Source organism: Bos javanicus, chromosome 6 (assembly GCF_032452875.1).
Source record: "Bos javanicus breed banteng chromosome 6, ARS-OSU_banteng_1.0, whole genome shotgun sequence".
NCBI classification, from domain to species: Eukaryota; Metazoa; Chordata; class Mammalia; order Artiodactyla; family Bovidae; genus Bos; species Bos javanicus.
Window position 1 is genome coordinate 45,753,686 of NC_083873.1, and position 524,210 is coordinate 46,277,895.

Consider the following 524,210-nt stretch of genomic DNA (forward strand, 5'->3'; position numbering starts at 1 on the left):
ATGCAAAGTGCATCCTGAGTGAAGCTGCAGAACACTCAAGATCAAAAATCTTAAAGAGATTTTCAGAGAGATGAGTTAGATTTCCTAGAAAAGAATCACAACTAGACTGACAGCTACTGTCTCACTGGCAACAGAAAAGGGTTAATGATGATAACAGTTAGCATTTGAATGATACTATGTGCAAGGCACCACACTGGATATTTTGATTAAATTAACTAATTTAATCCTAACAAGAATTCTGTGAGCTAGGATTCTCATCATCATCTTCTTTTTTAAAATTTATTGTTTTTATTTATCTACTTTTCTTTGGCCGTGCTGGGTCTCTATTGCTGGGTGGATTTTCCTCTAGTTGCAGCAAGTGGGGTTACTCTTCAGTTGTCTCTCCTCGAGGTGGTTTCTCTTGTCACAGATCACAGGCTCTAGGATGCGCAGGCGTAGTAGCTGTGGCTCTCAGCTTGCAGAGCGTGGGCTCAGTAGTTGTAGCACACAGGCTTAGTTGCCCCACAGTATGTGGGATCTTCCTGGACCAGGGATCGGACCCATGTCACCTGCATGGCAGGCGGATTCTTTACCACTGAGCCACCAGGAAAGCCTCCATCATCCTCTTTTTTATAGCTGAGGCAACTGACCAAAAGGAAGTTTTTGTCACTCCTGTCCAGGTTATTACAGTCAGTAAGAGGAGGAGTTGGTACTCAAATTAAGTGGATGTGGTTCCTAATGCTCATCACCATCAGTGTACACTGCTTCTCCCTGCAGAGAAATATATTCAGGATAATGAGGATGAATAAATGACAGTCTCAAATTTTAACTCCAACTACTTTAGGAAATGTTTTGGCACACAAAGCTTAAAGGCATATATTACTCATAGACCTTCATTAAAATTATTAACATATATTTTCAATGACAATAAAAAATAATTCAAGGGAAAGGAAGGTATGAGAGTCAAGAAATAATAATGAATTGACCTTCTATGTTGGTTCAGTTCAGTTCAGTTCAGTCGCTCAGTTGTGTCTGACTCTTTGCGACCCCATGAACCACAGCATGCCAGGCCTCCCTGTCCATCACCAACTCCTGGAGTCCACCCAAACCCATGTCCATTGAGTCAGTGATGCTATCCAACCATCTCATCCTCTGTCATCCCTTTCTCCTCCTGCTCTCAATCTTTCCCAGCATCAGGGTCTTTTCCAATGAGTCAGCTCTTTGCATCAGGTGGCCAAAGTATTGGAGTTTCAGCTTCAACATCAGTCCTTCCAGTGAACACCCAGGACTGATCTCCTTTAGGAGGGACTGGTTGGATCTCCTTGCAGTCCAAGGGACTCTCAAGAGTCTTCTCCAATACCACAGTAAGAAGCAAAAACACTGAATTTTCTTCTTTATGAGATATACTTGACATAAGACATCATATTAGTTTCAGGTGTACAACATAATGATTCAGTATGTGTATATACTTCAAAATGATCACCACTATGAGTCTAGTTGGACTTTCCTTGTAGCTCAGTGGGTAAAGAATCTGCCGGCAATGCAGGAAACCCACGTTCAATTCCTGGGTCTGGAAGATCCCCTGGAGAAGTAAATGGCAACCCACTCCAGTATTCATGCCTGGAGAATCCCATGGACAGAGGAGCCTGGACAGTCACAGTCCATGGGGTTGCAAGAGTCAGACACAACAGTGACTGAACCACCACCATGAGTCTAGTTAACATCTGTCACCACACATAGTTCCAAATTTTTTCTTGTGATGAGAACTTTTAAGATCTGGTCTCTTAGCAACATTCAAATATACAATACCAGAGTACTATTAGCTATATAAAAATACTGTTCTTTTAAAGAAGAGACAAAACTTAAGCAAAATTAATGTGATAAGTAACAAAAAAAAACTAGTTTCCTTTCATGCTGTATAAAGGAGAATAGAAATACTGAGTGACTTTAGATTTTTTTTTAATTATGAAGATAATAATAAAAGAACCTATAGCTTCTTCACCAACAGAAAGGGAAAAGAGGGAATATAGAAAACTAAATCAATGCAGCAGAATGAATGGAAGGAATAAAAGGAAACAATTAAAAAATGGCAAATAGAAAGTACAAAATAAAATGGTAGAAATACCTTCAAATACATCAGGAATTCTGGTAAAGGTAAATGGAATAAATTCACTGATAAAGAGGCAGGGATTATCCGATTGAATTTTTTAAAATCATGGGGCATACTTACAAAGTCACATAGAAAGATTACAATAAGGATGGGTAAAGATATAGCATGCAAATACTAGCATTAAGAAAGCTAATATTATAATACTTACATCAGACAAAATAGAATTTAAAGCAAAAAAGCATTAGTAGTGCAAAAGAAGTGCAGGAGATAATATTGAAAGAAATGAACCCTTAAGAATATATGGAAGTCATACTCCACCAGAAAATTACTAGAACTAATCAATGAATATAGTAAAGTTGTAGGATATAAAATCAACACACAGAAATCCCTTGCATTCCTATACACTAATAATGAGAAAATAGAAAGAGAAATTAAGGAAACAATTCCATTCACCATTGCAAAGAAAAGAATAAAATACTTAGGAATATATCTACCTAAAGAAACTAAAGACCTATATATAGAAAACTATAGAACACTGGAGAAAGAAATCAAAGAGGACACTAATAGATGGAGAAATATACCATGTTCATGGATCGGAAGAATCAATATAGTGAAAATGAGTAGACTACCCAAAGCAATTTATAGATTCAATGCAATCCCTATCAAGCTACCAACGGTATTCTTCACAGAGCTAGAGCAAATAATTTCACAATTTGTATGGAAATACAAAAAACCTCAAATAGCCAAAGCGATCTTAAGAAAGAAGAATGGAACTGGAGGAATCAACCTGCCTGACTTCAGGCTCTACTACAAAGCCACAGTCATCAAGACAGTATGGTACTGGCACAAAGACAGAAATATAGATCAATGGAAAAAAAAAAAAGAAAGCCCAGAGATAAATCCATGCACATATGAACACCTTATCTTTGACAAAGGAGGCAAGAATATACAATGGATTAAAGACAATGTCTTTAACAAGTGGTGCTTGGAAAACTGGCCAAACACTTGTAAAAGAATGAAACTAGAACACTTTCTAACACCATACACAAAAATAAACTCAAAATGGATTAAAGATCTAAATGTAAGACCAGAAACTATAAAACTCCTTGAGGAGAACATAGGCAAAACACTCTCTGACATACATCACAGCAGGATCCTCTATGACCCACCTCCCAGAATATTGGAAATAAAAGCAAAAATAAACAAATGGGACCTAATTAAACTTAAAAGCTTCTGCACAACAAAGGAAACTATAAGCAAGGTGAAAAGACAGCCTTCAGAATGGGAGAAAATAATAGCAAATGAAGCAACTGACAAACAACTAATCTCAAAAATATATAAGCAACTCCTACAGCTCAATTCCAGAAAAATAAGTGACCCAATCAAAAAATGGACCAAAGAACTAAATAGACATTTCTCCAAAGAAGACATACAGGTGGCTAACAAACACATGAAAAGATGCTCAACATTACTCATTATCAGAGAAATGCAAATCAAAACCACTATGAGGTACCATTTCACACCAGTCAGAATGGCTGCGATCCAAAAGTCTACAAGCAATAAATGCTTGAAAGGGTGTGGAGAAAAGGGAACCCTCTTACACTGTTGGTGGGAATGCAAACTAGTACAGCCACTATGGAGAACAGTGTGGAGATTCCTTAAAAAACTGGAAATAGAACTGCCTTATGACCCAGCAATCCCACTGCTGGGCATACACACTGAGGAAACCAGAAGGGAAAGAGACACGTGTACCCCAGTGTTCATCACAGCACTGTTTATAATAGCCAGGACATGGAAGCAACCTAAATGCCCATCAGCAGATGAATGGATAAGAAAGCTGTGGTACATATACACAATGGAGTACTACTCAGCCATTAAAAAGAATACATTTTAATCATTTTTAATGAGGTGGATGAAACTGGAGCCTATCATACAGAGTGAAGTAAGCCAGAAAGAAAAACACCAATACAGTATGCTAACACATATATATGGAATTTAGAAAGATGGTAATGATAACCCTGTATACGAGATAGCAAAAGAGACACAGATGTATAGAACAGTCTTTTAGACTCTGTGGGAGAGGGAGAGGGTGGGATGATTTGGGAGAATGGCATTGAAACCTGTATAATATCATATAGGAAACGAGTTGCCAGTCCAGGTTCGATGCACGATACTGGATGCTTGGGGCTGGTGCACTGGGACGACCCAGAGGGATGGTATGGGGAGGGAAGAGGGAGGAGGGTTCAGGATGGGGAACACGTGTATACCTGTAGCGGATTCATGTTGATATATGGCAAAACCAATACAATATTGTAAAGTTAAAAAATATAAATAAATTAAAAATATAAATAATAATAATAATAAAGAATATATGGAAGTCATAAACTTGTATGGCGTTACCAATAAAATCTCATAATATAAAAAGCAAAACTGGTCAAATTACCAGAAATATTGGAAATACCTATTATCATAGGTAGGTCATAGTGGAAAATTTTATCTGCTCTCATAAAGACTGTTACATAGAGCCAACAAAAAATATTTAAATTTAAGCAAAAAGAATTCAATGATTTTAAATCTGTATAAAATGCCGTACCTATGAAGTAAAGAATACATTATTTTCAAGTATATGTGGTATACTTAGAAACTAATTAGATATTCAGTTCAGTTCAGTTCAGTCGCTCAGTCGTGTCCGACTCTTTGCGACCCCATGAATCGCAGCACGCCAGGCCTCCCTGTCCATCACCAACTCCCAGAGTTCACTCAGACTCACGTCCATCGAGTCAGTGATGCCATCCAGCCATCTCATCCTCTGTCGTCCCCTTCTCCTCCTGCCCCCAATCCCTCCCAGCATCAGAGTCTTTTCAAATGAGTCAACTGTTTGCATGAGGTAGCCAAAGTATTGGAGTTTCAGCTTCAGCATCAGTCCTTCCAATGAACACCCAGGACTGATTTACTTTAGGATGGACTAGTTGGATCTCCTTGCAGTCCAAGGGACTCTCAAGAGTCTTCTTCAACACCACAGTTCAAAAGCATCAATTCTTCAGTGCTCAGCCTTCTTCACAGTCCAACTCTCACATCCATACATGACCATAGGAAAAACCATAGCCTTGACTAGATGGACCTTTGTTGGCAAGGTAGTATCTCTGCTTTTCAATATGCTATCTAGGTTGGTGACAACTTTCCTTCCAAGGAGTAAGCGTCTTTTAATTTCTTGGCTGCAATAACCATCTGCAGTGATTTTAGAGCCCCCCAAAATAAAGTCTCTCACTGTTTCCACTGTTTCCCAATCTATTTCCCATGAAGTGATGGGACCAGATGCCATGATCTTAGTTTTCTTAATGTTGAGCTTTAAGCCAACTTTTTCACTCTTCTCTTTCACTTTCATCAAGAGGCTTTTTAGTTCCTCTTCACTTTCTGCCATAAGGGTGGTGTCATCTGCATATCTGAGGTTATCGATATTTCTCCCAGCAATCTTCATTCCAGCTTGTGCTTCTTCCAGCCCAGCATTTCTCATGATGTACTCTGCATAGAAGTTAAATAAGCAGGGTGACAGCCTTGACGTACTCCTTTTCCTATTTGGAACCAGTCTGTTGTTCCTGATCTCCTTGCAGTCCAAGGGACTCTCAAGAGTCTTCTTCAACACCACAGTTCAAAAGCATCAATTCTTCAGTGCTCAGCCTTCTTCACAGTCCAACTCTCACATCCATACATGACCACAGGAAAAACCATAGCCTTGACTAGATGGACCTTTGTTGGCAAGGTAGTATCTCTGCTTTTTTTTTTGTCCAGTTCTAACTGTTGCTTCCTGACCTGCATATAGGTTTCTCAAGAGGCAGGTCAGGTGGTCTGGTATTCCCATCTCTTTCAGAATTTTCCACAGTTTATTGTGATCCACACAGTCAAAGGCTTTGGCATAGTCAAGAAAGCAGAAATAGATGTTTTTCTGGAAGTCTTATATATTAGATCACAGTATTTTAGAAGAAATAAAAAAATAAGGTCCACAGCCTCTGTCCAAAATGTGATTAAATGGAATATCAAACTTCCAAAAGTCTAGAAGCTAAGCAATGTACTCTAAATAAGAGAAAAGAAGCCGTCATGGAACAGAAAATAGTTTGAATGGAAAAACATTAAAAGTATTACATATCAAAACTTAAGAATACAGATGAGCGATGCTTAGAGCTAACAGATAAAGTGACAGTTGAAACTAATGTCCCATCAGCCACTCAGTTCTCTTCCCTGAAAGCCATTCATGTTCCCAGTCTCTTCTGGATCCTTCCATAGATATTCAAAGACACATGCAAGCACATACACATAGGCTTAGGAAGGTGCCATAACAATGTGTTTAGTATGCTAGCATTGGTATAGAAAATTTATAAGCAATATATACAAGTTTCAACTGATAATATATATTGAAGATTTCCCCTTTAAAAAAAAAATGACTGCTTGGTATTTATTGTGAAACTTTAGAAACATTCCAGTAAAATCAGAAACAAGACAAGAATGCTCACTTCCACCAACTCTTCAATATTTTACTGGAGCTCCTTGCTAAGGCAATGACTTGAAAAATAAATAAGCAGTATACAAATTGGAAGGAAAAAGACAAAAGTCTTTATTTGCAAGTAGAACAATCATCTGTAAAGAAGTCCCAAGGAAAACCCCAAGAAAATCCACTGTCAAATTATTAGAATGAATAAATGAGTTTAACAAGGCTGCTGCATGTAGTCAACATTTTTAAAAATTATTGTTTTTATATACACCAATAATCAATTCAGAATTTTAATTGGAAAAAAAAAATCCCATTCATACCACCCAGGGTCACATCCTCACATCACCATGAAAAACAAAGAGAAAAGAATATTGTGCCAATAGGCTCCAGTTGGAGAAGGCAATGGCACCCCACTCCAGTACTCTTGCCAGGAAAATCCCATGGATGGAGGAGCCTGGTAGGCTGCAGTCCATGGGGTCGCTAAGAGTCAGACACAACTGAGCGACTTCACTTTCCCTTTTCACTTTCATGCATTGGAGAAGGAAATGGCAACCCACTCCAGTGTTCTTGCCTGGAGAATCCCAGGGACGGGGAAGCCTGGTGGGCTGTCATCTCTGGGGTCGCACAGAGTCGGACACGATGATTGGATCAATATGGGTTCTAGGAGAGAGACGGTCTCCCTCCTTCTGAAGGACCTTGGCTGGAGCAGATGGATATCTCCTTTTCTATGATGTGGAAAAACAGTGCCAGAGAATGAGCCCTCACAGAGGAAAACAAAGCTTATAGCTGCCTAGAGACAGTCCTGATTATATCACAGGAGTGCCCTGGATTCAGCCATGCCTGGAGCCAAATAGCTACATAATTCCAGCACTTGGGCCAGTCCATTTCCCTTTTGCTTCAACTCCTTTGAATTTGGGTTCCTATCACTTAAACCCAGAGTCTTGACCAACTCAGCCTCTAATTTCTAGGGCAGCTCGTTTGGCACGTAACATGGCAACCAGTGAGGCTGGTTCCTCTGAATGTCCCGCTTCTTCTCCAGAAAGCCTTGGCTCATGTCTGCTCTGTGTCAGGGCAATCAGACCAGGCTCCTGGTTTCTCTCAGAATAAGCCTTTCTTTTTTTGGCAAATTTTTCTCCCCATATGGTTGATCAGGCTTTGATGCTAAGATAATTTAGAGGCATATCAGTTAGCTAGAGGTAGCTTAAGCAGAATTTCCAGTACTTGCAGGCTTTGTCTGAAGCCTTTCCCTGTACTGATATGTATGTGTCAACACTGTCTCCCTCCTCACCTCTCTATATAGGCCACAGGTACACACGACCTCACCACCCCATTCCCTGCCTCTCAGCCTGATGCCTCACTTGAAGACAGCTCTTGTAGGTTCAGGAGCCCTGCTTGCAAAGCTCTGTGTGAGGCACCAGGGGCCCCAGATGTCAGGCACCCCTGGGTGTTCTTTGGAGCCAGAGATGCTACCTCTCATCTGCGGTCATAGTTTAAGGAGCTGGGGTACAGGGATCTCTACCTTACTTAATCACCCCTTTCATCACGCGAGTGGTCTCTCTAGAGGGCTTCCCGGGTGGTGCAGTGGTAAAGAATCCGCCTGCCAAGGCAGGAGACACAGGAGATGTGGTTTCAATCCATGGGTTGGGAAGACCCCCTGGAGTGGGAAATGGCAACTCACTTGAGTATTCTTCCCTGGAAAATTCCATGGACAGAGAAGCCTGATGGGCTGCAGTCCATGGGGTCACAAAGAGTCTGATACAACTGAGAGACATGGACACACACACATCCACTCCAAAACCCGCCATATTTCCCTAGAGCTACCCATAGAAACTGCCCTGCTTGAGGCTAGTTCCTTCCTGCACATTCTTTCTCTACCCTCCTCCCACCCTGACTGGTTGGCTGACCTACTCCATTCCTTGTAAAAATGCCAAACTTGTTCTCCTCTCAAGGCTTCCGCACTTGATGCTTTCCCTGTCTATAATATCTTCTTTCTTCCTCCCACCTTCAATCCTACAAAGCCCACTGTATGTTCCACCTCCTCCATGCAGTCCTCCCTGGTCTTTCTGAGTCTCCCAATCTACAGTGTACCTTTTTCCTGAATAATAGTTGTTCCATAATCAGAATCACACAGTTATTGTCTAATTGTATATATGGTGGGTCTGAATCCATCTGCCTTTCCTCCTAACTAAATTACATGCTCCCTGACCATCACTTACCCATCTTTTATTCCCCTCCCTCCATCTCGGCATCTGGCAGAGCTAGGTGTACAGTTTGGAGATAGTTTCTTACACTTACATGATCATAAGTATCACTTTGGGAATTTGTTTTAGAAATACAGATGTCTTGACTTGCCTCCTGGAGATTCTGACTTAGTAGGTGTGGGGTAAGATGCTGGAAACTGTATTTTCAAAAGCACCCTGTAGAGGCTTTTGTTGAGGCAAGTTTAGAACAGAAGCAGTTAGAGTGAGCATATTGTAAAACCCAGATCAAGACATATCTGAAAAACTCAAGTGTTTTTATGAGAACAAAGCATAGGATATTTGACATGTATGTGGGCCTGGAAATTCCAGGACGTGAGGTTCTCCTGGTGATGTCATTCCATTTTTGGGTTTATATTGTATGATGGCTGAGAGAATGGGCTTGGAGTCTGACAAGGGTTTGAATCTGCCTCAGCCACTCATTATGGGACTTTGGACATTACATTTAACTTTTCTGAGACCGTTTCCTTATCTTTTCATGGAAAATAACAATAGGAGCCACTTTCCAGGATTTCTATGAGAATGAAACAAGGTCTTATGTGAAAAGCACTCAACTCCACGCCTGGCACAGAGCAAATATTTGTCACATATTTGTAACAATTACAAGTATTGAAGCTGGGAGATATGCCAGGCTGGAGGTGGTTGTAAAATAGAGGAAACACTTTGTTGGTGGGGCACATTCTCTGCTCCTTTTGGGAGGGACCACTTGAAGGGAAACCTTAGTCCTAAGGCCAACGCTTACCCACCACTAGAGGGGGTGCAGGGGACCCCAACAGCATGAAGTAACTTCTCAGCAGACTGAGAAGTTGTGTTCTATTTATTTTGTTAACAATAACAATTGCAATAATAATATTATGCTCCCAGCTTTGTATCTTTGCTGAGTAAGAGAAAATTTCCTTCCTCAGTCTTTACGGAAAGGAAATTTGCTTCCTCAGCACAATTGAAAAGTATTCCTTGCCTTTGGGAGTTGTGTGTCCCCTTGTCCTACCTTTGATCACAGGAGATTGGGAGGGCAGAAATGGCTAGAAGACAGAAAGCCTGATCTTCTCTGCTCCTAAAGCCAGAGGAAGAGCTGTGACCAAGACTCAGGCTCCCAGGTGGTATCACTTAAGACAGAAAAACCCAGGCTATTAAAATGTACTGACTGTGTCTTATGTGAGAAAGGGAGACAGGGAGACAGGATTGCAGTCGAGTGGGTTGGATGGGATTTCTTGTCCAAGCACTAGGTCAGTTGGTCAATGGATGAATGAATCGATGGGACAATTGTTCAATGGGCTTTCTCCTACTGGCAATAGACACTTCCATTACCAATCATTCTGGGTCAGGAAAAGGACAGAGTCTTAGTGTAGGCACTGGGAAACTTTCCTTTTCTCTTAGGGGCCAAAGGGCAGTTAGACCTGTACTGTGATGGGAGAAGACACCAAGAAGTGCCATTCTGGGGGAGGTTCATGGCACCACTTTGGGAACAGCGGTGCCATGTTTCCATGTCACCTGGAGTTCTGCCAAGTAGGTGGGGGATGCCAAGATCAAGCAGTAGTCATAAAGCCCTCTCTGGTTTGTGACTCTGTTGTCCTAAACTTCAACAGAACTTTACATGAAGAATTTGGTGGTGGGAAACATTTAGCAGAAAAATTGTCCCCTCTTACTCTAGGGGTTTCAGCAGCAGCCCACCAACAGAGAAGCTAGTGGGGGGAGCCAAAGAGGCCTTCCTGGAAGAGGTGGTACTGGGCTGGATTGTCAGTAACCTTATGTCACGGAGCCAAATACTTCTGATTCGTTTTGGAGGTCACATTGACCCCACAGTCCATCTCAAGATCCTTAGAACTGACATCTCACAGTATCTCACTAGAATGATTTCAAGGACAGAATTGATTTCAAAAACTGCTGTGAACTGGGTCTCCTTCCCCTCCTCATGTAGGGCCATCCCTCTGGCCTTGACTCCCCCTTTGGCAAAACTGCATTCTCCCTCCACATACCCTGACACACACTCAGAAATAACAGGGTTCCTGTGGATCCAGCCTGCCAGGAGCAAGATTTGCCAAAGCGGAACTAGAGCCAAGTGGGTGGCCCATGAGTGAGCAATGGGGACTGCACATGACCCGGTTCCAGGCTGGAAAGGGAGGCAGGCTCCTAGCCATTTCCTCCAACCTCAGAAGTGAGTTGGCGACTGGCAGTTCATATGAGGTCCCCCTGACATCTCCGGTCAGGAATGCAACTTGCTGGTGATTCTGAAGCAAAAAGCAGAGAGAAGTGTTTAGCAGGCAAGACCATCACATGTGCCCATGGACCTTGGTCTGCTTAACAAGTGAAGGCTCTGCCCTCGCCCAGCTTTCAGCAGAGCTTCCTGAGGCTCATGTATGGGTGGACATGGGCCTTCCAGGACTCTTCGACCACCTGAGACCTGGCAGAGCAAGGCTCTGGCAGCCCAGCTTTGTTTTTAAACCCATAAATCCTTGAATCTCACAATAGTGGGAGGGAATGGTGGCTGGAGGCAGGTCCTTAGTTGCAGTTTTGCTGACTGTGCCAACATTTATGGTTTGGAAACATCGCTGGATAAAGGGATCCAAGGATGGGATGGAGGAAGGGCACAAGCTCTACTCTTAACCTCAAAGTACACTTGTTCCTGATGCTAGCTCCTAGTTCTTGACCTTGTGTCTTGCTCCATACATATTTTTATCTCCTCTAACATGTCCCTGCCACAGCCTGGCTGACAGCTCCTGTTGGTTGCTATCACCCAAACCAGGGCTGGCTTAGCTCAATGTGCAAGGGGTGCCCTGGGTTTGGATCGTGTGCTGAGTGGGAGTATATTCAACACATGGGTGCTAGAGGGCACTATAACAGTGCTCCTTAAACTTTAATGTGCCTTGGAATTAATCAGGACTGGTGGGCTGCCGTCTATGGGGTGCACAGAGTCAGACACGACTGAAGCGACTTAGCAGCAGCCGCAGCAGCCTGTTAAAATGCGATTCTGTTTCAGTAAGCGTGGGTGGATCCCAAGTTTCTGCAGTTCTAGGAAGTCCCCAGGTAATGCCGATGCTGCATCAACATGACCACACATTGAGAATGAAGCACCAGAGGGCTCTGCAGCTATTGCCACGGGCTCAGGATTTAGAGGGCTTCCCTGGTGGCTCAGATGGTAAAGAATCTGCCTACATTGTGGGAGACCTGGGTTCAATCCCTGGGTCTGGAAGATCCCTTGGAGAAGGTAATGGCAACCCATTCCAGTATTCTGGCCAGGAGAATTCTATGGACAGAGGAGCCTGGTGGACTAGGTGGTTCAGTGGTAAACAATCTGCCTGCAATGCAGGAGCCACAGGAAATGTAGGTTCAGTCTCTGGGTCGGGAAGATCCCCTGAAGGAGGAAATAGTAACCCACTCCAGTATTCTTGCCTGGAGTATTCCATGGACAGATGAGTCTGGTGGACTACAGTCCATGGGGTTGCAAAGAGTCAGACATGACTGAGTGACTTAGCATGTGTGCACAGGACTTGGAATTCCCAGGAACAGGGGTCCAAGTACTATCCCCGTTATAATGACCAGGTGATTCTCTACACAATCTATTGAGAGACACATAAGATCAATGTTTGTATGAGGCCTTAGGGAGTATGATTCCCTTTTACCTACTCTGGCTTGTCCTCTAAGTGTTTGATTCCCCTTTGCATCTTCCCAGCTTTTAGGGCCAACCAGTCTCCCTGGAATGCCCGGTCCATTGGTAGCAGTACTAATGAGCAGAGATCTCCTCCCCTCCATCAGTCTCAGCTCCAGGGTCATCTTTTCTGGGACCCAACTGAAAAGAGTAAGCACCTCTTCTAAAGATACTACTCTGATCTGGATCGTATTAATATAAGTATGATATTTGTCGTCATGTGACTGTGATGACGCATCTATGTAACTGCCATGTCTGCAATCCTTGAAGGCAGGGAATAATAACCCAGTGTCTGGTGCATATTTTATGTTTGTTGAATCAATTATGCCATTATTCCTGATCTCTCTTTCTCAGGAGGCCCCAACCTTACTTCCTTGGAGACATTTCTATGTTGCTGCTGCTGCTGCTAAGTCGCTTCAGTCGTGTCTGACTCTGTGCGACCCCGTAGACGGCAGCTCACCAGGCTCCCCTGTCCCTGGGATTCTCCAGGCAAGTTTCTATGTTAAATAGCACCAATTTTATTCAACCTCCACTCTTTCTTTTCAGGGCAGTTGAAGACACTGATTGTCAACCTTGGCTTTGCTTTAGAATTAATAGGGAGTTAAAAATTCTGACTCTAACCCTCAGAGAGTCTGATTTATTTGATCTGGGCACCAGGATTTTTAAAAACTTCTCAGTGAGTCTCACATGCAGACTAGTTTGAAAACCACAGGAGGTGGGAATTATAGGTTTAACACCCAGCACTTCAGTCTCAAGTCAGCACTGCCATCAGACCCCTTCTAGTCACTGTCCCCCTAGTGCTGCAGAGGAGGCTCTTATCTTGGGCTTGAAACTAAGCTCCTTCTGATAAACAGAGGCTATAGAACTACATGGATCAGGCTAACATAAGACTGATGTAGGTTTGAATCCCAGCTCCATCATTTAACTAGAGGTTTGACTTGAAGCAATTTTCTCAGTCTCCCTAAGCCTGATGTCCTAACCAGTAAAATGGGATAAAGGCCTATTAGTCAGTTTCCAGTAGGTAATGAATGATCCCCAAAACTTAGTGGTTGAAAGCACAACATTTAAGCTTTCTGGCAACTATGCGGGATAGCTGGGCATTCTTCTGGTCTGGACTGGCTTTGCTGGGGTTGGATGGCCTAGGATGGCCTCCTCAGATGTCTGGCAGTTGACTTGATGTCAGCCAGGGTGGTAGGGGTGGCTTGTTGGGTATCTGCATCCCCCATCATCCAGCAGCTAGCCAAGGCTGGCTCACATGGTGACAGTCACGGCGTTCTTGGTGCTTCAGGAGACAGAGCATCACTTTACTTCTCATGCCTCTTTTTGCTAATGTTCTGTTGGTCAAGGCTAGACAAGGCCAGTTCAGCATCAGTGTGGGAGAAAATACCAATAAAGCTCACCTTACTATACCTGTTTATAATTTGAAGAAAAGGTATAAAATAAAAGTCCCGTTGGCACTCCAGTTCCAGCAACCAGGACTTCCCTGGTCTTTTCCTTAATACTCATGCACTCAGAATAATAATGATCACAATATATTTTGAGCCCCAGGAGTTTAGTCAATGACAACAATTTCTTTGACACACAGGCCATAATTTTTGTTGCAGTTATCTCCTTACAGGTTAGGTCATCAATTCATCTTGGTGAAAATTTTTTAAATGGGTGCAAATGCCAGTCCCCTTCTTCCCCCAGAGCTTTATTATCCACTGGGAGAGGCATGCAGGTAAATGGAATCCAGAAGTCAGCTTGAACTTCAGATTTATGTCTGTCTGCATGTGTTTTCTCTGCTTTTGCCTGTGTCGACCTGCACACAGAAATCCTTCCCCTTCAGAGTTCCACATCAGGCAAATGTGTTTGTGAGCAGTGGAGATTTTACTGGAGGCTTTACTAGGAAACGGCTTCCCGGGTGGCTCAGTGGTAAAGAATCCACCTGCCTGTCAATGCAGGAGACCCAGGAGATGTGGGTTTGATCCCTGGGTTGGGGAGATCTCCTGGAGGAAGAAATGACAACCCCTTCAACATTCTTGCCGGGAAAATCTCATGGATAGAGGAGCCTAGCAGGCTGCAACACGGGGGTTGCAGAGTCGGACACGACTGTGTGACAAAGCACACACACAGTCACTGAGGAAACAAGAAAAGGGACATCTGGTACCCATCAGTCATCAGCTTAAACTTCCCATCTGGATGTTTCTGTTCATCAAAGCTCCTCTTCTGTTGCTCACCTCCAGGAGGGTTTTATCCCCCCATGGCCCAAAACCTTTCCTGGAGCAGCCCCCAGCCTCACCAGCAACTACCCCCAATTCCCAAATTCTCTACCACCTCTTTGAAACGCAAAGTTACCAGCTCTCTTTCAACTACCCTACATCAAAATATTTTCTCTTCTTCTATTTGCAAATTAAACCCACCCAGCTTAGAAATCAGGGTAGGAACCATCTTAGGCTTCTCAACAATGCACTTTGAGATCTTACCCTTTTCCTCATCCCAAAAAAACTTACCGAATTATTTATTCTGATGATCTCCCCAAGGACACTTCTGTGAGGAAAAATTTTCACCATCTTATTACAATTATTTCTAATATCAAATATTTTGAATTTTGTGCAAGAGCAAAAGGAAGGAGTGATACTTTCTAACGAAAACATGAAGGAAGGCTTCCTTGAGCATGCGACATTTGAACCAAACTCTGATGAAATTCCTTCAAGAGGGATAGCTAGTAATTTCAAAACTAATCATTTCAAAATGTGTTCATTCTTCTGATCACTTAGCCCAATTCCACAAATCCAGGTTATATCCCTTTATACTATCCCCTACCCCATCCTGATATTCACTCTTAATTGGAGATTTAGACTAAAGGAGTTAACATGACTTTCTTTTCTGGATAGTTATCAAGATGGGGTAAGAGGCCCAAGTTCCCCCTATTCATGTCACAAGAAACATGGAAAAAGCTTATTGGTCCTATACTTTCAATTGCTACCCGCAAATTGTCTATGTGTCATTGGTTACTTTGGTTTTTGTTTGGCAGGGATTTATTGTTGTTTTTCACATGCTTTGGATCTAGACTAATCGTGGCACTTAGATGTCTCTGTGGCCTCACAGAATAAGATGCTTGGAATTGGTCATCAGAACAAGCCAAGGACTGCAAAGAAATTCCTTAGTATTTGCTACATTATTTGATTCTTTGTGTCAAAAATGAGTTAGGTGAAAGAATTCATTCATCTTTTACTACACTGAGAGATGAAGGCAATTTTTCTCATAGGACTCAGGGCTAAAGTAAATTGTCTCTTAGACTTCTCTGCCACATTTAGCTGAAACTGAAATTCATGGGGAACAGATCTTCCTCTTAAGAATGTTGCCTCCTGAAACAAAAGGATGAGGGTAACAGTCCACTTGGAAGATGCAAAATTTTAATTTCACACAGCTTTTTGAAAGAGGTGTGTGTGCACATGTGTGTTTTAGGTTTCTTTCAGTTGCAAGATGTAACAGCCCAATTGAAAATGAGGTTGTTCATATAACAGAAAAGTCCATAGTAGATTAGTCTTCAGTCATAGCTGGATCCAGGTGCTCAAATGATGTTGTGCAAGTTCTTTTCCCTCTCAATCACTCAGCTCTGCTTTTCTGGTCAGACAAGTTCTTCCCACATGGTGTCATTGTGACCACCAGCAGCTTTAGACTTAATTCTGCCAGTTTAAAAATGCTGGAGAAATAAGTGTGCTTCTTTCCCAGTAGTCTTTGCAAAAGTTCCAGCCTCTGTCTCAACAGCCTAACGGGATGTATCCATCCCCACATGAATTTTGGTGACACTGATTGGCCAGACCCTGATCACAAACTCCTGAAGCAAGGTCAGTGAGGAAAGCACCCCCCCCCAACCCCCGCAAAACTACAGGGACTAAAATTTCGGGGAGCACTGATTCTCCAAAGAGAAAATGGGTGATATTACCAGAAAGGAAAATGACTGGGCAAAACCAAGAGATATCCATTACAATGGAATGCCCACTCAGTGGTGAAAAGTAGAAGAGGGGAAAAGGAAGGCAAGGGGTAGGGTGCAGGCAAGAGCAATGGATAGGTTTGTCCTAAGTGAATCTGGGTTGGCAGGCTTGCTTTTCAAACCAGTTGCTTTGACTTTTAGTAAAAACGATAATGTCTCAAGACCTGGATGTCTCTCTAAATTTCATCCGAGTGTCCAATAATGGCTGACGTTTATGAATGTCACCGTCAATCAGGGTTGCTGGTCGACAACAGGCAGCCTGGTAAGCAGGCAGCTGTCCATCAAGACTGACGGAAAGAGGTTCAGAAACCAAGGCAGAGAGAAGTCAGGAACTTGGCCTGAGCGCTGCACCATGAGGGAAGGGGAGAAACCTCGGCAATTTGTTTTTAATATTTTGCTTGTTCTGGATACCAGGAAAGCTGCATATATTGGCTTCTGACTAATGAAAACAGAGGGGGAGCCAGGCTGGAAACCTGGCCGTGTTTCTGTGCACAATTAGGTTTGTTTGTTTAGGTCTCTTTTTATTTGTTTTCAGATGACTCAGATAGGAATACTGCAGGCCTTTCAAAGCGAAGTGTTCTTATGTGTATTTTGGGTCCAGGGCTTCGCCAACTGCAGAAAGCCTTGGCTCCCTGAGGTTATTTTCCTATCCAAGGGTTTTTTAAACTTTCAAGTGGAGCTGGAAGAATGCCGTTGCGAGCCAGGTTGTTTTTCTTAGCAGACCCCAGCCTGAGGTTGCAGGGGGGACAGGGATCACAAACATTTAAACACAGAAGTCCCCAAACGGCATACAGGGCACCCATTGTGCGGATCCTGGGCGCAGCCTCCACTGATGGTTTTACCATCTGCACACTTAGTCCTCTCTGGAAACCTCTTCATGAGTCTGCCTCCTTCTTTCCAGATAACTAGACCCAGAGATGGATTTTTCCTTCCAGACTCTCTGTATCTGTCTAAAAACCGCTCAGCTTTTAAGACTTTCCACTTTCATTGTCGCAGGTTGGAGTCTGCCACCTCCGGGGAAATGGAGAGATATTTACAATCTGGGAAGCTGCCAAACACCTGGTTGGGCTTTTCTATCTAAGAGGAGTGACTCCCAGGGATGGCTGACTCCTGGCCAGTTGACCCGGAGCCCAGGGCATTGGGAAGAGACTTGGGAAGCTCCAGGCAGTAGCCTTTCCCTTCCTGGAGGAGCAAGATATAAGCAGGCAATGGCGAGGACCACTCCAGGGTCCCTTCTTGAGGCTTCTTTCCAGGAGCCCTGCCTCCATGGGATGAGTCAGAGGACAGAGACAGCCCTAGTGGTCCTGGTTGTTTTCAAATACTTAGAGTTTATGAAGGTGGCAGGAGCAGGTTTCCTAAATTCCTTGGAAGCTGGGTCCCAGCCTAAGAATCTGACAGTGAGCCTCCCCTGCTCAATTTGTCCATGCTAAAATGGAGGAGACCAGCCAACGTGCTGGCCAGAGAAGCACTTTATCCTGAGTCACTGTAATGAAATTTCTGTTAACTAAGATTTGCTTTTTCAATGCTCCTCTCCCTCTGAATAGGGCTTCCCAGGTGGCTCAGTGGTAAAGAATCTGTCTGCCGATGCAGAAGATGCAAGTTCAATCCCTGGGTTGGGAACATCCTCTGGAGTAGGAAATAGCAAACCACTCCAGTATTCTTGCCTGGAGAATCCCATGGACAGAGGAGCCTGGAGGGCTACAGTCCATGGGGTCACAAAAGAGTCAGACATGACTGAACGACTGAGTGACTGAGCATGCACGCTCCCTGTCAATGGGTCTATAAACTCTTATGCTTCTAAGACTCTCCTCCTTCAGTGTTTGAAGTTTGAAACTTCCCCAAGCCTTTAGGAGAAACATTTGTTCTATTGAAATTCACACATTTCAGGAATTTCTTTTCAAACATTTTTAGAGCTATATCCCAGATCCAAACCATATTCTGCTCTATCTCCTGCACCTGCTCCTGCTTCTCTGCTGGGCCACAGCAGGTGGTGCTGGAACCAGGGTCTTAGAAGGTATGCAGGCAGCAGTTTAGCAGGGAGGTGAGCATGTGAGGGAGAGGAGAGGAGACTCTCGGCAGCTGGAGGTCAGTCCTGCAGGGCACCCTGGGAGAGACTGTGGAACAGGACTCCGATTGTCGAACTGATGAAGCGGTCCTTGTTGGCTGGTTCTGCTCTTGGTGTGCGCTTCCACACACACAGCTAGAGGATGTCCTTAGGCGGAGAGAGACATGGAGCCCCAGGCCAGCATGGAGTGCTCTGCAGGCCACTTCCGGGGTAGGCTGAGAGGATATGGAAGGGGCCCCATCCGTTGTTACAGCATCTGCTGTACCCTCAGGTGATGAGGAAGGACACAGTCATCAGAATGAGATGGGACTGTTCTCATTCAACTGTGTTTACTAAGGCAGGAAAGTGGGCTACTAGGAATACCTGTTAACAGTAGTTGAAAGGACAAGGGCTGAGAAGCAGAAGGTTTGGTTTCACTCGCAGTTTGCTGTTTATCCATTTTCTTAGCAGATATTTAGAGCTGGCCCACCTGGCTCTGCTTGCGGCTGGGGTTCAGCAGAGGGCAAACCAGGCTCTGGCTCTGCCTCGGGGGACCCAGTCTAGCAGGGGACACAGACAAGCAAGCAGTCAGTGTAGGAGAGAGTGGCAGCAGGCCAGAGGGGCCCCTCCTCGAGGCTGGTAGGCTCAGGCGACCCTTCCTTAAGAAGGGAGGGGAACAGTATTACAGGGAGAAGGAACAGAATGTGAGAATGCCTAGAGGTCCCAGGGCGGTACAGAGTCGAGACTATTCTCTAGTCAGTGGTGAGTGGGAATGATGCCTGAAAAAAAGAACAAGACTCTATCTTATGGGACCTTGGCAGCCACCTCACAGCACTTATGTTGTATACTGAAGCAATGCTGCTGCTGCTGCTAAGTCGCTTTGGTCGTGTCCGACTCTGTGCGACCCCATAGACAGCAGCCCACCAGGCTCCCCCGTCCCTGGGATTCTCCAGGCAAGAACACTGGAGTGGGTTGCCATTTCCTTCTCCAATGCATGAAAGTGAAAAGGGAAAGTGAAGTCGCTCAGTCGTGTCTAACTCTTAGCAACCGCATGGACTGCAGCCTACCAGGCTCCTCCGCCCATGGGGTTTTCCAGGCAAGAGTACTGGAGTGGGGTGCCATCACCTTCTCCAACGAGGAACGGCTTAGTACTATTGTTGTTGTTATTACTCAATTAACATTTACTTAATTGTTTCATTGCCTCTCGAATCCTACCTCTTCCTTCTGAGTTCAGTTCCCTTCTTCTTGAAGAATGTCTTTTAGTAGCTCTCCCCTAACGAGTATGACCGGTGAACTCGCTCAGTCAAGGGTGGATCCAGTTTTCTTGGGGCCTAAAGCTTATGCAGTTTGGAGTCTTCTTTAAAAGAAACAACACAGCTATAAAAACAAGACTAAGAATGAAAGTAAATATTGACAATGAGAAAAGAAATCTCAACACAGTTTTAAAAGCTGACACCTAAAACAAACAGTATAAAATCCAGAAAAATAACAGTTTTTATTAATTAACTATAATTTTTTTCTAACTTCTTCTCATGGTGGTGGCATTGGAATGACCATGGGCCTTTTGGGGTTTGAGTAGGAGGAAGATGAGTTGGCCTACATTTATTTTGGGTTTCATGGATATATTAGGTGGTTTGCAGTCATTTCCATGTGTAATTTAGTTATTGCCGGGTGTACAGATTTTGGAATAGCTTCCAAAAACACTCCTACCATCCACATGCTGCCTTGCCTGGCACACAGTGTCAGAGGTTGGATGGAGATGTAAAAAACCCTACAATGCCTGGCACTAAAAATATGTGGATGGTTGAGAAACAAGGTTTAAGATGTATAGTTATATATATAATGTTCCAGCCTGTAGCAAATTCTTATAATATCAGAAATGTAAAACTATAAATGGAGGATTCATTCTTATTCAGTATCTAATCAACATAGAAGTTTTTTTCCATTATAAAGATATTTGAGACTACAATGTATACAATTACATAGTATATATTTACAACTTATATGTGAAAGAAATTTTGTAGTGGTTTTCCCAAAGTTGACCACAATCTTAAATGTTTATGTGACACTACCAAAAAGAGTTGTAAAGCTAAAAGAAAAAATTTAAACTATCAATAATAGAAAACAAATTTGATTAATCATGTTAGAGAGGAAAATGTATTATCTTTCTAGTCTATCTATAGAAAATGATAACATGAAATCATCACAGAAGAGGTGATTAAAGAATATGTAACTAAAAATAGAGTAAATCTAAATGGAGTATGGTATCCTGGATTGGATCCTGGAAAATAGAAAGGACATAAGTGGGAAAACTGGTGAAATCAGTGAGTAAATGGTTGGATACAATCACATGCTTACTGATGATGCACAAGTTCAAGGATGAGGCAGATATTTGAACATTTGACTTTCCAAAAGCCAAAGCTAAAGCCAGAGCTGAGGAGCAGATATTAGCCAAATATGGAGGTCAAAGTTTCACTCTGTTGCATCTCTTGATAAAATACAGCCCCTCACCACTAGGTTCCATTCAAGGTCTAATGATCACTCCCAGGACTGCCATGGCATCAACTCATGTGCTAGCCACCCTGGTTTTCAGTGTTTCTTTTTGTTTTTGACAGGAGAGCATTCATCTTTCTTTCCTATGAACTCAGTTATGTATTTAAATTTCTAGGTTTATATATATATAGGAAATAGATGGGCAAACAGTGGAAACAGTGTCAGACTTTATTTTGGGGGGCTCCAAAATCACTGCAGATGGTGACTGCAGCCATGAAATTAAAAGACGCTTACTCCTTGGAAGGAAAGTTATCACCAACCTAGATAGCATATTAAAAAGCAGAGACGTTACTTTGCCAACAAAGGTCCGTCTAGTCAAGGCTATGGTTTTTCCAGTAGTCATGTATGGATGTGAGAGTTGGACTGTGAAGAAAGCTGAGCGCCGAAGAATTGATGCTTTTGAACTGTGGTGTTGGAGAAGACTCTTGAGAGTCCCTTGTACTGCAAGGAGATCCAACCAGTCCATTCTAAAGGAGATCAGTCCTCGGTGTCCTTTGAAAGGACTGATGCTGCAGCTGAAACTCCAATACTTTGGCCACCACATGTGAAGAGTTGACTCATTGGAAAAGACTCTGATCCTGGGAGGGATTGGGGGCAGGAGGACAAGGGGGCGACAGAGGATGAGATGGCTAGATGGCATCACCAACTCGATGGACATGAGTTTGAGTGAACTCCAGGAGTTGGTGATGGACAGGGAGGCTGCAATTCATGGGGTTGCAAAGAGTTGGACATGACTTAGCAACTGAACTGAACTGAACTGAACTATGTATATATGAGGGTTTCCAAGTTAGTTTAGCTCACCAAGTCACAGGCTGATTTTTCAGCAAGAGAGTGGCATGGTGAACATGATGACTTAGAAGATAATTGTAGCTGCAGTGTGGAGAATGGATTTCAGCTGTGGGGTAAATAAAAAAGACAGAAAGTTCTGATGGAATTCCACTACGGAGATGATAAACGGCAATTTGAATAATAGGAATCAGAGCAGAGGAGAGAAGACACTTTAGAGGTAAAGGAACAGAACTTGGTGATAGCACAGCTTTAAGAGCAGGAGAAAGGGAATCTAAGACGTGCCCAGTAGGGCTGTGTGTGTGTGTGTTTTAGGAGGGACTGGGAGCAGCTGGGTGGATGGTACTGCTCTTTCTTTTTTTGTTTTTCTTTTCTTTGCTGTTTCTTGAAATAGAAACAGAAGAGGAGGCGAAGGAGAAGCCCTGAAAGTGCAAAGTTTTAGATGCCTGTGTATCATCTAAGCAAACGTCACAAATTTGCAGCATGAAATATAAGTCACAAGCATGGGAGAGGGATCTGATCGACCTGGCCATGTGGATTTGGGACTTGCAGTGGACATTAACTCTATATAAGTGTTTAGAAGGTAGCCTGGTGCACAGTGAGCGTGCACCTGTGATAGTGACCTGTCACTAATGGTCACGGGAGCAGAGGAGACAGGCATTGATGAAACCAATACAAATGTACAACTGTGCTGAGCAGATGCAGAGAAATACGTGTTGTCAGGAAGCCTGTAACAAGGAAATCTGACACAATCAGGAGAGTCAGGGAAGGCTTCTCTGAGGAAGTGGTACCTGACCAGAGGCCTGAAGGATGAACAGAAGGTATTAGGCAGCAAGGGGAAGAAGGAACATTCTAGGCGGAGGGAATAGCAGGTCCAAAGCTCTGCGGAGAAGGGATTTCAGGAAGGGACTACAAGAAGTTAATTAACTCTTATTACAGCTGAGGAAGACCCAGGGAGCCTGTGACTCAGGAAAGGACTGTCACCTTTCTGGGAGAACAGACTAAACAATTTACAAGGTTCTCTTTTTATATGGTCTCAAATTTCGGAGTTCTGTTTTCCTCTTTTTTTTTTTTTTAATTTGCAAGATGATACTGGGTGGTGCTCCACATGTTGAAAGAAACTTCTCTAGTAATAAATTGTAGAAATGATCCCTGATAATATAGTCTTTGTGACCCTTTCAACTTCTCATTTTTATAAAAAGAATTCTATAGAAAATTTACAAGAATAGAATAAAGAACTCCCATAAGTCTCCAGTAGGATTTGTCATTTGTTGAAATTTTGCCAATTTGTTTTCTCTATCATCTACCTATTAGTCAATACATTGTATATACACACTACAGTACATATTATTATTGCTGAGTCATTTAAGAGTATATTACAGACAGCACAATCTTCATCCTTAAATACTCCAACATGCATTTCCTAAGAATGAGGTTATTCTCTTATATGACTATGGTACAGTGATGAACTTCAAAACTGGGTCTGTATTCTAGGGTTCTATGACCTCTTTAAATATCCAGGGTCATCAACATCAAATCTATACTGAGCATCTGCTGTATGCAAGATGCCATCCTCTGAACTGAGTGTTCAGACTGTTATGAGAAGCAAATCAATAGGCAGATATTTACATTGAAATGTGGAAAGAGTGATAGCAAATGCAAGCAGGAATGCCAGGGGAATGTGGAGGAAGAAAATCTGGGCAGAGACATCTAGCTGTCTATCCCATCTATCCCATTTTCCTCTTCCTTCTCACTAACTGGGCCTTAGGGTTTCCAATGTACCCAACTCAAAAACTAGATTCTCCAATTTCTCTTTCAAGACATCGAAGATGGATAAGCAAAAGTCATTGGTCAGAACTTCTGGGAAAGCTTATTAAAACAGTCTAGCCACCTGGGAGGCACACACTTTGGTTTTGGATACTTCTTCCTTCCTGCTGCTAGAAATATCATTGTGATAGCTAGAGCTGCAGCAGCCATCTTGCAGCCACGAGGTTGCATTAAACCTGGAAACAAATGTTAAGAATGGTAGAGCATAAAGCCACAACAATCCCGGGTTGTTGGTGATAAACTAGAGCTACCATATAACAAACTTGAACTGTCAACTCCAAGCTCTTTAAGAGGAAGGAATTAAAACTATCTCATTTAAGCCATTAATTGGGTTATTTGTTACATATAGCTGAATTCAATCCTAATAAATTACCCGATACACTCTTGGAAATCCCAGGGACAATTCTTTGCAGATTATGAAGGATAAGTAAGAAAGAATTGGCTAGAAGGGTAGGAGGAGGCTCCAGAGTATAAATTTTAGTTTAAGAGTGACAGGTGCAACTGAACAAATTTGAGGAGAGTCTCAGTACTGAATTTTAGTTTGGGGAAGCAATTCAGTTTTAGATAGCTACACTTTAAGGAGGTGAAAGAATGAAGTCAGGAAAATTAGTAAGAGAGTCAACGTGAGAAGCTCTCCAAGGAATGGTAGCATCATGAAATAAGGCTGCACATCAGTGCTCAAAGGAAAAAAAAAATGGCTCTCCTGTCAGCACAACTTGGGGTCCCCTCTGGGCTTTGCTACTTATTAGCTATATGACCCTGAGCAAATGACTTCTCAATGCCTTGGTCCTCTCCTATTTCTATGAGATTGTTCAGATAATTCAATGAGGACATGCATGCACAGTGCTTAGAGCAGTACCTGGCACCAGTAAATTGTTGCTGAGTCCATGGGAGTGAAAGATGGATTCTAAGCAATAACATAGAATAAGATGGACTCAACCTAATGCTGAGACCAGTTGGATGGTAGGAGAGGTGAGTGAGAGAAAGGAATTTAAAATGTCTCCCAGACTTCTATGGAAGAACCAATTTGGGGAGAAAGACAATGATTCTAGTTTCACATCTGCAGAGCTGGTGGTCTCTCTGGCCGTCCACCTGGAGATGACCTGTGTTCCCCTGAATGGGCAGTTATATAGCCAGGCAAGGATCTGAGCTGGAGGCAGACTGGTGCAGATGGAGATGGGGTAGAGACGGATGAGACCACAGCCCGCAGGTGAGTGGGTAGAATGAAAAGAGAAGGTCAAGAGGGAGCCCTGTGGCTAGTGCTGGTGGACAATGGAGTCATCAAGGAAACTGAAGCGGACCAGGTTTGAGGTCATAGGAAAAGCAGAGGGAGTGCCCCAGAAGATTGAAGGGAGAGAACATTTGCAGAAAGAAGTATCAATAGGCTTAAATGCAGCTGCATGTTCTAAGTTACTTCAGTCATATCCGACTTTGTGCAACCCTATGGACTATAGTCTGCCAGGCTCCTCAGTGCATGGAATTCTCTAGGCTAGAATACTGGAGTGGGTTGCCATTTCCTTCTCCAGGGAATCTTCGCGACCCAGGGATCGAACCCGCGTCTCTTACATCTCCTGCATTGGCAGGCGGGTTCTTTACCACTAGTGCCACCTGAGATGGGCAGCAGAGCCAAATGCAGCAGAGCCATCAAATAAAATCTGAGAAGTGGGCTCGGGGTTGAGCAACAAAGAGGTCACTGGGGCCCCAAGGTTAACTGAGGGCCATCAGGGAGTCAGAACTCGGGGTTCTGATCGGGCTGGCAGGCAGAGTGTGGATAGTGGAGCGGGAAACGAGAATTAAGGATCAGGAGACCGATTGTGTGAAGAGAGAGAGTTATGTGGTCAGTAGTGGGAACTAATAAAGAGAAGATGTAAGGAAAGTACGGTGCTAGAAGGAGCCTTAGGAAAATGAGAGGTGCGGGCTCGATGTCACTGAGAGGATCCAAGGCTGGGCCAGGGTCTTTGCCGCACGCCCCCCGAGCGTGGAAAACGGCCCACTGTGGGGCTGAGAAGCCGAGTGCCCGACAGGGCTGGGCTGGGAGATGGCGCAGAAAATCTCCAATCTGAGCAGCGATCAGAGGAGGGCAGAGAGCGGGAAGGGGACGGAGGAGAAGGCGGACACTAGTGACCCGAACTCCTCCTGTGGGAGGACCGGAGCCGCCGGCGCTTTGACAAGCATCTTCAGGGAGCACCAGAGACTCAACGACTAGCCGGGCCTGGTACGCCCGGCTGAGCCCGCGGCGGCACCCTCATCACCAAGTTCCACCGTGTGAGGGTCAAGACATTGGAGCCTCCAGAGCAGACGCGGGGATGCGGCCCGAGACGGAGGACGGAGTGTACGATTTTGAAGGCAGATGCGTTAGAGGCGCGGAGCGCGAGCAGCGGGGTCGGACACCCGGGAGGGAAGCGGCCCACGGTCCCCGCTCCATCCCTCCCGGATCCCCCGGCCCCAGGTTCCCGGCGGGGAAGCAGCTCCAGGACGCCCAGGGCCTGCAAGCAAGCCGGAAGGGGGCAGCAGCGCCCCGCGAAAGCCGCTCTCAGGGGCCTGCGGGCGCGGGAGGCGAACGGCTGCTCCCCACAGGTGGGTGCGGGCTCCACGGACCAGGCCGGGCCCCCCTCAGCCCCCTAGCCGGCCTGCTGCGACTGCTGCGCCCCTCAACCCCGACCACGGGCCCGGGCATTCCCTTCTGGGCCTCTGCCCTCTGGGGGCAACCTCCAGAAGCTGTACTCCTGAATCTGCACAGAGCGCTCAGTAGTTACGGTCACTAGTGTACACCTTCTCCTCTGCCTCCCTCCCTGCCCTTCTCTGCCCAGGAAGCTCAGACTAGGGAGCCTCCACACCATCTCCTAACCTGCCCGCCACCCTCACTGGGCTCTCAGGGCGCTCCGGCTTTCCGGCCTCACGGTGGAGGCGTGTGCAAAGACCCTGGCCCAGCCTTGGGTCCTCTCACCGTTGTCAGATGAGATGGTTAGATGGCATCACTGACTCAGTGGACATGAGTTTGAGCAAGCTCCGGAGGACGGTGAAGGACTGGGAAGCCTGGCATGCTGCAGTCCATGGGGTGGCAAAGAGTCAGACACAACTGAGGGACTAAACAACAACCACCGTTACCAGGCCGGCATTTCTCATCTTTCTAAGGCTCTTTCCTGCATCTTACTTTCTTTCTGTTTTCTTCTTATTCGCTCCCACTAGTGCATAACTCCCTCCTCCCCTCACCTCGGACCAGCCCTACTCCTAATTCTCACCTTACAGAGCAGAGACCCCACCTCTTGCTTGGGCCCCTCTCCAGAAGGCAACTCCCTCCCCCCCATTATGTGTGAGGAGCCAGGGGTGGCCTGCAGCCCTGCTAGGAAGGCCCCAGGGAAGGCCAGCATGTAAGAGCAGCCTGGGGGCAGCCTTGCAGGCTGACTGTCTGCTCCGCAGGCCTGGGAGCCCAGCCTAGCCCTGATGTCCTGAGACTCAAGAGTAGCGGGTTGCACAAATATAACTCACACCACATATCCAATGTGAAGGGAAAACAGAGTAGCATTACTTTGCTTAGAACTAATCTGGTCTTTTTCCTCTGAGCCACACCCACTAGTTAGTGGGCTGGGGAGGATAAACTAAATGTCAACCCAGTTAGACTTTGAACTGATACTTCAAACCCTGTGGATAATGTTTGGTCTTGACGAAAAACACTCTGTGTCTCCAGGAGCCCCTGTTCCTCCTGTCTGCCCACAACTAGAGGCCCAGGCATATGGAGCAAGGGGCTTTCTCCCCTTTCCATGGCACCAGGGGCAGTGAGTTCCTGGGTCTCATGAAGGCCATGGATGTGTGCCGTCCATTGGTCTTTGGGGAGACATTCTTTTTTTCCTTACTGAGTCATATTCGACCTCCAGGCCCCCAGTACTCAAAATATGCCCCATTCTTCCAGGGGAGGAAATGCTCCCGGTGAGGTTAGTGTCTTGGTCTCAGTTGAACTGCAGCGTCATGGGCTTGCTACTCTGTTAGCTGGGAGGTCCCTTTGTCTCCAAACTGCAGGCCCCCTCCGTGGGCCCACTGGCTTCCAACTCAGCATCTGACCCCTGTGAGCCTGAGGGTAGCCCAGGGAAGCTGAATATCAGGCCTGGCCCAGGCTTTCCAACCAGAGTTTCTTTTCTGTGACTGTGCCCTGCATTCTAAAGGGGCAGCACAGGCAGTGACTTCCTCCCAGAGTCCCCAGGGTGACCCTAACTTCTCCAACACCCTCCTTCTGCAGACCCAGAGGTGGGGATGGGCAGGGCAGTTCTGCCGATGGCCCAGCTATTCTTGGTCTGTTTACTTCCTCCTATTTTTTTTTAAGATACTCAGGTAGAGAGAAAGGGTGGGCTTTTCCAATACTTCTGTTTCCTCCTTTCTGACTGCCATGAGGCCTAAATGACTGGCGTTGGCCTCTTACTGTGTATGTAAGAGAAGTCCAAGCTTCAGGCTTCCTCTCTTTTTTTTTCCTCCAATTATGCATATATTCATTTATTTTCAGATTATTTTCCCATATAAGTTATCACAGAATATTGGGTAGAGTTCCCTGTGCTATACAGTAGGTCCTTGTTGGTTATCTATCTTATATATAGTAGACTTTCTCTTAATGTACTAAGAGAGGTGGGAAAAGAATCTGGAAAATCCCTTCTTGAGATAAAGGTCTGGCTCCTAAGACTGGAATTTCTGCATAATCCTATCTTGAATGACCAAAGCTAAACAGTAGCTGGGTCTCTCTCTGGAATTCCTTCTGTAATCAGTAAGAATCTGTACACAGACTTTCCTCCGCACCCCTACCTCCTCTGCCCCTCCTCCTGTTCCTCCCCCTCCCCACACAGTCATCCCTTCTCCTACAGGCAGATGGATATCTAGGGTGAATCTGGGAGAGTGGGAAACAGAAGAGAAAAGCGTATTACTGGCTTAAAATGACATCCCTCTTCCCCTCTCTTGCAGCCTAAAGAACTCTGTTTTCATTGGGTCCCAATCACTTGGCTTTCCTTTTGCTCTTCAGTTCAGTCGCTCAGTTGTGTCCAACTTTTTGTGACCCCGTGGACTGCAGTACACCAGGCTTCCCTGTCCATCACCTACTCCTGGAGCTTGCTCAAACCCATGTCCGTTGAGTCGGTGATGCCATCCAACCATCTCATCCTCTGTTGTTCCCTTCTCCTCCTGCCTTCAATCTTTCCCAGCATCAGGGTTGTTTGCTCTTACTGTCCTGTTAAACCCCTAGGTCTCTGTCCTTTCTGTTCACTTCCCCAAAAGGGGCTGTCAGCAGCAGCTCTCCTCCGGGCACCAGGTAGAGACGCTTTAGTTTCCTATCTGTTCTCATCACCGGAAGCATGCCCCAGTCTACTCCCGCCCCGCCTGTCCCCCCACCCCACAGCCTCACCTACCATCCTATAGCTGTATGTAAAGCCCAGAGCTTGGGCAGATTTACCATTTGCATCTTACAATTCCTCTGATCTCATGGGAGAGGAAACAGCAACCCACTCCAGTATTCTTGTTTGGAAAATCCCATGGACAGAGGAGCCTCGTGGGCTACAGCCCGTGGGGGTTGCAGAGTTGGACATGGCTTAGCAACTGAGCACGTGTTCCTCTATACACAGAATGCACTTTCCCCTCTCTGTGCCATTGTGCATGCTGGGCCCCTGCCCTAGCTGTCCATCATCTAGCCCTTTTCCAGGGCCCAACTCAATACCATTTCCTGTGTGAAGCCTCTCTGGACTCTACCAAGTCAATGCGAGTTCTCCCAACTTGAGGGCCTGAACCACTTCGAACCTGTCATGTCCTGCCCTGTATTCATACCTATGTTTGTATTTCCCTCCCAACCACACTGATATCTCTCTCAAGGCAGGAACTATTGATCACTCAGTCATGTATCTTCCATGGAGCTCTAGGTGAAATTAAATGGAATATGATTATTGACCAGGAATAGCTCTAGACCAAATTTTAAAGTAGGTCAGTTCAGTTCAGATCAGTTCAGTCGCTCAGTCGTGTCCAACTCTTTGCAACCTCATGGACTGCAACACACCAGGCCTCCCTGTCCATCACCAACTCCCAAAGCTTACTCAAACTCATGTCCATTGAGTCGTTGATGCCATCCAACCATCTCCTCCTCTGTTGTCCCCTTCTCCTCCCGTCTTCAATCTTTCCCAGCATCAGGGTCTTTTCCAATGAGTCAGTTCTTCACATCAGGTGGCCAAAGTATTGGAATTTCAACTTCAGCATCAGTCCTTCCAATGAACATTCAGGACTGATTTCCTTTAGGATGGACTGGTTGGATCTCCTTGCAGTCCAAGGGACTCTCAAGAGTCTTCTCCAACACCATAGGTCAAAAGCATCAATTCTTCGGTGCTCAGCTTTCCTTACGGTCCAACTCTCAAACCCATACATGACTACTGGAAAAACCATTGCTTTGACTAGACAGACCTTTGTTGGCAAAGTAATGTCTCTGCTTTTTAATATGCTGTCTAGCTTGGTCATAACTTTTCTTCCAAGGATCAAGTGTCTTTTAATTTCATTTTTAATTTGACCTAAAGTAGGTCAAAGCATATCGACTCACACAAACAATTTGATTTCTTTAGTTCAGTTTCCTCAGTTGTTAAATAATTGAGTTGGTGTCCATGATGCCTTAAATCAGCTTCATGTCTGACACCCTGTAAATCTGCCCATGCTCTCCTGTGACCTCTGTGTGTCTGTGTCTGTATGTGTGTGGGGGTGTGATGGGCAGGGATCACTAACTGGGGAGGCCAGGTGCAGTATCGGCATATCACAGACTTAGATTAAGACAAACCAGGGTCCACATCCAGACTCAGGCACTCAGCCACTGGGTGACCTTGGGCATGCCGCCTTCTCCATGTTCAATGGGAAATGAGAAGGATCACTTATCCGCTCAGTACTGTGTGCCTACTAAGTGCACATGTTGGGTTGGCAGCCGGGGATATGGAGTAAATACAACACATTCCCTCTCTGCAGGAGGCCTGAGTGAACTCTGAAAACAAGTAAACATAATCAAGTGGGTAGAAGTTCTCTATGGGGAAGTTCCAGGACAAAGTAGGGGCACAAATGAGGGAGAGATGGATAAGCAAGTTTCAGGAATGATCTTGGTGGGAGGGAGGGAGGCTTCCCTGAGGATGTGAAACAGAAGAGAGTGCTCCTAGAAATTTGGGTGGAGAGAGAGAAAAGCAAGGAGTGCCAGGTCCGTGACTGTCACCGTGAGCCTTCTCTGACCCAGACTAGTGAGGCCTAGGAACCTTGGATCCCATGTGCATTTCCCGAGAGGTGGTCACGGCTGACATTTGGACCACTAGGCTGGGCCCCATCCTGCTGGTCTCACTCCAAGCCCCAGTCCCTTTCTCTGTGGTCTGTGAGTCATCCTCAGTACCTGAGGTGGCCTCTGAGCCACTGCTTCTCCCAGTGACCTTTGCCCAGCTAATCTCTTTCAGGGAAGAGCAGGGCTTTAGAAAAGGCAACTATTTTCATAAGATGTGACCCCTCCTTAAACTGCTGCCTTTACTGGGTTCAGGGGAGACACTTTCTGCACAGCATTCACAGGAGTTTCCACCAAGGGACAGCTAGCTGGAGAAAGCTGTTCAAACGCCATCCATTTTGACACTTAGCAGGATTAGCAAAGCACCTCTTCCCTTGGAGATGGGAAAGTTTCCAGAAGTAGTCTGCCTGCAGAAAGGGAGGTTGAGCAAACAGGCATATTGTTTTCTCATAGCTGTCTCTCTTGTTAATGTTTGGTCGGCCAGCCATGCATTTTTGGAGTGTTACATAGGCTTACGTTCACCCTTCATCAGAGAACAATTAGAACGAGTGTGGGGAGAAGCCAAAGGGTCAGGGACAACAGATGGGCCTCCACTTAAGCAGGTTAGAAGTTCAGTTGCCCCCGAGGAAGAAGACCCCTCTTTAGCTGGAGGAGGGAGGACTTGGATAGAAAGAAGCAGAAATGGAAAGAAAACAGAGGGCCTCTCCTTTCTGAAATATCCCTTTGGGACAAGTCTCTGTATCTTAGGCCGTTGATTTAGTTTTCCATCAAGAAGCATCGGCAGCCCTGGCAGAATCAAGAAGCCAGAGGCCTGATGCCATACTAAAATAGCAGCGTTGCTGTGTTTTCCAGCTGAGGGATTACTTCTTGGTGAGCCAGAGACATTTGGAACATCATTTGGAAGCAAAACCACATTTTTTTCCAAAAAAAAAAAAAAAGGGAAACTTTGCATGCAATGAAGTCAGAGCTTAACTCTTCAGGGGAAGCCGTACAGGGACAGCTATTGGAACTTTGTTGATGGAACCCATGCTTCTGGGCACAGCACAAATTTCCCCTTGGTGAGGAAACAGCTGAGGTGCCTGTGAGGGGCAGAGGTCAGTGTCCTGCGGAAGGAATGGTTAACAGGGTGAACGCAATTGCAAGCTGGTAAAAGACGTGAAAATGTTAGTTGCTCGGTTGTGTCCAACTCTTTGAGATACCATGGACTGTAGCCTCTGTTCATGGAATTCTCCAGGCAAGTGGGTTGCCATGCCCTTCTCCAGGGGGTCTTCCAGACCCAGGGATCGAACCCAGGTCTCCCACACTGCAGCCAGATTCTTTACCATCTAAGCCACCTGGTAGAAAAGGATAAAAGGTAGAGAGAAAACTGTGTGTGTTAGCCTCTGCTGCATAACATTCTACCCCCAAACACAGTGGCTGAAAACAAACACCATTTTATGCACTCATGGTTCGGGGTGGGGGCAGTCAGCAGTTTGGTTGGGCTCATCGGAGTGGTTCTTCTGTTCATTTCACCTAGGGTTATCTGACTGCAGTTGTTTGGCATCTCAAAATGGGGTTGGGTGGCTTTACTCACTTTTCTAGGCAAGGAGGCTGCTTGTTGGCTGGACTGTGTGTCTCCAGAAACCAGCCTCTGCTTCTTTACATGGTTCCAAAAGCGGTCGGAGAGAGGGAAAGACAATTCACAACCATTTTCCAGTCTCTGTGTTACATTTGCTGTCCCATTAGCAAAGGCAAGTCGCGTGGCCAAGCTCTGAGTCCATGTGGGAGGGGACGACACCAGGGTGTGGATAGAGGGAGGGAGCCCTGGCTCTGTTGGGAGCCATTACTGTAACTGTCTACCCACAAGAAGGAAGTAAATCTGAAATGGAATCGAATACCCTAACCTCAGTGGGATGCAAACCATGCGAGTCAGAGTCCAGATGAGCTCAAGCTGAGGAAAGAACGATCACAGAAGGATCTTGCTGGGTTTTTGGAACAAGCATGCCATTTCCTGGGGATGTTGGTGTAGGGAGATGCTTGGACTGTTAGTAAGAATCGAATAACTCAAGTGAGGGTCATTTTTAGCATCTCATGAAATTTTCTTACATCCTCTTCCTCCATATTTACATATATATTCAAATACATACAACCTGAGATTCCTTAGGCTATCCAGTCTCCAGCAAAGATGGCGGTGTAACTACAGAATCTAAGCAGGAAAACAGACACACCACCTTTAGTTTCCACAACAAATGGAATTGGTTATACACATGATGGAGTAAGAGAGAGCCAAATAGGTGTCAGTGATGCACCCTGGGGGTGAGCAACACCAGGGAGCCTTAGAATGTCATAAAAGTAACTCAACCATCATCTTCCTGCAGCCCCTCCTCAAACTCACATCTCTGGGACCAGGTCAGGCAACACTGTCCAAGGCTGACTCCCCCTGGCCCCACCTAGGAACATCTGACCAAACTGTCCCCATAGTCTCTTTCTACCCAAATATCCTTTCACAGATCTGCTCCTGGACGTTCACCCATGTCTTTACCAGGCACAGCCAGTCATACACGGGTGAATCTGAAGAGCTTTGAGCTGGGACCACACGTGCACACACACATGTACACACATGTACACACGTGCACACATGCACAACCATGTGCTCACTTTGTATGACCCCAGTTTTTACAAGAGTGCTCGAGGAATAGTGAAATTTTTCTTTATTAAGCACCATTACCAACCAGTCCATTCTGAAGGAGCTCAGCCCTGGGATTTCTTTGGAAGGAATGATGCTAAAGCTGAAACTCCAGTACTTTGGCCACCTCATGCGAAGAGTTGACTCATTGGAAAAGAATCTGATGCTGGGAGGGATTGGGGGCAGGAGGAAAAGGGGACGACAGAGGATGAGATGGCTGGATGGCATCACTGGCTCGATGGACGTGAGTCTGAGTGAACTCCGGGAGTTGGTGATGGACAGGGAGGCCTGGCGTGCTGCGATTCATGGGGTCGCAAAGAGTTGGACACGACTGAGCAACTGAACTGAACTGAACCGAACTGAATGTGTCACATACTCTGTACTTAATTACATCTCTCCTGCGGCAACCCTGCAAGTAGGTCCTAATTTCATCTCCAAGTGAGAAAATTGAGGTGCACGGAGCTTTTGTCTTTGGCCTCAGCTTGCACAGAAAATAAGCAGTAAGGTCAGGATGGTAAGTCATGTTTATCTGACACCAAAGCCCATGCCCTTCTCTTACCATGTTGCCTCTCAATATATATATAAATGACCCTTTATTTCTTGTCTTGGCACCATTTTTAATTTTCCCTAAGAGATTTGAACAAGTGGTTATTTATTTCCAAGGTTTCTAGTATACCTTTGAGGACCAAAGAGTGCCATCTCATGCTGAGTGGTCCTAAGACTGAGTTTATGGGGTATCTGAAAATCATGATACCCACTGGGCTATTTCATGCTCCTCTCTTGTTTTCCCAGGACTGCTATTGTTGTAAGATGGCTGTATGGGAAGGTTAACCTTGGAGGTGATAGAGACCAGGGATCTGGAGGTCATTTAGCGTTGTGGTTGAGAACACAAACTTTGGCACTGGGCATCGCCTTGGGAAAGGAATTTTCCATGTGCACACAAAGATGCATTTTAGCTGAGAGTTTGGGTGATGCCAACATGAGACTCACTGCCCCAGCAGGCCAACCCCGTAGAGTCTTAGCATTAATATGGATCTGAATAGCTTGGTGGCAGGGGCGGGAGATGGGAGGATGCAGGGGTGGACACAAATATTCAGACGATAGCATATACCATCACACATAGATTAAAAACTGAAGTGTTCCCCATAACCTGCCAAGTTCTGCACATCTGGCCTCCCAGCTGGACCTTGCCTCCTGCTTTCCTCTCAGCTTGCTCTACACTTAGCCTGGCCCTACTGTCCATGATCCCTCAAATGCTGCACCTCTACCCCAGGATCTTTGAAGTTGCTAATTTCTCTGCTTGCCATGTTCCTTCCAGAGATAACTGACCTTTCAGCTCTTTCTGGTGTTTGTTCAAATATGAGTCCTTCCCTGACTACCCCATGAAAGTGCAGCCCTGTCCCCTGTTTCTCTTGCTTGCCTTGTATTTCTCTATACGATCTACTGTATAATTTGCCTAATTATTTTTGTATTGTGGGCCTCACCCCACAAGACCCCCAAGAACAGAGATTTTATTTTTATCCTTTTTCAGTCCATTGCTATCTACCCAGTTAAAGAACAGTGTCCTACATATACTAGGTGTTGCATGAATTCATCTGGGATCTAGCGTCTGAGAACTAAAAGTCTCGCCCATGTGGCATGACAAAGCAAGCATGATGGTGGCTGCCTCCATGCCTCTATTGTTCACTCATCCTACAGAGACCCAGCTGTCCCCAGCTGTCTCCATCTGTCGCAGGACACAATGGTGAGCTACTTGAGGGTAAAGGCTGTGTTTTATCATTCCAGCACTCCGTTTCTTCCAGCGTCACCAAGGTATGATTGACAAATAAAATTGTAAGGATGGCTTTAAACATATACACTTCTGCCCTCTTACCCCACAGCACAGGGCCTGGAGCCTAGGAGTTGCTCATTCAATATTTGTTGAACTTATTAAAAAGCAAGAAAAGAGTTGGACATAGAATCTGGAAGCACCCATGACCAGCTTTATCTGTTTCCCAGTTTCGCCTTGGGCCAGATGTTTACTAAATGTGTTCACTTATTTACTTACTCAGTCAACAAATGCAGCTTTGCCCAATCCTGCGAAGGTTATTATTATAAACAGCATTCTCCAGAAGGGAATGGAAAGGCCAAATCCATGCCTGCTTTCCCTAGAAGTGTTTTTCTTCTAAACAGAAACCTCTGTGCCCCTATCCAATCAGCACAGACCCCCAGGGCACTGTGTCTGGCCAAGCCCAGGGCATTTTGCACTCCCCAGTTCCCTCTCCAGAATTTTGGAGAACACTTCCCTGTCGAAACCCCTCCCCTACCCTTTAAGTGCATTGACAGCCACTCACCACCACAGATGTGTGGCCACACGCAATTAAGTAGGTGCAGGCCATTAGTGGACAGACAGCATGAAGCATGCACGAGCCAGCCAACAAGCAAACAGTGGAAACCAGTGTGGTGAGATGTCCGTGCCGCCCCGCCGCTCACAGAAGAGGGAACTTGCTGGCTTTCTTCACCTCCCAACACTTCCTCATTGCAGTGCTAACCGTCCTACTGGTGCCATAATCCTTGTTTGATATGTGAGACACCTAGAGATGGATAGATTTGCTCAACTTGCCTGTGGGTGAGGGCAGCGCCCTTCACAGTCACTTGTCGTGCTCTCTTTCCTGTTGTTGATTCCTGACTGTGGCTGAGTCCTGGGAAGTTCAGTAGCAGTGGATATTTTGGCCAACACCTCCTCATTAGGATTGAGACCAGTTGACTACCACAATTCAAGTGTCTGTTTAGAGGAAGAAATGCTTTCAGAAGAAAATGAAACTTCTGTCTCCATACAGTCTCATTCCTCTTCTCAGAGAGGCCGCTTCCAACCATAGTTTGGGTCTGTGTCCATTCATTCTTTCGAGTTCCTTCTGCGTGGTCCTATTTTGCACAGACAATATGTGGTAGTATCAATAGTTACGATTCTTTAAGTAAAGGGCTTCCCAGGCGGCTCAGTGGTAGACAGTCCACCTGCCAATGCAAGAGCCGCAAGAGATATGGGTTCAATCCCTGGGTCGAAAAGATCCCCTGGAGGAGTAAATGGCAACCCACTTCAGTATTCCTGCCTGGGAAATCCCATGGACAGAGAAGCCTGTCGGGCTATAGTAAACCTTATATGCAATAACACACGTGATCTAAATGCATTATTCTAGATCGGTGGTTCTCAACCAGGGATGATTTTGACCTCTCCCCACCCACCACCAGGGGACATCTGGCAATATCTGAAGATATTTTTGATATGACAGTTGGGGGGCGGGGCGCGCGTGATGCTATTGGCATCTAATGGGTGGAGGCCAGGAATGCTGCTAAACACCCTACTGTGTACAGGATGGCCCACAACAAGGAGTGATGGGGCCCCGGTGTCATCAGTGATGGGGTGAAGGTCTGACCAAGTGGAAGAAGCAGACTCCAAAGGCTCCATGCTGTGTAATTCCATCATACCACATTCTGGAAAGGGCAACACTAATAGAGGAAAGAAATACATCAGTGGCCACCAGGAGCTGAGGCTGAAGAAAGGCGAGTGACTTCTAAGCAGCACAAGGAATTTGAAGGAGGGTGGAAATGCTTTCTGTCTTTATTGTGGTGGTGGTTACATGCATATATGTGTTTGTCAACACACACAAGACTGTACACTAAAGAGGGTAAACTTGATCTCTGTAAATTATACCTGAAGCAAACAAACAAAACCCAGCTCTGTTTGAACCAAAGCCATTCTGGAGAAGGTAGCAGGGAGAAGGTAGCCACCAAAAAAATGAGAAACCGAGGTCTAAGGGTAAGGAAAAAAGTGAAAGGAAACCCAGAGAAACATATTTTTGTTTGTTTGTAACTAAATTATTGACTTCTCCTCAGCAAGTGACACCTATCAAAAGCTACTTTGTGGTTATTGACCAAAAATTCTATAAAACATCTTTATTGTGGTATAACTGTCATGCAGTAAGCTTTCCAAGTTTAGTGTTTAGTTTGGTAAGTTTTAACTTGTATATATGTATACACCAGTTAAACAGTTATTACAATCAACGAAAATGTCCATCATCCCCCACATCTCCAGCTGCCTCTTTATAATCTTCTCCTCCCTGAAAAATCATAACAGTACTCATCTCACAGGGTTATTGGGAGAATTTAAATGAGATCCGGGCACAGAGAAAGCCTATTGTCCTTCTTGCTTGCCTTCTTCAGGTAGAGAAGGTATACAATGGGGAAAAAAACCTAATAGCAGAATTCCATGTAAGTGTTCCATGTCCAGATTTACTGCTTATTTTTGATATTGGAGTGGGATAGAGGTGAAGATTGAATAAGTGAATAATCAATGCAAATGTACTCAATAAATGCTTCTTGAATGAATGAACGAGTGAATGAATGAATGCAGCAGATCTGTGTGCTTAAAAATCTAGCTTTAGGGCTTCCCTGGTGGCTCAGTGTAAAGAATCCACCTGCCAGCGCAGAAGACACCAGTTCGATCCCTGGCCTGGGAAAATCCCACATGCCGAGGAACAAGTAAACCTGAGCACCACAACTATTTAGCCTGTGCTCTAGCGCCTGGAACTGCAGCTACTGAAGCCAGAGTGCCTTAGATCCTGCACTCTGTGACAAGAGAAGCCACCACAATGAGAAGCCCAGGCACCGCAGCTAGAGAGTTGCCCCTGCTTAGCACGATTAGAAAAGAAAAACCAGAGCAACAGTGAAGACCCAGCAGAACAAAAAATAAATAAATAGTGTTTTAAAAAAATATAGCTTTAGAGACAAGAACAGCACCGTGAAAGACATAACATGATCACATGGCACTAAATACAAGGGCGTTTCAAACTTAAACAGGCCTCAGATGTGTATTCTTCCACAGAAAACACATTTTTCTTTCTGAAATCCTTACGCTAGTGGCTGTTCACACTGTCTACTCAGTAACCCAAACCAGAAGCCTCAGACGTGTCCTCAGATTCCCATCATCCCCAACTTCACACTTAATTCTATGGACATATGTTTCTGTCAATTCAAAGTCATCTCTTGATGCTCCCACCTCCTCTTCATCTCCATGGCAAGTTCCAGCTCTCGTCAAATCTTATAAAAAGGCTACTGCAGGAGCCTCTTCCTTAACCTTTCACCTCTTCAGAGCCTTTTCAGCTTCCAAAAGTTAAAACTTTCCTATAACACCTTGGTTCTTGCCTGCTTAAACCTCTGTTAACTTTCCACTATGCCTAATGTAAAGTCCCACCTCCTTAAATACAAAACTTCACTAACTGGACTAAATTTAGCTGCTCGGTCTCTCACCCACACTTGAAACTTTGCCCATACCCAGACATTCACTGGCTTGAGAAGGACTGAAAAGAGGCCATGTTCACAGGGAATAGAAGAACAGGTTAAATGACATGATGTGGAGATGGCCAGGCTGCTGAATAGCATGGGACACTCAAGGAGATGGTCGAGATAGTTTCTTAAAAAAAAAAATCAGTATCATTTTTTTTTTAATTGTTGAGGATGTTCTAGATCTAAAGAGGCTAAAGAAATTCAACCACAGCCATGCATCTGATTGGATCCTGGTTCAGGAAAACATTTTTAAACACTCCAAAGTTAACTGTGTGGATATCTGGAAGAAGAGCCTTTCAAGGAGAGGAAACATTCAATGCAAAAGCCCTAGAAGGGGCCCTGTCTGGCTTTTTCAAGGAACAGCAAGGAGCCCAGTGTGCCTAGAGAGGGGTGAAAAAGTTGTAAGGACAGAAGAATGTATAGACTCTGCAAAGACTTTGGATTTGAATCTATTTTCCACATGTTAACCTTGAAATGTCTATTTAATATCCAAGTGGAGGTGTTGAGTAGGGACTTGGGTACACAAGTCTGAAATTCGGGAGAGAATCTGGGAAAAGAGATAAAAAAGCAGGAGTCATCAGCATACCAGATAATTTCAAAGCCAGGAGACTGAATGAGGTCACCAAGGGAATGATCATAAAGGGAAGGTTCAAAAGCACATTGAGGTACTCCGATATAAGAGGGCAGGGAAGAAAGAGGGACCAGCCAAGGTGGCTCTGAAGGATTGACCATGGAGGAGAAAAGCCCAGAGAAAGAGGTAGGGTCGGGCCAAGTGAGGACAGTGTCTCCAGCAGGAGGGGTGCCACCCCTGCAGCTGGTGGGTCAAAGATGAGGCCTGAGACCTGGGTTTATCCACATATGGACAGAGGGACCACTAACCTTGAACTTGGAGGGCAGTTCTGGCGGAGTGACACACGAATACAACAGATCAGATGGGGCAGAGGAGGGACCCAGAAGGGAGTAATTGAACAGCAAGGGTACAGACCATCGAAACAGGAGTCCTTGGATGACGTCACAGCCAAAGGGGAAGGGGGTCAAGAGATGTTTTTGGCTTTGGGGGTTTTTTTGTTTTTGCTTTAAGATTGGTGTAAAAGCCCTGTGCTAATGCGACTGAGTGAGTGAATGAGCCAGTAAGCTGGTGCAAACAGGGTCAAGGAGGGTTCTTGCCGTAGGGGAGAGGTCTGAGCAGGTTTAGGAACTGAGTCCCAGGTAATAGGTGATGCCCCAGGAAGAGACAAACACAGAGAGGCCAGGGTGCTGTTCCCAGTGGCCTCTCTGCCTCCACTGGCCGCGTCCTACCTCCTGTTGACACCAGAATCTGGCTTTTCTAACAGCCGCTCTGCCTGGAGCCCAATTAAGGAAAAGATACAAATTCGTAAGGCAAAGATACAAATTCTGCCGGCCATGGCCCCACGGAGTCTGGCCTCAGGGCTGCAGCCCATTTGGAAAACGTTTTAATTTCATTTGTGTGTTTTTTCAATTTGATTATTAAGTGCTGTTTGCACATGGACAGGGGGAAGGCCTGTTTTTATTCCCCGATTCCCCTTCCTCCCTGGCCTGCGTGCCTCCCTGGTGAGTAATGGGGAGGCCGCTTTTCTGGAACACAAGGGAAAACTTCCAGCAAATTGCAAAAGCATGTTCCTTCCTTGAAAAATCCTTTCACACTTGTTTTTTACTCCGTTTGTAAAGTTCATGAAAAGCCTCCATAAATGTACTTTAAAAGGCCTTAACTTTCTTTGTTGTCTATGGCGAACTTTCTTTCTCTCTCTTAAGAGGGTATGTAATTTAAAGGGATAATAAACAAGACATAAAGCCAGAGGGGTGAGTGGTGTGATGAAGGGAATGAAACAAACTTTAGAAATGTCAGGGGTCTGTAGGGAGGGGGAAATTCCATCTGCATTTTCAGGAGGTAACAGCCTAGCACTTCCCGGAGACTCCTCAGATTTGTTTCTAAGGTTATTAACATTTCACACAGGACTCGGGCAGTAGGGCAGACAGAAAGAGCAAAGTCATAAAGGCTCAGGAGGAACGACAAATCCTTTTAGGCACATTTCAGCGGTCTGAAATATAAGGGGAGCTGGAGACGGATAAAATAAAAAACGGTGTTGTCAAGAATTTGCAAAGAAGGTTCTTGCCTGGACGCTAGAGCAGTGTGTTGTCTGGACAGAGAAATGCACACGTTCTTAAAGGGGACTGAGGCTGTATAACGAGTTCCCTCTGCAGAGAGACAGCATTCAGGTTTGGGTCATTGTCAGCCACAGAGTCGGACATAACTGAAGTGACTTAGCAGCAGCAGCAGCCTAAGAAGCTCTCTAAATATGGGCAGGAGGAGGAAGGGGCAGAGAGGGGGCGGGGGGTGGTCCTAGCCTCAGCACCCACCAGGGCCACCCAGGGAACCAGCAGGAGATGGGGGAAGTGCTGTGGGTGCTTGGCAGGCAGGGCTCAGGGGCTGGGGCCTGTGCTCTAGCCAGTCACTGTGGAGCTCCCCGTTATTGGTCTGTCCCCAGTATCTGGGTCTATCCAGGGGGCCATGTCTGATGTATCTGTCGTTAGCCTCTAGGCTCCAAAGTTGGCAAAGTGACGATGGAGACCCCTGCCTGTCCATTTCTCTCTGTAGCACCTGTTTCCTTCCTGGGTGCCCTTCCTGTCAGTTCCATCTTTTACCCATCAACCAGACTCCCGAAAAGAGATCAAGAAGAGGCAGGAAGCTGCTCTGGGACAAAGGCCTGAGATAGAAAACTTCCACCTCTTAGGTGACATGGACCCAGCCTCAGTTGGTGGTGTCTGCCTGGGATTCTGGGAGGTTCCAGTGGGGCTGATATTCATGGCCATGTAAGTGACCAGCAGACAGAGCCCTAAATCTCCACGAGCCTCAGGAAAACCAGCAGTGCCCCATCCTGTCCCTCAGCGGCTGGACTGAAGGCACAGGCCCTGGGGCTCCTACTGCTGGGGAGGCCGTCCTGCAGACCCTCCTGCCTGCCTAGCTGCTGCCCCACCCTCCAGAGCTGGCCAGTTGCCTCCTCTCTGTTCCGCCTTGTCCTTGAGCCCCGTCTCTCTCTCTTCCTCTTTCTGCTCCTGAACTCTGGATTCCCCCTCTCCCTCCCACTCTTGGCGGAGGGCCAGGGAGTCTTGGGGGCTTGGCCTCAAGATCAGGACTGGTTTCCTGCTGAGCCATGGTTTCCCCAAAGACCATTCACCACACTCCACACTGGGGGCTTTCCCCACCCCTAGAAATACCCTCAGGGGAAAGACGGACAATGACTATGTCTTTCTTTGTGCCTCAAGTGTCAGCCTAGCCTGATACTCTGCTGCCTCCAACACCTGATATTCTATCCCTATTTCCATTTTGCAAATGGAAAACCGAGAGGACTACAGAGCTTCTGAAGTCATCCATGTACCTAAGGAAACACTTGCTAAATACATCTGATTCTATCTTCTTCTTAGGACAGATCTGGTCTCTAAGGTTGCATCAGAGCTATTAACCTTCACTTCTCTGATGCACTTGAAATCCTTCCACTGAGAGACCAACTTCCTCTTGCTTCCATGTCCCTTTCCCCACCCCAGTGTAGCATAAGCTTCGTGCCTGCTGTGGCTCTTTCCACAGCCTAGGTTCCACCAGAACCCAGAACCTGTTGAGAGTGAACAAGAGCGTGTTGTGACACAGCTCCCAGCTCCTGTGCTTTTCACCTCAGCCACTTGGACGTGCACAAAGCATTTGTATGTGCTTGCAACAGAATCGGTTCAGCTTGGCAAACCCAAGACCATCAGCCCCCTTGTTTCAAATCTGCTCCCTTAATTAACTTGGGGGATGGGGAAACTAATAAAGAAGTTTTATTAAATGCAAAGAAGATCATCACTTTCAAATGTCCCCGTGGAGGAGCCTGAGCCAAATGGCTGTGATTATTCGTCTGAACTAACTGGTCCTTTATGGGGAGCTGAGTGAGAGCAGAGTTTGTGCAAGGCGCCAGGAGAAGCCACCCCCGCTTGGCCCCGGGAAGGCTCTTTTTAGGGCATGCTGGTTTGTACACACACTGATAGCTGTTTCATATCTGGGCTGATGAGCTTGACCGAGCGGTTGCCACACAGCCAGCACACGCGCTCAGCAGGGCTGGGAGGGGGTGTTTATGGGGCTCACCGCTAATGACTCCCATTTATGGAGCATGTGTGGAGCAGCTGAGCGGGCCGGCTAAGACAGGACATCAACAAGGCCTGGGGTTTGCAGGCCGGCTGCACGCACAGGCTTTCCCCAGCAGCTGTTGGGATGGTTCTATGTACAAGCTTCTGGGAGTATCAGAGGCTCCTCGGACTCAGGCCTTTCAGTGCAAACAATAGTCTGATGAGCATGGTTTTACTAAGGAAGCTGCCAGCCAAACCAATTGGATGAGGCCGGGAGTAAAAATTATTGCCTATGAAAATAAGCCTTGTGCCAGGCATTGTGGAAAGCACACGTGTATTTTTTCTCTTTCATATAATCCTCAAACAAACCTATGAAGTTGGCGCTGCTTTTCTGTTGTTTGTTTAATGTTCATGGTACAGAGGAAGGAACAGGCCTAGTCAGGTGATGCTTCTTGCCCAGAGCTGTGGAGCTGCAATTTAACTCTGGTGCTTGAACTCCAGAGCCTGGCTACATCAGCACAGAGAAGTGAGTTCTAGAAGTTGAATCATCATTTTAAATCACAGTTATGGGCAGGATGGCATAGCAATTAAAACATGCCCTTTGGTATTAGAAAGACCTAGATTTGAGGTTCAGCTTTCCCAGTTACAGGTTACATAAACTGTTTAACTTACCCATTGAAAACCTTGGTTTCCTCTATAAAACTGGGAATAGTAGTAAAACCTACCAGTAGGTCTTGGAAAGCTGCAGCACCCAGCACAGAGTAAGCCTTGGGTGAATATGTAGCAACACATGCATACATGTATGCTAAGTTGCTTCAGTCATGTCCAACTCTTTGCAACCCTATGGACTATAGCCCACCAGGCTCCTCTGTCCATGGGATTCTCCAGGCAAGGATATTGGAATGGGTGGCCATGCCCTCCTCCAGGGGATCTTCCCGACCTACGGATCGAACCAGCATCTCCTGCGGCTCCTGGATTGCAGGCAGATTCTTTACCTCTGAGCCACCAGGGAAGCCCATGTAACCACACACCCATACCCGTTAAGGTCAGTGGCACTGTGAATCCAGATGTGGACCCACAGAGGCAGGAGCAGATGCTGGAGTGTGGCTTCTGTGATGTACCATCTGTGAGCCCTTAGGTAAATGACAGCCACCTAAGCCTTCATTCCTGCAGTGGAAGGGGAGAGTGACAGGACTGCTCACAACAGAACCAGTGTAATCAGGATGTTGGGACCACACAGAGTGGGTGTGAGGAACTCATCCTGCATCTTCCCAGGCACTGGAAATGCTGCTCTGTGGCTCTGGAAACCCTGGTTGGATTTCTCCCCTTTTGAGCACAGCCGCCTGCACATTTCACATAGTTATGAGCAGTGGAGGAAACAGAAACCCGACCTTCAAATTTCTTATGCGCTGCAGGGGGAAGATGGGACCAACAAAAATAAAGCACTCATTAAAAGCAAGATGACAGGTCCGTATACACACATACTTGTAGATAATCACTTGCAGCCATGCGGAGACCCAGGCAGAGGCTGTGGGATTTTGCTGGAGTGCTGGGAGAGACATGTGGGAAGCTTTCTGGAAGGAGGGGCATTTGGGAAAGAGAAGGGAGGGCCCCTTAGAGCAGGGGGTCAGGTTTATTTCCTTCTCATCTTGTACTTCCTGTGCTCAGCACACAGTAGGTGTTCAACGCGTGCTTGCTGAATGAGAACAGGAAGTGGAGAGAGGGGGTTCCAAGCAGGGGAAGTGAACAAACAGTATGGTGGTGACTCAGAAGGAGGGCAGATGCTCCGCTAACTGCCGAAGGCATGAGTTTATTTTTCTTTAAGTATTTTCTGCCAAGGTTTGGTCCACAGTACGTCGGAGTCAGAGAGAGAGAGGAGACGACCTTCTACCTATGCAGTGCCGGTGTAGTCCACCTTCACATATCCACCATCATGCCTTATCTTTCTTATCTTTCTGCTCTCATCCGCTTTTTGCTTTGTGATGCTGGAAGGGTCCCTACAAACCACTTTTCACAGACTCTGATGACAGCTGGCTCTCTGTGAAGTTCTGCCGATAGGAAGCATTAGAGGAATATTGGGAGGTGAGAGAAAAGAAGGAGAATTTTATTTCTGACTTTCAGTTCCTGTTAGTGTCTCTCCAGCAAGAGTAGACAGTGGGCTCCACTTCCCAACCCCTTTTGATACTCCCCGAGGCCCCTCACATGTCCCTTTAGGGAGTCCAGAGCCTCCCATCAGCCATGGCACCTGGGGAAGGGCTTCCTCATCCACTGGGCATCAGACAGCCCCTGGCACCTCCTTGGGGATGTGAGCACCTGTCAAATCTCTCGCTCTCCTCAGTGGTCTGAGAACTTCAAGGGTCTGACTGCAAGCCACACAGCTGCCCCCCTGGAGCCCAGTATCAGTCTCGTGAGACCGACTTCCAAGGTCATAAGCTCTGTTAACCGCCCTCTGCCCCTTTTCTGCTGACCTCAGGTATTACTAATCTCTGGGTTACCTCAGCATCCTCTTTTTGATCTCTCACTTGTGTAACAAATTCTTTTATTAAGCCCCTGTGTTTTGAAATATCTGCTGTGGTTTCTCTTTCCCTGACTAGACCCTAACTGATAGAGTAAATTTATCAGATCACATAACCCCAACGTCCAGCTTGAGAACAGTCTCCAGGCACAATTTGTTCCAGAGGCTCTAATCTCATTAGGGCTCCTTTCTGTTTTCTAACATTTTCTCAGCACTGATCTGTTCTGTCTGTATATTGTCTTGAGGATGGCTGCCTTCCAGGTAGCAAAAATTGGCTGTAGTACCTTTATTCCTCATAGAGATAAATCATACTGCCTGTGAGGAAAAGAGGATGTGTTGGTCACAGATTTTTAAACTAGAGTCCTGAGCTTCACTCTGCTCACACTGGCTTTAGCCATTTGCCCAACACTGAACCAGTAACTGTCAGAGAAGGCAACGGCACCCCACTCCAGTACTCTTGCTTGGAAAATCCCATGGACGGAGGAGCCTGGTAGCCTGCAGTCCATGGGGTCGCTAAGAGTCAGACACGACTGAGCGACTTCACTTTCACTTTTCACTTTCATGCATTGGAGAAGGAAATGGCAACCCACTCCAGTGTTGTTGCCTGGAGAATCCCAGGGACGGGGGAGCCTGGTGGGCTGCCATCTATGGGGTCGCACAGAGTTGGACACGACTGAAGTGACTTAGCATAGAACCAATAACTGTGGCCAAGGCCTGGGTCCATTGATTCGCTAGATCACATGTTCTGTTTCTAAAGCTGGTGGTGTCAACTTTCATAGAGATACAGGGCTTACCAAATGGAAATCAGGGTTTCTGGGAGGTGATGGACTGATGCTGATGAGATCAACAGACACCTGTGCCCTGAAACTCATCACAGATTGTACAGGGCAGCCCCACTTTCACATTTCTCTTATTTTGTAAATACAATGCCTTTTCAAATATAAAACGAAATGTACAGTGATGGCGTTTTAGGTATTACACCTAAGGGACACACCTGAAAGAAATAATTGATAAACTGAAGTCCATTAAACTTAAAAACTGTATATGAAGGACATCGAATAAGAAAACGAGTCACAGGTTGGAAGATAATACTTGCAAGGGCACTTGTGAAAAATCCTGCTAAGCAAAATTTACAAAGAACTCTTAAAACTCAGCAATAAGAAGATAAACAATCCAATCAAAACAAGGGATTAAAAACCTTAACAGACACTTCACCAAAGACAAATATGCAGACTACAGTCAAACATACAAAAATATGCACGTCATTATCACAGAGATGCAAATTAAAACAATAGTGAATACCGCTGCGCGCCGACAATGTTAGAATGGTCAAAATCCAGAACACTGATGCCAAATGCTGGTGAGGACGTGGAGCAACAGGAACCCAAATTCTTTGCAGGTGGGAATGCAAAATGGTAGAGCTATTTTGGAAGATGATTTGACAGTTTCCTACAAAACTAAACATACTCTTACTATTCAATCCGGCAACTGTGCTCCTTGGTATTTACCCAAAGGAGCTGAAACCTTATGTCCACACAAAAACCTGCATATGAGTGTTTATAGCAGCTTTATTCATGATTGCCCAAACTTAGAATCAACCAAGATGTCATTTAGCAAGTGAATAAATCAACTGTTGTACATCCAGGCAATGGAAGATTTTTGCACTAAAGAAATAATTTATCAGTGGGACTTCCCTGGTGGTCTCATGGCTAAGCTTTGAGCTGCCAATGTAGGGGACCTGGGTTCAGTCCCTGGTCAGGGAACCAGATTGCAAATGCCACAACCAAGAATTCACATGCTGCATGCCACAGTGAAGGTCAAAGATCCCAAGTGGCCACAACTAAGACAGCAACAACAACACAGGCACAGCCAAATAAATAATTAAAAATAAAATAAATATTTTTTTAAATTATCAAGCCATGAAGAGACATGGAGGGAGCTTAATGCATATTACTAAGTGAAGAAGCCAACCTGAAAAGGCTACACACAGTTTGATTCCAACTTAATGACATTCTGGAAAAGACAAAACTATGGGAACAGTAAAAAGATGGGCGCCAGGGGTAGGAGAGGAGGGATGAAAAGGCAGAGCACAGATAACTTTTAGGGGCAGTGAAAAAGCTCTGTATGATACTATAATGGTGGTATATGACTTTATGGCTTCCCTGGTGGCTCAGTGGTAAAGAATCCTCCTGCAATGCAAGAGACGCAAGAGACATGGGTTCAATCGCTGGGTTGGGAAGATCCCATGGAAGTGGGCACGGCAACCCACTCTAGTATTTTTGCCTGAAGAATCCCAAGGACAGAGGAGCCTGGCAGGCAGCAGTCCATGGGGTCACAGAGCGTCGGACACCAAGCAAAGCACAGCATAGCACGTGTATCTTTATACATTTGTCCAAGCCCATAGAACGTACAACACCAAGAGTTAACTCTAAGGTAAACCATGGACTTTGGATTTTGGGTGACCATGTGTCAATGTAGTTCATCAACTGTAACAAGTCTACCACTGTGGTGGGCCATGTTGGTAACAGGAAGACTATGCATGTGTGGGAGCAGAGAGTATATGGAAAATCTCTGCCTCCCTCTCGAATTTAACATGGTCCCAAAACTGCTCTGAAAAATTAATCTTTAAAATAAATAGAATAAAGTATGTGTACCCAAGTGAAACTTGATTTCTATTTCTTTTTCAAATATCTTCACAAATGAGAAATAACCCTTCGCTTAACATGTGTCCCAGTGTAGGTTTCAAAAGCAGAGTTCCAAAGGCCCATGAGGCAAACACAGATCAGGGAGTTCTGAGCCTCAGATAAGCTGTCTCCACTCCTTTGTGGTCAGAGAAGTGATAAGGAAGATGCTGAACAACCACAGTTTCCAGGAAATACTTTTCTATTTTTAACTTACATGAATTCACATTCATTGGAAACATCACCAGAAAAGGTTCATTTCTGTCTCATCGACAACAAGCTCACCCCAGGTGCTCAGGAGTTTTCAAGACAATATTAATAGATGAAAACCACCATCCTCCAGGGTCAGCTGAAAACATCCCCTGACATTGTTTAGACCCTCTAGTCCTCCTTAGGGACCAAACTGCTCTGTGAAATAAGACTATACGATGTTCTTTTATTTTGTTTTTCTTCTCTCTCTTTTATTTCTGATAAAAAGAATTAAGACCCAGGGAGATCAATTGGTTTGCCCGGGGTCACACAGCAAGATCAAGATGCTGACTAAATTCAAACGTGAGGGCATTGGCTCCTAATGTCCCAACACAAGGCCATCTTGTTTCCAGATGATCTTCATTCTCCCTGCAGAACCCCAGGAGCTTGGGCAGCATCCTTTCAAGGGCACCATTTAATCATCACAAAATGCTCTACCAGGAAATAACATTAATGAACCCTTGTGCAGCCCTTATTGTGTTCCAGACAGTTTTCTGAGCCTTGTACAGTTGTTACTTTATTTAATCCTCAGACAGCCTTGTGAGGTAGATGCTATTAGCAGCAGCATCCACAGGGTACAGATGGGGATACTGAGGCCCCGGCAGGTTCAGTAAGTGGTCCATGATTTCTCTACCAGCAAGAGTGAGCTCTGAGCTGGGACCCCCGGCAGCGAGCTCCTGGAATACCGCATTACCTTTGAGACTCAAAGGGGAGAAAACCAGTCTTGTCAGAGGAAAAACAAAATAAGCTGAGGGAAGGCTGGAGGCAGGCAGGCAGTGGAGCGGGACAAAGGTGAGGACGGTGTGAGGAAAACCCTCCTCACAGAATTCTTGTGCTTACTGACCCATAAGCACATTTTCCACCTTAAAGTTTTGTTCCAATATTCTCATTTCCTCTTAGTCAAAGTCCTAGACTAATCCTGGCCACTCCTAGGGCAGCCAGAAAGAAGGTCCATGTCACAGGGAAGGGCCCAAATACAGTGGCCCTGTTGCTCAGGAGAATCTGACTTTGTTGGGGAATATCAGTCACTGAACAGTCACTGGGCCCTCCAGACGCTCCCAGCCAGCTGGAGCTGCAGCACCTGTACTATAGCCAATGAGCCCTCAGGAGTCACAGCCGCAGTGAATCCACTGCTGGGGCTGCTGTCACGTCGCGATAGTAATAAGAGCCCCGGAGCCACAGCATCTGCCCGGGGGATGCATTCACTCAGGTCACCAGCCATCCCACTCGTCTGTGATGACTGAAGAACAACCTTTCCATTCCCCTGATCCAATCTCACTCTCAGGGAACGTGCTGGAATGCAGAACATTTCCTTCTGCATTCTATTCAGCACGCATTGATTGAGCCCCTCCTGAGTGTCCAGCACTGTGGTGGGACATAGACTTTCTAAAATACATGGAACATGACCCCCAGCCTGCAGGAACCCATGCCCTGAAGACAAACTCTCCCCCCATCTCCCTGATAAAACACAAGTGATACAAGCTATGATAGGCAGTGGCTTCCACGCTGCTAGACTTTGCATCTCTATAATTTAACATTTTTCAGCACACAAGCTACCTAGGAACACCACACACCCACCTGGCCATCCCTCCTGCTCCTGGATAAACCCCTGACTTGGTCAAAGGCCCCCACCTCACCAGGTTGCATGTTCCGTAGGAGGCAGGATCTTGAACATGGCTTCCAGGGTCCTGCCACCATCCATAGCCACCACCTCGGGCACAACTCCAGGCTGCCCCAGGACAAAGCTCACCTCAGCGTGGTGCCTGGCAGGCCAGCCCTTTGGAAATCGGATGAGTGTCTCCATTTGCTGATGCTTTCTTCTCATCTTACCATGCCTGGAAGGGAGAGTGTGGAGGCACAAACCTGATCACTCACATACATTTATTCTACCTGGTCCAGCCAGGCCCGAGCCCCGGTGCACACCACGCACAGGCTAGTCCATGAACTGGAAATTTTCAGCCCTCTGGACACCCGTCCTCATCCTGCAGAGTCTTGGCCCCAGTATTAGTCCCCCTCAAAGCTCTGATGGCAGTTGCCTTCAACAGAGCACCCTTCAAGAGATGATCAGTTTTCTTAAGAAAATAATCAATGGGCTTCCCTGGTGGCTCAGTGGTAAAGAATCCGCTTGCTGATGCAAAAGACATGGGATCAATCACTAATCTGGAAATATGCCACATACCACAGGACAATTAAACCCATGCACCGCAACTGTGCTTTAGAGCCTGGGAGCCACAGCCACCGAGCCCACATGGGGCAACTACTGAGCCCACTGCTGCTGCTGCTGCTGCTGCTAAGTCGCTTCGGTCGTGTCCGACTCTGTGCGGTCCCATAGACGGCAGCCCACCAGGCTCCCCCGTCCCTGGGATTCTCCAGGCAAGAACACTGGAGTGGGTTGCCATTTCCTTCTCCAACTGAGCCCACTACTGTGCTGCAATTACTGAAACCCGTGCACCCGAGAGCCTGTGCTCCACAAGAGAAGCCACTGTAATAAGAAGCCTACACAACAACGAAGACCCAGCACAGTCAAAAATAAACAAATAAACATTATTTTTTGAAAAATGAAAATAGTCAACAATTTTACATGACAATTTAATTCTTGGTAAGCTAAAGCCAAAATCAAAGCAGGGCATTAGTGAGAAAACCTTAATGAATATTTACAGTTATTCCAAACATGAGCCTTGTTTGTTTCAAATTGCAACACTTCTATTAATTTTTTTAATGGAGAGCTTTAGGTATTTATTGGCTACACTGGGTCTTTGTTGCTGCTCTCAGGCTTTCTCTAGTTGTGGTGGGCGGGGCCTACCCTCTAGTTCCGGTGCACAGGCTTCTCACTGTGGTGGCTTCTCCTGTTGCAGAGCAAAGGCTCTAGATGTATGAGCGTCATTAGCTGCAGCACAGTTGCTTATTAGTTGTGGCTCATGGGCCCTAGAGCATGCAGGCTTCATTAATTGTATTGCACAGGCTTAGTTGCTCCGCAGAATGTAGAATCTCCCTGGGCCAGGGATTGAACCTATGTCTCCTGCATTGGCAGGTAGGTTCCTATCCACAGGGCTTTCCTGATAGCTCAGTTGGTAAAGAAGCCTTCTGCAGTGCAGGAGACCCCGGTTTGATTTGTGGATTGGGAAGATCCACTGGAGACGGGATAGGCTAACCACTCCAGTATCCTTGGGCTTTTCTGTGGCTCAGCTGGTAAAGAATCCGCCTGCAATGCAGGAGACCTGGGTTCGATCCCTGGGTTTGGAAGATCCCCTGGAGAAGGGCATGGCAACCCACTCCAGTATTCTGGCCTGGAGAATTCCAGGGACTATATAGTCCATGGGATCACAAAAAGTTGGACACGACTGAGCAACTTTCACTTTCCTATCCACTGTGCCACCAGGGAACCCCTAAATCACAACACTTTTAAAAATGTTGCTCAGAAAGCACAACTGTTTAAATGCTCATGTGCTCATTACCTGATACCAGGCTTCTCTTTGCTCTGTATCCTGGGATTCCCAGAGCACTCTGTGCTTGGCTCCAGAGCTTTCTTCAGCCTGAGTGTGGAAAGAAAGTTTGTCCTCTTGGTCTCAGCTTTAGGGAGGGCTTTTATCAGCGAGAGTTTCTGAGGGCAGCAGAACAGAGGGGTGGAGGGAGTCAGGTCTGGTTCAGGTGCCTGCCCCTTCACTCTTGAGGGGTGTGACTTTGATAGGGCTGGCCTCCCTCAGAGAATGACCTAGAGATGAAGACACGAGAGCACACAACCCATCTGCTTGGTGATCGGAGGAAACACCAGGAGGGGAGGAGAGAGGTGAGAAAGGGAAAAGAGGGAAGCCATCCCACCATGCCTTAAGGAGCAGGTTACCTCAGAGACCAGCTAAGGATTAACCCCAATGGGACTCGGGGGAGACTGTGTAGTGCTGGCCTTAGAGATGTGTCAAGGCAGGGGTGGTGGAGCCATCAGCTCCCATCAGGCTGCTCCCAGGGTTATAACTCCTCAACATGCCTGGCAAGGCTGGGCTAGTGCATGTGGCCAGGGAGCCCTCAGGAAGGGCCTTCCACTCTTTATAATAAGAAGCCATGAGGTTGACAGTACCCAGAGCCTAAGGGAGGGCCAGGGACAGTGCCTTCTACAGGTCATAGAAGGAGACATTAAGAAGAATCATAAAAACGTGAATGCTGACTTCACTGTATGCTGGAGAACTCAATGAGCTAAGATGTGTGAAATCACCGTGTAAATGGAAAAGCACCACACACATGTTCCATTGGATGCTCTCGACGGTGATGATGATGATGAAAACAGCAATTTGGGGCTCATTTACTTGCTCCATCTTCCTCATAGGAACCTCTGACTAGGGACTGGGTGCCTGCACAGAGTTTACACCTTTCCTCCATAACTTTCCAGGGCGTCTGCAAGTGATGGCATTTCTTCAGTGTGGTGTGTGTTCTCTCGGAGTGAAAAATGAAACCCATCCCAAATCTCACAACTTTCAACCAATAAACAAGAGTGTCTTATTTTATTGTTAACATTTTAAAACTCAGTCTTTGGACAGGTTCTACATTTGCATGGGGCACAATTTTGAGATAGATCAAGAGGTGTACAGTGATACTGTCCCTGGCCCCCACTCGCTTCCTTTCCTGTGTAACTTTAGAGTGTGGGGCTCTGTGTTGTGAGTTTAAATCAGTTTACACTTATCTAACCTAAATTTTTATTTTTCCTTTTTTTTTTTTTAACCTAAACAGACGATATCAACACATGCTGTTCTTCACCTGGTTTTTATCATCGAACACTGCAACCCTTGCCCATCCGTAGAGTTTTCTCTCTCTCTTTTTAAACAGTTCTATAGTATTCCACACAACTTTTTGCTGCAGAAAATAGTTGTCTTCAGTAGTCAACAAGCCTGTGATGGGCCAGTGCCATGCACATGGCTTGCACACATGATCTTATTTAACCCTATAAGCACGAAGACAGAAAGAGAGACTTCCTTGGCAGCTCAGTGGTAAACAATCTGCCTGCAATGCAGGAGACTCAGGTTCAGTCCCTGGGTTGGGAATATCCTCTGGAGGAGGGCATGGCAACCCACTCCAGTTTTCTTGCCTGGAGAATCCCATGGACAGAGAAGCCTGATGGGCTACAGTCCACACAAAGAGTTGGACACGACTGAAGCAACTTAGCACACGTGCACAACCCTGTAAGCACAAAGAGGGACTGCAGTTGTGAAAGTGTTAGTCTCCCAGTCGTGCCTGACTCTTTGCAACCCCAGGGACTGTAGCCTGCCAGGCTCCTCTGTCCATGTAATTCTCAACCTACTCCATGGAGTGGGTTGCCATGCCCTCCTCCAGGGGATCTGCCCAACCCAGGGATCCAACCTGGGTCTCCCACATTTGCAGGCAGATTCTTTACTGTCTGAGCCACCGGGGAAGTTACGATCACCATTTCATTGTAAGTAACTGAAGCTCATTGAGAAGTTAAGTTCCAGGCCTGAGGTTACACAGCAGCCAAGGGGGAGGCCGACCCTGGAGGTGAGGCTAGTGTGTCCCTTGTCCTCTGAAACACCCTTCCTCTCATGGAGAGATGAAAGCAGCCATGAAGCTTGTGAGTTGTTCAGAGGAAGACCTCCATGCCTACTGGGACACTTCTTTGGTAACATGCCATAGTGCATTTTGTGAAGTTTGCTTTATTTGGATATTTGTATTATTTCCTGCATTTTGCCCCTGAAAGGATTCCATCTGAGGCAGGAGGCCTGAGTGAATGGCTGGAAGATGTTCCTTCTTTAAGGACAGGCCTGAGAATGTGTGGGTGGTACTGGCGGAGTGCAATGGAGCTGCAGTCCTAGGTGAGCCGAGCGCTAGCGAGTCCCTGAGAGGCGGGCACTGCAGGCGGGGGCTGAGCCTGGGGTAGGAGCTGTGCTGAGGCCAGGGAAAGGTCCAGGGCTTTGGGCCAGGGGATGTTGTTAAGGGAGGAAGCTGGGGCTGAGGGAGCTGGAACCAAGAACAGTATGAAAAAGAAGTTTGTCTGGAATCATCTGGCCCATGGCCATGTCTTTTAGGTGGAGAGTCAGACCCAGAACTAAGTGTTGGTGTTCACAAGTTCACAGGAGTTCTCTTGATCCCTGGGAGATTCCCTCATGGCTCAGCAGGTAAAGAATCCACCTGCAATGTGGGAGACACGGGAGACGTGGGCTTGATCCCTGAGTTGAGAATATCCCCTGGAGAAGGAAATGGCAATACACTCCAGCATTCTTGCCTGAAGAAGTCCTTGGACAGAGGAGCCTGGCGGGCTACAGTCCACGAGGTCACAAAGAGTCAGATTCAGTTGAGTGACTAGACACCCATGCTTCTGATCCAGTGCTCCCTCTACTACTCCTCTGGAGACAAAAGCAAAGACAGTGTGTGTGTTGGAGGAGGGGTCTGGGGAAAATATATCTGTGCCTAGAACTGTGTGTGAGCCTGCAGCACAGGCTGAGGAATGGAGAGTAAGAGGAACTCAGGGCAAGGAAGAAAGAGGACATAAAACTCAGAAATCCTTCCAATAATGCATACAAGTCCCAGGGATTTCCAATCTGAAGCTTTGCCATCTTTAATCCCATGACAATGTTTGACAATATAAATGGTATTCATTCGGGCGGTGGTTGTTAATTTTTACGACTCCAGCAACTGCAGATTTTGGAGTTCTCTGGCTCTTTGGCAGCTTCACACAAGTTAGTTCTTCACAGCCTCTGTCATTCTACACATGCCTGCTCTGCACTCATATGTCCCTTTTCAGATAAAGTTACACTAAATGACCGAAAGTGGAAGAAAGATGGTTCTCTAAAGACTTTTTGCTAGAATTGGGGCGGGGTGGGAGGAGGAAAAGGTTCTTTCCTCTGTAGTTGCTTAGTAACAGAACGTAAACCTAGAGATGAAAAGACCTCCTCACCGGAAGAGCATCTGAGAGTGAAGCCAGCACAGAGGAAGGCAGAACACAGAGAGTGACTCCGCTGATACCTTTTGATAACCTGGCTCCAGCTGTGCCTGAAGCAGTCTACATCTGGACTTTCACAGGGCAGGAAGCACTAAAGTATCTTTCTTGTGAGATCTACATAGTGATTAGGAATCAGGTTGCCTAGATTTGAATCGTGGATCTGCCACTTACTAGCTACAGAACCTTGGACAAGACACTTAACCTCTCTGGGCCTCAATATCCTCAACAATAAAATGGGATAATAAGAGTATCTATCTCATAGGGTTGATATGAAGATTAAATGAGTTAACAAATGAGACACATTTAGAACAGTACCTGGCATGCTAGTGCAATTACAAAAAATCATTTGTGTCAGTCAGTATGTTGCAGCAATAAACAGCCCCAAAGTCTCAGTGGTTTAAAACAGCTGTTTTTCCTTTTTGAACATAGGAGCATCCACTGTGGATCAGCAAACACAGTACTCATTGTACTTAGGAATCTGAGCTGATAGAGCAGCTGCCATCTCTAATGTTGCTGGTCACTATGATAGAGGGAAACAACTTCAAAAAGGATACAATGGCTTTTGCCCAGGAGAGGTATATGTCACTTCCACTCACATTTCATTGGCCAAACCAAGTCACTTGGCCACACCTAGCTTCAAAGAGAAGGGAAGAGCAGTCCTGCCAGGTTCCCAGAAAGGGCGGCCCTACTGACCACCACATGACTATTGTCACATCATAGCTGGTTGAGCATTGGACACATGCAACTGAAAGATTCCCAAGTAAATAAGAAATCGCGAGGACCCCTGATTTTATTCTCAGCAGCAGCCAGGTGCCATATGAAGCCATGTTCTTACTAACGCCCCGTTCCCTCATTCACTCCAACCATTTTTAAGTCTGTGGCTCCTGGCTATCTGTCTTTCGGGTGTCAGGACCACATCACTGATATTTTCAGTGATCCCTTGCTGGTTAAATCCCAGAAAAGTGGAAAGAAGTTGTGTGATTGGTCCAGAGTCACAGGTGTATAAAAGAAAGTACTGAGGGAGAAAAGATGGGAAGGTTTCCTAAGGAGAGGAGATGTATTAGGTCAGGTTCACTAGAAGCACAGCTGAGATGAGCATTCAGGAACCTGTGATTAAGCAAGGGGGTCTCTCCGGAGAGAAGAGGAGTGAGGGAAGCTGGAGAGGGCAGAGGCCAGAGCTAAGTCAGCCTGATCCCATGGGCAGCTCTGGAGTGTGAGTTCCTGCATGGAGCCTGTCCTGCCTGGAGACAAGCGACCGGCCTTTTACAGCTTATTGTGATCAGTCATTGGCATCAGGCTACTCTAAAGCGGAGAGTCAACCTTCTGGGCGAGGCAACTCCTACTGGGTTGGTTAAGGGTGATTCTGGGAGAAGGGGACAGCTGTGAGCTGCCGGCAGCTGGGAGCGGGGTGCAGCAGGCCAGTCAAGGTGATTTGGATGGGGCACCAACAGCATCTACTAGAAGCCCTGAGAAAGCACTAATAGGAACCATCTCCCCTTTCCTCCCACTAGTAAAAGCATGCCTCAGAAGCCTGGAAAATATTGACATTAGCGGGGTAAGAAACAGCAGCCAGTGGTTCCCCATTTATCTCCTAGATTAAATAGAAATTTTACCATCAACCCATATTTCCAGGCCTATGTCCCAAGACCCTCACAAACCTAATCTATATGAAAAGTCACCTGGAACCTTGATATTTTATGAACAACTTCCATGCCTTTGCTCTGACTCTTTCCCCTCTTCTGCCAAGAGTACACAGGTCCCTCTCCAGACCTCTGAAATTCTATCCACACTTCAAGGCCCTCTCAAATACTGACGGCTTCACAAAGCCTTTCCTAATCACTCGACAGGATATGAGCTTTCCCTTCTTTGAAACCTCAAAGCCCTTACTTTCAGCAGTGGGTTTCATTCTACGAATTTGAGTCATTTGATAAGTGTTAGCCTCCAAATCTTTTATGGACTCTTTAGGAAGAGTTCAGTCTTTTTCTCTTTGCTGCATCTGGCAAACACCTTGAATATGAAGGCACTTAATTAATATGTGTGTAACTGAATATCTACTTAGGTGAGATTAAATGTCCACACATGATCAAAGCTTTTGTCTATGTGCATCACCCAGAGCTGACATTTGCTGAGCACTTCCTATGTCCTGTGCATGAAGTATTTTCTTTGCATTAGTGATCTTCACCCCATAGATAAGAAACCGAAGCCAAGAGAGGTCAAGCAACTTGCCAAAAGCCACACAGGTAGCAGGTGGTAGATTAAATAAAGTCTTGCTGCTAAGTCACTTCAGTCGTGTCTGACTCTGTGCGACACCATAGACGGCAGCCCACCAGGCTCCCCCGTCCCTGGGATTCTCCAGGCAAGAACACTGGAGTGGGTTGCCATTTCCTTCTCCAATGCATGAAAGTGAAAAGTGAAAGGGAAGTTGCTCAGTTGCGTCCAACTCTTCACGACCCCGTGGACTGCAACACACCAGGCTCCTCCGTCCATGGGATTTTCCAGGCAAGAGTACTGGAGTGGGGTGCCATCGCCTTTTCCGGGATAAAGTCTTAGGTTCGTCTAAATTCAGAGCCCACACTCTTAACCTCTATGAGAGACCTGCAATAGGGACAAATACAGACTTGCTATCAGAAGACGTGACTATATGTGCAGGCTGTCACTCACCTTGAGCACTGAGGTGAACAAACCTGAACAACACTGGAGAAAACTAGAAAGCTGCTCGCCCAACTCATCCCTTTTTCTTCCTGGGTAAAGAACTAGACCAATGCTGCTCTGGTTTTAATGTGCACACAATTCACCTGGGGGAATGGGGACACCAGCCGAAAACACACACACACCCCCCACATAACACAATGTGAGAACATCTATGATAGAAATATGCCCTAACTAGAAAGAAGAAGGTGAGAACCCAGCAGGGGTGGAGATGGAAGTGAGAGAAAATGCCCCAGAAAAGGTTACCACCGAGCTGAGTCTTAAGGATGAGAAAGCTGACCTGGTACAGAAAAGAAAGGGAAGAAGGACTATTTCAGGTGGAGGGTCAGCACACCAAAACTAAGGAGGTAAGAGGGTCCCAGAGGCACTTGGGGAGATGCCAGTGGCTGAATATAGCCAGGAAAGAGAGGGAGGGGCCCCTGGCAAGAGCCTGGCTAGAGAGAAAGAGTGCAGATCCAAGAGACATTGCCATCTTGTACCAAGGTTAAGGGGGCTTCCCTGGTGCTTCAGTGGTTAAAGAATCCGTCTGCCAATGAAAGACACGCGGGTTCAATTCCTGGGTGGGGAAGATCCCCTGGAGGAAGAAATGGCAACCCATTCCAGTATTCTTGCCTGGGAAATCCCATGGACAGAGGAGCCTGAAGGGCTACTATCCATGGGGTCACAAGAGACCCCATGGTCTCAACTTAGTGACTCAGGACGCAACTTAGTGACTGAGCATGCACACACATTAAGGATAAGGGAAACCACCGAGGACCTCAAGGTGAGTGACTGTTAACCTGACCCCGGAAGTTTCCCTTCTACTGCTCTCAGGGAGACTCTGTCAGAGGGGTGCCATCAGATTATTTTAAATGAGGAGGTTTCTAGGTCCCAACAAGCCTCACTGCTTGGGACCCCAGAGCAAATGCTTCTCCCCAGGATTCAGATTGTGGATCCAGGGCATTTCCAGAGTCAGGGAGGCACAGAACCATATAGCCCATGGGGAAGGACCCCTGGCTGTGGAGTAGAAGAGAAGCAAGAACAAATCAAAGGGGAATGTGCCGAGACAGCACCCCCCCAACACTGCCTCCCCAGAATCAGTCTTAGGTATTTCTTTATTAGACCATCATTTCTCAACCTTTTTCCCGATGACACATACATACAAGGCACTTGACCTTCACCAGCCAGACATATGTCTTTGATATATCCAGAGTTCTACTCATTTCCTAGAGCCATAGTACCTGCGATTGGGAGTGACACTCATGGAGGGAGAAGAATGAGCTCACTCTAATTCATGAAGCAGATATACCTCACAGAACACTTGATGCCTTCTCCATGGCTGGGAATAGATTATAAGCTTGGACGCCAGACAAACTCAGGTTCTTATTTGGACTCCCTCACTTATGTCTGTGTGGCCTTGGGTAAGGTGCTTAAACCCTTTGAGCCTTAGCTTGCTCATCTGCAAAATGGTTATGATAATAAAATCCTACCATGGAGGGTTTGTCATCAGCACTTGCTTATGCAATCTGAATGCTTGGGTATGTGCCTGATACATGGTGAATAAGCGACAGATGATAACCTGGTGAATACTCAGTAGATGATAACTTCCTTACTACTAATGTTGTCTTATTCTTTTAACAACATGCCTGGAACTTCCTTGATGGTCCAGTGGCTAAGACTCCAAGCTCCCAACTCGGGGGGTCTAGGTTCAATCCCTGATCAGGGGACTAAACCCACATGCTGCAACTAATAAGAGTTCATATGCCAAAAAATTAAATAAATATTAAAAAATAAAAGCAATATGCCTGACTGGAATACACCACTGAGTAATGACACTGTGTTGCAAATTAATGTATTAGAGAAGGGAAAATCATTTTGTGTATATGACTTTTAATTGATTTATCTTTACCCTTGAATGTCATCACACTGTTTCTTTCAAAACATGCTGTAATTCAAACTTTGAACTAATTCGCTACCCTGCCCCGCTACTCCCCATCAGCAAGACTTTTAACAGCTGTTCACAGGTTCTACCCAAAAACTCAGTTTTAATTTCCTGTTATAGACCTATCATTCTCAAGATCTGCTGGGTGAAAACCACCTCAGTGGTGAGGCAGAAGGAGGTAGAAATGGCTTTTTGAGCCCTGCCAAGGGGAGTGTATGGCCCCCAAACAATCTCTCAGCAGCCCACACACCTGGGCTCCATGTGGCCTATAGTCTCTTGGCTTTCAAAGAACTTGTTTCTTTCTACTATGGATATGGGGTAGAAATACCCTGATCAGGACCTCTTCTAAAGGGCTCCCCATCTGAGAAACGGGAACACTGCCCACCCATCCCTCAAAGGTTGTTGGCAGGTCCCCTAAAGATGAAAAGACAAGAGAGTCCACTTTCTGATCTGAGCCAGTCACCTCCAGACAGGGCTGAGGAAACAGGTTCCAAACTCAACCCGCCAAGCCCACTCTGATCTACCAGCTCATCCTCTCTACAGTAGAGATCACCCTGACAGCATGAGCTGGCCCATCACTCCCTAGGTCAAGAACTCTCAATATTGAGTCCCACGGCTCAAAGACCAGAACCCTCCCTAGCCCACAAGACAATGGGTCTGGCTGCTTCCTGCTGGTTGCGCCTCTGCCTGGGGCTCTTTCCATCCTGTGGGCCCAGTCATGCCAGACTGCAGGCGGTCCTTCCAATGTATGGCTCCCCCACCCACCTTTGCACATGCTGGCATCTCTCTTGGGGTCTATCCATTCCCGCATCCCACCTCTACTCACCTTCTGCTCTCACTGTTAACATCACATTCTCCAGAAGGTCATCTGTGACCCCCAAATAGCTCCCATAATCTCAGGGAGATTTAACCTTCACTGGCCCCATCACTGTCTCCCCAGTGGAATATCAGCTTCATAAGGGCTGTGTTTTGCTTCTCTCATTTTCCCAGTACCTATTGACCACGGTGCCCAAGTGACCATTATATTAATATTGAGGGTCTCAGATGAAGAGCTCCATTTTTACCAGGAGAAATAGAGTAGAAGAGTTAGTTCTTTCATTGATGTGATTGTTGTAGACTGAATTATTCTAATGGTAAATGCAGCTTTCCTTATTCCTTTAAAATATTATGCTGTCAGGGGTTATTTCTCTTAATCTCTATGTTCCTTTCATGTCCCTCAAACTGACTCTTTCTTAGGAGCAGCTGTTCATTGCTTCCTCACCCATGAAGTCTCAGATCTTTTTGGTGATAATTATGTTACAAAGGGGAATCTTCAATGAAATTCAATGGAATGGAGGCAATTGAGGGAAAGAATTTTCTCTCTCACTTAATTACCATCGTATATCTCTCTTGGGTCTGGGAGTAAGTGTGGATTTGGGGAAAAGGAGGGAATGCTCTAAAACGTGCAATCAAAATATTACTGGTCCATGTCAAGTACAGAAATGTTAAGTACAAGATATTACCAGCTGATATTGAGCCTAGAAACTTTTAGGGCAATTTGATGTTGCCATGACGTTCAAGAACATGGCCAGTGGGGCTGTCTCGGTGAACAGGGCAATAGCAACCACTTCCGTGCTGTTGAACTTGGTTGGTGGGTCACACATATACAACAACAGATTCTTCCTCATTTTTGGGGAAATTCTCAAACACTGGCCCTTCACCACAGACAGTTTGGAAAACGTAAAAGATGATGTAGCTCTAGTCATGACATAAGTGAAAGTCAAGGCTTCAAGAAATACCTAAAAACTAAGAAACATCTAAAGGTAGGCGTGGAAAGGAAAGCAAGAAAATGGTCACTGTAGATTGTAGTGAGTCATGGGAAGAGTCTTTGGAGATGAATCATTGGGTCTTGAAAGAAATTATTGTCAAATATTGAGGGACAAGGGGTAGGAGGGCATTTCAGAGATGAAGCACACAGGCTAAGGCATGGAGGCTGTGCGAGACATGCCCTCACCCACTCAGCTGAAATAGTTAAGTCAGGAGATTGGGTTCTACCATTCGGCAATCATCACCATGATCACTGATTTCTGGGAAAATATGACAGTGGTGAGAACAGTGAGCAAGTTTGAGAAATAACAGAGAATATCTATACAGTCTCAAAGCGGCTGCCCTCCAGATGCTTATCAACGACAAAGCAAACACAGCAGTGGAGAAACGTAGCGGGCACCACCTCAACTAAATGATCAAAGTTAAATAGGTTAGGTAGGTCATGAGAAAAATGGGCATCACGTACCTCCTGATATGCACTGGGAAGAACACAATATGAGGTTCATGCTATTCCCACTAAAAATGCATCTATCGCTGAAACCACTCAGGAGGAAGCAGCAGACAAACCCCAACTGAAAATATTCTATAAAATAGCTGAACTGTATTCTTCAAAGTGTCAGTATCAGGAAAGACAACTAAGGAACTGTTTCAAGTAAAAGAGGCTAAAGAGGTGTGACAACTGAATGCAATGTGCGATCTGGAATTTTCTTTGCTTTAAAGGATCTTATTGGGACAACCAGTAAAATCTGGATAAGGTCTGCACATTAGTCAATGATATTGTATGAAAATTCATTTCCTGAATTTGATGGTTATGCTGTGCCGTGCTTAGTTTTCGGTTGTGTCCAACTCTTTGAGACCCCATGGAATGTAGCCCAACAGGCTTCTCTGTCCATGGGGATTCTCCAGGCAAAAATACAGGAGTGGGTTGCCATGCCCTCCTCCAGGGGATCTTCCCAACCCAGGAGTTGAACCCAGGTCTCCAGCATTGCAGGTGGATTCTTTACCATCTGAGTCACCAGGGAAGCCCTTGATGATCATACTATAGTTAATAAAGAAAAACTTCTTATTTTTAGGAAATACCCACTGACACATGTAAAGGGGCATTGTGTTTCAAACAGTTCTAAAAAATATATAGTAGGTATGAAGATAGGGCTTCCCTGGGGGCTCAGCAGTAAAGAATCTGCCTGCCAATGCAGGAGATACAGGTTCCATCCCTGGATCAGGAATTTCCCCTGGAGAAGGAAACGGCAACCCACTTCATCATTCTTGCCCGGGAAATTTCATGGACAGAGGAGCCTGGTAGGCTACAGTCCATGGGGTCATAAAAGAGTCAGACACAACTTAGTGACTAAACAGCAGCAACAACAAGGTATGAAGATACAGGGATAAATAGAGACAGAGGATAAAGCAAAGGGGTAAAATGCTAACATTGGGACATACTGGTGGAAAACATATGTGGACATTCTTTATACTATCCTTATAACTTATCTATGAGCTTGAAACTATATTTCTAAAAAGTTAAAAGAAGAGAAGAGCACCCAGGCTTTAGCCCTCACTTGGTACTAAGTGAGTTAAGTCTCCCCTCCCCTCTGGATCTCTTCCCGCCTCCTCCAGCCCTTCCAGTTGGAGGCTGCATGGCTTGGCCTTGCTGGTTCCAGATCTTCCTAGCTAGTTTCTGGATTTATGCCTTCTCGCCTTTTCCTGTCTAATGTTTCTTTCAGACTACACCCTGAGAGCTGATCTCTTTGGTTGAATGCCCCTTGAGATCCAGGGCAGCACAGCAAAATCCTGCTCGTGTCCAGTGCTTGCTCACTGAACCAAACCCTGCTTATGCCCCAGACAGATCAAGACAATTAACTTTTCTTGAAGACCTACTATGGGCCTTGCACTGTGCTTCATCATCCCAATGACCTAGAGGGTAACTTTTCCAATGAATCATTTCCATCTAAATTCCAATGGCTCTAAAGCTCAAAGCCTTTTTGACCATAGGAAGTGCAATATTTAAAGAGTTCCCCTACCTATATAATTCTGGGAAGACTCAGGACCACTTAGATGTCCCATAGATCCCATTTGGTTGTCTACTACCCTCTATGGATTATAGAGCTAGAATTTTTGGCCTCAGGTCCTCACTGTCCCATGAAGGTGTCACACCAAGCCGGCAGTCCCATCTCTGTCTCCACTGCCAGGGTACCATCAGAGCTGAAAACATGTGTACCTCAATGCCAGAGACCTTGCAATCCTAAAATAAACAGGGGGATGCTCCTTTTGTAATACATTCCATTGCAGTGGGAGTCAGGGGGTCCCACAATCAACTGCTCAAGCTCTCGTGCTACGGTGTACATGTCAAAGCATTTTAATCTCTGGTGGGGCTGAATTCTAATGATGCCCACAAGACAGTAATGAGTCTACATCTGTTTTCCAATTCCCAGGCTGGTTTCTGGCCCCATCTCACCACATGAGATCACTTCCCTTAGGGTGAGTTCCTTCTTAGCTCTTGTGGACCCTTCCTACAAACTGAAATTTTGTAAATATCTGAGGTAGATTGCGGATGAAAGTGGATATGTGAAGGGTGTTGCCTATCGCCACCGGTTGAAACACCTGGGGGCCAAGTCCTGTACCATCAGGAAACCCTGTTGATGTCTGTGGCTCAGAGAAGTTGTTCAAGGCCTAGTACGGGCTCCCACAAGTAGGTGTTGAGATTCGAACCAGATCTGCAGGACTCTTTACTGTCCATCACCTTATCTTCTCTGCAAAGTGGAACGCAGCTAACAGTTTGGTAAATGGAGGTTCTCTACCAGAGGGATTGTTAGCTAAATGTAGCTTTACTGGATCAGATTAGGATTCCAAAACTTTTGGCGGCAACTGTTCAGCATGCGGCTGGTGCTACTGCTGAGTTCACGCTTGGCTTATCCAGGCCAGTTAATTTTTTTTTTTCTTCCTAGTATCTCTTTCCTCACAGGCATTTTATTTACCCAAAAAAAGGTAGCATCAAGCATGGCCCATTTTTATATAGTTCTGGAAAACGCTTGAGGGAGGTGGGAGGGAAGGTCAACACTACTGGTAATGTGGTTTTATAGAAAAAGCGTGGGTCTCAGAATCAGACGGACCTGAGTTCAAATCTGAGTTTGTTACTTACTGTTTGAGTAAATGTTCAGCAGTTCAAGGCCCTTTATATGTAAAACAGAGATAGTGCAACTCTCAGGGTTAAAGGAAAAACCTTATTTAAAATTATCAGTCCCAAAGAGGGGCTCAATGAACCTCAGCTTCCCTCTCCTTGACTGATATTTTTGGATCATATGAGAATTTTAGCTATCTCTATGTTTCTATTCATTCCTCTTATGGACAACCCTAAAGACAGTTCAGAAGTGGGTCTTGTTTCCATGGAGACGTATCAAAGCTAAACAAATTTGAAAAGGGGAAGCACAGACGCTCACCCCCTACGCCCACTCACCACCAGTGCACAGCCTCAGCAGAAATGTTTCCAAAGAAATGCTTCACCAAGCTTTCGGGGAAGGCACAAGTCCTCTTTCAAAGTCCTTACATGCTTTTTCACTGTGTGGCTCTTGAAATGAACAATAATTTGAAGCAGATAATGATGAACTTCACACCGCAATGGATCGAAAGTGGAATTATTGAGCTCACCGTTGTCTAATACAATTAGGCTGACATGCTTTTGAATCTAAATAGATGAGCTCCCCCACTCCTTCTGTACATGCACATTTACTTATTAATGGGTAAAATATTACAAAATTTCTGGGCCCCACATGGTTTCAGTTCTAATCCAAACAACTTACTTTCTTCTGAAACTGATTTTCCTCTTTTTTGGCAAAGTTATTTTGTATGTTTCAAAGGGGAGTTGCTTCCCTGAGTCTGTGTGGAAGTACAGGCACATAAATCACACGCTGGACTGACTTAACAAGGAGGACTAATCCCACTGTCACTGCCCACTGAACAGTGCCTTCTTAGGAAAAAATGCTGCACATCCTTTAGAAGACCAAGATCCATCCAATCGAACAACTTTTTAAAATTCCACAAAATGATTTCTCTGTCTGAAATAATAAGCTTAAAAAGCTCATTAAACATAGCAGCAATTAGATAATAGAGATTTCTTAATTAACTAACTTTGGATCTCGCTCCAATCATGGCAGAAATCAGACTAGCTTTCTAGGGAGGTAAGCATGCATTTGAAAACCTAATAACAGTGTAGTTTCCTCTACTCCCTTTAACACAAGGGCCAACTTTTGATCAGTGAAAATCAACTCATGTCTTACCCAAAACATCTGTCCTCAAGATGCAACACCTCAAATGATATGGCAGAAACATAAGTTACCAAATAACAACTCATAAAATTATGGCTAACAGTGGTAAACAGTCTTGTTGCCATCAACCACAAAAGAAAGAGAAAAGGCATCTAATAAAGCCTTTAGCAGTCATGAGAATTTGTCTTGAATTTTCTGAAGGCTCTTACAGAAGACTTGATGTGGTCCGTGCTGTAAAACCACAGGCAGACAATTCTGTACCCTGGAGGATAAACATGGTGGTAGGAAGAGAGACTTAGCAGGATGATTTCCCCAAACGTCTAGATGTCCTTGTGGACAAGTTAAGCCACTATCCTCAAGGTGGGCTCTGAGTCTTGACTAGTGAGATAAAAGCAACCACAGTTACTGTGGAGGAGGGGCCCAGCCAGACTTCTAATTATTAACTTCACCAGCTCCTTCCTTCATCATGAGATCCAGAGCAGAGAAAAAAGAGGGAACTTAGGGAGGCCTTCCCTTTGTCATATAAACAAATCTTTTGAATGAGACGTGATAAGTGGCCACAAAGCCATAGAATCTCTGAACATTGGAGCTGGAAAAGTTGTAGAAGAGGAAACTGCAACTGATGGTGTTGAAATGACTCGCCCAAGGTCACAGAGAAACCACCGCCACCCCTTACCACTTGTGACTTGAATGGAAATAGTCTTTTTTTCTGACATGAAAAGAAAAAAAAAGAAAGAAAAGAGTGAGTACCCTATGTGTCAGCAAAAGTTATGCCACATGCAGCTAGATCATTGCCCAACAAAGGAAATGTGGATTCACAGAACTTGCTTCCTACTTTGAACACTATTTTTCCTGTAATTGGGTAAGGTTGGGGGCAAACTTTGGTCAAACACCACAAAGATGAAAGAGAAGCTCCATGTTCTTAGGTGCATAAACAAGAGACCCAAACATTTAGCAATCCAGTATGACTTGAAGCATGCCCAACATGGCTATGCATTCTGTAAAACAGAGGGGAAAAAATCATACAATAATGGTCTTTTCCCTCAAGAAAAATTTAAACAACTGTAGCCAATCATCAGAGGCCAAGTGCAAAGACTGAGTATTGACAATAACTCCCAACAGGCATTCAGACATGGGAGAAATCATAGGATTTTGGACAAATAGTCAAGGATGGCTTGTTTGACCTGACTTCCATGATATCTTGAAGGCTGGGTTGGGGAGGGGAAGGGGAAAGACAAGTTGGGAGTATCTATGTGGGAATACATTTTCTGAAGTAGGAATTAAAGTGGCTCCAGAAAGTCTGGTAAAGAGACCCAACTAAGTGGCCTGGAAGTTGGGTTTAAGGACACAATGGAAAATAAGATTCCAGAGGGAAAGCATGATGAACGACTCAACAAATTGTTCAACTGGAGTAACACAAAACAAAGCACCAGTGTCTAGACCCATTTCCTTGGAGACACTTGTCTCACTGGTGTGTTAAGAAAATCACATTTCCAGTTTTTAGATATACATATGCCAGAATCATCAAAGGGTGATATTATTCATATTGTGATTAATATCTTGACCTCTGTACAGATACAAAGTTGCTGTGAGCCATATGAGAGATCACAGTCTCTTTTACGCCACCACTCCCCAAGAGGAAATAGACCAGATAGTTTTAGAAGCCATTTCTAGACCCACAAGTTACTGACTCAACAAAACAAGGTTTTGCCAATGCTATTAAATATCCAAGATGCTATCCAAATGCCTTTGTATGCCTTTGAACATTCCTTCTCCTTGACCTTAAAGGCTTTATTAGACTTATCAACTCCTCCATCTGAAGGCTTGCCTGTGGTCTTTCTATTTTTACCTCCAATTTCTGGTGTGGGGAGGTAAACTGAGGTGCAGGGTAATCATGGAGTCATCTAATTAGAAGACTGTTTCAGTGTTAAAAGATGGCACACCCAATGCCTGCTGTACACAAGGCTATTTAATAATGTCTAATTTTCAAGTTGGATTTACAATGAAATTTGAAACAGAAAAGAGCAAAATTCCAGACTGAAGAAAAATTACAGCTGGAAAAATAATTTTAAAAAAAATCCAAGAAAGCCTTCCAAGCAGTTACTCAATTTGGGAATTTAAGGAAGGTGGAGGTTTGTCTCCAAGAGGAAACTGCTCTGGGGACACAGAGGAATGGAAATTCCTGCCTTCAGCCTATTTTTGTAGCCCTGTCTTCAGCCATACACACATCTGAATTAGAGAAGGCATTCCTCTCCACTGCTTCCAACAAGGCACACGCCAGCAGAGGCCTCTGGTCACACTATGCATGAGCTCATGCAAAAGCTTCCAGCGGTGAGAGTTTGTGGGAGGAGAGGTATTAATTTGCCCCTGGCTGCTGGTCTCTAGCAAACATGTGCCCTTCCTGCCCGCCTGCTTGTGCCTCCAAGGTACACACAGCGTATGGCTCCAGGTCACTCAGGAGTTGTGTTTGGACAGGGTTTGTGATATATATGATGGACAGAAATTCTCTCCCTCTTTCCTTCTTCATCTGAAGTAGGAAGAAGCTTTGGGTTCATGGTTAGTAGCCATTCAGCATCTGAAGATTGCAGAGTTTAGCCACAGGAGGGCAAACATATAGCATCAATGCTACTGCTCCTTACTCACCTTCCCGAGGCGGACACCACTGATCAAGCAGAGCTCCCTTTTGTTTCCAGCAAAGACTCAACTCTAGAACCCTTCTTGACCCAACAGTCCAGGCTGCCATCACCAATAAGAGCTGGCAAGTGGTTTGAAATTTATTTGCCAGTCCCAGGGTAAAGAGAAAGAAAGAAAAAAAGAGAGAAGGAAGAAAAAGGAAAGTAACATGTCCTAAGCACCAACTGTATACCAAGTAGTGGCACATTGGAGGGCGTGGACGTCTGCCTGAGGAGAGGGATGTTTTATCGCTGGTACTGTACAGTGATCACAAAAATCAGACTTTCATCAGCTCTCTATTGTGCTTAAGTTCTCCACAGACAGTAAGTGCACCCCTTACTGCCTGCACCCCAGTGCTCCCGCCGGCTCCCCTTGCCCTGCTCATGCACTGCTGAGGCCAAGAACTGCCAGTGGCCTTGACACAGCGCTCTGCTCTGAGAACAACCTGGTGAAGCAGCAAGGCACTGGAGCCAGAGGCGCATCCCTCCGTCCGCGCCTCACATGCAGTTGTGGGGAAAGTGCTTTCCAACTTCCTCATGTGTTAAATGCAGACAACAAAGCTGTCCCTTTCTGAGAGCACTGTAACGAGAGTTAGTTCTTATGTGCTTGTGAAAGAACCCAGAGCCTGGCATCTAGGAGGAATTTTTAATTATCAGGTTTTTTTCCCTGAAGTTACGGCCCTCACCTGCATTTTAGGTCATTATAGTAATAATTAAAACAATTCATCATGTATCAAATAAAGCTTTCAGATTTATAAAAATACAGGATGTCCAGCTAAATTTGAATTTCAGATAAAAAAATGAATATTTTCAGTATAAGTATTTCCCCAATATTACATAGGACATACTAACACTAAAAAATTATTCCTTTAAAATCTGAAATTCAAATCTAACTTGTCCTACATTTTATCTGGCAATACTAACATCAAATCTGGAGGTGTGGGATGAGTAGAGAAATAACTCTTCCGAGATAAAAATGTCATACTGCAAGGAATGTTTCTCAAAATGGATGATTTTCAAAACTTCTTCAGCTATATTCCACAGTAAGAAATATATTTTGCATCATAATTCAATGCACATATACATATGTTAATTAACTGAAATAAACATTCCATGAAACCTTTTATGTATACATTGCAGGCTGGCATTTTCTGTCTTCTTCATTCTACTGGATTCTATTTCTTTTTTTTTTTTTAAGAAAGTCCTGACCCAACCTCACTTAATTGATTTCTTGACCCCCTGATACAAAGGCTTCCCTGGTGGTTCAGTGGTAAAGAATCTGCCTGCACTGTAAGGAGACACAGGAGACCCAGGTTCAATCCCTGGGTCAGGAAGATCCCCTGGAAAAGGAAATGGCAACCTACTCCAGTATTCCTGCCTGGGAAAGTCCATGGACAGAGGAGCCTGGTGGGCTATAGTCCATGGGGTTGCAAAGAGTTGGACACAACTGAGTACACTCACAGACACACAGTCATATACAATACAAATTTCAGCAAACTACAGCCCAAGGGCCGGTTCCACCCAGTCACCTCTTCTGTGTATGTCCAGTGAGCAAAGGCTGGTTTTTCATTTTTTATTAGTAAATGGTTGGGAAGGATCCAAAGAAGAATATTTTATGATATTTGAAAATTAGGTGAGTTAAAATTTCAGTCTCCATAAATAAAGTTTTGTTGGAACTCAACCACACCCATTCATTTATGCCTTATCTATGATCACTTGCACACAATTACAGCAAATTAGAGAGCTGCCTATTAAGTATAATCCTAAAATACTTATTATTTGCCCCTTTACTAAAAAGTGTTGTGTACTCCTATGCTAATGTCCTAATGGTTTACAACTTGTAGTTTGAAATACTCTGCTCTAAACAGTTTTGCCTTGAAAGCAAAACTATTCATTCTATTCATGCTCATTTCTATTCATAAGCATGACTCTCAGGTCAACCTTATTCTTATTCAATTCCTCACAAGATAAAGCCAGATGAAGAGACTCTGGCCAGGGAATTTCTTTTTGGCTGCCCTTGGAGTATGGGGTTGAACTTGGTCAAGGATCAGACTTAGGGAGAGCGGAGAGGACATTTACCATTGTGCTCAGTCACTGGGGGTATCAACTGCTCCCAGCAAAAGGAAGGATTATGAACAGCATGGGGAAGAGAACATCAAGTTCTTGACCTGGAGCCACATAGTCTCTTGACTCTTATTACAGAATTTAGAGCTTCAAGTGCAAAGGTCTGTAATGTGTAGAGCTAAGTGTGATGGAATCTAAAGACTAACCCCCTAGAAAGCATGACATAAAGTTTATACTGAACACAAGAGAATGGAAAGAGAGGAGGGAAGGCTGCTGTGGCTAGAGAGAGAGCAGAAGAAAGAAGACAGTCTGGAGACTGATGAATACCTTGGGGGCCCTGTCCCTTGCCTCCTCCCCGACCTTGTGATTTTCAGGGGGAACAATAAATCTATCCCCCAAACAGATTTAGACAGCACCAAGACTGAGAGGATTTGTGCCTTGCTCTCTGGGAAATGCCAGGAGTTGGAGGAGGGGATAACATCAATAAAGTTTTATTAAAGGAGTCATGCTCACTTGTACACAAAGTGTCTATGGCTGCTTTTGTGTGACAATGGCAGAGTTGAGGACTTGCCTAAAATGTTTACCATCTGTCCCTTTTCAGGACATAAATTGCCCACACATGTGCAACAAAATAATACAGAAGACAGAACAACAGTCAACACAGACAGAGGGGCTCTGAGAAAGCTCTCTGATAGTCCCACAACCAGAAATTTGTAGGGGCATCTACTGATAAAATTTCCTTTGCTCTCCCCCCTCCCCTTGATGGACACAAAATGAATAACAGAGGATCATCAGACTGAGCAGGGCTTGGAGTTGGGGTGCAGAGGATATATTTGAGATGGAACGTTTTAGATTTAACAACCAAATCTAGGAAGCCAAGTGGGGCTGTTGGGTGCCAGAATGAATAGATGCCCATGGCCAAAGACCAGACCTGCATCAGACTAAAGATGCCTATGGACTGACGACCCCCACCCAGCCTTCCTCACTACCCAGCTCACAGTTTCTATACCTGACCAATCCTAAGCTTCCAGGCTCTTACCTGCAACCCCTAGAAGAAGGAAAAGGAATGAAATCTTGAAATAAGTCACTGAAATCCAAAGTAACTGAGTAAACACCAAAGTGAGAGAGTTTACTCTGGAAGTCCCTAGATATTAAGTTTCTGCTGCTAGTAGAATGTCGGCTTAAATCAGAAATTAGGTTACAGAAAAATGAAGAAAGTCATGCTCTGTATACAGAATAGGAAGAACAGGATACTGATTCTGCCCCTGTAGGAAACTGGAACTTCATTCACAGCAATTCAGAAGACCACAGAAGTTCAGGTCCCAGTGGCTCATGACTCAGTGACTCCATACTGAATTCTTTTTCTTTCTGCTTCTTTCTGTGTGTGTGCTTAGTTGCTCAGCAGTGTCTGACTCTTTGCGTCACCTTCTTGCTATGTATCCGTGCTAACTTGTCTGACTCTTTGCGACCCCCATGGACCATAGCCTGCCAGCCTCCTCTGTCCGTGGAATTCTCCAGGCAAGAATACTGGAGTGGGTTGCCATGGCCTCCTCCAGGATCTTCCCTACTCAACCTACGTCTCTTAGGTCTCCTGCATTAGCAGGCGGGTTCTTCTTTACCAGGGGCTTCCCTGGTAGCTCAGATGGTAAAGCATCTGCCTACAATGCAGGAGACCCGGGTTTGATCCCTGGGTCAGGAAGATTCCCTGGAGAAGGAAATGGCAACCCACTCCAGTACTCTTGCCTGGAAAATCCCATGGACCGAGGAGCCTGGTAGGCTACAGTCCATGGGATAGCAAAGAGTTGGACACGACTGAGCAACTTCACTTCACTTCTTTACCACTAGCGCCACCTGGGAAACCCGTACTTCTTCCTAGAATTTGTTGTTCAATCGCCAAGTTATGTCTGACTCTTTGAGACCCCATGGACTGCAGCATGGCAGTCTTCCCTGTCCCTCACCATCTCTCGGAGTTTGCCCAAGTTCATGCCATGAATCAGCGATGCCATCCAACCGTCTCATTCTCTGTTGCTCTCTTCTGCCTTCAATCTTTCCCAGAGTCAAGGTCTTTCCAATGAGTTGGCTCTTTGCATCAGGTGGCCAAAGTATTGGAGCTTCAGCTTCAACATCAGTCCTTCCAATGACTATTCAGGGTCGATTTCGTAAAGGATTGACTGATTTGATCTCTCAATAGTCTTCTCCAGCACCATAGTTCAAAAGCATAAGTTCTTCAGCACTCTGCCTTCCTTCTGGTTCAGCTCTCTCATCCATACATGACTAGTTGAAAGACCATAGTCTTGACTATATGGACCTTTGTTGGCAAAGTGATGAAGACAATTTAAATCCGTCCGGTTCTCCCAGTGACTTCCTTCATTCAATCTTCAATTTTAGAGAAACTCCTGTGCAAGCTGAAATTTTCACAGTAGGTGGCGCTAACACGGAGAGTGCTGGTCCTCCTTATTGAATGATAAATTAGCCAGACACTAATTAACATTTCCTTCATTGACTCTTCACTCTACCACACATTCATTCTGGTCTAATTGAACCCTGTTAGTAAGTAGGCCCTGAGTGGTTTCACCCCAGGCTAACTCTTCCTCTCCAGAGTACTATAATGGAAAGAATTCCAGAGTCAGGAAACATGGGATATGAATTTTGGCTGCCCCCTAATCAGTCAAGTCACTTAATCTTTCTAAACCTTAAGATCTTTATCTTTAAAATACAAGAGTTGGACTTGAGTCAGTCCTTGTTTTCCAGGTCTGAAAATCAGTTTAAGGATCACAGTGAGATAGTTTTTTTTAACCTGTCAATAAATTTTAGGTAAAACTCAAGATTTCAAGAAAAAGGCACTTTGACACAAGTGCTGTGGAGAATGTAAACGGGAACAGACTTTCTGGAGGGCAATTCAGGAGTATGTAGCAGAAGTCCCAAAAATGTCTGTACCCTTTGTCCACCAATTCCATATCTAGGAATTAATCTTAAATAATTACAGTGCAAAGACAGAGCTAAAAGGATGTTCAATAAAGCAGGGCATTTTTGCTTCTCTGGAGGCTTAATGTATCTTTTTTAACTAGTTTCTGAAACTTTATATCATCCTTAGCACTACAGTACAATACCTGTGTGAGACAACAAAGCAAACCACTGCTTAATCACAAAGAGAGGAAGAAGTAGAGTCTAGGGTTTCTTGAATATTTTTTATTGCCAGGCGCCATGCTAAATAATTTTCTTAAGTTCTTTCTTTAAATCATCTTACAATAACCTTCTTCAAAAGGTATTATTAATCCTATTTTACAGATAGAGAGTCTGAGGTTCAGACAAGTTAATCTTCTTCCAAGTCATGCAGCGCTGGTACATGGAACAAGAAATGCCTCAAATACTGTATAAAGACCAAGTTCCCTATGGGCTGGAGGAAAAGGAAGGGGAATTCAGTACATATGCGGGCTTTGATTCTATCTCAGATTTGGATCTAGGCTCTTCAGAGCCTTTAAGGAGAGACTGTAATTTCGAAGCTTCTGCCAATTCTTTGTGCTGCTAAAAATGGAAACCCGAATTGGCCTGTGGGGGCCAAGGCTTTCTCGAAGGGAAAAAACACTTAATTGGGCTTTTATCTGTGTAAAAGGAGATTCCGTTCTGAACTGGGAAAGCCTAGACAAGGAGATTCTTAAGTTCTGTGTATACCCAAGGAGAAGACTGGGGAGTTGTTCCCATATGAATGGACATGGAGCTCCCCCTTCTGAGGTGGAGGAAAGAGGACCCTGGGGCTAGCCACTGGGGATGAAAGACACGGTCGTAATGAGCTCCTCTGTGGAGGTGAGGAGGGAAGAGAGCTGTCCTCAGCAACATGTTGGGATTCTGTGTCAAGGAAGAGCAGCAGTAGGGACTGCATGGCATGGGATATAGCCCAGCGTCTTGGGTATAGTCATGGCCAGCTCTGAGCTTAAGTTTCCCTTCTGTGCACTGAAATTCCTTCAAATTTTAAGTCAAGCCAGAAAACAATGCCTTGGGGATGAAGGAAGACACTGAGTCTATTTTGAGGTCAGGGACACCAGTCTGATGGAAAATAAGTAGCCACCAAGACTATGTCTACAGTCCATAGCGGATTCCTGGGTTTCCTGGAGCCTTATGTGTTGGAAGTTGGAGTTATTTTTTTCACTTTTTTTTTAAAGATGACCCTGGAGATTGTAATAAACTCCGGGACATATGAGTTCTATGTAGTTATTACGTTGCAGGGAATGAGACAGGCGGGTCTACAGGACAGCTGAAACCATGTAGCAGGATGCCTTTTAACAGGGTTCACCTGTTGTGGGGCCTCGGCCTGACCACAAGCACTTGGCTGCTGGCTGCAGACTAGGTGATTACAGCATTAGATCATGCTTATAATGGGAAAAAAGGCTTCTGCTCCCCGGCTGACTAATCAGCTTGCCATTTTTATTGCACGATCAGTATCTAGAGACAGCGATTCTGAACTCTGTCAGTGTCCCGGGTGTCCACGGGCGTGACAGAAAGAATAGCTATATTAGCAAAGAGAACAGGTGGAGGGATTTGCAAACTTGCTAAGAAGGTCAAGACAGCGTGGTCCCCAGAGGCACCGGAAAAGGCTGTCGGCTCCCATTAAAACAAAAATAGTTACTAGAATAGAGTTCCCACACACCGAGTCCTCTACAGGCTCCGTGCTTTGCTTTCTTGTTATTATATTAATGTCAAAAGTATTTCATGCTCATTATCCATCTAAATTAGTTTCCTAGAGTTGCCTTACAAATTATTCCACACGGGGTGGCTTAGAACAGCAGAATATTATTCCCTCACTGTTCTGGAGGTCAGACTGTCAAAATCAGGATATCAGTAGGGTTGTGGTCCCTCTGGAGATTCTAGGGGAGAATTCTTCCTTACCTCTTCCAGCTCCTGGTGACTCCAAGGAAATTCCTTGTGACCCTTAGCTTGTAACTGCATCATCAGGTCATTGTCTCCATCTTCACATGGCCTTCTGCTCTTCTCTCTGTATCTCATATGAGGACATTTGTCACTGGAGTTAGAGCCCACCTACACCACGCAGGATGACCACATTTTGACATCTTTTACTTAGTTACATCTACACTTAACTTTTTCCAAATAAGGTCACATTCAAAGGGCTTAAGATGCAGACATATCTTTCCCAGGAACCACCATTCAATTCACTAACATTATGTATTTATTTATTTATTTTTATATATCCCCTCCCTCTTTTTTTCATAATTTTATCTATTTGCTGGCTATGCTGGGTCTTTGTTGCTGTCCAGGCTTTCCTCTGGTTGCAGCGAGCAGGCGGCTGCTCTCTAGTTGCGGTGCATGGGCTTCTCACTGGTGGTTTTCTCTTACTGCAGAGCACTGTCTCTAGGGCGCTTGGGCTGCAGTAGCTGCCACAAGTGGGTTCAGTGATTGTGGCTGCTGGGCTATAGAGCACAGACTCAGTAGTTGGTGGCCCATAAGCTTAGCTGCCCCATGGCATGTGGGATCTTCCCAGACCAGGGATTGAACCCATGTCTAATTCAGTGACAGGAGGATTCTTTACCACTGAGCCACCTAGGAAGTCCTCAATCCACTAAAATTATTAATGAAAGAATTCAAAGGTGGGTCTAAGGAAGGGATAATGTTTAGGAAAACCTTGCCAATGTGTTTTCAACTTTCAATGGTCTCCTTTCTCTTCCTACAGCCCTTCCTCGATTTTTGCCTCAGGAAAAGGAGGGCAAATATTGGGTTGGCAAAAAAGTTTGTTTGGGTTTTTCCAGAAGAGGTTATGGGAGGAGAAAGGGGTAAGGGATCAAAGTAGGACAGAAGGGCAGAAAGGGAAGAGAGAGAGTCCTCCCAAATCCCAGGAGGGGTAAGAAGGGACAAGAGGAGGAAGAAGACCAGAGGACAGACTGGGGCACTGTCTGGACCCCCAATCTTACGGTAGAAACCTAGGCGGAGAGGAAGTGAGAGGAGTCATAAAACCCAGACCAACCGGGAACTCCAAGTGGGGCCTGCTGCTCACCCCTCAGGGTACAGCTCAAGACAGCTGGAAATCCTCGAAGGAGCCCTGTGTTTATCGTGGTGCCCATGAGAAAGGTGCCACCCACAGATGGCTGAAAGAAGGCTGACAGAGTGGAGACATCACAGATGGAGCAGGCATCCAGTTCCCATGGCTTGGGGCACCGGAGTTTTTGTGCAGCTTCATGGAGGGGACTTGGATGTACAGATAGACCAGAAGATGCCTGGACACAGTGGGACCAGGAGGTTTCTGAGTGCAGGAATCTCAGTAATGAGTGAACACAGAGGTCCATGGACTTCCGCAGATGGTAGTGGTGGTTTAATCTCTAAGTCACGTCCAACTCTATGGAAGGAGGAGCCCACAAATCAAGAAACCAGATGATTGAGCTATACCCCAAAAGGCACTTGTGCCAGATGCCCAGGGATGGGATGGGACCCGGAAAGATCACCTCCCATCCCATTCCACCTGGATATCGCTTTGGGAAGGAGCCAGGGCAGAGGGAGCTCTCTTTTAAATAAAAGAAGCTGTTACCTTTAACTGTCAAGATGCAGGACTGTAGACGGGGAAGCAAAGTGGCATGAAAAAGCAATAGGATAACAAAGACAATTAACAAAACTAGCTTTGAGTGCATTTGTGTGTGGCGGGGGTGGGGTGGGGGAGTGGTATACACACCCCACTATGGATGTTCTTCCTTTAAAAGTTGATCATTATCACCCCTTGAGGGAACAAATTTCATTGGTTGACTGTGTATCTCTCTATGCTCACAGAAACATACATACACACACAAGCATGGATATGTTTATTTTTTTAATGGGAGGTAGATTATGCCCAGCTACTTTTCTTCTTACTACATCATAGTAATGTGTCAGTCTGTGCACATTAACACACATGTACACACACACATACACACAGCCTCTTTTAATTCTAATCTATAGTACGCAATATCCACAAATCATAGCCACAATTTACTGTTTCTCACCACCACTACCTTGCCCATTTTTTGACCATCCTAAACAGTGTTTCAATAGACATCTACACTCATTTTTTCATCTAATCCTCATAAGATTCCTGTGAGATGAAAGTCTCTCTGATACTCACGGCACAGTGACAGTCCTGGTTATGTCCTGATGCCAAGGTCCATGTGCCTTTCTCTGCATCACATCAAGCTCACAGAAACATCTTTCCTCATGACTGCCCACAGTGTCTGGAAATCCCACCGTCTCGGGTGGGCTCCCATAACAAACCGCCACAAACTGGGTGGCTTCAGACAGCAAAATTTATTCTCTCACAGTTCTGGGGCAAGAAGTCTAAAATCAAGGTGTCAGCAGGACTACACACCCTCTGAAGGCCCCAGGGGAGAATCCTTCCTTTTCTAGCCTCTGTTGGCTGGCAGCAGTTCTTGGACTTCTGTGGCTTATAGACTCATCTTTCCAACCTCTGCCTCTGTCATCACATGGTCTTCTCCCTGAGTGTGACTGTTTGAATGTTCCTCTATTTAGATATACACCAGACATGGGATTAGGGCCCACACTAATCCAGTATGACCTAGCCTGATGACATCTGCAAAGACCCTTCTCCAAATAAAGTCACATACGCTAGTTCTGAGCAGACATAAATTGTCACTGTCGTTTAGTCACTAAGTCATGTCTAACTCTTTGCAACCCCATGGACTATAACCTGCCAGGCTCCTCTGTCCATGGGATTCTCCAGGCAAGGATACTGGAGTGGGTTGCCATGCCCTCCTCCAGGGGATCTTCGTGATTCAGGGAGCGAACCTGTGTCTCCTGCATTGGCAGGAGGATTCTTTACCACTAAGCCACCAGGGAAGCCCTAAACATAAATTAGGAGGCTACTATTCAACCCAGTCAGAGAAGGCAATGGCACCCCACTCCAGTACTTTTGCCTAGAAAATCCCATGGACGGAGGAGCCTGGTAGGCTGCAGTCCATGGGGTCACTAGAGTTGGACACGACTGAGCGACTTCACTTTCATTTTTCACTTTCATGCACTGGAGAAGGAAATGGCAACCCACTCCAGTGTTCTTGCCTGGAGAATCCCAGGGACGGGGAAGCCTGGTGGGCTGGCGTCTATGGGGTCGCACAGAGTCGGACACGATTGAAGCGACTTAGCAGCAGCAGCAGCAGCATTCAACCCAGTACAGCAGTACGGTCCTTTGCTTCAACGTGCAGTTTCTTAAAAACACGTGTTCAAGTTCTAAAGTGCAAGTGGCTGTGTATATGGAGCCCTGCTAACAGGTCTGGTGCCACGTGAATGTGGAACTCAGGGTAGTGCCATGCTGGGGCTGGATATTGACAGAAATCTCAGGATCAGTCCAGATTCTTCACTCCCTCTCCACTCAGTTCACATTAGTCACCAATCCTGGTGTTGCATCCCCTCTCCTCAGCATCACCAGATCACTTCCTCTTCTCTGAATCAGGCCACTGAATGGCTCACCGAAATAGGTGTAACGTCCTCTGAGAGGAAATTCTTTATTTCCCACCCTGCCCTCCTCCAATCTGTTCCCTAACCTTCAGCCCAAGTGATCTTTCTCAGTTAAAATGAAGTCCATGTAAAGCCTGCGCATCGCCTCCAGGGCACAGTCCAAGGCTGCTGACTGGCACACCAAGTCCTCTGTGGCCAGCTTCTGCTCTCACCAAGCCCCACCCGGTCGTCCTGGCCATTCTCAGAACCCAGCATGCCCCCGAACACCTCCTTGCCTTACAGACTCTGCTCCTACTGTCGGAAAACTCCTTCCTCCCCTTCTTTACATGGTGTAGTGGGTTGAATAGTGAACCTTAGAAAGATAAGTCCATGTCCTAACTTCTAGGACCTAAGAATGTGAGCTTATTGGGAAATGGAGTCTTTGCAGCTATAATTACCTTAGGATCTTAAGATGACATCATTCTGGATTACCTCGTTGTTATAGTTCATTTGCTCAGTCATGTCCGACTCTTTGCGACCCCATGAATGGCCAGACTTCCCCGTCCTTCAACATCTCCTGGAGTTTGCTCAAACTCATGACCACTGAAGTTAGTGATGCCATCCAGTCATCTCATCCTCTGTTACCCCTTCTCCTCCTGACTTCAGTCTTTCCCAGCATCAGGGTCTTTTTCAGTGAGTCAGCTGTTTGCATCAGGTAGCCAAAGTATTGGAGCTTCAGCTTCAGCATCAGTCCTTCCAATGAATATTCAGGGTTGATTTCTTTTAGGATGGACTGGTTTTACCTCCTTGCTGTCCAAAGGACTCTCAAGAGTCTTCTCCAGCATCATAGTTCAAAAGCATCAATTCTTCGGTGCTCAGCCTTCTTTGTGGTCCAACTCTCACATCCATACGTGACTACTGGAAAACCCATGGCTTTGACTATATGGACATTTGTCGGCAAGTGATGTCTCTGCTTTTTAATATGCTATTTAGATTTGTCATAGCTTTTCTTTCAAGGAGCAAGAGTCTCTTAATTTCATGACTGCAGTCACCATCCACGGGGTGGTTCTGAATTCAATGACGGGTGTCCTTAGAAGAGAAAGGCAGAGGAAGATTTGACACAGAGACACAGAGGAGAAGGCCATTGGAAGACAGAGGCAGAGACTGGAGTGATGCAGCCACAGCCAAGGATCATATGGAGCCACCAGGAGCTGGAAGAGGCAGGCGAAGATTCTCCTAGGGCCTCCAGAGGGAGCGAGGCCTGCCCACACCTTAATTTTGGACATCTAGCCTGCGGAACTGAGAGAGAATAAATTTCTACTTTTGAGCCACCTGGTTTGTGACCATTTTTTACAGCAGCCCTTAGGAAACTGAAACACACAGGATCCCCTCGGGGGCTGCTGGGGACTGTGCAGGTTGCTGACGTCACTAGGGTACCGAGGTGAGACCTGAGTGGGGACTAAATGCACATACTTGGCCTGCGCAACTGTGCGCCCAGCAAGAGAGGCCTCTTGTCAGAAGGAGCGCCTTTCTCTTATTCACCCAAAGGTGCCTGCGGGGCCAGCAGCCGCCCTAACTCCTGGGTGTTCTTCAGAGTTCTGCCCCAGGTGCTTTCTCCAGGCAGGCCCTCCCTCAGAGCGGCCTGGAGCCTTCACCTGCTCCAGCAGCACCTGATCACACGTTTATCCTGCAGTAGGACAAGCATCTGCTCCCATTTCTGTGCCTTCCTCTACATCCTGCAAGTGAAGTTGCTCTTATTCTTCCCCTTCCCCTACACCCAGAACATAATAGGTGCTCCAAAGAGATGCGCAGGAGTGCTCTGTGGGGCTGGGGTGAGCTTAAGGCAGCAACAAGGCAGTCAGCAGGGGCAGGGTTGAGAGGCTATCCCCAAAGGGAGCTAAATAAAGGCAATTTCACGCGTGTCACGATTTTGCCTAAACTAGCCATCAAACGAAACTGAAAAATAAACTTAACTAGGGTGCATCACCCAGGATATTAACATTTTACAGATGCCATATCTGATCCTGCGTCTTTATCTTTCCCCTAATTGAGGCATCAGTGCCTAAGGATGTTTCCATTTGGGCCAAAAACATGCTCCACACGTCCAAGGGGACCCAGGGCTGCATTCCACACAGACACACATATGAGCTCATGCAAGTCCCAGGATGCTCATCTGGTCCAGATTTGAAGGAAACTATTTAGCTGGATGGAGAAAAACACATCATGTATCAAGTTAATACCAAACAGATTTTATGACATACTGAAACTGCTTTTGATAATCTACTAATACAGCAGAAGAGCTAATGAACTAAAAAAGAACCAGCTCATCATCGTATCTTTGAGGCCTGGACAATGTTGGTGTAGGCTGTAAGGATGACAGAAAGACAAAGAGATGCAGAGAGCTTTAGGGGAAGTTATCCAAAAGGCCGCCCCCAGCCCCACCCCGAGAATCAATCTTGTCCCTTGTAGCAAGAGGTGCATTTTGCCAATTTATGAGCATAGGCATTTTTTTTTTTTTTCTGGCTCACAGTCAGAGTGGACTTTTCCAGAGATGAAGAAGAAGGACCATGGTCTGGCTGTTCTCATCCCTGCTAAGCAAAGCACCCATGAGTGCTACTGAGGGAAAGGTCATTGCTTGGTCATCTCAATTGGGAATGTCTCATCCCATGGTGGTTTCCTCATCAGCTACCACTTGACCACAACAGCAAAGTGGTGGTGGGGGTAATGGGGATCAAAGTGATAAATTAGCCAAGAATTTTGGGCTGCTAGCAAGAGCCAGTTGTGATTAGCATAAGAAAAAGGATCATTGCATGGGGAGATGTTGAAGACATTATTAATTCAATGAAATGGAGAGTCAAAGACTTTGGGAAAGGCATGGACTGTGATAATTCAGTGTCCTCAGCAGTAGGAGCTGTCATTCATGGACAACTTCAAGTTCTGAGTGGTCCGTTCTGGGAGGAGAGTAGCTGATTGGTCAAGTTTGGATTGGACTGGGATGGGTTACCCAACCAAGTGCAGGGGAAGTAATGCTCTGGCAGGGTGATCTCTGCAAGCCAATGCCCAGCAGAATTGGTGTCTACCATAAATGCCTTACCATAAATTAGTGTCTTACCATGAACATGTAAAAACATGGTGAGAAAGTTTTAAAGCATATTGGAACTGAATATAAAGTTTTTGCTTGCTTGAGTTCTTTAATGCAAAATGTTGGCAGAGTGTTTGGGGGGACTGTGGTACTGTCCCTGGAATGGAGGATGATATTTGGAAATTTGGGAAATTCTACTGGGCTCTCTCAATATCTGGAAAAGGGAGAGAAAGAGAAGAGAGCACTAGTGGCCCTTAGAAGGCAGGGACCCAGGTAGCTCAACTTCTTGCAATACCCTCACTGAGAAGCACTGAATCAAAGTAATCCTGGGCTGTTCCTTGCTGAATCTCGCTCCTTCTATATAATAAGGAGAAGGGATGTTACTGTTTGCATTTGCTTCTGGTTTGACATGTGTTGTTGTTGTTTGGGGATGCTTTTATTTTATCATTTTTTTTCCCCCCTGCATAACCAAATTATTTTGCTGTCATTATATAAGCAGACATGTTTTCTAAAGTGCCAAGAAAGGAGTGGGGGACATTTTTCAGAGTAAAACCAGGCTTTTAGATGCCATACTCACGGCAGGAACTCCAAGAAAATAGGAGGTCTTCTCTATTTGGAATCCTACACAAGATATTATACAGAGATTCTCGGACACTAGCCAAGTCCCAGCGCTGCAGCACATCAGTACCTCAAGCACATAAAGCGTAAGGAGGAATTTAGGATAAAAGACCAAGGCAGAGCTTTTTCCTCCCTATCACTGGAGAGAAGCAGTAAAGGAATCTTGTAACCCTTTGTATCAAGGGGATCATGTAATCCTTCCAGTATTGAATGGAAGTCAAGACTGCCAGCGCAGGAAACTCCAGGGAAATGCAAGGAATTAGAAAAGGAGAAGAAGAGGAAGGAAGAGGAGGAGAATTCAGAAAAAAGGCTGTTGGAAATCGTACACTGACAACTGGAGCAGCTATGTTAAGGGGGATCAAGGTGCAAACTCGAGTAACCTCATTTTATTTTTATACAGGAAACCAGAGGGATAGCTAAGAAACAAGCTCATTATTTCTGATTCTTGGCTTGTTCTAGCTCTTAGGGGACACTCCCTTCCTCAGTCAGAGAGCTGTTTTTATGACAAAGGACTCATATGTTTTCTCATAGCTACATTTTCCTTGAATCATGGTTGGCAATTAGGCATTCAAATTTGACTATTAACCTCTGGGACTTCTCTGGGTATGTGAAGAATTCCCTCATCTGTTTTGCTCAAGATGTGGGCAGAAGAAGAAGTGACAACAGACAGATATTGCCTCTATTTGGCTGGAGTTAGGAAGGAACCACCGCAATCGCCAAGGAAATATTCACCAGCACTGATCCAGCAAATAGAAGTGTATCCATGGGTCTTTGACTGGCCCCAGGTCAAACAGAGTGCAGGTGGGGAATCCCACTTTTCGGAGGTTGAAGACAAGCTGTGGCTTAGAGAATTGTGGAAATTGGTAGAAGAATGGAAGGTTGTGACACAAAGTAAAAAAAAAAAAAAGAACAAGGAATTTGTGTGAACAAATATTTACTAAGCATGAGATGCTGTACTATTAATAGATGACTCACCATCATAAAAATAATAAGAATAGTTTATGTTAATATCTATTAACTCACTTAACCTTCATAACAAACCTGTAGTGTTTATACCTGCTTGTACCATCCCCACATTCAGGATGCAGAAACAAAGCAACAAAGGCCTAAGTGCCTCCCCAGAATTATCCAGGTAGTCAGGGGTGGAGCTGGGATGTTAACTCAGACGGTAAGTCTTCAGAGTTTAGGCTTTAAATCACTGTGTTACAGTCTCTTAAGACACAATTTTTTTTTTCCTCAAGGTTACAGGGAGATGGACTCACAAACAGATAATATCAATATTGTTTGCACAGAAGATAATAGATACGTGCAGCGTGTTTGGGAAGCCCTATTCCAGTTCAGGGGTCAAGGACTGCCTGGAGGAGGTGGTTTCTAACCAGAATCTTAAGGAGTGGATAGGAAAAAGTTAGGTAGAAGAAGCTGAGGCAAACCAACCAAGACAGCAGGAATTAAAAATGAGCAATAGCAGTTTGGCAGTAGGGATGGCATAAAGCACGCGGAGCAGGGAGGGAAGAGAGAGAGATAGAAACCTACCATGTCATACATCTGTTGAGTGAAGAACACATGAGGGTCCAGGCAAACACAGCTTTATGAGTCAATTTAAGGACTTTGGTGGCCACTGGGGTAGAGGGCAGTTAAGTAAAGGTTTGTAAGCTCTACAGGTTTGTAGTATTATAACATTAGTAAGATCACTTTAGCAATACTGTTGAAGGTTTTTTTTTTTTTTTTTTAACTCTGGGAGGAATGCAAGTTTATCTGTCTTCTCTATTGTTTATAGGGAGGCCTTATGTCAGAAACTGGTTGGAAAGTGGACCACAAGGTTTGTCTTGATGTTACAATTGTCTTTTTACTTAAGTCAGTGTATTAATTCAGACATAGTATTTTCAGTTTTTTTCCTTCCACGAATTATACCATGACATCATCAACTTGAGTTTTAATATATACATGACTAGGTTTCTTTTTTTTACTTTAAAAAATTTTTTTATTAAATTAATTTATTTATTTTAATTGGAGGCTAATTACTTTACAATATTGTAGTGGCTTTTGCCAAACATCGACATGAATCAGCCATGGGCGCACACGTGTTCCCCATCCAGAACCCCCCTCCCACCTCCCTCCCCATCCCATCCCCCAGGGTCATCCCAGTGCACCAGCCCTGAACACCATGTCTCACGCAGCGAATCTGGACCGGCGATCTGCTTCACATATGATGATATACACATTTCAACACTACCCTCTCAAATCATCCTACCCTCACCTTCTCCCACAAAGTCCAAAAGACTGTTCTTTACATCTGTGTCTCTTTTGTTGTCTCACATATAGCCATCGTTACCATCTTTCTAAATTCCATATATATGCGTTAGTATACTGTATTGGTGTTTTTCTTTCTGGCTTACTTCACTCTGTATAATAGGTTCCAGTTTCATCCACCTCATTAGAACTGATTCAAATGCATTCTTTTTAATGGCTGAGTAATATTGCATTGTGTATATGTACCACAGCTTTCTTATCCATTCACATGACTAGGTTTCTTTTATTGCCTCTTTTATTTCTTTTTCTTCCTTCCTTAATTCCTTTCTTCTTCTTTCTCTTCTCTCACTTATTTCATCAAGTGGCTAAATTGTCCCCAAACCATACTTGGATTTTACCACAGAAGTTAAAATGATAACGTGAAGATCATGTAGGAAGATAGTGAAATGAGTCAGGCAAGAGGTTTTGCCTGATAAAGACCTACACTGGAATGATATTAGAAATGGAGAAGGGGAGAGCATATTTGAAAAAGAGGTAAGGATTAAGATCAGTCAGCTATGTGAGCATGGGGAGCTGGGGTGGTAACAGAATTAGAAGAACCAGGATGAGTTCTGGTTTCTGGCCTGGATGGCTGTCATTTACTGAAATATAGAGAATAAAATGAGAAATACATCTAGAAAAGAAGGTGATGACTTTAGTTTAAGGGATATGGATTTGAGGTACATGTGGAAACATCCAACAGAAAGTAGATGGGTCTGAAACCAAGAGAGTGATGATAGAAATTGGAAATATAAATTTAGCACTCATTTGACTAGAGGCTGTGACTGCTAGGTCCAAAGATGATCACATCAATTTCTTCTCTCCCTCTATGTACCCTCTCACCCACAGGACAAATTTGTTTTCCCTCACCTTGAATCTTGTCTAGATTTGTAAATGCTTTGACCAATAGACTGTTCTGTAAGAGAAATTCTGGGATTTCTGAACTCAAGCTTCAACAAAATAGGCAACATTTAGTAACTCCCTCTTGGACCATAAGAAGGGATATAGCTGCCATGCTGTGAGGAAGCCCAAGCTATAAACCCACAGAATCATGGCAATAAATGGTTGGCTATTATTTTTTAAGCCACTAGTTTTAAATGAATTAATATATAGCAATAGAAACAGAAAATTGTACCTGAGTACTGCTGAATGAAGTGTTGCTGTAACAAAAACCTAATACATATGACCTAATACATACGGCTTTGAATCTGACAGGAGGCAGAAATTGAGAGGGCTTTGAAAAGACATAGAGGCTGAAAGGGAAATGAGGAAATATCTAGGAAAGATTTGACAATAAAGGACATAAGTTATAGATTGGTAGCTTAATTAGTGCAATGCTGCCTACTGTAACATGAAAAATAGAAAGAGTACCTAATAAATACATGGATCTTGCTAAGAAGATTTCCAGGTAGAGTGGTACTTATTTTTGCTGCCAATGATAAAGGCAAGATGAACCTAAGAAGGAACTATCCCGTTTTCAAGCAGAATACAGAGACAGTATATCCAATGCAAGCTCTACTTGATGGGAAATTTAAAAACGATCTCATATTTGTAGTTTCTCTGGAAACAAGAGATTCTCAAATTAAGAAATGGCCACAGGGAAAAAATCAAATCCAGTGGCTTCTGTAAAACATAGCCTCTAGGTACAGATCAGATCGGGCTTCCTTGGCAGTTCAGCTGGTAAAGAATTCGCCTGCAATGTGGGAGACTCCAGTTCAATTCCTGGGTGAGGGAGATCCAGTAGAGAAGGGATAGGCACCCACTCTAGTATTCTTGGGCTTCTCTGGTGGTTCAGATGGTAAAGAGCCTGCCTACAATGCAGGAGACCTGGGTTCTATCCTCAGGGAGGGAAGATCCCCTGGAGAAGGGCACAGCAACCCACTCCAATATTCTCACCTGGAGAATCCCCATGGACAGAGGAGTCTGGTGGGCTACACTCCATGGGGTAGCAAAGTGTCAGACTCAACTGAGCAACTCAGCACAGCACAGATCAAATCAAGGGTATTATTATAGGATCCTTTGTTGACACGTCAAAAAGATTTACAGTTATGCCTCATAAAGGTTTCAACTAGATAAATGGACTTCCTAATGGAGTCCTCTCAGTCAGACAATACAACATCTGAGAACCTTAAAGGTTTTGCCACACGATATCCTTGACTTTGAACAAATGCCATAATAAGATGAGAATTTTGAAGAAGAGGTGACTGTATTTTACACACAGGAGTATTGTTAACTGTTGTGGCCAGAGAGTTAACCATGGTAAATAATCTCTAAATAAGTCCATCATCAGTCCCTTTCCTCCTTGAATGTATATGCCACTTGTCAAAGGAAAACAAAACAGGGCAGTAGTTAGTGCAGTGAAAACATTTTGTTCAGGACTACTGCTTTAGGGGGTAAGGGGCCTCAGTATAGAATTAAGCTTAATTTTGAATATGGCATGGGCAAAAGGGAATTCATAGCCAAGGAGCAGGGCAGGGGTTGGTGGATAGAAAATTATAAAAATGAAACATCAGGAGTAAGAGAGGAGTCCAGCTAAAGTGACCTGGCAGGATTCTTGCTGAAGATAGCCAGGATGACTAGACATCAGCTGGCGGAAGATGAGGAACGCGATTAGACATTGAAGGTGATTGGATGTAGAGGATGGAGGATCCTGGCTAAACCAACTTAGCAAGATTATTTATAAATTTGGACCATGTCGAGAAGGAAATGGCAACCCACTCCACTACTACTGTCTGGAAAATCCCGTGAACAGAGGAATCTGGTGGGCTACAGTCCATGGGGTTGCAAGAGACACAACTTAGTGGCTAAACAGCAACAACAAAACAATTATGTAGAAGTCCACAAGTCAGATCTAGCTGAAAAAGAGTTCAGGGAAGCCTGAGTAGACTCTGGCCAATGAGAGGATATTGGTTATTTTCTCCCATTAAGAGGTGGAGGTTATTTCCCCTGGGTTGGTCTGTGGCTGCCGCTGACAAAAAAATGATGCAGCAGGAGACATCTGGGACTCTAGAACCTCAGTTTGAAGAGAGCTGACAGCTTCCAGGTTTTTCCTTTTGAAACACAGCCACCATCTGTGAGGAAGCTCAACATCCATGAGGCAAAGACCCTACAGAAGACCCTCAATGGTCAGCCCTAGTCAGCGGTCAACACCCGCTCTCAGCTATGTGAGTGAAGCCATCTGAAGACTCCTGGCCCCCTCACCACCCTAGCCGATACTACAAAAGCAGAGCAATCACTTAAGTAACCCATAGAATCATGGAATAATAATTTGTTGTTGTTTTAAACCACTAAGTTTCAGGTAGTTTGTTGTGGCAACATGTAACCAAAACAGATAAAGATGAAGACATTGAGACTGGAGGAACTATCCCTAAGACAGCGTGTGCAATAATAAAACAAGAACAACTCAGGGGAGAACAAGAAGTTTAGGTGGCCCCAAAAGGAGACTAAGAGGAAATGTTCAAAGAGATTGGAGGAGAGAAAGAAGAAGTGACATCACAGAAAACAAGGCAGAACTTCAAGATGTAGGAGAAGGCCATTGTCACAGAGAGTTTTAGCAAGAAAAGATGTGGAAATCTGTCATCAGCTTTGGTGATGTGAACTCATTAGTGACCTTTGTCAAAGCAGCTTCAGCAAAGTGGTGGAAACATAAGCCAAATGAGAGGGACTTAAAGAGATTCCTAGCTAGGAAATTTTACGTTGTCATAGGCAGTAAAAATGAAAGCAAACAACAGGTACAAATATCTCTTGTAACCAAGTGTCTAGAAAGGAAGTAAGAGTAACAGGGCATTTGGTAAACGGGGTCATAAGGTCAGGAGAAGTGTTTTCTTGACACATTTATGCTTTCCAATCTAGCTCGAGGTTGCCTGGGCTTTTTGCAAATGGCCATCTTCAGACTGACGTGCAGCTCGTGCTGTTATATTCGTCCTCACAGTTCTGTTTGAGAGCTGGGCTGAAGCAAGCTTTAACAACGGCGGCATCATGTGGTGTGAGGAGCTCAGTGTGGGGAGTCCTGACAGTCTGCACTAGCTTGGTGTGGAGAGTCAGTGCCCCCAGACTCCAGGTGCTCCTGCATTCAATAAGTGAATTAGACTAGAGGACCTTGAAGAGCCCTGCAGTGTTAACATTCTACAGAAATGATTTTATGCTCAACAATTACATATATTATGTTTGTTCTTGTCATTTCCTGGAAATCCAGCAAGCTTACACGGGTTAAATCATCCAACTTAGCCAGCTCAATATTGTAGCTCCTTGCCTTCACCTAAAATGCATACAATACTCTCATTTCTAGCCCATATCCTATGAGTTGAAGTTTGGATATAAGGGCCTCAACAAAGGACTTGGTTCCTCCTGAGTGCCCCGAAGCCAGTCATCCAGAGCAGCCTGGCCCATGGTCACCCCTTGGGCAGAGAGATTTATAGCCATGCCCAGGGGTAAACCAGGCCGCCAAGCAAAAAGGGAGGGGCTGCAGTAAGTTACCACACACAGCTGATTTCCTGAAAGGGTAAGCACTCCTCAATTTACAAGGGCTGCAGAGACAGAACTCTATCACTCAAGGTGATACAGAGATGAGGAACACACCCTAGCCCTTCAATATCCCTCCCTCCTGAGGATCAGCACAGTCAAGCCTCTTTTTTCACAGTTAATGTCCACTAAGGTATATTATTTCTGCATTCAGCTTTTTTCTTTTCTATTTTGAATCTGTACTTTCATCTTTGCTTTATGGAGTACCTTTGTTTCCAGATGCAGTTAAAGATATAGCCAGCTATAACCACAATCATATTACAATATATAAATATATCAAATTAACATGCTGACACCTTAAATTTACAAGTTATATGTAAATCTATTTCAATTTTCTTTAAAAAAAAAAAAAGAGGCCAGAGGGTGCGCAGTTTTTGTATAGTCAGGAAACGTATTTAATTGGTATTACTATGCTTTCTTGAGGAGGGCATGGCAATCCACTTCAGTATTCTTGCCTGGAGAATCTCGTGGACAGAGGAGCCTGGCGGGCTACACATCCATAGGTTGCAAAGAATTGGATGTGACTGAAGCAACTTAGCACACATGTACATGCCATGTTTTCTTGGGGCTTCCCTGATGGCTCAGTGCTAAAGAACCCGCTTGCCAATGCAGGGAACACAAGTTCAATTCCAGGTTCAGGAAGATCTCCTGGAGGAGGAAATAGCAACCTGCTCCAGTATTCTTGCCTGGGAAATCCCATGGACAGAGGAGCCTGGCAGACTACAGTCCATGGGGTTGCAAAAGTCGGACACGACTTAAGCGATTAAGTAACAACAGCAAGCATTCTTTCTTCCTGTAGAAGAAGAAAATAACTAGAAAGAGAAATCTTATTACATCTCTCACAACTGCCACCTGAAATCCTAATACTTTAATAGCAATGTTATTAGTGTGATAGGAAGAAAACTACATGTGTGGTAAGAAAGGTAATTTCTTGTTTTCCACTGGGTTCTAACGAGGAAGACCCTCCGAACATCCATGCCTAGGTGGGTGGTGAGTGTGAGTGTCCAAGCTGGGAGAAGGCTTTCGAGGGCCAGCTTGCTTTGTTTAAGGAAGAGCAAGAAGGAAAATATAGGGGAAGAGGGAAGGAGAGAAAGAGAATTCCAGAGAGAACAGTCCATAAAGCTGCAGGGTCTATTTGAGGAAGAAGGGAGAACCACAGAGCAGCTATTGGCTAAAAAGAAATATTGCAAGAACTGAGATGCTTAAGTGGGAATTTTATGTGCATCTCATGCTGTGTGATATAATATTCTTCACCATCTATTTCTCTCCAGTGCCTTCAGCAGCTTTTCTCTTGGTGTGGTGGTTAAGAACACAGACCCTGAAGCCAGACGCTGCATTTCAACTCTTGGGCCCACACACACACCTGACTGTGTGACTTTGGGTGATTTAATGTGACATCGTCAAGCTTCGTGGACTTCCCAGGTGGTGCTACTGGTAAAGAACCTGCCTCCCAATGCTGCAGATGTAAGAGACACAGATTGGATCCCTGGGTCGGGAAGATCCCCTGGAGGAGGGCATGGCAGCCCACTCCGGTATTCTTGCCTGGAGAACCCCAAGGACAGAGGAGCCTGGTGGACTACCCTCCATAGGGTCTCAAAGAGTCGAACATGACTGAAACGACTTAGCACTCCGCACTTCAAGTTTTGGTTTCCTTATTTGTAAAACAATGATAATAAGATGACCTACCTCATAAAGCTTTTGTGAGAATTAAATGTATTAATACATGCAAAGGGGCTTGTAATTGGCCTGGCACATACCAGGCTAGAACTTTCTGAAACTTTGTTTTGATTTTGGGAGGATGTGACAAAGAGCTAAGTTCTCTTTTCCAGAAGTAAGATGAGAACAAGGACTGCTCCAAAGGACTAGTCACATCTAATATTTTCATAATCGTTATTACTATTGTTATTATCATTATTTTGGATCTCCCTCTTAATATACATCTATGTACACACATTTTGCTTATTATATTTGCATGTATGCTTTGCATGTATATTATTATTCCTTCATCCAAGTAATCATTATTCTTTGATTCATTCAACATTTATGGAGCACTTATTATTGATATTTTCTACATGGAGAAACTAGACTGTCCTCTTCTTGGTAGCAAAGAGAAGCAGGAAAATAACAAGTAGCAAGTCATCGCAAATGCTGCACAACTGAATAAAGTCACGAGAAGAGTTCCTACAGTCTTCCATATAGGAAGACCACTGCTGGAAAAAGTAAGGTAGTAGGAATTAATCCACTTTTGTCAAATTTATACTGCCTGTGACCACATCAATAACAAATGTATCACGTCTTCATTACTCAAGAAGTTTCCAAGCTCACCATCTCAAGTACAATTACTTGCACAATAAGATCCTTATAATCTCACCCTTTGTTCAGGGCACAAATCTTCCTAAATTCCTCAGCAAACTTTTCCCAAAATGGCATTACTTGCCCACCCCTAATTACAGTCCCTTTTATTTGCATGTGACTTTTCTCATGACAAAATTAATCCCATGAGGAGGCAGTACCAGGAATGCTCCATCTAACCGAACTCCAACTGTGTTCTTGGCTCATCACCCTCTTGGACAAATAAGAATGTAAACATTCCACAGCCTCCTCCTTTTCTGGTCTGCTCTCCCACAATGTCTTGCTGTTTGGTGCAAGTTCTTCTAAATTCATGAACCTAACACAGTCTACATCTGTAATCTAAACTTTATTCACTTTCCTTCTGTAATAAAACATTTCTCTTCTGATGAATAGTTTCCCAAACTCTGCCTGTTGTTATTTTCCCTGAAATGGGCACCTTTAGAAACATAAATTTGCAACTTAGGTTAAAAGGTAAATATCACAAAGTCCATTTAAAGTCATAAAAGAGCAATGAAGTAATTTCAGGTTAAACTAGATGATGGCCAGAGAATTTTTTTCATTTATGTCCTGAATTCCCACAATATCACTCACCTACTTCACTGAAATGTTTTCTAGATTCTAAATAATTAGAATTAAATTGTAAACTGCTAAACATTTTTTATCTGTGATCTAAAGCAGCTCTCCACTCAGAGACTGTAAAAATGAATAACTGTAACAGATAAAATTCTATTGCTCTGTACTCTACCTAAACCATCATTTCCCAACATACTGCAGAACTATTAACCTCTTGACTCTGGTGTTCCATTTTTTTTAAACTGATGTCTTAAACAGGTGTTGCCATGATTTCAGAAGTTTGAAGTCCCCTACCAAAAATTTCATTTCCATTCTAAAACAAACAAACAAACAAAAAATATCTATTGGCTTCCTGAAAGATCAGCATTACACAGAGGATTTGAATCTCAATACCCCACTTGCTAGGGTAGCTCAATGGTAAAGAATCCACCTGCAATGCAGAAGATGCCGAAGATGGGTTCAATTCCTGGGTGGGGAAGATCCCCTGGAGGAGGAAATGGCACCCCACTAGAGTACTCTTGCCTGGAAAATCCCATGGACAGAGAAGCCTGGTGGGCTACAGTCCATGGGGTTGAAAAAGAGTCGGATGACTGAGCACACACACACCCCACTTACTACCTTAATCAAGGGCCTTGGCCTCCTTGTATAACGTGGTTAAAAATTCTGAGCTCTGAAAACTTTGTAGGTCTGTATGGAACAATCATCACTCATTTAATAACTGTTGATTGAACACTTTCCAAGTAGAAGGCACGAGGCCATAAGCTCTGCAGGATACAAAGATGAGTTAGAGAAAGATAATGCCCTGAAGAAGCTTCAGATTTAGATGAATATCAGTAACTATAATTCAAGATGGAAACACCTTCAACCAGGTCCCAGAGCAAAGGTTGCCTCCTCCACGAGGCCCTCCTGAGTACTCCATTCATTGCGGCCCTCATTTACTCTTCTCCACTGCACCTAGTTTTAGCTCCTTACAGCACTTTCGTTATCTGACATTACCATGGTGACTACTTTTTATTTACTAGATTTTAGTCAGTTTCTTCCTTCATCATGAGAGCACCATGAAAACAGAGGCTTCCTCTGTCCTATTCATCATTGTAAAACAATGCTTCGTAAATATCTGTGGATGAACAGACAAGAGGTTCAAAAGTAAAGCTCAGAGAAGGTGGGAGTGAGACAGTGCTTCTGTGTGTAAAATTACTTGGAAAAACACTAACAGTTTTCTCAGTGGGAACATCCTAATCTGTGAACATTAAGTCTCAAGAGGATATTGTCCTCAAGGACTGAGCCTGGAGACTGAGCTCAGTGAGGAGCCTCACTGAATGAGTATGAAAGAGAGAGAGAAGTCTATCTTTCAGCCAGCCCCCAAAAGTAACGATCTCGCCTTATGTATGAAACTGACCCATGGCATCTTCCTTTCCAAAGAAAGAAAACCCAATGCTGGCAGATGAAGCAGCCCTTTCATACTGCAACTAGTGGGTTATTTAACGCAATTAGATTTCATACACGTCAACACCTCATGTGAACAAACATAAACTTGTACCAGAGAACCTTTAGCCTTTAGAATATACTTTAAAGTCACTATATTAAGTACAAATAAGATAACTACCATTCAAAATAGGAAAAAAAAAATCCTGAAAATGTCTAAGGTAGTTTTTTAATATGATTAGATAAAATTTAAACAACCCAGGAAATAGCCATGCCTTGTCTGGAAAGAGTATAATTAAATGTCTAATAAAAAGAAAATGACCTATAATTGTCGCCACTTCTTTTCATACTTACAGTCCTTGTAAGATCAATAGTAATATGCGAGTTTTTACATCCTCATTATAGTTAAACCGCATTTGCTAACAATTGCTTCCTTCTTCATTAAAATAATGTTTCATTCAATAACTACTGCAAGTGTCAAGGCAATTGATTTCCGGGTTGCTAACGCTCTGCACACACCACACACAGCTATTCACATTTGTAATCTCAATGGGAATTCTCTCCACCGAATGACAATGAAAGGGTGCTCTTCCTTTCGGTCCTGTCCCAGGACGGGGGAAGTACAGAAATTGTCCTCCTTTGTGTTTCAGCATGTGACACGATTTGCTGCTGCTGCTGTTAAGTCACATCAGTCGCGTCCGACTCTGTGCGACCCCATAGATGGCTCCCCAGTCCCTGGGATTCTCCAGGCAAGAACACTGACGTGGGTTGCCATTTCCTTCTCCAATGCATGACAGTGAAAAGTGAAAGTGAAGTCGCTCAGTCGTGTCCGACCCTCAGCGATCCCATGGACTGCAGCCTTCCAGGCTCCTCTGTCCATGGGATTTTCCAGGCAAGAATACTGGAGTGGGGTGCCATTGCCTTCTCCGGTGACATGATTTGGGGGAGTCTAAAAATAAATTTGTTTTTGATGTTTGACATAAACCAGGGACTCAATTAATAGCCTTTTGTTGTTGAAGTTCCTCTGGAGTAGAGGTGAGTGATGACATTAAGAACCTCTCCATAGAGAGAATTCACATTTACAAAATTCCTTTTCTATACTAAATACTCTACGTACACTGCAGAATATGTGTGAAAACATCTATAACTGTATTATTTACCACCATGTGTCTTAGACTGTTTCACTTTGGGAGCGTGAAGAAGTGAGAACATATACTTCAAGGTCACCGTTCAATATTCCTAACACTCTTTTGGGATGGGACACTTCTATTCCCATTTTATATACAGTGTAGTTTCCACCTTGGACTTAAGCTATGTCCATTTTCCTGTGGACATACAGGAAATACAATATTGCAATACAATAGCCATCAGTTGTCTAGCTGCATGAAGGAGTGAGAAATTTTGAATGAGGACTTGCACTAATGGAAGGTGAACCCATCAATCTTGACCTAGTTACAAATATCCTATTGAAAGGGCCAGTAGAATGTGGAGTCAGACACGACTTAGTGACTGAACAGCAACAACTGTGGAACGTGGTATTTGTCACTGACATTCTTGAACCCACTCAGAAGGATTCATGTCTGGGTCCTAAGAAGATAAAAGGATATAAAAACAAAACAAGACAAGAAAAACACAGAGTCACTTCTCTAGAAACTGTATGCCCATAAGCCATAAGCTTTAAAGCCACCTCCTTTTCGCCAAACTAGAGGGTCCTCTGCAACCCAGCTTTGCTAGGGCATTGTGGGAAAATTTTTCACATTCCTTCAGGAGAATGTCCAGAAGCAATCTCCTCTCTCTGGACATTGTCACAGTGGGCATATTCTGGAACTGTTCTCATTGTTTTGTTACCAAATTCAAATGAAGCCAAAACACTGAGTAAAACAAAACAAAGCCAACAGAATCATAAGAAACCAGAGCTTATGCCTCTGGAGTTCATCAACCTGAAGGTGTTTTGGCAGAAACTATTCCTCTCATATTTATTGTCTCCATCTTCCATATATTAAAGCCCCTGTTATAGCTAAACACTTGGCTGTCCAGAAAAAAGACATCCTCTCCCTGCAGGTTGGTGTCTCCGTGTGCCTAAGATCTGGCTGGTGGACTACAAGCAGAAATGTCATGTTCTAGGAACCCTGCTTACAAGACAGCTGGTTCATGGACATCTTCATCCTTTTCTCCTCCCTGCTGTCGGGAACACGAATACAATGGGTGGAGCTCTAAACACCATCTTGGACTGTGACAACAGAGCCCACCCTTTTTGCAAATGAACTAGAAGGAGCCTGAAAGAAGATGAAAGTTTCTCCAAATTTTGTTGAGCACAGTTACGCTAGAAGCCATGGCCTTCCCATCTCTGATTTTGTATGTAGGAGAAACAAAGTTCATTTAAGTCATTGTTAGTTTGGTTTCCTGTTTCTCACAGCCTAAACTAATCTTCACTGGTACATATGCTTTGTAACCCCTGGGCTTCTACTGTTTTTGTCTAACAGTCAGTGAGATTAGGTTGAGTTTTCTAATAACCCGCAATCAAAAGCATCCTAAGTAATACATAAACTAAAGCAGCCTCATCCTCACTTGGCTATGCACCACCTTATAGCTTTGGCACCTCAAAGCATGCAGTATGTTGTTGGCTAACTCCAGGATAAATCCAGCATCAGAGAGGTGGTGCCCATCAGCAGAACTTACTCCTCAAGAGGAGCCAGAGATATGACAATGCCCATCAAAAGGGGAAAACTAAAGAGAAACATGTACTCCACATGGCAGTCAACATGACAACTAAGGGAGTTTGCCTGGGAGTTAATGCAAGACACTCCAACGCTCAGAAACATTTGACTATGCCATCAACTAGATACAATAGAAATTAGTTGAATATGCCTTATCACCCTTAAATTGAGCCCTTTTTAACCAACAGGTTGGGGAGAACAGAAAAAGTTGAACTCCATACAGATGGGAAAATAAGCTCAGAAAAGTTAAATACCTTGCCCAAGTTCAAGTAACTAGCCTCACAATTTGAATCAACACCAAATTCTTACAAAAGGATATTTTCATGTCATGTTTTTTCTTATAATATTAGTGATTACTTTTCTCTAAACACATGCATCCTTGTTGTGTGCCAAGGATTTTCTAACATTGGATTAACAACTAAACCATATTGACAGTAACACTCACTGACCCAAGAAAATGGAAGATAACCTATCAGGAATGTTCATACTTAAAAGTTCCCTTCTAGGTCCTCTGATTCTACGACCCAATCACTATAAATGTTAAACTGTAATTTTGAAATTCAATCTATGTATCTTTTAATAATGTACATATTCCTTCATAACTTTAAATAAGAATAAATAAGATTTAGTTTGGTATTGGAATAATCTAAATAATTCACACTGTTGGATTGTTCATTGTTAAAAAATCTTCAGTTTCAACCAGTTGGCCTCAGCTTTGGGACACGTGTAAATTAGTAAACCTGGCAGAGAGAAAAGACATTTTTCCAAGGGTTGGCCAGAAAATGTGTGATTTTTTTTTTCCCCCTGCAGGCTGTTGGCTTACCCACTGCAAGGGGTGAATCTCAAGAGATTCAGAAGCTTAATTTGAATAAACAAGCAAAAGTTTGGATGCTTATCAAAACTGTGGCAAAACTAGGCCAGAAATGGACCTGATTTTCTAGTGAGGTTTCTAGTATTTCCTGTTTCCAGTAGGATGGACTATCTTGGGAAGAGTCTACTAATGACTGGAACCAGCTGGACATAACTGGAGAACACTCATAAGACTGAAAAACAAGAGAAAAGATAGTGGATGCTGCTTCAAGCTGCAAGAGAGATGGAGATACTTAAAACATGGTGCTGAAAATAAGTATCAACTAGTTGACTTGTTGCTTCTTTTATTTCCCTCAGAAAAAAAAAATCTGAAACATTGTATCCTTTCTGCATTTGGTACTGTTCCAGAAAAAAAGATCTACCTAGTAGACCTCACACCATCTGTAGTGTGGACTGCAAATAAATGTATGCGGTGACCTAGAGCCATGGAGGGAAAGGGGCTATTTATCTACTCTTGGACATGCCTAAATCCCTGTGCGCCAACAAGTTGGAAGAGGCTACAATGCGATCTATTATAAAGAATAGTCTGATAATGAGTCATCTTTCCCTGAGCCAAATAGGACTATCCTCACAGAGGTTAACCCTCTGTGGTAAACACAACTGATCAGAGCATAGCATCCCTTCCAACTTCCTTCTGGTGTGCCTACTGGTACAGAAGACGTCATAAAAGAACAGTGTTTCCCAGGTGTCTTTGCAGCTGCAGTTCTGGATGTCATTTGGATTCCACTCATTGGAACCAGTAGTGTAAGATCTGAGGTTGAATTGTGGGGTAGAGGCTACACTTCTGCTACTTCTGCAGGCAAACACCACCACCGTAGCCGAATTAGTGAGGTCCCAGTAACTTCTTATTTGCTTCGTGTGAGTCTAGTGGCAAGGGGCAGGCTGTTCATTTTTCAAGTGTGGATTCTAGAGCTGACAGATATCAAAAGCTCATTGATTATGGCTGTAAGGTATAGTTCAAGCCAAGGCAGAAAAGAAGGAGAGACGACCTCAGCAGAGGTAGGTTACCTTTATTCAGGCAAGGAGAGGCAACAGTCGGCCTAACGACCAGGCTGAGCGTGAGAGGGATCAGGGAGGCTTCATATTTAAAGGGAATATTTGTGGAAGCAATAAGGGAAATGTTAGTCAGGCGGGACATTTTGGGTAATCTTTAGTTGAGATGGCATTTGCAGTTGAACAGGGGGTGGGAGGTTTTGGGCAGGGGGTGGTAAGTCCAGGTAGATGCAACCGGCCCGGAGCATCAGGGCAGAACTTAAAGTTTGGTTTTGTTTTCCCAGAAGTTAGATGATTCAGCAAGGGCCTTTGAGACCATTGTTTTCTTTTCTAGGCCCAAGGATTCCTTCAGTGGCATATTCTTGATGATGCTGGTGTCTTAACTGTGTGCCCTAATGGTAGTGGATCCCTGATGGTGGCCATGGTAGGCAGTTCTAGAACCAGCAGCTACAGCAGCAGTTTCCACATTCAGTGAGTAGGTTCCCAATTATGGAAGATTTAGTGGCTAACTTGGTGTCCCTTTTCTGCAGTAATGGCATTGAAAGTCATCCCTATAAACAAAACCTTCCCAATAATTCTATATGCCACCAAATATTCCCCAATAAACCCCTTTCTCTTTAAAATGGACTATGGCTTCCCTTGTGGCTTAGCTGGTAAAGAATCTGCCTGCAGTGCAGGAGACTTGGCTTCAATCCCTGGGTTGGAAAGATCCCCTGGAGAAGGCAAAGGCTACCCACTCCAGTATTCTGGTCTGGAGAATGGCATGGACTGTATACTCCATGGGGTTGCAAAGAGTCTAACACAACTGAATGGCTTTCACTTGGATTTTAAATGGACTAAAGTGTGTTTAAAACCATTGAACCCTAACCAATGCAACTTAAGAAGAATCCCCAACTTCTTTCCAGTTTTACACATGGTTCTAGGATAAACAGAATGAGAAGTGAAGGTGGAGTAGAAAAGACAAAACATATTTCCAGGATCTAATTGAACTAGGGAGATTGTCACCCAGGAAGCCATGTCTGCATTGATGAGTTGTGAGGGAGAGAGAAAACCAGAAGCCAGGAAATGGAGCCAAGGTCAGAACAGAAAATAAATTAAATTCAGTGTTAAATGGGAGTGGCTGAGATGAAGAGAGAGACCAAGGATGAGCTGAAAGGTCTGTGGTAAAGTTGAAAGCATGGAGCAAGGGGAGGGATGCAACTCTGGGTGGCCCTAAGTTCTTCAGGTTATTGTAATCAATTAGTTCTTAAGAATTATGTAGAAATGGGCTCAAACACCAATCCTACACATCCTATAAACCTGGTATTCCTCCAGCATACCAAAGTACCTAGGAAAGGAGCAGCGACCCCTGTTTCTTCTAATCCTCTCAGGTCCCCATTTCCACTGTTTTGTCCATCTCTGCACTGCGTTCCACTCCCCAGAAGAGCCGCTCCATTCCCCAAGGTCACCACTTCAAAGCCTTCACTTCCCAAAGTGTTACCAGGTCAAGACAGTGTGTAGCAGATCTTCACACCACAGATCGTTAGAGAAAACCACAAAGTTGAATGAGAGTCCCTTTCTTAAAAGTCCTTTGGCCAACTTGGGCTTGAAAAACTCTCTTTGGTTCTTTCTTGAGTTCTTGTCTCATCTCATCTAATCTTGTGGTCAAGACTCTCCTCTTTCCTGCAGCAAATTCTTATTTATTTCATCTGCTGAGCAGTTTAAATTTTTTTCCCCTGTCTCATCCACTCTGGTCTTCCCAGATGGTCCTTTTTCCAGGCAAAATGGCCCACTGAGACAATGAGTCTCCTAAGAGGTCCTCCACTACTAACTCTTAAATCAGAGTAGAGAATGGATTTGAAGACAGAGTAGAGAGGGTTTATATGAAGCTAAGTCCAAACTGTGGACAACTGAAAGAGATGGGAACACCAGACCACCTGACCTGCCTCTTGAGAAACCTGTATGCAGTCCAGGAAGCAACAGTTAGAACTGGACATGGAACAACAGACTGGTTCCAAATACAAAAAGGAGGACGTCAAGGCTGTATATTGTCTCCCTGCTTATTTAACTTCTATGCAGAGTACATCATGAGAAACGCTGGGCTGGAAGAAGCACAAGCTGAAATCAAGATTGCCGGGAGAAATATCAATAACCTCAGATATGCAGATAACACCACCCTTACGGCAGAAAGTGAAGAAGAACTAAAAAAGCCTCTTGATGAAAGTGAAAGAGGAAAGTGAAAAAGTTGGCTTAAAGCTCAACATTCAGAAAACTAAGATCATGGCATCCGGTCCCATCACCTCATGGCAGATAGCTGGGGAAACAGTGGAAACAGTGTCAGACTTAATTTTTGGGGCTCCAAAATCACTGCAGATGCTGATTGCAGCCATGAAATTAAAAGACACTTACTCCTTGGAAGGAAAGCTATGACCAACCTAGACAGCATATTAAAAAGCAGAGACATTACTTTGTCAACAAAGGTCCATCTAGTCAAGGCTATGGTTTTTCCAGTGGTCATGTATGGATATGAGGGTTGGACTATAAAGAAAGCTGAGTGCCAAAAAATTGATGCTTTTGAACTGTGGTGTTGGAGAAGACTCTTGAGAGTTCCTTGGACTGCAAGGAGATCCAACCAGTCCATCCTGAAGGAGATCAGTCCTGGGTGTTCATTGGAAGGAATGATGCTAAAGCTGAAACTCCAATACTTTGGCCACCTCATGCGAACCGTTGATTCATTTGAAAAGACCCTGATGCTGGGAAAGATTGACGGCAGGAGGAAAAGCGGACGACAGAGGATGAGATGGTTGGATGGCATCACTGACTCGATGGACGTGAGTCTGAGTGAACTCTGGGAGTTGGTGATGGACAGGGAGGCCTGGCATGCTGCGGTTCATGAGGTTGCCAAGAGTCGGACACGACTGAGCGACTGACCTGAACTGAAGTCCAAAAGGAGAGATGAGAGATAGCATCCAGGCTCAGGTGGAAGGGGTGATTCACCTTGGATTCCTCCCTCTGAGATGGAGGGAAACAGAAGCAACAAAGCAGGTAGAAGAAGGAAGACTATTTCTACTATTATTCCTGTAAGGCTGGGAAGCCAGTGGGCAAGTCCACTTGCCCTCTGACTCAGCCTTGGCACATCCATGGTAGTAGAACATAGTGGTTAGGAGTCTGCTCTGAAGCACTAGGCTGCCCGACTATAAATATTTTCCCCACTACTCACCAGCTATGTGACTTTCAGGCAAGTTTGCCTGGCAGTCTGCATTTGGGGAATGAGGCTAACAATAGCACCTATCTTGCAGAGCTGAGAGGAATATTAAATGAGAAAATTTATGAAGTGCATAGAACAGTGACAAAAAGTATCTTCAGTGCTCAATAAAAGTCTGTTATAATTATGCTAACGGAAGTGCCCTCTTAAAGGAACCAGAGTCGTGTGGACACATCCAAGACCCAGAACATTCAGTTGGGCAGTAGAGAGAGATTAAGGAACAAAGCTCCCATCTGTTTAAAGCTGATGACTCTGCACAAACTGCTTGTCAAAGGCTATTTTCTCATCCATAAAGTAGGGGTGACTCTACCTACCTCATGGAGCTTTCTGAGGACAAAGGACAATGCCGTTTATAAAGAGAGTAGCACAGTTTCACTATTAAGTCCCTTCTTGTCCAGGAAGTTGTCTCCACTCCCAAACTGATCTCTCATTCCTGATGTTCCACAATCAGTCCTTGAAGATTAAAAACACCAGCAACAATAAACCATAAATGTCTCCCTTGACTTCCTCTTTTTCTTGATATTTCCTCCTGTGTTCTCAGTAGATTTTATAAACAAAAGGAAATGGAATAGAATAAAATGGAAGCAATACTAAATATACCTTCATAATAATAATGTTTAGCACCAGCATAAATCAGACTTGCCAGAGGGCAGACAGGATCCCTTTTATTCTTTCTCTCATTGCCCATTCAACAAGCTCTTTGGCCCTCTTCTTGCCTACCCTGGGGTGAAATTTCTGATTTGGCTCCATAGCTTTCCCCATTATTCTTAGATACTAAAAAGTCCTTAGGTTTTTTTTCAACCATTAAAGAGACCAATCCAATGTAATAATCAAATAATCAAAACTATATGCTTTCACAACTTGAGTGGCCCTTGAGGGCATTGTGCCAAGTGAAATAAGTCAGACAGAAAAAGACAAATACTGTATGATTTCCCCTATGCTGCTGCTACTGCTGCTAAGTCGCTTCAGTCGTGTCCGACTCTGTGCAACCCCATAGACGGCAGCCCACCAGGCTCCTTTCTCCATGGGATTCTCCAGGCAAGAACACTGGAGTGGGTTGCCATTTCCTTCTCCAATGCAGGAAAGTGAAAAGTGAAAGTGAAGCCACTCAGTAGTGTCCGACTCTTCGGGATCCCATGGACTGCAGCCTACCAAGCTCCTCCGTCCATGGGAATTTCCAGGCAAGAGTACTGGAGTGGGTTGCCATTGCCTTCTCCAATTTCCCCTATACATGGAAGCTAAAAAAAGCTAAACTTAGAGATACAGAGTAGAGTGCTGGTTACCAGGGGTTGGAGAGGTAGAGGACATGGGGAGACACCATCAAAGGGTACAAACTTTCAGTTATAAGGTTAACAAGTTCAGGGATCTAATGTTCTGCATGGACTATAGGTAACAACAATGTATCATGTATTTGAATGTTGCTAAGGAAGGAATGATGCTAAAGCTGAAACTCCAGTACTTTGGCCACTTCTTGCGAAGAGTTGACTCATTGGAAAAGACTCTGATGCTGGGAGGGATTGGGGGCAGGAGGAGAAGGGGACAACAGAGGATGAGATGGCTGGATGGCATCACTGACTCGATGGACATGAGTCTGAGTGAACTCCGGGAGTTGGTGATGGACAGGGAGGCCTGGCGTGCTGCGATTCATGGGGTTGCAAAGAGTCGGACACAACTGAGCGACTGAACTGAACTGAACTGAACTGAAGAGGAAATGAAAGTGAAAGTTGCTCAGTAGTGTCCAACTCTTTTGAGACCCCGTGGAATTCTCCAGACCAGAATACTGGAGCGGGTTGTCATGCCCTCCTTCAGGGGATCTTCCAAACCCAGGGATCAAACCCAGGTCTCCCACGTCGCTGGCAGATTCCTTATCAGCTGAGCCACAGGGGAAACCTAAGAATACTGGAGTAGTTAGCCAATCCCTTCTCCAGGATATCTTCCCAACCCAGAAATCAAACCAGGATCTCCTGCATTGCAGGCGGATTCTTTATCAACTGAGCTATGAAGGAAGCAATGAGTCTTAATATTCTCACCACAAAAAATAAATTGGTAACTACGTGATAGAATGAAAGTGGTAGCTAATACTATGGGATAACTTCCTTGCAACTTATACTTGTAACAAATCAACACTTGCATGCCTGAAATGTATACAATACTATGTATCAATTATATCTTAATAAACTTCGTCGTGGGGCAAAACTACAAGTTTTCCCTTGATTAAGCCTTTGCCCATCCCCTACACAGGTTTGCAGCTGGTGAGAGATAGTGGTCACTTTCTTTATACTTCTTACTCCATCTCCTCCCCAACTCACTAGTTGCTGATTATGAACTTCTGGGGTCCAGCACAGGGGGACAGGAGGAGGCAGAGGAAAAGACTTACTTGAGCAGAACAGTTGACAAAGGACACTGGTGCCCTGTGGCCTGGCAGATGTCCACAGCTAACTCCTGATCTCCTGGAGCTGTGACTGTCTCCTTGGAAAACTTCTTTCTAGGCACCTTCAAACCCAGGTCTTCTTTATAGGCAATGCCTGCCTGCCAGTTGGCTGCTTAAAACTCTCCCCATAGCATTGATTTCCAGGAGCCAACCCTTCCACAAAGGTAAGCAGACAACTGTCATTTACACACCTACTCACATTTTTATTTTTACACTTTCCCACAGTATGAATCCCAGCTCTCCAGGGAAGAATCCACAGTACAATAATTTCCAGTTCCCTTGGTGCTAGGGCATGGACACGCGACAAACACTCTGCGGATCAGAGGCACCGTGAGGCTTTCAGGCTGGAGTTAGTCATGGGAGAGAACAGGCAGCTAGCCATGTCTGCCCTGGCCCTGATGGGGGTGATGGCAGGTGCAGCTCAGTCTTGGAGCCAGACTAGTTCCCAGGAGGCCAGGCTTAAAGCCTGCCCCAAACATCCTGCCAGTTGCTGATGTTCCCTCCCAAATCCCTCCCTGCTTACACTGACCAGAAAGGGTTGTATCATCTGTAACTAAGGACTTGCACAAGATAAGACTCTACAAGTCACTGGTCCAGTTCTCTTTAGAGACGACCTCAGGCCAGTTTCCTTCCAGGGAACAGAAAGCAGTTCATCCATCAGGACCCTCTGGATTACCAAAAAGCAAAGACCAACTAAAGTGAGCTTCAGCAAAAAATATTAGGAGTTGGAAAGTGAATTCCAAGGTGTCCTCTGAAGTCCGTGGTCAGGGGTATAGCAGAACCTCAGGAAAGGCCTAGAACTGTTGGTCCAGCTCTCCTTGGAGATGACTCCATACCAGCTTCCTTCCAGGGGCCACAAGCAGGTGGTTCCGGATTGCTGACAGGGCAGCTTGCTCATGGACCACTGCCTGACTCCACTCTGCTGCCAGATAGCAGGCCCAGCCTCTGGCCTTCAGACCCTTCTTGTGAGAAGAAGATACCAGTCCCTGTACCCCTTGGCTCCAGGAGATTCTCGCCCATCTCTGCAAGCAGGTTTCCAAATCTCTGTACTTGCCTTAAGGTGAAGGGAAGGCATTCATTTCCTCATATGGAGCTGGGCGCAGAAATGCCCAGAACCCCATGTTGCACCCTATGGGATTCTTTTTCTCCAGCGGCCTCCTTACCTCTTTCTTCTCTCCTTCTATAGCCCAGCTCTTGGGCTAAAGCTGGCAGAACAAATTTTGCCATTTCTTACCATGTGGTGCACAGGGATCTAGCTGCTTGCTACAGATAAAGCTATATTGTGCAACTATTATACTTTTCTCAGTTTTTGAGGCATCTGGAAAAAAAACTAAACCCTAGGATAGAGAGAGTCCCTTTTGAACATCCTGTTAAAAATAAGCAGGCGCCATGAATTGACTTTTTCAAAATAAAACCATCCCCAAATTTGCCTTTAGTTCCAAGATTCCAAATTTTCATCAGGTTCTCATTCAATAATATTAACCAATCCAACATTTCCCGTTTGTGCTATCAGCGCTGAAAACACACATCCATTCATGTTGACAGCCTCTAACAGACTGACTCATGCGGAGGCATCAACAGGCTGCACTGATCTGACAGGTTGTCAAGCCGATAAATAGACAAGGATGATGTCAGAAAACTGTTCCATCAACGCTGCCTGCGGCTGCTGCTCATTATATGGAATGTCAGGTATGCTGTGAAAGGCTGGAAAAAGAAAACGTTACCTGTTCTTAATCTGTGTGTAAGTCGAGTCTCTCAGGGAGCGCTGGCCTCGGGGGTAAGTTTACACACTCTTTCTGAGATTTGTTCAGCCTACTATGGCAGGACCCTTAGCCTTCTCCATCTTTAAATTCCAACCAACAGTTTCTGGGGTCCCTTGGAGGCATTCAGTGCGTACTCACAGGACTGTCCTCTCAGCCCCTGTGGGCATATATCAATACTTTTTTCCTCGATAACCTTTAATTTCTAGAAAAAACGATAGCAGAAACTTCTCATGCCATGAAGGTGCATCAAACAAGCCGCAAAGGTATGATCATGGGACATAGGGTCCCGTGAAGCCTGACCTCTTACTGTTGCCAGTGCCACGCGTTCTCTGTGGGCCCTGCAACCGAAGTCACAGGCTGCGACACCTGCCCAAAACAACCTAAAAGTGCACTGAAGCCCTTCACCTTCTCTGTCCCCAGGGAGACTGCTCTGTCCCTCCTAGGCTGGCTCTCTGCAACATCGGTCCCAGTGCTGATTTGACTTGGGCATCCAAGTCTCACACAGGTTCAGATAAACTTGAATAAATTTGCAATATCCTGTGGCTCAAAGTGTTAGTCACTAAGTCATGTCTGACTCTTTATGACCCCTTGGACTGTAGTCTGCCAGGCTTTGATGTCCATGGGATACTCCAGGCAAGAATACTGGAGTGGGTTGCCATTTCCTTCTCCAAGAGACCTTCCCAATCCAAGGATTGAACCCGGGTCTCTGGAACTGTAGGCAGTTCTGAGTCACCAGGAAAGTCCAATATTTATTTATTTGGCTGCATTCAGTCTTAGTTGTGGCATGTGGGATCTAGTTCCCAGATTAGGGATCCAATCCAGGCCCCATGCATTGGGAGTGCAGAGTCTTAGCCACTGGACCAGCAGGGAAATACTTTTTTTTTTTTTTTTAACTTTTGGCCATGTTGAGGGGCATGTGGGATCTTAGTTTCCAGACCAGGGATCAAAACCACACCCCCTGCCTTGGAAGTGTAGCAACTAAAGCACTGGACTACCAGGGATGTCCCAAATAGAGTGAAAATCACTCAGTCATGTCCAACTCTTTGCTACCCCATGGACTGTAGCACGTCAAGCTCTTCTGTCTGTGGAATTCTCCAGGCAAGAATACTGGAATGGGTGGCCATGCCATCCGCCAGGAAATCTTCCCAACCCAGGGATCAAACCCACATCTCTTATGTCTCCTGCATTGACAGGCAGTTTCTTTGCCACTAGTGCCGCCTGGGAAGCCCAAAATTCTGACCATCTTCCCTAAATGTGATCTGAACTCTCACTATACCTAACAAAACCAAGCCTCACTGCGTTCTATACTGTATAATATACATACACAAAATATGAAATATTAGAACCCTTGGCCAAGTTGGAAAAAGATAACTTTGGGCACCCATAAGATGACAAGTATTAAATAATGGAGATGAATCAAACTGACTTCAGAGTTTACCATCTATTCCCAAGGGACATAACATGTTACGGGCACAGATTCTGGGAAGAAAGCTGGGCTCCTCTACTTAATTAATATTGTAACCCTTAGACAAAAGAATTAACTTTCCTGGCTTCACTAATTCATCCTTAAAAATGGAGATAAAAAGAGTTATCTAATGCTTAATTTTGCTCTAAAGAGGTAACAAGTCAATATACATTTAACATCCAGAAAAGCACCCAGCATTATTAGCATTTAAAATAATTATTAAGAAAGATAGGCATTGTCATAACTGTCTATGATATAATGAAATTATTTAGTAGTGTAGTAAAAGTACAAACAACAAGAATACACAATTCTATATTCTTATTTAAGCAAAGCTGTGTCCACAGCTAGGATTTAAATATATATTCATCCATATATATTTTCTGATATCCTACAATATACAGACACTGCGCTGGACCTGGAAGACAGAGTGATAAGCAGGGCTCATAAGGACTCGGGCCTTAAAACACAGTTTAATCTGTGGTGAGACAGGTCTGGAGAATTAGAGACACATATCTAACAGATGTTTATTTGTGTGAAGAACTGAGGGATTGCTTTTGGAAAAAAGTTTACCCTTCAACATTAATCATCCACCAGCTGGGACACAGTCAATCCATGGTTTGGTTACTCCCCAGGCAGCTGTGATCAAGTGAGCAGAATCGTGTGGTGCAAAGCAAGGCTGCCACACCCTCTCTAGGGTGGTAGACAGGGCTCTCCTCGAGAAGAGTGGATGGAGTGGGCCCACGGGTACATTGCTTAACATGACAGGCAGATGTGGAAGATTGTTCAGGGCTGTAGGGCAACGTGGCCAAGGCACAAGGAACAGAGGGATCATTCGTGCCAGTCCAAATACAGGAAGTGATGGAGTCCTTCTACTCCATTACTTTTGCAATAATGAGTCTCTGACTTCTTTGTGTCTTCTAATTTCCACTACTGCTTAGGTTGATTCATATATTTTAATCTTAAGGAATGGTCAAAATAAGCTCATAATCTTACTTATCCTGCGAAATTTCCTTTTGAACTCCCAAATCCCAAGTAAAAGGAACTCTTATCTGACTTCTGTCCACAGCTCTCCCCATCACCCACCCTTGAAAACTCAACATGCTCTTTGACACCACTCTTCTTCTTGTTTCTTTCATTAAGTCAATTGCCAGTGACTTTGGAAGGCAGTCCAGAGTAGTCCAAAGAAGCACGATTTTTGGAGTCCTCCAGGCTTGATGGGGAGAAGGCAATGGCACCCCACTCCAGTACTCTTGCCTGGAAAATCCCATGGACGGCAGAGCCTGGTAGGCTGCAGTCCATGGGGTCGCTAAGAGTTGGATGTGACTGAGCAACTTCACTTTCACTTTTCACTTTCCTGCATTGGAGAAGGAAATGGCAGCCCACTCCAGTGTTCTTGTCTGGAGAATCCCAGGGATGGGGCAGCCTGGTGGGCTGCCGTCTACGGGTTCGCACAGAGTCGGACATGACTGAAAGTGACTTAGCAGCAGGCTTGATGGAGGAGAAGGAGACGACAGAGGAAGAGATGGTTGGATGGCATCACTGACTCGATGGACAGGAAAGTTTGAGCAAGCTCCCGGAGTTGGTGATGGACAGGGAAGCCTGGCACGCTGCAGTCCATGGGGTTGCAGAATTGGACGTGACTGAGTGACTGAACTGAACTAAACCAGGCTTGATTACAGATCCTAGCTCTATCATGCACTAACGTGAGATCTTTGACAAGTTACTGCATTGATCTGAGTCTCAGTTTCATTTTCTGTAAAATCAGACTAATAACACCCACCTATTATTATTGTTACATTAAATAACATAAGGAAAACCCCTTACATGGGCTGCAAACAGTGAACTCTCAGAAACCGGAAGCTCTTATTTGTTACCTCTGACAGGTATTTCACATCCATTGTCTCATCTTGTCTTCTCTGACACACCCTGCTGCTGCTGCCGCTGCTGCTGCTGTTGCTGCTAAGTCACTTCAGTCGTGTCCTGGAGTGACAATAATAACCTTGCTGTTTTCCATCATTTCCCTCTCCAACCCATTATACACCCAGCTGTCAGAAGACTCTTCCTAAAAACAGCTCCGACTCCTTCACTGCCCAGATTGGAAATCTTTCATGACTCTTCCAGTGTCAACCCAATAAATAAAGTTTAGATTCTCCAGCTTGGCTTTTAAATTCTTTCAGATTTAGCTCCTCTTGCTCCCTCCCAAGAAAGCCTCTGACTTACTTAAACTGGATGAGTCACTAATTGCCCCCTAACTTTTCATACCTGTCCTTTTGTTATGCTGTTCTCCCTGCCCCGAATGCACTGTCCTCTTTATTCCTTTCTGTCAAAATTCCGTCCATCCTTCAGGGCTCCATTTTACTTTCACCTCACTCCTGAAGGCTTTCTGAATCACCAGTTTTAAATCAACTTTCTGTCTGAATTTCCACAGGATATTTAAGTACCTCACATAATATAGGTCACCTTCTATTTTATAGTAGTACTATTAGTGTAACAGCCTCAACCCTTTTGTGGTATTAATACAAAGCAGAAATTAAATATATTCAAGTACTGGCTTTGGTATGAACCCTTAAAATAACTGAGAGTTACATAGACTCCTTTCTTCATAACTTACATATAAAATACCAATGTTTTGGGTACTAAGACCCAACCACTCTGGCTACAAATGATTAAATAGGGCTCTGCGCTTGAGCCAAAAAAAATAAAAACCTATTTTCTAGGCAGGATCTCCTTCTAGGAATGTTTGAATGTGAGCCACATAGAAAGAGAATAGTTGGAAGAAACTGGGTTTGAGAGAACCAAGAGATGCCAATAAGCAGGTATCTTGGAGCAGAAGTCGTGAGGAAATAAGTGTGAAGTGGAGTGGAGAGTAAAGGAGGCAAGAAGTCAGAAGGAGTTGTAGATGCAGACTAAGCCCAGTAGAAGAAACAAAAGAAAAGCTGAGTCACGAGAGAGGAGCCACTAGGTTACTGCTGGGACCTGAGATGCTGTGATGTCCTGAGCAGCCTTCCAGATCTCCACTGGGTGGGCTCTTTCTGTGCTTTCTCGCAAGCTCAACACCCGAACAGCAAACCCCCATAGCCTCGAGCAAATGAGTAAATATCTGTTCTTAACAGTCTAGAAGCACCTCCCATAGTACACTGTTGCTGCTGCTGCTAAGTCACTTCAGTTGTGTCCGACTCTGTGCGACCCCATAGATGGCAGCCCACCAGGCTCCCCCGTCCCTGGGATTCTCCAGGCAAGAACATTGACGTGGGTTGCCATTTCCTTCTCCAATGCATGAAAGTGAAAAGTGAAAGGGAAGTCGCTCAGTCGTGTCCGACTCTTAGCGACCCCATGGACTACAGCCTACCAGGCTCCTTCATCCATGGGATTTTCCAAGCAAGAGTACTGGAGTGGGGTGCCATTGCCTTCTCCTAGACGTGAAATAGTTCTCGGTGCCTCTGTTTTCTCTGTGGAGACAGATTTGGTTGTCTCCGTCTTGCCACATAGCACATGAGTGAAATGCATAAATGTTCTGGCTTTTTATACTGTTCAGACAGTAAATGTCTTGTTTTTGAGACCTGATTTCCTCCACCCTGACCTTGGCATCTTATTGCCTGATACTATCTTGGTTGAAAATTCTGGCTCAGCCCTTTCTCTCCTAATGGCCTTAACTCAATAGGTAACTCAAGACCATTATCTTAAGTTTATAGATGAGGTAGCCGGGGCATGGATGATTGAAGTCTGGCAAGGGTACTGTGCTTTAGAAGCAAGAATATAATTTAGAATTCCTGAGTGTCTTAGCTATTATTCTCCCCAGTCCCTATGTGATTAGACTGAGATGAATGAACATGAATTGAAGGAAAAAAAAAAAAATCTACCATCTTCAAAAGTGGCTAGTAACCGAAGCAGCAATTTAACAAAATGATTGACTTCCTTCTGGGATCCCTCTCAAAACCTCCAGAAAATGATAGATTTCAACACTTACCTGAAGCATCAAGCTCCACGGGCACAAGCGAAGATTTAATCTGATAATGCATGGATCTGAAGCCAGCTGGCTGCCCTGCTTCTCCACCTCTGGATTTCACTTCATCAACGAATTTTCTCTTGCCAAATGCTTCTCTGTGCACTGTCAATAACTCAAGAGCCAAGTTGGCAGAGACAGGGTTGTGCCCAAATAACTGAAAGCCCAGAATGGAACAAACTGGCAAGAAAGAGAATTCATCCTCAAGATGAACACAAGAGATCAATCCATCCATCATCTTGATTCTAGAGAAGAGTAAACTGAGTCTCAAAGGCACCAAATAAGCTGTCATGACCACCCAGAAGTAGAAGATCAGAGCTTCAAATCCACATTATTTAACTTCTTATACCACCCCTGTCTACCACTGCAAAATTCTGTCTTTTACATCCCGCTTTTGGGAGAATGTTGGATGTTGCCTACATTTCAGTTTTCAGCCAGACATTTAAATTCTGAAAACTTTACCCTTGGCTAAAATTAAAAAAATAATAATAATTATTATTTGGATTTCACATAGACATTGTAATGTGCTGAGCTCAGTAATCTTCTAAATAATCAATTAGCATCCAAATCAGACAATAGAGCTGCACATTATCCTTCAAATAAATGTAATATCACACACCCCAGAAACAATTAAGACTACGTAAGAGATCCCTAAGTTTCCTGGAACTTAATAAAATTGCCTTTTATTATCTCCTGGTCTCCCTTTTTTCTTTTCTAGGTAATAAAACCACTCTTTCCTGACAGAAATCCATTCTATTGTTACCTTAAGCCTCCTCCTGTGGCTAATCAAGTCACTCCCTTCCTCTAGACACAATGACTGATTCAGGCATAAACTTTGACTTGAGTAAGGCCAATTGGAACTGTTCCTGAAATTTGTTATGTGGATATGTTTATGGATTATTAGAAGGATGCAGCTCCAACCTTTCAGCATCCATAATTTCAGAGCACCAAAGGCCCATTTAAACAGATTATTATAGATAAGCAGAGCCCAGAGATGGAGAGAAATAGAGAGCCAATAAATTATCCCCATTAAGTCAAATTTTGGATACAAGCAATCAAAATGATCCTACCAGATACAATACAGGATCCAGCATTTTTATAAGAATTGGTCAGTGGCTCAAATGTTTCTGAGAGGGAAGAGAGTGACAATAAAAACGTGGGTATTGCAGGTTCATGTAGGGTAGCTGCTGCTGCTGCTGCTAAGTCGTGTCAGTCGTGTCTGGTTCTGTGCGACCCCATAGACGGCAGCCCACCAGGCTCCCCCGTCCCTGGGATTCTCCAGGCAAGAACACTGGAGTGGGCTGCCATGTCCTTCTCCAATGCATGAAAGTGAAAAGTGAAAGTGAAACTGCTCAGTCGTGTCCGATTCTTCACGACCCCATGGACTGCAACCTACCAGACTCCTCCGTCCATGGGATTTTCCAGGCAAGAGTACCGGAGTGGGGTGCCATTGCCCTCTCCAAGTAGGGTAGCATCTAGAGTAAACTCATTAATTTCATGTTGAGTTTTTTTGGGGGGAGAAGAATTTAGTAACCAAACAAGAGAAATGTAAGAAGACAGTAAAATATGCAGAGATAGCCATCATTAATATTTTCGTATACATACGAATTAATAGGATATATCAGGGGTTGTAAAGTTTTTGCTGTAAAGGTCCAGCTTGCAAATATTTTAAGCTTTGTGAGCCATATGGCCTCTGTTGCACCATGCCAATACAGCCACAGACAACACAAAAATGAATGGGGATGACTGTGTTCCAATAATAAATAATTAATAAAAACAGGTGGTGGGCCTGCTTTGACATGCAATCCATAGCTTCCTGACCCCTGGAATACAGGATCAACTGCTCTAACAACTATACTGACAAAAATAAACTAGAAATGCATTTTTTCTCAGGAACAGTTTGGGCATAAACCGTTCAGGGCATAAACAGTTCATGACAACTACAAGGTTCAGAGAACCAGACTCTGTCTATCTTGTTGCTCTGACACCCATAGGATGTTGCCCTCATATTTACTGTCTGAGATAACTTACTACCAGGTCCATGATCCACCGAGCAGGAAAGGAGATGGAGGGAAAGGAAAAGGGAAAAGGAAAAGCAGATTTGTTCCCTTTAAAGGTGCCAGGGTGAAATTGCACCCACAACTCCCACTCACACCCCATTGGCCAGAACTTCATCATGTGACCACATCAAACTGCAGTGGAGGCTGGGAAATGTAGGCTATATTCTGGGCAGCATGTAGGTAGTTAAGTATTAAGGTTTGTTTGTTTGTTTGTTCCTATAGAAAAAGAGAATAGATATTAGAGGACAAATAGCTGCCTCTGACACAGTTTTCTTCCTTTCTCTTTAATGCATACATGCATGTTAAGACAGCCTTCTCATCCCTCTGCCCCCATCTCACAGCCCGGGAAGAAACTCAGGAAAAAAAGGAGTGACTGGGACAGGTGGCTTCATTGTCAAATTAGGAAAATAGGGTTTTAAAAATTAATTAATTAATTTTAATTGGAAGCTAATTACCTTACAATATTGTAATGCCTTTCACCATACATTGACACAAATCAGCCACTGGTGTACATGTGTCCCCCATCCTGAACCTCCTCCCACCTCCCTCCCCATCCCATCCCTCAGGGTCGTCCCAGTGCACCAGCCCTGAGTGCCCTGTCTCATGCATCGAACCTGGACTGGCGATCTATTTCATATATGGTAATATACATGTTTCAATGCTATTCTCTCAAATCATCCCACCCTCACCTTCTCCCACAGAGTCCAAAAGTCTGTTTTTTATCTCTGTGTATCTTTTGCTGTCTCAAATATAGGGTCATTGTTACCATCTTTCTAAATTCTGTGTATATATATGGGTTAATACACTGGATTGGTGTTTTTCTTTCTGGCTTACTTCACTCTGTATAATAGACTCCGGTTTCATCCACCTCATTAGAACTGATTCAAATGCATTCTTTTTAACAGCTGAGTAGTATTCCATTGTGTATATGTACCACAGTTTTCTTATCTATTAGTCTGCCAATGGACATCTAGGTTGCTTCCATGTCCTAGCTATTGTAAACAGTGCTGCAATGAACATTGGGGTACACGTGTCTCTTTCAATTCTGGTTTCCTTGGTGTGTATGCTCAGCAATGGGATTGCTGGGTTGTATGGCAGTTCTATTTCCAGTTTTTTAAGGAATCTCCACACTGTTCTCCATAGTGGCTGTACTAGTTTGCATTCCCACCAACAGTGTAAGAGGGTTCCCTTTTCTCCAGCATTTATTGTTGGTGGACTTTTTAATAGCAGCCATTCTGACCAGCGTGAGATGGTACCTCATTGTGATTTTGATTTGCATTTCTGTGATAATGAGTGATGTTGAGCATCTTTTCATGTGCTTGTTAGCTATCTGTATGTCTTCAGAGAAATGTCAGTTTAGTTCTTTGGCCCATTTTTTGATTGGGTCATTTATTTTTCTGGTATTGAGCTGCAGGAGCTGCTTGTATATTTTGAGATTAATTCTTTGTCAGTGCTTCATTTGCTATTATTTTCTCCCATTCTGAAGGCTGTCTTTTCACCTTGCTTAGTTTCCTTCATTGTGCAAAAGCTTATAAGTTTAATTAGGTCCCATTTATTTATTTTTTATTTTATTTCCATTACTCTGGGAGGTGGGTCATAGAGGATCCTGCTGTGATTAATATCAGAGAGCTTTTTGCCTATGTTCTCCTCTAGGAGTTTTATAGTTTCTGGTCTTACATTTAGATCTTTAATGCATTTTGAGTTTATTTTGGTGTATGGTGTTAGAAAGTGTTGTAGTTTCATTCTTTTACAAGTGGTTGACCAGTTTTCCCAGCGCCACTTGTTAAAGAGATTGTCTTTAATCCATTGTATATTCTTGCCTCCTTTGTCAGAGATAAGGTGTCCATGCTGCTGCCGCTGCTGCTAAGTGACTTCAGTCGTGTCTGACTCTGTGCGACCCCATAGACGGCGGCCCACCAGGCTCCCCCGTCCCTGGGATTCTCCAGGCAAGAACACTGGAGTGGGTTGCCATTTCCTTCTCCAATGCATGAAAGGGAAAAGTGAAAGTGAAGTCGCTCAGTCGTGTCCGACTCTTCGCAACCCCATGGTCTGCAGCCTATCAGGCTCCTCCGTCCACGGGATTTTCCAGGCAAGAGTACTGGAGTGGGGTGCCATTGCCTTCTCCAAGGTGTCCATAAGTGCTTGGATTTATCTCTGGGCTTTCTATTTTGTTCCATTGATCTATATTTCTCTTTGTGCCAGTACCATACTGTCTTGATGACGGTGGCTTTGTAGTAGAGCCTGAAGTCAGGCAAGTTGATTCCTCCAGTTCCATTCTTCTTTCTCAAGATTGCTTTGGCTATTCTAGGTTTTTTGTATTTCCATACAAATTGTGAAATTATAAAATAGGTTTTGTGATATAATTCAGAGTCAGAAGGTGGATGAATGCCCTTTAAGGATAGTAAATTAAAGCTATATTAATAGGAGTGACATGACTGTCTTGTCTAAACTTAAGGTTTTTCAACAAGAGACTAGTCTTAGCAATGAAGAATATATATATACATATAGTTGGAACAAAGTCGAGTGTCATTAGGATTGGGAAGCACTCCCATCCATTCTACGTTGGGACTCGCAGTTCAAGTCTCTCCACCACCACCAGAAATAATAGTTTAGATTATGCCTTTGGCTTGCAAGCAGATTTCAAAAGCTGAACAACTGCAAGACACAAAAGAGGATATGGAACTTGGTGAATAATACTGAAAGAAGCACAGAGCGTCACAGAAAATGGGATTGGGTAAGCAAGCCAGGACTGAGTTTGAGAGGGAAGAGTTAAAGAGAGAGAAAATAAAGAAAAAGAAACAGGAGCATTAGAACAAGACAGAGCATCTATAAGGTGGCACAATCTGGAGCCCCCATGTGAGGCATCCTGAGGTCTGGGCAGTGAATACCCCTCACCCAATTTGCAGAGATGGCAATGGAACCAGCCTGGGGTCAAGTGGTTGATTTTTCTACATCCATAGCTCAGGAAAGTTTTAATGTATCTTTGCAATCTCTGAATAAAAGGTTGTTAAAACTTTCTCCTGTGAGACAGGCTTTCATGAGTGAATAAGGAAGCCAAAGTGGTACCTGAAAGAGAGAAAAAAATAATCCCTTCTCCCTTGTTACCAGCAAGCACCCTCTATGAGGATTAAAGGGTGACTGAGGATTCCACTCATGGGAGCAAAACAACTAGAGGGGCAAAACGACAGAACTCCACGTGCCCTTCCCCCAGTGCGAGGACAGTGGCATGCCTGTTTTGTATGGAATGTCTCACACAGTACGTGTGTATACAAATAGATCATTGCCCGTATGCTCCAATCCCAGTTCCAGACTGTAAAACCCATAAAGAATTAGTGTTTTGTGTGTCCATCTTTGCATTCCTGAAGAAGCAAGCACCAGCTTTTCCATATGTGTTGGCTCTTTGAACGACAGAGATCATCTAATGTGCAGTTTCTTTAAGACAAACAAACAAACAAACAAACATCTATTAAGCAGCTATGGAGAGCCAGACACTGGGTATCTGAGATACGAAGATGGAAACCCACAGTCCCTGTTATAAACACTTTTAGCCTAGGAAGCAGATGGACGCTGAAGGGGACATCTGTTGTTTTCTGGCTTCCAGCCCTCGACCCCAACTTCCTCTGAGCAGATCCCTCCCTCTTTTGGGAAATCCCTGATGCTGTGTTTGGGATGGGCAGTACTCTCTCACGCAAGAAAGCCAAAGTTGCTGGACACTCTTCTCCCCTTTTAAGTCCTGACATCGCCACAGGGTGGGCACATGAATAGGCCCAGCCAATCAGATACTCTTCTGGGACATGGACTCTCAATAGTGTTGTAAGAACTTTGGGTATGGTTGGAGGTTATAATTGACGTGATGTTGGGGGCAGATCCTCTGATTCCTGCCCATTTCCCAGCCCTGGTCTTAGAGTCTTTGACCTTGAGAACCCAATACCATTCCAATAAGTTTATTTCTTCCCCTTAACATTTGCAGAGTTGGTCTTGTGGCTAAAAACCAAATCCTTTGCTAATGCAGAAATGCTGATCTTTTGAATACAAAGATGAGAAACCTACTCAAACCATCTCAAAAAAAGGTGGAGTTTATTGTAGGAACACAGCAAGCAATATGGGAAATGGAAGTGCCGAAATGGAAGTCCAGACACCCCTAAGGGAGAGTCTTCATGAAGCCTAACCTTAAAGGACACTTCTGGGTTTAATTAATCACCCTGGTACGTGCCCTTAAGAAACTTACAGTCCAATTAAGGAAATATACAATTGTAAACTGATGAGCAAAAGTATATTTACCAGGGCCCCAAGATGATTCTAGGACTCTTGGTCCAAGAGCTGCTATTGACATGACTACTAGCCCCAGAATGTTAACGTCATTGAGTCCCACCACCGAGGGCTTCTGGAGTCCCTCTAACACAGCTTCTCTCTGCCTTATAGATTTTGCTTCTTCAGAGTTCCCAATGCCTCGTAATTTAAGCTTTTATATCATAGTTTCTCCAGGGTCACAGATTGAGTTTCCTGCAGAAAAAAAAAGACCTGAGATGGAGGTTAGCAGTTGTTGTTGTTTAGTCACTAAGTCGTCTCCGACTCTTTGTGACCCTATGGCCTGTAAGCCTACTAGGCTCCACTGTCCATTAGATTTCCCAGGCACGAATACTGGAGTGGGTTGCCATTTCCTTCTCCAGGGCATCTTCCCATCCAAGGGGTCGAACCAGCATCTCCTGTACTGGCAGGTAGGTTCTTTACCACTGAGCCACAGGGAAGCCATGGAGATTATCAGACCAGAAGTTTATTAGGGAATGTTCCTGGGATGCCCACCTGTGGGAGGAAGAACAAGTGGATGGAAAGGGTGAGGAGAGAAGTCAAATTGCAGTGCAATCTTGATTTACGTGACCAGCTTGTCCTAGTTTGCTGGGAACTTTCCAAGTTCTAGCCCTGAAAGGTCCATGTCCCTGGAACTCTCTCTATCCCAGGCAAAACAGCACGTTTGGTCACCCTAGTATTGATGATGGCCTCAGCCAACTAGACAGGTCACTCTGAAGCTGAGATAGTACTTCAAAATTTTCCCATGAGGTTGACCCTGCTTCTGTGTCAACCAATCATCAGATATCACCTTCCTTGGAAAGGATGTATGACCTTGAGTTAAGAGCTGGGGGGTGAGGGTGAGAACCCTTCAATAGAGACAATTCCCAAAGAGAGCTAAGAATTGAGGACTGTCTACTGGCAACACTCCCAGCAGCAAAGGGAAAAATCCTTCATTTCCAATGTGATCTGAGCAGCACATAACAGCATCCACTCCATCAGGTTCTCTGTGTGTCATGATCTTGCAGCTTGAGTTCCTACTGCTCATTGCTAGAGTCTCACCCAATTCAAACCCCTGGCAGAATCTGATCTGAAATGGTCCACATCACAGGTCACTATGGATCTATGTATGGATGTGAGAGTTGGGCCATAAAGAAAGCTGAGCACCAAAGAATTGATGCTTTTGAACTGTGGTGTTGGAAGATTCTTGAGGGTCCCTTAGACTGCAAGGACATCAAACCAGTCAATCCTAAAGGAAATCATTCCTGAATATTTGTTGGGAGGACTGATGCTGAAGCCCGAATACTTTGGCCACCTGATGCAAAGAACTGACTCGTTAGAAAAGACCCTGATACTGGGAAAGATTGAAGGCAGGAGGAGAAGGGAACAACAGAGGATGAGATGGTTGGATGGCATCACTGACTCAGTGGACATGAGTTTGAGCAAACTCCTGGAGTTGGTGATAGACAGGGAAGCCTGGTGTACTGCAGTCCTTGGGGATGCGAAGAGTCAGACATGACTGAGCAACTGAACTGCACTGAACTGAACAGGTCACTAACCACCTGGAGATGGGCTACCCTTGTCCACTTTGTTATAGTTGGAAGCAGGATCTTAGGTAGAAACATATGCTTGTAGACTCACCCCTTTGAAAGGATCTGTAGGCAGGGCTAGAGGAAATCCTGTTGGTGGGCATCCCAATGAGATGACCATATTCCAGCAGACAATTTTAATGTGCTATGGTGGATGGAGTGTGTAAGTATATAAGATGGAATATTTAAGTATCTAGTGGATGGAAGATACATAAAAGTATGGGTTGTTTACTGCTTAAACACCTAGTAGAGCCCAGAAACCTTCCTCGCAGTTGAATTAGGACATGAAGGATGAGCAAGAAGCAGGGTTTTGCCCAGCAGAATCCTGGGTAGGTAGAGGAAGACATTCTAAGCAGAGAGAATCGTATGTACACAGAGGTGTGAACCATATGTACACAGAGGTGTGAGAGAAATCTGAGTGGCCCTAAAGGGGTTGCCTTTCAGACATCCCTGTACTTACTGCCTCTTAACCAGGTGCCTAGGAGGCATTTTTGGCAGCTGCTTAGAGGAAAACATACCACTCACTGAATCATCTGGGGCACTCCCTGTTCCCACCTCTCGTGAGCTGGTGCCAGTGGATTCCTGGGCCAAGGCATGCCCCACCCTGATCCTGTTTGGCTTGTGTGCTCTGCCAGGATCCTTGCAAGAGGTGGCATGGCCTGGGGCCACTGCTGCCCTTCAGACAAGAGCAGGAGCCAGGTCAGTGCAAACACTGCTCTGTCCTCATGTGGTTAGGCTCCCACTGATGGCAGCTGGGCCTTGGGAAGGGGGTCAACAGGTGGGTTTAGTGGCCAGTATGCCTCTGGAAGGCAGCTCTGCTGCTCCTGTTTCAGCACTAAGAATGGCAGGACTCCCAGGAGAGGTGTGAAGGCACCGTCTGCAGTTTCCAGAAGCACTGAAGCTTGCTGACTTCTAAAGCACCACATAAGGACAACAATGAAGAAGACACTTACAACAATGAAAAAGATATCACCATCAGCAAGTTTGCAAGATAATAATAATAGCTAAAGTTATGACCAACCTAGATAGCATATTCAAAAGCAGAGACATTACTTTGCCAACAAAGGTTCGTCTAGTCAAGGCTATGGTTTTTCCAGTGGTCATGTATGGATGTGAGAGTTGGACTGTGAAGAAGGCTGAGCGCCGAAGACTTGATGCTTTTGACTGTGGTGTTGGAGAAGACTCTTGAGAGTCCCTTGGACTGCAAGGAGATCCAACCAGTCCATTCTGAAGGAGATCAGCCCTGGGATTTCTTTGGAAGGACTGATGCTAAAGCTGAAACTCCAGTACTTTGGCCACCTCATGCGAAGAGTTGACTCACTGGAAAAGACTCTGATGCTGGGAGGGATTGTGGGCAGAAGGAGAAGGGGGTGACAGAGGATGAGATGGCTGGATGGCATCACTGACTCGATGGACGTGAGTCTGAGTGAACTCCGGGAGCTGGTGATGGACAGGGAGGCCTGGTGTGCTGCGATTCATGGGATCACAAAGAGTCGGACATGACTGAGCAACTGATTTGATCTGAACATATATTTAGCACTTATTAAGTGCCAAACAATAGATTATAGGAATGAATCCATACTGCCCCCATAAAAACCCTATAGAGAAAGTTGCTCAGTTGTGTCCAACTCTTTACAATTCCATAGATTTTACAGTCCATGGAATTCTCCAGGCCAGAATACTGGAGTGTGTAGCCTTTCCCTTCTCCAGGGGATCTTCCCAACTTGGACTGAACCCAGGTCTCCCACATTGCAGGCGGATCCTTTACCAACTGAGCTACAAGGGAAGCCTTATATGCTATTATTGTTCCTATTTATCATGAAGAAATAGAGGCACAGAAGAGGTTAAGTAGCTCTGCCTGAAAGTACACATTTTGTAATTGAATTTTGGCAGCCCACTCCAGTATTCTTCCCTGGAAAATCCCATGGACAGAGAAGCCTGGTGGACCACAGTCCATGCGGTCACAAAGAGCTGGACACAACAAGCGTGAGCATGCCCTCTGCCTCAATCATTCTATTAGCCAGTGTTCTGCTGATTTAGCTGCCATCCTATGGGCTTCCCTGGTGGCTCAGCTGGTAAAGAATCTGCCTGCAATTCAGGAGACCGGAGTTCAATTCCTGGGTTGGGAAAATCCCTTGGAGAAGGGTTAGGCTACCCACTCCAGAATTCTGGCTTGGAGAGTCGCAGAGTCAGACATGACTGAGCAACTTTCATTTTCACTTTTCACTTTATGGAGTGATGTCTGAAAATGCTCTATGACTTATTAACACAAAATTGTTTCATGTACATGTCTCCATTCATCTTCATATTAGTCCAATGAGGAAGTCATCCCATTTTTCAGATGAAGAAATGGAAGCTCAGAGAAAATTAAGTGAATGAATAACCAACGAGTGACTGTATTAGGACCTCAGATAACTATCTTCCTTCCAAGTTTACTCTGTCATGAGTCATTTCAAAGGGGCCAAAAATATTTGTGTCCAAATACAAAAAGTGATCAAAATAGTCAATCCTAAAGGAAATCAACCCTGAATATTCATTGGAAGGACTGATGCTGAAGCTCCACTACTTTGGCCACCTGATGAGAAGAGCTGACTTACTGGAAAAGACCCTGATGCTGGGAAAGATTGAGGGCAGGAGGAGAAGGGTGCAAAAGAGAATGAGATGGACACCACCGACTTAATGGACATGAGTCTGAGCAAGCTCCGGGAGATAGTGAAGGACAGGGAAACCTGGCTTGCTGCAGTCCATAGGGTTGCAAAGGGTCAGACAGGACTGAAGGGACATCACACACGCATGCAAAATGGGAATAAAGATAAGTGCAAAGAGATCTGAGCTGGGAGCCAAGAGTCCTTGGTTCTAGTTGCTCCATCATGAATGTGGTGAGCTCAACTAACTAACTTGTCCTTTGGGATTGAATTTTTCTCTTCAGAGAAACCAATATGTTGGGTTTCAAGAACTCAAGTGTCCTGCCAACTATTAGAGATATGCTGATGGTATTGTAAGACTGGGTTACCTACAAATATTCACATTATTAGAGTTGCCAAGAGGTGTTGATGGGAAACCAGCATCTGTGTGGTGGCAACCTACCCTTTCACTCACAGCTGACCCTACCTGGCTAAAGATGGTCTGACTGATATGGAGTGTTTCTACGTGGGCATTGTGTGAATTTTTTTTATTTTACAGTGGAAGTAGAAGAATTATTTTGAAAGAATCAAAGCAAATCTACAGGTTTCAAAGAATCAAAGTAAATTAACACTTTCACATTTTTGAACTGATAAGTTAGGCCCCACATGTCTAGCTTCAACAGATGAAACACAGGTGTTGTGTGACTGCTGCCTGTCCTTCTAAGGGAGTGGTTACGTCTCCTCACTATGAGTAATCGGAGGCAAAGTCTCCTTGTTGGTCTGTTTCTGTGCTGTCCTCCTACTTGGACTACATCCTTTTCCATCTAGATTTGCCATCTTCTGTTGGTAGGGACATCTCTAGATATTCTAGGAGGGTGCTGGCTGAAGCTATTCCTCAAGTTTTCCTTGCCTTGATTCAATCCTAATTTTTCAAGCTTGAGATATGGCTGCTGTCCCTTTTCTTTGTTTCACCATTTTATCTGCGTATTTTCACATTCAAGGATCTCATTATACTCCCAGTGGTAGACTAGTCTTTCTTAAACTTGAATGTACTATTCATTGTATCAGAAGGAAAAATTCTTGTGGCTTTCCCACCACCACCACTCTGCTAAAATTGTCTTAATTATTTTTCTTTTATATTACCTGGACATGTGCAAATATAAAAATGGGTTTAAAAAATCCTTAGGCTTATAGCTTCCATATAATATATAAGAATAAAACAACCTTATAAATGATTATGCTGCTGCTGCTGCTAAGTCACTTCAGTCGTGTCCAACTCTGTGCAACCCCATAGATGGCAGCCCACCAGGCTCCTCTGTCCCTGGGATTCTCCAGGCAAGAACACTGGAGTGGGTTGCCATTTCCTTCTCCAATGAATGAAAGTGAAAAGTGAAAGTGAACTCACTCAGTTGTGTCCGACTCTTAGGGACCCCATGGACTGTGGCCTACCAGGCTCCTCCGCCCATGGGATTTCCCAGGCAAGAGTACTGGAGTGGGGTGTCACTGCCTTCTCCAATAAATGGTTATAAATGAAGTACAAACAGCACTACAAAGTCTTAACTAACAGTATTAATTTACTGTGGCAGACAATGCTGTTTTAAACTGTTGAAATGAATTTTCTGAACAAAATGTGACTGTGGTGAGGGCTGTCATTGCATGGAGCTCTTTAGAGTTTGGCAAGCCTACACCATCGTGTGCCACGTGAGAACTCAATCTTGCCATCCTTTTCTGCCATCCAAACTAACGTCAGGTCTTCAGTTTTTCAACATGCCAAATGGTCTTTGCTTATCACAAATGCATCATTTCCATATTTTAAAATAAAGTTGTATATTTTAAGGTATACAACAAAGTGACTTGATACACATACACACAGTGAAATGATTACTACAGTTGAGCTACTTTATGTGTCTTCTCACATAGTTACCTTTGTGTGTGTGTGATCTTAAATCTACTCTTGCCAAATTTCCAGTATTCAATACAGTATTCTTAGCAATAGGCATTATGCTGTACATGAGACCTCCAGGCTTATTCATCCTACATAACTCTAACCTTGTACCTTTAACCAGCATGCCCCTATTTCTCCCACCTCTCCACACATGGTAATCACTACTCTCCTCTTCATTTCTATGTATTCAACTTCTTGAGAGTCTACATATAAGTGAGATCATGCCATTTTTTTCTTTCTGTATATGGCCTATTTGACTTAGCATAATGTCTTCCAGGTTCATCCATGTTGTTGCAAATGCCAGGATCTCCTTTTTTAAGGCTGACTAATTTTCCATTCTGTATACTTACATCATAATTTCTTTATTAATTCATCCATCAATGGACACTTGTTTCCATATCTTGGCTGTTGTGAATAATGCTGCAATGAATATGGGAGCACAGACATCTTTTTGAGGTATGATTTTACTTCCTTTAGGTATATACTCAGAAGAGGAACTGTTGAATAATATGATAGTTGCATTCTATTTTTTTTTTTTTTTTGAGAAACCTTCATCCTATTTGCCACAAGGGCAATACCAATTTATACTCCCATCAACAATAAGTGAGGGTTCCCTTTTCTCTACGTCCTCACCAATACTTATTATCTCTCTCTCTTTGATAATAGAAATCCTAAAGTGAGATTCATTGAAAGGACTGATGCTGAAGCTGGAGCTCCAATACTTTCGCCACATGATACAAAGAGCAAACTCATTAGAAAGACCGTGATGCTGGGAAAGATTGAAGGCAGGAGGAGAAGGGACGACAGAGGATGAGATGGTTGGGTGGGATCACTGACTCAATGGACATGAGTTTGAGCAAACTCTGGGAGTTGGTGATGGACAGGGAAGCCTGGCATGCTACAGTCCATGGGGTCTCAAAGAGTCAAACAAGAGTGAGTGAGTGAACAACAGATGAGATGATACCTCATTGTAGTTTTAATTTGCATTTCTCTAAGATTAGTGGTATTGAGCATCTTTTCATATAACTGTTGGTCATTTGTATGTCTTTTTCGGAAAAATGTCAATTCAAGTCATTTGTCCAATTTTTAATCAGGTTATTTTGTTTTTTGTTGTTGTTGTTGTTTTGTGTCTGTTCTTATTTTTGCTATTGAGCTGTATGAGTTCCTTATATATTTTGAGTAGTCACTCATTTTCAGATATGCAGTCTACAAATATTTTCTCCCTATCTATAGACTGCCCATTCATTTTCTTAACTGCTTCCTTTACTGGGCAGAAGCCTTTCAGTTTGGTGTAGTCTCTTTATTTTTTGCTCTTGTTGTCTGAACCCTTGGTGTCATATCCAAAAAAGTGTTGTGAAGGCCAGTGTCAAGGAGTTTTACCCCATGTTTCTCCCTGTGAGTTTTACAGTTTCAAGTCTAGTCTCTAGTCCATTTTAAGTTGAGACTGTGCCTGATATGACAGACATCTGATTTCATTCTTTTTCATGTGGATATCTAGTTATCTCAACATCATTTATTAATTATAGTCTATCTAAAACTACCCTTTCCCTATTATGTATTCTTGGCAAACCTGTCAAAAATTCAACATCATTTACATATTATATGTAATATAGTTCTCTCTGAGAACTGTAATACAGTTCTCTCTATTCTTTTCTCTTTAGCCTGCTATTGCTACTACATACTGCTGTTTAGTGTAGTGTCATTGCCATAAAAACACAACTGCAGGACTTCCTTGGTGGCTCAGTGGATATGAATCTGCCTGCCAATGCAGGGAACATGGGTTCGATCCCTGGTCCAGGAAGATTCCACATGCACAGAGCAATTAAGCCCTTGTGCCACAACTACTGTGCTCAAAGGCCACAACTAACGAAGCCCACGCTCTAGGGCCTGTGCTCTGCAGCAAAAGAAGCCATGGCAATGAGAAGCCGGCACGCTACAACGAAGAGTAACCCTCTCCCACCACAACTAGAGAAAGCCCTCCCCAAAGCAACAAAGACCCAGTGCAGCCAAAAATAAAATAAATAAATAAAAAATTTTAAAAAGAAAATATACTATAAAACACACTAGAGGCAGTGGAAACTGTGGCATTCCTAGGTTACTACATTATAGAAAGTTTGCAATGCTTTTCAAAGTAAATCACAACTTAATAGTGGGTCATGAAATCAGTATACTGGGGGCAGCAAGCGCTTTTTAAAATATTATATGCTGCTGCTGCTGCTAAGTCGCTTCAGTCGTGTCCAACTCTGTGCGACCCCATAGACAGCAGCCCACCAGGCTCCCCTGTCCCTGGGATTCTCCAGGCAAGAACACTGGAGTGGGTTGCCATTTCCTTCTCCAGTGCATGAAAGTGAAAAGTGAAAGTGAAGTCGCTCAGTCGTGTTCGACTCTTCGAGACCCCATGGACTGCAGCCTACCAGGCTCCTTCGTCCATGGGATTTTCCAGGCAAGAGTACTAGAGTGGGGTGCCATTGCCTTCTACGAAAATATTATATAGACAAGACCATAATGAGATATACTTCAAAAAACACAACAAAGATCAAGTGTTAGTGAAGATGTGGAAAAAAGATGTTTACTATTGATGGGAATGTAAATCAGTACAGCCACAGTTAGGAATTTCCTTAAAAAATTAAAAATAGAACTACAATACAGTCCTGCAATTCCACTTTCGGATAGTTATCCAAAGAAAATGAAAACACGAACTCAAAAAGATATTTGGACCTCAATGCTCACCAAAGCATTACTTACAATAGTCAATATATAGAAGCAACCTAAGTATCCATCAGTAGATGACTGGATAAAGAAGATGTATTTTATATGAATATTACTCAGCCATAAATGACAAAATACACCTACATGGTATTAGGTGCATGTATTATGTAGGCATGCACCCACAAGGTATTACGCTAAGTGAAATGTCAGACAGGGAAAGACAAATAGTGTATTATTTCACTGATTTGTGAAATCTGAAAACCAAACAAATGAACAAACACAACCAAACAGACACAGAGTCCCAGGTACAGAGAACCAACAGGCGGCTGCCCCAGGGGATAAGGATGATGGGAAGAGAGCGATAGGTGAGCAAGATTAAGAGGGATAAACTTCCAGTTACAAAAGAAATGAGTCACGAATATAAAGTGTACGGTATGAGGAATATAGTGAAGAATTATGCAATATCTTTGTATGGTGCCAGATGACAACTAGATTTATCATGGTGATCATTTTGAAATGTATAGAAATATTGATTCCCTATGTTGTGTAACACAAACTAACATAGTGTTGTAGATCAATTATACGTCAAAAACAAACACAAAGAAAAAGAGGTCAGATTTGTGGTTACTAGAGGCAGGAGGCTCTCGAGGGTATGAAGGCTATCAAAAGATACAAACTCCCAGTTATAAAATAAATACTGGGAATAGAAAGTACAATACAATAAGTATAATTAATATTGCTGTACATTATATATGAAAGAAAGTAAATCCTCTCATGTGTGAGCTTTCATCACAAGGAAAAAAAATTTCCATTTCTTTAATTTGAGGTCTGTATGAAAGATGGATATTCACTAAACTTATTGTGGCAATCATATCATGATGCGTGTAAATCAAATCATCGGGCTGTATACCTTAAACTTATACAGTGCTGTAGGTCAATTACATGTCAATAAAACTGGAAGAAAGATAACTAAAATTAGATTTAAAACTATTTTTTAAATGATAGAAAAAACATCAAAGTATATCACATTATGTCAGAATAAGTATTGTATAAAGAAAATTATTTCAAGCACACACACACAACACAGGAGTGACCAATCCAAAGAGATACTGCATCTCTGGAGCAAGGCCCTGCAGGCACTGTGGTTACCCAATAAGGGCTCCCTATGATATCAGGTCCTAATCCCTGGAATCTGTAAATGTTACTTTATAAGGAAAAGGGGCTTTTGCAGAAGTGATTAAGTTAAGGACCTTGAGATGGATAGATTATCTGGGATTATCTGTGTGGGCCACACTTGCACAGTCATAAAATCCTGTGTTCTTAAAAGTTCTTAAAAGAGAAAGGCAGGGGGAGATCTGATCCAGATAGAAGCAGAGCCCTGTTAACGTCCTGGTTTTGACCCAGGGACTCTGATTTCAGACTTCTGGCATCAAGGACTGCAGGAGAATAAAGCTCTGCTATTTTAACCCATCCAGTGCGTGGTCGTGTGTTACAGCAGTGACAGGAAGCTATTACACTCTCTCTGCTCGCTTCACCTCTGCTGGTGAGGTGGTTGAGGAGGACCGCAGAGGAGGCACCAAGACGATCAGGGAGGTGGGGGTGGTGACACTCTAGAGGCTCAGAGCTATCCACCAGTTGGCTTGGAGTCTTTTCATGTTTTCACAGCTGGTGTGGCTGCCCTGGTCTGGATGGGCTGCCTGTCAGCTCTGCTTATGTGATCATGAATATCAGTGTATGGAAACCAGGTCACCAGTAAAATGGATTCCTTCTGTGGGTGGATGCCAAAAAAAAAAAAAAAAATCAGAGGTCACTAATCCAGATTACCCAGAATATGCTTATACTGACTTTTTTATTTTCAGGTCATGATCAAAATAAAAAAGCAAAATTTTAAATATCCTCATAGAGAATCTGCAGATGCCCAAGATTCATCTGTAGGTGTTCAAGGACCCTCGGATCCCAGTTTGGAAAACTCGGTGAAACTTCCCTGTAGCATCAGGCTAGTGTTTCTCTTTTCACATCTCTGGTACCTTCAGCCTAATTTGTGTGGGCTCCTCCACCCACAGGCTGTACCTATCTGCTCAGCCTCCTTAAGCTGCCCCTGGCACCTGCTTGCTAATGTGGCCCTTTTCCACACGCCACCTGCTCACAAGGGCAGGTTTGAGGTCTGGGGGACCTGACCTTGGCTGTGCAGACTGGGAACCACTGACCTTCCACCTCCACCTGTTCTCTACCTGGCTTAGTCTCAGGCCTTCAGAGTCTTTTTGTTCCAGGGAGCCCCAGAGTCTTTGCTCTGTATAGTCTCTGAGCACTTATTTTAGCCCCATGGTCTTAGAAGCAAAGATTTTGAGTAAAATGCTGCTTTAAAAGCAAAACAAAACAATAACATTGCCTCTGAGGTCTAACAAACTTCTTTCTCTGGGGCCTGGTTTCTGCTTCTCTTTGCCTCTCAAACTGCTATGGCCCACGCCTGGCTCTGACACAAAACTAGGGTCTTCACCAATCTTGGTAAGTGATGGGGTCCTTACCTAACAACCAAAAAACTGTGCTGGCACCCCAAACACCTCTATCTCAACTGAAGAGCCTGTTTCTGCGTTCCTGAGTCCTCTCTGCTGTCCTGCCCCATCGTAGGTTTTTTTTTTTAACTGTTATTTTTATTATTGTGTGTGCATGTTAGTTGCTCAGTTGTGTGCGATCCCATGGACTGCAGCCCACCAGGCTCCTCTGTCCATGGAAATTCTTCAGGTAAGAATATTGGAGCAGGCTGCCATGCCCTTCTCCAGGGGATCTTCCAGACCCAAGGATCAAACCCGGGTGTCCTGCATTGCAGGCAGATTCTTACATTATCAGAGCCACCAGAGAAGCCCAGTAATTATTATTACGGCTATTGGTAGTTCTGCCTTCTTTCGTAGCAGCAAAGTCCAAAGCATCCACAGTCCCAATCCCTGTGGCACACACTCCTCCCACCTCTTTCCCACCCCAAGTCACTTTGGACTCCAGTTCCACCTTAGGGACAGCAAAGGTCCTGCCCTGAGGCGAGACCACCCTCGGCATGACCCAGGTGCCCCTCTCTTTTGCCAAACCATTTCCTTATGCACATACCAACCAACCCTATGAGTCGCAAATGTTCATAGAGCTTGTACTGACCTTGACATACTATTTTGAAGTCCATCTGGCCATCTGACCCTCACCACAAACTTGGATATTGGTTGTGTTTGCATCAGTTCATTTTACAGATAAAAAACTGGGACTTGCAGTCCAAGAGACCCGTTACTCTCTGCTATTCATCTAGTGAGTGGCATAGCTGGTTCTGGACCGCACCCCCCGCAACACCAGCTTTGGCTCTAGATCCTGTCTCCTGTACCTCTTTGCCTTCTCCTCTGTGCATAGTAAAGCTGCAGTGAGGGAGAGGGAAAAGAGGCATTCTTTATTCTCTCCCTCCAGGGGCTGTCAGCCTGGAATTACACAGTATCTTTCCTACCCTGAAGCTAAATGAGTTTATACATTGGTCTTACCCTTATGAGTAGTAGCACTGATGAAAACCTTCCTGGTGCAGATAAGATGCCTGGGGAAGGCCTTTCCCTCACCCTGAAACCTGACAAGGTGGCTGAAATCAGAACTCCACTATCAAAGTCCATTCCTTTTGAGTCTCAAAGTCATGGGATAGCAGAACTTTGGGGTCAGATATCTCTGGATTCCAAACCCATTTCCACTCCTTAGCTGTGTGGCCTTGGGCAAGTCTATCCTTTCTGAAGTTCTTAACTGTGTAGTGGACAGGACCCACTACATAATTCGTGAAGCCCAATGCAAAATGAAAAGTCAGGGCTTCCTCATTCAAAAATTTAAGAATTTCAAAGACAGCAGTAGCAAGAGCATTAAACCAAAGATGGGACCCTTCTAAGCCTGGGAGGTTCCAACCATGAAGCCAGTCCTGAGAGCAGAGGATTGTTTTTTTTGGGAAAGGTGTTAAGAGAATTTAGTACTTAATGAGATATTCCGTTCCTTTCCCATCAGTCTATGGTTCTCCAGACAGAAGACCCTTCTGGTGTGAGTGACTGCTCAATCATTCAGTTGTGTCCTACTCTTTGTGACCCTATGGACTGTAGCCTGTCAGGCTCCTCTGTCTCTGGGGCTTTCTGCAAATGCAGGTTCCCAGTGCTTTCCTATTCCATTCTAATTCCTATTCCATGTCTAATTCTAAACACACACAGATATGTGTACTTTAAAAAGAATCTCCAGAGATTCTGATGAAAATGGCAATCGCTTCTTTGAAGAACTTAGAAGTTAACTGCTTTGACCAACAGTTAACTCCCTCAAAAAGATGGTTTTATAAACTCCGGTACATAGTTGACCCAGTAGCCCTGGTCCCCTATGTGTGACCTGGAAAAAAGAAAGAGCTGGCCTATGAACTGAAAGAGCAGCCACCAGGAGATGTAACCTTTGGGATCCCTGGTCTGCTTTGAAATGAAGCACCCTCAGCTGAACAAAGCTCCCTTTGAGGAATAGCAGCCCAAGCAAGGGTGGTGGCCGGTCTTAGGATGGCCTTTGTCCACTTCCTTCCTCTGTGCATGTCCACCTGAGATCCTCAAGCGCTCCTCCTGCTTCTTGGATTCTGCCCCCAGGGGTCCCTGAGGGTGCCGTGGAGCAACTGCCTTCCCCTCAGTGCCCACAATGTGCCCCACAGGTAGACCCCAGTTTGCGTCTAAGCCATTCTCAATTCCCTAGGAAAATAGGGCTTCTTCCCTAACGTGGAATATGAAAGCATCTTAGACTTTAGAAATCCCGATAGCCTCCTTGTGGTGAGCAATTTGCATCCCTCACTTCAGTTAAGCCTCACCACAACGCTCTGAGGGAGGTTTGTGACCCCATTTTACAGATAAGGAAGCTGAGGATGAATCGTGGGCTTCCTTCATAGGAACTGGCGGACATGGAATTTAAACAACAATGCTGCCAGACAGGTAATGCATATATTAGCAATTCTTATTTTATAGCTAAGGAAACTAAGGCCCAAATGGGTTAGGCAGTTCTCTAAACATAAATGCTACCAGCAGAAGAGCTGAGATTTGAACCCAAATGAACTGACCACTATCCCCAGGCTCTTCCCAGTTCACTTTCTCTGTGCTTCTCTGGATTTTCCTCCCTCCATCCTCGTCTTAGTCTGTCCAGACTGTTAGAATACCATTGACTGGGTGGCTTACAAGCAATAGAAAGTTATTTCTCATAGTTCTAGAGGCTGAGAAGTCCAAGATCAAGATGACGAGTGAAAGCGATAGTGTTAGTCACTCAGTCATGTCTAATTTTTGTGACCCCATGGACTGTAGCCTGCCAGGCTCTTCTGTCCATGGGATTCTCTAGGCAACAATACTGGAGTGGGTTGCCATTCTCTTTTGCAGGGGATCTTCCTGATTCAGGGATCAAACCCAGGTCTCCCACATTGCAGGCAGATTCTTTACCATCTAAGCCACCAGGGAAGTTACAGCATCTAGTCAAGGCCTGCTTCCTGGTTCATAGACAGAGCCTTCCCCATGTCTTCACATGGCAGAAAGGGCAAGGGTGCTCTCCAGGGTCCCTTTTATAAGGGTACTAATCCTATTCGTGAGGGCTCACCCTCATGCCCTCACCACTGCTCAAAATCCTCACCTCCAAACCATCACACTGGGGATTAGGTTTCAAAGCATTAATTTGGGGAGTGGGACAATTGAATTTATAGCAGTGTCCTTTGGCAGAAACCTAAGAGGCCCTGCTGGGTATGTAAGAAGGAACCGAATTCAGCTGGAAGGAGAGAGCCCCAGCCTAGCAAGGCCTCATGGCATCCTGACATTAGTAACCCAAACACAAAGGTTGCATCAGCCTGTTGGACAAGCATCTCAGGTGAGCAATGGGACCTAAGGAGATTGATCCCAAGGGTGGCGGGTATCTCACATTCAGGGCCATACTTGGCTGCTCTGCCTGGGGAGGAAGGTCAGATGTGGGTCCAGCTTCACAATCCAAGAAGCTGAAAGGACCCCTTCTTTCCCAAGGCACCATGACCAGGCACTTAGAAACATCATGGGTTTCTCAAGTGGTGCTAGTGGTAAAGAACCTACCTGACAATACAGAAAACTCAAGAGATGCAAGTTCAATCCCTGGATTGGGATGATCCCTTGGAGGAGGGCATGGCAACCTACTCCAGTATTCTTGCTGGGAGAATCCCCATGGATAGAAGAGCCTGGTGGGCTACTGTCCATGGGGTCACAAAGAGTCAGGCATGACTGAAGTGACTTAACATGCATATACAAAAACACCATAATCATCACCTTCATCATCATTGTTCAGTTCAGTTCAGTCACTCAGTCATGAACAACTTTTTGCAAACCCATGGGCTGTAGCACGCCAGGCCTCCCTGTCCATCACCAACCCCCAGAGTTCACTCAGACTCACATCCATCAAGTCAGTGATGCCATCCAACCATCTCATCCTCTGTTGTCCCCTTCTCCTCCTGCCTTCAATCTTTCCCAGCATCAGGGTCTTTTCCAAAGAGTCAGTTCTTGGCATCAGGTGGCCAAAGTATTGGAGCTTCAGCTTCAGCATCAGTCCTTTCAATGAATATTCAGGACTGATTTCCTTTAGGATTGACTGGTTGGATCTCCTTGAAATCCAAGGGACTCTCAAAAGTCTTCTCCAACACCACAGTTCAAAAGCATCAATTCTTCAGAGCTCAGCTTTCTTTATATTCCAATTCTCACATCCATATATGACTACTGGAAAAACCATAGCTTTGACTAGATGGACCTTTGTTGACAAAGTAATGTCTCTGCTTTTTAATATCCTATCTAGGTTGGTCAAAGCTTTTCTTCCAAGGAGCAAGCATCTTTTAAATTCATGGCTGCACTCACCATTTGCAGTGATTTTGGAGCTCAGAAGAATAAAGTCTGTCACTGTTTTCATTGTTTCCCCATCTATTTGCCATGAAGTTGTTGTAGGAAGGGGGACCCCTTCCAGGGCCTGAAACTGGACTCTTGTCTAACACTCGGAAATGAATTGTCCAAGGAGACACATGTGCTTACAAAGCAAGAGATTTTATTGGGAAAGGCCACCCAGGTGGAGAGCAGTAGGGTAAGGGAACCCAGGAAAACAGCTCTGCCACGTGGCTTGCAGTCTTGGATTTTATGGTGATGGGATTAGTTTCTGGGTTGTCTTTGGCCAATCATTCTAATTCAGAGTCTTTCCTGATGGCGCACGAATCACTCAGCCAAGATGGATGCTCGCGAGAGGGATTCTGGGAAGTGGACGGACACACGGTGTCTCCTTTTGACCTTTCCCAAACTCTTCCGGTTGGTGGTGGCTTATTAGTTCCGTGTTCCTTACCAGGATCTCCTGTCGTAAAACAACTCATGCAAATGTTACTAAAGGACCTGGCCAGGGTGGGTGGTTTCAGTCAGTGTGCTTCCCTTTACAACTCCCCCCCGAGAGACTTTATATTCAAGATACTTTTGGAGAATTGGGGCGGAGGTCTCTTTTTTTTGTAACTTTTTTCTGTTCTGTATGGGCGTAGGCCTGTCTAGTAGAGCAGAAGTCTCTATCTGATCTAAGTCAAGGTATTTTTTGCCTGAAACCAGCATTTACCTTTGTAATAACAGCAATTTAGTTTGAAACTGTTGGCCCCTCTCAGAGATGAAATAGACAGGGGCCAAACAGGAGACCTAACAGAATGGTCATTTCTGGTCCCCGGAAACAGAAGGCAACATTTGGGGTGAGGGCTGCAGGGTTTGTGACCCCTTTTGATTGGTTGGTGGTGAGGCAACAGAGCTGTGCTCTAGGCATCTTGAGTTCAGTCAGAAGTTACCATCTTTTACCTGGTTGGGGGCTCTAGTTTTGTAGAAGAACTTAAAGACATTGTTATGTTTATTTTTTTGAGTGGGAACCAGGACCCTGTTCTGGAGGCTGTACCAACCTTTGATTGTTTTTCTTGTTTTTGTATCCCCTCCCTTTCCTGATTAGCAATTGTTTGAATCTACCCTTTGGATCTCAGGGAAGGTCAAGGAGGCCGAATGAAGCCTTTATCCTACAGACAAGAAATGGAGAACACAGAACAGATCTGTACTCTAGAGCCTCACAGAGTCTTGTTCAGTTTTAATTTAGGGAACAGGGCAACTATGACTGTGATAACTTTCTGTCAAAATGGGTGATAGGACTGCCTCAGCTTGGAGAAGAGACACTGAATTGGAAGTCTTAGATCTGAGCCTTGTATGATTAAAATCTCAATCTCTTGGTCTGTCATTTTGCTGTAACGGACCCAATTAGAAGTAGCTGGAGGAGGGATAACTGAAATTTTAATAGACAAAATGGATCTCATTTTTTTTTTTTTTTTTAGAAGAATAGGCCTGAAACCCAGTCTGGACCTGGCACTTTGGGGAGACTTGTAGTCAGGTAGCCAGTTGTCTAGTTTTATAAAAAGTAAGGTTGTAGTTACTAGCTTTTAGCAGACATTGTTTTGAGATTGGTGGCATCTAAGCCTGAGATGACTCAGAAAACTCAAGTGTTAGCAATACAACGTCTAATCTGAAATTACACCATAGTGTAACCTAGTTATTTTTCAGGATGTCTGAACCATAGCCACTCTATTTTGACTTTTTAACTGTAAAAAAATTTTTAATAGCCAAAGCAGATGTCACCATTAATGATGTCAGTATTTTCTAGGTATGAGAAGATGTAAGAATTGGAATTCATAAAATCTTTTTTTGTAAGGATCTAACTATCTGAAGGCCTGTTCTGTCAGTTTTTTCCAGAGCACAGAGTGCCTTATTCCTGATTTTTACCCTGAACTCTTTTCAGGGGCGTTGAAAGTCAGCAGTTGCAGTGCCCATAATTGTATTTCATGACCATTTTATCTCATGGTGTTGAGAATGTCCATTCCCAGGTTTGGCAAAGATTTTCATTGATAGGCCACTCAATGTGTTGTTACTGGACTGGGCCATAAAACAGTATCCAAAATTCTCTGGACCACCTGTCTTATTAGCCTCTTGGTCCAGGAAAATATTTCTTCTTGTTGTTTCTTCCCATATCTAGAGTTACACTGTTACCATCATCGATCTCATATGGAACTATGTATTATTTTATCAGAGGCCTCAGACACACCTTTGACAGTGTAAGAAACAGCAATTTTGTAAAACAGGTGAAATATAAATAACATAGCCAGCAGTATTAGTAAAGTCACAAATAAGTCTTAAGAAGAGTTTTTATTAGATGTAGCCCAGTATATTTCAGGTCATCTGACTTAGTCTACTCTGTAGAATCTTTATCTTTCAGGGAAATTATATATTGGCACCACTGTCTATAAGGCACATAGCCCAGTTTTTTAGTGTTACTCATTATCTTTAGTATGATTTAATTGTTTTTAACACAGAGGAGACTTTAAACCTAAATTACCATAGCCTGGTGTTATCTATATAAATCCACCTCATAATTGTGGGAAAGTTTTTTTCTCCTTTGTTGAAACTTTTTTTGTTGTTCTCATTGAGCTTGAGTAATAGAAAAAAGTTCAAATTTATGGCCAGAGTCAGAGCAGGCATTATTAATTGGCCTGGTGAGGGGAGCTCATCTAGTAATATCACAGTGACCTGAATATGACTATAATTTTTTTTAGGGCCAACCAGTTAGCCTTGTAGTAAAGAAATTTATCAAGGTAACCCAGAACTAGACACAGGTAATTGGCCACAAACCCAACAATTGGATTGATTTTTAAAACTAGCATAGGATCAGGCCTATGATAGAAAAGCATTTGATTTATATGTAAAGGTCTAAGAAGTCAAGAAAACATTATAAATGATCATACAAATTAGGTCTAGCATCTTGGGCAAGCTGACTACCTCTGATGTCGTCATCTTTTTATCCTGATATAGTGTAGATGTTCCTCTGTTTGAGCAACATTTTAAGGTGAGATCAGGTCAGCTATCTTTTCTATAGACCAATCTAGTGTAGGGGCCTTTGGAAGTGGGAATTAGTCTAAGAGTTAATTTTCCTTCAGTTTTATTGTGTATGAGCTAGTTAAGAGTACCCGATAAAAAAAAACCGATAAAAAAAAAAGTCCTTCCATCCAGGTTGGAGACAGTCCCTTAAACTATGTCTTTTTTTAGTCCTGGTTGCAGGTCATGAGGCATCTGATCTGTATCCAAAGATAGATTATTGAGATAAGCTTTAGAAACAAACTTAGGGTGTTCTTTAAGAATTTAATTAAATTTTACATTAATATCACATAACAGCAAAGAACTATCTAAGAAATGAGTTTTACTACATGTAGACCTCTATTAACAAACTGGGATTTAACACTTATTGAAACATCTCTTTTCTCCTAAAATTACCCTCATTTTTATCAAATATAATCAAATTAAGGCTAGTTTGTTTGCAAAATAGGTCTGTTTTCACTAATTTTGGTCTGATGATTTATATAACCATAATTGATCATAGACTTTTTATTTTGTTGAAACACTTATAGAGTCTCAGACTGAACTTTTAAAATAAAACAGAGCTGGGAAACTCACACCAAAGGCTTATCACAGATTTTGCCTAACAAATCTAAGTGAATTTTTTTCTTTTTAAGGTCTCAAAATTCCTTGAGATTTTTGTACCTGTTAGGGAGATAACCTTTTTAATTTTTTTGATAAACTTACTGGAAACCTAAGAGTTTCCAATTTTTGGAAGAGTCAGAGAGAAAATATAATTATTTTGTTTATAATGTATAATTTTACCAAAGTATTGTCATAATTAGTTTGAGAGAAAGGTTTTCCCTACTCCCGGAAAACATAAGATTTAAACCTGTAAGTTTTCAGACAGAAACCATTAAAGTTATAAGCGTATTTTCTGGTTCATTCAGTCTTTTTGTTAACTTTTGTGAAGTCGTCAGGTTTTTCATTAGAATACCAGGGCATATCAGAATGTTAAGAAGTTCATATACTTCCTAGGATATTTGTATTAGTAATTTTACCATATATTATAACATGAGTGGATTTATTATTTATTTGATAATCTTTTTTATGTAATTTAACCAACCAAATAACCACAGTTTAATATCTCTCTTTGGGATGTTTCAGAGGCCCTCTGAAGCACCCCAAAGTTAGCTAGAGGTCAAAAGAACTTCAAAAGAATTTGATTTGGGAAGTTTTATCGAAAAGATCAATCAAAAGGGTTTAGAACATTTGGTCAGATTTAGCTGATGGGTGTATCATTTAGCTTGTTGATATGTCACAGTGGGTGTAAATACCAAGGCTCAAGGTCTAGTGAAAGTCAGCTCCACCATCTTGGACCTAATTGCTCTAACCTGTTTTTTTATGGCTATGTCATTCCTAACAAAATCTATTTATCTAACTAATTGTAATCCAACTTTAGAAAATCCTGATCATGCATAACGCTTTTTAGTATTTTTTATTTTACTCTTTTTTTTTTTTAACTGAAAACACACTTTTGACTTTTTTTTAGCAAACAAGATCTAACTTTTATATTAGCATTTTATAGATTGGTGACCATAAATACCAGTGATAATTTCTAAAACCTTTGCTTTTTAAGAACATTTTAGGATGGCACCAAACATTATTTACTTATAGTCTCAAATCTCTTTGTTTCTCTGTAAAAGGAAATTAGTGTTTAGTAGTAAATGTTTCAAAACCTTATTTTATTTGGAAATGACCTAACTATTCAATAGACTTCTAACACTTAGCACACTTAGCACAACCCTTAGAAATTCAAATTACACCAATCTGGAGAGACTATTTTAGACAGTTATTCCTAAAGAATAATTATTTTTAATAGAGTTTATATAAAAGCTTATATCCCGTTTTTTTTTAGAAGTTTTTTCACTTGAGGTAATTTCTTTGTTGACAAATTTGTAACAGATATGATAATATTTAACTTATATTAAACATAGGTACGATGAAAATGTTCTACTTAATGTTAATTACTCTAAGACATGTCTGTATTAGATAGGTCAACAAACATTAATATCAGGTATTTAATACCGAATATTTACCAGTTCACATGAACCTGGAATTTATTGTTTAATTTAGAATTATTTGATTTGTAAGCGCTTACCTTTTTTTTAAGCCAATTAAATAGAGCTCATTTACAAATTGATCTCAAAAATATTATCCAGAGATAAAGACATACTGAGACATATTTAGACAGACACAAGATCTAGCTTCATCTTCTAAGTTTAGTCATGAATTAGATATTACAACATAAATTTTACTAGTTTATAAAAAACAGTTGGAATAAATAAAACTTTTAAAGGCCTTTCCCCATTTTTCCTCAGTGTCAGGGGTTAAAAGATGGTCTAGATAAATGTTCCTGAGAGCCCTGGTCTCAAGGCACAGGGAAAGAAAATCAAGTTCTAACAAAATGGCGGCAGGTCTAAACCAAATGGTGGCCAAAGCAAAATGGCCATTAAAAATTACAACACAGAACACAAAGTTAAAACACACACGTATAAACCTGGCAGTCCTCATCAGACACTCCCTTAAATACAAGAATACAGTCTCTCAGAAAACCTCCTACAGAGACACAGAACTTCAGATCCAAGTAGTAACACTTTAAGGAAAATATCTCAGGACTTCAAAGATTTCAAAGGGAGGAAAGGAAGCCAGGTTGAAAGAAGAAGGGGGAGGAGGCGGGAGACGGGGGCAAAAGGGGTGGCCTTACAGACGTCTCCTGCCACCTGCAGATACCCAGGCGTTATGGGACTTTACCCTGGGCCTCCAGAGAAGGAAGAACTGGAACTCAGCCTTACCAGAAATCAGACCAGAATAGAACCAGAATTCGAGTTATCTGCCAAGAGGAGGTGATCAGTCTTCAATCCTCAGCTCAGGCTGAGGCCCTTTGACCAGATTCCTGCGTCCAGGACTAGGGGACTAGAAAAACGGGGAAGGATAGGAAGGGTTGAGGAGAGGAAAGAGAGAGGGAAGGGGAGAGAGGTCAATAAAGTCTCTTGTTCCTTACTGGTCGGGGCACTCTGGCCAGTTGTCCACGTCAGGAGGAGACCAGGGACAAAAGGGTCCCAGTTGCGGCTGCTGGGTCTGATCCATTGGCAGGCAAGCTGGCCCCTGAGTATCCTGAGTGGTCAGGATGTCAGTTGCAGCGAAGAATCCCACCAGAGTCGCCATTTGTTGCAGGAAGGGGGACCCCTTCCAGGGCCCGAAACTGGGCTCTTGTCTAACACTCAGAAATGAATTGTCCAAGGAGACACATGTGCTGACAAAGCAAGAGATTTTATTGGGAAAGGGTGCCCAGGTGGAGAGCAGCAGGGTAAGGGAACCCAGGAAAACAGCTCTGCCATGTGGCTCGCAGTCTTGGATTTTATGGTGATGGGATTAGTTTCTGGGCTGTCTTTGGCCAATCATTCTAATTCAGAGTCTTTCCTGATGGCGCACGCATCACTCAGCCAAGATGGATGCTAGCGAGAAGGATTCTGGGAAGTGGATGGACATGCGGCGTCTCCTTTTGACCTTTCCCAAACTCTTGCGGTTGGTGGTGGCTTATTAGTTGTGTATTCTTTACCAGGATCTCCTGTCATAAAACAACTCATGAAAATGGTTACTAAAGGGCCTGACTAGGGTGGACAGTTTCAGTCAGTGTGCTTGCCCTTACAAAGTGATGAGACCAGATGCCATGATCTTAGTTTTCTGAATGTTGAGTTTTAAGCCAACTTTTTCACTCTCTTCTTTCACTTTCATCAAGAGACTCTTAGTTCTTCTTCACTTTCTGTCATAAGGGTGGTGTCATCTGTGCATCTGAGGTTATTGATATTTCTCCCAGCAATCTTGATTCCAGTTTGTGCTTCATGCAGCCCAGCATTTCACATGATATACTCAGCATATAAGTTAAATAAGCAGGGTGACAATAAACAGCCTTGACGTACTCCTTTCCCTGTTTGGAACCAGTCTGTTGTTTCATGTCCCGTTCTAACTGGTGCTTCTTGACCTGCATACAGATTTCACATCATTGTTGGTAACTTTATTTTTACCACGTTTTTGTGCCAGGCACTACTCTGCATAGTAATCTATTCTTTGAGCATTTAGCATGTCTAATAATTGAGTATTTAGCATGTCTAATTTAGCTCAGGGCATAAAAAGGACCTTGCACTCAGCCTAGAGACCCCAACAGAAAAAAGCAGAGAGATCCAAACAGACCTTAAATGGCCTCAGTCAAATTATGTTGGCCAACTCTGATTGCTCTGCTCTGTATGCAGTTAGCCCCAAGGGATAAGTTAAAGTGCATTTGGACGCATATATGGTAAACTGTCCCCCAAGCCCCAGAGAAGGGACACTTTAACCTCCTTGAAATAAAGCAACTCAAGCGTGTCCTCTAGGTAGGAGAAACAATGGAAGTCCTCAGGATATATGGTAACCATGTGCTGTCCCCACCCAGTGACTGGTTCTCTACCCGCCTCAGAAGAGGAAACTGGATGCACCCAAAAACCTGCAAAACCAGCAACTTACAAGATCAGCTCACTTCTAAGTGGAACAGACTCCACTTGGTGACCTTAACCACCCATTCTGCCCTGAAGTTGCAAAGTATCACTCTTTGGGCACATCACACTCCAGTGAAGAGATCCCCAGCCCCACCCTCCAGAGAGAAAACCTGGGGCAACAGACCCCTCCTGACTACTTGTAATCAGGTAATCTAGATTACCACGGAGGGCTCTGTGCTCTGGCCCATATATCAGGTGTTTTTTTTGTTGTTGTTGTTGTTTTTTAATGTCATTGCAAGCGACCCGACAGGCTACTGAAAAAAAGAGCAAATTGACTAACAGGAGGCTGTCAGTCTTATCTGGCTGAACAAATATGGAGAGGGGTAAAACAGAGCGTCCCCAGCATCACTTGGTTTCTATCTTTCCTGGGCTCGTTAACAACCATTTTTCTCTTGTTGATATGCGGGCCTGTATCTTAAATTGTCTCATGTCCTTTGACTCCAAAAGGTTAGAATCTGTAAAACTTCAAATGCTGGTTGCTCACAGCTACAAACAGTTAGTGCTGAGGCCTGGGGGGACAATCAAAGAGCACTAAAGGCTGCAGGGGAGAAGCTCTGTTCCCCTCCCTGAGATTATGACAACACACCCAAATTTAGCAGACGCACACCATCCCTCAAGAATGAAAGAAGCGGGGTACTCTTTCTACCCCCTTCTGATGCCTATGTCAAAAGCTTTCTCTATCTCCTTTATACTTTAATAAAACTTTATTACACACACACACAAAAAAAGAATGAAAGAAGCAAGGGACTTCCCTGGTGGTCTAGTGGTCCAGAACCTGCCTGCTAATGCAGGGGATACAAGTTCAATCCCTGGTTCAGGAACTAAGACCCCCCACATGCCACAGGGCAACTGAGCCCATGAGCCACAACAAAAGAAGCCATAGCAACGAGAAGCCCGTGCACCAGTCCACACACTGCAACTACAGAAAGCCGACACAGAGCAATGAAGACCCAGTGCAGCCAAAAACAATAAAATACATAAATTTTTTAAAAAAATTTTTAAAGAATGAGAAGCAAGATGGAAGACAGAGGAGAGATTTGTCACCAGCAAAACGCACTGGGGTGGAGGGAGGAAATAAGATGGAATCCAGGTGATAAGACAAGGTCCAACTTTTGCGCTTTGTCTTGTTTCACTTTCCTGCAGGGGCCTGTGTGCGGAGACCTTGCACCGGGTTAGATTTCCCAGCACAGAACTGCGGTGCCTAACGCACAGCCAGCCATGTACAGAAGTGTACATGCACTTCAGTCCAAGATGGCAGTGGCAGCAGGTGGTGTGCAGAGAGGGTGCTCCCAGCACTCAACTCCACCATGCCCCCAACCCCCCACCCAGGGGCCAGAACCCTACAAAGCAGCCCTACCCACTGCTTGTCAGGGAAAGCATGCCCTGTAGAGCAAGATCTCCCACCTCTCCTTTCTCTGATCCCATAATGAAGCTTTCCTTTGCTTCTGAACCAAATTCAGTCTCATTCTATTGGTGCAAGCAGGAGGACCCTTATTGGGGTCTGAATCAATAGGGTCAGCAACAGGAGCTAAAGAAGATACAATATCTTCCATCAGAGTTTGAAGTCTGACACTTCATAGCTATTGGCTGGCATGAAGCAAGGGCCTAGAACAGCCAGGGACTACCATGTGAAATCCAAGGGTGGAGTCCACACTGTGGGATGAAGGAGAGAAATGGAGCCCTGGTGCCCTCTTTCGCTGGAGCAAACCCAACCTGATGCCATCCCAACCACCAGACTTTGTATTCTTCCAACTAAATAAATGTCTTCCACTATTTAAGCCAGTTAGAGTTGGATTTCCTGTTAATCACAACAAAACACACTGCTATATTAGTCCTCTTGCTGTCCCCCTCATTCTTTGTCCATTGCTGGAGACCTCTTTCCCAGGAGGCAAAAAAAAAAAAAGGGGGGGGGGGGGCAGAAGTAAAGAAGAAAGGATTTGAAAGCCAAGTACATAGATTTGACTTCTTGGTAGCTGCTCTGGAAAGAGTTCCAACAGGGGACATTCAGAGCTGTTGGCCAGATTAAATTCCAAGGTTATTTGGAAATATCAGTGGTCCATCTTCTCCCTTCTCCTGCAGATAATCAAGAATTGGCTGAGAGTGCTAATCCCCACCAGGCCCAGCCAAGGAAATATCACTGCTCTGGAATCCTGAGTCTTCCCAGAGGTACAAACCATCATATTTAGAGTGAGTTCCATGGCTGAGGGCAGAGGCCACCTGTGTTAATGACCCATCTGGAACACCTCAAGCCATTTCAGAGGCCCTAGGAGAGTAGCTTACAAGCAATCCTGCTTGCTTTTCTTGGTCTGTGCTCCAGTTCTGCCCCAGAGGACATGATGAGGTGGGGTCTGAAGGGCCCATATCACCAATTGGTGAGAGTCGGTACAAGAGTCCAAGAACATAGCACAGCCCCTCCTGGTAGCAGGATTTGAGACAAAGAAAGTGAAGTCACTCAGTTGTGTCTGAATATTTGCAACCCCATGGACTGTAGCCCACCAGCCTCCTCCATCCACGGAATTTTCCAGGCAAAAGTACTGGAGTGGGTTGCCATATCCTTCTCCAGAGGATCTTCTTGACACAGGGATTGAACCTGGGTCTCCTGCACTGCGGACAGATGCTTTACCATCTGAGCCACCAGGGAAGCTGAAGTGCCAGGCAAGAAGCTGGAGACAACTAGGACCACCTGAGATTGCTCTGCATCCAGGATGGAGAGAGAGGTGGGCCTGGGGGACAAGAGAGCACCAGTCCACAAGCCAGGACACCCAACAGGGGGAGCCGGCTCAGGGGTCAGTCAGGCAACTGCTAGCTTCTAAAGAGCCAGAGAAGGGAACACATTACAACAGAAGGGTGTGTGGGAGATGGTCACTCCCCAAGGAATGTGTCCATGGGGCTGGGGGCGGGGCACAGTAGAGCCCTAACACGCATGTTAAGTCCTCTGGACATTGCCTGTCACATAGGTGAACTCAACACAAGGAAGTTCCTTGGCTCCTGGGGCAAAGGGGAACCAGGATTCAATGGCGAGGCTGACACCAGGAAGAAGCAATGAGCAAACCAGAAGCCCAACACTCAGGCCTCTCTGACCATACAACACTTGGCATCCACAGTGGGCCAGGCTCCCTGCTGGAGATGCAGAGCAAGACGAGAGCCAGAGCTCACCCTCAGCTCCACGAGCCTCAGTGAGGCTGAGTCTCCATGGGGGCGGGGCCAAGGTCTTCCTGCCAGCCATAGGTGAGCCTCCCTTGAAACGGGGGTGGGCAGGCCTCACTGGGGAGCGCTCAGTGGGCTGCCTCTGGGGTCTGGGAAGGTCAGAGACTGGAGAAACAGGCAGGGACTGACGGAGGTCAATGTGGCCTGGAGAGTGGGAGTGCGGCACAGAGCTGGCCACGCTGAGTGCCTGTCCATGGCCCTCTGTTCCTGTTCCTTCCATGTCATGGGTAGACCAGTGAGTCTGAGGGAAAACCAAGGGGTGAGAGTCTTCGTCTCTACTCATGCAGTTCACAGTTTCCTTAACCACTGCCCTTGAATTTTCACCTGTGTTTCTGAATTTCATTGTTAAAAGTAGTTCTTAAAAAAAAAAACTCTATTCCACAGGAGTATTCCTGTATCCCCTGAAAGCACTTGGAGCTTCTGCTCTCTGGAGGAATGTCAGGAGGAGTGGGAGTGGGGAATGCTGAGGGTGGGCCACAGCAAGATGGCTGCATCTGGAGCCCAGCACCACTGTACTCCCAACTCCATAGCTGTGTGATCTTGGACATGTTCTCTACCGTTCTGTGTCTTTGGTTTCCATCTTTTAAAAAAGTGGTGATAACGGTAACTTAAATTAACTAATACAGATAAAAGACACCTAAAACAGTATTCGGTGCTTGGTAAAGACCATACAGATATTTGTTGAGACTATTGCCATGGCTCAAATCTATACTCACCCAAGCCCTGCAGCTCTCCTCAAGCCTCTGATCTCCCAGTGACACCCAGGGGCCTTTCTAATTGTCCGGTTACAGCCCAGACTGTGGCACCATCCACACACTTAGAAAAGGTTTAATGTATCCATTAGGATTCTTTTGGTTACAAGTAGTGGTAAACCTCCCCCAAACTGACATCACCAAAAATGAAAATTTATGAGTGCACATAGCTGAAGAGTGTGTGGCTTGGTTTAGATGCTCAGAGGGTGAGTTCAGGCTCTAGTGTTGCTCTGTCCACTTGTCTCTACTTGATGTGTTAACTCAGTTCTCAGACGATCTCGCCTCATGGTCATATAAAGGCTGCCAATAGCAGCAGGAGCTGCCGCCTCCCTGGCTCAAAACTAATGAGAAAAGAATGATACTATTTCCCTACAGGCTCAAACAAAAGCTGTCACTCCAATCTCCTTACCATGGAATAGTCACCAGTGTTTTGATTAGCAAGGTCTAGATCAAGAATCTCCCCCAGAAGCAGAAATAGAGCCAGGTGAAGAAATGGATGTCCAAATGGACTCCTCTTAAAAAAAAAAAAAAGTTTGCAGTATTTAATGATGGCAGAAGAGGATGATCATGTAAGAAGGAGAATTCCTTCTTTTTTCTTAACATCTCTTAGCAGTTCATCTCTTCTTTCCATTCTAAAAATGAGAGTCAGGGCAAGTTGTAGCTTGACAGCAAAGAATCTACACTTGGAGTAAGACTGCCTGGAGCAAATTCTGGCTCTGTGGCTGACCCTCCTGTGACACAGGGCAACTGACTTTTCAGCCTCAGGCCTCAGTCGGCTTGTCTATAAAACATTAGCAATAACCCTACTTTACAGGGCTGTGAGAATTAAATAAAAGAATAAGGCCCATCTCTGTGTGTGCTCAGTTGTGTCCAACTCTTCACTAACCTATGAACTGTAGCCCGCCAGGCTCCTTGCTCTATGGAATTTTCCAGGCAAGAATACTGGAGTAGGTTGCCATTTCCTACTCCAGGGGATCTTTCTGATGCAGGGATTGAACCCTCATCTCTTGTGTCTCCTGCACTGGCAGGCAGATTCTTTACTACTGCAGCACCTAGGTCAGATAAAAGTCTGTCTGGCCCACAGTAAATAATTTGCAATTATTATTAGTGAGTACATGTTCCTACCCCAACTCTGCTCTGTCTCACTCGGCACTGGGCTCTGGCTGACAGCCTTCAGGAGAGAGAAGAGGACAGGGAGGCTCCTCCAAGACTGGCTTGCTCTCTCCTGAGAGCAGGGCAAGAAGGGCAGGACCCAGGCAGGCTGGAGCACAGATCCGAGGGTGGGAACCAGCCAGCTCAAGGAATTCCTAGGAAGCGCTCCCTACTTCCGAGTTCAGAAGAAAACGACAGTATCTCTTTTTGCCTGCATAGCCCTCTTTCCTGAGGGAGGCAGTGAAACACTCGATCCAAATAAGGCCCAAAGCTCTGCTGGCATGCCGCATGCACAGTGTTTACATAGATTAGAACCTCTCTGTTGACTCCCAGCTTAAACCTCCAAGGGTTTGTAGTCATGAATGTTTAATGTTCTGTTTTGCAATGTTCCTTGCCATCTTACATGGTTCTGTCAGCTTTTAGAAGGGAAACTTCCCCCTTCAGGGTACATTTGCCCTGCCCTGAGCCGGAGGGCCCCGTTGCTAAGGGCATCTGTTCTGTTTGCTTAGGAGAAGTACAGATGTGAATAGTCACCAAGTTACATCTTTTGTTCTGCTCATCTGGCATCCGGCTGATGTAACAGCTGCAGAACACTGGGGCTCCCTGATGGGGGAAAGAGAGAAAAGGAAAAGGCCAAAAGTAGCCCAGGAGAGTATGCCAGTGCTCAGAGGCTTTCAGGAATTGGATCTGTTCTTAGGAATTTCCATATTGCTCCAACCTGCATGGAGGCCAATGGGAGGCAATTTAGTCAAACCCCTGTCTGTTGAGCCCTCACAGGGCAGCTGTGAGGGGAAGATGGTGGCTCAAAAGGGTCATTTAGATAAAGTTCCTGCCACTGCAGGGGTACACTCCTGACTGGAGAAGAGCTGGGTTTACTGTGAAGAAGTCTAAATTGCAAAGCCCTGATCAGTGTCACGGGCTTCCCTGGTGGGTTAGTCAGTAAAGAATCCACCTGCAATGCAGGAGACCATGTGCAGCACAGGAGACCTGGGTTTGCTCCCGGGGTCAGGAAGATCCCCTGGAAAAGGAAATGGCAACCTGTCCAGTATTCTAGCCTGGGAAGTCCCATAGATAGACAAACCTTGTGGGCTACAGTCCATGGGGTCACAAGAATCGGGCATGACTAAGCAACTAAACCACACCACAATCAGTGTCACGTCACTATCAAGGAGAAGACCAGTGAATTTATGAGCAGGTGCTCAGATATTACCTGAGCTAAGCTACTCACTCAGATCAAAACTCCAGATACGTCTTGAATCGCCAGTGGTTTCCTGCACTGTGAAACCACAAGATGAAGAAATACGGTCAAGAAATATTAGTCAAGTTGATGACTACCTCAAACTTACACTCAATTAAGCCCATATAGCATGATAATTCCATAAAATAAGTAGGAGAAAGCACAGATGAATATTAATCCAAATCAATCACCTCGTCCCCTCCCCTTGCTGTCACATTTGTCTAAGCCGCCATGCACTCTCACCTGGGTAAGGCAATCGCTTCCTAAGTGGTCTCCCTGCTCCTCCCTTTGACAGACCACCCCCTTTTTAAAGTTTATTCTCAACAGAGCAGCCAAGGTAATCCTGTGAACACTAAGTTAGATCATGTCACTCCTGTGCCCAAAATCCTCCAGTGGCTTCCCATCTCACAAAGGGCAAAAGCCAAAGTTCTTCCAATGAATGGATTTCAGGGCCCTAGGTGAGTCCCCAAGTGAGTAGTGAGTGAAGCCACCTTCAAAGTGGCTCCCACAGCCTCCACACCTGGCATTGCATTCAGCAGAAACAAGTTCTTCCTTGTGGAACCTCTAGAATGTGCAGAATCCTGAAAGAATAAACAATTGTAATATTTGTGAGCCACTAAGTTTCAAATGGTTTGTTACATAGCAATAGATAGTCATTAAGATTTCATTTTTTAAAAAAAGTTCACTGCTGAAAAGATTCAAAAACCACTATTGTAGAAAAATATTTAATGAAAAAATAAATGTGTCATTATGTGTTCAATTTCAAAAGGTGACAAAGTAACATATATAAAATGAAAAATTTTTAGTATACAAAGTATCTATAGTTCTCAGGTAGCTTAAATGTTTAATAAATTCACTTCCCTAATCAGAGTAAACAAGTTGCAAAATGCAACTCAAGATTTCAACAAAGTTGCAAGTGATTGTTTGCTCTGAATCCTTTATAGAAGGAAAGAGAGCAAGAGGGAAAGAAAACAAATTTTCATTTCTTTCTAAACTCCCTACTGTCTAAAATAGACATTGTCCTCAAATCCCAGAAGGGGAAATGCAAAAAGAAATGGATTAATTCTTAGGCTGAGTTACCAAGAGCTCAGTTCCTGATGACTTAGGAAATTGGGACAAGTTTGGGGTATTTTTAAATATGCTTTGTTTCATGCCGTGTGGGCAGCACTGGTGGCTGTGGCTGCCTTTGACCCAGCCCTGAGTTAGACGTAGTCACGCTGTGTGGCTGGGAGAGCAGACCGACTACAGAGCAGGTGAAGCTGATTCCCCGTGTTCCTTCCCTGGATTCCTTAAACTCTTCCCTGGTGTCTTTAGTCCACAGCACAACTCCTTGCAAACAGAATAGGCCTAAGTCAACACAACCATGCTGAGTTCTCAGGCAGTTAAAATTTCATTCTTTTTACTAAGCCTCCCTCTCCCTGGCATTGATTTTTTTTTTCCCAGACAAAATGAGTTGTTTACATTTTTCTGAGTTTCATTTCATCTTCTTGTTTTCAACGGTGCTTCCAGCCTGTCAAGTCCAATTGAAACTTTGTTGGATCAAGGGTCAGGCAAATTGCTCCGCTCTGCCTTAGGTCTCTTGGAAATTTTACAAACGTGTCTTGGGTGTCTTCATTGAGAAAAATATTGCCCTTTTAAACTCTGTTGGTGTGGGCAGAGTCTTCCTGCAGAATTTATACTCATTTAGTATTTAAAATCTCACAACCACCACCAGAAGATTAAAATGGTGCCAGACACCATGTTTACCTCTAAACCGTGTTGCTTTTGACATCACACACCTGTGCACAGACATGTGTCTGACGAGGTCCTGCACGTGACCCAGACGAAAAGCACGCGAGTTCAGTACTACTCCAATTGCCTGTTCACACAAGAAGTTCTTCTCCCGTGTGATGTAAGCAAAACTTAGAGTTTGTCACCGATAAATGGTAACACTGAAAAAAAAAAAAAATAGTGTCAGACAAAAAGGTAGGAACGATCCCAGCAGGGATCAGGTGACTTTAAGATGAAGTGACCACAGCCCCACCCAAAGTAAATATGAAACTCCCCTGAGAATCCCTTCATTTCAGCGACTGTTCCTGAACCCTTTTTGAGGCCCAATGCAAATATCTGATCTGTGTTTGTTATTCTAGCATGTCAACGTCCTCTTCCTATTTGCCAGTGTCAGTTCTTTTGAGACAGGGACAATTGTTACCATTTGGTTAAACAGAATACAGGATTAGGGGTTTCTCAAATGCTGGATGGAGGAAAATGGGATGAGTCACAGTTACACGCAGGATGTTTCTATCAAAACGCCTTTTAACCATTTAGTAAACATAACAGATCAGCGGAGAAGGAAAGGATTATTCAGTCAACAATGGCAGGATATTCATTAGACATCTTGAAGAGGAGGAAAAACTCTATTTCAACCTTAAATTCATACCATGAATCAAAATAAATTCTAGAAAGATTAAAGAAACATATGATGAAAAAAACCAAATCATTAAATAGACACATAGATCAATGGAACAGGAATGAGGGTCCAGAAATAAATTACTACATTTATTCTTACATTTATGGTCAACTGACTTTCAAAAACCTACCAACACACTTCACTGGTGAAAGTATAGCCTTTGTAACAAGTAATGCTGGGACAACTGTATAGTCAGAGAGAAAAAAATCCTTACATTCATGTTATACACAAACTTTAACTCCAGTTGAATTGGAAACTTGCATATAAGAGCTAAAACAATAATACATTTAGAACATAACGTAGGAGCAAGTCTTCAGGACCTTCAGTTGGGAAAAGACTTTAGCAACAGTGACAGCACAAATACAGCCCATAAAAGAACAAATTGATAAACTGGACCTCACCAAACTTAAAAACATTTATGCTTCACAAGACACCAGTAAGAAACTGAAAAGACAAGCAACATATGGGGAGAAAATATCCTGTTCTCACAGTTTATATTCTTTAGGGAGTATGGGGGCATCCAGAAGCAAACAAACAAATAAAATACCAAATCACGACTAGTGCTTTGCAGAAGACAAAACACCTGTGACATGTTGGATGTTGGCCATGTTACACTGTGTACTTAGGAAAGAGTACTCTGCTGGGATGTCATTCATATCGAGCAATGTGAGTTCTGAGTAACAAACAAAGAGTCAATCATGTGATGATGCAAAGGGAGAAGCAGCAGCATGTGCAAAGGCCCTGTGGTGTATACAAGCTAGACATGTTTGTGTTAATAAATGATGGCAGGTGAGGCTCTGTCAACATGGGCAAGGAGGATAGCGATGCCAGATGGAATGGGGGCCTTAGGAGGAGGCCCTTCAGAGGGCTTTGTGAACTAAGGTGAGAAGGGCGCGTGTCCTCAAATGTGATTGAATCAGACTGGAGTATGACCTCTGTTCAACAGGGAATGGATTCCAAAAGAGAGTATCACCCAGAGTTCTTGGTTACAAATAAGAAAGCTGACTTGGGCTGGTTTAACAAAGAGAAACTTACTTTATTTTTTATTTATTTTAAAAGATTTTATTGAAAAAGAATATTGGGGGGACTTCCCTGGTGGCCCAGTGGTTAAGAATTCACCTTGCAATGCAGAAGACACAAGTTCAATTCCTGGTTGGAGAACTAAGATCCCACATGCTAAGGAGCAACTAACCCAGTGCACCACAACTAGAGAGTCTGTGCTCTGCAGTGAGGGATCCCACAGGACGCAATTAAGACAGCCAAACAAATGGATAAATGGGCTTTTTTAAAAAACGAAAAGCAAAAGCAAAAATGAATAGTGAGAAACTCACAGATTTCTTTCTTTTGTTTTTGGAGGACCTGAAAAACAAGACTCAGGATCAAGAGTCCAGGGACAATTCCTAAAACCACAAGGGGGGGAAACCCCTCACTGCTAATGCCCCATTGGTGATACTTCTGTGCATGGAACTTTGGCATCCTTTCCACCCCATAGCCATTGCTTTGGCTGTTTAAAAAAAAAAGCTCTGCACAGCCTTTTTCCTTTTTCAAACTGCTCACTGCTGAATCAAAGTAAGTAAGTGTTAGTTGCTCAGTTGTGTCCAACTCTTTGTGACCCTAATGGACTGTAGCCTACTAGGCTCCTCTGTCAATGGAATTCTCCAGGCAAGAATATTAGAGTGGGTTGCCATTCCCTTCTTCAGGGGATCTTCCCCACCCAGGGATCGAACCCAGGTCTCCGGCACTAGCAAGCAGATTCTTTACTGTCTGAGCCACCAGGGAAGCCCAAAGTCTCCTAATAAGCATGCTAAGTGACAGTCTTGTCACCAAGTCACATCCTAGTTGCAAAGGAAGCTGAGAATTTGAAGTTTCTACATTCTAAATTCAGGGATTAAAACTTTAAAGACTGGAATTTCCCTAAATATAAGAAGGGTGCTTTAAAAATTACCAGGGAGTCATAAAACATAATAAAATCCATTAAGCAGAATGGGAATAAAAATATGAATCCAAGTGAGGAGTCTGGTGCAGTATTTCAGGTGAAGGATAATGGGAGACTCGACAGGCTGATACTATATTATAGGACAGTGGTTCTCAGAGTAGGGCCCTAGACCAGCAGCATCAACATCTTCTGAAAACTTTGTTAGAAATGCAAATTTCAGGCCCCACCTTGAAACTTACTAAATCTGAAACTCTGAGGGTGAATGAAGCTCAGCAATTTGTTTTTAACAACCCACCCAGATGACTATGCTGCCTGCTAAAGACTGAGAAACCAAATATTACCATCACACTGGGGTTAGAGCTTTAGGGTATGAATCTGGGAGGGGGCCATGATCCAGTCCATAGCAGACATGTAATATTAAGAGGTAGCTTTGCAGGGCCCATGTGAATATAGGGTACATGACCCTTCTTTTCGACTCCCATCCCTTCCAGCCCTCCCCTCATCGGGTTCACATCATACAGACAGCGTCCTCGCCTGTCCCCAGACCTTCAGTTTGGCCACCCTGCCTCCAATGTGTTTTCCATGTACAAGACTGATTTCATGAAAAGGCAGTTCTCTCCATGCCCCTCCTTTGCTCCAAACCCCATAGCCCAGAAGTGTTTTCCAAAATGTGCCTGATTCTAAGAATCATCAGGGTGTTTATTAGCACCCAAGCCCCTCCTTACAGTTCTGGAGTGAGTCTGGAGCATCCAAAATTTTATCAAGTGTCAACAAGTGACGCATATCACCAAACACTGCCCCTTATGATAAATTTCAAGATCCTTAGCAAAGCATAAGTACGGCTTGGTAACCTGGCCCTGCCCTTTCTCTCCTGCTTCCTGCCACTTCCCCATCTCCCATCCTCACCCCACCCCATACCCCCATTCACCCCCCAACATTCCAACTCCAGCTGTGGAAAATTACTTGTGACTCCTGAGTACCCCCATTCTCCCTTGTATCACCCTGACTTAGCATATGCCCCTCTGTCTGAAAGGGTGCCCTCTCTTCTCCTGGCCACCTGACCAATTCCACGTCTTTCACTTCAAAGCTCAAGCTTCCCTCTTCCAGGAAGGCCTCCTGCCTCCTCACTCTTTGTTGACACCCTTTATGCTTCTGCTGCATGCTTTGTGCCTCCTCTGCCATAACCATTTCGGTTTTTCATTGGCATGCCTCCCCAACCAGATCAATAGGTCCTCCAGAGAAGGGAATGAATCTTTTCATCTTTGTATCCCTGGCTCCTTGAACAGAAACAGGCTCAATATAAGTACTCAATAGAGTTTGCTGACTAAATTAGTTGGTGAATTATTATGGGTAGGACAAAGTTGCTCAATAGAACTACATATTCCTTAAGGGCTATTATTAATTAGGGGGGAAAAGGTCATTAAGCACACATACACATGTATACACACACACACTTTCTATCTCTCTCTTTTCTCAAAGAAAAGAAGAATGTCACCCAATGGGGAAACTGAAGCACTGGTTATTGCAACCAATAATAGTAAGGATTAAACACAAATTGCTCCCTATCTGGGTTCAGATTCAAGTGAGAAATAGACAGAGGACTTTGTCAGAAACAGTGTGAAAGCTGCACTGTTTCTGGCAGTGAGACTACAGAAGGTGGAGATTTCTAAGACATAGTTGTTGTATATGCATGCTCAGTCCTGTCCAGCTCTTTGCGACACCATGGAGTGTAGTCTGCCAGGCTCCTTTATCCAGGGATTCTCCAGGCAAGAATAATGGAGCGGGCTGCCATGCCCTCCTCCTGGGGAACTTCCTGACCCAGGGATTGAACCCGAGTCTCCAGTGTCTCCTGCATTGGCAGGCGGATTTTTTACTGCTGAGCCACCTGGGAAGCCCTAAGATATGGTTGGGCTTCTGAACATCTTCCTCGACTGAGGTCTTGGGACAGACCATCCCCCAGAAGACAGGCTGGAGCCCTGACCCACAGATGTGCTTTCACAGGGAAGCTGAGGAGGCCTGCTTCCAGAGACCAGGTTGCTGTGGGGGAGAGCGGTGAGAAGACCCTTCCCCAATCTCAGCAGTGAGAGAAAGTCACTTCTCTTTCTGGGGGGAGGAAGGAAGCGTGGAGAGTGGCAGATGGGTGTCTCCCACATACTTCTATCCTGGGAATGGAGAGAAAGTGGAATCATGGGGTGTGGGGGCCCCACTCCCCTCACTGACCCCCCACGAGGAAGTGCTTCAAGAAGGGCTATTTGTAGAGTTGGGTTTAAGAAGGAAGTGAGAGGCAGTTTTTCCAAAGTCAGAAGGGAAATGGAAAGGTTCACATCACGTGACTCGGCAGAGGGCTGAGAAGGCTCCTGTATGAGACTCAGAATCCGGAGTTCAAATACTCCCCAACTTCAGCAAGGTTGTAAGAAGATGCAGGAATTGCTTAATCTCTCTAGGCCTCCCTTCAGCCTCCATCAAACATCTGTCATGAGCCTGGTGGAGTAAGTTGATGGTAGAAGGGCTGGATTGACTCAGTATTATCTTGGGTAACAGAAATAACTGATGCCACGCTCAAGACATGGGTGACTGGGGAATCCATGCCTCTGACAAGCTGGTGGCTGGCCCTCCCTCATCAACTCCCCTCCCCACTTTCCTGCCGAGTCTGCCCACCTCACCAACCTCCTCCAGCATCAACTCTGCCCCAGAACTTTAAGAGTCAGGATTTAGGCTTCCTGGCCCCTCAAATGCGATTGCAGTTAACATTTAAGAATTTTCCCATGCTAAGCACTCTTTATGCCCTTAAACCAGGCCTCTGGTTAAGAGGTTCTAAGGATTTGCATGTCTCAGAAATGAGCTCCCTTTTTATCAGATGCAGTTCTGAATTCGTCAGAGGAAAATCTCATGGTGCACAAAGAAGCCTCCACCCCAAAGCTCTTCTTAATAATTATCTGTTGATGGCAAATCTCTAGCCATATGCCTTGCCTTACAACTGTACTTCCTGCACGTGTCACACAACCTGGGCAAAGTCTGCCCAGTCATCAGCTACATCCTACAGATGAGGACCCCAGGTTCCAGCCAGCATCCCACTGCAAAAGAGAGGCTACGGAGGTGGCTTCCAAGGAACTTTCTTCCTGGTTGCTGAGACTAGGGTAGGGTAAATAGGCTTCTGGCGCCCAGGAGCTGGTGCAGATGGCTCCTGCACCTTCAAGTCTGTCTGATCCCCAGACTCTGCCTATTTATGAACACTTGTAGAGCACCTACTATGTGCCAGGTACAACGTGAAACAATTTACAGACATTATCTTGTTTAATCCTCATAACAGCCCACGCTGTGCAGCCTGAGGGAAACAACTTAACCTCTGTGTATCTCCATTTCTCCAACTAAAGGGGAGATTCCATAAAGTATGCACTTTCTAGGGCTGTTGTGACAGCTCCATGAGTTAACATGCTTCAAGCACTTAGGACAGTACCTGGCACACAGAAAGGGCTACAGGAGTAAGCATTTGTGGTGTAAATAATGGGACAAGGACAATGATGGATACAGAAACACAGAATAGGAGGAGAGACCCCTAAATCAGTCCTAGCAGGTGACGGACAAGCTCCCAGGAAGCCACCTCACTGGCAAGGAGCTAAGCCACATTCACACTAGAGGCCCAGGGGGGACATTGACTCTGGTTCCCAGATGCAGGTGCATGCGTGCTAGGTCATGTCCTTCTCTTTATGACTCTATGGGCTGTAGTCTGCCAGGCGCCTCTGTCCATGGGATTTCCCAGGCAAGAATACTGGAGTGGGTTGCTATTTCCTATTCCATGGGATCTTCCTGACCCAGGGATTAAATCCACGTTTCTTGAGTCTCCTGCATTGGCAGGTGTATTCTTTTATTAACACTGCACTACTTGGGAAGCCCAACTCTAGTCCCCTCCAATGATCAAATACAAAACACAGCTTTAGATGAGAGTAAATACTCCTTCCAAGACATAAAAATGCACTTGCCGGCCTTTATTTACAGGTGTACTAACACTGGAAAACCCATGTTCCCGACCTCTGACCAACTCTGAGAACAATGCCAAAGGTTTCCTGTAATGAAATGGACTAAAAATACTTTTTGATGATGGAGAGAGTGGAAGTTGAGCAATGCCGACTGAGCGAAATACGGAAATGATACCAAATGGTCCCCAAGCAGCCAAGCAAGCAGCCCACCTGGGCTTTGATCTCTCAATCTTGCCCCAAGACTCAGTGTATCTTGTTTTGTTCCAGGAGGCCATGCTGTGTCTCTGTGTTTGCACGCTCCAACTAATTTTCTAGAGAAAAAGTTAGTCAATCATGACTAATGCTGAGTTAGAGCATTAGAGGGTTGCCAGCAAATTGAACACCTAAATAATATAACTTTCTCTTCTTTGCAACTCTTTGGAAGAGCGTTCAGAACTGGGAATTTGTTTGGTGCTTTGGGGACTCAACATCCACTCCCATGTTTACTGCCAAATTATTGTTATCATCAGATACATTCCATACACCATCATATTTTTTGTTAAATGTAACCATTTTGTTAAACTACGGTGGAATGGTTTTTATGGTTTGTAAAAGTCGTCCTGTGTGTTATGTCCTCTTGCTCTCATCCCCACCCAGTGAGAGACAGTCAGTATACCCAGCACAACCACCCCCTTTTACAGATGAAGAAACTGAGGCACAAAGCGGTGAAGAGCTTACCTGAGTTCACACTGCCGGCTGATGACAGCCTTCTGAGGGTGCACCAGCCCCTTCTTTCACTCCTCCCGGCTGATCCCTTGGAATTCCACTCTACTCTCTGTTTGGGGCATCCTTGTTGTTATAAATTTTCTCTGTTTATAATGGCTGATCTCCAAAAGAAGCCTCAGCCTGGCCAGGAGGAGCCTTCTCTTTCTCTTTGCAAGTAAGTTTTTCCTCTTCTGTCTGGAAAAGGTGGCTTGGCAGCCAATTCAGTGAGCAATTCAGTGATTTAGGAACAAATATGCGGTGCAGTTGAGTCTCTCCAGATGTGGAGCTAAATAAGGCACAACTAGACTTTTTTTGGGTCCGACACCGCTTTAGGCCAAACAAGGGGGAAAGGGAGCCCCAAGTGCACTTGCGAGAGTAGTGATAATATTCTGACTCAAGAATGCTTACTACGTGCAGGCACTCTCCGGAGAGCTGGGACTCAGGATGACTAGCTGGTCAATTGCATGAGCATATGATAAACTATTACAGTTTTCTCCCCTTCAGTTCCCCTCTTGCAGGAGGATTTTCTACCCTTGCACTGTTGAACTCAGGAGTGGCTGTATGACTTATGTTGGCCAACAAAAAGTACACAGAGGTGACACATGTCTCCCAGCTCGTGTTGGGCTTCTCTCTTCCATGTGCCACACAGACAGGCAATGTTCCAGAAGAGGCTGCCCTGAGTCCCAGGGAGGGGTGGAGAAGACAAGCCTTGGGCCAGTCCATAATGGCCATGTAATTTGAGCAAGCACTGTTTCTCTGCTGTGTGGTAAACCACCGATGTTTCCAGATTGTTGTTACAGCAGCAGGATCTAGCCTCTCCCAACTAGTAAGTTGGGAGATGAGATCCCACAGCTAGTACATGACTGAGGCCAATCACTCAATCCAGCAATGAACAAATGCTTACTAACTTGTATTAACTATGCTGAGGGCTTGCCATATATTAATTCATCCTCACAATGACCCCATAACCTGTACATAGAGTTGTTACCCCAATATTTCAACCAAGGACATTTCGGCTCACACAGCTTGTAAGGAGGATATTCAGGACTTGAACCTTTGCTCTGAATTCATGTCCCAGTTTCATAATTACTAATTCATGTTGACTCCGTGTTCACCTCTTCAGGACAAAGATCTTGAGAAATTGAAAAGAGCAGTATGAATGTGCCGACCACTGTCAGACTGTCAGATGGTCTTCGTGTGCTCATAAAGTCAAGAAATAAAGTGAACTGCCCCGACTTATGAACAATCAGCAAAGGAACACCCTGTGGGTGAACAAGGAGGTGGAAGTATTCAGCACCTCTTCAACATGCCTCCATTCCCGCTTAGCTCCTTCCTCAGTTCAGAAATCGTGCTCAGCCACTGACCCAGAGTGCCTACCTCCCTCCATTGTTAGTGCATGAAAGGCATACAAACTACCCTACACTCAGACAATAGACGAGCAGCAGCATGGGGAACAGAAACAACAAAGACTTTGGAAGGAAACAGATCTGAGTTCAAGTTCTGAATTTGCTACTTCAGATTTGGGACCTTAGGCAAGTTGCTTAGGTAAGTCTGCACCTGTAAAATGGAATAAATAAGATAAATCATGCCAACCTCACTGGACTACTGGGAGGAGAAAATGGGATCATTTGACAAACACCTTAGCCAGGGCCTGACCAATAACAGGTGCTTGATGGATGCTAGCTCCCTTAGGAGTTTACCCAGAAAGCATCATGTGACGCCTCCATTTTCCTGTCTACCCTTGCCCTTTGCCCTTAACCCCCCCACACACACCCCTTCCAGCTGAATCCAAAGGAGCTGCTGGCTTCCAGATGTGTTTGCTGACCTGATTTGGACCTGAACACACATCTTTGCCCTTAGAATGTGGTTTGGAAATGAAGATTGAATGTCTTGAAAACTGAGTTGGGCTTAAAGAACATTAAGAGTTAAACTACAGATACATTTGGAAACTAATTCTTCTTTTTTTGGAATATCATTTACAGGGGAAAATGCAAACCATGTTCCATATACTCACTGCCAAGCAAAGATATGGACCATAACCCTTTGGAAGTGAGAGATAAATACATGTGCATGTACGTATTTATGCCAACTATTTCCTCTTATGTATTTATTCCAATCATTTAACAAAAATTACACATTTTGACCATGCAAAAGTCCTACAGTTAACAAATATTTTAAAGTGACCAATAAAATACCATTTCTGTCTTTTCCTCAGCCCTGAATTCAGTCTTCAAGCTGAGGTGTTGAGCAGGGGATCCGAAAGTCAACCAGAGGCCCATGCCTTCTGAGTCACTGATCGCTCACCTTTTCCTTAAGAGAATCAGAGCAAGGAACTCTTTTAAAATATACAACTCTTTCCATAGTGAAGGTTGAAAGTCAGGGCTGAGAAACCTCGAAGTTTCTTCAATGAAAGTTCAGGGGAGAGAAGTTCCACGTGACCTTTGGCACACTGACATTTTCTCTTCATTCACAAAATTGACCAAATTGAGAAGACAGCATGGTGGGTGTTTCTTCATCACATTATGCACGTAATTTAGTGTCTCTCCTGGATGCAACCAAGTATCATTGAGAGGCCAAGAAGGGCAAAAACAGGGCCCAAGGACTCAGACAGACCTGTGTTCAAATCCTGTTTCTGATATGAACAACTTCTACGACGGAGGCAAGAGATGTAGCCTATGGACTGTATTTCCTCAACCATCAAATGGGAAAAATAATTCCTACTTCACAGAGCATTGTGCGAATTAAAGATATTGTTCAAAAGCATTTGTGCACAATAAGTATTCAAGGAACGACTACTGTCATCTTTAATAGAATCTAAGGTCAAGCTGGCAATCTGGTGTTCAGAACAGTGGCTGAAAAAGACTGGCTTTTCAAAAACCCATTAGATGGAGTTTCAAGCATCAGACTAAGAATTTATCCAGTTTCTTTTACTCTTTCCACATTTCAGATTTACTCTGAAAAACAGGGAGTTGGGATTTCTGATTAAAACTAAATCTTCCTATAGATTAAATTTGTTATAAGAAGCCTACTTACTTTTTAAGTAAAAAATGAGAAGATTTTTTAAATTAATTATGCTGCTTTAGGGAATATGTAGAGACCATTATAAAGTGGTATGGATTGCAAAAAGTGGCCATAAATGTCTATAATCCCTGTATGCATTCTTCATCGTAATACAATTTTGCTCGTCTTCCCATCATGAGGTAGAGTTTATCTAAGCCTGTTTAGCTGTGTGATTCACTCAGACCAATAGGTCAAGAGCAAATGTGCTATAGATAGGCACACTGGGGTCTCTTGCTTTCCCGAGACCACCAGGTAAAGAAGGGCAGGGTAGCCTAGCAAAGGATGAGAAGTCCCATGGAAGCAGTAGGCTTTCCCTGCAGGTATCAAATGCTAACTTTCAGACAAGCAAGTGAAACCATTTTGGATGATCCAGCCTCAGCTAAGCTACCACATACCTGCAGTCATAAGACTGACCCCAAGTGAAACTAACAGATGAACCATCCATCTGAGTCCAACCCAAATTGCTGACCCACAGAATCATGAGCAAGTGGGTTGGCCAAAATGTTCATTCAGGTTTTCTACAACATCTTATGGGAAAATCTGAATGGACTTTTTAGCGAACCCAATACAATAAAGTAGTTGTTGTTTTAAACAGTTTTGAAATAGTTATACACAAAAGGTTAAGTTTTGCACAAAGTCTTTCACCAGCAGTTCTGTGGGCATCTGCAAGGTTCACAATAAATCCTCAATCTCTAGGCACTATCCCCTGCCACAGTGTCCTTGGTCATAGTTTCTTGGTCAAGGCTGAATCCTGTCTGAGATCAGACCTATCCCATTCCCTCTCACATCACAGCAGTGCTTTAGATAGCTGGGCCCCTGACTGTCATTGCTGAGGGTCCAGGTTTGCCTTGGTTCTGCTCTTTTCAAGATCCGGTTTTTCTAGTTTCTTAGATTTGATGAACTTCCCTGGTATTCTTCAGATAAATTCCATTTCTCCTCAAGAGAGTTAGCTTTGGTTTCTCTTGCTTGTACACTCCCTCCCCACCAAATTCTTTTTAAAAATTTTTGCTGAAGTAGGGCTTCCCTGGTGGCTCAGTCTGTAAGGAACCTGCCTGCAATGCAGGAGACTCAGATTCGATCCCTGGGTTGAGAAGATTCCCTGAAGAAGGAAATGGCAATCCACTCCACTATTCTTGTCTGGGAAATCCTGTGGACAAAGGAGCCTGGCAGGCTCCTTGGGGTCTCAGGCTCCATAGTCCATGGGGCAGGCTCCCATGGGGCAGGCTCCATAGTCCATGGGGTCTCAAGAGTTGGACATGACTTAGCAACTAAATCACCAACACCACCACACTTACATGTAAGTGTGTAAGTATGTAATCACCACCATGATTTACAATATTAGTTTCAAATGTACAGAATAGTGATTCAGTATCCATTACAAGTTATTACAAGATATAGGTATAATTCTATACCCATTTCTAGCAGTGTACTATATAGCAGTGGTCCCCAACCTTTTTTTTGGGGGGGGGGGCATGTTCAGGCAATAATGTGAGTATGGGGATGAAGCAGATGAAGCTTTGCTTATTCACCGACTGCTCACTTCCGGCTGTGCAGCCCAGTTCATAATAGGCTGTGGACCAGTACTGATCCTTATCTCTTAATCCCATAAGCTCAAAACTCTTAATAAAGTCCCCTCTGAAGAGTTTGACCCTCCATGTTCCTGAAGAAATGGTAGTCAGTGGAGGGTGCTTGAAAGTTTCTTGTACACAGAACACCACACTGGCCTCTGCAGAGGAGGAAAAAGTAAGGAGTCGGCACCAATCTCGCCCTCATGGAGTCTCTAATCTAACGGTCCTTCTGCAGTCCTTTTTGCCTGCTTTTCCCCTTGATTTGTAGACTGGCAACTAAAGAGAATTCTGCCATGTCAGTACACTTTGAATTATTCCTAATTAACTTGAATTCTAAGATCATGTGTCATCCTTGGCTTTACCGGGAAAACCCACAGCAGATCTGATCCTTCACTACTTGCCTAAGGCCATATCCTTGGAAGATGAGGAACTAAAAATCACTTCTCTTTCTGAGTATCCAACAGCCTAAAAGGGATCTAATGCTTTTCCTTGTAACTTTTTAGAAGATTTACTTATTCTCTCTCTCTCCTTCTCTCTCTCTCTCTTCTGTGTCCTCTCTCTCTTCCACCTTTTAGAATTCAGGTAATATAAATAAGAAAAAGCACTCATCATACTGATCGTGTCTTTCACTTTGACTTTTACTTGGGAGGGGAGGGCTTAGAAGTGACCTGAGAGTGAACTTCTGTGTTAGAAGAACTGTGAGACCCTGAAAGAAATTTCATGGAAAAGCAGAGGGGAATGGGAAGGGGGAATAGAGACTCTTCCATGCCAGCTGCTTTTATAGTCAGAATTCAGACAATCCTATGAAGTAGACATAGGTGCTCTCATTTTTCAAAGGCAGCTACAGAGGCCTGCAGAGGTGCAGGAGGATGCCCACGGTCACAGAGCCTTAATTCCAGTCCAGGTTTGCTGTCATTCATGTTTCTGCTTTTTCTACTCCCTGCCTGCTTTTCCGAGAAGAAAGCAGTGAAAGCGGAGTTGGGGAGTTGTGCTGGGTCATGCCCCTCATTATAGTCACTGGAAATGAAAACTCCATGCCTACCAAGATGAGTCTATTTCAGTACTTTCCAAAGAGCAAATCTATTTTAAAGTTGCCTCTGTGATAACAATAAGTGAATATCAATAAATATTCCACACAAAAAAAGAGGGATTCCCTCAGTAAATCAGATTTGAACTAGTTTCTTTACTAGTGGACACCTCTGAATCTTTAGTATATTTAAGTGAATCTCTGGGGGAAGATACAGGGTGATACCAGTTATGGTCCACCTTAGGCTGCCATAGCAAACAGACTCTAAAATACAAGGGCCAAAATAGAAGTTAATCTCTCTTTCATTTATCAATACAGAGAGTGGCCCAAGGCTGGCTAAGTGGCTCTCGCATTTTCAATACATGGTTTCCAAGATAGCACCAGTGGTTACCATTTCTCAAGCAGTGGAAGTTGAAATAGAGAGTTTAAGGCCAGAGGCTTTCCCTTTAAGGAGACAACAGGGAATTACACCATCTCTCATGCTTACATCCCACTGGTCTGAACATGGTCATCTGGACACAGATATGTGGAAAATTCTGAAAGAGATGGGAATACCAGACCACCTGACCTGCCTCTTGAGAGATTTGTATGCAGGTCAGGAAGCAACAGTTAGAACTGGACATGGAACAACAGACTGGTTCCAAATAGGAAAAGCAGTACGTCAAGGCTGTGTATTGTCACCCTGATTATTTAACTTCTATGCAGAGTACATCATGAGAAACACTGGGCTGGAAGAAGCACAAGCTGGAATCAAGATTGCTGGGAGAAATATAAATAACCTCAGATATGCAGATGACACCACCCTTATGGCAGAAAGTGAAGAGGAACTCAAAAGCCTTTTGTTGAAGGGGAAAGAGGAGAGTGAAAAAGTTGGCTTAAAACTCAACATTCAGAAAACGAAGATCATGGCATCTGGTCCCATCACTTCATGGGAAATAGATGGGGAAACAGTGGAAACAGTGTCAGACTTTATTTTGGGGGGCTCCAAAATCACTGCAGATGGTGACTGCAGCCATGAAATTAAAAGACGCTTACTCCTTGGAAGGAAAGTTATGACCAACCTAGATAGCATATTCAGAAGCAGAGACATTACTTTGCCAACAAAGGTCCGTCTAGTCAAGGCTATAGTTTTTCCAGTGGTCATGTATGGATGTGAGAGTTGGACGGTGAAGAAAGCTGAGCGCCAAAGAATTGATGCTTTTGAACTGTGGTGTTGGAGAAGACTCTTGAGAGTCCCTTGGACTGCAAGGAGACCCAACCAGTCCATTCTGAAGGAGATCAGCCCTGGGATTTCTTTGGAAGGAATGATGCTAAGGCTGAAACTCCAGTACTTTGGCCACCTCATGCGAAGAGTTGACTCATTGGAAAAGACCCTGATGCTGGGAGGGATTGGGGGCAGGAGGAGAAGAGGATGACAGAGGATGAGATGGCTGGATGGCATCACTGACTCGATGGACATGAGTCTGAGTGAACTCTGGGAGTTGGTGATGGACAGGGAGGCCTGGTGTGCTGCGATTCATGGCGTCGCAAAGAGTTGGACATGACTGAGCGACTGAACTGAACTGAACTGAAGAAATGCACTCCCTGGTTAGGTACCCAAGTGTTCAGCCAAAACTCAGAGCGTTTTATATCACCAAAATGCAGAAAGAGAATAAACACCAAAGGGAAAATGAGCAGTTTCTTATTGTCCCCAACTTTATTTACTTACAAAACTCATCTTTTTAATGCAGTGTTCTTCGGAACTGGTACTTGGTTAAATACTTCCTCTGTCAGGATAGGGCAGTTAATGATGCAGTGACAAACAACCTCCAACCTCGGTTTGAGTTGTCTTGACTTTCAAACAACATCAGTTTAGTTCTCACCATACTGTGTGTTGCTGAATGAAGGAGCTGTCATCTAGAACAGCTCTCATTTCCAGGGTAGAAGGGAAAGGAGTGTGGATTAATCATGTACCACCGCATCTAAAGGCAAGGAAATCAAAGTGGTATTTCACAGTCTTCCGCACATGCATCTCCTTCAAGCCACGCTTTGCTCCCAGAATGGGGATGGCTTAGACAGATCCACTTGTTCCCCTACAGTGCCTCGAGTCTGCAGAGGAGAAAGGGGCTTCCTTCTGTCTCCCTGGCACTGATCTTCCAGCTTGTTGTGCCAGTTGGAGTACCGAGAACAAGCTCTGGATGATTGTGGTAATTGACTCCTCTCTCTGTATCTACTCTCCCAAGAAGCAGAGACTATTTTTCCAGCCCTTGAATCTGGCCTGGGCTTGTGACTTGTTTTGACCGATGGAATGAAGCTGAGGTCACTCCAGGTCAGCCCGTTTCAGCCACTCCAGTAGTTGACTGCAGATATATGGCTGAACCCAGTTAAGCCAAGTCCGGATTGATGACCCACAGCTAGATAAATGGTCACTGTTCTACAACACTAAGTTTCAGGTGGCATGGTACATACAAAAGCTAACATGCATAGTGATGGAAGCTGAAAAGGAATTGACTAAAAGGTTGTATTCTCTGAAAAACCAAGGCACTCTGAGGTTTATAGGCTATGCCCAGAATGATACTGTAGACCTGGGCTGGCACTGAACACTGTACCTGCTGCTGTGGACATCAGCACTGAGACTACGTCGTGACCGATGACCCTGGACCCTGGTGGTAGCCACTGGGGCCACTTAGGAAAGTGGGTGGGACTTTCCTGGCAGTCCAGTGGTTCAGACTCTGCACTTCTAATGGAGGTGACATGAGTTCAATCCCTGCTTGGGAAACTAAGACACCACATGCTGTATGGCACAGTCAAAAAAAAGGGGGATAAAGTTCTTATTGTTGACATCTGTCCCCAGAATTAGCTCACATACAGGCAAGATGGGGCTTCCCTCATAGCTCAGTTGGTAAAGAATCCGCCTGCAATGCAGGAGACCCCAGTTCAATTCCTGGGTCAGGAAGATCCGCTGGAGAATGGATAGGCTACCCACTCCAGTATTCTTGGGCTTCCTTTGTGGCTAAGCTGGTAAAGAATATGCCTGCAATTCAGGATACCTGGGTTCTATCCCTGGGTTGGGAAGATCCCCTGGAGAAGGAAAAGGCTACCCACTCCAGTATTTTGGCCTGGAGAATTCCATGGACTATGCAGTCCATGAGGTCACAAAGAGTTGGAGACGACTGAGAGACTTTCACTTCACTTCACAGGCAAGATATTCTACAAAATAAATATTAATAACACATGAAGGATAGGGCAGTGAACCAACAAAGCAAGAGACCTGGAGCTAGGGTCCAGGAAGCCCCCATGGTGTTGGTGGTGGTGGTTTGGTCACTCAGTCGTGTCCGCTCTTTGCAACCCTGTGGACTGTAGCCCACCAGGCTCCTCTGTCCATGGGATTCTCCAGGCAAGAATACTTGAGTGGGTTGCCATTTCCTTCTCCAAGGGATCTTCCCCACCCAAGGCTCTCCTGCATTGCAGGTGGATTCTTTACCAACTGAGTCACCAGGGAAACCTATGGTATTGCTAGACATTAACCCTTCAGTAGCTGAAACAGAGAAGTTTACCACAGGAATCCTGGGGCAGGAGCCAGGGCACTTGGGCAACACCGCTGCAAAGCATTTCAAAGTTTTAACAACTGGTAATACCACACCAGTGCATACCATGGTCCCCTGCTAACTCAGTCTCTGGCAAGGAGACTAAAATTGCATGCTTGGCTTAGATTAATCAAGATGCACCCCCCATCTTGATGAACTGGGATTACGGTCACACAGCCACTCAGTAGGTGAACAAAAGGATAAAATCAGGGCTTCACCAATAAGGAAGGAGGTGATAAGGGAAGATAAATTGGCAAAAATGATCATTAGAATCTGCGACACACCACAACTCCTAATGGATAAGATGGAGTGAGATATGCAGGACAGGGCAGCTCAAGGCCCTAGGGGTTGATCATCAGTGTACCCTGGAACACAGCAAGGGCCACAGAGGCCCAGGGTAGCCGCCGTCCCAGTATACCTGTATCGGGGGTTTGCCAGGATGTGGGACTTTCCATGCTAAAGCTGACAAAGCCTGGGACAAGTTGGTCCCACTTGGTCACCTTGGTTGCAAGGTCAACTGGTCCATGGCCTGCATGATGTTACTTAAGAGGAGTTAGAAAGGGCCAGAGAATGTTCTTCACCAAGATCACTCTGTTCATTCATTCATTCCTTTTCTTCAGTAAGTCACAAGTTCAATGTCAATCATGTTTTACAATTCTGTGCTATTTTCCTTACAATTCTATGGTTAAGGCTCTGTCTAGGACTAGGGGAATCCATTTCACCCAACAATTTCAATTCAACAGAAATCACTGAGGTCAGGAATATCAAGCCAACTCTGAAACATGAAAGAAAATCGAATTAACCTAAAGCAGCTGTAACATCATTTCTCTCCCCTATCCCATTGGCAATTTGTTTTGCAGCTTATATTTATATATAAAAACCATGCCTCAGATTTCAGGATAAACCCAGGAAAAACAAGAACTAGGAAAGATTATTTCTTGTTTCCCTTTACAGATTCCTCTTCAACCAGAGAACTTCCGAACCCTCCACCCCATAAAAAGAAGAAAAAGAAAAAAGCCTGTGTCTGCATTTTTCCCCTTAGACAGAATGTTGACTTTCTTCTCTTCATTTTGACACTTTCACTTCCTTTGTTGCAAGGTGAAGTGGGCACCAGAGTGAGGGTGCCCGGGACTCTCTCTGCAGCCTTTCACATCACTTGAGCCTCCAAGAAGAATCTGTGTTAAGAGTTTCTCTTCAACATGATCGGACTGCTCTATCCAGCGTTGTCGAGGTAAGTGAATCCTCTCGTGAATTCTCGATGTCACATTGGCCATGAAAATATTTACTATGCTTTAGCTTGTGATTTATGGATCCATAAATTGCTTTTTGCCACTGCCACTTCAAGACATGGTGAACTAACCCTCTCCTCTGCCACTTCAGTCACCACCAGGAGTTTTCTTGTCACCTCCTCTCTGATGCGCCCTGAGATTACTTAGCAGAGGCTGAGGCTAGCTTCAAAGGATGAGGTTTCTATGCTCTCCCTGCCTTTGAGCAAGCAGCTCTGCTTCATAGGCCCTGCCCCCTCTTCTTATGCTTTTCTAACTCCATACTTACTTTCCCTTACCCTAGCAGAGAAACACAAGTTTTCTGGAATCAAAGACCTATTCTTTCTAGGTGGTTTAAATTTCAGAAGCTTCCTTTTTAATAAGGTCCTCCAGAAATACGTCTGTTGGTAGCTGATGCTAACCGAGTTCCTGGTTTATTTGAAAGTGGGCAGCTTTCTCTCAGTACAGTGTTGGGTTCTGCTGGAGATACAGAAGGGCCTGCAATTTACTTGCTATCCTCAAACTTATAATCTAGTTGAGACAACTGAGTGCCTACTGTATACTGGGTGAAGGGTTTCTGAGCTCTGGGCCCCAGGGCAGGGATTGGGGATTGAGTTATGACAAAAGGGTCACAAATCCACGGATAGCACAAGCATTACCTGCAATTTCCATCCTCTTCTTATCCAAGTCTTTATGTGACAAATATCTGCTGAGTGTTCATATGCATGCCTGGTGGAATAATGTCTTAGATATGTCTGTGTATTTTTCAAAAGCATTTGGATGCAGTTGTAATGGATTAAATATAAATCCATTTAAAGCGTTTTCTGGGTTTGTAATGTCCTGCTGTCACTGAGTATTTTCTCAGTCAATGGATGCCAGAAATTCATTATCATTGTGGAACTACATGGAAAGAGTTAACATTTTAAAAGGTTTCCTTGATACCAGGAAACGTGGGGACTTTAAAGGAAAGCTAACACAGGTGCCTAACAATACCAGGTGTGGGGCTTGTACGAGAGTAGCTCAGAGACCTTGGCAGAAAACCTTGGAAAAGCCAGGAGGTATGGGGAGAGGCACAGAAGGCATCAATCTTGTGTTTGAATAACCCCTACATATCAGTCTATGATCAGGAAAGGACAGTTCTCTAAATAATGCATACAAAGTCTTTCTTTTAAAATGATTTAGTGACATATTAAATTATTGTATATAATTATTATATACAACATATAACTAATAAATCCAGAACACTCAAATCTTCACTTCCCTGAACAATCCATCTAGCTCCATTTCTATAGATTAAGTTTTCAAAAGCAAAATATACTATAATTCTCCATGCCCATGGTTCTTTATACTCTCCCAAGTGCTTTCCCTACACACTGATTGAACATCACCAAATATATGAAGTGTGAATAAGACAGGAATCATTACATACTACAGCTGACATACAGCACTGTATGAGTTTACAGTGTTCGGCACAATGACTTGACTTACATATCATAAAATGATGACCACAGTGTAGTGAACATCCATCATGTCATTTAGATGCAATGTTAAAGAAATAGAAAAAAATGTTCTTTCCTTGTGATGAGAACGGTTAACAACTTGGATATATCACATACAGTCGTGTAAATTACATTTATCATATTGTCCATGACATCCCTAGTGCTTATTCATTTATCTTATAACTGGAAGTTTGTACCTCTTAATTGTCTTCAGTCCATCCCCTTCCCCAACCACAAATGTGATCTCTTTTTCTATGAGTTTGTTTTTGAAATATAACTGACCGACAGCATTATGCTAGTTCCTGTTATATAACATAGTAATTCAATACTTTTAAACATTTCAAAATGATCACCATAGTAAATCTAGTTACCATCTGTCACCATACAGGATATTACATAATGATTGACTCTATTCCTCACACTGTACACAGTATCCCCGTTTCATAAAAGAAGTTGGAGTGTTTAGGAATAGGCAATGAATTATGCAGATATAAAATGGACAAGGATTAGGTAAAATTGACAGGAAAACAGATTACAAATAAACTTAAAATGATCTTGGGACATATAAACCGGAAAGAGGCGGGGAAAGAAGAAGCAAGCTCAAGTCTTGTTCTTCTACTGGTCATCATCCAAGTACTAACTAAGAAGGCCATGCTCACTTTAAATGCCAATCTCTTAAAAAGAGATATTTTAAGAGAATGCAGGAAAAAAAGTAATAAAAATATTGTTTGAAATAAATAAGAGAAAATCTAGAAAAGAAAGACCAAGAAGCAGACTGCTATATTACAGGAGAAATTAAGGGCAGCTGACAAATTCCAGTTGGCTGAACGGGATTCAAACAATTGGTCATTGCCCTTAACTGTACTTTCATGGAACCATAATTCATGTAGCCTAAAAAAAATTCTGAAAATTAAACTTTATTAGGTCTCCTTTTCAGTTCAATTCAGTCACTCAGCCATGTCCAACTCTTTGCGACCCCATGAATCGCAGCACGCCAGGCCTCCCTGTCCATCACCAACTCCCGGAGTTCACTCAAACTCACGTCCATCGAGTTGGTAATGCCATCCAGCCATCTCATCCTCCGTCGTCCCCTTCTCCTCCTGCCCCCAATCACTCCCAGCATCAGAGTCTTTTCCAATGAGTCAACTCTTCGCATGAGGTGGCCAAAGTACTGTAGTTTCAGCTTTAGCATCATTCCTTCCAAAGAACACCCAGGACTGATCTCCTTTAGAATGGACTGGTTGGATCTCCTTGCGGTCCAAGGGACTCTGAAGAGGCGATGCATATTTAAGTGAAAGGAGGCACTGTCAAAAGACTGGGCTTGGATTTGAATTTTGCTTTCAGCGCACATTAGCAAGCTTGATTTCTCTTAACTTCAATTGTTTCATCTCTCAACTGAGTGTGATAATACTTCTACGGCATAGTTGTCTCCAGGATTTGAGATGGAAGCAGAGCACCTGGGCTTCCCAAGTGGCACCAGTGGTAAAGAACCTGCCTGCCAACGCAGGAGGCATAAGTAACACGGGTTCAATCCTTGAGTCGGGAAGATCCCCTGGAGGAGGGCATGGCAACAAACTCCAGTGTTCTTGCCTGGAGAATCCCCATGGACAGAGGAGCCTGGTGAGCTACAGTCCTTGGGGTCGCAAAGAGTCAGACACAAATGAAGCAAAAGAGCATGCATGCACGCACATAGTAGGGTACCCAGGACACAGCATAAACTCAAGCGAGGGGAGCTAGCTGGTAGTGCCGGTGTAAATTAACGTGAGTTCTCATTGCCTGAGCACTAGACTCTGAGTAAAGACCTGGGTTTGGATCCTGACTCTTTCACTTAGTAACTGTAAGATGAAATATTATTCAGGGAATTTGTATTTATTTACCCTGAAACTCTTCACTTATAAAAATGACTACAATTTCTTTTCTTACTGTTAGTTTGAGGTTCAAATGAAATTACATATGTGAAATAGCTTTTAAATGTGTGTTAGTTACTCAGTCGTGTACACTCTTTGCGACCCCATGGTCTGTCCATGGAATTCTGTAGGCAAGAATACTAGAGTGGGTTGCCATTCCCTTCTCCAGGGGATCTTCCCAACCCAAGGATCGAACCCAGGTCTCCTGCTTTGCAGAGGCAGATTCTTTGCTGTCTGAGCTACAAGGGAAACCCAGCTTTTAAATATAAATGTCATATAAAAATAGAATCCCATTGCTATTAAGTCTTTGAAAACTAATCATCTAGGTTAGAACAAATATGTCAGTATATGTATAACAAAGGTATCACCATAATAGGAACAGGGTAGAATTCTTCCTATATTTTTAGAAGTCCTAATAACAATGACAACCAAAAAAAAATTACAATCAAATTACAAGAACTGTTTAGTTAGCATAAGGGGAAATTGCTTAATTTTAAGGATGAGGAAACATTTGAACAGGCTTACATGGGTCACAACAGACTGTCCACCCCAAAGGCAGGATTACCAAGGATGATCAGCCCTCTGTCCTGGGTAGTTTATCAAAGAATCAAAGAGTCTGAAAGCTCAGAAGGGACCAGAGAGAGTTCAGCTCATCCCACTTGCTTGACTGAAGAGGAAACTGAGACCCAGAGAAGGGAAGGTACTCAGTCACCAGGACCCCAGTGAGGGGCCGTGGGGCGAGCCTGCCACCTGCTTCTGCCTTGGGCTTCTGCTCGGTGTTCTCCAGGACTACACTGTGGCTTCTGTTCAGATGCCTGCCCCACTGGCATTAAAATCTCCGCATCTGGTAAATGGGAAGGACCATGGAGTAAATTTCAAACTGTCTGCTGAGCTAGAGGAGAAAATCGCCCTAGGATGTTTCTGCATCGGGAAGTGAAGGGCTGGAAATCCATATCTGAAGGTCCCCCCTCCTTCTGTGTTTATGATATCATCCAGGAAACATTTAAACAACATACATGGAACGAAATGTCTTGCCAGGTGGTAGCGTGTGACATATACAGACAGCCCCTGACTCACAAAGAAAGACTACAGAGATCCCATACATACAAACAGCTGCTGCCATCCGCCCGGCCCCCACCACCTTGCAGCTGTCACTGGCTGTGTAAAAAAATTAAAAAAGAAAGAAAGGGGCTAGAGAAAAAACTTGGACCACTTGCAGATTTGGCACATTCAGAGGCAGAGGACGGGAAGAAGTTGTGGAAACAGGAACCGTGTAATGGAATGGACTCTCAGGATACATTTTCAGCCATGGATGATCTGACAGCAGCCCCTCTCCCTTTGCCCTGAAAAATCTCCTCCCGGGAAGGTCTTCTCCCATCCATGCTGCCAGAAATGTTATCAATGTAGCATGTTGTCTTAAAACCTTTTTGGAAGAAAGGAAGGCAGAGAATAAATAATAATTAATTTACCGCTAGAAATCTCTTTCAAGAGTCACTGTCCTTTATAACAGTTAATAATCAAGTATCTACCTCATGGGATTGTTGGGAAGATAAAGTCAATCAATGAACTAAAAGTCCTTAGCACTGTGCCTGATAAGTGATATAACACTAAATGGTTTTAAAGGATTATTAGTAGCTCTCTTCCATTACCTTATGTAAAATAGATAGCCAATGGGAATTTGCTGTATGACTCAGAGAACTCAAACCGGGGCTCTGTAACAACCTAGAGGAAGTGAGATGGGGTGGGAGGTGAGAGGGAGGTTCAAGAGGGAGAGGAAATATGAATACCTATGGCTGATTCATGTTGGTGTTTGGCAGAAACCAACACAACTCTGTAAAGCAATTATCCTTCAATTAAAAAATAAATTAATTTAAAATTTAAAAAGACTATTATTAATAGCTTTCAGGAATTCCCTGGCAGACCAGTGGTTAGAACTCGGTACTTTCACTGTAGAAGGTGGGGGTTCAATCCCTAGTCTGGGAACTAAGATCCTGCAAGCCACATGGTGCAGACAAAAGAAAAAAATATAACTACAGTTATTCCCATTTTACAGATGCAACAACTGAGGTGTAGAGAACTTACTTTCCCTAGCCCATATAACTTTGAGGTAGAACCAGTATTCAAATCTGTCTCTAAATCCTATAATCTTAACTACTGTGCTATAAACAGCCATGTGCTTAGCACTGGTGGGTGGGGGTGAGGAGGCAGTGGAGGGTGTTAGAGCCCATCATGCACAGACTAGCAATAATTGAGGTAATTCTTGCTAATCTGTGAATTTCCTCTGGGACAACCACCATGCTCACTTGCATTCAGGAAACAGGAATTTTGACTGGTGAAGGGGGTCAAGCAGGTTATTTGGGGAAGAAAAGGGAAGACCTGGGCAAGGGACCCCAGCTGGATACTGAGTAGAAATCCTGGAGACAGAAATGACAGATAGATGGGAGAGATAGAAAAGCAGATTGGAGGGAGTCAAAGATGAACTCCAATCCACGTGACACTCCATCTAGGTCTGACCTAGGAAAGCGGAGGAAGATTTCTATCTCCCTGTCTCCACCACCCCACCTTTCGCCCCACCCACGGCTCCAGGTAACTTAGTACTTTTGGTAGACGAGAGAAAGGTTAAATAAACTCTTGTGGGCTGGTTGGAAACATAACCCTTCCACTCCTGTTTGTAATGCATTTCTTTTGGGAAATGTATGCTGAGTTCCAAACAAATGACTTGCAATTTAATACAGTACGTGTACACTTTGGGTCTCCGAGGGCTGGGTGCTGTGCTGGGTGCTGAGAATACCAAAGGAAACACAAGGCCAGGTCCCTGGCTTTGAGCAGCCGGGAGCCCTGTCAGGGAGAGAACTGTGAGCTCCCAAGGGACAAGATGCTGAGTGTAACAGGAGAGGTGTGTTCAAAGTGCCTGGGAGCACAGAGCAAGGGAATGGTGAAACTGCTTTTAAATCAACTTTTAGAATCCAACCTCTGCAAGTTGGAAACTGCATGCAATGCATTAAAATTACGGGAAGGACACTCTTACCATTTCGTTCTGAATGAATTCTTTCAACAGAACTATTGCCTGCTGTTTTCCTGCCAAGTGGTGGTATCAATACCTGTTGGGTTTGTTTGTTTTCCTAAGAGGTTAGAGAGAAGGGTGATTGCACGGACCCTAAACTCAAACTGCTCTGATTTGAATCTGACTTCCATTTCCCAGGGCTATGACCTTGACTTTACCTCTCTTAGACTCAGTTTCCTTATCTGTAAAATGGGGCCAACAACAACAAAAAATACCCTAGTGTTCCTGGGAGGACTAAATATCTAGAAAGTCCATGTTTCAGAATAGAGTAAATGTTTCACTAAATCTGCCTATTGTTACCCAGATGATAGATAGGAACTTCTGACTTCAAATAACTTTATGAAGTTGTTCAAGAACTGTGTTCCTGAAAGAGTTTTAAATGATACACAGATGAGCATATTAAATTTTAATAGCATATGCTTATCGTCATATGATAGGGAGGAAATATATATAATATATCTAATGCTACATTTTAAAGATATTCTTTAACGTACTCACAGATATAGAGAACAGACTTGTGATTGCCATGAGCGAGAGGGAGAGGGGTAGACTGGAATTTGGGGAGGAATTTGGGGTTGGTTGGAGAAGGAAATGGCAACCCACTCCAATATCGTTGCCTGGAAAATCCCATGGACAGAGGAGCAAAGAGTCAGACATGACTGAGCAACTAACATACTTTGGGGTTGGTAGATGCAAACTATTACATTTAGAATAAATAAACATCAAGGTCCTACTGTGTAGCACAGGGAACTGGGATAAACCATAATGGAAAAGAATATTTTTTAAAGAATGCATGTATGAGTCACTTTGCCATACAGCAGAGACTGGGACAACATTGTAAATCAACTGTACTTTGATAAAAAAAAAATTAAATTAAAAAAAATTTAAGATTGTTTTCCTTAGAATGAATAAAAATTTTAGAAAGTATATTAAGTGAAAGGAAAACTATTTAGAAAGTAATAGTCAAAATGGAGGGTTCAGGATGGGGAACACATGTATACCTGTGGCGGATTCATTTTGATATTTGGCAAAACTAATACAATTATGCAAAGTTTAAAAATAAAATAAAATTAAAAAAAAAAAGAAAAGAAATGCAGAATATTACTTCTTCTCTTCCAAAATAAAAGTAACAAGATGACTGTGATACTTAAGTAGAGATTAGAAACAGAGGTTTCCCTTAAAATTTTTCTTTTCCTCCCACCCCCACCCCAACTGGGCATGGCTTGAATTAATTTAATTTTGTTAACTTTAAATAAAACATATTAAAATGTCTAAATTTTAAAAGGAGGGATGAGGGTGGGAACATGGCAGAAATGAGGGCCTCTCTTCCTATGTTTTCTCACTGTAATGAAATTCAACACTTTCATCTAGGACTCTGGGTGAAAACAGCATTTTCTAACGTCCCAACTAAAGAGAAAGCACATCTGAATAGTAGAAAGAATGCCTTCTGCATGCCCCCACTTTCTTGGCCCCGATTTCAATCCTGGTGGAAAAATTCCCTGAAGCCGACGACAGCTGAGTTCCTCACCCGGAATTCGATGATCAGAAAAGGAAAATGACACCCTGAGGTTCTGGGGGCCCTGGGGCAGCCTGTGATTCACACAAAGACCAGAGAGTGACCTGCCACCTGTCAATCTCCACCCCACGAGCCAAGGGAGCTGAAGTCAGAGGGGATTCAAGTTTGGAGGCGGGGCGGTGAGGGGGCTTGGGGAGGAGCCATAGAAAGAAGCAGGACAGTCAGTGTCAGCTTGTACCCCGGATTTCCCCAGAATCTCAGTAAGGCCTCTGGGGCACCCAGTCCCCTTTACCCCTTCTTTGTAAAAATCACCTCCAGGAAAGTCCCTCTGTCTAACACAGCAGTTGGCCTTTGAAGCCTATGAATGGTCATGGCTAGCTGGGGTTTCCCTGGGGTCAGCGTCTCCGTCTGGGTGCCTCATGACGCCATGTGTCACCTCCATTGACAGCCTTGCAGAGGACAGGTGGAGCATCTAAAGGCACACACAACCCAGGGACACTATTTGCTAGAGGCTTAGCTCATGAATTTGAGCAAACCCCAGGAGATGGTGAAGGACAGGGAAGCCTGGTGTGCTGCAGTCCACAGGGCTGCAAAGAGTCAGACACAACTGAACAACTAAATGACAGCAAATAGTTCATACCAGCCTGCATGTCCTCTCTCCTCTCTTACTCCATCCGTGGAGATGTCCGCATCTAACTGATTATGGTCACCTTCTTTCCACCAACCTGGTCACAGTCTTTACATCTCCTACCATGGAAAAGGGAAGCATAATCACAGGGCCCTCCCTGGGAGAGAAAGGTACAGAGGAAAGAGTATTCACTGAGGCATGGGCAGGGGCTTTCAGATAAATCCCTCCATTTCAGCCACAAGAATAGGATTGTTAGGTAAAACGCAGAACACTCAGGTAAGCTGGAACGTCAGATAAGAAACAAATGATTTTCTTAGTAATAAGAATATCCTGTGCAATATTTAGGATATATTAATACTAAAATACTATTTTCGTTCCTCTGACATTCCAATTTAACTGGATGTCTATATTTTTATTTGCTAAATTTAGCAACCTTACTCTAAAACAACCTCAGGGACTTCCTTGGTGGTCCAGTGGTTAAGAGTCAGCCTGCCGATGTGGGGGACACAGGTTCAATCCCTGCTCCCAGAAGATCCCACATGCCTCAGAGCAACCACGCTACTACTGCAACTACTGAAGCCCATAGCCTAGAGCCTGTGCTCCGCAACAGGACATGCTATGCTAAGTCACTTCAGTCGTGTCCACCTCTGTGTGACCCCATAGACGGCAGCCCACCAGGCCCCGCCGTCCCTGGGATTCTCCAGGCAAGAACACTGGAGTGGGTTGCCATTTCCTTCTCCAGTGCATGAAAGTGAAAAGTGAAAGGGAAGTCGCTCAATGGTGTTGGACTCTTAGCGACCCCATGGACTGCAGCCTACCAGGCTCCTCCATCCATGGGATTTTCCAGGCAAGAGTACTGGAGTGGGGTGCCACTGCCTTCTCCGAAACAAGAGAAGCCACAGCAGGAAGAAGCCCTCGTACCGCAACTAGAGAGTAGATCTAGTTGCACAACAACTAGTGAAGACCCAGCACAGCCAAAGATAAATCAATAAGTAAGTAAATAAAAAACTCATGAGGCTGGCATTATTATTCTTACTTTAAATGTGAGGAAAATAAGCCTTTGAGAGATTACGTAACTTGCCTGAAGCTACAGTACTTACAGGTGACAGAGGTGAGATTTCAACCCAGACTCATCAATTTCAAGAGCAGTACTGGTCCCACACCAAATAGGGATCCAAGCTTTTAATGAAAAGGACGTTTGGGATGTTAATGGAGGAAACTGAGGCTTCTCTAAGAATTTGGGGGAATTCTTGGATGCCTGGCTCAAGATGTAGACAATCACTCAATAAACAGTATGTTGATGTAACGAACTGAACTATCGCCATGCTTGGTAGCTGGAAGACTCCTAAAAACCTTTCCTAAAAATGCTCCTAAGACTTGTTCTCAGTCCCAGCTCAAGTCCTCCTTCAACACCACCCTTCAGCGCCTGAAGGGAGCACTTCACCCCATGTGTATAGGCAGTGGAAGATGAGGTCATGGGACACAGCTCCAAGAGAAGCTTTGAGTCGTGTTACATCCATTTAATACATGGAGGAAACCCACAGGACTGAAGAAACTGGCTGGCCCAAAGAATAAACCAGTCGTCTCTTGGCCGGACAACCTACAAAGCTCAGCGTGTGGAGTCCAGTCACCTTGCTTGAACCAGGCTGCCTCACCACAACTTGAAAACATCTGTCTTCACTTTCATTAACATTATTTTAGGGGAGCAGGGGCCATGGGGATAAGAAGAGGGAAGGGCTGTCCTGCTAGAACTCTTTTTAATCTGAAGATGAGATCCATCAGCAGATGCAAGGCTCTTTCAGCCTTGTTTCTTTCTTAGTTTCTGTGAATCTGCAGACAGGAATCCAGACAGAATGCATGTAGCTCATAGGTGCCCACAAACCTCCGGTCCCAAGGAAAATTGCTGTGGCTCTGTCTGTAGGAGAACATTGCCCAGTCCTCATCTAAGTCTCAGTGTTTTCCTCCAGATCCTCCCTCCAGATCCTCCCTGCAGGAGCTGTGGCAGATAAAGTGTAGTAAGGGTTAAAAAAAAAAAGGTATTGAAAGAAAATGCGGACCCAAGTCCACTACCACCAGGACGTTGACTACCTTATAATCATTTTCTTTCCTGACAATCAAAGCAGTAAACGCTCACTGTAGAAACGTTTGAAAATGCTGAAAAGGCTAAATAAACAGTAAAAACTACCCAACATTGCATCATGCAGAGCCCTGCTGCTGCTGCTGCTGCTGCTAAGTCACTTCAGTCGTGTCCAACTCTGTGCGACCCCATAGACTGCAGCCCACCAGGCTCCTCCATCCCTGGGATTCTCCAGGCAAGAACACTGGAGTGGGTTGCCATTTCCTTCTCCAATGCATGAAAGTGAAAGGTGAAAGTGAAGTCGCTCAGTCGTGTCCGACTCTTAGCGACCCCATGGACCGCAGCCTACCAGGCTCCTCCGTCCATGGGATTTTCCAGGCAAGAGTACTGGAGTGGGGTGCCACTGCCTTCTCCAATGCAGAGCTATAATCTGTCCTAAAATTGTGGTGTATTTTCTAAGGATCTGTGTCCATATGATAAATGTAATTGATCTCAGACTTCATATGTGACTTTATTTCCACTTTTTTTAACCTAACAAATCATAGACACTTCTCTCAACACTATTAAAGGCTCTCTGAAGGATCTTTAAAACTTTTGATGAATCCTTAATAGATGCGTTTAAAATGGTCATAGGTAATTTAATTATTCTCCTCTTGTTAAACATTTAGAATGTTTCCAGTGTTGTCCCTAATTGAAACAACATATCAGTGAACATATTCACATACTTTGTTTCTTAATTGTTATTGAAGTATTGTTGTTGTTTAGTCGCTAAGTCGTGTCCTATGTATAGTTGATTTAAAATGTTGTGTTAGTTTCTGGTGTACAGTAAAGAGATTTATATATATTTCAGATTCTTCTCCATTTAGGTTATTGCAAGATGTTGAGTTAGTTTTCTGTACTATACAGTAAGTCCTTGTTGAGTTCCCTGTGCTATACAGTAAATCCTTGGTTTCACATGTTTTTATCAGATTTTTGGCACCTGTTCCCTCAAGTCTGGAATCTAATATAAAACGGCATCTAATTTGATCCAAAGATATGTTATCTTATCATGTTTTCTGCTTTACCATGCTCTACAAAAGGCTATGCCTTCCAGAGGCCCCACCAGCTGACCTAGTTGGAGAACCACAATGGTCAGTTACACAATAAGAATGACCTGGTCCCTTGTTGAAATCCAAATAAAGGGATTCCTACACAGCAGGAAATCTTAGTGACAGCATCCCCTCACCCGCCACCTCCCTTAACTCAGGCCATGGTGTACAAGAGAGAGAGAGGGACAGAGGGAGAGAGGAGAGAGAGAGAATCCCAAGGATGATTTCCAGAGAAACCACCACACGATGTGATTCCACGGGGAACATGACGATAAAAGTCCTCAGAACTATGCCGCTTGGTATTTTAACAGAACCGTTGCTTGCTGATTTAGTTAATGATAATGTTGGGTTCCAAATTTGCTCTAAAAGGGAGTCTTAAGTGTTCTCCACTTGGACAGGACTGGCTTAAAAATAAACAAATAAGTTATATAAGTCCAAATTTTGGAGGATCGGGTTTTGGAAGCCAAGACTCTGGTGTAGGATTAAAGGGGCCTGCCTCACATCTCGTGGTTGGGCCTCACGTGCCGCCTGCAGGGTGGAGCAGCTAAGAAGCGTTCCAGCTGTCCCCAAAATCCAGCCTCTAATTTGAGCACCAACACCCACAAGGAACTCAGGCAGGGTGCACCCCATGGCTCCTAGGAGGCACACTTGGTGCTTAAAAGACAGCGAAGAGAAATAAAAGAAGCAAGCATGACCACCAGTAGATGATGACAGACTTCTTTTTCTTTACTCTCCTCCAACGTCAGATGTTTTGAAAGGCTCATGGGTGCTATTTAAGAGCTGTCATCTTCCACTCGAGAGTTGGCTGCATCTGGGTAGGAAATGAAGTGACTACTATGTGTTGCCTTTTTAAAGTGGTCAAGGCACCTCCAGGAAGAAAGATGTCAGGGTCTGCAAAACTTACCAGTGTGGCTGGAGCCGTCCTTTGGGTCCAGCTGTGGGAGACACTGCAAGGGACAAAAGAAACCCAATGCTCTGGTGGGGTCCTGAGTCTTCCATGCATTCCAAGAATGATACGAATGTGTGAAATGTCACAAATGAGTCCATTCATTCACATATTAATGTCACAGAAGTATTAAGAGCTAAGTAAGTGAAAGGCACTGAGGGTCTAAAGGTTAAAGATACAGTAGACTAGGTTCAGCCCTCAGATTGCTTGTTGTAGTTGAGGAGAATAGCTGTGTTCACAAATAGCCAGAAAATGCTACATACCCATCACCATCGTTGATGTAGACCAAGGATGTACATGGGCCAGCAATACAATGCAACAGCACTACTCAGTTCTAACCAAGTAACTGGCTTCCTGAAACCCAGCCCCAGAGTGGCTGGAGCTTCATATTTTCCAAAGCAGGAAAATGCACCTTTTTTTGTAAAATATCCTGATTTGTTTAAGTTGGCTAAATTTTTTAAACTATGCAAACTAAACAAAACATACCTATACGCTGGACCAGGGCAAGCCACCAAGGTGAACCTCTGAAGCAGACTACATTTGCTAATATGGACATAGGGATATATACCTACCCTTATGAAAAAAAAGCACTTTATACAAGCCATATATATAATATGATCACATTTTTATTGCAAAACCATGTATTTACACACAGAAAAAAATGGAAGTCTACATCGAATGTTAGTAGATACTCTGGTTGGCAAGATTACAAGTGATTTTTTTCCCCCCTCTCTTTGTTTTTCTGTTTAAGTGAAATTTTTACAATGGGCATGCATGACTTCAATAATCAGAATTTTCAACAAAATTTGAAAGTTTCCAGAAAAGACCCAAGTGCTTTTAGATTAGTAGAGATAAAATATGAAAGCCTTAAAAAATAAGAAAAATTTAAAAAGAATAAGAATTAATGAGAAATATTAAGAATAATAAAACCCAAGTGATAAAGAAATAAATTATCTACATTGGGCATTTACACTGGTGCAGGAGGAAGGATACTCACAATGGAGTTTACAGGCATTATCTTTCTTATTCTTCAAAACTTCAAAACTAATGGTACTAGTGTTATTCCCATGCACCGGGAAAACGATGAGGCTTAGAAAGCCTAAGTAACTTGTCCAAGGTCACACAGCATAGAACTAGAATTCAAAACCCAGGTCATCAGCCTCCAGAGGCTGCATGTTAGCCTGACCTTAAGTACGAGATCCCCAGAAGCAAAGTAAGGGAGGAAAATCAGGGACATGGGGGTCTTTGATCAGGCCTTGAAGACCCAGAAAGAGTTCACACCCTAGATATAGAAAAGAAACAATATTACCAAAGAAGTAGAGATGATACCAGGGTATAAAAAGATTTTAAACTTAATAAAGTAAGGATGGTAGGCTGGAGAAGACAGAAGAGTCCTACGGACCTAACGCCAGGCTAAGGAATTAGATTTTATTTACAATCAGTGGCAGCCATTGATGTTTCCAGCACAGAAATAAGATGGGTGTCATGCCAAGACCGCCATTAACAAAATTTCACAGACTGGGTGGTTTCTACAACAGAAATCTGTTTCTCACAGTTCTGGAGGCTTGAAGCCCAGCATCAAGGTGTTGGCAGGTTTGGTTTCTCCTGGGGGCCCTCCCCTTGGTGTGCAGGCGGCCGCCTTCTCACTGTGTCTTCCCGTGACCTTCCTCTGGTGTCTCAGCGTCCTCTTCTTATAAGGACACCAGTCAGTTTGTGTTAGTGCCCACCCTGATGGCCTCACTTAAACTTGTTTCCTCTGTAAAGGCCCTGTCTCCTAACACAGTCCCATTCTGAGGCACTGGGGGTCAAGACTTCAACATGTGAATCTGAGGGGGAACCCAGTTCAGCCTGTAATAAATGATGATGCAAAAAGAGCACTGACCTTGGAGAGTCAGAAGCCCTGAGTCTGAACGCTGCCAATACCCCTTATTATTAGATGCGGGACCTTGCCCCTCATTCATTAAATTTAAAAAAAGCAACTGATACAGTTTGTCTGCACTGCAAGGTTGTGGTAAGGCTGAAATGAAATAATTAATGTATTTTTAATGCATCCTGCCACCCATTTTAAACATTTAGGGCCCCTACTGTAACAAAATGCATTTACATTTGAATTTTAATCTATAATTCTGAATTAATAAACATTTGTTGACTATCTGTAATGTGGAACATGCTGGCATCAATGAATTTCCCAGACCTCATTTAATCCTCACAATCTCACTGGTTTGGAAACAGACCGCCTCCTAATACAATCACCCTGAGGGTTTGAATGTAACAAATGAATGGGATGTGCATATATCCAGACCATAGCAATGATGTCATCTATTTTCTATCCATTTTTTTTCAGTACAAAGATAGCTCAATGTGAGCTATGCTCTGGAACCCTAAAAATGCCTCAGTGGAAAACGTGTTCTTAATTGTTGCTAAGATTCTTCTCCTGATTTTCCTGCAGCTCGAACTCCATGTGGCCAATCCAATTTCAGCACAAGGACACATCCAAGCCCAGTCAAAATAGCCCTGCATGCATGCATGCATGCTAAGTCGCTTCAGTCGTGTCTAACTCTTTGTGGCCCTGTGGACTGCAGCCTGCCAGGCTCCTTTGTCCATGGGATTCTCCAGACAAGAATACTGAAGTGGGTTGCCATGCCCTCCTCCAGGGGATCTTCCCAACCCAAGACTGAACCCCTGTCTCTTACATCTCCTCCATTGGCAGGCGGATTCTTTACCACTACCGCCACTTGGGAAGCCCCAGGAGATTTTTAAAGTATATTTTAAATCTCTGATTTGCATCTTTGAAAAGAAAATTTGAGAGGATCCAATTCCTAGCCCCCCCAGCAATTCTGGTCATTCCTAAGTTGTCCAAAACTCAATGCTGCTGCTTCCATGCTTCTATCTGTACCTTAGACCACAAAGATGATCCTCTCCTCTCACACTTGTCCTCAACTCTCCCAATTTTTTTAATTATTTCTTTCTTTCTTATAGGACAGGGGACAGGGAATAATCAGGGCGCAAGGTCATATTAATAATTGTCTACCCCATTACACACAGACATGCCTCTTCAATGCTGCAAAGAGTACCGGACACTAGCATGACTCTTTTTAAACCAAAGCTTGTTTTTCCACTTCAGTGCTATCTCCCGATGCTCCCAACAACTCAGACAATTACGAGGCAATTTAGTCTTTGCAGGGAAAAAACAAATGAGATTTTGGGAAATTTCTCTAACAGATTTAAGGCTGGTTAGTGGTGTAGGCACTGGCTGATCCCCGCATCCTTCTTAGCAGGACTCATAGCCAGTGCTTTTCTCCCCAGAACAAGCTACAGCTCTGCAGTGCCCTATATAATATTAAGGACATTGAAATGTCCTAGAGATGCCCCAAAGTAATTTTCACTTTCCCAGAAAGCATAGTAATAGATACCCATCTATCTCTAAATGCAGGACTTTTTTTTTAAAGAGTTATGTTGTCTAGGGGAGAGGGGGGATTGGTTTTTTTCAGGAGAGGGTTGTATTTTTAAAGCAGTTTTCCTTTTGCAAAGTGGCAAATTTCCTAACGTATTTTTTACCCTCCAAGTTCTTGCAACCTTTTTTGACATCCTCTCCCTGTGTCAAATGGCAAGCCCAATGGAAGTCATTTGGAAGGCAGGGGCAGATGGCAGAAAAATAGTTTCTTCCCTCAACTGTTCTGTCTGGGTAATTTGTTTTCCTCACTGATGTAAAGGAAACCATACAAGTGCTTTGCCCACTCCAAACCTCTGAAACTGGAGTTATGAGGTTGTACAGAGGAGGCCAGGAAAAATAGTTTTTGGGGTGGTTTGATGCTTTCTGAGGCCTTTTACTAGTGACCTGCAATACTAATTACCCAGCCTTCCTGTCTGAATAAGACATTTAGATGATGATTCACGGCTGTGGAAGCCAGCGTCAATAAACAGGCCATTGAAATTCAACTCTTGCATCTCAAAACTGGATTCTCTGGACCCTCACAGGCAAATCCAATATACTTGTAATCCAGACAAGTGTTGGGTGTAGGAAAAAGAGCGTGAAGTACCAGGTACATTGGGGAGAAAGCAGTCTGATGGTGGCCCACCATGGGCACTGAGAATAGAACCATTTCTCTCTGCCCTGGTTCCACCATTCATTAGCTAAGTGACATTTAGCAAGTCATTTAATCTCTCTGTGCCTCAGTTTTCTCATCTGTAATATGCGGATAATCACAGTACCTACCTAACAGGGTTTTACGAGACTAAAGTAAGTTACATTTGGAAAGCAATTAGAAGAGTGCCTGGTACATAGTGAGTGCTATCTGTGTGTGTGATAAATATACTTGGAAAAAATGGTCATAATAACCAATCAAGCAGAGCTATCTGAGGGTGATACTGGCTAACTGTGCCCTGCAGATCTGACCCTCTCTTTCCTGCTGAATGAGCCTGCGTGGGACCCACTGACGTCACAGCTGAGCAGCCCTTCAAAGGCAATTCAAGAAGTAGGCCAGTGGGACACTCGGGTCTAGCCATGGCCGTCTGCTTTCACAGGCCTGCTAACATCCACTCAGAAATTGTCAGAAGACTTCAAATTTTTTCACTCTAATACTCCCCAAAAATGAAAACTACACCTCTGCACACATTCTTACTTACTTATCATTTCAATTTAAGATTAAATGATTGAAAAAAATTCCCTAACTAGTATATTATAAAAATGAATGTTTGAAAACAGTTGCATCACTATTTTAAATGAATCCCTTGGAGTTATCCCCCCAGCAATACCCTAGAATATGCCACCCACTATCACTCATTTAAAGAGACACAAATAAGCTTTTCTTTCACACTAAAGATTCTACATTGTTCCTGTATCTCCCTGAACAGCTATTTCTATTTCTCTTCCTTCTCAGAATTTTTATCTTAACATTTTTTATAAGTTATGTTATGCATTTGCAACACACATATGAATATTTTTTCCTCTGGCCACCAAACTCTAAATGTAAACAACAAAAAAATATTTTTAATCCTTCCAGATCTAAGGGTTACAAGTTATTCATGGTACACAATTGATCAAAACATCAATATATTTTAACTTTTGGTATATAATCATAATACTAAAAATAATTTTTAATGCATCTCAATGAAACAGGTGGAGATATTTTCCCCCACTTACTTTCTCATATTCAGGAATAACTATTTATTACAAATGACAGAGGATGAGATGGCTGGATGGCATCACCGACTGGATGGACATGTGTTTGAGCAAGCTCCAGGAGTTGGTGAAGGACAGGGAAACCTGGCGTGCTGCAGTCCACGGGGCCTCAAAGAGTCGAACACGACTGAGCGACTGAACTGAACTGATTTATTACAATAAGAGAGAGAATGTTTAGAATTATTTCTATCCTTATTTTCCTGTCTCATAGATGTGACCACTGACATCTTTTATTCACATTTAAAAGGAGATAGAAAGGGAAGGAGTCTCTCTAAAATGCTGACATTCAATTCTTTGAACTCCCTCTGAATTGTATACCGAAGACACAATGGAATTCTAAGGCATCTATCACTTTGATTAGGGCCTCTTCCAATTTTGTTGAAAGGAAATAATTGGAAACCATCTGACTTGAGAAAATATTCATTATTCAGTCCTCAATGTCTCATTCTGTGTTCTATACCAGAAAGGCCAAACCTTTTAAATTACCATTATCTTAACCTGTTATCCTTATCTGATACTTAGAGGTACTTTCATTATTTTGTCTCAGTAAGAGTTGAGAAAAGCAAAATACCTATTTCCATACATCTTTCTGAGTTCAGTTCAGTTCAGTCGCTCAGTTGTGCCCGACTTTGTGACCCCATGGACTGCAGCATGCTGGGCTTCCATACCCGTCACCAACTCCCAAAGTTTACTCAAACTCATGTCCATTGAGTCAGTGATGCCATCCAACCATCTCATCCTTGCCCGACTTTGTGACCCCATGGACTGCAGCATGCTGGGCTTCCATACCCGTCACCAACTCCCAAAGTTTACTCAAACTCATGTCCATTGAGTCAGTGATGCCATCCAACCATCTCATCCTCTGTTGTCCCCTTCTCCTCCTGCCTTCAATCTTTCCCAGCATCAGGGTCTTTTCAAATGAGTCAGTTCTTTGCATCAGGTGGCTAAAGTATTGAAGTTTCAGCTTCAGCATCAGTCCTTCCAATGAATATTCAGGACTGATTTCCTCTAGGATGGACTGGTTGGATCACCCTGCTGTCCAAGGGACTCTAAAGAGTGTTCTCCAACACCACAGTTCAAAAGCATCAATGCCTCATCACTCAGCTTTCTTTTGTAGTCCAACTCTCACATCCATACACGACCACTGGAAAAACCATAGCTTTGACTAGACAGACCTTTGTTAACAAAGTAATGTCTCTGCTTTTTAATATGCTGTCTAGGTTGGTCATAACTTTTCTTCCAAGGAGTGTCTTTTAATTTTATGGCTGCAGTCACCATAGGCAGTGATTTTGGAGCCCCCCAAAATAAAGTTTGTCACTGTTTCCATTGTTTCCCCATCTATTTGCCATTAAGTGATGGGACCAGATGCCATGGTCTTAGTTTTCTGAATGTTGATGAGTTTTAAGCCAACTTTTCCACTCTCTTCTTTCATCAACAGACTCTAGTTTTTCTTCGCTTTCTGCCATAAGTATGGTGTCTTCTGCATATCTGAGGTTATTGATATTTTTCCCAGCAATCTTGATTCCAGCTTGTGCTTCATCCAGTCCAGCATTTCTCATGATGTACACTGCATATAAGTTATAAGCAAGGTGACAATGTACAGCCTTGATGTACTCCTTTCCCAATTTGGAACCAGTCTGTTGTTCCATGTCCAGTTCTAACTGTTGCTTCTTGACCTGCATACAAATTTCTCAGGAGGCAGATCAGGTGGTCTGATATTCCCATCTCTTTAAGAATTTTCTACAGTTTGTTGTGACCCACACAGTCAAAGGCTTTGGCATAGTCAATAAGGTAGAAGCAGATGTTTTTCTAGAACGCTCACTTTTTCAATGATCCAACGGATGTTAGCAATTTGATCTCTGGTTCTTCTGCCTTTTCTAAATCTAGCTTGAACATCTAGAAGTTCACAGTTCACGTACTATTGAAGCCTGGCTTCGAGAATTTTGAGGATTACTTTGCTAGTGTGTGAGATGAGTGCAATTGTGTGGTAGTTTGAGCATTCTTTGGCATTGCCTTTCTTTGGGATTAGAATGAAAACTGACCTTTTCCAGTCCTGTGGCCACTACTGAGTTTTCCAAATTTGCTGGCATATTGAGTGTAGCACTTTCATAGCATCATCATCTTTCAGGATTTGAAATAGTTCAACTGGAATTCCATCACCTCCACTAGCTTTGTTCCTAGTGATGCTTCCTAAGGCCCACTTGACTTTGAATTCCAGGATGTCTGGCTCTAGGTGAGTGATCACACCATCGTGATTATCATGATTATCTTTTAGAGTAGAACCACTTTAATGCTTTTATCTTGCTGTGTGCCTAAGTTAAATTTTTGTCAAAATCTTGGAGCCTCAAATTGGCTCATGCAACTGATGTGCTTAATCATTCAGTCGTCTCCAACTCCTTGCAACCCCATGGACTGTAGCCCACCAGGCTCCTCTGTCCATGGGGATTCTCCAGGCAAGAATACTTCATGGAGTGGGTTGCCATGGCCTTCTCCAGAGGATCTTCCCAACCCAGGGATCGAACTCATGTCTCCCACATTGCAGGCAGATTCTTTACCATCTGAGTCACGAGGGAAGCCCCATGAAACTGATGTTTCATCATAAAACCTAAGTGTCAAACCAATCAGCCAAATTAGATGTATTTCTTGCCTTTTAAAGTGTGACTTTCTTTTTTAATTAAACTAAGTATCTTATATTCATTTTGGAGGATATTATAAAAACTACAGCGAAATAAATTATGGAATGCATCACATGAAATAGACTCCTAAAAAGAAGCCAACTTTATGTTGATTAGATTAGATATAATTAATTTTAAAGCAAGGGTAAAACAGAATAATAATGCTGTTTCTCATTATTTTATTTGCAGTAAAATGGCATACTATTTTACTAAAATTGTGTTATTTATGGAGCCAGAAATATGACAGAAGGCATATCTCTTTCCAAAGCAGGGTAAATGTGTGCTCTAACTCTGATGTGTGGCTTGGGGATTAATTAAATAGCAATTATGTTTAAAAATCAGAAACAATTTCATTGATTTCATTAGGCCTCATGCTCAAACTTCTCTGTTTAAGTTATATAATAGGAAAACAATATGTATCTGTATACTACTGAAACTAATCAGGTCAGCATGTATCATAATCCAAAGTATTCATACTAGGTAAGAAATCCATACATGATTTTATAAAATCAGTTCTAACCACCTCATGGAATAGCATACACAATATCTGAAAAACACTGTCTAAAATTTCTATCTGCAGGTTTTATGCAGTATATCATGGAAATCTTGGTAGTTCCAGAAAATATACCAGCTGCATCTATTAAGAGCATCACTAACTAGCCTAGACAGCTCAACTGTTGTCAGGCACATTCTCTTCTAGCTAATTACAATTCCTAGGGATGAAAATCAGACTTTCCTTAAACACACAAAGTCTCACAACACATACGCACACACTTTGCCATTAATAATTAAATTCAACCACAGGGGGGAAAAAGGATTATAGGATACTCATCCATCAGATAATAATGGACATTATTTTAATGAGCACTTACTATGTGCTGCTCACTGTTCAAAGTTATTGACATATACTAGCATTCTGAAGGAGATCAGCCCTGGGATTTCTTTGGAAGGAATGATGCTAAAGCTGAAACTCCAGTACTTTGGCCACCTCACGCAAAGAGTTGACTCATTGGAAAAGACCCTGATGCTGGGAGGGATTGGGGGCAGGAGGAGAAGGGGACAACAGAGGATGAGATGGCTGGATGGCATCACTGACTCGATGGACATGAGTCTGGGTGAACTCTGGGAGTTGGTGATGGACAGGGAGGCCTGGAGTGCTGCGATTCATGGGGTCGCAAAGAGTCGGACATGACTGAGCGACTGATCTGATCTGATCTGAGCACCTAGTTGGTCTTTACAGCAACCTTATGAAGTGAGTCTACTTGACATTTCCATTACCAGATGAGGAAATGGACGCTCAGAGGCCACAGGACTGACAGCTGGGGAAGGCAGTGCGCACACTCAGGGTGCCTGTCCCCAGAGCTCAGGCTAACTATCACACACACTGCCTCTCTAGAACATGAGTCCATTTCAAATTACTTCTGTTCCACAGCTAACCACAGTGGAAAGCAAAACAAAGACATTCCCCCACAAAGATGTCCATGCCCTAATCTCCAGAACCCATGAATATATGGCAGAAGGGACCTTGCAGGTGTGATTAGGTTAAGGATACTGAGATGACAAGAATACCCTGGATTATCCAGGTGGGTGAAACATCATCACAAGTGAAGGGGAGGCAGAAGAGTTAGAGTCAGAAGAGATGTGATGATGGAGTCAGAAGTCAGAGTGATGCAATTGCTGGCTTTGAAAATGGAGGAAGGGTCCACAAGGCAAGGAATATAAACATCATCTAGAAACAGGAAAAGGCAAGAAAACAGATTCACCCCTATAGCATTCAGAAAGGAGCACAGCCCTGCCAACCTGTGATTTTAGCTACATAAGACCCATCAGACTTCTGACCTCTTGAACTGCAAAATAAAAAAATGTATGTTGTTCTAAGCCTCTAAGTTTGTGGTAAGTTATTACAGTAGCAATAGGAAACTGATACAATCACAAGAAAAATGCACTGATAAGAGGAGGGTATGAACATTCAAAACCCATTTTATACAAGCTGATTGCAGCAACATGCTTGCTGCCCAAATAAAACCAGGAAATACGTTTGAGCTGCTAAGAAGCAACAAACAAGTTCTTGCTTCCGTATTGAAAATGAAGGTGCCTCTTATCTCAGTTTTGGAATAAGTAAAGATTATCCACAGAGACGCTTTTTCATTTTTACTTTTACAAGATTGACTCTGGTGGTTCTTTGAATTTCCCCCACCCCGACCCCCCCTTTTTAGTTGTTTCAGTGTCAATTTTTCACTAGAAGGTTTTTTTAAAAAACTTTCCCTTCCTGAGCATTTTTCCACTGGGTTTGAGCCCTAACTCTGCCATTTAACTCGATCCAGAACACTGGCATTATTATAATTGCTGGTATAATAAATCATGTAACTATTACTCTGTGTTCAAAGTAAGCACCTTCTTGGCTCTTATATAATTGCTATTTCTGCTGTCAGATGGTCCTCCTGGCACTCAATTCCACCCAGCAGCCAGGGTGAGATTTTTACTCCAGAAATCTGACAGTGTCCTTCCTGTCCTCAAATTTTTTCCATGACTCCTTTCACGCTCAGAATGGAGAGCAGACTAAATCTTATGACCAGCACCCCTTGTGATAACCACCCCCTGCCCCATGCCCTATTGCCCTGCTATCTCACAACCTCACCTGGCATCTCTCTCCGGCCCTCTCCTGAGCTCCAGCCCTACCAAGCTATTAGCGCTCCAAAACCCAGCAGGTTCTCTCAAGCCTCCGTACCTTGCATCTTCTGCTTCCTGTCCCTATGGCAACAGTCACTCCTTTTTGTTGCTCAGTCACTAATTCCTGTCCGACTGTTTGCCACCCCATAAACTGCAGCACGCCAGGCTTCCCTATCCTTCACTATCTCCCGGAGTTTGCTCAAACTCATGTCCCTTGAGTTGGTGATGCCATCTAACCATCTCATCCTCTGCCGCCCTCTTCTTTTTTTGGCCTTCAATCTTTTCCAGCATCAGGGTCTTTTCCACTGAGTGAGCTCTTTGTATCAGGTGGCCAAAGTATTGGACCTTCAGCTTCAGTATCAGTCCTTCCAGTAAATATTTAGGCTTGATTTCCTTTAGGATTGACTGATTTGGCCTCCTTGCTGTCCAAGGGACTCTCAGGACTTCTCCAGAACCACAGTTTGAAAGCATCAATTCTTGAGCACTCAGCCTTCTTTATGGCCCACTTCCCTGGTGGCTCAGATGTTAAAGCATCTGCCTGCAATGCGGGAGACCCAGGTTTGATCCCCAGGTTGGGAAGATCCTCTGGAGAAGGAAATGGCAACACACTCCAGTACTCTTGCCTGGAAAATTCCATGGACAGAGGAGCCTGGTAGACTACAGTCCACGGGGTTGCAAAGAGTCAGACACAACTGAGCAACTTCACTTCTTTTCTTTTCTTTCTCACATCCATACATGACTACTGGAAAAACCATAGTTTTGACTACATGAACTCTTGTCAGCAAAGTGAAGTATCTGCTTTTCAATGCTGTCTAGGTTTATCATAATTTTCACTGCCTTTGTCATTCCCTTTTCTATTGGACTAATTTTGTCCTCTCCTTCCCCAGCTCAATGATACATCCAATTGTCCCAGCATCACCAGCAAAGACACAGGTAGCAGTGCTTGATAGACACACAGGTGTGGGCCCAGAACACCCTTCCTGTTATTTTTGATCTGTGGTTTCCTATGTTATCTATCTCTAATTTCCTGACTGCCTACTGACCTACACTTTCTGGGTTTTTGACCTTGGCTTTCCTCACCGGACAGCTGACAGTCCCATTAGCCAGCCGTCATTTGCAGCCCCAGGTAAGAGACACTCCCAGAGGTTTCAGCCTCAACTTACAACCACCCTCTACTACACACACACACACACACGTTTACTCCAGATGAGACACTTCATTTCTTTAATTAAAAAAAAAAACAAACCTGTAAAGTAGGTACTATTTTGTCCCCTTTGACAGATGAGGAAACCAAGTCCACTAAGATGAAACAATTTGTTCAAAGCTATACAGCCTTTTAGTGATGGAGCTGTTAGGGCACATCACTTCAAACAGCTCAGTCAAGCAATTGCCCCACTACATTTTTCTGATCCTTGTGGACCCCACCACCACCACCACATTTCAAAGTACTTCTCTAAGCTGTCAAAGTTATCGTTGCATTTAGTTCACTGGATTCTAATTGTGTGGACCTATGTATCTCCCAGACCACCTGACCTGCCTCTTGAGAAACCTGTATGCAGGTCAGGAAGCAACAGATAGAACTGGACATGGAGCAACAGACTGGTTCCAAACAGGAAAAGGAGTACCTCAGGCTGTATATTGTCACCCTGCTTATTTAACTTCTATGCAGAGTACATCATGAGAAACGCTGGGCTGGAAGAAGCACAAGCTGGAATCAAGATTGCTGGGAGAAATATAAATAACCTCATATATGCAGATGACACCACCCTTATGGCAGAAAGTGAAGAGGAACTAAAAAGCCTCTTGATGAAAGTGAAAGAGGAGAGTGAAAAAGTTGGCTTAAAGCTCAACATTCAGAAAACGAAGATCATGGCATCTGGTCCCATCACTTCGTGGCAGATACATGGGGAAACAGTGGAAACAGTGTCAGACTTTATTTTTGGAGCTCCAAAATCACTGCAGATGGTGACTGCAGCCATGAAATTAAAAGATGCTTACTCCTTGGAAGGAAAGTTATGACCAACCTAGATAGCATATTCAAAAGCAGAGACATTACTTTGCCAACAAAGGTTTGTCTAGTCAAGGCTATGGTTTTTCCAGTGGTCATGTATGGATGTGAGAGTTGGACTGTGAAGAAAGCTGAGCGCTGAAGAATTGATGCTTTTGAACTGTGGTGTTGGAGAAGACTCTTAAAAGTCCCTTGGACTGCAAGGAGATCCAGCCAGTCCATCCTAAAGGAGACCAGTCCTGGGTGTTCTTTGGAAGGACTGATGCTAAAGCTGAAACTCCAGTACTTTGGCCACCTCATGCAAAGAGTTGACTCATTGGAAAAGACTCTGATGCTGGGAGGGATTGGCGGCAGGAGGAGAAGGGGACGACAGAGGATGAGATGGCTGGATGGCATCACCGACTCGATGGACGTGAGTCTGAGTGAACTCTGGGAGTTGGTGATGGACAGGGAGGCCTGGTGTGCTGCGACTCATGGGGTCGCAGAGTCGGACACCACTGAGTGACTGAACTGAACTGATGTATCTCCCTAAGAGACTTGAGCTACTCAGAGTCAGGAGCATGTCATTCAAACTTGGATACACATGGAACTTCCTTTGTAGTCCAGTGGTCAAGACTCCAACCTTCCACTGCAGGGGTGCAGGTTCGATCCTTGGTGGGAGAACTAAGGTCCCATATACCTTGCAGTGTGGCTAGAACAGAACAAAAACTTGAGCACACAACAAAAGGTCTCGTTTTGCATATCCTCCAAACTACACTTATGCATGCATCTACCAGGAAGCAAGGTACTAAATTTCAGTGTCCTACTGACCCTCTCAGTTCCAGCTCCTGTACAATTATGAGTTCTCTTTCCAAACTAATTTTTAACTGTCCTATCTGGTCAATATTATAAGGCACCTCAAAATCTCTTGGGAAATAGAAGTGGGTTTTATTTATAAGTGAATGTGTTGGTGAGAATTTAATTAAATTCCAGAAAAGTAAAGTTTTCATGCTAAAAGAATCCATAGGGTTCAACTGGTTCACTTCTCCTGTTTTGTAGATAAAAGAACTAAGGTTTATACCAGCCTTGAAACCTGGTCCCTGAATATATACTGTTTTTGACTCACATGACTTATTGAGTCTATACTTTTTAATCATGTGCTTATATACACACACATACATACATACACAGAGAAAGGGTTCTGTTGGTTCTAGTTCGGTTGAAATACTGAAATATCTGTCAGCCTCTAGGTACATACCAAGAGAAATGAAAACGTGTGTCTACACAATAACTTGTACATGAATGGTCATAGCAACATTATTCATAAAAGTCCCAAAGTAGAAACAGTCCAAAAGTCCATCAATTAATAAATGGATAAATGAAATGTGGTAGACTACACACTGGAATATTATAAAAGGAATGAAGTTCTGATATGTGCTGCAACATGGATGAAGCTTGAAACATACTAAGTGAAAGAAGCAGGTCAAAATAGGCCCTATATTGTATGATTCTGTTTGTATGATATGTCCTGTATAGGGTCAGAAAGTATATTAGTAGCTGTGTAGAACTGAGGGAAAGAATGGGGAATGTCTGCTAATGGATATGGGTTTCCTTTTGGAGTGATGAAAATGTTCCAGAAATGTGTGGCAATGGTTACCACAACTCTGTGAATATAATACTAAAAAAAAAGAGCAATGGATCATTTAAAATATATGTATACATATATGTATGTATATGTTGATACATATATAGCTCTAGAGCAACAGTGAATATTATTAGCTGGTTCTAAACAATGGCTGCCCCCTTTACACGAAACTTGATTCCTCCAGTTCTCCACAATCTCCACCTCTTCCCACCCCCAACTCCAAGCTTGCCCACTTTCTTCAACTATGTTCTCTGCTTGGCTTGGATGTTTGAGTTTTCAGCTTTTGGTCAAGACTAGTCATGGAATCCCCAAGTTGGAAAAGATGCCACTCGTCTGACCTCCCCACAAAACAAGACAGAAGGAGTCCTTATTCACATCCCAGGTGTCCTCTTCTTGAATGTCACCCTCCATTTGAACCCTTTCAGGGAGGAGCGTTCACTGCCTAGTAAGACAACTCACTATTGCTGCTGCCATTGTCATGACCACAAAAGACATTTATGACATGATTCAGAAATTCCAAAATGCCTTCTCTTGCTTGATCACAGCAACAAACCTGAGAACTACTTATTGTCATCCACATTTTACAGGTGAGCACATTGAGAAATTGAGGGACCTGTCCAAGGACGTGGAATTCAAGGTCAGATTTTCTGATGTCAAAGTCCATGCCTTTTTAGTATGAAATATTTCAAAACACAATAAAAGTACCAACTCATGTAAGAAACATGCAGGTACCCACCCCAGAGATTACGCATTGGCATCAGAGCTCCCATCTCTCTGCACTGTGTCACTGATGTCACAGTGTTCTTTATCCTGTGCCATGATCTACCATTCTGAAGAGGACCAGATCAGCCCACTGTGGTGTGCAGAACTAAGTATACAATCCCACCATCATGGAGGGCTATTTTTCCCTTCATTTTAAATGAATATTCATGGGGATTTCCTTGGTTCAAACTAATCATTTGAAGAAAAAAAGAGGACCCCAAGGAAAGAATGATATAAAAATATTTGATGAATATTCTTATCTTAACATCTGCCATCTGTAGCAATCTCTCACTCTCTGTTTTCTAACAACTGGTAACCCTCCTTTCAAAACCCCCACAAGATTGACCCAATTGCTTTGTTATGCTTTGTTATGCTGCAGTATAGCTGTGTCAAGTAAGAGGACTTTAACCAAAATGGTTAAGGGCAAGGTTGTGGTGAAACCAATGGTTTAGATGTGCTAGAATCTAATAACAACTGGGGAAACAGCATGAGTTGGGGCAAAGAATCTGGGGAAGCTTTCCTGAGTCAACTGTTCATCAGTTGTCACATGTGGCTGTGACCCCAGCTCTCCTTTCCATCATCTGTGAAATGAAGATAAGATTGCAGGCTAGACCCCTTTTACTCCTGCCCCAGCCTAGTCCGCTCTGCTCCACCACCCAGCAGAGCTAAAGAAGAATCACCCCATGGCCGGAAATTCAACTCATTTCAGGAGCTGAATGCATTCAGAGGGCTGAGGAGCCAGCTCAAGATGAGTCATTTGGCTCAAGGGATGACTATCAGTGGTCCTAGCAACACACCCCACCACCAATAGCCATTTCATTTGATCTCCGTGATGATGCTCAAACCACAGATTTCCTGGGCCTGCATCCTCCCAGGAAATGGAAGCCAAACAGCTGATGATTCATATTTCCTCTAACAGAGCAAGATAGAAACTACTTGCTGCAGAAACTGCTACCGATCTTTTGAGGCCCTGGCCTGAGCTGCTCCCTCTACTTCCTTGGCCAATGGGTCTGAAGGCTGCTTGGCCTCTAACTGGCTTCTCTCCAAAGAGAGAGAGGGAGAGAAAGAAATAAGAGAGGAGAGGAGAGGGGAGTTGAGCTAACTCCTGTCGTGAACCAGATCTGACTCCATCAGCCCCTGACTTACACTGTCCCATGTACTCACATTGTAAGGCAGATATTAGATGCATGTTCACTTATTCATTGTTGGTTTCCTCACTAAATGATACACTCCAAGAAGACAAAGATGGTATTTGGTTCACAGTTACGTGTCCAGTTACTAGAACTAGGACATAATAATGTGTAATAATTATAGATGATGCTTCTACTAGATACTGTTCTGAGTGCTTCTACACAACTCAGACAAATAATAATAGTAATAAGTAGCATTTACCTTGTACCAGACACTGTTCTACTTTTATATATTAACTCAATTATTTCTCACAACAACCTTATGATGGAAAAACTACTCTCTCCACTTTCCAGATGATGAAACTGACACAGAGAGAAAAAAAAAAAAAAATTGGCTTGCCTGTTCCCCTACAGCTAAAGATCTATGGAACCAGAAAAATAATTAATTTTTAAAATATTTATTTTAAAGAGCTTTGGAACCAGGATTTAAGTTCAGGGCACCAGCCTTTGATTTTTTAACCATGATACCATTCTTCCTCTCTCCTGATGGATAGTCAATAAACATTTGTTAAATGAAAGATCATATCCATGTTACAGATGCAGAAACTCAGATTCTTGCTAAAGTCCCACAGCTTGTAGGACCAGCTAGAGTTCAAATTGAGAACTCTCTGACCACAAACTACCATCACCACAGCCTATAAATTATTATTATTTTTTTAATTATGGTAAAATAGACCTAGCCCTTCTCCAGGGCTTCCAAGGTGGCACTAGTGGTAAAGAAACCGCTTATCAATGCAGGAGACATAAGAGAGAAGGGTTTGATCCCTGGGTTGGGAAGATCCCTTGGAGTAGGCAATGCAACCCACTCCAGTATTCTTGTCTGGAAAATTCCATGGACAGAGGAGCCTGGCAGGCTACAGTCAATAGGGTCGCAAAGAGTCAGACACGACCGAAGCAGCTTAGCACACAGCACATACCTAACACAAAATTGTACTATTTTATTGTATTGTAACCACTCTTAAGTGCACATTCACACTGTAGTGTGACCATCATCACCGTTCATCTCCAGAACTTCTGCATCTTCTCCAACTGAAACTCTGTACCATTAAACCCATTTCCCCTTTCCTATAAATTCTCAACAAGGAGAAAGGCAGCCAGGGTCAGACACTGGAGTGGAAAGTCAGCTGTGTGAATGACTGGAGAGGAACAGAAAAGAATTCCTACCCTTGAAATTTGCTCTCTTGTGGGTAATTATAAATTTGGACATTCTAGTCACTAAAGAATCATTCATTCTTATAGTTTTTAAAGATTTTGAGGCCTTCAAGAGCACAAAGAGAGGATTAGGACATCAAGCTGCTATTAACAGAAGTACATGTAGGGATCCAGAGAGGACTCGAAGGGAAGAATGGAAGGCTGGCACCAAGAAACTCCCCTCCCCACTAGCTTGTACAGACCTGGGAGCTGTTTTCTTTTACTCACTCATCAAGCATGGAGGAGTGCCCGCCATATTTCAGGCACTGCTGAAGCCCTGGGGGTATGCTGGTGAGCATTCACACTGGGGGCCATGGAACGGTAAGCGGTGTGACCCTCTGTGCTCTGGAAGGAGAGGTGCTCAAACTCTGGGACACACAGGAGGAGTTCGAGCTTTCTTAGGAGAAACAACATCTAAGCCAAGACCAGAGTAGAGCTTAACTGGATGAAGAAGACTGGGGAAAAATGGGCAGAGGGCAGGGAGAGTTTTCCAGGGAAAAGGGAACAGTATGTGTAAGATCAGAAAGGCAGATATCCTAGTGAGGATGTGCCCACTGATGAAGGAGGTGGACTGAGGCATGACATGGGAAGAACAGAGAGGGAGAAAGAGAAGGTTCGAGTGGTGGGTAGAGGCCAGATCGGGCCTTGTAAACCTAATGAAAGAACATGGACTCTGTCCTGACAGCAAGGATTTTAAGCTGGAAGGAGGTATAATCAGATTTGCATATCAGAAAATATGGGGGATGGAAAGGAAGGAGGGACAGAAGTGAGAATAGGAAGACTCGGTAGGAGGCGACTGTGTGTATCAGGCCAGAGATGAGTGTTCTCTGAACCAGGACAGTGACTGTGGTGGAGATGCAGATGGTGGATGTATCCAAGAGTGACTGTGGAAGCAGACGATCCAGACTCAGCAATTGCAGGGAGGCGGGCAAGAGACGTGTCACAAACCATGCCTGGGTTTCCAGTGTGGATCAGTGAGTGGGTGGTGGTTACATTCTCTCATTCACTGGGATAAGGGGGCTGGTTTGAGGAAGGGGTTGTTAATCAGTTTCATTTTGGATGAGTTTTGACTGAAGGTCTTCGAAACATTCGAGAGAAGATATCAAGGAGAATGGGGAAAAGGAACCAAGAGGCCCTGCTGGTGTGATTCTCCCTTCTGGGGATGCCAGGGTCAGATAGGATGAGGAAAGGATGCTGGAAGACAGGTCAACTGCTAACTAACAGGTACCCACTAACACACACACACACACACACACACACACACATCACACATGCACACACTCTGTGTGTGTGTATGTATATATGTATATATTACACATGTGTGTATATATACATACATATATAATACATACAGAGAAAGCAATGGCACCCCACTCCAGTACTCTTGCCTGGAAAATCCCATGGATGGAGGAGCCTGATGGGCTGCAGTCCATGGGGTCACTAAGAGTCCAACACGACTGAGCGAACTTCACTTCACTTCACTTTCATGCATTGGAGAAGGAAATGGCAATCCACTCCAGTGTTCTTGCCTGGAGATTCCTAGGGACGGGGGAGCCTGGTGGGCTGCCATCTATGGGGTCGCACAGAGTCAGACACGACTGAAGTGACTTAGCAGCAGCAGCAGCAGCATAATACATACACATGTCAGAATGGAACACAAGACAGTGTTGCTATGCAACAATTCATCTAGGTCAGTTTAAATGTCTAGAGTGAATCTTCAGAGGATGGGGAGGCAGGATGCAAAAAATCCCTGGAATGAGCTCAGTAGCTCCATTCTGATGCTGTTCATAAATTTCTTGATCACAGACGTTTTACTTCTAATATCAGCAACTCTGGCACAGATTCGCACCACTCAAAAACATACCAAGTGGTTTCTCTTTGGGGTGATGAAAATGTTCTGGACTCAGATAGCGACGGTATGACACAACCTAGTTCAGTTCAGTTCAGTCGCTCAGTCGTGTCTGACTCTTTGCAACCCCATGGATCCCAGCACGCCAGGCCTCCCTTCCATCACCAACTCCCGGAGTTTACTCAAACTCATGTCCATTGAGTCGGTGATGCCATCCAGCCATCTCATCCTCTGTCGTCCCCTTCTCCTCCTGCCCCCAATCCTTTCCAGCATCAGAGTCTTTTCCAACGAGTCAACTCTTCACATGAGGTGGTCCAAGTACTGGAGTTTCAGCTTTAGCATCAGTCCTTCCAAAGAACTCCCAGGGCTGATCTCCTTTAGGATGGACTGGTTGGATCTCCTTGCAGTCCAAGGGACTCTCAAGAGTCTTCTCCAACACCACAGTTCAAAAGCATCAATTCATCGACACTCAGCTTTCTTCACAGTCCAACTCTCACATCCATATATGACGACTGGAAAAACCATAGCCTTGACTAGACAAACCTTTGTTGGCAAAGTAATGTCTCTGCTTTTGAATATGCTATCTAGGTTGGTCATAACTTTCCTTCCAAGGAGTAAGCGTCTTTTAATTTCATGGCTGCAATCACCATCTGCAGTGATTTTGGAGCCCCCCAAAATAAAGTCTGACACTGTTTCCACTGTTTCCCCATATATCTGCCATGAAGTGATGGGACCAGATGCCATGATCTTCGTTTTCTGAATGTTGAGCTTTAGGCCAACTTTTTCACTCTCCTCTTTCACTTTCATCAAGAGGCTCTTTAGTTCCTCTTCACTTTCTGCCATAAGGGTGGTGTCATCTGCATATCTGAGGTTATTGACATTTCTCCCGGCAATCTTGATTCCGGCTTGTGCTTCTTTCAGCCCAGCGTTTCTCATGATGTACTCTGCATAGAAGTTAAATAAGCCGGGTGACGATATACAGCCCTGACGTACTCCTTTTCCTATTTGGAACCAGTCTGTTGTTCCATGTCCAATTCTAACTGTTGCTTCCTGACCTACAAATAGGTTTCTCAAGAGGCAGGTCAGGTGGTCTGGTATTCCCATCTCTTTCAGAATTTTCCACAGTTTATTGTGATCCACACAGTCAAAGGCTTTGGCATAGTCAATAAAGCAGAAATAGATGTTTTTCTGGAACTCTCTTGCTTTTTCCATGATCCAGCGGATGTTGGCAATTTGATCTCTGGTTCCTCTGCCTTTTCTAAAACCGGCTTGAACATTTGGAAGTTCACAGTTCACGTATTGCTGAAGCCTGGCTTGGAGAATTTTGAGCATTACTTTACTAGCGTGTGAGATGAGTGCAATTGTGTGGTTGCCTGAGCATTCTTTGGCATTGCCTTTCTTTGGGATTGGAATGAAAACTGACATCATCCAGTCCTGTGGCCACTGCTGAGTTTTCCAAATTTGCTGGCATATTTAGTGCAGCACTTTCACAGCATCATCTTCCAGGATTTGAAATAGTTCAACTGGAATTCCATCACCTCCACTAGCTTTGTTCGTAGTGATGCTTTCTAAAGCCACTTGACTCCACATTCCAGGATGTCTGGCTCTAGGTGAGCAACCACACCATCATGATTATCTGGGTCGTGAAGGTCTTTTTTGTACAGTTCTTCTGTGTATTCTTGCCAGCTCTTCTTAATATCTTCTGCTTCTGCTAGGTCCATACCATTCCTGTTCTTTATCGAGCCCATCTTTGCATGAAATGTTCCCTTGGTATCTCTATTTTTCTTGAAGAGAGCTCTAGTCTTTCCCATTCTGTTGTTTTCCTCTATTTCTTTGCATTGATCACTGAGGAAGGCTTTCTTATCTCTCCTTGCTATTCTTTGGAACCCTGCATTCAGATGCTTATATCTTTCCTTTTCTCCTTTGCTTTTCGCTTCCCTTCTTTTCACAGCTATTTTTAAGGCCTCCTCAGACAGCCATTTTGCTTTTTTGCATTTATTTTTCTTGGGGATGGTCTTGATCCTTGTCTCCTGTACAATGTCACGAACCTCTGTCCATAGTTCATCAGGCACTCTGTCTATCAGATCTAGTCCCTTAAATCTATTTCTCACTTCCACTGTATAATCATAAGGGATTTGATTTAGGTCATACCTGAATGGTCTAGTGGTTTTCCCTACTTTCCCAATTTAAGTCTGAATTTGGCAATAAGGAGCTCATGATCTGAGCCACAGTCAGCTCCTGGTCTTGTTTTTGCTGACTGTATGGAGCTTCTCCATCTTTGGCTGCAAAGAATATAATCAATCTGATTTTGGTGTTGACCATCTGGTGATGTCCATGTGTAGAGTCTTCTCTTGTGTTGTTGGAAGAGGGTGTTTGCTATGACCGGTGCGTGCTCTTGGCCAAACTCTATTAGCCTTTGCCCTGCTTCATTCCGTATTCCCAGGCCAAATTTGCCTGTTACTCCAGGTGTTTCTTGACTTCCTACTTTTGCATCACAATCCCCTATAATGAAAAGGACATCTTTTTTGGGTGTTACTTCTAAAAGGTCTTGTAGGTCTTCATAGAACCGTTCAACTTCAGCTTCTTCAGCATTATTGGTTGGGGCATAGGCTTGGATTACTGTGATACTGAATGGTTTGCCTTGGAAACGAACAGAGATCATTCTGTCGTTTTTGAGATTGCATCCAAGTACTGCGTTTTGGACTCTTTGTTGACCATGATGGCTACTCCATTTCTTCTGAGGGATTCCTGCCCGCAGTAGTAGGTATAATGGTCATCTGAGTTAAATTCACCCATTCTGGTCCATTTTAGTTCACTGATTCCTAGAATGTCGACGTTCACTCTTACCATCTCCTGTTTGACCACTTCCAATTTGCTTTGATTCATGGACCTGACATTCCAGGTTCCTATGCAATATTGCTCTTTGCAGCATCAGACCTTGCTTCTATCACCAGTCACATCCACAACTGGGTATTGTTTTTGCTTTAGCTCCATCCCTTCATTCTTTCTGGAATTATTTCTCCACTGATCTCCAGTAGCATATTGGGCACCTACCGACCTGGGGAGTTCCCCTTTCAGTATCCTATCATTTTGCCTTTTCATACTGTTCATGGGGTTCTCGAGGCAAGAATACTGAAGTGGTTTGCCATTCCCTTCTCCAGTGGACCACATTCTGTCAGACCTCTCCACCATGACCCGCCCGTCTTGGGTTGCCCCACGGGCATGGCTTAGTTTCATTGAGTTAGACAAGGCTGTGGTCCTAGTGTGATTAGATTGACTAGTTTTCTGTGATTATGGTTTCAGTGTGTCTGCCCTCTGATGCCCTCTCACAACACCTACCGTCTTACTTGGGTTTCTCTTACCTTGGGCGTGGGGTATCTCTTCACGGCTGCTCCAGCAAAGCGCAGCCATTGCTCCTTACCTTGGACGAGGGGTATCTCCTCAACACCGCCCCTCCTGACCTTGAATGTGGAGTAGCTCCTCTCTGCCCTCCTGCACCTGCGCAGCCACCCCTGACCTCGGGCGTGTGGTAGCTCCTCTCGGCTGCCGCCTAGGGAACATATTAAAACCCATTGTACACATTTAAAGGTGTATTTTATGGTATGTGAATTATATTAATATCTCAATAAAAAGAATTCTTAGTAAAGCAAACACACAGACACACAAATCCTGGCCAGTACCATCTGGTTACAGTGGCCCTCCTGACTTTTTTTTTTTCATATGTCTCTGGTTGGGCCAGTGTCCTGTGGCTTTTTATTTCAGTAGTTGAGGATGGTGCCATCTACCCTCCAGTAGCCTCCACCTCAAGGGCAGAGCCCAAAGACCTGAGAGTAGGTACATTTACTATTGAGGAACTTAAAATGTTGTAAGAAAAGTAGGGTGCTGAATAAAGTTAGTTAAGCCCTTAGAAATATACTATTATGAAACAAAACTTCAAATGAACAAAATATTGTTGACATTTTACTTATCTTTTACTTAAACTTATCTCCTTAGCTTATTTTAGGTGCTGTACTTAATGCTTTACAGACATACTTTAATCATCATAGTGACTCCTTGAAAAAGATAGTATATCATACCAAGAAGAAACAGAGGCATAGAAAGATGACTAGCTTCACCAAGGTCCGCAGCTAATGGCAGAGCCCAGATCTGAACCCAGGCAATGGACCCCAGTGTGCACTCTACTGTCTCCTCCCAAATAATAGGTGCCCAGCAATCTCTTTATTCTCCTCATCTACGGGTTGCAGCCTAGACCTTGCTTCATCTCATAAGCCTCTTCGAGTCCTTGATTAAGCACCTCTCCTCTATGGCTCTCTAGTACCTGTATTTCTCTTCTTGCATTATTATCACCCTCGGCCATAACTGCCTATTTACTTTTCAACTGTAAGTGCTGTGAGGGCAGGAATCACAGCCATCTTGTTCTCTGATCTGTCCCCAGGGCCTAGCATATGGATGATTTTCCAAAATGACTTTTCAGAACCTTTCTACTCTGCAATTTCCAAAAATGTTTGGAAATTCATTATTATGTGTTGCAGATAGTGCACATAATACAAGACTCCCCTCCCCCAGTGGTTTCTCTCTCCAAATGTTCAGTGCTTTATATTTTGTAACTGAGACTTGTTGACTGTTTTTTGCCTCTGGGGCCTGTCCTCCTCGTTTTAATTGCAGTCCCAAACTTGTGGCGTAATTGGGATATTGAAGATGGAAAAAAGATGGTGTAACTTTTACTTAACTGGGTGTGACATAGCTGAGTAGGTATTTCTTAATTCCCTCTCTGATACTCAAGGTTAAAGAGCTTTAGCTCTATTATGTGAGCTTTGTGCCAAAAAACAAGTCATAGACCTCCCATTACAGGTGTCTTCATACCCCTGCCCAGGAGGGCATTACTGTGACTCCAAGAACCAGGTGGTCTTTTTCCTCATTTGCCATGTGTCACTCCCACAGTTTCACTGCAAAAGCCTCCACCCTTCTCTACCTTTACCTCTGCGTCCCATTTTAACCCCCAATACTCATGACCCAGAATTCACGGTCTCCGGGAACAAAAGGGACATTGAAGTAAACCTCAAAGCAAAAGGTGTAGATGGTTCTGTGACATCCTAGAGAACAACAACAAAAAACATGCTACATTTCTTTAATGCTCTAAGGCAAATTAAACCGTTATCATGCTCTGCATTCAAAAGGAGCAAGAGTTGATAAATCCCAGGAATTTTCCATAATTTATCCTTGTCCCCTGCATTACGGGCTTCCCATATAGGGCTTCCCATGTGGTGCTAGCGGTAAGGAGCCCACCTACTAATGCAGGTTAGACGGAAAAGATGCAGGTTCGATCCCTGGGTCAGGAAGATCCCCTGGAGGAGGGCCTGGCAACCCTCTCCAATATCTAGCCTGGAGAATCCCATGGTCAGAGGAGCCTAGAGGGTTACTGTCCATGGGGTCGCAAAGAATCAGACATGATTGAAGCAACTTAGCCTGCATTATGGGGCTTCCCAAGTGGCACAGTGGTAAGGAATCTGCCTGCCAATGTAGGAGACACAGGAGACATGGGTTCAATTCCCTAGGTTGGGAAGATCCCCTGGAGAAGGAAATGGTGATCCACTTCAGTATTCTTGCCTGGGAAATCCCATGGACAGAGGATCCTGGCGGGCTACAGTTCACAGGGTCACAAAAGAATCTGACATGACTTAGCGACTAAACAACAACTGTGTATCATACAAGAAACTCGGGGCTTACCCAGATCAGAAATTTCGGGTAAATCCCTGGTCCTCCATCCACTTCAATGATACCCAGGAGCTGCTAATTACAAAATGCCAAGGTAATTTTTTGTCTTCATCTTCCTCCATTCGACATGGTTGACTTCTGCGCATGCTGAGTACTCAGTCACTTCAGTCACATCCAAGTCTTTGTGACCCCCATGGACTGTACCCACCAGGCTCCTCTGTCCATGGGATTCTCCAGGCAAGAATACTGGGGTGGGTTGCCAAGCCCTCCTCCAGGGAATCTTCCCAACCTGGGGATCGAACCTGTGTTTCTGGCACTACAGGCATATTCTTTACCACTAAAGCCACCTGGGAAGCCATGATTGACTTCTGCCTCTTCCCAAAAAACTTTGTTTCCACTTCTCTGGCAGTGACTTTGTTGGCTCTTCCTCCTCTTCTCTGACTGTAAAATTGGGGTGTCATTCTTAGACCTCTTCTCTCTCTTCACTCATTATGTAGATGAGCTCATCTGGCCCCATGGCTCTGAATACCATCATTCTGCACTCATCATTTCCCAAGTGACCTCCAACTTCTCCCCTCAACTCTAGACCCCTGTAGCCTATTTGATATCTCCACCACGGTGCCAACAAACATCGCAAATCTAACATGCCAAAACCCGGTCACCCCTGTCCCCTCCCAATTCAGGTCGATCCTCATTTTTTCCCATCTGAGTAGAGGCAGCTTTGTTGTACTGTTTCCTTAGGCTAAAAATCTTGAAGTCATTCTTAACTCTTTCACCTAGATAGATAGTGAGAGAGAGAATTCAATCCACCAACAAATGTGATTGTCATAAAGTTTCTCACCTCCTCCTCTTCTCCCACCCTCGTCTAAGTCACCAGCATAGTTCTGCTCAGATCGTTGCCATAAAAGGTCCACCTGCTTTGCTTCCATCCTAATCCCCTAAATCTGATCTTCACAGAGCAGCCAAAGTAATCCTTTTCAATGAAAAATCAGATTACATCACTTCTCTCCTCAAAACTTTCCAATAGTTTCTTATCACCATCAGAGTAAAACCCAAAGCTTTGCAATGATCTGCAAGTACCTACACGGTTCTCTCAGCCTGGAATACTCTTTCCCAATACTTACCCAGACCATTCCCTCACCTTCTTTCTGTCTGTATTCAAACGCAAACTTCAAGTGGAGCCTTCCCTGAAAGCCTATATATGCACCCCCTAGGCCTTCCTTTCTTCATGTCCTTGTCAGCTTTATTCTTCTTATGGCCCTGAGCCTGATTTGTCATAAATGTGTTTATCTCTGAATTGTCTGTCTCTCTCCTCTGAAATGTAACCTCGTACAGAGAAGGGATTTTTGTCTGTTTCCTTTACCCCCTATCCTCCACTCTTAAATGAAGTCTGCTCAGGCTAAAAGCTCGGTGGGTTGAGTGAGTAAATGACTGGCCACTGCTGCCGCCACGGGTGGAACTGTGTGGAGGGGGTGGTGCCAACAACCCCCTCTCTGATCTTTGCCAAGGTTCCCCCACTCATTGCCCCTCATTCTCAGCCTTCAAGTCTTCCCAGACAACCATCCTCATGTAACCTTGAGAGTAGGTCTCTGCCCCTTCACACCTCCTCCCTGTCCCACAGATGATAACTTCACCACTTCTCTTCAAATACAAACACAAACTGCTGACTTTCTCCTGGAGAGGAGAACCGTAACAGGCAGTACATACAGCGTAATTCTTAATAGACTTTGGAGATCACCTTATTTTATCCAAGTCCTGGTCACTTAATAGTTATGTGGCTTGGGGCAAGTTCCTTCCTTCCTTCCTTTCTTTTTAATATTTATTTATTTGACTGCTCCAGGTCTCAGTAACAGCATGTGGGATCAAGTTTCCCGATCAGGGAGTGAACCCGGGCCCCTTGCATTGGGAGCTTGGAGTCTTAGACACTGGACCACCAGGGAAGCCCTGAGGCCAGTTCCTTAACTTCTCTGTGACTTAGTTTCTTTATCTGCAAAACAGAGATGATAAGGATTATCATCTTTAGGTGATTAAATTAGTTAATTCATATTAAATGCTTGGAGTCGTGACGTGTTCACTACCATTTTTGTGAATTGTTGGTCTCTTTCATAAGAGAGGGGAGCTACGGAGGAAGAGATGGTTTTTTTTTTCCCCTTGCTTAGGGATTTTTGGCAGAAGTGGGGAAGGGGGAGAGTCCCTGTTATGCAGGTAGAGTAAATTTTCACATCAAAGGAACTCATGATAGGAGAGAGGTGGACTGTACAGCTCTTAGAGTTTCTGTCAGTTGGAGATAACCATGGGGTTGCTGTGAGGAATAAATTCATTCCCTCAGCAAATATTCACTAATGCTTACCATGTGCCAGGAGTGTAAATATGAAATAATGCAAAGTTCATATAACCAAGCACAGTTTCAAGTTGGAAGTCCATGCTTGATGAGTGAATCTATTATTCTTGACGTGAAGTATTTTAGCCTGGGAAGGGGAGACTAAAATCAACAGTATTCACTGAATTATTTCCTAAACCCAAGCCCGCTCTAACCTGTCAAGATTCCTGCACACAATCCGACTTCTTCCAGCGACCTGCCCTACCAGAAGTCTTCTTGGTCTAGACCTCGAGGCGCTGGAGATGGGGGCCCGGCCAGGCAAGCGGGTGCCTGATTTCCTGCCCCAGAGGCGACTTTGAGGCCGCCACCCCGCGGCTCCGGGGCCAGCTCCCTGGCGACTCGCGCTCCCCGCTGCGGCGCATGGCCCGGGGCGCGGCCGTGGCCTCGGGGCGCACAGACCATCGGGGATTCATTCCACGGAGATGAGCAGGCGCCGGGCCAGACGAGCAGGAGCCCCGCAGGGAGCACTCCTGGACCGCTGCGATTTGTTTCTGCTCCTGAGTGCTTGCGGGAGCTGGGTCTCCGGCAGGTGGGAGCCAGACCAGCCGCCTCTGGTGAGGCCATAGGAGCGGGGCTCGAGAAGGATGCGGGAGACCTGTGTCCGCATCAGGCCCACAGCTGTGTATCCACAGGTACTGTGGGAAGACACTTCACCCGACGAGGGGAGACACTTTGCCGTGTTTTCTTCTAATGCTCGGCCCAGGGGTGTCTCCCACCACTAGCCTCGCTGACCGCTTTCGCTCGCTAAGGAGTAGGTTGGGGTGAGGGGGCGACATATATCTGGGATGGAAGCACTGAAGTGGAAGTTTCGTGATCGCTTCACTGCCTCTCTTCTCCCCCCACCCCTGCCCACCCCCAACCTCCCTACCTCCCGCCCGTCTACCTAAATAGGTCCCTCAGATCAACTAGAGGATTTATCACGCCTGATAGGAGCCAGAGGTGCTGTTCCTAAGGCTGCCTCGCTTGTGGGGCCTCCGCTGTGTTGCTGAATCTCACTGGGCCTCCACTGCATTTCCTTAAAGTGATTGAATTGGGCAGCGGATCTCTAAGGATGCTTTCTGACCCTAAGAGTCAGTGAATACTGAATCCAGTTAAGGAAACTGTTCTCATGCCACTGAAAGAAGGGATAACCTTGGAAGACAGGACATAAGGAAGGGTTGGTTCCCTGAGTTCTCCATTCAGTAAGGCTGTAAGAGTTCTGGAAATGAGGTGCAGGGAAGGGTGGCCCTCCAGGTCCATGGGGGGCTAGTAGGTACAGCCCCACCATCGCCATCTCTGTAGTCACCCAGTGAACTTATGGGCGCGGGCAACTGGTGGCAACCTTCATAGTAGTGGTCTTGCAAAGAGATAGCACAGTGGGGCAAAATGACCTGCATGTTAGTCCAAGTTAGACGCACCGTGGCTCTGCGCTGAGACATCCCCAGAGGAACCCCAGCACTGCTGCTAGCTGTGACAGCCCAGCTTCAATTTTATCATCTCAAACACAGAGCTGCATTCATAAGATGGTTGCTGTGCATGCATGCTAAGTCATTTCAGTCGTGTCCAGCTCTTTGTGACCCTATGGACTGTAGCCCGCCAGGCTCCTCCTCCAGGGAACCTTTCCCACCCAGGGATCGAACCTGCATCTCTTGTTTCCTGCATTGGCAGGTGGGTTCTTTACCACTAGCGCCACCTGGGAAGCTCCAAAATGGTTGTTATGACTTAATAAAATAAAGCGTGCCAAGTGCTTAGCACAATGCATGGTAGACAGTAAGAGCTCAGTAAATGTTTGCAGTAGCCTTGTTTTATGTCTGCAAGTACATGGCCAGCACCATCTCCCTGAGTTCAGCTATAAATAATCCCACCCCTTGCATTCATTTCACCCAAGACATGGGTCAGAAATCTGTGAGAATCTGGCAAGCGCAAAATTGGCCATCTTTCCAAAGGGACATGCCAAGGTCCTAGCCTCAGCGCCAGGGGCCACGTGGCTGAAAGGAGATGTCTTTGGTAGCAGAGTTACATGGGGGTGAGGCTTAGGAGGACCAAGGGTGCCCATTGGCCAGCAGGAGCACAGGGAGGGTCAGCCAGCAGGTCCTCAGAGGGACATGCAGTGACTGCTCTTGGCTCAGTCTTCCCCAGGCAGTGGCAGGCGTGCACTTATCTTTCACAAGGAGCAGGGAAACGGTGGCAGCTCCAGCTCTGGGCCATTTTCCATTGCCAACTGTTAGCATAAAGGACATCGCCCCCCACCCTCTCCACAGTGCAAGAGTACCCAGTACAGACCACGCAGAGCAAAAGAAGCTGGCAGACTCGGGACTGATGATGTGGAATTCCTTTCTAACTTTTCTTGTTGCCCCCCTTTCACAGTCAGGCATTGTTCTACCTATTACACTTAAAGTGAAAATCCAGACCAAAGTTTCAAGGAATAAGGATAAATAACGCAACCCAATCTGCTGAGTTAAGTCAATATGTACATATTTCCTTAATAAATACATGCACACGTAAACACATGGCATGGAGTCTTATGCTCAAAATAAATTGGTAATATGATAGCCTAACATAAAACATTAAAACCTTTACTACTTCCCTCCTTAAACATCCCAACCACCACCACTCTCCCACCCCAACCCAAGATGGAAAGATTTAAGACATTCTGAAGTGGACAGCTCCATCGCGTCTGCAATATGACTATTTTCTTTCAAAGCAATGGTTTTCACTTACCAACACTGATTTATTTTTGTTTAGTTTGGGGTTTTTCCCCTCTCAGTGTGATGAGTCTAAGTGAAAAAATTAGCAGCAAGAGAGAAGGCAGCCATCCTCCTGGAATCAGAGGTTGCCCTAGCTTATCTCCTTTCTCCAAAGGTCAAGATTCTTCCTCTGTCCCGCCCAGAAGCTCACCGTGGCGGCTGCTTTCTGAAAGTTTATGTGTAACTTCCTTCGCTGCTGAGGCCAGGCTCTAGGTTAACTTCTGGAAGTATCTTTGGAAACTAATGCTCAGGCAAACCTCCAAGAAAAAGAGGCACATGGTGAGGAACTGACATAATTTTTTAACACCACAACCAGCATATTTCTGGAGGCAACTGCAGCCAAAAGGGGTTGCCAACACCAATATTGATCTAGTCCTTCGTCCAATCAACAAATGCCATTGTTTATAAGATATAATTTTTCTTGGTTAAAGTTCAAAGTTAAACTCCAAGGATTTTCAAAACTATAAAAATGAGAGGCTTTCATACCCTCAAAAAAAAAAAAAAAATTCCTGGCCAGTTTTCCTCCTTCATGGGTTTTCACAGTCACTATAAGAAACCTAGCCAAGAAAACATTTTTGGGTCTTTTTTTCTCTGAACTCTGGTAGTTTTTAAAAGGAGGATTATACTAAATATCTGTATAAAAGTCCTTTAAATCTTTGTACCTCTCCTGAAAATCATGACATGTCAGCTGCACAGGTGATAAGGTTTGCTTTTCTGCTCCAAGGCTACCCACCTGCAGAATTCTGTAAATCAATTCAGGTTTTTCCAGAATTCAAGCAGCCCTCTCCTTTCCCACTCCTCTTTTTTAATGTGGAAATGACAGAGTCTTTTCTAAGCCCCTTGGAGAAGGCAGAGTTCTGTGGCTCACATCTGATTCTGAAATGGAAAACCTTAGCAAGTAAATGGTGAGCAGATGGTGTTTTAGAAACTAGCTCCTTGTAGTCATTCTAGATCCAGAGCAGTGTCCACTTCTGGGAGCTGGTGTCAGCGGCAAGCAGGAAAAGCTTTAGGATGTGGAACTTGGATGGGGTCATAAATAGATTCGTGACATCTCAAGTTGGACATCTTCATTTAAAGAAAAAACCAAAACAGTTTTAACAGAGGCGGTACCTTCCCGTCCACGCCTCCCTTCCCCCGGAGGACCTGCAGAGTGGCTTGTGCACACACGCACCTGGGAGTCAGCTGCCTGGTGGATTGAGTGGTTCCTCTGTGGACGCCCACAGGATACTGATTCCTTCCTATGGAGATGCCTCTCAGTTCACTTTTCCAGTCTGGAGGAAACATGAGCTGGGGCTGGTGAGCACCTGTTCCTGCCACAAACATGTATTTATTGAGCTATCATATATCAGGCTTTTGTCCAGACTCTTGGGGTTCAGCCAGAAATAAAAGACAGACAAGCAGGAGCTACCCTCAGGGAGCTGATGCTCTAATGGGAGGGGAGCACATAGTTTATGAACAATGAACTCATCTTTTAGGGGAGATCCTTTGAGGACATTAACATAATTGTTATTGTTTAGCCACTAAGCTGTGTCCAACTCTTTTGTGAACCTATGGACTGTAGCCCACCAGGCTTCTCTGTCCATGGGATTTCCCAGACAAGAATACTGGATTGGGTTGCCATGCCCTCCTCCAGGGGATCTTCCTGACCCAGGGATGGAACTTGCATCTCCTGCTTGCCTGGTGGATTCTTTATTTCTGAGCCACCAGGGAAGCACCTCTTTCCATGGAATTTTCCCAGCAAGAATACTGGAGTGGGTTGCTCTGCCCTCCTCCAGGGGATCTTCCCAACCCAGGGATTGAATGCATGTCTCCAGTGTCTCCTGCATTGGCAGGTGGATTCTTTACCACCATGCCATCTGGGAAGCCCGTACATTAACATAATGCTCTTTGACAAAAGACAGGAAGAGGAAACAACCAAAAGCCAGCAAGCTGTGACTCTGTGCTCTGGGACACAGCAATGGGATTGTAGAAACCATCACAGCACACCAAACACACCAAGCCATCATGAGGCCAAGAACCCAAGGGCTAATTTTGAGCAGACATCTTCCATCAGCATCTACAGCTCACACCTGTACAGAACTTTCCAGTTTGCTAAGAGCTTTTACAGACACTACTTTCTAGAGTCCTCACATAGCCCTGCAAGTGGACAGAAATGATCATTACTGTCCTTTAGATGAGGAAACCAGGGTTTCAAGTCCAAGAATGACTTGAACAAGACATATGGCATATGGGCATAAACCCATATGGCAGGGCTGGGCTTCAAGCTCAGCAGAATAATAATAATAAGTAGTGCTTACTATTATTTATTATTATTACTTACTATGGGCTTCCCTGGTGGCTCAGATGGTAAAGAATCTACCTGCAATGCGGGAGACCAGGGTTCGATCCCTAGGTTGGAAAGATCCCCTTTTCAAGGAGAAGGGCATGGCAACCCAACCCCCATGGATAGAGGAGCCTGCCAGGCTACAGTCTCTGGGGTCTCAAAGAGTTGGACTAAGCACACAGCACACACAGTGCTTACTATATGCTCAGTAGCACTTGATATGAGTTAACCCACCATCCCCATGAGAGACATAAGTACTTTCCCCATCTTACATACATTGAGGCATAGAGAGGTTGAATCATTTGCTAAGATCACACAGCTAAAAACTGACAAGAGTTTGGATTCAAACTCTGGTCATTCAAACTTAAGCAGCTCTGGGCCTAAAGGCAGTACACTCGAGTGCAAAAAAGGAAAGCTGGCCCATTGACCAACTGGCCAAGAAGATATAAATAGCCACACACCAGAGATGTCATCATCTATTACAAAGAACAATAGTCTCTCTGTGTTAATAATATATATCAAGAGTGATAGTAATATTAAGTAAGTAGGAGAGGATTTTTTTAAACTTTGTTGCAAACCAAACATCCCATTAGGATAAAGCTAGTTTATCTGTTACTGCTTTGAATTAACAGAAGACCATGATTTGCATGATTTTCTTGCTTAATTTTAACCCCCTATGATATTCCTTTTCTCTGAAGTCTTGCCGCACCCAGTTTTTACAATATTACAGGTAATTGTACTTTGTTTTGTACTCTTACATAATTATTCCATGTATGCCCATCCTGTCTCTCCAAACAATTTATAAGATACTCGGTGACTGAGCTCTATACTGGATGCTTCCCTTGGCTCTTCAGGATTAACCTAGATACTCAGTTGGTGTTTGTTGACTGCCTGAATGATGATCTTTAAGATGAGTTCCACGTTGCTCTTCAGAAGTATCTGTTCTTGTTCAAATGGTTGGTTAGAGGTATTTCTCTTGGTTTTCTTGCAGTTAAAATTGCGTTTAAAACTATTCACATACAAAGACAGTGTGCTGGTAAATGTTTAGCAGCCAGCCCTCCAGGAAAAAAAAAAGCCCTTGACCTCTAGCATTTCTCATGGTATAAATACTCTCACCGTAGACTATTTCATGTTACCAGCATGATGTCAAGTAGCTTGCAAAATTCCTGAATATTTAACAATGGATTCTATTAAGCTGGTACAAGTGGCTCTCCCCTAAAATATCTTTGCTAGATATAGTGACTTTTGGTTTTCTATCTCAACAAAGGCGTTCTTAATGAGAGACTGTATCCAGGTTTGCCTGTAATATAGGACTTTTGGTTCAAATGTATGCTAAATATATGCTAATTTGAAATACCAGCTTTAGCAATGTAGCAATCACTCCCCTAGTCATTCCAGAGTCAGGTTGTGGAAAAAGTTCCCTATTTAAACTGATGGACCTAAAATTAAAAATCTATTATCTTAAGCCACCCAAACAACCAAACTCCATTCCATCCCTTGCCTTGTTTCTTCCATCCATTCCTTCTTCCATCACTTTACTCCTTTACTTCTCGTGCCATTTTCATTTTGAGCGGTAGGTTTTGCTGTTGACCTAATGGTGATGTTGGTGGGATAACATGGGATTTTGAGGCCAATAATCTTGCCAATCTAAACCCATGTGATAACCGCTGTAGAACTTTAAAACTTTTAAACAACTGTTGGATTTGATTTTCTTTCTAGCAAACTTTCCAGAAAGTCTTCCTTCTAATTCAACTTTTTATTCAGAGCTCCTAAAGTGTCCTTAATGGGATATGAACTGGCCAGTCATTTTACAGGAAAAGAGATAACTCTCAACACAGTTTGGAGAGTTTTACAAGGTTCTACAGTTGGGAGTGTGATCTTCTCTGAATTTATAAAGATTCTATCTTCTCTGAATTTATAAAGATTCTATCTGCCAGTTTTCTCCCCTCCTCCACTGGGCCACTGCCTCATCTTTATTAAACCTCTTGTTATAAGAATTTCTACTTGGCTTGGGAGTGGAGGGAGAAAGGGAAGGATAAGGCCAATTGACAGGGAGAAACCGGCTCCTTGACAGTGCGGTTCATGGGCCTGTCTGGGTACAGAGAGCGGCAGAATGCGATTACATTGCTTCAAAATCACTGTCATTGCATCAAAAACAATTTTTCATATCTTTTTTTAAAATAGAAGTGGCTCAGACGGTAAAGAATCTGCCTACAATGTGGGAGACCCAGGTTCGATCCCTGGGTCAGGGAGATCCCCTGGAGAAGGGCATGACAACATACTCTAGTATTCTTGCCTGAAGAACTCCATGGACAAGAGGAGTCTGGGGGTCTACAGTTCATGTTGTCGCAGAGTTAGACACAGCTGAGAGACTAACACTTTCACTTTCATTTGACATTAACAGGATTTTTAAGGAAAGTAAGAAATTAAGAAAAATCTCTTTTATTTCAATTATCAGTGAAATGTTTGTTAAATTTATTGTGTCACCCATTTTTACTGGTTACATTGGTTCTGAAACCCTAAAGCAAGCTTGCATTCTCTTATTCATCACCACATATGCCTGGCTCTTTTGTCAGAGTGCCAAAGGAAAGCCTTGTCATGGGTGCTTTCAACCCAAGAGCCTGCACGAAACCTTCTCCTCATGGTTTTGGATCATATGGGTTTCTTTCTCTCCAAGTTGACCATAAACTCCCTGTAAGCAAAAGTAAAGTATTTTACTTTCGACCTAGAGCCCCTGTGCATGCAGAGCACAGGTGTGTACAATTCCTTAGTTTTCAGAGCTAGAAGGGTCTTTGGTGAGATCCTCTAACCTAAGCATTGTTACTTCAGTCCTCAGAAGTCTTAAGGTGTTCGTAAATCCTCTAAAGCTAAATAAAAAGTACTGTATGCAGCTGTATGGAGACACATGTGGATGTGCCTGTCAGCATTTTACTGGGGAAAATGGTCACCAGATTCTCAAAAAGGTTAATGTCATTAAATCTCTGGGGAATTAGGACCTAATGACAGAGAGAGAAAGTGAGTCCCAGAAAGAATATTAATACAATACATAATCATTGCATCTATACATTCATGAAAGAACTGTTTTTGAGATATATTTCACATACCATAGATTCACCCCTTTACAGTGTACAATGCAGTGGCTGTTAGTATATTCAAAGTTGGGCAAGCACTGCCACCATCTAGTAAGGATTACTTACTGAAAGCCTTTGTGCTGAGCACTGTTCTTCATACAGTGGATACAGCAGTGGAAACAAAATGAATGACATCTCTGCCCTCAAGAAACTTCTTTCAGCACAGACAAAAAATAAGTAATCAAATAAGAGAACAACTCTGTTAAGGGTTGATGTGTTCTGCCTCTCCCCAGGGGGGAAAAAAAAATCACATGTTGCAGTCCTAACCCTCAGCACTTAGAATGTGATCTTATTTGAAAATAGGGTTATTGCAGATGTAATCAGTTAAAATGAGGTCATACCGGAATAGGGTGGGCCCCTCATCCGCTTTATAAGAAGGGGAAATTTGGAAGCAGACACATCCACAGGGAGAACACCATGTGACCTGAAGGCAGAGATGAGGGTGAAGCAGCTGAAGACAGGACACCAGGGCTTGCCAGCACACCACCAAAAGTTCGGGGAGGGGCACAAAGCAGATTACCTTCCACAATCCTCAGAAGGAACCAACCCCACCAACATCTTGATCTCATCTTCTAGGCACCCTGTATGTGGTACTTTGTTATGTTAGCCCTAGCCGATAAATGCCTTCGTTTAGCTCTTAGGCTACCTACAGAGGAAATTCCAAGGGTGCCGTGGGATGCTTAGAAAAGGGCGCTAGTTTTACTTGGTACAGAGGGTTGTAATGGAAGCCCTCTTTGAGAAGCAGGTATGGGAAAATGAGAAGGAGACACTCTGATGAAAATCTTTAAAGAGCATTCCTGACAGGATACAGCAAGCGCAAGTGCCCTGAGGCAGGAACAAGATTAGATCGTTAGAGGAACAGAAGGATGATGGGAGAGGCATGGTGGTCATAGGTGACAGTTACACCAGATAAGAATGAAAAGGTAAGTTGGGGCTAGATCCATGTGGCTTGGGAGGCCATGGTATAAGTTTGCATCTTTTTTTTTTTTTTTTAATGCAATGAAAAGCAATTGAAAGATTTTTATCAGGGGATTGTTGAGAGCAGATTCATGTCTGGAAAGGTGACTGACTTTCGAACAGAGACGAGATTGTAAGAGCAAGTGGGCCAGCTGTGAATCCATGGGAAGGCTGTTGTAAAGTCCAGGAGTGAGAGCATGGTGGCTTGAAAAGGAGGTGAGAGGCAGAGCACCTGGGGATGTATTCTGAAAATGGAGTTCACAGCTCTGGCTGGTGGGGGTGATGGCAAGACAGCAAATAAGAGTGTCACTCAAGTCTAGGGCTCACATGGCTAAGTGGAGGATGGTGCCATTTACCAAGTCAAGGTTGGAAAAGGTACAGGGGAAAAATTTCATGGGAATAACTGAGAGTCTGTTCAACTTGTGTAAAGTTTGAAGAGACTCAGAGACACTCAAATGTATTTGCTATTCCATTGCTCTTAGATGAGGGGACATAGGTATACCTGTGGCTGGTTCATGTTGATGTATGGCAGAAACCAGCGCAATATTGTAAAGCAATTATCCCATAATAAAAATACATATATATATTTGCTAATTATTTGAAATATGTTTCAAGTAACAATTTCCTATTAAAAGTGAGTAAACTTATTTTGCTGACAGAACATTTCTGAGATTTTGCAACACCTCCTCAGATAATAGGATGCACACTGGAGTGTTGTATAAACAGTGCTGCAAATCACACACGGAAGGCCCCTCTTCTAAGAGCAGAGCTACCTCCTGTATTGATGGTGTAGCTGGAAATTGCTATCTTTTAGCATGTCTCAGGTGTCTCCCCACCCCTACTCTTCCCAAACCCTTTTCTCTCCCTGCCAGTCTCCTGGACATTACTCACTCAAGAAATTGTTTGGGGCCCCCTCCTTGGTGCTGGGCAGAGTGTTGAGTGCGAGTGGTACAGCAGTGTACGTATTTCCTCAGCTATCACAACAAATTACTAGGAACTGGGTGCCTTCAAACACAAGAAATTAATTTTCTGCGTTCTGGAGGCCAGGAATCTGAAACCAGCAAGGCAACATTCCCTCCTGAGGCCCTAGGGGAGAACCTTCCTTGCTGCTTCCAGCTTCCCGGGGCTCCAAGTGCTTCTTGCCCTGTGGTTGTGTCACTCAGTCTCAAGGGATCTTAGTTTACTGAGCAGGGATCAAATCTGTAGTCCCTGCAGTGGAAGCTCGAGGTTCTAACCATGGGACCACCAGGGAATTTCCTCTGCCTCCATCTTCACATGGCCTTCCCTCCTCTGGTCTCTCATCTCCCTCTGCCTTTCTCCTATAAGGTCACTTATCACTGGATTTAAGTCCTACCCAGATACTCCAAGACGATCTCACCTCCAGATCCTTAATTATATCTGCAAAGACCCTTTTTCCTAATGAGGTTACATTCAGAGGCATTAGAGGACATATCTGAGGTGGGGTGGGGGGGGTTAGTGGGGAGGACATCATTCAACCAGCTACCAACAATGAATGAGAGACTGGCTCTGACTTCTCACAGGATATTACTGAGGCCCGAATGTGAACGTGAACTAGCAGAATGATGGAGAGAGAGAAAGTATCCAGGCAAGGGGATTGGCAGGTTCGGAGACTTTGTAGGGAGAGTGCGGAGCTTCTTGAGGACATGACCCAAGCTAGAAATGCTGTGAGATGGGATCAGAGAAGTTAAGCAGGGCCAGATTATCAAGGGCCTGCTAAGATCTGGGGAAATGTTTGGATTTGGAGGCAAAAATGGGGAATGACTGAGATTTTAAGCAGGGGAGACTCATAGACAGGTGTGCATTTGAGAAAAATTAAGTGTCTCAAGGAAAATGGATGTGAGAAAGGAAGACTTGGAGGTAGACATGTCAATAAAGATGCTCACTGAGAGTCGAGTAAGACATGGTGGTGGTTCGGGCTGGAGGACTGGCAAAAGTGTTTGAGAGAAGAAAGAGTAGGTCAGAACCATCAAATTTACTGGACCTTGTCTCTCCCCATCAGAGATTTGCTTGGTCATGTTGAGGAAGGCAATATGTAAAGATCATGCCTTATTGTGGTCTGGTAGAACCATTTAAAAAGGGAGTCAACCCTTACAGATTAATTTTAAAGGCGTGAGGAAGACATTTTAAAGAGGACAAATGAAAGCTTATAATGATTGGTGCTGAACTCACCCTGAAAATATCGCTTCCTTTTCCATTCAGCTGTGTACTCCTGTGGCCTTGAAGAGCAATACTGGTGTAATTTGAAGGTTTTAATAGCCTCTGCATGGAATACGTGGATGTGTGGTTGTTGGGAGTATTTTCATTCTGGTATTTTTATGGCCTGAGATATTTTAGCCAGCATCCCTGTGCCTAGAGTACCCAAGCAGACCCCAAAAGCCCAATTACTGTCTTGAGGAATCTGGTTACCCTGTAACTCAAAAGACTGTAAGCAGCAGCTGTCCCAGGAGTCAGGGCTGTGCCCCCTCCCTCCACTCAGAATCATGGAGTGGGCTCCTGACTTGAAAGGAGAACATCCTTTGTCTCTTGGCAATATCATTTGCGTTCAATGTAAAATCAGAAATGGATGGAAATTTTGCCCAGTTGGAAAACACCAACAAAAATGCAAGCCAGTAACTGGTATTTCCACCCAATTCCTTCCACTCTGACACAAAACTTCTAAATTCCCTGCTAAGATCCAGCCTTATTTTGTAGCTGGGGCTGTTATCAAGGTAAGACTTGGGTTTGGACGGTCCTCATCTCATGGGTTGGTCAGGTCCATCTCTACAGTTCTCCATAGGGACAAAGTCCCAGTCTTTGGATCTTTGTAGCTCCTGCAGGTCTCACAAGTTCCAGGCATGTAGGTGTGCCCAGGAAATCCTCATGGAGGGGTAGGTAGGTCACTGCTCTTGGAAAGGGGGAAGAATAAAATAGAACAGGGCATTTCCACCTTATTAAAGCACAGAAAGATGGAGACCCAGGTTCGATTCCTGGGTCAGGAAGATCCCCTGGAGAAGGAAATGGCAACCCACTCCAGTACTGTTGCCTGGAGAATCCCATGGACAGAGGAGCCTGGCGGGCTGTAGTGAATGGGGTCACAGAGAGTCGGACACAACTAGAGACTAAACAACAGCAACAACGAAGATCATCTCAGTGGAAGCAGTGCTGATTTACCACAAAGCCTGAGCAGGGATGAGACTCCTCAAGACCCACGTCTAGTTGCGTGCCTTTGAGCAAGTCCAGAGCCCCAGATCTCTGGGACTCAGTTTTGCCTTGTTTCCAGTGAGAAGCTGGGTTAGGAGACCCTGCGCGATGGCAGTCCTGCCCACAGCATCCACTCAGCTGTGGCCTGTGGCCACATGCGTCCCTGGGCTCGCTGCTGCTGGGAGGGAAGCAAGTATAGACGGCTTCTCAGTGACGTAACCGAGGCTGCCGAGCAGATGGCTCTAATGACAGAAGTGAAAGTCCATCCCAGAACCATGGCTGCCTGAGGAAATTCCCCTTGAAGCACCCGGACAGACCAGAGGGCAGAAATGCTTGGTTTTGTTCCCGCCCACAGAAGGATGCTTCATCCTGAAAGTACTAAGGGATAAGTTCTCCTGCCAGGGTGGGCTCATGGGGTCAAACAGGGCCACCACTCTGGGGCCTGGCAATCTGCTGGTCCATAGATGGCCCTCTGACCACACTGCTGCTGTCTACGCCAGACTGCAAACCCCCGAGGGCTGGTCCTTTCCTTCCGTTTCTGACACGGCCCCTTCCCCTCCCCACTGGGGTCTCCAGCCTCATTTTCACACACAGCAGGCAATCAATACTGCTTGTTGATAAACCAACCCTTAAAAATAAGCCCTGTCAGGATGCGAAGAGCCTGGAAGAGTATGACTAAGGTTGGGGGGTTGGGGGGGTGGGGGGGAGGGCACGCAGCCACAGGAAGCCGCGTGGAGTCAGAGCTCTAACGAGAAACAGGCCTTAAGCACCAAGGAGAAATGGATTACCCTGCCTCTCCCCTCCAGCCCTTCTCCAGAGCCAGCCACCAGAGAGCTTTCTTTGGCCCCACACTGAGGTCAAGGCCGGGCCTCCGTCCTTTTCAGGGCCAATCCCCAAGCCCCAGATTCCAAGAATTTATTTTTATTTAATAAAAACAAAGTATTTTTTGTTTACTTATTTTTTAATATTTATTTTATTTGGCTGTACCAGGTCTTCATTGCAGCAGGTGAGATCTTCGATGTTCATTGCAACATGTGGGATCTAGTCCCCTGACCAGGGATCGAACCTAGGCCCCTTGCACTAGAAGCAAAGTCTTGGCCACTGGATCACCAAGGAAGTCCTCCAAGGATTTTTTTCAAAATGGGTATGATACCATTAATGCCGTAAAATTAAAAGAAAACTGAGTCAAAGACAAATACAAAGAGAATCATCTAGTGAAGAAATTTAGATTTGAGGGTCAGGCTGACAGAGCACTGGATTTTAAGAAGACCCTCTAGATACCTTGATATGTCACCAGATGAGGGTCTGCCCCTTTAGCTTGTAAGATTACCCAGAGAAGATGATGTGTTTTCTTGACTGCAGGAGAGGTTGTGACCAGAGTCAGAGCAGAGGACTTGGAAAATACAGATCAGGACACAGACATGGTGTAAGCCAAGGAGTCTGTGGTGGTACTGCCTGTGGTCGCTGGGGAAAAAGATGGGCAAGCCCGCTGGTCCTGGGGTAGACTGACCAGAGTTCAAGGGCTGCCTCCACAGCTGACTGGCGGCTCCTAGCCTTGTTTTTAACTTCCTGAGATTGGCTATAAAGGGGCTGTGCATCAGGCATGCTCAATCGTGTCTGACTGTTTGCGACCCTATGGACTTTAGCCTGTCAGGCTCCTCTGTCCATGGGATTTTCCAGGCAAGAATACTGGAGAGGGTTGCCATGCCCTCCTCCAGGGAATCTTCCTGACCCAGGGATCGAACCTTCATCTTCTGCATTGGCAGGCAGGTTATTTACCTCTTGAACCATTGGGGCTTCCCAAGCGGCTGTGTAGAGCCTCCCAAATCCCCAGGAATAAAAAAGTGAGCATTACTTTCGCACAGTAAATGCTACTCCACGCACTTAGACATGTGAATTCCTTTAACGCTCTGAACACCCCTATATGGTAGGTGAGTGTTATTATCACCCACATTCCGCAGACAAAGACGCAAAGAGCCAAGTAACTTGATAAAGGGCATACGGCTGGTATCTGGCAGAGCTGGGGTTTAAATCCAGACACTCGGCCCTAGACTTTGTGCTCTCAGTCACCACTTTACACTTCTTATAGGTTCCGTAAGTGATACATGCAGGCTGAGATAATATGCAGATGAGTTGCAGTCATACTTAATTGACTGGCTAGAGGGTAGGTGTTTATATCCCACCTGCAAAGGTGTGCATTTGAAGCTGGGAAAGATTCCACCTCACTGCTGTTCAAAAGGCTATACCAGTAGTCACTCCGGGTAACAATGTTTGAGATCCAGGTTTCAAAGACAATGAAATGCACTCTCATATTGCTATAGGAACTTTTAAAAAATTCAGCCAACAGTTAGTGAACTCTTACAGTGGGCCAGCCACTGTTGCATGCACTTAGGAGAGATCAATGAATAAAAGGGACAAATTTCTGCCCTGACAGCTTATATGCTGGCGGGTTTAGAAAATTCTGTTGTGACACAGACCTTAGACTCTAGCCCCAGTATTTTCTGCCTCTCACTGGGTACTACACGTAAAGAATTAAGAAATGAAGGATTCAGATTGAACAACCATTCCCTGAGTTCCAAAGAACCTCCTCAGAGAAGAGGACTGCTGCTGTAAACAAACCCCATCTTAGAGACGAGCTAGAGGATGGAGAGGAGTTAGGGTGCTTGTTCCAGACGCCCCACCCCCAACAAACGCTCAGGGGCAGAGCTGGGAGCCAAACTCCCCTGGGCCAGGCTCCAAGGCTGGCTTCACTGTACTGCAGCAGTTAAATCGCTCGGAGGAAATCCAGCTGGGGCCCAAACACTTATTCTGGTCCTTAATCCTATAGCATCTACTGATTGTATCATTTATTTGGAACTTGGAATATGTTTGCCTGGATTCTTATTTTATATTTATATATTTACACATTAACCTATAACAAGGACCAATATTACTGATGTATTCATTTCCTTTTTCTTCAAGGTTGATGTTAAATACACTATTTACTAGTTTTTCTAAATTGAAGTATCGTTGACTTACAATATTATGTTTCAGGTGTACAACACAGTGATTCAATTTTCTTATAGATTATATTCCATTTAAAATTATTACAAAATAATGGCTATATTTCCCTACCCTGTACTTTATAGTGTGGTGTTTACTTATTTTACACATAGTAGTTTGTACAGAGAAGGCAATGGCATCCCACTCCATTACTCTTGCCTAGAAAATCCCATGGATGGAGAAGCCTGGTAGGTCGCAGTCCATGGGGTCGCTCGGAGTCGGACACGACTGAGAGACTTCACTTTCACTTTTCACTTTCATGCATTGGAGAAGGGAATGGCAACCCACTCCAGTGTTCTTGCCTGGAGAATCCCAGGGACGGCGAAGCCTGGTGGGCTGCCGTCTATGGGGTCGCACAGAGTCGGACTCGACTGAAGAGACTTAGCAGCAGCAGCAGCAGTTTGTATCCCTTAATCCCCTACTCCCATCTTGCCCCTCTCCCCTTCTCTCTTCTTATTAATAAGCACTAGTTTGTTCTCCATATCTATGAGTCTGTCTCTGTTTTGTTATATATTCATTTGTTTTTTATAATCTATATATGTGATAACATAGAGTATTTGGTTTTCTCTGACTTATTAAGCATAAAACCCTCTAGAGCCATCCACATTGTTGCAGATGGCAGAACTTCATTCTTTTTATGGTTGACTAATATTCAATTGTACATAAATATACTATACCTTCTTTATCCATTCATCTGTTGATGGATACTCAGGTTGCTTCCATGTCTTGGCTATTATGAATAATGCTGCTATGAACACTGGGGTCCATCTTTTTGAATTAGTCTTTTCATTTTCTTCAGATATATACATAGGAGCGGAACTGCTGGATCATATGGTGGTTCTATTTTTAGCTTTTTGTGGAACCTCCACACTGTTTTTCAGAGTGGCTACACCAATTTAGATTTCCACCATTAATTTTCATATTCTGTCCCCTTCCTCTTAGATAGAGTCTAAGAAGCAAGGATTCTAGCTTTCTGGGTCAGTTTCTAGACTATGATTTATCAAGGGAAATCCTGTTAATGGACTAACAGAGAAAACAAAGAGGCCAGAAAGGTTAAGCTGATCTTCAGAATAAAGTCAAGAGAAGGTATGAGAGGAAAGGGATAGCAAAGCTCTTGGTTAGATGCCTGGAGAGAATTCTGAGATTTGAAAAGTGAGAATAGAAGGGAGAGAGCATTTTCGATAAGAGTACTTGGCACCTAATAGGTTCTCAGTAACTGTTTACTGACTGAATAGATGAACAAACAAGTGAATGAATGAGTGAACGAGGAGCTGCCGTGTCTATGGAGGCAACTGAAAGTGGCAGAGGCAAGGAGGCAGTTTTCTAAAGGCTTTGCAGTGCATAAACCGTACACTCCTTGGGTGTTTCCTCAAGCAACCGGGTAAGAATTACAATACTCGCATTAAGTGTTGATGGTGAATGTGCTTCTTTGAGGGGCACCCCATGAGATGGGGCACCACAGCAGTTGCTGGGTTTCATACGAGCTATACATTAAGGGACAACCATGTGATAGGCTCCATGAAAGGCTGAGGACACAGAGATGAATAAGACATTCTTTGACACTGAGGAGGTTACAGGCAAGTAAACAGATAGCAACATGCATCCCACTTTATTAAGGATTATAATAAGGATATGAATAGATGTATGAATGCTTAGAGAATTAAATTACCAAGTTTGCCTAGGAGTCTGGGGGAAATCTTCACAAAGGAGGCTATGTCTGAGAGTGACCTGGAAATATAAGTAGTAAGAGCTTTCCAGGTTATGAAGGAGAGGAAAGGCATTCCAGAAAGAGAAGGAACAGAGACAGAAAGTCCTAAGATGGCAAGACAGGGAGAAAAGAAAGAAGATTCTAGAGCGAGGGCATGAGAGGGAGACTAGAGCGAGGGCATGAGAGGGGCCAGAGCTGGAGGATGGTAAAGGACCTTGAACCAGGTGGTAAAGGACCTTATGGTCCCAGCTTTGCTCCTAGAGAGCAAAGCCAGCAGAAAAGTAAAAACATATAAGCAGGATTTTTTCTTAGAAATCTAGCAAGAGGGGCATCAGAGGACAGACTGGGCAGGAGAAACCCAGAGCAGGGAAACTCTCTTTAAACCCCCTTGTTAGCCCAGGACTCAGGGGCGATTGCCCCAGTTGAAATCCATGCTGTACCACTTAACTAGTTCTCTGACCTTTGGGCAGGTACTTGATTTCTCTGTGCTCTAGTTTCCTAAATGGGAATAATATTACCCATCTCACGAAGTTGTCATAAGAATTTAATGAGTTGAGAAGAATCTCTGCCATTCTTAATACATGTCAATGATTAATACTATTTGTATTAATATTGGTTCATTATCTTGACTTGCTCTCCATCATTTTCCAACTCAGAAAGTATGTCTTGGACACCCATTACCACCATCCTGTCCCTTTTACCCTCAAACTTTCCTCAACAGCAGTGAGGACAGAACATTCTTTCTCTTTTTAAAATATTTATTTATTTATTTAGCTGCCCTGGGTCCTGGTTGCCACGTGCGGGATCTTTAGATGAGGTATGCAAGCTCTTATTTGCAGCATGTGGTATCTAGTTCCCCAAACAGGAATTAAAACCTGGCCGCCTGCCTTGGGAGGGTAGAGTCCTAGCCACTGGACCACCAGGGAAGTCCCAGAGGATACAAAATTCTTGATGACAGAAGCCAAGTGACATACACTTCTCTTGAAACACAGTGCTAGCATGTAGCAGTTGCTTAATACATGCTTGTTAAATTTATGTCAAGCAGGGCAGTCCAATTTTGCAGAGGCTGGCCAGAAGGGCCGGAGTTAGAAATCTGGCTACATCTCCGATGGAACTCCAACTGTCAAAGGAGTTCCTGTCCCGTCTCATTTACCTCTGCTAACCCAGCCCCGAAGACAGCCCTAGAAACTACAGCCAGGAAAAAGAGTCCAATAAAGCAAGAAGTAAAAAACAAACAAACAAACAGGTACACAGAGAGTTAAGTCTAAACAACTGATGACAATGGAGGAATGAGGCTTCAGATATGAAGACATGAGATGCCTGATATAAGAGGTATAATATTAAAAAAATTTAATACCTAGCTGGAACCAATTTCAACAAAACCTGTGTTGGAAGTAGCTGATATAAAGGAAAACAGAAGTATGACTTTGCACTGCTTTGTGGTAGGAAAGCGGGGTAGATACTGATTATTTTGGTAGAAAAATATCGGTTTACATGTTTGCTAAAAAAAAATTAAAGGCAATGAAAAGACATGGAGAAACTTAATTGCATATGGGTAAGTGAAAGAGGCCAGTCTGAAAAAGCTATAAACTGCCTGATTCCTGTTACACGGCACGGGAAAGCCGAAACTACGACGGCAGTGAAAGCTCAGTGTTCGCCAGGGACGTGGAGGGGTGCACAGGGGACTTTCATGAAACTCTTGCCTGGAGAATCCCAGGGACGGGGGAGCCTGATGGGCTGCCGTCTATGAGGTCTCAGAGTCGGACACGACTGAAGCAACTTAGCAGCAGCAGCAGCAGCAGCATTCTGTATGAGACTGCCATGGGGGTGCATGTCATTATACCTCTGTCAAAACCTATAGAATACACAGCAGTAAGAGGGAAGCCAAATGCAAACTATGGACTTTAGCTAATAATAATGTATCGATGTAGGTTTATCAACTATAACAAACGTACAACACTAATGCAAAATGTTAATAACAGAAGGGATTGGGGGTTGGGGAGAAGATATATGGGGACTCCGTAGTTTCTGATTAACTTTTCTGTAAACCTAAAACAGCTGTAAAAAATAAGCCTATTCATTTTTTTTTTAATCAAGGACAAACAGTAGTGAAATAGAAGTAGGATACATTCAACTGCCATGCCACTAATTGAGGGGGAAAAATTAAAAATTTGAATGAAAAAATTCCAATGAAAATAGGGGCCGGGGGAACAATTAAAGGAGCTAAACACCCAAATGCTAGAATTCTGAAATGGGGAAACTGAGGCTCTGATTGGCTCTGTCTACAGAATCCAATCTGACCCTTCTAGGACCCTATGGGCAGAGAATTCCTGAAATTGTCTTGAAAAGACAGCCAACATGCTTCTGTCTGCGGTTAATTCCATTTATCTGGAATGTCAGAGGAACAGAGTGGCCTGGTTAATTTCATATTCTGTTTAAGTGAAGGTTGCCATGGATACCATACATGGCCATCCAATTTTCTTGGAATTAGAATTCGTGCAATAAAACTGGTTTAAGGAGAAAACTAGGCCAAAGAGAATTTAAATTTATTCAATGATGAGTCCTTATCAATGAGGAAGGCAGGCCAGAATCCAGCAGGGCTTCAATGCATCATTCCAAATGTAACTTCTTTTTTCAGAACTGCAGAAACACAGCAGCTGGGAGAAAATGGAGGAACCCTCACTGGCCATAAGGAAGGGACCTGGAAGTGGTTCTTTTGCATAGCTCCGTGTCTCTGTCTCAGAAAAAGCAGAGTAAAGAATGTTTATGTTAGCAATGTTAGAAGAATAAAAAAAAATCTGTGCCATCTGAGGGTTGGATGGTGCATGACTGGCAGCCATGTAATTTAAATTTGAATCCTTCCTGTAACCTTTACCATTGTAAAGACCTGGGTAATTTCTTAACTGAGTTCAGGACCTCAGTCCTTCAGGCAGGGCCTTTAGCTGCCTCTGAGTGAGCAGGACCTGGTGTTTAAACCTCAGCTCTGCCTTGTCCTGGCAACAGTGACTTGCCTAGTTACCCAACAACTATGTAAAATGGAGATGGATGTTAATGGCTACCTCTTTGGGTAGCTGCAAAAAGTCAATAAGAAAATCCAAATAATGAGCGTGGCACATTAAGCAATATTAAATAATTACAATGTTCGTTATTAATATTCATCTAGTTCATGGAAAGAGCCCAAGATGAGACTCTATCTTGGGATCTAAGTGAATGAATACCATCCCTCCCACCAGCCAAGTGGAGTGGAGTTTTGCACCGGCTTGGATTCATTTATTCTTTTTCACTCGGAGTTGCTGCCGTTTCAGAACATCTGAGGCAGCAGGCCCAGGGTGCGCAACCATATGTCCACCTCATTCCAAGAACACTCTCCCAGAATCTGCCGCTTGTGATGTGGAAATCCAGAAATGCACAGCAGCCTTCACTTTAGTCACGGAGCGTCTGGGTGCTGCTGAGAGATGTCAGATGTCAGCACATGTGCTCCGCGTCTCCAGGCCAGCCTACCCCTTCTCCAGCTGCTTTTACGTTCTCATTCCCAGTGCTCCTCAGCGTCTCTGCTGTCTGCATTTCCTGAACAGCTACTTGTCTCCAGGCCTTCTGGGCAGGTCTCACCCCTGTGTCTGTCCCACAGAGCCGAGCAGCCGACTGGGACCCCTCGGGGCTTTTCCGATCCTGCAGCCAACACCACCCCTCCTTCCTGCTCTGACCACAGGCCTCTCATCTGGAAGGAGGGATCTGGACAGTGTCTCGCAGGTACCCTTGTGAAAGTGAATCTGCCACAAGGGTTTAGCCACAGGGGTTTATTTGTTTGAGCTTATTTGTTTTTTTGCTTTTCGAAGGCAATCTGGTTGTAATTTCAGCAGCAGGCTCTCAGTTTGGCTACTTTATCCATCTCTCCTCATTTTGCCATTTTCCCAGTTGCTGCTTCGCAGGCTGTCTCTGTTTGGGTTATTCCTTCTAAAACATACACCCAAACACACATATGCACACTTGAGCTCACACCCACACATAAGCATACTGACCAGGGGAAGAATTCCAGTGAGGTGCCTATCTGGATTTCATGGCCGCAAGATTTGTCATTAATAGTGATGCTTTGTTCTGACAGCCATGATTTATATCGCTTTCAGTTTTCTTTCCAACTCCTATTTTGTTCCACATTTCGCGTTTCGCAAGGTTCTTTCATTCAAGTCTATGTTTTCTGATTTGTATCTGCAAGTCTCTGCAATCCCCCTCTTTTGAAAAGCCAGGGGAAGAAAAACAATACCCAAGAACAGAACATGTGATTAATCAACCAGATTCTAGGTAAAACTCACATTTTTCAGTGAAATCGGACAAAATGCAAGGAACTCTCCCCTTGGGAAGAATCTCAAGCTGCCCAGGGGTGGAGGCTGTGAGTAATAGGTCTTTTCCCTCTCGCTGGGTCTCTGTGAATAGTTTAACTGGGTGGATGTCGAACAGCCTCTCCCCTTCATTCATATAGAACTGGGCCTGTGGGGCTGGGGACAGAAACTCTCTGTTACCTTGATATTTTCAATCCTGCATCTGAATGGTGCCTTGTTTTGGCTGTGACTTTTTTCCCCACCTCCATTAACTCAGCTCCACAGGCGGAATCAGCACTTAATAAAACAACTATTGGCTGATGGTGCGAGTCATGGGAGGCTTTAGAGCTCTTCTTGGCTTTGTTTTTCTTAAAAGTACCCATGACTGTAGCCAAGCAAATCAGCACATACTCATGGGCTTCCTTGGGAGAAATTGAAACAAGTTAGGCAGCGGGGTGGAGAATCAGGCAGGGGGCCTAAAAGAAATTTAATAAACTCCGTGCCTTTCTTCTTTCTCTCTGTTTTTTTTTTTTTTGGTGGGGGTATGTTTTCTTGAATAGAGCAGGAAGTTCTATGGGTATTTGTGGTAGACCAAACCTCTCTTCAGTTGAGTTGGGATGTAGTTAAAAAAAAACCAAAGGTTGGGACTTCCATGGCGATCCAGCGGTTAAGGCTGCGCTTCCAATGCAGGGGGTTCAGGTTCAATTCCTGGTCAAGGAACTAAGATCCTGCATGCTGTGTGGTGTGGTCCACAAATTTTTTTTTTAAAAGGTAGCTGAAGGAAATGTGAGGAACCCCTCTAAGAGTGGGTCACCTGTGCTTGCACCTCTAGGGCTGGCACAATTAAGAAATGGGTGATCCAGAGCTGGCCTCCATTTCTCTGTCTTCTTCCTTCTGGATTAAAATCCCACCTCTGCCACTTACTAGCTGTGTGTCTTGTTCAGAGGGACCTTACCCCTCTCATCCACTCCTCTAAAATGTGGATTAATAATACTGCCAGTACTGTATAGTCATTGTTATAAAATAATAAGAGTAGGATAAGAACAACAGGATAACATGAGATAACAAATGTAAATGACTGAGCCAGGATTAGAACTAGGGTAGTATGGGCGAAGAGACAACATGCCTGATGACTGGGCTATACTACTGCCTGTAAAACGGGTTTTAAAAAGCCAGTGTGGTGCATGTTCCTTGCAGCACTGTTCACAGTGGCCAAAAAGTGGAATTAAAGCCAGGTTGACCGGCTTTTTTGCCTCATTCTTACATTACTAGGTACCATAATTTAGGCAAACTTAGGTTTTTATTGTAACTCATACAAACGTACCAATAATAAAAAAACAATAATAACATTTAACACGTATGTGGTATACAGCAAGTAAGTGGCAGTCAGTGTTTAAATCTGAAAGATTCACTTAGATAAATTCTTCTAACCAGTAGACCTACTGCTCACACATAATTGGTCTCTTGTAAAGGTTCTTTTGTTTCTCTTGATGATTTTTATTTCTGATACAACCAATGTTTTATTTTTACCTCCTTGCAAATAAGTTCATTACTACTCTATTGTTTTCTTCAAATAGTCATTAGCTTCCCACTTTTGTCTTAATATCAAAATGGGCCACAAAATACATTCATAATAAAATAAAAATGACAAGCATAGCTTTTGCATTCTGCCACCTTGTAAGGAAGTCTGATCAAGTATCTTCACTGATATATTTTGACACCTTGAGGAAAGCGCTCCACTTGACTGTTATTTTTATCACCTCACCCCTGAGATCATGGCAAGAACATATTCTTCCCCTGGGCTTGCTGACAATGTCCACAAGGAAATGTGTAAGTGGACTTTATAAACATCAGCACACGCGATGGATTCTGAACACAAAAATGGTGGCAGAATTTGTCGTTTCAGTGATGTGATCTGTTTACAAATTTATTGGTTGAAGGAACAAGATCAATATTTAACTCCATTTCACAGCTCCAAAGAATCACAAAACCCTAGGCATAAAGCTGGAGCCTTGCTGAACTGACAGATTGATGATTTTAAAATAAAACAATTGATTTAGTCAAGCAATTAGCTTGAACTGCTATTTTCATTTCAGGGAGCCCCTTTTTTGACTGAGATCACCAGTCAGTTCAGCCCACTTATCAATCTAAGACACGTGGTCCAAAAGGAAATGTATCTGAATCCCATTTTGTAAAAATAATTTTATTTATTTATTCTGGCTGTGCTGCGTCTTCATTGTTGTGTGGACTTTTCTCTAGTTGCTGTGAGCGGGGACTCCTCTCTAGTTGCAGTGCACGGGCTTCTCACTGTGGTGGCTTCTCTTGTTGCGGAGCATGGGCTCTTGGGTCTGTGGACTTCAGTAGTTGCGGCACATGGGTTCAGTAGCTGCAGCTCCTGGGCTCTAGAGCACAGGCTCAGTAGTTAGGGCGCATGGGCTTAGCTGCTGCACAGCATGTGGAATCTTCTACACCAGGGACTGAACCTGTGTCGCCTGCATTGGCAGGCAAATTCTTTACCACTGAGCCACCATGGAAGCCTAATCCCATTATTTTTAAAGTGTCTGTTTTTATCTGTTCTGATTTTCTTCTCTCCTGAATATGTTTGGGAGTCTCAGGGAAGCAATCACTTTGTAACTGAATCTGCTTAAGTGAGAAATATTGTATCTTCTCCCTATAACAAAAATAATATTTTTGTTTGACTGTGTGTTTTACATCCATCATTAGAGAAATATTTCAGAGTGGCAGCTGAGTACATGGTTGAATCTGAAATGGCCTGGATCTCTCTGGGTTTGGTTCCCCCATCTGTAAATCATGATACTTATGTCATAGATTGTTATTAGGATTAAATACATTCATACACATAAAAGGTTTAAAGATGTGCTGGAACTTGGTATAAGTTGGGTATTGTTTTCATGTTCCTAAGCACCATCCATCTAAGTTTTGTATTCTTATCCCTGTATTATAGTTAAAGGAAGTGAAGTTCAGAATGGTAAATAATTTGCCCAAGGTTTCACATACAGAGTGAGCAGCTGTCTTTCCCTCTCCAGATGTGTAAGTAGTATCGTATGCACTGTAGAAAGAATTAAGACCAGTCCTTTTTTTCTATATCTAACATCCTGAAATGATTAAGATTCCGGATAGTTGTGCTTGATTGGATGTTTATTTCCCCAGATGGTGAGTAAAGCATTACTGAATACATTTGAGGGCTGACTGGGAGAGAATATGTGGTGCTAGAAATTGCATTCTTGGAAAAAACCCTGAGTGATTACATCCCTGATCTTCCTAATAGTCTTCCTTAGAGGCGTGTGCATGACCACAGGTGTCAAAGCAGCAAGCTCTTCTTGACGCATTTGACTTTCTTATTACCTACCATTTGATCTGTCTCTTACAATGAATTTGTCTTCTGCGTTTTTATCAGTTATACTTTAGAGAATGATCTCCCTTGACTCCCCAACCCCTTCACCTTCATTAAGACATCACCTTGTCTCCATCTCTTATGTGTAATGTTAGCTCACTCCTCAGCCGCTGACTCTGTCTTCTGACTTTGATCTTCTGTTAAATTTTCCCCAACACTATTATTGTTGGCGTCATTAGGATCTTCAACATTGTTATAATTGCTTTGCATTTTCAATTTGTCTTTTCAAAACAAAATCAGGCACGGGTTATGTACTTCTGTGGAAAGCACTGAATCAAACAAGGTCAGTGTCTCACTGGCATGAAAACTGAGAATCTTGTTCAAAAAGAAATTGGAAAGTGTTTCCATGAAGTGTCTCTTTTTGCAAAAATCAAAGAGAAACACGTGAGTTCCCAGCCATGTATGGTTCTGTCCTTATGAATTCAAGGTACGTTAATATTTAGGTGGCATAGAATATTATTAAGAATAACAGGATGTCTCTAGCTTAAGCAGGAAATCATTTTTTTTTAAATGTCAGAGCTCATTTTACAAAGAGATTGTAATTACAAAATAGTAATGGTTGATTCCAGCTTGGGGTTTGGAGGTGAATAAAGACAGCTTAGAGATTATAGGGGCTTCCTGTTTTGAATTTAGAAGAAGCCAAGACTTTTGCAAATCTTTTTAGATGTAATGTTTATGGAAGGCAAAGGATACCAACCCAGAATGTTGGATAGCGCAGTTAAATGTTGGTTTGGACATTCTAAGTAATTTAGACTATTGGACAGAGTACTGAACTACTGTAGTTTTCCCTTCATTTCTTGCCTAAAAAGGGCAATAGTGAGAAAATGACTTTAAACAAAATATTCAACAAGCATTTATTAAAAGCCTGTGGTATAAAAAAAAAAAAGCCTGCGGTACAAATAACATTCTGTAGAAGGCACTTATATCAGACCCAAGGAAGCAGAAGATGAAATACATGCTCCTGAGAATTTACTAGGGGACAGAAGAAAAAATAAAATTACCAACATGAAGGAACCCAAGAGCAAGTCCCAAGTAGTAGATAAATTAGTGGCATGCTCTTTCCTGATAGACACATGGCTCACCGCCTCACCTCCTTCGAGTCTTACCCAAATGTCACCTTTTCAGTAAGAACTTCCTTAACCAATCTCTATATAAATTGCACTATCCACTCCACAAACCCTGTTTTTGTTTCTTTCCCTTGTTTTACTTTTCTCTATCACCTTTCAGCTGATTACATAATTTATCATCTACTCTGCCATGGTGCCCACCTCTAAGTGTAACCTTCATGAAAGCATGAGGGGCTACATTTTGTTCATTGCCAAATCCCTAGCAGGCAATAGAGTACCTGGTAAAAATAGGTGTTCAAAAGACTTGCCTAAACAAGTGTTTATTGACAGAGTATGCCAGACTACATATTACCACTAAAATTTCTCAAAATAAGTAAACTTTCGCAGCATTATGGAGGAGAGGCTTCTTGGAAGAAGCAATGTGTACCTTTCAACCCAAAGCGAATTGATTAAACATAGTGATTACAACATGGGTTTTTGGAGGGGTTCTAGACCAAACTCTGTGACCTAAGCCCAGGTACTTAATTTTGGTTTTTGTGCGTCTCTGAAGATGTTTATACCTGGGGCCAAGGACTTAAAAAAAAAACCCAAAGAACACAAAACAAAGACTAACTTTGAAGACTGAATCACTATGTTATTTTCCTAGTGTCTCCTGGCTGAAACTGAAGCAGCAGATATTCCAGGTAACACTTGCACAACAACCGTCTTTGTTAACGTGACTTACGTAGGGCAGGCCTTAAGTCAGTTTGTGATAAAAAGCTCCCGCCTACTTACAGTGGCTTCTCTGGGTTCTTCTGATGCCCTCTAGCTATTCCAAAAGCCTCCTGGGGCACCCATCCAAACCTGCCTGCTCCCAAAGTAAACCATACTCAAAAATTATGTCTTCCTGTCCTTTGCTCTCCAAGCAAAAAGGCTGCCTCCTCAGTCTCCTGCCAGTTAGGGCTGCATCTGGATGAGCTAATTCCCTCTAGGGTGGGAATGACAGATTGTTGGCTGGGCTAACCTTCTTTTTTTCCTCACCACCGAAGTAAGGCCTGATGCTAAAGGAGGAATTGGAAGGGAAGGAAACTCAAAATATCCAGTGCCTAGACTCTGCCTGAATGTTTCATATATTAAGTTATTTCATCCACAACCAGGTAAATAATATTACTCTCTAAGGACCTAGAGTTCAGGAGAGGTATAAATGGACTGAGTCCAGAATATTCTGTGTTATCACATCACCGCACTGGATAAATGAGCCTAGAACTAGAAATCAGGGTTCTATAGCAGACTTCCAGGGCAGGATTTTGTATTCTGGGGTGTGAGGGAAAGAGTCCTTTGCTGCATCCCGCTCAGCTACCTTAACTCTGGCTGTGACCTTGAACAAGTCCTGTGAGTAAGTTACTCAAGTAAATCCCTTGAGTAAATTACTTAATCTCTCATACTTTCCATTCCCACAATTGAAAAATGTGGGATAGTACTAGTACCTGTTATTAGTTATTTCTTGCTTACGGAAAATCACCCTGAAACTTAGTTGCCTCAAACAACAATAGTCTTCCCTATGGGTCAGAAATTTGGGAGTAGCTCAGGGGTCTCTCATGAGGTTACAGTCAGATGTCAACTGGGTTCTGCAGTCATCTAAAAGTCTGATTGGGGATGGAGAATACATTTCCAAAAAGGCTCACTCGTGCGGCTGGCAAGTTGGTTCCTTTCCATACGGGCCTCTCCATAATGTTGCTTGAATGTCCTCACAAAATGGCAGCTGGCTTCACCCACAGTAAGCAATCCAAGAGACTAAGATGGAAGTTGCAGTGATATTATGCCTTGAAGACTTAGAGGTCACATCCCACCACCTCTGACATATTCTATTGGTCATTCAGGGCATCTCTAATTCAGTGTGGGAGAGGACCATGGAGGGCCATCTTGGAGGCTTCTACAATAGTAACTACTCCACAGGATATGAGGAAGATTAAATGAAACAACCCATGTAAAACCTGGCACATAAGAAACACTGGATAAATGGCAGGCATTATTATAAAATGCCTTAAGTGCTAAATGCCAACTCACATTAAGACTGGTGCTGACTCTAAACTCTGCCCTAGGTTTAATTTCATTGGATTTTAACAAGAGGTTACCTTGTGAAATGCTTTATCCCACATTAGAACCCATTGGGAAGAATCCAATGGGAAAAACCCAGAAAGCCACACAGCTCAGGTGAAACAGCAGCGACAACAAACAACAGGTCAACAAAATATTACAAACAAAACAAAACCAAAAAACAAATACCAGTTCAATGAATGAATAAAGCAAACGACATCTGGGGGTCAGGCTCCTGAGACCCAAGGGCAGCCAATCTTCCCTGGCAGGCTCAATAGCTCACCCAGGTTGGAAGCATCCGGAGTGGTTTGTTACTACCTTCTGAACAGCAACAACCAATGTATCTCTAGCGACTTCCTTATCTTGCAGGTGTTATCGCTTAAATAGTATAGTGTCTTCCTAACTTGTATTCAGGGAAGCGTTACCACAGGGGAAAAAAAAAAAACTTTAATAGGTGGATCTCAAAAAAAGCTTCATGGTTCAATGCATTTGAAAAGGCTGCCTATGAAATCCTATTTTGGAGATTTATGGTGCGCATTTTGTGTAACTGTTCAAGACTCTAGGAAGCCCCATGGTTAAACAATTTAAAACTTAGAAGGAAAAAAAAAACCTGTTTAGTTAGATTTGACACAGCATTTTGCAAATTCACTAGTGCACAACACACACTTTTTTTTCCCCCCGTTGCAGGTGTAAGCCTCCTACTTAGAAGCACTGCCTGCTTCCTATAGGCCTGATCACGGATGGGTCATTGAAACCTTTTGGCCCTTAGTAGCCCCATCTCTGGGTTTCCCTGGTAGCTCAGCTGGTAAAGAATCCACCTGCAATGCAGGAGACCCTAGTTCAATTCCTGGGTTGAGAAGCTGCCCTGGAAAAGGGATAGGCTACCCACTCTAGTATTCTTGGGCTTCCCTGGTGTCTCAAATGATAAAGAATCTGCCTGCAATGTGGGAGAGCTGGGTTCAATCCCTCGGTTGGGAAGATCCCCTGGAGGAGGGCATGGCAACCCACTCCAGTATTCTTGCTGGGAAATCCCATGGACAGAGGAGCCTGGTGGGCTATAGTCCATGGGATCGCAAAGAGTTGGACATGACCGAGTAACTAAGAACACAGCACAGCACAACCCCATCTCTATAATGTGGATAATACAAACTTCATAGGGCTGTTGAGAAGATGAAATAATAAAAGTACCTCTCCTGATATCTGAGTCCCCCAGTAAGACCTTGATCCTTTGAATTCCAAACCCAGCTCCACCAGGAGGGATTTATTTGACCTTGATCAAGTTCCTTTTACTTCTCAGTCAGCTTTCTGGTCTGTAAAACAAGGAGAATGAATGCATGCTAAGGCTCTTCAGTCAAGTCTGACTCTTTGCAACCCTATGGACGGTAGCCTACCAGGCTCCTCTGTCCATGAGATTCTCCAGGCAAGAATACTGGAGTGGATTGCCATGCCCTCCTCCAGGGGATCTTCCCAACCCAGGGATCAAACCTGCGTTTCTTACATCTCCTGCATTGGCAGGTGGGTTCTTTACCACCAGTGCCACTCGTAACTTTCACATGGGGAGAAAATAAAAGGGAGCACGTGACATGCTGAGCACTTGCTTGGCACACAGCTCACTAGCTGTCTAGGTATCATCATGACTGTTGTCGCTGGAGGTCACAGAGCCGGCGAGAGACAAAATCAGTTAATGAACTCTAGCCTGCCTGCCTCCGAGTACATGTGCTTCAGCCTCTGTTGGGACAAACACACAACAGACATGAGACACAATCATTTTCAGAGTGGCTCTGGGAGAGGATTTTGTTGGCAGTTAAAGACAAGTGGGTGGCAACGATTCCAGAGAGCTTCCAGAAGCCATGGGGTTGCAGGAAGATATTTAAAGGAGGCAGGTGGCTGGGCAGATGGGGGTGGCAGGGTTTACACACTCAGGACAGCCGGGACAACAGCTCAGAGGAGTGAGTGGCAGCGGCTGCAAGACGCCGGCTTTGTTGGAACAAAGCAGCAGGTGAGGGCCACACAGAGTCCACACTCCAGGCACTCAGGGAGGGCTGAGGCAGAATAAAACCCTTGGCAGGGAGACGGCAGCCCCATTTGCCTTTTTCAATCAATCAACCAACAATTGAGGGACCAGCCCAGAAACAAAGCCGGGTCTCCCTCCCTCCCTCCCTCCCATGCAGCCTCCTTTCAAACATCAGATCATAGTTGAACTTCTGAGAACTCCTCCTCCCTCCTGAAGCCACGTGCAGTTGTACAGAAATTCATTTTTATTATTGAGCTCCTATTTCTGCTTTTGCCATCACTGCAGATCAGTTTGGGTTTTGTCTCCCAGCCAAGGGTTTTTCATATTTTCCAGATCACTCAAAAGACTGTATGTGCTGCCTGGAGCAGGTTTAAGGAACGATCTGAGATTTCTTTCTGAATAAGCAGTTATTTGTACTTTGTTTTGCTTTTCTTAGTTACTGAAGAGAAACAGTGACATAAAGAAAGCACTGGTAACACAGCGCTGAGCAGCACAAATGTCAGTGGTAGTGACTTTCAAACAGTCACATTGTCAGGCGCACAAGGGTCTCACTGAGGAAATCTGTGCAGTGACTGCTAACGGGGTTTAACACTTTAGGCACAATGTAATCAAGGAAAGAACTGTAAACTTTGCACAGAGTGACCTCGGAAGGGACTAAAAGGAAATGCCAACTCAAGATCCCAGCGTACATTTTCAGACCAGTCACAATATGTTGAGGCAGGGCGGGGTGGGGAGAGCCTGATAGAGTGAAAAGTTGTTTATGGGGAAATGGGGAACATTCCTTAATTATTGCAATGATTATGGTAAATCCAGTTACATTCTGTTTCATTCTCTATTTTAATAATTTTAATTATGGTTCTACACAAAGCCAAAGGTTTTTTTTTTTTTTAATGAGATGTACAATGCATTTTACCACTTTGCAATATTTTTCTTTTAAAGGTTATCATTGTAAAGAAAATAGAATTCCTTTAGCAGAAATATAAGTAAATACCTAGAACTCCCACCAGCCCCTTCCCAGAGCCTTTGGCATATAACAATGTGGGCAAAATTTGTCTGTCCTGCCTCCCTATTCAGGGTTGCCAAATTTAGCACATAAAAACACAGGATGTCTAGTTAAATTTGAATTTCAGATAAACTAGGAACAATTTTTTTAGTATAAGTATGTTCCAAACATTGTTCAGGATCTACTAAAAAATTGTTTGTTGTTTAAATTTAACTGGGGATCCTGTATTTAATTTGACCACATCATTCCAATTGACGATAGATGTCTAGGTTTATTTCTGGACTCTGTTCTCTATCTGATCTCTGTATCTATATTTACACATATACTACATAGTCCTGGGATGACTACAGCTTTGTAGTGCGTTTTGAAATGGGTCTGAGTCTTCCAAATTTGTTGTTTTTTAAAATATCATTTTGGCTATTCTGGGCCCTTTCTATTTCAACATGAATTTTACGACCAGACGGACAATTCCTGCAGAAAAATCAGTTGTCATTTTCATAGAGATTGCGTTGAATCTGTAGATTAGCTTGAGGAGTACTGCCATATATATATATATTTTTTTTTTTAATATGTTTATTTATTTGGCTGTGCTGGATCTTTAGTTGTGGCACGTGGGATCTAGTTCCCTGAGCAGGAACCAAACTCAGGGCCCTTGCACTGGGAGTGTGCAATCTGAGCCACTGGACCACCAGCGAAGTCCTTGCCATCTTTAACCATCTTAAATTTCCAATCCATGAAAATAAGCTGTTTTTCTATTAATTTGGTTTTTCATTTATTTATTTCATGCTCTGTTGTTTCCAGTGCACAAGTCTTATACTCTTTTGTTAAACTTATTCCTAAGTATTTTTTTCTTTTCAAAAAAGAAATAGGTGTTGTAAATAGAATTTTCTTAATTTCGTTTTCAGATTGTTGATTTCTAGCATATGCAAATAAAATTAATTTTGGTATACTCTAATATTTACGAGTGTAAGTTTGAAAACCTATTGTTCTAGTGAAATATAATTCACATTCTGATTGTCTGCTACCAGGACATTAACTTCTCTGTGACTTTCATTAGCTTGGCTCTTTGGGAAAATGCTGCTGGCACTGGCCAAGGGACCATAAGCATGTAACCTGTTAGAGTGTGGGCCCAGGTACACCCGCAGAGGTGGAGGAGGCAAGAACCCCACAGGCAGATGTGCCGCCCTTCCGTACTTTAACTGCCAGGCTCTCTCACCGGACTTCAAACTCGCTGAGAGCTTAACAGACCTTCTGTACAATTCTCTCTCAAAAGCAGGCACCAGTTTGGTGTTTGCTCTAAGTATTTTGTCAGACTCATTGACTAAGTGGAGAAGGGGAAAATGGAACTGCTCAGGGGACAGATCTCAAGGGGATCTTTTCTTGCTGAGGGACCTCACAGCCTACTGTCAGCTTTGACTCATCCATACTCACCCTGTTCATAAAAAGAAAGGTCTGTAAGGCTGTAAAGTACTATCTATGATCTATAGGACATATCGTAATGTTTTTATTGCAGTCACTTCATAGTATCTTTTTAAAATATGTGGTACAGCAAAATGTCCCTTATTGCTCTTGTTCAAGATTCTCTTGACAATTTTCGAATTTTTATTTTTTAGTATCCTTTTCATTACTGGATCCTTAGTGGGATTTTGACTGGATTCAATAACATTTTTATATTAACTTGGGAAGGATTTGTATTTTCATAATTTTTTTCTAAACCAAGATTTTGATATGTCTCTCCATTTATTCAAGACATGTTTCATTTCCTTCAATTAAATTTTATAACTTTGTTCATATACATTCTAGACTTCCCTTGTTAAATTTATTCATGACACTATTTTTAAAGAATTTATTTTGTAATTTCTATATTTCTAATATGCAGAGAAGTTACTGTTTTTTAAAAATATTTACCTTAGCAGCCACTAAGGAAAACAGTATGGACGTTCCTTACAAAACTAAAATTATAACTACTATGCTGCTACTGCTGCTAAGCCGCTTCAGTCGTGTCCGACTCTGTGCGACCCCATAAACGGCAGCCCACCAGGCTCCCCCGTCCCTGGGATTCTCCAGGCAAGAACACTGGAGTGGGTTGCCATTTCCTTCTCTAGTGCATGAAAGTGAAGAGTGAAAGAGAAGTCGCTCAGTCGTGTCCGACTCTTAGCGACCCCATGGACTGCAACCCACAAGGCTTCTCCATCCATGGGATTTTCCAGGCAAGAGTACTGGAGTGGGGTGCCATTGCCTTCTCTTATATATGATCCGGTAATTCCACTTCTCGGTACATATCAGGGACAAACAAAACCTCTAATTTGAAAAGACACATGTACCCCAATGTTCATAGCAGCACTATTTATTGTAGCCAAGACAGGGAAATAGCCCAAGTGCCCATCAACAGATGACTGGCTTAAGAAGATATGGTATATATATAAATCTCCAGTGGAATATTACTTGGTCTTGAAAAAAAATACTGCCATTTGCAACAAATGGATGGACCTAGAGAACATTATGCTTAGTGAAGTAAATCAGAGAAAGATGCTGTATGATAGCACTTACATGTGGAATAGAAAAGATAATATAAGTGAATCTATGTACAAAACGGAAACAGATTCACAGACAGAAAACAGACTTATGGCTACCAAAGAGGGATGGAGGGGACAAATTTGGAGTGTGAGATTAACAGATACAAACTATTATACATAAAATAGATAAGCAACAAGAATTTACTGTGTAACACAGTGAATTACACTCAATATCTTGTAATAATCTACAAAAGAATATAATCTGAAAAAAACAATGGAATCACTATGTGGCATACCTGAAACTAACACAATATGATAAGTCAACTATACCTAATTTTTTAAAATTTATCTTATATTCAGTGACTCTACCAGTTATCTTGGTGGTTTGAGTCATTTGGGATTTCCAGGCATAGAAGTATATTATATGTAAACAAAAATATTAATATATTTGCCTTTTCTTTTTCATGATTTGAAATTCTCATTTGCTTTTCCTGTCTTATTTCATAGTAGAACCTCCCAAATAATGCTAAGTGATAGGGGTGACATTTATTTACTTATTACTGAAGTCAAGAGTATTTGCTTTTGAAAATTTTGTAACCAAAACAAACTTTAATACCAAACAAGAAAGTAAACTATATCGTTTTGGGGATATAGCAACAACTATATGTAGAATTAATATAATGCATTGATGCCTTCAAACTGTGGTGTTGGAGAAGACTCTTGAGAGTCCCTTGGACTGTAAGGAGATCAAACCAGTCAATCCTAAAGGAAATCAACTCTGAATATTCACTGGAAGGACTGATGCTGAAGCTGAAACTCCAATATTTTGGCCACCTGATGCAAAGCACTGACTCATTGGAAAAGATCCTGATGCTGGGAAAGATTGAGGGCAGGAGTAGAAGGCGGGTAACAGAGGATAAGATAGTTGGATGGCACCACCAAATCAGTGGACATGAGTTTGAGCAAACTTCAGGAGACAGTGAAGGACAGGGAAGCTTGGCATGCTGCAGCTCATGGGTTCGCAAAGAGTCAGACACAGCTCAGTGACTGAACAACAACAAAATTGATGAATATAGATAGATGGATAATACTGAATAACTCCTTGAATGCAGAGCAAACTTGAATCTCCAAAGGAGACTTGGAGGAATTTTTCATCCCTTAAATTCTTAAAAGAAGCCATGGGAGAGAGGAGCCAGAAAGAATCTGATATATCCAAGATGGCAGATTAAGAGTTCAAAGATTAGGAACAGCTGGGGAGAACAAGAGACCACAGAACAGAAAGCAGGATTTTCTTGGGCAAAAGCCAAGAACACCAACTGGGAGGTGACCACTAAGTCAAAACAGTTTAATACAGAAGCCAGAGAGGGAATATGAAGCTCTGATTGGAAAGAATCTTGAAGATTAATTCAAAGTCTTGACAAGCAGCTTCTACAACAGTTTTTCAAACTTTCAAAATACAACTTGTCATCTTCCTATTGGTGCAGTAGAGTTCTTTGCCTAGCACAGTGTTTTGCATATAGCTGGTCATTAAAAAAAATTTTGTCCTTGAATTAATAGACAAGGAGACCATATGTAAAATAGATAGCCAATGGGAATTTGCTGTATGGCTCAGGAAACTCAAACAGGGGCTCTATATCAACCTAGAGGGTGGGATGGGGAGGGAGGTGGGAGGGGTGTTCAAAAGGGAGGGGATATGTGTATACCTATGGCTGACTCATGTTGAGGTTTGACAGAAAATAACAAAAATCTGTAAAGCAACCATCCTTCAGTAAAAAAATAAATTAATTCAAAGAAATAGACAAGGAGAGAGAAAAACAATAGCACCTCAAAAGCCAAAGAAAAAGTGACAATATCTAAATGCCAAAAGACTTTTGAAAGGTCTTTTTTTAAGAAAGCATTTTATTAAGCTAGAATGCATAAAGAAAAGAGTACAAATTATCTAGCTCAATAAATTATTACATCCAACTAACCATCACTGAAAATAAGAAATTAAGTATCACCAGTTCCCCAGAAGTTCCCTTTAAGCCCCCTCCTAGCCACTACCCTCTCTAGGAGTACTCACAAAATGGCACAGATTTTAGCTGTTTTTAGAAATTGTATGAATAAAATCATATACTATGTAATTTCATGTGTGTGTATATGAACATAAGAAGTATGTACTTTTTTGTATCTGGCTTCTTTTGTTCAACATTGTATTTCTGAGAGTCTTCCATGTTATTGCAATATGTAGCAATAATTTCTTTATTCTCACTGCTATATAATAATTGATTGTATGAACATATCACAGTTTATTTATCCAATCTACTGTTGATGGGCATTAGGGATGTTTCCAGATTGGAAGTATTACAGCGATGCTGTGAACATTTTACTACATGACTTTTGATGAACTATTAAGTTTCTATAGGGTGTTCATCAGGGAATGGAATTGCCTGGTCACAGACATTTGTATTTTCAGCTTTAATAGGTATTTTTAGACAGTTTTCTAAGTAGTTATACCAATTTGTGTTCCTACTAACAATATAAAGGAGGTCCAGTTACTCTATATCCTCACAATCCTGGTTTGTCTCTTATATTTTAAACATTTTGGTGGATATATAATAGTATTGCATTGTAGTTTTAATTTGCATTTTCCTGATAACTAATGAGATTAAGTGGTGACTTTTTTGGTTGCAAAATTAAATCATGTCCATGGTAAAATATCCAACAACAGTATAAAAAATAAAGCCAGTGGTATCAGCTTCCTAGTCTTAGAAGTTAAGGCTATAGAGTGTAGACACAAGTCTTCTCAAAGCAGAGTTCATGGAATTCTGTGTTTCCACTGACATACTCTTTTAAGTCCACATATTTTTTTTACAAAATGAAATTTTGTGGTTACATTTTTGAGATAAACTAAAATATTGTTGTAAGTATTATTTCAATCACCTGAATGACCAGTTTCAAGCCCAGTATTACCAACCAGTGTAGGTGCCTTTATTTACTATTATATTTGATTGCCATGATGTCAAGTCAAGGACTAAGAGAAACAGAACAGAGGCAAACCTAGTAGGCTGGCTCCCACCGCAGACTCAGTGACAGCAGGTGCACTGTAGGAAGACAGGTGTTCATGTGGCTGGAATAGAGAAGAATAGTGGAAGAATAATATTACCACAGCAGTGAAAAGCCAAATAAAAAGAATCCAATGAGGGAATTCCCTGATGGTCCAGTGATTAGGACTCGGAGCTTTCACCACTGGGCTGGGGTTCTGTCCTGGGCTGAGTATCTAAGATCCCTCTCACAGTGAGGCCAGAAAGGCTGCAAGGATGTAGACCATAGAGTTTCTATAGGTTTAAATAGTTTTGTTTTAATATAATTTTTAAACTTGCCTCCAGTTCTATCACTGCATATGTAAGAATTACAAGCATAAGCTCATAACAGCTTTATGGTTGTACATTTTAAAGTCACATTCTTTGAAACTGACTTAAATCAATAATAAATTTTTATTCCCTATCGGAGTTGCATACATTGCTCAAGTCTGAGAAACACTAACCTAATAGGTAACTTCATGCAGAATTTCTAGGTGAGGAACATCATGATGGAAAACATCAGGACAAACAATCAAACAGGACTTTGGCTGCAGAATATCAGCTTTTGAACTTGAATGTGGATTTAAGAGTCATTGTTTCTCTACTCTGAAGGCAGACTGAATGATTCATAAAACTGAGCATATCAGAATGACTAGAGAATTTTGCTGGTAGTTCAGTTGTTAAGACTGTGCTCCCAATGCAGGAAGCACAAGTTCCATCCCTGACTGTGGAACTAAGATCCCACATACCACACAGTGCAGTACTTTACTTTCTTTTAAAAATCAAAAAGTATAAAAAAAAAAAAAAAGTAAAAGTAAAACAAAATGTTATAGGTAAAAAGAAAGAAAATGGGCCTACAAACTAGGCTGGTTTTGCTTCCTCTACCATGTTTGAACTGCGCCTGTCCCTTCTCTAAACTAGAGATTGACAATAACATGAAACTTGCATGTTTGTTGGAAGGATTATATTTAACATATTTAAAGCATCTGGGGAATATTACTGGTGTTTAATGACAGCCACTGATATTACAGGGACATTTGACCTGTAGGTTTTGGGGCAGGTTCCATGAGCTTTATATCATGCTTAAGTTCTTTCCACACTTAGGAAAATATTCTAAACTGAGTGACTAAATATTATACAATATAACCAAAGCAGTATCTGCCAGTGCCATCATAGCACACAAAATACAAACAAAACAAAGTGAAAACTATTAAGAGTTTAATTCACTGAATTTTTATCAACTTCTCCTGATCAGTTACATTTTTAAAAGCAGTTATTTTAACTGTCAACATTGGAAGTGTTTCTGAAGTCTGCCAATCCACTTTTTTTTTTACTGAAGTATAGCTGATTTACAATGTCGTGCCAATCTCTGCTGTACAGCAGTGTTCAGTTATATGCATATATACATTTTTATGTTCTTTTCTATTATGGTTTTTCACAGGATATTGAATATGGTTCCTTGTGCTATACATTAGGACACTTTAGACAGTAAAATTTTGTGGATTTGCCTTAACATCACTGGTCAGACTAAAATCATTGACATGTGAATGTCTATGTGGGTATGTGACTGTCCTGCTAGCTCAGTTGGTAAAGAATCCACCTGCAATGCAGGAGACCATGGTTCGATTCCTGGGTTGGGAAGCTCCGATGGAGAAGGGATAGGCTACCCACTCCAGTATTCTTGGGCTCAACCTGGGCTCGATTCTTGGGTTAGGAAGATCCCGTGGAGAAGGGAAAGGCTACCCACTCCAGCATTCTGGCCTGGAGAATTCCATGGAGTGTATAGTCCATGGGGTCGCAAAGAGTCAGACACGACTGAGCGACTTTCACTTTCACGTGGGTATAAATGTATAAAACATACATGAAATTGAGCTATATCTACATTGACTTCAACTCATAAATTGGAACTTTATTTTTGTATTTATGAAAATCTTAACACCTGCTTGCTTTGTTGTGATGAATAATTTTTATGCTATAATTGGAATATAATGGGGGGATTCTTGGGCCCTCTGAGTTTAGATAAAGTAATCATATTTGAAATAGTTACACGGTCTAAAACAATATTAGTACAAAATGATGGTAATCAAATTTAAAGATTCTGGGATTTTGCTTTACTTATAAAGCCCATCTTCCCCCTTATTAGTAAAAAGAACACTGAGTAACAAGGTTGGGGGACATGCCTAACTGTGTCTGCTCTGAGCTTCAGAATCTGTCCAGTCTCCCCCACTTCTACTGCAGCCTTCTTGAGGCACATCACCCTGCACCCAGACAAGAGCAATAGTATCTCAGTTGGTTTATTTCTGTCCACTCCAGCCCCTTCTAATCCACTCTGCATACAATGTGTCAGCTTGTTGTTCAGTTGCCAAGTCGTGTCCAACTCTTCAGGATCCTATGAACTGCAGCATGCCAGGCTTCCCTGTCCATCACCCTCTCCCGGAGTTTGCCCAAGTTCATGTCCACTGAATCGCTGATACCATCCAACCATCTCATCCTCTGTTGTCCCCTTCTCTTCTACCTTCAGTCTTTCCCAGCATCAGGGTCTTTTCCAGTGAAAAGTGTTGGATTGGCCTTTCTTAACTACAAAACAAATCAAGTCATTGCCTGCTTAAGACTATTCCTAATCTGTCCCAGGCTTCTTTCTCCTACCTCTAATCACACCATTATTCTCCTGCTCACTGTGCTGCAGCTTCACTGGCTTTCTTTCTTCAAATCCTCCAAATGCATCCCCACTTTAGGGTCTTAGCACTTACTGCCCTTGGCACCACCTCATTTGAACCTCAGCTGTCCCTTCTCTAAACTAGAGACTGATAATAATCCAGAACTTCATGCTTGCTCTAAGGATAATATTTAACACATTTAAAGCACAGGGTGGGGTATGGGGAGGGAAAGAAGAAGGAGGAGGAGAAGGAAGAGGAAGGGGCAGGAAGGTGGGGGAAGTAGAAGAGAAGAAAGGGAAGTTCTCTGCCTAGTCCTCTGCCTAGAACGCTCTGTTCCACAATCTTTGCACAGTTCCTTCCTTCTCTAACTCTTCAGAGGAGTCTTCCCTCCCCATACATGCCATCACCCTGTGTCCAATGCCCTGTTTTATTTTCTTTAAAGCACTCAACAATCTGATTTCATCTTTACATTTATCGGGTAACTAGCTTATATTATAGCATCTCTCCCCACAGAATGTAAGCTGAAGGAGTCCCTTGTCACTCAATGCATAACATGATGCCTACACAAAGAAGTCTTTCAATAACGTTGCTTGACTAAAAGAATGAATGAGTGAATGAATGCTGCTGCTGCTGCTAAGTCGCTTCAGTCGTGTCCGACTCTGTGCGACCCCATAGACAGCAGCCCACCAGGCTCCCCCGTCCCTGGGATTCTCCAGGCACGAACGCTGGAGTGGGTTGCCATTTCCTTCTCCAGAATGAATGAATACCCAGCTTCAGAAATCACCTAAGATCTGGCTTCTGAGTACCGGAGTGTGTGTGTGCTGTGCGTGCTCAGTCATTCAGTCATATCTGACTCTTTGCAACCCCATGGACTATAGCCAGCCAGGCTCTTCTGTCCATGGAATTTTCCAGACAAGATTACTGGAGGAGGTTGCCGTTCCTCCTCTAGGGGATCTTCCTGACTCAGGGATCAAACCCGTGTCTACTGTGTCTCCTGCATTTGCAGGTGGATTCTTTACCACCGTGCCACCTGGGAACCTCTAGCAAGTACTGAACTTTTTGGCACTTCAGTTTCCCTTATGAATAATTAGTAAGCTGAATTGATCATTAATGGCACTTCTTCTTTTACACTGGCCAAAAAGTTCATTTGAGTTTTTCTGTAACATCAATATTTCCATGGTTCATATTCAAATATTATTTCCACCTTCCCTTCCTGTTCTTCTCTCTTCTCCTCCTTCTTCACTTTTTTCTTTCCTGTCTCCCTCCTTCCATCCCTCCCTCCTGTCAGCAGCGGCCCTCCCTCGGATCCGTGAATAATTCTAAACCATTTGGAGATACTTTATGCATAAACACAGACGTCTCAAGGATGTATGGTCTCTACACAGTGAATTGTCTTCACAATTGTTGTAGTGTTTCATTTTCCTTGCCTAGCTAACCTCATCAAAACCACACCCTCTGCTGCCAAACCACGGCCCTATTCTGACTTTGGAAATAAAAATGGAATAGAAGGATCCCTGGCTTCTGAGGGGGGAAAATTGCTACACAAATTTTAACTAGTATGGTGCTTCTGGAGAAATCAGGGGGGAACTGACAGGATTGATTACAACTTTATAGATTTCCTAATATAATAAATTCCATGAGACTGATACCAAATTTTAGATACCACCAGAGACAATCCCTAAATTACTTTTTCTAGGCCATATCTAATTACAGTGACTATCCTTGTACATGCTTAACTTTTAACCACTTAGTTTACGATATGCTATTAATAGAAATATACACTAAAAACAATATAGTGATGATTAGAGAGTAATGTTATGTATTAAAACTTACATCATTCCTTATTTAAGATCCTATGAAACATGGTCTCAGGAAATGAAACGGAATTTCTTCCATGTCTAGAACAACTGAAGTCATTATCAACTGCAAAGACATTTTAATTTGCTTATAAAAGCATGTCTACAAACCAAGTTTTTAAAGTTTAAAACCACATGATGGCTTAGAATCACAGCATTTATGAACTGGAAGAACACTGTGACCTTCATTTAACACTTGAGGAAACTGAAACTCGGAGAGCTCAAATGACTAGACCAAGGTCACAGACCCCATTAGTGCTGGAGCTGGAACAAAACTTCTGGTCTCCTGGTTTCATGCTTTTCTCATCACCCCAAGTGGCAGTTTCTTGCAACTTTCAATCATATGTGCCCATTCATCACAGAACACGGTGGGTTGGAATATAAATTATCAGTCCATTAACTGAGAAGCCACTTGAGGAATTATAGTAGTCATGTTGCTGTTACAGTACTTCTTAATATTCACTTGACTTTATGTGTCTGGTACTTTAGAAAGTGTTACTTGTATTAAACTATTTAATCCCCAACTAGCCCTATGGGTGGGTGGGTATGGGAGGATAGTCACTTTTCTAAGCCTTTTACATCTAATAAATCATATAATCCTCAAAACTACCCTACAAAGTAGTATTATTCCTCCTATTTTGAGTCTTAAAGTGATAGAGTCATGCTCAAGTTCAAACATACCCTTAAACCAATACATATGCTACCTCTCTCTGCTCTACCACCTACTCATTAGTTTCTACTTTCCCATCACCAAATATTAGAATAACAAGTAGTTTAACTTGAGTTTCTTCTCCCTGCATTCACCTAGTTTCTCTGTATTAGCTGGCACTAGAGATATGGTGGGCTGCCGTCTATGGGGTCGCACAGAGTCGGACACAACTGAAGCGACTTAGCAGCAGCAGCAGCAGAGATATGGAAATGGCAACCCAGTCCAGTACTCTTGCCTGGAAAATCCCATGAACGGAGGAACCCGGTAGGCTACAGCCCATGCGGTCACAAAGAGTCGGACATGACCGAGAGACTTCACACACACAGAGATATTTAAAGACAGAGGAACCAGAAAGGACAGAAGACCATCTACAACCTGAATAAATTAGACAATGGATTTTATTATGTAATTAGCAACACTTCAACTTGAACAGGTATGGCTACAGCCCATGAAAGTAAGTTTTCTGCATATGGTGACCTAGTATAAAAACATAATCTGTGAATTACTAAGTGAGCTACATTTTTTCTGCAAGAAGGAGCAGAGACATGTTAGTGTTACATCAGTTAGTGGGGAAGTCTGTGGAAAGAACACATGGAGAGGTGAGAAATCCTAGAACAGTCTCGGTGGCTACAGTCGGGGCCTTAGAGGGTATCACTCCGTTTTTTTCAGGTTGCAGTAGTAGCTCTAGTCATTCAACAGCAGCAAAAGCTGTCCACCATTTTCATGACCTGGCTTCTCTGCTGGTCTCCCATCTCTCAACCTACTTACTACCAATTGACTTTTCCGTATTCACCTCTCCTAGCTCTTTCTCCTACCTCTCTCTGCTCTAGGTCCCTCTTATGTCTCTATTTACCACCTTCTTTTCTTTTTTTCCCTGTAGGGCTCTTAAACCCCATGACAAAGAGAGAATCTGAGCTGGGACATGAGCAGGTCTATTGGTGCATCAAGTAGACGGTATTTCCATTAGAGTGCTCACATCAAGTCATCTCAAAGTCTATGGAGGGCTGCCTTCCCACTCATCATACCCTCCCAGAGAAACATCTGTACGCCCACTGGCTGCTTCAAAGGTAACAGGATCATACAGAACAAAGCAAGCATGGACCTATATGTTTAAAAGGGATCTTTGAGCATGATGAGCAATTTGTATGCCTTGTCTGGTACAAATACAGATCCTCTTCCATGTACTGATTGCATTAATCAGGACAAGAGCTCTTGCTGAAAAAAAAAAAAAAAAAAATTATTAAACTTTTAAGGGCAGAAACCTAAAAAATAAAGGGTCATTGCTGAATATTCTCTCATTTTAGATTTCAGCTACAGCTCTATTTTTAGCTATGGTATACTCAGAATTGGATACCATAAATTCTTTTAATGCTCTTTATCTTCAACTCTCTTACCTTTTAAATCTATAGTAACTTTTAGCTGACTCAGGATACAAACCCAGAGGCTCTGATAATTCTGACATTTTTAAATGGCCAAACAATGGAGGTTTCTGAAGTTGTTTCACTGATGGTGTTGACCTATAAGAGGACAAAAATAGCAGTACCTTGCAATTGCAGATCATTTTGTATTTTTGAAGTGCTCCTCACTGAAATGCCACTCTTTTCTTACTCCTTTGTACTTTCCTAGGGCGCTGACTTTGCCAAACCACAAAATGAAATCCTTCACATCACCATCCTCCCCTTGGTTTCCTGAATCCACTTGATTGCTCTTTTCTCCAATCTCACCAGGACTCCTTGCCTATCTTGCTCATGCATGACACATCTTGCATAATTAAAGTTTTACTTGCTTATCATGTAAGTTTCTTGAGGGCAGAGAAAATGAGCCATCTAAAACAGTATCTTGCATATAAAAGGTACGAAAAAAATAGAGGAGGGGAATGCATGGGGAAAGGCCTGATTTTGCCCACTTACAGATGAGGGAAAAAAAACATACCATTTGGGAACTGAGGAAGACATTGCACTGACTTGTGGTAGCCTTAAACCAAGGTGCAGAAGCAAAGAAAGAAACCTTTTAAAAGTATTAATAGAAGCATAAGGGACTGGCAAAGAGTAAAATGAGAAAGAAGAGGAAAGGATGAGAAGAGACAGAAAAGGAAGAGAAGAGGGCTGAGCTGAATGGATAAGCAGCAAAGAGGAGTTTTTGTTTGTCTGTTTGTTTTTAAGAGAGTGAGGTGGAAAGCCAGAAGAAAAAGGCAGAAAAGCATTTTTATAATCTCCTTAGGAAAATGTTTTACATTGACTGGAAGCGCTAATTTGGACTTTGGGAAGTAGGAAGAAAATGAGGAAGGCACCATCCTTTAGTCAAAGGTAAGAGAACTGAGAAAAGTGAATAGAGGACAAAGGGGAAGAAGAGAGGGAAGTGGTTGGTCCTTTTTTTAGTTATTAAAATCATTCCACACAAAATCCGTTTTTGAGAATTTTGCAAAATCAAAGGGAAAAAAGAAAACCACAACGAAAGGAACTTCAGCTCCTGTGATGCCTTGAGTCAGAAATTCTGTGCAGTCTGTATAACTGTAGGCAAAACTTCTAAAGCATATGTTTAAATTCTCTGTCAACAGATAAGAACTTCTCAGCCAGTTTAAACCAGAACTTTCAAACGACTGTCTAATCTAGCAAAGTCTTATGACCATTCTAGGTTTGACACCAGAATCTTGCCCATTATGCACAGTATCAGAGAAAAATCAGTTCTAATTTGATTTAACTTAGAAACTAAATATCTTCTGTTGGCTTTTAGGATAGCTTTCTCATTCAGTTTTCCTCTCTCCACTCTGACTGCTGCTTTGAGTTTCCATGCCCAGTCCTCCAATTTTACTCTGTACCTCTCTTTTATAATATATCTTGGTTTATGGTAGACAAAGCTGATATAACAAACAGACTCAACTATGTCATCAGTCAGTCGTCAGGAACTATTTCCTCCTCATGTAACACATCCATTCATCCATCACATGCTCAGCTGTGTCTGACTATGTGATCCTATGAACTGCAGCCTGCAAGGCTCCTCTGTCCATGGGATTTTCCAAGCAAGAATACTGAAATGGGTTGCCATTTACTTCTCCAGGAGATCTTCCCAACACAGGGATTGAACCCACATTTCTAAGCCTGTGTACAGGTTGTCAGGGCAACTTTCCTCCACACATTTAGGGGGTTCCTGCACACATTTAGGGGGACTGGCTCCTCTCTATATACTGCTCTCCACAGCCATCCCTTCTACTTAGACGCCCTTGGCCAGACTTCAGACATATGACCATACCCCACAGCAAATTCAGTTCAGCTGTCTACCTGGACAAAGAAGCAAACAACAGGTTGGGGGGAGGGGGAGAAGCAGTCTCTGTCACAGTACCACCTACCACAGTTGCCATTTAACATTTATATGTACAATTACATCATTCATGTCTATTTCCTCCATCAGATTTTTAACCTCTGTTACAGCAGATAAACATTTTTGTTCACAACTGGGTCTCAACAAACTGCTAAATACATCTGTTGAATTAATCAGTAAATTCTTATTAATCTAGATCTCTAGCACATTAGCCCGGAGCACTATAACAGCCTCTTAACTGACCTCTCTGTTTCCCCTCTTGGCCCCCTCCATAGCAAAGCCTTTTGTAGTGATCTTCCAAAACTACACACGTGCTCCTACCATTTCCTCCACTTTAAAACGTCAACAGTCTTCCATTGCCCCCATATTTCCTTATATTGCCATGTAATTCCCTTCCTTCCTTCTCTCTTTCCACATTCCTTCCCATCACAGATGCACACACCCTCACTCACTCTCTCACATATACTCACTGTCTGCCTTTCCAGTCCAGTCACAAACACGGACACTTCTCCCCAACACACCGCGTGCCTCCCTGGCTAACTGCTCACTGCGCTCAAGTCTCAGCTTAGTTTATCATTTTATTGAGGATCTCCCTTAGCCCTCAGAATGGTGTTGGTTCCCTTATTCTGTGCTCCCATAGCTCTCTGCCTACTGTAGGGGGTATTTTATGCTTTGAAGTTATCAAGTGGCAACCCACTCCAGTACTTTTGCCTGGAAAATTCCGTGGATTGGAGGAACCTGGTAGGCTTCAGTCCATGGGGTTGCAAAGAGTTAGACACGACTGAGCGACTTCACTTTCTCCCCCAGCAGACTGCCCTGCCACATCTTACTCCCTGGGTGCTCCCAGCACTTAATACATTGCTGGACACAAAGTCTACATCCTGGAAATAGAGGATGGATGGATGACTTTTCAGAGAAGAGTTGTGAGCCACTGCATTCAACTTTAAACAAAATCAGCTATCACTGCTGATCTCAGTTAAGAAATCTTCAGTGGTGGAAACTCTACAATTCCCAGGGAAATTTGTGCTAAAAGCAGAAGTGTTAATGTTCAAAAATGTTTTTCAAATTTCTTTCCATAATCTGAACCTCTTAATTACTGTCTAACTGCACAAGTTCCAAAGAGGTGCTTTACTTCTCTTTCATAACATTAACTTTTAAAACCCAAATGGCTTTAAACTTGCACTTTCTCATGATGCAAATGGCTAGCAAGTTGACCTTTCTCTTGATTTCAAGATAGAGTAGGACATGGGGTTACACAGAAACCTAACATTTACTTTACCTGTTTTCCCTGGGGCTCATGGAGCTCAACGGATCTCTAAATCTGTAAGATACAAGAGAACTTGATTTCCCCCAAGTCATGTTTGCTTGTGTGTGCTCAGTCTTGGAGCCTGGAGGGGTGGGGCTTGGAGATTTGACAAGGCTTGTCTCGGGTCCAGGCTCCCAGTGTAAACGAAACAGCCAAAATAACAAACTCCCAATTTAGGAATTTGCTATGGGCGCTGCTCAAGGACCATTCTTGGGTTCCTTGGAGTGTATTGGACTAACGTTTTTTAAAAAAGGGAGCAACTCCTATTCATATGTAAATATCAGTAGCCTATTGTCTCCTAGGGCTTCCCTGGTAGCTCAGAGGACGTCCCTTGTGGCAACGGAAGACTGTTGAAGTTTTAACGTGGAGGAAATGGTAGGATCTCATGTGCAATTTCAGAAGATCACTACAAAAGGCTTTGCTATGAGGGGGCAAAGAGGGGAGACAGAGAGGTCAGTAAAGAATCCGCCTGCAATACAGGAGGCAGAGGGTTCGATCGCTCAGACGGGAAGATCCCCTGGAAAAGGGAATGGCTACCACTCCAGTATTCTTGCCTGGAGAATTCCATGGACAGAGGAGCCTGGTGGGCTACAGTCCATGGGATCGCAAAGAGTCGGACACAACTGAGTGACTGAACAACACCATCATCTAAGCAAGAACATAGATTTCTAAGGACAGGTTACTGCTGGAGGCAAAGAAATGAAGTTAATGAAGCAGTCATGGGGCAGGAAATTTTACAATTTCAATATAAGAGCAACAACTACTTGCAGAATGTGAAAAAAAAAGATCTTCCTATTTATCTGCCCAGTTACATCTGACATTCCTACAAAAAAAAAAAAAAAGAGGGAAAAAAATAAGCGTAAACTTCTAAATTAATGCCTCTATTCTGAGAATTTTACTGATCTAAATTTCCTAAAATTTAGTTGAGTAAGTCTGTAAGCTGTTTTGATTTTTGTACAAAGGGAGAAGGAAAAGCACAGCACATGCTCTGACTTCGCGTCAACTTCCCTCTGTTTTATTTTCAGCCCAGTCACAAAACCACGGTCTTTGCTTGCCTCACTCTTTTGTTTTTCCAAAAGAGTATTCTCTTCTGTGTGAGGTTCTGATCCAAAATAATCAGTATTGGAAGTTGGGCTGTTTTTGCTTCATTTCTGTGGCCTGAGTCATTCTCTCCAAAACCAGGATGCCCTTAGGGAAGATACAGAGGAAATGATGTAATACTCTCTGGTCTCTTTCTCGCTTTGGGCCGGAGCCTTAATGAATCTGTTTTCTAATTAGCCCGCAAGGAGCACAGTGGGGGGAAAAAAAAAGAGTCTCTTCAGTGTCTCCCTTCTCACTAGAGGTGCACACACTATTTGCTCCTTTGGGGAACACACTTGCCAGAAACAGTGCATAAATCTTCTCCGCATCACTGTCAAGCAGCTGGAAGCAAAGGTATTTTGTTATGCCTACTTTACCAATTAACTTTTAAGTGTTTTGAGTTGTTAAGAGTTTAAGTTTTAAGTGTTTTGAGCTGGGATCAAAACCAGAAAGTGTCACCTCCAAGGTCAAGCGCTGCCCCTAGGAGAGGGAACTGCAGTGAAGGGGGTTGGGGGGGAGGGGAGGGGTAAATATCTCCCAATTCCTCCACTACATCCCCCAAGCAATCCCTGCCTATGCAAATGAAGGGAGCAAGAATCTATTAGAAAACCTGTTTAGAACAGACTTCCTATATTAACTTGATAACCGTTTGTTCAAGATGCTTTTGAACTGTGGTGTTGGAGAAGGCTGTTGAGAGTTCCCTTGGATTGCAAGGAGATTCAACCAGTCCATCCTAAAGGAAGTCAATCCTGACTACTCATTAGCAGGGCTGATGCTGAAGCTCCAATACTTTGGCCATCTGATGCAAAGGGCTGACTCATTAGAAAAGACTGGAAAAGATTGACAGCAGGAGGAGAAGTGGACGAGAGAGGATGAGATGGTTGGATGGCATCACCAACTCAATGGACTTGAGTTTGAGCACGCTCCAGGAGGTGGGGAAGGACAGGGGAGCCTGGGGTGCTGCAGTCCATGGGGTTGCAAAGAGTTGGACACAACTGAGTGACTGAACAACAACAACAAACTGTGTGTTCAATTTCTGGGCACTCTGGACACTGCACAGGAATATTCAGTCTCAAAGCCATGTAGGTATATCCGTTGTTTCGTTGTTTGTCTTTCAGTTGCTAAATCATGTCTGACTCTCTGAGATGCTATGAAGTGTAGCCCACCAGGCTACAGGCTACAGGCTACACTTTCCAGGGAAGAATACTAGAGTGAATCTTAAGAATCTGCCTGCAATGCAGGAGACCTGGGTTCGATCCCTGGGTTGGGAAGATCCCCTGGAGAAGGCCAGGGCAACCCATTCCAGTATTCTTGCCTGGAGAATCCCCACAGACAGGAGCCTAGTCCATGGGGTTGCAAAGAGTTGGACATGACTGAGCTACTAGCACAAGCACATAAGCTTCCTGACCCAGGGATTGAACCCATGTTTTCAGAATCTCCTACACTGGCAAGTGAATTCCTCACCACTGAGCCACCTGGGAAACTCCTGGACACCGTATCATTTCCTAATTATAACCTTGAGTCAATTTTGCTCTTTTTCTCTGATATTTGACTTCTTGGGCTATTTGCCTGGTAAAAACTAGCAATCAGCAAATTCATGTGCTTTAATTTGTTGTGGGGAGGATCTGGAAAGCTTGGACCTGTACCACCACTTCAGCTACTGGTAAGCCATAGCACTTGGGGTCATTCAAAGTATTTGCTCAAATTCCCTTCTCTCTGAGCCCCAGGACTTGCGATCATTTTAACATGTGGCTCACCCTGTGGAAATGCTTTGTTCAATACGTCTGTCTCCTCAACCAGACCTCAGCTTCTTAATTCATTCTGATAACCCCAGCTTTAGAGGAAGCTCATGAATTGGCTGCTGGAACTAAACTAAGGAAAAGGAGAAGCAGGCGAGGGGTGAGGAGAATTTGAGGCTGGGGAGTGAGGTGGGGGAAAAATGCCTGAGGGAAAGAAGGGCAGAGTTCACACTGGCATCCCAGATGTCCTTGAGACTGCGAATGTCTGTTTTCAAGAAGGATCCAAACTCTGAAAGGGAAGCAACACACTAAAGAGTTAACGGAAAGACTGCGAGGAAACTGAATCTGGCTCATAAAGTCAACGGGTGTACCTCAACCAGTGAAATTGCTGGTCTGGTGTTTTAAAAGACCTATTCCTGGCTCCACCCTGGCCTAGGAACACAGAACTCTTGGGGGTGGGACCTCGGAGATTTTTTAACAAGCACCCAGGGTACTAGAGTTTGAAAAGCATTGATGTGGTCTTTCTCGAAAGCGTTTCACCCCACTCCATCCGACCCAGGTCCAATTTGCGTGAAGTCTTTTTGTTGAAGACCTAGCGTGGAGACACCAGGAGACTTCAGCATGTAAACTATGATGTCCTTTCATTCACTCTGTCCAGCGTCATTCCCCCCAACACACACTCACACACAACAGACATGCAAGTGTTCCCTGTGCGCACACCTCTGCAGGACCAGTGCCTGGGGTCACGTGCCTAGTCCCTTGAAAGGCCCCCTGTCTAGGACAGCCCTAATGGACAGTCTGAAAATTAGGCAGGGAGCAAACACAGATATTTACGGCAAAAACCCTTTGGACAAAAATTCCTTGTACTGCAGACCTTTGACTTCTGACTCTAGATAAAACTAAAAGAATATCTGCAAGAGGAAAATGAAAAGGTTAATTCTCTTTTCTAAAACTCACTACAGATTTGGTAACAGATGAACTTGCATTTTGCCTTCATTTTTTCCAAAGTGATTCATTCATCTTGGTTCCTGAACACCTGCTTAAAAACAGGGCTTTCTTCTCTCTGTCCTTAGGGTGTGCCAACCAGGTTTGAAACCATGAGGTAGGTCTAACACCAGGGGAGGGTTCGTGGAGGGGAGGAAAGTCTGATTTGATCTACATAATGTATTCATTGTTTAAAATCATACATTGCACCGAAAGCTTTGGTGAGTCTTGTGGTGTGAAACCGGGAACTTGGAGCAAGCTCTTGAAGCCAGAGTTTCCAGGCCCAAGGTGAATGTTGACATTACCGAGGCTGGAATCCCTGTTAATACCTAGGTTTTCCTTCCATGAAGACGGCATTAAGTTTGGGGTTTTCTTTCCCTCCAAGTTTTTCAGAGCAACCCGCAATAAAATGGAAGGTGCTCCCAGCAGAATTTATTTCCAATGACAACTGGCCCAGTGTTTCCCGAGTTTACTCATTGGTCCAACTGCCTATCACTGTCCCCACTTCCCTTCTTCTGGGGCGCTTCTGTCTCTTTTTCTCAGCTCCTTGTCAGTTAATTCACATTTCCTGATTTGGCAAACACCACCACCACCCCACCTCCTTTTTCTTGGGTAAAACTTCCTGAGTTGACATTAAAGAGAACTGTTACCTCACCCAAGAGCTTTAGCAGGAAAATGGCATTTAGGTTTAATTACCTAAAGCCTCACAGTAGTTACCACTTTATAAAATTCAAGTGACTTTTTTCCAAGCTCCCCGTTTTCCAAAACTGGCTGGCGACCTCCGGGAAGGTGGGATGCTGCCCGGCCCCGGCCTAGGCACGAAGTTGGCAAGGAGGCTAGGGTGAAGGCCCTTCCAGTGCTCACCCTGAAACCCTGGAAGCAGCAAGGACTGCCGACCTCCAAGGCCATTCTGGGATCCAAGAGAAGGAGGGCATACATGGTAAGACCAGGGAAGAACAACTCCCTGGACTGTTTTAACTCAAAGATGGTGGCTCAGACAGTAAAGAATCTGCCTGCAATGCAGGAGACCCAGGTTCGATCCCTGAGTCAGGAAGATCCCCTGGAGAAGGGAATGGCAACGCACTCCAGTATTCTTTCCTGAAGAATCCCGTGGACAGAGGAGCCTGGTGGGCTACAGTCCATGGGGTCGTAAAGAGTCAGACATGATTGAGCAAAGATGCACACCCAGGGGGAGGGAGGGGGGATATGTGTACATATAGTTGACTCACGCAATTGTACAGCAGAAACTAACACAACATTGTAAAGCAATTGTACTCCAATTTTAAAAAAAGGTGCACACCCTCCTTTGGAAAAGCCTAGAAGACCTGGGCCAGGGAGCTAGTCACACTGCTGTCTCACCAGCTTTCAGGGAGCAGTGGGGAAATGGCTGTTGTTGTCATATGAGGTGACCACAGCTTTCCCTAGGGCCCCTTGCAGCCACTCTCCCAGAGCTTGGGACTCCAAATGTTCTTCCTTCTTCTTTTTTTTCCCTTATTTATTTATTATTTATTTTTGGCCACGAGGCATGTGGGATCTCAGTTCCCCAGCCAGGGATAGAACTCACATCCCCTGAATTGGAAGGGAAGATTCTTAACCACTGGACCACCAGGGAAGTCTCTCTTCCCTCTTCTTGAAAGCTGTAGAACCATCAAGACATCTTTCTGGGAATCTGTTCAGGACCATGTTTGCTTCTCCTGGTGGTATCTGTGTCATCTCTGGTTTGGGGCAGAAGAGTTTAATTTTGATCCACTCCCCTGTGGCTGTAAGTCTTGGTTCAGTGGTGGCTTTTCCCAACTACAGATGTAGTCCCCACCCCGACGGGGACCATGCTACCCTTTTCTCTGCTTTGCTTTCCTCAGTCGTGCTTGTCACCACCTAACATGCTTTGTCCAGGCATCCCACTTTAGTTTTCTCCTATCTTCTGCCACCTGCTTCACTCTCTCACACATTCCCACTCTTAGCCTCTGGGACAGAAACCCCAGGGTGCAGTAATTTGGGCTACTTTGTTCACCACTCCACCCCTGGCACCTAGAACAGTGCCTGGTATATCACAGGAGGTGCTCAGTAAGTATGTACTGAAGAGTGAATGGATTTGAGGAATTTCTGGAACCAGAAAGAAGATATGGGAAGGTATAATTTTGGATCAGGGAGAATCTAGAATACCCAGGCAGGTGGGCAAGGATGAGAAGGCATAGAGGAAGATAGCATTTAAGTGATGGAGAGTTGCCTACTTTGTCCCTGAATGCTTATAGTGACTACTAGTGATTAGATGTCCCTGTTGATAAGACATAAATGATCAAGTAAGTGTAGGCACAGAAAGTTTCCATGCTGACTTTATAGGTGCTCTTTCCCCTGCGCTGCTGTTGGTTCCCTGACACCTGTTCTAGACAAAGGCTGGTAATTAGACAAAGACTGGTAATCCTAATTCAGTAAAGTGCACTGTGACTGGATTCAAATCCCACCTCGGTAGCTTTAGGCAAGGCTCTGAATCTCTGTAGGTACCTGTTTCCCAATAAAGAAAATAAAATGGTGGGACCTGGCATTTTATAATTCTGCTTACACCTCCCAACTTCATGACTCGCTGTGTGGTTAGGTAACATGTCAAGTTGGTGGCCTGAAGAGAAACCACCGGGGCAGGAGGTGTCTTGACAAGTCACAGTTGTCACCGCTTCCCCAAACCATATCATTTTCATGGCCCAAGAGAGAGATTAAAAGTGACATGCTAATTTTGAAGCTGCAGTGAATTTAAAGTGCCTTCTTTTCTTAAGTGACTAAAGCCAAGCTTTGGAAATTAGAGCATGCTAGATGAGCTCTGGGGCTTCCCAGGTGGCTCAGTGGTATAAAAAATTTGTCTGCCAAGCAGGAGAGGTGGGTTCAGTTCCTGGGTTGGAAGATCCCCTGGAGAAGAAAATGGCAACCCACTCCACTATTCTTGCCTGGGAAATCCCATGGACAGAGAAGCCTGGCAGGCTACAGTCCATGGGGTCATGAAGAGTCAGACTCGATTTAGCAACTAAAAAACAAGAGAGATGAGCTCTGGGGGCTGAGGGATCTTCCATGGTCGAGGCACGCTGGATGTGAGGGTGGCTGCTACGTGTTCTGGTGAATCCACAGAAGTCTATTAACATGCAATCTATGAAAAATCTAAAGTGGCCTCAGGCTCTAGGCTTGTACTTGCTTTGCTGTTAACCCACTGGAATGCTGTCTCTGTCAATTACTTTTCCATTTTCCTGGGTTTGCTGGTTAAATGCTGTATATGAAACCCTTTGAATCATTTAAACGGGAGAGAAAAGTATAAACAAGTCCTTGCTTCACCAAGACATCAGACATACAACAATGGTTTTGATTGTGTGATCTTTAATCGAGCACACACTGTGTTAAGAAAAAGCTTTAAACAGGCAAACTTCAAGTGTTAGGCTTAGTGTCCCTTTATCTTTGGAGACGGCTATTTAGCAAAGACATCTTTCTGTGCCCCTTGCGGCAAGGGCAGATTCAAATATCTTCCTTCTTCAACCTGTAGAATCGCTTTCGAAATTATTCTGTTTCTTTTGGCTAGATGGTATTCTGTATCTTGGCTGAAACAGATCATTGGGCCACATGATTCTAAGTGAAAAAAGACAAACTTGTGAAAATTGGGCTCTGACCCCCCTCTGTAACATTAGCACTCATGAACAAATCCAATGTTGATGGAATTCCTTAGTTAATGATTTAGGAATCTCCACTCCACCCCCTGTACCACCAGACAGGAGCCTCTCTCCTCTCTTGGGCTTGGAACTAGTCTACAAACCTGAGGGCCTGGGTTTTCCAGTGCGTGGTCCTTGTGGGTTACCCCTGAGAGCTGTGTGAGTGCCAGCCTGGCCAAGCTGTAGGGGCCCAAGACAACAGGGGGAGCGCTACAGAAAAGCTCATCTGTGAGGGACATGATGTGATGGGCACAACAGCCCTACAGAAGCAGAGGGTGGTGGTTCATCTCCTGCAGGATTTAAAACTACCCAGAATGGCAGTGAAAGAGGAAAAGACGGCATACGTCAGCCAAAGGGAGAGACTTGGCTTGTATGTGTGGGCTCACATTTTTCCCTGAGAGAAATGTTCTCCTGACCCTCTCTAGTCCCAAAAGCCCAGAGGAAGGATTTTGCTGGCAGGATTAGGGTTTTTAAATGTATTACTTTTCCCCATAGTCTTCTGTCATGCTATTAAAAATTGGACTCAGCATCCATGTCATCTTTACAAGTTATTTGTACGTGATATCTTCATGTTCTTTTTCCTACTTGCTGCCTATTTCCTATATGTGTGCTTATTTCATATATATATATACACATATACATATATATATCTTGTTTTCCAAGCTAGCGTCTTTGCTGAATATTTCTTGAGCACCTACTATGTTTTAAGCAGTGCATATAGTATTGTGATGGAGAATGCCAAGGTTTTGACATTCTAATTAGGACCTCTTCAGTGATTTTTCCCCTTTATCTTCTCTTTGCTTCCCTTGGTTTTCTAGTTAATTTATTATGTGTGCTTCACATTCACCTTCAATTTTCATCTAAAAATAAGGTGCTAAAATATAATTTTCCAAATGATAAAACCCCGACAAAAACAAAATGAATAGGTGCTAAAGACTTTAACTTGTTAAATTATAAGGGAAAACCAGAAAATATGTTAAAACCAGTTCAAAGAAAATCTGCAGAACAAATATATATGTAGGCAATCTAGAATGCCAAGACGAATTTACAAATATATACAAAATTTCCTGGCACACAGTAGGTGCTCAATAAATATTAACTATTTGTGATGAATATCTGTCCTACCTGGTAGTTCTTAATACATATCACTAAATTAAGCCCGACTGAACAGAAAGATGGGTGGGACGAAGGGGGATGGTGGTCTGAGCCTAGCAGTAAACAGAGGGGCCACTTAGAGAAGACACGTCCTGCACAACAGGCTATTCTGCAAAAAATATTTGAAATGTTTATCTCAATTCCTGGAGTCGCTTAGACTTGCTTTTAATTCAGGATGCTTCTAAGACCAGACTAGACAAGTGGTGATGAATTTCAGTAAAAACCTCCTAAGAAGATTGCAGGTGTTTGCATGCCACACTTGAACTTCTCATTTTCAGGTAGAGAGGTGAAAAGGTTCTGGGGAGTGGAGCTGAAAGTGTCTTTTAAGGACTAGAATCATAAAGGGCTGTTTTGCTCCTAGGGATGGAAGGTAGAAGAGAAAAATCAGCACCATTGGGTGGCCGGGAGAGTGCCATTCCTGCCCTGGCTGTACTATCAACAGTGGCAACTGTCGAGACCAGCCCACCCTCTGTGTCTCAGATAAGTGGGTGGACCATACTTTTTAAACTGCTCTGTGAAAGTGCTTTTGCAGTTTCAAACTGCAAACTGCAAACATTTTATTCAAATTTCATTTTTCACTGTTTAAATTGATTATTAAAAGCAAATGGTTTGATTAATGCCAGACAAGGCATTTTCCAGAGGCCCAGTTCACTGCTTCACCTTCACTCTAGTTAGGCGACTGTGGTCAGAGTGGCCCCAACTTGGAGCAGTCTCCCTGGGGAGTCCTGCTCTGCACTAGCTGTCATACAAGAATGGGATGGGGAAGGAGAGGGAATGTAAAATGCATGTGAGGAGTTCCTGTTCTCAGTATTTTCAATGCTCTACAAACAGCTGCAGCTGCTGCTGCTAAGTGGATTCAGTCGTGTCCGACTCTGTGCGACCCTATAGATGGCAGCCCACCAGGCTCCCCCGTCCCTGGGATTCTCCAGGCAAGAACACTGGAGCGGGTTGCCATTTCCTTCTCCAATGCATGAAAGTGAAAAGTGAAAGTGAAGTCGTTCAGTTGTATCTGACTCTTAGCGACCCCATGGACTGCAGCCTACCAGGCTCCTCCGTCCATGGGATTTTCCAGGCAAGAGTACTGGAGTGGGATGCCATTGCCTTCTCCAGCTCTACAAACAGCTCTTTCCCATTAATGATGTGAATTAAATGAACTGACAGGTGCATCTTTCTAATGTGAATCTTCCTAAAGGAGGGCAGTAGAATAAGTTAATTTAGAAAGTGAACTGGAAAATTAAAAAAAAAAAGCACATGGCTTTAAATAATGAAAAGTTCTAGATAATGGTAATGGTTGTACAACATAAGCCCCTGAATTGTACACTTAAAAATTAAAATGGCAAATTTTATGTTATATATATTTCATTACAATTAAAGAAATTTTAAAGCAAATGTACACTCAGATTAAAGTTATATACTAAGTTTTCATAAATTATAGACTTTCCATATGTTATCTGTTGAATGAAGTTTCTTCTCCTGTCTTTATTTGGAGAACATCATGAGATCAAAAGGTAACTGTTTATAAAAACTGTTGCCATTTGCAACTACATTTATATCCAAATCAGAATTTTTTTTATATATTTATTAACTACACATAAATGCAGAAACACATTGGATGATGAGACTGTAACAGTTTTCCTTTAGGTCCTATTTCTGTGTTAAACAAAACCAGCTTCTTGGAAATGGTATTGTAAGGAGGAGTTTTAATTTTAACATGCAAAAACAGTTTATGTTAAAAAGGTCATTTTAGTCTGTCATATTTTAGGATACTGTTGAGAGTCCCATTGCTTAAAAAATGTTTTTTGGAACCACTCTACTACATCATCTTTAAAATTCTGATTTATTGTTACAATTATAAAATATTTAGTGTTTGAAAAACATTTATATTCTGTGGGTTGCTTTTAGCAGCCAATGAAAAAATAATATAAGGTATATATTTATCTTCAGAATAGGCAAATCCAAAAGATGGAAATATCCAGTAACTCTATTCCCATCTTCAACCAGTTACATGTAAATGTGTGTGTACTTAGTCATATCTGACTCTTTTTGAACCCATGAAGCCCTCCAGGCCTCTGTCCATGGGATTCTCCATGGCAAGAACACTGGAATGAGTAGCCACTCCCTTCTCCAGGGAATCTTCCCCACCAAGGCATTCACCCCAGGTCTCCTGCATTGCCAGTGGATTCTTTACCAGCTGAGTCATCAGGGAAGCCCTACATGTAAATAGTAGACACTAGTCTTCTGGCTCAGATGGTAAACAATCTACCTGCAATATGGGAGACCTGGGTTCGATCCCTGGGTTGGGAAGATTCCCTGGAGGAAGGCATGGCAACCCACTCCAGTATTCTTGCCTAAAGAATTCCCAGGAACAGAGGAGCCTGGCGGGCTACAGTCAGTGGGGTTGCAAAGAGTCAGACACAACTGAGTAACTAAGCACAGCACACAGACTTCTAATTTCTTAATGTCTGAACAAGAGTTATGCTAATTTAACCTTTTTTGGTCTTGGTCTTAGAAAGTTATTTCTTAAAATCCTTTTGTTCTAATTTAATCTTCCTTTTCTGAGTTACTGAGCCCTTTGAAAGAAAGTGGTTCATCCTTTCCAAATTATTTAGATCCAAGAGGACCATCCCCACCCCCAATTTTCATGCAAACATGATGTGTATGTGTTTATCTAGGGAGAAGGTCATAGTTTTATCAAATTCTCAAGGGATTTATGAGAAGTAAATAATTCCCTTCATTCTTAATCCTCCTTTTCTTTTTGCCAATGTAAATCTTGCCTATGAATCATCTAAAGAGGAATTCTGCTATGGACAGCAGGATCAGGACACCAAGAGAAAGAAATCCTTGAAATAAAACATGTCCATGTCCCATGTGTTTCTTTCTTTCGGGATAAATTGCCAATATTGTGCTAAAATCCCCAGGGTACTATGAGATAGAACTTGAATTTTAATTTACAGTTTTGAATTAAATATGAAAACATAAACCAAAATCATCTGAGAAAACTAAATAAATATATAAACTTGTGCAAGAGTGAGAAAGGGAGACTTGAATAATACATTTCATATTCAAATAAGCATCCAAGAAATTTAAATGATAACATATTAAATTTGTTTGATCTATTCCTTAATAGTTTGATATTATAATAGAAGAAAATATTTAGCTGAGACCAGGAAAATATTGCCCCTTTGTTTTTCAAGTGTAGACTCTGAGTTTTAAAATAAAGATATCTTTTGGGATTTTCTAAAGCAAGAGGGGTCAGAAGCTATTGATTTCCTCTTCTTTCCTGATGAATGCACATAAACAAACTTTTAAAGATAGTGATTTTTTTGTGGTTTGCTAAGATTTCCAGAAGATTCAAGTTAGAGGTAAATGATATTGTGCAGGTCACCTAACCCCTAAGTCTTCTTTGTCTCATAATACCCAAATTAATCAATATATCCAAACTACAAGATTAAATATGGTAATGATTATTACCATAGCATAGCAATGATTATTACTGTATGCTGCTGCTGCTGCTGCTAAGTCACTTCAGTCGTGTCTGATATTACTGTATGGTAACGATTATTACCAAAGCAACTCTCAAACTGGAAAGTTCTTTTTAATAATACTTACTTTACTGTGATATGTTATGCTACTTACAAATCCCCAAATGAGAAACAAGTGTTGAAGAGAAAAAAGATTACAACACACAGGATAACTGACTCCATACTTATTCATCAGGACATACTATAATGTATTTCCTTAACAGTCACGTTGTCTGTTTGTGAAGGTTGTCTTCTGTTTACTAACCCCTTACTGTAACTAAGATTCTTCAGCCACCAATTTCACACTGAGTGGAAATAAATTTTGGTCTTGCAATTGAGTAAAAACTATTTTGTTAGAAACTGGCATTACCAAGTTGAGAGTACCACAAAGCATTATATCTGGTTTATATCAAATCATTTTTTTTTGTTTTATTTGGGATGGGAACAGAGTGTCCTTCATCCCTAGAACAAGTTAAGCTTAAATATTTCTTCAAATATGTATCTCAGTGACCAGACTCTAGCAAGACATTTCTGCATAGTATCCCCACCCCGAGATAACTGCTGTTTTGTTTTTTTGCCTTGCCACAAGACTCGCTGGATCTTAGTTCCCTGACCAGGGATAGAACCCATGCCCCCTGGAGTAGAAACATGGAGTCCTAACTACTGAGCTGCCAGGGAATTTCCCCTAGACAACTGTTCTAAACTTGCACCCCTCCACCACTGCTATGGTGGTGCTGTAGTTCCTGGTGAAGTGAAGTGAAGTGAAGTCCCTCAGTCGTGGCTGACTCTCTGTGACCCCATGGACTGTAGCCTACCAGGCTCCTCTGTCCATGGGATTTTCCAGGCAAGACTACTGCAATGGGTTGCCATTTCCTTCTCCAACAGATCTTCCCGACTCAGGGATTGAACCCATGTGACTCAAGGAAGCCCCATCTATGTAAGTAGCTGTAGTAAAAGCCCCAAAATCATTTCAGAGAGTTTGCTTCAAGATCTCTCTGCCTTGAAATTTTAGCAAATAATTACAGCCTTGTTCTTTCCACAGTCTGCAAGGAGAGAATGTGAGAGACAGGAGACGGATATGATTTGGTGCCAAAGAAAAGCACTGTTGTCTATAGTACATGTATTAAATACTGTATGTAGTAGTGGCTCCAAGAGTCCTGACTGCCATCAACTCTGAATCCCTCACTAAACCCCATTGTAAAAATAGCATTTTACCTAATGCAAATCCCAGGAAAATCCCAAGCACCATCTTCCAACCAAATTGCTGCCTCCTTAATCCTCTCGTACATAGAAATTCTAGAACCATCTCTGTCTGAATATAAAATACTATGTGTATACCCAGAGCCTAGAGTAGCCTCTGCTGTTAAAGAGTAGTTTGTTGAATCCATGAACACAATTACCCACTGACAGTCCATTTTGGAATTTATTCTATGTAAGCTGGTGTAGCCACTATGGAAAACAGTATGGAGGTTCCTCAAAAAACTAAAAATAGAGTTGCCATATGAGCCAGCAATCCCATTCCTGGGTATATATCTGGACAAAACTACAATTCAAAAAAATACATGCACTCTCATTTGCGTAGTTGCACTATTCACAATAGCCAAAACATGGAAGCCACCAAAATGTCCACTGACAGATGAATGAATATAGAAGATATGGTACACATATACAACGGCATACTATTCAGTTATAAAAGAGAATGAAATAATGCCATTTGCAGCAATGTGGATGGACCTAGAGATTGTTTTATTAAGTGAAATTAGTCAGAAAGAGAAAGATAAATACCATGTGAGAGGACTTAAATGTGGAATCCAAAATAGTACACAATTGAACCTATCTACAAAAGAGAAACAGATGCAGCAGAACAGACTTGTCGTTGGCAAGGAGAGTCACGGGAAGGTGGGGGAAGGATAGATTAGGAGTTTGGCATTAGCAGAAGCAAACTATTATACATAGAATGGAAAAGCAAGGTCCTACTGTGTAGCACAGGAAACTACATTCAGTATCCTGGGATAAACTATAATGAAAAAGAATGTATACATATACATAACTGATTTACTTTGCTACAGAGCAGAAACTAACACAACATTATAAATCAACTATATTTCAATTTTTTTAAAAACAGTTTATTCTAAAAAATTTTTTTAAATATGTTTTTTCATCTTAGCATTTTAATTTCACAGACTGACTTTAGACATCACTGTGGGAATGTGATTATAGAGCATATGCTGTGGGCTCTTAACTAAACATTATTTTTCTGTCTCACACGTGATCTCTCTGTCTTCCAATATCCCATAATTCACTGTTCTGGCTGTGCTCAGAACACACTGTTCCTACCAAATTGTGAGGACCGTAAGTGCTGGAATTTGGACTTAATCTTCTTTGATTCTGTACAGTATCTTACAAACAGCAAGTGTTCACACTGACATTTCTTCAGTTTTCAATTTCCTTCTCTAGGGAGCACTCTTTCTTTTGCAAAATGATGTTGTGCACTAAAAACTACTAGTTGGCGTGTTTTTCACTTTTCTTTTTGGCCACACAGTGTGGCATGTGGAACTTCCCTGGCTAGGGATGATGAACCTGCTCCCTCTGGAGTGGAACGCGGAGTCTTAACCACTGGACCATCAGGGAAGCCCTAGTTGGCATGTTTTCAGGTGAAAAAAGCAAAGGAAAGATAGCATGGTATAGTAGGGGGAAATGAGTATCAATTTTGAACCATTCCATTCTTCTTAGATCTCTGCTCAAAAATAGACATTTTTTAGATTACTAAGAAAAGAAAGGAAAAGATGACATAAAATGGAAGAAGACTAGAGAAGGGTCTAGTCCTAATTTTTCCATTCATTTAAATATCCTTGAATATCTCATTTTGCCTCTCTGCTTCACAGTTTTCTCTCTGCAAAATGAAAAATCTGCACCACATGGCTCTGAGGTGATTTCCAATACAATGATTCTAAAATATTGGGCCACTAGAATTTCCTTGAAGAACATCGGGGAAGAGTAAGGTCTGCTACTGGTCCTCAGCAGTGTTTTCCAGGAGGATGGATAGGTAACTGTGGACATTTTATTGGTTATCTATTGCTATATAACAAATTACCCACAAACTTAGGGACTTGGGCTTCCCTGGTGGCTCAGCTGGTAAAGAATTTGCCTGCAATGCAGGAGACCTACGTTTGATTCCTGCGTTGGGAAGACCCCTGGGGAAGGGAACAGCTACCCACTCCAGTATTCCAGCCTGGAGAATTCTATGGACTAGTCCATGGGGTCGCAAAGAGTCAGACAAAACTGAGTGACTTTCACTTTCACTTAGGGACTTGAAGCAAGAATACATATTTATTCTCCCACTGAGTTTCTGAGGGCCAGGAACCCAAGAGTAGCTTAGCTGTGTGGTCCTGAATTAGAATCTCTCAGGAGTTTGTAGTTAAATTGTTTGAGGGTACAGTCTTCTGAAAGCTTAACTGGGGCTGAAGGCTCTATTTCCAAGAGGGCACACTCACAGGACTCTTGACAAGAGACTTAATGCGCTCATCACATGGACCTCTCTGTCGGGGTGCTTGAGCGTCCTCGGGACTTGGCAGTTGGCTTCACTCGTAAATGAGCAATCTAAGCATGAGAGCAAGGACGAAGCCACAATGCTTTTAATGACTTGATCTCACAAATCACACTGTCATGTCTGCCACACTCTATCTGCTAGAAACAAGTTACTAAATACAGCACATGATCTTAGGGGAGAGAAATGAGACTTGACCTCTTAAAAGGAGGAGTATCAACAAATTTGTGAATTTATTTATGAATTTGTGAATTTATTTTAAAACTCCCACAAATATCATGTGCTGGTTAAAGCAGAGTGGGTCAGCACACAAGACACAGTAGGGAAGTTTCAACAATGAACATTTCTAGAGGGACTCACTGTTTTGAAAGCATCTCCCCACCATGTTTTCTCATGTGGTTGTCACAACAACCTAGGGGACTAACAATATAAATATCCCCATTTAGCAATGAGGAAATGAAGGCTAGGTGACTTTTATAAGGTTACTTAACAAGTGAGTTGTATAGCTGGGAATTGAAATCAAGTTTTGGGACTTTTCTCTTGGTCCAGTGGTTATGATGCCGCACTCCCAATGCAGGGGGCATGGGTTCGACTCCTGGTCAGGGAACTAAGATCCCACATGCTGCATGACCTGAAAAACAAACAAACAAACAACAAAAACCCACCAGGTTTTATGACACAAAACACAAGGATCTTTTCACTCCCCTTTAAAAGGGAAAATTGACAAAAAGCCTTTTGCAAAGACAAGTCACTAGCAAGTTTGACTGTTCCTTACTGCCTACTAATTTTTTTACCCATTTTATTAATTCCAATATCTATTGTCAACTTAAATACTTTTAAAATTACTTGAGGCAGTTTATAAATATTTAGACACCAAGCAGGAGAAGTAAATAGCTCTAGGTACCAGAGTTGACCACATTACACTTGGCAATAAGTTTGGTTCACATTTTTCTGGCAGCAAAGGTGAAAAGAGAAACATAATAGGCGACTGGGGTTTCACTTTGACAGGAGCAAGCACACAAGTTATCCCTGCCTGAAACTAAATTCAAGAAGGAATTTATCACATGGATCTGTGCAGAGAAAAGGCCACTTGACACTGTGGTCAGTATCTCAGTATCTTCAACTGTGTTTGTATAGAAAATACTCTCATTTCAACACTGTGTATATACATAGTGGACCTACCTCAGTTTTAACTTGGTGAATATATTTGAGCAAGAGGCTAAGGAAAATATGGCTCAGGCACATTGCCCTCTAATTCCTTTATGAAATTAAGAACGGAACCTGGAGAATACACATAAATAGATGGTTGCTCTGTCTGCTGGACTGTGCAAAGTGCCAGGAATTATAAGTGAGAGTGCTTGAATGACCTGCTAAATCTTATTTCTTTGCCTTGACATCCTCTGCCAGGCACCTATAATACAAATGTTCTATACTGTCAAAACCCCTATACTAGGGGCTTTAGCTATAAGGGAGTAAGGAACGCTAACATAAAGTTACAGAAAAAGGTAAAATAAGGAAGTTGGATAACATGAATTCTTTGGGGGCCAAAATGCAAAATGGCAATAAATTTGGTTCACATTTTTCTGTGACTTTAAGGGTGAGATACCAATATGCATTCTTGTCCCCACAGAGGAGCCAGCCCACTTTGGCCTGGGTGTGAGAAGCAATGTTGCCAAAAGCCTAGGCCAATTTTTTCCCGCAAAAGGAATTTCAAGTATATCCAAGCTCCTGTGTGAGTGACTGACTGAAACCAAAGCTTTATACTGCATGACACAGGATTCTGGAATAGATAACTTTAGCCTGAAAAAAAGTTCAGGCAGGTGCAAGCAGCTGTCCAGTCCTGCCATAAAAGAACTCAAGTTTAGCTTCAGTAAATAATGTGCTTTCTGCCAAGATTTCGCCAGTGAGCTGAAAACTACACCGTAATAGTCACTCTAAAGTAAACAACTTAGTATACTTTTATTTAGATATTATAATATTTATAAATGTTTCTATTTACTAGTGGGAATCCTTCTTCCAGAATAGAATGTGAATGAAATACATAAAAATTAATAGACTTTATCTAAACCAGTTGGTTCCTTCCAGGAAGTAGATAAAAAAGTAAATAATCCTTCGTTTTAAAATAAAAAGCATTCTCTCTGAACACTGTTTACAAGCCCTGAGCAAATCAATGTTTACTTATAAGATTTTGCTGTCTTTTTATTATGTATATTTCTATAATATTTTGCTGAGAAGTGTTGCAAAGAGAAAAAATTAATGTACATGGAAAGAGTACGGAGAAATGAGTGTTACTCTTTTTGTGATGATTCAGAGTCCAGAAAAGGAGGCAATCAGAATAGAGAAGCTATCTGTCAGAATGTCTAGTAAATTTAGATGCTTTTCTGGTCCATTGGTTAACATCTGCATTACCGTTAACAATGCAGATTGCATTGCTTTTCCAATTCAACTGGAAATTGTTCAGCATAATCCCTTTTTTACATCAAATAGAATTGTTAAGTATTAATTTTCATGGCACATAGAAAACTTCAAAAGTTGGAAAACTACTGGAAGATACTATTACAAAGTTGTCATTTAGAGTCAAAGAATAGGCTTCACAATTGTACAAACTTCAGGGCAAGGGGGAAAATTAAGAACGTCAATTGTGGTGGAGGAAATCTATTAGGGGATTGTATGAACTGAATTAATATTTACCAGGAAGAAAAGTTGGTGAAGTCCTTCTACAGAGAGAAAAGGCAAAGCAAGGCTGTTTTCCTGCACTGGGGAAGGAAAGACATTTGAATACAGCTGGAGCACAGGATGTGGGGAAGGGAGTGAGAGTGGGGTGGAAGGCTGGAGAGGTGGGTAGAAGCCACATGCTCTAGAGCCTCACAGGCCAGTTAGAGGTCCTCTGCTGTTTAGCCCAGACTCCTCCTCAGGCCCAAGTCAGCTCACAGCCTCATCATTTCTTCCTTGACTGCAGGCCCTCAGGGCTCTGCTAGCTTTCCTCCCTTTAACCACCCACCCTTTCTCTTGCCTCTAGAAGGTAGTGCCCTCAGCTCCCAGCTTTTTGTTCACTGTAAGACAGTGATTTGTTGTTCAATGATTTTCAATATGAATTGTGATGATAAAATGCTTGAGAATTAATAAAAATAACATAACTATATATAGAAAATTTTAAATTTAAAAGTAACATAGTCTATGCTTTTGGGGGGATTTTCATTTTTGTTTTTTGGCTGCACCACAGGGCTTTGTGGGAATCTTAGTTCCCCAACCAGGGATCAAACCCAGTCTCCCAGCAGTGGAAGGGCAGAGTCCTAAACATTGGGACTTAGGCCTGGGAATTCCCCATGATTTACATTTTTAAGAGATCACTCTGGATATTCAACAGAGAATGGGTTGTAGGAGGTAGGGGTAGAGTAGAAGTAGGGAGAAGGTGGGAAGGTAATGCAGGTACCTAGACAGAGGTGATGGTGCCCTGTACTGGGATGTAATTGGAGATGTGGTAAAAATTATTAGATTTGGGACATAGTTTGAGGACAGAACCAAAAGGACTTGCCAATGGATTAGATAGGGCTGATGATGAAAATAGAGGACTCAAGGATGAAACACTGAGTACCGAGCTGAGAGCTGCCCTGTTCACCAGGCTTTGCCCTTTCTAGCAATGATGCTGTTGCAGGAAGGAAGCCAATTCTGACTCCATGTTGGAAACTTTCTTTGACTTGCTTTTCATTGCTTTTATTATTATAATTATACTCAATGGCTTGCTTGGAGGATCCTGCCCCTCTGCTTGACTGTAAACCAAAGTGCCTTTGTTCAGCTCAGAGAAGAGTTTGTCCCTGCCCACCTGTGAATAGAAGAGATTAACACCCCCTTCCCAAAGGCTGGTTATTCCTTTGCAGATGTTTTGCAAGACTGAAGACCCTTTCACTTTATTTCCCCACTGTGTTTCCCTCTCTACTCTGTCTTTTGACTTTAGTTCCTCATTGCTTCTTTCTCTCTGGTCTATAAAAGAATCTGGCATCCAGACCCCCAATAAGATGGTTATTTTGAGGTGCTAGCCTGCCATTTTCTCAGTCTGCCGGCTCCCTGATTGAAGTCTCTTTCTTGCCTTCACACCTCATTTCTTGGATTCATTGGCCTGTCATGCAGCGAGCAGAGCAAGTTGGAACTCGGTAACAATCCCTTCTAGTCATTTCTTTGGGCTTGGAGATGAAGTGCTGTAAATAATTGAAAATATTTAAATAGAAAAATGACACAGTCATCTTTCTCCTTTTCCATTAGGCTTACATTTCCTCCAGCAGAATAACTGTTGGGTGAGACAAGTATGGCTGCTATCCAGGAAGAATGGGTGTGAGTATGTGTATGTTTGCGTGTGTGCGGCACTTGTGCGCACGTGTGTGGGGAAGAGGAATGATTCTTCTCTCCTGTTCATAGTACGAATTGCTTTACTTGGCTAGTTGTCTTTAGAAAGCAGAGAGCTGGCTCTGATGTGCTGAAGTGCAGGGCTAGAACACGGACGAGATGGGAGTGAGAGGAAAATGCTGATTGCAGTCGGAGAGGTAAAAGACAGAATGATTCCCACTTGACCCTACAATACCCCACTACCTTCCATCCCCAGAATCAGTCCTGTGAAAAACACAAGATTGCTGGAGGTCCCTTCCTTCTCTGTTGGCCTTGCTGCACTGAAGAATCAATCAGAGGGCTGATTTGGGGCTCAAAGAAATGGCCATGGTTTTTTGAATCTTCACCACTTTGGCCCCTGCTTGTCCAAAAATTTATGAATTTAAGGATCTCTGAAGGCAGAGAAGCCTCCTAAGGAATGCCCTGCCTCCACAATCTGAGCCCTTCTGCTGAGTTCACATTCGGATCGTGATGCTGTAGATTACCCCCGGGGTAAAATTAGAAATTGTATAATTTTATGTGTTGTGTTTGGTCTCTCAGTCATGTCCAACTCATTGGGACCCCATGGACTGTAGTCCGCTAGGCTCCTCTGGCCATGAGGATTCTCCAGGCAAGAATATTGGAGTGGGTTGCCATGCCCTCCTCCAGGGGATCTTCCTGACCCAGGGATTGAACCCAGGTCACCTGCACTGCAGGTGGATTCTTTACTATCTGAGCCACAGTAAATCACTTCAGTGTTGTGATGCTTATTTGATACCAGGAATTGTGAAAACAGGTTCTTCGCACTTACAACTGCTGTGATAGCTCCTGAATTAATGAGCCTATGAGTCCATCAGGGTGCAGGGGAGTGAAAGTGTTCTTTCTGTCTCCACTGAAGAGCCTTTTGTTGAATCTGTCTTAAGTGGAGCTTAGAGGAAATAATTTGACTCCTTGAAATGGCAGTTTTCTGTCATCACCAGTAGAAGCATCACTTCCTAATGTCATTGCTTCAGCAGAATAGAAAAGTTGCAAATGTTGCACAGTGATCTCTGCTATAATTACAGGAACACAAGACTATTAGTCACATTCCTACCTACCCCACTTCTAACAATGCTCTTTTTTTTAAAGCACTAGGTAGCTGGGAATAGAAGTGGATCTAAAATTTTGCTGTTGAATGCAGCTGCTAAGTATAAAGTTGTGGATGCTGTCCCTGTGTTAGAGCAATATTCACTAGACTCAATATCAGCCTAGTGGCTTAGGGGAAAAGGGCAATACTTAGGGCATTTACTTACTCATTTGCTCTTCACTCTATTTCATAAATGTTGTAAGGAAGTTGTCAAATATGAACTGTTAATATCTTATTCTTTACCTTGATGAATGACAAAAGCTTTTACTTTAGCCAGTGACATTAATATTTATAGTCTATTTTCTCTTAAGCGAAACATTTTCCTTTGTACCTAATATAAAGTTGGCTACCCACCATACCACACCCTTGTGGCTCAGTTGGTAAAGAATCTGCCTGCAATGTGGGAGACCTGGTTCAATCCCTGGGTTGGGAAGATCCCCTGGAGAAGGGAAAGGCTACCCACTCCAGTATTCTGGCCTGGAGAATGCCATGGACGAGTCCATGGGGTGGCAAAGAGTCGGACATGACCGAGCGGCTTTCACTTTCACCCACCACACCCTCTCTGAAGTCAAGGTCAACAATTAAAGAGCTTAATACAGAGGCTACAATTCATTCTAGCATTCCTTTAATAAGCAACATCCATTTAAAATAGCAATAGAACTTTCAAGGTCCTGATGTTATTCAGTCAGGGACTCAAAGCGATCACTTCGTTGGATCACTTTCTTGGCATACATTGAAGCCTAAACGTAAGATGTGTTCTGTGGGCAACTGTCTGCTTATTTTCTTTCCTAGACGAGTGGTTAACCCGTGTTGCATATCCTGTGTTTATAGAATTCCAGAAAGGTTATGTCATAGAAATCACTGGGGGGGGGTGTGTGTGTGTGTGTGTGTGTGTGTGTGTGTGTGTGTGTGTGTGAGAGAGAGATTGATTTATTATAGAGAGAATGTAAACTGAAACATCTTGAGGAGAAATCCATCAGTGTATAGACACTGAGAAGATGGAAAGAGAATGCTGGCCTTAACTTACAGGTGTTGCCTATTGTGGGTACTGTTTTCTGTTTTATAAGCAAAGGAGAGTAAAAGGATATATTCAGTGGACCTAAAGACTGTTATACTGAGTGAAATAAATTAGAGAAGGAGAAACATTGTATGACACCCCCTATATGCAGAATCTAAAAAGAAATGATACAAATAAACTTACAAACAGACTCACAGACTTAGAGAACAAACTATGGTTGCCAGGGAGAAGTATGGGGAGAAGAAACAGGTAGGGAGCTTGGGATCAACATGTACATGCTGCTATATTTAAAATGGATGACAGCAAGATCCTACTGTATAGAATAGGGAACTCTGCTCAATGTTACTTGGCAACCTAGATGGGAGGGGAGTTTGGGGGAGAATAGATACATCCTTTGCTGTCCACCTGAAACTATCACAACATTGTTAATAGTCCAATACAAAATAACAAGTTTAAAAATAGGTTAAAAAAAAAAAAACCTAAGGGGGAAAATAAAAGGAGCTATCCAAGGGGTAACAGGCAAAAGAACAGCAAAGAACAGTCAGACACACCAGGTTATGAAGTCTACCCTTTGTAAAGTTAAAAAACTGCATGAAGCTGTAATCAGATACAAAAAACCTTAATTTACATTAAAAAAAAAATCAATTCATTTGGTCAAAAAATCTGAGGGTTCTTTAATAAGCATCAGCTTCTAAAATAAGCAGACTATGAGGGGAAAAAATAAAATTTATTAGAAGGAAAAAGTCCCAGAGGAGCTTATATATTTTTAACATTGCCTTAAATTGTTAAAAAAAAAAAAAAAAAGTGCTATTATACTGTTTATCCAGAAGAATTTAACTACTTTTTTGGGGGAGGGGTGCTATTTAAAATGTAAGGTTTTGTTTGTGATTTTAAAATCACAATTAGCACAATCACTGAAGAAAACATTTCTTCTGATATCCATGAAACAGCTTAATGTTTTAATTTACCTAAACCACCAACTGAATGCTACAGGCCGCTTTGAAAACATTCCCTAATCCTTGGAAATACCGTGCTTTCTCTTATATTCTTTTAAACACTAATCCCTGGAGAAAACATACCTTCTCTCATTTTCTATTCAATGTTTGCTATTGTTGTAATCTAAGTAAGGCCTCTCTGAAAAAAATGCAAAAATTAAGTTTAACCCACAACTGAGTCTTGCATCCTGTGGTCCTGGAATTTTTAAATTTCATTCAAAACACATATTATAAACAAAGTCTCCCAAATGACTATCTAGAGAGGAATGTGGCAAAAATCCAGAAACTATTGTAATATTTGGAACTAATATAAGCACAAATAATCACTGCACTTTTTTAAAGAAGGGATTATGGGTTGCAGTTTTACTAACCCTATAGGGGATTTATATGAGATGGACAAAGCTGAACTCCAGACTAGTTGTGTGCCTCCAAAAGAAACGAAGCCCTTTACAGTGAATGAAGAATAAATAGAGGTATTAAAAAGGAACTTCTTAATCACAAATATTTGCTCAATATAACCTATAAAACTAGAAAGTTCGAAGCAGTATGCCTGACAAGCCTGTTGTTTTAACACATTGCTGCTAAGTCGCTTCAGTCATGTCTGACTCTGTGCAACCCCATAGACGGCAGCCCACGAGGCCTGGGATTCTCCAGGCAAGAACACTGGAGTGGGTTGCCATTTCCTTCTCCTTTAACACATTAGTTAGGTGATTATTAACAGTGGAGGCCGATGCAGGGTGGGAGGGCATCATGGGGAGAACAACAAAGGTCAACACCAAAAATATCACCAAGTCAGGAAAATTCACATTTTAGAGACAGGAAGACCACTGCAGTTACTGAAATACAAATTAAAACCATTAAAGAAGTTAATCTGTCAAATCTATTGAAGTAGAATTAAGACTAATCATTTTAGAGGTATTTAAAATCTAGACTCCTAGGGTAAAGCATAAGACAGAGAAAGCTGTATTATTATCTCATAATATGCAACCTGACCTGAAGAAACATCGTATTTCCCTCCAGGGCCAAAAAAATGAAAGAAAAGAACTCCAAAATAGGAATGAGACTGTGAAATAAATATTGTATTCCTCAAAAAAATAAACTATTTAGGGACAGGGCAGGGGAGGGAAAGTCAGCTAAGAAGCTGAAAACCAGTCACATTTCAAAATGATTCCTATGTTCTAGGCAAAATTTAGTATAACATCTTGAGTGTGTCTCATTTTACACCTTAGTCAACTGTAAGGGTATACATATTTATCCACTCTTCTAAGGAACTCTTCTGTTTAGAAGAGCACCCTTATCTAGAGGATTCACCCTGAGTTTCATGCTAGTGTCATCACCATTATTAACACATAGTACAGATACTGCAGATACTGAGGGTATCTATTTTTTTTTTTTTTTTGCCCAAAGGTAATTGAATGTGAGTAGATTTTACCACCTCCATAACAGTTTCAGTTTCAGTTTTAATATATCATTCTGAGAAATTTTTGTGAACTAATATAGCATTTTAGGCTGTCTTGCTTTTAATCATCATGAAAAGGCATCATTTCATGGGGTAGAACAAAAGAAAAAGATTCTTCATATAAACTCTACTAATTTTATAATATACAAACAGGAATTGCATTATCCTGGTAAACAGCAAGCCACTTCTCAGAAAAGACAGTTAAGATGGACTTTTAAAATAGTGTAGTAATCACTCCTCTTACAAACAGATATTTCTGAATATTAGCTCTCATAATATGTGACCTAACAGGCGAAATGAAATGGGAAGTTACATATTGTGATTTTTTTTTAAAATGAAGCTGAAACACTTAGGCCAAACTTAAACATACACCAAGTCCCTTCACAGTATTTTTTTTTTTTTTTACTGAAAACCTCTTAATGAAGAAGCAAGGTTTTTGGAAGAGCAGGAATGGCATGAAATTATAGGTTACCTGGTATAAGCAAAAGGGTTCTTGACTTGGAGGCAAAAAGATGGCATGGAAACTGGTTTGTCCACTTCTGACCTTGGTGTTCTTGGTTAAAACACTTCCTTCACCTGTGAAATACAGATAAAAACATCTAACTCCCAGCACTGGGTGGGAGGGTTGGGTGGGGCTGTGGGGAGATGGATTATAAACATGAATAGATGTTAAGAAGACTTGTCCATTTTTAATAGGCATTCAGAATGTGAATGCTCATCACTTTCCTTTTTCTATGTAAACTTTACCAAAGAAAGGTAGAAATATCCAAGTCTATACTTTTGAAAGGCCTCAGTATCCACATCCTGCTAGAGTCTAAAGAATGAACTTAAAACTGTAAAGGTTGTTGCTCCCTACTTGTATTGTTTGAAAACCTTTTAAAGAGAATTACACAATTAAAGTACTTCCGAGCAGTTTAAGTACAATGAAAGGAATTTACCATTAAGAGTGCAGTTGATCTAAATAAAATCAACTTCCCTTTCCTCTTAGCATTTTTCACTCCTATTTAATTTTTAGCCTAGCTTTCATCATTGTTTAAAATGGTCCTCCTTATTTGTTTGTTTTGTGTTCAGTTGCTCAGTCGTGTCCTATTCTTTGTGACCCTGTGTACTATATCCCGCCAGGCTCCTCCGGGATTTTCCCAGCAAAAATACTGGAGTGGTTTACCGTTTCCTCCTCCCAGGGATCTTCCTGACCCAGGGATCGAACAAAAGTCTCTCACGTTGAAGGCAGACAGCCACCTGGGAAGTCCCATTAGTTTGTTTACTCTTTTATTATCTAAGTCTCCATCTTTGAACTCAAGTTCCCTGAGGGCAGTGATCTTGTCTTACTTGCTCAAACCAGTCTTCACGGGAGCTTAGAAGACTGCTGGGCTCATAGGAGGTGTTGAGGAAATATTTCTTTTTGAACCAATGGACAACAGAGGAATAGATTCAATAAGATGAAAGTAGAATAGGATCAATTGAGTCATCAGGGCCTTGAAGGGTATTTGGTGGAGTAGAGGCTATAAGGAGGCAACTGAGGACTTCTCTGGTGGTTCAATAGTTAAGATTCTGTGCTCCTACTGCAGGGAGCTCTGGTTGGATCCCAGGTCCGGGAAGTTTCACATGCCATGAGATGAGACCAAAAACAAACAAAAAAGCGAGGTCAGTTCACTTATGCAATGTTAAGGACCATCACCCTTGACACAAATATAATCTCAAACCTACTATGAAGCTAGAGGGTCAATCAACTGACATAGTGATGACTATTCTATGGACATTATTAGTTATTTGTCCACATAGCTCACTCTGCCTGCAATGCGGAAGAACCCCAGTTCGATTTCTGGGTCAGGAAGTTTCCCTGGAGAAGGGATAGGCTACCCACTCCAGTTGTCTTGGGCTTCCCTGGTGGCTCAAATGGTAAAGAATCCTGCAATGCGGGAGACCTGGGTTCGATCCCTGGGTCAGGAAGATCCCCTGGAGGAGGGCATGGCAACCCACTCCAGTATTCTTGCCTGGAGAATCCCCATGGACAGAGGAGCCTGGCAGGCTGCAATCCATGGGGTCACAAACAGTCGGACACGACTGACCGACTAAGCACACACATGAATAAGGTAAAGGTTATGATCATATGGACTTTTAAAGCATCTAATTGAAAGTGAAAGTCACACAGGCCATAGAATTCTCCAGGGAATTTCCACAAGGGAAGCCGGCTCTAATTGAATACAATTAAATTTTAGTTTTTTTTCTGCTTTTTTTGTTAACAGCTTTATTGGGATATAATTCATGCTAGCGTACGTACATTCAATCAGTCCGGTTCAGTTGCTCAGTGGATGGTTTTTAGTCTGTTCACAAAGTTGTGCAACAATCACCGCAATCAAGTTTAGAACATTTTCATCATTCCAAAAGAAGTCCTATAACCTTTAGCAGTCATTCACAACACACCCCACCCTATACTCTCTAGACCGAGGCAACCATTAATTTACTTTCTATCTTTGTAGTTTTGTCTATTCAAGATAGTTGACATACACAGAATCATACGATATGGGGCCTTTTGTGACTTGTTCCTTTCATATGGCATGTTTTTAAGGTTTATTCACATTGCATCATGTATCAGTATTTCATTTCTTTTTATGGCCTAATAATGTTCCATCTTATAGATACACGAAATTTTATTTATCCATTCATCAGTTAATGGACATTTGTTTTTTTTTCCTACTTTTTACCTGTTATAAATAATGCTGCCCTGACCATACATGGACAAGTTTTTGTTTGGACATGTTTTTCAGTTCTCTTTGGTATATACCTAGGAGAATCGCTGGTCATATGGTAACTCTATCTTTAACCTTTTGAGGAACTGTCAGACTGTTTTTCAAAATGCCTTCTTTAGTTTACATTCCTACCACCAAAGCCTAAGGGTTTCAATTTTTCTATATCCTTGACAACACACCATTATCTGTCTTCTTGATTGTTGCCATCCTGATGGGCATGAAATCGTATTTCATTGTGGTTTTGATCTGCATTTTTCTGATACTTAATGATGTTGAATATTTTTCCATGTGCTTACTGGCCATTTGCATGTCTTATTTGAAGAAATATCTATTTAGCTCCTTTGCCCATTTTTAAATTGGGTTATTTCTGTTTTTATTATTCAATTTTTTAAAAGTACAGTTGATTTACAATGTTGTGCCAATCTCGGCTGTACAGCAAACGGACTCAGTTTTCATACATATATGCATTGTTTTTTAGTATTCTTTTCTATTATAGGTTATCCTATTACTCAGTTTTAAGAATTCTTTATATATTTCAGATATTAGTCCTTATCAGATAAATGTTTTGCAAATATTCTCTCCCATTCTATGGGGTGTTTTTTTCACTTTCTTGAGAGTGTGCTCTGAAGTACAAAAGTTTAATTTTAATGAAGGACAATTTATTTTTGTTGCTGTTGTTGTGCTTGTGCTTTTTGGTGTCATATCTAAGAAACCATTGCTAATCCAAGTTCATGAAGATATATGCTTTCCTTTAAGAGTTCTATGGTTTTAGTTTTTACATTTACGTCTATGATCCATTTTAAGGTAATTGGAATATATGTTGTAAAGTTCAGAACCCAAGTTCATTATTTTGCATATGGATAGCCAGTTGTCCCAGCACCATTTGTTGAAGGCTATGTTTTCCCCACTGAATTGTTTTCATACTCTTGATGGAAATCAACTGACCACACATGTGAGGGTTTATGTCTAGACTCTGAATTCTACTCCAGTGAACTATATGTCTACCTTATACATGCACCACACAGCCTTGATTACTACAGTCTTGTAGTGAGTTTTGAAAAGGGGAAGCATAACTGCTCCACCTCTGTTTTTCTTTTCCAATATTGGTTTGGCTATTCTGGGTTCCTTAAATCTTCATATGAATTTTAGGAACAACTTGTCCATTTCTGCAAACTGTACAGTTGGAATTTTGATAGTGATTTTGTTGATTCTACACATCAAATTCAATCCATGAACATGGATTTCATTTACTTATTTAGATCTTTAAAATTATCTTTTTATAATATTTTATAGTTTTCAGAGTATAAGAACAGCTTTCTTTCTGTTAAATTTATTCCTAAGTATTTTACTCTTTTTAATGCTAATGGAATCTTTGTCTCAATTGATTTTTTAATATTCTTTACTGTCTGTCAATCATTTTTAAAATATTTTATTTATTTGGCTGTGCCAGGTCTTGGCATGTGGTATCTAGTTCCCTGACCAGGGGCCTGACCCAGGCTCCCTGCATTGGGAGCACAGAGTCTTTGCTGCTGGACTACCAGAGAAGTCCCAGAAAGGCAACTGATTTTTGAATACTGACTTTGTATCCTGCAAACTTGCTAAACTTATATATTAGTTCTAATGCATTTTTAGTGGAATCCTTAGAATTCTCTGTATATACAGTCCTATCATTTGCAAACAGAGACATTTTTCATTCTTCTTTTCAACCTGGATACCCTTTATTTAATTTTCTTGCCAAATTGCTTGGGTAGCATCTCCAGTACAAGGTTGAATACAAGTGATCCTGATGGAAGTCTTTGTCTTCTTACTCATGTTAGTGGGAAAATATAATCTTTGGGAAAATATAAATCTTTTATGTTTAAAAATGACATTGATTCTGGATTTTTCATAGATGCCTTTATCAGGTTGAGGAAGCTCCCTTCTATTCCTACTTTGTTCAGTGTTTGCTGGAATTCAGTTGAGCATTTATGTGTTTATGTTTAGGGGATGTAGGCTTCTTTTATTGTGAGGTCCTTGGTGAATTATTTTTTAAAATAATATGGCAAAGAAATCCACAAGAGTATTACGTCTTCTCTCTGTCTAAGCTACCTATCCTTAGCCACTCACTGTTACTAGTTCATATCACTGATTTACACACAGACACACACATATATATGTAATATTACTGGCTTTTTAAAAATAAATCTTTTGCATTCTTTAGAATTTATATTTTTATAAATAACTTTTAAAATTATAATCTGATACTCTAAGTTTTCGGTTCAGTTCAGTCGCTCAGTCATGTCCGACTCTTTGCAATCCCATGAACCGCAGCATGCCAGGCCTCCCTGTCCATCACCAACTCCCAGAGTTCACTCAAACTCATGTCCATTGAGTTGGTGATGCCATCCAACCATCTCATCCTCTGTCATCCCCTTCTCCTCTGAGTATATGACACAATATATTCTCTATCAGATTGTAATAATAAAATAATTTAAATTTCTGTAGCAAAAAAGCCCAAACAAACCTCTCAAGCATGTATTCCACTTCTAGAAGTATAACTTGTGCAAGTGAAGCTCTCTGAGTCTCATCACTCAGAGAGCCTATCTGCGGCTTTGTCCTGAGGACTGACTGAGACAATGTTTGTCAGAAGGCTTGGGATGGTGTAGACTTAATCATATTATTGACATTTCACAAACTGCATATCACAGTATCCCTTTAAACAGAAAGCGGCTCTGCTGCATGTTAGATTGGCATATGACTTTTAAAAAATCCTCTGTTTTATAAAACTGAGTACTTCTGCATGTAATCTGTTTTTCAGAAGTTTTCTTTCAGTTCTTAAGTCCTTTTCTTTGGCCTAGATTCTGTGATTTGTTTCCTATTTTGGAAACTTGGAAAGTACCATGCAAATAAAGATATAGCCTTGCTAGTTAAAAATAAAATACTTAGTGTTTGCTGGTGAAGGAAAATATGATGCTATGTAGGTAAAACTGAATGATGAAAATCAGATTCACATTTCATAAGAACATTTCTGGAGAACTTTAGACTTGAAAAAGCAAGAGCCAAATGTTCCTCCCAAACGATAGTTTATAACTCTCACTGAAGTCAGAAGTAATTCTGAGGGTAGAATTTAAGCCAAGGGTTTTGAAAGCTGGGAGAAAGGAAAAAAAAAAAAAGCATAAATTTCCAAATCTTCTCAAAGTACTTAGATGGGAGGCAATTTGCAGCTAAGATCTTGAGAAATGTTTTTTTCCACTAGTGGGATACTATATTAGTAACACCTTGATACAATTTATTTTACCTTCCACAGAATGCTAATCAGGGTAGAATTTTGTCAAATAACCATTTAAGAGAGAAAAAAGTACACGTAGGACAATACCAGTTGGAATATGGGAATCCCCCAGGCTCCTCTTTCCATAGAATTCTCCAGGCATGAATACTGGAGTGAGTAACCATTCCCTTCTCCACGGGATCTTCTCAACCCAGGGACAAACCTGGGTCTCCTGCACTGCAGCCAGATTCTGTACCATCTGAGCCTCCACGGAAGCCCCAATATGTGACAAGGAGTTGTTAAGGATTCCTTTACATAGAGTTCTCTAATGCAGTTCAGAAATTAAATACATCAATATGAGACTGAGATGAAACTTTTCTATTTCTCCTATTGCACTGAATTAAATTTGTACTCAATATTTATTGATAGCTTACTTAAAAATTCTTATTTTTTTTCCTGCAGTCATTTCACAAGGTTTCTTCTTTAATTCCCATTTGTTGACATAATGACAATTAAATTTTTTTAATTAAAATAAAAAATATCAACATACTGACATAATGGCAATTTTTAAAGTGACAATGTACAACTCTCATTATGATGTTCACGGGGATTCTCCATTGTCTTTGACAGAGCTAGGTATTTCAGGAGATGGTAATTGTTTGGTATCTTTCACTATTTGTCAGTGGTTGTTTAATAGACTGTTTCCAAAGTTGATCTTGGTCCGTAGTCTATTTTGGACAAGGGTGCTAGCCACAAAGGTCATATCTGCAAGTTGATACTTATCATTACACTATCTCTGACACAAAACAACACAGATACAAAGAGTAAACCCTTTGAGTAGGCTTTCTTTGAAAAACTTTTAAAGGTCATTTATGCCCCAGGTTAATAGTAACTCAGGCCAGGGGAGAAAATGTAGGGGTCTTTTTCTGCCCTATTGATTTGCTATAAAACCATACTCAAATTTTTACAAATAAATGTGCCAACCCAAATAAATACAATAAACTTATTTAAAGATAATTCTTGCCATTTAATTATCTATATAATTACCTGATTTGATTTGTACAACAAATCTCTAAGGCAGAGAGTCTTAGTCCATCTAATATAAAAGAAAATTGAGCAGTCATGGGTGGTAGAATTTCCTAAAGAAACAGCATTTACTGAGTACTTACTACGTCCCCAGTTATTTCATGTAATATCTCAAATAATTTTCAAAATAGTTGTGAGCCATAGGTTTTACATTCCCCCATTTGCACATAAGGAAAGGTTAGCTTGCCCAAAGTTAGCTAGCTGGCTAGTGGTGGAGGTAGGACTCAATGATGGAGTTAGTCCAAAGCTTTTTTCCTTTCTACCCCAGCTGTTTTGCTGATTATGACTGTTCAACATTGATTCAACATGGAATCAAAAACCACAATATAAGATATATAACAAAGCAGAACATTTAGAAAATCAAAACTCAAATACATTCTTGGAAATGGCAACCCACTCCAGTATCCTTGCCTGGAGAATCCCAGGGATGGGGGAGCCCGGTGGGCTACCGTCTATGGGGTCGCACAGAGTCGGACACAACTGAAGCGACTTGGCAGCAGCAGCAGCAGCAGCAACTGTGGCTCAGCTGGTAAGGAATCCATCTGGAATGGATCCCTGGGTTGGGAAGATGCCCTGGAGAAAGGCTACCCACTCCAGTATTCTGACCTGGAGAATTCCATGGACTGTAAAGTCCACGGGGTCACAGAGTCGGACATGACTGAGCGACTTTGACTTTCACTTTTCACAACTCAGTTCAGTTCAGTTCAGTCACTCAGTTGTGTCTGACTCTTTGCAACCCCATAGACTGCAGCACACCAGGCTTCCCTGTCCATCACCAACTCCCGGAGTTTACTCAAACTCACGTCCATTGAGTCAGTGATGCCATCCAACCATCTCGTTCTCTGTCAGCCCCTTCTCCTCCCTCCTTCAATCTTTCCCAGCATCAGGGTCTTTTCCAGTGAGTCAGTTCTTTGTTTGCATCAGGTGGCCAATGGAGTTGCAAAGAGTTGGACAGGACTAAGCAACTTTCACAACTAGAATTTTACAAATCATATAGTGGTGTTACTTTTTGTGTAGTTTTTTTTTCTTTCTTCTTTTCTTTTTTAAAGTATTTACTTACTTGACTGTGCGAGGTCTTAGTTGTGGCATGTGGGATCTTTAGTTGCAGCATGTGGCATCTAGTTTCCCGACCAGGGATCAAACCCATATTGGAGCGTGGAGGCTTAGCCAGCGGACCACCAGGGAAGTCCCTGTATAGGTAGTGTTAACTTGCTTTATCTTGTTTATATTATAAAAAGAAAAAGAAATTATATGACCTGTACACATTCTTCTTACCAAAGGTATATTTGATTCCATTTGCATTTCACATCATTAGAGTAAATGGTTTATCATTTTTCTTCTTTCGCCTTCCTGAAGTGCAGCGTATGTTAAGCTTGTTTGTGTGAAAGCATGCTAAGTCACTTTAGTCGTGTCTGGGACTCTTTGGGACCCTTTGGACTGTAGCCTGCCAGGCTCCTTGTCCATGGGATTCTCCACCAGGCAAGAATACTGGAGTGGTTGTCATGCGCTCCTCAAGCTTTGCTTTACTTGCACCTAAAAAGAAAGAAAAAAGAAAGAAAATTCTCAGGGCCAAAGAATCCTGTATAAAATCAAACACAATTGGAAAGCAAAGGGTAAATATTTATTTTTGTTTCTCAAGTTCACCTTCCTGAAGCCTGTTCTGTGACTTACTTTCAGTGATCTCTTTATTTCTTTTAATTCTAGAATTAAGAGTTCATTTTCCTTATAGACTTACATAGTCTTTAAGGAAAATAAACTTTTTCAATCTCATATACATTTTATTAACCTTAACTAGGACGCAGTAGAAAATGAAAGGGATACTTTCATTAAAAAGGGAGGCATCAGGATGAATGAAAATCATGAGTTAAGAGACTTCTGTGAAGCAAAAGGCTTTCAATTTCTAATAAGAGTTATTAGGAAGATTTTCTTAGGCACACAGCCTCTCCACAATCTGATCACATCAAGCCCTGCTTTACATCCTCAGAGGCTCTTGTTGGCCATTTACAGCAGGTTTCTTAACCTTTTTGAACATGTGAATCTTTTAGAAATTAAATAATAATGATGACATTGCCATTTCTGAATGGGTATGTTAAATGAATTAACATCAATCTGGATAAAATCATCTCTATGTTTGGCTATATTAACATTGATTATTGAAGCATTAAAGACAATTTGATATGCTTCACAACAATTTTCATGAGATGAAGGCATTTTATGTATTTATTAAATAAAAAATAACAGTGATAAAAATGAACACTACTATAGCAACTATGTTACAGGTATCTTTCTATGTGCTTTCAACAGAACTAACACTTTGAATCCTCATGACAACCCTATGAATTAGTTGCTATTCTCTATTTTACGGGCAAGGAAACTGAGGTATTGCTAGGTTAAATAGCTTGTCTCAGGTTCTACAGTTGGAACCCATGCAATGTGGGGGTAGAACCAGTATTCTCCATCATGGGGCTGCCTAGTAAAATTTTCAGTGTTCTGGTGTGTCTCATTAATATGAGTTGGTGTAACTTAACCTTAGAATGAAAGCAATGTTGAAACATCTGCTATGTTTAAACCACCAGAGCAAAACACGATCCTTTCACAAATGTGCTCATCTCATTGCCGCTATTTGCTTCACGCATCTACTGGATATATACTGGTACTGTGCTATGCAGTGCTTAGTTGCTCAGTCGACCCCACGGACTTCAGCCCACCAGGTTCCTCTGTACATGGGGATTCTCCAGGCAAGAACACTGGAGTGGGTTGCCATGCCCTCCTCCAGGGGGATATATACTGAAGCCCCCAAACTTATTAATATTTAAATATTTCATTTATTGTTTTTAACCAAGAAACTATATGTCATTGCTCCCTTTACTGTGAAACTCCTGAAGAAAGGTTACATCTAACTCCTACAACAAAGATTCTCAAAGCTTGATTCATGGACAATTTGCACCAGAATCCCTGATCAGTCTTCTTAGAAATGCCTATTCCTGGGCTCCAGCACAGATTTACTCATTCAGAGTCTTAGGGAGTGGAACCCACCAACTTGTGAGGACCACCTTTTTACCAGGTCCTTCTAGTTACCCTGCCTAGGTTGTCTACCCCCGCTTCTACATGCAGCACCTGGAGTTCCCCTGAATACAAGATGCTCTTTCACACCTCAGAGCCTGAACATGCTGTTTCCTGTGCTTCTTATGCTTCCTCCTCTGTCTTCTGAACTCCCACTCCACTAAGATTTAGCTCAAAAGTCATCTCTGCAAGGTTTCCCTGGGCCCATCAGGCAAGAGTTAGGTGCTTCTTCCTCTGTACCCCAATGCGATTAAACTCATGCCTCCACCCTAAAATTACCCTGCAGCTGGTCTGTGTACTCTATTACCTGGGGGGTCCCCTGAAGTCTCTGTACTACCCATCTTTGTAAACCATGAAAGATGATATCTGACATGGAGCAGTAGGGACTCTGAACTTGCTGCTTGAATGGACTCAATGCTACCAGATGACCGGGATTAAGTCCTGACAGTTCTGCAGTTCTTAATTCTACTGAGGTGGTATTATTATCATATACATCACATCTTTTAGAAAATAATTTTCTAGCAGGTGGGAAAAAGAAAACACTTTGATCATTTTTTTCTTCTTGCACATTTATTCCCTTTCATTCCCCCCTTTAAAAATGTTTTATATTTTGAAAAAAAATATATGTGTGCTTCTACAAAATTCAAAGGATCCAAGATAAGCCACCTCTTCAGCTATATCCTCCAACAGTTGAGTTCCTTACAGCGAAGCAGTCATTATTAGTTTCTCGTGTATCCTTCCAGAATCCTTTTAGATACATATAGGCAAATAAGTATTATTTACCTATAATTATTTTGCACCTTGTTTTTTTAAACTTTGTGATCCTTCCATGTAAGTACATAAAAGCACCCTCTGCTTATTAACAAATGAATACTATTTGATTCTATGAATATACACATATATTTTTAAATAAATAAGACACCTCTTGATTGACATTTAGATTGTTAAGGTATTCTCTACCATCACTAATGCTACACTATGAAAGTGAAAGTGAAATTCACTCAGTTGTGTCCGACTGTTTTCGACCCCATGGACGAGTCCATGGAATTCTCCAGGCCAGAATACTGGAGTAGGTAGCCTTTCCCTTCTCCAGGGGATCTTCTCAACCCAGGGATCGAACCCAGGTCTCCCACATTGCAGGCGGATTCTTTACCAGCTGAGCCACAAGGGAAGACCAATGCTATACTATATGTACAGGTAATTTCACAAATGTGAATATATTCATAAGACAGATTTCTAGAAACAGAGTTGTAGGATTAATAGGTAGAGATAAGTTTTATCAAAATGGTTTTCATAAAGATTATGATTCCCAGGTGGTGCTAGTGGTAAAGAACCCACCTGCCAACGCAAGTTAGACATAAGACATGTCTGTTTGATCCCTGGGTGGGAAGATCCTCTGGAGAAGGGAATGACAATCCACTCTAGTATTCTTGCCTGGAGAATCCCATGGACAGAGGAGCCTGATGGGCTACAGTTCATAGGGTCACACCGAGTCGGACGTGACTGAAGTGACTTAGCACGGCATACCCATTTTCACTCCACTAGCAACAGATGAGAATGCGTATTTATATCCTGCCAATAGTGTTTTCTTTCCTGGTGGTGGTGGTGGTGGTTTAGTCGCTAAGTTGTGTCCAACTCTTGCGACCCCACGGACTGTAGCCTGCTAGGTTCCTCTATCCGTGGGATTCTCCAGGCAAGAATACTGAAGTGGGTTGCCATTTCCTTCTCCAGGAAATCTTCCTGACCCAGGAATTAAACCCAGGTCTCCTGCATTGCAGGCAGATTCTTTACTGACTGAGCTATGAGGGAAGCTAAAATGGAGAGTAAAGGAAACACTTTACGGAAGTGTAGGCACAACTACTGGCCTAACTCAAGAGTAAGAATTGTTTTTTGCAAAAAGTTAACACAGGTGTTTGCTCTATAGGCCTTCCCCAGGCAAGATGGCACTGGGGTATTTGCTACTGGTCTAGCCTCGATATTCTTTTAAAGTCTGGAAGGCTTAGTGAGTCTTTAGAATAATTTCTAATCTGTTCTAGAAGTGGAAGACATCCTATTCATTCTACAAATACTTACTGAGCATCTATCCTGCAGCAGGCATTGTTCTGATGGCTGAGGTATGAACAATAAACAAAATAGACTAAAGTCCCTGCTCACATTAAGATTGTAATGGGGGGAGGTAGGCAGATAATAGACACAATACACAGATCTGATGTATGGTATGTTAGTTTACAATAGGATCATGGGAAAAATAAAGAGAGAGGGAACAGGGAGTAACAAGAGTTACTTTTGTGAAGGGTGGTCATGGAAGGGCTCTCTGAGCAGGTGACATTTAAGCAAAGACCTGAAAGCAGTAAAGGAAGGATCTATAAGGCATCTAGGGAAAAGAGCAAAGACAGGAGTTGAGGGTGTGCCTGGTGCATCCTAGGAACACAAGGAACGATGCTGGTTGGGGCTCAATGAGCAAGGGGAAGAGACGAGGTCGAGGTATGGGGTTTGGGCAGTAGGCCTCATAGGAAAGTAGGAAAGCCATTGGAGAGTTCTAGAGAGTTACACTGAATTGTCTACTGAGAACAGACTGAGAAAAGGCAAAATGGATGAAGGCAGAACTAGTTATTAGACTTCCTTGACAACAGGTGAGAGATGAGATGGGTTAGACTGGGCTGGTTGCCATAGAGGTGTGGATGTGTTTGGACTGTGAGTCTATTCTGAAGGTGGAGCTAGCAAGATTTTGTTAGGTTGAATGTTGGATGTAAGAAAGAAAGTGAGAATGACTCCAGGGTTCTTGGCTTAAATGGAAGGATGGAATATCATTTACTAGGACAAGGAAAGAATACAGGTAAAGCATGTATTAGGGTGAATGGGAGTTGTAATTTGAGTTACCATGGTTACCATGGCTTTCTGTGGCTAGGGCTCTTAGATGGCAATGGTTCCAGATCAGATGAATAGCCCAGACCAGACCATGACTGTAATGTGTTCTTGGGAAAAAGGCTTGATTCCTTTGGAAAAAGGCTTGATTCCTTTGAAGGAATGTGTGCCCATGGGCACTGTTCTCTTGAAGCAAGCCTAATCCAAATTAGCTTTGCACTGAGATACTGCGTTTAAGATTCTTAAATTTTCTCTTTCCCTTTGTGAACTACTTAATCAAAGGAATAGGCAAATGTGCATGCACACACACAACTAATAACCTTGAAAACAATTCAAAAACTTGATTTCTTGTCTATGGTATAACTAGCAGAATATGAACTCTGTATGAGAGGAGTTACTGTTTTCCCAAATTCAAAAACTCAATTTAATTTTTCATTTGTGGGTCTATGATGTCATTAAGACACCAGTTCCGAGATAATGCCAGTCTAGACTGGTACAGAACCCACACGAAGACAATCTCAAAAGTGCCTGATTGAAGAATCTAAACAGGAATTCACTGGACAAATAATCCAAAAGGAAGGAATGCACTTAGAAGAGTTGTGACTAAAGCACCTGGTAAAACGATATCCAAAAATCGAAATGAATATTTCAACAAACACATAAAAAGGTGAAGGAAAGCAAAACCAGTAAGTCATATAAGTGGAGAAAAGAAAAAAAAAGGAACAGAAACTAATACACAGGGATTACTTCAAAAGGCTAAAAAGAGTTTAGAGTCTGCGACCTCATGGACTGCAGCCCTCCAGGCTCCTCTGTCCAAGAGATTGTCCAGGCAAGAACTCTGTAGTGGGTAGCTATTCCCTTCTCCAGGGGACTTTTCCGACTCAGGGATCCAACGGGGGTCTCCTGCATTGCAGGCTGATTATTTACCGTCTGAGCCAGCAGGGAAGCCTGAAACAGATTAGGGGGAAGAAAATTTTTAAAGGTGTCCTTGAATGGGAGGCGAACTCTATACAAGTGTACAACGTCAGAGCACAGAGAGCAGCACTTTTCCCTAGCTAACAAGCAAGACCAGCGGGTACCTCAGAAAGAAAACAACCAACTGCTAGTAGAGAGTAGCTAAGGGAATCCAAAAGCAAGCAAAGTGGTGGCCAGACTGGGTGACTCAGAGGCATGACTCAAACGCGACACTGGGGGTGTCAGCTCCCGGAGGCCGGGGGCGCGGCGTCAAACACATTTTAGGAAAGTACCAGGCGCGTGGAGGGCGACAGGAAACCTCCCCGGGGAGCGGCCTAGGGCTCCTCCTGCCCTCGAGTCTGACCTCTTACCATCCGCACCAGGAGGAGTTTCTAATCTCCAGGTTTCCCCTTCTTTTAGAATCCGCCCCTCCACCACCCCCACTTTCCTTCCACAAAGCGTCACGCGGCGTGTGTGTGCGAGACGTCGGGCCCCTCCCAGCCGCCCTGCGCTCCCCGCCACGCGCCCCCCAGCCCCGCCTCCTCGGCGAGCCGCTCCTTCCCACCCCGCCCGCCGCCCGGGCACGCGCGGCACGAACGGCGCCGGGAGCTGCACTAGACAAACACCTGTCCCGCCTGGGCCCCGCGAGATTTGGGGCAAAAGCATAGACAACAGTGGGCGCGTTCTCGCGAGGTTTAGGAAATTTCCCACGGCCCGTGTTGTGTCTGAATCGAGTAGTGGAAGGCGGTGGGAAGGAGGTGTAGCGTGAGACCGGGCTGCCCGCATTGGACACATGCGCAGTGCCGCTCGCGCGTGCCGCGCCAATCCTGCAGCGCCTTCAGCAGGTTTCGGGCTGTGGATTCCAGTTCTCCGGGTTTTGGGGCTCCCTGCGGGAGGCAGTGCTGGATCTGGGAATCTCTAGGAATTGAAAGGGCAAAGCGGGGAGGGGGGAAGAAAGGGGTGCTGCAGGTTGGGAGGACGGGTAGGGTTCGAGTCCTGCACCTTTCTTGTATGCCCAGACGGGCCAAATTTGCTCGGGGGCTTCCCGGTTTAGGTCGCCTGAGATACACTTCGGGCAGCGAGCTGCGTCCTCCACTGTGCCAGGCCCTTGGGAGGACCTTGTCAGAGTCTGTCCCCATATACCACCCGGGTTCACAGACGTCTTGGGTCTGCGATGAGGTCCTGGGGAGGTTTATGCGACAGGTAGCTCCCTGCCCAGGCAGAACCTCTGAGTTATGTGCTGGCTGGGGCAGTGGTGGCTTTCAATTACAGTACACTTTTCACCTCTGGAGAAAGCTTCGCAGCGCTTCGGCGTCTGTATGCAAGGTGGACACAGTAGTGGTGACTTTGCCAGAGGCCTTGGCCTGACCTTATTTCACACCCAAGGAGAAGAAAGCTAAGGCAATAGAGTTCAACCTCAAAAAAGTTTTTCATTTACAGAGCTCTGGTGGCTACCCAGGGGGTCGAATGAACTAAGTTCCTGGTTTGTTACTCCTCCGAACTCCAGGCATCTTTGTAGCTCCAGTACCTAACGCTGACATTACCATAAAGAAGGCGTCCAATGAACGTGTGAATGAATGAAAAGGGCTGGGAACTAAAGGGAGCGGGAAGCCACTTGGAAAACACCCATTTGAGGAGGTGTTTCATCTGGGCCTGTGAAACGCGGCAGATTTTCCCAGGACCCCTCCTCTCTACCCTGGGCTCCGCCTCCTGACCCCTCCATTCCCCGTCCCCTCGTAATCCCCTCCGGTTTTCCTCAGTCTCCACGTACGTCCCTCAGGGCGCGTCCCAAAACCCGGATAACCGGAGCGCTCCCAATGGACCAGATGGAGGGTTCGCCTGCGGAGGAGCCGCCTGCGCATGCTCCATCGCTTGGGTAGGTTTCCAGGGAAGGCAGCGAGCTGGATCCCCTAAGCTGTTGGCGGTGCGAGGCGTCTGGCTCTTTGCGGCTGCTGCGAGGGGAAAAGGAGCGCGGGGGCTGGGTGGAATCGAGGAGTGAGGAAAAAGGGAAGGGGCGGGGGAGAGGGACCAGGGAAGGCGTCGGGGGAATCTCGCGAGGGTTGGAGTTTTGGCGAGAGTTTGTGGAAGATGGCGCCTGTTGTGACAGGGTAAGTCTTGGGGAATCCGAGCGCAGGGAACCGGGAAAGTTGCGGGCGTCCAGCAGCCCGCGGCGGGCGGCGGGTTCGACGGCCGCGGCACGCTTGGCGTCCGGGAGTCGCGGGGGCGGTGTCGCGTGCGCCGGGCGCGGCGGCGGCGGCGTGTGGTCGTGCGCTGCCCGCTCTGCGCCGCCGTGGCTCGGGCTCCGGCGCGTGAGGGCGGGCGGCGGCGAGGCCGGCGGGTGCGGGTGTGAGTGCGGCCGGGAGCGCGGGGCCCGCGGGCGCCGTGCCCGCCGCGCGCCTTCCGCGCCGCCGATCGCCGGCCCTCCCTCCCAGCCCGGCGCAGCTTTGTTCCTCGGGGCCGTCGCCGCGGTCTCGCCGGGCCGATGCCCCCAGTCCCGTGCGCTTTGTCTTTACCCGCTGCCCCCCGCTACTCTCTGCCCCCGGCCCTTTGTTTCGCCGCCCTGGGCGCTTTGTCCGACCCGTCGCGCCCCGCATCCTTTCTCCTCTCCTCCCCTCAGCTGGCCTTTCTCCCGGACCCCTTTGTTGTCCCCCTCTCTATTCGGTAGCTGAGTGACCTGCCTCAGCCCAGGCACTAGATTTCTTTCAATTTTGGTTGCTTTCTTTCGAGCGTTTCCCTCTCACCTTTCTGCTTGGTCCGTGATTACCCCCGGAGGCTTTGTCTCCCCCATCCAGTGGCTTATTTGCTTGGCACCCCCTTCACCTCCCATCGTCGGTTGATTTATCCACTACCCACGGTGTTTGTCCGCTGGACTGTCTCAGCCCCGGGGACTCCATCTGGTGTTTCTACGGGAAGACAGACCCTACGGTTTGTTGTTGTTTTTGTGGGTCTCAAAGCTGCGTGGGGATACTTAGTTTCTTCCTCGGCGCTCCTCCTCTCCGGCACCCTTTTCTCTCGGGATTGTGTGCACACCTCCCTACCATCCCTTTCTCTCGGGATTACAGTGTCTGCCGTTTTCTTCGCGGTCTCTTTGGGCGCCTGGTTGTTTTGCTTGGAAAAAGTAGCACTGGAAAAAGACCTTGGTCTCTTGATTATTGCCGCCCCCACGCCCCCCGCCCCCCATCCGCGCCGCTAGGTTTCTGACGGCCTAGGCCAAGGGCGGCTGTTGTAGCTTTGCGTCTGGATTAGCTGAGGGTGTTGTAGAGGCGCAAGGTGTATTTTTCTGTTGACGTGTGAGAATACTTTCAGTTTTCATGTTGGATATTCATTTGGTGTGTGCGTAGCAGTTGAGTGCATTTTGGTGTTGAAAAACTTGTGAATGCTGGGGTGGAGAATTTCAGCATTTTCAAGATTCTAGATTTAGAGTTCAGTTATTTTACCAGAAACTCCTACTTTGCGGGGAAAAAGGGAATTTTGCTGCTTGGGAATTTGATACAACTGTTTTACCTTTTCTTAGATTTTAGATAGTTTACAGTTATATGCTTTTGCCTCTAGATTTATGACAGCCCTTCTGCCTCATCTTTGAAGTTGAAATGAGGAAAGCGCTTAAGAGTGCTATTTGGGTTGATGAATACTGCTTGTAGAATCTTGTGGAATGCATTCATCAAATGCAGTTAAAAGACATTTAAGTGATAATCTTTAAGGTAAAAGGGCTTCTAGTGTTAAAAGAGCTTTAATTTGTTCAGAGTGCTTACTGTTATGGAAATATTAAAAGCTTGGAGTTTTCTGTGGGAGTTGGGGGAAGATGGTCTGGTGTACTTAAATGTTGCCTAAATATTCTGGTGCTGAAATAATAGGTATTAGATTTTGCATTGTTACTAGACTGAATATACAGTTCTGGACACTGACCCCCCTCCCCCCCCCAACCTACTAGTTGATCATTACTTTAGAAGATATGTTATCTATAAAGTCATTTGGAGTGTCTTTTCATTTATAAACCAGGAGAAGTGCTACTAGTAGAGGATATACAAGTGTGAGGAATATTGGTGCTGTGGAAAGCATTTTTTTTTAAGGCCATGATTAGAATTAGTTTGAATTAGTTTAATTTTAATTAATTGAAAATCACCTTTCATAATTGATACTAGAGGCTTGTGTGAAAATTTGCAGTCTGGGTTCCATGAGTGCATAACACCAACAATCATTTCGTCTTCCTTATTTGTTCCTAGTGCGAACTCATTCTTTGGAAGGTAAAATCTTGAGCACACACTGTTGTTTCTGACTGTAAGCAAAGTATGAAGTGTATTAATGGAAGGTATTTTGCTCTGACTTGTGCAGATAAGAATGAGAACATCATAAAAGCAACTTTAAAAGATCAAGTTGTGTTTTTTGTTTTTAAATTGTGTAAGACCTTTATTTTGTGACCAAATAAAACAGCACTTTTATTAAATTACATCAAACAGCAGCATATTTAGAAACATATAGCATGAGTTGTGACTGGGAAACTTTCATTCAGATTATTGACTATTAAAGCTTTAAATTTATTGTGCATGCAAATTGCAGATGGGTCTGTAGAGTATATTTTCAGGAAAAAGTATGAGAGACTCACTCAGAGTATTTTCACAACTATTCTAACATACGGTTTTTAAATAAGTTTAAAACTTACCTGTTGTTCTATACCAGCAGATTTTTATCAGTATCTTAAGTGGCTAAGATAAAAAATAATTTGGGGAGAGGAGGAAGCCACTCTTGACAGCTATAATTCATTAAATAATCTTTGCCACTCTTGATGGACAAAGTATTAGGGGGAAATTGGTGTTTGAAAGTTCTTGCAAATCTTAATTGTGGTATTCGGTCATTTTAAAAGATGTATTTTAGGAACCTAGGACTTGGCTTTAAAACATTATTTTATATTTTGCTTCCTCCTAATACGAAATCTCATGTTATTTCAACTAGGGGCAGTATTTTCTCATGGATTGACTAAAAGTTGTTATTTTTGGCATCTGGCTTTGTGATTATTTCCAAGTTACTCTGCTTCCCCTGGGCCAATTTCCTAACTATGTAGTAAAATGGGAATTGTAGTAACTTGCCACATCTGCACAGGACTGCTGTGCCTTAGGATTTGCAGAAAGCATCTTTGGATGAAAGGTGTGGCTAAAAATCTAGGAATTCTTACTGAAATAAGCTGATGTGAAGTATGTCATATTTTATAGAAAATTACATAGAAGGTTATGAACTAAGTTCTTGGGAAGTCACAGTGGTGATAGTGGGATGAAAAACCCCTGAATATGTACTATAGTTTGGGTAGTAAAATCAATACTTTTTTTTTTTTTTTAAAGGGACATGGATAAGTAAAACAGATTACAAGGTGGTGTGTGTGTGTGTTGTGTAAGAGACTGAAGATCTGTCAGACTCAGATGTAATAACGCATTTAAAATTGTGGGATGCTTTTCCTCTGTTGATTTGTTTTCCGCACATGGTAATTTTTTAAAATGTTAGCACAAAACGTTTTCATTAGACTCTAGGCCAGAATGTTAATAGTAACAACTAATTTTCAGTATAACTGATATATTCTTTAACACTTTGTCATTTACTCTCAATATTTTCCAACAAGCAGGACCTTAATTTTGGACTTGACATTTGGCCTAGGAAAGTCTTTTGCATTTGGGAGACACTGTAGATATTTATTGAACAAACAAAACCTGTTGCTTCTCTGTTCCTGGTAGATGATGTCATGTCCGATTAGTTCTGCAATCCAGGTGTTCTTTCTAAAACTAACCCTTTACATTGTAATTTTCTCTTCTGAAAAACTCTTGAATTTGTCTCTTTCATCCTCACTGCCACAGTTCGTGCTGTCATCGTTCTCACCTATCTTACTATAGACATTGCAGCTTTCTCTTTCTGCTTGTGGACTCACCCTCTGTGTCCAACTTCCACATAGTCTTTCTGGAGTGAATCTGATCACTTCACTCCTTAGTTTAAAAACCTTTCAATGGCTCCCCCTAGCAGCTTTTGTTAAGAGAGGCAGCAGAGTGCAGAGTTTATGAGCTCACTTTTAGGATTTAATCTGAACTGGGTTCCTAATTTGTCTTTGCCACAACCTCAGTAAGATTGACAAGCGATTTCACCTCTCCTTGCCTCCTCCGTGAGTTGCAAGGTAATTATTTTTAGCTCAGTGGGTTGCTGTGAAAAGTAAATGCAATAAAACATTTTAGGATACTTGGTACAAAGCAGGTGCTGAAAAAAATGTTAGGATGGCATGTAGGGGCCTCTATAATTATTTCATTTACCTTTCTTCAGTGAGACTGTTTGCCTTTCTGTCCCTTCATAGTCAATTCTCCAGCCATATTTAAGAATTTGGAGTTCCTTGCTTGGGCTCAATCAGCAGTTTAATATATCCATGTGCTTGACAAGTGCTGGTGTTAGTAGATTTGGGTCTGAGGATATTCTAACTGGATTCACCAGGCTGGGTTCATTGCCTCTGCATGTATTCATGCAGAACCAGGTGTAATTCACTTGGAAGTGTCATAACACAATTTTTTTTCTTAATATATTCTTATACTCAAAAGAGTGTCTAGAACATGATGGGGGCTTCAGTAAAAAGTTTTTTGGACAAAGGACTTGGAGGACTTTGAAGTCTTGATACAACATGGTTCGTGTAAGCAGAATTTCATGTGTACAGGGAATATGTTGATTGCATAAGGAACTTAGCTGCTGAAATACCCAAAGGAATTGATATTTTCAGCTGAAGGCAGCCCATATAGCTCCTGAGAATATTGCAGTACAATTCTTAGGCAAAAGCTCCTTTGGATTATTAGAAAATAGTGTATTGTTTGTACAAACTGACAGGCTTAAATATCGTATTTTGTTTTTTTTTGTGTAGTTGACTATTCAGTGTTTCTCACAAGGTTACATCGTTTTTAAGTGTTTTAAATACTTCTTAGATGCATAGGGACATATATTAAACCTTAAGACTCTGTAGAGTCTTTTTTGGGGATCCATGTCTTTGAACCAAATAAGTTGATAATCTTCAGGAAAATTCAGGCTTTGTAGACAAATTACTCACAGATAATTTCTCCAAGCTTCAGATTCTACCTCTATAAAATAACGAATGATATTTTTGTTGTATTTATTGGTGAGGCACACTGACTATCAAGTAAGGTAAAATATGTGTCAGATAAAACAGTGTATGTGTAAGTGATTTGTAAATCGTAAAGTTCTGTGTACAAATACTTTAATTATAGTAATCAGTTTCTTTTGGTAACCTTTTGCAGTCAGGATTCAAGATGGACCTTTTTATCTTGCAACCTGTGGTTTGTGGGTCATGTTTTAGAAAGGAGCAGTGTATTTAGTGTAGAGCACCGCAGCCCTTGAAATATGTTCCTTGGCATTTTGAGCAGACATATTTGGTACATTAATGCTTGACCATGCATGTTGTTACGGAGTAATCCCCAACTTTTGGGGGTCTGCTTCTAGGCACTCTAGTCTCTGCTTGGACAGCCATAATGATGAAGGAATGTTGAATGTCCAATGGCTAGCATCTCTCAGACACCCTGCCCACAGTTCTGGATGCCCTGTAGGCCTGGCACAACATCATGATATCATTTACGCTTCATTAGGCCTGCTCCTGCTTCAGGAGGTGAAATGATATCCTGATGGTGTGAAAACGGTAATGCATTTCCTGCACACAGTTTACTACTGGGGAAAAAACAAGTATTGGGGGCACTGTGGCTTGGTTTGTATAATTGGTTGTAGTTACTTACCTGTATAAATGTTTGTGTATGTTTGTTATGTTTAGACAATGCAGAGTGATAAGCATGACAACTTTTCAGTCAGGTTGTAAGTTCATGACAGTTTTGGGAATATTGAAATTATTTAAGTTTACAAAAGCAAAAAGAAATGACTGCTTCTTAGGTATCCTAAGTGGCAAAAGCCTTGCAGTGAAAATGCTGCACTAGTTGGATGTGAGATGGAATACACTAGAAAATCAAGTTAACCCCTTTAAATTCCCTACCCATGCTTTGTTTTCTATATTCAATATATTTAATTTAGCCCTAGAACTAATGTTTTTTGTGTATGTGTTAATTAGAGTTATAAATGGATAAGAATTTTGTCTCACTAAGTTTGTATAACTAGGAAAAATGTTTATTTCTTTGAAATGAAAGTTGCTCAGTCATGTCTGACTGTTTGCGACCCCATAGACTATACAGTCCATGGAATTCTCCAGGCCAGAATACTGGAGTGGGTAGCCTTTCCCTTCTCCAGGGGATCTGCCCAACCCAGGGATTGAACCCAGGTCTCCCACATTGCAGGCGGATTCTTTCAGATGAACCACAAGGGAAACCCAAGAATACTGGAGTGGGTAGCCTATCCCTTCTCCAGCGGATTTTCCCGACCCAGGAATGCAACCAGGGTCTCCTGCATTGCAGGCGGATTCTTTGCCAACTAAGTTATGAGGGAAGCACAGCTTTATGCAATTGCTTTATGAAACCCTATTTTTTTTTTATTACATGATAAAGATTGTGTTATATAACTGCAATATTAGTTGCCTTATAAAATAGGGAATCGGTGTTACAGGTATTTTTTATTATTATAAATGAATTCTTTTGTAAACGGGTATATTCTCTTTTTAGAAAAGTGCTGCTGCTTTAAGATCTTGCTTTATTTTTCCAGCGTACTTTTTATTTTGGCTGTGCTGCATGGCTTGTGGGATCTTAGATCCCCCATCAGGGATCAAACCTGTTTCTCAGCAGTGCAAGTGCTGAGTCCTCTAACAACTGGACCAGAGAATTGCTTTTTTTTTTTTTCCTTTTTTCTTTTTTAAATGGAACTTTTTTTAAAGGGTAGTTTTAGGTTCACGGGGGAGCCTTGTGGGCTGCCGTCTATGGGGTCTCACAGAGTCGGACACAACTGGTGTGATTTAGCAGCAGTTAGCAGTTGGGTTCACAGCAAAATTGAGGGGAATATTTTCCGTGTACTTCTTGCCCCCACACAAATCACCTCTATTATCAGTATCCCCCAATAGAGTGATATATTTGTTATAATTGATGAATTTACATTGACATGTTATATCTCCCCAAATCCAGAGTTTACAGTGGGGTTCACTGTACATTGGGGTACATTCTGTAGGTTTGGACAAGTGTGTGTGTGTGTGTGTGCGTGCATGCATGCTCAGTCATGTCCAACTCTGCGACCCCATGGATTGTAGCTTGTCAGGCTCCTCTGTCCATGCGATTATCCCACAGGGATTCTGGAGTGTATTGCTATTTCCTCATCCAGGGGATCTTCCCAGCCCAGGGATTGAACCTGCATCTCCTGTGGCTCCTGCATTGGCAGGCAGATTCTTTACCACTGAGCCACCTGGGAAGCCCTTGGACAAATATATCTACAAATGTGTCTCCCATGTAGTAGCACAGAGTAGTTTCACTGCCCTGTAAGATCCTTTGGGCCCTGCCTGTCCATTTCTCTCTCCGTCCCTTATCCCATCACGGAAACCCCTGAACTTTTTATTGTCTCCATAGTGTCCAGCATACTTTTTCAAATCATTTAACTTTTGGTTTGAATATGAGGAAATTTTTCATGCAAAAAATTATATAGTTCTGTACATAGCTCCTGATCTACCCACTAACTGGAGAAAGTGAAAGTCACTCTGTTGTGTCTATTTGTGGCCCCATGGAATATACAGTCCATGGAGTTCTACAGGCCAGGATACTGGAGTGGGTAGCCTTTCCCTTCTCCAGGGGGTCTACTGAAACCTAGCTAACTGAGTATTTACAAATGGGAAAGTCTGAGTGAGGTGAACAGGTGTAAGAGCATCTACAGAACTGAGAGTCTGTTTTCACCAGCTTTTAAGTAAATACAGAGTATTTTTGCATACTTTTGTAACATTTGACATAATATTGTAACAGACATCTTTCTGCAAGTATGTAAGTATATCTGTATTATTTTTTTTCTCTGTATCTAATCTGTCAGCAAGCTTCATGAGAACTGGATCAGTATTTTACTTACGTTGCCTAATTGTGGAGCAACTGCTCTTGGCTAGTTTGTACAATACTTGCTGGATGAACAGGACTTGAGTGGATTTAATAAAATATAATACTTGCCACTAGGTGGCACTTAGTTTAAGTGATAAATAAAGCTGACGCTCAGCTAGATTGGTTTTTCTATGCAGAGCCCATTGATAAAATGACCCCCTGGATTCATTCATGTTCAGCTCTCTGCCAGTTTTGGACTGTACTTTCTGAAGTGGGATATGAAACATATAGCAAATAGAAACCTAACTTAGAGTGTTGAAAAACAGAAAGTATAATGGCATTAGAGTTTGTCCTGTGGAAAGAAGCTGAAGTGAAGCTTAGTGAAATTGACAGGTGATCAAATTTCCCACTGCTGAGTGTATTTAAAGCGAAGTCTTACATTTTAGCCCTTGTTTTTTGTTAATAATTTGTGGATCGTTTTAAAGAAGATTGGGAATTAGTTTCTTGGATTTAATGAAAGATGATGGAGAAGTGTGGTCTGTAGGGATACTGGACTATGATTCTATATCCTCTTATTTAAATTCTGGTACGTTGTCCTCTTGTTGTGGAATAACATATAGAAAGTACCTGCATCCTGTGTGACAAAAATTGTTAAATTCATTAGATTCAGGAAACTTCAGATCTGGAAAAGACTTTGTTAATCATATGTTCTAAAGTAATTACTCACTGAAATGTAGACACAGATTAAATAATTTACCCGTAGCTAATGGCTGAGACACATTGAGTATCTGAGCTGAGACTAGTGCAGGGAGAGATTTATGCTGGTCTTTTATTCTTTTGTGTTTATACCACTCTGCTGCCTTTTGAAGTTACGTGCACTTTGTTTTTTAAAATACTTTTCTTCCCCTATTTTTGTGGGCTCAGATGAAGAATACAAGTCTCGCAGCCCCAGGCCTGGGAGTGCTGCTGCCAGTTTGCTTGACTCTAAGCCTTTCCCCTTTGCTGTTTCCCTGTTCTTTATCTTGTACTGTATTTTGACTGACCAAGGTGGCCACATCCTTGTTCTCACTGCACATCTCCTCAGTCACTCTGCGTTAGTTGCCCCTATGCAAGAACTGCCTGGTTCACTTAACTCCTGATTCACTCCAGTCTCTGCTTCTTGCCTCCTCAGCTTCTTAGTTCTGCCACTTGGCACTAAATTGCACCTGACTATTTCCAAAACTTCTGGAAGAGAAAATGGCAGAAGAGGAGATAGAGAAAAAAGAAGACTGTCATGGGAAGGAGGCCACAACTTGAAATTGTATACTGAAAGATGAGCTTGTTTATAAATTTGATGATTTTCATACAGTGATTTTTCTAACGTATTTATGACAAGATAATAATATTTACTCTCTTGACTGCTCAGATGCTAGGTTGTGTCCAACTCCTGCAACCCCACAGACTGTTGTAGCCTGCCAGGCTCCTCTGTTCATGGAATTCTCCATGCAAGAATACTGGAGTGGGTAGCCATTTCCTTCTCCAGGGGATCTTCTCTACCCAGGGATCGAACCTGGGTCTTCTGCATTACAGGCAGATTCTTTACCATCTGAGCCACCAGGGAAGCCCCTCTTGACTGTGGAATTCATTAAATCTGTTGTCTATCATCTCTTCTTATCCAAATGACAAGGAAGTAAATTAAATCCATTTCAGCATTCCAAAGATAGTAGGGATAGTTTTGGTTTGGTGGTTTACTTGTAGCTTATAGTAATGAGTGTCATTATTTGATTTAAATGGATAGTGCTGAATTAATGGGAGTTGTTGCTTCACTGTTGGGGGAAAAAAACAAACCCTACACAGTTATAGCTTTCAAAGATTATTTATTTCACAATTATCGATAAACAAGTCACGTTTCATTCTGGCTTTCCTCTGTGCTACAGTGTGATGGGTACATTTTAATACAGACTTTAGTGGCATGTTAGTCCTTTAAACTTTCTTAGCTGTAAGTCCTTGACGTTGTCAGTTGGAAAATTAAATCTTTTAAATTACATTAGAATTTAAATTCATATAGTAGCTTAGGTGTGCTGTTGATTTATTTTTTCATTTCATTTTACCCTGTTTCTACAGCTATTTCAGAGAAGTGACTATCTTGATGTGCAAGTTTTTCTTAAGGGCTAGTTAATGTCATCTGTAAACACTCATCTTGATTATTTCTCTTGTTGGAAAAATAATATGTTTGTTATAAGAAATTCAAAAGTTACTTGAATATATCATGTAAAGTGAGCCACTGTAGTCTTCCAGTAGGAAATTAGCTACTGTTATCAACTGGGAGCATATTCTTAAACTTTGTTTTAAATGGAAATGTTAACATTCTATATTTAAAATGTCATTAGTTTAGCAACCACATTTTTTTTTTTTTAAAGCAAACAAAATATTTAAGGGGATTAGGGAACTGACATTTTGGTTGAATGTCTCCTGAGACCTCAACTACACTGTGAAGGGAGATGGTATCTGCATTTCATAGATAAGTCTGAGGGTCAGGGATTTAACCCAGGCTCACACAGCTTTCCTTCTTCCTTGCCACTGCCCTGCCCTGTACTCAGAGAGCTTCTGTTTATCTCTCCACCTAAATGTTAATCATTTGAAAGCTTCCAAGCTCTCTAATAGATGGCAAGACAGTCCCAGATATAAGTAAGTCTAATACGAGGCTTAGGAGATTATTATATCCTTCTCTATTACAATACTTCAAAAATAAACCTTTATTTTTGACTAGTGTTTGAACTCAAAAGGTTCTCTGAAGTAGCATCATTTGTCTATAAGTAAAAATTTAAAAATAATCTTGTTGGATACTCCTGGGATAAAGTTAAATCAGTTAAATCCTCTTTCCTCAATTTGTGTTTTTAGTTTTTATCCATCATCTTACTCCTTTTCCGCCTAGAGACCAATTTTCAGGTCATTTAATTATTTTGTATACACATTGTATGACTTTGGACAATTTATATAATTGTGTTGTAACTTAAGTTTCCCCAATTGTAAAATGGGGAGTATATCTCAGAATTCTTGTGAGGATTCATGCATGTATGCAAACAGGCTGCCAGACTTGGCTGTTCTCTGAGAATTACTTGCTGCTGATTTCCTTTCATACATTTCTTTCAAGTCACTGCTTTACCACTTATTTTTATATCCTTCTTTTTGTTACATGTTAAAATCTGATTTTTCATCCCAGACCGTCAATAAATAACCCTTCACCTGGCTCCCAAAACCTGGTTTTATTTTTCTGCATCCTTTGTTTTTTGTTGACCATGATGTCTTTGTTCTTGACTGTTAAGACACTATGTTAACCTCTTGAACATTCCATCTTTTCTACCTATTCCGTCTTTAGTCTTAAATATTGTGGTTTGCAGTCTTTTTCTTTCCTTGCTTTATCTATTCTTTGACATTATATTTGTATCATTGCCTCAGATGTTTATATCTGTATTTCTAAAACTACTACTAGTTGTTCTGTAGGCCAGCCAAATTTGTTTTTTCCTACCACCTAGACCTGTTATAGCATCCTATAAAATAGGCTTGTTATTTAGTCGCTAAGTTGAGTCTGACTCTTTTGCAACCCCGTGGAATGTAGCCCTCTGTCCATGGGATTTCCCAGGCAAGAATACTGGAGTAGGTTGCTATTTCCTTCTCCAGGGAGTCGTTCCAAACCCAGGGATCAAACCCAAGTGTCCTGTGTCTCCTCATTGCAGGTGGCTTCTTTTACCACTGAGCTGTTTCATGTTCTGGGCTCTCCTTTCCTTGCTCACTGCCATCGTTTTATTCTCCAGGCCGGTTTCGTCTCCTGGTTGGACCACTGTCATAGTCTTATCAGCTCCTTCCCCCGCACCCCCAAATTGCTTCTGTCTTTAATCTGTGGCTTTTGGTAGCTCATTATTGTACACCTGCTAGTATTGGGAGTTTGTGGGGTTACCTTGTAACCTATTTTTTTTCTTAACGTTGTCCACATATTTTGATTTTGTTGTCCGGGTGCTTTTTATGTGGAAAGGCTGAAAAACTAAGCTGGTGCCACCACCATCCTAAAATCCTGTCTTGAGCTTTTTAAAAAGAGTCATTTAGACAAATACATATTCCTTGTAAACAAAGATCAATATAGTAAAGTGAATAAGATAGTTCCACTGCACATCTAAAATCCCAACTCCCAGAGATATGCACTGCTTACAGTGGGGTGAGTATACTTTCAAACTTAAGGGCAAACTCTCTGCTTGTGCCTTAGATCCCTTGCCTTCTCAGCTACTCTATGACATTGGCTAGCTCTCTGGCCTTCCCGCTGGTCTCAGTTTTTACCGTTTTAGTGAAGCGTTCTTGACGATATACAAACATGCTGCTTTTTCTCATCTGGACTCCCCACTCCCCACTAGTTCCTATTTCTCTATTTCCCTTTGAAACAAACTTTGAACGAGGAGTTCTTTCTATCTCCAGTTACTCTTACTCCATTTCCCCTAAACCTTTTTTTAAGCCAGGCTTTTGCCTGGACCACGTCAGCAAAATTGTTCTTATCATAGTAGCCAGTTCCCTCCATACAGGTGAATGTGCAGGCCCCCCTTGACTTGACTTGATCAGTGGCATTTGATATCTTGTTCAAACTTTTTTTTTCTTTGACTTCTAGGATACCACACTTCTGGTTTCCCACCTCACTGGCACTTTTTTTTTTTTTAATCTCCTTTATAGTGCTTTTCATTTTACTGCATTTATCCTACTTTTTATTCCACATTTTGTTCTCTTTCCCTGTTTTATTTTACTCACTGGCATGTATCACCTTCTAACAATGTGTGTTATTCGCTTTTTGCTTTATTTCTCTTCCCCACTGGAATATAGTGGGTACGCAATATGTGTTTGTTGAATGAATGAATAAATGAAGTGTTCTAACTGCATCACTATTTGAATGCTCTGTTGTTTTCTCATTGATTTTAAAGTCCTACTTTTACTGTTGTATGTTAATACTTAAAAAATTTTATAGGCCCCCTGGTACAGATACAGATTCATCTAATGTGGAGTCCATGGGGTTGCTAAGAGTTGGGCATGACTGAGCGACTTCACTTTCACTTTTCACTGTCATGCATTGGAGAAGGGAATGGCAACCCACTCCAGTGTTCTTGCCTGGAGAATCCCAGGGACGGGGGAGCCTGGTGGGTTGCTGTCTATGGGGTCGCACAGAGTCGGACACGACTGAAGCGACTTAGCAGCAGCAGCAGCTTTGAGCTCTGTTGTTGCATTTATTTTGTGCTGTGTTTAGTTGCTCAGTCATGTCCAGCCTCTTTGTGATCCCATGGACTGTAGCCACCGGGCTTCTCCGTGGGGATTCTCCAGGTAACAATACTGGAGTGGGTTGCCATGCCCTCCTCCAGGGAATCTTCCCAGCCCAGGGATGGAAGGCCTTGCCATTGTCTGGAGAGGAAGATAGTGTTCTTTTGTTTTACAGAAACTTAACCAAGTCCACCTGCTGGTTGGTGGGGGGTTGAAATTCAAACGCATGTCTCTGGATTCCAGTCCCATTGCCATGAACATCGTCTGGTGATGATGCAGTCTAGTGTGATGATGCTACTGGGCATCCTCCCTTCCGCATGTGTGGTTAACTCTTAGTCATCCATCGGCACGTGATTGGCTGTGCTCACTAACCACAGGAGCCCCTTCCTCAGTCCAGGCAGAAAACAGATCTGATGCAGAAGGGTAAAGTTGCATAGGGAAGCGGTTTATACAGGAGTTTTTTTAAATAGACTTTTTTTTTAAATAGACTTTTTAAAGAACAGTTTTATGTGGGATTTTTGCTTCTAAAGTTTATTATATGATTTTGGAAGGAAGGTTTTTGAAAACACAGGCTGGTGGTCATGAAATAGACACAGTTCCCCACTAACTAATTTGATAATATCCCTGCTTCACTTATTTTCTGTGTAAATGATAACTTAGATCTAGGCTTTAAGTTAGAAATGATACTGTATGTGCTGGAAGGCTTTAGAAAGTAATTCTCACACCATGTAAGTGAAAGGTATCACTGTTAAAAATGACTTGAGTCTCATGTTTTTGATACTTGAGATATATACATTCTTTTTATTATATTATACTGGAGTACTTTTCATTTTGTTTTATGTAAAGCTGTTAAAGTTTTTTTGCTGTCAAATTTTGTTGTTTTTCTAACTAAGACAGCAGCTGTGGATGTGGCTTAAAAACTGATGAACATCTACAATGATGAGCCTTTATGGAGCAATGAAAGGCCGCTCACAAATTATATCCACAGTTGCAATGAATTCTGTGTTTGTTCTCTAAGGGTGAGTGTGTTTTGAGAGGGATGAGTTAGGACAGTACAAAGAGAGTGTTTCTATTCTGGGACTCTTTGGAGCAGTCATTTCTATTACTGCTCTCCGTTTCTTATGATTTTGAAGCAATTTGGGATATTTTGCTTGACTTTGTGATGATCTTTAACTGTATTACTTGGATATGTGTACAGTAAAGGTAAACTGTAATTTTAGTTGGTTTATGAACATGGTTTCTGTCATCAGATATTTTTGCATTGGGCAATTACTTATAAGCAAGTACTTATGAATGATGCTTTACCTATGTCTTCTGTTTAAAGCTATAAATGTTGGATTGTTTGGAACTAACCCACTCGTTTTCTTGCTTGGAGAATCCCATGGACAGAGAAGCCTGGCCAGCTGCAGTCCGTGGGGTTGAAGAGTCGGACTCAACTGAGCAAGTAACACACATAATTAACTCCTACATAGTGTTTAGACACAGTGTATATCCCTGTTTTCATATCAAAAGTATATGGTTTTAATATGTTATTGAGCAGATCCAAATAGTTAAGTATAAATTATTAAAGATAGTTTTCCTCTGAGATACTAAAGATCGCACCTAAAACTGAGCTACAAGAAATAAGGGAACCGCGGTTATTTTCTGTTAAAATATCTAGAAGATAAAACTTTTCCATTCTAGAAAATAATTTATTTCAAAAAGACAATAAAAAAGAGAGAATGGTTGATGAACAATAGTTAAAACAAATGAGACTCTGACCAAAAATCAAACAGAGCAAAAAATCCCATAACTGAATCTGTGGGATTATAGGTCAGTATTTATGCAGTTATTAGAATATGTATTTGCAAACTTCTAAACTATGTGTTTAAATCAACATGATAGATTCACTTTATTTGTAAAGGCAATGTTTAACATGCTTCCTAATCATAAATTGCTTATTATTGAAGATATTAAAAAAATACAGGTTGAATATGCTGTTGAAATTAACTTTTTTGTTGTTAAACTGTCTCATTCTTTCTAGTGGTTAAGAGAGTTTAAGAGTTTTTTTTTTTTTCTGAGAGTTTAGACTTTGACAGTAACGTCTGTTCTTTTATTGTGAAGCACAGGATTTTATGCACATTAGAAATCATAGTTTTCGTGAATTGTAGTTATTATCCACAATCACTTTTAGATATAAAAGTGTTCCCAGTGAGTTACTCCTGATTCATAATCAGATTTTAGTACAGCAGATGTAGACTACCAGTGGAATAATTAGCCAAAAATATTAGGGGATTAGAGAGCCCTTTGTGTAACATTTAGCTTTAGTTTTTTGGCTAGTTTATATGAATAATTAAAGTTTTGAGGCAGTTAAATTTTCTTTTCTTCTCTTGGGATTTCACAGTTGTCACTGGTAGCTGTAATCACTAGGGAAATAGAAATATTATTTCCATGAATAGATGGCTTTTCCAGCACTCATCTCTGGCAGTGCTCCTGAGGTTTCCGTTTATGTTGGACTATTTACTAATCACACCAACTTGGTATACTTTGGAAAGATGACACCTGGCAACAGAATGTGATGTAGATATTAGAATGACTTAGTGAACTTGAGAGAACTCCCAAAAGTTGGAAGTGTATGAAATTCCCATGTTCCCTGGGGGAAGTTAGTCTGTTCCTATGAGAGGGATCACCTAGTGATGGATACTTCTTCCTCATTAGCTCTGACATCAGCGTGCTGTTTTCATTTCTGCTCAGTCAGATAACTAGCCCAACCGTGCTTTGAGGCACTGGTAGGCTTTTGTTAGGATTAAGGATAGGTTTCTATCATGTATGAGGAAGAGTTTCAGAGGATACAGTGATACAGTTATTGAAAATTACAAAATCATGCCTTTTTTTCTGCTCTAATGTGAAGCTTTTTCTTGGTATTAATAAGATTATCTCCCAGCGCACCCCCCCCCCCCACCGCCGCCATGCGTCTGTTTTCCTTTTCCTTTAATTTTTTTTTGGTGGAGAGGGGCCCTGCTGCCTGGATTGTGGCATCTCAGTTCCCTGACCAGGGGTTGAATCCAGGCCCTCGGCAGTGAAAGCGTGGAGTCTTAACCACTGGACTGCCAGGGAAATCCCATTTTGGAAATTTTAAAACACAAATATTGGGCATCCACATGTATACCTATGCTCCTGAAATTTCAAAGGCACAAGTCTACTATTAGGATTCTACAAGTTTTGCATTTGTAAGCTACATTTACTCTGTAGCAAGAAATACCTGTATTTTGAAGTCATTTTTAAAAAATTAATTGAAGGATTATTGTTTTACAGAATTTTGTGGTTTTCTGTCACACATCAACAAGAATTAGCCATAGGTACATCATGTCTCCTCCTGCCGAACCTCCCTCCCATCTCTCTCCCCATCCCACCCTTCAGCCTGTCACCGAGCCCCTGCTTGCGTTCCCTGACTCATACAGCAGATTCTCACTGGCTCTCTATTTTACATATGGTACTGTTGAGTTTCCATGTTTCTCTCTCCCTTCTCTCTCCTCCCCTCCCCCGTGTCCATAGGTCTGTTTCTCCATTGCTGCCCTGAAAATAAATTCATCAGTGCCATCTCTTCAGATTCCATATACATGTGTCAGTGTATGATATTTATCTTTCTCTTTGTGACTTACTTCACTCTGTATAATAGTCTCTGGGTTCATCCATCTCATTAGAACTGACTCAAATGTGTTCCTTTTTATGGCTGAGTAGTATTACATTGTATGTATGTACCACAGCTTCTTTATCCGCTCATCTGTCTTTGGACATCTAGGTTGCTTTCATGTTCTAGCTATTGTAAATAGTGCTGTGATGAACATCGGGGTACATTCAATTTTGGTTTCCTCAGGGTATATGCCTAGTGGGATTGCTGGGTCATACAGTGGTTTTATTCCTACCTTTTTAAGGAATCTCCATCCGGTCTTCCAGAGTGGCTGTATCAGTTTACCTTCTCACCAACAATGCGAGCGTGTTGCGTTTCTCCACACCCTCTCCAGCTTTTGTTACTTGTAGACTTTTTGATGATGGCCATTCTGACTGGTGTGAGGTGGTATCTCATTGTTTTGATTTGCATTTCTCTAATAATGAGTGATGTTGAGCATCTTTTCATGTCCTTGTTAGTTGAAGTCACTTTTTAATGATATCCAAAAGGAATCTAAGGACAGAATTTGTGACGACATGTTATTTTAAAAAGACAGAATGGAGCTTTATTTCTTCAGTATAACTGCTTGGGGCAAGTTGTAAGAGTGAGATTAGTCTTTTGGAGTTATTAGAAATTTGTCAAGAAGTAAGAAAGCTGGTCGGAGAAGGCAATGGCACCCCACTCCAGTACTCTTGCCTGGAAAATCCCATGGACGGAGGAGCCTGGTAGGCTGCAGTCCATGGGGTCGCTAAGAATTGGACACGACTGAGCAACTTCACTTTCACTTTTCACTTTCCTGCATTGGAGAAGGAAATGGCAGCCCACTCCAGTGTTCTTGCCTGGAGAATCCCAGGGACAGGGGAGCCTGGTGGGCTGCCGTCTATGGGGTCGCACAGAGGTGGACACGACTGAAGTGACTTAGCATAGCATAAGAAAGCTGGTGCTTTACACATTTTGTTGGAGTGGGAGGTGGTGGTGCCATTTGTTAGGATGAGATAGCACTGAGATAAATGACATAGTGGAAGAGTAGAGTTCGTGTTGGTGGGGAGAAGTTTTTGGTTTTGAACATGTTGTGCTGAGGCCTGTGTGAGAGAGTTAGTTGAAAGTTTCCAGTGGCCAGTTACATATATAAATTTTTTTTTCTGTGGTTTCTGGAGCTCGGGAGAGAGAGGTCCCTTTTGGAAATATAAACTTGAAGACTGCTAGATAGTAATTAAAACCTGGAGTGTGGGCGAAATCTCCTCAGGAGTTAAGCAGAGACAAACCTCTGGTGAGCATCAGCACTTAAGGTACAGGTGTAAAAACTAGTAAAGGAAGGTTAACACTAGAGGTGAAACAAAACCTAGACAGTGCAGTGTCACCAAAATGAAGAGCATGCTTCCGGGAGGAGGGAAGCCTGTCGTTGTGTCACATGCTGCAAAGAGGGCGCGTGAGATAAACACAGGTGCTCACCAGTTGAGGACTTTAGGATTTCAAATTGGTAAAAACAACTTTAGTGAACTAGTGGGAGCTAGAATGTGGTTTGACGCGGGCTGAGGAGTGGTTCAGAATTTGGTGGGAATGGAGCCTATGTGTGGTGATGGAGCTTTTTAAGGTGGAATTGCCTTCATTTGTTTATATGCTTATTGGAAGGAACACAATGAGGGAAGGGGATGAGACGTAATTGAAACTCCTTTTGTTGCCTTTTCTATAACATTGTACAGCTTCTTATGTGTTAATGGAAAGTCACCGTTAAAAGTGGCTTTTGTTGGGGAGAGGGACACACATTTGATAATGCTATGACAGTGAAGACATTCATGAACTTGACTGATATTCTTAAACTTTTCAGAGCCTTTCCACATTGACTATCTCATTTTGATGAGGAAAAATATTCTGTATTGTTTTTCTCCTCAAGGGATGATGTGTATTTGTTGATTCTTTCATATTGTTTTTTTTGGCTTGGTGTCCCTAGTGATTAACTGAGGCATTAACTGAGGCAGATTTAATGAATTCACGTGAAGCCGCAGAAGCTTGCCTGTCTTCTGGTCTTGATCAGTATATACGACAAGAGCAGTGTGCCGCCTGCAGCAGTTTGTTTTGTTTTGTACTGTATTCCAGTCTCTAGACTTTTGGTTGTTTACCTGTACCAGGAAAAAGTTAACATACACCCCGATATATGTGATTATGTAGTAATAAATTATTTGAAATGTACTTTGCTAATATTCACAATGAAGTATGTACAGAAATCTCAAATGTTGTGATACAAATGAGGTGAAGATTTTAAAGATACTTTTAATAGAATGGTAGAACCCCTTTTTATCTTCGCAAGTATTTTTTAGGGAGAGCAGTGTAGTTAGTTTTCTTCATTATTTAAACTGTATGTATATATGCTTATTATTTTTTTTAAATCTTGGTTTATACTTTATGAGAGTCATTTAGAGAGCTAGTTGTAAGTTGTTTTATTTCTGTACAAATCATGTAATTTTATAGTTGAAATGTCATTATTTAAATGCCATGTTTACCTTAAATGTTTTTAATTTTACAAAAATAACTGCCGGATCACATACCACAGGAAGCTCCATGCCTCACAGGAAAAGTAATCAATTGGGGAACCTCTTTGTATAAAGAAAAATGAGTAATTCTTCTGATTTCACAGTCCTTTTAGGTGCTTTGCTCTTGTGTGAAGAGGAAACCTCTGTGTTGTAGAAAAGATTTTCATGGTTACTCCTTATTTCATGAAGCTGCAGTGTTTTATATAATTAACCATATCCATGACATCTGGTAGTACTTTGTACAATTCGGTTGTCATTTTCTTTGCTTGCTAATTGAAAGGTGAAATGAATAAGTTTCTTGTGTGATGGGATCTCAGTAAGCTTTTTATAGAAATTTTTATTTTGAGTAAAGTAGGCACTCTCATAGCAGATGATATTCTAGATTTTCCATAAAAAGTTTTAAATAAGTAAAGAATCTCCCTCCTGAAGACACCTTGTCTTTTTGTTCAGTTTTCTGTGCCTTGTACCTAGAAGAATGCCTGTCATGTAAAAGGCAGTCAGTAAGTATTTAACTGTAGAATGAACTTGCAGCTGAGAACATATTGATATTTTCCTGTATTTTCTTAGAAATCTTTGCATTTCATCAAGAAGCCAGCAAACACTGTATAAACTGAGGCACATTAGAAAAACATAACTACTCACTTTATGACAAATATCCTATAGTACGTAATTTTTTCTAATACTAGTTCTTCTCCCCACCATAATCTTGAACAGTATTTTCTGTGTATATTTATACAGTAGTTTACTCACAGAAAGATACATTTTGGTTTATGTTCATGTTATTCCCCAAGTCATATTTAAGCCTTGTCTACCATTACAGGAAAAATAAGTTTTTCCCCACGGTATGTGTTTATCTTATACTATTTTATAAGAAATCATAAAAGAAGCACCTAAACTTAGTGATTTCCAAAGTTCTAAACTGGAAATCGTGACTTTAAATCTTGCCAGAGAGAAAAAGCTCACAACCTAGAGATCTGTTAATGTTTTAAGTACTTAAAGTTTTAAGTATTTACTAATTGTTGTTGCTTTACACTGTCATTTGCTAATATATTGGGGCAAATTTTATACACAGGGAGACGTTATTGTTGGTAATAGGTGTAAATCTGTGTTTTAAAAAGTTATCTGTATCTTCTTTTTGATTCTTACTGTATCTGGTTAATCATTTTTACTTGGTAAAGAGGGAATACTAAGAAGAAAAGGTCCCCTTCTGCCATTTATCTGTTTAGTGTGCTTAAATTATTAGTATTATCTCCAATGCTACTTTTGTTGCACGAATTATCTTAAGTCCCTCACCTGTTTTCTGTGGGCTCAGGTCATTAAACTAGGTAATTTATGATATGTTGAAACAGATCAATGAGGGTACCGTTATCAACCCTTCACATTGTGGAACCCTCTTATTCCCTCAGTCTGGGACTATCTGACATAAACTGACTGAGCCCTAGTGATATATTCAAAGTTTTGGAGTGCCAGCTGTATCCCGAGTATAATATTTATTGAGATAAGGACTTTAGAAGAGAAAGAATGCTGGAAATAGGATAAGGAGTGTCAGGAAGAGGTTGCAACAAGATAAAGTGTTTTTGGAAGGTCTCTGAGATGGGGACACTTGTGCAAAGGACCTTAAGGATAAGGTGACAATGTGAGGCATGTTTGTGGCAGAGCATTTGAGGAAGAAGGAACAGCAAATGGAAAGACCCTGAGGCAAAGTGTGCCAAGATTAGATATGGTGTGTGAAATGAAGACAGGAGTCAAAGCTAACCTCATGTTCTGATTTGAGCAATGGTATTAATTACAGGTTCCATCATTTGATATGGGAAACAGGTTTTAGGTGTGAAATTGGGAGATGATGACATATGCACAGGAATAATTTGCTTGTGTGGTTTCTGGAAAAATGTCATGCAGGCAGAAAACGTGATTTTGAATAACTCTCACTCTAAATTGATGATACAGGTGGCACAGTGGTAAAGGACCAGCCTGCCAATGCAGGCAATTGCAAGAGATGTGGGTTCAGTCCCTGTGTCAGGAATATCCCCTGGAGAAGGGAATGGCTACTCATTCCAGTATCCTTGCATGGAAAACTCAGTAGACAAAGGAGCCTGGAGGGCCACAGTCCACAGGGTCGCAAAGAGTCAAGCAGGGCAGAGTGTGCATGCACACATGGAAGATGAACTAATTTATTATAATTGCTCAAGTCAAAAGTAATGAAGGAAACTTTCCTGGAGTAAATGAAAGTGTTTTACATATTAATTTTTGATTACTTAAATGATTACTTGAAATTTTCTTGTTTTATTTTATAAAATGCATAACCTCTTTTCCCAACTCTGTTGATTTAAACAATAAATGTGGTAATACTGTACAGATTACTGTGTAATCTCCGACATGAAAAACATAATAATGAGACTATATAGATAGAGACAGGGAAATAGGAAGGCACAACATTAAGACTATAATAGAAAAAAGAAATGCATTTTTGACCACTGTGATATTGTGATCTATAAATCTGGTCGTCAGATGACCAGAATTTATTTCTCATACATGTTAGGTCTTGTCCACAGTTCCTGACTCAGAGCTCCTAAAACCTTTTGAATTTCCTAAATAATGAGAGTGATAAAAAGTGTCTTTTGTTATGTTAATATGTTAATGAGGTAACTTTCCGACCTTTCCCCATTCCTTGCCCTTTGCATCTCTTCCAGTTTGAGATATATGCTTTATTATAAATCAGTAATGTAGTAAGATTGTAGTAACTCTACACATGGACATCACCCACATGGTCAATACCGAAATCAGATTGATTATATTCTTTGGAGCCAAAGATGGAGAAGCTCTATACAGTCAGCAAAAACAAGACGGGGAGCTGACAGTGGTTCAGATCATGAACTCCTTATTGCCAAATTCAGACTCAAATTGAAGAAAGTAGGGAAAACCACTAGACCATTCAGGTATGACCTAAGTCAAATCCCTTACAATTATACAGTGAAAGTGAGAAATAGATTCAAGGGATTAGATCTGATAGAGTGCCTGAAGAACTATGGACAGAGGTTCATGACATTGTACAGGAGGCAGGGATCAAGACCATCTCCAAGAAAAAGAAATGCAAAAAGGCAAAATGGTTGTCTGAGGAGGCCTTACAAATAGCTGTGAAAAGAAAGAAGAGAAAGGCAAAGGAAAACAGGAAAGTTATACCCATTTGAATGCAGAGTTCCAAAGAATAGCAAGGAGAGATAAGAAATCTTTCCTCAGTGATCAGTGCAAAGAAATAGAGGAAAACAATAGAATGGGAAAGACTAGAGATCTCTTCAAGAAAATTACAGACACCAAGGGACTATTTCATGCAAAGATGGGCACAATAAAGGACAGAAATGGTATGGACCTAACAGAAGCAGAAAATATAAGAGGTGGCAGGAATACACAGAACTGTACAAAAATGATCTTCATGACCCAGGTAACCACGATGGTGTGATCACTCACCTAGAGCCAGACATTCTGGAGTGCAAAGTGGGCCTTAGAAAGCATCACTATGAACAAAGCTAGTGGAGGTGATGGAATTCCAGTTGAGCTATTTCAAATCCTGGAAGATGATGCTGTGAAAGTGCTGCACTCAATATGCCAGCAAATTTGGAAAACTCAGGACTGGAAAAGGTCAGTTTTCATTCCAATCCCAAAGAAAGGCAATGCCAAAGAATGCTCAAACTACCGCACGACTGCACTCATCTCACACTCTAGCAAGGTAATGCTCAAAATTCTCCAAGCCAGACTTCAACAGTACAGGAACTGTGAACTTCCAGATGTTCAAGCTGGATTTAGAAAAGGCAGAGGAACCAGAGATCAAATTGCCAACATCCCTTGGATCATCAAAAAAGCAAGAGAGTTCCAGAAAAGCATCTATTTCTGCTTTATTGACTATGCCAAAGCCTTTGTGTGGATCACAACAAACTGTGGGAAATTCTTAAAGAGATGGGAATACCAGACCATCTGACCTGCCTCTTGAGAAATCTCTATGCAGGTCAGGAAGCAATAGTTAGAACTGGACATGGAACAACAGACTGGTTCCAAATTGGGAAAGGAGTACGTCAAGGCTGTATATTGTCACCTTGCTTATTTATATGCAGAGTACATCATGAGAAACGCTGGACTGGATGAAGCACAAGATGGAATCAAGATTGCCGGGAGAAATATCAATAACCTCAGATATGCAGATGACACCACACTTGTGGCAGAAAGCGAAGAACTAAAGAATCTCTTGACGAAAGTGAAAGAGGAGAGTGGAAACATTGGCCTAAAACTCCACATTCAGAAAACTAAGATGTGACATCTGGTCCCATCACTTCATGGCAAATAGATGGGGAAACTGGAAACAGTGACAGAATTTATTTTTCTGAGCTCCAGAATTACTGCAGATGGTGACTGCAGCCATGAAATTAAAAAAAGATACTTACTCTTTGGAAGAAAAGATATGACCAACCTAAACAGCATATTAAAAAGCAGAGATATTACTTTGCCAACAAAGATCCATCTAGTCCAAGCTATGGTTTTTCCAGTAGTCATGTATGGATGTGAGAGTTGGACCTTAAAGCTGAGAGCTGAAGAATTGATGCTTTTGAACTGTGGTGTTGGAGAAGTCTCTTGAGAGTCCCCTGGACAGCAGGAAGATCAACCAGTCCATCCTAAAGGAAATTGGTCCTAAATATTCATTGGAAGGACTGATGCTGAAGCTGAAACTCCAGTACTTTGGCCACCTGATGTGAAGAACTGACTCATTGGAAAAGGCCCTGACGCTGGGAAAGATTGAAGGCGGGAGAAGAAGGGACGACAGAGGATGAGTTGGATGGCATCACTGACTCAGAGGACATGAGTTTGAGTAAGCTCTGGTAGTTGGTGATGGACAGTGAGGCCTGGCATGGTGGAGTCCATGGGGTTGCAAGAGTCGGACACGACTGAGTGAACTGAGCTGAGCTGAATGTATTAAGCGTGAGCCACTCTAGCAAATGAGTCTTCCAGGGAGGACGTGCTGCAGCCCATGGGGTCGCAAAGAGTCGGGCACGACTGAGTGACTGAACTGAACTGAAGGAGGGGGTCATGGGAACCTCTGATCTGTATAGGTGATTGGTCAGAAACACAGGTAATAACCTGGGCTTGAGGCTGGCTTCTGAAACCCCAGGTGAAGGTCACTGGAACCTCTGAAACCAGAGTTCCATCCAGTCTTTAAAATCCCATGCATGGAGGAGTCTGGTGGGCTACAGTGCATGGAGTTGCAAAGAGTCAGACATGATTGAGCTACTAACACTTTCACTTTCCTTTCACATTGTATTAGGTATTATAAGTAATCTAGAGATGAGGATGTGCATAGGTTTTATGCAAATCTGGGTAGGTAGTGTCAGAATTGAGTTGAATTGTAGGATACCTTTCTGGTGATCAGTGGATTGTTTGTTGGTGTGGCAATTAGTTATCAGAACCTAAACCTATATTTAGTCACTTAACTTAGGTCTCCGGGTATCACTTGAGTAATTTTTTCCGAGAATGCTTTGTTATAAACAATTAATTCTGGGCAATTGTGTATGAAAATATATATTTTATACGTCCTGTTTTCTAGGCAAATTATGTTTATCTTTCTATGTGAGCTTTTTGTTTTGATGCTGTATTTATAGCTTTGGAAATTCATGTAAGCTGAATAGCCTTAGATTATTCAGTAGAATCATTCTCCATAGGATCATCTTCTCTAGTTGTTAAGAAATGAAATACATTAAGAGCTGTGTTGGGGTATGTGTGTTTCTCATGTCTACATTGATCTTTGTTTAAAGATCAATAAAAAATCATCAAAGTGTCATTAATCACTCCTGCTGCATTTTACTCCTAATGGAGCAGTTTTAACACACATTATTTTCTCTATAGCATTGGAGTTTACCTCACAAAAAACTATCTGTGGCATTTTGGTCAGTCCATGTACTAAAGGTTCATAAGGGATGTTTTGTATAATGCACACTGGAGTTGCTGCCAAACTTGCTTGGTGGCTCAGACAGTAAAGAATCTGCCTGCATTGCAGGAGACCCAGGTTCAGTCCCTGGTCGGGAATAGAAAGAAGGGAGAAGGAAATGGCAAACCCACTGCAGTATTCTTGCCTGGAGAATTCCATGGACAGAGGTGCCTGTGGGGGCTACAGTCCTTGGGATTGTAAACAGTAGGACATGACTGAGTGACTAACACTTTCACTTTGTATCTGCAGATTCTACATCTGAAAGGTCAATCGTGATTCGAAACTATTTCGTGGGAAAAAATTCCAAAAGTTCCTAAAAAGCAAAATTTGAATTTGCCACTTGCTGGCAGAGCTTTTTTTTTTTTTGGCAGAGCTTTTTATATAGTATTTATGGATATTTGCATTGTATTTCATTGGAAAAACGGGGCTTCCCTGGAAGCTGAGATGGTAAAGAGTCTGCCTGCAATGTAGGAGACCGGGTTCCATCCCTCGGTTGGGAAGATCCCCTGGAGAAGGAAATGGCAACCCACTCCAGTATTCTTGTCTTTAAAATCCCACGCAGTGAGGAGTCTGGTGGGCTACAGTGCATGGAGTTGCAGAGTCAGATATGACTGAGCAACTTCACTTTCTTTTCACATTATATTAGGTACTATAAGTAATCTAGAGATGAGGATATACACAGGTTTTATGCAAATACTGTGTTATTTTTTATATGGCACTTGGGCATCTGTAGATTTTGGTATCTGAGGGGGTCCTGGAACCAATCACCTGCAAATACTGAGGGACGACTATGTAGCTTGACAAAACTTGAGACTTGCAGATTTGTGCAGTGAAAGGAATAAGCTCATGGGCAAAAAAAGAGTTGAGACAGACTAGTGAAGTTCCCTGAAACTCTGATCTTGGATAATAACTAAAAACAATAGCAATCCTAATAATAAAAAGACTAGGATTTGTACCTTTTTTTACTGTCAGTCTGTGGAATCTCAAATGTTAGGCTCAGCCTCTTCTAGTTGTAGGTCCTGGAAGGGCATTGCTTCTAAGAGGCTATCTTCATTAAAATGAAAAGTTAATTTTATGTGTAGCATTCTTCATTAACCCATTGTTTTATTACTGGAAGGTTGTTGTTGTTGTTGTTTTTGCTTCATTTGCACAGGCAGCTTTGGCAGATAGGTTGACCCAAACTGAAAGAAGAACAATTACTGAAGCTACTAAACCAACTATTTATAAGAAAGAAAAGTACTTTTGTAGATTTTCAGGGCTTTTTCCTTAAAATATTAATCTATTACTAAGCTTTTATGTTTGTTTGTGAAAAAGCTTTCCTCAGTTGGCTTAAGACATTTAATATGCTAGGAAAAACAGTGTATGAAGCATCATGAATTCCTTTTACACCAGCATCATTCCACACTGTAGTTGCCTAAGAAGTAACTCACAGCAAAGAAACATACATTGTAGCAGAACAGACTTATTCTGATATAATTTGTTAAATGTGTAGGATGAGTGGCAGGTGAATTCAGTTGATCCATGAACAACTTGGGGGTTAGTGGCGCCAGACCCCTGTACAGTGGAGAATCCCCATGAAACTTTGCGGTTCAGCTCTCTGTACCCGTAGTTGCTCATCCTCAGATTCATCCAGCCATGGATTGCGTGGTACTATAGTGCATGTTTATTGGAGGAAAAAAAAAGATCCCTGTATAACTGGACCTGCACAGTTCAAACCGTGTTGTTCAAGGATCAACTGTATTAGTTTTGAAGTCAGGAAGATCTAGCTTTGAACTCTGGCTGTACCTCTTAAAAATCATTTTCTTGCAAGTTACTTCTTTAAACCTCAATTTCTATTTCTGTAAAGTGGAACTAATTTATTATACCTGCCCATGGAAGTTTGGTTGTAAGTAAAGGAGATAAGACCTGAGAGTCTTTTTTACACACCATATTTACTGATAGTAAGTATTAGCTCTTATTGGCAGTTGTCATTTATAATTCATAATACTATTCAGAGCAAAGCATAGCATATACCACTACCAAGGAATATTTTCAGCAAGTTTAACATTTCTCAAATGATTTTTAGATCCTTATCAATTTTATTTAATATTAAATACTTATAAGAAGGCAGGATTTTGTTCATACTGTCAAATGTGGGTTACGAGGAAAATAGACACAAAATATATGATAAATGAGATTTGTATTTTCATTTTTTTGACAGTTTTACATAGGAAACTGGTAAAATAATCAGAACATGCAGAACCTGTAATTGTATTTAGGCTTATGTGATGTAAAGGGATACAAACAGATTTTTTTCCCTTTAGTTGCAAAGGAGATGAACTTCTTTTCTGCTTCAGATCAGATCAGATCAGTCGCTCAGTCATGTCCGACTCTTTGCGACCCCATGAATCGCAGCATGCCAGGCCTCCCTGTCCATTGCCAGCTCCCGGAGTTCGCTGAGACTCACGTCCATCGAGTCAGTGATGCCATCAAACCATCTCATCCTCTGTCGTCCGCTTCTCCTCTTGCCCCCAATCCCTCCCAGCATCAGAGTCTTTTCCAATGAGTCAACTCTTTGCATGAGGTGGCCAAAGGACTGGAGCTTCAGCTTTAGCATCATTCCTTCCAAAGAAATCCCAGGGCTGATCTCCTTCAGAATGGACTGGTTGGATCTCCTTGCAGTCCAAGGGACTCTCAAGAGTCTTCTCCAACACCACAGTTCAAAAGCATCAAGTCTTCGGCGCTCAGCCTTCTTCACAGTCCAACTCTCACATCCATACATGACCACTGGAAAAACCATAGCCTTGACTAGATGAACCTTTGTTGGCAAAGTAATGTCTCTGCGTTTGAATATGCTGTCTAGGTTGGTCGTAACTTTCCTTCCAAGGAGTAAGCGTCTTTTAATTTCATGGCTGCAGTCACCATCTGCAGTGATTTTGGAGCCCAGAAAAATGAAGTCTGACACTCTTTCCACTGTTTCCCCATCTATTTCCCATGAAGTGATGGGACCGGAGGCCATGATCTTTGCTTTCTGAATGTTGAGCTTTAAGCCAACTTTTTCACTCTCCACTTTCACTTTCATCAAGAGGCTTTTGAGTTCCTCTTTACTTTCTGCCATAAGGGTGGTGTCATCTGCATATCTGAGGTTATTGATATTTCTCCCGGCAATCTTGATTCCAGCTTGTGTTTCTTCCAGTCCAGTGTTTCTCATGATGTACTTTGCATATAAGTTAAATAAACCGGGTGACAATATACAGCCTTGACAAACTCCTTTTCCTATTTGGAACCAGTCTGTTGTTCCATGTCCAGTTCTAACTGTTGCTTCCTGACCTGCATACAAATTTCTCAAGAGGCAGATCAGGTGGTCTGATATTCCCATCTCTTTAAGAATTTCCCACAGTTTGTTATGATCCACACAAAGGCTTTGGCATAGTCAATAAAGCAGAAATAGATGCTTTTCTGGAGCTCTCTTGCTTTTTCCATAATCCAGCAGATGTTGGCAATTTGATCTCTGGTTCCTCTGCCTTTTCTAAAACCAGCTTGAACATCTGGAAGTTCACGGTTCACATATTGCTGAAGCCTGGCTTGGAGAATTTTGAGCATTACTTTCCTAGCCTGTGAGATGAGTGCAGTCGTGCGGTAGTTTGAGCATTCTTTGGCATTGCCTTTCTTTGGGATTGGAATGAAAACTGACCTTTTCCAGTCCTGTGGCCACTGCTGAGTTTTCCAAATTTGCTGGCATATTGAGTGCAGCACTTTCACAGCATCATCTTTCAGGATTTGGAATAGCTCAACTGGAATTCCATCACCTCTAGCTTTGTTCGTAGTGATGCTTTCTAAGGCCCACTTGACTTCACATTCCAGGATATCTGGCTTTTGCCAGTGACTTGTAGTGGTTTTTGAGATTATAATCTCTTTTTCAACTCAAAGCTTTCAGTTAACCAAATAAGTTAAAATGGAAATTTATGACATCTTCTCATTGATCCTTTTTATTTGATTTGAAATTGCTTATTGACAATGTTATTCTGAAATTGAACATCATGTCTGTGAGCTAGTACCTAGTATCATGCATGGAACTATGTTCAAAAAATTCTGTTCTTTTCTTGAAGAAAAGGAGTCATTTCTTGAGAACAGGTAATATCTTTGAATAACTTAAGTTTATAAAAGATGGGTCAAGAGAGTTTAGTCTTTGTGCTTTAGTGGGGAATCCAGCTATGCTTATAACTAATATGAAGTAGAACACGGTGACTCCTATAATAGAGACATTTTGCAAGTACATAAAAATAAGGAATGATTACTTAGGACTGGGGATTTCATCAATGGCTTTTTGAAGGATTTCTTACTCTTATTATTTTTAAACCTTTTTTTTCCCCCCTTGCCATGCCGTTTGGCTTGGGATCTTAGTTTGGGATCTTAGTTCCCTGACCAGGACTGGAAGCTAAGCCCTCAAACAGTGAAAATGCCAAGTCCTAAACACTGGACTGCCAGGGAATTCCCTTAAACTTTCAAATTATGCTAGAGAAAGATGAGTTCTGGGAATCTGGAGGCAGGATATTTTGTTCAGGAATACCTGGGATACTGTCTGTTCTCTGACCCTCCCTGTCAGGACACGTAGTTCTTGTAGGAGACAGATTAGTTTTAAAAACTGCAAGTGCCCAATGTTTGTAAAGATTCCTTTAAAATGGAAGAAAACAGAATCAATAGAAGGGTAAGACTAAGTAGTGGCCGAGTGAAAATGTGGCTGTCTAGTCAGCTCTGCTAGACTGGGCCTGAGAAGTGTGTCCCTGGCAACCGTGAATGTCGTTAGGGAGCCTGGGCCACCGTAGGTCTGTGCCAAGTTAGGCTGCTTGTGCTTCTGTTCTGCGTAGCCACTGCCATTCAGTTAAATTTTGTATCTTTGGGTAAATAGAGTAGGAACTAGATTAGGCCAGGTAGATCAGGAATGAGAGAGATAATCTATGTATCTCTTTGTGCCTGTTTGTAACCCATTTGGAATGTTACACAATTAACATGAGAATATATTCTTGTATCATTATTATGGTAATTTAGAAGCCTCTAGTTCTACTTCCTTCTCCAGAGGTAACCAGTTTTAAAATTTTGAGATATATTCTTCCAATTTTCCATGTATCTAAATGCATATAAAAGTATATGAATGTAGTTTGGGTTTTCTTCAGGACAGGTGGGCTCATATTACTGTATTTGTATAGTATAATGTTTACTTTAAAAAGTTAATGATTCTTGAGTTCTTAGTGTACATTTAGAATTACTTTTCTTGGGAATTCCCTGGTGGTCCAGTGGTTAGGATTTGGTGGGCTTGGGTTCCATCCCTGGTTGGGGAACTAAGATTCTGCAAGCCATGTAGTGTAGCAAAAAAAAAAAAAAAGGAATTTTCCTGGCACCATTTACAAAAATAGAATGAGAAATAGATTTGTGATAAAGGGAAAGTTTCTTAAAATACAAGGAAGATAGTTTACTATCCACTGTTGGTGTATTTGCACGAGGTGTCTTCAGTTTTTTTAATTGAGCAAAATGTATGTAAAATAAGACTTATTTTTTTTAACCATTTTTAGCTGTACAGTTCAGTGGTATTCAGTTCAGTTCAGTTCAGTTGCTCAGTCGTGTCCGACTCTTTGCGACCCCATGAACTGCAGCAAGCCAGGCCTCCCTGTCCATCAACAACTCCGGGGTTCCCTGAGACTCACATCCATCGAGTCAGTGATGCCATCCAGCCATCTCATCCTCTGTCGTCCCCTTCTCCTCCTGCCCCCTATCCCTCTCAGCATCAGAGTCTTTTCCAATGAGTCAACTCTTCGCATGAGGTGGCCAAAGGACTGGAGCTTCAGCTTTAGCATCATTCCTTCCAAAGAAATCCCAGGGCTGATCTCCTTCAGAATGGACTGGTTGGATCTCCTTGTAGTCCAAGGGACTCTCAAGAGTCTTCTCCAACACCACAGTTTATTCAAAAGCATCAAGTCTTCGGCGCTCAGCCTTCTTCACAGTCCAACTCTCACATCCATACATGACCACTGGAAAAACCATAGCCTATCGTTCAGAACTTTTTCCATCTTCCGAAACTGAAACTCTGAACCTATTAATTAACTCTGTTCCCCCCTATCTTGAGCCCTTTGTAACTACCATTCTGCTTTCTGTCTCTATGAAATTTGACTGTTCTACGTACCTCATGTGAGTGGAGTCATACAGTATTCTCCTTTTGTGACTGGCTTATTTCACTTAACATGAGGTCTTCAAGGTTCATCCATGTTGTAGCATGTGTCAGAATTTCCTGCCTTTTTAAGGTAGAATAGTGTTTAATTGTATGCATGTACTACCACATTTTAAAAATCCATCCATCTCCTGGTAGACATTTAGGTTGCGTTTGTTTGAGTTTTTTGTTTGTTGGTTTTTGGTGGGAGGAATCTTGGGTTTTTTGTTTGTTATTGAAAAGTGGATACGGTAAAATTGAATTTGATAAAACTATGCAAAGCACTACACTCCTGTAGAGACCCACTGTTTGAAAATAGTGTTTGCTGCCACAGGGATGATTTTACTTTTTACAACTCAAATATATTATGGCTGTTGGAAAAATGACTTAAAATGCTTATCCTACTAGTGGTAGACACCACAGTGGTCAAAGGTATAATATAATGTTAGACTGGACATAGATGACTTGAGGCTTTAAATATAATCATTGGATAATTGTGACAATTAGTAAAATGTACAAAATTATGTGCACTCTGAAGTGCCCAAAACAGAGATGGTGTTATAATACATGTCCTAGTATTACATGATTGACTTAAGAACTGTTTGAAGAATTTAAACTATTAGATAGGTGAAATAAAACAGCCCCTGCATCTGATGAAATAACTTGGTTGATAAATGTAACCTAAAATAGGGAGGAGTTATAACCTGTCCAACCAGTCCATTCTAAAGGAGATCAGTCCTGGGTGTTCTTTGGAAGGACTGATGCTAAAGCTGAAACTCCAGTACTTTGGCCACCTCATGCGAAGAGTTGACTCACTGGAAAAGACTCTGATTCTGGGAGGAATTGGGGGCAGGAGGAGAAGGGGACGACAGAGGATGAGATGGCTGGATGGCATCACTGACTCGATGGACGTGAGTCTGAGTGAACTCCAGGAGTTGGTTATGGACAGGGAGGCCTGGTGTGCTGCGATTCATGGGGTTGCAAAGAGTCAGACACAACTGAGCAGCTGGACTGAACTGAACTGAACTGAATTGTTCAAGTGTCTAAAATCTTGATACTTTGTGGCAGTAATTTTCTAATTGAAGTTAAAATGAGAGTGAGGTGAGAATATCACAGAACTATCAAGAATATCAAGTGTATCACAGAGGTTCCTTTATCTTTTTATACCTTTCTCCCTAGAAGACACATACTTCCCAGATTCTCTGCAGTTCTTTTCTGTTTAACAAAGTTGTAATTCTAGGCCTACAGCCTGAAAATGTGACTTCTATTAATACATTTCAACACAATTCTATCTCAGAAACATGTGTCACGTTTTAGAACTCTTTAATACATGATTTTCTTTCATGTTCCTTTCCTATTTAAAATATATACCCAAACATTGCTGCACATCAAACTTTTATAACATTTGGCATTAGGAAATGGAAGAGCATGAAGAGAATACAAAATGTAGGTGAAGCATGGTGATGGAAAATTAAAGCAATAGATGAAAAGAAGTCCTTAGAGACTTTCAAACTAGTTCTTTCTAGGATGGCTGAAGTTATAGGACCATCCTTTAGCTTTAATAACTTCTTTCAGCCTTATGAGCTACTGGAAGGTAGTTGGTAATTTAAATGAGATGCTTAGTGTCAAGTGGAAAGCACTTCATATATGTTGTCTGTTAAGTTTCCTTCTAATCTGTGGGATTCAGACTGAGAAGCATTTTGGTGACTGGTGATCATCAGATAATAGGCTCCTGTTCTTAGCTGAGATTGCCTTTATTATTTTAACCTCTGCAGTGCTTGGACTGTCTCTAAGTTAGTCTGTATAAGTAGAGATTTTCTTAAATATGTTTACCACATTATTGTTTATTTAACATTGACAGATATAGATGGCAAGAAGATGCATAATTACTGATATTACTAGAACACTTGTTTAATAAATAATACATTTACCCCCGTTTTTGGTTTTTCAAAATATGGAGTGCTTCATGAATTTGTGTGTCATCCTTGCCCAGGGGTCATGCTAATCTCTGTATCATTCCAGTCTTAGTATGTGTGCTGCCAATGTGAGAACCATTTACCTCATTTTTAAAAAATTCGAACTGCAACCAAGAACTAAATAGACTAACCTGACTCATCATATCACCTTACTCCACAGAAAGTTCTGATAAACTGTAGTAAACTCTGTTAGAATATCTGAGCACGTCCAATTTATTATATCTAAACTGAACTACCAAAACCCCCTTCTTTTTCCCTAATGTATTTTGTCTCTCAGTTTTATTGAGATATAATTGACATATAGCTTACATAAGTTTACGGTATGCAGCATAATGATAACTTACATCACCAAAAGTTTGGTAAACAACCACAGTCTCATACAGATACAAAATTAAGAAATGAAACCCCCCCCATCTTCTCCTTAGGTTTTCCTCATTTCATGAAGTAACTCCATCCTTTGGGTCACTTAGGCTAGAAACCTTGGAGTCGCCATTGTCCTAGTCCTCTTTTTGCTTCATCTCCATGATCCACAGTATCATCAGATGTGGTTGGTTTTGTCTTTAAAATATGTCTGGAGGTTCTGAAACTTCAAACAGCTTCTATCCTGTGTGAGGCTTTGTCATCTTTAACCTACATAGTCCCATAGCCTCTTAACTAGTTTCTTCTGCTGCTTCTCGTATGCCTTTTCTCTTTCTCTGCTCCACAGCCAAGTTCACGCTGACCTTCCTCTCTTCAGATCTTCATCTTCTTTGACTCAAAATTTGGGGTAAAAAGCTCAAAACCTTCCTGATGTTCCCTACAACATGTACATGCACACCCCGACCTGTACTCACACAAACTCCCATAATCTCTTGTCTCCTAATAACCTCTTGAAATCTGTTCCTCGCCGAAACACTCCTGCTTTGAGGCCCTTGGACCTGCTGTTTATTCCCTTTGCAGGAAATCTTCCTTTCACCACTTCCTTCAGATCTTTGCTCAAATATTACCTCATTGAGGGCTTATTTAAAATTGTATACCTCACCCCCTGTCTCCCTTATCCTTTCCTTCTCTTTCTGTCCATAGTGTTTGCCACTATCTAACATTCTAATTATCAATACATTGTAAACTGCTGCCAAGGATTTTGGTCTTGATTTATACACAAAGATATTCTCAGTACTTTGAAAAGGGGTGGCACATTGTAAATGTTAAAATATTTGTTGAATTAATGAATTTATCAAGAGAAAGGAAAATGCTTGAAGGCATGAATTAGAGCCACAGATTGGATCATCATTGACATAATTGAAATAAACATAAAAGTGTGAAAAATTTAAAACAAGCATAAGTACTTCTTGAACATTAAATTAAAAATTTATAGGAAAATGTTTTGACTTTAGAATTGCGACATTAGCGGTAACTGATTATCAGATTGTGCCTTCAAAGTCAGTAATGTTTATGCTTTACTCTAATGGGCAGTGATCTAGGTACTTTCACATTTAAGCAGCATTTAAGCATTATTATTGTAGTTTTATTCTGTTATTATCTACAGAGAAGTTGTGATCGGTCAGAAATTACCCTTCTGGTGAGTTTCTAACCTATGTCTCTTCACTGCCAAGTCCAGAACTTGATCAGCTCATTCTTTTATACTCATGACCACACAGTTTTTCAAGCCACCAAAATTTACATTTTATTTTAAACAAAAAGAGACCTAAGCAAGTAAACTGAAGGAGAAACAAAATGATATGGAGAAACTCAGTTCACTCATAACCATTTTTGTAAGTATATACCTTAAAGAAAGTAGAGGTAGATTTGGTTCAGCCTCTTTAGTGTTTCTTCCTTAGCTTCCTCTCATATCCTAGAAGGGAAAGAAATGTCTGCTGATGGCTGTATCTGCTTGTTTTGAGTAAATGTCTAGTAGTTTTCATGAGCTGATTTACTGTATTACTACTTTTCCTGCCTGATGTCCTTTACTCAGCACTTGAACAGTGTACCTTCCATCTCCCTGTTCATTTTCCCCACCCTCCTAGCTTAGACAGGTAGCAACTTGCTAACACTAATCTATTTGAAAAGGACAGTTGTGTGTGTGTATGTATGCATGTGTGTGTTTATATTTAAATTATATTTGTCCATACTGTGCCATCTAGATTTCTAGCAAAAAATTCAACCATATTCTAGTTGACCCCTGGGTGTTTGTCACTTTAAGAGCAGCAGCAGCAGGCGCTTAGCTAGTTTTTAATGATGTTGCTGAAAATTAGGATATACATATTGAGAAAAGGGCTTCCCCATTTGGGAACTCCTCAAAAGTAAAATTAGCTGAATGTTGCATCTTCCAGAATTGCTAGATCTCAAATGTCTTTTAGATAGTGGGTCTCACTGATCTTGAGTTTAACCTGTTAGCTATAGGTGCTTGAAGTCCCCTGGCCTCCAGTGTTTAATTGGAAAAGGAGTTACAGTTTTACTATCAAGATGGGAATTGGAATAGTTTATCATTCTTGGAAAGATTCTTTGAAAGTTGCTCAAACCAGATTTAGCTTTAGAATTGAAACCTTTATTAGCACTGACATAAAGGAGCTTAGAACTTAAATACCTAGAATACATGATTTTCATACTTTAGATAGTAGCAGTGGTTACTTTGCTGTCATTATTTAACAGGACTGTTTTTGAGTACTTGATTGACAACTCATTTAAAATTAAAGTTCTGTAAAACACATTCCCCAAATTATGGTATCTAAGTAAAAACACATTGCATCATGAACTCAGTAGTTAGAACTTTTCTTCTTAAAAACTTCTTATATATAATAGCCTGTGAGAATTTATGTAAAAGCACTAACTTAGCTCAGCATGTAGTATGTCATCTATTGTAAGCACTGAAAACATTAAAAAGTTTTTTAACTTGTCGAGATCTCACCTATTTCACCTCTTTATTCTTTTCCTGTTAAATATCATGTGATGTTAAATTCTGTTTTGCCCACTACTACTGCAGTTTGTGGATATGGAAGGGTGGGGCAAAGGTCCACAGATCTGAAACACCATGGTGTGTTCTGAAAAGTGTACACATGTCCCGTGTGGCTAGAACAAATGTTGTCTGGAGGAGACCAGAAACTGGGTCGGGGAGAAGCTGTTGCATATGTACAATTAAACCAAACCCAGCACCTTTTTTCTTTCATACTTCTTAATATTGTGTTCTTCCTCAACAAAACTCCGTTTCTTTCTTTTTTTTTAATCTTCAAATTTTAATTCGATTTATTTATTTGGCTGTGTTGGCTCTTAGTTGTAGCTCATGGGCTTAGTTGTTCCTCAGCATATGTAATCTTAGTTCTCCGACCAGGGATTTAACCCAAGTCTCCTGCATTGCAAGGTGGATTCTTAACCACTGGACCACCCAGGGAAGTCCCCAAACTCAAGTTTCTTCTAAAATAAGTCTACCTAGGTATATTTTAAAAGCTGGCAAGTTTCTGTAATACCTTTTGATGATCTTTTAAAAGTTTTCTGTTGAGATTTCTGGTGGTTTGAGAGTAATAAAATTTGGGATGCTGTAAAACAGTATGTGACAGGTAAAGTCTTTGGAGTATTTTTTTAGCTTTTATTTTATATTGGAGTATAGTTGATTTACATTATTGTGCTAGTTTCGGATGTACAGCACAATGTTTTGGTTATGCATACACAGTGTGTGTGCTCAGTTGTGTTCGACTCTTTGGAACCCTATGGACAGTAGCTTGCTGGGCTCCTCTGTTCATGGGATTTTCCCAGGCAAGAATACTGGAGTGGGTTGCCATTTCCTTCTCCAGGGTATCTTACCAGCCCAGGGATGGAACCTGGGTCTCCTGCGTCTCCTGCATTAAAGGTAGATTCTTTACACTGAGCCATCGGGGAAGCCCCATATACATGTACATGTAGCTGTTTTTCAGATTCTTTTGCCATTTAGGTTATTGAAGAGTATTGAATAGAGTTTCCTGTGCTATAAATAGGTCCTGTTTTCTGTATAGAAAAATTAACTGATATTTGACTGAATATCCTCAGCTAGTACATGGTTTGCTCATCATGAGGCTAAGACTGGGAGCAGTCCATGGGGAAACATGACAGTACAGCTTCTTAAGGGAAATAAATTTCATGCTTATTTTTGTTTTGTCAACCAAAAGTTATAACTACTACGATTTACAAGTCAGCTTTAAAAGATCTTTCGTGTGCATGAGTTCATGAACAACCTGGATCTCATTTGTAGGAATCAAATGAACTTTCTGACTTGAACAATTAAATATGATTCTAATCCTTCTTAGTGGCTTTAGTGAATGTGCATATACTCTCTTGTTAAATTATAGATAAAAAATCTATTTATATACACTGCCTACATTTTGATTAAGATGCATTTATAAAATTAGATTATTGTTATATCAGCCAGGTTGAAGAATAAAGCTTCAGTGTTGGACTTGATTTCTTCTGATTGCTTCTGGGAGATAGATTAGCATAGCAACATGAATGTGGGTTTTAGAGTTGGACACATGAGAGGGGATATTAGACCAATCACTTTGAGTCTTTGATGCATTATGTTGAATAAATTAGTGCTCAAATCTCCAGGAGCCTCAGTCTGTAAAAGAGGCCACTAGTCAGTCTTAGATCAGGATGAAATAAAATACCATTAGGTTCCTAGCATGAGGCTTCTTAGGTGTTGCTACTGGTAAAGAACCTGCCTTCCAATGCAGGAGATATAAGAGATGCAGCTTCGATCCCTGGTTTGGGAAGATCCCCCGGAAGAGGGCATGGCAAACCCACTCCAGTGTTCTGATCTGGTGAATCCCAGGACAGAGAAGCCTGGCAGGTTACGGTACATAAGAGTGGCCCAGAGTGAGATGTAAATAAAGTGACTTAGCACATGCACACACACGAGTCCCTAGCTTAGTTCCTGGCATATTATCAACAGTGGTAGCTCCAGTACCACGTCTTTTCTCCAGTAATATTTACGACAACATTGTGTAGAAAAAGTGTTGCAATTCCAACTGGAGGGTCTAGATCTAAGTCCTAGTTATTTTCTCATATTGTGTGTTTTCTTGGGTCAATCATTTGACCACAGAGTGTCAGTTTTCTCCCCAATAAAATGAGATTATTAAAAATGAGATAATGAGTAAACATTGGGCTTTTGTTCTTTATTCTCTAATGTATTTAAAGCCTGCCTTAGTTCTCAATGGTTCACATTATTCTTCCTGTGTAAGAGAGGAACTGCACTTCAGGAACATTAACCTGATAGTTACATATAGGATATGTTTATTTGGAGGGACAGAGTGTAGGAAACAATGTGGATTTCCTTCCAGGAGGTTGTAACACATACAGAGGCTTTGAAAGGTTTTAAGCTAGAGGAGGGAAATGATCAGTTTAAAAGATGATTGTGGCTGCAGTGATTCAGTGGACTAGGTCCCTTGTTTCTGTTGTTCATTATTATTTTCCCACCTGCCCTGGTAGAATTCTTTTCTGTATTCAGTTATGCCACTATTTCTAGCTTTCCGAAGAGTTACCTGTATTTTGGAATCTGTATTCCCTACAACCTGCAATAAATCTAAATCTCAGGAATATGTAGCTTTTCTGAGATTCATCTGTTGAATCTACCCTTTTAAGCAGGAGATAATTTCTGTTTTTCCTTAGAATGTGCTTTTTAGCTCTAGCTGGGAAACTTTTGTCATCTTCCATTCCTTGCCTGTTAACCTTTATACAAGCTGTTCCACAAACCCAGAGTATAGCAAACCTCTCCCAACTACTTTCTTTCCTTGGAAGCTCTTTTTATGGCTTGCTTTTATTAAAAGTTTCCTGAACAGTCATCCTAAAGCAATGTTAATTGCTTTATGACATAAATGTGTGTATTACTTCTTTTATTTCATTTGTGTAGCTTGAGTGTTCATTCTTCTTACAACTATAGAGTGCCAAGCTTGAAGCAAAAGTAGAGTGAATTTTTAGTTTTAAAATATGGTAATAGACTTCTTATTGTATCGTTTAAATAAGTGTTTTTAATGTCTTCATGTGTAAGAAAGGTGGAGTGGGGTGAAGAGAAAGGAGGAATCAGGTAACCTGCCAAGGCAATCGCAGAAGCACTAAAACCTGATAGTTAGCCGTTGATCTATTCATTTATCTGCATGCTTTTCATAGAAGTAAACTTTAGAAACAGAAACTTTTTACACGTTAATGACTTCCATGGAATTAAAATGATTCAGTAATATTAGCATCAGGAAAAGGGGTGTTATTTGAGGGCATTCCTGTTGGGTCTATTAACAAATTCCATTTTATGCAGGTGTGTTGTAATTTCCAGCTCTTCTTCTACATAGAGTAGTTGGTCAGAGGAGAAACTGGCATCTACCAAGTGTTCCAGACCTGACTTTTAGGTTGTTTTAATTCCTTGAGAAGAAAACTGAAGAATCAGTTGGGGCAAAGAAATTTGTGGGATTTGGATAGATCCTAATAAAGCAAGCTAGTGGTAAAGAACCTACCTGCCAATGCAGCAAACGTAAGAGACGTGGTGGGTTCGATCCCAGAGTCAGGAAGATCACCTGGAAAGGGCATGGCAGCCCACTCCAGTATTCTTGCCTGGAGAATCCCATGGACAGGAGCCTGGTGGGCTACAGCCCATAGGGTCGCAGAAAGTCGAACACGACTGAAGCGAAAGTACTCACGCATGCAGGAAAGCAAGGGCTGTTGCTGGCCACTAAGCAGGTACTCTTCCTCATTCCCATGAGGGTCATATTAAAAGTGACAGTGTTACATAGCAGGAGCAGCAGCTGGTTTGCTTTTTAGTCGTGGCAGGAGTTAACACAGTGCACTAGTGGCTTAACATACCAACACTTAAGTCCTTTTTTTGTTTGTTTGTTTTTAAGTCATTGAAATTATGAAACTGTCATTCAGATGGAACCATTATAGTTCTTCGGAAACATTTTGATCTCAAAAGGAAAGGAGAATTATACAGATATACTGGCTGAGGTGTTTTGAGGTGCATCGAAGTGTTCCAGCCCGTGGCTTACCTTAACATGTTCTTGAAGTACCATGGCGTGGATTAAAAGGTATGCTTTAGAAATCTTCCAGTGATCCCCCAAGGTCATGGGTAGAACAAACACTAATGATTCTATATTTAATTAACATGTATTTAAAATATTTTAATACTTAGATTGCAGATGTGGTTATGGATTTATGGCAAAAGTATTTTTTGTTTATTAAAAAAAACTATATATCCCAAGCTTGTTGGATGAGTCCCCTCTTCCCCCCTTTTGAGATATGGTTATAGGAGACACTGGAGTAGACATTTTTTGCTAAATTTTAATAGTAATCGGTTATAATTTTCTTTCATCAAATAGTTTGGGGATTATTCACATGTTAGTCTGTAATTATCTTTATGGTTTACATCATAGGCTAGTTTCTCTGCAGTGCTGTCATTTCATTGTAGCCTGAACAGGAAATAATTGGATACAGTTCTTCAGTTAGGGTATTAATTTGACCAAACAAAATAATTTTTACGTGGACCATTTATAGTTTGTGCTGTTTTTGTCTTTTACAAAAAATTTTTACTGAGAGGAAAATGAGTGATGCTTCATTAGTAGTGTGATTGTTCTCTCTTCACCACCATGAGTACACAGTTAGTCTTCCACGTGCGTGAGGTATGTAGTCCCACTGTTGCTTGTGGTTGCTAATAGTGGTAATTCTAGGCTTCGTGTTACCCTCTTAACGGTCAAAAATCTTTAGGGTTTTTATGTTCATAACATTTTATTTGAGTGATGTAGTCAAAACCATTTCTTAATTATTTGAAACCTTGGAAACCTCCTAATTGTGTACTATGTGCTTGCTACTAAATGTTTTCTTCAAGATGTGGGAGTGAATCCACCCAGGGAGAATGCTGAATTCATTTATGTTACATTGGGTTCAAAATTCTTTATCTTTTAGGTAATGAAGGAAAATATGTTGGGAAAATAGAGGTTTAAATCATGGATATATAAGTGTAATAGAAATACAGTGGAACAGCCTGTAATTTTTCTCGTTTAGGCTACCTTATGTTGAGAACCTTTTGATGTGTCAGCAGTTAAATTATCAGTGGAATTTAGTTGTTGAATCTAAGACAAAACTACTTTTTATTAAATTCTAGCCTATAATGACAGTGAATCAAATTTCAAGGTGAAGTCAACTGTCGATTAATTCAGCAGGTGTTTTATGTCCAATATGGTAGTATCTACTCCTTCGAAAAAGATCTTTTCTGACATAATGGGTTGGAGATGGTATTGATACGTTGTCTACAAAATATATTTCTCTGTAATACTTGCCACTTGAGCTTAAAAAAGTCTCCTTTTATATCTCCTTTTAGATGTACTTGGGCATCTGTCTGTTTCTTTTTAACGCCACAGAGGATTCTTGATGCACAGCCAGAGCTGGGTACTCCTTTTCTTTTGGAAGAGCTTACACCTTGGTGGTTAAGAGCTTAGATTCTGCAGCCAGCCAACCTGGGTTTCACATCTGGCACTACTTTGTGGTTTTGACAGGTTGTAAGAATGACTTGGAAAAAATATAAATTTATGTATTAAAAATACAATACCATAAGTATATACTTATATAATTTACATACTGCATTATGTGTATATACACACATATACATACCTTAACACACACCACTTATATAGATAAATTATACATGAATTAGTGTAGGATTGAGCATGCGAGAAGCCAGTGTTAGAGTAACAGTGGTGATGATTATTAAATGCTGTATCAGGAACTCCTTTGTGTGGGGGTGTAATGCTGTCACACTTTTTCTTTTCCTGAATCTTATACCTTCTTGTATGGTCTTCCTGGAGTTAAATAAACAATCACTCTTTGACTACTGTTTTCAGTTCTTTGAGCTTTTTCTCATCAGTGAAAGAAGGTGGCCACTAGAGACTGGTAATTTATTTGTGGTTCTCTTATCCTGCTAGGTTGATTTGTGTGTTCTCTGAAGCTGTGTTTTTCAAATTGCAGGTTTCCACCTATTCATTAGTGGGTCAAGAACTCAATTTAGTGGGTTATGATCAGCATTAAGACATGTAATAGAAAAGAAAATCAGAGCAGTGAATGTAGAAAGGAGTATTTTGAAACAAACTTGTTTCGTTTTTTTAAGCTGAAATAAACAAGATAGGCACATTTATGTGTATGTTGATTGGATCGTTTTAGTTCCACTAAGTGTATGCTTCCCATAGTAATAGATGTCCCTCAGAAGTGGTATTGGTTTTATATTGTTTTGCCTTTCTGAGAAAAAGTGACCAGGATAGGTTCCAGTCTGTGGCTCCTAGCGATATGCAAGTGAAGTTCAGTATAGGAGACTGAGGAGTAGGAAGAAAAGGGAAACATAGTAGCCACAGCTCTTGAGCGGCATTAACTACGCCTGTTTTATCAAGTAATCTAGTATACCGTCCCTTAGCATGTATTCTGGTGTTAATCAACTCTTAAATCAGTAGTTTTCAAACTGCCAATGGCAGCCCATTTTGTAATCAATTTAATAAGTTGCTGTTCTTCTCGCCTCCCCCCCAACAAATTAAATGAAATTTGTTGGACAGAAAAGGAAATGTCATGAGTGTATCACGTGATATAGTTGTGTAAAAACTTGTTTCAAGGTACGTATATGTACTGTATTGCAGACCTAAGTTCTAGTAATGATCAACTGGGAAACAGTATGAAACTCTGTCTTATAAATGTGTATTGTCAAACTAATCTCAGTCAGAGAAGACTTCAGATATTTAAAACAGTATTATTAGCTCAGTAGTTTTATCTCTGACAGTCAGATCAGATCAGTCACTCAGTCGTGTCCGACTCTTTGCAACCCCATGAATCGCAGCACGCCAGGCCTCCCTGTCCCTCACCAACTCCCGGAGTTCACTCAGACTCACGTCCATTGAGTCAGTGAAGCCATCCAGCCTCATCCTCTGTCGTCCCCTTCTCCTCCTGCCCCCAATCCCTCCCAGCATCAGAGTCTTTTCCAATGAGTCAACTCTTCGCATGAGGTGGCCAAAGTACTGGAGTTTCAGCTTTAGCTTCATTCCTTCCAAAGAAATCCCAGGGCTGATCTTCAGAATGTACTGGTTGGATCTCCTTGTAGTCCAAGGGACTCTCAAGAGTCTTCTGCAACACCACAGTTCAAAAGCATCAGGTCTTCGGCGCTCAGCCTTCTTCACAGTCCAACTCTCACATCCATACATGACCACTGGAAAAACCATAGCCTTGACTAGATGAACCTTTGTTGGCAAAGTAATGTCTCTGCTTTTGAATATGCTATCTAGGTTGGTCATAACTTTCCTTCCAAGGAGTAAGCGTCTTAATTTCATGGCTGCAGTCACCATCTGCAGTGATTTTGGAGCCCAGAAAAATAAAGTCTGACACTCTTTCCACTGTTTCCCCATCTATTTCCCATAAAGTGATGGGACCGGATGCCATGATCTTTGCTTTCTGAATGTTGAGCTTTAAGCCAACTTTTTCACTCTCCACTTTCACTTTCATCAAGAGGCTTTTGAGTTCCTCTTTACTTTCTGCCATAAGGGTGGTGTCATCTGCATATCTGAGGTTATTGATATTTCTCCCTGCAATCTTGATTCCAGCTTGTGTTTCTTCCAGTCCAGCGTTTCTCATGATGTACTCTGCATATAAGTTAAATAAACCAAGTGACAATATACAGCCTTGACATACTCCTTTTCCTATTTGAACCAGTCTGTTGTTCCATGTTCAGTTCTAACTGTTGCTTCCTGACCTGCATACAGATTTCTCAAGAGGCAGATCAGGTGGTCTGGTATTCCCATCTCTTTCAGAATTTTCCACAGTTTATTGTGATCCACACAGTCAAAGTCTTCGGCATAGTCAATAAAGCAGAAATAGATGTTTTTCTGGAACTCTTTTGCTTTTTCCATGATCCAGCGGATGTTGGCAATTTGATCTCTGGTTCCTCTGCCTTTTCTAAAACCAGCTTGAACATCAGGAAGTTGACGGTTCACATATTGCTGAAGCCTGGCTTGGAGAATTTTGAGCATTACTTTCCTAGAGTGTGAGATGAGTGCAATTGTGCGGTAGTTTGAGCATTCTTTGGCATTGCCTTTCTTTGGGATTGGAATGAAAACTGACCTTTTCCAGTCCTGTGGCAGTAGGGAACAGTTATTTAACTATGAAACTTCATATTTGTTTTTTATAGTATTATTTGTGTGTGTGTGTGTGTGTGTGTTTTCTTGTTGCTTGCTTGCCCGGCTAAATATTTAAAGGCTCATAGTGTGGGAGAAGGCAATGGCACCCCACTGCAGTACTCTTGCCTGGAAAATCCCATGGATGGAGGAGCCTGGTAGGCTGCAGTCCATGGGGTCTCTAAGAGTCGGACACGACTGAGCGACTTCCCTTTCACTTTTCACTTTCATGCATTGGAGAAGGAAATGGCAACCCACTCCAGTGTTCTTGCCTGGAGAATCCCAGGGATGGCGAAGCCTGGTGGGCTGCCATCTCTGGGGTCGCACAGAGTCGGACACGACTGAAGCAACTTAGCAGCAGCAACAGCAGTGTCAGTGATAGTGAAGTCTCTCAGTCGTGTCTGACTCTTTGCGACCCTGTGGACTGTAGACAGCCAGGCTTCTCTGTCCATGGGTTTTTTCCCAGGCAAGAATACTGGAGTGGGTTGCCATTTCCTTCTCCAAAAGGCTCATAGATAAGAAATTTATAATATTTCTTAGTTGTGGAGGAGTTACTCTTTGAATTGATAAAAATGACCCATGCAATTAAAAAATTACAGAAAAACTGATGATACATGCTAAAATTTACCTACTTCATTCTCCTATTCCTTAGATCTTAGAATCTTTTCATATACCTTCTTTGCTTCAGAAGGTATATATAAAAATTTAACACTGAAAAAAATGTTACCATAAATAAAATATATCACAAGTATTTAAGGTAGTTAAATGTTAGAGCTTCTGTTTTTGTGAGGATTTGATAATTTTTAAATTTTTATTTTTCTTGGATTAGTGCCTCTACTATTCCAGTATCTGCATAATAGCACATATTTGCTTTATAGACTTATTAAAGATGATCACAGAGTTTCTGGTGAGTATTTTTTAAAAAATAAAGCCTCAGAGTAGGATAGTGTCAGGATATGCATGTTTTAAGGTTGTATTTGAAATACAGTTTCCTCCTCCCTAGAAAACGATAAGAGAATGAAGACTTCTGGTAAATTGTTTCATAACAATGGAATTTGTACATTAGTTTTCTCCACTTGGGAGTTGAAAAACAGAGAAAATCTTTGCCAAAATAATAGGCCAAAAGATAATAAGCACAATTTATTTTTCTCTGCAAGTTGTTAGAAATTGAGTCAAAACCATACATAGTAGCTGCTCTGAATTGGGTGAAATATACTCCACTTCAGTTGCTCAGTCATGTCTGACTTTTTATGACCCCAGGGACTGTAGCATGCCAGACTTCCCTGTCCATCACCAACTCCTGGAGCTTGCTCAAACTCATGTCCATTGAGTTGGTGATGCCATCCAACCATCTCATCCTCTGTCATGCCCTTCTCCAGCCTTCAGTCTTTTTAAGCATCAGGGTCTTTTCAGATGAGTCAGTTCTTTGCATCAGGTGGCCAAAGTATTGGAGTTTCAGCTTCAACATCAGTCCTTCCAAAGAATATTCAGACTGACCTCCTTTAGGATGGACTGTTGGGATCTCCTTGCAGTCCAAGGGACTCTCGATAGTCTTCTCCAACATCACAGTTCAAAAGCATCAATTCTTCATCGCTCAGCTTTCTTTAAGGTCCAACTCTCACATCCATACATGACTACTGGAAAAACCATAGCTTCGAATAGATGGACCTTTGTTGGCAAGGTAATGTTTCTGGTTTTTAATATGCTGTCTAGGTTGGTCATAGCTTTTCTTCCAAGGAACAAGTGTCTTTTAATTTCATGGCTGCAGTCAGCATCTGCAGTGATTTTGGAGCCCAAGAAAATAAAGTCTCTCACTGTTTACATTGTTTCCCCATCTATTTCGCATGAAGTGATGAGACCGGATGCCATGATCTTAGTTTTCTGAATGTTCAGTTTTAAGCCAACTTTTTCACTCTCACTTTCATCAAGAGGCTCTTTAGTTCCTCTTCATTTTCTGCCATAAGGGTGGTGTCATCTGCATATCTGAAGTTATTGATATTTCTCCTGGCAATCTTGATTCCAGCTTGTGCTTCTTCCAGCCCAGCGTTTCTCATGATGTACTCTGCATATAAGTTAAATAAGCAGGGTGACAATATACAGCCTTGACATACTCCTTTCCCAATTTGAAACCTGTTGTTTCATGTACAGTTCTATCCTTTCTTTCCATGTACAGTTGAATCCTTTCTATTATTGTTTCCCCAAGCACCCCACCCCACCCCCAAACCCCCACCCAACCTTGTCTTTTCTCAGACTTCCTACTTATATCAGTGGCGTTACTTGGCTTTTCATCATTACCTTAGTCATGTTTACTTCCATCATCATCACTTTTGGCCTCATGCTGCTTATCCTGTTGGGTGCAGGGTTTCATGCAAGGGGATACCCTTGTGGCATTTGTTTCTTTATAACCGTGTCCCTTTTACTTTGTTTATCATAACGCATGTGAGCAACTTATCTTTTTCTTTCAAAGCTTTTCCTCCTAAACTGTAGTTTAGAAATAAACTCAACTACCTTCTAGTTATAGTTGTCCTAGAACTGAGATCACTGACTAGAGGCAGCACCCCAACCACACATCTAGAATTAGAAGAAAACATATCATAAATTACTGTGTTAATTATTAGATACGGCTCCATTATACTTTTGGTTACTAAAACAGATCAGTCAAAAATACCCCCTAAGAATCAAGATTAAGGTGCTTTGAAAGTATTTTAAAAGTCATTTTAGATTTAACAAAGTTTAAAAAAAATAAATCTTTTAAGTGATAGTATTTTTAGAATTAGGAACTTTCTGAAACTAATTTTTAATTTATTACTTAAAAAGAATACTATTTTGCATTTCTGTGGGATCTGGGATATCTGTTAAGAATATTAGAACCCATCTCAAATATGAACCTACTTGAAAATGGGCATATGCTTTGAAACTGTCATAAAAATCAGGAAATGTCTTTCTTTTGAAAAATACAATGAAATCAGTTGATGTTACACTATTGAACTGTTAGTGTATGTAGGTGAGTGATAAGCAGGGAAATGTGCATGGGTTTTCTTGGAAATGCCAGACTTGTCACTTCAATGAGGAGTACAGCTTTCATAATGGAGACTATATCAACCATGTAGCCAGTTTCCTACACCTCAGAGTGAATGAGCTCTGTGAGGCTCTAGTAGCTGATGAAGAGGAACTGCAAATAAATTCATGGCAGCTGCAGTTGACCTCCACAAATCTCCAGGTGTTGCTCTAACAATTACCAAGTCAACATAAAATCTTGAAAGATCATAACTGAAAATGTGCTAGTGGTCAGGAAGGACGACTGCCTCCTTTTCCCCTCTGCCCCTTAATTATTTGTTATAAGGAATCCTGGGGATTCCTAGGGTGGGAGATAGGACAAAACATTTTCAAAGCATTTACTTTGATTGAGTGCTTTTGTGTTTTATCATAGCAGTGAGTGAATGAAAGTGATCAAAACTGTATGTTGAAGTGCTGGTGATAGCAGCTAGATTAAATGTGCATGAAATTGAACTTATTAAAATTCCTTTATATTTGAAATTCCTGTGGAAAAGTACTCTGAGTCAGAAACTCTAGTCTCGGGGCAAGGATAGGGGAGAGGCAAGTAACAGAAGTATATAAAACTTGGAACAGGCAGAATCCATTGAAAACATTCACTTTTGAAATAAAAGCCCCTGCGTCCTCTGCCGGGAGCCAGTTTCTAATCCTTCCCCTTTCCAATCCTCCACATTACACAAATTTTTATTTTGTTGATTCCTATATCCTCAGCCCCAGGACAGTGACTAGTCATAGCAGGTACTCAGTAAATACTTGTTGAATGAATGAACTTTTTGAGAACACTAGATTTTGAGATAACGTATCTGTCCTGCAACAGCAGAATAGGCCATTCTCTTATTTACCAAACTCTTAATTCATAAATAGAATGAGTGGATATATACAGAAGTGCATCTTATTTTGAAATGATCTTAATTTGAACAGTTCTGTCATCAGTTACCTTTTGTGAGTTGAGGTTTGTAAGTCTAAAGGCCTAGAAAAGCTGAGTGCATAATAGCTAACACTTAGCAGGTATTGTACTTACAAAATGCCCCTTTAAAGTGTTTTATGGGTATTAGCTCAATCTTCACATGACTTTCCAGGTTGTCATTTAACTTTCCTATTTTACAGATATAGAGACTGAAGCTCTAGAATAACTGTGAAAGGATTGTGGTGTTTTTATTGTTGTTAGAAAGTCCTGAACTTTGGGGTAGAAAAACTTGAAAATTGTTTATACAACAAGTCAACATATTTTTCTCACAATAATAGATATCCAAGTGTGAGATTTTTTTCTTTTTTGTAGGGAAAGAATGTGATCTATGTTCGTATCCCACAGAAGAAAAGCTCTGTGTTTGAATGAAAACATTTCCGTATTTGGTGTTGACCGGATTTGGTTTGTTAGGAGGTGGACGATTGCCCTTTTATGGCCATCAGACACTCCATGGCTCTCTTTTATGTTTCTTCAACTTGGTGACTCTGTCACTTCCTCAAGCAGTCTTTCTCTCTCCTATCTTTTTTTTTTTTTTTTTACTGCTCTTTTATATTGCAGTGTTCTCTCTTCTTTCTTCCTTTCTACCCCTTAGCCCCCCCTCTCTCGTTTACATGCAGTCTGAACGAACAAGAATATTAGCTCTATATTCTTACTGTTTAGAATAATATGTGACTGTGTTTTGAGTCAGAGAACCTGGCAAACCAAGTGAGAAATAAGGATGTTATGAAAATAGCATAAAATGTAGGTGCTAGTAAATTGTCCAAAAGTGAAGAGGGCTGACCCAAGGCAAAGTAGTATTCTTCTTTCAGAAGAAAGTTGTTGAGTATAATGGCCAGACGAGTAGGATTAATTTCTTGAGGAATACTAGAACCAAACCAAGGCATTTTTGGATAATCAGGGAAAAAGTCAACAATTAGAATGATCCCCCTTTTGCTTTGATTCTTATCCCAGAATTCAAACTTATACTTAACTTCAATCTTAAACTATCCTTCATACCCAAGAGTTACTAACATTTTAAAAGCCCAGGAAGTTAATTTGTTAACAGCATCATTATTATTGGCTTATACATAATGGGTCTTATATTAGCACTTGATTATTGTTATTGTAGTAAAAAATTGCCTGGGTGAAATTACTGAAAATTTACACCTGGTGTATATAAGTTTTCCTAACAGTTAGTTTTAGATTCCACATAACTACATGAAAGAACATAAACTTCTAAGGAGTTCTTTTCAGCTGTATTGTTTATAGCCCCATTTAGATCTTGATACCAGTTCTTAATAGAATCTGTCAACAATGTGGATTATCACTTTTTTTTGAAGTGTCAGTATGCCTCATTAAACTACACTGCTATTGAAGAGCAAGAAACAGCAGTTACCTATACCATGGTATCTTGGCAGGGCATTCTCTATGGGAAAAGTAGACAGTTTCATTAGAGTGAGGAAATTAATCATCATTTTAGTTTTTTGGACTTGGTAAAATAGTTAATTCCTTTTTCTCCTCATTATAAAACTTGTGAAGTTAGTATCAGCTCATTTGGTAGACAATTTATATAAAATTCTCCTCCACTGTAGAAAATAACTTGTTGGACATTTCAGATCATTTTGTTCATAATCATTGGTTAATTCAAAATAGTTGGTCATCATCAAACAACCCAGTCAACAAATGTGCAATAGACATTTCTTCAAAGAAGACATACAGATGGCTAAGAGACACATGGAAAGGTACTTAATTATTAGATATCTAGTTATTAAATATCATGTACTTCAACAGTACATAAACCAAGAAATTCCAGATGTTCAATCTGGATTTAGAAAAGGCGGAAGAACCAGAGATCAAATTACCAACATCTGTTGGATCCTAGAAAAAAGCAAGAGAATTCCAGAAGAACATCTGCTTCTGCTTCATTGACTATTCTAAAGCCTTTGACTGTGTGGATCACAACAAACTGGAAAATTCTTAAAGAGATGGGAATGCCAGACCACCTTAACTGCCTCCTGAGAAATCTGTATGCAAGTCAAAAAGTAACAGTTAGAACCAAGCATGGAACAACAGACTGGTTCCAAATTGGGAAAGAAGTTCGACAGGGCTGTATTTTGTCACTGTGCTTATTTAGCTTATATGCAGAGTACATCATGTGAAATGCCAGACTGGATGAAGCACAAGCTGGAATCAAGATTGATGGGAGAAATATCAATAACCTCAGATATGCAGATGATACCACCCTTATGGCAGAAAATGAAGAAGAACTAAAGAGCGTCTTGATGAAAGTGAAAGAGGAGAGTGAAAAAGCTGGCTTAAAATTAAATATTCAAAAAACTAAGATCATGGCATCCAGCCCCATCACTTCATGGCAAATAGAAGAGGAAACAATAGAAACAGTGAGAGACTTTATTTTCTTGGGCTCCAAATCACTGCAGATGGTGACTGCAGCCATGAAATTAAAAGATGTTTGCTCCTTGGAAGAAAAGCTATGAAAAAACCTAAACAGCATGTTAAAAAGCAGAGACATAACTGACAAAGTCCATCTATTCAAAGCTATGGTTTTTCCAGTAGTCATGTATGGATGTGAGAGTTGGACCTTAAAGAAAGCTGAGTGCTGAAGAATTGATGCTTTTGAACTGTGATGTTGGAGAAGACTCTTGAGAGTCCCTTAGACTGCAAGGAGATCCAACCAGTCCATTCTAAAGGAGATCAGTCCTGGGTGTTCTTTGGAAGGAATGATGCTAAAGCTGAAACTCCAGTTTGAGCCACCTCATGCAAAGAGTTGACTTATTGGAAAAGACTCTGATGCTGGGAGGGATTGGGGGCAGGAGGAGAAGGGGACGACAAAGGATGAGATGGCTGGATGGCATCACCGACTCAATGGATGTAAGTTTGAGCAAGCTCCAGGAGTTGGTGATGGACAGGAAAGTCTGGTGTGCTGCAGTCCCTGGGGTTGCAAGGAATTGGACACGACTGAGCAACTCAACTGAACTGAATTATTAGAAAAATGTAAATTAAAACTACAGTGAGACATCAACCCACAACAGTCAGAATGGTGATCATCAAAAAGTCTACAAACTGTAAATCCTGGAGAAGGTTTGGAGAGAAGGGAACCCTTTTACACTGTAAGTGGAAATGTAAATTGCGATAGCCACTGTGGAGAAGAGTATGGAGGTTGCTTTAAAAACTAAAAATAGAGCTGCCATGTGATCCTGCGATGACTTGTCAGGTGCCACTGGTGGTAAAGTGCCAATGTAGGAGATGAAGGAGACTCAGGTTTGATCCCTGGGTCAGGAAGATCTCCTGGAGGAGGGCTTGGCAATAACCCACTCTAGTATCTTGCCTGGAGAATCCTATGCACAAAGAGTTCGACGTGACAGAAGCAACTTAGCACAGCACGGCACATGATCCTGCCGTGGCATATATTCATATTCCGAGAAGAACATAGTCTGCAAGGATACATGCACCCCAGTGTTGATTATAACACTGTTTACTGCTGCTGCTAAGTCGCTTCAGTCGTGTCCAACTCTGTGCAACCCCATAGACAGCAGCCTACCAGGCTCCCCTGTCCTTGGGATTCTCCAGGCAAGAACACTGGAGTGGGTTGCCATTTCCTTCTCCAATGCATGAAAGTGAAAGTGAAGTTGCTCAGTTGTGTCAGACTCTAGCAACCCACACTGTTTACAATAGCCAAGACCTGGAAGCAGCCTAAGTGTCCATCGACATAGGAATGGATAAAGATTTTGTACACATATACCATGAAATATTGGGCTTCCTTTGTGGCTCAGTTGGTAAAGAATCTGACTGCAGTGTGGGAGACCTGGGTTTGATCCCTGGGTTGGAAGATCTCCTGGAGGAGGGCATGGCAACACACGAGACTACTCCAGTATTCTTGCCTGAAGAATCCCCGTGGACAGAGGAGCCTGGCAGGCTACACTCCATGGGGTCGCAAAGTCAGATACGACTGAGTGATTAAGCACACCATGAAACACTGCTTATCCATTGTAAAGAATGGAATAATACCGTTTGCAGCAAGGGGGATGGATGTAGTGATTGTCATACTGAGTGAAGTAAGTCAGACAGAAATGTCCTGTGGAATCTAAAAATAAATGATACAAATGAACTTATTTACAGAACAGAAACAAGACTATGAAAATGAACTTATGATTACCAGGGTAGAAGGGTTGTGGGGAGGGATAAGTAGGGAGTTTGGGATTGACATGTACACACTGCTGTATTTAAAAGGATAACCAGTAAGGACCTACTGTCTAGCACAGCGAACTCTGTTCTGTATTGTGTAACAACCTAAGTGGGGAAAGAATTTGAAAAAGAATAGATATATGTATATGTGTAACTTAACCACTTTGCTGTATACCTGAAACTAACACAACATTGTTAATCAACTATACTCCAATATAAAATAAAAAGTTAAAAAAATGTATAATGACTATAAAGACATTAGTTTTCCTTAATTTTATATATATATATTTTAAAACAATAGTTGGTGTAATTAATATTATAGTTTAAGAGCTAGAGTTTCATGACAGTTTTTTGTTCATCTTTTTTAACAGATGACTTACTATTTAATATTATTCATTCGTTTAGTGAGCATATGCTGTGTACATACAGACTTGCATTTGAAAACAATGTTAATGTATGCAGTTGAGTCAATTTTATATGAATAATACATGCATAGTGTTGTCCATATTTCTCTAATGTACACTTCTGCCATTAAAAAAATTGTCCAGCATAAAAGTTATGGCCTAAAAATTCCCTTGTGCATCTCTAGTTTATTATGGAAACAGATGGACATTTTCTTCGTTACTGGGATACTTAAAGAAAGACTGTCGATTTGACTAATCCCTAGGGCTGTTAACACAATCAGATTTTCATGGCTGATTTAACGGTGGCATTGTTCCTGTTCTCTAGTTGGATTACTGCAGCATTTCATCCTTGAGAATCAATGGTTTTGGTTTGCTAAGAAATACTTTACAGGTTAAGAAGTGATTTTTCTGGAACATTTAAATAAATTTTCATATGATAGGTGGTTTATTTAATGTAAAAGCAAATAGGAATTAGTTTATCAGTGAATTGGGACAAACATAATTATTTGGGGAGTTGAAGAAAATGAGTGGTTTAAAGACTAGAGATGGCTTCCTTGTATATTTATATGTAATCTTCAACCTTAGTATGATCAGCATGAAATCAGAAGCAGGGGGAATATTCTATCTCGTGACTTTCTGAGGTTTAATTTTCCCTTCTAAGTTTGAAGGCCTATCAGGATTGTTGATGATAGTTAAATGAGAGCACATATAAACAGATATATTCTATTTGTTGTGTGCTTGTCTATTTTACTGCATGAGGCTAGTTTAGGATGCTATAGATATAAAAGTTGTAATAAGAGCTTCATCTAACTTTATGGAATCAGGGAGTGGAAATATAGAAGATAATTTGAGAAGGCAGTGGACAGCATTTGTCAATGAATTCCTTGTGATGGAAGTCAAGAATGAGGGAAAGTCAAAAATCTAATACTTAATAGAGACCACATGTCTTTAGAAAACATGCCTGTATAGATAGATGTTGATGAGAGAGGAAATGTTAAGAATTAAGTTGCTGCAATGGAGCAGGTGATCTTTAAAGAACTGTGCCCTTCTTCTTTCTAGTTAGACAAATGATAGAGGGAAGTTGACTAGCCAGTTAACTAGTAAATTTATAACAGAACAGCTTTGCAGTTTGCCTAATTTGAATTCATAGCATAGCAAGATATTAAGTAAATATATAACCCGAATAACCCAAACTGTGACAGTTAAATCTATACCTGCCAAGAGGTCTTAACCTTTGTTTTCCTCCTTGCTACCGTCAAACTCCCAAGGCTTTTGCCTCGTCTTCTAGTGCGTTACTACTTTAAGTTACTGATGTTCTATATTCTTCATGTTTTTTGTATTTTTTGTTTTTTAGTCACTCAGTCGTGTCCGACTCTTTGCGACCCCACAAAGTCGCAGACCCCTACAGTCTGGCACTGTAGTCTGCCAGACTCCTTTGTCCATTGGGATTCTTCAGGCAAGAGTATGGGAGTGGGTTGCGATGCCCTCCTCCAGGGAATCTTCCCAACCCAGGGATCGAACCCAGGTCTCCCGCATTGCAGGCGGATTCTTTACCAACTCAGCCACCAGGGAAGCCCTAATCACTTCATAGTGATTCTCAATTCAGAGTCTTTCTTGTACCTGTGCTGAGCTGAGGCTCCTCAGATGGTTGATGTTTTATTAGGCTGCCTGTAGAACTACCCACTGGAGAAGGCAATGGCACCCCCCTCCAGTACTCTTGCCTGGAAAATCCCATGGACAGAGGAGCCTGGTAGGCTGCAGTCCATGAGGTCGATGAGGGTCGGACACGACTGAGCAACTTCACTTTCCCTTTTCACTTTTATGCATTGGAGGAGGAAAGGGCAACCCACTCCAGTGTTCTTGCCTGGAGAATCCCAGGGACGGGGGAGCCTAGTGGGCTGCCGTCTCTGGGGTCGCACAGAGGTGGACACGACTGAAGTGACTTAGCAGCAGCAGCAGCAGCAGCAGCAGAACTACCCAAGACAAAGTATCGCGCTGTTAGATTTTTGTACCACCAACTTCGATTCCTCTGTATTGTGTATTTCCCTTGCAGAGCCCTGTGGCTTCCTTGTGAAGCTTGTGGGAGCAGCTACAACGAGCTGCTGGGCCTGGCTTTTTGGTCTAGCAGTGTATGAAAGCAGCTCGACAGGTTAATGGCTCAGATAATCTTTATAAGCTTTGAATTGTGGTTAAGACCACTTCTTCAGAGTGGTTTTTGGCTTTACCACAAATGTAGGTTTGATTGTTATAACATGACATGTGATAACAGAAAGTTAAGTTACAGTTCAAAAGAAATGTATTGTTTTGGGTATAAACACTCAAGCAGGAAGGCATTTCCTTATTCATGCAGTGGTGTATAAAAAATATCTGGAAATCTTTTCTTCCCCATCTGAACGTACAGATTTTGATCATTTTATTTTTTGCTTATTGATAGTCTCCCTTCACTGTCCTATTTTGCATGTTTTAAAATTACAGTTGCCATCTTTTTTTTTTTCCTTAGGGTGAGGCTTCTTTAAAATAGTTTAATTCCTTGTAAACTTGAATTATAGCCTTTCCTTTATGAATTAGACTTTTGGCTGCTGCTGCTAAGTCGCTTCAGTCATGTCTGACTCTGTGTGACCCCATAGACGGCAGCCCACCAGGCTCCCCCTTCCCTGGGATTCTCCAGGCAAGAACACTGGAGTGGGTTGCCATTTCCTTCTCCAATGCATGAAAGTGAAAAGTGAAAGTGAAGTCACTTAGTTATGTCTGACTCTTAGCGACCCCATGGACTGAAGCCCACCAGGCTCCTCCGTCCATGGGATTTTTCAGGCAACCGTAAATGTTCTGGTCTGCTTTATTTAAAAGGAAAACAAAAGGCAGATATCCTGCAGAATTCAAATACTTTAAAACCAAACTGTATGTTAGAGGTTTGACTGTTTAAGAAATTGGCCAGTAATGGTTTAATAGAGGTTGGACTGGTACAGAATCTTTATGTTAATAATTTTGACTAACAGAAAATGTTAGTGTAGACATAGTTTATAGTATAAGTGCAGACATAGTATATATATATGTATATATACATACATACATATACATACATATATATGTGTATATATACATAGACATAGAAGATGTTTATGTATTCTTGATCCATTTCAACTCAGAAAAAAAATGTACTTTGCAAAATTATGATTGGTGATGTAGACACTGGTCATGAGCAATGTAACATATTTATTGTCTTTGTGCAAGAAATATGAAAGTAATTGTCAAATATCTGATGTACGTATATGTACAGACATTCATGTCTGTTTATGTATATGTATGCAGTAGTTAAGGTATGGCTCCCACAGCAGGTGTCTTTAGATTTCCTGAGTTTTACGTATTTACAGCTTTCGAAGAGAATTTTTTCACTTTCTAGCAGTCAAAGACAGAAGAATCTTTTACCCTTATGATTTAGTCAGTAGTTGAAGTATTGGAAGGGTAATGAAAGAAGGTTTCCTTTCTGGTTTCTTGTTGACCCCTCACTTAAGCAAAACAAGTCTATACTATATCATAGAAATTTTTAGGATCAGTTAGTACACTTTATAGTCTTTCATAAAAATTGTATCTCTTCATATGTTAGTATCTAGAATTGAACTGTACTTGAATTCTACCTTATTGCAGAATGTATGGAAAATCATGGACCTTATACTGTAGTTACATTTTAAACCAAATTTACCATTATGTGAACAAGGCAAAGTGGTTTCTAAGCAGATTTTTCTCGTCTGTGTAGTAAGATTGACGTGTGTAAAGTGAGATGTGCGTGCATAGCATAGTACGTAGGCAGCCTGCTGCTGCTCCTGTCGTGTATTCTATGTGGATAGGGACCGTGTTCCATTTGCTGCTACATGTTCCAAATGTCAACTGCAGTTCCTAACATACAGTAGGCCCTTAAATGTGTGTTAAACGTTAAAGAAAGAACAGAAATGAGAATGTTCAAAACAATTATGCCACACTCTCTCTCTCCTTCCTCCTCATCTTGGTTTTAGGTGAGAGAGGCAAATGAAGCCAATTTAAAAGTTAACAATAGGAAAGTTCTAATCCTACTACCCATTCAGCATTTTTCTGTGACACTGCATAACTAGTGACTTTTAAAAAATGCATACTCTGGGGTAGATTTGCCAAACAGAGGACCACAATTGATCCTGATTCTTTTGCCTACTAAAATTAGGGAAGAAGACTAAATTCTGATTTGCAGTTTAGATGTAGAGAAGACCAGTTTTCAGGACTTAAATCTTTATACTAACCTTTGATATGAAATACATATATTCTGGAATGATGTAGCTGAGGACTGGAAATCACCACCTTCTAAAATCTGATGTTAAAATAGAATTCAAAGACAATAGAAATAAAGTCTAGGAAAGAACTTTTTTCCCAGAACCATCCATTCATTTGAAACACTTGAATGTTAATAAATCTGGATATATATTTATAAATTAAAGTAATATACCTACAGAAAAACAAAGCACACAAATCATAAATGTACAATAAAGTAAATTTTCACAAAGTGAATGTAAATGTGTGACCATCACAGAGATGAAGTTACAGAATATTACTCGTTCTTCCGGATCCTTTCATATAGCTCCTCCTGGTGTGTGTGCCTCCCTCTCAAAGGTCACCTGTATCCTGGTGAACTCTGTAGTTTAGTTTAGCTTTTCTTTTTAAAATTTCATATAAAATGGAATCATATAATTTTGTACCTTTTTGAGTCTGGCTTCTTTTGCTATTAGTCATTGTTATTGCATGTGTAGTGATAATTTGTTCACTTTCCTTGCTGAATAGCACAATGCTGTATGATGATTCTATAATTTATCTGATCGCATGATGATTCTGTAATTTAGCCGATCCTTCGACAGTGGTCATTTGAGTTTCTGATTTGGGATTATTATGTCTGATGATGCTGTGGACATTCTTCTGCATGTCTGCTGGTACTCATATATACACATTTGTGCGGGTATAGCATTTTTATTATTTTTGAACATCAGCAATAATAATCTCAAGTCAACAGGCATATATTTTAAGCTATTGTCAGTGGTCTAGCAGTATTGCTACATTCTCAGGTGTACTTTTATTAAGGAAAGATTATGGGCCTTCATGTACCACCTAATTGCATGATACTGCTTCTGAGGCTATTCCATTCCATGGGCTGAATCAGAATTAATTTAGGGAGAGGCCTGTTGGACCTAACTTTTACAGGGAAATACTATTTTCTTCTACTCGTATTTTCTTCCTTGTGATGGGAGCTAAGTATTACAATGCCAGGGTTCTCTTTACCAAGTTTACTCCTTTGATTCCTCGTTGTTGTTCGGTTGCTCAGTGGTGTCCCGATTCTTTGTGACCCCATAGGCTGTAGCACGCCAGGCTTCCCTTTCCTTCATCATCTCTTGGATCTTGCTCAACCTCATGTCCATTGAGTCGGTGATGAGGTGATTCCTCACTAGGTACTTGGAAAACTTTATTTGTAGGATATTAGAACTCAATATGGGCTTCCCAAGTGGCACTAGTGGTTAAGAACTGGCCTGCCAGGGCAGGAGACATAAGAGATACGGGTTCGATTCCTGGGTCAGGGAAGATCCCTTCGAGAAAGGCACCCCAGCCCACTCCAGTATTCTTCTTGCCTGGAGAATCCCATGGACAGAGGAGCCTGGTGGGCTACAGTCCATAGAGTTGCAAAGAGTTGGACACGACTGAAGCAGCTTAGCACAGGACTCAATATAGAGCCCAGCTTTAAAATTGCAAGGTCTTCTGGCTTGGTAGTTTTTTTTTTTAAAAAACTGAAAATTACCTATTTTTCCATATTTTGTTAATTCTGTGGAGGCAAAAACTTACTTTGAGCGGCCTCCTGAAATGTAGCTTATTTGTCTTCTTCATTGTTCCCCACTAAAAATCTCTTTGGTCCTCTCTGCTATATTCAGGCTTCCCTACCAGAAATCATTGATGGTTACTTCTTGGGGATCTGATCTCTTGGTTCTAAATACCTGTACTGAGCAGTGGTTAAAGGAGAGCTAGACCCCTTCTAAGATAAATGTATTGCACAGTAAATGTTGTATACGTTTTCAAGGATAGAAGAACCCAAGGAAATCAGGCAAAGAAATCCTATTATGGATAGTTGTATTCTATGGCTTTCAAATGGAGAAGGCAATGGCATCCCACTCCAGTACTCTTGCCTGGAAAATCCCATGGACGGAGGAGCCTGCAGTCCTGTAGGCTGCAGTCCATGGGGTCACTAAGAGTCGGACACGACTGAGTGACTTCACTTTCACTTTTCACCTTCATGCATTGGAGAAGGAAATGGCAACCCACTTGTGTTCTTGCCTGGAGAATCCCAGGGACGGGGAGCCTGGTGGGCTGCCGTCTATGGGGTCGCACAGAGTCGGACACGACTGAAGTGACTTAGCAGCAACAGCAGCAGCATGGCTTTCAAAAAAAAAAATCTCTTTTATTGGCATCCCTCTTTCTTTCGTTTTTAAGTCTCACTTGGATTGGAAAGGCCATTTCAAAAGATGAGAAAAAAATAATAACTTCTAATTAATATCAGATTTCTTTCTTCCTGTGAAGAATTTTCAAATGACTTCAGAGAACTGACAACCTTAACATCTTTGGCAGATGTTTTGTGGAGGAAAAAAATCTTCACTGTTTATAATTTGAGGTAGGGGTGAGAAGTCAGTGGGGAGGTGCAAAGGCAAAAACTATGTGACATCTCATGTACAAGCTGCTTTCCATGATCACTTGGGATTTTCCACAGGAGATGTTCAAACCAAACAGTCTTTGAGGGATTGTTTGCATGCTGTCTGTGCTGCCCTTCCTTAGGAGGTATAGATTTTCGGAAGAACTTCTCTTTTTCCTTTTCTATCCTTACCTTGATGGTAGTAGGAACCACTTATATATTATACATATACTCCTCATGTTCTTCTTTTGTATGTCTTGGCACCCACTTGTCTGTTTTTTCTAAGTTGTACGGCAGCCACTGTCACTTATCCTGGCAGTCACATAGGATACCCCTCAAAGCTGAGCCAATATTCCTCATTAAACCATAGTTTAAGGCAAAACTAAATACTATTAGAAGGGCAAAATATATATAAAACATGAAGTTTACCATTTTAATCATTTTTATGTGTTCAGTTTGATTAGGTACATTCACATTACTGCACAACCACCATCACCTTCTGTCTCCAAAATTTTTTCTTCTTCCCAAACTATACCCATTAAACAGTAACTCTCCATGCTTCCTTCCATACCCTCAGCCATGGTGACAGTCACTGGAAACCACCATTCTACTTCTCTGTCTTCTGAATTTGACTACTCTAGGTACCTTGTATAAGTGGGATCATAGGATATTTGACCTTTTGTGTCTTATTTTAATTTAGCGTAATGTATTCAGGGTTCATCCATGTTGTATGTAACTTGTGTCAGAATTTTTTTTTAAGGTGGAATATTTAATTGTATGTGTATACCACATTTATTCATCCATCAGTGGGCATTTAGATTATTTCCACCTTTTGCCTGGTGCGAATAATGCTGCTCTAAACATTGGTGTACAAGTATCTGTTTGAGTTACTGCTTTTATTTCTGTTGGGTATGTACCCAGAAGTGGAATTGGTAGATTATGTGTTAATTGTACGTTTAATTTTGGAGATACTGCCATACCATTTTATATTTCCACCATAATACCATACCATTTTATATGTCCACCAGCAGTGTACCAGGGTTCAAATCTTGTTGTTTTTTGTCAGTTTTGATAATAGGCATCCTGAATGGTATGAAGTGGTATCTTTATGTTTTTGATTTGCATTTCCATAGTGATTAGTAATGTTGAACTTTTATGTGCTTATTGGCCATTTGTATATCTTCTTAGAGATATATCTCTTCAAGTCCGTTGGTGGTTCAGTTGTGGTGGTTTAGTTGCTAAGTTGTGTCCGACTCTTGCAACTCCATGGACGGTAGCCTTCCAGGCTCTTCTGTCCATAGGATTCTCCAGGTAAGAATACTGGAGTGGGTTGCCATTTCCTTCTCCCGGGGATCTTCCCAACCTAGGGATCAAACCCAGGTCTCCTGCATTGCAGGCAGATTCTTTACCTACTGAGCTAAGAGGACAGTCCTTTACTTATTTTTAAATCAGGTTTTTGTTGAGTTCTTTATGTATTCTCAGTTTCTTTGTGAAATGTAGAATTAATTATATGTATTTTAAAGCTATATAAATGTGTATTTGTTTTGAAGGCCTTATTTCAATTTTACCATATTAGTTAGAGTAAATAATACTCTGTAATCCAGCCTTGAAACAGTAGTGGTGTTTCATCTAGTACCTAGAACTCTTAGGTGCTGTACACTTCTTTTTTGGTTGCACTTCATGGCATGCAGGATCCTGTTTCCCCAACCAGGGACTGAACATGCACCCCCTGCATTGGAAGTGTGGGTTCCCACTCATTGAACCTCCAGAAAATCCCTCGGTCTGTACACTTACGAACCTTTTAAATTCTTGTAAGAATTCTATACAGAGATACTTTTATCTATGTTTCAAATTGAGAAAACTGAAACAGAGAGTTTAAGTAACTTCTGCTCCTTTGCTTTAAAGTTAGGGTGTGAACTTAAACAACCTCACTCCTGAGTCCATGCCGGTACGGTAATATTCGGCTACCTGTCCCATGACCTGTATTTGTGACAGATTGTGTGTGCTCTTATCAGATGACACTTTTCACCTCTTAAATATTGCCTTAAAAGGCAGTGCATAAGATCAAGTCAGGTGTCTGAAGGAGTTCTTAGCAAAAATTGAATTCTTTTGCAGAAATTAAACAGATGGTTAAGGTTGCTGCTGCTGCTAAGTCGTGTCAGTCGTGTCCGACTCTGTGCGACCCCATAAACGGCAGCCCACCAGGCTCCCCCGTCCCTGGGATTCTCCAGGCAAGAACACTGGAGTGGGTTGCCATTTCCTTCTCCAATGCAGGAAAGTGAAAAGTGAAAGTGAAGTCGTTCAGTCGTGTCCAACTCCTAGCGACCCCATGGACTGCAGCCTTCCAGGCTCCTCCGTCCACGGGATTTTCCAGGCAAGAGTACTGGAGTGGGGTGCCGTTGCCTTTTAGGACCTCTTTAAACTTCTTTAAGTTGCATTATATTTTCCTATGTGGAAGTGTATGCTTTCCATAAGGGTGTGAATTTCTTTATTTGGATCCGGCATATTTTTTTCTGTATTATTTCCCCTAGGGAAATTTGTTTACTGAGAACATTTTGTGGGGTAAAATTTTAACTTCGATGTTTTTCTCAGTTTTTATTTTAAGCCACCCTTCTTCTAGACTCAATATATGAGTGGCCTTAACTGATGTTTAGATATGCAGTTTTATTTGGCTGTTTACCTAAGCCAAGCCTAGCTAGTAATGAATAAAACATCTGCCAGATTATATATAATACATTCTAGAGCAGAATGGAATTCTTGCTGCTGCTCATCATTATCACTAATACTGATAATTAGTGGAAATGGTGTATATATATGTGTGTATATGTGTGTGTGTATTATTTTATATACACACTTGGGGAGGGGAATGAAAATATATATCTCATTTTTTCATTCAAAATTAATGCTTCTGGGAATTCCCTAACAGTCCAGTGGTGGCAGCATGGCCAAAAAAAGAAAAAACTTAATGCTATTAATTGGATAGCTCTTTTTACTTTTTTCTTTTCTTTGTGTTTGGGTCTGTAGGCATGATTGTGAGGTGCTATGTGTAACCAGCAATCCATTCCTAATTATCATGGATTAAAAAAAATTTTTTTAATACAAATGATGCTTTATTGCATATCTTTGTATACAAATTTTTGCATAGTCAGATTTGTCTACCTATATAATAAATTTCCCGAATAGAGAGTGCTAGAGATTCAAAGGAATGCACATCTTGAATTATAATAGACACTGCCAGGTGTCTTCCAAAAAGATTGCACAAATTTAAACTCCCAACAGTGCATGAGAGTTCCTGTTTCTCCACTTGTACATCAACACTGGGTGTAATCAAACTTTAAGTCTATAGCAAGTTGTCATAAGAACATAAGAGCTGTGCCAGAAAGCCGGCCGTGGAGCCTCTTATCGCCGCCAGTGAATGTCTCTGTTGTCGCCACCAGGTTCTGTGGCGATTAGTGTTATGCCAGCACCTAGATCAGGTTAGTGCTTCTCTGATGGTGGCCTTTTTTGTTTTGATATAATTTCAGTTTACAGAAAAAGTGCAAATATAACAAAATATTACAGAGAAGTTCAGCCAGATACTTCATTTATTAACATTTTACCACATTTACATTATCCCTCTGTGTATCTACACACACACACACACACACACACACAATTTTATTTTTCCTGAACCTTTTGAAGGTAAGTAGACATCATTCCCTTTTCTTTCTAAACACTACAGTGTTTCTAAAATTAAAGACATTCTCTTATTTAATGCCTGTATAGCTATCAAAACTAGATATTAAAATTTATATGATCCTATTTTCTAATCTACCGTTTTATGCAGATTTTGTCACTTGTCCAAATAATGTCCTTTTCTAGCAGAAGTAAATTCTGGATATTCTGTTGTATACAGTGATCATGTTTCTTCAGTCTCTTCTAATCTGAGCAAGTTTCTCATTTTTTTGTCTTTTACAACCTTGGTGCTTTTAAAAGTGTAATCCACTTATTTTGTTGACTCTGCCACAGTTTAGGTTTGTTATGTTTCTTCTTGTTTAGCTTCAAGTTGTGTTTTTGTCCGTGAAATTACAGAAATGATACTGTGCTCTTACCATGTTAGGAGGCATTTGATGTCAGTTTGTCCTTTTCAGTCTTTTGGCATGAAATTGGAGTAGTTGTCCAGCATCTTACTGCTCTCTCTTGTTGAGGCCATAGATTTTAAGACATATACTTTTCATATAAGGTCTTTATATGTGACGTTAATGGATGCCAGGGTTCTCAACTCAGCTGTGCTGTCTGGGTTGTGAGGCTTATGGCTATCGCAGATTTAACTGGAACAAATCCCTCTGCAGGTATGAATTTTAGGAAAATCACCTTTTCCCTAACCTGATGCTAATTTTGGAGATACCTCAAAAGCCAGATGCAGAGAATAGCTGAATACGATGGTCTCGGTCACTCCTAGTTTGTACCTTTCCACTCTGCCTGCTTCTTTACACAGAGTGATGACAGGCTAACAGAGTTTGCTGTTGTTTTAATTGGGAGAAAAAAAAAGGTAGAATAAAGGGATTTTAAAATTAAGGAAGCAGTGCCTTTCAGATGTTCTGTGCAGCATACTAGTAAGAAGGGGAGCATGTTTCTTCACCTGGTGGGGCCAAGTGTGGCACGTCTTTGAAGTCTACCCCATAGGATATTTGTTCTAATAGAAAATATTTAGTAATTGTGATGGTTCAGGAGAATGCATCGTGCCTTGATTGTCTTTTTTGTTGTATCCAAGACCACTAGTTATACCTTGACAGGTTTTGAGCATTATTGCCATTAAATACAGGTCTTAAGGTAAGAGTAGGTTAAAGCTAAAAATTGAATTGTGACAAGGTGTCACTTGTCTTGCTCAAAGTTATTTGACTCAATACATAGACTGTTTTCTGTCATAAATATAGAATGAAGGTTTAGAAGTGAAGATGTTACATATTTACTTGAAATATATTTTTAGATTGTTCCAATATTAGTCTTTTCAATCATATTCAATAAATATAATGTTTATTTCTAGCTTTTTAAAAAATAAATTACATTGATGAACATATTTGAATATATACCATTGTCCATTTGTCTTAATTGAATGTAAGTGCCATAAGGGAATGGATTTTATGTCTCTTTTGTTCACTGATGTATACCAAGTACCTATACTTGGTACATACTGGGTGAATGAATGAATCTGAAGACAAAGATGGTATATTATGTGTAGCCTTTTCTAATTAGCCTCTTCTGTTTTGGTGAGTAGATTGCTCAACAACTTTCTGGTACGTATTGCTTTGTTTTTCATATTATATGTTAGCACAGACTATGATGATCACGTATATCATCTATTTGTTTCTTTCTCCTGGTGGAATGATCAGGCATGGATTCTTGAGGGTATCAATCAGGTTTCCTTATTTTTCCTTCGTTAAATGCTGTTTCGTTTCACTGTCTTAAACCATGATTCAAAAATTCTGGTACTTTTTTTGAACTGTATACCACCTAGAGAAGATTTGGTATGAAGTGAAGTGAAGTTGCTCAGTGTCCAGCTCTTTGCGACCCCATGGACTGTAGCCTACCAGGCTCCTCCGTCCATGGAACTCTCCAGGCAAGAGTATTGGAGTGGGCTGCCGTTTCCTTCTCCAGGGGATCCTCCCGACCCAGGGATTGAACCCGGGTCTCCCGCATTGTAGGCAGATGCTCCATTATCTGAGGCACCAGGGAAGCCCGACAAGTGTATAAAACAAGTGTACTTTTCTCAGCTTGCTGTTCATTCAGTGTTGTATTTACATGAAGTTCGACTGCATTAAGAGTTTGGATTTGTTCATGCTCTCTTCAGTGTTTCTTGAGTTAATAATTTATTTTAATTTCATTTATCCATTAAGCAGAAAACTTGTGAAATTCAGAATAATAGAGGAAATTACTTTTAGTTCTACACCCAAGGGCAGAATAGTTTCCCACATGATTTGAGCTGGCTTTTGCGTCTGTAGACTCAAAAGTTCTAATATCACTAGACAATATCCTAGCAGAGTAATTACTAAATTGTTCTATAGTCAAAGTTTTTTCTTTTCTTTCCATACCTCACCTTTTGGTTTTTGACTTGATTTTTCTCGTGTGAAGCATCTGTTAGCTAGAAAAGGTGTTAAGATGGTAAAATTTTGATAACTTTATCGTGTTTATCCTCAATACGTTGGTGGTCATATACTTCCTTAAAAGATTGGTTAATATAGAAGAAATGTGTCTGTTGTGGGGGAAACAATATTACATGTCCACCATGAGCAAAACAGAAGTAAAAGAAGTATGCAAAGTTCAAGTCTTTTACTTACTTGAAAATTCTAATGGATTGGAGGATATGTGGGAACCTTGTATGGGTAGGAAATATATTAAGTGATTGATGGAAACTTTTGAAAAATCTTCAACACTGCCAGGTGTATGAAAACCGATACAGTTATAATAATAATTTCCCTAACTCTGTTTTGAGTAAAAGATGATTGTTATATTAAAAAGGGAAAGCTAGTGAAGTTAAAGTAAAATGAATTTGCTAGCCTAAAATTATACTTACAACATATACTTTGGACAGTCTAAGCTTTCTTGAGCCATGTGTTATATGAGCATAACTAACTAGTGATGGCACCTAGGTTTGTGTTTTATTCGCCAGTCCCAATCTGAGGGAAAAGCATACAGAATGGAAGAGGGAAAGGACATAGGTGTAATCAACTTTACATAAGCTAACCTTTGCTTGTTACTTAAAAAAAAACTCCAGAATTATAACTTTTCTTTCAAATATATAACAGGATTTATATTATCATGATTAATCAAAATATGCTTTATATAGTGTACATAAAATTTGAGAAACCTATTCATGCAAATGAGATATTGACAACCTATAGTATCAGAAAGATAAACTGGATAGCAGTGATTCTTTGTACAGTGAGGAATTAACTCCATATTTGATAAAATCAAAGGTGTCCCTAGATAGTGAAGGATTTAGGGTTTTGTTTTTTTTTTTTTTTTTTTTTTTTGCATTTTTACTTGTATCATGCACATCTTATGAAAGTGTCTTACAGAAAAGTGGTCTAAACTTGACTGATCCGATTTATTTCTGATTTTCAGTTGTCAACACATGTCAATAGACATCTTGTTTTAAAAATAGATTAGAAGTAAAGATAAAAATTTTGTAGTGTCCTTACTCCCTACTGCAAAATGGAGGAATAGGACTTAATCTTTAAATTATAATCAGTCTCTGAGTAATTGTTACCTGACTTGTCATTTCTGCTGAAAACTGGTTATTTTGATTGTATAATATAAATACTACATCATGAATTTTCTTGATTCACTCATATTTAAAGATGGGCCTTCTTTCTGCAGAAGATAATTCCTGAAGTGTTATGTATTATACATCAGATCAGTAGAGGAAAGCGGCTCTTGATAAGTATAGGGTGCATATAGTATCTTGGTGTAAGTTGATAGTTTTAAATATGTAGATCTATGAATTTAACTGAATAATTAGAATCTAGTTCAGTTGTGAGCTTCAGAGTTATGCATCGTGAACCTACTAAACACTCTTATGAATTTCTCAGAAAACTCATTTTCTTTTATTTTTGATAATTAAATTTACTTATTTTTAATCGAAGGATAATTGCTCTAAAATATTGTATTGGTTTCTGCCATAGGTCAACATAAATCAGCCATAGGTATACCTATGTATACCTTTCTCTCTCTTTTGAACCTTTCTGCCACCTCCCTCTGCATTCCACCCCTCTAGGTTGTTACAGAGCCCTAGTTTGAGTTCCCAGAGTCACGCAGCAAATTCCAAGTGGCTGTTTTACATAGGATAGTGTATCTGTTTCTGTGTTACTGTCTCCATGCATCCCACCCCACCTTCCTCCCCCCACCGCCTGTGTCCATGAGTCTATTCGTTCTCTGTGTCTCCATTGCTGCCCTGCAAGTAGTTTCATAGGTACCATTTTTCTAGATTCCATATTTATGTGTTGAAACACAATGCTTATTTTTCTCTTTCTGACTTTCATTCTGTATAATAGGCTCTAGGTTCATTTACCTCATTAGAACTGACACAAATGCATTCCTTTTTATGGCTGAGTATATTCCATTCTATATGTGTACCACAGCTTCTTTCTCCATTCATCTGTCAGTGGACTTAAAGGTTGCTTCCATGTCCTAGCTACTGTAAATAGTGCTGCAGTGAACATCGGGATACGTGTGTTCTTTTCACTCAGGTTATATGCCTAGTTGTGGGATTGCTGGGTCATATGGTGGTTTTATTCCTAGTTTTTTAAGGAATTTCCATAGTGACTGTATATACATTCCCACCAACAGTGCAAGAGGGTTCCCTTTTCTCTACACCCTCTCCAGCATTTATTGCTTGTAGATTTTTTAACGATGGCCATTCTGGCCCTTGTGAGATGATATCTCACTGTAGTTTTGATTTGTATTTCTCTAACGAGCAGTGCTGAGGTTCTTTTCATGTATTTATTAGCCATCTGTATGTCTCCTTTGGAGAAATGTCTGTTTAGGTCTTTTGCCCACTTTTTGATTAGGTTGTTTGTCTTTCTGGTATTGAGTTGTATGAGCTGCTTGTATATTTTTTGAAATTAATCCTTTGTCAGTTGTTTCATTTGCTATTGTTTTCTCCATTCTGTAAAGAATCTGCCTGCTACAAAGGAGACCCGGGTTCAATTCCTGGGTTAAGAAGATCCTCTGGAGAAGGGAATGGCAACCCACTCCAGTATTCTTGCCTGGAAAATTCCATGGACAGAGAACCCTGGCAGGCTACAGTCCAAGGGGTTACAAAGAGTTGGACATGACTGAGCGACTAACACTCTCCATTCTGAGGGTTGTCTTTTCACCTTGTTTATAGTTTGCTTTCCTGTGCAAAAGCTATTAAGTTTAATTAGGTTTCACTTGTTTATTTATTTATATTTATTTCCATGATTCTAGGAGGTGGGTCATAGAGGGTCTTGCTGGGATTAACGTCGATTGTTCTGCCTGTTTTCTTCTAAGGGCTTTATAGTTTCTCATCTTTCATTGACATCTTTAATCCATTTGAGTTTGTCTTTGCATATGGTGTTAGGAAGTGTTCTAATTTCATTCTTTTGTAGCTGTCCAGTTTTCAATGGCACCCCTCTCCAGTACTCTTGCCTGGAAAATCCCATGGACGGAGGAGCCTGGAAGGCTGCAGTCCATGGGGTCGCTGAGGGTCGGGCACGGCTGAGCGACTTCCACTTTCACTTTGCACTTTCATGCACTGGAGGAGGAAATGGCAACCCACTCCAGTGTTCTTGCCTGGAGAATCCCAGGGATGGGAGAGCCTGGTGGGCTGCCGTCTATGGGGTTGCACAGAGTCGGACATGACTGAAGCGACTTAGCAGCAGTTTTCCCAGCATCACTTATTGAAGAGACTATCGTTGTCACATTGTATATTCTTGCCTCCTTTGTCAAAAGTAAAGCGCCCATAGGTGCGTGGGTTTATCTCTAGGCTTTCTATCTTCAGGAGACCCATTTTATTACCCTTCTCCCATTCTATTAGATACAGTAACCATTAGGTTTAATGAGATCAGTAGAAGTGTGATGGCATATGCATTAAAGAGAGGATTGAGTTTACAGACACTTACTGAAGATACTTTATTATACACTGAAGAAGTGATTTATCACTTATAAGATTTCTAACTTTCAGATAGCACCCAGATAGAACAGTACATCATTTTGAAATACTGTTCAAGCTCAGCAGGCAAATCTCTTTTTCATGTTTTCTATGCGGGCAGGAGTGATGTTGCACAAGCATTACTATATGATTGTTGACTTCATCTAATGGGTAGTTCCAAAAAAGAATGTAGGCAGATATTTGAACCAACATTCAGTTGATTTAATCTGATTTTTAAAGCATTCCAGAGTACCAGAAAACAAAATTTGCTTTTTAATTTTGAGAGCAGTGGATCTTATTGGTTATATAATAGACCTATGTTAAATTATCTGTTAGATTCCAAAGGATGTGTGATGATCAGAGTTATTAGCTAATATGGTTAGTATCATGATTCTAACTGAAAAGTTTCATCTCATTTGTTAGCTGTGTCTCTCTAAAATTTTCACCATTTTAAGCTCTTAGATACTCTCTACATTCTTTGCTTCTCTTTATAAAGTGTGACTCTGTTCTTAAATATATATATGCAAAGAAGTAATTTAAAGATTGTCTTAAACTTTTGGGGTTTTATACTAAATCCGACCTAGTGAGGAACTTTTTAATTTTAATCATATGCTGCAATGGTAAATTTAATCAGTCTCATAAATTAAAAAAAAAAAAATCTTTCCTGTGGAAAGTTTCAGGAATAGATTTTTGCCTTTAATTCCATAATTGGAATTCACATCATAGATTAACCAGTAGTTCAGTGTTTTAAAGCCTATGTCCTTCAGCACCCTTGTTGATATTACTAATAAATCATTGTGTTTAAAGTGGACCATCCTATAGGATAAAAATCAAAGAGGATTACTTATTATTAATCCTTCTGACAAAAACTTGGGATTATTTACTCGTTTTGGGGTGCTGTTTCAGTTATAGCCACTTTTCAGTATTTTAGGGTTAACTGAAATACCAAAATATTCAAGGGAAATTTCTTATAAACCAAGTTCATAAACAGTGGTCATAGAACATTAAATTACTCAACAGAATGAACTACATGGGATTTTAAGACTTTTGTCATCAAGTTAATAATTGTGTGAAATACCACAAATATAGAACTCTTTTAGGCTTTTCAAACCTATAACTTGTTATGAACAAGTCACTTAACCTATTTATAACTGCAATGTGGCTTTAAAAAGAAAGAAAAATTCTATTGATCTTTTTTCTTCAAGTGCTGTGTGCCTCTGCCATGTCTTTCAGAAGACCTCATTTTTTATTTCAGAGGAGACAGGTCATCACATAAGGATTAGTTTCTTTTTCTTCTTATACTTGTTTATCTTTGTTAATATCACACTTAATATCTTTAGTTATTTTGGCTTAACTTTTATAACTAGAAAACAGTAATAATTACTAACATTTACTAATAATTAATAATTCCAGGCATTCCAGGTGTTCTGTGTGTCTTCTGTATATTAGTTAGCACTTTTAATCCTTCAGCAACTCCTTGAGGTAAGATGAGGAAGGAAACTGAACTAGAGAGTCAGATAACCTCAGGGCTGCTCGGGAAATAAACACTAAATCATAGATTTGAATTCAGCTAATCTTACTCTTGGAGTCTCACTTACCACTCATGCCGTATTCTAATTCCAGCCTAAATTGTGCTTATCTTTGCTTGGGCTTTTTCTCTTTGCCCTCTCCCAAACAATATTACTGTCTTTCAGTGGTTCTATGCTAGAATATTTAGCGTATTTCTTTTTGAAGGGCCATATATTATGAACTAATTAATTAGTCCACATCTAGGCTTAAATCTTAACTCTGCCTGCCACTTAGTTTACTTTGTGACATTGGGCAAGTTGCTTTATACGTCTTTAAAATGTGCCTTCCAGAATTATTTTATAATGGTTAAAAAGGGTTAACAAAAGATATAACATAATGCTTGCCACATGGTAAACATCTGTGAGATCTATACCCCCTTGGGCTCTGAGGAATTTTTTGAGTGCTGCAGATTATGTGAGACTAGAAGATCATCTTTTGTTGGGTGTTTTAGCAAGGTGTCTCTGGGAAGTACCTGCTATCCTGCTCTCCTCATCTAATCAGTGTAATACACACTCAGCGTGTGGATGTGTCAGGCCTACCTAGGGTCTGTTGTTTTGTTTAGAAACAACTTTAAAGTCTGTATTTTGTTACTACTGCGTGTTGGTATTTACTGGAGGCTTTCTTTTTACAGTGCTCTTTAGTAGGGTTGAAGTGTAAGTCGTAAAGGAGGTTTCATGGTGCCTAAAATACTGTGGAGTGTGTCATATAGCCTATTTAATTTTTTTTTTCTTATTTCTTCTAGAAAATTTGGTGAGCGGCCTCCACCTAAACGACTCACTAGGTAAGCGTTATATTAGTCTTTTACCCAAACATTTTATGAAAGTGTTAGATCCTGTCATTTTGGAAACTCAGGTTTTATTGAAAAGAAGTTACTCACATAATGATATCTAGATCATAAGCCTATTTCCATTTTCCCTTCCTTTTATCACCCCCTTTTCTCTCCCCATAAAACAAGATAAGATGGTACAGTTCAAAGGGAAAATGAAACCTTTCAAGGTTAATATTGAGTATTATATAGTTAATGTGACAAGGACTACAGCATAAGGATGGTTTCCTTTATCTAGTTTCATTAGGCAATCACAATTTGTTGATTACAACTGGGACTTGAAAGATACTTAAATGCTTTTAGAAAGAATTTTAAAACAGATTTTATACATTTTAATGAGACTATAAATATTATACTGTTCTAATTATATAATTTTTACAGTGTGCATTTTAATTACATGTTAAATTTAAAAGTGTTGGTCTTGAAAATACTTTAAAAAATTTCTGAGAGCCAGTGATTGTAAAATAAAAAGTAAGATGCTCAGTTCCACAGCTATAGTCCTGGAGATAATGCTACCCTGCCTTGTTAATATCTTTCAAGAAAATTGTATGCATGTATAAACAGAGACTTGTCTTTTTTTTTTTTTCTTTTTAAAGTCTAGCATCATACTCTTAGCAGTGTTCTGTTAACTGTAAATCTTCTACCTTGGTCTCTTTAGTGTCTTCATAATTTTTCATTGTCTTCCGACCAGTCTTTATTTAATTCACACAGATGGCCATTTGGGTCATTTCCACATTGTTGCCATTATTAAAAAAGCTGTTTCACTCAAACAGTGATGGGGACCTGCCAGAAGGACACACAAAAGGAGCCAGTTTGAAGAGGCTTCTTTTAGCTAAATCATGGACACTTTGGTCATCAAAATAAATAATGACAATAATAGATTAGAACCCATAAAATAAAATGACAGTTTAGAAGAGTATGTTGAGTTAAATACTTAAATAAATGGAGGAAAATAAATGGAGGAAAGGAGATAGCTTCCCTTTACAGAAGAATTCCACCTAATAAATGTAGAAGAAATGATGAAACTAGGAAACCACACGTTGGCAACCACTACAGTGATTGTCGTCTCAGGCTAACGTCATCAATGGATGTTTAAACTACGGGTTTAAAGTCTGATGAGAAACAGCTTTTTTATAGTGTCTAAGCATATCTCACAAAGTATGTGTTAACTATGAGTTCAGTTCAGTCGTTCAGTTGTGTCCGACTCTTTGCGACCCCATGAATTGCAGCACGCCAGGCCTCCCTGTCCATCACCAACTCCTGGAGTTCACTCAGACTCACGTCCATCGAGTCAGTGTTAACTATAAAGAGAGCAATAGTAACATGACAGGAAATCTGACAGACACCACCTTAATTAAGTGTTCTAAATTAACATCACCAGTAATGGACAGATAAATTCCACATGCATCATGAAGAATCACAGTATAGCTTTGGTGTGATTCTTGCCAAAAATGCATAAGCTTAAATCTAAGCTTAAGGAAACCGTCAGACAGACACAGATGGAAGGACATCCTATAAAGTAAACAGCATTTACTCTTCAAAATTTTAAGATTACGAAGAATAAAGTCTGCAAAGTACCAGAGTAAAGGAACCCCAGAGGTCACAACAGCTAGGTTACACATGACAGATTTAACTAAACTGGACCAGGAACAAATTTTTCTTGTGCTCTAAGGATGGAGTTGCCAAACATTTTCTCTAATGGACCAGATAATGAAAGTGTTAGGCTCTTTGGATCACACTGAGTTTGTTGTGACTCTTCAGCTCTGTTCTTATGTCCCCAAATCATCCATAGACAATATGTAAATGAGTGGTGTGTCCATGTTCCAGCTCAGCTTAATTAAAATAACAAACAAAATGGAGGCTATCCTAATTGGCCTGAGTTCAGAGTTTCTCAAGGCTACTTCACACTTCCACCCCCCAGTAAAGGATATTAGAGGGACAGTTGGAAACAACTGAATAAAAATCTATTACCGAAGTATTGTATCAGTCATAATTGCATGTGATTGTATAAGACAATGTTTTTTTGGCAATAAACACAAGTATTTTGGGTAAAGTGGTTTTATGTCTATAATGTGCTCTTAAATGGTACAAATATGGTAAAATGTTAACATTTGCTAGTCTGAGGGAAAAGGAGACTAGGAATTGTTTGTACCACTTTTGTAACTTTATATCTGAAACTCAAAATTTAAAAATATTTTTAAGGCATTTTTCAGATCAAGTGGGTTGGGAAAATATAACTTACCTCACAAGTCAATGTAAATATATTGTCAACTACTTGTTTTTATATATCTTGAAGAAATTCTAACTGGAATTTGTTTAATTCACATATTAGGCATTTTGAAATTTAACATTATTTATTAGATAAATGATATTATTAGATAACTATTTTCATTTCATTACCAGCAGGAATAGGTTTGAGTGACTCCTAACAATAAGATATATTTTGATGAATAATTTGGGTTTCCCTGGTGGCTCAGAGGTTAAAGCGTCTGCCTGCAATGCGGAGACCTGGGTTCAATCCCTGGGTTGGGAAGATCCCCTGGAGAAGGAAATGGCAACCCATTCCAGTATTCTTGCCTGGAGAATCCCATGGATGGAGGAGCCTGGTGGGCTACAGTCCACAGGGTCGCAAAGTGTCGGACACGACTGAGCAACTTCACTTCACGTTTCCATGAAAATAGCAATCAGCACAATATATAAATGTTATAAATAAATATGATAAATGGTAATAATATAAGGAAAGGAGGTTTTCCTTTCCTTAAGTGTATACAATGATATAATTAGGTCCCATCTACTTTATCATGGCTTTCCATTTACCTTTTAAGCAGTTTTTCCTGGTTAGAAAATTTTAGTAGATTTTAGGACTTCTGCTTCTGGCCAAGATGGAGTAACAGGGACTGGAATTACTCTTCAGCTTGGAACAACTAAAAGCCTGGACAAAATATATGAAACAGCAGTTTTCAAATTATTGGATGGCAGGCAAGAAAGGACAGTGAGCCTTGAGAGACAGGAAACAAATGAGGTGAGCCCCAGCTTAGTGCCTGGAGAAAGTTTCCAGTATATGATGTAGGAAGGGGAATCCAGGTTGAGCCTGGTAAGCACCTTGAGTTGTGGAGATGAACTGGGAATGTAAGGAGGCTAATTAAAGTGGTCAGAATTCTTTGGGTGGGGAACTGGAGAGGAAAGAGCTATGCAGAGTTTCAGAGATCTTTAGAGGGTCCTCTCTAGTCTTGAGCTGAGTATTAAACAACACATGTGTGAGTAAACCAACCAAGGCTGGGGGAAGATAAACCTAAAGAATTAGAGGAAAGAATTCCTAGAGCTCTCTCAATTCTATGAATTGTGCCTGTTGCCAGTAGTCAAAGTGGGAAAAAAAGCTCATAATTCACAGTGCATCAACTAGAGTATTCAGAAGAGTTTGGTTTCAGTGGTACAAAATTAGGCCTAGACTAAATGCTGCTCTGGTTTCACCTAAAAACCTTAAGCAAGTTTGAAAGGATCAAACATTTTCTAAATAACTTAATTTAGAACTAGAACAAAGCTCAGGAATATTTAAAAATGGAAAAATATGCAGCACTCAAAAAGATGGTAAAATTCATTGTGTCTTAACATATGGTAAAAATAAAAAATGTAGGAAAATGGTTCATAATGAGAAAAACCAGTCCATTAAAACCAACCCAGAAGTGACACAGATGATAGAAAAAGGCATTAAGACTGTTAATTACGTTTGTCTTCTTTATGTTTAAGAAGCTAAGATCAGGACTGTACAAAATTTGTGTCAAAGGATAAAATGGTAAATATTTTTGTGGCCTGAACAGCCTCTGTTGTAACTATTCAACTTTATTGTATCGCAAAAGTAGCCAGACACAATGTCTAAATGAATGGACATTACTGTATACTGGAATATAACTTTATTTCTACTATAGGTGGTAGGTTGCATTTGGCCTATAGGCTGTAATTGCAGATCCCTGAGCTGGAAGAGAGATTGGAAGTTAAATAAAGGACATGGAAGATTTAAAAAAAGAGAAGATCCAATTCACATTTGTAGAGATGAAAACTAAACTATTTAAATGAAAAAATACACTTGTGGTATTAATTACAGATACATGCTACCGAAGAAATTAGTAAACTTGAAGGCATACTAATAGAAGCTATCCAAAATGAAGCACACAGATAAAATGTCTGAAAAATATCATTAGTGAACTGTATTTTATTTTCAAATGGACCAATACACATGTCATTGAAGTCATTGAAGGGGAAAGAAAGAAAAAGAAAGTGAAGTTGCTCAGTCATGTCTGACTCTTTGCGACGCCATGGACTGTAGCCTGCCAAGCTCCTCCATCCATGGGATTTTCCAGGCAAGAGTACCAGAGTGGGTTGCAAGAGATAATGAGTGAAAATTTTCTAAATTTGCTGAAAACTATATAATAAAACAACAATTCTAAAACTCAGTGAACCCTAAGTGCAAAAACTATTACCGTTTATTTCTGGAAACACATCATCAAACGGCTTAGTTCAGTTCAGTTCAGATCAGTCGCTCAGTTGTGTCTGACTCTTTGCGACCCCATGAACCGCAGCATGCCAGGCCTCCCTGTCCATCACCAACTCCTGGAGTTCACCCAAACCCATGTCCATCAAGTCGATGATGCCATTCAACCATCTCATCCTCTGTCGTGCCCTTCTCCTGCCCTCAATCTTTCCCAGCATCAGGGTCTTTTCAAATGAGTCAGCTCTTCACATCAGGTGGCCAAAGTATTGGAGTTTCAGCTTCAACATCAGTCCTTCCAATGAACACCCAGGACTGATCTCCTTTTAGGATGGACTGGTTGGATCTTCTTGCAGTCTAAGGAACTCTCAACAGTCTTCTCCAACACCACAGTTCAAAAGCATCAGTTCTTCGGTGCTCAGCTTTCCTCATAGTCCAACCCTCACATCCATACATGACCACTGGAAAAACCGTAGCCTTGACTAGACTGCTTAACCACAGTGATAAAGAGAAAATATTAAATGGAACAGAGAAAAATGATACATTATATACAGAGGAACAAAGATAGCATGACAGAGGTTTTTCATCTGAAACCTTGCTAGGAAGAAGAGGACAGTGGAACAAGAGTATTTAAGTTCTCAAGGGGGGAAAATATGGCAACCTAGAGTTCTAGACCCAGCAAAGGCAAAAACAAAGACAGTTTTCAACATAAGAAACTGAAAAGGAATCAATCATAAACAGGCCCGAGCTATAAGAAGTGCTGCTGCTGCTGCTGCTGCTAAGTTGCTTCAGTCATGTCCGACTCTGTGCGACCCCATAGACGGCAGCCCACCAGGCTTCCCGTCTCTGGGATTCTCCAGGCAAGAACACTGGAGTGGGTTGCCATTTCCTTCTCCAATGCATGAAAGTGAAAAATGAAAGTGAAGTCGCTCAGTCTTGTCCGACTCTAGCGACCCCATGGACTGCAGCCTACCAGGCTCCTCCATCCATGGGATTTTCCAGGCAAAAGTACTGGAGTGGGGTGCCATTGCCTTCTCTGTAAGAAGTGCTAAAGAAATCCTTTATGCAGAATGATAAGGAATTTTGTATCTCTGGGAGTGTATGGAGGTTGGAGAGTTTAATTCAGAGTTTCTTTCTTTAAAAAAATAATCTTTTAAACCTATCCTCTTCTAATCCCTGTCTTCCAAATTAAGCAGTAGTTTAAAAAAATACGTTGTTACTTAGAGGATGATCTTTTGGATAGTGTTCTAAAAGTACTATTTTACTGATACAGAGTTATTTTTGATTAAGTATAGTTAATACTATGTACTGTTAAGCATTTCACTTTTTAAAAATACTACATTCTTCTGGATATATAGATGAATACATATGGTAGGAATTGAATGCTAACTCTCAAGGGCATCCCACTCTCTTGAAGATAGTCCCCTTAATGTGGATCACAGATATAACTGACTTTACTTGACTGTGGATTAAAACACCAGAATAACCAGGTTTTATACTGAGATACAGAAACAACTGGCGTGGTTTTCTGTGGCCTATAGTCAGTTCAGTTCAGTTGCTCATCATGTCCAACTCTGCGACCCCATGGACTGCAGCATGCCAGGCCTCCCAGTTTTTCTCAAACTGTACTCTTAAGCGCTCTGAAATGTTTGCAGGTGTTGGGTGTATGTGTGGAATTACTTAATGCAACAAAAATAAGTTTCTTTACCAGCAGACAGTTCATGTTGGAACCTTTATTATTTGGATTTTACAAGTGACAAAAATCCAATTTGAGGAGTACAGAGACTGATTCCGTTGGTAAGGGTGACAGTTTAGACCTTCCATCTTTGTGGGCCACCATTCTTCTTGAGTATTTGGAATTGGCTATGGTTAGTTCCCAGCTTAAATGCCTTCCCCACAATCCCCAGCCCCCAACATAAACACACACGCGCGGGTGCGCGCGCGCGCATGGTTTAAATCACTTACGCACCCTTTGCCGCAGTCATGGCGGCTTAACTGAATGCGGTCAGGAAGTAAGGGTTCTATTTTCAGATGATTAGGGGTTAGCACCATTAAGGATATTCTTTTTTGAATTTTGCTTGCAATATAAAAAGTACACATTTATAAAGGAAAAAAGAGTCAGAAGGTTGACAAAGTAATAATTTAACCATGTCAAATTATAATGGCATTTGCCATGATTTCATGTTAGTAAAAAATATTGATAAAAATTTCTGCTTTTCTAAACATTTAAGCTAAATGTGTTTTAAGTAAGAAAACTCAAAAATAGTTGCTCCATACTCTTCTTCAAATAATTTTTAATTGGCTTCCATTCAGAATGAATATTTTATAAGGAATTATGGAATGAAATAAAGAATACATAAACTTCAAAACTTGTTAAATAGTAACTGTTAAAACAGATTATGAGTTTCAGCTTTATTGTCACTGTTTTTTTTTTTTTTTAATAATTCAGCAATACAAAGTAGTAATTCTACTGGTAAGGTCCTTATAGCACCTATATTGTTTTCAAATAAAATTTCCCTTGTTCTTTCTTAAAAAGACATTGGATGATTTTCTCATCTTACTTTTGGAAGGAACAATTTTGGTTTTCTTTAATCCACTTATTTTCATCCCAGGTAAATTGCCCCACCCCTCTGATATTTGGCAATATCTGGAGACATTTTTGGTTGTCACACATTGAGGAAAGGTGTTATTGGCTTCTAATTGGTAGAAGTTAGAGATACTGCTAAACACCCTCCGGTGTGCTGTACAGCCCCCTCACACCAGAGAATTGTTTAGCCCAGGATGTCAACAGTGCCTAGATTGAAAACCTGTTCATTTGAAGACACTCTACTCTGTTTGAGTGAAGAGCATATGGGCTATCACTTCATGGGCTTTACTTTTTAATTGTGTTTCTTTTGAGTATATTACCTTAATTTTTTTTAATGGCTCTTTAAGGTACGAAATAGAACTATCAACCTACAATTGCCAGAGAACATAATTTTAATGTTTGATATTCTATTAACAAACTGGATTTTGTCTTGTTGAAGAAGATGTTTGTTAAATTGTTATTACAGAACAACTATTATTAAAGTTTTTAGTTGCTTTTTCAAGAATTTGTATTATAAATATGAAGGGAAAAGACAAGGAAAACTGGAGCTATCTTGCATTCATCATAAATATGTTGAGATCTGTACTCTTTTGTCATGATGACGTTGTGAACAGTTACTTCCAATATGAGCAGCTAGCATGATAACCAGTGCCTGGGAAGTAATGGGCTCTCAATAAATCTTTAATGGGAAGACGGATAAAAGTATAGCTTACCTGTTACGCTTGCAGAAACTCGTGCCTTGCAAGTCAGGTGGGACACCTGATCCTTTACCTCCTGGTCCCTTCCTTTCAAGTTTGCTGTCAAACTTAAGTGGAAGTCTTCCAACCTCTACCTCCTGCCCGCTTCCTCCTGCTGTTCTAAGAAAATAATAATAATAGGTAGAGTTGCCTGACCCTTGATATTTGTCAGATTGTGGGGATACTTAATTTAAAATATTTTTCACAATATGAGCTATTAATGTCATTTTTTTTTAAACAGGTGAGAAAACTCAGGCTTAGTAATTGATAAGAGTTAAGATTCAGACCCCTGTTTTATACCAAAACTGGGCTCATAACCAGTGCAAAATATCTAATAATATTAATTTTGTCTTCAAGAGCCAGACTGCCTAAGTTTGAATCCTGAGACTTCAGTGTCATTTTGGAAAGTTACTTAACTGTTCCTCCATTTTTAAAATGTGTCTGATAGTGTGTCTTAGAGGCTTTGCATACTGTTTGGGATGACAAGGGAAAAGCCCTGACATCTGACACACTAATTGCTAAATGATATAATAGAGACTATAATGCAAGTAGAATCCAGTATGGGGAAATATATTTGAAATTGCTTCTTAAAATTTTTTTTTCAAGTATATTGCAACTATTCACATTTTATGCCAGTGACTGGACATCTGTGTCAGTTTTGTCAAGATACTGACCTTCTGGCTTAGCTTTTGTTTCCTTATCTACCTTGAACACTTTGGTCAGTCATATGACTTAGTCGCGCCTCAGATCCCGTATTATCCTTATCCTCTTCATGCTACACCACTTGTCCACTACCCAGCAGGTTTGAGAATGTGCTGTCTATTCCCTTGGAATGTTAGTGGGAACTGTCACTATCATTTATGAATTTCAACATTAGCCAGTCCTTCAGTACAGATTTTCAGTCATTTACATTGTCAGCGTCTTTCTCCATTCCCTAGAGAGTATTTTCAAATATCAGTAGTACCTATGGCCTTCTTCTGACCTGTTAGGCATCACAGCAGACTCTCATTTTACAAAAATTGGTAAGACTTTTTGTTAGCTGGTGGCTGACTTCTTGCTGAAATTAGAGACTTACACCTTTGCAGCATCTCAGTCTTGATTGTTACCTTTTTTGGGGTTGTCTCCTTCCTTAGCATCTCATAGACAGTTTCAGTTCTACCCTTACTGGTTCTTCATTTCCTTTTATACGTTTTCTTCTTGACATTCCCATCACTGTGTTTTCTTTCTCAGAGATTTAATTCACTTCCATGGCTTTAGTTGTGAGCTATATACCAATGAACCCTACTTTTCCAGCCCTGATCCTTCTCAGGAACTACAGGTGGTTATTTCCAACAACCTACCAGCTTGGAGTTCTGGGGCATTTTAGAGTCGACATTTGTCAAATATGATGGAACTTATTATACACTTGCCTCTCCTGAAACAAAACACTTAAAAGTTGTCTTCTGTACTATCTTCTATTACCTCTTCCTTAGTGTGTCAGCCTTATTTCAAGTTCTTCTCTGTGCTTTCTAAAGTCCTTTCCCTATTTCACCACTAAAATTAACTGAAAAATAAAATTGACTGTATGTCTTAAAAAAAAAAAAACCCTTAAGATCTTACGTTGCCTTTTGTGTCCATTGAAAATCCAGATTCCACAGCATGGCGCTTTTTCTTTTTTTTTATGATTTTGTTTCTTTAGTTTTAGCTCGTGAGATTTTGGGTCTTCATTACTGCATGTGGGATCTTTTTGTTAGTTGCCTGCATGTGAAGTCTTAGTTGCAGCATGTTGGATCTAATTCTGTGATCAGGGATCAAACTCCGACCCCCTCCTTTCGGGTCGCTGAGTCTTAGCCACTGGACCACCAGGGGAATCACAGCATGGTGTTTTTTTGGTAATGGGGTTTGGTGGCTCAGATGGTGAAGAATCTGACTGCAATGTGGGAGACCCAGGTTCCAACCCTGTATTGGGAAGATCCCCTGGAGAAGAAAATGGCAACCCATTCCAGTGTTCTTGCCTGGAAAAGTCCATGGACAGTGGAGCCTGGTGGGCTGCAGTCCATGGGGTTACAAAGAGTTGGACAGAACTGAGCAACTAACGCTTTCACTTTGGGATAAAATTAAATGATGATCTTTTCCCAGTTTCAAAGAGATGGATTTTTTTTTTTTTTTAAGATTTTAAGTGTTTTCTAGGTATTTTAAGAATTTTATTACCTGCTATTGCTTTTATCATCATCTGTCATAGGGTGGGATTTGAATTAACTTAAACTTTTATATTTATTATTTAAATTTTTTTTAAAGATTTATTTATTTTTGGCCGTGTTGGGTCTTTGTTGCTGCGCATGCTTTTTTCTCCAGCTGCGGCGAGCGGGGACTCCTCTTCATTGTGGTGCACAGTCTTCTCTTTACCGCGGCTTCTCTTGTTGTGGAGCACGGTCTCAAGGGTACATAGGCTACAGTAGTTGCAGAACGACTCAATGGTTGTGGCTCAAGGACTCTAGAGCGAGAGCCCAGTAGTTGTGGCGCTTGGGCTTGGTTACTCCGCAGCATGCGGGATCTTCCCGGACCAGGGATTGAATCAGGGTCCTTTATTACCTCTGCCCTCCTTTACATCAGTTCAGTTCAGTCGCTCAGTCGTGTCTGACTCTTTACGACCCCATGAATCGCAGCACGCCAGGCTTCCCTGTCCATCACCAACTTCTGGAGTTTACTCAAACTCATGTCCATCGAGTCGGTGATGCCATCCAGCCATCTCATCTCTGTCATCCCTTTCTCCTCCTGCCCTCAATCCCTCCCAGCATCAGGGTCTTTTCCAATGAGTCAACTCTTTGCATGAGGTGGCCAAAGTATTGAAGTTTCAGCTTTAGCATCATTCCTTCCAAAGAAATCCCAGGACTGATCTCCTTTAGGATGGACTGGTTGGATCTCCTTGCAGTCCAAGGGACTCTCAAGAGTCTTCTTCAACACCACAGTTCAAAAGCATCAATTCATCAGTGCTCAGCTTTCTTCAGAGTCCAACTCTCATATCCATACATGACTACTGGAAAAACCATAGCCTTGACTAGATGGACTTTTGTTGACAAAGTAATGTCTCTGCTTTTTGATATGCTATCTAGGTTGGTCATAACTTTCCTTCCAAGGAGTAAGCATCTTTTAATTTCATGGCTGCAGTCACCATCTGCAGAGATTTTGGAGTCCCAAAAGATAAAGTCTGACACTGTTTCCACTGTTTCCCCATCTATTTCCCATGAAGTGATGGGACCAGATGCCATGATCTTAGTTTTCTGAATGTTGAGCTTTAAGCCAACTTTTTCACTCTCCACTTTCACTTTCATCAAGAGGCTTTTGAGTTCCTCTTTACTTTTTGCCATAAGGGTGGTGTCATCTGCATATCTGAGGTTATTGATATTTCTCCCAGCAATCTTGATTCCAGCTTGTGCTTCTTCCAGCCCAGCGTTTCTCATGATGTACTCTGCATGGAAGTTAAATAATCAGGGTGACAGTATACAGCCTTGACGTACTCCTCTTCCTATTTGAACCAGTCTGTTGTTCCATGTCCAGTTCTAACTGTTGCTTCCTGACCTGCAAATAGGCTTCTCAAGAGCCAGGTCAGGTGGTCTGGTATTCCCATCTCTTCCAGAATTTTCCACAGTTTATTGTGAACCACACAGTCAAAGGCTTTGGCATAGTCAGTAAAGCAGACATAGATGTTTTTCTGGAACTCTCGTGCTTTTTCCATGATCCAGCAGATGTTGGCAATTTGATTTCTGGTTCCTCTGCCTTTTCTAAAACCAGCCTGAACATCTGGAAGTTCACGGTTCACGTATTGCTAAAGCCTGGCTTGGAGAATTTTGAGCATTACTTTCCTAGCGTGTGAGATGAGTGCAATTGTGTGGTAGTTTGAGCATTCTTTGGCATTGCCTTTCTTTGGGATTGGAATGAAAACTGACCTCTTCCAGTCCTGTGGCCACTGCTGAGTTTTCCAAATTTGCTGGCATATTGAGTGCAGCATTTTCACAGCATCATCTTTCAGGATTTGAAATAGCTCAAGTGGAATTCCATCACCTCCACCCTCTTTGTTCGTAATGATGCTTTCTAAGGCCCACTTGACTTCACATTCCAGGATGTCTGGCTCTAGGTGAGTGATCACACCATCGTGATTATCTTGGTCGTGAAAATCTTTTTTGTACAGTTCTTCTGTGTATTCTTACCACCTCTTGTTAATATCTTCTGCTTCTGTTAGGTCCATACCATTTCTGTCCTTTATCGAGCCCATCTTTGCATGAAATGTTCCCTTCGTATCTCTAATTTTCTTGAAGAAATCTCTAGTCTTTCCCATTCTGTTGTTTTCCTCTATTTCTTTGCACTGATTGCTGAGGAAGGCTTTCTTATCTCTCCTTTCTATTCTTTGGAACTCTGCATTCAGATGATTATATCTTTCCTTTTCTCCTTTGCTTCTCCTTTTGCTTCTCTTCTTTTCACAGCTATTTGTAATGAAAAGCTATTTGTAATGTAAAGCCATTTTGCGTTTTTGCATTTCTTTTCCATGGGGATGGTCTTGATCCCTGTCTCTTGTACAGTGTCAGGAACCTCTGTCCATAATTCATCAGGCACTCTGTCAGATCTGGTCCCTTAAATCTATTTCTCACTTCCACTGTATAATCATAGGGATTTGACTTAGGTCATACCTGAATGGTCCAGTGGTTTTCCCTACTTTCTTCAATTTAAGTCTGAATTTGGCAATAAGGAGTTCATGATCTGAGGTACAGTCAGCTCCCCGTCTTGTTTTTGCTGACTGTATAGAGCTTTTCCATCTTTGGCTGCAAAGAATGTAATCAGTCTGATTCTGGTGTTGACCATCTGGTGGTGTCCATGTGTAGAGTCTTCTCTTGTGTTGTTGGAAGAGGGTGTTTGATATGACCAGTGTGTTCTCTTGGCAAAACTTTTGGTCAGACCTCTATTTGAACCATGTTCAGTTCAGTCGCTCAGTCGTGTCCGACTCTTTGCGACCCCATGAATCGCAGGTCGCCAGGCCTCCCTGTCCATCACCAACTCCCGGAGATCACTCAGACTCACGTCCATGAAGTCAGTGATGCCATCCAGCCATCTCATCCTCTGTCATCCCCTTCTCCTCCTGCACCCAATCCCTCTCATGTATTTCATAACAATTTGTTTTCCAAATATGTTTTACTGTCTTTACTGGACTTTGAGCTTTGTTCCTGTGGTAAGGATTAATTCTCAATCTGTTAGATTCCAGTGTTACCTTGTGTGCCTTGAATCAGTAAATATAAACACTGTCATCTAGATCATCTTATTTATCCTCAACCACTCTATATTATGTCAGCATTATTCTTATTACCAGTTACAGAAACCAAGCTAGATGAGGTTAAGAGATATGCCCCAGGCCACTTAGTTTCAGAGTGCTTCAAGTGTAATTTCCCCACCTTTGATAACTTACTACTATTCTGTGGGCTTCCGTAGTGGCTCAGACCGTAAAGAGTCTGCCTGCAATGTTTGAGACCCACGTTCCATCCCTGGGTCGGGAAGATCCCCTGGAGAAGGAAATGGCAACCCACTGCAGTATTCTTGCCTGGAGAATCCCATGGACAAAGGAGCCTGGCAGTCCATGGGGTAGCACAGACTCGGACACAACTGAGCAACTAACTCTTTCACTTCACTTTTCATTATTCTATAGCTGTTCTCTTACACATTTGTCTTTTTACTTATAAATAAAACAGTATTCAGTGTATTAAAAGTGCTTCTTGATGATTGTTTTTGAAGCACTTCTGCTTTAATTTTGTAATGTGTTAAACATCTTAAGAATTAGGATTCTGCTGATTCAGATATGTGAAAGTTTGACCTGTGTAGACCTTGGGTTCTTTGTATTCTATTGTATTGCTTAGCAAAATAATTGATAAATGTTTTTAAGACATTGAACTTTTTTTACAGTATTTGCGTAATAAATGGATAGTTGGAGTACTTTGTACCCAAAACAGTTAACATTGTATTTTTTCCAAAATTTAATTGTTCTTCCCTAATTTGAATTATCTTTTATTAAACTTTGTGTTTAGTAACATCATTGAGAGTAATTATGAGTTTGTATATAAATAATAGCCCTTTCTTATTCCTTTTGTAGGGTTGTTATTTTAAGAACATGTAATACTAAATTTGAATGACCTGAGAATTTCTTATGGATTTGTATTTGGTGAAAAACACTCATTCTAATAGCTGGAGGAGAGGCCCTAGTCTTAGTGGTGAATTAGATTATTAAGTACAAAAATATTGCTCATGATTAATTTTACAAAGGGTTTAAAGCCTAATAAGCAATGTACTTGGTGTTTCTAGTTACTCTATAAGTTGTAAGTTTGGTTTAATTGAGTTATATCATAAATTCCTATAGTGAGGGACAGCTTCTTTGCAGAGAAAAAAGTATACTGTTGAAGACGAGCAGTATTTATTTCTTCATTGTATAATACTTTTTAAATTAGTTATGGTTTGTTTTGCTTTATTGCTTTCATTTTTAGATTTACTTGTTTGAAACATTTAAGCATTCTTTTTACAGAACATAGTAATATTCCAAATCTTACTCCTGTAATAGTAATATTTATATTTTATTTTAGAGAAGCTATGCGAAATTATTTAAAAGAGCGAGGGGATCAAACAGTGCTTATTCTTCATGCAAAAGTTGCACAGAAGTCATATGGAAATGAAAAAAGGTAAGATTATTTTTTCTTTTTGTGGATAGTTAATAGTTATCAGATGAATTTACAAATGATGTATTGATATGCAAGTAAGAGAATGGTTTCTGTTATTGGGTTATGTGCAAGTACAAAGTGAAAAGTACAGGATTTGTCTCTATTGTTTCTATTTAGTATAGATCCTCTGGCTAAATCCCTCATTTCACAAAATGAAATAATCCATAATTTTTATTCAGGACTCTATAGTATTCCCTAAGTACTTCTGTGGTACATTAGCTCATTCAAAAAGTAGTTTTCCTTTTGGTGCAAAATGTAGTTTTATAAAGAAATATGACCTCAATATTACCATTTTAAAAAGAAAAGGCTTAAACAGACCCCAGAATTAAATTATGGAGTGATTGTGAAGAAAAGTACTCCCAGCCCTTTCCACCTTGACTGTGTGCCTGTTCAGGTTAAGGGAAAAACAGCAGAGTTGAGCTGGTGCTCATATTATGTGAATGTGGCCTTACAGAAATGACCTATAAATCAGATTAGCCAAAATTAGATAACATTTTAATATTTAGTGTTTATCTTAGTATCTTTTAAATTTCAATATTTTTGGCATATACTTGTGGGGTTTTGTTACTTGTTTTTTTCACTTAGTTCCTAGAATTTTTCTGTTAATAGTTTCTCAAGTCTTTGTCTTTCAGATAGCATTTTTATGTTAAGCATAAAATAACATGCTTTGGTGGACAAGGCTGCTTATGGAGGAACATGAAAGATTTTTTGGGTTGGCTCGAAAGGTAATAAAACTGAACTGGAAGAAGGAATGAAAATTTAGGTTTAAGTATTGGATTGAAAGGAATGAGTGGAGTCTTTTCGATTCCAGAAAATCTTTGAGTTTGTGAGATAAAGGAAATCTTAGCATATGCATAAGAGAAAGGAAATGGAGTACATTGATTGAATGTGCTAAAAATTTTTTAAATAGTCTGTTTCTCAAAGTCCTCTAAATCTGAGCTGAAACTATTTAGTTGATAATCTTATCATCAAAGAGGATTAGCAGCTGAAAACAGTATTTAGGACTCATATTGTCAAGTGTTTGTTTTTAGTTATTCAAGTTCTCTAAATTTCTGATTACTCATGAAACTTAATCATCTGATTCAAATACTAGAAGAAGTTGGTACCTATGGTTTGGGACATAGAAGCCAAATCAAGATAGTGGCCCCTTTTTGCATGAAGTTGATACTGGGTATTCAGGTCTCCCTGCCCCATGACCTCATGTAAATACAGGAGACGGTCTTTTTTTTCTTTTTTTTTTTTAAACTCCTAAGCAAAGCAAACCAAGTCAGTACCTTCATTACTTGAGATGGATCTAAAAGGCCGGTGTTGCACCTCATGGTGAAGAAGGAATAGCTTTCCTTTATCCAGTCATGATCTAGACATTGTTCAGGAAATGCCTTACAGATGTTTTAAAGTTTTAATCTTTAGAAGAATCTTGTAAATAGGAGTGCATTAGTTAGGAAACAACAGATCAGAGACTTTAGAAATGGGATGGTAGACAATAGAATAGAAAATACTAGAGATCTCTTCAAGAAAATTGGAGATGTCAAGAGAGCATTTCATGCAAGGATGGGCATGTTAAAGGACAGAAATAGTAAGGACCTATCAGAAGCAAAAGAGATTAAGAAGAGGTGGCAAGAATACACAGAAAAACCATACAAAAAAGGTCTTAATGACCTGGATAGCCACAGTGATGTGGTCATTCACCTAGCGCTCGACATCGTAGAGTATGAAGTTAAGTGGATCTTAGGAAGCATAACTACAAACAAAGCTAGAGGTGGAAGTGGTGGAATTCCAGCTGAGCTATTTAAAATCCTAAAAGAACATCTTCTTTTAAAGTGTTGTGCTCAATATGTCAGCAAATTTGGAAAACTCAGCAGTGGCCACAGAACTGGAAAAGATTAGTTTTCATTCCAGTCTCAAAGAAGAGCAATGCCAAAGAATGCTCAAAACATCATACAGTTGCTCTCATTTCACATGCTATATAGCAAGGTCATGCTCAAAATCCTTCAAGCTAGGCTTCAGCACTATGTGAACCAAGAACTTCTAGATGTACAAGCTGTGTTCCAAAGAGGCAAAGGAAGCAGAGATAAATTGCCAATATTCATTGGATTGTGGAAAAAGCAAGGAAGTTCCAGAAAATCATCTGCTTCATTGACTATGCTAAAGCCTTTGACTGTGTTGATCACAACAAACTGAAAAATTCTTAAGGAGATGGGATTACCAGACCACCTTACCTGTCTCTTGAGAAACCTGTGTGTGAGTCAAGAAGCAACAGTTAGAACTGGACATGGGATAACTGACTGGTTCAAAATTGGGAAAGGAGTACGTCAAAGCTGTATATTGTCATCTTGGTTATTTAGCTTTTATGCAGAGTACATCATACGAAATGCTGGGCTTGATAGCTCACAAGCTGGAATCAAGATTGTCAGGAGAAATATCAACAACTTCAGATACGCACATGATATCACAGTAATGGCAGAAAGTAAAGAGGAACTAAAGGGCCTCTTGATGAAGGTGAAAGAGGAGAGTGAAAAACCGGGCTTGAAACTCAGTATTAAAAAACTAAGATCGTAGCATCTGGTCCCATCACTTCATGGCAAATAGAAGGGGAAAAAGTGGGAGCGGTGACAGATTTTATTTTCTTGGGCTCCAAAATCAATGCAGACTGACTGCAACCATGAAATTAAAAGATGCTTGCTTCTCAGAAGAAAAGCTATGACAAACCTAGACAGCCAGCATATTAAAAAGTAGGGACATCACTTTGCCAACAGAGGTGATTACAGTAGTCATGTATGGATATGAGAGCTGGACCATAAAAAGGGCTGAGTGCCGATAATTGATGCTTTTGTATTGTGATACTGGAGAAGCCTCTCGAGAGTCCCTTGGACTGCAAGGAGATCAAAACAGTCAGTCCTAAAGGAAATCAGTCCTGAATATTCATTGGAAGGATTGATGCTAAAGCTCAAGCTTCAGTACTCTGGCCACCTGACTCATTGGAAAAGACTCTGATGCTGGAAAAGATTGAGGGCAGGAGAAGAAGGGGTCGACAGAGGATAAGATGATTGGATGGCATCACCGACTCAATGGACATGAATTTGAGCAAACTCCAGGAGATAGTGAAATACAGAGGAGCCAGGTGTGCTGCAGTCCGTGGGGTTGCAAAGAGTCGGACATGACTTAGTAACTGAACAACAACAGTGAAAATAGGAATAATTTAACTTAACAAGTTCATTGTATAGCTGCTCACCTGGGCTGTGTTGCTTTCCCTCTCCCCACCCATGTATTTTTGAAGATCCATTTTTTTAGTATGTTTTGATTCATTTATTAACTCATTTTTTCTTTATTTCTGACAGCCTGCTAGATTCTAGGTACTATGCAAAAGGCTCTTTTAAGCCAAGAGTTTTAAAAGTCGCTATGTCATTTAATACTGAAGTGGATAACTGAGACCCAGTGGAGTTACAGACAGGGAAGAGCTTCTCAAAGTCCCAGATAAGATTCCTGTTTGCTAGTCACTGTTAAAAATATAAAGCTATAGTGGCTTATTGAGTTAAAATAGGTGATTTAGTGATTATCTTTTATTATGGTTGTATTTATTTTCAATTTCTTTCTATTAAGGAAAGATCAAGGAATCTAAGCTTCTGACTCCAAAAAATGAAAGGATTAAAAAAAAATGCCAGAGTAACTACTTTCTTATATGTACTGTGTTATTAACATTTCCAGAAGAGACATGGCACTAGTTTTACAGTAAAGGCAAAAACGTCTCAAAATTACTTGATTTTTAAAAAGTATTAATAGTCAGGGGCTGCTAACGGAGGCCAGTCTCCAGGGTGATTGTCAGGGCTTCTTACTGGAAGAGGTCTTGTCCCTTGCTGCTTGGTAGAGTGTAGTAGAAAGAGGAATATCTGCTTTCTTTCTTGTTGATCAGATTCAGGCCTTTCTGAAACGCTGCTAAGTTTAGGCATGAGGTAACCTGGGGACATGACCACAGTCCTCTTGGCTTACAAAATAATTCCAGTGAATGATGCTAGAAATATTTGAGATGGAAGTTTTATCCTAAAATTTAAATTGTTCTGAGAATTCACTTTAGTGCCTAATAAGGAATATTTCTTTGCTTAACACATTTGGTATCCCACTTACGTTAGTGGTTAGTTTTAACCTTTCATTGAAGACGTTCTTTACAAGATTGAAAAATAAACTTAAAGAAAAAATTATTTTGTCTAGAGGAAAATTTCCATTAAAGATATGGAAATGTCATTTGATGTATTAACGTTTCTTCAACTTTGTGTTAGGGGAAGTATGAATAATCATCAAAGGGTAATGATTCTGCCAGAATAGACAGATAATGTAAATGATGTGTTTAGATTTTGTCTGATATTATGTATTGGGCTGAATAAAAAGACTTCTTTGAATCTGTAAGGTATTTTCCAGACCTCATCTTAGGATTTGAGGGAAAAGTTGTTGAATCATTCTCTGAAAATAAAGACTGATTGTTTGACTTAGGAAATGAATAAAATCATAAATGTGTGCATATCGCCACCAAGTGGTAGATAAAAGCATTGTTTGCCTAAGTTGCTAAGATGTAGCTACTGGAGAAGGCAGTGGCACTCCACTCCAGTACTCTTGCCTGGAAAATCCCATGGACGGAGGAGCCTGGAAGGCTGCTGTCCATGGGGTCGCTAAGGGTGGGACATGACTGAGCGACTTCACTTTCACTTTTCACTTTCATGCACTGGAGAAGGAAATGGTAACCCACTCCAGTGTTCTTGCCTGGAGAATCCCAGGGACAGGGGAGCCTGGTCGGCTGCTGTCTATGGGGTCGCACAGAGTTGGACACGACTGAAGCGACTTAGCAGCAGCAGCAGCAGCTACTGGGAAAGATTAGAAAATAAAGGCACATTGTTTCGTAAAGTATGCTTTCATAGCAGCTGTTAAACTCTGAAAGCTGACCACTTGATTTCAGACTTTTCACTGATTGGGACATGTTGACCATCTGTCCAAGTTAAAAACATCGATTTACATACTACTGTAAAGGTATATAATTAATTTTTCTTCTGTTAATTAGGTGATATTCTTTCCTTCCCTTCCTTCCTTTAATTTCTTTTCATTTGTCTGTAATTTTTAAATTGATGATTATCTTCTGTTTGATTATTATATTACTGCAGAAGTCTCTGAAGATGAAGATATGATTCATTAGCTGATTTTTTTAGGTGGTGGCAATATTGGAATGTTTAAAATATGATTTCATCATCACATGGTAGAAATAATCTTAATGTTTATATTGGATTTGCTATTTTCTTGCATCACAGCTTTTTTAAAATTAGTTGTAGAGTTGATATAAAACTAAGGCTAGTTTAGAGACAGTTGAAGACTTCATTTTTCTTAGATTTATTACATGACTGGAAAGCACTTTCAGTATAGAACCTTAGTCAGTGTTTTAAGTGATAAAGAATTTCTTGACAGTCTTTCTGATTTTATGCCCTGTTGGTTTCATACCACTTTATCGCAGTACTTTTGAGAAAACCAGCACTACTGAGTCTTCTGGGCTTTCCTTGTGGCTCAGCTGGTAAAGAATCCGCCTGCAATGCGTGAGACCTGGGTTCGATTCCTGGGTTGGAAAGATCCCCTGGAGAAGGGAACAGCTACCCACTCCAGTATTCTGGCCTGGAGAATTCTGTGCACCGTATAGTCTATGGGGTCGCACAAGTCAGACATGACTGAGCGACTTTCATTTTCTTTTTCACTTTCACTGAGTCTTTAACAGTTTAGACCTCTTTCCAGATGTGAAATAAAAGTATCTTTTGTGATAACTTGTTGGGATTTGATTACTATATTTGGTACACTATACTAAAACACAGCAAGTTTTATAGCTTGTATACCAGTTTACTAAGGAGACCTATTATTTGTCAGTGTTCAATAAAATACTAATAGGAGATAAGTTTTCCAAAATTGAGGCCTTCTCTGCTTCCTAATAGTGTGCCAGCGAGGAATTTGAGTCTGTGCCATGGTAAGTATTGGGTAGTTCCCAGCATTAGAGGCCAGAGAGATCCCTGGTATAGACTTGAATGAGCAAATTCCAGAACTTGCCCGGCTAATCTAGGCATCCCTCCAGATTTGGAGTGACCTGGAGCTGAGCCCAGTGCCTCTGCTGTGACCTCTGTACTCATGGCAACAAGGAGTGTTATACAGGCAAAAAAGCCACTCTGATTCCCTTCTCTTGGCTTAGAAAAGTATGAGAAGACCCTCAGAAGGTTTTTCTCCTCACTCAGCCTGACCCTTTCAGCCTACTAGGTCTACTTTCCAATTATTCCTGGTTTCATATCCTATTGTTCTCCTCTGGACTCCAGCCACACTGGTCTGTTGTTTCTCTGCTGTCTATGTTAGTCCTCCCTACTTCAGAGCTTTTGTGCTTGCTGTTCCCTCTTCTGAAATGCTCTTCCCCAGATACCCATGGCCATAGGTCCTAACTCAAGGTCACTTTCTTTAAGAAATTTTCCTTGGCCACTCTGGTAGCCACTTACATTTTTAAGTACCCCTTCCTTGCTTTATTTTCCCCCTCACCAGCTAAAGTATATATTTTATTTTAGTCATCTACATTTTTAAAATTGTCTATCTTATTAAAGTATGAGTTCCCTTAGGGCAAGGATTTTTGTTTAACTACTAATATTTTTCCAGTGCCTGATACAGACTAGGAATGTAGTAAAATTTTGTGAATTAGTGAAAATTAAAAACACCCAGCTCACTTCTTATAAATTGTGTGTAGATTGCCTCTTAAGTAGTAGTCTTTGGTAGAGTTGAGCAAAATGTGGATGCCATTGTTTATTTTGATTCAATTCAGTCAGTATTATAGTAGGTGCTGAGGGGGGAGCAAACAAGTAGATACTCTGCTACTTTTAGGATGGACCGAGAACAAAATCCAGCATGGTGGTATCTGTGTGTTTCTGTGCATGCACACGTGTGTGTGTATGTGTGATATACATGGATACACTTCTTTTTTTTAAAAGTCTGTACATTGTTGGCCTAAAAAGTGGTAAAAAAGAATAATAAATTAGCTGCTAAATTTTAGAATCAGGAATTTTATATAAAACTTGGTTTTAGGTGACTACTGGAAAATTGGAGGATGTGACCAACACGCGACCTCCATGCCCTCAGTTCAGCCATGTGGGAATGCTTGCAGTTCTCAGTTGTTTCCTTGCCATCAGAGCCACGCACTAGTGGGTGATGATCTTTGCAGTTAAGCTTTTTTTTTTTTCCTTACAGTGAACTTAAAAGAATTAAGATAGAAATTTCTATGCTTATAACTATATAAAAAGTGGGAATTGCCTTGAAGGTTTTGTGTTTTAATAAAGAAGGGAAGGAACATACATCTTTGGACAATTAAAGAATATTTCTACTTATTTATTGTACACCCTGTCCACTCACTCAGATTACTTACCTGGCCACTATTTGAGTTTACTTGGCTATTATCTGAGTAGGTATTTGAGTTTTCAGGCCCCTTGATGAGACATGACATATTAATAAATGTTTTAAAGTGTGTATAAGTCAATGTGTGTAATCAAGCGAAGGAGTTACCCCCTATATAAGGACTGGATTCATGGTCTTCTGAATTAGGTAAAATGTGGAGCTTGAGCTAGACTTCAAAATAATCTAACTGCTAAGAGAAAATTATAAGGAAGTTATTCTAGGTGGGAAGAATTTGTGAGGGCAGGTTATTGACATCTAACAAAACAAATCTGTTGGTTGTCTTTGAGTTAAAGGGACATAATATATTGTTCTTTGATCCACATGCAGCAGGTGTTTAGGTGATAAGATACATAGTAAACATGATCCATTTTGCCTTTAATTCTTTTACTTATATTAATATTTTGCAAGTGTCTACTTTGGGCACTGTTCTGTTTTCCAGATTAGTTACCAAATGAAGTTAGGAGTGATATCCATACCAAGAATGTCATTAATTAACAGTACATCATTTTGAGTAGACCTTAACCATTAATTGCAGATTCTGTGGTGTTGTACCTTATTTTTGTATATGTTGGAGTACATTGGATTTGCTGAAGTGCAGGTGTTCAAAACTCTGAGCTGTGTGAAAATTTATGTTACCTGCTCTGAAAGTATCTAGGCTAAGTGAATGCATAGTGTCAATATAGATGAACCTTAACTGGAACAAATGGAAGTATTGATTTCTGCGCTGTGGGTATGGTTATTTGCATTACAAAAGGCTTCACCAAAATGTTTCTTTAGAAACTAACTTGATATAGTTCAACATGATTTTGTATTCATATGTTCAAGAAAAGGAAGTGCTTTCTTGAGTGTAATTGCATTGTGTTTCCTCCCCTCTGTTTTAGGTTTTTTTGCCCTCCTCCTTGTGTATATCTTATGGGCAGTGGATGGAAGAAAAAAAAAGAACAAATGGAACGCGATGGTTGTTCAGAACAGGAATCTCAACCATGTGCTTTTATTGGAATAGGAAATAGTGACCAAGAAATGCAGCAACTGAACTTGGAAGGAAAGGTAAGTTTACATGGTTCCCTGTAAAGAGCACCATGATACCATAATGTAGTTTTCTTATTTTTGTAGTAGTGATTTTTTTTTTTTCATTTTATGGTTACTGGTAGCATTCTTGAATATATAAATCAGAACTGGAATAACCTCTAATAGCTGAGATCTAGTCATGACTCGTGAAGCTTGAGTTTTGACATTTAAAGGTGGCGCACAGAAAGCTTCCTCAGCTTGCCAGCAGTTTTAGCAGGCTGCGAATCATATTTCTACTGGGGGCCAATAGTAAATTTAGGAGGCTAATTGCCCATCCTTGTAAGGGCATGATATTCAAATAACAATGAAAATACATAGTTCACTAATGCCTTACTCTGCTCATTTAATCTTGGTCTTTTACTGGAAGCAAAGTATTAAATAAGTTGGTAATATCATAAATGTTTTATTTAGCTTCAGTGTGCAAAAGCACTGTCTTGTGTAGACAGGAACACTGTGAATAGCTTTCGTCAAACTTTAAGGGATTTTCTTTGATTACTTTGCTAAGGAATGCAGTTTATGAGTTAGTTTTACTAATTGTATTTTATGAATTTAGAAAGCAGTTATCTCAGTCTGTACCTTTAGTACTCAAAAATAATTCTTTATTGACTTAGCATCAACTTGTTTTCTCTTGCTATTAAAATTGAAAAATGGATATTTCTGATCTCAATGACCACATGAATGTCTTTTAAAATACTGCATAAATAGCTGTTTTCTCACTCAGTAACTATTTGTTGAATGCCTTAGTGTTTGCTGTATTGTAGTTGACACTAGGGATGGGAATTGGAGGGCAAGGTTGAGGGTGGTAAACTAGGAGATTTGTACTCTCATTTAATTTTTTTAGTGATGTTACAGATAATGAGTCATTTTACAGATAATGAACACTGAGAATAAAGAGCCTTAATATCAGTCTCCTTCAAATTTGAGTGTGTTTCTGTCATTTATATTCTTATAATTGTTATCATTAAGGGTTGTCAACTATGTATTTTAAGTTAGGTTTGAGAGAATTTACTACTGTAAAGACTGTTTCATTTTAAAATAGAGCAATATAAAATATATCTGAGTTATAACTCTTGAGCCACAGTTAAAGATATATTTGAGTAGTTGGTTGAACAAAGAGGCTTTGGTCACATCTCATGTATTTTTGTTATGTATGTCTCCAAGCTGTACACCTAGACATTTATAATTGTAATTGATAATTAGATAGGTAGTGAGAAGCCCATCCGTTTCATAGGTGACACAGTGGTCAAGAATCTGCCTGCCAATGCAAGAGACATGAGAGATGTGGATTCAACCCCTGGGTTTGGAAGATCCCCTGGAGAAGGAAATGGCAGCCCACTCCAGTATTCTTGCCTGGGAAATCCCATGGACAGAGGGGCCTGGCAGGCTACAGTCCATGGGATTGCAAAGGAATTGGACATGACTTAGCAACTAAACAACAGCAATTGAACTTTATTGCTAGCTTTAACTGCTTCCAGCAATTCTGAGGGCAGTAATACCAAACAGCATGCCCACTTGCTTTTCTGAGCATCGTGGCTTAGTACATCTTTCATCAACTTCTGCCATTATATCATTTCCCCAGGCCCTAGAAATTTGCAGAAAATAATACCTGAGAGCTTGAGTATTAACTAGTACTTAAAACACTTAATTACAGGGAAGTACAGTGTCTCTAAGCCAAAATTATGTGTTAATATTTAGTTTTAATGAAAAATGCTATTAGAGGAGTCTATAGAGAATAAGACTGGTTGAGAGTCAGCAGAAGGCATTCCAGGCAGAAGGAACAATATAATCGTATGCTTGGACCATCAAGATACAAGGACGAGGTCAGTTTGGTTCCAGGTAGGCAAAGATGGACCAAGCAGTGAGATGGATGCCGAGCTTCAGAAAGTGGCACTTTACTCCTGTCTTACTTAACAACCATTCATTTAAGGTAATATTGTTTTCTTTCAATAGCATGTTCATTGAATGGTACGATTAGTCATTATTGGGAAAGGAGGGATTTTATTTTGCATTATTGGGATTTATTTTGCATGTTGCATTCTTATTTTAATAGTACAACCAAGCTCTAGTATAGGTAGCCCTTATTTTTATTATGGTCATGGTATTTGACTATATAGTTATATTTTGGATCTGATGTTTTTAAAATAATTTGTTAAATATTCTCAGTTTTTGTTTTATATAGTTGAAGCTAGATAAGCTGTGCAACATGAATTTTTACCCTAATTAGTACTTAAATTTTTATTTTTAAGAATTACATGCCCTATACCTCTGTTGCTAGTATTGTTTTGTTTCTATAATTCAAATTCTACAATTCAGTTATGTCTATAGACTTTTGTAGCATTATATTTTGTATTTCTTTTTCATTTCAAGGCAAATGTTTTTATTGTCTGAAGGTCTTGATAATTCTGTAAATAGATGTAGAGCTATATAAAACAATAAAGATTATTTTTTTTAAAGTCTTTTTGAGAGAGGGAAACAGAATACAGTGTTGGTATTGTAGACTGAGTAAGGAAGACTTTGTACTTTGTTTTCAGAGATCAATTTCAGTACTTTTTACAGTTGGTTTTATCAGCTGTTAAGTGGAATTACTGCCTTAAGTCTGATCAAACTTAGCCATAGCCTTACTGAGTTATTTGTACATAGCTGACAGGGTTTTGATGCTATTAAGACTTATCCTTTTCTTTCACAGAACTATTGCACAGCCAAAACATTGTATATATCTGATTCAGACAAGAGAAAGCACTTCATGCTGTCTGTAAAGATGTTCTATGGCAACAGTGATGACATTGGTGTGTTCCTAAGCAAGCGGATAAAAGTCATCTCCAAACCTTCCAAAAAGAAGCAGTCACTGAAAAATGCTGACCGTGTGTATACATGTTTTCTTTTTTTCCCCTGAACTCCCAATATGAATTAATAAGACTAATTCAACTATTTTTTAAATTAAAATTTTCTTTTCAGTAGCCAGTTCATTCTTATAAAGTATTTTTTTGGTCTTCACTTTATCTGAAACAGTCATATTCAGTTTTTGCGGCTGCTTTGTTGTCTTTTTTCTCTAATTAAACATGGGCAATACCTGGTGTACCAAAGTGGTTCTTAACCAGAATTGCTTCCTCACTGCTCCCCAGAGGCATTAGGAGAAATGGGAGTTTCCTTTTGCTGTCAGTGACTAGAGGGAGTAGTGTTAGCACTGAGTGTCTAAATATCCTGCAGTGTGCAAGATGGGTCCTATTCCATAAGAATTGATTCACTCAGAGTATCAGAACACCTCTTCGAGAAGCACTGTTTTATCAATTGAACTTTGGAAGGCCATCATGAAAACCTAACAAAAATTTAATATGGTTGTCTTTCAGACTGCTGTCTCTGTACATTTTTAGACTTTCACCGGTAAATGCTGTTTGAATTATACATTTCAACTTTTATACCCGTTTTTCTTTTTTTATTTTGACTTTTTATTATGAAAACTTCCAAACTTACATGAAAGGGGTAGTGTTGATATAAGGTGACCAACCACCAGACTTCAACAGATTTTACCAATTCTACTTTATCATTTCTGTCACCACCAACTCTTCTTCCTCCTCCATTGCTGGAATTTTTTAACGTAAATCTTAGACATCCTGTCCTTTCGATCATTTCTGTAGTAGTGACTCTTAACAGAAATTTTTCCTTTTAAACGTCTCCATACCCAACAAAAGTTGATGATAGTTCATTAATGCCATCTACTGGCCAGTCCGTGTGCAGATTGATCATACTGTCTCAAAATATCTTTTTACAGTTGTGCTTTTGTTGTTTTGTTGTCTTCAGTAGTTGGCTTGTTCAAACTTGGATCCAAACAGGGTTCATATATTTTAACCTGAAATGGTTTCTGTTCTTTCTACTAGCCTTTTTTTTCTTTCTGTGTTATTTGTTTGTTGAAATTGGTTGATTTTTCCTATGGAATTTCCATATTCTGAATCTGACTGATTCGTGTTTCCTCTGTCTCTCATATCTCCTATAAACTGTTGATTAGACCTAAAGACCTTCATTTTAGAATTAGCTGGTTCTGCATATGTTCATTTCTCTCAGATCAGAAGTCTTATTGTCTGGTTATCCCACTTGTCACACTAAGACTGGTTATAGTAAGTAGAGTTGTTAGTCTAATCCAACAGTTACAAAATTCCTCAGGAAACTTTAACCAAATGATTTTAGTAGTCCTTCATCATGGTTGCAAAATAGTGGCATTTCTAATTCTTTTATTCTTAACTTTTGCATTTGTTAGCTGTTTGCTTTAAATGTAGTCTATGAAGAAAAGGCAGGATAAGAGCTTGTCTACTAATTTGCAGATAATAGTTTCATTCTTTGAAGGCGGAAGTTTTAGGATTTTGGTTAATTTGCTTGTTTTTACTTTGTTTTCTGTTTTTTTAATGAACTTATTCGATGTTATATAATGGGTGGTTTTTAGTCTGCTTTAGTCATTATCATCATTGTTATGGAAATTTCAAACGTACTAAAGTAGAGTTGCATAATAACATGAAACCTCTTGTGTTTATCCTCCAACTTTTCATCAGTGATCGGAACTTCAGACCAGTCTTGATTCATCTTGATCTGTAACCCTACTCCACCCACACTTTTCTCTGCCTTCATTTTAGTTTGATACAAATCCAAGATGTTGTATCACCTATAACTGTTTCTATGCCTCTCAGAAAGATAGTGTGTCTTTGTATTCTAATACAATTATAATAACCATGATCATACAAAAACAAACATAAAACAACTATAAAAAGAAATAATGTCTTAGTATCATTAAATACCTAGTCAGTGCTCAAATTGAAAATTGTCTAAAATGTGTGTAGGGGTTGGGGGTGTTGGTTATCCATTGGTTTGAATCAAAATTCAAATATGATTCACCAGATATTATATATTGTGTTGACTTATCATTGAATTTTCTTTTTAAATTTGTGGATTTTTCTCTTCATCTTTCTCTCTCTCATATTTATTTATTCAAGAGGCTAAGTCAATTGATTATGAGAGATTTTCACATACTGGATTTCAATAATTGTATTCCCTTGGTGTAGTTTAATGTATTTTCAGTAAATTGGTAGTGTCAAAGAGAAACAAAACTGGACATTAAAGGCGGTAAAAGCACATTTTATTCACTACATTTGCGATAGGGAAAAGAGCTTTCAGTATAGAGCTAAGCTCAATTACAAATACAACAAGGACAAGTGGAATTTATAGTCAAGGAGCAGAGTTGAACATTGTCAGTAGGTGGAAAGTTACTAAGAGGAGACATCGAGGGTGTGGGTATTCTTGACGAGAATTTTTATAAAGATAGGCCAAGTTGATCAGATGGACTTTCTGGGTGGCTCAGAGGATAAGAATCCATCTGCCAGTGCAGGAGACACAGGTTTGATTCCTGGGTCAGGAAGATCCCCTGGAGAGGAAATGGCAACCCACTCCAGTATTCTTGCCTGGGAAATCCCATGAACAGAAGAGCCTGGAGGGCTATATAATCCATGGGACCACAAAAGAGTTGCACACAACTTAGTGATTTAACAAGAACAAGATGATTAGATATAGAGGTGGAGGGAAAAAACTTGATCAGATATCAAGGATGGAAGGATGACTTAGCAGGATTCTTGGCAATAACTGGGCTAGCTAGGCCAATATTGGGACCCAAGGAAGAGTTTCCATGGGTAAAGGGCTCAGAGGAACCTGTCTGAAGTTTGGTTAAGGAGAGAGTCTTTGTCAGTAGTTAATTTAGAAACTTGATCAGATTTCAGTTTGTTCTTTGTTGCTGGAGGGCAAGCCTGCTTCACAATGATATAGCGTTCTTACATCAGTTCAGTTCAGTCACTCAGTCGTGTCTGACTCTTTGCGACCCCATGGACTGTAGCACGCCAGGCCTCCCTGTCCATCACCAACTCCCAAAGTTTACTCAAACTCATGTCCATTGAGTCAGTGATGCCATCCAACCACCTCATCCTCTGTCATCCCCTTCTCCTCCCGCCGTCAAACTTTCCCAGCATCAGGGTCTTTTCCAGTGAGTCAGTTCTTTTCACATCAGGTGGCCAAAATATTGGAGTTTCAACTTCAGCATCAGTCCTTCCAATGGATATTCAGAACTGATTTCCTTTAGGATTGACTGGTTGGATCTCCTTGCAGTCCAAGGGACTCTCAAGAGTCTTCTCCAACACCACAGTTCAAAAGCATCAATTCTTTGGTGCTCAGGTTTCTTTATAGTCCAGCTCTCACATCCATACTGACTACTGGAAAAACCATAGCTTTGACTAGACAGACCTTTGTTGGCAAAGTAATGTCTCTGCTTTTGAATATGCCATCTAGGTTGGTCATAACTTTTCTTCAAAGGAGTAGGTGTCTTTAAATTTCATGGCTGCAGTCACCATCTGCAGTGATTTTGGAGCCCAGAAAAAAAAAAAGGCTGCCACCGTTTCCACTGTTTCTCCATCTGTTTGCCATGAAGTGATAGGACCGGATGCCATGATCTTAATTTTTCTACAGTTTGTTGTGGTCCACACTGTCAAAGGCTTTGTCATAGTCAGTAAAGAAGAAATAGATGTTTTTCTGGAACTCTCTTGCTTTTTCAGTGATCTAGTGGATGTTAGCAATTTGATCTCTGGTTGTTCTGCCTTTTCTAAAACCAGCTTGTACATCTGGAATTTCACGGTTCACGTATTGCTGAAGCCTGGCTTAGAGAATTTTGAGCATTACTTTACTTGTGTGTGAGATGAGTGCAATTGTGTGGTAGTTTGAGCATTCTTTGGCATTGCCTTTCTTTGGGATTGGAATGAAAACTGATCTCTTCCAGTCCTGTGGCCACTGCTGCCTTTTCCAAATTTGCTGGCATATTGAGTGCAGCACTTTCACAGCATCATCTTTTAGGATTTGAAATAGCTCAACTAGAATTCCATCACCTCCACTAGTTTTGTTCGTAGGGATGCTTTCTAAGGCCCACTTGACTTCATAGTCCAGGATGTCTGGCTCTAGGTGAGTGGTCACACCATCGTGATTATCAAGGTCATGAAGATCTTTTTTGTGTAGTTATTCTGTGTATTCTTGCATCAGGAGGCATTTAATGCCATGTATTTATGTTGTTTCCAATTCAGTTGTGCAGCACAGTCAGGTAGCTAAAGAATCTGCTTGCCAGTGCGGGAGATGCAAGAGACTCGGGTTCGATTCCTGGATTAGGAAGATTCCCCTGGAGAAGGAAATGGCAACCCCAGTCCAGTATTTTTGCCTGAAGAATCCCTGGGACAGAGAAAGCCTGGCAGGCTATAGTCCATGGGGTCGCAAAGAGTCAGACACGATTGAGCATGCACAGATGTCTTAAGCCAATTCAAATTATAGGATTTTATTTAAAGTCTTTAATTTTGTATTTCTGCTGATTCTTGAGTTTTTTGATGGCAGAGAACGTATTTCATTTACAGAGTATTTTTCCTGCTTATATAGATGTGGTTGGTTTTTCAAGAAATTTTACATAATGCTATACTTTAAGGTATTTAGAAGGAAGCAAAATCTCTAAAGCCACAGTATCCAGAGGCAATTGCCATCATCTTTGGTAAACAACCTTCTAGACCCCTATCTTTGAATATATTCCATGGGATTATATATGAGCACGTGGAGACATATGTTATCACATAAAAATGTGTATGTTTACCTAATGAAACCACAGTGTAGTCTGCTTTGCATTCATTGATATATCAGGGAGATATTTTCTCATCAGTGCATTTAAATACACATTATTCAATTAGGTCAATGATACTATGTTTTATTTAATCAATTTCCTATTGACGCCTATTATTTTAAAAGTAACTTCCTTTTAAAAAACAACACTATGTTAAATATACAGCACTTGTTTAAAAATCATTTTTATGGGCATATTATATATCTGTAGCTTAACATTATTAATAAAAGAGTTACCCTGACTTCTGGGGGAGTATTATCTATATTTTCTTGGGGGGTTTGAAATAAGTGTTAGCAGAATCCATTAATTATTATAGTAAAGAATAGTCATAACTTACCAGGTACTGGTCCCTTCTTGCTCTTTACTGTTACCCCACCCCCACCCCACCAATCACATAAATAGCTGTTTTTTCTTTGCAGTCTGCATTGCCTCAGGAACAAAGGTGGCTCTGTTTAATAGACTCCGATCCCAGACAGTTAGCACCAGATACTTGCATGTAGAAGGTGGTAATTTCCATGCCAGTTCTCAGCAGTGGGGAGCATTTTACATTCATCTCTGTGAGTATAAAAATATGCATTTGGTTTTTTTAGTGTGAAATTAAATTTCTTTAAATAATAAGACTTACAGATATATTTAGTTTTGCCATTTTTATAAGCAGATTAATAAATTTTAAAGATGATAATTTGATCTCTGTTTCCATCGCACTGCAGTGGATGATGATGAATCAGAAGGAGAAGAATTCACAGTCCGCGATGGATACATCCATTATGGACAAACAGTCAAACTTGTGTGTTCAGTTACTGGCATGGCACTCCCAAGATTGGTATGGCTTTAATCACCTCATGACTGTTTATAATAAATTTTGACAGCTTTCCCCTTTTTTGGGTAGTTTATCTGGACGATAGAGGGCACTCAAAGTTACATTATGATTTATTTTCTTAACTAATGTAGGTTCATTAGTCATTCTTTGTGGTGCTTGCTGCATCCTGCCACAGGCCCAAGTTTTCAAAAGCATAGAAACTGTAAATTTCTTTAAAAATATAAGCATAGTTTTTTTTAGTTTACTCTTCTGCAAAAAGAGACAGTGTTTGGGCTTTTTGAAGTAGTAAAAAACTGCTTTTCTTAGCAGAATGAAGCAAAAGCCTCTTATACATTCTGCATCATATTCCCCCTTGTTTTCTGAAACAACACAATTTAGTTGTATTAAAGATGGAAGGAGTTTATGAGTAAGTTCAATTCAAGGTCAGCTTGGGGGAGGGGCTGAGCAAATGGAAGAACTTTAGTATTACTTTCCTGAATATGCTTTGTATCTCTTTGATGAAATATTTCATTGGCTGATATTTTCTGATATTATCTATAATTATCTAAGTTAATGCATCAGCTTGTGGTTTTTGTTGTATTTTTCTGTATTGTGGTTGTACAAGGTGATTTTATTTCCCATTTCAACTTAAAGTCAAAATATGTGAAACATAGTAATATAAATTTACAAAACCTTGAATCTAAGATAGATTATAAAAGGGAGAAAGGTAGGGAAAGAAGGGTGCATAAATTAGGAAGACACAAACCAAAAAACAGACTGAATAAATTTTACTAAAGTTCTCTTCTTATTTATTCTGTGTCACTATATTCCAAGGATAATGTTTATTTGCTTTGGCATTAAATGCTTGTACTTTGGAGGCACAATTCAGAGGCTTATGTCTCTGACCAGCAACAACTTATATATAAGCCACTGAAAAGACTGACTCAAATCTAAAAATGGTGTTTTCACTTAGTTTCATGTAAAGTACCAGTCTACCTTGCTTGAAAGTCATCTTTAATTGAATATTTTTACATTCAAAACTGTGTGGCTCTCATTATAGAAATGTTGAAATAAAAAAACCTGATTCAGAGAATGCCTTAGGAAAAGTTGCAGTACGATTGTTAACACTGTTAACAGTAAATACTTCTTTCTAGAGATCATGTGACTGAAGCATTAGTTTCTTCAGAATCATAGCTAGGCTTTATTATGGTCTATACTACTTCCTGCCTTCCTTTCCATCCACTTACATACAGTTTTCAATGAAAACATGTTTTTCAGAGGAAGCATTCTATAGTTTTCATATGCTTTTAAGAAGGATAACACTGCCTTAATATCTAAAGTTTGCATTTTATGTGTCCTAGAATATTAGCCTTATTAGAGATCCTTGCTTGAAGAACACTATCCCCCCCAAGACCAATTTCAGTGGGATGAAGGTCTTAGTGAGAAATCCTGGTTTGGGTACTTTGAGAACAGGCACAATCTATGTAGCCAACTAATAAGAAACACCGGTTAGCATTTGTCTCACATCCTCAAGTCTGTCAGATACCCCAGAAATTTGGGACATCCATCTGTTAGATAAACTAATCAGCAGCATAAATTTAGCCTGGGCATTTACAAGGTGTAGTGCTAAGAGTATGAATAAGGTATGTTTTCTGTCCTTAAGGGCTGCAGCCCAGTTACCTAAGAAGTACAGTAAACACTGTACCAGTAACGTACAGAGCCAGCATAGAGGAGAGAGAGCTGGTGGGAGGAACTCCTGGTGTTAGAATTCATCACTTTCTCATCACACATAGCTAATTATAACATTCACACTACCTGGCTTCTCAGATTTCTTTCCTCTTCTTAATAGTTAGAAATTATCACAGCAAGTTTTTGATACCAAATAGTAGGGGGCATCTTTGGTTTGTTTATTGGGGAGACCTGGTCACTCAGCAGTGTCTATGTCCAGAGAGCTCTTGTGAGAAATAAAATTGAACCAAACATGACCCATGTTCTCAATATGATTAAGTAGTGGAGAAACAGTAGGTTATAGGAATAAAGCTGTTATAGGCAGATCTTGATTCTTATGTGGTGAAGTCATAAATGAGTGTGGTCGACTTATAGGAAGTTTTAGGCTTACTTCATTCAAAATTCACTATTTCTCTAAAATTCAAGCATTGTTAAATTTAAACACAGTTTTAAGGCTAGAGTTGAATGGAAACATTTTACTTGAGTTTATTAGTCTCACAGAATATATTAGAAAATGTAATTGCTAAAAGTGTACTATCTCCCTTTAAACTCGAAAATTAGTGGTGATATAAGTAGAGTGACAAATATTCAGATATTACTTGAGTGACAAGTATTCAGATAATACTTTGCTCCACAATGGACATTCTTAATAACTCACAGAATTTTGAAGGGTTAAATGAATTGATATTTGTAAAAGTGCTCAGAACAGTGCTATAAATATTATGCAGTACTATTGGGTTTTTATTACTTGATTCACACACCTAACTTATATTCCATGATCATTTTTTTTTCACCTAAGCCACAACTATTAAAAACCAACATTCTTCATATTTACGTATTTTTAGCTCTGTAGAAACAGAAACTGGGTGTGGAACGTTTCAGGCTGACAGAATGAGAGCAGAAGAACTTAGGACAGAAATGTGTGAGGACTAGCAAGGAAGCCATTGTAGCAAGAGCTGAGGGAGCAGTGGAGAGGGCAGGTGCCAGGAAATGATGCTGCAGAGTAAGCCATGGGCAGCATCTTGTCAAATCCCTCTCTCTGTCTAGGGCAAAACTTTCTGTTACCTATGTACAGTAGGAGGCCACTGGGGCTCTCAAACAGAGAATGATGGCTGGTTTATGTTTGGAAGAATAATTCTGGCTGCTTTGTGAATAAGAGCACAGGGAGATATAGCGGTGGAAGCAAAGAGAAAGATGACTTGGCTTATGTCATAATTCAGGCAAGAAGCTGATGATGATACCTTAGACCAAGATGGTACTGGTAAGGGGATGAAAGGTCACTGATTTATTTGAAAGTAGACCTAACAGAATTTGTTGACAGATGGTGTGTAAGAGAAAGTAAGGAGTCAAAGATGACTCCATGGTTTTAGGATTGAGTGAACATGGTGTCATTTATTGAGCTTAGGAAGAAATAAAAAATTATATTTTTGATTGAGATGGCTATTAATAGACATTTTAAGTGGAACTGTTGAATAGGTAGTTAAATATACAAGTTGAGTGCTTGAGAAAGGCTATGACTGGATAAAAATTTAGGAATTGCCAGCCTCTAAAGCTTAGACGGTAAAGAATCTGCCTGCAATGAAGGAGACCCAGGTTCGATCCCTGGATTGAAAAGATCCTCTGGAGAAGGGAAGGGCAATCTACTCCAATATTCCTGCCTGGAGAATCCCATGGACAGAGGAGCCTCGGGCCACAGTTCATGGGGTTGCAAAGAGTCAGACACAACTGAGTGACTAACACTACTACTGCTAACCTCTAAAGAGAATAGAAGGTCTGTAGAGTATGGGAGGAGGGAAAGAGATCTGGGGACTCAGCTCTGGAGCACTGAAGGCAGTTAGAGCAGGTGTATTTCCAAAGGAAGAATGTATGGGTCAGATGCTTCTGAGAAAGCTAAGGTGAGGACAGAGAGGTGCTCATGGGATTCATCTGTCTTGAAGTCCTTAAGGACCTCACCAAGAGCAAGTTTGAAACACAAAGTTGGAGAGATTTCAGGAGATGAGATGGTGAGGAAGAGGAGTTTTGCTATAAAGGGGAACAGAGAAATGGGGCGGTAAGAGGGAAGGCGAAAAAGGGGTTTCTTCTTTTTTTTAATGTCAGTGACTGGAGACTTTGTTTATTGATTTGCCATACCACTTGGTATGCAGGATCTTAGCTCCCCAACCAGGGATAGAACCCATGCCTCCTGCTTTGGGAGCATGGAGTCTTAACCACTAGACCACCAGGGAAGTCCCAAGGAAGGGGTTTCTTTATTTCTGATTTAAAGATGAGAAGTAGTTCCAACATGTTTGTATGCTGTTGAGAGTAATCTTCACAGTCCTCAAGCACTTAGTGATTACCTTCCATGTGATAGGTAACACTGAAGGTTTGAGTAGTAGTATCTTTCAGATATCCTATGTGTTTTGTGGAATATTTATAGTGTAAGGTCATACTATATAATGGAAAGAGTTCAAGCTGGGCAGGCAGCCAGCCTTGGAATCATACTTTGGTTCTTCAGCTACTGACCGGGTGAATTTGAGGAGCTTAACCTGACCTCTGAGCCTGTTTCCTAATCTGCAGAATGATGCCTATTTTATGTTAAAACAAAGCAACAGCATGTAAGTGTGATAATGGACTTAGGTACTAACTAGCATACCCATAGTGACCTTTAGAGATAATTTTCCCTTTGATGTTGGAATGTTTGTCATTGTGTGTTATTGGAGAGGCCATCTGAACTTGCTACTCAGAATACAATTCATAGACCAGCAGGATGAACATCAGCTGGAAATTAGCCAGAAGTGCAAAATATCAGGCCCTCTCTATGATTTGCAGGCTCAGAACAGATATATGTTTAACAGGAACCCCATATGATTTGTACGGATGTCAAAGTTTGAAAAGCACAGATTTAGAAAGCAAGTGCCTGCCTGCCCTATTGTTTTTAGGAGTTGGTGGGAGAAGGTAACATCTCTGCATTCTTAACATGCTTGCAATTTAAAAGTGTTTTTATGCCTAACTTTATTGTTTGTAAATGGTGTTATGTATGTAGATATGTGACAGGTATCTGTGATGTATTATTTCATGGTAGATTCTTGCCGTGGACTCTTAACAGTGTAGGAAATGAAGACTCTCCATATGTGATGACCTTTCCTTTTTTAATTGTTGAAATGCAGATAATTAGGAAGGTTGATAAGCAGACCGCGTTACTGGATGCCGATGATCCTGTGTCACAGCTCCACAAATGTGCGTTTTACCTTAAGGATACAGAAAGAATGTACTTGTGCCTTTCTCAAGAAAGAATAATCCAGTTTCAGGTATGTTTCTAAATTGCTGGTAAAATCTAAAATGTGCAAACTGTTAGGTTAGCAGCATTCAGAAACATGAAACTTTTGTTTAAAAAATGTTAATAGTATCCAAATACATGAATCTGTGTTCAGGTATTTATCCCGATTTCAAGGGTCCTTAGCCCATATGTTCTTCAGACATGGTAGTCATTCTACCTCAAAGAACTCAAAACTATGAGAATGTTCTAAGAGAAACAGTTAACATCTAATTCTGAGGGATGAAAAGTTCTTCAGATTATCCAAAAGTAGATGTTGGGTGTTCAGAGAGTCACCTGAAATATGTGCAGATAACACTGTATATAGTGGTGCAAGCATATTTTGGAGGAGGGTTTCATAATTCTCATCAGATTTATATTGGGGTCTTCTAAGATGGTAATAATGACATGTTAAAAGCTAATTAGTCAAAATCTAATTTTTAACTATATCAGAAGACCTTCATGAGGACATTTATGACATGAACAAATGATTTAGTAGAATAGTTACACTTCCACATGAAACTCATTTGTGGACATCTGGAGACTTTTTCCAGAGAGATGGCCACGCACAGCTGGTCTCCTCAGCCCAGCACTGATGGTCTGGCCTAGGTGTTTTGAGGTAGGGATAGGGGATTGCTGTTCATATCTTGGTTCCTTCCTGCTCAAAGTGCAGAAGTTTCTATAGTTCTCTAAGGAGGAGGGAACTTCCACTCTCCCTTTCTCTTGTTGTTGTTGTTTAGTCACTCAGCCGTTTTCGACTCTTTGTGACCCCATGGGCATAGCTCTTCTGTCCATGACATTTCCCAGGCAAGAATACTGGAGTGGGTTGCCATTTCCTTCTCCAGGGGATCTTCCAAGCCCAGGGATTAAACCACGTCTCCTGCATTGGCAGGTGGAGTCTACATCATTGAGCCACAGGGAAGCCCTCCTCTCTCTCAGGGATCTCTGAAGCATTTTAAGCAGCTAATTATATCACATATACTGATCTTTTGTAATTTTACTTAAATGGTTATTCTGAAAGGTATTATTAATTTTTTGTATGTCACGAAGTAGTTCATATTAAAATAAAACTAGCCTTATGTGAGGTTTCCATATTAATATTCTATTTTTAATTAGGGGTTGGAAAAGTATGGTGCCTGGGAAGTTTGTAAATTTGTACTAAATTCTCTTCATGAGTGTTACTTTGTTAAAATTGTCTTATAATACCACAATGTATATAATTTATAACCATTCTTTTTTTCTAAGGCCACTCCATGCCCAAAAGAACCAAATAAAGAGATGATAAATGATGGAGCTTCCTGGACAATCATTAGTACGGATAAGGCAGAGTATACATTTTATGAGGGGATGGGCCCTGTCCTTGCCCCAGTCACACCTGTGCCTGTCGTAGAAAGTCTTCAGGTGAGACCTCTTACAAGTTGACTTCAGCTTTTTGCAACTGTTCATCTATGACATGGAGTAATTTTACTTCACAATAAATTTCATTTTTCTTCAAATCCTGTGCTTTGGAGGGTTTTTTACACAGTGAAGAAGAAGAAAATCAGAGGAGCACACATAATTTTAGCAAGAAAATTTAAATGTAAATCAGCTTGTATATCGAGTTTTAGTTCACTTTGTCTTTATAATCATGTTATTTAAAGGAAGTATTTTAATTGTCTTTTTTTTTTTGCACATGATAGTTGAGTGAAAAACTCATCTGTATACTTTAGTGAAAAATGAAAAGTTTCCTCAACGTTGTTTTGATTTTCTGTGAATTGCAGTTGAATGGCGGTGGGGACGTAGCAATGCTTGAACTTACAGGACAGAATTTCACTCCAAATTTACGAGTGTGGTTTGGGGATGTAGAAGCTGAAACTATGTACAGGTACTTAATACAATTTTTTACATTATCCAGAGTTTTTGATGGGGGTGGGTATGTGAGACTCTTTCCCAAGAGTCCTGTATTAAGAGGTTGATTGTCCTGTATTAAGCAACCTTGTTTTTAAGTTTCATTTATAAAATTTGCCATGCTTTTAAGTGATTTCTATTTCCTCCTCAGATGTGGAGAGAGTATGCTCTGTGTTGTCCCAGACATTTCTGCATTCCGAGAAGGCTGGAGATGGGTCCGGCAGCCAGTCCAGGTTCCAGTAACTTTGGTCCGTAATGATGGAATCATTTATTCCACCAGCCTTACCTTTACCTATACCCCAGAACCAGGGCCACGGCCACACTGCAGTGCAGCGGGAGCAATCCTTCGAGCCAACTCAAGCCAAGTGCCCCCTAATGAATCAAACACAAACAGCGAGGGAAGTTACACAAACGTCAGCACAAATTCAACCAGTGTCACATCATCTACAGCAACAGTTGTGTCCTAACTACCGTCTTTTTGCTAGGACTTACACTGACTTGAGTGCGGCAAAATGTTGACAAAAAAAAGAAAAAAATGAACAATCTTTTGTGGTTTCTTGGGAAAACTTTTCATACCAGGTTATACTATTCAAAAACCCCATTACCTGCAAGTGCTGATTTGAAGTGCAGAAGCCACAGTAAAACAAAACAAACAAACAAAAAACATCTAAATGTACAAACTTCTGGAAATCTATTTTTTTCAGCCGTTATTTTTGTTTGGTTGGTTTTTGTTTGATTTTGTTTAAATGGGCGAGAAATAGAGATGTGGCTGGAGTAAAAGTTAATCAAAGTGAAGTCGCTCAGTCATGTCCGACTCTTTGCGACCCCATGGACTGTAGCCTACTAGGCTCCTCTGTCCATGGGATTTTCCAGGCAATAGTACTGGAGTGGATTGTCATTTCCTTCTCCAGGGGATCTTCCCGACCCAGGGATCGAACCCTGGTCTCCCGCATTGTAAACAGACGCTTTATACCGTCTGAGCCACCAGGGAAGTCCTCAAAAAAAATGTTAATCAAACTAGAAGACAAAAATCTAACATAGTTTTTATGGACCAAGGAACTTGTATAAGCTTTAGTAAAAGGTACATTTTCACCATACCTTTTTTATATCACATATATAATATACCTTTGTTACCAAATAGGTTGTTCTCCTCCCCACCCACTTTGAGCTTTTGCTCTTAAGTACATTCAGGTTCCAAGCCTGACCATGCTTGTTTAATCTAATTACCATACTCTTCCAGGTCTTTTCTGGTCCAAGGCTGGAACTGTTCTTTTTATTTTATTATTTTTTTAAAAGCTGAAGTCTTATGACTTTTCTTAAATGGAAGGTGTTTTGATTTCAGCAAGTCAAATCTTGTAAAGGCCTGCATTCATATTTCTTTTAAGATTATATGAAGTCTGTGCAAAAGCTTTAAAAAAAAATGCCTCTGCCTTGCCTGCAATACATTCAATGTACTTAGTCTCTATTCTCAAATACCGTTGATAGTTATTTCTCTGTGTTACTTTTTTTTTAATGTATTTATAGTGGTAATCTAAGAGGTTCTAACATTTACCTGAAATTAAATGTGGCCATTTAGTCATTAATGAGTTAATGGCATGGAACATGTTGGTTTTTACAGTGTTCCCTCCCCTTTTCCTGTGCAGAAATGTATCTACTCAGTCAACATTTGTTCAGGTTTCCTCCCCCTCCTTATCTTGTACATAACTTGTATTATGTGTAAGTTAAACATTTTATTTTGAACTTGGAATATTCCCAGTGATTTCATTCAGCAGGGTGTTTTTCTGCCTTGTTGGCATATGATAACAAAAAAGTATCATGCTAAGTATTTGCTACCAGTTGGTAGATGGTGCCCTTATTGTATAATGAGGAAAAAAATCTCAGCAAAAGCATGGTTTTATTTACTTTTTTTTGGTGGGGGGGGCGGGGGTAGCCTAGGTCAAAACATCACTGTAACCTTGAAACAGGATGCTCTTACTAGATGACCAACTAAAATAGCTGGAAGACAATACTTTAGAAATGGATAGTTGTAAGATTATAAAAATGCAAAAAATCCCTTTTTTTTGTCTTCTTCTCCCCAACACTGAGTGTCTTCGCAAATGTCACCCACTCAGAAAACATTTCCTCTCCATTTAAGATTTGGTTGCATTCCGGGTTGTGTGCTCCCTGTCTGTGCTGGACTCACCTCTTTTACATTGGTTTTGTTCCTGCACTTTGGTTATACCTTTGTTTGGTTTCTTAGAAATTGCAGCAGACTCATTGGGCTACATTTAGTACAGGATCTATGTGTGTAATGTTACAGGACGTGGTCTAGTAATACAATCATCTTTCTTCGAGTAAAAACTACCTCTAGATTGTGGTAAGCTTTTACTGTCCCATGAAACAGAAGCCACAAGTACCTTAAGGATGCAAAACTGTAACTTCCTGCATATCTTTCCGTACAGAAATTGTCTTTTTGGTGTCCTGGGCTATTTTGAAAAGTTTCCACCTGTAGGCTTTTTAAAACATCATCATTAGTAGCTTCCCCCCATTCCCACCTCACAGCTTTGATAAATCTTCATTACTCATTCTTTTGCTCAGACTATGCCATTGTAAATATAGTTCCTAACATCTTGAAGTCGCTTTTTCCTCAGTTTTCAAGGGCGAAGTCATTTGTAAAACACGTAGTTAAAGTTGTTGTGGTCTTTTCTTGACTGAAAGCCTTTTTAATTAATACCGGCTGCATTATGCTGTATACAGCCTGTCTCTCTTTAAGTCTGCTCCCGTCACTAGCTTCTCTTGTAAGCTAACCCTGCCTCGTACTTCAAATCTGTTTCAGTGACCAAGGGCAGAATTCTTTGTGGCCTTATCTTTCTTTGTTTTAACTGTTTACTGGCTTTTTCTTGCAAACTTGCTTATTTCTGAGTAGTATTTATTCTGCTCTCTGTTGAGTCTGGAAGTAGCCTTCACACAGTGCTTTTTGTTCAGAGCGCAGAAATGTTTTCAGTGCTGCTGAAATGGGCCACAGGTTTCCTCCACTTCCCAAGTTTGTTGTTTAGTTACCAGTTTATATTAAATTAACTGATAACAAATAAGATGCTTTTGAAGCACAAACTATTCCTACCCAGCATTGCAACTCAAATATTTTTTTTCAAGTTTATGACTTCATTAAAATGAACTTTTGCTTTTTTACTGTTTAAGTCTAATTTTGGCTCTGTTTATTTTAATAAGATAATTGAAATATTAGACTGTAAACCCTTTTCGTTGTTGGTTCTTTTTTTGAGATTTAAGAGTATACTCCTACAGGCCCCCACCCCACCCCCTGCCACTGCTTTATGCCATTCTACATACCACAGACTGAAATGATTTGTCTGTTATGGCTTATCATTTATCTGTAGTTCTTTTGTCAGCTGCTTAAAAAATTTTTTGTGAATTGATTTTCAGTGTATAATTTACAGGAGCCTCGTCCTCCAGTTATAATATTGTAGAACGTGGCCCTTCCTCCAATTGTGGCATTATTAGAGATGCTGATCATTTTCCCTCATAAAGGCTCTCAGAATGGTAACCACTTCAGTTAAAGTATAGTACGTTCAAGTTTTTTTTTTTTAAGTCATGTATTAGAAGTATATCCTATGCTTTTATGATTCTATGCAGTTTCTGAAAATATGCATAGAAGCTGCCTCTTATCTAATATATTGTTTTAATTGATTACATAGATTGAGAAGGCAAACAAAAAGCTATAAATATAAAATGCCCTGTTTATTTTGAATGGTTTCAGAGTTGAACACTAGTATAATCTGCTGCTGACTTTTCTTAAACCACGACAAGTAAAGATACCCGTATGTGCGTATTAACTGGTAAAATATTTGTCACTCTTACTGCACAGACTTATTTGCGATAATAACTGGTTAGTTTTTTTTTTTTTTTAACGAAACTAGTACTGTCTGTGCCCTCACAGGAAATTGTCAACAGTTTTTAAGAACTAAACTATTCATGTTTAATCAGATAATCCATGCGGGGTTGGGGGTGGTGGGGTTCTTTTTTGAATCAAAATGTTATTCAATTATTAACTAAGTTACTTACTTTTGATTTCAAAAGCAGCTGTGTTTCTGATGAATACTGAACAAATGTGTGTAATTTTCTGTGCCAGACTTTTGACTTTGTTTTCAAGCACTGTAACGTGGGATGGATGGTTAGAAACAATAATATATTAGGGTTTCTATTTAACCCTTTCAGGACTGAACTGTATTTCCTTTTATTAATTTTTCCCTGTGTTGTGATAAATGTTTGCCAGCATTCAGTACTGTGTTGGTCCAGATGTAGGTTTATGCTCATTTTTAGCTTATTTCTTGTACCTTGCAGCATGCTCTACGCATTCAGTCCTTAAGGGGTTTATTTTACAAACTGTGCGCCTGTAAGGTTTATTAGCAATAAGATAGAAAATTGAGCAAGTTTATACCATAATTTTGTAGAAAAAAGAATCTGCTCAGTTCCATATTTCATCCATGAGAAACCTGCAATATGGGCAGTTTCAAGAAATAAATAAAAAGGAAATGTAAACCATTGTAAAAGTGTTCTGTTGGACGTGCCTGATACATGTATTATCATCATTGATTTCAGAATACTTAAAAGTTTGTTTATAGTTTTACCTTGCTGTCTAAGCTTCATCACATCAAAGTAACAACTGTACTGATTTTATTTTTCTTTTTTTCATTTTTAACTAGATAGTGCTTTAAAAAGAAAGGTTTTTTTTTGAGAGGGTTTGTTTTTTTAATCCTTGTAAATGGGGAAATAGACTTTGGACAACTCGAGTTGTCTCCTAATTCAGGAACATTTTGAACTAATCTCAACATGATTGACGAGCATTATTTAATGACAGCTTGCTTTTCCAGTATGAAGTTATCATTTGGGCCTGGTGTGTGAAAGAACATAGAATGGTTTGTGCTTTTTGTTGGGGGCTCTTCAGTAGGCTTTCAGAGAAAGCATACTTTGTTTAATGGTGGTTTAGTCGCTAAGTTGTGGCCAACTCTTGTGACCCCATGGCCTGTAGTCTCCTCTGTCATGGGATTCTCTGGGCAAGAATACTGGAGTGGGTTGCCATTTCCTTCTTCAGGGGATCTTCCCGACCTAGGAATCGAACCTGGGTCTCCTGCATTGCAAGCAGATTCTTTACCAACCGAGCTATGAGGGAAGCCCACTTTGTTCAATAGGGAAACAGTAAAGGGGGAGCTTGTTACGTATTTTTTAAATCATAGCAAGTTTATTCATCTGACATCCCCTAAAGGAAAAAAACGTAAGCCAGGTTATCAGGATTTTGCTATAGACATCTTCTGAAAATGCTGCTGCTGCTCCTGCTGCTGCTAAGTCGCTTCAGTCGTGTTCAACTCTGTGCAACCCCATAGACGGCAGCCCACCGGGCTCCTCTGTCCCTGGGATTCTCCAGGCAAGAACACTGGAGTGGGTTGGCATTTCCTTCTCCAGTGCATCAAAGTGAAAAGTGAAAGTGAAGTCTCTCAGTCGCTGCAGTCTGCAGCCTACCAGACTCCTCCGTCCATGGGATTTTCCAGGCAAGAGTACTGGAGTGGGGTGCCATTGCCTTCTCTGCTTCTGAAAATAGTGATTGTTAAATAAATTAGTTGGGGTTTGAATGGTGAGACTTTCAATGGCTAAGATTGGTAATGGCTTCCTTTAAAAAATAATTTATTATTCTTTTAACAGTAGGTCTTGTTGGTTATCTGTTTTAAATATAGCAGTGTGTATGTGTCAGTTCCAGACTCTCATCTCTAGATTAAGTAATAGCTCCTTTAGAATTTAGATGGGAATAATACAATGTATAAAGAGTATGTGATCACTTTCTAAGCAACCTAATGAAAGACCCATTCAGTGTATATGTATATATTTTTTGTCCTTGGATCCCTAAATGGTTGCCAGTTTAAAAGATACAGAGGGCAAGCTACATCAGATGCTAGTGGTGAAGGATCCCAGTAGTAAGTCCTCTTCCCAAAGAAAAATCTTTTTCCCAAGTTTAGTGCTAGACAACAATGAGGGCAACGATTAAGTTGACGTATATAAGGTACAAATGAGGTGATTAATTTTGACCTATGGTCAAACCCTAAAGCTTTAGGCTGGGAGATAGAACACACAGCCGTTGAGAGAACCTGCAAGACTGGACAGTTACTCACAGTTCTGTGTGTTAAGGATAAAGTTGTCTGTGTGCCTGGCGTGCAGGTGTTCAACAAATAGTTTAAGGTGTTATGCACACATACGTAAGAAGTCGTGACTCATCTTGGTTTAAATAAAAGACAGGTGAACATTATCTAATCCAGAAAAGGAACAGGGTTTCAACTCTTAACAAGAAACATTCATGCTGAACTAAGGTTTTTTTCTTTTTAATGGAATTTATAGAATGCTTTGCTTTGGGGGAAGTAGCACTTTATTTATTTATTTATTTTTTTTGGAAGTAGCACTTTAAAATGTGAAATTCCAAAACACATTTTCTAAAAGATAAGTATGAAGTTCAGGTGTGTATTAAGTTCTTTCTGGCATGATCAACTGTAGTCCCTGCTTCTCACCTCCGTGTATTCCACGACCCTGCTCATTGAGTGTAGTCAGCATGCAGGTCGTTCATTTCTGGCACCTTTGCCTGGTGGATCATTTCTGCTGATGCTGAAATCCCAGACTGTTGATCCAGAAACACCCCCCCCCACCCCCCCGCCCCGTCTTCTTCTATAAGAAAGTAGAGTGTGATGAGGTCATTCCCAGTGGCCTGTTGAGCCAATTTTGACAGCTGTTCTTTTTTCCTGAAACTAAGCTTTCTCCCTGCAAGGATGTTCTCTTTGTCCTCACTCACCACACAACACAAAGTCAGTGATTGTGATTTTCTCCTGCTTCTTAAACCTTCACAGCTAAATTCTTAATTCAGATACTTCGATGTAATAATGAAAAGCTTTGGAAAATAATTGTGACTCAGAAACAATCATTGTGACTTTAATCATTGATTATCCTAGAGAGTAGCTCTAACGGTTGTCAGCTGGTAAGATGCCAAAGGTGCAAATGTGCTCTTTGGGAAGAATGTCAGGTGAAGGATAATGGAATGTGCACGTATTTGCTTAGAAGCATGAATATCCATCCCTATTATTTCTGAGTAGTGCTATAAGTTGGAATTAGTTAAGACACAGCTGCTGCTGCTAAGTCGCTTCAGTCGTGTCCGACTCTGTGCGACCCCATAGACGGCAGCCCACCAGGCTCCCCTGTCCCTGGGATTCTCCAGGCAAGAACACTGGAGTGGGTTGCCATTTCCTTCTCCAAAGACACAGCTAGGAATGTTTAAACAGCCAGTAATGTTCTAGGCGCTGAGCTTATTCAGGGCATGGCTGTTTTCCTAAAAATTTTCACGAAGGACTTGTCTGTCTGCTTAGGCTCCCATAAGAAAATACTGCATGGCTTAAAACAACAGAAACTTATTTTCTCACATTTCTAAAGGCCAGAAATCTGAGATCAAGGTGCCAACATGGTTAGGCTCTTGTGAGTTCACTTAACTGGTTTGCAGGTGGGGCCACCTTTCGCTATGTGCTTCCACAGCACAGAGACATCTGTATCTTCTTAAGACCACAGTCCCTTTTTAATTAGGACCCAATCCTTAATTAACTCCTAAAGGTCTGTCTCCGGATACAGTCAGATTGAAAGTTAAGCTTCAACATGAAATTTAGGGGAAAACAATTTAATTCATAGCAAGGCCCTTCCTAAAAGCTTTCTAGATTACAGTTTCAATAATGTATTGGATACCAGTCTATAGAACAGTATTCAGGTTTCTTGGATTTTTAAGTCCAGAATGGGGGTTTTCAGTAGTCAGCTAAGATGATGACTTGGGCTGAGGGACAAGGGGAGAGGCAAGATTGAGATGGAAATCACTTTTACCACCTGTGAATTGTTTTGTGGCCATGATTTAATCCTCACCACGACACTGTGAGCTAATATGCTTGTATCAGAGATGACACAGGCTCAAGACTTGCCCAAAGTTATACACTAAATTTAGCAGAGCTGGGCTTCAGAAGTGGACCCAGGTGGCCCAAAGTCATGCTCGAGGGGTACACTAGATGTCTCAGTCACAAAGGAGCAGGGACTCAGGTTACTAGGGGCTAGTACTGTTAAAGGCTTTGTCTCCCTAAGGAGCTTTATAGGGAATAGCCATTCTGTGTCAGTCCTCACTTCACAGTTGAGAAAGACATAGCCCCAGAGAATGTGAAAAGCCCAAATGTGATTATGGATTGAAAATGCTTTCTTCACTTGAACGTGCTATCCAATTTCAAGGTGTTTGTTTGTTTTCACTATTAATGTAGTGTCCTGGCCTCTTGGTTAATGTTCTTACTCCCTCTAGCCAAGCCTTACACATAAATATGTGCTAAATTATACAACTCTGGAGAGAAACAGGAGGCCACTTGGTCTGGGTCTTCCAGGATCATGGTCTTCAGGCTTTTTTCTTTTCTTGCTGCTCATTTAAGACAACAGTGATATGGTGGTTTTGTATTTAATACTTTAAAGATATAAAATTTTACACCTTCAGTACAATAGAGGTTGTTAGAGTTAACAAGAGTTAAGTCAGAAACCAATCCTGGTTAACTTAGGGAAAAGGGATTTTGTAAGAGTAGCAGAAACTCATAGGAACTGAAGGGAAGCCTGGATCATGTTTCTAAGGAGGGCAGCTCTTGTGAACTGAGGAACTCTGCATCATAGGAATGGTCTGCCCAGAGAGCCACTACTGTGAGCCTAACCTCTTTAATCCTTAAGTCAGCTGCTCTAGATTCAGTTTGCAGATGACAGCCACTGGCAGTGTGAGCCCAGGTCGCTTGCCTGTCCTGTGCACTTAGAGGAAGGGTCAGTTAAAAGAAACTGCTTGGAGGGCATGGCAACCCACTCCAGTATTCTTGCCTGGAGAATCCGAATGGAGAGAGAAGCCTGGTGGGCTGCAGCCCATGGAGTTGCAAAGAGTCAGGTGTGACTGACCAACTAAGCACAGAGGCTCTTTGGCTTCTGTGGTCACAGGCAAGCCTGGATTTAGAACTAACAGGGGAAGAAATATTTCCCCAGTAAGGAATTTGAGGTTGCTAGGATAAGGAATAGGTAGGTGCCAGGCAGCTGCTCTAGAGGGCTACAAGCAATAAGTTCTGTAGTAAAATGTATTAACTGTATTCTCTATGCTAAAGGCTTTACTTGAAATATTTCATATTCCTCAAATCTCTGAGTCCATTTAATAGGCAGTTTTGAAAAGGATTCTCAGATGAGTCAGAACACCAAAACCCCTTCTGTCTCCTCTAGCCTTCCAGCCATCCCTAGAAGGGCCCCTTCCACCCAGTAGGCTCTCAGAAACTCTGACTCTGCTTACCACACCCGCCCCCTACACCCAGCAACTGATAGCCTCAGGGCTGCTGGAGAGACTTCCTCTTGGTTTCTGCAGGTTATTGGGCAAGAAGCAAACAGGAGATTGCAGGGAGCTTGTTTTGACGTAGCAACTCTGACGCATCCACTGAGAAGCAAGAACAGGTTTGCAGGAAGACGAATGAAGCAGACATCTAAAGAGGAAACATTCCCAGTTTCTGAAGCTTGATTATATTCCTGCCTTAAGTACCATGAGATAACTCATCCATTCAGTGCTTCAGTGAACTTGAATAGGTTCATATTACTTGCAACCAGTGTTGTAATAGGAAAGTCTTGCCACTGTTGCCTTAATTTCATCAATGAAATGCCATTTTTAGGGTTCTGCAGCTGTAAGTGGCAAAACCATGGTTCAAACCTAGGCCCTCTGGACCTGAGGGGAGGTCAGGGTTCAGAGGCAGTACCAACATCTAGGGGAGCAGCATCGAGATAGAAGCATTTGAACCATGTCAAAAAAGTGAGGGGTCCAGGATTTTACCAGGTAGACGTGCCCGTGTGGATGTTAAAGGAGTGGATAGGCTGATGAAGGCAAGAGCATAGTCCAGGCAGGTCCTAGTGTAATGGAACCATGGGAGCAGTAGGAATTGTCATGAGATTGTGTATAAATTTTAACAGGCTACTAGGGTTCCATAGGTAAGAATGTCCTGCCATGTCTGTTAAGGGGAACGGTTCTCTGCATTTCATATCCTTCCTTGTAGGGTTCCTTGTAGGGGAACAGTCTGTTTGCTAAGATTCCTGGCCTCTGCCCTCTACTCAGTACGGTATTGCTACTACTGCTGCTAAGTCACGTCAGTCGTGTCCGACTCTGTGCAACCCCATAGACAGCAGCCCACCAGCCTCCTCCGTCCCTGGGATTCTCCAGGCAAGAATACTGGAGTGGGTTGCCATTGCCTTCTCCAAGTACAGTATTAACTTTGCTGAATGAGTTAATTTAGCTCTACATCAGCCAGGAACTGCAGATACAGTAATAAAATACTGCCATTTATGGGGCTTTCCTGGTGGGACAGAAAGAAGCAAAACTAAGTTCAAGTATTCAATATATGTATATGCATGTCATGGGCTTCCCTGATAGCTCAGTTGGTAAAGAATCCACCTGCAATGCAGAACACCCTGGTTCTATTCCTGGGTTGGGAAGATCTGCTGGAGAAGAAATAGGCTACCTTCTCCAATATTCTTGGGCCCCCCTTGGCTCAGCTGGTAAAGAATCTGCCTGCAATGTGGGAGACCTGGGTTTGATCCCTGGGTTGGAAAGATCCCTTGGAGAAGGGAAAGGCTGCCCACTCCAGTATTCTGGCCTAGAGAATTCCATGAAATGTATAGTCCATGGGGTCGCGACTGAGCAACTTTGACTTTCATATGCATGTCTATTAAAGTGCTCCTACTGAAAATGTCGGTCCTTCCCTGGTGGCTCAGTGCTAAAGAATCCACCCGCCAATACAGGAGACTCTGGTGTGATCCCTGGGTCAGGAAGATCACCTGGAGAAAGAAACAGCTACCCACTCCAGTATCCTTGCCTGAGACGTCCCATCAGAGTCACAAAGAGTTGGATATGACTTAGCAACTAAATCACAACCGAAAATGTCACCATCTCGAGCCCAGAGATGACGGAATCTGACCATCAAAAAAAAAGGCCCTCCAGGGACATCATCTATGGATGAGAATTACTGTGTCCCAGAAGTACTGAGTAGGTAACGTTCACTATAAAAATCTGTTGTTTTTAACAAGGACTTTGTTGTTTGAGTGGGAGTACCATCACTTCACAATCTTGTGCAGCCAGCCGAGGAACTGAGGCCTGCCCCTGTTGTCTTTCTCGGGGTCCCTTTCAGCCACTTTGCAGTAATCCCTGGGCACACATTCAGAGGGCGGGGTGAGGTGCTGTGAGCTCCTGGTGATCAAGAGATGACTACAGTCCCTGCCCAGGAAAGCCCAGCAGGAAGCAGGCTGTGACTGGGATTCCCATACTCCAGGAGAGCTTGACCTATGTGGGGTCTGGGAAGCTTCCAGAGAGAGTCTTGCCTGAGAGAAGAGCCGACCTTTCTGGAGGCTGGGGTGGAGAAGCAAGGTTGAGGGAAGGCGGGAGCTGTGCAGGGACCCCGGTGCCCACACAGCAATTTCCTGCCACTTTGCTGCTTTGATTAAGGCATGTCCTGTCCCTCCCCTGGGATGTAGCTGGAGGAAGGTTGCAAGAGTGAAGAGTCACACAGGTTCATTCTGAGACACCTATTAGACTTCAGTTAGAAAGGCAAGTAAGCAGCTAGATATCCGGAACCGGAGCTCAGGGCCATCTGTGCTGGAGACACACATTTGGGAGTCAGCCCCATATAGATGGGGTTCGACGCCACCAGCCTGATGAGATCTCAGAGGGAGGAGAATATGTAGAAAAGAGGTCCAAGCCCCACCCACCTCACCAACAGTCCCTGTTTAAGCTGTGTTTCTCAAACTATGCTAGGATCCAGCAGAGGAAGGGGTTAAAATCCGAGGCTGATTCTGTAGCCTGATTCTGTGTGTCTTGAGATCCTGTACTTCAGCAATGCTGTAGCACAGGAACTGAGGTCTAGAGACCCCACCTAGAATGGTGAGGGCCTTGCTTATGCCCAGACAAATAGGAGTGATTGACAAAAACGGTAACATGCCTCTTCTCTTGGAGAAGGCAATGGCAACCCATTCCAGTACTCTTGCCTGGAAAATTCCATGGGTGGAGGAGCCTCGTGGGCTGCAGTCCATGGGGTCATGAAGAGTTGGACACGACTGAGCGACTTCACTTTCACTTTTCACTTTTTCACACATTGGAGAAGGAAATAGCAACCCACTCCAGTGTTCTTGCCTGGAGAATCCCAGGGAAAGGGGAGCCTGGTAGGCTGCCGGTCAGCATTAACTCACAAATGGTTTGAGAATTAGCCTTACTGTTTTTGAAGCACAGGGTCAAGATTTCTCTCTACCCTTGAGAAGACCTGCTACACCAAATTGCAAATGGACTCATCAGATTCTGCTGTCCGTGCTGATGAAGATCAAAATGTTCATATGATCATTACATGATCATTACATGATCACGGGTCATAACGTCCAGAGATCTTCGAGCGTCTTTGGTGAATTGCTGTAGCCAGGAGTCAGAGGAATGCTGAAAGAGTTTTAAAACTGATTGGGGCAAGGGGAGTCTACTTTTAATTGGGTTCCCTTACTCCTGTGCAGTTGTGCAAATTCAGAAAATTATCACAGAAACCTAAAACTCAAATAAGTGGTGTCCAGCTGCTAATGAGATTCACAGACAACTCTCAGAGCTGAGAGAGGCAGACCCTTCGCCTTAAGTTTCTCTGCTTCTCTGTGGCCTGCCTCTAGGAAGACTGTTTTCTCCTTCCTGTGATTGTAGGTCCAAATGGAGCAGACGATGCACACGGTCCTTCTAGGGGATAGGACTGTAGACTCAAGGTGATCAGAGAAGCAAAACAGATCATCAGAAATGTTACGGACACAAAGGTGTGCACATGTACACATACACACACACACACACACACAAAACCGCACCCTGCTCTGATAGTACTTCAACCAAACCAAGGAGTCTTTTTTTGGAATGTGATGTTTAACTTTGTCTATCATGTGGTCTGAACACTAGCCAAGTGTGCATAGAGAGCAGAGCTTTGGGCATAATCCCTGGAGACTGGGTCACTGAGGACAAGCAGAGACTTGGCTTTGTGGGTCAGTGCGAAAAAACTTTGCTTTTGTGTTTTTTTTTTTCCTTTTTAACCTTTGTCACAAATGTGGAGATATTTTAAATGCTAGAAAGCAATATGTTAAAGCCCATGAAATACTTTGTTTCCTGAGTTATCAGAAAAAAAATGCTTGCAAGCCCGTGTTTTGTTTGCTCACTGTGAGTGGTTCTTTACTGTGTTGCTTTGAAACAGTGCCCATCCCGCCTGCTCACTCCTTTGACACAGCTGATTACCTCTTCAGTTTTGAAATTCTCTGTTCTCATGGCCTCTGGGACACCAAACTTTCCGGCTGCTTTCTCAGTCTGCCTTGCTGGTTCCTTCTCAGCTCCCCAACCTGCAAACTTTTGATAGTCCCAGGGCCAAGACCCATCCCCTCCTCCCCAGCCTTCTTCCTCCCATGGTGATCTCTCTACCAGTCAGATGACCCTCCCAATCTACTACCCTGATTGCTTCTTTGATTTTCTTATCTTTTTCCTGTTTTCCATTTCTTTGTCTTTTTATTTCATTTTTCAGAGAGATTTCCTCTACTTTTCCTTCCAGCCCTTCTTTGTGTTTTATCCATCTTGGCTCTCATTTTAAGTCTTCAAAAGCTCTTTCTTGTTCTTTTTTTCTTAAATTGTGTTCTTGGTATATTTTATGAATACAGTATTTTCAGATGAAGTATTTGTCATAAGATCCATTTTAAGAGAGTTTCTGACTCAGGAGGTCTGGATTGGGGACCCAAGAAATTGCATTTCTAACAAGTTTCTATGTGATGCTGATCTAAGGACCTCATATTGAGAACCATAGGTCAAGGAGTGTTGACCCATATCTGCCTTTCCTTTACAACTTTTTCTCAATTGTGATTTGATACAAAACAAGAACAACCCTGAATAGCCTGGAATGCAGCCAAGAAGCTCAGAGAACAAGATATAAACATTTCTTTCTTCTAGAAATCAACAGTGATGCATTTGAACCTGTACTTGCAAGAGCATGAACATGGACTCAGTGTGTGAATAACACGTTGCCTGACCACAGGAAGTTCACCTAACCTCCTTGACCTCTATCTCCTCATCTGTAAAGTGAGGGGACTATAACAGATAGTCTTGAGGAGCGTCTAGCTGGAAGATTCTATGATCTGACCCTACCATCAAAAGCTTGAATGCTGCTACTAGAAAACAGAAGTTGGTGCTACTCGCTGAACATTTATGTTCTAGAAATTATGCTAAATTTTTTACCTGTTGGATCGCATTTCTAAAGCTCTCAAGAACACTGGGGAGCAAGACTTAACATTCCCACTTCATAGACAAGGACACCGAGGCTCAGAGAGCCTATCTTGTTCAAAAGCACACTGAATTATGTCTGAGCTGGAGAAGGTAGCATGGCTGGGAAAGGAATATGAGCATGAGAGATGCAAAGACTTGGGCGAAGTTCAGATTTCCTCTTTCACTGCTGGCTAGTTTAGGGTTTTGGACACCTCACTTTATTTCTCTAAATCTCATATCTGTTTCCTCCTCAGTAAAAGAAAAAAAAAAGATAATGATATCTGCTTCATTGAGGCCGTTGACTTAAAAAATATTCACAACCTAAAAGTTGAGAGTTATGTTTTACTTGAGAATTTTCAGGACTTCAGAGAACTGCTCTGAGGCGAGGGGAAGAAGCCAGGTTACATACAAGTTTTGCAACAAAGGGCAGGTAATCTGAACATCAAAAGATTATTGTTAATTAAAGAAGGTAGATAACCCAAGTTAAGGAACTTAGCACTTTTGTCTATACAGGAAGAGGTGAGTTTGGGATCACTGAAAGCTGTCTGCGGCCAGTATTCTATTTTTCACATTCTCAGCTTCCTTGGGGCTCGCTACAGGGAGTGGCTGTATTCTGATGACTGCTTTGCTGCTCTTCAGTCCCTAAGTTGTGTTCCAACTCTGTGACCCCATGGACACATGCCAGGCTTCCCTGTCCTTCACTGTCTCCTGGAATTTGCTCAAACTCAGGTCCATTGAGTCGGTGATGCCATCCAACTGTCTCATTGTCTGTTGCCTCCTGCCCTCAATCTTTCCCAGCCTCACTCAGGGTCTTTCCCAGCGAGTTAGCTCTTCACATCAGGTCTGATGGCTGCTAGATCTCAGGTATTCCTCCCGAGTTCCCTCATCAAGTTCACACTGAAGGGCTGCAATTTCAATGACTGACATCCTTGTTTACTGACAGATATGGCAGGAAATAGCCCATTTCTCATGATAAACATAAAAATGCAAGGAGCTATGTGAAATTGCTGGCATAAAGTTCACATAATGCTAAGTTTGATCTGGGTCCCATGGAAATGCAGCCACGTCTTTAGGTGGGAGGCAGTGGCTTGGAAGAAAAGAGGCAGGCCCTCATTACATTTGGAGCCACCTTGATTTTCACCCCTCTGGGGTTTCTCCCCCGTGGAGGAGATGAGGGAAGGTTACCTGTGTCTGAACAGTCACCTGAATTCTCTAGTGAGAAGGGTGAACACTCCCTGTTTTCAGCTTCCCAGAAACCATGTCTGTCATTGTGAATTAAGCTGCACAGAATTCAGGAGGTCCCCTGGAGTAGTGGAGAAGATAAAAGTTGAACTGAGAGGAAACTAGGCAGATTTCTCCATCTCTCCTGTAGAAGTTGACTCTGTTAGGATTTTGAATTCCTGCAAAAAACCCAGGCATTTCAACTCAGATGGTTAGAAAGGGGCTTTGTTGTTGTTGTTCTTTTTTTTTTAAACTTTTTATTTTGTGTTGGGGGGTAGCCAGTTAACAATGTTGTGATAGTTTCAGGTAAACAGCTAAGGGACCCAGCTGTACACATATATGTATCCATTCTCTCCAAAACTCCCCTCCCATCCAGGCTGCCACAGAACATGGAGCAGAGTTCCTGTGCCACACAGTAGGGCCTTGTTGGTTAACTATGTTAAATATAGCAGTGTGTACATGTCCATCTCAAACTACCTAACCTTTCCCCTCATCCTGCTCCCTCACCACTGTAAGTTCCATCTCTAAGCCTGTGAGTCTCAGAAAGGGACTTTTTTTAATGGATGGAATGAATCCTGGAAGGGACCATACTCTGCGCAGCAGTGACTGGCTGAGTTAGTATTGCAGTACAGCAGAAGTTCAAGGACATAGAATTCAAGCAGGAGGTGAAGACTGAATTGGGCCTCCCGTGGCTCCCCAGTTCCCAACCCCGACAAGATCCTTCTCCCCTGCAGGGGAGCAGGCAGCCTTCCCTGGGGAACAGGTGAGGTCACCAGCAAGCCTTTTTTGTAAACAAATTCCTTGACTTTAATCTCAGGGAGCTTGAAGGTGTCCTAGTCAGCGAGATAAGCAGGTAGTGAGGGTCACCCAGGTGTGTGGGATCTCACAGGGCGGAAAGCCTTAGAACCAAAGGGCCTCTCATCCGGGTGTTCCCACACTGGGCAAGGACAAGCAGACGCAAACAGTGAAAAATAAATACGTGAAAAGAGTTCAGAAGCAAATGTTGATGTTAAACAAAAGGCTCCTTTGAACCCACAGGAGGACATGTGTAGCCAAACAGAAGCCAGGCTCAGTGGGGGAGTCTGAGGGTATTAGCAATATCGACTGTTCATTTATTATTGGAGATAACGAAGTTACAGCTTGATGATAAAATTGCCTCTCAGCGGGTCCCAGTCAGCCCGTCTGGGCCAGCGCATCATGGTCCCTGGTGGGTGGCCGAGGCATGCAATTCCACAGGACACTGTGTGTCTGGCTTCCGGAGCCTGCCCTGGTACACTAGGACAGGGACAGTGACAGGAAGAGAAACTGCCTTGTCTGAGGCCGGAGGCTGGTGTTCCAGGAAGCAAACCCGGGGAAATGAGCTTCAGTCCCCGGCCCTGCTGGGGCTCTTCCTCTCCAAAGTCCATTTATCTAAAGGTTCTTGACTCACCAAGGGCAGGGGACTAGGGCCTGGACCCGAACTCATCTGGAGCTGTAGGCAAGACCAGACTTGGGGTGAGGCTGGGGTATGCTCAGGTCCCCAGGCACAGCGGCTCAGAGATGGACAGAGAGGGGCAGGCTACTACCATGCTTTAAAGCATGTCCTGTGTTACCAGGTAGAGGAATGACCCTCTTGTCCTGCAGCCAGGAGAAAAGAGAGCATGGGTCTGTGCTAAGATCTGTGGGTATTCAGAGCGGGCCGTTAATAGCCTCCTCAAACCGGAAACCACAAATGCCCATCAGCTGGTGAGAGAAGAGAACAAGCTGTGGTCTATCCTATGTAATAGGTTAAATGGCGGCCCCCAGAGGTCATATCTGTGTGCTGCTCCTTAAAACTGTGAAGGTGTCGTTTTTTGGAAAAAGAATCTTTGCAGATATAATTCGCTGGTGGCTCAGTTGGTAAAGAATCCGCCTGCAATGCTGCAGACCCAGGTTCAATCTCTGGGTGGAAAGATCCCCTGGAGAAGGAAACGGCAACCCACTCCAGTATTTTTGCCTGGGAAATTCCATGGATGGAGGAGCCTGGAGGGCTACAGTCCATGGGATCTCAAAGAATCGAATTCTAGTTGGCGACGGTCTATGGGGTCTCAAAGACTTGAATACTATTTCGTGACTATACCACCACCAGATGTATTCACACTGGATTCTCAAGTGGATCCCATATCCAAGGACAAGAAGGAGAGAGGAGGAGGGCATGGGAGGATGGAGGCAGACTGCAGTGATGGAACTACAAGCCATGGGACCCCCTGGTGCCTCCAGAAGCTGGAGGAGATAAACAAACCTCCCAGAGATGAGGAGAGGGCATGGGCCTGGCCTCCAGAATTATGACAGGATAAGTTTCTAGAAATAAATGTATAAGAAATAAACAAGTTCATGGTAATTCTTCACACAAGGAAATGCTGCTGCTGCTGCTGCGAAGTTGCTTCAGTCGTGTCCGACCCCGTGCGACCCCATAGACGGCAGCCCACCAGGCTCCCCCATCCCTGGGATTCTCCAGGCAAGAATACTGGAGTGGGTTGCCATTTCCTTCTCCAAAGCATGAAAGTGAAAAGTCCAAGTGATGTCGCTCAGTCATGTCCTTAGCGACCCCATGGACCGCAGCCCACCAGGCTCCTCCATCCATGGGATTTTCCAGGCAAGAGTACTGGAGTGGGGTGCACGACTTAGCAGCAAAAAGCAACAGACCAACGATACGCGCACAGTGTGTGCATGTGCGTGTGAAAGAAGTCAGGCACAAAAGGCTCCACATTCTGTGATTCCATCATAGGACCCAGACAAGGCAAGACCCGGGACACAAGACATCACACCAGTGGTTGCCAGGGACTGGGGGAGGGTGGAGGGTTCAGTACAGAAAGGGCTCCAGGGAACTTCTGGTGGGGGAGGAAAATATTTCATATCTTGATTGTAGCCACACACAACTCCACATATTTGTCAAACCCATAGAATTATGCACATAAAAAGAATAAAGTTTACTAGATTTAAATGATACCCCAATAAATCTTTTTAAGTGAAAAAATGCCAAGGCAGTGTTTTCAAAATTGTGTACATTGAGTAAATCAACACTGTAGCCACACCCAGAATAAAAGAAATGTGGAAAATCTGCCCTCAGCAAAGGTCAGGTCATAGGTCAAATATGGCCTCTGTGAAGGTGTCGATCTAATTTACTATCCAGTGTAACATTCAAACATGTTGATTATATTGGAAACAATTTGTAGGTTTGATTTTCTCCCTTGGGTAGGATTTTGGGGTCTGCTTGATGATCGCCAAGAAACAAATTGCAAATTGCAAAAATATTAATTTTACAGGTACTTTTTTTTTTTCACTTTTTAAAAAATTGAAATATAGTTCACTTACAATGTGTGCCAATCTCTGCTGTACAGCAAGGTGACTTGGTTTATACATATATACATTTTTTTTATATTCTATTCCATTATGGTTTGTCACAGGATATTGAGTATTGAGAAATGGAATACTTCCTGCCATATCAGTAAACAAAGGAGGTCATAGTCATCAGGGATTGCAGCCACCATGGATGGTAAGCCAGTGAGCTCTGAGGAAACTCAGGATGTGAAAACACAGCATACTGGCCCCAGAGAGCTGGGGTGCATATCAAAGGGATGATTTCAGTAAGCCCAGACCTTCCCATATATAGCAAAGCACTGAGTTCCTTAACTTGGGATATCTGGTTTTCTTTAATTAATCTTTTAATGTTCTCACTGCATGCCCTTTCTTGCAAAACTTCTATATAACCTGGCTCCTCTACTTGCCTCTTTGGAGCAGTTCTCTGAAGTCCTAAAAATTTCCACTGAATAAAACATAGCTCTCAACTTCTAGGTGAATAATTATTAAGTCCACAATATAGTTCCCTGTTCTATACCTTAGGACCTTGTAGCTTATCCATTCTAAATGTAATAGTTTACATGGACTAGATAATTTGAAAGGCAAAATGATTAAAATATTTTCAATTAAAACTACCAAAAAAAAAAAAAAAACCCCTGCAAACCCATGTTTGACATGGGATGTGGATATTTTATATGAATATGGGATAGGGCCTCCAAGGACAAGTGTTTCAGGTCTGTGGAGTCTTATGATTGTCCTGGATGGGACAGGTTGCATAGAAAGCACATTTCTGCTCTGGTCACAGAGCTGTCTTGTTGACTTGGGTCCAAACCATTTCTCCACTCTGTCCATGCTACCTCTTTCCAAGGCCGTCAGTCATGTCCAAACCTCCATCACCTCTTGTGTGAATTTCTCCAGGAGCCTCTTAATTGTTTTTCCTTTATCCACTCTGGCTTTCCACATAACAGCCAGTGGGACTTTGGAACATAGAAATTGAATCTCATCTCTTTCCATTACCCAGTACTAGATTTTCGTGTCCTCTAGGAAAGACAAAATTCCCCCAAAATTCTACAAAGTCCTGCAGGGTCAGGCCCCTCCTGTCTCTCTGGCCTCGTCTCTCCTCCCCACTCTGATCTCTGCACCACCTCTGCCCCAGCTCTTGTCTCTGCCTGAATGCTTTTCCCCTCAACCCACTTTGCCTTGAACTCTCACTCACTCTACTGAGGTCAGCTCAAATATCTCTTCTCCTGGGGGCTGTCTGCTGTTACCCCCTCGTCCATTGCCAGCCCTACCCCTGCCAGCTGCCTGCTTACCTGCTCTCTTAGCTCCTGGTCCTTTCAACGATGTGTGTGATTATCTGGTTAATGCCTGACCTTTCAAGAATCTCAGCTGCACAGGAGAAAGAGGAGGTATCTTGTGGGAGGAGGATGTGGGGGTAGAATCTTCGTCCTCCTCTTTTAATGCCCTCACTACTCGAAGAGTGATTAGAACTTGGTAGGTGTTCAAAGAAGCATCCGTGAAAGGATTGATAAGGCAGTGAGTGAGTGAGTGGATGAATGAATGAATGAATGAATGAGTGAGTGCTGTAGGTATCACTCCCATCCCTGGTGGTCCAGTTCGGATCCTAGCACAGGGGCTACGTAGATGAGACGCACCAGCCAGCATGGCTGACAGTTCCAGACACGCTGCAGACACGCTGGTCAGGGGAGGGTCAAGTCCAGACCACAGGCTTTCTCAGTACCCACCACTCTGGGACCCAGAACCTTCACCTGTGCTCTGTTGGGCAGGTGCCTGCTTCCATCTTGAGTCCTCCAGGACATGGGATCCTGCAGCCCCATCCACTGTTTGGCAAATTTAGGTATGGTATCTGAAGAAAGCTTTCCCAGAAGAGCAGAGGAGAGAAATGGTATCGAGACCCCACAGAAAAGCCATTTCTGGAATGTCTGCCCCAGGTAGATAAAAGAATAAGATTCCTCCATAAGCTGGGGTGGAGAGGATATTTCTTCTGGTCATGATCTCTTCATTTTCCCCTAAAAATAAAAATGTTAGCACCCACCATGAATCTCTAGCCTAAGAAGATACGGAAGCTGTGTCTTAAGTATTTTCCCAGAAATCAAATCACTTACAGTCTGAGAATGTCAAATGCATGTGGGTGAGACCAGGGCACCATTTCTTCAGTTGACAAGTGGTCAATATCTACTATGGGTCAGGGCTGTATTTGGCAGTGGGGGTCGGCTGCAAGGCTGCCTATTAAGTCGTCCCCTTTCTGGCCTTTCTCAGCCATTTTTACATAGGCTGTGCTTGAGTGCCTGGACTTTGTGGCTGGATGCCTGGGTCTGATTCCTGGTTCTGCCACTTTGAGGCTGTCTGAACTTGAGAAAGCTAATTAACCTAAATGTCTTCTTCTTTGAAGTGAGGACTATTGATACCGCCTGCCCATAGCATTGTTGTCAGAACTGCTTTAATACCTGTAAAGGAATGCAACCCAGTAGAAGTTAGCCCTCTATAAATGTTTGCTATTATTATTGCTATTATTTCCATCTCCTTGTCTCAATGGCATAGATCATTTGTATTTCCTCCCCAGCAGCCCTTGCCCCTTCTTCCCGGTATAAGGTGTTCATAGAGGATCTTCCTCTTCCTCTCTGCTCATCCTTGAGGTCGGTGTGGGGCAGTGATTCAGGAATCTGCGGTGAACCACACGACCTAGATGGAGCCAAATCAAGATGTGGCATTTTGCTGCCCATGTTGATTAGCTCAGGGCTGGTCCAATCAGAGTGATTCCCAGGACTCTGTCTTTCTCTTGGGAGGTTGGATGAGGGCTGAAGCTGGTGCCACCATCTTAACCTGAGAATGAAACAAATTCATGGAAGCCTGAGCTCAGACCTGGCACACATAGAGTTCTGGGTTTGCCGTAGAAGCCCCATGTCCTTTGGGTGAAAAGCCCAGTCTAGTTCCCAGTCCTCTTGTTACCAGGTAAAGAAATTTTCTTTGGGCTTAAATCAGAACTTTTCTGCCCCTTGCAACAGAAGTTTCCTAATAGATGTATTACATATCCGAATTACACCTGTTTACTAAGTGCCTGCTGCCTGCCAGGACCTGTGCTAGGTTCTGGGGGCTGGGGGCTGGGGGCTAGTGTGTGACATAGAAGACACCACTGTTCTCCAAAATCTCAGGTTCTAGGATGAGATGCTAAGACCTAGGCACCACCCTCCCTCCCAGGGCTATACTCTCTCAGGACATTTGGAAAAGAAATTCTTTGTCTTATGTTCATGGTCAGCTCAGCTGCAGGCCATAGGGCTCTCTCTGTTCTCCCCTGGATCCTGAGAACCACCTGTCTTGACCTTCTCACCTACCTGGGGGGCAAGGGTGTGGGGGCCCCACTCACCCATGCCAGTCCCCACGGAGCTGCACAAACCCTCAAACTCCACCAAGGAGCCAGGTTGTTAAGACTCATGAGTCTAAGTGGAGAGGAATTTAAAATGACACACTCAATGTGACTGTCCCCATAGTGATACAAGAGAAAACACACAGACACACAAATACATTTCATTGGAGACCCCTAGGCACAGCTTTTCCTTTCCTGACTTCTGATGCACCCTCTTATGAAAGAGTCTCTTCTACAAGTCTTTCCAAGAGGAAGAGAAAGCACCCTTTATCCTCAAAGGCTGGTTTTGTGCTGGGTTCTATCTTCTACCCATACTCACCACTCCCACCCCACAGCTCTTCCAGGTAATACCTGGCACTTGCTTCTCATATCCATTCAAATTCTTAAGAGCCTGGACTCTGCAACCAGATACCCCAGTTCCTTGCCTAGCTCTGCCGTTTGCTGGCTGAATGATGATCTCGGACAAGTTACTTAACCTCTTTAAACCTCAGCTTCTTCATCTGTAAAATGGGGATAATACTAGTGCTTATTTCTTAGGGTCTTTGGGATGATTATTTGAGGTTAGGTATGCGACATGCAATTGTTTTTTTGTTCCTCAAACATGCCAAGAAGTTTGCACTGCTAGGCTTTTGAACCTGCTATCCTGCCTGGATCACTCTTCCCAGACCTTCACATAGCTGTCTCCCTCACTTCACTCGGGTGTTTGTTCTTTGAGAAAAAGACGGCCAGTCCAATAAGTCTCTCTCCTGCATTCGCACTCCATCTCATTTCCTGTTTTATTTTCTGTGTAGCCCTTACTGCTCCTGAGTCTCTGCACTTGTACATTGCCTTTCTCTCCTGCTAGAAGGCAAGACTCGAGAGAAGGGAAGCAGTGTCTGCCGTGTTCACTGCCGTGTCCCCAGAGCCTAGAACAGGGTCTGTGACTGCTCCATAAATACTAGTGGATGAATCTGTAGAATGAATGCACTCTGTGGGGATTGCTCAGCAGGTGACTGGGCGAGGGGGACTTTGGTGATCCCTGCCAACGAGCAGTTGTCCAAGAGGCAACTCAAACACACATGCGCGCGCGCTCATACACACACACTGTTCTATTCTCAAGGACAAACATTAATTCTCAGAGACAATTCTGCCTGCCTGCCCAGAAGGGGTCTCTGTGGTCCTGTGGGGCAGTGGCAACTCTGAGCAGTCTAAAGAACCACCAGCCAGACTTTGGGTCCGTCAGTGTACACCTTAGGGCCCATTCCAGAACCATGTTTTTTGATGGCCAGTCCCAAGCCATACCGAGTCTCAGAAGAATCTTTGAAATCAGAGGTTTGTGTGTCTGTGTGTGTTTTTTTTTTTTTTTTGAAGGATTTTTACTTATAGACCCAACTTACCTCTCATACGCACCAAGCAATGCTAGGTGATCCATTGTTCTCCAGTGTTTGCAGTTCAGATATTAAAAAAGTATGTCAAATACACACACACACACGTGCACACACACAAGCATGCTCTTTCTCAGTGTGGGGCAGCGAAAATGGACTTCCTAGACTTCACTTTCACTTTTCACTTTCACTTTTCACTTTCCTACATTGGAGAAGGAAATGGCAACCTACTCCAGTGTTCTTGCCTGGAGAATCCCAGGGACGGAGGAGCCTGGTGGGCTGCCGTCTATGGGGTCACACAGAATCGGACACAACTGAAGTGACTTAGCAGCAGCAGCAGCATCTTATATGGAGTGGGCAGCTGTTTCTACTGCACTTTCTTGCATGTATACACTATGGGCTTGAGTATCTTCAGGAGATGTTTTCTGACTTTCAGAATTTGATTTTTCCCAAACTCACAGATTATGAAAGTAGTAGCCATAAAACCCAATAGAAGCAACATATTCATCCATTGAGGGTATAACATAATTTTTGATTGGAAATTTCATTGTGCTCTGATTTACAATTTAAGCTTTTAAAACACCTGATACAAAACAGTTTATGTTTATTTTCTTGAGATGGAATATTACTACCAAGTTCATGTTTCCATAACTTTCAGCAAATGTTTTAAGTTACACATCGGTTCGGTTCAGTTCAGTTGCTCAGTCATGTCCAACTCTTTGTGACCCTATGGACCGCAGAACGCCAGGCCTCCCTGTCCATCACCAACTCCCGGAATTTACCCAAACTCATGTCCATTATGTCAGTGATGCCATCCAACCATCTCATCTTCTGTCGTCCCCTCTCCTCCCTGTCCTCCCTCCTCCTCCTGCCCTCAATCTTTCCCAGCATCAGGGTCTTTTCAATGGGCTTGGTTAAAATTTAAGTATATGCAGGTAAATGTAATGTTAAGGGTTGGCCAGTAGATGGCAGCAAGTTTGAACTTGGCCTGGGAAATTGAGTTTCCTGGAACAGAATATGAGCGTCTGCCAGAGCAGTGAAGGTTTAAAGGTAAACAGCTCTGGATAAAAATGTCCAGTCTCCAGTCCTCATCTTGATGAGCATCTTTGTAAAGTTCATTTACATCTCTACGCTTTTTGGCATTAATTAAGAAATACACATTGAAACTCCCTATTGTGCCGGGTGGAGTCATCATGGCAGATGGGGTCACCACCATTCTGAAGTTATGTTCTGGTACCATCACTTGGGTTGTCATCTCGACAGAGATGGTCCCTCAACGATGCTGAAAGCAGGTGTGCCAAGGTGCAAAGCCAGGACTTACAGGGTGGTGTGGAAAGCACCCTTATTTCAGCTCCCCGAAAACGCAAAATGAGTACAACCACTGAGACTGAGAAGCAGGTTCCACACCTCACTAAAGGGAGGTCTGCACCAGCTAAGAAGACAATGCAGTTTCTGGAAGGTTTAATTATATCTTAACAACGAAAAAAAAAAAACAAAACAGTTTTATGACACCCAGGCCTCAAAGTTGATTAATGTGCAACAGGCATAGACAAGCCTGGAAAATGTTTGACAGGTGAGTAGGAAGTGACCCTCTCTTTTACCTCTGTCTTCAGGGTGTGTTGACATGGTTGAGATTCAGACCTGAGGCTGCCTCGCACTGCCAGTCAGAATGCTGTTCCGTGCTGTTTCCTCAGGTATAGCAGGTGAGCCAGGAGGACAGTAGAGAGAAGGCCCCTTACTGGTCAGCAAGCCAGCCAGGCTCGGGCTCTTGTGTTGTGAGATGCTTCCCTGGACCCCCCAAGCCCAGTTGATTGGTCCAGCATGGACATCTCATGGGGTGGGTGGTTGTCAATCCAGTGGGGCGGGGGTGGGGTGCAGCTAGGACTGGAAGGTGTGAAAGCATGGGCAGGAAACAGGTTAGCAGCAGTGTTCAGAAACTCGGACTAGGCAGCAAGCACCAGAGTAGGGCTGAAGCAGTAGGAAAGATACAGACCCTTGGACTGGGGCAGGCTCAACGTTCTCTTTGATGGTAAGAATCACCTGGGATGGAGAGAGGCGCTTTCACAAGTAACCACTCCTCTCCTCCAGAAGTTCTAATCAGTAGGTCTGGGTTGGGGCCTGAGCTTATTTATTTCTAGCAAGCTCCTGTGGGATTCTAATGGGCTAGTCCTTGGACCACACTTCAGGTAGCAAGGAGTCCCTTTCAATGCTAGATTCTACAGTGGGTTCATGCCATGGAAAAACCCTGGTCTTGTTTGCAGTGGAGAAAGAAAGCTGGACATTTCTGTAGGATCAATCCTTTGGTGACCTTGCTCTCAACTCTTTACAAAAGCTATTTCATTTAACCCTTTTAATAACCAACCTTGGGATTATTTTATTATCTCCACCACACAGAAAGTGACAATGAGGATCAGAGAAGTTGGTTATTTGCCCAAGGTTGAACAGTTAACAGGTGAAGGATTTAAGATTCAAACCAACATTGGATTGGTCCAGTGCTTATTCATTAATTAGTTAAAACAAAAAAGCACATTCATTGATCCAAAAAAGAATTACTAAATATATCTATGAATTAAACAGGCTTCCCTGGTCACTCGGTGGTAAAAAATCTGCCTGCCAATGCAGGAGATAAAGGTTCAGTCCCTGGGTTGGGAAGATCCCCAAGAGAAGGAAATGGTAACCCACTCCAGTATTTATGCCTGGAGAATTCTGGAGAGAGGAGCCTAGCAGGCGACAGTCCATGGGATCACAAAAGAGTCAGACACAACTTAAAGACTAAACAACAACAACAAATGAATTAAACACTGCATAAGGCATTAGGGCGTAAGGTGAACACAAGTCCTTATGAAGTTTTAGCAGAATAGGTGTCACCTGAATGAGCAATAACACCACAGAGTGGAAACATCCCAAAGCTGCTACTTCTCACTGCGTTCACTCAGGTTCTAGAGGACTGTGCTGGTCTCCTCGTCCACCTGAGGAAGACACTCTTGCTCAGACCTTGACATGGCTGGCCCCTTCTATCACAGACTTCTGCCCCACTGTCACCCACTCTGAGAGGCAATATGTCTCATATGGGTGAGAGTGTGTCTAGACTGCAGTGCCAACCCCTTGGCGTGCCTCCAGCACCTCTCCTTATTGGCTGTGTGATCCCGAGAGAGTTACTTCATGTCTCTGTGCCTTGATCTCCTCATTTGTAAAAGGACAGTCATCATACCTTCCCCGTACTGTTGCTGGGAAAACTAAAGGTGGTAATAGACACGAACTAAGATCATGGCATTCGGTCCCAACACTTCATGGCAAATAGATGGGGGAAAACTGGAAACAGTGACAGACTTCATTTTCTTGGACTCCAAAATCACTGCAAATGGTGACTGCCTCCATGAAATTAAAAGACGTTTGCTCCTTGGAAGAAAAGCTAAGACAAACCTAGACAGCATATTAAAAAGCAGAGACATTACTTTGCCGACAAAAGTCCATATAGTCAAAGCTATGGTTTTTCCAGTAGTCATGTATGGATGTGAGAGTTGGACTATAAAGAAAGCTGACTGCCAAAGAAGTGATGCTTTTGAACTGTGGTGTTGGAGAAGACTCTTGAGAGTCCCTTGGACTGCAAGGAGATCCAACCAGTCCATCCTAAAGGAAATCAGTCCTGAATATTCATTGGAAGGATTGATGCTGAAGCTGAAGCTCCAATACTTTGGCCACCTGATGCGAAGAGCTGACTCATTGGAAAAGACCCTGATGCTGGGAAAGATTGAGGGAAGGAGGAGAAGGCAGCAACAGAGGATGAGATGGTTGGATGGCATCACCAACTCAATGGGATGGACATGAGTTTGAGCAAACTCTAGGAGACAGTGAAGGACAGGGAAGCCAGGTGTGCTGCAATCCATGGGGTCCCAAAGAGTCAGACAGGACTGAGTGACCGAACAACAACAAATAGACACAAAGTGCTTAAATAGTGTAACAGGGTAGGCAGCATGGAAGCTCCTGCTTCTAGTATTCCCTGAGCACCCCACCTAATTGTGATGTACCCCCTGTTATTCACATGTATCATATCACCCTGTTTTATTTTCTTCCTCTGTGTTTACCTGTGAGTGGTCTGTGTCTCCTCCTCCAGAGTCTAACCGGCAGACGTGGGCACTGTGTGTAATCCATGTGCCTCCGCGTCCTGAACCCAGGCCCACCACCCAGAAGGTTCACCATAGCTCTGAATTAAAGGAGTGGGCAGGTGAGCATGAGGTCTGAGTTCCATGCAGAACAGAGCCGTGTGCTTCTCCCAGGCCCAGTAGCAGTCAGGAATAGCTGCCTTCCATGGAAAGTGACCCAGACCCAACTACATACTGGACCCCACCATGAAAGCCACCGCCTCTGCAATTAGGAACAGATGATGGACAGAAATAGATGGGCTCTGTCAACCTCTAGACCTCTTTGTTGAGTAGTTTGAGGCTCCCTGGAAAATCTTTAGATGCTTTGAGCCTAGAAGTCAGAACTTGAAGAACATCTAGTTGTTGAAGATTGGAGGCAGTGGTCTGTCTTAGATCATGCTGGTCTGTGTCGTACCTTTGACATTATATTTAAACATAGATTTTTATATTTAATAAACAAAAGGTTCCTGAGAGATTCTCCGGAGCCTTCTGCTAACATTAATCATCTTCCCCAACACATGCTGCCATTTGGACTGCAGAGCTGGCCAAGCTTTAGGGAGGGGTCAGGTGGCTGGAATCACCGATCCACGCTGCCACTTCATTAGAGTAAACGATGGAATGAAGCAGATATGTACCTTTTGCTGAACCCTTCTTTCAGTATTTTGCGTCTTCTTGAAAAATCAGCTATTGGTTGGGGTCTGTTTCAACCTAGGCTGCGAGAAGTGTGAAATCAGGGGACCTATAAAACAGATTCCAGGCTGTAGCCTTTCTCACCTGGTTACTGACTCCTGAAGTCCTAATAGTAAAGTCTTTCTTTTTGAAAAGAGACAATGAATTGAAACCCATATATATGTGTGAGTGTGTGTGTATATATTTGGAAAAAGAAAGTGTGTAACTAAAATTCAGTCTAAGAGATTAGAAGCTGATTTTTTAGATTGAAATATTTTGATAGCTATATGTATATGTATAATTGATTCACTTTGCTGTACACCTGGAACGGATACAACATTGTAAATCAACTATACTCCAATAAAAATTTTTGAAAAAGAAATACTTTGATAGAGAGAAGACAGAGGAGAAAGGAGAGAAGACACACAGAGAAAGGTGGTAGGAAACAGGAAAAGAGCAAAGCATCAGTCAGATATTGCTGCAGTAAAGCTGCAAAACAAATCTTCCAAACCTCAGCAATATACAACAATATATAACAATATATTTCTTGCTCAATTGTCTGTTGGTCAACTTGGCTGCAGCTGATCTGTGCCAGGCTCTGCTGGGCTTGGTTCCAAGCTGTGGGTGGAGTCCAGCTGTGCTCCATGTGTCTATCATCCTTGGACCAGCTGCAAACTGAGGAGTAAATGGAAACCCTCAACACTTCTTCAGTCATAGGCTCAAACTTGCTCACTGTCACTTCCCTGCCCCCAAATTATTTTAGCCATAGCAAGTCACTAGGCCGATCCCAGTATCTGTGGGGCAGGAAAGTAAAAGCCTCCTATGGAGGAGGTGGTAGTGTCAAGAGAAAGAATACTGGCTGAACAATATCTTTCTCAGGCCTGGGTATCGAAAGTCACTTTAACCAGCCTTGAAATGGGCCTCCCATTGCACTAAGCCTTTCAGTTTTATTGAGTCCACACAGAATTAGGGTAGTGAATTGCAAATGGTACTCAGGGTCTTTAAGTCATATTATGCTCTCTTGCACCCTAATTTTATTCTGCAAAGGATCCCCCTCTGCTCAGTGTTCTTCTCCTTGCCGCCCCTCACCCCAAGCTCTAGGACTTCATACAAAAGGAAATGAGACTGTCATGTCTAACACACATCCACCATGATTTACCCCTCAGAACTAGACTTTTCCCCTTGAACATGATACCATCAAAGCCTATATATAATGGCATTTCATTTGCAAGCAATGAGGAGTAGGGTTGGGGGAATAAACTCTTATGGGGCAATTACATGTACACAGGGTCAGTGTTTAGAGAACTCAGAGGAGGGAGAAATCTCTCCAATACAGGACTTTGGATTTTATGGAGAAGATAATGTAAGCTGAGCCATGAAGAGTGATAAGGTTTTATGAGGAAGAGCTAAAAGGAAAAGGAGAACATCTCAAATTGGGGGAGGCATGAAGGCAAGGAAGTAGTTGGATACATGCATGCATGCTCAGTCACTCAGTCATATCTGACTCTTTGCGACCCCACAGACTGTAGCCCACCAGGCTCCTCTGTCCATGGAATTGTCCAAGCAAGAATACTGGAGTGGGTTGCCATTTCCTAACTGAAGTACTTGGGGAAAAGCAAATTATTCTGTTCTGAAAAGAAGAGGAAATTGACTAATGAGAAAGGAAGATGAACTCCCAGTTGCTGGGAATATTGATGCCAAGCAAACAAGTGGGATTTTAGGGAATAAGAAGCCACTGGAGATTCCTGGACAGGGAGTGAGATGCCTACCTCTGATATTGGCTAAACTAAGCTCATCCTGGAGAGTAGAGTAGGCTGGAGGGGAGAGCGAATTGGGGGTCGGGAGGACAGTTGAACAGTCACTATGATTTTCTGGGTGATAAGTTACAAAGGTAAACTGATTAGGGTGTTCTCAGTAAAAATGGAAAAGGCCAGCTGCACCAGGTTAGTAACTGAACTAGATGTCTTAACTATTACTTCTAATGGTTGTACTTCATTAAGTACCTCCTGTTTGCCAGACATTGTTCACATGCAACAGGTGTCTTGAAGGATGTGGGACAATCAGGAAAGAGCTTTATTATTCCCCAACCTATGTCTTCATTCCTTATCTGTTAGATTATCTCCCTACCCAATGATATTCTGGGAGATCCCATAGCTTTTCCTATTTATTCATTAGAACAATTTCATCTTTAGGTACCTAGTATGATAAAAATCAAATCTTTTATCTCACACATAGTTTGAAGTTTTGTCTGAGTCAGACAGGTGCTAAGTGAAATCTCTATGGTGTGAAAGAAGCTGGTGGTCTTTTTTCCTCTTTTTCTTCCTTATTCCATGGTTTTTCCAGTAGTCATGTATGGATGTGAGAGTTGGACTACAAAGAAAGCTGAGCACCAAGGAATAGATGCTTTTGAACTGTGGTGTTGGAGAAGACTCTTGAGAGTCCCTTGGACTGCAAGGAGATCCAACCAGTCCATCCTAAAGGAAATCAGTCCTGGGTGTTCATTGGAAGGACTGATGTTGAAGCTGAAACTCCAGTATTTTGGCCACCTGATGCGAAGAGCTGACTCATTTGAAAAGACCCTGATGTTGGGAAAGATTGAGGGCAGGAGAAGGGGACGACAGAGGATGAGATGGTTGGATGGCATCACAGACTCAATGGACATGAGTTTGGGTAAACTCCGGGAGTTGGTGATGGACAGGGAGGCCTGGCGAGCTGCGGTTCATGGGGTCGCAGAGAGTCGGACACGACTGAGAGACTAAACTGAACTGAACTTCCTTGTTCCATCTCCTCTTCTTGAGGATGGCAGGGGTGGGGGTGGGGGTGTAAGTAGTAGAAGGGGCTAAGTGATGGTCTTTGTGGCTTTTCTTCAGTGAACAAATGACCTTTGTCATGGCAGATGTGCAAATGCTGTTTCTCTTGTGGGGCGATTTTGTAGGTTTTCCAGAGACCTCCGCCCTCCCATGCATGTGTACCGTGTGGGGTCTTCCGGCCCTGCACAGTGATCTGAAGCCAGGGAGGTGCATGACCTCTCTCTGCCCCAGAGTACTCAGGCCTGGCTACTCCCTGTGATGTCGGCCGGGCTCATGAGCCATGCCCTCTTCCCTTTCTGCTATGAACTGAATGTCTCAGTTACCCTACAACTCACATGAAAAAGTGAAAGTCACTCAGTCGTTTCTGACTCTGCAACCTCATTGCCTATAGCCCGCCAGGCTCCTCTGTTCGTGAAATTTCCCAGGCAAGAATCCTGTAGTGAATTGCCATGCCCACCTCCAGGGCATCTTCCTAACCCAGGGATTGAACCCAGGTCTCTTATGTCTCCTGCACTGGCAGGCAGATTCTTTACCTCTAGCACCACCTGGGAAGACTTTGAGATAGGATAAAGTGAAGTCGCTCAGTCGTGTCCAACTCTTTGCAACCCCATGGACTGTAGCCTATCAGGCTCCTCTGTCTATGGGATTTTCCAGGCAAGAGTGCTGGAGTGGATTGCCATTTCCTTCTCCAGGGGATCTTCCCAACCCAGGAATCGAACCCGGGTCTCCCGCATTGCAGGCAGACGCTTTACCGTCTGAACCACCAGGGAAGCCCTTGAGATAGGATAAACCATTCCATTTCTAATGATGGATTTGGGGTTATGGGGACATCTTAGTGCTAGCATGCAGGTAATGATAATCTGCAAATTCCACCGGGAAAGGGGGACCTGAGAGAAGGGTAACAGGCGAAGAGGGTGGACCAGGAAGCTTTACAGTTGGCCTGTATTTGTTTCCTCTCTGATTATTCTGAGAAAAGAGATCTACATTAATACTTTGATTATTCGGCTAAGAGGTGAAAGCTCATTGGCTGACAGTATCTCTTGGCTTCCCTGTGAGGTGGCAAAGTGTATGACCTCCTTTCTAAAAATAAACATAGAAACATCCAAGACACAAGTACAAAACACCAGATCTCCAATCCTCCACACTCAGATAACTCAGAGCAAGAACACTGTGGTGGGCAGTGATGGGTTGGTGAGGAGGAGGGGAGATGGGATTCCTCATCCTTAGGGGTGGTACAGCACCAGGACTAGGAACTGGGAAGCATTATAGGAAACAAAATCACCAGCTGCTGATTACTTAGGCTACTAAATGTCACCTAATCCCAACAGCAGCCTGGTGGCTTCAAAGCGAGCCCATTCAGTCTCTACTGTTTATTAGGTGTCAGACTTTGTCCACATTGCCACTCCCCTGAGCCTCAGTTTCTTCACCTGTGAAATGGGGACAATGGTGCCTCACATGCTGTTTTTGAAATTTAAATAAGAAACCAGATGCTGATTGGCAGGCAAGCTTCTCCAGGACCTCCTGGGTGAATCTGAAACCAGTGACTTTGGTGGAGGGTAGGAAGACACTGAGGACAGAGGCAGCCCCTCCAGACTGGTTAGCAGCAGGTGAACGGAGCAAGGGGACTTGCGTGGGTGGCAGCGGGGTGAGTGGGTCACCATGCCTGCAGACTCTTAGCAATTTATGCAAAGGCCTTCCCTGGGTTTGGGCTTCCTAGCTGGCATTACTGGTAAAGGAACTCAAATAGGGGCTCTGTAGCAATTTAGGAGGGATGGGATGGGCAGGGAGGTGGGAGGGAGGTTCAAGAGGGAGGGGACATATGTATACCCATGGCTGATTCGTGTTGATGTTTGGTGGCAGAAAACAACAAAATTCTGTAAAGCAATTATCCTTCAATAATTAAAAAAAAAAAAATTCTTCTTTCCTAAAAAAAAAAGAACCTGCCTACCAATGTAGGAGACAGGAGATGTGGGTTTGATCTCTGGGTCTGGAAGGTCCCTTGGAGGAGGGAATGGCTACCTACTTCAGTATTTTTGCCTGGAGAATCCCATGGACAGAGGAGTCTGGCAGGCTACAGTCCATGGGATCGCAGAGTCGGATCTGAGTGAAGTGACTTAGCACGCATGCATGCACTCCCTGGGCTCAGTCATGTGCACAGTCCAGTAGCCTAGGCACCACGTTTCTATCTCACGGCTGAATCCTTGGCTCAACTCCTGGCAAGGGGGAAGGCACATTCCAGGGACAGGGGAGGGGAAGGGGAGCCTCCAATTGCCTGGGTCCAGCTCCAGGGTCAACAGATGGCACCATCTTTTATTTTTTCTTTAATTAATTAACATACGATTGTTGACTGTGCTGGGTCTGCATTGCTGCCTGTGGGTGTTCTCTAGTTGCAGAGTGGCGGCTACTCTTCATCGGGGCTCATGGGCTTCTCGTTTCAGTGGCTGCTCTTGTTACGGAGCGCGGGCTCCAGAAAGCGTGAGCTCAGTAGTTATGGCACACTGGGCTTAGTTACCCCTCAACATCTGGGATCATCTGGGACCAAGGACTGAACGGATGTCCCTTGCGTTGCAAGGTGGATTTTTAACCTCTGGATCACCAGGGAATCACAGAAGCATGTTTTTGGTGACTTTCTCTAACCCCACGAGCACCAGACATTCCTTCGTCCTTCCATGAGTATGTATTGTGGCTTGCTGTCACCAGTGACTTCATAATGCATTAAGCAGGCTTTAAAGGATGCTTGTACCCCTTTCACCTAGGCCAAATTTGGTTTGGGAGTGGATTTTTATGCCTTCATGTCAGTGGGACTGGGGCTTATGTTCCAGGGATCAGCCTCCCGTGAGTTGCTCTGGTCAGCTGTGACTTAGAAGGGGTTGAGAGTTTACAGATTCCTCTGTGAGACCTTTTCTTTCTCACGCTGGCCACCTGCTCTCAGAGGCACCCTGGAGATCAAGCCTTCTTCAGAGGTGGTTATGTGCTTGGGCATCAGGGAGTTTCTCTGATTGCAAAAACAATGGGAACCCAACAAAATTGAGTAAGGATATAGAAGAGTAAAAGCTCATAGCAAATTCTGACTCACTGAGTCCCACAGAGATGGTGTGACAACCTCTCACTTTATATGAAGGAAATGATACCCAGAGAAGGTATGTGATCTCCCTGGAGTCACACAACAATTTAGTGACAGGGCAGACATGACTGAGCATATGTGTGTGTGTGTGTGTGTGTGTGTGTGTGTGTGTGTGTGTGTAACATTGGGACACAGATTTATGGACTTGGGGTCCAAAATGTATCTTCTTCACTAACAAAGGAGGCCTTTATGATCAGTGAAGTTGGAAACAGTATCTGCGGGACTTGATGTGCAGTATGGAGGACTGGGAACAGAACAAGGCTGTCCCATGCACTTCACCTCTTGTCGAGCACCACTGCACACTCTGGGCAAGATGCTTCTGGTTAGGATGGTGGGGTCACCAGAGCAGCCCAGAAAGGCCCAGCGTTGACGAAGGACTCCATTCAAATGCCCTCACCCATTCACTGTGTCATTCACCCCAGACACTCACTGAGCACCTGTTACATGTTATGTACAAGAGTGGTTGCTGGACAATTCATACTTGTCTGACCACTCTTCCTGAGCAAGAAGAGGGACCTGAAATTCCTCCCAGGCTGGGCTGCTCAGAGCCAGGGTTGGGGATTAGGGTTGTGGGGCTGGTCCTCAGCTGTGGCAGCAGGTTTAGGAAACCTGGAATCTATGCTCCACTTGAGGGTGACCAGGAAGCTGGAGGGACCAGAGAGATCCCAATCAAGGAAGCACCTTGCTTGGAGCTGAGAGCAGCCGCAGGGCTCAGAGGTAGGGTGTGGCCAGGAAGACGCCCAGAGGCTCCAGGAGGAGTCCTGCAGGAAATCAGATAGTTATGAGGGAACAGCCAGGGGTGCTGGGTGGGCTTCGATGATACATATAAGCCCTAAAGAGTGAGCAGAGGACTTAAACATGGACTAGGAACACAGTGATGGTTTTTTTGCTGTATCACCACTGTTCTCCTTAAAGGGAATGAGCAGAGGAAGGAGCAAAACCAAGGAATACTACAGACCAGGGCTTCCTCACTCCCTCTCCTCTTTTTTATTCTGCTAAAAAACACAAAACTTTATTTTTTTTCTAATGTGAAAGACAGTTAATTTTTTAATTTCTTCTTTTTAAATTTTTAATTAGAGGATAATCACTTTACAATATTATGGTGCTTTTTGCCATACATCAACATGAACTGGCCACAGGCCAGTCCCCTCCCTCTTAAACCCCCCTTAAATCTCCCTCCCCAGCCCACCCCTCTAGGGTGTCACAGAGCACTGGATGTGGGTTCTCTGCGTCAGACAGCAAACTTCCACTGGTTGTCTATTTTACAGACGGTAATGTATTTGTTTCAATGCAATTCTCACAAATCACCCCAGCCTCTCCTTCCTCCACTGTGTCCAAAAGTCTGTTCTTTATGTCTGAAAAACACACAACTTTAAATTTACCATCCTATCCATTTTTAAGTGCATAGTTCAGTAGTGTTAAGTATATTTTACATAGTTGGGCAGGAGATCCTAGAACTTTTTCATCTTGTAACACGGAAACTCTACATTCACTAAACACTAAATCCCCAGCCCTTGGTAGTAACTTTTCTATGTTCTATGTTTATGGTTTTTGACTATTTTAGATACCTCATGTGTATAGAATTATAGTATTTATCCTTTTCCTCAGCCCTTTAAAAAAACCTGTGTCTCAGCACTGTTTACAGGCATGAGAACCTTCCATGGGTAGCATCTCCGATTATACACACATTCCCCAGGGGAGAGCGAAGGGAGGGAGTGATGGCAGCAAAGGCTCACACAGCCATATCTTGGGTGGGGATGCACAGAGTTAGAGAAAGCCCTCCAGAAATTCCCATGGTCCCCTCAGACCATGCCCCCTTTGTTGAGACTCACTGCTGTGGAGAAAAGGAGTTCCCTAAATCATCAGAGGCAGAGCAGCAGTCAGTCACAACATTTATTGAGCACTCATGGTGTACAGAGTACTGGGCAGAACACTGGAAGGAAATACACTGGCAATTCAACAGCTATTGTCGCTCACCTCAGGATTACGTTTTAGGTGAATGGAGAAGATACCTGTTAAGCATGCACGAACAAGTATAACCGACATCTAGACACATGCATGGCTTATTCACCACTACAAGTTATTATGAGAGTTTACCCAGTAACCAGGGCACAGGAAGCCACTGAGACACATGAGTTAGGTAAAGATCAAAGTTACAGAGTTCAAACTTATCATTCTGATGAGTGGAAGCTACTAGAAGACAAGAGAAAACACCAGAAACTTGGTGAATCTATTTTCTTAACTCTATTAAGTCACTTTATTTCAAATTTAAGAATTCAGTTTAGTATGAAATAAAGGCAATTGACTCAACAAAGTGCTAGAATAGCTTTATGTTAAAAACTTTTCTGGAAATAAAATCAGCCTGTTGATAGTACCATTTCCAAAGGTCAGACACAGATTCTGAAAGTTAATAGCATTTTTCTTATTTTTAAAAATAACTTCCATTATGTGAAAGACTTTCCAATAAATTTAGTGAACAGAGGCATTTTATTGCTCTATTTTTGGGAAATCTTGCTTATGTTCTTACGTGCTTTTAAAGTTAATTTAAAGTAGAGTTGCCAGATAAAACACAAGATGTATTTTAGGGCATGAGACATACTCATACTAAAAAAAATTATTAGTTGTTTATTTGAAATTAGAATTTAACTGGACATCCTGTATTTTATTTGCTAAATCTGGTGACTCTATTTTTAGGTTAAGTTACCTTTGGAATTTCCAGAGGTTTCCAATAAGGGTGGGACGAGTAGCGAGGCTAATTAATCTTCATTTATATGCTAACACTGTCAGACGGGAAGGCTTCTTCTGGCAGGAAAATTGTAGGTTCTGCAGGATTCTCTCAAATATTGGAGACATCTTTCTCTCTTACACCTTTTATCATTACTATTTTAGCAGTGCACATTTTAGTCAGTTGAATTTTCACCTTGAAATTCTTGACAGAGATGAAAATAAGATTGCCATCTGAGAAGCAGAAAAATTAACATCTGGCTTGGAAAGTCCCCTATAAAAAATGTTCACATCCTCAATAATTTCTTCTGTTAAGCACACTATCCTCTCTACCCTGTTTGGCAAAAACACAAAGGCAACACTCACATCTTGTTAGATATACCACATCCCTTCCCCTATTTGTGATCACTTCCTGCCACTCTCTGTACCACCCGCCCAATATAGATTTCTTTTTTTTTTTTTTTTGATAATAGAAAAATCACTAGCCCTTGTGCACCACAAAGAGTGTCTGTCAGGTATAGATCAATGGGTGGTCATGGACCCCCACAAACAGGAAAAAGAAAAGCTCACCTCTCAGATGCTTGGAAGCATGAAAACTATGAAAGAGAGAGTGAGAGACAGACAGACAGACAGAGACAGAGAGAGGGAGGAAGGGAAACAAAGGGAGGGAAGGAAAGAGGCTGTTAGATTGGATTGACTCATGCAGTTTTAGAAATGCACTTCCTGGTATCTAAGTGTATAGCTCATATCTTATATTAAGTTGGGATTTCTACACTGGAGAAGAGAAATTTCAACACCAATTTTTCGAAGAAAAAGAGTTCACATGAAACTCCAACTGTGGTACAGGAATGTAGAATGATAATACTTTGTCAATTGCAACCTCCATCCACTATTCTTTTTTTTAAACACACCAAAGAGTATACTTATATGTAAAGAGCATACTGCTCTGTTCATGTTTCACATACACATAAAATTACCACAAGTATTAACAAACACATAGATTGTATCTAAAGGCATAGATGGCTTTGACTATCTGTTAGTTGAGTCCAAGTATGCCAGTTTTTATTCTGGGCCCAACTCCCCGAGTTTCCAGCTTGGCCAGGTACACATTACAGCTCTCCTTTGGACTTGGAGGTCTTTGCAGAACGGAGGATGAGTATGAGAAATGAAGTTGAGGCAAAGCAGCCATGGGGTTTAATATCACCATGAAAAGGTGGAGTTAAGCAATATATATTATTAAATTAGAAAACTATTTCTTGGCACCTCCTGGCATTCAACATCCCTTATGCTAAGGCAGTTACTGGCTACATACTCTTCTCAGAAATATAAGTTCCAAATTCCATCCTTTAGACAATGTTTCATTTGCTGTTCTGATGATGACATCACCTGATGTCTCTGAATGTCCTTGACTGACCTGAAGAACAGGTCAGGCTGTTTTCTTACTACAGAAAATGGCCAGAAGAGGGTTTGCTTCCGGTTCCCGTCTGTGGTCATGGTGAGGTGGGTGGTTACAGAATGTTCCTGAAAGAGGGATGGACTCCTCAGGCGCAAAACAGCCTCCACAATTCTGAAGCAGCAGAACACAGAAGGGTGTCACTAAGAGGAGTTAAGAGCCCGCCTTGGATGTTCTAGAACCTTCTAAAGCTCAGTAGGGTCCAAATCCCCGTTTGAACATGTGCTTAGCAATTACCTGTGCAGCAGGAGCCCTGGTGAACTCCTGTCATTGGCCTGCTGAGGTTTTCTGATGGTGAATGTTACTGAAGTCGTCCCGCCTGGGGCCCCAGTCACGGCCCCACCCTCGGAGTGTTCCCCTGGAACCCAGGTGAAGGGTGCCAGGCAGACGAGGAATGGTTCCCACTGGGACGGGTGCCCTCCTTCACTTCCAGCCCCCTCCTCCTCCTCCTGCTGCCTTCTTTCCCTCCCTCTCTGCTGCCTCCCTCGGTCCCTGCCTCCATGCTTCCCGCCCGGCAGGCAGCCGGCAGGCGCACCGCTCACGGGGGCGGCGCAGAGGCGCTCCCGTGGCTGTAGGAGCATTTAGACAGAGACGCCCGCGTGGTGCCGCTCTCCACCTCGTCCCCCACCTCGCCTCGTGCTCCTGGGGGACCGGGGTTGGGGCAGCAGGGGAATGTGGCCAGGAAGCCGAGGCGGAACCTCTTGTTCATGAAGCAGTAGATGATGGGGTTGACGCAGGACGAGGTGTAGGACAGCAGGAGGATAAAGGCGATGGGGGTCCCCGAGAGGCGGCGCTCGGCAGAGGCGGTGTCAAAGGCCCTCCAGGCGTTGGCGCTGAAGATGGGCATCCAGCACAGGAAGAAGAGGACCACGATGACCATGAGCATGCGGATGACGCGCTTCTTGGCCATGAGGCTGGCCGCGGGGCTGCTGCTCCTGATGCGGTCGGCCCGGCCGGCGCTGCCGGTGGACAGCTGGCGCAGCTCCAGCTTCCTTGGGTGCTTGGGCCGCTGCAGGCAGCACCCGGCGCTGTCCGCGTACCTGCGGCTGCTGGCCGAGCTCCGTTTCCTTTCTGGGTGGGCAAGCCACGTCACTTATTTTTGGGGATGGGTCATGCCAGACAGAGGGCACGGGATCCCTGCACCCTCCATCCAGGGGCTAAACCACACTTGAACTGTATTACTTGACAGGCCACCTTGGGCCTGCACTAATATGGGTAGGTATTGATCTATACTACTCAAATGAAGTGCTACTTATAACTAATAAAAAAATGTGTAGTATAAAATGTGCATAATTTAAAATAGTAAAATAATATTTTATGTGTGTAGACTATAAGGATAAAAATTTGTTAAAGAATGAGTATTCACACTCTTCTTCCAGCTCCTCAAGGCGGGGAGTTTTCTGCTTGCTTGGGAAACCTCCAGATTGCTTTTACTGCATAATGAGCAAAAATCAACAAAAGCCAGGCAAGACCCTAGGTGTATATGTGGTAAACAGCTGAGCAGAAGGATGGAGTGAGAGGGGTGGTGAGTGATGTCAACAAAGGTGTGGGGTAAGTTCCAGTGAAGAGTGGGCTGTAATGAAAGGGAGGGATGGGGGGTGGGCTTCCCTGGTGGTTCAGTGGTAAAGAATCCACCTACCAATGCAGGAGACATGAGTGTGATCCCTGATCAGGGAAGATCCCACGTGCTGCAGGGCAACTAAGCCTGTGCACTACAACTATTGATCCTGTGCTCTAGAATCCAGGAGCGCAAGGACAGAGCCCATGTGCTGCAACTGCTGAAGACCTAGAGCCCTGGAGCCCATCCTCCACAACAAGAGAAGCCACCACGGTGAGAAGCCCACACACTGGAGAGTAGCAACTGGAGAGTAGCCCCTGCCCTCCGCAACTGGCGAAAAGCCTGCGCAGCAGTGAAGACCCAGCACAGCCAAAAAAAAAAAAAAAAAAGAACGTGCAGGTCCCAACATTAAAAAAGGGAAGAGGGAGGAGATGTGAGGTTCCATGGCAGCTATATCGGGAGTGAAGGGTGGGAGTGAAGGGGGGAAGAGAGGATGGCACCTGAAATGACAATTTGCTTTGTTTGCAGAGGGGGTCCATTTGAATACGACATCACAGAGACCCTGGACCTATGGGCCCTGAGCTTGTAATTGGGCAATGGGTATATTATCTCATTTTATTCCATTTAGTACCCTTTTGGGAGAAATAATTTCTTCATTCTACAGGAAACAGAGTCACTGGGTCTCCTGACCGTGTGTTACGACACAGAGTCTCCTAAGAATACTTTTGAAAAATGTTTTGAAATACTTATTTTGAAATACTTTTGAAAAGTATTTTCAAAAGTATATACTCTGGGTATATCTAAGTTATAGAAAACAAGGCTTGTGTAATCTTTTGGCATAAACCAACAGATAAAAGATAGTTACCTCGGGCAGACTTCTTCTGGCTAGCATCAAATTTTATTCCTTGGTAAAGTTCCAAAGAGATTAATCCATATGCCACCATCATCACAATTCCAGGAATAAGAAAGAGGATGAGTAACAGGAATGTGTGCCTAATAAAATAAAAAGCAATCCAATAACCAGCAACCAGCATTTCAAACTAAGATGAGATGGAATAAACAGGGTTCATCTCCATTTTAATGAGTTGGAGCAAACACATTAATTACTAGTATTTAATATCTTTGGAAATTCCATGTCTGGAAGTTCAGTCATTAGAAAATGTTACTTCTTTTCTCCCAGATAAAGTCTCTTATGAAGGACTAGTTAAATTGGAGAAGTTTGGTGTAAGTCTGTGCCTGAAACAAGTGTACATTTAAAACTACTGAGAGCTTAAAAAAAAACAAGCCAATGAGAGTATTTGAATACCTCAATAAAGCTGTTACTGAAATAATAATAATAAAATTATAAGAATTTATATTCATTGATGACTTGTTAAATTATTTAATTTCAATATGGTACATATATTACTGTATTTAATCCCCATAATAATTTTTGAAGTAGGTACTATTAACCTAACACCCATTTTACAGATAAGGAAACAGGCAGAATAAATAATTTGTCCAAAGTCATACAGCTAGTGGCAAAGATGGGATCTGAACTCAAGCAATATGATTCTAGACGTTATGCTCTTAAGCATCACAATAGATTAATACCATTCGTTGACTTTATAGCACCAGAATCACCAAGTGCATAGGTAGCAATGCTGGAAAACCTTGATTTTGCAAAATAAAGTATTCTGGCTGTTTCAACCCATTAGGCACAGTGGCAAACTCATTCTAGTGCCTGGCGGGCCAGAGTTATGCTTTCTCTAAACATGTTTGATTCCTGAAGAACTGCAGCCTCCTTCTTCTTGAGTCTGGCCCCTAAATCACTTTTGCAGTCTGGCATGTGTAAGGTTACACAATTAGGCCATAAAATTGTCAGAGGCTCACAGTGGCTGAGCCATTTCTCATTTCAATTGGACATGTTTTGATAAGATTTCTTTTCAAGTCTTGGAAATGTCCCTCATTTGCAACGTAATTCTTTGAGTATATGTGTGTCTTGGTTGAAATGAAAAAAAGGAAGGCAAAGAAGGCAGAAATTATCTTGGTTTTGAGCCATTTTTGAATGTCTAGCCCTCTGCTTCTAAAACATGCTGGGAATTAGTAAACATAATGCCCTGCACTTGTGTAGCCTTTTTGAATATATCTAATGATGTTTTCGTAAACATTCTCTCATTTGAATCTCACATCCATCTAGTGATGTAGATAAAAAAGGTATCTTTATTCTTAAATCTGTGTAAAGAACTTGAACGTCAAGGAAGTTATATAAACTTGTCCAACATCACCTGCTAGTGAGCAAAGAAACAGGTAGCACAACTTTGCATTTGTATTTCTAGTAAAGTGTTCTGTGTAAGTACCACTGCTGCAACTCTGCTCTAAGAAAAATCACATGGGATTTGGGGTTTTGGACTCCTCAGTTCTATCTCCAGTTTTTGGAAAATCAGAGCTCTTCCACTGTCTCAGCCAAGATCCTCACTAGACTATCCTGAAGCACACTGCATAGTGGTTAAGCCCAGACACTCTGTTGTCTCCTCTAGGTTTGGGAACTTGAGCAACTTAACTTCTCCAGGTCTCAGTTTCTTCATTTGTAAAATAGGGACAGTAACAGTACCCACCCTATGAGGTTTTGAGAGGATTAGTTGATTTTAATACAGGTATGGCATTTCAGAGGCTTCCCTGGTGGCTCAGACGGTAAAGCATCTGCCTACAACCTGGGAGACCTGGGTTCAAACCCTGGGTCAGGAAGATATCTTGGAGACGGAAATGGTAGCCCACTCCAGTATTCTTGCCTGGAAAATCCAATGGATGGAGGAGCCTGGTAGGCTACAGTCCATGGGGTCGCAAATGGCATTTCAAATACAACATTCAAAGTGTTCACTCTATTCTATCATTCTAGAAAGAGGTTAAGACAAGTCTTCTCAAAAAGTCTCCAGGAAACTGATCCCACAGACACTGGACAACACATTCCAGTTTTCATTAAAACTGAAAAATTCTATCAAGTTATAGTAAATAAATAAACCCAGGCGGCCTTACCAGGACTGCTGCATGACATCACTTGGCAGTAGAAAGCGGCACATATTTGCAGTCTGGTTGTTATTTTTGGTAAAAGGCACCAAGTTGCTATAAATTGGGTATGGAGTCATGATGGTGAAGGAGAGGCACCAGGTAGCGGCAATCACCTTTAAAGCATGGGACTTCGTCTGCCAGACTCGGGACTGTAAGGGTTTGCAAATTGCACCATATCTCTCCAGTGATATGGCGACCAGATTAAAGGTGGAGACACTCACAGAGGTGCCTGGGAAAGGAACAAAGAAGCTGCTTACGTTGGCTTTAAAATCCAAAGTTTATTTGCACATGAGCTTAAGCTTACCTTGATCTGCACAGGTTTGATAGATAGTAAAGGAAAATACTCAGAAGGTAAAGAAATACTGTGTACGTATATTTTTAAAAAATGATTTATTCCCAGCTTTGTTCCCAAAAGGATTTGAGGCAGTTCAAGCAATGTATTTGCAAATACATCGTATTGCCAATGTATTTTAGATAAGTTTATTGAACTTTGATTACGACCTAGCTCCTTCTTAGGCTGGAGGTGCTCATTAATTAATAACCAAGTGGATGAACTATGTTCCTACCCCACAGAAGAGGTTTCTGAGTGACCTGTAGAACAGCTTTAGTTTTGAGCATGATGTGCATAAAGTTGACCTTTTAATCCAATATTCTCAAGGACAGTGACTCCAAAAATTCAGTGGGGTCTGAGATGGGAGCATTAAGACTCTTCCTGAAAATGTCTAGTACACAGACTGTTTTTGAGTGAAACATTCTAAATTTCAAAATGGAGTGTTGAAAAAATACCTAATGAAAAAAGATGAAGGGGAAAATCCCCATATTGTAACTAATGTTTTTCTCGGGGTAGGAGGAATGGGGTCTTCTTTCTAATTCTTTTTGCTTTTCTGTGTTTTGTAGAAGGAACATTCATCAAACATTTATCACCAGTGAGAAAGACATCAAAACACCTCATCTAAAAGGAAATCAACCCTGAATATTCATTGGAAGGACTGATGCTGAAGCTGAAGCGCCACTATTTTGGCGCTTTTGACCTGATGCAAAGAGCTGACTCATTGGAAAAGACCCTGATGCTGGGGAAAATCGAGGGCAGGAGAAGGGGATGACAGAGGATGAGATGGTTGGATGGCATCACTGAATCAATGGACTTGAGTTTGAGCAAACTCCAGGAGTCAGTGAAGGACAGAGAAGCCTGGGGTGCTGCAGTCCATGGGATCACAAGAGTCAGACATGACTGAGCAACTCAACAACAACAAAAGGATATACTTACAGCATAGTCAGAAAACTTAATTTTTGTATTTTGTGTGCATATATAGTGATTATAATGTCTTATCCCTGTAAAATTCCCTTTAATTCTTCATCCATAAATTCAGCTGATTCTTCTCTTATCTCTTACCCTGATTTCTTAAACCTTCAAATCAATCCCAATCTTAATTTGGGAGAAGTTCTTAGCCTGGGGCCTTTTGTGAAACTATGTATAAAAATATCCTTTTTCTAGGGAAAATATCCATAGTGTTCCTCAGTGACTTACAGGAATCTAGAACCCCAAAACCATAGCTAAGAACTCAGGTTCTGAGATAGGATTTGCTGTTTTATAGGAATTTACCCTAAGGAGTTGATAACATTTGGATTAGAGAATATAGCCCCAAACTTCTCAGAGTGAAACCTATTATTATTCACTCTCTTAGTCATGTCCAACTCTGCAGCACACCAGGCTTCCCTGTTCTTCACCATCTCCTGGAGCTTGCACAAACTCATGTCCATTGAGTCAGTGATGCCATCCAACCATCTCATCCACTGTTGCCCCCCTTCTCCTCCTGCCTTCAATCTTTCCCAGCATCAGAGTCTGAGTCAGCTCTTCACATCAGGTGACCAAAGTTTTGGAGCATCAGCTTCAGTGTCAGTCTTTCCAATGAATATCTAGGATTGATTTCCTTTAGGATTGACTGGTTTGCTCACCTTGCAGTCCAAAGGACTCTTAAGAATCTTCTCTAACACCACAGTTCAAAAGTATCAATTCTTCGGTGCTCAGCCTTATAATGGGTAATTATAAACCCATCATCAGGTAAGCACTTTTTTTTTTTTTGGCTATGTGCATGCGTGCTCAGTCACTTCAGTCGTGTTTGACTCTTTGGGACTCTATGGACTGTAGCCTGGAAGGCTCCTCTGACCATGGGATTCTCCAGGCAAGAATACTGCAGTGAATTGCCATGCCCTCCTCCAGGGGATGTTCCCAACCCAGGGATCAAGCCTCCGTCTGCTGTGTCTCCTGCATTGCAGGCAGTTTCTTTGCCCATTGAGCCACCTGGGAAGCCCTTTTGGCTATGTATTAGGAATTTAATGCGTGTTAACTGTTAAGAACACGAAATTAAGGGAAGAATTGAAATGACTGGAATCAGAAATCCAACAAAACCATTATGGTATTGCAAACACTTTTAGAATTATCTTGCTTTTCATTTTCTAGAACAGTCTGTACTAGGTATTTTCAGAAAGAGTGTTAAGGCTCCTAGCTCAGACCCCAGCTATTTTAAAACATTTTTTTTATTGAGGTAAAATTCATATAACACAAAAGTAATCATTTTAAAGTGAACAACTCTGCGGCATTTAGCATATTTATGTTGTGTAACTACACAAGGACTCATTTTTAATCTCCTTTCATAAACCCTGGTTAAAATGATTAAATATTACCGTAGGATATATACAGACAGGCCTTGAAAGCCTGAGGCACTGTGAGATGTTGGTTATTATTATTGCGTCATTGTTTAACAACGATCCTTTTCATTTGTGAGTCCATTTTTTTTTTTTTTAGAGTACTTGGACCCAGATTGACACTTTCTTGGTTATTTGTCCATGGCATGTAGATCAGTCATTCATCACCGTTTTGTCAGCGCTGGATCCTACTTCCTCAATTGGAAGAAATAAAGGCTTTTAAAGCTTTCTGGTCACTGATAGCTGCCCTAGGCAGCTCAGCTCTGCATATTTTGCAGGGCTTAGGTCAGAACAACCAACTCCTTCTTCATTTCCTGCCTCTTCTCTTCCTCCCCCAACCAGCTCTCAGAATGGGCAAGGGATAAGGCGTTTTGGCAGGCAGAGCGGACCAAGAGAAATGTCTCGTTTCAGCCTCAGATGAGCCACAGCAGTTGGCAAACAAGGCTGTGTATTCACTCACCATTGTAGTGGCCACCAGTTGGGGTTCAAGTCAGCTCTGTGGCTTACCACCTGTGTGTCCTTGGGCACAATATTAACCTCTCTATGCCTCTGTTCCCCTCTCAGTGAGACAGGGAAGAATAACTGTGTATACTTCATAGAGTGGTTGTGAGATAAAATATGATCATGGAAGTAAAAACTTAAAGCAATTAGTAGAACATCTGGTACTAAAAAAAAAATGTACTCAAAGACATTAGCTCTTATGATTTTTCATCATCACCATCATTCTGATTGGCAAAGGCAGTGAGCTGCATATCTCAGTCAATCAGGATCAGCTTATCCACCCAGGCACTGGGAGCAAATTCAACTTGTTGTCTAGTGGCAGAGGTTCTCTCTCTCTCTCTGCCTAAGATGGTCCCAGCCTCTGTGAAAACAGGCTCGAAAGTGAATCCTGAGAAGGGAATCTAGACCTCTGGTGAAACTGGATTTTGAATAATCCTGTTCCCGATAAGAGCTGGAATGGCAGCAGAAAAAGCCCTCTTCCAGCAGCCTGGCCACCCCAAAACCACACCTTGGGTTGGGTAGAGCTGAGTACAATCAATGACTTCCAGGAAGGCACAGATCACCTTGAATCTGTCTGTCTTTCTAACAGAAGCAAGCAAAACCAGTGTCTTCTGTAGTTTCTTACCAACTTATTCCACTTTGAGGAACTGGTCCCCTGACTGGGGAGTGACTTCTGGGGTGTTACGAGGACTGACCCTCCCATAAAGCCAGCTCCTCTGTCCTTGTACCCAGCCCCATACAGTCAGATGTTTTGTTCTGTACACCCATCAGGGCTTCTCTGTGGAGGCTGTCAGGGGTTAGGGAAGGTCTGGGACTGAGTTTCACTGATTTAGGGCGAAACTCCAGAAATAGGCACCAGCAGCAACTCACCCATGAAGTAGGTGGTGGTCTTGCAAACAGCGCTTCCGAAGATGAAATCCTTGAGCAGGTTGGGGATGAGGTTGAATGGCATGCAGAAGAGACAAAGCATGAGATCGCTGACAGCCAGGGAGAGGAGGAAAATGTTGGTGACTGTTCTCATTCTCTTGTTCCTAATCAGCACTGTAATGACCAGCGTGTTTCCCAGCACGCTGAGCAGGAATATCAAGGAGTATAAGAGAATCTGCACGGCCGGCTGCCACTCTGCAAGGAGGAACCCGGACAAGACGGAGCGATGCAGGTGATGAGGGCAGAATGTTAAAACCCAGCACACCAAGTGGACGCTTATTTCCTGCCGGTTTGTATTTTCAGGGGTGTGCATCACCGAACCCAGCTCTCCCCATACTTAGATATTTTGCAGAAACAAAGCGAGGAGAGCATGGAGTGATTCAGTTGCTGCTGAAAGGCTGGTCTGTTAAAGGATCACTCACTCGGGGAACCACTTTTTCTTAAGAACAAAGCTCCTCCAGTGATTTGCTTTCTTTCCTAGCTGCTAAGCATTTTTTCAATTTAATCACTTCTTCACACCGATTTCCCCCAAGGAAAGCCGACAGCTAGATTGTGACAGCACCTTTTCTGTGATGCTGGTAAGTTCCAGCTTTTACACTTGTACTCCCTCTGGCTCCACTTCAGCTCCTCCTCCCACTGCTTTTGTGCCCCCCAAGTCCTGTACATTAATCCCAACTCTCCCATGGGGAACAATAAGAGCACTGGATTCAGTTCTGCTTTTAGATCTCTTATCCAAACTTCTGAGCAGATGACTTTATCCAGCCTCGTCTCACGAGGACTGTGTTCTGTTTTCACAGTCAGCCTTGCCTTTGCTGATTTTTCCTACAAACTTAAGGTTTTCTGAATTCAGATAACAACCTCTGACACCTACCTTTGGAAGGATGGGGCTGATCCAAGCAGAAAAGCGTCTCATTTTCGATCCCCAGTTCACAGCGGGGAGTCAGGTTGCTTTCATTCATGAGAAGGCTGTCAACCACATCCATGCTTGCCTGCTGCTTTCCACCAAGTGTTGGCAAGCTGGTGAACGGCTCACTCTCGGCTCATTCCTCTAATGACTGACCAGAGAGTCTCCCAAATGCAACCTGCTGTGGAGAGGCAGGGGGGTAGGGGGCGTGATTGCCAGGTGTGGGCTCCTGCGGCCATTCTTAAAGGCGACTGGAGTTCAGCACGCTCAGGCCAGCTGGGCAGGCATTTGCACTCCTGTCTTGGAAAGAGCAGCTGATGCGAGCCAAGCCCGCTCCACCTTCCAGGCCCACCCCATTCCTGGGCCAGCCGTAGGGCCCTGAGCACAGGCAGCCTGACTGCGAGTTAACCCTTCCCAGAGCGTCGCTGCTTTTCCGCACACATGCACACACACGTGGACACACACATACAGGGACACGGTACCTCTCTCCTCTGTATAGGAACCTGTCACCATCCCAGACATAGGCAGAATAAAGCTCAAACAGGCTGTGTGAGACAGGAGCGACTAACACGGCAACAGACACCGACATGCAGAGCATCAGGACTAAAGGACACGGAGGGACTGTGTTTCTCCCTCCTTATATAAAAGCAATTAGTGCCTTTTAGCTTTGGAACCATGCCCAGCAATGTGTGTGGATATAACTGCTGGCTGGTTGTTAAGTTGTTACCAACCACAGGGCTATTTCTTGTGGTCTCTGCCCCTGGTAACTGAAAGGAGGGGGTGCCCTGACTGTAGGTGCTCGGATCCTTAATATAGAAAACACTTAGTAAGATTTTCCATTCATTCGTTTACGCATTCGTCCATTCATTCAGCACATGTTCATTGAGAGCCTACCGCTTGCCAGGTACTTCTCTAAACACATAAGCAAATAACGAACAAGATCATTTCAGATGTGTAAAGCACCACAGAGGAAGTCAAGCAGGAAGGTATTCTGGAGAGGGATGATGGGTTGTGGGGGGCTGTTGCTCATTTAGATGGGGTCTCTCGCAGGAGGGGACCAAGATTGGAGAGCTGGATGACAAGGAGCAGGAAGGCTTGTGACAACTGGGGAAAGCTGCTTCTAGGCAGGAGGAGCAGTCTTTTGGGCAGAGGTCACAGCAAGAGCAAAGGCCCTGTGTGGGAATGAACTTGGCCTATTTGAGGAATAGTTAGAAGCAGGAATGAATGAGGGGCCAATGGTGGGAGATGGGGTTAGAGATGGGGGCCTGGCCAGGGCTCTGGGCTTTCTGTGAGGCTTTGTGGTGCAGGCAAGCTCCTCCAGCCCCTTCGTACACGTGGTGTCCTCTGCTGAGACCTTTGGGACAGCAGGTGACAGCAGAGGCTCTTTGTTGCTCACAGCTGCTTAGCTGAGCTGAGACCTGATCGAGACCCTTTAGGGGTCCCTCGTGCTTTGACAGCTTTCTCAGCTGACAGTCCTATGTGTTCTATCGTGGCAGATTCCTGGCCGAACATGGATGAACCGATGGGCATTTTTACCACCCAGGCTTGGGGTGTGGGGCTGGGAAGAGACCGATACCTCTTTTCTTTGAAACCACGAACAGCTCATGTTGGAGGCACTTAGTCACAAGAACTAGAAATGCGAGGAATATTGGAGAAGCTGTTAGCAGTTATTAACAGGAGAGACAGACACCAGATCAAGTCCTGGCTTCACTAGTTACCCGCTGGCAAATGCTGGGCAGGTTTCCTAACCTGAGACTCATTTCTTTCTGTCAAAGGGGGACCAAATGACTTCCCAGATACTTGTTATAAAGATTGATTGCCTCAGGACAGTGCCTGACACACAAAAAGTGTTCAGTAAACCATAGATAATGAAAACGATTATTATGATTTTTCCTTTTATTTTTTTGGCTGCGCTGCATCTTCATTGCTGTATGCTGGCTTTCTCTCGTTGTGGTGAGCCGGGGCTGCTCTCTGTTGTGGTGAGTGGGCTTCTCATGGTGGTCGCCTTTCTTGCAGAGCACAGGCTCTAGGGCATGCGAGCTCAGCAATTGTGGTGCATGGGCTTAGTTGCTCCGTGGCATGCGGGATCTTCCCCAACCAGGGATCAAACCCGCATCCCCTGCATTGGCAGGCAGATTCTTATCCACTGTACCACCAGGGCAGTCCCTATTATTTTTTTTTTATACACAAAGATTTGACTCAGAGTGGCCCCATGGTTTGCTGGTGAGAACGAGTGGTGGAATCCCCCTCATGGACCAGTGGCCCCGTCCTTGTGCCTCTTCCTGAAGTGTTCAGTTTTCTTCATTATTCTATGTCCTGTAGCCTATCTGGAGCCAGAACCCCTGTCTCTGCCTCTCTTTCCTGCCTTGGTTCCTGTTGGCTGAATCTTCTCAGTCTGCAGACTGATATGGACCCTGCCCACTAGGAGGGACCCAGAGCAGTACTGTCCTGATTTGGGGAGGGACAGATATTCAGATTTTGAGCCCTGGGTACAGCTGAATTTCATCACGCTGCTCTTCTCAGCAGCTGACTGCTTCGGCTGCTTTAACTGGGCAGACATCACCATCCATAGCAGGTGCTTCCTCCGGAGGTTCCTGAGGCCCATCAGCTGTGGCTTCAGCCGCTGCAGGGAACCTCTGCTGTGGGTCCAAGAGCAGAGGAGCCAAGGGATGGTGTCCACGTGCCCTGAACGAGGAGGATGCGTGTGTGCGTGCTGAGTCACTTCAGCTCTCCAACTCTTTGCAACCCCATGGACTGAAGCCCCAAAAGCTCCTCTGCCCAAGGAAGTTTCCAGGCAAGAATACTGGAGTGGGTTGCCATTTCCTCCTCCAAGGGATCTTCTTGACCCAGGGATTGAACTGGCATTTCTTAAGTCTCCTGCATTGGCAGGTGGGTTGTTTACCAATACTGCCACCTGGGAAGCCCTGAACTGAAATGGAGCCCAACTTGGAGCAAGTTCTTCCTTCCTCCATCACTCCTTCCCTTCCTCCCTCCCTTCTGTTAAGTCCTGCCCTAAAGCCACAGGTGCGAGGCCTTGCACCGAGGCCACAGAAGCAGAGCCCATAATCAAGGACACCTCCGAAGCTGACTGGGCCCCTTTGTAACCTCACCCAAAACCCCCTGATAGTCACTAACAAGCTTCCTGACTCCCAACTAAGCAAAGATGCCCACCCACTCCAGTAAACACTCTACAGAGCCCCAACCAGTCACCTAATGCCAACCGTCAAGCAGGAATTTTCTTTGTCTTGAGGCTCTACAAATCGGCTATTAACCCACAAAAGGTCAACTCTCCCTGGCCTGTCAGGAGTTGTTGGCCTACTGCGCTTGCAGTGCCCGCTTTATCTCTGCTCTTTGTTCTCAATAAACTCCCTCCTTCCTGAAATGCCCTGTGTCTGGAAATTCTTTTCCAACCCATGCTCAGACTGCCTCAACACCTCCCTTCCTTTTCTCCTTCCTCCCCACCTTTCTACTCCATCTGTTCATCAGTTGGCAGGTAGCAAGGGTGCAGGGGGCTTTCCCGGTGGCTCAGCAGTAAAGAATCTGCCTGCAATGCCGGAGCCACAGGAGACACTGGTTTGATCCCTGGGTCAAGGAAAGTCCCCTGGAGGAGGGCTTGGCAATCCACTTCAGTATCCTTGCCTAGAGAATACAGAGGAGCCTACCGGACTACAGTCCATGGAGTAGAGTCGAACACGACTGAAGCGACTTAGCACACACGCACACAAGAACGTGGGAGGTGGGTACTGGAGATTTTGTAAACTCAGAAGGAGTCAGTGTGGCACATTTGAGTGCTGTGCTTTACAAGCTTTAGTACGAATCTGAATCAGCTGAGTTAGTGGTTAAAAACTGGGATCCTCAGGCTCCCTTCCTGGGATTCTGATCCTTTAGCCCCAGGCATGGGAATCTGCATTTTTATCCAGCATTCCTGGTGCTTCAGAGGCCAGTGATCTCAGGGTCACTCTCAGGAGGCTCCCTGGAAGCCGTTATGCCGGTGAGCGTGGGCATCAGACAACAGTAACCTAAGCCTGTTTTATACCCCTGCCACCTCCGCTGTGATCATGAACAACTTAATTGGCCTTTCTGAGTCTCAGCTTGCTCATCTGTAAAATGCACACAGTACAGCACTATCTATAAACAAAGCAACACATGGAAGGCACCTCAAACAATGCCTGGAACTTAGGGCTGGACTCTAATAATTATTGTCAGTGGAGGAGATTAATCCCAGGGATCCTCTATTTGTCGCTGTTATCACGGCCAGATTAAGGGCTTATGTCTCCAGCACCTGACACAGTGCTTGGCATACAGTATGTGCTTGGGAAATGAAAATAAATAAAGAGTAAAACATCAGGAGTGTCAATATTGCATTGCTTATTCTACCCTTTTATATCTCTATCTGAAGAAGGCAATGGCAACCCTCTCAAGTATTCTTGCCTGTGAAGTCCCATGGACAGAGAAGCCTGGTGGGCTACAGTCCATAGTGTTTCTAAGAGCCGGACATGACTTAGGGACTAAACAACAGCAGCAACATCTCTATCACATCTGTTCTTTTCCTGGCCATCTCTGGACTTTTCGCTCGGAGTTTCTGAGCCAGTGTTACTGTAGAATTAAACTGAGAAAGAGAAAATTCTAACAAGAGACCATAGTGCTTCCAAGGTGAGAGCTGATGCATTTCTCAGGGCGTTAGTCTTTATTTCACTCCTCAGTGCACATTTATTGAATGCCTTCTAAGTGCCAGGCACGGTGCCAGCTGCTGGGGATAAGCCATGAGCCAAGTCGATGGAATCCCGCCCTCAGGAAATTCTTGGTCCGCTGTGGGAGACAGGCCATAAACAGATGGGGCAAAATTGAAGTAGTCCTCTTGTCTCAGAGACCTGTCCCTTAATTGGGCACAGGCCCAGACGAATTGATAAAAATTGACTAAACTGAGCTGAAAAATTGCCTCCCCTTTCTCTGAAACCCACAGGATGGATGCCTCCTGCGGTCCACAATGCCCTTTGGGTACTGAGGACTCTTTTGGCAAACACTGTCCTAGGAAGACAGAGCATGAGCTATCTTTTTTTAGGTTTGTAAATTTTAAAAATTTATTCTTCACTGAAGGATAATTGCTTTACATGTGTTAGTTTCTGGTGTACAACATTATGAATCAGCTATATGTATACATATATCCCCTCCTCTTGCGCCTCTCTCTGACCCCTCCCACGCCACCCGCTAGGTCATCACAGCGCACTGAGCTGGGCTCCCTGTTCTATACAGCTGCCTCCCACCCGTTCTCTATTTTATGCATGGTAGTGTATATAGAGAGCTTACTTGGTAGCTCAGTTGGTAAAGAATCTACCTGCAATGCAGGAGACCCTGGTTGGATTCCTGGATTGGGAAGGGTTAGGCTACCCACTCCAGTATTTTTGGGGTTCCTTGGTGGCTCAGACAGTAAAGAATCCTCCTGTAATGTGGGAGACTTGAGTTTGATCCTTGGGTCATGAAGATCCCCTGGAGGAGGGCATGGCAACCCACTCCTGTATTCTTGCCTCCTCCTCCCATGGACAGAGGAGCCTGGTGGGCTACAGTCCATGGGGTCACACAACTGAAGTGCCTAAGGACAGCACAGTGTATGTAGAACATGAGCTACCCATTACCCTTGGATAATGGCCCCCTTGGTAGCTGTTCCCCAAATTGTTCTCCATCTTAAGAAACAATTGTTCTAAAACACCTAAGATTTGTTTGTACTTTTTCCTCATTATAACTGAATCACATGCTTCTTGCAAATATTTTTAAATAAAGAAAAATAGATAAGTATAAATATCACACAAACATATTTCAGGACCCCACATGATTGAAACACAGTCCAGAAGCCAGAGGTAGTTAACAGGTAATGGCAGGTTGAGGATTCCCAGTTCTTAGGGCAGCCTGACATTTCTCCAAGTTCTCTTGCCTCTGCTCTGCAATTTCCTCTCTCTGCTGCTTAAATGTCACTGTCTAAATTCTTTATTCCTCATCCTCTTTCCAAACCCAGTCCCACTGCTGCCTGCCGGCTAGGGTTTCTCTCTTTTCCTCCCTGTAACTGTCTCAGACTTCTGGAAGTGCCTGACTGGGGACTCTGCTCTCTCCTCCCTGTGCTGGTCACACTGGGTTCCTCAGGTGGGGGAGGGGGGGGATGCTGAGGTTCTGGTACAACCCTGCTGCCCTCAGAGGACTGTGTGTGACCCCCCCCCCGAAGGGGGTCTTCTCCCCCTTCTTGAGAAATCACAGTGGATCTTTTCTGATAAGTGAAAAACCCCTCCTCACTACAGAGAAACGCGAGCATCGTGTCTGTGTCTGACGAAGCTGTCACTTAGCAAGTCATGGCTGGGTTTGGACAAGTAGCTTTTCTGTCTTTATTTCCTCACCTTACAATGGATTAACAGAGGTAACGCCTACCTCAGAGGAATGCTGGGACATTTCGCATCACAGTATGTTTAAAGTACACAGCCTAGGGTTTGGCATGTCATGTGTGTGTGCTGAGTTACTTCAGCCATGTCTGACTCTTTGTGACCCTCTGGACTGTAGCCTGCCAGGTTCCTCTGTCTGTGGGATTCTCCAGGCAAGTATACTGGAGTGGGTTGCCATGCCGTCCTCCAGGGGATCTTCCCAACCCAGGGACTGAACCCGCCTCTCTTATGACTCCTGCATTGGCAGGTAGGTTCTCTACCACTAGTGCCACCGTGGAAGCCCCTGGCATGTCATGCTGCTGCTACTGCTGCTAAGTCGCTTCAGTTGTGTCCGACTCTGTGCGACCCCACAGACGGCAGCCCACCAGGCTCCACTGTCCCTGGGATTCTCCAGGCAAGAACACTGGAGTGGGTTGCCATTTCCTTCTCCAATGCATGAAAGTGAAAAGTGAAAGTGCAGTCGCTCAGTTGTGTCCAACTCTTAGCGACCCCATGGACTGCAGCCCATCAGACTCCTCCATCCATGGGACTTTCCAGGCAAGAGTACTGGAGTGGGGTGCCATTGCCTAGAGGCCTAGTAAATAATATGCCATGTTTCATGTTGACAGAAACATTAAAATCATCTTTAATACCAGTGCCTCAAGATAATGTACAGAAGGAAATGGCAACCACTCCAGTGTTCTTGCCTGGAGAGTCCCGTGGATGGAGGAGCCTGGTGGGCTGCTGTCCATGGGGTCGCACAGAGTCAGACACGACTCAAGTGACTTACTTTGCAAGCATGCTTTGGAGAAGGAAATGGCAACCCATTCCAACATTCTTGCCTGGAGAATCCCAGGGACAGAGGAGCCAGGTGGGCTGCCATCTATGGGGTCACACAGAGTTGGACACAACTGAAGCGACTTTGCAGCAGCAGCAAGATAATGTTTGTTAAAGATTTGGAGGCTATCTGTCCAGACTTCACCTCTATACAGTTAAAAAAACAAACAAAAAAAACAAATTTGAACTCCTGCCTTATATACAAGATTCATCCTGCTCCTGCTGCTAAGTCACTTCAGTCGTGTCTGACTCTGTGTGACGCTATAGACGGCAGCCCACCAGGCTCCCCCATCCCTGGGATTCTCTAGGCAACAATACTGGAGTGGGTTGCCATTTCCTTCTCCAATGCATGAAAGTGAAAAGTCAAAGAGAAGTCGCTCAGTCGTGTCCGACTCTTTGTGACCCCATGGACTGCAGCCCCTAGGCTCCTCCATCCATGGGATTTTCCAGGCAAGAGTACTGGAGTGGGGTGCCATTGCCTTCTCCAAGATTCATCCTACTTACCATTTTTTGAAAATGTATTTTTAATATAGAGTTTCCCCTCAAAATGAGAAACATGGCTTTTTAGGGTTCTGAAAACCTTATTTTTAAAACATTTAGGTAAGAAAGTTAAAATATTACAACCCCATCATCCAGCAAATTTGAAAAGTATTTTGCATATATACTAGTTTGCATATTTATTGTTTTCACTTAGTATTCTTTCATCATCATGTTTCAGTACTTCTCTATGTTATTATTTTCAGGGTTGTCTATTATTTCATTAATAGACACCACTGGAGGCCTGAGGCCTGGGCAAATAGTTTTCCAAAGGATCAGATTCGTTATATAAGGCTGCTGTTTATTAGTACTGGCCTATTATACTTTTTATCAGCATTTGATATTATTAGTTCACATTTTCATTTTGCTAATTTAATCATAAAAGGTACCTCTGCTGTTGCTAAGTCAATTCAGTCGTGTCCGACTCTGTGCGACCCCATAGACAGCAGCCCACCAGGCTCCCCCGTCCCTGGGATTCTCCAGGCAAGAACACTGGAGTGGGTTGCCATTTCCTTCTCCAATGCATGAAAGTGAAAAGTGAAAGTGAAGCCGCTCAGTCGTGTCCGACTCTTAGAGACCCCATGGACTGCAGCCTACCAGGCTCCTCCATCCATGGGATTTTCCAGGCAAGAGTACTGGAGTGGGGTGCCATTGCCTTCTCCACCAAAAGGTACCTCATGGTTGTTTAAATTTTCATTTTCCCTTTTAATTGAAGTATAGTTGATTTACAGCATTACATTAATTTCAGGTGTACTGCACAGTGAGGTAATATTTTGACTGATTATAATTCCTTTATAGTTATTATAAAATATAGGCTATATGCCCTATGTTGTGCATTACATCCTTGTATCTTATTTTCTACCTAGTTGTTTGTATCTCTTAACCCCCTAGCCCTATCTTGCTCCTCTCCCTACCCTTTTCCCCACTGGCAACCACTAGTTTGTTCCCTGTATCTGTGAGTCTGTTTCTGTTTTGTTGTATTCATCCATTTGTTTTATTTTCCTAGATTCCACATGTTAAGTGAAAACCTACAGTACTGGTCTTTCTCTGACTTACTTCACTGAGCATAATACCCTCCAGGTCCTTCCATGTTGTTGCTAAATGGCAGATTTTCATTCCTTTTTATGACTCAGATAATTTGCATGTCTTTTATTACCAGAAATGCTCCATATTTTCCATGGGTTTATTTACTAGCTGTATTTCTTCTTCTGTCACTTGTGTAAACCTAGGATAAGCCAGAGCATTTTTTATGAATGGTTTATGTGCTTTGCCTATTTCTTTGTTAAATCAACGAATATTTATTGAACACCTAGTATGTGCCAGGAACTGATGTAGGTCCTGTTCACAGCAGTGAGTAAAACAAAGTCCCTCCCTTCACTGGGCTCCCATCCTAGTGAGGGACACACAGAAACATGGAACAGAGCAGAGAATATCAAATGGTATATTAGTTCTTTGCAGGGAAACAAAGCCAGCTTAGGGGATGCAGAGTGATGGGTAACCAGAGAAGGTCTTTCTGAGGTGGTGACATTTGAGCAGAGAGCTAAATGAACTGAGTCTCATGACTATCTGGGAATAGAACATTCCACATAAGGTATTTATTGCCACATTAAAATGTTTTTCTCATCACTTGACAAGAAAGCTACCTAAAGGGTTGACAATGATTTCTCATTTACAATTTACTGTCATAAACTGCTGTGTGTAGCACAGACTACATCCCTTTTCCCCCTTCTTATATATAATTGGAGCTCCAATTTTTAATTGGGGGCATGGCTGCCTAGAATTTATGTTATATATTTCCAGCCTTCTTTGCAGCTAGACATGGTTCTATGATAAGGTCTGGCCAATGGGGAATAGGCAGAAATGAATATGCAGCTCCTGAGAAGTATCTTTGCAGAGAAGGAGCATACTCTTTTCTTTCCTTTTCATCTGTCCTCTGACTAGAATGAAGATATGAGCACTGGAGCTGACGCAGTCATTTTGTACCCTGAGACAGGTGCCAAAGTTGAATGCGGCTGAAACCTGGATACTAACAGAAATGTGGATCCCTGATGGTCTTAGAATTTATATACTAGCCAGCCCTGGACTGCTTCCAAAGAAAAATAAATTTATTTTATTAAGCCAATTTTTTTTTTTTTTTTTTTTGCCATTTGCAACCTAATCCTAACTAAAACAGTGTGGAGTAGAGTCTGCATGTTTAATTTATGACCTTTTCTCACGTGATTCTTCAACTGCACTCAGGATGCATCATGGGAGCAGTCATTCTCATGCTCATATTTTCTAGCCCCTAGTGGGTCTGACTTCTTCCCTCCTAGTCAGGGTCTACCATTCTTCAGGGCCCAACTGCATCCTGTCCCCAAACGGCCTTCTCCAGTTTACAGCCCTCATGGCTCTGCCTTTTCTTTTAACTGTCACAGTCCTTTTCACTGATCCCACTCATCGGGACTCAATCAGATGGCCTTCTTTCTCAGGTTGAAGATAACTTTCTGCCCCGTTACTTCATGTCTCTCCATCTCCACTGCTCTGTCCTGGTCCATGTGACCCTTAACTGAAATCCATACCTTCCCTTTGACTTCTCCCATCCCTTTTCCATATAAAAGGAAAAGGGTGGTTTTCCTTTTGTCTGGAAAAGTGGTGGTTTCAAAACATAGAGGAGGATACTATTATCTACCTAAAACTCTCCAGCCCAATCCAGAATGGATGGACTCCGACTCTCTCCCTGGCTTCACCTTACACTCTTCTCCATCCCCTCCCTGACTGTGTGTGTACCAGATGCACTTTCTTCTCCCTCCTGTGCCACGCTCCCGGCCCATTCTCTTCCCCAGCACCTCTGCCCACATTGTTCTCTCTGCCTTGGCTGTTCTCTCTGCCTGTTATCTCACCCTTACTAATCCCCACCCACTGATGCCACGTTCACAGGGAAATCTCCCCTGGACCCAAACTAGAAAGCATTTCACTGTTGGATGTTTGTATAGTCCACAGGTCTCATCTTTCACTTACTACACACTTACTGTGGTTTGTGATGTTACATTTGTGTGGCTGCTGGATCATCATGGGTCTCCCCACTAGCCTGAAGGTCCACAAAGTCCAAGGTCATGTCTTTTTTGCACATCGCTATAGTAACTCCTCGCAGCTCGCGTGCCCGTCCCGCGCTCGCCTAGCGCCCTCACTCCCGCCGCGCGCACCGCCCGCGCCTTTTCTCCGGCCCTCCGCGCCCGCCCCTGCTCGGCCCCCGTGGGGCGTCCCGGGGGACAGGTGGGCGGCTCCACCCAGGGCCCCGCCGAGGGGCCGCGGGGCCGGGGAGGGGGCTTCCCACCTCCTCCGGCCGGGGGGAGGCGGCAGCTGCGCCGGGGGCCGCGCGCGGGCGGGTGGGGCCGCGCACGCCCTCCGGGCATCCGGCGCTCGGGGCCTCCGGGCTGCGGCCGGCCATCCGGCCCAGGAAACCCGAGCCTGGCCAAGTGTCCCTTCGGCAGGTCCGGCTGCCCGCCCCGCGCCCCCCGCCCGGGGTGCTATGGCTGGCGGAGGCCTCTCTGCGCCTTTGGGCACCAAGTGCTGGGAAGGACTTTGTGGGGGTCCAGGAGAGGCCCGAATCCCCCTAGAACTTGAAGCGCCCCCATCCTCACCCCTGGCCCAGTGCGGTGAGAAATGCAAACCATGCTGATGGGCGCAGACTCTCTGACCGCAGGAGAAATCTCAGCCACCTGCAAAACGGACCCCATCGGGGACGATGCAGTTGGCGGTGGGGAGAAGTGGGGAGGTTCTTCGCCGCTTCAGCCATTTTTTTTTTTCCATCCCAGACTCTGCCCCTGAAGAAGAAAGGGGATGCAGAGAGACAGAATAAATGAAGGCCCTTGGAACAAGCGCATCCTTGTGTCTGGCTGATACCTGTTGAACTCTTGGGGTATATAGTTCTAAGGCTTCATGTGTGAGATACACAATGGATTTCACACTTGTATCCCTGGACTTAAAGGACATGAACTTGAGCAAATTCCTGGGAGACAGTGGAGGGCAGGAAGGCCTGGCGGGCTACAGTCCAATGAGGTTGAACAATATATATATATAATGAAATGCATATATAGGTGTGTATATATTATAAGAGATATATACATCATGACGGAGAAGGCAATGGCACCCCACTCCAGTACTCTTGCCTAGAAAATCCCATGGACAGAGGAGCCTGCCCCATGCAGTCCATGGGGTCGCCAAGAGTCGGACACGACTGAGCCACTTCACTTTCACTTATAGTAACTCCTCAGTCCTCAATCAAAGGATCTGGCATGTTCCTCATAAAACCTCAGGAAGTAATAATTATCTCTTGCTAGAGTTTCCTTTTGTAGATGAGGACGGTAAGTTGCAAAGAGATTAGAAATACAGTATCAGTATTCAGACCCAGGTAAGATTGGTGCCAAGACCTACACTCATTTCATTCCACGACTACAGTGAAAATATCACCTAACAACTCTGAGTCTGATGAGAGCAGGGACCAACAACTGACTAACTCCCACCTCCTCTGGTCCTCAGCACAGTTGGGAGGGGCTGTGGGTCCTTAAGGGCATGACTCTCAGAATGGAATTTCATGGTGGATCACAGACACTGGGTGAGATACTCAGCAAGAAGACAGAACAAGCTTACAATTTTCCAGCCTTCCTTAGGATCTCCCAGGACCACTCAGAGCAGGACATCCAGAGATTAGCATGCCAGGACCCCGGCACGTGTCTTTACTGTGTCATCTCCATGATCTGGCCTCAGTCGGACTCCACCCTTGACCTTCATGGTCTGAATTTCTGTGTCCTCATTCATGAAGTGCTGATTATCATGGGGAACCTCACAGGGTCATGAGAGGATCCCATGGGATGGGGTATGTGTATGAAAGTTCTGTCTAAACTCTGGAGAGATTGTGTGAGTGATTAAAACACCATTACTGAGCATGAACTCTCCCTTAGGTGCTTCATTCTACCGTTTCTGTTCCTCACATACCGTGTGAGGTGGCTTCTATCATTCCATTTTACCCATGAGGGAACTCAGAGTCCTAGGATTTAGATCTGCTGCTCCTCCTTGGAGTGTCCCCCAGTTACTGAAAGGTTGTTGTTGAATCACGCGAATACACCGGATTCTTGGCCCCCGGAGGAGAAGAATTCAATCCGGGGCCAGAGACGAGGCTTGATTGCTCAGAGCTTTTGTGTAATAAAGTTTTATTAAAGTATAAAGGAGATAGAGAAAGCTTCTGACATAGGCATCAGAAGGGGGCAAAAAGAGTACCCGCTTGCTAATGTTAACAATGAAGTTATATAATCCAAAGAATATCTGGAGGTTGTAAAGACCTCGTCAGACCTACTCCCATAATTTACATTTTAAGATAACACGGTCCTCAGGCAAGACACATCCTTGTAAAGACCAGGTCTACTCCCATAATTAACATTTTAAGATAACAGAAGGTTGAATCCAAAGACTGTCCTTAGGCAGGATACATTATTATTATATAATCCTAAGGAATGTGGAGAAAGGAAAAAAGTTTGTTCTTTCTTCCTCCTTGAGAATTCCAGACCCCTCTCTCCTTGGGGACCCCTAGACTCCTTATCAACCTGCCTAGGAAATGACTCTCTCATTACGTGCCAGAGTCCTCAAGCAGAGGCACCTGCACGCCATTCTAGCTGCCATGCCCCCCGGGCATCTATCACTTTACCTCCCATCCTAGTCCCACTGTGGACGTGTGCTACCCATGCAGCCACTGGAATCCCACCGTGAAGACACCACTGGCCATGGAAAGGATAGTGTTTCCATTTAACCCAGCAGTGGCCAGTGCTTGGTCCAAGGTGGGAGGCCAACACCCAAATGGCTCTGTTTGGATCAGAACCTCAGAAAACCTTCTATGAAAACTCTTCATCACCTCCAGTCCTCGAATCCCATCCAACACGGCTGCCCTGACCCTCCATCTCCCTATCTCCCACTCTCCTGCTGTGCTCCCCCACCCAAAGGCCTTTCTCTTCCCAGAGATAAAAGATGGCCCCCAGAGATCTTAGTGGCTGCAAAGAGCTGAATGCGCCTCCCTGAGGCGGTGGGAGGTCTGTGACCAACCTCTGCCAGCTGAATGTCCTGCTCCCTTATTGTCATTATTCTGGAAGATGTTCCAGTTATGCCACCTGCTGCACACCATTAGGTCACTAAAAACCCAGGGTTCACATGCCTCAGAGGTGTGGGGCCCCAGCAACACTGCTCTTCCGGGAACCTCTTAGAGAGTTTTGCCTGCTGGTATCTGCTCCACCCACGTGTCCACTCGCTATTTGGGGATTGTAACAGCTACTGAATCCATTAAATGGCCCCAAAGTGAAAGCCATCGGAAGCACAAGTGGCTTGAAATGTTTAAGCACCATACCACTGATCTGGCCTCATTACTGCCAAAAGTAGGGTCAGAACAGAACTCTTGATCTCAGCCCTCTTCATGGCCCCATACACTATAGGAGAAATGGCAGATTTAAGAATTAAAAGGTATCATTTCTATGCCCGTCAGTAATAAAAGCTTGGATTGGAAATTCAGGTATCTTAGAATGGTACTAGCGGTCACAGAATACTTACAGTACTTATACTTCCAGGCTCAAAGCTTACTCTGCGGTGCTGTAATTTGCCTTCCTTCTGGCTCCCCAGAGGAGGGTGGGTGTTCTGAGCTCCCTGAGGGCAGGGCCTTGTAGGACACATTTGCTGCAATTATATCTCCAGCTGTTCCTGCAATATTTAGTGCATTGTAAGCATTCACCAAATGACTGCTGGGTAAACGCATGAACAGATGGAAGGATTCAGTATCATTTCGGTAGCTCAGTCGTCTGACTCTGCGACTGCATGGACTACAACACGCCAGGCTTCCCTGTCCATCACCAACTCCTGGAGCTTTCTCAAACTCATGTCCATCGAGTCGGTGATACCATCCCACCATCTCATCCTCTGTTGATGTCATTTAAATGACTCTGATGCTGGGAAAGATTGAGGGCAGGAGGAGAAAGGGCGACAGAGGATGAGATGACTGGATGGCATCACTGACTCAATGGACATAAATTTGAGCAAACTCTGGGAGATTGTGAAGGACAGGGAAGACTGGCGTGCTGTGACTGAACAACAACAACAACAAATGTCATTTTACCATTCTTATAGAAAGAAGAAAAGTTTGGAGTCTGAAGCTGTGAGACCTTCCAGTCTAGATGGCATCATCTTCCTTACCTTTTTTGTGATATAACTGTTCTGACAACTCAAGTCTCTTCAATGAAGGGTTCTTTCCAAGCCATTAATAATATAGCAGCAACAACAAAAGCTACATAATAGCTAACAGAGATTGACTTCTGTTTCATGAGCTTTATAAACATTGATTCATGTAATCCTCACATTAACCCCTGAGGGAGAAACTACTATGACCCCCGTTTTCCAGAGAGGCTGAGCAACTTCCCCCAAGACCAGAACAGAAAAGGAATGCTTTCCACTAAAGTTGTTCCTTACCTTCTTTGGCTCAAAAATCCTCCTTTAGAAATCTGAGGTTATGAGTTTCCACATAAGGGAAAAATGTGCACTCCTCAAAACACACCGTGCTGCACAGTTTCAAAAAGTGTAGGAACCTGCCAAAATCTATTCATAAACTGTAGGTTAATAACCAGTGTGGCAATATCCTTAGGCTCTGGAATCAGACACTCCTTGTTTATTTCTCTTTTTAAAAACTATTCATTGTTAATTGAGAACTAATACTGGAATACATGTTCTTTAGTGAAAATCCAAATATCAGAATGTGTGCTTAATTGCTCAGTCTTGTCTGGCTTTGCAACCCTGTGGACTATAGTCCGCCAAGCTCCTCTGTATATAGGGATTCTCCAGGCAAGAACACTGGAATGAGTTGCCATTCCCTCCTCCAGGGGATCTTCCCAACCCAGGAATTTAACTCAGGTCTCCTGCACTGCAGATGGATTCTTTACCAGCTGAGCCACAAGGGAAGCCCAGCGATAATTTAAACTACAAGCCAGCCATCAGAGGTAATGTCTAAATTACCTTTGACCAGTTAATTCCATGTCCTTTCTTAGAAGTAACCATTGCTACCAGTTCACTTTATATCCACTTTCTATGCATTAAATACCTATCTATGTATCCATGGAAATTACTTGGTGTGGTTGTATGTTATCTCGGAATCTACAAGAGCTATATTGTATTGCATCTTTTTCCCCTGCAACTTGCTTTTTTTTCTCACTTAAGAATCATCTTGGAGGTTTTTCAGCCTATATAAATTAGCTGCTGTACCTTTTAAAGCTACTGTGTGGTACTCCACAGTGTGGACACAGCACAGTATTACCATTTTCTTACTAAGTGACTTTTTAGATTGTTTCTAGATTTTTGCTCTTACGAAGTTGCAGTGAATACATTTATAAATACTTCTTAAGCATGTAAACAGGTGTTTGTCTTGAAGAATACCAAAATTCTGGGATTACTGGGTCGTAGAATATGTGCATTTTTTAAATATAAAAAACTATCACCAAATTTCCCTGAAAAGTGACAGTGCTAATTTGAACCCCTCCAAAAAATGTACACAATCCATTATTTATTCACATTCAATCATTACCTTTACCAGTCATTTCAGTTTTCCCTAATGTGAGAGGTGAACAAAGGTATCTTGTTTTATTTTGCAGTTTTGATTACTAGTGATGTCGAACATCTTTTTGTATTCTATTAATCTGGTTTTAGAAAAAACAGAGGAACCAGAGATCAAATTGCCAACATCCACTGGATCATCGAAAAAGCAAAGAGTTCCAGAAAAACATCTATGTCTGCTTTACTGACTATGCCTAAGCCTTTGACTGTGTGGATCACAAGAAACTGTGGAAAATTCTGAAAGAGATGGGAATACCAGACCACCTGACCTGCCTCTTGAGAAACCTGTATGCAGGTCAGGAAGCAACATGTCTAGTTAGAACTAGACATGGAACAACAGACTGGTTCCAAATAGGAAAAGGAGTATGTCAAGGCTGTATATTGTCACCCTGCTTATTTAACTTATATGCAGAATACATCATGAGAAACACTGGACTGGAAGAAACACAAGCTGGAATCAAGATTGTCGGGAGAAATATCCATAACCTCAGATATGAAGATGACACCACCCTTATGGCAGAAAGTGAAGAGGAACTAAAAAGCCTCTTGATGAAAGTGAAAGTGGAGAGTGAAAAAGTTGGCTTAAAGCTCAACATTCAGAAAACTAAGATCGTGGCACCTGGTCCCATCACTTCATGGCAAATAGATGGGGAAACAGTGGAAACAGTGTCAGACTTTATTTTTGGGGCTCCAAAACCACTGCAGATGGTGATTGCAGCCATGAAATTAAAAGACACTTACTCCTTGGAAGGAAAGTTATGACCAAGCTAGATAGCATATTGAAAAGCAGAGATATTACTTTGCCAATAAAGGTCTGTCTAGTCAAGTTTTTCCAGTGGTCATGAATGGATGTGAGAGTTGGACTGTGAAGAAAGCTGAGCGCTGAAGAACTGATGCTTTTGAACTGTGGTGTTGGAGAAGACACTTGAGAGTCCCTTGGACAGCAAGGAGATCCAACCAGTCCATCCTAAAGGACATCAGTCCTGGGTGTTCATTGGAAGGACTGATGCTGAAGTTGAAACTCCAATACTTTGGCCACCTCATGCGAAGAGTTGACTCATTAGAAAAGACCCTGATGCTGGGAGGGATTGAGGGCAGGAGGAGAAGGGGACAACAGAGGATGAGATTGCAGGATGGCATCACTGACTCAATGGACATGAGTTTGAGTGAACTCCCGGAGTTGGTGATGGACAGGGAGGCCTGGTGTCCTGCGATTCATGGGGTCACAAAGAGTTGGACACAACTGAACGACTGAACTGAACTGAACTGAACTGAATCATTTGTATTTTTTTCCTCTTGTGAATTACCTGCTCATTTTTCTATGCATTTTCTTCTTGCCATTGATTTATGAGCTTTCTCTTATATTCTGATACTAAAAATTTGTTAACCGTGTTATAAATATTTTCTCTCCATCTATTTATTGTGATTGTAATTTACATACCTGGCTTAAATTCCTGGCACTAACACTGACTTCTGGATGACTTGAAAAAAATACTTACCTCTCTGAGCCTGCGAGTCCTTACCTGTGAAATAAAGTGCCATTCACCTTTAGGGCTGTTGTCAGGATTAAGTGAGATAATGACTGAAAATGCTTGATTCAGTGCCTGGCATACAATGAGTGCTCAAATAAGTGCTTACGTATATATTATGAATATTCATTGCTAATATTTAAAAGATTCCTCAATGAATGAGCAAAAATAATGCCTACCTTCAAACTTTTACCCAGTGGTTTTAGGGTTTTGACCTGTTTTCTACAGGAAAACAAAAATGAAAGTCTGCTTTTAGGATGAATGGTGTAAAAGCATCACATCAGATTTTTGTTTATAACTTCTATAATAGGTCTGTTTTATTTTCACATCCAGTCAGTGTTGTAGAAATCAAACTGTTATCACAGCAAGGGAAAGCCTGAACAGAAGTAAAATTGTCTTTATTGAAAAAACTGTTTAAAGCAAATGTATAAAGACATTTTTCACAACAGCTCAGAAAGAGGCAGAGACATCCTGTCTTCTTACCGCTGTAACACCTACAACATTACTGTTCTTAAAACTATTCATTTGTTCCTATAGATCAAACAGCTCTCCTAAATCTGAATGATCATAAGACTATCTGTATAGCTTTACTCTACAGGTCACAGACCAGCTCATGAACTTGATACCACATACCCTCTGTCCCAGATCCTCCATATGCTTCTAGAATAGGTACGACAGGCATAACTATTTCCTCCAAACTTCCAAATAAAGAAACAGAAGTTCTGAGGGCAAACATATCTCTGACTTTCCCAATCTGACTCAGAGTCCACTCCTAGGCACCTGTATCCCTCTGTCAAACCATGTTCAAGTCAAGTATATAAGTCTTTTCTTCAGTAAATGAGCTCTGATGTGTTTCTTATGAACAGAAATTCTACCTTTGCTCTGTGCATCTTTAATACCTGCCTAGCATGAATGCATACATGGATGGATATCAAAGGCTCATGCTGTATGATTCCATTTATGTGACATTCTTTAAAGACAAAATGTTAGTTATGGAGACTAGACTCCACGGATACATCCATCCATGGATGGATAGATGTATGTCATACGTGCTAAAAAGTGGTACCCAGGTCTCCATAAACCATATAGAGCACTTTTCTAGATGTATTAGCAAAAATTTTTAATATCTGAACTGATCATATAGTATAAAAGACTTTGGAGGATGTATGTACAGAGTTTTTTGAAGTTTAGAGTATGTATAGATTCATATGGGCTTCCCAGGTAGCTCAGTGGTAAAGAATCTGCCAGTAATGCAGGAAAACACAAGCTTGATCCCTGGGTCGGAAAGATCCAATGGAGAAGGAAATGGTAGCCCACTTCAGTATTCGTGTCCCTGACATCCCATGGACACGGGGGCCTGGTACGCTACAGTCCATAGGGTTGCAAAGAGTCAGACATATATTCATATATTCACCGCCACAATCAAGTGACAGAAATAGTCCACTGTCACTAAAGATTCCCTCTCATTGCCTTCTATAGTCACCTCCTCCCTTCCCCAGCCCCTGGCATCTGCTGAGTCTAGTCTCCATAACTAACATTTTGTCTTTCAAGAATGTCATATAAACGGAATCATACAGCATGCGCCTTTGATATTCTTTTCTTTCATTCAGTATACTGCATTGGGGGTTCATTCTTGTTATGTGTATCAATAACTTGTTCCTTTTTTTTGGACTGAGAAATACTCCTTTGAGTGGCTGAACCACAGAGACTTTATCCGTTCACCATGAGACTGCTTCCAGTTTAGGACAACTATGAGTAGAGCTGCTGTGAACACTGAAGTCCAGGTTTTTATGTGAACCTAAGTTTTCATTTCTCTAGGGCAAATCCCCAGGAATGGTGTTGCTGAGTCTTACGGTAAGTGTATATTTAACTTCTTAAAAAATTACTGGTGGAACAAGATGGCCGAGGAGTAGGTGAACGTGGAGTACATCTCTCTCCACGGGTACATCAGGAATACACCCTCAGACACAGAAGTGCATGCAGAACACCAGCTGAGAGCATACAGGAGACCTGACCAGCATAGAAGAATATATAGACCTGCACAAAACTCAGTAGGATGAAGGAACTAGGGGGAAAAACAGGAGTGTTAGTAGGACTGGAGGTGGGGGAACTGAGGCAGGATTCCAATCCCCACATCCGGGCAATTGTCTGAGTCAGAGGAGAAACATTTAAGGCTGAGAGTGAAACAGCCAATCTGTGGTAGCCTAAATGGGATGAGAATCAGACAGTCCTTGCCGCAGCCGTACATACCCCAGACAGGGATGCAGATCCCCTGGAAAATGCAACGGCTGGGAGCTGGAGTTTAGGGATTGTGGAGCAATCCCAGGGCGAGGGCTGCTGTTGACTGTGGAGAGACGGATCAGGGGGATGTGAGGGAGGACACTGTGGTAGGAAATACCTGTGGAGGAAAGCCAGGCAGCAATGAAAGCAAGGTGATACTGCTGAATTGCGTGTAGGGGGAGGAGCCATTACCATAGCCTCTCATCCCCGACAAGGCAGCATCGGCAGCTGACCAATAGAGAAGCAGGCCCATCAAACCCCTGACGCACTGAACTACAGAGTAGGACCCCACCCAGGGTGCCCCTTTAAGTGACTGATGCGCCAAACTACAGAGTAGGACCCCACCCAGGGTGCCCCTTTAAGGGCCTGATGCACTGATCTACAGAGTAGGACCCCAGCCAGGGGGCCCCCCTCTATGTGCCTGACACGCAGAAAAACAGAGAAGGACCCCAGGCAAGGGAGCCGTCTAAGTGCCTGTATGGATGGAGCTACGGAGAAAGACTGGCCAAAGAGACCTTCTGATCGCCAGCTACAAGAGGCTTGAAAAAAGACTCTGACAGGGCCATAACCTCTGTAGTGGAGGCAGTCCATGTCCGTGCACACTTGGCGCTGCCAGGGTCCCTGCAAGCCAAGCAGCTGTGCCTCCTTCATGCTCAACTCTCACTGGGGCAGAGCTGTCACAGGCAAAAAAGGTCTTGCATCTATGCATGCAGGGTTGCTTCGATAGTGTCCAACTCTTTGAGTCCCTGTAGACTGTGGCCTGCCAGGCTTCTCTGTCAGGAAGGGAGGTTCTCCAGGCAAGAATATTGGAGTGTATTGGCCATTAGTGGTTGCCATACTCTTCTAGAGCACTGTATTTCCTGCTGCCCTAGCCACCAGCTCCCCTGAGTACCTGGTGCCTTCAGAACCCCTGCAACCCAAGCAGGTGCACCACATCCGTACCTTCTGCAGGGCAGCCTCATGAGCAAACCCCAGTAGATGACCCACATGCAGAGGTGGAAATAAAACCACAATTGAAACCCAAGCACAGTGTGACTAAGGAAGAAGACCCAATACCTTCCCACCAGTTGTACAAGCTGCAGATTAAATCCACACAATCAACTAGGCAGATTCTGTGTCTATGGAATATATAAAAGGTCATTGAGAGCTCCCACAAAAGAAAATGCACTAGCCCTGATAGCTGTGGTCATTGGAGGCAAGAACACAGCACAGGAGGACCAGATGAGAATCTGAGCTGTCCCATAGCAAGTACAGAGATCAACACAGTGTTGGAGGGCATCCTAGGGAGGTGAGGTGGACAGTGACTCCCAGCAAGGGAAAGGACTCTGACAGCAGTGACTCAAGAAAAACATTTATTACTTTCATGTTTTGACTTGTTCTGTAGACTCTTTGGATTTTTTTTTTCTTTTTTCCTTTCCTTTCCCCCAAGTCTGTTGTAATTGTTGATTTCATTGGCACTATGAAATCTACTTAAGCTTTTGAGTTTGGTTTTCTTTTTTTCCTCAGTCACATTTTTTATTTTATTTTTATTTTTTATTGTTGTTATAAACTTCTGCCTCTACGTTGGACTTTTGCAGTTTTCCTTTCTCTCTCTCTCCCTTTTTTTAATTTTAATTTTTTAAACCTATTATTATTTTCTCTACATTTATTCCTTTATTTGCTTTTCCTACTGTTCTTTCCCCCTTGCAGTTAATCTTTAATGTATATAAATCTTTATCTACCTATATTTAACTTTGCATATCTATTCTTTATCTCTTTTCTTTCTTTCCTTTCCTCTCAAAATATTTGTTAATTTTATTTTCATTGCTTTATTCCCCACTTGGCACCTTGCTTTAGTTTTGTTTTCCAGTTTGTGCTTTAGTTAGTTTTGTTCTGGTAGGCATAATTTCTGGTTTCCTTTGTTCACTGAGTCAATCTGTTGTACTTTAATTTTGTTGTACTGTTTTAATTTTGCTTATGGGTGTATATTTAGTCACACTTTTTATTGTTGTTATAAACCTCTGCCTCTACGTTGGGCTTTAGCAGTTCTGTGGAGTTTTTCTTTTGTTTTTTTTCCCTGTTTTTCTTTCTTCTTCTTTTTTCTTTTCTCTTTTTTATAATTTTAATTTTTTTAAACCTATTGTATTTTTTTTTACATTTATTCCTTTGTTTGCCTTTCCTACTGTTCTTTTCTCCTTGCAGTTAACCTTTAATGTATATAAATCTTCTTCATTTACCTCTATTTAACTTTGCATATCTATTCTTTCTCTCTCTTTTTTAAAATTTTATTTTAAAAATTAATTCATTTATTTTAATTGGAGGCTAATTACTTTACAATATTGTAGTGGTTTTTGCCATACATTGACATGAATCAGCCTTGGGTGTTCATGTGTCCCCAATCCTGAACCCCCTCCCACATCCCTCCCATCCCATCCCTCAGGGTTGTCCCAGTGCACTGACTTTGAGTGCCCTGTTTCATGCATCGAACTTGGACTGGTGATCTATTCACATACAGTGATATACATGTTTCAATACTATTCTCTCAAATCATCCCACCCTCACCTTCTCCCACAGAGTCCAAAAGCCTGTTTTTTACATCTGTGTCTCTTTTGCTGTCTTGCATATAGGGTCATCATTACCATCTTTCTAAATTCCATATATATGCATTAATATACTGTATTGGTGTTTTTCTTTCTGACTTACTTCACTCTGTATAATAGGCTCCAGTTTTATCCACCTCACTAGAACTGATTCAAATGTATTCTCTTTAATAGCTGAGTAATATTCCATTGTGTATATGTATCACAGCTTTCTTATCCATTCGTCTGCCAATGGATATCTAGGTTGCTTCTGTGTCCTAGCTATTGTAAACAGCGCTGCGATGAACATTGGGGTACATGTGTCTCTTTGAATTCTTGTTTCCTCAGTGTGTATGCCCAGCAGTGGGATTGCTGGGTAGTTGCATATCTATTCTTTCTCTCTTTTCCTTCCTCTCAACATATTTGTTAGCTTTATTTTCATTGCTTTATTTGTCACTTAGCACCTTGCTTTAGTTTTGTTTTGCAGTTTGTGCTTTAGTTAATTTTGTTCTTAATTGGTAAATATAATTTTTTTCTTTCCTTTGTTTGTTGCATCAATCTATTGTACTTTATTTTTGTTGAACTGTTTTGACTTTGTCCATGGGTGTATGTGTATATGTGTATATTCCATTATTTTAATTATCATTAGCCTGATTTTGTAACTGCCATTTGTCTGGGGTTCATCTTTGATTTCTCATTTTTGGATATTTGTTTTAATCTCACTTAATGCCATAACAAACCATGTGTGGAATCTTCATTCCTGACCAGAGATCAAGCCTTTGGAGTGGGAGCACTGACTCCAAGACTCTAGACCACCAGAGAACTAACCCTAGGGAGTATTAAATAGTGAGAACTCACACAAAGGAAACCACTTGACTACAAGCCCTGGCATCATCCAATCACCAGTAGCACCCTGTGCAGGACATCTCATCTAAACAACAAACAAAACAAAAATACAAACCCAGTCATCAGCAGACAGGATCACCACCTCACTCACCCTTGCCCATCAGGGGGAAAACAGACAAGTAAGAATTCGCACAAATCTCACCCTATAACAAAGCTTACACAAACCACTGGACCAAGCTAAGGAGGGCAGAAATCAAAAGGAAGAAAGAATTCAACCCTGAAAGCTTGGAAAAGGAGATCTCAAACACAATAAGTTTAAAAAAAAAAAAAAAGCAGAGAAATACTACACAAATAAAGGAACAAACTAGAAACACAGAAGTCCAAATAAATGAAGAGGAAATAGGCAAACTACTTGAAAAAGAATTCAGAATAATGATAGTAAAGATGATCAAAAACCTTGAAAACAAAATGGAGAAAATTCAGGAATCAGTGAACAAAGACATAGAAGAATTAAAGAATAAACATACAGAGACAACACAATTACTGAAATTAAAAATACTCTAGATGAAATCAATAGCAGAATATCTGAAGCAGAAGAACAAATCAGTGAGCTGGAAGATAAAATGGTGGAAATAACTTCTGAAGAGCAGAATAAAGTAAAAAGAATGAAAAGAACTGAGGATAGTCTCAGAGACCTCTGGGACAATATCAAACATACTAACATTCGAATTATAGGGGTCCCAGAAGAAGAAGAGAAAAAGAAAGTGTATGAAAAAATTTTTGAAGAGATTATTTCAACTCTTTTTGAAGAGTTGAAAATTTCCCCAACTTGGAAAAGGAAATAGTCAATCAAGTCCAAGAGGCACGAAGAGTCCCGTACAGGATAAACCCAAGGAGAAACACACCAAGACACATGCTAATCAAATGAACAAAGACTAAACACAAAGAAAGAATATCAAAAGCAGCAAGAGAGAAGCAGCAAGTAATATACAAGGGAAATCCCATACGCCTAACAGCTGATCTCTCAGCAGAAACTCTGCAGGCCAGAAGGCAATGGCAGGATATATTTAAAGTACTGAAAGGGAAAAATCTACAACCAAGATTACTGTACCCAGCAAGGATCTCCTTCAAAACTGATGAAGAAATAAAAAGCTTTTCAGATAAGCAAAAGTTAAGAGAATTCAGTACCACCAAACCAGCTTTACAACAAATGTTAAAGGAACCTATATAATCAAGGAATACAAGAGAAGAAAAAAGATCTGCAAAATCAACCCCAAGGAATTAAGAAAATGGCAATAGGAACATATTACTTTAAATGTTAATGGCTTAAATGCTCCAATCAAAAGACACAGACTGGCTGAATGGATACAAAAACAAGACCCATATTTATGCTGTCTACAAGAAACCCACTTCAGACCTAAAGACACATATCACCTGAAAGTGAGAAGATGAGAAAATGCACTCCAACAAATGGAAAACAAAAGAAAGCTGGAGTAGCAATCCTTGTATCAGACAAAATAGACCTTAATATAAAGATTACAAGAGGTAAGGAAGGACACTACATAATGATCATGGGATCAATCCAAGAGGAAGACATAAAAATTGTAAATATCTATGCACCTAACATAGAAGCACCTTAATACATAAGACAAACACTAGCAAACATAAAAGGAGAAATTGACAGTAACACAATAAGAGTAGGAGAGTTTAACACCCCACTGACACCAATGGACAGATCATCAAAACAGAAAATTAATAAGGAAACACAAGTCTTAAATGATACATTAGATGTGATGGATCTCAGTGATACCTTCAGGACATTCCATCCAAATAGAGAAGAATACACCTTCTTCTCAAGTGCACATGGAATATTCTCCAGGATAGAACACATCTTGGATCACAAATCAAACCTCTGTAGATTTAAGAAAATTGAAATCATATCAAGCATCTTCTCCAACCACAATGCTATGAGACAAGATATTAATTACAAGAAAAAAACTGTAAGAAACACAAACACATGGAGATTAAGCAACACATTTGTAAATAATCAACAGGTTAGTGAAGAAATCAAAAGGGAAATCAAAAAATTTCTAGAAACAAAGACAATGAAAACACAACAACTCAAAACCTATGGGATGCAGTAAAAGCAGTTGTAAGAGTAAAGTTTATAGCAATGCACTCTTACCTCAAGAAACAAGAAAAATATCAAATAGATAACCTAACTTTACACCTAAAACAACTGGAAAAAGAAGAACAACAAAAACAAAAAAAAAACACCCAAAATTAGTAGAAAGAAAGAAATCATAAATATCCAAGCAGAGATAAATGAAAAAGAAATGAAAGACCCAGAGGGATGGTATGAGGAGGGAGGTGGGAGGGGGTTCAGGATGGGGAGCACGTGTAAACCTGTGGTGGATTCATGTTGATGTATGGCAAAAGCCACTACAATATTGTAAAGTAATTAGCCTCCAATTAAAATAAATAAATTTAAATTAAAAAAAAGAAAGCATCAATAATACAGGCTGTTTCATAAGTTGGTTGTACATTCACAGGTCTTCACTTTACTATGTTTAATAACTTACATTAACATATACTCTTTAATACGTATCAGACTTTTTACAAGTGAAGGAATAAAGTGACTGTCAAATTCCTTGACAGTACAGTTAAACTTCTAAAAAAAAAAAGAAAGAATAGTAAAGATTAATAAAAGTAAAAGCTGGTTCTTTGAGAAGATAAAGAAAATTGACAAACCTTTAGCCAGACTCATCAAGAAAAAAAGAGAGAAGAATCAAATCAACAAAATTAGAAATGAAAAAGAGGTTACAACAGACAATGCAGAAATATAAAGGACTATAAGAGACTATTATGAACAACTATATGGCAATAAAATGGATAAACTGGAGGAAATGGACAGATTCTTAGAAAAGTTCAATCTTCCAAGACTGAGCCAGGAAGAAATAGAAATTATGAACAACCCAACTACAAGCACTGAAATTGAAGCTGTCATCAAAAATCTCCCAAAAAGCAAAAGCCCAGGACCAGATGGCTTCACAGAAGAATTCTATCAAACACTTAGAGAAGGGCTAATGCCTACCATTCTAAAACTCTTACAAAAAATTGCAGAGGAAGGAACACTTCCAAACTCATTTGAGGCCACCATCACCCTGATACCAAAACCAGACAAAGACAACACAAAAAAAGAAAACTACAGGCCAATATCACTGATGAACATAGATGCAAAAATCCTCAATAGAATTTTGGCAAACTAAATTCAGCAACACATCAAAAAGCTCATACACCATGATCAAGTTGGGTTTATTCCAAGAATGCAAGGATTCGTCAATACATGCAAATCAATCAATGTGATAAACCATATTAACAAATTGAAAGATAAAAACCATATGGTCATCTCAATAGATTCAAAAAAAGCCTTTGACAAAATTCAGCACCCATTTATGATTAAAACTCTTCAAAAAATGAGCATAGAAGGAACCCACCTCAACATAGCAAAGGCCATATGTGATAAGCCTATAGCAAGCATTATTCTCAATGGTGAAAAATTAAAAGCATTCCCCTAAGATCAGGAACAAGTCAAGGGTGCTTGCTTTAACCAGTATTATTCAACATAGTCTGGAAGTCCTAGCTATAGCAATTAGAGAAGAAAAAGAAATAAAAGGAATCCAGATCAGAAAAGAAGAAGTAAAGCTCTCACTGTTTGCAGATGACATGATGCTGTACATAGAACACCCTAAAGATAGTATCAGAAAATTACTAGAGCTAATCAGTGAATTTAGCAAAGTTGCAGGATATAAAATCAATTCACAGAAATCACTTGCATTTCTATATCGTAACAATGAAAAACCAGAAAGAGAAATTAAGGAATCAATCCCATTCACCATTGCAACAAAAAGAATTAAATATCTAGGAATAAACTTACCTAAGGAGAAAAAAGAACTGTACACAGAAAATTATAAGACACTGATGAAAGAAATCAAAGATGACATAAACAAATGGAGAGATATTCCATGTTGCTGGGTAGGAAGAATCAATATTGTGAAAATGACTATACTATCAAATGTAATATATAGATTCAATGTGATCCCTATCAAATTACCAATGGCATTTTTCACAGAACTAGAACAAAAAATTTCACAATTCATATGGAAACACAAAAGACCCCAAATAGCCAAAGCAGTCTTGAGAAAAAAGAATGTAGTTGGAGGAATCAACCTTCCTGACTTCAGATTATACTACAAAGCTACAGTCATCAAGACAGTATGGTACTGGCGCAAAAACAGAAATATAGGCCAATGGAACAAGATAGAAAGCGCAGAAATAAACCCATGCACCTATAGGTACTTATTTTTGACAAAGGAGGCAAGAATATACAATGGGGCAGAGGCAGCCTCTTCAATAAATCATGCTGGGAAATTGGACAGCTACATGTAAAAGAATGAAGTTAGAACACTTCCTAACACCATACACAAAATTAAACTCAAAGTGGATTAAAGACCTAAATGTAAGACCAGAAACTACAAAACTCTTAGAGGAAAACAGGCGGAACACTTGATGACATAAATCAAAGCAAGATCGTCTATGACCCACCTCCTAGAGTAATGGAAACAAGTGCAAAACAAGTGGGACCTGATTAAACTTAAAAACTTTTGCACAGGAAAGGACACTATAAGCAACATGAAAAGACAGCCCTTAGAATGGGAGAAAATAGCAGCAAATGAAAGAACTGACAAAGGATTAATTTCCAAAATATACAAGCAACTCATACAACTCAATACTAGAAAAACAAACAACCCAATCAAAAATTGGGGAAAAGACCTAGAGACATTACTCCAAAGAAGACATACAGATGGCTAACAAACACATGAAAAGATGCTCAACATTGCTCATTATTAGAGAAATACAAATTGAAACCACAATAAGATATCACCTCACACTAGTGAGAATGGCCATCGTCAAAAAATCTACAAATAATAAATGCTGGAGAGGGTGTGTAGAAAAGGGAACACTCTTGCATTGTTGGTGGAAATGTAAATTGATATAGCCACTTTGGAAGGCAGTATGGAGATTCCTTTAAAAAACTAGGAATAAAACCACTTATGACCCAACAATCCCACTCCTAGGCATATACCCTGAGGAAACCAAGATTGAAAAAGACACATGTATCCCATTGCAGCACTATTTACAATAGCTAGAACATGGAAGCAACCTAGATGTCCATCAACAGATGAATGGATGAAGAAGTTGTGGTACATATACACAGTGGAATATCACTCAGCCATAAAAAGGAACACATCTGAGTCAGTTCTGATGAAGTGGATGAACCTAGAACCTATTATACAGAGTGAAGTGAGTCAGAAAGAGAAAGATAAATATAGTATTCTAAGGCTGTATATTATCACCTTGCTTATTTAACTTATATGCAGAGTACATCATGCTGGAATCAAGATTGCCAGGAGAATTATCAATAACCTCAGATATGCAGATGATACCACCCTTATGGCAGAAAGTGATGAGGAACTAAAAAGCCTCTTGATGAAAGTGAAAGTGGAGAGTGAAAAAGTTGGCTTAAAGCTCAACATTCAGAAAACAAAGATCATGGCATCCAGTCCCATCACTTCATGGAAAATAGATGGGGAAACAGTGGTAACAGTGTCAGACTTTATTTTTGGGGCTCCAAAACCACTGCAGATGGTGACTGCAGCCATGAAATTAAAATGAAATTAAAAGACGCTTACTCCTCGGAAGGAAAGTTATGACCAACCTAGATAGCATATTCAAAAGCAGAGACATTACTTTGCCAACAAAGGTCCGTCTAGTCAAGGCTATAGTTTTTCCTGTGGTCATGTATGGATGTGAGAGTTGGACTGTGAAGAAGGCTGAGCGCCAAAGAACTGATGCTTTTGAACTGTGGTGTTGGAGAAGACTCTTGAGAGTCCCTTGGACTGCAAGGAGATCCAACCAGTCCATTCTGAAGGAGATCAGCCCTGGGATTTCTTTGAAGGGAATGATGCTGAGGCTGAAACTCCAGTACTTTGGCCACCTCATGTGAAGAGTTGACTCATTGGAAAAGACTCTGATGCTGGGAGGGATTGGGGGCAGGAGGAGAAGGGGACAACAGAGGATGAGATGGCTGGATGGCATCACTAACTTGATGGACGTGAGTCTGGGTGAACTCCGGGAGTTGGTGATGGACAGGGAGGCCTGGTGTGCTGCGATTCATGGGGTTGCAAAGAGTCGGACACGACTGAGCGACTGAACTGAACTGAATGCACATATACAGAATCTAGAAAAATGATTCTGAAGAATTTATCTACAGGGCAGCAATGGAGAAGCAGACATGGAGAATAAACTTATGGACCTGGGGAGAGGGGAGGAGAGGGTGAGATGTATGGAAGGAGTAACATGGAAACTTATATTACCATATGTAAAATAGATAGCCAATGGGAATTTTCTGTATGGCTCAGGAAACTCAAAAAAGGGCTCTCTATCAACCTAGAGGTGTGGGATGGGGAGGGAGATGGGAGGAAGGTTCAAGAGGGAGGGGATATATGCATACCTATGGCTGATTCATGTTGAGGTTTGACAGAAAACAACAAAATTCTGTAAAGCAATTATCCTTCAATAAAAAATAAATTAAAAAGAAAAAAAAATTACCAAACTATTTTCCACAGAGGCTGTTATCAAGCATTCTTACCTTTGTACCATAAAATCTTTTAAGAAAAATCCATTCTTTTTTTTCCCTCTCTCTTGGGATAGGATGCCTCTCCCAGGCTCCCCTTATCTAATTTCCCCTCCCTGCACTCTTCAGAATTCTGGGTGCCTCGCTCAACTCCACAGCTTGAGGGGGCAGGAGGCAGCCATCCACAGTGGCATTGGAAGATGCACCCCACCCCAACCCCAGCCTCTCCCTCATGGCTTTGGAATGTCTTCCCTTCCGCAGCACCAGAGTCTACCTTTCATCCTTGTTAAAAAGCAGATGGTCAGGGTTGGTACACAATGAGCTCTTATCAGTCATACTTTTCTTAGAACAAACCATATTCGTGGTTTTCCCAAGTATGGATGTGGTATGGGAAGTAGAGAAACCATGGGGGAGCAGCTACGGGGAGGGACTTAGAGGAAGGTAGAGGATTCTCAGCTCTGGAGGTCCATCAGCCCTGTTTGTCTGAGGCACCTTTGCTTCCTTACACTCTGACTCTTAGTAACGAGAGGTGTGGGGGGCGGTGTTGGCCCACACTCCACCCTTTCCTTTCCCTATAATCTTCTACCAGTTCTCCCCTCTCATTTCATCACAATAAACACAGTGCAACTGGTTCCTTGAGTGCAACCTTTCATATTGTGTGATTAGCACAGAGACCCAAGCTAGATACTTTTAGATTAAGGGATTATGAAGTCCCAGGTACAATAACATCTCACATCACAGCTTCATTCTTCAGGTTTTAATTATGTACTGTTCTAATTTGACACTAAGCTCATGGTAGGAAGGCAGGGGAATCCTGAAATAACACAGGCTATAAGATGCAAGATGCTCTGGCTCCCCAAAACTTTGGAGAAAGCACTACGGCCTCTTAAAATAATCTCTGTGGCATATTTTAAGCCTCATGCTCTTTATTTTATCTGTGATTTTAAACACTGCCTGACAATGAGATACAATGATATCAGACTTCACAGCCACAAATCATGATGTTATTTGAGTTGCTTCACTTTTGACAAACTTCACAAATACAGGGGATGGAAAGAAAAGGCTCTTTCGGTCTTTCTCTCTTTGTGAAATCTTGACACAATGCAGACCCACATTCTTCTAATGGACCTTTGGCCAACATGCTGCTGGTGCCATCTGTCAGTGGAACTCACGCTAGCGTTGGTCGCTGTGAAGCCAGAGGGCCATGTGGGCCCAGGGCTGCAGTGCTTGCTCGCTGGAGGCAGGGCTTCAGGTAGGTCTGCCCCCGCCCTTGCTCCCTATCCCCGCCAACTCTCCTGCCCTGCTGGCCACCTCCTAGACTGGCCTGCTGGGACTTTGTCATTACAGCAAGCAGATTGTTTATGGGCTTCGTAGCTCAGCGTTCAGTGTGTTGTGGCCCCTCCTACACTGGTAGGGTAACAGGCACACCAGGAGCTCCTTTGCCCCTCAGCTGGGCTTTTCCCTGGGGCTTGTAGACTACACAGCAGTGAGGAGGGGGGACCAGTGTGTGGAGTTAGGGTGTTTCCAAGGGTGATGAATCTGATGGGGTCACGATACAAAATTCCCTAATGTAAGAGATGGAGAAGGGATTTGGGGGCTACAGAATCTACTGTATGCTCCTGCCATTCTGTATGACCTTGACAGTGAGGAACCAGGGAAACGGCCTACACCATTCTCTGCTTGGTCTTTCCTGCATGGGTGAAACTCACTGCTTAACAAACGGGAAAGGTGACCCTTAAAATGTGTGCTCTGAACAATAAGCTAAAGCAGGGATCAGCAAGCTTTTTCAGTGTAGCGGCAGATAGGAAATATTTTTGGCTTTATGAACCATGTGTTCTCTGTTGCAACTACTTAGCTCTACCTGGAGCATGAAGGAAGCCAAGACAATATGTAAACAGGTGGGCATGGCTGTGTTCCAATAAAACTTTTGAAAGGTTGTTGTTGAATCACGCGAATACACCGGGATTCTTGGCCCCCGGAGGAGAAGAATTCAATCCGGGGCCAGAGACGAGGCTTGATCCCTCAGAGCTTTTGTGTAGTAAAGTTTTATTAAAGTATAAAGGAGATAGAGAAAGCTTCTGACATAGGCATCAGAAGGGGGCAGAAAGAGTACCCGCTTGCTAGTGTTAATAATGAGGTTATATAATCCAAAGAATGTCTGGAGGTTGTAAAGACCTCCTCCGACCTACTCCCATAATTTACATTTTAAGATAACACTGTCCTCAGGCAAGATACATCCTTGTAAAGACCAGGTATACTCCCATAATTAACATTTTAAAATAACAGAAGGTTGAATCCAAAGACTGTCCTTAGGCAGGATACATTATTGGTATATAATCCTAAGGAATGTGGAGAAAGAAAAAAAGTTTGTCCTTTTTTCCTCCTTGAGAATTCCAGACCCCTCTCTCTTTGGGGACCCCTAGACTCCCTATCAACCTGCCTAGGAACTGACTCTCTCACTTTGTTGATGAAAACAGACAATGGACTGGCATTTGCCCACGAGTGGATCATGATTTACTGACTCCTGCTCACTAGTACTCTTGCCTGGAAAATCCCATGGACGGAGGAGCCTGGAAGGCTGCAGTCCATGAGGTCACTAAGAGTCAGACACGACTGAGCGGCTTCACTTTCACCCATTGGAGAAGGAAATGGCAACCCACTCCAGTGTTCTTGCCTGGAGAATCCCAGGGACGGCGGGGCCTGGTAGGAGGCCGTCTATGGGGTCGCACAGAGTTGGACACGACTGAGGTGACTTAGCAGCAGTAGCAGCAGCAGCTCACTAAAGAGATGGAGATGGCAGATAAGCCAGAGAAAGTTTCCAGATCCCTATCCTATCGGCTCTGAATTACTTATCTTTAGTCTGTTGGGTGACAGAGAAATAAATACCTATCTTATTTAGGCAGCTGTTTTGTGGGGTCTCTTTGTTACAGCAGCCTATCCAGTCCTTACTTGGCTCACGCCCTTACTTTATTTAAAACTTGTGCTTGAATGCCATCTTCTCAGAGAGATGTGCCCTGACCATCTTTTCTAAAATAGCATCTGCCAACATCCCGAGCTCCTCGACCTGCTTGATTTTTTAAGTGTATTGTTAGGAAAGGAAAGTGGAAAGTGAAAGTCACTCAGCTGTGTCTGACTCTGTGACCCCATGGACTGTATTCTGCTAGGCTCCTCTGTCCACAGGATTCTCCAGGCAAGAATACTGGAGTGGGTAGCCTAACCCTTCTCCAGAGGATCTTCCCAACCCAGGGACTGAACCCAAATTTCCTACATTGCAAGTGGATTCTTTACCATCTGAGCCATCAGGGAAGCCCATTGTATCTGTTACTATATAAATAACTTTAAATAATTTTTTTACTGCCTATTAAGCCAAGTAAGTTCTAAGAGGGCAAGGAAATTTCCAATTTTAATGTTGTATTCACATGCCTGGACAAAGCATAGCACATAGTAGGCACTGGATGAATATTTGATGAATGAATGAGTGAAGAAATTAATAAACTTAAAAGAACTGGAAAGCTCAAAATATGGGAGACTAAATCAAGTTTCCAATCTTTTTTTCATCTATCCTCCATCAGCAAAAATTTTTTGAGCATGTACACCAACTATAGGACTATTTGTTTCTCAATTAAGTCAAAAATTCTAAAGGATAAGAAGAAAAGAAGAAATAGAACTTCCTAGTTATCGATGAATTGTTTCATGCATCCACTTTGGAGTCCAGCGAATTAGAGATGGTGGTTTGAGAAGACCTAGATAGACATTAACACTGGGGATGAAAAAAGAATAAATCAAGCAGTGAATTTATTGGATCCTCCAAAAGATCTTTGAGGGCACTGTCTTTGCTCAAATCTTTCCCGATGTTCCCTCTCACCCCAGTAAATGGTTTGAGGGGCTGATCCTTCTGAACAACCAGTGTAGAATCTCAGGGATGACCCCAGCCATGAGATAACAAAGGCATATGCACAGGTTTTAGGACCAACTGGAAAATTGTATACTTTTTTTTTTTAGTGCAGGCACTTGGGAGTGGGAATGGTCCCCTTTTTCTTTATTTTTTTTCCCTCTTTTCTCCTTTAATTTCCAAATTTCTGGAGTGCATATGTGCTACTTTAGTTTTAAATAGAGTAGCTTCCAATTTATTTATTAAATATAGTCCACTTGCTAGGCATTATGAGAAGCTGGGAATTGAGAGCGAAAACAACAGTCTCAATTTCTAGGGTGCACAACCTCCCTTTTAAATGAGAAAAAAAGCAGGAGGAAAGCACACATACGGAACGATTCTTTGTTGCTTCCAGAGTGTAGCGAGCATCTGTAGGGCACTAAATATTCTCGAGCCTAACCTTGGTGTCAGCACTGCAGGACCAGTGAGCAGCTGCTCCCTTAGGTATTTTCCTTGCTAGCCTCTTGGGCCCCTCCCAGTCCTGTCTTATTTGTAATTTGCCTTTTGCAGGAACTGACTTTTCAGCCCATTCCAGCCTTATCTCTCTTCTAGCTGCATTGAGAGGGGCTTTATTTATAATTAACATTTTCAACACGGTGTCTGTGTCCTGAATATCTTTCTTCTTTGTTTTATAAAACTGGATAGGCTAACACGGGTGTTCTCATCTTTATTAATATATTGAAAAACAGCTTGCTTGTTATAATTCCTTCTTCCCAGGACTCAAGTGTGAGTCCCTGGGGGCTGAGACAGACGGCAGACCATGGACACGACCGTGGGATCTCATTGTGGGTTCAAACTCTCCCTTTATGCTAACCCTACTTGAGCTTGGATTACATCTGCGCACTTGACTCTACCTGGGAACGAGAGTTTCCCCAGGAGGCTCTCCTGTTCCTCATGCTAATGAGGTCTCCGTACATTTCTCCCCACTGCTCTTCCAAATGCTACTGAAAAAGCCCATGGGTGTCCCCACAAATATACTCGCACACAAGAGTGCTACACAGTTTTGTTGAAATAGCATGAGTTTTGCAGTCAGCAGGAGCTGAAATTGAACATGATTTCATCATATGCTCAGTGTGTGACCTTGGCCACGGTACTCAACCTTTCTGAGCCTTGGATCCCTTATCTTCATGTGACAGAGAAAAAAGGAAAGATATTAGATTATGACTACTTGCATCCTGCCCCCTCCACACACACACACATTCCACAAAACAATACCGAAAGTGAACAAGGATTCTTTGCCTACATAATCAACTATTGGGCTTTGTATGGACTCCACAGGGTGAGAGATGGAGAGGAATATTAAAGAAACCAGGAGAGACCAGGTTACATTGTTTAAGAAAGATATGAAGGGGCACTGGTGAGCCAGAAGGAAGCAAGTAGGAACTTTTTCATGGCCAACTACAAGCACATGGGAGATTTGCAGCTGGGGGTTATATGTGTCATTTCACATCTTCCAAGAAGCAGACAGCAAGATGGAATTAGAAGGACAGAGACTTCTTAGGGAAATGCCTGTGCAATAAAAGAGATAAGAGAGGAAGCAGGAAGAGCAGAAGGGAGGTTTTACCTCTGTGAAGAAAGAATGGGAAGGAAGGAGGATTGAGTAAGAGCTTCAGTCTGCAGTATAGCTCTGAAGGAAACTTGGCCAGGTGATGGGAGACCCAGACCAAAGGCTGCCCATGAGAAGAGTCCTTTGTTGGTCAGGAATGTCTGGGCTCAAGTGCCCGCACCATACACATTGGCTGGGAGCAACCCAGGGCGGGCTGCAGTGGGTCCAAAGCCCTGTTGATACCGTGGTGGGTCCAAAGGTGCTATAGCACCAGGCTGTCGGCCCAGCAGGTTCTCCCTTGAATGGAGACTAGAGAGGCATGACCCCGTATCCACCATAGACCACCGTGGAGAGATGGCCCTGCTCTGTGTACCGTCATGGCTGCAGGGTTGATGGTCACTGCTGCTGTGTTACTGTTCCATTGCTTCTCTTGACAATGACCCAAAACTTAGGGGCTTTAAGCAACACAACCTTATTATCTTATAGGCCTGCAGTTTGGAAGTCTAAGAAGAGTTTCACTGGGCTAAAGGCAAGCATTGGCAGGGCTGTGTTTCCTTTGGGAGGATTTAAGAGAGAATGTGTTTCTTGGTTTTTCCCAGATTTCAAATGCTGATGGCCTGTCTCCTCCATCTTCAAAGCCAGCTACAGCAGACAGAAGGCCTTCTTCCATCCCATCACTCTGGCCTTTCTTCTGTACTCACATCTCCCTCCCTCTCTCCTCTTCTGCCTCCCTCTTTGACTTTTATGGACCCATGTCATTACGTTGGGCCCACCCAGATAATTCTAGAAAATCTCCCCATTTCAAGGTCATTAACTTAGTCATATCTACAAAGTGCTATTAGCTGTGCCATCCAGCACAGTCACACGTTCCAAGGGTCAGGGCGTGGACATTGTTGTTCTGCCCATCGTGGCAGCTATGAGTTTTCAGTTCTGATTCTGGGTTCTATTGGAAACACAATTTGTGGAGCCAGCCATTGACAAAGAGGGAAGCAGTCGGGCTGTGAGGCAAATAGGTGAACTCCAAAGGGAGACATTCATCAAGGATTATGCAGGAAGTTAATGATGGATACATCTTACAAGTCATACTAAGTTTTGACTATGTATGACTTATAAGTCATACATAGTTTTATTCAAGTGAAAATGGGAAGGGGATGATCAATTTGAGGACAGAGGTAGCACTGACAGAATTTCGTTGACAAAAAAACTTACAAATATAACAAGTTTGGGGGATGCATTCATCTGAAGTTGTTTCTTTTTGTCCAATAGCATTTTCCCACAAGGAGGATACATAAATATCATCCATCTAATCAAAATTTCAAAATAAATCTCTTCTCAATGAAGCATTAAATTGTCTGTGTAAGAATGACAATTTTGAGGGAATTCCCTGGTGGTCCAGTGGTTAAGACTCCATGCTCTCACTGCCAAGGGCTCAGGTTCAACTACTGGTTGGGGAACAAAGATCTTAGAGACTGCATGTCGGGGCCAAAAAATAAACAGATTTAAGAAAAAAAGAAGAAGAAAAATCTTGAAACAGAGTGAAAAGTTTTGAAAAGGAATGAGTTCTTTTGTTTAGGAACAGTAGTTTCTTTCCCCCCCACTTTTTTATTTGTTTGGAGTATAATTAATTTACAATGTTATGTTAGTTTCTGCTGCACGATGAAGTGAGTCAGTTACATGTATACATATGCCCCCTCACTCTTGAGCCTCCCTACCACCCCCCACCCTACCTGCCTAGGTCATCACAGAGCACCGAGCTGAGCTCCCTGTGGTATGCAACAGCTTCCCACTAGCTATTTGCTTTACACGTGGCAGTGTATATATGTTAATGCTACTCGCTCAATCTGTCGCTCCCTCTTCATCCCCTGCTGTGTCCACAAGTCTATTTGCTATGGCTGCATCTCTATTTCTGCCCTGCAAATAGGTTCATCAGTACTGTTTTTCTAGAAGGGACAGTAATTTCATACTTTGGGGTAATTTCATACTTGGAGAATAAAGATTACTGGATGGCCTTCATCAATGTTCAAAATCTTATCAACACCACAGAATTCATAATGGAATAAAAATTTGTGAATATAATGAGTGTAGGGAGATTGTTTGGGAGAAGGCAATGGTACCCACTCCAGTACTGTTGCCTGGAAAATCCCATGGATGGAGGAGCCTGGTAGGCTGCAGTCCATGGGGTTGCTAAGAGTTGGACACGACTGAGCGACTTCACTTCCACTTTCCACTTTCATGCATTGGAGAAGGAAATGGCAACCCACTCCAGTGTTCTTGCCTGGAGAATCCCATGGACGGAGAAGCCTGGTAGGCTGCAGTCCATGGAGTCGTACAGAGTCGGACACGACTGAAGCGATGCAGCAGCAGCAGCAGCAGCAGGGAGATTGTTTAGCCATGGCTCCTACTTACTCAACATCAAGGACTATACACTAGAGAAAAATGCTGTGGATGTGATAAATGCGAGAAGGCTTTTAGCCAATGCTGAATTTTAGCCAATTGAAAAATTCTATTGGCTATTGAATTCTGTTCTCTATTGAAAAATTCATATCATGGATGAAGCCTATGAATGTAACCGATATACAAAAGTTTTAGCAAATGCTCAGACCTTGCTAGGTACCAAAGAACTAATAATGAAGATGAAATTTGTGAGTTTCATTCTTCCAAGCATGGAGTCAGGACTATGAGCAGGCCAGATCTTTAGCCATGCTTCCAACCTGGCCTAGAATGAGAGAATTCACGTTGCAGAAAAGTCCTACAAATGTAATGACTGTAGAAAGTCCTTTAGACAGAGCTCAAACATCAATCAACATTTCAGAATTCCCATGTAACGCTGGCAATTCATGCATCAAGCAACCCCTATAAATGCAAAGAATGTGGGGACAGCTTTAGCCTGTGTCACTCCTTACTCATATCAGAGAATTTTGGGGGAGTGAGGGTGGAACTTCCCTTAGGTATAAATTTCATTGATTTAATGTTCAAAAAAAAAATTGCAGCAATGAAAAACCTCTGAATTTTCAGTGTCTTTTGTCATAGCTCCCTGGTATGGACTTCCCTGGTGGCTCAAATGGTAAAGCACCTGTCTGCAATGTGGAAGACCCAGGTTCGATCCCTGGGTTGGGAAGATCCCCTGGAGAAGTAAATGTCAGCCCACTCCAGTACTCTTGCCAGGAAAATACCATGGATGGAGGAGCCTGGTAGCCTACAGTCCTTGCGGTTGCAAAGAGTTGGGCACGACTGAGAGACTTCATTTTCATTTTCACTTTATCATAGTTCAACCTTACTGACAAGCAGGGAATTCTAACTGGGGAGAAATCCAAATTGTGGAGCAAGTGAGTAATGGAATACACAGGTTGAAAAGCATGAGAAATGTGAAGAAATCCATTTGTCTATGTAAATACATGGTTTTCATTACCATTTCACAGAAAAGGTTGATAAATAAAGCCAAATAGTAAGGAAGACTTTTGTCTTGGAGTCAAAATCAATTGAGGCAGTGGCTGCAGACAAGACGAAATCTTTGTTATAAAGAAAGCCTAGGGCATTTGTTTTTAAAAACCTTGTCTTAATAACGTGTATTGCAGGAACTGTGAATGAATTCATTTAATGGATAAAATTTTAAATCTATTACAAATGGCTCCAAGGAGACAATGAAGAACGAATCACTCCAAAATGAAAAGTTTTCAAGGGAGAGAAGTCTTGATACTTAAAAGGAACTACCATTTTCTGATGATGAGCATAGAAAGGAAGATACAGGAGCAAACTGGGGGAACCTGGTGACTTTAGAGGAACCAGCAGATTCACGGTGGTGGTGAGAGTTAACTTATGTGGAGAAGAAACAAAGGACAAGCTTCAGGATGGAGATCTGTGGAATCGGAGGGATCTATTTTCTTTGCAATCAGAAAGCATGTAGAGAAGAAAGTGTGAGCAAGGCAAATGGAAATGAAAGGCCACAGTCTTGGGGGGAGACTGAAGCAAGGCTTTCATTTAATCCACAGTGAACTTAAACATTGGGGATTGTATTCTTGTTTCATGTGAAAGTAATTTAATATATTGTATACATGAAAAGATTTTTTTGTGTGTGGGGAAAAAAATAGAAAACTATTAGACTACTGCAGGGGGAGAAAGATTTGCAAATGGAGAGAGGGGAGGGCTAGGGAATGCCAGGTGGCAGAGAGTGGGGTGATGTGGAGAGGGAGAGGAGCTGCTCAGTTCCTTGATGAGCCGGGTTTAATTACAGAGACAGAGTCTGTGGAGCTGTGCAACGTAAGCCCTCCTTTACATCCCTACCCTGCTCCCACCCTAATACAACTCTCCGTAAGGATTCGTGTTGCTTTTCAGGGCCACCAGGTCAGATTTGTGCTTCTCTTAAAGTGCTCTTGTTTTATTTGGATTATGTGCAGAAGCACGATTAGCGTCTACATTTTGGTATTATCTGACCAACCAGGGAAGCCGTTTGGTATTATAAGGAATAATTAAAGCAAGTCACGTGGAATTGCTTGTCATACAGCATACTGAGCACCTAATATGTACACTATTCTATGTGGTAGGAATGGAGAGATAGGCAGGACCGATATGGTCTTGCCCTCATGGATCTTAATAAGTGGTCATTTTTCTTATCTTCCTTCTCAGGAAGCTTTCACTTTAGGAGATAAGGAAACCAAAAGGACATTTTGGGTCTCATCGCAACCTTGACTTCATATCTGCATAGACAGACAATCCTCTTAATTAATATGATATCTATTAGCTATGATAGTAATGATCTTGGCTAATATTTGTTGCTTGCACTTGAGGAGTTTTTATGTGTGGATGTGTTGAACCTTCACATCACGCTGGTAAAGCCAGTATCTGTGCTACCCCATTCTAAAGATAAGGACGATGGAGCACAGAGGTCTTGAAGTGCTTAGCAAGGGTTTGGCAGACGTGAGATGTAAACCAGATGTTGGCCTTCAAAGCTGCCACTCTGCAAAGACACCATCCTACCGCGGGAGTGCAAAGACCTGTTCCCTCTGGAGAAACAAGCGTTATCTAATGAGCCTGCCCACGCTGTCCTTAATGAGTTAACTGCTGGACAAATGTTTGTTTTTCATAAAACAAACCTTAATGCCTTTATCTTTCCAAATGTGTGTAGTGCCGACAAGGCCATTCGGGGAGCCAGGGAACAGAGGCAGGCCGAGGAAGCCTTTATTTACATTCTGAGAAGACAGTTGAGCATTTTTCTTGTCTACAGAAGAATGCTAACTTCTGTCTGCAGAGCTTGTTCTGAGTTCCCACCGCTGTTTGTGGCTGCTGCTCCCCACGACCGCTGCCAAGACAGAACTCTCCCCTTCATCCTCAGGACACTGAGATTGACCTGGCTACCAGTTCCAGACAGTTATTTTCTGTGCCAATGCCAGGAGTAATTCTTCAGCAGATTGATGTGTTCCTCCTTCATTTATGGCCCAGGTTTTTTTTTTTTTTCCACTGCCGTATTCATTTCTCTTGTGAATGACATACCTTTTCCTGGATTCATTTCTCTCACTTTTTTCATCTTGGCTCATTTAGTTTTTTCTTCCTGTTATTCAGGGTTAATAGTGATATTAATATCTTCTGTTTGCACAGTGCTCTCTGAATTACAAATGCTTTCATTTATTTAATCCTCTTGATAGTTTCATGTGATGGGCATTTTATACCCTTTATACAGATGAGAAAGCTGAAACTCAGGTATTTTTGGTGATTTGTCCAACATGATAGGAGTGGACATTTGTTGTCCACCTAGCATCCATTTACCCCTTTTCCAACATTGTTCCAATTTTTATTGGAGTCAACTGCCCCATCTTGGGGTGTAAGGTCCTTGTGAAGCTGAGTCAGCCAATGGTTTCACAAATAGCTATTAGAGTAATACACCACCCAAGCGTCATTGAAAACTGGTCAGTGACTTCCAGAGAGGTGACCAAAGCTCATCCTGGGAGTGATCTTCAGAAGGGCTTTGTTTTTGCTGACCTTGAAGCCTGAGGACCCACAGGAAAAAAACATGACTGAAAATGGAGTTGACCCCGAAGGATGAAGAGATAAAGACAGTCAGCCTCTTTATAAGCTGGATCCAGCTGGAAGTTATGGTTGAGAGAGCCAACACCCACCCCTTCTGACTTATGCCAGGTGAGCTGGGTTTCTGGGACTGAGTCCAGATCACACCCCATGTGCTCAAAGCAGCAAGTCGATGTGACCCGCTCACCTAATTCCACCCTGGTGTGTTTGTCCCTGCTCAGAGCACCTTCAAGGGACCAGCCGTCCCACCCGTCTGAGTGTGACTTCGTTATGATGTCACCCCTTTCCTGAACACCCCTAGAACTTCATTTTTATCCTGGCAGCTATGTTTCTACTTGTTTAAGGATCTTCTCTAAGATCTTTCCAGTGATAAAAACAGACTTAAAAATGTCCAGCCTGTAAACTCAAGGTCACTCTTTTTTTTCATTTTGAGTAGAAGGGTGACCTTTCTCATTTTTGAGAGTTTCCTTTATCTTTCTGAAGAACTAAAATATAATAGCTAATAGCTTTGCAGTAATATCTTCATATTCCCTGAATGCCTTAGAATAAATACCATCTAGCTTGGCTAATTGAAGTGTGTTCAGGTTCTAAATATTCTCTGTCATTCTTCCTATTTGTAGCGACAAAGATTAAAGAGAAAACAGTAAGAGCTGCCAACATTAGTGATGCTATTTTTCAGTTCTATTTCTTTTACATTTTGTTTTTCTCTGATTTTTATTACAAAATTAACATACTTCCTGCAAAAATTTAAAGTAGAAAACATAAAATTAAAAACATACTCCCAGACTTCAATAGCCCTCTTTTCTCAGTTCAGCCCCCCCAAAATAATCAAAGAACAAGGAATCCAGAAATATAACAAGTTATATTTGAATCTTTCTAATGACTTTTTATACATTTCAAATGTCTTCTTTGAAAAAAGTACGTATATGTATGGGCTTCCCTGGTGGCTCAGACGATAAAGAATCTGCCTGCAATGCAGGAGACCTGGGTTTGATCCCTGTGTGGAGATGATCCCCTGGAGAAGGGAATGCAACCCAGTCTAGTATTCTTGTCTATAGAATTACATGGACAGAGGAGCCAGGCAGGCTATATATAGTCCATGGGATTGCAAAAAGTTGGACACAACTGTGCGACTAGCACACACGTATATGTATAGAAAATATGTCTTTCCCCCATTTTCAAATTTCACTCCCTTACGGTAGCAACTGAGTGTTTTATACTGTTCGGTGATAGTTTTTATTTTTTACTTAGGCATATATGATGAACACTTTCCAGATCAACATACATAGTTCTACCTCATTCTTCGCAAAGACTATGTGATCATCCACTGTCTATTTAGACCATAATTTGTTTAACCATTTTCCAGTTGATGAGCATGTAAATTGTGTCTATTTTCTACAATTATGAACAATAAAGCAATAAATAGCCTCACACATTTCTTTATACACAGTATAAAGAAGTATTTATACTGTATTTCTGCACAAGTATTTCTGAAGTTTCAATTTCTAAAAGTGAAATTTCTGGGTCATCCTTTTTTAAAGGTTGTCAAATAATGCTCCAAAAAAGGCTTTATCAGTTTATTCTGCCATCAAAATATACAAATGAGGTAATACTAGAGGTAATCAATTTTTTTTTCATTTTTGCACACAAAAGTGGAAAATAGAATCTTGCTGTTTTAAATCTTCTTCTTTTACTATTGAAGGAGTTTGCACCTTTTAAATATTCGCTAACCATTAATATTTCTCCAGTGAATTTCCTTACTATATCATTTGACCATATTTCTATTGAGTTGTTTGACTTTCTAAATTGATTTTGTAGGGCTCCTTATATTATTTATTTCTTTGTTCATTTGTTTCATGTCCTCTGAAAGCTTTCAGATTATTGGATTATGTATATTGTGGTGACTCACATGTGACTCATTTTAATTTTCCAAATAGATTATCGCCCTCTTTTTAGGTAGTCATATTTATTTTGATTTTTCCTAAGATAATGGTCTTCTCAATTTCATTTCATTAAGCAAATCTACTGCAATCAATAACTGATTTTTCTTCAATATATTTTTGTTAAACTTTTTATTTTAATTTAATTTTAAATAGACACTTCATTTAAATTTAATAAATTGGTAGTCAATTATTCCTATGCATTTTATTGAATAGGTCATATAGTTTCTTCTAATTTGAAATGCTACCTGTATTATATTTCCTAAACCAGTCTTTGTTCTGTTTCTGGACTCCCTGTTCTGTTCTAGCAATATATGCATGTATTCTGAACCAGTGTTGCACTATATCTATGCCCTAAATTATCCATTACATGCATTATATATTTAAAAGTACAAGCTCTGAAATCATACTGAGTGGGTTCAAATCTTGCCTATATAATTTATTAGCTGTGTGACTTTGGGCCAGGTACTAAATCTCTCCTGATTTTTTTCTTCACATCTGGAAAATGTGACCAATATCAATTTTAGTTTCATGAAGATATTGTGATGGTTAAATGAGATAAAATATGCCAAGCATTTGGTTGAATGCCTAGTTCTTTAAAAGCAATACATTCCTATGAAACTTCCAGTCTGAACCATGTGCTGTGTGGTTCTTTTGTAGATATGTTTGTTTTTAAAAAATCTCCACATAAAAAGTAATAATAAGTATATATGAGTATACCTATTGCTGATTCATGTTGATGTTTGGCAGAAGCCAACAAAATTCTGTAAAGCAACTGTCCTTCAATTTAAAAATTAATTTAAAAATTAAAAAAAATAATAAGATTTATAAATTTTAAGAAATTTGTATAATGTGGTAGAACTCTGGTTCTAAAGTCTGTCTTTTTAGAAGACATGTTCCCTTTCCACTATATAGAACGTGAGTGCATGCTTAGCCATGTCCGACTCTTTGAAACTGCGTGACCTGTAGCCCACCAGGCTCCCTTGTCCATGGAACTTTCCAGTAAAGAATACTGGAGTGGAGCCATTTCCTTCTCCATTCCACTATATCATCCTTCTTTTAAACAACAGGCATTTTGCAATAGTGGAAATTTGTGACTCATATTTTTCTTGTATTCTTATTACAGTCCCATTAAGTCTGGAATCAGCTTTCCCTTTAAACACAGCTTTTTAACCCTCTCTTGACCTCCGGGCTTCCATATTGAGGAAAGATGTCTGTGTCAAAGTTAGTTCTCCTAGGGGACTTCCCATGCACTAAGAATTGGGGAAAACAAACAAACCTAAAACAGAGTAATACATTTTCTACTGTGGTGGTTTTCATAGTTATGTTACTCCAAAGATTATTCAACATAGGCTATTGGCCAAAGCTTAAAATTATTTTTTATTCCACTGGGTTTTTAAAATGATATTCCTGGTAATGGATTTGGTCACTGTGTCTTGGTTTGCCCTCTGCTCTGAGTTCCCAGGGCATCTTGCACTCTGCCACCCTCTACTTTCTTTGGCAGTTTGTTGGGCATCCTCACAGTTCTTCTGGGATTGTTCTTTCCTAGGTCAGGGATCCTTTACGCTGAAAATCCACTGTGGCAGAGACCAGCTAGATGTTCACTGACCCAGTTTCCACTTCCTAGACACATGGGACAATTATATTCCCTGCCTCCCTTTATGGGTAGATTGAGGCCTTAGAATGAGTTATGGCCAGTTGAGTGTGGTCAGAAATGATACACAGTACTTCCAGGTCTGACAACAGAGTAGACTGTGTGTAATGGTTAATCTTATGTATCAACTTCATCAGGCCACATTTCCCAGATATGTGTTGAACATTATCCTGGATGTTTCTGTTAGCATATTTTTGGATGAGATTAACATTTAAATTAATGGGCTTTGAGCAAAGCAGATTGCCCTCCATAATGTGAGTGGGTTTCATCCTATTAGTGGAAGGCCTTAGTGAAACACAAGACTGGTCTCCCCCAAGCAGAAGGAAATTCTATCAGCAGATGGTCTGTAGCATCACCTCTTCCCTAGTCTCCAATCCACCCACCCTGAAGATTTTGGAATTGCCAGACTCTGTAATTACATGAGCTAATTCCTTAAAATAAATCTTTTTCTATATGCATGCATCTTACTGGTTCTGTTCCTATGGAACACCCTAATTAATACACTGTGCCATTCTCTGTGCTATTTTGTTCCCTAGCTGTGTGGCTAGAAGTCCTCCAAGATGACAGAGCCACGTGATCGAAGTAGTTTAGATTCCTGCCTGAGTCACCATAAAAGGCACTCTGCCCAGGAGCATCATCTGACTGTATCAGACTTTTTCTGAGCTGGAAATAAATGTTTTGTTTGTTTTTGTTGTTGTTGTTGTTGTCAAGTCACTGAGATGTGTTACAGCAGCTAGAATTACTTGTCATAATATAAACACAAATCATTGTTGTCTACAAAATCTAGTGAAAAGGTCTGACTTTTATGAAGCCCTTTCTCAAAAGCAGGAATCTTGCTTGAAAGGTATCCTGACCCTGGAGATTTATCACACTTGAGTGATAGTCCTGGAGCTGCACCGTATGATCCTAATCATTTTTTCTTTCTGTTTTATTGAGATATAGTTGACATACAGACTACTTAAGTTTAAGGTATATAGCATAATGATTTGACTTACCTACATCATGAAGTGATTATCACAGTAAGTTTAATGAGCACCCAACCTTTCTTATAGGTACAAAAATAAAGAAATAAAAAAAATTATTTTTCTTGTGATCCTAATAATCTTGTCACATTTTTCACAGTGGACTAATTAAGAGATTTACAAACATTATTTTATTAATTTGTTCAAGAAATATCTACAGAGTGTCTACCAAGTCTGAGGCATTGATAGTGTTAAGGACACAACAGTGAACAAGATATGCATGATGCCTGCCCCACAAATCTAGTGGGGGATTTATGGCTCTCAAAACCTTGTAAAGTACAGATTATCATCTCTACAGATGTAGGAAAGGAAGCACACAGAAGTTAGGTGTCTCTACTAAGCTCTTTCTGCATAAGGAGACCTCTCTCATTGACTCACTGAGCCATCTTAGACGTGGGCTTCCAGTGAACAGTACTTATTTCTGATTTCTGCTTCCAGTAGCATTTGATTCAGGAGGAAAGCATTGCTCAACATGGCTCTCGCTAACTTCTTCCTGAGCTCCTCTATTTTTCATATGAAGTTTAGTGTTTAGTGGGCCATGGAAACCATAGACTTCATCTCCACTGTTGTGCATATCCAAATATATCATCAGGGTTTTTGACTGCAAACAACAGAGATGGCTTTCCCAGTGGCACACTGAAGAAGAATCCACCTCGCAATGCTGAGGTAGCGGGTTGGATCCCTGGATGGAGAAGATTCCCTGGAGTAGGAAATGGGAACCCACTTCAGTATTCTTGCCTGGAAAATTCCACGGACAGAGGAGCCTGGCAAACTACAGTCCATGGGGTCGCAAAGAGTAAAACAATTTGAGCACACATAAACACACAAAACAGAAACTAAGTTTGGTTGACGAGGGCAGAAAAGAGAATTGGTAGAAGGATATTCTGTTTCCAACAGAAATGATGGACGATTTAGGGAGCAAATTTTAAAAAGTGGCAGGAGCCCAGATTAGCAGAAACATAGCCATAACCACATCTCGGGAATTTTCTGGCAAGTGTATCATTGCCACTGTGACTGCTGGATTAAAAACTGCTATGTCTGCTTTGAGTATTGTTTCTACATCTTTGTATCATCATCTAGATGGATAATTGAGTTCCAAAAATCTGGGCCAGGAACTGCTGCTAAAGAAGCAGGGGATCAGGAAGAAGTATCCCTTTGAATAGAAAGGGAGTGGTGAACAGATTCTGGGTAGCCAAAAGTAATGAACATCCACTCCATCAAAACAGTGATACTGGGGTACAGAGGAAAGGCATGGTCATAAAGAACTCTCAGCACTGGCGATCTCAGAAGCCAGATGTTGGCAGGGTTTAGTTCTGGGGTAGAGGGGATTCATCAAGTGTGGAGAAGTAGTAATCAGAATTATGGGCTTCAAAAAATAAAAGCAAATTACCTTAGGCAAAAAAAAAAAAATTTTATTGCCAAATAAAATGGAAATGGACAAGAATATTTTTGCTTTAAATATGTCCTATCCAGAGATTCAAATGATGTTACTAGAGTCCAGTCTTATCTTTGCTGAGCAATGCTCTCCTGTATGTTTACTCTATTCTCAGGCTCTACTGTGTGGTAAACAGCCCTTGACCCACATTCTTCCAGGTTCTTAATCAGCAGAAAAAAGGGTGTACCTCTCTCTATAAAGTCTTAGTACAAGTCTACTTATATCTTGTTGGCTTGTACTGGGCAACATTCCCCTCCCTTAACTCATCACTATGGTTAGAGAAAAATGATATCTGATTGGCTAGTCCTGTCGCATGCCCACCCCAGAGCTGAAGTAGAGTTAAGTCTACTTGGGCACAAAGACAAAAAGTGAGGGAGAAACTGGGCCTTCAGAGAGAAATCAGAAAAGGACAAATATATGTCAGCAGCAAAAGCAAGATGTCCAGCTGAAATAGGACCTCAGGCAGTGGTGGAACATATAGACTAGAAGGTCTAAAATGCAGATAAATGGAGGTCCATCCAAGTGAAGAATCCTAATAAAGACCAAGGAAGTGATGCACAAGAGACTTGGGGGCTTCCCTGGTGGCTCAGTGGTAATTAATCTACCTCCCAATGCAGGAAACATGGGTTCTATCCCCAGTCTGGGAGGATTCCCACATGCCGTGGATCAATGAAACCCATGTACCACAACTACTGAGCCTGTGTTCTGGAGTGCGGAAATTGCAACTACTGAAGCCCTTGCACCACAACTACTGATGTCCGCACACCATAGAGCTGGTGGTCAGCAACAAGAGTAGCCACCGTAATGAGAAGCCTGCACATGGCAATGAAGAGTAGCCCCCACTTGCCACAACTAGAGAAAAAGACCTCACAGCAACGAAGATCCAACCCAAATAATAAATAAATAAATAAAGTGGTTAATAAAAACAAACACCAAAAGCTGGTTCTTTGAAAGGATAAATAAAATTGACAAACCATTAGCCAGACTCACCAAGAAACAAAGGGAGAAAAATCAAATCAATAAATTAGAAATGAAAATGGAGAGATCACAACAGACAACACAGAAATACAAAGGATCATAACAGACTACTATCAGCAATTACATGCCAATAAAATGGACAACTTGGAAGAAATGAACAAATTCTTAGAAAAGTACAACTTTCCAAAACTGAACCAGGAAGAAATAGAAAATCTTAACAGACCCATCACAAGCACAGAAATTGAAACTGTAATCAGAAACCCTCCAGCAAACAAAAGCCCAGGTCCAGACGGCTTCACAGCTGAATTCTACCAAAAATTTAGAGAAGAGCTAACACCTATCCTACTCAAACTCTTCCAGAAAATTGCAGAGGAAGGTAAACTTCCAAACTCATTCTATAAGGCCACCATCACTCTAATACCAAAACCTGACAAAGATGCCACAAAAAAAGAAAACTACAGGCCAATATCACTGATGAACATAGATGCAAAAATCCTTAACAAAATTCTAGCAATCAGAATCCAACAACACATTAAAAAGATCATACACCATGACCAAGTGGGCTTTATCCCAGGGATGCAAGGATTCTTCAATATCTGCAAATCAATAAATGTAATACACCACATTAATAAATTGAGAAATAAAAACCATATGATTATCTCAATAGATGCAGAGAAAGCCTTTGACAAAATTCAACATCCATTTATGATAAAAACTCTCCAGAAAGCAGGAATAGAAGGAACATACCTCAACATAATAAAAGCTATATATGACAAACCCATGGCAAACATTATTCTCAATGGTGAAAAATTGAAAGCATTTCCCCTAAAGTCAAGAACAAGACAAGGGTGCCCACTTTTACCACTACTATTCAACATAGTTTTGGCCACAGCAATCAGAGCAGAAAAAGAAATAAAAGGAATCCAAATTGGAAAAGAAGAAGTAAAACTCTCACTGTTTGCAGATGACATGATCCTCTACATGGAACACCCTGAAGACCCCACCAGAAAATTACTAGAGGTAATCAATGAATATAGTAAAGTTGCAGGATATAAAATCAACACACAGAAATCCTTGCATTCCCATACACTAATAATGAGAAAATAGAAAGAGAAGTTAAGGAAACAATTCCATTCATCATTTCAAAGAAAATAATAAAATACTTAGGAATATATCTACCTAAAGAAACTAAAGACCTATACATAGAAAACTATAAAACACTGGTGAAAGAAATCAAAGAGGACACTAATAGATGGAGAAATATACCATGTTCATGGATTGGAAGAATCAATATAGCGAAAATGAGTATACTACCCAAAGCAATTTACAGATTCAATGCAATCCCTATCAAGCTACCAACGGTATTTTTCACAGAGCTAGAACAAATAATTTCACAATTTGTATGGAAATACAAAAAACCTCGAATAGCCAAAGCAATCTTGAGAAAGAAGAATGGAACTGGAGGAATCAACCTGCCTGACTTCAGGCTCTACTACAAAGCCGCAGTCATCAAGACAGTATGGTACTGGCACAAAGACAGAAATATAGATCAATGGAAAAAATAGAGAGCCTAGAGATAAATCCATGCACCTATGGACACTTTATCTTTGACTAAGGAGGCAAGAATATACAATGGATTAAAGACAATCTCTTTAACAAGTGGTGCTGGGAAATCTGGTCAACCACTTGTAAAAGAATGAAACTTGAACACTTTCTAACACCATACACAAAAATAAACTCAAAATGGATTAAAGATCTAAACATAAGACCAGAAACTATAAAACTCTTAGAGGAGAACATAGGCAAAACACTCTTGGACATAAATCACAGCAGGATCCTCTATGACCCACCTCCCAGAATATTGGAAATAAAAGCAAAAATAAACAAATGGGACCTAATTAAACTTAAAAGCTTCTTCACAACAAAGGAAACTATAAGCAAGGTGAAAAGACAGCCTTCAGAATGGGAGAAAATAATAGCAAATGAAGCAACTGACAATGAATTAATCTCAAAAATATACAAGCAACTCCTGCAACTTAATTCCAAAAAAATAAACAACCCAATCAAAAAATGGGCCAAAGAACTAAACAGACATTTCTCCAAAGAAGACATACAGATGGCTAACAAACACATGAAAAGATGCTCAACATTACTCATTATCAGAGAAATGCAAATCAAAACCACAATGAGGTACCATTTCACGCCAGTCAGAACAGCTGTGATCCAAAAGTCTACAAGCAATAAATGCTGGAGAGGGTGCGGAGAAAAGGGAACCCTCTTACACTGTTGGTGGGAATGCAAACTAGTACAGCCACTATGGAGAACAGTGTGGAGATTCCTTAAAAAAATTAAAATAGAACTGCATTATGACCCAGCAATCCCACTGCTGGGCATACACACTGAGGAAACCAGAAGGGAAAGAGACACGTGTACCCCAATGTTCATCGCAGCACTGTTTATAATAGCCAGGACATGAAAGCAACCTAGGTGTCCATCGGCAGATGAATGAATAAGAAAGCTGTGGTGCATACACACAATAGAGTATTACTCAGCCATTAAAAAGAATACATTTGAATCAGTTCTAATGAGGTGGATGAAACTGGAGCCTATTATACAGAGTGAAGTAAGCCAGAAAGAAAAACACCAATACAGTATACTAATGCATATATATTGAATTTAGAAAGATGGTAACGATAACCCTGTATGCGAGACAGCAAAAGAGACACAGATGTATAGAACAGTCTTTTGGACTCTGTGGGAGAGGGAGAAGGTGGGATGATTTGGGGGGATGTCATGGAAACATGTATAATATCATATAAGAAACGAATCGCCAGTCCAGGTTTGATACAGGATCCTTGGGGCTGGTGCACTGGGATGACCCGGAGGGATGGTACGGGGAGGGAGGTGGAAGGGGGTTTCAGGATAGGGAACACGTGTACACCCGTGATAAATTCATGTTGATGTGTGGCAGAACCAATACAATATTGTAAAATAATTAGCCTCCAATTAAAATAAATAAATTTAAAAAAAAAGAAAAGCAAACAAACAGAAAGGACTTGGGAACTGAGTAAGCACAGAGAAGGCTTATGCACCAGAGGGTGGCCCAGTGAAGAAGAGCTCCCCCAGGCAAAACACATGCTTATTTGGCAAAACGAATTTCAGACTCCAGCTGCTGGGGGTGCATCAAGCCAGGGAACTTTTGGGGAATGAGTGAGCTGTCTCTTGTAGAACCAGAGAGGCTTGGGGCCCAACCCAGTTTACTCAGGAAGTGAGAGGGCAATGGAGGTATCTGGGCCAGCAGCAGTAACCCAGACTCCCCCAGTCCTTTGGTAATAGTCTTACTTCTCCAAGTATTCCTGCCCTTCTGCTTAATCTTGCTGACATCCCCATTTCTCCCTCTTGCCTTATTTCTCTGTAAAGAGCATAGCTTGTTTTAGCCCCCAGGCAACCAGAGGAGAATGCAGGAATCAGGCAACGACCTCGACAGGACTCTTGACTCTGATGTCTCCTTGCTCCTTGTAATGGATTGAATGCTGCCATCCCTGACCCCAGTCATGTCTACCTGGAACCCCACAGTGTGACCTTATTTGGAAAAGCGGTCTTAGCAGATTCAATTAAGTGAAGACTCTCAGAATGAGATCATCTTGGACTTAAGGTGGGTCCTGCATCCAGTGACAGACATCTTGATAAGAAATGCAGAGGAGGCAGAGACACAGCCAAGAAAGTGATGTGAAGATGGATGCAGAGATTGGAGTGATGCATCTTCGGGCTGTGGAAGACCAAGGATTGCAGGCTACCACGAGGAGCTAGGAGAGCGGAGAGGCCTGGGACAGATTCTCCCTTCGAACCTCCAGAAGGAACCAAACCTGCCATCACCTTGATTTCAGATTCCTGAATCCCAGAACCATGAGAGAATACATGTCTGCTGTTGCAAGTTACTCAGTTTGTGGTTATTTGTTATGGCAACCCCAAGCCAGTTAGTGGAGTGAGGCTTGAATCTGGGCCTTATGATGCCCAAATTAAACCTCCTGCCTCTACCTCTTTAGCTTTAGGCTTGTAGGAGGGATTTATGTGGAAACAGTTGATTAAAGGCAGCTACTGATTAAAAGCTGCCTCCCTGAGGCAGTAGGGAGCAAAATGCCCCTGATACCATCAACCCTGACCACTAGCAACTTCATGATAGTCTTACTGGTTCAGTATACTTGTTACCTAACTTCCAGCCTTCCTTCAAGGCAAAAAAGAGAGAGAGCTGTCTACACAACCTGCTCAACACAATGAGATGGAAAAATTCTGTTCATCACTGCAGTTTTTGCTAGTTCCAAAGGGCTAAATAACAGAATTCTCTAGCTGCCATAGGGATGTTTGCTTGGCACAGGCAGAGACAGGGTTAGATGTTTCCATAGTTGGCTTTATTGGAGGAAAAAAAATTAGAGTGGTGACTCAGAATGTAAAAATCAAATTACTTGAAACGATATAAATAGCAGTCAAGGCAAGAATACAATTATCTGCAGGTGGAATCAGAAAGCAGAGATTCACTGTCGCAGACTAGAACGAGGTTTGTGGTCGTCTGCATTCCTTCCTTTTCCAGACAATTTCACTGACTATTGATCAATCAAACATAGTCGACAGCACAGAAACTGACCTCAGTGTAGCTAAGAAAATAAGTTGGTGTCTTCATCCGTGCAGGCTGCTGTAACAGAATACCATGGATGAAGTGGCTTGCAAACAACAGAAATTCATTTCTCACAGTTTTGGAGGCTATGAAGTCCAGGATCAGTGTGCCAGCAGGTTCACTGTCTGGTGAGAGTCCACTTTCTTGTTCAGACAGTTATTTTCTGTGTCCTCATGTGGATAATTGATGCTTTTGAACTGTGGTGTTGAAGAAGACTCTTGAGAATCCCTCAGACTGCAAGGATATCCAATCAGTCCATCTTAAGGAAATCAGTCCTGAATATTCATTAGAAGAACTGATGCTAAAGCTGAAACTCCAATACTTTGGCCACCTGATGTAAAGAATCGTCTCATTGGAAAAGACCCTGATGCTGGGAAAGATTGAAGGCAGGAGAAAGGGATGACAGAGGATGAGATTGTTGGATGGCATCACTGACATGAGTTTGAGTGAACTTTGAGAGTTGGTGATGGACAGGGAGGCCTGGTGTGCTGCAGTCCATGGGGTCACAGAGAGTTGGACACGACTGAGTGACATGGATAAAGGGGCCAGGGAGTTCCCTGGGTCTCTTTTTTAAGGGTATCAATCCTATTCATTAGGGTTCCACCCTCATGACCTAAGTACCTCCCAAAAGGCCCACTTCCAGATATCATCTCATTGGGGATTCAGGTTTCAACATATAGATGTGGGGGAAACAAACATTCAGTCTATAGCAGATGGCATTTCAAGTTAGCTGAGGGGAAATGGATTATTATTATTATTAAATAATTCATATAAAAGTGATAGATTATCTATCTGAAAAAGTTATTTTCTATTCTTACCACGCAGCATTCTTGAATTAGTCAGTGTGCTTGGTTGCAGATAATAGAACCCACTCTAGCTAGTTTAAGCAGAAATAGAAACAGTTAAATAATTAAAGGATATTAGGTGGTCCTGAGACTCTCTAAGAAGGACAAGAATCAAGCCCAAGGATTCTGAAGCTACGAACAGCCCAAATTACAGCACTGCTGCTGCTGCTAAGTCGCTTCAGTCGTGTCCGACTCTGTGCGACCCCATAGACAGCAGCCAACCAGGCTTCCCATCCCTGGGATTCTCCAGGCAAGAACACTGGAGTGGGTTGCCATTTCCTTCTCCAATGCATGAAAGTGAAAAGTGAAAGTGAAGCCGCTCAGTCGTGTCCGACTCTTAGCGACCCCATGGACTGCAGCCTACTAGGCTCCTCCGTCCATGGGATTTTCCAGGCAAAAGTACTGGAGTGGGGCGCCATTGCCTTCTCTGAATTACAGCACAGGCCAGCTTAAATGGAAACCATACTACTCTTGTCCAGAGTACTGACCTCCAGACCTAATCCACTGTAAGATGCACAACAGCTGGTGACACCAGAACCTCTACCATTGCTGCCTCTGCAATCTGGAGGCCTGTGCCACCACCTTGCCCAGGGCAGTTCTTTAGAGGCCTCTATCCACTCATCACTGCTTTCTAAACTGAAACTTCACATGGATTGGTAGAGTCTTGGTCACATGCATGCTAAGTCGCTTCAGTCATGTTCAACTGTTTGCAACCCCATGGACTGTAGCCCACCAAGCTCCTCTGTCCACGGGGATTCTCCAGGCAAGAATACTGGAGTGGGTTGCCGTGCCCTACTCCAGGGTTCTTCCCAACCCAGGGACTGAACCTGCGTCTCCTGCATTGGTAGGCAGATTCTTTACCGCTACTGACACCTGGGAAGCCCCCTTGGTCACATGCTTGTGCCCTATTGGAAAAGGCAGCTGAACATTGAGTTTCTGGCTTACAAACAGGTAAGGCAGGAACACCCTCTACACACACACACACACACACACACACACACACACAGAGGAAAGATTGTGTCCAATGTCCAAGTTGCTGTCAGCCAGGAACATAATAGATGTTCACTGTAATACTTCAGAATAAATTCTAGGAATTACAGAGTTAACTATAAAAAAGGGAGCCCTAGAAAGACTGGAAGAAGATACAAGCAAATATTGAACCTATCTTGGGATGAGGAAAGACTTTCTGAGCATAAAAGCAATAGAGGAAATCACAAAGGGACAAATCAATAGATCCAGCTGCTTAAAAATCCAATCCTTCTTACATCAAGTAATCTGCAAACCTCTTAACTGATCACTCCATGCAGCATTTGCTCCCTTTAAAATATACACATGCAAGACTATACTTTCAGAGGTCATTTCTATAGTTCGTGAAATATACACACGCGTAAGGCCAAAGGGAACTGAATACAATATGTTTGGAAGCTCATCAGAGATCACACAGTTTGAGTCCACATGAAACTATTTTGGTCATCTCAGAGTGCCTAAAACCCAGCTCTGGTCTCCTCCAGAGGATGATTTATATCTCTAAGGAAGAAGCTTTGGTTTTTCCCAGTCTCTTAAGAATTGCTTTTACATATTTGGAAAGTTTAATTATTTTGATTGTCCAAATTACATTCTGCTTTTTAGAGTTATTTAGGTTAATCCACGTCTAGACTCATGAGATTCTTTTAATTAGAAAGAGAAATGACTCAGTAATATTGTCTATGTTTCCTGCAGTTCCCTCAGCTCTGTTTACAAGGTTATTGTTGGATGTGTTATTGTTAAAGTGGAGTGCGACATGGGGTGGGTTAGAGGAATTCTCTTTATTTCTTTTCATTATAGCTACTGGAGAATTCTGGGGCTCAGCTCTGGGGGCTAGCTGGGCTCTGACGGGTGCTTTTTGCTGACAACATGAAATATATGCTCTTTGATTCTTTGTCAGATTTCAATATATCATTCACATGATTGGGAAAATTCCCTGAAGAGGGCATGGCAACCCATTCCAGTATCCTTGCCTGGAGAATCCTGTGGACAGAGGAGCCTACCTGGCTATGGTCCATAGGGTTGCAGAATCGGACACGACTGAAGCGACTGAGCATGGCACGGACATGAGGAAAATGAGGAAAAGAAGAAGAGCAAATCAGGGTCTCGACGCAGATGTGCTGATGGATGTGAGGCTGAGGTCTGAGCGTAGAGCAATGCAGATGTGGGGGGCATCTCCCCGATGCCAGCTGGCTTTCACCACTGTAGGGGAATGGATGAACAATACCCTACATAGGGGAAGGAGATAAAGAAGGGCTAGCTGATCAATGTGACTTAATTATTGTGGAATTTGTGATCTAAGATTAAGCAAAACAGAGTACTCATAAACAGATATGAAAACCAGGGTGTATCAACCAGCCAGTCCTTTCCATCCTTTGCACTTCCACCCTTGTAAACCTACCCATGTACTCATTTCATCACAAAACACAGAAAAAGTCAGAAAACTTCATTCTGGTATCCATATGCCAAGTACTTTGAATAGGTAATAGAAAAATAGTTTTGCTATTGAACAACACTTATTTCAAAATAATAGGTATGACAGATTAAAGATGGCCCAAATTGTTATCTGAGCTGGTTCTAGCTTTGACAAGTAGAAGGTGGCAGAAGTTTTTACTTAAGAACTTCCAGGGCTGGGCCTTAAGAAAGCTGCAGCTTCTGCTTCCTAGGGTTGAGAATCTTCCCTCTTGAAACCCAATTGCCACATTACAACAAGACCAAGCAAATGGAGAGGCCACACAGAGGAGAACTGGGTCACTCCAGCTCAGCTCCCAGCAGAGAGGTAGCACCAACGGCCATCAATGTGAGTAAATGGTCTTGGATATGTCATTCTCCTGATGAAGGTAAGGCCAGCTGACACCATGGGGAGTAGAGGAACCACCTGACTGAGCCCAGCCAGCCCAAAGAACTGTGACAAAGATAACAAATGCTTGTTGCTACGTTAAGCCAGGGAGTTTGGGGGGCGGTTTTTGCAGCAATAGGCAATCAAAATAGGGAGTCCTGATAAATTGACTGGTGGACCCTTTGTTTGCTGAGCAGTGTGTCAAGTTTTCATGTGTGAGTGGAAAATTCAGAGCTGGCTTGGAGCCAAAGTCATATGGTAATAAAAGTTTGATGAAATTGCTTGGGGTGAGAGATCCTGGAGGGAGAAGGAGTAGGGGCAAAGAAAAGAGAAGAGAAAAAGAGAATGAGAAATCAAGAAAAAGATAAATAGAGTGAGATAGAGGGAGAGAAGCTCCAATCATCACCCCACCCTCAGCCAGCCCCTCTGGTGGCAGGTTAGCAGAGAAGGGTGCTGGAGAAAGAGAAGAGGTCGTTTGCTATGGTGGGTAATACGTAAAACTCTTCTTCATTGTTCTATGCAATCTTCATCATAGTCTATGTTACTTGAGAATTCTTCTGTGCAAGTGCAACAGTCAGACACAGTGGCTGCCCGTGATTACGCTGGAACCGCAGGACAGGAAGGCACAGTGCAGGGTGCAGACATCAGGCAGCATCTCAGGTTGTCAGCCACCCTGGGAGACAGGTATCATTCAATTCATTTGCATTTGAGCAAATAAATGCTTTGAGATGTGAAGCAATGTTTCCAGGTAGTACAGCCTAGAAATGGAGGCAGTGGGATTCACCTCCAGTTCTCTCTAATACCACTGCTTGAATTCTTTCTGCCGTACCTTACTTGTGTTCTGTACTGCTTTTCGTCTTTTACTATTCAGATAAGCAATATTCAAGACTTAAGTGTTTCATGGGCCTTTTATTCCTTGGGTTTTCAAGCCTTTTGTTCTCATAGAAACAATGTCCTAGTAGTATTTAAATGTTGTTTGAGAGGCTATTGGCCTAATCGTCACATGTATAGATTCTGGAGTCAGATTTTGGGTCTGGGTCCAACCCCTGGGCAAGATACCTCACAACGCCCCCCCCCCCCCCCCCGCCCGCCAAAAAAAAAAAACCAGTGGGGAATCGTTGTACCTTTCTCTCAATTTTGTTAAGAATCTAAAACTGCTCTAAAAGAACAGTCTTCAAAAAATTAACAGTGGTCCTCTCTTGTTGATGAGTTACAAGCAAACTTAACTTTTTCCTCATACTTTCGGGTATCTTCTGATTTTTTTTTTTTTTAAAGCACACTTTACTCTTATTGTATAGAAGCAAGGAAGCCATTGGTTCAAAGCTCACCTCCATCACTGACCGACTTTGTGATATTGGACAAGTTTCTTAACTTTTCTGTGCCTCATTTTCAGACAAGGATAACGGTTTTTTGTTTGTTTGTTTCTGTTTTTGCCTTTTTCGTTTGTTGGCAATTTTCAATGATTTAATGCCTGAGGTTCTTATGGCAGCATCTCGCATAAAGAAAATGCTACACAAAGTATTAGCTATTGCTATTATGCTACCAACGCTGTCTCAGAGCCTTCTGAAAACTAAAATTTTCCAGTCGTTCTGAGGTGTATTGCTGGAATTCTTGGTCTGTATTGGAGATGAGAGGAGGCAGGATGCCCTCTCCTTGCCATGAGCCTGCACTCCCTGCTGAAGTGGTCAGCTCGTCCCCAGCAAATGGACAGTGAATTCTGTTACAGAACAGCCACTGTGGACCAATGAGGAGGCCGGTTTAAAACTCCCTTCTTCTGGGAATGCCTTGGTAGTCCAGCTGTGAGGACTCAATGCTTTCACTGCTGTGGCCCAGGTTCCATCCCTGGTCAGCATGCTTCCCCCACCCACCCCCCAAAAAAACAGTGGCGAATCTTTATACCTTTCTCTCAATTTTGTTGAGAACCTAAAACTGCCCTAAAAACAGTCTTCAAAAAATTAATAGTGGCCTTCTCTTGTTGATGAGTTATAAAAAAAACTTAACTTTTTCTTCTCTACTTTTCTGTATTTTCTGATGGTGTTTGTAAGAACATTTTGCTTTTATTGTATAGAAGCAAGAAAGCCACTTCAAATTTTTTGAAAAGCTTAGAACTCACGATTAACTTGGGATTTATGGATTCACAGAAGTCTCACCTTGCTAAGTCTTTGTTATACTCCCAGCTCCACCATCCATCCTTAGCTGACCGGGAGAATACCTACTCATAGCCCTTAATGGTGGTCTTTCCAGTGCTTGAAGACTATACTGATGTTTCTTCCTCATTCTTTGGGGAAAATGACACCAATTTTGTTAGTCTTTTCTCCTAGAGCCAATTTTCTCAGCCCTTTCATCATGTTAACACTTCCAGTTGGCAATCCCACCAAGTCTGAAAAATAATTACATGTTACTGACCTCCATCAAAGCAGGTTGACCACATCCTTCAACAGACATCTGGAGAGTCTAAAATAAAAGCTTACCAGATCATTCGTATGTGAGAAAGGGCTAAACAAGGCATAGTGACTACATGGGCCCCCAGAGGCCTCCAGCAATTTCTTGCCTTGCTATCACGCCTTAAGTTTTTGCTGCATCTCTCATCCAGGGGCAGACTTTAATTTCTGTTTTCATAAGACCTGGGGACCAGAATGCTCCATTGCTACTTGTGAAGGAGGAAATAGAACAGGTTCCATCTTGAAAGCAGGACTCCATCTTGGGCTGGACTGTGGACTTTGAGCTATGTGCCCTGTATCTATGGAAAAGACATATAAACTGGAAAATCAGATGCCCCACCCCTGCCTGCAATGGAAGAGCCCCAGGGCTTGTACCTAGTCTCTCCTTCGCCTAAAAAGATACCCTAATTATCTGTGTAATTGAATAGAATCATAAATCTATTATGCTTATTGGGGTATGACCACAGGCCTATTGATAATTGTCTGCTGTTAACTACCTAGGCTTAAGGCATACGAATCACGGGTTGAAGACATGAATCATGGGTTAACTTTGTATCTGTCTTTTCCTTTGTTCAGACTAGTTTCAGAGAATTTGGGGAGGTGGGTTTGAGCACATACACTTAGGGTATATATGTTTTCACAAAAACTGGCCAGGGTCCTTGGCTAAGAGGAGACTCTGCCTTGGGCCTGCCCGTGTAATAAACTGCACGCCACTATCTGCACTGTCCTTCTGAGTGAGTTTGTTTCCCGGAATGTGTGGCTACAACACTTGCTCTGCCGTAATGATAATAATAGTTTTAATTATTATCATTAATAGTAACAAAATGACCATATCGCTATATTATTATTGTTGTTGCTACTACGTGTGGGTGCTGTGTGTGTGTGTGCTCAGTTGTGCCTGACTCTTTGTGACCCCATGGACTGTAGCCCACCCAGCTCCTCTGTCCATGGAATTTTCCAGGCAAGAATACTGAAGTTGTTGGCCATTTCCTACTATCACAATTGATTCTAGTTTAATTCTTTGCAATTGTTATGTTCTACAGAGTTGATGAAAACTTTAAATTAGTTGTTACTAAGCCATTGCTCCTAGGAGAAATACAAGGTTCGGTACTTGTAAGCCTCTGGTTACAACATTTTCATGTATCAATCAATACATACCTTATTTCCTGTATGCTTCTGCTTAAAGACAGCTTAGTTAGCATCTATTGTCGATTCATTAGCATTGAACTCCTGGCCAACAGCACCGTAATTTGTGCCTGCATAACTCTTATCTCACACATATATTTTTTCTAGAGGGCATAGCACAGCCTTCTTGCACTAAGGAATCCTAGACATCACTTCACCATTACACTTGGGGACAATTCTAAATAGACATCACCCCAAAAAGCACAAGAAATGAATACATAACATAATGGCACTAAATAGACTGCAGAAAGGCGCTTGTTTACAGTATGAAAGCTGAAATGAGGACATAGAACATCACCTGGTTCTGCCTCAGCTGGAAACGTGAGCACTGAGTTCCTTACTACTTTAAAGAGACAAGTACATAGTAGAAGAGCAAGTAAAAATGTTTGTTAAAAAGAATGCCTTTTTCTTATTTCTCAGTTAGCTCAGAATTTACTGCCCTGACATGTACCCTAACATGCAGTAGGAGCTTGATCAAAATCCCTGGAATCCCAAACAGTTGAAATTATCTGAGCTACCTCTTTTTCAAACACAGAATTTTTCAGGGATAGAAGATGCTTTTTACAGTCAAATGTAAGAGAAGCCACCCAGCAGGTCACAGTAACCCTCTGGCTTGGCTTGCAATTCATTATATTAACTGCATACTCAGAGACTGGCTTTAACCCATCAGGATCACCTATTTCATTGTGCTTGGCAAACTTAATAGGGCTCTCTTCTTCTGTCAGGACTAAATAATATCCAGATATCCACCAGGAACCAGGTTGGCCATTGCAAGCCGGATATATTTTCTTTGTTTTGTTTCAGAGCATATTATCAGTCTCCCCAGGGCACTTTATATTCAGAAAAGATCTTCCCAGAGAGCAGTAGGTAGCTTTTACAATCCGGCAATGTGCATGCAGTTTGGAGGTGGCTGAAAAAATAAAATCCAAATGTCTTTTTCATTCTTAGTTTACCTTAAATCAGCAGCAGGCTGCCTGCATCTAACCCCAAGAAACATGAAAAGGTAAGTCCAGGTGGTTAAATTTTCAGGAAATTCAAGTCTCTTGTTAGCGCCTCTCTTCAGAGCTTTGTGTTAATTACAAACATAAGCCTAAAACCATATTTTTTTGTTTATATACAGTTTAGAAGCAGCTTGGCCATTTCTGTTCTAGAAGAGAATGAAAGCAGAAGATCTTTTTCTTTGAACAGTTAGTTTAAGCACAGTGTTTGATACTTTCACAGATAATATTCCACTTAACCTCCACAGTGACTCTGTAAATTGCATATTATTACTCCATTTTACTGGTAAAGACACTAAGCTTTAAACCTGCAATGTAATTTGCTCGCAGCAGTTCAGGAAGTAATGGGAGAAATGGAAGGAGAATCGAAGTTTCTGTTCAAAAAAATTTGCATAAAGTGGAACTTGCAAGTTAAGTTTTATTTGGGGCAAAATGACTTGGACCATAAAGAAAGATGAACACCGAAGATTTGATCCTTTTGAACTGTGGTGTTGGAAAAGACTCTTGAGAATCCCTTGGACTGCAAGGAGATCTAACCAGTCAATCCTAAAGGAAATCAGTCCTGAATATTCATTGGAAGGACTGATGCTGAAGCTGAAACTCCAATAATTTGGCCATTTGATGTGAAGAACTGACTCACTGGAAAGACCCTGATGCTGGGAAAGATTGAAGGCAGGATGAGAAGGGGATGGAAGAAGATGAGATGGTTGGATGGCATCTCCGACTCGATGGGCATCTGTTGGAGCAAACTCCAGGAGTTGGTGATGGACAGGGAAGCCTGGTGTGCTGCGGTTCATGGGGTCACAGAGAGTCGGACAAGACTGAGCGACTGAACTTAATGGAGGACAGCAGCCTGGGAGATAGCACCTCAGATAGTTCTGAGGTAAGAGGAGGTGCTAGAATATATAGAAGTTTTACGACAAAGGGCAGATGGTCAGGAACATCAAAAGATTATTGTTAGGGACTTCTCTGGTGGTCCAGTGGTTAAGAATCCACTGGCCAGTGCAGAGGACACTGGTTCGATCCCTAGTAGAGGAGCTAAGATCCTACATGTGGCAGAGCAACTGGAGAAAGCCCACATGCAGCAGCGAAGAACTGGTGCGCCACAACAAAGACTCAGTGCAGTCAAAAAGTAAAATAAAATAAAACATTACTGTTAATTAAATAAGCCAGATATGTCCAGGAATTTAGTGCTTTTCTGAGTAGGTAAAGATGCAAGAGTCTGGATTCACCAAAAGCATTCCTTTGATATGCGCCTCAGCTAACTGGGGCAAGTTTTGCAACCACGGGGTCGCAAAGAGTTGGACACGACTGAGCGACTTCACTCACTCACTCTCTCAGCTAACTGGGGCACGTATTCTGTGTTTTTACATCCTGAGTTTCCTCTGGGCTTACCTGCTTACTTGGAAGGCTTCAATCATTGATGACTGTGACATCCCTCCTTTAATGATATGGCAGGAAATATTCTATTTATTATTTCTAAGAGCAAGAGTAGGATGAGAATTGTTTTTTGAACCCAGGGTCAAAAGCATCACAACTATGACTGCATTAAACAACAAAAACCTTTTATAAAAACACAATAAGGAAACAATAAGACAAGACCTCCTACATTTCAAAGTGAGGTGCTGAATTATCCAAGTGAGACTTGCAAATGGTATTTTGCAAAACCTATTTTGTGGCCCCCCAAATGGAAGGATCTGGAGAGTCAGCATTCAGGAGCCTGGGTTGCACGTGCTGTGCGTTCTGTCTTCCTTCAGTGAGGCTGGGGAGGAAAGCACTGCTTTCCCACCACAGTCACATTCTGCAGGTTCCAAGAGAGCAGTGGCATGTGTGCCCTAGAGTTGAAGGTGCACATGGATTTGCATTCGACCCACTTTGAAAAATTCTACAGGTAGGTGACTGGGTGATGCTGCCTGAGGCAAGCAAGCCTTATAGAAAGGTCTGCACTGGGAGTAAACTCTCGTTCACTGGTAGAGAGCACAAACTTGCTGGGGTACCAGCTGTGCGACAATTTGGAAAATTCTAGCTTGAAGGCATCTTGGACTCCACCTGAGAGAACCTTCCAGAGGGGCAGTGTGACTGCAAGAGAGCAAGTGAACAGCCAGATGCCCACAGGCTTAAGAGGAATTATAAGTAGCTACTGAGGGGCACAAATTCTCTACATTAAGGATGCTGGGATCACATGAGGCACCTCTGGGAATTCTTCAGAGCATCCCACGAGAGAAAGAATTAACTCTAGGAATCTCTTATGGTAGAGACAGTGCTGTGCATTCCAACTTCTGGGTACCCAGACCACATTTCCCAGCTGCTTTTGCAGATTTGTGGGATCATGTGACTGAGTTATAGCCAATAGACTGCAGGCAGGAGTGGTTCAACAGATACCTTCCCAAATAAAGTACATCCATGGGATCCTCTTTCCTTTTTCTCTTTTCCACCACAGCAGAGCAGGATAGCACCCTAGAAAATGGAGAAGTCACAGACTGGAAGAAGTGGGGACTTTGAGACTGCCAAATATTGCTCTCCATAAAATTGCCCTCCAATATACCTCCATCAGTAACTTGTGAGAGAATTGATTTCCCCATGCCTTCTTCATAGAATTTTGTATTCATTTTCTGAGGCCATCATGATAAATTATCAAAAACTTGGCAGCAGCTTGAAACAGAAACTTATTTTCTTACATTCCGGAAGCCAGAAATCTAAAATCAAGAAGTTGACAGGGCCAAGCTCCCTCCAGAGGTTCTGGGGAAGAACCTTTCTTGCCTCTTCCAGCTTTGGGTCCCAGCACTCATTGGCTTCCTTGGCTTGTAGCTGCATCAGCCCAGTCTCTGCCTCTTCCCTTGTCCTCTTCTGGCTGTGTCATGTCCCTCTGCCTCCTTCTTATAAGGACACTCATCTTTGGATTTAGGGCCCTCCTGGATAGTTTAGGATCATCTCTTCATCTTAAGAATTTCAACCTAATTACATCTTTAAAGACTCTTTACCCAAATCAGGTAACATTCACAGGTCCCAGGGATTAGCACAGAGATATATCTCTTTGGGAGCCATCATTCACCTCCCCCCCCCCACAAGTTTATTAAAATTTAAAAAATTTTTACTAATCTTATAGATGAAAAAATAGGTTCTAGATATTTTTACCAAGAGCATCTTTGCCACAAGCATTTTTGTCACCTAAAAAAAATGCCTATTTTCTCATATCTGTGGGCTTACAACTATATACTTCCTTTCCAACATCTTTAATTTCCCCTGGTGCCTCTTCCTTTCTACCCAAGCATGCACGCCCTCATCCTGTCTAAATCAAACACATAAGAGCATCCTCCTTTGATCCTGTAACCTCCCCTGGCTGAGATTCTGTTTTTCTCCTTTTTATTGTTAAATTTCTGGACTAAGTGGGAATTAAATGGTGCCTCTGTTGCTTGAATAATTGAACCTTCATTGCCACGAAACTAAAAGATGCTTACTCCTTGGAAGGAAAGTTATGACCCACCTAGATAGCATATTAAAAAGCAGAGACATTACTTTGTCAACAAAGGTCTGTCTAGTCAAGGCTATGGTTTTTCCAGTGGTCATGTATGGATGTGAGAGTTGGACTATAAAGAAAGCTGAGCGCTAAAGAATTGATGCTTTTGAACTGTGGTGTTGGAGAGGACTCTTGAGAGTCCCTTGGACTGCAAGGAGATCCAACCAGTCCATTCTGAAGGAGATTAGTCCTGGGTGTTCATTGTAAGGACTGATGCTAAAGCTGAAACTCCAATACTTTGGCCACCTGATGCAAAGAACTGACTCATTTGAAAAGACCCTGATTCTGGGAAAGATTGAAGGTGGGAGGAGAAGGGGAAGACAGAGGATGAGATGGTTGGATGGCATCACCTACTCAATTGACATGGGTTTGTGTGGACTCTGGGAGTTGGTGATAGACAGGGAGGCCTGGCGTGCTGTGGTTCATGGGGTCGCAAAGAGTCAGACACGAGTGAGTGACTGAACTGAACTCATTGTCATATTTGCCATAAAAGATAAAATAGTGAAACATAAAAGAGAGACATTAAAAAAGATACAATGAAGCAAGAAAAATGAATAACAACATTAAAACAACTTACAAAATACAAAATATTTGAGTATATTTAAAATGTTGGCAGATTCATGGCAATAGCGTGCAAATAACTGATTTTATTTTGTGGTTTGTACTTAAGCCTTTGTCTTCCAAGTCTTTTGTTCTTGGTATTTTATACTATTTTTTTTCACTTATTAATTTGTGTCCTTGTTCAGCATCACAGTTTTTCTTTGTTGCTCAAATTTCTTCCTTCATTAAGAGTGGTATTAGTTTCCACTATTAAGTCAGAGTCAGCATTTTAACAAGATCCCCATGTGTCAGATGTGTGTCAAAGTTTAAAGAAGCACGTGTCATATTGTACTCTCTCACTCTGATCCTGGCTCAGCTTGGTATGCAAAACTGAACTCTGGATTCTCCACCCCACCCCCTTTCATCCCACACCAATCTCAAGCTTGTGTCTTACTCATCTCTGTAAATGTTGGCTCCTTCTCCTGAAATGCTTTGAGTCATCCTTGAGACCTTGCTTTTTCCTGTCCTCCATATCTAATCCATCCTTAAATCTTGTCAGATCTACTCCAAAATTACCCACAGTCTGACCATTTCTCTGGACTTTCAACACTATCCAAATAGCCTAAGCCATCATCATCTCTCTACTGTGTCACTGCAGCAGCCTCTCAAATGGAAGTGGTCTTTCTGCAATTACCCTCTGGCAATCTCCTCAGAAGAAGATGTCCCACTCAGAAGAAGATGCAAAGCCATCTTGTGTCCTACAAGACCCTACGTGGTCCAGGCACCCACACCCCCACTCCACCAATTCTCTGACTTCATTTCCTCCTCTTCCTTCTCCCCTCCCCTGCCCCCATGCTCCAGTCACAGTGGTCTTCTTACTGTTCTCAACTACGGCAAATTACTCCTGCCCCAGGGCCTTTGCACTGGTTGTCTCTCTGCCTAATAAGTGTTTCCACAGATACCAGCGTGGCCAGATATCTCACTCCAGTAAGATCTCTACTCAAATATCATTTCAAAATGGTCTTCCTATTATTTCTAAAATAATACAATTCCCCCCACCCTCATTCTTCTCTACCATATCAACTGCTTCTCTTTTCTTCCTAATGACCAATAATTACTCAATGTAATATATACATTCATATGTTTATTTTCTCTTTATTTTTTGCCCATCACCTCCCACTAGATTTAAATCCATGAAGGCAAGGCATTTCTATCATTCAGTCATATAACTCTCATGCCTAGAACAGGATTTGGCTTGGAGTAATTTCTCAGAGCAAATATGCTCAAATTTGGCAGATTCTAAAAAGCAGTTAAATATATCACTTTTTGTGTTATTTCTGGCTACCTACATGGCCTATTGAAGTTTGTGTGTTCTGGATGTCTTGCTCTGTAAACAAGATCAGATCTTTCTGGTGTTCCTCTCACTCGCTCTCATTCTCTTGAGCATGTTCTCTCCCTCTTTCTCTCTTCCTTAGCACTGCTTTAGGTAGTTAATAAAAATCTGATGATGATAATGATTTTCTCATTACATCAAGAAGATGCAGTACTAGTAGACTGGCAGGTGGCTGAAAGTCACCCTGGAGAATCATGCTGATTGGTACCCTGTGAGTTAGAGGTCAAAATGATTTAGTTCTTATTATGTGAATGAAAACATTTCAAAGCTTGTTTATATTGCTCATTGATTACACCACTGAGTCTTGTTAGCACATTCAGGAAAATAAATGTAATTCAAAGTCACCTTTGCCAAAGAGAAAATGATCCATCCAAAATAAAAATAAACTCCAAAAGGAATAAGTGAGATGATATGGGAGAAAAACAAATGGCAGTGAGTCAGGATGTAAAAGACTTGACTCTGCAGAAGTCACAGGGAAGCCTGGCATCTTAGTGCAACTCACACTAGCAAGATCTAATACTAACACTAGCAAGATAGCTGCCAGTATTTGTTGGATACTTTTCAAGAGACAGGCACTAGGCAACCCTATAAGATAGATAACATTATCATTCCCATTGAACTGACAAGCAAACTGAGGCTAGTAAGTTCTCCAGGCCACAGGAGCTATCAGAAGCATACCCAGCCTGGCACTGAATATATGCCCACTGAGAAAAAGACATGCTGATTGGGTACTTCGTTTGAACTTATGAATGGTCATACAATAGAATAGGAAATAGTAATTTAAAGATTATAAAAATTGCATTGCATTTTAAAATAAATTGTCCACCTACACATTTGGAGTAGTCAGAGGATAGAGGCAAATGCTATTTAAATACTAGTTCTCCATGAATATTAAATGACAAGGCGAGATTAGAATTGTAATTAGAATTACTCTATCCTATGTATAATTCTTGTATTCTGTAGTCATTCTTGTCATTCTTTGTTGTAGCTATTTGCTGGGTGTTTCTTCTACTGATTGTGGACATCGTAACAAAGTATCCCCTTCTTTTCTATCTCTATAGGTCCAGTGCTAGATGTTTGTTGTCTTCACTGATAATAAATAATGGCTAACAATTTTCGTATCAATTAAAGAAATATTAGGTAACCACCTAGACAGCATATTCAAAAGCAGAGACATTACTTTGTCAACAAAGGTCCGTCTAGTTAAGGCTGTGGTTTTTCCAGTGGTCATGTATAGATGTGAGAGTTGGACTATAAAGAAAGCTGAACGCTGAACTGTGGTGTTGGAGAAGACTCTTGAGAGTCCCTTGGACTGCAAGGAGATCCAACCAGTCCATCCTAAAGGAGATCAGTCCTGGGTGTTCATTGGTAGGACTGATGTTGAAGCTGAAACTTCAATACTTTGGCCACCTGATGCGAAGACCCTGATGCTGGGAAAGATTGAGGGCAGGAGGAGAAGGGGACAACAGAGGATGAGATGCTTGGATGGCATCACCGACTCAATGGACATGGATTTATGTGGACTCTGGGAGTTGGTGATGGACAGGGAGGCCTCTGTGCTGTGATTCATGGGGTTACAAAGAGTTGGACACAACTGAGTGACTGAACTGAACTGAACCTCCCCAAATCTGTTAGTAAATTGTAGTTGAGCCAACATGTATAAGTCAAGACTCTGTCAGTTGTAATGGGCAGAATTTTAACTCAAATTGGCTGAAGTTAATTGTGGATCCTATAATGCATATTTCACAAAACTAAAGCAAGTCTTGCAGGAATCATGGCAGCTCCAGGGACATCTGGGATGGAACTGCACCCTGACACCCCAGGACTGTATATCATCTGCCCATCCTATTTCTGGACTCTCCTTATTCTCACCTGTTGAAGATGAGCTTTCTCCATGTGGAAGACAAGAGGGTCAAAGTTCCACATTTTTTAATCCCCTTGTTCCTTCAACTCCAAATGGAAAAACCCCAGAGAAAGACCACGTTTTGCCCAACATAGTCCTCTTCTCATCCTGGAACCATTTTCTGTGGTCAGGAGAATGGGAGACTGGCCTTCCAGAGATGAATGGCTGAGCGACAAGAATGGGGTATTACTCAAGTCAGGGAGGAAGGTTCATTCCTCTTCTTGGAGGGGGTGTCCTACATGAACAAAAACAACAGGTAGTCAACTCAGCAATGTTTTGTTATTTGAATTAAATCTTACATCAATAGATATTTACTGCGTTTCCAGAGACTGACACTGAAGATTAGGAATGGCAAAAGTTTGAGACCCAATATCAAGGAGTTGGGATGACCCAAAGTACATGCTGATTTCAGCTATTCAGACTTGGTCCCAGCTCAAACATCAATTTTTTTTTAACCTCTAATACAAGGCCTATCCCTTTGTTATCATTATGGAATTCTGTCCCTTTCCTTAAGGTAACTTGCATTGATATGTCTCCTCTTTGGCCCTTTTCAATAAGCTGATGTCCTCCCACTAGAATGAAAGCCCTATGATAGGAGACAGGGCCACGCTGGTTTAAGTTCCATTGTCTCTCCAGCACCGAGCACAGAGTGCTTAGAATAAACGCGCTGAGTGCTTAGTCATGTCCAACTCTTTTCGAACCCCTTGAGTATAGCCCACTATGCTCCTCTGTCCATAGAATTCTCTAGGCAAAAATACTGGAGTGGGTTGCCATTTCCTTCTCCAGGGGATCTTCCCAACCCAGGAATCTAACTTTGGTCTCCTGCATCTCCTGCATTGGCAGGTAGATTCTTTACCATTGTGCCACCTGGGAAGCCTGCTTAGAATAAAGGATGGATAGAATTGCTGAAGATGTCAACATGAATAACCTATCTGAGGAAGTGTGAAGAGAGAGCAGGGCTTCCCAGGTGGCACTAGTGGTAAAGATCCCACCTTCCAACGCAGGAGACATAGGAGACGTGGGTTTGATCACTGGGTCAGGAAGATCCCCTGGAGGACAAGGCAATGACAATTCACTTTAATATTCTTGCCTGGAGAATCCCACGGACAGAGAAGCCTGGTGGGTTGCAGCCCGTAGGGTCGCAAACAGTCAAGACAGGACTGAAGGGACTTAGCATGCACACATGAAGAGAGAGCAAAGCTGAGAGCCAAGAACTGAGCTTGGGCAGGGCCTAAATTAAACTGAGTAAGAGGAACAAGAGATGGAGAGGGAGCCAGGTAGAAATGAACTGGAGAAGGGGGAACTGGCTAACCAAGAATCACTCTATCCAAGATAAGATAAAGTTTTGTTGAAAATGGAGAGGTGGCAATGTTTGCTGCTGAGAATCAGGAAAGGATAAAAAAATTTTTTTAAAGTCACAGCCCCCCAGATTTGTTCTAGAAGGAGAGATAAGCTCACCACCTCAATGTCTCTTTATCCAAATCAGGACTGGTCTCCCATGGATGAAAGAAAGCTCTCCAACTTAGAAAAAGCCTGAGAACTTGCCCTCGAGCTCAGTCTATGAATTTGATCTGCGTTGCTTGCAGTATTTAAGAAAAATGAATAATTTCAAAGTTTCTGCTCGTTATTTGTTTTGCTAAAGGTCATCAGTTGGGATTCACTTCGGGTGAAAGAAAGGAGAAATTAGATCTCTGTGCAAAAGGAAAATAAACAACCCACAAAAATGCAAACTCATATTGGAGTTGAGAAGCTGAGACAGTGACCAAGGAAACTGGGACTTCCTTTCTCTGTCTGCGCATTAAATCCCATGGGGAGATTTTAAAGCATACCCATATCCTGACCCTAATTCATGTGACTCAGAATCTCTGCAGGCACAGAATAATCACTGGAATTTTTTTACAAGTCCCAGGTGACTCTAGTATGTAATCGGAATCGAGTTAAACCTCAGTAAACTGTTTTATATGTTAGAGTGATGCATTTGGGAAGTTCAGCTTCTGCTGGCTGGGGCTAGAGATGGGGAGTTGGAACTCGGGAGACAGAGAATATAAGAAGGGGCCTTCAACCTGACTGAGGAGGAGGGGACCCTCAACATCATG

The 524,210-nt window shown here is 42.2% G+C and overlaps 2 protein-coding genes, 3 long non-coding RNA genes, 2 other non-coding genes and 1 pseudogene across 21 annotated transcripts; 2 read left to right on the forward strand and 6 right to left on the reverse strand.

The window, feature by feature from the left end:
* Positions 1-341: 341 nt before the first annotated feature.
* Positions 342-80,274, reverse strand: LOC133249424 (uncharacterized). Its single transcript, XR_009736947.1, has 5 exons — positions 77,948-80,274; positions 75,733-75,838; positions 51,933-52,078; positions 35,928-50,312; positions 342-750 (listed from the first exon to the last, which is right to left on the reverse strand). It is a non-coding gene; the product is annotated as an uncharacterized LOC133249424 (long non-coding RNA).
* Positions 22,933-23,009, reverse strand: LOC133250154 (small nucleolar RNA U3; annotated as a pseudogene).
* Positions 80,275-167,086: 86,812 nt separating the features above from the next.
* RBPJ (recombination signal binding protein for immunoglobulin kappa J region) lies at positions 167,087-409,258 on the forward strand. 10 transcript variants are annotated; one of them, XM_061419844.1, is made up of 12 exons: positions 167,094-167,229; positions 334,643-334,825; positions 366,197-366,235; positions 380,687-380,782; positions 389,149-389,314; positions 392,022-392,196; positions 397,433-397,570; positions 397,724-397,836; positions 402,687-402,827; positions 404,078-404,233; positions 404,593-404,696; positions 404,871-409,258. In XM_061419844.1, exons 2-12 carry the CDS (start codon positions 334,809-334,811, stop codon positions 405,184-405,186), a joined length of 1,461 nt encoding a protein of 486 aa, XP_061275828.1. In that variant the 5' UTR covers positions 167,094-167,229; positions 334,643-334,808; the 3' UTR covers positions 405,187-409,258. The 10 variants fall into 10 exon arrangements, with proteins under 10 accessions (XP_061275825.1, XP_061275828.1, XP_061275833.1 ...); XM_061419843.1 differs by lacking the exon at positions 167,094-167,229 and adding an exon at positions 294,299-294,376; XM_061419845.1 differs by lacking the exon at positions 167,094-167,229 and adding an exon at positions 295,172-295,193.
* On the reverse strand, positions 260,120-292,826 carry LOC133249428 (uncharacterized). Of its 4 annotated transcripts, none has more exons than XR_009736950.1 (6): positions 292,096-292,826; positions 286,662-286,919; positions 279,469-286,576; positions 278,776-278,879; positions 269,294-269,977; positions 260,120-261,043 (listed from the first exon to the last, which is right to left on the reverse strand). It is a non-coding gene; the product is annotated as an uncharacterized LOC133249428 (long non-coding RNA). The 4 variants fall into 4 exon arrangements; XR_009736952.1 differs by having other exon boundaries at positions 279,469-285,396; positions 286,447-286,919; XR_009736949.1 differs by having other exon boundaries at positions 279,469-286,919.
* Positions 303,765-303,836, reverse strand: TRNAY-GUA (transfer RNA tyrosine (anticodon GUA)). Its single transcript has one exon. It is a non-coding gene; the product is annotated as a tRNA-Tyr (tRNA).
* Positions 327,785-327,888, reverse strand: LOC133250179 (U6 spliceosomal RNA). Its single transcript, XR_009737283.1, has one exon. It is a non-coding gene; the product is annotated as a U6 spliceosomal RNA (small nuclear RNA).
* A 28,519-nt stretch (positions 409,259-437,777) lies between the features above and the next one.
* On the forward strand, positions 437,778-446,201 carry LOC133249429 (uncharacterized). The gene is made up of 2 exons (XR_009736953.1): positions 437,778-438,660; positions 444,668-446,201. It is a non-coding gene; the product is annotated as an uncharacterized LOC133249429 (long non-coding RNA).
* CCKAR (cholecystokinin A receptor) lies at positions 443,286-453,887 on the reverse strand. Of its 3 annotated transcripts, XR_009736948.1 has the most exons (6): positions 452,900-453,036; positions 451,972-452,223; positions 447,862-448,123; positions 445,712-445,839; positions 443,526-444,359; positions 443,286-443,402 (listed from the first exon to the last, which is right to left on the reverse strand). XR_009736948.1 is itself a non-coding variant. In XM_061419853.1 (5 exons), the coding sequence occupies exons 1-5, from the start codon at positions 453,009-453,011 to the stop codon at positions 443,827-443,829; spliced, it is 1,287 nt and encodes a 428-aa protein (XP_061275837.1). In that variant the 5' UTR covers positions 453,012-453,887; the 3' UTR covers positions 443,286-443,826. The 3 variants fall into 3 exon arrangements, 2 of the variants coding, with proteins under 2 accessions (XP_061275837.1, XP_061275835.1); XM_061419853.1 differs by having other exon boundaries at positions 443,286-444,359; positions 452,900-453,887; XM_061419851.1 differs by having other exon boundaries at positions 443,286-444,359; positions 451,972-452,990.
* Positions 453,888-524,210: the final 70,323 nt, after the last annotated feature.

Excerpts from the sequence above, each read along its gene's own strand:
- RBPJ (XM_061419849.1), top strand. The coding sequence starts at position 294,086 with ATGGACCAGATGGAGGGTTCGCCTGCGGAGGAGCCGCCTGCGCATGCT. Across the intron at positions 294,145-366,196 it reads GCGCATGCTCCATCGCTTGG|AAAATTTGGTGAGCGGCCTC; the intron begins GTAGGTTTCCAG and ends TATTTCTTCTAG. Across the intron at positions 392,197-397,432 it reads GTCACTGAAAAATGCTGACC|TCTGCATTGCCTCAGGAACA; the intron begins GTGTGTATACAT and ends TTTTCTTTGCAG.
- CCKAR (XM_061419851.1), bottom strand. The coding sequence starts at position 452,341 with ATGCACACCCCTGAAAATACAAACCGGCAGGAAATAAGCGTCCACTTG. Across the intron at positions 448,124-451,971 it reads GACCACCACCTACTTCATGG|GCACCTCTGTGAGTGTCTCC; the intron begins GTGAGTTGCTGC and ends TTCCTTTCCCAG. Across the intron at positions 445,840-447,861 it reads GATGTCATGCAGCAGTCCTG|GCACACATTCCTGTTACTCA; the intron begins GTAAGGCCGCCT and ends TTATTTTATTAG.